At 38.5% G+C, this 576,716-nt stretch overlaps 3 protein-coding genes across 7 annotated transcripts; 2 read left to right on the top strand and 1 right to left on the bottom strand.

The window, feature by feature from the left end:
* Positions 1-20,896: 20,896 nt before the first annotated feature.
* LOC127412431 (G-protein coupled receptor 4-like) lies at positions 20,897-23,902 on the top strand. The gene is made up of 2 exons (XM_051648776.1): positions 20,897-21,067; positions 22,754-23,902. The coding sequence occupies exon 2, from the start codon at positions 22,760-22,762 to the stop codon at positions 23,768-23,770; it is 1,011 nt and encodes a 336-aa protein (XP_051504736.1). The 5' UTR covers positions 20,897-21,067; positions 22,754-22,759; the 3' UTR covers positions 23,771-23,902.
* Positions 23,903-131,598: 107,696 nt separating this feature from the next.
* LOC127412420 (adhesion G protein-coupled receptor B3-like) lies at positions 131,599-384,585 on the top strand. 5 transcript variants are annotated; one of them, XM_051648749.1, is made up of 31 exons: positions 131,601-132,024; positions 133,761-134,526; positions 252,160-252,270; positions 255,574-255,735; positions 259,436-259,600; positions 263,679-263,843; positions 266,552-266,716; positions 268,131-268,232; positions 289,774-289,880; positions 291,071-291,265; positions 295,077-295,145; positions 306,249-306,357; positions 312,906-313,052; positions 316,612-316,687; positions 321,857-321,959; positions 323,534-323,577; positions 333,318-333,444; positions 335,246-335,349; positions 335,462-335,564; positions 361,925-362,075; positions 365,517-365,586; positions 365,988-366,054; positions 366,562-366,647; positions 369,287-369,385; positions 370,407-370,578; positions 371,121-371,216; positions 372,727-372,766; positions 376,291-376,970; positions 378,480-378,515; positions 379,108-379,212; positions 384,333-384,585. In XM_051648749.1, the coding sequence occupies exons 2-31, from the start codon at positions 133,776-133,778 to the stop codon at positions 384,519-384,521; spliced, it is 4,596 nt and encodes a 1,531-aa protein (XP_051504709.1). In that variant the 5' UTR covers positions 131,601-132,024; positions 133,761-133,775; the 3' UTR covers positions 384,522-384,585. The 5 variants fall into 5 exon arrangements, with proteins under 5 accessions (XP_051504711.1, XP_051504710.1, XP_051504709.1 ...); XM_051648751.1 differs by lacking the exon at positions 379,108-379,212 and having other exon boundaries at positions 131,599-132,024; XM_051648750.1 differs by lacking the exon at positions 369,287-369,385 and having other exon boundaries at positions 131,600-132,024.
* Positions 384,586-411,725: 27,140 nt separating this feature from the next.
* Positions 411,726-576,418, bottom strand: LOC127412427 (lysosomal cobalamin transport escort protein LMBD1). Its single transcript, XM_051648769.1, has 16 exons — positions 576,319-576,418; positions 562,206-562,382; positions 557,589-557,652; positions 509,787-509,884; positions 507,117-507,184; positions 500,414-500,502; positions 493,509-493,582; positions 477,607-477,732; positions 474,809-474,961; positions 464,618-464,682; positions 464,099-464,201; positions 456,019-456,123; positions 449,887-450,036; positions 445,604-445,685; positions 413,088-413,179; positions 411,726-412,927 (listed from the first exon to the last, which is right to left on the bottom strand). Exons 1-16 carry the CDS (start codon positions 576,385-576,387, stop codon positions 412,817-412,819), a joined length of 1,626 nt encoding a protein of 541 aa, XP_051504729.1. The 5' UTR covers positions 576,388-576,418; the 3' UTR covers positions 411,726-412,816.
* Between the last annotated feature and the right edge of the window lie 298 nt (positions 576,419-576,716).

Below are 576,716 nucleotides of genomic sequence, written 5' to 3'. Positions count from 1 at the left end.
TTACTGTACCTGTGAGAAGCATGGCACAGTCTCAAACGCACCGAGTGTAAAAAAGAGCTGCTGACCTCTGCCACCCCTCCATACACATTGTCAAATTTTGATTAATCACCGCTTGCCATCATTTATAGATGAGTCAGTTTACATTAAGATTCAAGTTCCCCTGGTACTCAGAGGGTCTCGCCTTGGTTCAGGTAGCTGGCTGCGCGGTGGCCTGGGGGAAAGGCTTTTGGCCAGCTGGAGGAAATCCACTGTCCTAGATCCTGGGATAGTGCCACCACACCTGCTGCGATTCACCTCCTGTCCTTGGGTTTGTGAACCCACTGGCTATGTCCACTTCATCCAGTCTGCAGCCACAATGCAGCAATCCTGAGAAAAAAAAGATGGTTACTGTAATTCATGGTAAAATGTTAAACGCTTTATGATCAGATTCACCAAATGTGAAAGTTCACAGTTCACTAACAGTGCATAATTCACAAATTGCCTGATGTCACTATCCCATCCTTGAAGCCCAAAAAGTTTTTGATTTTGATTTGAGTGGTCATGTATTGAATAACATTAATATGTAGACAGAAAATATATAAATTCACATTATAAAGCTTTTTCATCTACTGTAATATTTTTTTGCATACCACTGCTGCATTGTTATACAGCCTAGGAGAAATGAACGTAACATTATGTGCTTTTAGCTTAATTGCTTCCAACTCAACTGGGTTTAAATTTAATTCACACAGGTATTAACTACTGACATGTCAAATATTTAGGCATTTGTAGACTTTATATTTTCTGAATGAATGAGCAAAAAAAAAAAAAATATATTAATAATAATAATAATAATAATTTTTATATATATATATATATATATCCTGCTTTCCCCTACTAATTTGTATACATTTTATGCAATCTATATAACCTTATAAAACCTAAGATTAAATGAAGTAATAAACAAACCACAATATATGCAGTGACTAAGTGCAAATATACAGTATTACTACTAATACTGTCTCAGGTTAGTAGAAATCTACTTATTGGTTTTTGAGCAGTTGGAAATTGTATTTCCTTTTCAGTTTTGGAATGTTACACTATTCATGACAGAAAGTTGAGGAAAACTTAAGATGTGGGAGTATTTTGGCAAAAATAGATGAGGCAGAAGGGGTGGAATGTGGTATTCATTTAAAGACCGTATGAAATCAAAAAGAAATCTACTAGCTTTAAGGTCATCTACAGTAGTCTACTGAAATGTTAAAATTAACCATCACAAAGTAAAAGGAAATTACTATTCAGAAAAAAATAAAAATAAAATAATTAAAAAAAATAAATGTATGTGCTTTTCTGTTAAAAGAAGGGTAAGATTAGGGTGGACAGGCTACAGGAAAGAGCATAGAAGAGATTCCAGGGAAGAAAGATAACACAGATGACTTTGGCTAGACCATTTCAGTCCTTTGAGGAAGGGCGTCCCATTCAATTGCTTTGAACATGATTTGCCATTGTTTATAAGTTCCAAGATATACAAATATGAAGTTTGTCATTGCCATCAAAAAAACAGTAACCATTTTGCTCTTTATTGTAAATTCAACTGTAACCGGCTCCCCGCACCGGTCCTTCTACCTATGGGTTTGAGGCAGCATCAGTTAGCATTGGGGGCAATTTGGGGACATCAATGGGACCACCTCCACTGGTTATCCCCCCACGGACCTCCCATTCCCCAGCACGCTCGCTTGTCCCGGTTGGGCGCTCGGACGAGACCGCCGGCTCATCTCAGGGCGAGTTCGACCTCTTGTTCGGAGCACGGGAAGACGATAAGCTATCGAGTGCAGCATCAGAGAGCGGGCTCATCCAGTTGGACACAAAGGCTTCGGCTGGGCTTCCTCCTTCGGGAATGGTTGCCCAGTCTCAGGCCGATGTGGAAATGATGGACATGCTTTCCCGGGCAGCCATGAGCGTCGGGCTAGAGTGGAACCCTCCACTCTCCCCTGAACCCTCGCGGCTCGAACCCACCCACGGCCATGCCCCGCCCCGGTTCCTTTCTTTCCAGCAGTGCATGAGGAGATGACAAGTTCGTGGGAGGCACCTTTTACTGCCCGGTCCCGGTCTTTCAGCTCCCCCACTCTCACTATCCTCGATGGTGAAGCGGCCAGGGGGTATTCGGTGATCCCCCAGGTGGATAAGGTGCTCGCGGTGCACTTGTGTCCACATAGCGCCGCCACCTGGCATGGGCGCCTGAAGCTCCCGTCCAGGGCCTGTAGGTTTACGTCATCCCTGACGACTAGGGCCTACGGTGCTGCTGGACAAGCCACCTCCGCCCTGCACGCCATGGCTCTCCTGCAAGTACACCAAGCCAAGGCACTAAAAGAGCTGCACGGGGGTAGTTCTGACCAGGGATTGATGCAGGAACTGCACATGGTGACCGACCTCGCTCTCCGGGCGACGAAGGTCACGGCGCGGTCTCTCGGGCAGGTGATGTCCACCCTGGTGTCCAGGAGCGCCAACTTTGGCTCAACTTGGTTGAGATGTGAGAGGCTGACAAGGCACGCTTCCTTGACGCCTCCATCTCCCAGGTTGGCCTGTTCGGCGACACCGTCGAGGACGATGCCCAGCAGTTCTCAGTGGTGAAGAAGAAGATGGAGGCCATACAACACATCCTGCCCCAGCGCAGCTCAAGACCCCGCACCCCGTCTGCTCGTCGCCAAGGGTGTCCTCTTGCAGCAACAACACCGGCTCCACCACATCCCGCCCCCCTGGCTTGGCCTTGGCATGGAGCCCAATGCAGGAAGCAGACGCCACCCGTCTCACGGCCGGCTGCTAAGAACCCGAGGAAGGCTTCGAAGCGCCCCTGAGATGGGTGACCCAGGGGCGAGGAGACCTGCTTCTCTGGAGCTGGTGAACAGACCACTCCATCCCCCGGTGGAGGGCCGGGAGGAGAATCATTTGTTTCATTTTTTGCCGCATGCCCAAGAGGCTGCGGTACCCAAAAGTTCAACAAAAGAGTGGTTTTCTCGTTTCCTGGGTCACATGTCTGATGCGTACGGCTGTCGTCATGACCACCGTCCACCATCCCATTTTTGCAGGTATGGCGTTCCAGCGGCAGACCCCCCGCCCGTGTGCACCCAGTTTTGACACAAACACGCCCACACGGGATTGGTCCCGGTGGACTACGGGGACGAAATTCCTCCTCCCCCCTCCATGGCCAATCTTATGGTGAGTGGCAGGAGCCAGGTAAGTGTTTCGATGTCCCTGGACTCAGCACGGCCACCACCCGCTGGTACGTCCGACATGGCCATTCCCTTGGTCCCCCTCCCCCGGAGTTTTGGGCGCGGCTCGCGCTTTCCAACCCGTCGCAATGGCTGACCCGAACCATCCGACTCGGCTACGTGATTCAGTTCACCAGGCACCCCTCCAGGTTCAGCGGCGTCCGCTTCACCTCGATGAAGGGCGAGAACGACGCTACCTTGCGTGCGGAGATTGCGACCCTTCTGCGCAAGGGCGCGATAGAGCCTGTCCCTCCTGTCGAGATGAAGAAAGGGTTCTACAGCCCTTACTTCATCATACCAAAGAAAGGCAGTTGGTTGCAACCAATCCTGGACCTGCGAGTACTGAACCGGGCTTTGCACAGACTCCCATTCAAGATGCTGATGCAAAAACGCATTCTAGCGAGTGTCCGGCATCAAGATTGGTTCGTGGCGTTAGACCTGAAGGACGCATACTTCCATGTCTTGGTCTTACCTCGACACAGACCTTCCTGCGGTTTGCCTTCGAAGGCCAGGCATACCAGTACAAGGTCCTCCCCTTCGGCCTGTCCTTGTCCCCTCGCATCTTCACGAAGGTTGCAGAGGCAGCCCTTGCCCCACTAAGGGAAGTGGGCGTCCGCATCCCTCAACTATCTCGATGACTGGATAATCCTAGCTCACTCTCAAGAGTTGCTGTGCGCACACAGGGACCTTGTGCTCCGGCACCTCAGCCGACTGGGGCTTTGGATCAACTGGGAAAAGAGCAAGCTCTCCCCGGTTCAGAGCATCTCTTTTCTCGGTTTGGAGTTGGACTCTGTCTCGATGATGGTGTGCCTCACGAATGAGCATGCACAGTCGGTGCTGAACTGTCTGAAGGCGTTCAGATGGAGGACAGTGGTTCCACTGAAATTTTTCAGAGGCACCTGAGGCATATGGCATCCTCAGCAACGGCCACACCGCTCGGGTTGATGCATATGAGAATGCTTCAGCACTGGCTTCAGACTCGAGTCCCGAGATAGGCATGGCACCACGGGACACATAGCGTGGCTATCACGCCGATCTGTCGCTGCCTCTTTAGTCCTTGGACATTTCTACGGGCAGGGGTGCCCCTAGAGTAGGTCTCCAGGCACGTCGTGGTTACAACAGATGCCTCCAAGAGGGGCTGGGGCGCCGTACGCAACGCCGGCTCCTGGACTGGCCTGTGGCTGTGTTGGCAAATCAACTGCCTAGAGTTGTTGGCAGTACTGCTCGCCCTGCGAAGGTTCCGGCCGTTGATCCAGGGCAAGCACGTGTTGGTCCAGATGGACAACACAGCGACAGTAGCATACATCAACCATCAAGGCGGTCTACGCTCCTGTTGCATGTCACAACTCGCCCGCTGTCTCCTCCTCTGGAGTCAGCAGCGCCTCGAGTCGCTACAAGCCACTCACATCCCGGGCGACTTCAACACCGCAACGGATGCGCTGTCACGACAGGTTACCCTCAGGGGAGAGTGGAGACTCCACCCTCAGGTAGTCCAGCTGATTTGGAGTCGATTCGGTCGATCACAGGTTGACCTGTTTGCTTCCCGGTAATCCTCCCACTGCCCACTTTGGTATGCCCTGACCGAGGCACCCCTCGGTATAGATGTGCTGGCACACAGCTGGCCCCCTGGACTATGCAAATACGTGTTTCCCCCAGTGAGCCTACTTGTACAGACCCTGTGCAAGGTCAGGGAGGACGAGGAGCAGATCGCCCTAGTAGCACCCTAGTAGCATCACTCTCACGTGTTCCTAAGACCCCAACTGGGCTATGTACCCAAGGTTCCCATGACCCCTTTTAGGGATCAGGTGGTGAACCTGCAAGCGCTGCCCCAGGAGGAGGCAGACCCAGCCTTGACATTGCTGTATCCGGTGCAAGCTTTACGCATCTATTTGGATCGCACACAGAGCTTTAGAAGGTCCGAGCAGCTCTTTGTCTGCTTTGGTGGACAGCGGAAAGGAAGTGCTGTCTCCAAACGGAGGCCATATCAGGCTCAGGCTCAGGATGTGCCACCCCCAAGCCCACTCTACCAGGAGTGTGGCGGCCTCCTGGGCCCTGGCCAGTGATGCCTCTTTGGCAGACATCTGCAGAGCAGCGGGCTGAGCAACACCCAACACCTTTGCGAGGTTCTACAATCTCCGGGTTGAGCCGGTCTCGTCCCGTGTATTGGCAGGCACGAGCAGGTAAGTTTCGGGACAGCTGGCCGGGTGTACCACTTGCGCATAGCGCCTTTACCCTCCCTTGAGGTGAAGACATGTGCTCTTGACTCCCAGTCATGTTCACAGACTGTGATCCCTGGATGACTTTCCTCCTTAGCCCTGTGGCAGTTGAGTTTGAAGAGAAACTCGCTGCCGGCCCAGTATGTGCAATAATGAGGCCCTGTACTGAGGTTGGTGCTCCACATGTGCTGGTTCCCCAAAGGCGACACTATGTGATATCTTCTGCAAAATTATTTCCCTGTCGGTAAACTGCGTCTTCCTTGGGCAGAGGCCCCTCTGCCCCCAGTCGCCTTGCTTTGTAGAAACTCCTCCCCCTTCAGGTAGGACCTACCATGGGACCTCTCCACATAACATACTTCCGACAAGACTCGGTAAGACCGTGACGTATTCCACTCAAAATCCCCCCCCCCCCCTTATTGGGGGGTGAGTGGTCTCTGCGGACACCCCCTGATGTAGACACTTATGGCTCCCAGTCGGTTAACAAATTCCACTCTTTTGGGGGAGAAAAAAGAGGAAAAGAGACCTCGGCTGGGCTAGCCTGTCCCTATTGTTGGGCAGTCGACTTGTTCCTGAAGGACCGTTCGACGCTCATAAGAGCGTTGGGGGAGGTTACGTGATGGCCTGGTGCGCTGGCTATGAGGCACACAGCGTTCTGCATGTCACGCACCACCAGTTCACTTAACACAGTTCAGATAGTTGTGGTGTTTTGTATAGGGACCCCTAGTGTCATTACATTGACACAACGTCGAGTGAGTGACAAATAGGGAATGTCATGGTTACTTTCGTAACTTCCATTCCCTGATAGAGGGAATGAGACGTTGTGTCCCTTTTGCCACAACGCTGAACTACCCGCTGAAATGGCCGGGACCTGGTCACTACATCGACACAACGTCTCACTCCCTCCATCAGGGAATGGAGTTTACGAAAGTAACCATGACGTTTTTGGAGATACTGTCAACTATTTCTATTTTATTTATTTTTTTCACAGAAAACTACAAGTTTTTTCTATTTTGAGAAATAAGAAGCTAATTACCTATAATTATCTAAATGGACAGTGCCCACAATCATGTAATCAGAAAAACATGAGTTTTCCAGAAATGGACAATGAGGCCAGCTCGTCTAAAAACGTTGACTGATGAAAAGTTCCACCAATTATTGGCATTCCCAATACAATTTTCAGCATTGATCACAAATACTGTTTGAAGCTATCTGTTCAAGCTGGACTGATTTTACTTCAATGTTTCACATCGATTTGATGTCCAGATCAAATTAGCTAAGGGTAGCAATGGAGAACATCTTTTTTGACAATGTCTCTTATCAATAAGAGCTGTGAACATTTTAATAAAAGATTTTAAATCATGAAATAAGCAGAAGGCTGTGCTCTGTTTACGTCTCAAAATAGTTTGAAAACACCAAAGACTTGGCATATAAAAGAATTCGCTATATGCATTTACTATATAATCGGTTTTACAAACTGTTCTCCAAATGTAGTAGGAAATTACAATGAAACATTAGTTTTCTAGAACAAAAATATAACAAAATACTGCATGTAGAAGCTAAAAATAAAACTACTAATGCTAAAAATGTGTCTCCTATAATTTTAACAGCTGGTATTCTGATTAAACAGGAAGGGTTCTTGTAGTACTACTGGTCAAAGTGCCTCTAAAGGCAAGTCAGTCCACTCGGTGGCCATCTTGGAAATGCTCCCAGGCACAATCAAGAGTTCTGGCAAACTTGCCACTCATTATTTTTACATGCATAACTCTTCATTGTTGCCATAGGTTTGCCATAGAAGAGTTTTTTGCTGCAGGTTTGCTGCAGGTTTACAACTACAGGTGAAGAGCAGCAAACTTCTTGCAATAATTTGTAGCAAATCGCAAGTTAATATGCATGTTAAAATAACAAGATGGCAAGTTTGCCAGAATTCTAGGTTTTTTGTAAGGGCAGCTTTTTTCTATGGCTAGAAGCGACATTAAAAGTAAAGCTCCTTTCTACTTGAATGGGAAAAGACTGAAATCTCCAAAATAGTTTTATATTTCAAATATTTCAAATCAGCAGTAAAATCTAACATCAATAGTATCATAAATTGTATTTCTTTATCTCAGATCATGCTAAAAAATATTATTCTTCAGGCTGGCCCTGCTAATGCGCATGTGCGTTTTTGAGTTGACTGAAAGGCAATGTCTGTATCTAAAAGGGGATTGGCTCGTTTACCTGTAAGGCAGGACTTCCAATTTCTCCCATTCTTTTTAATACAAGTGCTTCATCTCAGGCTAAGTAGTTTCTGCTACTGATGCTTGCAATGCCAAGGTCATGTGTTCCATTCCAAGAGAACAAACATAATGATAAAATGTATGGCTTTCACCCACCTATTTTGTTCAACCACTTTGTTGTAATTCTAAATTTAACCACAAGTAATGCATTTAGATATATATTTAGACATTATCAAACTATTATTTGTCTATATTGTTACTATATGTTACTATGTTACGATATTAAATATCAACAAACTAATATATATATATATATATATATATTATACAGTATATACAGGGTTGGGGAGTAACGAAATATAAGTAACGGGAATACGTATTTAAAATACAAAATATAAGTAGCTGTATTCCACTACAGTTACAATTTAAATCATTGATATTTAGGATACAGTTACATTCAAAAAATATTTTGATTACTGAAGAGATTACTTTGCATTTTACTGTCATTTGTTTCATTTAATATTTAGTCCTTTCAGATGGAAAAATGTATACATATAAATGATGCGATCCAAAATGCATTTGTACAGCGGTGAAACACTTTCTTATGATGTGGTACATTCATACAAGCAGACAGAGAAGTAAGTTTGAAGTAAGTTTGAAGTAAGTTTGGAGCAGAAGAAATAGAAATAAACCTTGTGTAAAATTTCTAGCCATTTTACATGCACATGTTACCAGGCACGGTCATATTTTTTTATCAAGAAAATTCATATTGGATCATAATTTCTTTTTTCTAGTAAGACCTTTGATATTAGGGAAAAATAGTATTCTTGATAATAATTTTTGTATTGTTTTCCTGTAAAAATATATAAAAGAAAATCCTTAAAACAAGATAAATCTTGATTTATCTTGTTTTAGAAACAACACTGCATAAGATATTTAGTTTTTTCAGAGAATGTATTTTACCATGTATATTTTGTCTTACTGTACTGGCAGAGTTTTTATAGTCAAAACAAGTGAAAAAATCTACCAGTGCTGAAGAAGTAATCCAAAGTATTTAGAATACGTTACTGACCTTGAGTAATCTAATGACATATGTTACAAATTGCATTTTACAGCATGTATTCTGTAATCTGTAGTGGAATACATTTCAAAAGTAACCCTTCCAACCATGAGTAACCTATATATAAAAACTGACTCTTCAAAACATGTATACATGCATATATATTCAGTATATACTATATATATATATATATATATATATATATATATATATATATATATATATATATATATATATATAATTTTTGCAATAATGTCACATTATGCTTACAATCAAACCTGATCTGGTGTTACAAAGAAAAATAATATATTTGTTTTAATAATTCATTTCAAGCATCAAAATTAAATTACTTGATAAATTGATAATAATGTCAAGAAAATGAACAGTAATAAACATAAAATATAGCTGCAAGCAGCAATGACGGGCCCAAGCACCATGGGTCCATTTCCACTCGGTGGCTTTCAGAAAACAATGCAAGGTGGACACTAAGGTTGCAACAGTGTACAGTGTTACCGGTTTTACTCGGTACAAGGAACAACACCGGTGTGAAATTTTATAGTTGGGGAAACATGAGTGGAACTTCCAATATCAATACAATAGCCTAACGCATAGAATAGCCTTACATAAAGAATAGTTACCTAATGAAGAGTTTGTGACCCATGATAAATAAACCAAAATAACGCATTGAAAGTCAGATGTTCTTTACTAACGTATCAAATTACACAGGCAGCAAAGTACACTCACTGACAGAAGATGTTTAATTGCAGGTAGCGAATATAATGTGCATGGTGGGTAACTGTAAGACGTCTCGGATTCAGAATGACACAAGGAATGCTGTCAGACACACAGACACGTGCTCAATGTCTGTTAAAAGTGCCATACTTCCTGCTGCCAGTTGGTGGTGCTATGACCGTGACCCATAATAGCTGCATAAACGTGATCAGCCCCATTACACATTTTATTATATTTTTAAGAACAGATGACAGAAAAGCCATCTATGTGCATGTCTGATGCGCTGTTTGATCAGAGGCGTCCAGTCTCGTGGAACACACGTATGTAAAAGGTTCTCACTCTTTCTTTGTTTCAGTCTTATGAATTTTTTTTGCAAGAATAGTATTATCTATAAGAATGCTGTAAATGACCTCAGACATCTCAGCTCAGGGGGTGCTTTGAGTTCAGTTCGCTTTATTTCCACAGAGCAGTTCATTGTGAGCACAAATCTGCAGGGTCACTTTATATATAGCCTATACATCTGTGATTAATTCATAAAATAATACAAAAACACGTTCACCTCGAACCATGATTTATATTTCAGTGATTATTATCATCATTATAATTATTATGTTTACATTTAGAATTGTTTTTAGATCTTAATATATATCAGTAATTTTCCACCATTGTCATAGATGGATACTTGCCTGACAGTAAATGGAAAGGTGGTTATATATGTTTTTTTTTTATTTTATTTTTTTTACCACTTCGTTATTTTAATTGCTTCTTCATTTCATTTGAAGTGCAATTTGATTAAAATTTTTCAAACAAATGAATATAATTTTCAATGCAAAATAACTAAAGCAAGAATATTCACCGATCCCTCAGCCGGGGGTTGACGATGTAATTAGAATTTATTTTTTTTTTTTAACAAAAATATCGTGAACATATTTCTTGCATATCGCCCAGCCCTAGGAGGGAACAAAACAAATGTATTTACACATTCAAAGTCATTACTCTTCCGAAGCAGCTAAACCGGGTCCTGGGATGAAAGGTAATCAAACACCAACATTAAACCCACAACAACCCACAATAAGTGATGTATTTTCCCGGACAACGAAATACCCGACCGGTAGCCAGTGATGGAGAGAATGCACAGATGAAGTTGGTTTGTTGCCAAAGAGATTTTACCCTTCACAACTGTTGAAAAGCCATCTTTAAAAAAGTTGAACAACACATTTTAATGACACTTTAGTTTGTTCAGTTTCATTTGAAATTTAGTTAAAATAAATAAAAAATAAAGTTCAAAGTTTGAAATCAAGCTGCCTTGCATTATTGTGTAGGCTATTGCTTAACGAATATTACCCAGTAGTACCACCTAGCGTCCAACCAGCGGTAATACCGGTGTTAGTCGGTTTGAACATGAACACTGCACCGGTGTGAAAATTATGATACCGTGGCGAGTCTTGTGGACAGATGCATTTGGCATTTGACATTATTCTAAACAATTTTGAAGCAATTTGGGTAAATATAAGAGGACTATTTTAAAGTCTGTTGTAAGAGCCACACTTCCTGCTATGCCCTATGACTGTGACCCAAAATAGTCACATCCATGTGATTAGCCCCCAAGACTAAATATACATCTCAGTTTTGATCTAAATCACACATTGCACACAGAAGATACGAGACACAACCTGTTTCCCATTTTACGCCATTAATTTAATTACTCACCATGACAACACTGTTTGATATATAAAAAATCTGTTCACAATTTAGCATCTTCAATGTCTTGGCATAATATTGTCTAAATAATGGCCGACTTCCTGTTGGATAGAGCTAATAACTATAATTATAAAAGTTGTCCAGCTTGATGAGAACTATGTATGTACCAATTTTGGTGACTGTAGGTGAAAATGTGGCTGCTATAGAGGGCGTCTTACACGCCCCTTCTAAAGGGGGTGCAACAGAGCCCCACTACATGCCCATGCGTGAACATTTGCCCAGCCCTAATGGCCACAACTCTGATGTGTGTGCAAAATTTCATGAAATTTTAAGCATGCCAAGTGCCTGGGGGTCAGCGAGTAAAGACGCTGACCACCACCCCTGGAGTCGCGAGTTCGAATCCAGGGCGTGCTGAGTGACTCCAGCCAGGTCTCCTAAGCAACCAAATTGGCCCGGTTGCTAGGGAGGGTAGAGTCACATGGGGTAACCTCCTCGTGGTCGCTATAATGTGGTTCTAGCTCTTGGTGGGGTGTGTGGTGAGTTGTGTGTGGGTGCCACGGAGAATCGCGTGAAGCCTCCACATGCGCTATGTCTCCGTGGTAACGTGCTCAACAAGCCATGTGATAAGATGCGCGGATTGATGGTCTCAGACACGGAGGCAACTGAGATTTGTCCTCCACCACCTGGATTGAGGTGAGTCACTATGCCACTATGAGGACTTAGAGCGGATTGGGAATTGGGCATTCCAAATTGGGGAGAAAAAGGGAAAAAATCAAAAATAAATAAATAAAAGCATGCCAAGTGCCTTAAAAACACCCAAATATAGGAAGAATGGAATAACAACAATTAATGTGTTGCCATGGCAACAGTATTTAAGATATCAATTATCCGTTTACAAATTTACATCAGCAGTGTCTTGACATTATTCTAAAGAATTTGATGTAAAGATGTAATTCATGTAAACATAAGAGGGCTATTTCAAAGTCTGTTAAAAGTGCCATACTTCCTGCTGCCAGTTGGTGATGCTATGACCATGACCCATAATAGCTGCATAAATGTGATCAGCCCCATTACCTAACATACAGCATAATTTTACATAAATTTCATCAAAATTATACAATGCACACAGAAGATATAAGGAACTTCCTGTTTCACATTTTTAGCCATCAATTTATTGCTTCGCCATAGCGACCCTGTTTAAAATATCAAAAAATCCATTTGCAATTTAGCATCTACAATGTCTTGGCATGATATTGCACAAATTTGGTGCCAGTCACATGAATCCCCTAGGAGGAGTATTTAAAAGTTCAGAGCCTGCGATTTTCAGAAAATCCAAAATGACTGACTTCCTGTTGGGCAGATTTAATGACTATAATTATGAAAGTTGTCCAGCTTGGTGAGAATTATGTATGTACCAAGTTTGGTGACAGTAAGTGAAAATGGGGGTGCTACAGAGGCCATCAAACACATCCATTCCTCACACATAAAACACTAACTTAAGACTGTTGTTATTTTTACTTTAACAACTATTAAAGATCCTTAGTACAATTATTCAAGTGTAAGTTATTGTACTACCTCTTCTGAAGTAGCGCATAAATGCCATTGTCACATGGCACCTGTTAATTTTCTCAGCACTGTTCAGAATGCACCAATCATAGTCGTTTATAAGATTTAAAAATATATATTTTCTGGAGATTACACGGGTGGATTACCATTGGTATTTTACGTCCTATACTTGAAATGAATAGATTTAAACAAGCATACTTTTATTGTACAAATGTTTCCTGTCTAAGTCAAGGCATGGAGCAGGCTGAGGCGTTTCTGTGACATGGCATGGAGCAGGCTGTGGCGTTGCTGTGACATGGGATGGAGCAGGCTGAGGCATTGCTGTGACATGGCATGGAGCAGGCTGAGGCATTGCTGTGACATGGCATGGAGCAGGCTGAGGCGTTGCTGTGACATGGCATGGAGCAGGCTGAAGCGTTGCTGTGACATGGTATGGAGCAGGCTGAGGATCCGGGGCAAAAGATGGCGCTAGCTCAGCGACCATGACGAGGAACTCTGGCTTGGCGGCCATGACGTGAAACTCTGGCTTGGCGGCCATGACGTGAAACTCTGGCTCGGCGGCCATGACGTGAAACTCTGGCGAAACATTGGTGAAACATTGTTACAATGTTAAACATTGTAACAGTCACCTCTTTGCAGCCTGAACTTGTTCAGAATGTTATATCTTAGTGACACCTGTGCTAAAAACAATCTAGACCCAGCGCAACAACTGAAACAGAATGCAGGTGTCAAAATGTGTTTTTGAAACCTGAAGTTCTTTTAAACTTGACATAGTGTCTAAAAATTTTCCAGTCCTGTGTGAGACACTGAAGAAACAGAGAGACGCGATGCAGCAGTCAAGGACGTTCGTCCAGCACGTGTTTACATATGAAAACAATGGAAAAACAGGGTAGACGCACGCAAAAATACGTTCAGTGTGAACGGCCCCTCATCCATTCGCATGTGTCTGTTAGTGAGAGCGCATGGGCGAAACAAGTTCGGAAGGTCTGTATATTTTTTCCATAAATTACAAAACCGAACCCAAAGTCCTACTGACCCAAACCCAGCAGTTTCGTGAACCGCTCTGAGACCGCAGACAACAGCGAATTTGCACATGTATCCAGAACAACATATCAACCCTCAAGTGGTTTTTGCGGAGCTTTCCTACCAGGGCGGGAGGCCCCCGACGTCCAAGGCTCCACGCAATTGCATGATTTGCAACAACACTTCCAAACACCATTAGGCAAAAGAGAAAGTGGAGCTTTGGTTCCACATTTATATTGCTCCAACATAAATTTGGAATATACCATTTTGGCCAGGAAGGAGGGTACCTCATTCACATATTTACATATTTACAATAGTTTCTATGAATAATTTGCATATTAGTTAACTTATGCTTTTATTTGCAAGTGTACATAAATATTATGTTTATTTTGTTAGGTTTGAGTAAGTTTCATGACTGAATCTTCAACAATTACCTTCCTTTGTTGTTTTGGATAGAATCATATCTACTTAAATGTTCCTTGTTTTAGGAATAGGTTGTCATTTTTTTTTTTGGTCTTCTTTATATATATATATCAAAATTTTGTTTGCACTAGTGCATCCATCACAAGTATAATTAGGTCAGTAAAAAAAAAAAAAAAAAAAGTTAACGGAAAGTAAATGGAAAGTCCCCAATGTGAAATAAAACAAATGTGTGTGTGTGTGTGTGTGTGATTCAGATGAGTTCAATTTTGCTTAACCAGAACAGCAGTCACAACCTCAAGTCTCTTAGCAATGGTTTTAACCACAACTATTTAAACACAAGACCTGCACATAACATGCTTTTTTTTTTTTTTTTGCTGTAAATCATCACACTCTGAGTAGAATCTTTGGACCCACTTTATATTAGGTGGCCTTAACAACCATGTACTTGACCAATTGATGAAATGTACTTATTATGTACATGCAGGTTGTTGCATTGTAATTACATTTAAAGTAGTTGCATTTGCAGTTACACTGATAACTTTACCCTTAACACAACTCTTACCCCAAAACCTAACTCTAACCCCTAATCCTAACCCTAACCCTATCCTTACTCCTAAACCTACCTATACCTTAACCTCAGTAGCAGCAAATGTGGGAATGTTGCAGAACAACATGTAGTTACACAGTAAATACATAGTCTTGTATGTATTTAATGTTAGTACATAGTAGTTAAGGCCACCTAATATAAAGTGTAACCAAATCTTTATGTAAAATTGAAATAACCACAGGTTATTAGTCATATTAAGCATTGCTAAGACAAAGGTCTCCAATAGTTGGTTTTCATTTTAAAATGAACAAATCTCTTTGTAGACGAGATCAAAGAATTTCAGGTTTGTACTTACCTTCGGTGCAGGGCATTCAAAGTTTTTTCAAACTGATTATTAGATTAAGGCCTATTATTTTGGAAAATACAATGAATTCATGCTGATAAGCTGTAGTTCTATCTTCCAGTGAGCATCCACATGGATAATGAAAAAGGTTCTCGCACTATCATTTGTTATGCTGTCGGTATAAACCCATAGTCTATAGCTCATTCAAATGAGTCAAAGTTTCTCCTATGAGTGTACATGTTGGATGGAGCTGTACATTTCTACAGTGCATTGAGTCTGTGGCTCAGTTGCATAATTTCATTTTTGCTACAGATGGAAGGACCAACAAAGTCTCATGAGAACTTGTCACAATACTAAGAGGTGGCGAAATCGTACCAATTAATTCGACTTCATTCATCAACCAATCACATACTCTTCAAGAACACGTGTTCGGAACCCTGATTTGTCACTTTCTTCCATATAACACTTCAGGGCTTTTAACATTAATATCATGGTTATGTTTACATTTTGGATAGGGTTAGGTGTTACACTGTATGGGTAGGTTTAGGGATTTGGTTTTGGGTTAAAGTTACGGAAACACAGTTTTAGATACAAACAAACGCCACATTGTTAACTACAAGGACACCAATGAGGGTGTATAACCTCATATGAACTGGTACTTATTCGCCACATCCTTTTGTGATGAAGTGAGATAAGGTTGGAAGGACTTTTTCCCACCTAAAAATGAATAAAACTGCTTTAGGCTGGCATAAGAAGGAGGCTCAAGTTTGAAATTTTGTCCATACCCTCTTCCTTTTTCCTCTTTAATTTATTTACCTTTTTTAACTGAATAAGCAAGGAATTACACCTGCTATGAGACAAAGTGTGACAAATGCCACAACTTCTCTACAAATATTTCCCCAAAGTGAGAAGGATTAGCTTACGACATACAATTTTTAAAGTGAAATGTCATTTCTCAATCAATTGTAGAAACAATTGGTTCCCATTTTTCTGTTAAGATACACTATACAGCATACAAAGTAACAAATCTTTCCCTCAGTTAAGTGTTACAGTTTACGTTTACACAGTAAAATTGTTCAAATGTGGAGTATTACTCAGAACTGAATTCATACATCACCTAAAAGTGAACTTTAGACCAGGTCATATGTAATATTTAAAATTAATTACAAAAATGGCTCAGAAAAGTGAAGCTACTGTAGTTCTGAGAAATGATCTAACATAATTTGTTACAGATGCCACATGTTTTGATATTTTACATCTAATGCAATGACATACATAGATTTTTAAATGTGTCCAAATAGTGTTTGGGGCAACTGTAGATTGTTTTTAATCCTGATGTTAATTTATAGTACTAAATCTCTTTCTAGTTTGTCCTTTTAGGACATAATTAAAATACTCATGGAGACAAAACAAACACAGCACTATGAGTTGCTAAAACAACATTTGGAGAAGTTGCAAATATCAAATATGTGAAGACCTCCACCACCTTTTTAAGCATGCTGAAGGTTTTGTTAATATTCATAAGGACATTTTCACAGAAAATTAGCTTTTAAGAGTAATTCCAGTGAGATGAATATGTCTAAGCAGGATATAAAGTGGAAAAAAAAAAAGGTTTTCTAGAAATGAGTCAATAACGTTCCTTTTTCCCCCACAATATAGACTTTCCATTATATGTAGATGTCAACTTTTGTTAGACCATAACAGTAATGCAGTGTGATGCTGAAAGTTATTGCTGTATTTTGTAGTTTTATTAATCTGATGACTGAACAGGCAACAACTGCAATAAAACATTTCAATAAATGAAAAATTTGATTACTCCATTTTGCTGATTGACTTCTCTGCGCATTCATATTTCAGAAAAATGTTAAATAGTTTAACATTTATACACATTTAGAAAAACAGGAACAATAAAACAAAATAAAATAGGTCACCACCATAAGGCCCAGCAAAGCATAACTATGAAATCACTATGTCAAAGTCACCGTGAACAAGCCCTTTCCTCCGCAAGCCTTTGCATTTATGTCTTACACATGGTGCTTTAACAAATGTGGAGGTAGAATTTTCAGCAAGCGCATTTTGTCATGCTGTTTTCTTTAGACCAAATCCCATTGGTTCACAGACTGCTCATGTATCAACCACAATTTCACCTCTTAAGTATTGCATGCAAGCAAACCCCAACAGATGGGACCTCCGAAGGTAGAGACCTAAGAGTTTCAGCCCATAATTGGACATGAATCACCAAAGCGATTGGGTCACTGCACTGAGATCACCTGCAATGGGTTTATTTAACAATTCTGGCCACAGATGAATGCTAAACCTTGTCTAAGCTGCTTTAATCCATGTAAATTCATTTCAGCATACATTGACACACCAATGACCTTTTACTACAACAGCAGCAAGCAATCATCATATTGATTTGTTAATTAAAGCAAAAATGTAGTTACCTGTGTTCTAAATCATTTATGTTTGTTAATAACATGAGCATGTCTGTTGGGCTAAGCAAAGAAAAGCACCATATTATGATTTTGTATTATCTCCAGACATCGATGGCTTTTTTTATAAACTCACTGAAAGCTTTGGTATTGATTGAACAAAAAGAAACAATTGTGACAGAAGGTCACTGTGCACTATGGTTGTTCCTCTCTTGCTGAGAACATTGAAGACGGCTTTGCTATTTTTCTCAAACTGCATTTGGCCAGTCCTGACACTTAAACCTAGCTGTGCACAATGGCAAAGCTGCATCTTGACATACTGTCTTTTCACAGTAAAAAAAAAAAAAAATCTATAGTTTTATTTAAAGTTCACTCCTCTTAAGGTTATTTTCCATTGCCCATTGATCTGCTTGTGAATGAACTTATAACAAACAACTAACTGTTTTTAGCCTATTTGGGGCTTGACCAGTATTCATTCACAAAGTAGTGGTATAGGTTTGTTCCTAATATTGGTTCTCTTTTCTACAGATTTTCTTACTCAGTTTTTTCTTGATTTCCGGGAACAGCATCTAAACATGCTTAAATCACGATGCATTTATTTGAGAAACAAAATTACATATGATATCAAGTCTTGTTTTAAGATAAATCTAACAAAATTCAGTAAGTTATATTCTTTAAACAAGGTAAAACTTAGGGATCAGAAAAATAAACTTGTTTTCCCATGTTTATTTCCCCTGACTTTGTTTATTTGTTTACCCCATTGGCAAATAGTATTTTCTTGTTTTACGTAATAATCTGAATTCATTTTGTTAGATGTCTCTGAAAACATGACTTTCTATCTTAATATCTTAAAGGAATATTTCGGGTTCGATATAGTTAAGATCAGTCGACAGCATGTGGCATAATGTTGATTGCTGTCACAGTCTGTCTCCCTCATTTTCTTCAAGGACTCTTATTTTGAAGTCTTCCCCCTGGACATCATTTCCCATAGTGCACTGCCCTCATCACTTCCATCTGTTTCTTATTATCCTCACTTGTATTCCATTCCCTCAGTTCCTATTTTATAAATATCCTCTAGTTTTACCCACTCCTTTGTCAGTCCTTGAAGTGTCACGTTGTGTTGATGAAGTGCTACTTTGTGTTTGAGATGTATTGCGTTTAATAGTTTGTTTCCACTCCAGCGATTATTATTAAAGGATTTAAAGAATCTGCTCCTGCGTCTCCTCACTTCCCCTTCCACTCCTAGACCCCAACGTTACAATTACCATATAAATGTAATCTTTTGAAACAGTGAGTATTTTAATGTTTATGGATTGGCCCCATTCACTTCCATTGAAAGTGCCACACTGTAACCCTGATATTTGCTTTTTTAAAGACAAAATTATAATATTTTGTAATAAATATTATGCCACAAATGCTGTATATTGAGCTTAATTTGTATTGAACCAGGAATATTCCTTTAATTATATCATATCTCATTATATAATATAATATTATATAACCAATTACTTGTTTTTTTCCCCCCACTGAAAATCAAAATACTGAGAAAGAAAATTATTTTTTGCAGTGATGCATAATTATCATAGTTTATTTTTTTATCGTAACTGCATTGAAACTTTTCAATGGTTTTAGCACGCAATACACGGACTTTGGCTAATTGTTGCATTTTATTTGCTTAGTGCATGTTCATCATTAACTATGTTCATCTCCCTGGTCACCATCATGTTTGTGTGATGTCATACCCCACATCTTGGCGAAGTTGGAGTTGTAGATTTCCACAAGTTTCAAACTTGAAAGTGAGTGGTGTTCTGTTGGACCTTTCCAAATATGAAGTTGGAAATTCTGACTTTCTGAGATAAATGGAATGCAGAATAATTCTATAAACAAAACAAAAAGCATTCAAACAGCATGTAATATAATAGATCAATATGCATTTAGTTGTTCTTGGCAATCTCTAGTTTGGTTTATTTGGGTGTTAAAAAGTATTCCCATCAGCTAAGATGCTTTCTACCCATTATCTATAAATATTTAATGGAAGTAGGAAATTATACAGCACCTCTGATGGAATAAAGTGGAATAGATAGAGTATATGACTACTTCCTTTTGTCCTGTGGTAAAGCTGCCAAGTTTTTAACATGAGCGTCAATGGACCACTCCTCCAAAACTAACATCAAAATTGCTACCTCAATGGCTATCATCAAGGTGCTGTTTGAATTGGCAAGGACATTATGGTAATACATTTACAAAAGGTTATTGACAGGTGGCCATCTCACAGCTAAAGAGGAGGTTCTATCGCCTGCTTCAGGCACCTGTCACCTTCCAAAGATGCATGGACATTATTCTTAGAGTCCACAAGAAATATGCGGTACCATAACTGGATGATGGTGGATATTCATCTACTTCAAAAGATGAGCAAAACATTTGATACAAGGATGCTGGAGTAGCTCCATCAGGCCGGATTCACTATCAACCCCCCAAAAAATCCATGGCAGGCTACTTGAAAAGTGTTACCAAGAGTTTTAGATCACTTTTAGGTCTGATTAAACCAAAAGCAGATAGAAGCTAAAGCAGATTTATATTTCCCTGCCTGGGAGTATATAAAATGTATGCACTTTCCAAAGATTGGCAGGTTACCATCAATGCCTCATTCCCAGACTTTCCAGTATAGCTCCTCTCTCAAATGTGACTAATACTGGACAGCCAAAAAAAAAAAAAAAAAAAAAAAATATATATATATATATATATATATATATATATATATATATATATATATATATATATATATATATATATATATATATATATAACTTCTGTAGTCTTGCATGCATAAGGCTTTAATCTACACTTTACTCTCCATGTTCAGGCCAAGCTGCTTCCCATGAAGAGTATGTCTTTAACTTGACTTTAACCAGTCCTCTGACTTATGAAAACAAACAGTCTTCTTCCCGATGGATAACACATGCCTTACGATTCCCGCTTCAGTTTTTCCAAATGCTTCTCAAGTGCATAATTTGCACAATAATAATTATGTTCAGATGTATTATGTTAAGTACTGACAGCCTCAGTCATCATACATTTTCATTGTGTGAAAAAAGAATGTTTCACAGAAGAAAGAAGGTCATGTAAGTCAAGTCATATCACAACTTTTTGGAAATTGTTTTATATGTTTATTCTATCTACTTTATATGTGCTATAATTTTTTTTAAATTTTTTTATCAGTTGCAAATTGCAACAGTAGTGCAACAGTTTTATTTACGTGTAATATAGGACAAAAAAAAAAAAAAACCTTCCCATAAAGAAAATGGGTGTTGGTTTGGGTGTTGGTTAAGCATTGGTTACACATCTGCAATAAAGAATGCAAATTTAACATCATATCTTGACAACACAATGACTCCATTTCCTCATGTATGTGAGGCAACTGTGGCCAGCTCATGTACACTGAAATATGCTTACTATGTCTTTTTTTCTTTTAATTCCCACAACAAATATAATTACATGTTACTGCAACAAGTAAGATCAGAAGTTATTTTGTGAAGCTGAACTTTTACATTAAAATCTATAAGGTAAGTAAACATTTTTTTCTTTGAACTCAATTATCATTCTTAAAGCTGGGCTAGTACTGTATTTGTGTATATACACAGTTTGGTGACATTTTATAATACTGTTTCATCAATAAAAGTTATATGCAGAAATTAATGCAGGAAAAATGAGTAGTAGCCTACTACATTAACACTTACAGTATTAACTAAGTGTGTCACTAGTACTAATATGGAAACACAATTAACAAATCAGTAAGTAATAGCAAACTGTTGACTCTGCTAGTTCATTTTTAGCTAATCAATAATTACTGAATTTAATTAGCCACACTGAGAACTATGTCAACCAACTATGGGTATATTTAAATAATTAATAATTAATAACTCATCACAACATTATCTCCTCAAAATCCTGTGAAAATGTGAAAAAATTATATTTTTATTGTCAACTTGAAAATGCATCAGAGAAGCATGACACCGTGCCTCTGTGTTCTTTATCCAGACTTTACAGCATCAACTATAGTAACACCTTCTAAATAACTGCCTTGGGGGAATCATACTAGAATCATTCCGTGTTTGGAATCTAGCCCACAGTTTACTAAAATACTTTCCTAGCACCTTGAAACTTAATCTTTATTCTCAAAAAAATAAAAAATAAATAAATAAAAATTAAATGTAAAAAAAAAAACTTTTTTTTACAATGAAACTTTTAATCATAAATACACTCATCATAGGAAATGTGTATTCAAATCACCTCTATACGAATAGGATTTTTAATGTATTTTAATAATTTAATAATCAAATTGAATAAATTACACATCCATCAAGCCTCTAATCCAATTATGCTTCGCTTCATGATATTCGATGATCGAGCTGAGGAGGTGGGCAGGGCAAAACATTACGAAGAGCTGCATTCCTGAAACTGATTAGTTTATCATGTTTCAATATTAGTGAATAATAGTAACTAAAAAGTTAATGTAGTACTACTCATATATTCTGCATTAATTCCTGCATTGTTACCTATTAAGTATGAAACAGAATTCTAAAGTGTTACTCTAAGTTTTATAAAGGCTAAATATTCATTGCTAATGTATAGTAGATTATTTCATAATTATGGCAAAATCGAAATTGTTATATTAGATAATCAATTTGTAACTGACAAGATTTGTTATTTTGTGAATATGACTCAAAACCATGTACTGTACATAACATGATTCCACATATGGATAAGACGTATGATGTGGATTAGACAATGCAGGTTTACATGCGCAATCTTACACCGATTATGTTTTATAAGCTGTCAACATGTAAGGTCATGTATACTCCTTTAACCATGTTCTTTTATCAGGGTAAGGTCATAAACTGTTTAAGCATAAACTGATCGGCACAGGTAGATTTTTGTCCATTACCCTGACTTCATGTTTGCATGTAAACACCTTTACCAGTGTTCTTACCGGCTTAACCAATGTACGCGAGTGTTGTGCACGTGATCTTTACATTTTGACTTTAAAAGCAGATAATATCTGATGATTTCATATCTCATATAAACGTGTGTTTTCTTGCCTTGTCAGATTTTTTGAATAAGCTGCTTTTTGGTAGTCATCAGCATATGGGTGTAAACACACGTAATGAGTGATAATGTGGAGATTATTAAACAGAGACCTTCACTGTTCAAAGATTATACAACAAATACTTCTCTTTCATGATACGCAGGCAACAATGGAGAGCAACTTCAGTGTTACCACCCTCACCAGCCTAAGCTTCCTAGCTGTGGGTAATGCATGTGGAATAGATTTTACTCAAGATGCCATCTTTCTTCCTGCCCTGTATGGAATCTTTTTCATCATCGGTGCCCCACTGAACCTGATGGCACTATTTGGGCTATACAGGTTAATCAAATCAGAGAACGTTTTACCCGTGTATGTCATTAACCTGTTGATCTCAGATCTTATTCAGCTCCTCACCTTGCCTTTATGGATGGACTACTATGCCAATGGACACCACTGGCGCTTCGGACCGCAGACCTGTCAGCTTATGGGTCTATTTTTTTACATCAGTATTTACACGGGTATATTCTTCATGTGTATCATCGCCCTGGAACGTCACCTGGCCATCGCCAGACCTCTCAGCTTCAAGCATCTACGTAACTTGAGGTTTGCTCGCTGGATAGCACTCAGCATTTGGATTCTAATTGCTGTGCCACCTGCCATCGCTTTTGACAAGCTCTTCCCCAAGCAGGAAAATTACACTCTTTGTATTGAGAAGTATCCCTCCGAGGGCAGCTTTATTACATACAGGCTGATTACTCTGCTTGTGTCCTTCATCATACCCCTGAGCTTCATTGTTGGTCTCCACAGACAGACCGTCCGCTCACTGATGGCAATCAACTCGCTTTTATCCGAGGAGAAGAGGAGTATCAGGAGTCTGCTCACCCTTCTCGTGGCCGTGTTTGTCACAGTGCTGGGGCCTTATCATTTCATAGGCTGTGTGAAGTACATCGGACTGCTGATTCACAGCAGTGTGTGTGAGTGGGAGAAGACTGTTTTTGTGCCCTATCAGCTGGGGAGAGGTTTCCTGAGTCTTAACAGCTTGCTGGATCCTGTGTTCTACATCTTTCTTCGCAGAGACTTCCGAGCAGCTGCTGGAAACTACCTGCCCTGCCTGAAGAGAGTGAGGACCAGATCATATCAGATGGAGCGGCCGACAAACTCCACACTGGATTGTGATTAAAGATGCTGTGAAATCTCTTGTCAAGTGCTATTTTCCTTTATTGATATACTTCCTATTGAAACGTATTGGAAGTTTGGGCCCATACGTAAAAAAAAAAAAAAAAAAAAGAAACATTTTAAAAAAAAAAACAAACAGTCAAAAGGCTTTCATTTTGGAACAGCCATGAACCATTGTTCGCTATTTGCTTTTGCCATTTGGATGCGGGTGGTATTAGGGGAAGTGGCATTCTAATTATTGGGAGCATTTGATTGGACAAAAATCTGTAGTGCAAGATGAGTCATCAAAATTTTTGACCCATTTTTCCCAGACTGTAAATCTTAAATGAATATTTCTGCTAACATTATTATTTTTTTCAACTTTTAGGAGTGCACTAGCATGTAGACAGCCTCAAAGCTATAAGACATGGACTACAAGTCACAAAATTCCAATTTTAATTTCATGGGGCCTTTAAAGAGCTCTGATATTTCTCTTGTGATGTTTTTGGAATACAATTTGAACAAAGAACTATGAAACTATGCCAAACTGATCCAAAAAGCCACTTTTATTTTTTATCATCATCTATTTTTTTATTATCATTATTCATCTTTATGAAGAGAGGACACATGGCCTATGTATACAAATAAAGGGGCTTTCAAACTGGGGTCTGGAGACCCCCAGGGGGCTGCAAGGGGGTGCTAGGGGGTCCATTAAAAAATGTAGATAATTTTTGTTTTGGCATTATTTGACAATATTACCATTTATTGTGAAATCATGAGATTAATTATGGTTAATTTATTTTATAGACAGCTATAGTTTTAAACATTATGAAATAATATAATTCTGCATATAAATTGAATCGTTATAATTGACTATTCTTTGTACAGCTGCTTTGAAACAATATGTATTGTAAAAAGCGCTATACAAATAAATTAGAATTGAACTGAAAATGTTTCTTTTTTGGGTTTATTCTGTATATTAGTTACTCCAATAGGAGGAATTCACTAAGAATGAACTGCGGCCGGCACTTATTTGCACGTGCTGTCTGCGCTTGTTTAGCGGCCAATTCACTAAAAGGAATAATGACTTTGATCCAGACCTATGAACATGGCGAAAGTGCGCTTGACCACACTGTTCACCTGGATAAATGGCAGGTTATAAAGCTCTTCTGCATTTTAACATTATTTGATGAAAATTGCTTATATGATCAATAGAAAATATACACAAACATCTCTTTTAAATAAATTCATTTTACCATCTGCTGTCATCTGGCGTTAATAGCGTGATGTAAATTGTGCCAGGCAATTTTTGTGAATGAAACACAATCTATAATAAGCCTATTTTTTTGTTTTACACTTAGTTCAAATAGTCACCCCATTAAGAAAGGAATAACTGATGACGGACCGTTGAATTGTGTAATGCGGTCACGACGTGCACCTCGGATGTGCATTATTTTTAAACAATTTAACGGGCCGGAGACAATTATTTAGCTTATTCCATGGTTACCACACATTAAGACATTGTTCATGGTTTTATCTCAAGACAGTTTCTGGTTTTCATCCCTGTAAGACTGGCACAAAATTGTTTGCATCACTTCCGGGAAAGTCAAAGAACTCTGCGAGAACCAACGTCATAAAACTCTCACACAGAGGAGCATCTCCACCTGAGAAAACACACCCCACTGATTGGGGACTATAAAACACAAATCACAATCACATCTGCTCTCTCTCTCTCACCTCAGATCACTTTAAGGACACCAAAAACTAAGTTATGACTTACACTGGTCTGTAATATAAAAGGTTTTCTGATCATACATGTTTGGTATCATTCAAGAGGTCTCAGTGCAACTGGTAAAACGGTCTCATTCCCTTTCAGCAAAGTCAAATCACAAGTAAGATTTAAGAACTTTGTAAAATACTGTATTCTTTCAGGGGCATGACCCCTCCCATGTCTCTCCCAGACCAGATGCAGATTAGGTGCATTCTTTGTAAACATCAATCAAACACGCAATCACAAGTTTCAAACCTCTAAATTGTAAACCAAATCCTGGATATGTCAAACACACACATCTGAAATAACAATAGAATAGTTCTGGTATTTAAGGAAAGATGACAAAGGAATCAGGGTCTCTGTAGCCAGATGATCCACACAGTAAACATTGTGTGTAGTTTTTTCTCTACCAGGTAATTGCAATTTGTTTTTCTTATGTTTGGTAAATGTTTGAATGGAATGCAACTTTAATTATATTATTATGCTTGGTTCATTGATAGCTTTGAATTTGATTTAAAATTTTAAATAGATTGTTTGAATATATTACTATTACCTGGTAAATAAATTGTTATTATGATTCATTCTGAAGGACTAAACTACAAATCTATGGTCAGAGTTGGCTTAACTAAGCTACTTCAGAAGTAACCCATTAGTTAAGTATGTAAAAGGCTAAACGGCAAACCGAGAATCTGTAATAGAACTTAGCCAAGTAGAATTAAACGGGAATACTAAGGGTAGGACCGAGAATCTGTAAAACAGAACTTAATTGACTGGGGCTAAACGGTGAGTCGAGAATCTATATTAACTTAGCCAAATAAGACTAAACGGATAAAGCCGAGAACCTATAAGGACTTCGTCTAAAACTTACTAATATCTGAAACTGATGAGTTTTGTAGTTAAAGGACCTGTGTCCGGCCAGCACAGGACCCAGATAACATTGAAATAACAAATGCAGTCTAGAAGAGAGAATTTAAAAATTGCCACGCCATTGGATACCATCCTTGGACCAGTGGGTGACTTCCCCCTTACATCCCTAAAACACTCTTATGAGAGGAACTACTTTCTTTCACCACAGATTCAGCGTCCTGCTTTAATTCAGTCTGAGCCTTCGTTGCTAATTCGAAAACGTCACGTTAGAACTAGTAACGGAGGATTGCAAGGCTTGCGCTGCTTTAATGGAGCTGTTACTGGAGTAACAAGTTAGTGTATTTGTGCGTGTGTGTGTATTAGTGTGTGAGTTTGTATTTGAGGGATCGAAAGAGAGAAACTGAGAAAATGAGATGTCTTGCTTCTGGGATTACCTTTTTTTGTTGCAGCTCACTTCAGAAGTAAAATTGCTTCAAAATCGCCAAGATGTGTGTCGAAATTTTCCCGTTGTAAACCTTAATAACTTTGTGGGAGTGTGTGTGTGTGTGTGTGTGTGTGTGTGTGTGTGTGTGTGTGTGTGTGTGTGTGGTGGTTGGGGGGGGGGGGGGCAGATATTTCAGATAATATAGAAACTGTTGTATTGATCAAGTGTATCTAGCTCTGATACAGCTCAAGCCTTTGTTGTTAATTCGAAAACATCACGTTAGAACTAGCAACGGAGGATGTGCTGCTTTTTGGCGTAGGAGTAAAAAGGTTGTGTGCGTGAGTGTATGTGTGAGTGTATGTGTGTGTGTGAGCGTATGTGTGTGTGCATTACTTCTTTGCCGAAAAGCAGCGCATCCTCAGTTGAATTGTTGAAATATAATGCACACCTGAGGTGTAACTCCGCTGTGCGTTGTGACCGCATTACCGCCTCGGGTGTGCATTATTTTTCAACAATTCAACGGTCCATCGTCAATTATTGCTTACCTATTTCATCATGGTTTTCACAACAGACAGTGTAATTTGTATATTTAGCAGAAATTTAGTGGCACAATTTTTCAAGTTAAACTATAAACATGCTTTTTCTATTCCAGCTTAATATGTGGAGACAACTATACAAAGATTAAGCAATTGATCGGTTGATGTCCTCAAAAAGTGTAACACTATGGCTTCGTGGGGATATCAAAACATTGCTCTGTTTGTTTCAGCATCCTGGCCAGCCCAACATAGTAACATTAGCTCATCCAATAACATGAGTTTGGCATGGGATTATCTGTATTGTCTGACCAATGGCAGACATTGTGAATGTTCAGGAAATCTATTTTAAAACAAACTTTAAAAAAAAAAAAAAAACGTACTTCTTCCTGTTTGCATTTTCATGTTGTCAGTATTATTGTATTTGTTGCTTGGACTCTTATGTGATATATTTTTATTGTGTATATTTTAGAAAGAGATAATATGCAAAACAACTGTAAATATGTTTGTACTCTCAACAGGAAACAAAGAAGCTTGACATAATTTCGTTTGTATCCCTATCACTTATCCTTTTAACCAAGTACAGCAAAAAAAAAATGTGGCATTCTGAAAGTGTTATTTTTTATTATTATTGTTTAATGTTTTGGTTGCTACTCCTCAATCAGAAATTCACCTTTGAAAAGCATTTCAGCTTAAAGTGAACAATAAGTTTTTGCACTAGCCCTGTTGTTAATGTGCTTCTTATTTGACAGTATCTTTAAAAGTTGTCAAAATGTTTCCTTTCTACTGAAGTCTGCATTTGATCATATTCCATGGAAAAGTATAGGCCGACCAACCAGAACATATGACTACCCACATGCTGTTCTCTCTGGGAAAGAAATTAAAATCTGTGGCAGTATTCTACAGATCAAATCTTGTAGCTTTCTTTGTGCTTGGGATGATCAGAGAATTACAATGAATAATAAATAGAATGAATGCATTAATTTGGGAACTAAAATGATGAGACAGCAGAGTTTTATTATAAATTCATTCTGCCTTCTATTTTATTAGTAAAAGGCTATGATTGAGAGTCTACTGCACCTAGAGGAAATATACATTGCATATGGAAAAAAAAAAACACTGAGGTTTATCTACAGTTTGTACTAATAAAAAGATCAGTCTTCTATGAAACACAGATTGTGATTCTGAGCAAAGTAGTAATGCATACTGATTAAAAAATATCCAATGGCCCCAAAAGTATTTGGACATTAAACCACACGCATTACACAGTTATCCTTAACAAAATATCAAACTACAGTAAGTGGTATATATTGTATTTTTAAAGAAAGCACAAACACACATTTCAAACAAAACATTTCACAAAGAGAAGTCTGTTAGGTTTCAAATATAAAACAATAGATATTTAGGATGTGCACAAGATAAGTAATTGATTAATCGAGTACTCGTTTGTCTAGTAAATACACTAATTGAATATTGCAGTTTGATTTTCCTTTGTGCCTTTGCCTGCCATGAACAACACTGAAACTGCTTTTCTCACCTAAATCTTGCCATTAGTTCCCCCCATAAGAAAATTCTGCCATCATTTAAAGTGATTGTAACACTTCAGAAGACTTGGAATGTATGTTTTTATGTGTGAATGCAAATGTTTATTATTATTATTATTTATTTATTTATTTATTTTTAATCTAGATGCATGTTGTTTATGCATAGTGCTCTTTTTGTCATAAAAAAAAACACGTTCAGAAGTTGAAGGTTGAAGTTCAAATTTATGTAATCGGTTACTTTTTTTTTATGTGTTAGAGTACTCGACTACAAAAATACTCAAAATACCCATTCCTAATAGATATATTGTTCAAAATTAAGACCAAAAGTATTTAGATGCTTTATGGTTGTCAAATGTTAGTTGAACATGTCGATTGTTAATGTGAAAGACACCTGTGTAGTGAATGGAACACCAGTTGGTGAAAAGTAATGGGGGGGCAGGGGGGGATTCTGGGTTTAATACAAGTTAAGCTCAATCGACAGCATTTGTGGCAAAATGTTGCTTCCCACAAAAATTACTTTTGACTTGTCCCTCCTTTATTTAAAAAAAAGCACGAATATCTGTTATAGTGAGGCACTTACATTGGAAGTGAAAAGGACCAATCCGTAAATGTTAAAATACTCACTGTTTCAAATGTATAGCCACAATATGTAAACAATATGCATGTTAATACAATTTTAGTGTGAAAAATGTGCTTACTAACCTTTTCTGTGTAAAGTTATGTCCAGTTTTAAAACTCCCTTGCTATGATGACGTATCACCATAAACCCTAAGGCTCTAAAACGATGATTTAAACAACTTTACTGCTCAAATTATACATTAATTGTAACAGAATAATTAAAGTGTTTTTTACAAAATTATAAGCTTCACATTTCTGCCTTTAAACCCTCCAAAAATGTACCCCATTCACTTCCATTGTAAGTGCCTCACTGTAACCTCTATTCCCTATCTGTCACTCACTCGACGTTGTGTCGATGTAGTGACACTAGGGTTCACTCTTGGGAGCCCGAGACACCTCTGGTCTTTGATAAAAGGCCAATGAAAATTGGCGAGTGGTATTTGCATACCACTCCCCCGGACATACGGGTATAAAACGAGCTGGTATGCAACCACTCATTCAGATTTTCTATTCGAAGCCGAACGGTCGATGTTTACTGAGCTGACTTTTCATTCACCTCTGCTGGATCTGACGGTGCATTTCAGTGGCTTCTCCCTCCTCTGCACTGGTGCACTGCAGAGAACGCCCCTGGGCACTTCGGCAGAAATAAGAGAGTATATTTTTCTAATAGAGTATATTTCTCTAAAAGAGTGGCACACACGGAACGTCTTTTTAAAGACGCGTCTTTTTATAGATGCCTTTCCATTTGTGTGTTATTCCTGGTTGCGGTCGTTATCTCTCAACTTCTGACAGTCACGATCGCTGTCTTTCATGTCTGGGTGCGACCCACAAGGAGACAGCGTTCGTGAATGGATCATGTACTCATTGCGAGAACATGACCATGGCAACGTTGCGGTCGTGGCTTGCTTTCATAAGAAAGCAAGCCACCCCAGCAGCTCCCCGCCTCGGTCCTTTTACCTATGGGTATGAGGCCAGCGCGGCTAGCACCGGGGGCGATTTGGGGACCCCAATGGGACCACCTCCGCCGGGTATCCCCCCACGGACTTCCCATTCCCCAGCATGCTCGTCTGCCCCGATCAGGCTTCCGGATGAGTCCGTCAGCTCATCTCATGGCGAGTTCGACCTCTTGTTCAGAGCCCGCGAAGCTGATGAGCTCTCGAGTGCCGCATCAGAGAGCAGGCACGTCCAGTCAGACGCAGAAGCCTCAGTTGGGCTCCCCCCCTCGGGTATGGTCGCCCAGTCACAGGCTGACACGGAAATAACGCACATGCTTTCTAATAATCATCGAGCTCCCCTGAACCCTCGCGGCTCGATGATTGGTTCCTGGGCTCGCGGCGCCGCTCACAGCCACACCCCGCTCCAGTTCCTTTCTTCCCGGAAGTGCACGAGGAGTTGACAAGGTCGTGGGAGGCACCTTTTACTGCCCGGTCCCGATCTTTCAGTTCCCCCGCCCTCACTACCCTTGATGGTGGGGTGGCCAGGGGCTATTTGGTGATTCCCCCGGTGGATAAGGCGCTCGCAGTGCACTTATGCCCGCGGAGCGCCGCCACCTGGCGTGGACGCCCAAAGCTCCCGTCCAAGGCCTGTAGACTTACGTCATCTCTTACAGCCAAAGCCTACAGTGCCGCTGGACAAGCCGCCTCCACCCTACACACCATGGCTCTTCTGCAAGTCCACCAAGCCAAGGCGCTAAAGGAACTGCATGAGGGTAGTTCCGCCCAAGATTTGATGCAGGAGCTGTGCTCGGCGACTGACCTCGCTCTTCAGGTGATGAAGGTCACGATGCGGTCTCTCGGGCAGGCAATGTGCACCTTGGTGGTCCAGGAGCGCCACTTTTGGCTCAACCTGGTCGAGATTGGTGAGGCCAACAAGGCATGGTTCCCTGCTGCCCCCATTTCCCAGGTTGGCCTATTCGACGACACCGTTGAGGACTTTGCCCAGCAGTTCTCGATGGTGAAGCAGCAGACAGAGACTATCCGGCACATCCTGCCCCGGTGCGGCTCAAGATCCCGCACCCCGCCTGCTCATCACCAAGGGCGTCCCCCTGCGGTGACTGCACCAGCTCTGCCGCAGCCCGCCCTTTCGGCCCGGCCCCGGTGTGGAGCCCACCGCAGGAAGCAGACGCCACCCGTTTCACGGCCGGCCGCCGTGAAAGAACCCATGAAAGGCTTTGAAGCGCCCCTAAGACGGGCGACCCAGGGATGACGAAACCCACTGCCTTGGAGCTGGTAAGCAGACCATTCCATCCCCCAGTGGAGGGCCAGGAGGAGAATCTTTTGTTGCCTTTTCATTTAATTTCGCCGCATGCCCAAGTGGCTGCGGTACCCAACAGTTCAGCAAAAGAGTGGTTTCCTCGTTCCCTGGGTCACATACCCGGTGTGCACGGCCGTCATCACGACCACCATCCACCATTTCATTTTGGCAGGTTTGGTGCTCCAGCGGCGGTCTCCCCGCCCCTGCGCGCCCAGCTGTGGCAGAAATCCACCCCTGATGTGACAGTCTCCACGGGTCACGAGAACAGGCCTCTTCCTCCCTCATCCCAGGCTGTTCCAGGGGTAGTCACAAGGAGCCAGGTAAGTGCTTCGATGTCCCTGAACTCAGCACGGCCACAACATGGCGTGGCACCTCAGGCTCCGCCTGCCGGTACATCCGACGAGATTGTCCCCTTGGTCCCCCTCGCTCAGAGCTTGGATGCATGGTTTGCGCTTTCCAATTCGTCGCGATGGCTGATCCGGACCGTCCAACTTGGCTACGAGATTCAGTTCACCAGGCGTCCCCCAGGTTCAGCGGCATCCACTTCACGTCGGTGAAGGGTGAGAACACTGCTACGTTGCGTGCGGAGATCACTACCCTCCTACGAAGGATGCAATAGAGCCTGTCCCTCCGACCGAGATGAAGAAGGGGTTTTACAGCCTCTACTTCATTGTACCAAAAAAAGGCGGTGGGTTGCGGCCAATCTTGGACCTGCGAGTACTGAACCAGGCTTTACACAGACTCCCGTTCAAGATGCTGATGCAAAAAATCATTCTGGCGAGCGTCTGGCATCAAGATTGGTTCACGGCAGTAGACCTGAAGGATGTGTACTTCCATGTCTCGATTCTACCTCGACACAGACCCTTCCTGTGGTTTGCATTCGAGGGTCGGGCGTATCAGTACAAGGTTCTCTCTTTCGGCCTGTCCTTGTCCCCTCACGTCTTCACGAAGGTCGCAGAGGCAGCCCTTGCCCCATTAAGGGAAGTGGGCATTCGCATCCTCAGCTATCTCAATGATTGGCTAATCCTAGCTCACTCTCGGGATGTGTTGTGTGCACACAGGAACCTGGTGCTCTCGCACCTCAGCCGACTAGGGCTTTGGGTCAACTGGGAAAAGAGCAAGCTCCTCCTGGTTCAGAGCATCTCTTTTCTCGGTTTGGAGTTGGACTCAGTCTCGTTGATGGCGCACCTCACGAACGAGCACGCACAGTTGGTGCTGACCTGTTTGAAGGCATTCAGACAGAAGACAGCGGTTCCACTGAAACTCTTTCAGAGGCTCCTGGGGCATATGGCATCCTCAGCGGTGGCCACTCTGCTCGGGTTGATGCATATGAGACAGCTTTAGCACTGGCTTCAGACTCGAGTCCCGAGATGGACATGGCGCCGCGGGACACATCGCGTGGCCATCACGCCGATCTGTCACCGCCTCTTCAGCCCTTGGACCGACCTCACGTTTCTACGGGCAGGCATTCCCCTAGAGTAGGTCACCAGGCGCGTCTTGGTTACGACAGATGCCTCCAAAATGGGCTGGGGTGCTGAATGCAATGGGCACGCAGCAACCGGCTTATGGATGGGCCCGCGTCTGCGTTGGCACATCAACTGCCTCGAGTTGCTGGAAATTCTGCTCGCCCTGCAGAGGTTTCGACCATTGATCCAGGGCAAGCACGTGTTAGTTCAGACAGACAACGCAGCAATGGTAGCATATGTCAACCGTCAAGGCAGTCTGCGCTCCCGTTGTATGTCACAACTCGCCCGCCATCTCCTCCTCTGGAGTCAGCAGCACCTCAAGTCGCTGCGAGCCACTCACATCCCAGGCGACCTCAACACTGCAGTGGACACGCTGTCATGGCAGGTTACCCTCAGGTGGTGCAGCTGATTTGGAGTCGATTCGGGCAGGCACAGGTAGACCTGTTCGCCTGCCAAGAATCCTCCACTGCCCGCTCTGGTATGCCCTGGCCGATGCACCTCTCAGTATAGACACGCTGGCACACAGCTGGCCCCCTGGACTTCGCAAATATGTGTTTCCCCCAGTGAGCCTACTTGCACAGACCATGTGCAAGGTCAGGGAGGGTGAGGAGCAGGTCGTCCTGGTAGCACCCCACTGGCCCACCCATATGTGGTTCTTGGACCTCACGCTCCTCGCGACAGCCCCCCCGGCAAATTTCCCTGAGGAAGGACCTTCTTTCTCAGGGACAGGGCACCATCTGGCACCCACGACCAGACCTCTGTAAACTCCATGTCTGGCCCCTGGACGAGATGCGGAAGACTTCAGCGGTCTACCACCTGTGGTGGTAGACAAGATCAATCAGGCTAGGGCCCCTTCTACGAGGCGCCTGTATGCCTTTAAGTTGCATCTGTTCGCTAAGTGGTGTTCTTCCCGACGCGACGACCCCCAGAGATGCGCAGTCAGATCGGTGATTTCCTTCTTGCAAGAGAGGTTGGAAGGGTGGCTGTCCCCCTCCACCTTGAAGGTGTATGTAGCCGCTATAGCGGAACACCACGACACAGTGGACAGTAAGTCCTTAGGGAAGCACGACCTGATCATCAGGTTCCTGAGAGGTGCCAGGAGGTTGAATCCCTTCAGACCACGCCTCGTTCCCTCATGGGACCTCTCTGTCGTTCTTCAGGGTCTACAGAGAGCCCCCTTTGAGCCCTTGCAGTCAGCTGAGCTTAAGGCACTCTCTTTGAAGACTGCCCTCCTGACCATGCTCACTTCCATCAAGAGGGTAGGAGACCTGCAAGCGTTCTCTGTCAGCAAAATGTGCCTGGAGTTCGGTCTGGGCTACTCTCACGTGATCCTGAGACCCCGACTGGGCTATGTGCCCAAGGTTCCCACAATCCCTTTTAGGGACCAGGTGGTGAACTGAAAACGCTGCCCCAGGAGGAGGGAGACCCAGCCCTGACGTTGCTGTGTCCGGTGCACGCTTTACGCATCTATTTGGATCGCACGCAGAGCTCGGTAGGGCTACAAGCCCATTCTACCAGGGGTGTAGCGGGCTCCTGGGCCTTGACCAGTGGCGCCTCTCTAACAGACATTTGCAGAACAGCGGGCTGGGCAACACCCAACACCTTTGCAAGGTTCTACAATCTCCGGGTGGAACCGGTTTCGTCCCATGTAGTGACACACACAAGCAGGTAAGTCCGGGACAGCTGGCCGGGTGTATCACTTGCGCATAGCGCCTTTCACCTCCCCTGAGCTGAAGACATGACTCCCAGTAGTGTTCACAAACTGTGTTCCCTGTTTGATTTCCTCTGAGCCCTGTGGCAGACGAGTTTGTGGAGAAACACGCTGCTGGCTCAGTACATGTGCTAACTAAGCCCTGTACTGGGGTAGGTGCTCCGCATGTGGTGGTTCCCTGTAGGTAACCCCATGCAACGTATATCTTCCGCTAATTAGTTTCCCTATTGGAAAACTGCGTCTTCCTTGGGCAGAGGCCCCTCTGCCCCAGTCACCATGCTTGTAGAAACTCCTCCCCCACAAGGTAGGACCTACCATGGGACTTCTCCACATGACATACTTCCGACAAAGCTCAGCAAGACCATGTGATATATTTCCACTCAAAATACCCCCCCCCCCCTTGGGTGGGGTGTGACCTCCGCGGTGTCTTCCCCTTGGGATTGACACCCCCCTGACTAGACCTGGTGCCCCCTGTCAGTTAATTCCTTTTTTTTGGGGAGAGGAAAAAAAAGAGGATAAGAGGCCACGATTGGGCTAGCCCGTCTCTATCTTTTGGGCAGTCGACTTGTCCCCAAAGGGCCGTTCGACACTCATAACAGTGTTGGGGAGGTTACATGTCGGCCTGGTGCGCTGGCTACGAGGCACACAGTGGTCTGCCCGTCACACACCGCCAGTTCATGTAACACAGTTCAGCCAGTTGCGGCGTTTCGTATAGGGACCCCTAGTGTCACTATAATGAGTGGTTGCATACCAGCTCCTTTTATACCCGTATGTCCGGGGGAGTGGTATGCAATTTTCATTGGCCTTTTATCAAAGACCAGAGGTGTCTCGGGCTCCCTAGAGTGACCCCTAGTGTCACTACATCGACACAGCGTCTCATTCCCTCCATCAGGTAATGGAGGTTACGCAAGTAACCAGGACGTTTTTTGAGAGAGAGAAAAGGAGGAACAGGTTGAAGTAAATTTTGTGGTGATCTACAGTATGCCACAAATGCTGTTGATTGAGCTTAACTTGTATTGAACTCTGAATATTCCTTTAAGGACATTTCTGTTTACGTTTTTACAATAAATAATTTTGGCAACGTGCTGGGTCGCAAGCAAAACCTGTGGAACACCACTGCTTAAGCGTACACAAAATAGCCTGCATTCTTTACACACACACACACACACACACACACACACACACACACACACACACACATGGTGGTGCAGCTATCATTATGAGGACTCTCCATAGACATATTGATTTTTATACTGTACAAACTATAGATTCTATCCCCTAAACCTAACCCTCACAAAAAACTTTCTGCATTTTTACATTTTCAATAAAACATCATTTAGTATTTTTTTTAAGCGATTTGAATTACGGGGACACTAGAAATGTCCCCATAAACCACATTTATAGCATAATACCCTTGTAATTACCAGTTTGTAACCTAAAAAAATGTCCTCGTACACCACTCAAACCCGCACACACACACACACACATACACACACACACACACATACACACACACACACTGACTTAAATGCATTTAGGGGTTTAGTTTTATTATGCACTAATGGAACTAATTTTCCAATAGTACATTGATAGCAAGGGCAACCAAACACCATTTTATAAAAGAGAAAATGAAAAGCACCCACAAAGATCTTAAATAATCATGTTAGCACCAAATCAGTCTGCCTAACCAAGTAACCATGTCTCAAATTGTGGTTGTGCTTTATAGTGAGTGTATCAAGCACTATAGTATTGATTTTGCTTGGTATGTACTAGATTGTCTCAAAGAGGAATAGCAGCATTTTGATTTTAGATTAGCACTTGTCTGTTCCCTTAACCTGCCCTGTCACTCACCAGGTCACGCTGACCTAATGTGTCAATGAGCTAATTTCCCAGTACTGCTGTGGGTGGGTATGACGGGTTTATGCAGGCCCAGCAACAGAGCTTATTGATCACCACACCTGAAATGCTCCTCAGATATGTATCACGTCAGGCTGGTCTCTTATCAGAGACTCCCAGGCCCATGCATGACTTTAATGGAAAAATTTACCTCCAAACTTTAAAGAGACTGGCAAGATCTGGCTCTGTGAATATTTCAGTGAGAGTGGAGCTACTGACAGATGATCAAAATCAAGCTAGCAAGCCACCTTAAAACGCAAACCGAAGTTCCCTCCTGCTTTTTTCTTTGTAACATAAAGCATGCAGTCTTGCATAACAACTTATAAATTCATGATGAATCAAACTATCGTTTGAAAAGTGCTGGCTGGTCTGTCTAGTGACATTTTTTTTTATCAATTAATTCACATCATTCTGCTGTTAATTTTCAAATGGAAAAAGAGGTGAACTTAAAGTTACATTTTTAATTATGATTTATAAATTAATAAGACGTGACAAAAAGGCTGCAAGTAAAGGAAGGAGCAACATATGCTAATTTTGATATATCCAGTGTTACATAATCTTAAAAGCCTCTCCACCTGTTACATTTGTAATTTAAGGATTACTGAGTGTTAAAGTAAACAAAAACAATTGGCCATACAGTGTACATTTATCTCTTTTCTCTTTTCCTTTTCAGTATCTGTTGACTGTTGGGTGTTTCAATTTCTCCCATTCATTTTAATAGAAATGGCTTGTCTCTGCTAAATAGTTTCTGGCTAAACAAACCACTGAAGAGATCAAATTCATTTAAATGCCTTATTCATCGGTAACCAAGGCAATATATTCATGACTTTGATGGTAAAATATTCAATAGGCCTATTGTAAGACTGACTCCTAAGCAACAGTATTTAGCAACCCCATAAACAGGAGTTCAAATGGGACATGAAAAGTACATATTATGCAATACTGTGGAAACTTCACACTTTCAACATGTGTGACAGTTTCAACATCACCAGCACACGTCAAAAGGCAATAATGTTGTAATTATTTGGAAAGCAGAAACAAATGCATTGAACTGAATATACATAATTTGTTTTGGTGCTGGAAATGTGTGTTACTGCCACTATAATTCACTAACTGAGCTTCAGACAGGTGACATGTGACCAAAACAAACTGCATCATATTTTGTTAGATCTTCAATCAGTACACTGAAAAAAAGTGGGGTTTACTTAAAAAAAAAAAACAACCTTGGAAATAATTTTCTCGCAGAAACTGCTAGAAAATTTAACAGACCATAATTTCAAGTAAAGGCTATTATCAATTCTTGGTGGCTTTAATAAGAAATTCTCAAGTAAATTGTACTTTCTTATACACTGTTTCAAGCCAATTTTACTCATCCTTTGTTTGTACATTTTACTTAAGCACTTTAGCATTGAATTAAGTCGTGCATTTAATAGTTAACTAACATTTCAATGCTTTTTTAACATACTTAGTCATGTACCACACAACCAGGGTTGGGAGGGTTACTTTTGAAATGTATTCCACTACGGAATACAGAATACATGCTGTAAAATGTCATTTGTAACATATTCCATTAGATTACTCAAGGTCAGTAATTTATTCTAGGATTACTTCTTCAGCACTGGTAGATTTTTTCACTTGTTTTGACTATAAAAACTCTGCCAGTACAGTAAGACAAAATACACATGTTAAAAAATACATTCTCTGAAAAACCTAAATATCTTATGTAATGTTGTTTCTAAAACGTCCTGGTTACTTTCGTAACCATGTTGTGTCAATGTATTGACACTAGGGGTCACCCTTGGGAGCCCCAATCACCTCTGATCTTTGAGAAAAGGCCAATGGGAATTGGCGAGTGGAATTTGCATCCCACTCCCCTGGACATACGGGTATAAAAGGAGCTGGCTTGCAACCACTCATTCAGGTTTTATGCTGAGGATCCGAGACAAGGTCCCAGACATTTCAGCGGGTAGTTCAGTGTTGTGGCAGGAGGGACACAACATCTCGTTCCCTCCATCAGGGAATGGAGGTTACGAAAATAACCAAGACGTTCCCTATCTGTCACTCACTCTACGTTGTGTCGATGTAGTGGCACTAGGGGTCCATATACAAAACGCCACACCTAGCTGAACTGTGTTACGTGAACTGGCGGTACGAGACGGGCAGACCATGGTGTGACTCGTAGCCAGAGCACCCGGCCGTCACGTAACCCCCCCCAACGCTCTTACGAGCATCGTACAGTCCCCTGCACCTCGGGGACAAGTCGACTGTCCAAAAAAATGGGGACCGGCTGCCCCAGCCTTGGCCTCTGCTCTTTCTTCTCCCCAAAAGGAAAAAATAGTTCTGCTAGGGGTGATATAGCGTCCGCATTGGGGGGGTGTCACTTCCAAGGGGAAGACACCACGGAGACCACACCCTACCCGAAGGGGAGGAAGTTTCGTGGAAATACGTCACATGGTCTTACCGAATCTTGTCGGCAGTGTCGCATGTGGAGAAGTCCCCGTAGTAGGTCCTACCTGGGGGGGAGGAGATCTACGAACATGACGAGCGGGGGCAGAGGGGCCTCTGCCCAAGAAAGACACAGGTTCACCAATGGGGGAACCGTCTCGCGGAAGAAACATCACACGGGGTTATAAATGGGTAACCAGCGCATGTGGAGCAACTACCCCAGTACAGGGCCAAGTTAGCACACATACAGGGCTGGCGACGAGTTTCTCCGCAAACTCGCCTGCCACAGGGCTAAGGAGGGACCACGTGAGAGTATCCCAGACCGAACTCCAGGCATATGTCGCTGACAGAGAACAACTGCAGGTCCCCTACCCTCTTGATAGAGGTGAGTGCAGTCAGGAGGGCAGTCTTCAAGAGAGTGCCTTTAGCTCAACTGACTCCAGGGGCTCAAACTGGGCTCCCCGCAGGCCCCGAAGGCCCACAGAGAAATCCCATGAGGGAATGAGGCACGGTCTGTGGCCCTGTCCAGGAGCCGGCGACTGCGCATCCGTTGCACACGGCACACCAGCCTGACTTGGAAGCATCTGTCGTGATGACGACTCGCCTGGAGACCTGCTCTAGGGGAACCCCTGCCCGTAGAAATGCCAGGTCTGTCCAAGGGCTGAACAAACAGTGACAGATCGGCGTGATGCCCACGCGATGTGCCCCATGGTGCCATGCCCATCTTGGGACTCGAGTCTGAAGCCAGTGCTGAAGCAGTCTCATATGCATCAACCCGAGCGGCGTGACCGCTGCTGAGGACGCCATATGCCCCAGGAGCCTCTGAAATTACTTCAGTGGGACCGCCGTTCTCCACCTGAACTATTTCAGGCAGTTCAGCACTGACTGCGTGTGCTCACTCGTGAGGCGCGCCATCATCGAGACTGAGTCTAACTCCAACCCGAGAAAAAAGATGCTTTGAACCGGGGAGAGCTTGCTCTTTTCCCAGTTGACCCGAAGCCCCAACCGGCTGAGGTGCTTAAGCACCAGGTCCCTGTGCACACATAACAGATCCCGAGAGTGAGCAAGGATTAGCCAGTCTTTGAGATAGTTGAGGATGCGGATGCCCTCTTCCTTTAGGGCTGGGCTGCCTCTGCGATTTTCGTGAAGACGCAAGGCGACAGGGACAGACCAAAGGGGAGGACCTTGTACTGGTACGCCCGGCCCTCGAAAGCAAACCGCGGGAAGGGCCTGTGTCGAGGTAAAACCGAGACGTGGAAGTACGGGTCCTTCAGGTCTACCGCTGCGAACCAATCTTGATGCCGAACGCTTGCTAAAATGCGTTTCTGCATCAGCATCTTGAACAGGAGTCTGTGCAAGGTCCGGTTCAGTACTCGCAGGTCCAAGATTGTCCGCAACCCACCGCCTTTCTTCGGTACGATGAAGTAGGGGCTGTAGAACCCCTTCTTCATCTCGGCTGGAGGGACAGGCTCCGCATGCAGGGCAGCGGCATTCTCGCCCTTCACCGAGGTGAAGCGGATGCCATTGAACCTGGGCGGACGCCTGGTGATCTGAATCGCATAGCCGAGTCGGACGGTCCGGGTCAGCCATCGTGATGGGTTGGAGAGCACAAGCCACGCCTCCAAACTCCAGGCGAGTGGGACCAAGGGGACAATCAAGTCGGACGTACAGGCGGGTGGGGCCTCGTGGCGGGGCGGAGGCTGAGGCACCACGTTGAGGGGGCTCGAGCCCGAACCCGTGGCCGTGCTGAGTCTGGGGACTTCAAAGAACTTACCTGGCTCCGAATACCCACCATAAGACCGGTCAGGGTGGGGGGAGGAGGGAAGTCGTCCCCCGTAGTCCGTCAAAACCGCGAACGCTGTCTCCGCATGGGCAGCGCCTAAACACGTAAGGCAACGATCGTGGCTGTCAGAAGCGGAGAGGTAATGACCGTAACCAGGAAGAATACACAAACGAAAAAGCATCTTTAAAAAGACACTCCCCGTGAGTGCCACTCTTTTAGAGGAAAATATACTCTTTCAGAGGAAGAATATACTCTTTTAGTCTGCCGAAGCGCCCAGTGGCGTTCTCTGCACTCCACCGGTACAGAGGGGGAGAAGGCACTGTAATGTGCCATAAATCCAGCAGTTTGTAGAGGTGAATGGATCGGCAGAGGAATTCCACTCAGTGAAACACAACCGCTCAGCTCTGAAGAGAAAATCTGAATGAGTGGTTGCAAGCCAGCTCCTTTTATACCTGTATGTCTGGGGGAGTGGCATGCAAATTCCACTCACCAATTCCCATTGGCCTTTTCTCAAAGATCAGAGGAGTTTGGCGCTCCCAAGAGTGACCCCTAGTGTTACTACATTGACACAACATCAGAGTGACAGATAGGGAACAATATCAATCAAATTGATCTTATTTGAAGGATTTTTTTATATTTTTACAGGAAAACAATACAAAAATTATTATCAAGAATACGGTTGCCCTAATATCAAAGGTCTTACTAGAAAAAAACGAAATTATGATCCAACTTGAATTTTCTTGATAAAAAAATATGATCATGCCTGGGAACACGTGCATGTAAAATGGCTAGAAATAGCATTTTAGCTTAGCGTAAAGCTGACAATTTACACAAGGTTTATTTCTATATCTTCTGCTCCACACTTACTTCAAATTTACTTCTCTGTATGCTCGTATTAATGTCACATCATAACAAAATATTTCACCGCTGTTCAAATGCACTTTGAATCACATCATTTATATGTATAAATGTTTTCCATCTGAAAGGACTAAATATTAAATGATACAAATGACAATAAAATGCAAAGTAATCTCTTCATTAATCAAAATACTTTTTGAATATAACTGTATTCTAATTACCAGTTATTTCAATTGTAACTGTAGCGGAATACAGTTACTTATATTTTGTATTTTAAATATGTAATCCCATTACATGTATTCCATTACTCCCCAACCCTGCACACGACACACAGAAGCCTTCCATAGGGTTGCTTAATGCATGCTATGTGGTCTAATAGACAACATCACCTTGCTTTAATGACTACAGAAACAAGATTCAGAGCGCACGTAGTCCTGAACACTTGGTGCACAAAATATGATGATGGTAACAATCAACAGATAATTTTTATTGATCATGAATGTGTCATTTTGAGTAGAAAATGAACTTCAGACTTCACAAAACAAGAAGTTCCTTAACGTAACAACAAAATCAACAATAAAAACTTGTAAATCAAATTGCAAACAGTGAAACCATGCAAGTTAATTAATTATGCAAGTCTGCTGGTGCATGCTTTTGCATACTGGAAACACCATCTTAGAAAAGTTAAGTAAAACTGACTTATTTAATTTACCTGTGAAATTTACTCAAATTAGCAAATAATATGATAAGGTTTTCTACTTTAGGATTGGTACATGATTATGCATTGTTAAGATAACAAACAATCATAAATAATATTTACTCATAAGCAAGAGCATCAATTTTTACATGCTTGAATTAAGTACAAATGTAGAATTTACTTTATATTTTCACATTCATGCTTAAACTAACATTTTCAATGTAGAAGTAATCTTTACTGCTATATTTAATATATTTTTTGTCTTGTGTGTTGTCTTGGCATTTTTAAGCCCACACCCTTTGTCATTGGCTCATCACTTTTCTCTCTTTTTCCTTCAGATATTTGTCTTTTTTTCTATCTTGGGTTCTCTAAAATGTTCTCATTCTTTTTTTTTTATTTTTTTTTTTATACTCCATTTAACCAGCAACCTCATGTTTAATTCATTCCCCACAAAACTGCAAATAATGACTTAAATCTAAACATAAAATATTGATATATTCTCACTGTGAAACTCATTTTGATAAATGCATTATGTGAAAGGACCAAGTGTTTGCTAGCAATTATTTGACCTCCTTTAAAGCAGAAAATGAATTGAGCATGTTGCAAAATGTATATCCAGTATTTTGAACACAGATGCAATATAGTATAAATAATGTATGAATGATTACCCATGGGTCTTGTCAGATGCACTATTATATCTTATGGATTATGAACAGGGTTGGGGAGTAACGGAATACATGTAACGGGAATACGTATTTAAAATACAAAATATAAGTAACTGTATTCCACTACAATTACAATTTAAATCACTGGTAATTAGAATACAGTTATATTCAAAAAGTATTTTGATTACTGAAGAGATTACTTTGCATTTTATTGTCATTTGTTTCATTTAATATTTAGTCCTTTCAGATGGGAAAACATTTATACATATAAATGATGCGATCCAAAGTGCATTTGAACAGCAGTGAAACACTTTCTTATGATGTGTTACATTCATACGAGCAGACAGAGAAGTAAGTTTGAAGTAAGTTTGGAGCAGAAGAAATAGAAATAAACCTTGTGTAAATTGTCAGCTTTACGCTAAGCTAAAATGCTATTTCTAGCCATTTTACATGCACATGTTACCAGGCACGATCATATTTTTTTATCAAGAAAACACATGTTGGATCATAATTTCTATTTTTCTAGTAAGACCTTTGATATTAGGGCAAAAATCTTATTCATGATAATTATTTTTGTATTGTTTTCCTGTAAAAATATCAAAACCAAATCCAAATCCTTAAAACAAGATCAATTTGATTTATCTTGTTTTAGAAACAACACTGCATAAGATATTTAAGTTTTTCAGAGAATGTATTTTTAACATGTGTATTTTGTCTGACTGTACTGGCAGAGTTTTTATAGTCAAAACAAGTGAAAAAATCTACCAGTGCTGAAGAAGTAATCCAAAGTATTTAGAATACGTTACTGACCTTGAGTAATCTAACGGAATACATTACAAATTACATTTTACAGCATGTATTATGTAATCTGTAGTGGAATACATTTCAAAAGTAACCCTCCCAACCCTGATTATGAAGCACCACATATATTCTCAGTTTCAGAGACTGAAATATTGCATTATATATTAAAGCATTAAGCCACGAGAGATTGTTATTTACAGTGATTTTACCACAGGTTAGAGGTATTCTTAGGCACGGTGTAAAATGGAGTGCCTAAAACCCCCTAATAAAACAAAGCAACACCATTATGATAAAAGACACTAATGTACAGTATAAAAACAGTTACATTTATTATTAATAATTATTAGAATAAACAAATGTTCTGCCAAGTAATATAGATCATAATCCCAACTGTATGCTGTTTATGGTTGTAACAGTGTATCAACTTAAAGTAATATAGAATGTGCAGTTTATAGTAATTTTACAATGACTTCAAATCTGGCTAATCCAATTAGAATTTAGAATGGGAACTATCTGTTTTATAAGTATTTGTTTTGCAATTACCTGCCATGCTGTTACATACTGTGAATGGTCATATCATTTTACATATAATTCAATATTCAATCAATTCTGAATTAGGCCATTGTATATGCCAACATTACTAAGAAACGTACACTAGGGAATCTAGAATGGGGTTTGGCTTTTCATTTTCCATTTCTCTGAAGCTGTCTCTGAACGATGATTTGGGGAAGAAGCTTTACAGTTTACCACAGCTTTAATGAGCGCTGAGGAGCAACAAAGAAAGCTGTTCGGCTCTGACTAGCTAATTGGCAATTTGTTTAAATTAGCACCAGTCAAACACCTCAAAGCCAAGGCTCTTCTGAAAATGAATACAGAAATGATCAGAAAATGTTTACTGTCAACATGCAAAACAACATGCTTCTGAAACAGGAAAGACGAATGGATTTAGTTTTCAGAATGTTTGCCATGCTCACGTTTATTCTGAAAGCAATAACAAGAGGACAGGGTGCACGCATTTTGAGGTAAAATCCTCTCCAGTCAGTGTCGGGGTAACAAAATGTAGTCAGTAAAAATGTTCAATAAACTTTAATATTATAGTCAAGATAGAAATATGCAATAACTTGGTCAATTTAAGACAAGGAAGCATTACTTACGATGGCTGTTTAGACATTTTTTTTGATGGAGGATGGAAGTGCGGCTGGTTGGATGACGGAAGTGCCAGTGTGTGAGTAATGAATTCATGCTGTTGTCAGTGGAAATATGGCTGATTGCCTAATTCCATTAGGAAAATGAGGATGGATTAATCAACAGACTAGCATGTGCTTGTTTTTGTTGTGCATACAGCTGTTGCATAATACCCTTAGTAACCTAATCAATGATCTTCTGAACCTTCCCTATATGTGGCTCTGAAACATGTGCAAAATATAACCAAGATGTAAAAAACAAAAAACAAACATACAATAAAACACTGCTACCGTACATCTACCACAGCAAAAAAAAAAAAAAAAAAAAAAAAACATGTTCAAAATCAGTATTTACTGCTGAATAAATACTTAAATATATTTTATTCATTAATATATTAATAGTATTGTCTTGTTTTCCAGTACAAAGATCTAAATATCCTTAAATCAAGAAAAGTGTTTCTTGAATTAATATTGAATTAAGTTTATTTTTCTAACCTCATAGCCAAACAGTTTGTTTTATTATTATTTTTTTTTTACTCTTGTTTTAAGCATAAATTAAATTTTAGAAAAAATAATCTATTTAGTAAACAAAATGTACTTTTTTTTTTTTTTTTTTTTTTTTTTTTAACAAAATGTAATCTTTTCTCTGAAAATATTTAGAAAGAGAATTTCAGATAATTTTGTTTAGCTTGTTTAGCTTGATCCTCTGGCTTGTGGGATTGTGCTATTAAAGGGATAGTTCACCAAAAACAATTAATTCTCTCATTTACTTACCCTCATGCCATCCCAGATGTGTATGACTTCCTTTCTTCTGCTGAACACAAACGAAGATTTGTAGAAGAATATTTCAGCTCTGCAGGTCCTTACAATGCAAGTGAATGGTGATCAGGCCTTTGTAGCTCCAAAAATCACATAAAGGAAACATTAAAGTTATCCATAAGACTCCAGTGGTTAAATCTGCTTCTTCAGAAGTGATATGATAAGTGTGGGTGAGAAATAGATCAAAATTCAAGTCCTTTTTTTTTTTTTTTTTTACTCTAAATATCCAATTGAGCTACAAAGTTGTGATCACCATTCACTTGCAAGAGCTGAAATATTCTTCTAAAAATATTAATTTATGTTCTGCTGAAGAAAGAAAGTCATACACACCTGGAATGGCATGAGGGTGCGTAAATAATGAGAGAATTTAAATATTTGGATGAACTATCCTTTTAATTCCATGAATTGTATTTCCATGAAAACGAATGAATATTGACTGAGGACCAGAATGAATTATTATCCTAAACACTATCTCGAACCCCCATCTCATTTATTTTTGGACTATATAATAAGATATCATTCTGTCCTGTCTTTGTTGTCCTTTATCAGCAAGGATAATTTGGGCTGTGTCTGAGAGAGGAAAACGTCTGCTGATCTATTCCACCAGTGTGGTGATAACATTCTCATTCAGACGCACACCGTGGTTCCCATGGCAATGTCAGCTTTCATTTTCTCTAACTTATGCCTGTTTGCATGCATTCTGGCTCAATTTCTTCTCCCTGGGCAGCTCTCGGTTTTATGACTGATTAGCCAAACTGATTTCTTATTCGGTCTTGTGTCTGAGACGTTCAGACATCCCATCAACTGTAAACAAACAGAGAGGTAGAAGTGATGGACAGGAAAGATATGCATAGACCCTAATTATTTAAATGTTCTGCCCTCCTCTAAACTGATCAGATGCTTGTGGATAGGCAAATGTATTCATAGTCATCTATGTTTCAGCACCATCAGACACATTTAGGAGGTGTTCTCAGGAAACCTGGAAATCTGGCCATTGCATTTAAGAACATGTTCCATAATTCCTTTTAACTCTACACTATTAGCTTCTGTGGGGGAAACTCTACCTTTTCCCAATGTTTCTGTCTTGAGAAAAGGTCTTATAAGGTTAATGGATGTTTTTGTATTAAGTGCATCATATTCTAAAAATTCATATCACTTTAATTACCTCAATAATATGATAATATGCAATACATAATTTTAGAGTGATTCTCTTTTAATCTGTCCTATAACACAAAAAGACAGATGTGCCACATTCTGCAGTGATTTTATTATGAGTGTAACAGTTGAGCATAGATGACATGGCTTATAAGAAACTAGTTTAGTGCACAGAAACATTGACCCTCTATACCCTCCAGTTAATCTAACGAGTGCACTTGTGTAGCATGTTGTCATCCATGGGACCATATCTATTTTCTCTCAACACTTTGAAACCAATCTGGAGCGAGGGATATCGAAAACACTGGCGCTGCCACGTACCATAGGGAGACCTGGCAAGCATGTCCTCATCAGACTGACAGCCAAAAAGTAAAGTTAGCTGTCTTTGATGTTAGACTTGTTGCCACTACAGTATATGCTAATACCCTCAAGATGTGCCCCCAACTGAAAAAAAGTGTTCTTTTTTATGCAGTTGTGTTGATGACAGTAAGTCAGTTGGTATAGTTTTAAAAGAGAAATGTAGTAAAGCAAGGATTAAGACACATAAATATCAAACAATGACAATATTGTCACAATTATACCACAAGTTAGATATTTAATAAATATGAAAATAAATATGAAAGAAAGTAAAATTGTATTTACCTTAATTGATGTTGTTGTACATCTTCACATGCCCTCTAAAATGTCTGTGCAACAAGAACAAGAATAAAGATTATTTTTTCCCCCCTTATCAACTCCAAAATTACATTAAAAGTTACATCAAAGTTTCTGGGAAAATGTATTTCTTAAATTCTGTAACTGGTCACCATTTTTAAACAAATGTTTTTCGTCACCAGTGTAGGGTGTAATCTGATTACAAGGTTATTGGTTACTGTATTCTAATTACTTTAAGTCAGAAAGTAGTGTGACACATTACAATTTAAATTCTTGTAATCAGATTACAATTACTGACTTTCAATTAAATTAATTAATTTTAAGTACATTATTTGGGTTACACATATTTTTAAAATAACATTATTTATGTAAAATACATTTAAAACATTAAACCTCAAATGCATGTGTGTTTCACCGAACACTCTTACATATTCAGGTCTTTTGAGACCCGGCACTTATATCTATCACAAATGGATCTAAATGCACAGATAGTGTCAAATTTTCAAAATATTTTCAAAACAATTAGAAAATAATATAATAAAATATATTTTGATATATTTTGATGCTTTATTTTTCATATATCAAAGAAACAGGGCTGTAGGTATGAATTCATGGGCCCTGTACAAAGTGCCTTCAGCTGGACCCCCTACAGTCCATTGGTTAGATGGGGGAAGGGTGTGTGTACATAACACATAAGATACGCATAGCCTACACATAAGTATTTTCTCAGGCACGTATTGAGTTTAAATAGATGCACAACTTACATGAATTCAGTAGTACACCCAAATGACAATAATCATATACTGTTCATGTGTTGTACTTGATATAGTTTACTTCCATGTTGTTTCTTCATAAAATAGCAATGTTTAATGTAAATCAAGTCAATGACTGAAACAACAGTGCCACCTTGAGTAAGAAATATCATGTATAATATGTATGTGTACATTCATATGAGATACTGATAATTCACCATGGTTGATAATTCACTTTTGCATAGAAAATCAACATGATATAGTATTTATTTGTATAAATATAGTACTCATTTGTCTTATAATAAACAAAGAAATAGATATCTTGTGATAGTGAACTTATATATAAGATATAAAATAATCATAAAAACATAATTTAAAGGAGTGCAACAAAACAAACAAACAAACAAACAAACAAACAGACTCTTGCGTACCAAGTGTCTAATGACCCTATACACTTTTGGTACTTAAGCCATTCTAAATAAATAAATAAATACACAAATAAATAAATACATTTTTGCTTTTGTGTGTGTGTGTGTGTGTGTGTGTGTGTGTTACACTATTTTATAAGAAAGAGATTTAGGAATACTAAAGAGGTGTGGGCACACCTCCAAAAAACAGATGAGGTACAGGAGGCGGACTGAGGTCCTGGGTCACTAAAGACCCGAGATATGCATTTAAGGGTAGGTCTGTTTGTGTTTCAGTGACAGCTGAAGGGACAACGAATATGAACATGGAGGAAATTTTATTTTGAATATGTTGAGGGGCAAAACAAAAGCTTTTCTGTGAAAATTGTTTTTGAAAGTAATTTAAAATAAATTCATATGATTACTTTCCACATGAAGAAAATTCTTTGAAAAGTATTTTTTTATTTGTAGTTGATTACTATTTTTGAGCATTTTACCCAACACTGGTCTTCACAAGCTCATTATAAATGGTACTGCAGTGTGACAAATTAATTTTTAAAAGTACAAATATTCCACATAGTCTCTCAATTATTATGAGGTAATAAAAGCTGCATGCATAATAATGTTTAAAATAGTTTGAGACTGAATATAAGATGTCACCAGGGTTGGGAGGGTTACTTTTGAAATGTATTCCACTACAGATTACAGAATACATGCTGTAAAATGTCATTTGTAACGTATTCTGTTAAATTACTCAAGGTCAGTAACGTATTCTAAATACTTTGGATTACTTCTTCAGCACTGGTAGATTTTTTTCACTTCTTTTGACTATAAAAACTCTGCCAGTACAGTAAGACAAAATACACATGTTAAAAATACATTCTCTGAAAAACCTAAATATCTTATGTAGTGTTGTTTCTAAAACAAGATAAATCTAATTGGTCTTGTTTTAAGGATTTTTAGATATTTTTACAGGAAAACAATACAAAAATAATTATCAAGAATATGATTTTTGCCCTAATATCAAAGGTCTTTCAAGAAAAAAAGAAATTATTATCCAACGTGAATTTTCTTGATAAAAAAATATGATCGTGCCTGGTAACGTGCATGTAAAATGGCTAGAAATAGCATTTTAGCTCAGCGTAAAGCTGACAATTTACACAAGATTTATTTCTATTTCTTCTGCTGCAAACTTACTTCAAACTTACTTCTCTGACTGCTCGTATGAATGTAACACATCATAAGAAAGTGTTTCACCGCTGTTCAGATGCACTTTGGATCGCATCATTTATTTGTATAAATGTTTTCCATCTGAAAGGACTAAATATTAAATGAAACAAATGACAATAAAATGCAAAGTAATCTCTTCAGTAAACAAAATACTTTCTGAATGTAACTGTATTCAAAATACCAATTATTTAAATTGTAACTGTAGTGGAATACAGTTACTTATATTTTGTATTTTAAATACGTATTCCTGTTACATGTATTCCGTTACTCCCCAACCCTGGATGTCACACAGCAGGACATGTCAACTTTTCAATAGAATTTCATGCCAACTACCCCCATGTAGAGTCTGAACAAAATTAGTCATTACTCTCACAGCTACAGTACCAAACAATTGCTCAAATCTTTCCATATCTTGACTATTCCATAATTTCACATTACTTTTATTTGTTCCTTGGGAGGAAAGGCAGAAATCAGTTTGCGAGCAATTGCTTGGAGTCTTGTATTTAATATTGAACGTGTCTTCACTGGTCTTTCAGGTCCAGCCAGCTTTACTCTCACCTTAAACCTCATATCAAACAGCCACAGCTGTAGCAGAGCCCCAAGCCACATCCTCCTAATTCAATTCTACCGCTTGTCACTGTGGGCAATGCTGGATGGAACATTCTGTGAAAGGATAAACCTTTTCACTTTGCATTAGAAAGAAAGGTTTTATCATTTATTTTTGACTTTGCCAGGGAAATAAATTAATCAAACCCTCCCAGCATTATTTCCACAACCTTGGGGGCATTCCACTTATCCAATTAATAACCAGTAATGTTTCCCCGGATGCAGACAAGACAATTATTAATAAAAAAAAAAAAGGAAATGCAGTGAGCAGAAACAGAAAAGTCTGTTCATTTTTTTGGCAGTTAGAGCGTTCCACTTGGAAGCTTTAACTCTGTTCCAAGACCTAGGGAGCTGTCTATGCAGGCAGCAGTTTAAAGGCATAGTTAAATTCCAATGTCAAAAATCTAAATTCTGTCATCATTCACTCACCCTCATATAGTTCCAAATAGTAGTACATCTTCCATGGAACACAGAAGGAGATGTTAGGCGGAATGATAAGAACTAGTAGCCTCAGTCACAATTCACTTTCACTGTATGACAAAAAAAAAAAAAAAATGCAGTGAGCGCTTTCTTCAACATTTCTCCTCTCGTGTTCGTATGGTAGAAAGTCATATGGGAGTAAATCATTTTTTGGTTAATTTCATTTTTAGTTACAAAATTTGTGTGTGCTATAGTCCTTATATTTGTATGCTTTTAAAGTATAGTGGCTTAAGTTTGGAAAAGTATACAAAGTGTATAGAAATCAATTGCGAGTCAAGTTTACTATGCTTCCCACTATTTGTATGACAGACGGAGTTGTTGCCTAAACTGACTGTTACAAATCAGTCATTTATGAAGTTCCATTTTAGTTAGGATTCTTTGTAGGCAGTAGAAAGCTCAAGGTTTTTGGAACATACAGTATTTGTTTGTTACTAATAACAATCAACAATAACAGTATAACAGCACACACCCAGTCGTTAAGGGATTCTTTGCAGGGGAATGTGTTTAAGGCACTTATGTAGTACATCACAAGCTGCATATGGTTGTGGGAGCATTCAATCTTCTGTGATAATGGGACTCTTCAGCCAGGGAGGAGGCTGGAATCATAGTTTGGCAAATCCATGCCAGCATATCAGACATCTGTCACTCTGAGCGGTTGCCTGCCGTGCTGGGAGCCGGTCCTGGCAGCATCTCTAGCAGATATCTCAAAATGTCTTGGACATGCACGACTTGCCACCGAATTTATCCTCGACCTCCTGTGACAAATCATAGACTTTTATTAAGCTTAGTTAGAAACATATTGGCTTGCAGTACTGACTTGTGAGACCCAGCGATAAACTGGAGCAACCTTGTAAATCATCTTTTTATTTTTATTTATTTATTTGTTGTCTAAAAATCTGTTTTGGTTGTGTCCTCTGCTCTTTTCTTTCTTTAAATGTTTTAAATTACATTTTGTATTGGTTTTCATTTTATGAAACAAAACACACTCATACAAAACAAAAAGTAAGAAGACAAACACAGACAGACAGACAAACTCATTGGGGAAAAGATATGAATAAGTTACAAAGATATAAGAGAGATACAATTATGCAAAACAGGTATGGGTCCGAGCTTAGTCATTCTCTGAGTTAATATTCTTAACAAAGTTTTCCCAAATACCAATATGTTTCAAAAGTCCATTTCCATTTGCAAACATTTTAATTTATCATTCTCCATCAATGAATCCACCCACATTCTAAATGTAGGGGTGGGTATATTTCCAGCATCTAAGAATAATTCTGGCTGCTGTTACTAACCCAACAATTACAATGGAGAAATCATTGTTTCTAATTTGAGGAATTTCAGTATTATCTCCTAAAAATCTCCACAACCTTGGTGAAAATTAAAGGTCACATCTTAGCAATTTCCTAAGACTTTTCAATACTTTCTCCCAAAAATATGGGATCTTTGTACATTCCCAAAGAGCTTTAAAGTATGTACCAATTTCTTGTTCACACTTTCTGAGTTTATTATCATTCAACCTTCCCATTTTATAGAGACAAACTGGAGTATGATAATACCTATGTAATACTTTATATTGAATAAATTTGCTTATTGCTTTCTTTGTGTAACTTCCATTGTTCGACAAAATTTCATTCCATGTGTCTTTATCCATTTCACATTGAAGGTCTTTTTGCCAAATCAGTCTTAGGTTTTCACAGTTCTTGTCTTTAATCCTCAAATACTTTTGATAAAAATGAGGTCTTCTGAAGAAACTCTTCTACTCTTTTCTAAAGGTCAACTGATTGCAATTATTCCCAAATGAGCATATAATATCAGATACAAATAATTAACCATAGCGTTGCCTACCGCCATACACATGTGAAACGCAGTAAATGCATCAACACTGAAAAATGGCTTCAAAGATTTTAGATTGTCCAGTCAAATAAGGATTATCAAATAGTCTTATCAATGAGCGCATTTACATGCACATTCTTACACCATCATGTGAACGCCTTAAATGGATTTCCTTTATCGAGGTAAGGTCATAAACAGATTAAGCACAAACCGACTGACACAGGTAGATATTTGCCTATTTCCCTGATTTTGTGTTGCATGTAAACACGTTTACCGGCATTCAAGTTTTGTGTGCATGACAGTTCACTTTTTGACGTCAAAAGCAGAAACTAATCAGATGATTTCAAGACTTATGTAAACACGATTTTCTTGTGCTTTCAGATTTTTTGAATAAACTGATTTTTTGGTAGTTTTTGGTATGCATGTAAACGCAATCAATGAGATTATCCTAGCTAACTCAGACCAGGAAATAAATGCTTTTAAGTTATTAAGTATGCAGTTATAATATCTTATTTGCCAAAATGTTTGCAAGCAGCAAATATCTAATAGCAATGCAAGCAGCTGAAGTAGTGAACACCAGCTGAGGAGGGAATCTTTACAGAAGTCCCATGTTGTAGCCAGCTAGCCATTGGCAAATTTTTGATGTTATATTGCCTTTACCTCACCAGATTACTTTACCATCATCAATTTAATATTTATTTTTTAGTGCTAGCTCAACTATTAATTTCCATCGAGAGTCTGCCATATTTAATGTGTGTGAATAGTTTTCTTATGAAAATGTAGCAATAAGAATGTTATGATATTAATAGGGGGAAAAGCTTGGTAGTCTAATATCTGAAAACACATAATGGTGCCAAGTCAGAGTGCCATATATTTCACTTAGTTTGGATTTTGTAGTTACTGTAATTTTCAGTTTCTGTTTTCACTGAATCTACAAGCATATTTGAGAGAAACCCATCTGTCACAGGACAGATAATAGTCTAAGACAGTGGTTTTCTACCTTTTTGACTCCAAGGCCATTGTCTTCCCCATTGTCCAAGACAATATTCGAAGGGCCCCATGCCCCAGAAACTAGTAGTGTCAATAGATTGAAATAATTAATCATGATTAATTTCATGATTACAGAAGTGTCAGGAACAGTCAGATTTCAGATTTCTGAAACTGATCTAAATTTGTAGCTGTTTTTAGCATTTTAATTAAGCTTAATTTGTTTAATATAACTTATTTTAAATTACTTTAAGTCATCCCGTGGCCCCCTTGAAACTTTGCCAAGGTCCCCTAGCGGTAGGGTGACCAGATTCCTGCTTGTGGAAAACGGGACAGCCCCCTCTCAGCAAAAATCTGTGGATTGTGATTGGATAGTTTAATCCAATCATGTACTTAAAATAAGACGGTGTGATTTTATTGGTTTTACAAGCCGTATCCTTGGCTACTTTTGATTGGAATACTCACGTGACTGAGAAAGCCGCATAGGCGATAGAGAAATTTTAGGAGAGGGGAAATACGGGACAAAACATGATTTTTCAAAATAAGTCGGGACACTAGAAAAAGTGCTTAAATACGGGACTGTCCTGGGATGTCTGGCCACCCTACCTAGTAGGCCCCGGCCTTCTGGAGAAGAACTGGTCTAAGAGAACTGATTTTTGACAAAATGTGTAGTTACTGCATTTTGCCTTTGCTTGGCAGTATAGTCGTAGAACCAATTTTGTGGTCTCTTAATGGGGGTCAAACATTTCTAATCCTGTGTTGGCCTGGAAAATGTGGAATGTTTTAACTGTGCATGGAGCAAGTTCACTTTCCTTATCTTTTTCTCTCCACCTCCACACCTCCATTCTTTTTGCCGTTGTCAGCTTTCCAACCACACCTCCAAACTCTCAAATGACTTTGGCAGCTGGAGGAAAGCAAGAACATCACAGCCCAAACACTGAGGTGATTACTAATAGAGTCTATTACTGCATATTTGGCAGGTCATTCAAGTGTTGGGGCACATTTTCAGTGGCATAGCCCAGGGTTGCGGTGTGGACAGTGACAGCATTGGAAACGTGTACTGTAATATCTCTGGACCTAAAAGCAGCTAGAATTTTTAAAGATTGTGGAAGTGTAACAGGAGCCAGCTGGTACGTGATACCTGTGCGGTATGTGTGAACCTCACTCCCCTAGCCTCAAGAGGCGCACTAGTGACTGATACTTGAAGCTGTAGCCTTTAGCCTCCTTGTTAGGGTGACCGCCTCCTATGCCAGAGACACCGGATCGAATCCCACTCGGAGTAGGTTGAGAAGGTCCGGTTACAAAAGCACAAACAATTTTTTTAATTTTTTTATTTTGTATCTGCAATGTTGCTTCCAAAAGCGGCTTCTCAAACTACTACATAAACAGTGAAATTAGTAAACCAAAATAATTGACCAGGCTCAGAATTCTTTTGCAATAATTACAAATACCAATAAGCAAGAAAATAGGGGCTTTGAGAGTTGTCTGTATGTCTGACCTATTGGCCAACTCTGCTACTGTGTCCGACAATGATTATTTTACTTTTTATACACTGCTGTCAACTACATACATAACCATTTCAATTATTGTCAGTTTGTTGTTAAGTCCCACCCCTTTGAGAGATTGATATCTAGATGTTTTGTCGTCAGGTGTGCGCACTGTCCTGACAAGTGAGAGACCGGTAGTGGCCAGCAGCAAATGAAATTGTGAGAGGAGGGGGAAGTGGGGGGGAGCAGGAGCTCAAATACAACATACAACTTCAATGCATATTTTTACTCTGCAATCGCCAGAAGAATGTGGACACAAGAACAGGAGGAGACACTTGTTGAGCACTGGCAGGAGCATGGATGCCTGTACAATGTTTCCTCTGCCGAATACCACAACCGGGTAGAAAAGGAGAAGCGACTGAGAGAGGTTGCTGTTGCTCTTCAAATGCCTGGTAAATGTGTTTTTGGATCATTCCACTGACGAAACATTGAAAGAATATCTTTCCAAGAAATTTCAGTATACAAAAAACTCCAGACAACATGAGTTCAGAAAAATTAGATCTACAGTAGGAGATTTTTGATAGCTTTATACAGTTCATGTCATTGAAGAGATGGTAAGTCTATTCCTCACAGCCTTGTTTTCATGTCAAAAATCAAAGATGGCACTACTGTGAATGAGGTCTATGGGCCGTGCGTCCCTGATTTCTATGTATATATTCATGCAGAAATAAGTGGATTGCATTTTTGTATGAACAGCGACATAGTAATGTGAAATATATGACACTTTTATTCACTAAAATATTGAAATGCATCAAGAGTGATCTTTAATTTTTATTATTTGTACATATATTAAACATCTCATTGCCACATTTGTAATCAGATTTTAGGGTAAGTCATGCTTCCTGTGCAGTCTTAAAAAAATCGGCACTACTCTGGACCCCCATGAGAAATAGCCTTTCACTTGGAGATTTGGCCTCACACACTACCTGCTGCTTTTAAATTCTGCCAATAAAGATTTTGAACAGCTCTGTTTTGACAGTTCAAAGTGGCCAAGTTTCTTAGCAGTTGTAGTTGCCTGGAGGTGGCAGAGAGAGAAAATGCAGACATTTTCATGTTGTGTTATCAATTAAAAGGGCTAAGGTTGAATATTACCCCACTTTTTATACAGGTTATATATATAAACAGTGATTTGATGTGCAGGAACATAAAAAGCTTTGGCACCCTCTGGTGTTAACTTTATTCTCTATGTTGATACTGTTTTTGCACAGCCCTGCACTGCACAAAGACTCCCTGGTGTTGTATAGATATTACTTGATTAAAGGCACAACACGCCAACTCCCAGCAGCCCACATCCAAGTCTCGGACTTCACATAGAATATGAAGACATGTCCAAGATCATGAACATGAATGAAAGTCTATGTGAAATGCCACACAACAATTACAAACTGCAAGCCTTGATGTGTGTGGCACCTTAATTTGGCAGGGTTATAAAAAGGGGAAACAAATCTATAGTTGCAGCACATTGTGTTGTCAGCCAGTTATGTAAATATAATTTCATTGAGTATTACTGTAAAATCAGTTTCTCCAGTCTCCTTTCCTGCTTTTATGGCTCACATCTGTTATCTTTGGTCTCATGCTCTGACAGACTGGGGCTAATTGTTATTTGTCAGAACACAGCAAGCTTGTACAGACCACTGCCCTGTGACCATCCGAGGTGATCTTAGGCTGTGTTTAATTGGTGGCGGTGAGCTTCTCTCTGTATCCTCTGCTGAGAGCAGCATGGGATGTGGCTCTGCTGCATTTACCCTATCAACCGTGCCAGCCAAGATGTTCCCTGACAGCTCAAAGTTTTCATCATTCATTGTGGCCGCTGAGTTCCTGGGTGGCATTCATCACCTTCTAAATGAAGGGACGTGGCACAGGGCTGACTGATGTGGCATCTCATGCTGTGATTGTGGGCTGGACACTACCCTGCAACATGTGCCAGCCACACCAGAGGCTGTTGAACAGACAAGAGGAGAGGCCAGTTCTTCCAGGTTACTAGCGTCAACATTTTTAGACAGATGGACGGATTGATGGACGGACGAACAGACGGACAGATAGATAGATAGGTAGATAGATAGATAGATAGATAGATAGATAAGAAGACAGACAGACAGACAGACAGACTCTCTAAGTAACAGGTCTAAAATAAATAAATAGCTTAATAAACAATTAAATAAAATATTCTTTTAAAAAACCTGTTTCATTTTTTTTTTTTTTTTTACATAAGTATTTACATTAGATTTTCACTTATTATAGTGTAAGTCTGCAGACTTCGGCACTGTACAAAAAAAGCTATTGGCGAACAGTTTATTCAATTAGATTTTAATCCTCGACATGTACAAGCAAAGCGTTAGTCTGAAATTGACAGATTCATAAGCCAATTAAATTGTTTTATTTTTTTACATGATGGGTGTAGTCAAAGTCTTTTTAGCAAGTCAGTCCACTGACGGCCATCTTTGGAATGCTCTCGGGAAGCTATTTCAAGTCATGACAGTGCAACTACTATCTACTTGAATGTGGTGAAGACCAAAATCTCCAAAACGGTTGGTCAAGATTACGATCAAAGAACATATTTCAAATCAGTAGTCAAATCTGACAACACTTGAATCATAAATTGTGCTTCCCTATCTGTCACTCATTGGACATTGTGTCAATGTAGTGACACAAGGGGTCACCCTTGGGAGCCCCAAACACCTCTGAACTTTGAAAAAAGGCCAATGGGAATTGGCGAGTGGAATTTGCATGCCATTCCCCCAGACATACGGGTATAAAAGGAGCTGGTATGCAACCACTCATTAAGATTTTCTCTTCGGAGCCGAGCGGTTCTATTCATTGAGCTAAATTCTCGCGTTTTTCATTCACCTCACCTGCTGGATTCTTACAGCGCATTTCAGCGGCTTCTCCCCCTCTGCACCGGTGCAGTGCAGAGAACACTCCTGGGCGCTTCGGCAGAAACAAACAAACAACAAAAAGAGTATATTCTAAAAGAGTATATTTTCTTCATTAAAAGAGTGGCACACATGGAACATCTTTTTAAAGATGCCTTTCCATTTGTGTGTTAGTCCTGGTTGCGGTCGTTATCTCTCGGCTTCTGATGGCCATGATCATTGTCTTACGTGTCTGGGCGCTGCCCACACGGAGACATCATTCGTGGTTGGGTCTTGTCCTCATTGCGAGAACATGACCGGTCATGGCTTGCCTTTGTAAGAAAGCAAGCCACCTCAGCGGCTCCCCCCCCTCAGTCCTTCTACCTACGGGTATGAAGCCGCAGCGGTTAGCACTGGGGGCGATTTGGGGACCTCAATGGGAGCACTTCCCCCTACGGACCTCCCATTCCTCAGCACGCTCGCTTGCCCCGGTCGGGCTCTCGGATGAGACCGCCGGCTCGTCTCAGGGCGAGTTCGACCTCTTATTCGGGGCCCGGGAAGACGATGAGCTCTCGAGCGCAGCATCGGAGACTGGGCTCGTTCAGTCCGACGCGGAGGCTTCGGCTGGGCTTTCTCCCTCAGGTATGGTCACCCAGTCGCAGGCCGGCGCGGAGCTGGCCGACATGCTTGCCCGGGCAGCCGCGAGCATTGGGATAGAGTGGAACCCTCCACTCTCCCCTGAACCCTCGTGGCTTGACGATTGGTTCCTCGGCTCGGACCGCCGCTAACGGCCGCGCCCGGCCCCAGTTCCTTTCTTCCCGGAGGTGCATGAGGAGCTGACAAGATCGTGAAGGGCAACTTTCACGACCTGATCCCAGTCTATCAGCTCCCCCGCCCTCACTACCCTCGATGTTGGGGCGGCCAGGGGCTCGCGGTGCACTTGTGCCCGCAGAGTGCCACCACCTGGTGTGGGCACCCGACACTCCCGTCCAGGGCCTGTAGGTTCACGTCATCTCTGACGGCTATGGCCTATGGCGCCGCTGGACAAGCCGCCTCCGCCCTGCATGCCATGGCTCTCCTGCAGGTACACCAAGCCAAGGCACTGAAAGAACTGCACGAGGGTAGTTCCGCCCTGGGATTGATGCAGGAACTGCGCTCGGCGACCGACCTCGCTCCCCGGGTGACGAATGTCATGGCGCGGACTCTCGGGTGGGCGATGTCCACCCTGGTGGTCCAGGAACACTACTTTTGGATCAACCTGGTCGAGATGAGAGAGGCTGACTGAGCACGGTTCCTTGACGCCCCCATCTCCCAGGTTGGCCTGTTCAGCGACACCGTCGAGGACTTTGCCCGGCACCCCGTCTGCTCGTCGCCACGGGGTCCTCCTGCAGCAACAGCACTGGCTCCACCACAGCCCGCCTCCGTGGCCTGGCCCCGGTGTGAAGCCCACCACAGGAAGCAGACGCCACCCTCACGGCTGGCCACCAAGAACCCGAGAAAGGCTTCCTATGGTGGGTATCAGGAGCCAGGTAAGTGCTTCGATGTCCCTCGACTCAGCACGGCCATGGGGCTCAAGCCCCCTCGACGTGGCACCTCAGGCTCCGCCCTGCTGTGAGGCCCCACCTGCTGGCACAATCGACGAGATTGTCCCCTTGGTCCCCCTCGCCCGGAGCTTGGACGCGTGGCTCACGCTTTCCAACCCGTCGCAATAGCTGATCCGGACCGTCTGACTCGGCTATGCGATTCAGTTCACCAGGCATCTGCCCAGGTACAGCAGCGTCCACTTAACCTCAGTGAAGGGCGAGAACACTGCTACCTTGCACTCGGAAATCGCTACCCTTCTACAGAAGGGTGCGATAGAGCCTGTCCCTCCAGCCTAGATAAAGAAGGGGTTTTACAGCCCCTATTTCATCGTACCGAAGAAAGGCGGTGGGCTGCGGCCAATCTTGGACCTGCGAGTACTGAAGTGGGACACATCGCATGGTCGTCACACTATCTGTCACTGCCTCTTCAGCCCTTGGACCGACCTGACATTTCTACGGGCAGGGGTTCCCCTAGAACTGGTCTCCAGGTGCGTCATGGTTACGACGGACACCTCCAAGACGGGCTGGAGCGCCGTATGCAACGGGCATGCAGCCGCCGGCTCCTGGACTGGCCCGCGGCTACGTTGGCACATCAACCGCCTCGAGTTGTTGGCAGTACTGCTCGCCCTGCGGAGGCTTCGGCCGTTGATCCAGGGCAAGCATGTGTTGGTTCGGACAGACAACACGGCAACAGTGGCATACATCAACCACCAAGTTGGCTTACGCTCCCGTTGCATGTCATAACTCGCCCGCTGTCTCCTCCTCTGGAGTCAGCAGCACCTCAAGTCTTGCGAGCCACTCACATCCCGGGCGACCGTAACACCGCAGCGGATGCACTGACCCGACAGGTTACACTCAGGGTAGAGTGGAGACTCCACCCCCAGGTGGTCCAGCTGATTTGGAGTTGATTCGGTCGAGCACAGGTAGACCTGTTTGCTTCCTGGGAATCCTCCCATTGCCCGCTTTGGTATGCCCTGACCGTGGCACCTCTTGGTGTAGATGCGCTGGCACATAGCTGGCCCCCAGGACTAAGCAAATATGTGTTTCCCCCAGTGAGCCCACTTGTTACAGACCCTGTGCAAGTTCAGGGAGGATGAGGAGCAAGTCATCCTGGTAGCACCCTACTGGCCCACCCAGACGTGGTTCTCGGACCTCACGCTCTTCTCGACAGGCCCCACCAGTGAATTCCCCTGAGGAAGGACCTTCTTTCTCAGGGTCGGGGCACCATCTGGCACCCGTGACCAGACCTCTGGAACCTCCATGTCTGGCCCCTGGACAGGACGTGGAAGACCTTATTGGCCTACCACCCATGTTGGTAGACACAATCACTCAGGCTAGGGCTCCCTCTACGAGGCGCCTGTATGCCTTGAAGTGGCATCTGTTCGCTAAGTGGTGTTCTTCCCAATGCGAAGACCCCAGAGATGCGCAGTCAGATCAGTGCTTTCCTTCCTGCAGGAGAGGTTGGAGGGGCGGCTGTCCCCCTCCACCTTGAAGGTGTATGTAGCCACCATTTCGGCACATCACGATGTGGTGGTTGGTAAGTATTTGGGGAAGCATGACTTGATCATCAGGTTACTGAGAGGTGCTAGGAGGTTGAACCCCCCCCAGACCATGCCTCATTCCCTCACGGGATCTCTCTGTAGTCCTTCAGGGACTACGGGGAGCTCCCTTCGAGCTGTTGGAGTCAGCCGAGCTAAAGGCACTCTCTCTGAAGACTGCCCTCCTGACTGCGCTCACTTCCATCAAGAGGGTTGGGGACCTGCAGGCATTCTCTGTCAGAAAAACGTGCCTGGAGTTCGGTCCGGGCTACTCTCACATGATCCTGAGACCCCAACCGGGCTATGTGCCCAAGGTTCCCAGGACCCCATTTAGGGATCAGGTGGTGAACCTGCAAGCGCTGCCCCAGGAGGAGGCAGACCCAGCCTTGGCGTTGCTGTGTCCGATGTGCACTTTAAGCATCTATTTGGATCGCACGCAGAGCTTTAGAAACTCCGAGCAGCTCTTTGTCTGCTTTGGTGGACAGCGGAAAGGAAGCGCTGTCTCCAAACAGAGGATCAGCCATTGGGTCACTGACATCATCGTGATGGCATATCACGGTCAGCACATGCCACCCCCCATGGGGCTATGAACCCATTCTACCAGGAGTGTGGTGGCATCCTGGGCCCTGACCAATGGCGCCTGTCTAGCAGACATCTGCAGAGCAGTGGGCTGGGTAACACACAACACATTTGCGAGGTTCTACAATCTACGGGTTGAGCCAGTTTCATCCCGTGTTTTGTCAGGTACAAACAGGTAAGTTCCAGGACAGCTGGCTGGTTTCCCTCCTTTGAGATGAAGATGTGTGCTGTTGAATCCCAGTAGTGTTCACAAAGTGGTGATCCCTGGATGACTTTCCTCCTTAGCCCTGTGGCAGACGAGTTTGTGGAGAAACTCGCTGCCGGCCCAGTACATGTGCTAACTAAGCCCTGTACTGGTGTAGATGCTCCACATGTGATGGTTCCCCATAGGTGGCCCCATGTGATGTATATCTGCCACTAAATCGTTTCCCTGTTGGTAAACTGCGTCTTCCTTGGGCAGAGGTTCCTTTGCCCCCGGTCACCATATTTGTAGAGTTCCTCCCCTCTCGGGTAGGACCTACCATGGGACTTCTCCACATGACATACTTCCGACAAGACTCGGTAAGACCATGTGACGTATTTCCACTCAAAATACAACGTCTTGTTCCCTCCATCAGGGAATGGAGGTTATGAAAGTAACCAGGATGTTCTTTACCTCAGATTACGCTAAATAAACACAAATTTCCCTGCTTGTATAGTTGAGTTGATTGACAGGTAATGTCTGTATTTAAAAGGTGATAGGCTCTTTTACCTGGGGGGGGGGGTATTTTCATGTCCCCACGTAAATCTCCATTCATATGTACCTGCATAACCTCCAATGATACCTTTATTCATTTAATTATTTCCAAAGGCAATGTTTCATAAGCCATGCTGAATGCCAGATCTCTGTGTCTTTTTACTATACACCGCTAAGAAAGAGATAATGCTCTCTGACAAGAATGGAGAGAATAATGCGTTCATTATTTTGTCCAGATGAAACAAGATGCTGTTTTGGTGCAAAGAAATTTGATGCAACATTTGCCCAGTGGCTTTCTGCTCTCTCCTGGTTGTGTAAAGTTTGTGGTAGCTGTGACAGATAGAGCTGCTGAGGACTGTCCATATCAGCACCTGATCTCTCATACATTCTACCTGTGCTACTGTGTGTGATAAAACGATGGCAAAATGCGATAAACAGTAAAACTATATGCACTCCAAACTAATGTGTTGTGAAAATAATAATAAATTATAATAATACGATCACATGTATTGCCAGCCTGCAATATAAAGCAGAATAAATTCGTTTTTTGCAATATAAAGCAGTTTAAATGAGTTTTTTGTATAGCTGAAATGGCCGAAGGTGGATTATACTGTAAGAGGTTCACATTCAAGGTTTATAATGGCGGCTTCCTAGACTACATTACACTTCACTTTAAAAATCCACTCGCTAACTTCCCTAAGCACTTCCCCTCAGGAGAATCTCTGCCGCCATTTTGGAAGTCCATTCCACTTCGTTAAGTGGGCGAGGAAAGTTTTTGTTGACAGACCCTCAACCTCTCTATTTTGACAGAGGGTGCGAGCCTACTCAGATGTACGCTTCAGGCAGCTCCGTATCCCACAATGCAACTCAATTGTTACATCAAAGCAAAGATTGTGGTTACCAGGCCCCACCCCCACATAACTCTAATATATGATGGAAGTTAATTTAGGTCAATTAAGCAGTTTAGAAAAGTTAGATCGAGATTTAGTAGTATAATACTTGTAGCTACCTTAAACTGACTGTTTGTTACACTTTTCTGTCTAAAGTTACCAATTTTACAACTTCTATCCCATGACGTCGTAATGCATCAAACCCTGTCATTCCACAAAAACAACGATTCAAACAACTTTACGCTCAAATAATACACAAGTTTTAACAGAAGAATTCATATAAGTGCTGTAATTAAACTATAGGCTTCACATTTATGCCTTTAAGCTCTCCAAAAATTGGCCCCATTCACTTCCATTGAAAGTGCCTCACTGTAACCTCTGTTTTTGCTTTTTTTTAAAGAAAAGGAGGGACAAACTGAAATTTTTTTTCATGGTAATCAACATTATGCCACAAATGCTTCAATTGAGCTCAATTTGTATTGAACCCAGAATTTTCCTTTAACAATAAAGTTGTACTTCATGCTAATTTAGGGTGACTCTCTGCCTTGGTCATATTGTTACTGCAAACAGCATACAATAAAGATGAACTACAGTACATTTGTCTATGTGAGGTACAAGGCATATGTGTATCTGTGTGTGTGTGCTGTGTATTTGCATTCAGTAGGCTACTTGGCCATATCACACAGATGACAACATGGAAAAGGACACTTGAGATGCTTTCAAAATCTAGTGAGCTGCCTCGGTGCCTAGTTCAAATAAGCATAAGAATACATACGGAGCACACACAAACACTGGGTAATATATTACATTTGTAAAAGAATAATCCTGGTTTAATACAAATTAACGACAGCATTTGAGGCGTAATCTTGATTACCACAACATTTACTTAAACGTGTGCCTCCTTTTCTTAAAAAATAAAATTAAAGCAAAAATAGGTTACAGTGAGGCACTAATAATGGAAGTAAATGGGGCCAATCTGTAAACATTAAAATACTCAGTTTTAAAAGTGTAGCCACAACACATAAACAATATGTGTGTTTAAATTATTTTAGTGTGATAAAATTGATTTTTAAACTTTTTGGGGCGAAACAGTAGGTGGTAATATGCATGAAGAATGTGAATTGCCTAAAAACAAAAGAAGAATGTATAAGTGAAAGGTGGATTGTTCGTAAAAAAGGACTTAAATATTGATCTGTTTCTTACCCACACTTATCGTATCGCTTCTGAAGATATGAATTTAACCACTGGAGTCTAATGGATTACTTTTACACTGCCTTTATAAGCTTTTTGGACCTTCAAAATTTCAGTACCCATTCACTTGCATTGTGAGGACCTACAGAGCTGAGATATTTTTCTAAAAATCTTTGTTTGTGTTCAGCAGAAGAAAGAAAGTCATACACATCTGGGATGGCATAAGGGTGAATAAATAAAGAGAATTTTCATTTTTGGGTGAACCATCCCTTTAAGAGATTGCCTTCTCTGCATGAGATATATGCAGTGCTGCCTTTTAATTTGGCGAAAACAATGTATCTTAGGAAGCAGTATAATTAAGTTTTGGAACAGCCTTCATGCTGTGAGTGTGCCTATGATGCCTTAAAATGCTGCCTCAGAAGACCTCTAGGTTTTTAAACAGAGCATTGCTAGACTAACCAGCAAAATTCTAGAACATCTGTAGAACTTTGCTGCACACGTTGAAAGACCTGAGGCTTCTCAGAAAGGCCAAACAGGCTTTTCTATCTTGTGCAATGCTGCTGTTTTGTCTGTCAAGATATTATGGGTGCAGTTTTAGTCCAGCTGCATAAGGCAAAACTGAGAAATAAAACCTCCTGGAAATCTTGTACAAAACTACCCTGGAGATGCACAGCGCAAATTACCCCATTAATATCTCCAAAGTATTCACAAAGGGATTGGAATTAAATATTCCTTAAGAGAGCATATTTATCCCAGGTGAGCAGCATGAGGTACTCAAAATGTTCCCCCATCTGGTTCTATTAGCTCTCATGTGCAACCTCTGCAGGGCTGAAAGTGGGGAGAGAGAGCCCTGTCATTTTGTCAATAAAGACGGGGCAATTGATCTGCCCTCACTAGGGATGTGGTTCAACATGTCCTGTCAGAACACTAAAAAAAGGGAGAGAAAAAGTAGCATGCCAATGTTACCCTTGCTCATTTGAAGCTGCTCTCAGAAATTTTTCCTCATTAAAGCTGCAATACATAAGATTTTCTGGGAAAAAACTTACAAATTGCCATTACTGATTGAGTACATAAACAATCAGTGTTCAAAACAATGTCCTTACCTTACCCTGATTCACTATGGTAAGCCTATATACATTTTTTGTATCTTGAGCTGTAGGTTCGAATTTGGTGGGAAATCGATGGCTTATGATGTTCATCCTTGCATCATTACAACATGCCCACTAACACAGGAAAGAAGAACCGTCTCTCTCTCGTTCCAGCTGGACAGACTACACTCAGTTCAGTCAGTCACATTCCTGTGGTGTAAAGTAATGAAGTACAAAGCTTTTTTCGAAATTATTACTTTCTTGAGTATTTAAATTTGTTGCAACTTTTACTTTTACTTCACTACATTTTTTAGCTAAACAAATACTTACTCTGATTCAGAGCCTCTTGCTACTTGTTACCCAGATTAGAAAAAGTTTCATTTGCGAAAAGAGAGCAGTGAGCAATTATAAACAGAGTGCAGTGTTTGATTGACAGCAGCCAGTGCCAGCACAGCATTGGGAAGTTCGATCAGCTTGTTCATAGGATTCATGTAAATGAACCATATTAAAGGACAATTCATTTGAGTTTCATGCAGAATACCCTATTTTTATGTCTACTTATTTGTTGTTGAATATTTAGTTAAATGCTGCTGTTCACCACTTTTTTCGACTAATTTATTTACATGGATGTGTTTACATTATCTGTTCAAATGCTGTTTAATACTGATAGTTTTATATATATTTTTTTATTTATTTATATATTTTTTATTATTATTATTTTTTATATAAAGATCTTCAGTGTAGTTGTAGCCCTATTGTTAATAGCTTGTAGTGAAGTAACTATTTTTGAAAAGGTTAGCCTCAACTCAAAATTGTTTAGGGACAAAATAAGTATGTATGTTAAACTTATACATTATAAAATGATTTATATTTTTATTTTAATTAATTATATGCTGTTCATGTTAATTTCCATGGACTATAAGCTTATTTTTGGAATAAAATGCCCTGTCCTTATCCAGTAGCAACTAAGCTTTACTTATTACACTAAACTACAACTTCTTGTATTCAATATTACCTGTATTAGACTCAATTATTAGGCTTTAAAAATAATAACATAAACAGGTCACATTTTTAAGATGATAAAATTTGCAGTATTTACTTTTACTTTATAATACTTAAGTTATTTTAAAACCAGGTACTTTTTACTTTTATTAAATAGCATTTTAATGGATTACTTTTATTTTCACTTAAGTAATAAATTTGTGTGGTATCTGTACTTTTACTTAAGTATGGAAATTGAGTACTTTTTCCACCACTGTCTCACACACACAGTTAAGGACAGCATCACAACAATCTGGATGGATGTTTATCTGTTATCCTCTTGGCGAAGTTGTTTACCTGCTATAATGCTTGTATATGTTGTCTGGTAGAGATTTGAAGCTAATATTGTTTGTCATGCTTGTATGATTCGAACATTACTTGTGTGTTAACCCAGGGTATCCGCGGGTCCTTAAAAAGTCTTAAATTTACTTTTTAAAATGTAAGGCCTTAAAAAGTCTTAAATATCTTAAATAAATTACAAGAAGACTTAAATTTCGTTTGCTGAGGTCTTAAATTTTGGGGCGTGAATAGAGGACACGCAAAAAATAGCAGAATCTGTGCGAATCAAAATCATCTCTCTCTCTCTCTCTCTCATGCATTTAGCAGCTGAAGCTTGAGTTTCGTGTGAGCGCGTGCAGGAAAGCGCATTTTTACTGAACTTACGATGTTACACATGTATAAACCCTCATAAAACCATTAATACGAAATGCAAATGGCGTTATTTTGCGTCTCTAACTGTCGCTCCTGCTTATAATCGACAAAGCGGTCAATGTTACAATTTGCAAGCACGCAAAGTTGGAGCAGTCTTTTCACACCTTTCAAATCGTTGCGCTTCCTTATTTTACACTATCTTTGACAATAATTGTAAAGCTAACAGAACTACTCAGCTGCAGATTTACACCTGTTATATCTCTTATCTCCATCTCTCTAGATGTAGGGCTGCCAACGCAACTGACACTGTTCTCACGCTCTCACGCCACACGTCCCTTTTCTCACGCAGTGATAACGTAGCGGAGCAAAGAGGACACTGACAGCACACGGACAGACAAGACAGAGCAGCCTGCATGATGCTGCGAGTTATTCAGACCAATCAGGGGGAAAACAACAGCAAAGCGTCTCTCCCTCTCCTTCTCTTTCATAATTTAATCTGTTAACATTTTCAATACATCTTGTCAACTTTAAACGGCCATTTTTAAGGTAACTGATGAGTTTTTATTTGAGATATTTCACTCAAAAATGAAAACTGTCTTCACTTACCTTCATGCTGTTGCAAACCTGTATGACTTTCTTATTTCAGTGGATATCAAAAGGAGATATTAGGGAGTTTCAGTCACCATTCACTTTCATTGAATGAAAAACAAGATGCAGTGACAGTGAATGGTGACTGAGACTAAACATTTTGCTTAACATCTCCTTTTTTGTTCCATGGCAGAGAAAAATTCATACAGACTCAAGGGTGAGCAGTGATGACAGAAATTTAATTTTTAAATGTACTGCCCTTTAACTACCTGTTAAAGTATTTGTTAAAGGTATCTGCCAAGAAAAAAAATATAAATGTTATTCAGCACATGCTAGACCTTATTCACAGCAGCAATATCTTTGATTTTTAATGACAATGACAACAAGGCTGTGCGGGACAGTCTCTTCGATGAGATGTACTGCAGTTTAAAGTGTTTTTGGATCCTTCCGTGTACAAAACATTGAAAAAATATCTTTTCAAGGACACTCAATAGACAAAAAACTCCAGACAACATGAGTTGTGGAAAATCAGATGGGATATTGGAGCTGTTTACAGATTTACGCCATGCATGCCATTGAAGAAATGGTAAGTCTATCCCTCACAGCCTCGTTTCCATTCCCATCAAAAATCAAACATGGCGCTACTGTGATAAAGGTCTATAGACCAATCCTCTTGTTTAAAGTAAGTGGTGGCAGAAAGCCTGCTGATTTGTTAGATTTGACAGATTAGAGGATTAAACGAAAGTATGACACAAAACCATCATAAATACAAACATATTCTTAGCGATACAATTACTATAATGATATGAGTTAATAACAAACATGTAATCATGTTCACTATAAATTTATGCTGCAAAATTGTGAGTTGAAATGATCTCCTCAGTCCAGTCAGCTCTGTTGATGATCTTGAAACCACAGCAGTCAGCTAGAGCCCTCAGAATAATTTTTCAACAATGTAATCCAACAAAAGTTTATTTTTTTGCACATGGTTTTTGCCACCACTTCCGTGTTTGACATAAGTGGTGACGTTGCCAAAGCATTGGTCTATTGCGTCACGTCTTGCTGGAAAGCAAGTGACTAAAGAGAAGGGTCACACTATAGGCTACATTCTTTAGGCTACATGCATTCTTAATGATTTCATTTAGAGTTTTAATGTTGTATTAACTTATTAACACATAAATGCACAATAATATATATATATATATATATATATATATATATATATATATATATATATATATATATATATATAAAACATGTCCAGAGACATTCAAGTAGCCTCAGTGGTTTTGTATTTACCAGCTAATGGATTAATGTGTTTTTTTTATTATTATTATTATTATTGCAAAAGTGGTCTTAAATTTTTCTTTTATTTGGCCTTAAAAAGTCTTAAAAAGTCATACATTTCATTCCTTCGAACCTGCAGATATCCTGAGTTAACCAAACACGATGTATCTACATTATATTGCATATTTAAGCATATTATTTTCATGTTTAATAAAGTACTTTTTAGCCGCATTATTACTGAATCCTTGTTTTTAGTTTATGGTGTTATTGTGTGCAGTGCATAGACATACTGTTATTAGTTCACTTGCATTATCGACTAACTCTGTGCAATATAATATAAAAATAATAAAGTCTTCCATTGAACTCGTATCAGCCATATCATGAGTTTCACCATTTAAATTGATAAGTGTAGTACACTACAAACATTAATAGTAGATAATACACTTGAATAATCATTTAAAAATATACTGGTAACTGGAGGTGATTGAGTCCCCTGTTCTTTATGTAAAAGCACTTTGAGTGAAGTGTCAGAAAAGCGCTATAAGTGTAAAATTAATTAATTCAAAATATGTAAATAGGAGTGTTTTTCATCTTCATCAAAGCAAGTAATACTTCAGTTTTAAATGTTTAATTGTATAACATAATATCAACATGAAAATAGCACATTATGACTCCGGCTCTGAATATCTCCCAGTCATGATCACACACAGGCGATGTCCAGGTAAGCTCAAATCATGAGATTTATCCGCCAGAAGAGCAGTGCCGAAACACGACTCATGTAATGTGTTCATCCACAAATTGCTTGCAATTTAAAGTTTCAACCACAGATGTCGCTAGAGAGCACAGTTACGTAGTATCGCTTTAAAAAAGTTTTACACCCAAAGAAAATAGTATGTTATTCATTCATTTATGCCATTTATGTCCACTTTATCTTCTGGACGAACAGCTGAGTCAAAAAAACATGGTTTTATCTCACTAGGCAGTTGCTTAACAAATTAGTCAATTTATCCATATTGTTTTTGCAACTTAGTCTCATAGAAAGAACATTTATAACTACATTTGTGCAAATTGAGTTTTACGTACTGCTTTCTTGCTGCAGTTTCCTGGTGAAATGAACACTAGAGGCACTACAACAACTGTGTTTTATTTACTTTCACACAAATCACGGGCAATATGGCTGTATATGACTTTATATACACTTATTTTTCACACTATTACTCACACCCTGCTATGTTATATCAAAACACTTTTACTGTAACCCTTTATTTGAAAAACGATACGTTTTAGCGCTTGTATTACAGACCCACCAACATTTACATACGTATTCCAACATGATTTGCTTCCGCTCTAGCGCACCTGATGGTGTGTTGGATTTCGAGCCCAGCCAAGGACACTCAAAATGAAAATGAAGCGAAAGTGCCTTAGAAGTGATGCAAAATGATGTGGTTGCTTTAACATTTACATACGTATTCCAACATGATTAGCTTCCGCTCTAGCGCACCTGATAGTGTGTTGGATTTCGAGCCCAGCCAAGGACGCTCAAAATGAAAGTGAAGCGAAAGTGCCTTAGAAGTGATGCAAAATGATGTGGTTGCTTCAGTAAATGTGATTTCATGTCGAATTTGCTTTTAAAACACTATCGGTAAGGTTTAGGCATTGGTTTAGGGCAGCGGTCATCAAATAGCGGACCACAGTCCAGGTCCAGACCTTGGCTTGGTTCCATCTGGACCGCAAGACATCTTGACATTTGCTGCCCCATCTCACCATTTCTATACTTCAAGTGATCAGCGCAACAAAACAATGGAGCTGTGGGCTTGGGCACAGATAGCACAGATTTTACAGCGCTGTATCCTCAAATACATTTCTCTTTTACAGGACATGCTTCATTCATACTCTTTGGAATGCTGCGCACAGCGTTGCAGGCGTGGTTATTTTAAGGACAGTAGACCATAGCGGAGAAATACAGTGAGAAGCAATATAGATGGATACTGGCATCTTTCGTATAACACACTGCAGAAAACGAGAATTAAGCGAAGTTAATTCAACTTCATGTGTCTGAAATGAATCCGACCTTTCAGCCAAACCAGGTCTGTGACAGGGCAATGTGCTTCCAGAGTGACTTTAACCTAGAAAGTTTTATTCGTCTACAATTAGCTTTTTTAATCAGCATAGTTCGAGTCTTTCACAAACAGATTATTTTAGTGAAAATTAATCAAAGATCATCTCTCGCATAAATGGCAAGGAAAAACAACCAAAAATGTGATTTTACTAGTAGCATATTGGAGTTCTCATGAGAACGTTTCCATTATTTGATAGTTTGACCATTTATAGGCCTTCTTAACTTTAGATTACAGTATTTTTAAGCTTCCCTATTGTGCTGTACATTGTTTGTTGTTGGTAGATTTTCATTTTAAGGAAAATATAAAAATGGTCATTCACACTTTTACATTTTCAAAATTTCTCTCAGGGGATACCCCTGGACCCCCAAACAATATATTTCCTTAATAGTCACAAGGCCTCCTATGCCCCTTGAGTATCTAAAAATATGCAAACACAAATACTAGACTGTTGTCATTCAGCTTCAAAATGAACAGTTGATTTTATCTTTTAATATTTAGAACAACGTGCTCTCAATTGATGAACTCATTGAAATATTTAAATCTTTTGGTAGAAGATCCCCCAAACCTCACCACTTTGGCTTTGTCTCTGGAGCCCCAATGTCCTAATCCTTGCCCAGTTTTAAAGAGACTGTTATGACTTTGATGTTTTTTTTTTATTTTATTTTTTATTTACAAAGTTGTATTACTGCCAACTTGGAAATTTACAATTATGCCTACTATTTCAAAAAATTAGCATTCCTTATGTCATTCCATAGCTATACTGACTACTAACACCATGTAAGTTATTGTCCGGACCTTTGCTGGGAAGGATACCTAGAGACCGGACCTCTTGGAACTTTAATTGAATACCCCTGGTTTAGGGTAAGGATGTCTGTTTTGGTCACATCTTTTAGGACACTATAGGTTTAGGCTAAAGTTTTAGGTTAGGGAGGTACATTTTACTCATTAAAACATCCATCTAATATTCACCTTAAAAACCTTGTCTGATTACAACATCATTTCACTCGCTTTTGGCAAATATTATACATGTTTGTGTGTGGTATGTTCATTACAAAGACTGTGTCACCATTAGTGTACGATAAATGAGGATGAACTTGTTAATCAGGGGTATTTTAATAACTTGGGTAATTGTTCAAGACCAAGAATCTTTTTTGGTTAACTAATAGGCAAGCTCATAATTCTTGATTTACACTACCGGTCAAAACTTTTGAAACACTTGACTTAAATGTTTCTCATGATCTTAAAAATCTTTTGATTTGAAGGCGTATGCTTAAATGTTTGAAATTAGTTTTGTAGACAAAAATATAATTGTGCCACCATATTAATTTATTTCATTATAAAACTAAAATGTAATAATAAATAAATAAATATATAAATATATAAATAAAGTTTTTGAAATGTTTGACTTGGACCAAATAATAAAGAAAAGCAGCCAATAAGTGCCCAATATAGATGGGAACTCCTTCAGTACTGTTTAAAAAGCATCCCAGCGTGATACCTCAAGAAGTTGGTTGAGAAAATGTCAAGAGTACATGTCTGAAAATTCTAGGCAACGGGTGACTACTTTTGATTTATTTTGGATTTTGTTTAGTCACAACCTAATTCCCATAGTTCCATTTATGTTATTCCATAGTTTTGATGACTTTACTATGATTCTAAAATGTAAAAAAAAAAAAAATATATATATATATATATATATATATATATATATATATATATATATATATATATATAAAATAAAGAATGAGTAAGTGTTTCAAAACTTTTGACCGGTAGTGTATATCAAAGGTTAATTTGCCTGATGCAATTTTAAAATGTTAGGTATCTACAAAAAACATTGTTTAGATTTTGGCTGGCTAGACACAGGTGAGTTGTTGTAAAATACAGACAAATGAGCACCTGGTTGTTTATTTCATCTTTAATAAGAAATGGCAGTACCAAACTCATACCAGCAGTTGACAACATGACTCCTACGTTTTTTTGAGAAACTCATACAATTTGTTTTTGAAAGCAGCAAGGCCGCAAAATATCAATACTTCTCTGAACTCATCACAAAAAATTGTCATAGACCTCAGGTTCTCTTTTCCACCATTAATTATGTTTTAAATCCTCCCGTGCATCCGTTTTCAAATCCTTCAGTTTCTCTATGTGAAAATTTTGGGAAATTCTTTGTAGACAAAATTACAACTTTAAGATCACAGATGTCTCACTCAGTATATGCTCTGCATGATGCTCCATTAAGCTCTTCAATCTGGTCTGAGTTTGAGAGCATTGATCTGGTCCAACTCAGAGAAGTTGTTGCTCACCTAAAGCCAAGCACATGTTCCCTGGATACATAACTCCAAATTTCTTTAGACAAATCACTGACACGGTTAGAAGTGGTCTGTTATTGGTTGTCAACAAATGTTTATCTACAGGTTCTTTCCCAAACTGCCTTAAACATGCTGTGGTGTCACCATATCTAAAAAAAAAAAAAAACCTTGATGCATCCTCTCTGTCCAATTTTCGTCCTATTTCCAATCTACCTTTTATTTCCAAAATCATTGAGAAAGTTGTACTGATTCAACTACAATCTTATCTGGCTGTGAATTCTACCCATGAAATTTTTCAATCAGGTTTTAATTCTTTAAACAGTACTGAATCTGATCTTTTAAGAGTCTCAAGTGATATTTTTACTGAGACTGATTCTGGGAAATCCATGGCTTTAGTTCTTTTAGATTTGAGTGCTGCTTTTGATGGTTGAAATTGAGGTCCTGCTGACACGTTTGGAGATATCAATGGGCATTCGAGGCACAGTATTACAGTGGTTCCACTCTTATTTGTCTGATAGGTGGTTCACTGTTCATATTGGCCATCACTCTTCCTCTAGTATACCTTTCAGTTGCGGAGTTCCGCAGGGATCAATACTTGGCCCGGTGTTGTTTTCTCTGTATATGTATGGAGTGTCTTTTCATCTATATGCTGATGACACTCAATTATACTATCTTCCTATAAAACATAATGATAAACACTTCTTACAACCTCTGATGGCTTGTTTAAATGAATTAAAGTTATGGCTTGAAAGTAACTTCCTTAACCTAAATGAAAATATTTGAGCCTAAGGAAAATTGTGCTGTAGACCTGGACCTAGGCTCTCTGGCTTCATATAAACTGATTGTGCCAAAAACCTAGGTGTTCAGTTCGATAACAATCTAAATTTTGATAAACAGATTAGTGCATTCGTAAAGTCGTGCTTTTTCCACCTTCGGCTACTCACTAAGGTCAAACCCTTTTTATCTAAGAGCAACTTTCAAACTGTGACTCATGCTTTCGTTGCTTCTCGACTAGATAACTGCAACTTGCTTTATTATGGTGTCTCTCAATTGTCCCTTTCCCAATTACAGCTGGTGCAAAACGCTGCTGCCAGACTAATCATAGAGACTCGCAAGTACGAGTCAGTCACACCTATTTTAATTGCATTGCACTGGCTTCCGGTTAAGTATAGAATTGATTTTAAAATGTTATTGTATGTTTATAAATCCCTTAATAATTTGGCCCCCAAATATCTGATTGATTTGCTCCATCCATATACTCCATCGAGAAATCTGAGATCTTGTGATCTTGGCCTACTTTCTGTGCCTAGATCTAGACTTAAAAAAAAGAGGTGAATAGGTGGAATAGTCTACCTCTCCAAATCAGGCTAGCCCCTTCAATCACAGCATTCAAATCTTATCCTAAAGACTTACCTGTTTTCTCTGGCTTTTAATATCCCATAATCATTGTGAATTGTTAATTTTAATATTTTATGTGTTTTTACCTTGTTTCCAGTTATATCTGCTATAGCAATTTTTTCTTTTTATACTGTACAGCACTTTGGTCAACCTTGGTTGTTTTTAAATGTGCGTTATAAATAAATATTGATTTATATTGATTGATGACTCCTATGGTTCTACAATGAACACTTATAGCTGGCTGTGAAAATGTTCTTAGTTCGAGGCAATGGAGGAGTCAGGAGACAACGAAGCAGATTCAAGGTCAGTTCTTTAACTGGCAGTTTTTCTGACACACACACACACACACACACACACACGACAGTAACCGTCGTTATAAATAAACAATGTTAAATAAACGTGGCACGCTCTGGCTGTTGTGCTTAAGGTCACACTCTCCCTTCTCTGATGCTCTGGCGTGCCTTTTAAGTCTCTCTCCGTCATCACTATAATGAGAGACAGGTGTTAGAGACAGTTATGAGCCAGGTGAGGAGCCTTACTGCTCTCTCTCTCCCGCAGACAGACACATGACTACGCCACACTGGCCAAGGTGGCTAATACTACTCTTGATAAGGTTTCCACTTGTTCCTACTGGATTTTATGCAGCCAAACACAATAATGATAAAAATTCTTAAATATGGATCATTATTATTTTAATACCGTCAACTGTTAAAGAGCAATAATCATGTACTATGTTGAAATATTTAGACAGACAATGCAAAAATGTCTTTCCAAATTTCACATGGAAACTGTGCATCAGTTTTTTCTTATTGGTTGTCCGGTTTCATGGTATATACACTGTGAAACTGCCGGCAAGGAAAATAAATGTAAATGTTTTTTATACATTTACAGAATTTATTGGGAAATGCAGGGCAGTCTAATAAATAATGAAACTATAAGCTATATACTGAAGTATGTAAACATGTTTCCCAAAGTGTTGTTATTAAGCACTGCTATATTAAAAAGTTCAGACTCCACAAGGAAGTATGCTGCCTGCAGCTTCCTGTGTGTCTAACACAACTGTTTATTTCTTGATTTATTATTCAACTGAGAGTCCCTAAATAACCACTGTTCAAGGCAGATCCTGAATGTGATTTTATGCACTAATGTGACTCACGAATAAGTTCTGGTGAAGTACTGGCTGCTGAATTGGACGGTATCAGGACATCATTATAAAGAGGCAATAAACGAAAAAAAATAAATAAATATTAGGCTAATGCAATGGATGATTTTTTTGAAATGCCACAGTATTGACTATTGACTGTTTAATGTTTTTTTCTTATAGTAAAAAATTGTAAAATATTTTAAAGCATTGTCTTCATTATAATGTAAATTAGTATTATTTTTACTTGCGCTCGCACTTACGCTTCTGCTGTAGCATGGTACTCATAGAAATTTGTAGTGATGCACAGAAATGCTACTATTACTAATAATAATATACTATACATTATATTGTACAATATACAACAGTTAGTTCCGGTCCTCGAATCTGATTGGACGAGAGATGTTCCATGAGCACTGATGGTCTGACACCATCAGCACTCGGAGGCTTCACTGTGTGTATCACTCCGCTTGTGTTCATTCTAAACTAAAGTGTAAGAGCAGTGCATATGTGTTCAGAGCTACTGTTTGTCTTTTTTTTTTTTTGTTGTTTGTTTTGTTTTTTGACATTACATATGTTAGCCAGCAGGTGGTGGCAAAAGATCAATTTTGTGTGTAATATGAGCCAGTTGGTGACGTGAAGTGAATCCGCGTCAGCCACTGTTTACATACAACAGTGCTCCGTGATCACTACTACGCTACTAAAGCTAGGAAATAGCTTTAAACGTCTTTAAACGAACAACTTAAGCATTATGGCTCATCACAGCTGAGAGACACAACAGACTGATTGATTACAGAACTCAAGGTGCTTACCACTTACCGGAGTTTCCACATTGGATACACACTGTTTATGGCGGAGGACATTGCGGTTTCTAAAGTGATCGACTCTTGCCACCGGCTACCCCGAAATAGTGAGGAATACCCCCGCTTGGACGGCTATTTTACCACTGAGAAAGCTGATCTTCAGAAAGCTGACAGCATCTCTGCTTGGGAGTGGCAACAGGTGATCGCACATGCTCCGTCTCTCTCTCTCTCACACACACACACACACACACACACACACACACACACAGTCGCGTAAGAAAGTCGTTCCATGCACAAATGCGTTTTTATGACCGTACAAAGTTTTTCCTAATTTTTAAAAAATGTACTTGTTCATTGAACTGTTGTATATAAGCAATACCACACTCGCAATCGTGCTATCTGGCCCTAAATCAGCACTGCTGTGATTACCTACAGCATTCAGCCTGTGGCCTTGTGCTTGCGGCCAAATCACAGCAGTGCTGATGTAGGGCCATATCGCACTCTTGCAAGTGTGATATTGCTTAAATAAATATATATATATTTAGTCATAATTTCTTAACTTTAAAACCCTCTGACGTTTATTTTGGTGGAACACTCTAGGACAGTGGTTCTCAACCTTTTTGACTCCAAGGCTAAGACAATATTTGAAGGCCCCCTCATGCGAAACTAGACATGTCTGATTAAAATAATTAATCATGAATAATTTTTGATTCTAGAAGTTTCAGAAAGTGTCATTTATAATTTGTAGGCATGCATCTTAAAGTATTTTTTAGCATTTTAATTAAGTAGGATTATTTTAATATTTTTTATTTTAAAGTCATTTTAAGTCATCTTGAGGCCCCCTTGGAAGTGTGCTGTGGCCCCCTAGTGAGTCCTGGCCTCCTGGTTGAGAACCACTGCTCTAGGAAGACTTGAGTGTTTGTGTGTAGGCTAGTTCACAGTAGTTTTAATATCTTTCTCATTTGAAATCTAGTGAAATGCTTCTCCGGTGCTATTCTGAATGCATGTTATATAAGCGAACCACATCAACATTTGAAATGTTTATTATGTAGAGCGCTCACATTTTCCCTGAGAGCACTGAAAACAGCAGCTATTCACAAGTCCACCACATGCTATGAGAGTATGTAGAAAGAGCAGCGCTCATTCACTGAAGCACATTGGGCATGCAGACTACATATTTACTTATTAAATGCAGCATTTATATCATGCATGAGATATGGACTACTTTAATGGTGCTTTTAGGGTTCTTTTATATTATTTTGGAGCTTGAGAGTTACAACAGTCACACAATATCAGAGTACTGGAAAACACAGGAGAACGAAGTTCGGTGCATCCATAGACTTTTGGTATAGTTGCATTAATTATATTGGGCTCTCGCTTAGATTAATTGCTTCTGCTTGTATAACTTTTGATAAAAGTGTCTGCTACATAATAAATGCAAATGTAAACACTGGTTACCCATTCTTAGCACATACACGTTCTGCCATACTTGTCTAGGAAAAGTAACCTGTATCTTGTGTGCCTCCTTATATGGCACTAGCATTTGTCAGATGTCTTCTGCTAACTTAATCTAAATAGCATCATAGACACCTAGACAGTCCCACAGACACTGAGGTTGCACAACAAATACAAAAACCCTTTTGGTATTCTTGCAATCAAATTAAATTGTTATCTAGAAACAGAAGCCATGTAATTTGGAAAGCTTTTATTTGAGACTAGAAATCAAATGGCATCAGATTGTAAGAGAAAAATCAAGCTGTGAAATGTGTTGCTTATATCAATATAGTTCCATATCATTTTGCAATATAACCGCATGACTATGGCAATGTTTTAACAAAGTGCCTTTAGAGAGCCCTAAAGGTGTTGGAACACACACACCGATTTCACAGCTTCATGTGTGTACATGCAATCTGCGGGCTATAGACATAACCACCTCTATATCATGACCTGCAGAAATTGTATATGTTTTTTAGAGTCAGGCAACACTGGCAGACATTTCTCAGCACTGCTCCAGATCTTAAAATATCTCGAAAAACCCGGTGTTAACAAAGGCTACGTACAAAGACACACAGCTTCATTTACATGCTGCAGCTCACTGCCTCAAGCTTACACAACAACCAGCCCCACAGAAAAGGAGTTTGGTAAATATGAGGCTGGCATCGAGTCAATCAGAACGCTTCTGAATGGAGATCTCTCTCTTTCCCTCTCTTGATCAATTACATGCATATACCCCATGCAGAGGAGATTTCTGTGTTTGCCCAATAGCGGTGAATTACTTTGAATGCAATGTTCGCAAAGTAGCCATTATGCTTTGAGTTGAGATGTGTGGCTTTTTGTATTAATTGCATGGCTTTTATGTTCGTCCGATTTGCAAGAATGAACTAAAAAGCAAATAATAAGCAAAACAGCAATAAGCTGTGGTCCTCACTTTGAATAATTGGAGATGAAAACTGTTCATTTGTAGCCATTAGCCTTTTGCCCAACGTGTTTCATTAGCATAATCGCAATCCATTTGAAAATATTTCCTTTGTATCAGTAAGCGTGAATAAACCTCAAACCTGGAACCCCGTGGATTTGAAGAATTAAACAATATTTTTAAATCCAAACACTTTTCATATCTTTAAACACAGGAATGGAGACTCAGTAGGAGGTATAGATGTGAACAAAAACATTGTAGCCACTTTTTACACTTATTCCCTAAAGGAAATAAACACAAACCTGATGGAGATTCTTACATAGCTCTTTAAAGTTTAGCTTTGTTAATGAGATAAGCTAAATTAAGTCTTATTCCCATAGTCTCGCCTAACAATCTCTTTGTTTAATAAGCTTTAAAATAAAGGCAGCCTGACATGATAGTGAGTTATCATAAAAATCCACATGATGGTCTGGAGGTGATTCAAATCTGTTTTCTAATTCTTTCTAGGAGTAATTTGTTCCAGGGTCTTTTTGACAGAAGAGTAGTTTAAAAATATGTTTTTATTCCTTTGTTCCTTTTTTTTTCTTTTCGCTTTTTACGTTTTTGTTTTTGGTCAAGAAATGCTAGACGGAGATTGTTCTGGAAACCTTTTTGAAAACATTATTTTTTACAGTTCCATTTGATGACACTAATGGCTCAGAAATGACACAATTCAGCTTTAAAAACTTTGAACACATTCCTTGGGGAAAATGTCTTAAAAATTGTAAAGATAAGGCACAAGAACAAGAACTTATAAATTGCTTTTTTTCTTCTTTTTTTTTTTTTTTTTTTTGTAAATGAAATGCATAAACTTATTTGCCTTGTTTAAACTTTTTGGGAGATAAAAAGAATAGAGAAGCACTTCAGGGATTTCCCAAAGAGAGTAATGAGAAACTCTCTTACATTCTATGTGATTGCTATGTCTTATGTCTCAAATCTTATATCTCAGCTGGTTGCAACAATGTTCCCTTCAATTGTGGAAGAATAATCCACAAGTAATTATCAGAGCTCCAGAAATAAGCTTGTTCTTATCATAACACTCCCTTCCTCACAATTTTCTTGGTCTTGAATTAAGCAGTGCATTTCAAGAGGAAATTATATGTCAGTGTTGAAAGGAGTGGGGGATCATGGAGCCAAAATACAATAATATGGCAAAAAGAGACAATATGTAAGGTGATGGATCATTAAAAAAACATTTTGCATTAAATCATGACCATCTTTGGCAGATAGTTCATCATTCTAAGACTGCTTGCATGGGTCATAAAATTTCACAGCATGGAAACAAAAGATGTTTAGTGGGTGTTGGGTTCTGCTAGTTTTTTTTTTAAGGCCATCCAAACTGGAATTTTAAAAGAGCAGAAGCTAAATATTTGCTTTAAAATATTTCAATAATAGCCGCTTTTCCACCATCAACCGAACGGTGTTCAGTGTACGTTGTGAAACCATACCGTTCCGGGCCAGTTTTCCACTGTGGTGCTTGAATGTACATAACAAATAAGTCAGTTGTCTACGGCGTGAGAGGTAAACATTGGAGCGTGTGCGCTATGGAGGATGATCGCATATTCCAGTTTTAGGACTGCTTTTACCCTGGTTTTTATTCTGCTAAAGCATGTCCCATGATGCAAAAGCAATGAGAAAAAGGCAAAAAGTTCACAATAATTTGTTGAAGGATTGTGCATGCCACCAGACACAAACACACAGAAAGGTAAAAGTTCCCAGACTTACTAAAAAGGACATTTATTGACAAAATATTATATGAGTTTTAATGAGCTAGTTAGCATCATCTACCTCTCTGACGAAAAAGACGTGTAGAAAAATAATGTATTATAGCCTACAAGTTAAACCATCATCATAAAATCATGAAGATACACCAAACATACCAATTTTTTTAACAAAATTGTATTAACCTCACCATAGTAAACTTTGCCAGCCACCTAGAAACAAATGATTTACTTTGGCATTGGCAATTTGACCATTGTAAGTCGCCACGTACTAAACCGAGAAATCCGGGCTGAGAGCGGTTTGTAATCGTGCAGTGCCGAACCGTGCTGAAGTGGAAATGCTGCTGGAACCGTTTCTCACCATGCTCCGAAACGTTCGGCCCAATAGTGGAAAAGTGGCAAATATTGCATTGGAACTGTCATTGTAGTCATTTTGATGTGCATACATGTTGTGACTTCCTCCAAATTCTTTGCATACCAAATGTTGTCATATCTCACTACAATATTTCCCCCAGAGAGCTAACACTTTTTTTTTTCTTATAAAATCAAGCATCAGATTTGAAAAAAAAATTTTTTTGCTTGTTCTACAGGAACTTTGAAAATTCATATGAAAATTCTGTTAGAGAGGGCAGTTTTTTTTTTTTTTTTTTTACCTTGAATACCATTGCAAGGGACCCATAATGCATCACATAAAAATCTTTCAAAACCATATTTTCCAAGTTGTCTCAGTACTTGCTACCACTTTGATCATTCTAATAAATTCTTGTGAATCATATACCAATGTTATTCATGTATTTATAAGGGCTGTTGATTTAACATGTTCATTTAGTACAATTTATTTGATAAAAAATAACATGGTAAAAACAAAAATGAATGCAATTAATCATGCCCCCGGTATGTAATAAAGAATAGGCCTATTTGGAGCAATTCAAGTTTGAAGTACCTCCTTCATGTTTTTTACGAGTTCCAATCAGCAGGGCATGTAAACGCAACTCCAGCTCTACAGGCACCGTGCAGCTGTACAGAGTAGTATGAATACATTCTGGACATACCTCATCCAGGAACGTGGGTATTGTCCCGTGACCCGAATATATGACGTATTAACAGGGTTGGGAGGGTTACTTTTGAAATGTATTCCACTACAGATTACAGAATACACGCTGTAAAATGTAATTTGTAACGTATTCTAAATTCTTTGGATTACTTCTTAAGCACTGGTAGATTTTTTTCACTTGTTTTGACTATAAAAACTCTGCTAGAATACACGTTAAAAATACAGTCTCTGAAAAACCTAAATATCTTATGCAGTGTTGTTTCTAAAACAAGATGAATCAAATTGATCTTGTTTTAAGGATTTTTAGATATTTTTACAGGAAAACAAATCAAAAATTATTATCAAGAATAAGATTTTTGCCCTAATATCAAAGGTCTTACTAGTAAAAAAGAAATTATGATCTAACTTGAATTTTCTTGATAAAAAAATATGATCGTGCCTTGTAACGTGCATGTAAAATGGCTAAAAATAGCATTTTAGCTTAGTGTAAAGCTGACAATTTACACAAGGTTTATTTCTATTTCTTGTGCTCCAAACTTACTTCAAACTTACTTCTCTGTCTGCTCGTATGAATGTAACGCATCATAAGAAAATGTTTCACCGATGTTCAAATGCACTTTGGATCATATCATTTATATTTATAAATGTTTTCCATCTGAAAGGACTAAATATTAAATGAAACAAATGAAAATAAAATGCAAAGTAATCTGTTCAGTAATCTACAGTGCATCCGGAAAGTATTCACAGCGCTTCACTTTTTCCACATTTTGTTGTGTTACAGCCTTATTCCAAAATGGATTAAATTAATTACTTTCCTCAAAATTCTACAAACAATACCCCATAATGACAATGTGAAAGAAGTTTGTTTGAAATCTTTGCAAATTTATTAAAAATAAAAAACGAAGAAAAAGAAAAAAAAAAAAAAACCACATGTACATAAGTATTCACAGCCTTTACTCAATACTTTGTTGAAGCACCTTTGGCACCAATTACAGCCTCAAGTCTTTTTGAGTATGATGCTACAAGCTTGGCACACCTATTTTTGGGCAGTTTCTCCCATTCTTCTTTGCAGGACCTCTCAAGTTCTATCAGGTTGGATGGGGAGCGTCGGTGCACAGCCATTTTCAGATCTCTCCAGAGATGTTCAATCGGGTTCAAGTCTGGGCTCTGGCTGGGCCACTCAAGGACATTCACAGAGTTGTCCCGGAGCCACTCCTTTGTTATCTTGGCTGTGTGCTTGGGGTCGTTGTCCTGTTGGAAGATGAACCTTCGCCCCAGTCTGTGGTCCAGAGCACTCTGGAGCAGGTTTTCATCAAGGATGTCTCTGTACATTGCTGCATTCATCTTTCCCTCGATCCTGACTAGTCTCCCAGTTCCTGTTGCTGAAAAACATCCCCACAGCATGATGCTGCCACCACCATGCTTCACTGTAGGGATGGTATTGGCTAGGTGATGAGCAGTGCCCGGTTTCCTCCAGACATGACATTTGCCATTCAGGCCAAAGAGTTCAATCTTTGTTTCATCAGACCAGAGAATTTTGTTTCTCATTGTCTGAGAGTCCTTCAGGTGCCTTTTGGCAAACTTCAGGTGGGCTGTCATGTGCCTTTTACTGAGGAGTGGCTTCCGTCTGACCACTCTACCATACAGGCCTGATTGGTGGAGTGCTGCAGAGATGGTTGTTCTTCTGGAAGGTTCTCCTCTCTCCACAGAGAAATGCTGGAGCTCTGTCAGAGTGACCATCAGGTTCTTGGTCATCTCCCTGACTAAGGCCCTTCTCCCCCGATCGCTCAGTTTGGCCAGGCGGCCAGCTCTAGGAAGAGTCCTGGTGGTTCCAAACTTCTTCCATTTACGGTTGATGGAGGCCACTGTGCTCATTGGGACCTTCAATGCTGCAGAAATTTTTCTTTACCCTTCCCCAGGGTAGGGTGCCTCGATACAATCCTGTCTCAGAGGTCTACAGACAATTCCTTGGACTTCATGGCTTGGTTTGTGCTCTGACATGCACTGTTAACTGTGGGACCTTATATAGACAGGTGTGTGCCTTTCCAAATCATGTCCAATCAACTGAATTTACCACAGGTGGACTCCAATCAAGTTGTAGAAACATCTCAAGGATGATCAGTGGAAACAGGATGCAAATGAGCTCAATTTTGAGTGTCATGGCAAAGGCTGTGAAAACTTATGTACATGTGATTTTTTTCGTTTTTTATTTTTAATAAATTTGCAAAGATTTCAAACAAACTTCTTTCATGTTGTCATTATGGGATATTGTTTGTCGAATTTTGAGGAAAATAATGAATTTAATCCATTTTGGAATAAGGCTGTAACATAACAAAATGTGGAAAAAGTGAAGCGCTGTGAATACTTTCCGGATGCACTGTAAATACTTAATTTAGGGGCATGCTCTGAACAGAGGTTGAAGGCCTTCACAAGCAGGTAGTATCGGAGAGTGAGGACCGCCCACTTGATGGTCAGACATTCCATTTCTATCGTGCTATGTACAGCACGGGGTGCTCCTCACCCTCCACTACCTGGGACAACACAGCCCCCAACCCCCTGTCCAATGCATCCGTCTATAAAACAAAAGGGAGAGAGAAGTCAGGTGAATGTAACAGTGGACCGCCACAGAGTGCGGCTTTACTTGTAAGAAAGCCTGTTGGCATGGCTCCGTCCACTGGACCGGCTCTGGTGCTCCCTTTTTAGTGAGATCAGTCAGCAGGCTGGTGAAGTCCAAATAATTGGGCACAAACTTCCGATAATAGCCAGCCAACCCCAGGAACTGTCTCACCTCCTTTTTGGGCCTCGGAGAAGCCGCAGTGGCTGCTGTCTTATCAATTTGGGGACACACTTGTCCGTGACCCAAGTGGAAGCCCAGATACCGTACTTCCACCTGCCCAATTGCACACTTCTTCAGATTTGCCATGAGTCCCGCCCGTCTCAGCGACCTCAGGACAGCCCTCAGATGCTGGATGTGCTGCTGCCAGTCGTTGCTATAGATGATGATATCATCCAGATAGGCAGCGGCATATGCAGCATATGGGCGAAGGACTTTGTCCATGAGTCGCTGAAACATCGACGGGGCCCCAAACAAACCGAACTGAAGAGTAATGAATTGGTGTAAGCCAGTGGTTCACAAATTTAATTGGTCACGCCCACCTTTAAAACAACAAAAACTTTCGCAGTGATCAAAATGTACAAGATTAACAGCATTTTCTTTCATCTTCATATCACATAAAAAAGTTTTATTTAAAAATACTATGAATACTGAATGAAAAGTTACACTTCACTGAAAAAAGAATCTAAATGAATGAAGATTTGTCACAATGCCAACATTGTTCTGTTATTTTGTGTATAATTTCTGTATTACATAAATACATACAAAATTTTAATTATGCCTATACACTTTCAAACCATACAAAAACAGAAGGAAAAATAAATAAATAAAAAGTAATACTGCTGTAGGAGCAACCCCTGGCCATGACCACATTGCAAACCGAATCCTCCATTCACCTGCATTTAAACAGCAGAATGTTTTTCTCTCAGTGGAGACATTTACACTGGATAGTTGGTTTTTTTTTTTTATTATTATATATATTTTTTTAAGATAATAATAATAATTGCAAGGATACATACCTGTGAATGTTAATCTGCCTCAGTAGTATCTATAAAAGCATTTTTAAACTCCAGTAAACTTCCAGTAAGAATAAACGACTGTGATTGGCCCATCCTGGCCAGCGCTGAGAAAAGTAACAAGTACTATGTGTCAGCGACAAGACTGAGGGATGAAAGGATTGTGATAGGCAGTCCAAGTTCCAAAAGCACCATACAAGTCATCCTTAACTCTTGTGCCTTATATATCAATTCTTCTGAAGCCATTCGATAGTGTTGTGTGAGGGACCGACCAAAATATCAGTGTTAATTCATTGTTTCCCCCATTTGAAACTGGCACGCGAGACATCTTTGTTTACATAAGCGCAGCTGAGAGCGCACCTGACACTATTAGATGCTTTGTGCAGTTCGTGCTGCGGTGCCTGCTAAAAGTTTAAACAGAGGAGGAGAAAAAGCAGAGGTGTAGAAATTGCGCACATTGGTTCTTGCGTATATTGTCACTATTTTTGCTGAATGTGTGAAAGTGATTTGAGAACTGGTCAGTCTTCCTTACAATACCTTCATGCCCCCCCACCGGACGCACCCCACTTACACCACTGGTGTAAACCGAACGGAGTGGAAAAGGCAGTTTTTTTCTCAGGACATGGGAGTCAAGGGTATCTGCCAATATCCCTTTTTTTAAATCCAGTGTCGAATAAAAATGAGCCGCACCCAACCGATCGAGCAGTTCATCAATTTGAGGCATTGGGTATGCATCAAATTTAACTTTTCTGTAATCCACACAAAACCAGACCGACCCATCACTCTAAGGGTCTAAGGCTACCGGACTGGCCCAATCACTGTGGGATTCTTCTATTACCCCCATGTCAAGCATAGCTCTCAGCACCTCCCACAATACCTTTTTTTGTGTTCGGGTAAATGGTAGGGACGACTGTGTACCACTTCACCTGGGTCATTTTGACATGGTGCTGTATGAGATTCATATGCCCGGGAAGAGGCAAGAACACATCGGAGAATTCTCCTTGCAACCTGGCAACATCCGTGATTTGGGATGGTGAGAAGTGGTCTCCACAGGGAACCGGGGTGACTCCATTGGTGATTTTTAAATTCACCTCCTTCTCTTGGACCACCGTCGCCAAAGTCACAGGGACCGCCTCTCTCCATAGTTTTAAGAAGTTGAGGTGGTAAATCTGATGTGCTCCACCTCTATCCTTATGCATCACCTCATAAGCAACTTCCCCGACTTGCTGTGTGACCTCAAAGGGCCCTTGCCATTTTGCATGTAATTTAGAGCTTGATGTGGGTATACAAGGACTTTATCTCTCTGTGTAAATTCCTGTAGCCAACCCACCCGTTATACAGCCGGGATTGACGTTCTTGAGCCTGTAGCAAATTCTCCTGTGATAGCTGCCCCAATGTGTGGAGTTTTGCTCTCAGGTCAAGAACGTATTGAATTTCGTTTTTGCTGTTTGAAGGTCCCTCCTCCCAATTTTCCCTCACAACGTCTAAGACACCACGAGGCTTATGCCCATACAATAATTAAAATGGAGAGAACCCTGTGGAGGCTTGCGGGACCTCTCCACTGCAAATAATAGGGATTCAAGCCACTTATCCCAGTTCCGAGCATCTTCATGCACAAACTTATGAATCATGTTTTTCAGGGTTTGATTAAACCATTCGACCAAGCTGTCGGATTGCGGGTGGTACACGCTTGTTGGAATTTATTTAATATCCAATAATTAGTACAGTTCACAAGTGTACGTGACATGAAAATAGTGCCTTGATCAGTGAGGATTTCTTTTGGAATCCCCACTTGGGAGATTATTCTAAAGAGTGCCTCCGCAACACTACGTGCTGAAATGTTGCATAGAGGCACAGCTTCTGGATATCACGTTGTGTAGTCCACCAGAACCAACACAAAGTGATGTCTGCATCTGCTCTAATGGTCCAACGAGGTCCATACCAATTCTTTCGAAGGGGACCTCGATCAAAGGAAGTGGGCACAAAGGCACCCTTGGGGTGGCCGCAGACTCACCAGCTGACATTCACGGCATGCCACACACCACCTGCAAACATCTCCATGAATGCCTGGCCAATAGAAAAGGGCCATTCGACAGTTTAGTGTTATTTCTCACCCTAAGTGCCCCGCCATCGGATTATGATGAGCTGTCTGGAATAACATTTCCTGACAGCTCTTCGGTATCAACAACTGGGTTGTATCCCCTTTTGTCTGAGCATCCTGCATCACTCGATACAACCGTTCATTTATAATAGAAAAAGTACAGATATGTGAGTGCAATGTCTGGCCGGAGGCGTTGACCATCAATCATTTTCACTTGATCAAAGGCGTGCCTAATGGTCTCTTCTCGCAACTGCTCCAGAGGGAAATCCCCAGCAGGGAAAGCTTTAAGGGCTGGGGAAGCCGGGACTTCCCCCTCCCTTGCGTCATCCTGACACAGAACTGACACAGATGGCCCCGCTTCACCTCCCCAGCCATCGAATCGCAAACCACACACCGAGACACTTTGGTGCAGGACCCACCTGCACATAATCTCCCCAATAACGAGTGAAATGCCAGTCGATTCTCACCCAAATTCAGCAGATGGGTGAGACGAGGACTAACCGCTGCCTCTATTCTATATTTTTGCCCCTGAAATTGAATAACCACCGGCACTAAGGGATATTTGTGAATGTCCCCATGCACACACCTCACCTTCACCCTATGTGCTGTACCCAAAGCCTCCCATTGAACCAAGCATTGGTGAATCGAGGTTTGATTACAACCCAAATCCATCAAGGCTCGGTATGTACCCCCTTGAATACTGACAGGTATCTGGTACATCCCTGCTCGGTCTGGGGCGGTATGCGGCGCGTCGGGGACCTGGACCAACACGCCCACATCCATCGCAGAACATTGGTCCTGGAACTGGTCCAGCTCCCCGCAGCGCCAGAAAACCAGCCCAGACCTTACCCCCACACCTGCGGCTACAGATTCTTCAACCTGGTGGCAAAGGGAAGGGGCGGGGTTTGGGGGAATTAACAACCATCTCCGGGGAGCAGGGACGGGAACAGCGCGAGGTAGGGGAGGGGAAGAGACAGCAGGAGAAGAGAGAGAGAGAAAAGCTTGGCTGTCTCCCGGATACGCTGTCAAGTGGTCCTCAGCCAGGCGGACTGCATCCTCCAGCTAAGTAGGGTGGTGGCAATGGATCCATTCCATGGTACTTTTGGGCAGCCAGTCGACAAACTCTTCCAGCACCACCAAGTTGACAATTCCCCTTGCGTCGCGGTCCTCCGCTAGCAACCACCTCTGGCAGGCATCCCGGAGCTGCTGGGCGAAAGCGAATGGGCGGCCGAATTCCCAGTAGGTCAGTGCCCAAAAGCACTGACGATGTTGCTCTGGGTTCTGGCTGACCTGCTGTAGGATGGCCTGCTTCAGATCTGGGTACACCAGCAGGTTAGCCACCGGCAGTTGTTGGGCCTCAAGCTGAGCCTCCCCTGAGAAAAGCGGCAGCAGGCAGACCGCCCACTGCGTCCGGGGCCAGCCCGACCCCGCAGCAGCCCGCTCGAACAGCTCAATGAACGCTTCAGGGTCGTCCTAAGAACCCATCTTGGCCAGGGTGATCTGAGTTGGGGGTCTTGTGGCTGGGGTCGCTGCTGGAGTACCACGCGGCTGCAAGCTCTGGAACACCTGCCAGTCCTCCACCTGGGCTTGCAGGAGCATCTCAAAACATTGCTCCTGTTCTGCTTAAAGCTCCAGGAGCTGTTGAGTCTGGTGGATACCAGCAAGGGTCTTGATGATGTCCGCCAACGGCGAGGACTCCATGACAACTTATTTCCCTCAATTCCAGGTTCCGGCACCAGTGTAACGAGATTCAGGAATGAGGAAGTAGGAGACAGCGATTCCAACTCTGGGATGCCACTCTTTTATTCACAAAATAATCATGTTTGCTTAAAGCGCAATGAAGTTTCAATTCAAACACTCAAATGTTGCCACACGGCAGCAGCCAACACACAAGTAGCTTCTCAGCTGGGCTCTCTCTCTCCCAACTGCCACGGTCTCCTCTCCTTAAAAGCCCCAATCACTCCTCACTGAAACACAAGACAGGTGTTAAGCCCAGGTGGAAATCATTCACAACTCATCTCCCCTGCTTCACTCTCCACAGCACGGTGCTTGGCCATGCCTCCGCCTCCACAATAATCTACTCTGGTTTTGTTAACCCTTGTTCTGTGTTGAAATGTTTTACCTATTTTGGTGTTTCCAGTCAAAAATTACCACCTATTAAAAATTGCTTATAAATCTCTCGTTATGCTATATTATCACCAAATATTGGATTAGATCTTTTTGTCAGCTTGTTTTCTTTCAAGTAGCAGAGGTTTTATATTTATTTTTGGAGCTTATTGATCATAGACTTCATTGACCTGAGCTTATGCACCTCTGTTTTTGAGTGAAAAAAAAGCATTATTTGTGGATAATTTTGGTAATATTAAATAAAATATGAAAACATTCTGTGCTATTTATTGCACTAGTGTGCTTTAATGTTTAACCAGGAAGTTTGTTTTGAAATGCTTTTATTTTGTACAAAATTGCACAAAGTCACACTTGTGGTGTTCCCGGTCAGAAATGACCAGCCATTGAAAATGAATGGGGGAGATCAAAAATAAGAGAAAAATTGAGTGTTCAGGAGCATGTTCATCTTTTTCATGTTCACATATGTGCATGTGTGCTTGCAAACATTAAGACCTCGGACCTGTGCACACACACACACGTGCACACACAAACAAACATACAAATGCTCACGTACATGCCCAAACTCTTTTGAGTATTACATGCTTTCTTTTTCACAGAGATGAACTATCTGATCCTGACCTGCATCCAACATCCATTCATCCATCCAACATTACCACATATACACACACACACACACACACACACACACACACACACACACCAGAACTGTCTTTGCCCCACAGTGACCCCTCTCCAATAGAATCTTTCTTTGATGATCTTTCTTTCATCGAGCACTGTGTGTTTCAAATGTAGAGCACACATTTGCAAGGCACATGCAACAAACTCTTGTCAGTCATGTGCATGAGAACACAAAACCACCAGGTGTTCGTTGATTTGGTTTGTTGAAGATTAGAAACACCACAATTCTATTGATTCTATTGGAGAGGTGTCACTGTGGGGCAAATATAGTTCTGGGGTGTGTGTGTGTGTTTTTGTGTGGTAATGTTGGATGTATGCTGGATGCAGTTCAGGGTAGAATATAGTTCATCTCTGTGAAAAAGAAAGCATGTAATACTCAAAAGAGTTTGTGTGTGTTCATGTGTGCACGCATGTGTGTGAGTATGTGATAGTGTGCATGTGTGTATGTGAGCATGCACAGATCTGAGGCCTTTATGTTTGCAAGCACAAATGTAAGCATGTAATTCTCAAAGAGTTTGTGCATGTGTGTGTGTTCGCATGAGTGTGTGTGTGTGTGTGTGTGTGTGTGTGTGTGCGCATGTGCACAGATCCGAGGCCTTTATGTTTGCAAGCACACATGCACATATGTGAACATGAACATGTAAGAAACCATGAAATACTCAAAAGAGTTTGTGCATGTACATGAGTGTGTGTGCACGCAAGTGTGTGTGTGTGTGTGTGTGTGTGTGTTAGTGTGCATGTGTGTGTGTGTGTTAGGGTTGCCAACTGTCTCATATTAGCCGGGACGTCCTGTATTTCGACAGAAGTTGTGGTCACTGGATGTTTTTTGTTTTTGGCACCATTCTGAGTAAACTCTAAAAATTGTGGTGCGGGAAAATCCCAGAGGATCAGCAGTTACAGAAATACTCAAACCAGCCTGTCTGGCACCAACAATTATGTTATGGTCGAAATCACTGAGATCAAATTTTTCCTGATTCTGATTTAAGCTCCTGACCCATATTTTCTTGATTTTATGCATTGCACTGCTGCCACACAATTGGCTGATTAGATAATTGCATGAATAAGTAGGTGTACAGGTGTTACTAATAAAGTGCTTGGTGAGTGTATATCGCTTACAGTTGAAGAGCCATCCATCTCACGGCTCACCGGCATTCTTTTAAATCCAGCATTTTGAACTTGATGTCTCCACAGCTCCGAAGGGTTTAAAAGATCGTAAAGTGTACTGTCGATTTGCACTTCAGAATATCGATGGAAATAGTAGGCCATCCGTGTTTTTCTTAACTTTTATATTCACCTTATGCGCCAGAGAAACTAACGCGCAGCCATCTTGAACATTTTGTCTTTGAACTTCCGGTCTAGCATTTTCTAGATATCTATGGTGCTGATGTCAAAGTGTAATTAGCTAGCGGAGTGGATTTACAGGTTGTAGAGTTGTCAAAAGTTATCATGAGTATTTTAAAGTGTTGTTGGATGTCATAACAACTGGAAGCAGAGCAGGGAGATTTTAAAACAAGAGTTTTTCATTCATAAATCCACAAGATCCTTCCTTCATGCTATGGACATACAGATATGCCTCTGTGCTCAAGAAACTCCAAGAGACAACACAAAGTCATTACAAATATTTCTTTAAGACACCTCTGACCATCTTCTCATGTAATTCACCCATCGCGTTATTGTTAAGGTGAACAGATTTAAGTAAACCGGGATGGGGAAAGGGGTGCAACTATATTAATCAAACTGGACTCCCCCATAGTGCAATAATGTAAATACATATCTCATTTACATATGTAAATTCACATATTTAATTTAATAACTGTACATACCCCTACCTTGCACATACAGTACCACTTGCACATGTACATACGTCATTCTGTTTTATGTCTATTTATACTCGTACCTGGTTTTTATATTTTGTGTCTCAGTGTAATGTTCTGTGTGCACTTGTTTCACCTATAACCCCCAAAAATTCCTTGTGTACTTGAGAAGACTTGGCAATAAAGCTCATTCTGATTCTGATTCTGATCACCGATATATCACTTTGAAGAAGATAAACAACACTCTTAATTATATTTTAATATTATTGTTAAAGTGTTTTATCCACTACACAATACACATTAATGTTTATATTGTAGTCCAATTGAATACACTTTATTTTTATATTATAATCTACAGCCTCAGTGGACAATGCAAGTGGACGGTCATACTACAATAGTAGGTCTATGCACTGTAATCAATAAGACTGTAATAAGAAAAATGCAAAACAAGGATTTAATAATGATGACATACTTTATTGAACATGAAAATAATATGCAGAAATATGAAATATAACAATTACAATAATACATTTAAATCACCCATTTAGAAGTACATTTACAACAGAGAGATGGTTACATGCTAAACAAATAATTAACATTAGTGTGCAATGAAATCGGTACATTATAGACAAATTAAGATGAGAATAAATTCATGGGGAACCACCATCTGTTTAAACATCTGCTAAAAGGATAAAATGGCAAGTGTCCATACACAGATTTATTGCTCCAAAAATACTTTGTTGGCTTACACTTGCTTGCAAAGTTTAGATCATTAGGTCTTCCCCTGGCAAAAAAAAAAAAAAAAAGAAGACGACGAAAATAGCCTAGGAAAACAGCGGCACACACATTTAGAAACACGATTTGGGAATCTCGAAACTGCAGCAATGTTATAAAATACTCAGAAGTCATAAATATTAGTAAATATGTAACAGTTACATCACAAAAAAAAATACAATTAAAAAAAAAAGAATATATATATATATATATAACACATTGCGATCGGTACACATGAGTAATGTAATGGGGCTTTTCCACTGCACGGTACAGCTCGACTCCACTCGACTCTGCTCGCTTTTTGGGGATTTTCCACTGTGGATAGTACCTGGTACCTGATACTTTTTTTAGTACCACCTCGGTCGAGGTTCCAAGCGAGCCGAGCCGATACTAAATGTGATGTCAAAACCCTGCAGATCACTGATTGGTCAGAGAGAATCGTCACTACCAGCGTCACTGGATTTGCGACACGGGACATCAACCCGCCAGTTTTTTTAAAGTTAGCAACAGCGACAGCAATATCATTTGTTCATGTGACTTTCGAATTGTAAAAAGAAATGGCTGTGTGCAAAACCACGCCGTGGTCAATAAACGAGGTGCAGACGTTCCTCTCGTTAGCGACGAACGAAATGACGCGAAATGAAAAGTCTTTCAGGAAGTGTCTCAGCTGTTGGCCGCACATGGCTACCACCGGACCTACCAACAGTGTAGGGAAAAGTTAAAAAAACTTAAAAGTGACTACAGAACCATCAAGGACCACAACAGCCGTAGTGGTTCTAACAGAAGAAAGTGGAAGTGGTTCGACCAAATGGACGCTATCTATGGCAATAGACCAGCGAGCAATGGGAGGGAGCATGCCTTAGACTCGGCCACGGCGTTGTTGGAGTCCACGATGGAGGATGGTACGTTTTGTTACATTAACTCTATATTCTGCTTGAAAGCTTCACTTTATTTAGTTGACCAGCTACTGGAAAGCTTGCTTCTAAAACAACCAGGCCAATTTAACTGTTACACTTGTGTAAAATCACCATGCAACAACTGCTTTATGCAGCACAATGAGCTAGTAGCTAACAGCTAGCGGTCGTTATATTGTTTATGGTCAGTAATGTTTATGTCGTGTTTAAGGTGATGTCACGGCAGTAGAGGCGGCACAACTATGACGATCAGCCTATAATCCCACCCACGTTGAGGCGGCACTAAACTGCAGTGGAAAAGCAAGCTCAAAAAAGAGTCGAGTCGAGTTGAACCGTAACGTGCAGTGGAAAAGTGCCATTAGATTAACTAAAGCATGACAAACAATATAAGCTTCAACAGCACTACCAGAAAATATTTCCAAGCGGTATAGCAGGTAAACAATTTTGCCAAACAGTAAAAAACAAACAAACAATTAAATCCATTAGGAGATTGATTTCACTCCATTGCTGTCCTGACTCTCCTGACTTTTGAAACCGCGACTGGTTTGACTGAACAGCTGTCACACTCGCTTCCCGCTTCTTGTGACACAGTCGGATCTGCTTTCTGAGCTTATGGATATGACGTAAACACGCAAGGACAAATGACGTATGTCTGCGATTTTGCGCCAAATCTGACCCGACAGCTCAAATTCTCTCAAAATAAAAATCATTTTTGTAGGCTTATTGTACTGAATCGGTGTATGACAAGGACATGGTTTTGAACATGGATTTTTTATGTACTCACTCAATAATGAACTTTTGTTAATTGTAACCAAAAAAAATATTATATAGTGCAGGTTTTAAAAGCATTTGTCTGATGCATGTGTACATGTGTACATGTGTACACATCCTTAAAAAAGCACTTGTAAAAAGTCTACCTCGAAAAGATCAACAAATTAAATTTCAAAATGATTGCTGTGGACTGTAGGCCAGTGATAGGCTTATGTTTAATGATATAGAAATAAACAATATATTGCATTCTAAAGCCAGTTTCTGTATTGTCAAATCAATTCTTTACTTATTTGCCACAATAATGTAATGTATTTTAATAATTGGAATAATAGTATTTATTATATAGGCCTGTATTATATGTCTAATTATTTCAAAATAATTATAATTATTTAATCTTTAAATGCTTAATTATATTTATTTGGGGGCCTCCCTCTGCAAATATTGTTATGCAATTATTTGCAATTAATTTTATTAATTATCCGGCTGATCATATAATTAATTTGATTAGAAATTGTAATCGATTGACTGCCCTACTATTTATACATGTATACATTTCTCAATGACACGTTGTTAAAAAATAATTGTCAAACATGCTTATCATTGTAAGCAGAATTTTTTTTAATGAATTGCAGCTATACTCTCCACATAGACTCCACAATTTCCCACATTCTTATCTTCCTATTTTAATTATTAGAAAGAGGAATTTTCCATCCCATTGTCTGCAAGTAAGGCTAATTATTTTATCACAAAAAAATGTAATTACTGTAGCTGCATCTAGAGCAGTGCTTAGTGCTGAAAGTCTTTAACACAAGTGTTGATGGATGTCACTTGTGACATACTCAGAATCATTTATTCATTACCCATAGGTTAGCTGAGGGAGAGACACTTTCCAAATTCTGAACAAATGCCTTGTGATAGAACACCACAACCTGTACAGATGGCTAAATAAATGTTAATGTGAACTCGTGAATTGTTTTCTGTTCCTCTTTTTCACTTTAGAAAATGGTGCTCTCATTTATTCACAATACAAGATGTTACGCTTGGGAGAAATTTTTTGGCAATATTTAATAAACTGTTCAATGTTGAATCAGTTAACATGTTATCATTGTCATGGAAAATCTCTTGCCATTGTCAAATATATAGATGAAGATTGTATATAGTTACTGTCCCATACATAAAATGAGACTGTCCCATACATAAAACTGTACTATTAGAGTTCATATGGGCACATACTGTATGTAAATAGTTCCAAATCCACTATTTGTTGAAGACCTACATTATATTCTAATTTACATGCACAAACATGAAGCAGACATTGTTTTTTATTTAAACAATATAATGTATGTATACATTCATGTGATATGCAGGAATTAATATAAATATTTGTCATATATGATGTGTGTATTTGGAAAATATATGTTATGTACATATATGAAAACTGCCCTTTTTGTTGTAATTTGAAATATGTGGTATGTTGCATAAGTGAATTTTTTTACATCACTGAAAACCATACATGAGCATGGATACTATATATGTTTTACATACAGTATATTGCCATATACTGTATTACATTTCTGTATGGGTTAATCCATCTTAAAGGTGGAGTAAGCGATTCCTGAGAAAGACTGTTGATATTTGAACTCAACAGCCAAACAAACACACCTCTCCCTTCAGTGCTCCTTCAGAAGCTCCGCCCCCCAAATTCATGCACGCTGGAATAGTGTTGTGTGGATCGATCCAATCCACTTTGTTTATTTTTCCCATTTACAGAGCCAGGGCTGTGTACAAACACCAGAGTTTTTTTCAGCCCACACACAAGAATGGACAGCTAGCGGACCGTGGAGGGATATTCACGGAATTTGACAAAAAGTGTATTGGATTCAAATGACTTACTCCACCTTTAAGTGGTCCAAAATAGGATGCTTGACCATTTTTAATTTTCCAAAATTTGTAATTTTTTTTATTACCTCTATGTACTTGTATTGCAAAACCAACAGGTTTTTATTTTACTTGGTTTAACCCTCTTTGTATCATGGCGCACAACAAATTTTAGTTAAATAGATGATTATGGAAACCTAAATAACTCAAGATGGTCCTAGCTCCTTGGAACAAAAACGGATATCTAGAGCACATTACAAGGTACATGTACATATGTAGACATTTTGCACATTCTTGTTCCTTGGACTTAGAACTTAAGTCCTAATGTAATGATCAAGATCTCTGAAAATTCCACTTTTAGGGTCAGTTTATAATGGGAAGGGTTTGAGTCTTAGTCCTAAAAATAATTTTAAAATAATAAAAATTTTAGGGGGTACCAAGGTAAGTATAGTTTGCATGAAGAACATTTCCTCTTATTTGTATTTTTTATTTATTTGTATTTTTTTTTTATGGGGGTGAGAAAGTGCAATTTTCTAAAATAATTAACATTTCCCCTTACTTTCCGGTTAATTATATCTGTTGTGGGACAAGATAAGAACCTGAAATTTTCACAGATATAAGTCCTCTATGGTAGAATTCTGCTGTAAAAATTTGAGTTTGAGATTCCACTGGTTACAGACCTAGGGCTAGTAGAAAACTGAGGAAAAGCCTACTTTATTCATGCGTTTTGAGAAATGATATGTAATATAAGCATAACATATACTAAAAATTAACCGTATTTTACAGTGATTATGTTTATGATTGACATACCACAATTTTAAGCTACATGTTTGATTAGAAGCTGTGAGATTTTCCTCAATGTTGTGGGAGCGTCCGGTGGCACTAGCCAACTCAGCAGGTGTCAGTTTTCTGAGAAACTTGTTCATGGGAACCCACACTTTTTCCTCAGTAGGTGTCTTGAATGATGTTCTTAGTCCAGGTGGGTGGAAGACTATTACAAAAACATCAAATTTTTCCTCGCTGATGTCCTTAACCAAGCCTAACCCCAACTGGTCATCATAGACACAAGCGACAGTCATTTTTCCATAGAATCAGGGTGTCAGATTTCTTCGTAACATCCCATGGCAAAATGTGTGTGACGGGGTTGGAGGAACAACTAAGCGGGAAACAACAAAAGCCAGTTTGGAGAGGACAACAGAGGGTCAAATCCTTTCGCCTGAAGATATGTTTCTCTTTTGCAATGAGAAGGTTAAGGGGGTTACATACATCTACATCAAAAGTGAGGAAGTAACTGAACTTCATGAACTGAAACCTAAGGACAGGTTCGATAAGTGTGACTGAATTCCAGTTACAAGAAAAGTTCACCGTTTGGAGGCAGTATCAGAGAATACTATCAGGTGCTTCTTTACATCTGCATCACAAGAGTTTGAAAAACATGCAGTGATGAAATCTGTCCCCCTGATCCTACTAATCAGCTACTTATCAAACATGTAGCTTGAAATTGTGGTGTGTAAATCATAAACATAATTACTGTAAAGTACTGTTCATTTTAATTATTTGTTATGCTTACAGTGCATCCGGAAAGTATTCACAGTGCTTCACTTTTTCCACATTTTGTTATGTTACAGCCTTATTCCAAAATGGATTAAATTAATTATTTTCCTCAAAATTCTACAAACAATACCCCATAATGACAACATTAAAGAAGTTTGTTTGAAATCTTTGCAAATTTATAAAAAAAATCACATGTACATAAGAATTCACAGCCTTTGCCATGACACTCAAAATTGAGATCAGGTGCATCCTGTAGATTTTTCTACAACTTGATTGGAGTCCACCTGTGGTAAATTCAGTTGATTGGACATGATTTGGAAAGGCACACACCTGTCTATATAAGGTCCCACAGTTAACAATGCATGTCAGAGCACAAACCAAGCCATGAAGTCCAAGGAATTGTCTGTAGACCTGCGAGACAGGATTGTACCGAGGCACAGATCTGGGGAAGGTTACAGAAAAGTGTCTGCAGCATTGAAGGTCCCAATGAGCACAGTGGCCTCCATCATCCATAAATGGAAGAAGTTTGGAACCACCAGGACTCTTCCTAGAGCTGGCCGCCTGGCCAAACTGAGTGATCGGGGGAGAAGGGCCTTAGTCAGGGAGGTGACCAAAAACCCGATGGTCACTCTGACAGAGCTCCAGCGTTTCTCTGTGGAGAGAGGAGAACCTTCCAGAAGAACAACCATCTCTGCAGCACTCCACCAATCAGGCCTGTATGGTAGAGTGGCCAGACGGAAGCCACTCCTCAGTAAAAGGCACATGACAGCCCGCCTGGAGTTTGCCAAAAGGCACCTGAAGGACTCTCAGACCATGAGAAACAAAATTCTCTTGGCCTGAATGGCAAGCGTCATGTCTGGAGGAAACCAGGCACCGCTCATCACCTGGCCAATACCATCCCTACAGTGAAGCATGGTGGTGGCAGCATCATGCTGTGGGGATGTTTTTCAGCGGCAGGAACTGGTAGACTAGTCAGGATCGAGGGAAAGATGAATGCAGAGACATCCTTGATGAAAACCTGCTCCAGTGCGCTCTGGACCTCAGACTGGGGCGAAGGTTCATCTTCCAACAGGACAACGACCCCAAGCACACAGCCAAGATAACAAAGGAGTGGCTCCGGGACAACTCTGTGAATGTCCTTGAGTGGCCCAGCCAGAGCCCAGACTTGAACCCGATTGAACATCTCTGGAGAGATCTGAAAATGGCTGTGCACCGACGCTCCCCATCCAACCTGATGGAGCTTGAGAGGTCCTGCAAAGAAGAATGGGAGAAACTGCCCAAAAATAGGTGTGCCAAGCTTGTAGCATCATACTCAAAAAGACTTGAGGCTGTAATTGGTGCCAAAGGTGCTTCAACAAAGTATTGAGCAAAGGCTGTGAATACTTATATACATGTGATTGTTTTTTTTTTTTTTTTTTTTTTTTTTTTTTTTTAAATTTGCAAAGATTTCAAACAAACTTCTTTCACATTGTCATTATGGGGTATTGTTTGTAGAATTTTGAGGAAAATAATGAATTTAATCCATTTTGGAATAAGGCTGTAACATAACAAAATGTGGAAAAAGTGAAGCGCTGTGAATACTTTCCGGATGCACTGTATATTACATCTGTTCATTTCTCAAAACACATGGAAAAAGTTGGCTTTTCCCCAGATTTCTACTAGCCCTAGCCCTGTGAAATCTCAAACTACATTTTTTTTTACAGCAGAATACGACAATAGAGGACTTATATCAGTGAAAATTTCCCCACCAGAGATAATCAACCTGAAAGTGAGGGGAAATTATTTAAAAAATTGCACTTTCTTGCCCCCATTAAAAATAAAATATAAGAGAAGTCTCAAAATTTAAATGTTCTGCATGCACACTATACTTACCTAGGTACCCCCTATTTTTGTTTAGGACTGAGACTCAAACCCTTCCCATTATAAATTAGCCCTAAAAGTGGAACTTTCTGCAATATTGATCATTACATTAGGGCACAAGTTCTAAGTCTAAGGAACAAGAATGTGCAAAATGTTTATATATGTACCTTGTAATCTGCTCTAGAGATCCGTTTTTGTTGAAAGGAGCTGAGACCATCCTGAGCATACGTATTGAAGTTTCTGGAAACATCTGTATAACCAAAATTTGTCATGCACCATGACACAAAGGTGGTTAAACCAAGTAAAATAAAAATAAAAAATTGGTGGTTTTGCAATACCAATACATAGAGGTAATCACTCTAAAAAAAAAATTGGAAAATTAAAAATGGTCAAGCTGTCACAGATGCAGAGACAGGACCCAAATTCAGAGGTAAAAAACAGGGAATTTATTAAATACAAAACAATAAAGGGAAACTCAAACTCCCACAAGGGGGAAAAACAATAAACAAACTAAGGGAGGGAAGGAAGGGAGGGAAACCAGGGAGGGAACTTAAGGAAATGGGTGGGGTCCTGCAGCCTGGGGGGAGGCCTCATGGCGGAGGCAGGGTCTGGCGGCCTGGAAGGAGGCCTCAGGGTGGAGGCAGAGTCTGGCAGCCTGGGAGGAGACCTCGGGGCAGAGGGGACAGAGTACTGGGCGGCGGCCGCTGGACAGTGGTCAGGATGGAACGGCTCAGGGGGTGGAGCGTGGAGGGCTCGGGCACTGGCCACGGTGGGGAACGGCCTCCATGGCCGGGAACACCGGCAGACACTGGGGAACGGTCTCCTTGGTTGTGAGCAGTGGCAGTGACAGGGGAACGGCCTCCGTGGCCATGAACACTGGCAGAGACTGGGGAACAGTCTCTTTGGTCGTGAGCACTGGCAGTGACAGGGGAATGACCTCCTTGGTTTTGAGCACTGGCAGGGACAGGAGAACAGCCTTCATGGCTGTGAGCATAGGCAGTGACAGGGGAATGACCTCCACGGTCATAGGCACTGGCAGTGACGGGGGAACAGCCTTCATGGCTGTGAGCACAGGCAGTGACAGGGGAACGACCTCTGTGGCCGAGAGTGCTGGCAGCGACTGGGGAATGGCCTCCGTCATTGTGGGCACTGGCAGGGGAACAGCCTTCATGGCTGTGAGCACAGGCAGTGACAGGGGAATGACCTCTGTGGTCGTGGGCACTGGCAGTGACTGGGGAATTGCCTCCGTGGCCAGGAGCACTGGCAGCGACTGGGGAACGACCTCCGTGGTCGTGGGCACTGGCAGTGACGGGGGAACAGCCTTCGTGGTTGAGAGCACAGGCAGTGACTGAGGAACGGCCTCCATGGCCAGGAGCGCTGGCAGCGACTGGGGAGGGGGAGCCCTTCTCCTCCTCCTCAAATATTAAAACTACAATAACAAAACTACAAACTACAAATTGCAAAACTAATAATAAGCAAACAAGAAGGTGTGCAATTCCATACGATGCAAGCAAAAGGCGACAAAATCAAGACAGGACACCTGTGCGAGAGTTTGGCCACACCTGGCACCTTAGACTGAAGTGACCGAACCCCAGCACAACATGAAGACATCTCGCGACCCGGGTGCACAACGCAACGCGAACACGACATAAGGCGCACACGTGTTCGTGAAACCGAACCAGACAGGAAGTCAGGATCCAGACACCGTGCTCCCGACATGAAACAAGACAGACCAAAGAGCGCATGGCAGGAAATACAACCAAAACCGTGTGCTCACACATAGTCAGACAACGAAACACAAGACAGACATGGGATAATGATGCCACGGTCCTGTCAAACAAAAACCCAGTCTGACAGAGTGACAGGACCGTGACACAAGCAACCAACTTTGCAATTGTTGAACCACTTCAGATGGTTGAGGATTTGAGGACAAGCAGACAGGAGCACTACTTGTTTTTCAGTAAGAGGAAGTAAAATGCAAGGTAGAAGTTTTATGAGAAAGATTTTCATAGTATCAAGTGCATAAATCAAGAAATGATACAGTCGTAAGTGTTCTTGATCATAACCAAAATGGTTTTGCTGGAAGATTACTGTAGGGGAATAATTTACATTGTGTTTTGGTGCACACTTTTCTTACATTTTTCATTCATTAGTTTGACCTTTCTGAAGACTTTTTACTTTACTTTGACACATTTAAAAGAACTCCATATTTATGTTCATCTCACTCTGGCTATGAAACAGGCAACATTTTTGTACTGTATGAAGGTACCTGGAAAGTGGTTTCAGACTGGCATCCAAGGCATTCTGATGATCTACAACAAATTCAAGTTGGCCTCAGAGATAACCAAGTGAATATTTAATGACTACAATGGTTGTGAATAAAATCTTATGTTTAAACAAATGAGAAAAATAAAAAATAAAATTCTATACATACACTGGCAGCCAAAAGTTTGGAATATTGTACAGATTTTGCTCTTATGGAAAGAAATTGGTACTTTTATTCACCAAAGTATAATTGAACTGATCACAATGTATAGTCAGGACATTAATAACTGAAAAATTAATATTACAATTTGAAGAAAAAATAAAATAAAATTCAGAACTTCCTAAGCTACTTCAAAGAGTTCTCATAAAAAAATCCTCCACGTGCAGCAATGACAGCTTTGCAGATCCTTGGCATTCTAGCTGTCAGTTTGTCCAGATACTCAGGTGACATTTCACCCCATGCTTCCTGTAGCACTTGCCATAGATGTGGCTGTCTTGTCGGGCACTTTTCATGCACCTTACAGTCTAGGGTTAAGATCCATAACACTCTTTTCCAGTTATCTGTTGTCCAATGTCTGTGTTTCTTTGTCCACTCTAACCTTTTCTTTTTGTTTTTCTGTTTCAAAAGTGGCCTTTTCTTTGCAATTCTTCCCATAAGCACCCCTGGGTTTACTTTACTGTTGTACATGAAACTGGTGTTGAGCGGGTAGAATTCAATGAAGCTGTCAGCTGATGACATATGAGGCGCCGTGGAGATTTCTCAGGGCCAGCAAAGCCTTCTCTGCTGGCGTAACATACCTAATAAATAAACAAAATTAAAAATTATAAATCATTCTCATTGACCTTTTTGCTTATGTATTTTCAATCCTTTTCCATTCCTAATTAATCTACAAACGAATAGCAAAAAACAAAAAATGTATCCAATCAGAATTTATTCCTCGATGCTTACAAGCAAAGTGTGACAACTGTTTCACAAATTGCATGCCCGAAGCCATGCTCCTTAGCAGAAGCAGCGCGTGAGTCTGAGCTCCACCTCGTCAGGCCACAGAATCTCTCTTTCCACAGACTCTCTCAACAGTGTAAGTGAATAGGCATCTAAAGTCAGATTGTCAGATTCATCAGCCAATTAGATTGATTTATTTGTTCTTGTGGGTGTGGTCTTTAGGATATGTCCCAGTCCAGGCCTTCTAGCTGGCCCTGAGTGACGCAATCACGCTTTAAGTGATGTATGTAATTTGAAAGCGAAGAGCGCAAGATCTTGCTGACGAGTTGGCTGTCATCGCTGCCTCATCACCATTGAGAAAGAGATCCTTGATTTAAAAACCTAAGATGTTCTGTATGATCGTGCGATTGATTAATTAAACAGGAAAGGAGGACTGATGTTCACTTCAAGCAAATTGGGAAGTGCTTTTTGCATTGTTATAGCAACATCAGGAGTTTTCTAAGTGTAAATTATGCTGCTTGAGCATTCAGTGTCGGATCAAGTTTTGAAAAGTAACCGTGTACCCTGACGAAACAAAATGTATTGCAAGTAAAATTTAAATCGCAAATATTATTAGAGAGCTTTTTCTTGGTATTAGACCTCCTTGGTTCTGGCTTTCGTGCGTGGACATGTTTTTAAAATTTCAATTGGTATTATTAGTTGACTGCCACGTAATGTATGATAGGCATACGGTGTCTTATTCATTCTGAAACCCTGTTTTCTTAATGGCATGAATCGCACTGAAGGCCTAGACTTAAAATGCACTGGCCGCGGCTGGTGAGGCGTCTATTTCTCAAACTAGAGACTCTGATGTACTATCCTCTTGTTTAGTTGTTCATTTGGGCCTTCCACATCTCTTTCTGTCCTTGTTAGAGCCAGTTGTCCTTTGTCTTTGAAGACTGTAGTGTACACCTTTTTATAAAATCTTCAGTTTTTTGGCAATTTCAAGCATTGCCTTCATTCCTCAAAACAATGATTGACTGATGAGTTTCTAGAGAAAGCTGTTTCTTTTTTGCCATTTTTGACCTAATATTGACCTTATGACATGCCAGTCTATTGCATACTGTGGCAGCTCAAAAACAAACACAAAGACAATGTTAAGCTTCATTTAACGAACCATATATCTTTCAGCAGTGTTTGATATAATGGCAAGTGATTTTCTAGTACCAAATTAGCAATTTAGCATGATTACTCAAGGATAAGGTGTTGGAGTGATGGCTGGTGGAAATGGGGTCTGTCTAGATTTGATCAAAAATTGCTTTTTTTAAATAGTGATGGTGCTGTTTTTTACGTCAGTAATGTCCTGACTATACTTTGTAATCAGTTGAATGCCACTTTGGTGAATTAAAGTACCAATTTCCTTCCGAAACAGGAAAATCTGTACATTATTCCAATGTATATACAGGTGCATCTCAATAAATTAGAATGTCGTGGAAAAGTTCATTTATTTCAGTAATTCAACTCAAATTGTGAAACTCGTGTATTAAATAAATTCAATGCACACAGACTGAAGTAGTTTAAGTCTTTGGTTCTTTTAATTGTGATGATTTTGGCTCACATTTAACAAAAACCCACCAATTCACTATCACAAAAAATTAGAATATGGTGACATGCCAATCAGCTAATCAACTCAGAACACCTGCAAAGGTTTCCTGAGCCTTCAAAATGGTCTCTCAGTTTGGTTCACTAGGCTACACAATCATGGGGAAGACTGCTGATCTGACAGTTGTCCAGAAGACAATCATTGACACCCTTCACAAGGAGGGTAAGCCACAAACATTCATTGCCAAAGAAGCTGGCTGTTCACAGAGTGCTGTATCCAAGCATGTTAACAGAAAGTTGAGTGGAAGGAAAAAGTGTGGAAGAAAAAGATGCCCAACCAACCGAGAGAATCGCAGCCTTATGAGGATTGTCAAGCAAAATCGATTCAAGAATTTGGGTGAACTTCACAAGGAATGGACTGAGGCTGGGGTCAAGGCATCAAGAGACACCACACAGACGTGTCAAGGAATTTGGCTACAGTTGTCGTATTCCTCTTGTTAAGCCACTCCTGAACCACAGACAACGTCAGAGGCGTCTTACCCGGGCTAAGGAGAAGAAGAACTGGACTGTTGCCCAGTGGTCCAAAGTCCTCTTTTCAGATGAGAGCAAGTTATGTATTTCATTTGGAAACCAAGGTCCTAGAGTCTGGAGGAAGGGTGGAGAAGCTCATAGCCAGAGCTGCTTGAAGTCCAGTGTTAAGTTTCCACAGTCTGTGATGATTTGGGGTGCACTGTCATCTGCTGGTGTTGGTCCATTGTGTTTTTTGAAAACCAAAGTCACTGCACCCGTTTACCAAGAAATTTTGGAGCACTTCATGCTTCCTTCTGCTGACCAGCTTTTTAAAGATGCTGATTTCATTTTCCAGCAGGATTTGGCACCTGCCCACACTGCCAAAAGCACCAAAAGTTGGTTAAATGACCATGGTGTTGGTGTGCTTGACTGGCCAGCAAACTCACCAGACCTGAACCCCATAGAGAATCTATGGGGTATTGTCAAAAGGAAAATGAGAAACAAGAGACCAAAAAATGCAGATGAGCTGAAGGCCACTGTCAAAGAAACCTGGGCTTCCATACCACCTCAGCAGTGCCACAAACTGATCACCTCCATGCCACGCCGAATTGAGGCAGTAATTAAAGCAAAAGGAGCCCCTACCAAGTATTGAGTACATATACAGTAAATGAACATACTTTCCAGAAGGCCAACAATTCACTAAAAATGTTTTTTTTATTGGTCTTATGATGTATTCTAATTTTTTGAGATAGTGAATTGGTGGGTTTTTGTTAAATGTGAGCCAAAATCATCACAATTAAAAGAACCAAAGACTTAAACTACTTCAGTCTGTGTGCACTGAATTTATTTAATACACGAGTTTCACAATTTGAGTTGAATTACTGAAATAAATGAACTTTTCCACGACATTCTAATTTATTGAGATGCACCTGTATATATATATATATATATATATATATACAGGAAGCAAAGAATCTATGCCTGTAAAGAGGATTTGTTGGTTTGGTTCCTGTTGGTTTTATTTGAAAGTTCTTGTCGGGTTCGTGACTGTGTCCTAGTGTGTTTAGTTTAATTATTAAGTCTAGAGGAATTATACCCGTATTTGTCTATTATCCTTGTCTAGCATTGTTTGTTGAATTTCATTTGGTAAGTGTTTGGGTTTCCTTTGTCTTGCATGGTTCTGAGTATCTTGTGTAGTTTTGATGTTTTTTTTAATGTTGAATGTTTGAAAGTTTAATGTTTTTTCAAAATATTACATGGTTGCTTAAGCATATCATGGCATTTCTGAGGTGAAATGTCCACTGAGTGGTGCTAAAAGCGGCAAAACAGATCAGGTTTTTAAAGTTAATGCTCTATTTAGTTTTAAATCAACAAACCTACCTCTCTACCCTAAACCCTAACCCTAACCGATAGTGTCAGAAAAAGCTAATCTGAGATGAAAAACGTAATCGCGGTCAAGTGCAGCGCTCTATCAGTTGAGTGCGCAATTTGATTGCACCTGTACAACTTTTTAAATGTAGTTGGTTATGTAATGGAAATTTTCAAATCTGTCTTCTTCCTTATAGTAAGTGTTTTGAGGTCACAAGATAGCATTGTGTAAGGAACACAGCCATGAAGTGCAGCAGTTCTGTTTCATCATCATCTTCTGTTATATTTAGTTAAAGAATAAAGTAACATGTAATAATTGAATCATTTATCTATCCTCTCAAAACTGACCTCCAAACAACCACATCTGCCACAGCCATATGCCCATTGATGGGAGCATTTTTTCTTCTCATGTGGAACGTCGATACTTTCAGATGCATCTGGTCTCTTATCCGTACAGTCAGGGCAGCTGCTTGTGGGTTATTTACATAGAGGGTTGGTTGGTACAGAGTTCTAAGGAAAAGAACGAAGGGCCCATAGGATTCATGTGGCGTTGGAGCATTGTCTCTGAAAAACAGAAGCAGTGCTGGGGAAGAAATGCCTTGATTTAAAATTTGCTTACAAATCCAGCCATGGCACAGGCGAATGCCACCATATTGCAGAATGACAAGCAGAGAGGGGGAATTAAATGAAACATTCTCGAAACATTTAATTTAAAGGGATAGTTTAGGCTAACATTCTCCCTAACATGTCATGTGTTCCATTAAAGAACGTCATATGGGTTTGGAAAACTTAAGGGTAAGACATTTTTGGGTAAACAATCTCTTTAAGGTCAATCTTTAAGCATAGGTTTACATTTAAAAGTGCTAAATTTAGCAAGGGGAGGGAGGAGTTAGGTAAGTGGTAGGGGGGTAAACAACAAAATATCTCCAGATTATATTATGTTATGATTATAGGTGTATGTTATTTGCTCTGGGCATTTGGGACCAACTTAATAAGAAAAATAGTAGTATGTGGAAAACTAAATCAATTTCCACAGGAAACAGCAAAACATGCATTTACGTATTTACATCTTTATGGAGTCAAAATGACTTCTGTATGTTTAATTAAAACACAAATAGAATACATTTCAAAATACATATCACAATAAATTCTTCACTGGAGTATAAAATTATACAATTATTAGATCAGCAATGTTTGTATTGCATAATCAGTTCCTACAGATTAAGGCATTGTAAAATCTAGGTGCTCCAGAGATTATTCTCACTTTCAGAAATTGACCTATTTGGTGAAAGCGATTTTCTTACAAGAATGCCAAATACAAAGAAATCCCTTCTGCGTAAAAAGCTATTATAACATCTGAAAATAGATAAGTCTACAAAGAAAAACAATAACATGTACAAAAAAAGATGCTGTTTCATTTAAGTAATAATTAACATCTATATAGTATGCCTAAACTCAACAAAATCATTGTTTTGGGTAGAATATGGAAAGTATTTTTTCTTCATGAGAGTTTAACTCTCATGTTCTGTTGAGATTGATGTTACCTATTTTATGTTTGGGGTCCAAAAGACCCTAATGTACAGTATGTGTAAATAATAATAATAGTAATTTAAAAATGTACTCCTTGTTTTCCCTTTCAGGTTTGTTTAAAAAGTTCCAGTGACCATTGTGGATTGTGCTGATTTGATAATGTCTTGAAATTATAATCTGCCAATATTTTTTATTTTATTTTTATTTTTTTTTAATTGGTAGCCTATATTAAATGTTCTTAGTCTTTTCTTCCTGTGATGGGGAGGGCCATACAGAGGCTACAAGAGTCCAAATTTAATTAAATTCCAGATTTCACTTTGAAGGATGCAGCGCATGCATTTATTTAATTAAATCGTATTCTTTTGAAGTTTGATAATCACATTAGGTCATATCACGAATCCTGTCTTTCCACCCCCAAATTTAAGACCTCTTTAAATTAAAATGAAGACTTTTGTTGTATCATTTATTATATTTAAGACTTTTTAATACCTTAAATTTTGGAAAACTAAATTTAAGACATTTTAAGACTTTTTAAGGATCTGCTGCAACCCTGCTTGGAACTAAAAAATTTGTAATATAAAATTTTTCACGGACATTTTAAGCATGTTATCAGGTTGAAATTGTGTTTATAATCAGTTCCCAAGTAGATGTGGAAAGTTTATGAAGTATAAATCTGATAATTTAGTGTTCCCTATCTGTCACTCATTCAACGTTGTGTCGATGTAGTGACATTAGGGGTCACTCTTGGGAGCCCCAAACACCTCTGCTTTTTTTTAAAAAGGCCAATGAGAATTAGCGAGTGGAATTTGCATGCCACTCCCCCGGACATACGGGTATAAAAGGAGCTGGTATGCAACCACTCGTTCAGATTTTCTCTTCGGAGCCGAGCGATTGTATTCAGTGCACTGAATTCAATTCCCTCCAAAGACACACCTCAAAACTGCTGGATTTACGACGCATTTCAGCAGCTTCTCCCCCTCTGCACCCGTGGAGTGCAGAGAATGCCCCTGGGCGCTTCGGCACTGCAAAAATAAGAGAGTATATTCTAAAAGAGTATATTTTCATTCACAAAAAGAGCGGCACACACGGAACGTCTTTTTAAAGATGACTTTCCGTTTGTGTGTTATTCCTGGTTGCAGTCGTTATCTCTCCGCTTCTGACGGCCATGATCGCTGTCTCACGTGTCTGGGCACTGTCCACGCGGAGACATCGTTCGTGGATGAGTCATGTCCTCATTGCGAGAACATGACCATGGCAACGTTGCGGTCGCGGCTTGATTTCTTAAGAAATAAAGCCACCCCAGCGGCTTCCCGCACCGGTCCTTCTACCTACGGGTTTGAGGCCGCGTCGGTTAGCACTGGGGGTGATTTGGGGACATCAATGGGACCACCTCCGCCGGATATCCCCCCACGGACCTCCCATTCCCCAGCACACTCGCTTGCCCCGATCGGGCTCTCGCACGAGACCGCTGTCTCGTCTCAGCGTGAGTTCGACTTCTGGTTCGGAGCTCGGGAAGACGATGAGTTATCGAGCGCAGCATCGGAGAGCAGGCTCGTCCAGTCTGATGCAGAGGCTTCGGCTGGGCTTCCTCCTTCGGGAACGGTCGCCCAGTCTCACACCGATGCAGAAATGACAGACATGCTTTCCCAGGCAGCCACAAGCATTGGGCTAGAGTGGAACCCTCCGCCCTGCATGCCATGGCTCTCCTGCAAGTACACCAATCCAAGGTGCTAAAAGAACTGCACAAGGGTAGTTCTGACCCGGGATTGATGCAGGAACTGAGCTTGGCGACCGACCTCGCTCTCCAGGTGACGAAGGTCACGGCGCGGGCTCTCGGGCAGGCAATGTCCACCCTGGTGGTCCAGGAGCGCCACCTTTGGCTCATCTTGGTCGAGGAGGGAGAGGCAGACAAGGCACGGTTCCTTGACGCCCCCATTTCCCAGGTTGGCCTGTTTGGCGACGCCGTCGAGGACTTTGCCCAGCAGTTCTCAGTGGTGAAAAAGCAGACGGAGGCCTTACAACATATCCTGCCCCGGCATGGCTTAAGACCCCGCACCCTGTCTGCTCGTCGCCAAGGGCATCCTCCTACAGCAACAACACCGGCTCTGCCGCAGCTCGCCCCGTGGCCCGGCTCCGGCGTGGAGCCCTCTGCAGGAAGCAGACTCCAGCCTTCTTGCAGTCCCCCTCGCCTGAAATTTGAGCACGTGGCTCGCGCTTTCCAACCCATCGCGATGGCTGAACCTGACCATCTGACTCGGCTATGCAATTCAGTTCGCCAGGCACCCGCCCAGGTTCAGCGGCATCCGCTTCACCTCAGTGAAGGGCGAGAACGCCGCTACCTTGCGTGCGGAGATCGCTACCCTTCTGCGCAAGGGCGCAATAGAGCCTGTACCTCCAGTCGAGATGAAGAAAGGGTTCTACAGCCCTTACTTCATCGTACCGAAGAAAGGCGGTGGGTTGCGACCAATCTTGGACCTGCGAGCACTGCACCGGGCTTTGCATAGACTCCCGTTCAAGATGCTGATGCAAAAACACATTCTAGCGAGCGTCCGGCATCAAGATTAGTTTGCGGCTGTAGACCAGAAGGACGCGTACTTCCACGTCTCGGTCTTACCTCGACACAGACACTTCCTGCAGTTTGCCTTCGAAGGCCAGGCATACCAGTACAAGGTCCTCCCCTTCGGCCTGTCCTTGTCCCCTCACGTCTTCACGATGGTCGCAGAGGCAGCCCTTGCCCCGCTAAGGGAAGTGGGCATCCACATCCTCAACTATATCGACGACTGGCTAATCATAGCCCACTCTCAAGAGTTGCTGTGCACACACAGGGACCTCGTGCTCCGGCACCTCAGCCGACTGGGGCTTCTGGTCAACTGAGAAAAGAGCAAGCTCTCCCCGGTTCAGAGCATTTTTTTTCTCAGTTAGGAGTTGGACTCAGTCTCGATGACAGCGCGCCTCACGAACGAGCGCATGCAGTCGGTGCTGAACTGTCTGAAAGCGTTCAGATGGAGGACAGCGGTTCCACTGAAACTTTTTCAGAGGCTCCTGGGGCATATGGCATCCTCAGCGGTGGCCACTCCGCTCGGGTTGATGCATATGAGACCGCTTCAGCACTGGCTTCAGACTCGAGTCCCGAGATGGGCATGGCGCCGCGGGACACATCGCGTGGCCATCACGCTGATCTGTCGACACCTCTTCAGTCCTTGGACCGACCTTGCATTTCTACGGGCAGGGGTTCCCCTAGAGCAGGTCTCCAGGTGTGTCATGGTTACAACAGATGCCTCCAAGATGGGCTGGGTGCCGTATGCAACGGGCACGTAGCCGCCGGCTCCTGGACTGGCCCGTGGTTGCGTTGGCACATCAACTGCCTAGAGTTGTTGGCAGTACTGCTCACCCTGCAGAGGTTCCGCCATTGATCCAGGGCAAGCACATGTTGGTCCGGACGGACAACACAGCGACGGTAGCGTACATAAACCGTCAAGGCTTTCTACGCTCCCGTTGCATGTCATAACTCACCCGCCGTATCCTCCTCTGGAGTCAGCAGCGCCTCAAGTCGCTACGAGCCACTCACATCTCGGGCGACTTCAACGCCGCAGCGGATGCGCTGTCACGTCAGGTTACCCTCAGGGGAGAGTGGAGACTCCACCCTCAGGTGGTCCAGCTGATTTGGAGTCGATTCGGTCGATCACAGGTAGACCTGTTTGCTTCCCGGGAATCCTCCCACTGCCTGCTTTGATACGCCCTGACCGAGGCGCCCCTCGGTATAGATGCACTGGCACACAGCTGGCCCCCTGGACTACGTAAATATGCATTTCCCCCATTGAGCCTACTTGCACAGACCCTGTGCAAGGTCAGGGAGGACGAGGAGCAGATCATCCTAGTAGCACCCTACTGGCCCACCCAGACATGGTTCTCGGATCTCACGCTCCTCGTGACAGCGAGGTTCCTGAGAGGTGCTAGGAGGTTGAATCCCTCCAGACCGCACCTCATCCCCTCGTGGGACCTCTCTGTAGTCCTTCAGGGTCTACAGGGAGCTCCCTTTGAGCCCTTGGAGTCAGCTGAGCTTAAGGCACTCTCTTTGAAGACTGCCCTCCTGACTGCGCTCACTTCCATCAAAAGGGTAGGGGACCTGCAGGCATTCTCTGTCAACGAATCGTGCCTGGAGTTTGATCCGGGTTACTCTCACGTGTTCCTGAGACCCCGACCGGGCTATGTGCCCAAGGTTCCCACGACCCCTTTTAGGGATCAGGTGGTGAACCTGCAAGCGCTGCCCTAGGAGGAAGCAGACCCAGCCTTGGCGTTGCTGTGTCCGGTGCGAGCTTTACGCATCTATTTGGATCGCACGCAGAGCTTTAGAAACTCCGAGCAGCTCTTTGTCTGCTTTGGTGGACAGCGGAAAGGAAGCTCTGTCTCCAAACAGAGGATCGCCCACTGGGTCATTGACGCCATCGCGATGGCATATCAGGCTCAGGACGTGCCACCCCCGGCGGGGTTATGAGCCCACTCTACCAGGAGTCTGGCGGCCTCCTGGGCCCTGGCCAGTGGTGCCTCTTTGGCAGACATATGCAGAGCAGTAGGCTGGGCAACACCCAACACCTTAGTGAGGTTCTGCAATCTCTGGGTTGAGCCGGTCTCGTCCCGTGTGTTGGCAGACATGAGCAGGTAAGTTCCGGGACAGCTGGCCGGATGTACCGCTTGCGCATAGCGCCTTTCCCCACCCTTGAGGTGAAGACGTATGCTCTTGACTCCCAGTCGTGTTCACAGACTGTGATCCCTGGATGACTTTCCTCCTTAGCCCTCTGGCAGTTCAGTTTGCGAGGAAACTAGCTGCTGACCCAGTACATGTGCTAATGAGACCCTGTACTGAGCTAGGGTGACTCTCATTGGTTCAGTCAAAAGACTGAGAATTACTTTTTAACCCTCCTGTTTTGTTTGGGGTCTGAAAGAGTACAAGGCCATTTTGATTACTCAAAAAAAAAATTAAAAAAAATAATAATAATAATAATACATATATATATATTTTATATATACTATATATATATTATAATATATATATATATATATATATATATATATATATATATATATATATATATATATATATATATATATGAGTGGAATACATCACATGGTCTTACCAAGTCTTGTCGGAAGTATGTCATGTGGAGAGGTCCCATGGTAGGTCCTACCCGAAGGGGGAGGAGTTTCTACAGAGCATGGCGACCAGGGGCAGAGGGGCCTCTGCCCAAGGAAAACGCAGTTTACCGACAGGAAGCAATTTTGCAGAAGATATCACATGGGGTCGCCTTCGGGGAACCAGCACATGTGGAGTACCTACCTTAGTTCAGGATAAAGAGTTAATATAAATGCTCTATGTGCATGAAAAGGATAAAATGCCCAATGATATAGATGAAGGACCATCTTGAACACATTTCTTGTGCCAAACATTTTTTTTTTCTTATAAAGGTTTTGAACAAAACAAGTTCAGAGTTCCTGTCCAATATTATCTAAACTCTTGCTTGAAGGTTAAATGTGTCTATTGAGCCTCAGAAAAGTTAATTTTGGCTAAACAAAGAGCCAGAATAATTTAGAATTTTCATATCATTCTATACTTTTAATTGATTTGGCTAAGATTTTTGTAGGCAGTGAAATGGTCATTGATATGCTTAAAGAATATGATGCCTCAGGTGTGAGTGGATGAAGCAGAACAGAGATGCCACACACTAAGAATCGCTTGTGGGCACCATGGCATCTTGACAGAGAACATTAAGCTGCATCAGTGCTGGCCTAATGCTGCTGCCTGAAGACAAACATGTAAATGTCAACTCTTCAAAAGACATGTGAAATAGATCCTGTCAGGTTTTTTTTTTTTTTTTTTCAGGGAATGATCCAAGTACTGCAGAACTGAATGATTGCTACAGTTCAGTGACACATTCTCTGTAATGTTGATGATGTGCCTTGGAAAGAAAAACTTACATTTCAGTATAAATTTAATGAGGAAAAAAAAAGCTAAACTGTGCTATGCTATGAATTGGTCATGCATGTTTTTTTACATGAAGGATTAATGAAGTGTAAAAATACAAATGTGAGTGTATAAGGAGATAATTGCTTGAGTACTTATGTATTGCCTTCTTTCATAGTACATATATACAGTAATTGCAGTCCAGTTTTTAGAAAATGTCCTCAATAATGAACCTCTTCATACAAGGGCCTAATTATACTATATGAGTTACACCGCAGAATATGTCTTGGATGTATGAGTTAGATACTGTTTAACCAAGCTTATGAGCAGCAACACTAAATTACAGATTCTGTCTTAAGCGAGCCAATAAAATGAGAGAAAAGCATATTTTAAGAAAAAGCCTTGCAACATTTTAAAATATAAAAAATGACATAAAACAAAATCACATTACAACACAACTGCAACAAAACATGAGTATCACTTTCAGACAGTAATTTGCACAGTAAGATACATCCAAATGACACCAGCTCAACCATCTGCCAGAATATTACCATTCATGATATTTCATCTGCAGCCAGCAGAAACTGCTCAGTGATGCTCAACAGTTCCCTCAATGGGTCTCTAGTAATGTGGAGCAATATTCCAATCCCAAGTTTTGAAGAAGAGGGCAAACAGTCACACTAGTCCATAAAGTTAGCCTCATACTAAATTCTGATACAACCCTTCTCGTTCTCTGCCTGTGTTCCCACAGTTCTGCCTTTGTCATGGAACAGACATTTCTCTAAAGTTTTGTTGGCTGCCTCCCACACTGTGTAATTGATTATGTAGATCTATTCATGTCTCAGAGTGAGGGATTCAGCAATTAATTCAACAGCTCTGAATAATAGCTGCTGGTTCATCTCGGGGAAAGCAGTGGGCTGAAACAATAACATTGGCAAATAAGAAGCAAAGTAATAAGAAGTTGGACTTTAGGGGAAAGCTGACATGCCATTGGAATATACCAACTCTTCCTTCAGGGGAGGCATTTCTCACCCTTTGATCATTTGGAACTGTACGAAGGCTAAAATACCTCCAAACATGTCTGTTGTTTGAGTGATGGAATGTTAGCTTAGCTTCATGAATTTGCAGAAGAAGATTCAGAGTTTGCAGCAAATTATACAGTAGGTGCACCCAAAATCATTTACTCTGCTCTATTCTACACAATTTGGTAGTTTAAGTAGTGCGAGTAGTATGTTCTCACAGAAAATGCAACAAAAAGAAGTGTACTAGGAGTCCCTGGATGATGCACTTCTTTTACTGTCAAAAGGAAGTATGTAATGTTGGACACTTCATGCAAGGGGTTTGCTGTATGTAGTGGAAGGGGTGGAGTTACTTGGCAACTAGCAAGACTTCAGTGAAGACAGCACCTTACAAATATGAGTTGAATGTTTTACCATCACTCTACACTGCGTGAATATGTTCATTATTTTAGATATAAGTGTTAAACTGAGTGGCAACACATCACATGTGTTTGAAATATCACTTCCATCAGCTGTTAAATGGCAAATGCTTCCATGTAGTAAAAAACTGTTAAGTGTTTCATTTGGGAAGATGGGCCCTATTTGAAGAGCACTAGCGCTAAGCGCAGCACTGCACCATAACTCATAAGCACAAAGTCAATAGGCGTGGCCATGAAGTTTTGGTATTTTTGCGCAAGCGGGTTTGGCCACAAAGCTCATTTAAATGTGAAAATTATTAGTGCCGAATTTGCTGCAAGTTTGCAGAAAATTTGCCATAAACTCTCAGTTTTCGTAAGGGTTCTGTAAGTGTGTAGTGTATAGTGCGTAATTTGGGACACAGCATAAATGTTGGATTGCAGATGGCTAACGCGCTACAGCTAGCGGCAACACATCGAGTGCATTTGAAATGTCACTTCCGTCAGCTGAAAAAGGGCAACTGCTTCCATCTAATAAAAAAAAGATTAGTGTTTCATTTGAGACAATACTACACTTTGCAAATGTATACACTAGATGGCTGAGAGCCATTGAAAGTGGTTGATACCAAGCTTACAAAAGCAACAGCTTTGATTTTGGGATTTTGGCCACAAATGACTTCCATATTGTTGTGAATCTTTTGTCATTCTTGTTTGTACAGTCCTTACTATGGGATTTCAGTGGGGGAGGGACAAAACATCCATTAAAATATTTGCCACAGTATTAATCCAGCCATGAACTAAAATTCATTTGAAATATTAATGTACTAAATACAGGAGATAATGAGGCTTGTTTTCTCTTCCAGACTGAGTTGTGTCTGAATTTCCTTTCATCTCAATATTTCCCCTGACTCATTTTCAAGATGTCTAGTGGGAGGAATCTACTGTCTCATATCAACTATATTCAGAGGCAAAACATTTCCGTTGGTGTGTGTGTTTGTGTGTGAGTGTATATTTGTGTGTTTATCTGGTTGGGGGAGTAGGGGAAGTGTAGGTTGGAGATCATCAAGTAATACATTTGGATATTCATATGGCATCTGTAAAATGTGCTGAAAATGTATAAAACACAATATTTCTCTCAATACTTTCTCACAAAGACATCATAAAGATTTCACATTCCCTTTCCAAGGGCAAATACGGCCATTGGGGAGGAGAGTATACGGTCATGACATAGCAGAGAAAGACGCAGCGGCTGTTGCAGTCTGATATTTCGCCCCTGTTCTGCGCAGGAGACCCCCATCTTAGTGTATTCGTGTTTCAATAAGGCTTTGAATAGATCTCCCCCAACACAGCTCACTGAGCTGAAAGCTCCCAAAGCTCCCAGCTCTTCATTATGGCTGCTGTATATGGGATGCCTCCGGGTCACTCCTGATGTTCCTCTGGCCGCCTGAGGAGGATTTCTGATGCAGCACTCATAACCCATGCCAGAGCAACCAAAGGCAGAAAAACGCAATCTGTGAAGCAAGATCAATGATTTTTAATGAACGAGAAGGGGTGATTTGGGATTAGAGACTTTTTGGGGGTAAGATTGAAAGATTCCATTACATTTGAGGTTCTTTTGTGATTGTTTGTGGACTGCCGGTCGAGCCTTCTTCCAATTCTTTGAGTGATTCATGTTCTTTATTTAATTAAAATGAGAAAGAACTATTGATAATGGAATAAAAGCTATTTTCTGGACTTCAAGGTACTTGGAGCACAATGTGACATTCATTTTGTGAATGGAAGTTTGTGTTGGAGTTCTTACAACAAACAGCTAGAAAGAGAACAAGGCTGTCTATTTGAGGCATCATGGGTGGTGCTCAAGGCCTTAAAGCTGCTTTGAGGTCAAGTAATATCATGACCACATATCTAAAAAGAAAGAAATTAAGCTCTATGCATCAAAACAATGTGTTCTTGGTATATAAATGTCAGATGATGAAGGTTGCCAGCAATATATTGTAACCTGAAGTAAATCCGAACACACATAAAGACATACATTTTTATCAAAGAAATGTACTATTTTGTTTGTACTAAATAGAATGCTACTCGCACTTTCTGTAAGTAATCCTTAAGTACTTAATTGTGTTAATTTTTCAATGTGAAAATACTTTCACCTTTCACAACTTAATATGCAGAGACAATATGAGCCATTCGTAGATTGATTTCCTCAAAAACTTTTAACACTGTGTCTCTTTGGCACTATAAAAATTACTCTGTTTGTATTGAGTGGCACTCCAGCCAGACAAAGCAATGCAGGCTCAACCAATGGCATGATTTTTGGGTGGGACTGTCAGTTGGTTCCACCAATTGGAAAAGATGAAGGGTGTATTCAGGCAGCTGTTTAAAAATCATGTTTATTTTTGCAATTCCGTTTTGTGCCGCTAGGGTTGAAGAAGTTTCACACTTCAGCTTTAACCTCTACGGCACATTTTTCAAATGCATTGTTATCCAAGTAAGTAGCATGTAAAAATCATTGCTCATTGGAAAACCATTGACACATTGAGATTAGAGTGATAGTGTCCAATGAGCGATTCTATCTCTCACTTCCTCGAACACATCCTTCCTCATCTTCTTCCTTTCTCCAATGGCTGGTTCAAATCTGCTCCAGGAGCCTAGTCTGTTTTCATGGCAGTCACAAATTGTATGTTGCATAATAAGGCTACACAGTGCCTAGACCTCCAAACAGATAATAAATGCATCGTGTCTTTCGATATTGAGATTTGAGGTCTACTGAACTGCTGAACTATGAGTAGTTCTCTAGCTACTGATGCCCGTCATTTGAATCATGTTCTGTGTGCATCTGTTCATTTTCAAGTGAAAGGAACAAAACTTTAGGTTAAGTGAGAACCCCTGATAATGATTCACATTGCAGGCAATCACATTATATGAATTTTCTTGGGTCACTTTCATTAACCTCTATGAAGCTAGGCATCAATACATCTGAAACCCTGACTTGCCAAAGCCATCATTATTTATTTTTATTAAATTCAGAATTAGCCTTGAAAAGACTGCATACAGTTTCCATGTTTGGCAGTATTTCTGCACCATTTTAATGTTGAGAAGCACATTTTCGACCAGACAGCTTGAATTAAGCACTTAAGTTCTACTTATAATGAGTGATCTGTGTGCTGGTTTGGGAAACTGGCGTTACTCCCTCATAAAATAATGTGCAATGTTAGTTAAAGGGATAGTTTACCCAAAGATTCTCTCACTATTTACTCACTGTAGAGCTGAGGAGGGCAGGGCCGGGCTGGAATGAGACACACCCGGTCCCCAATCAGCCTGATGGGGCGCGCGAGGGATAAAGGCGGCCGGGGACGACAGTTCGAGAGAGAGAGAATTGCAGGCAGCTGTGCTGTGTTTTTAGTTGTGTGTTTTTGGTTGGGTTTTTGGTTAATAAATTATTATTTAAGTTGTCAAGCCGGTTCTCGCCTCCTCCTTTCCTCTAAACCCCCTTACACTGGTGCCGAAACCCGGGAAGGAGGAGGGATTCCCGTCGCAGACGAGGGACGGAGTAGCCCGACTACCCGGACGCGGGGAACGGCCGCCGTCCGCGAGGCGAGTGGGGACGGGACTCCCCGACCGCCTGGAGCGAGGGAGCCGCTGCCGGGGGCGGAGGAGTGCCCTGCCGTCCCCCGGGAACGCGGAGGGGTCGAGAGAAGACCGCCGTCCGCGGGGGGGTGGTGGGGGAGGAGGGAAGCGACTCCCCGACCGCCGGAGTGGTAGGGCCGCTGCCAGGGGCGGAGGAGAGTCCCCACGGGACGCCGGGAACACGGAGGGGCGTTCTGTCCGCTGGGGGTCGGAGGTCTGACTCCGGTCCGCCCGGGGAGGAGCGGCTGCAGTCCGCCTGAGAGGGTGGAGTAGTGATCGAGGTCCATGCGACGGCGCATCAGAGAACCGGTGAGTTTCTTTTTCTCTCTCTCTCTCTCTCTGCCGCTCCGTGTTGGCCTTTCCCTCGCCATTTTGTGTTCTTTTTTTTTTTTTTCCCCTCCTGTCTCCTCCCAGGTCAAGGAAGGCGGGGAGGACCCGCCGGCAGTCGGGGCATAAGGCACGCCCCCCCCACCCGGAGAGGAAGGGTGGGGGGGGGGATGTACGTCATGCCGGGGGCTCCCCGGCCTGAGGCAACGCCGGGAGGAGTGTAGAGCTGAGGAGGGCGGGGCCGGGCTGGAATGAGACACACCCGGTCCCCAATCAGCCTGATGGGGCGCGTGAGGGATAAAGGCGGCCGGGGACGACAGTTCGAGAGAGAGAGAATTGCAGGCAGCTGTGCTGTGTTTTTAGTTGTGTGTTTTTGGTTGGGTTTTTGGTTAATAAATTATTATTTAAGTTGTCAAGCCGGTTCTCGCCTCCTCCTTTCCTCTAAACCCCCTTACACTCACCCTCATGCCATCCCAGATGTGTATGACTTTCTTTCTTGTACTGAACACAATCAGAGATTTTTAGAAAAATATCTCCACTCAGTAGGTCCATTCAATTTAAGTGAATGGTGGCCAGAACTTTGAAGGTCCAAAAGGTACATGAAGGCAGCATAAAAGTAATCCATATGACTCCAGTGGTTAAATCCATATCTTTAAAAGTGATATGATAGATGTGGATAAGAAACAGATCAATATTTAAGTCCTTTTTTTTACTATCAATCTTTCATTTTCACCTTGTTATTTTTTATTTTTTATTTTTGGAAAGGATGTCCTGATACCGATACTGGTATCAGAATCAGGTCCGATACCACGCTCATGTACTCGTAATTGTGCTCGTAAAAATGCTCAGACACCAAAAACCGATACCATCTGACCTACGAATGTCATTACGTAAACATTCAGTGCACAAATTAAAATCACGTTATGTCCTAGAGAGATTATTTAACTGCAAAAGCTGCAAAATAATGAGACATAAATATAGTTGGCATGTGCGCCGTGCATTAAATGTGAGCACTTGTGAATGTGGGGAGACAGTGTTGTGCCAATGCCGGCTGCATGTACATTTTAAAGCTCCTCCTTGGCTCATAAATGGAAACACCATCATGAGCATCACATGCTCTGTTTGTAGCAGATGACATTGAACAGAACGCAAATTCTCATTGTAGCGTGAGGCACAGAGTACATACTTTTTTAATTAAATAGCAGCCTTTGTGGTTTAATAATGTAGCGACTAGCATTTCTGGACTGAAAAGCTATCAATCATCACACAGAAACAATTCAAAATAAAAGCTCCGTCAAAATAAAAGCTCAATTAAAATGAAAAAAAGTATGACAGAAATATATCACTACTGTAAAATTATGTAAATTCACTGTATTACTACTAATAATTATAACAATAATAAATCAATATTAATTGTGTTATATTTAAAGAGCCCATATTATGCTAATTTACAGGTTCATAATTTTATTTTGGGGGTCTACTGGAATGGGTTTACATGCTTTAATGTTCAAAAAACACATTCGTTTTCTCATACTGTACATTGCTGCTACACCTCTTTTCACCCTCTGGCTGAAACACTCTGTTGTAACTCCTGTCTCTTTAAAGACCCCCTTTCCTAAAAGCCCAGTATGCTCTGATTGTGAGCTGGCCCAGTCTGTTTTGATTGGTCAACCGCTTGGAGCGTGTGTCGGAAATGTAACGCCCCTTACCATAACCAAGTTTCAGGCTTCCTGAGCAGCTGTAAACACTATTGTAACTATGGTAACAGTGGCATCGGTTTTTGCCATACCAGTTCGAGCAAATGAAACTTTCAAATGAAAGTTTGGAAGAACAAGCTGATGGACCAGAACCACCTTCGCAAGCACGACTAGAGCAGGACGTTTCACAGTGGTAAGTTTTAATTTTGTAGCTTTCTTACAAGTACACAGTTTATTACTGTGAACCTAACAAAGCTCCAAGTAAAAGACACATAGTGCCTCTAAGTTAGTCATCTTTTGCTGGAATGGGTGTAGCTGAACTTTTTTCACCCAAGCTTTGAACGGAGAACAGAGGCTTACTCCCGGTAGGTGAGCAAGTCAGCCGTGGACTACCATGGATAGCAGCCGTAACATTACAGCTTGTAATTATATAATTATATAAGACTCTTGAGATCGACCATTTTGTTACACTGTTTTAGGTAAAAGCCAGCCCACAGCTGAATAGTAAACCCTTACCAAAACAATAATGTTACATAGCAAGTTAGCCGAGCACTTCCATGGATTGCAGATGTAAAATGACTGTTTGTAAAAATAAATCAATTTCCACACTTGATCACTATTCCTGATAGCAAGAACGACAAACAATGTGCATAATTCTACACAATTGTATGTAAAAGTGGGCCCACAGCTGATTAGCAAAACTATTTCAACACAATAATATTAGCTAGCAGGTTAGCAGAGGCCTACAGCAGTGCACTGGGTGTACACCGTAGCTACAACACAAAACTCCGCATCTGAACTCTTGGTAGCAGATAAATCCACAAATAATCAAGCATACTTGCAGGCTGTGATCCTGAAGCGCCGGACTGTCCCAACAAAGTGTGAACTGCACCATCTTTCAGGAGCAACCGTCTTGAAAATCCAGCATTGGTTGTGATGTACTGCTGAGGAATAGTGGTAAAAATAAATTTTAACCACTGATTCTACAATTCGTCTGCCTTTAGAAGTCCAAACAAAGAGGATTTGCTTTCGCAGTGAAGAAAACAGCGTCTTCTCGACATGGCGACAACATTAACCTAACTCATCCTGGTCTCGGCTATAACTACCTTTGTTTGAGGGCAGGCCAACGTAGCCCTTAGGAGGGCATAATGCAAATGTGTTACATAGTGATGTAGATACTTTACAGAAGAAATGGCTGGACTACAAACCAGGCATTTTGTGTAGTTCTTGAGCAGTGTTGTCTGTGGGAGAGAATAACTTCCTTTTGCGTGGACTTTGTGCTTTGTAACTTTTCAGACCTTCCATATGCACAAACAGCTATATTACACACAAAAGGAAAGGTCAAATCCCCAAAAGCGTAATAGGGCCTCTTTAAGCAATATCTCACATCTATACTGCTCTGTTATGCAGCATTTTATTTGACAAATAAATAAATAAAATCCAAGGCTGTATTTTGGATAGTGCTGTGAGGTTCTGTATAAAAGCACTTAATTTTATAAAATAATACAATGTTATGTTGAATATTCATTGTTATATTTTCATTTGATTAGAGTTTTAATGAATTCAATCATTTAAACACCATTTTGATGATCAAATTGAAATAAACTGTTGATTTGGAGATAAAAAAAATAAAAAAAAAAAAAAAAAACAGGTATCGGACACGGTATCGCCGAGTACCAAAAATGATGTATTGGTACTCATACTCATTCTCCAAAAAATGGTATCGGGACATCCCTAGTTTTTGGCAAATCGCATTTTTTGTGCATATCGCCACCTACTGAGCAGGGAGGAGAATTTATAGTAAAAAAATAATTATGTATTGATTTGCATTTAACCACTGGAGTCATATGGATTACTTTTATGCTGTCTATATATGCTTTTTGGACTTTCAAAGTTCTGGCCACCATTCACTTGCATTGTATGGACCTAGAATGAGATCTTTTTCTAAAAATCTTTGTTTGTATTCAGCGGCAGAAAGAAAGTAAGTCATACACATAAGGGTGAGTAAATAATTAGATAATTTTCATTTTTGAGTGAACTATCCCTTTAAGATAATCTTAAAAGAGTTAGTTGCAACATTATCGGGAAACTGATTATTGATCAGTTATTAGTCAAAGCGCAATTTCAAAACAGATGTGATATGTTGATCAATCTTAGTCAGTTGTTTGGCTTATTATTTGCAGTATTCATAATAGATGATGGGCATAGACGGAACTGGACAAAATTCTTGGTGTTGATTATTAAAATATATACTGCATGCTATACAAACAAATAAACAAATAAATAAATAAAAAAAATAGAAAGATGCATTAAGAATAATTGCTTGAGAAAATGTATGATATGCAAATCAGAAATAGGTGTTCTTATGTAGAGCTGGGCATTTAATGTGTGTGGTCAGTTGTTCTCTTCAAGTCATTCTGTACATGAACAGTCAGTCTATTTTGTCTCTGGCCCTGTCCCAATACCCACACTTGCGGTCTTGATACTTAAGTGCGCATGCACGCGGCAACGAGTAGTGTTCAAGACTGTCCCATGTCTGAAAGATGCCAACATTGCCACAGTCAGGGTTGGGAGGGTTACTTTTGAAATGTATTCCACTACAGATTACAGAATACATGCTGTAAAATGTAATTTGTAATGTATTCCGTTAGATTACTCAAGGTCAGTAACGTATTCTAAATACTTTGGATTACTTCTTCAGCACTGGTAGATTTTTTCACTTGTTTTGACTATAAAAACTCTGCCAGTACAGTAAGACAAAATATACATGTTAAAAATACATTCTCTGAAAAACCTAAATATCTTATGCAGTGTTGTTTCTAAAACAAGATAAATCAAATTTATCTTGTTTTAAGGATTTTTAGATATTTTTACAGGAAAACAATACAAAAATTATTATTAAGAATAAGATTTTCACCCTAATATCAAAGGTCTTACTAGAAAAAAAGAAATTATGATCCAACGTCAATTTTCTTGATAAACAAATATGAACGTGCCTGGTAACGTGCATGTAAAATGGCTAGAAATAGCATTTTAGCTTAGCGTAAAGCTGACAATGTACACGAGGTTTATTATTATTTCTTGTGCTCCAAACTTAATTCTCTGTCTGCTCGTTTGAATGTAACACATCATAAGAAAGTGTGTCACTGCTGTTCAAATGCTCTTTGGATCGCATCATTTATATGTATACATTTTTTCCATATGAAAGGACTAAATATTAAATTAAACAAATGACAATAAAATGCAAAGTAATCTCTTCAGTAATCAAAATATTTTTTTAATGTAACTGTATTCTAATTACCAATGATTTAAATTGTAACTGTAGTGGAATACAGTTACTTATATTTTGTATTTTAAATGCTTAATCCCGTTACATGTATTTCGTTACTCCCCAACCCTGGCCACAGTGCACTTGACCCACACTAAATCCATACTGGCCCGAATACCGCTTCGGAGCTGTCTTTCAGGCTAAGCGTATCACAGAGTTCATCACGTTCAGGAGCCGACACCCTGCCTACCTGAGCGATGGCCACATCTTTGCCATGATGATGTCAAGGAAAGCTTTTCAGTATAAGTTATTTATTATAATCAGACACTAAAACGTAAGTGAAGCAAATGTTATTGGTGTATGTATGAATACATTCAACATAAAGTGCAATATAATGTTCACAACTGGTTGGGATGATTTAACAGCATCATCATTATTACTAGCCTAAATATTTATGTGTATTTTTATTTTCCTCTTTGTCATCCTTCTCACCTAATAATCACCTTATTTAGCTTTTTTCTCTTAATACTGCTAGTAATTTTGGTCATTTATTAGCCACTGTGGCATACAGTAGTGTTATTTAGTAGAGTTGGGGTACTCGAGTTTGGACTCGAGTCACGAGTCCAATTTTAATGGACTTGGGCTTGTCACAGACAAGCCCAAGTCAAATGCATTTTTACTCAGACTTAACTTGGACTCGAGCCTTTGGGACTTAGGACATTGGGAGTCCAGCCGAGTCCATGACATTTGTGATGCAATAAAAAAAATAGAATAACAAAACAGAAATTCATGAACATTTCTCTGTCTGCATGCAGCTGTATTACCCCCGGAAGTCGTTATCGTTACCAGATTTGTTTCACTGTGTTTAAGAAACACATGCACACACACATACACACATGCACAGGCACACTCATCAGTCAACCAATACGCTTGAATGTTACTACAGAGACTACTGTATAACATCAACTACCGAGGTGGCTCTCATAACGAAAACATAAAGACGGGTATGTATCCAATGTAACAGATACTAAACAAGGCATTTTCACACGACACGGGACCTGACAACTGGTAAAATTGCGTGTGGCATTTGTGCAGCCATCGTGGTTAAAAACTTAAAATCAAGAACTTCATTGAGTCAAGTCACCCACATGATGTCTCTCACAGTTTACTAAAAACAGCATATCGAAATAAAATACATAAAAATAGTATTAATATTGGGCTGTTAAGTCTTTTTAGGCATAAAGTATCAACACATGTAGGCTTCTATAGTCTCTTGTGGTCCACGCAGTGTTGTCAGCTTGAACTGGTCCATAATAGCTTGATGAATGAACTGTGTAACTTTTTAAATAGTCAGGGGGAAAGTGTTATTGCTAAAGCAGACAGCAACTCTAAACAGATAAACAGCACCTATTTATTATTGATTGACTATTTTCAAAGAATTGACGAGCTGCTTAAAATACATTCTTTTACAGCATTTGTCCACCATTCACAACATTCAATCATGCACAATAAAATATTAGAATATTTTGGGCAGTGAAATGTTTTGTTTATAATTTAGTTATAGACTATAAAATAAATGAATTATTCGATGACAGTTTGTGTATGAAGCTAAAGTTCATGAATTTAGTTGGTTATGACATTTTTATTTTAAATCGTTTTTTTTTTTTTTTTTTTTTTTTTTTGTAAACCACCGGGTAACTTATGCACGTCTTTATTTAGCCTACATCTCTGACACTTTTGAAGGACAATTCTGTTAAATTTATGATTACAAATGTTTATTCTCCATGTTTTTGCGGTTAAAGAAGAGCTCAGTGAAATTTTCTTTGGTTGGTATTTAAAGATTTCAGACTGATTGCAGACAAACGCAGTTGCCGCTCAAGCAAATATCAGTTATTATTTTTATTTTTTTATCTTCTGTGGCAGCAGCTGCGAGACTCACATGGATGCATCAGGGATTTAGGTACATGAGCAGCATGCAGAACTGCCCTGCATTGTGCGGTTTCCCGCAAATTAACAAGAAAATCATGTCTGTGACGACATGGCCCTCATACTATCAGTGAGCTTTTCCAGTGTTTTTAGATGTAGCATTTGCAGTCAGATTGTGAGACGTAACTTCTCAGCGAGTGCGAATTACTACTGTGTTGACTCATTTGTATGTACTGTATTTTCCCAAATCAGTCAGCAGATAGAGAAAAAAGATAGTAGAAATAAAAACTAAATTAAAATTTGAAACATAATAACCTTGGTTGTAGTGACTAACACAGCTTTCACTTTCTTTAGTCTATGTTTGAGTGGAGGGGAAAAAGAAGTGTGTTGAGGGACAGTTTTGTCTTCATACACCTAAAGCATATGCTTTCATTCTGAAACCACTTTGAAGTCTGTTCAGCAGGATACTAATCATAAAATGTATATATGAAATGCAACAGAGGTGTTTTTGTTACATTTATATTGACAAACTCTTTCTCTTAGTTGTGAAGTTTAAAATAAGCTTAAAATATTGATGTTGAGTTTACAGTTACAATTTTAATTCGGATTCATGAACAGATTCATTCGGACTCGGATTCGGCTCGGCCTGTTATGGACTTGAGTCTGACTCTGCCCCTTTTGGACTCAGACTCAACTCTGACTCGAATGTTTAAAGACTCAGACTTGACTCGGATTCGACTAAGGTGGACTCGAACCCAACACTATGATTTAGTAAATGTTGTTTTTGAAATGTTAACTACTACCACTGTTTCTGTCTCATCTGTACATGCGTTTATGTATTTAAAGTAGCATACGTTTAAATAGCCTACTTTTTATTTGTTGTATGAAACCACTTACTGATAAGTAGTCTTCGGTTATCTTATGTAAATGACAAGGCAACACACACAATTTAAATGGCTTGTAGTAGCTATTAATGGATCACACAGGTTTATAGAATAAAGTAAAAAAAAAAAAATTAATTACGTTATTTGCAGTGATTGAGAAACAAAGTAGAAAGAAATGCTTTTAATATTTTACAGAGATTATGGACGACACAATTTTACATTTTAAACAAATTTTATTGTGTACATTTTGAAATCAAAATGAGTAAAAATAATTAACATTTACAATTAATTTCACACCATGAAACATTGTAAAAAAAAAAAACATTTACTTACATATTTTTAACAACACAATACACTTCCAACAACCAGTACTGTAATGATAAATAAAAGGATGGGTAAACTATTCAGTTATTTATTAAGTAGGCTATAACATTCACCACAACCAACAACAGTCTTCTGAGTGCAACTACAAAAACAGCTGTAACGACCAGGACCGACATCATTACATCTACGAATGTCCCAACGTGCAATCAAAAGTCATACACGCACTTGCAGTCTTTATGTCAATTTGCACACTAGGTCCAAACACCGGAAATACATAAGACAAGTGGGTAAATAGGCAAGTCCAACACTGCAAATGAGGGTATTGGGACAGGGCCTTTGTTTAGTTGGAGTTTTATATCAGTACTGATTCTTAGTGAGTGCACACCTTGACAGATTGCTACTGCCAAATGTCTTTTTATAAACTTTATAAACAACAGCAGTTATTGTGTCCTCTCTGTAAATGTGTTGTACACCTCCTGGTGGTTTTGAAAACACTTCAGCTTCTCTGTCAATTATCCAGTTTGGTGTTTCTAAAACAAGACTGTTACATGCACTGTGTGGGAAACCTTTCTCATTTAACAAAACAAATGAGACCCTATCACTGAAATGTTTATGTAACTAATAATTTTTTTCTAAAATTGCATTTTTTAGAAGCTTTTACACGATGGTCGTCACTGGCACTGACTTACATCAGTTATTTGAGATATTTCATTAAATTATTTTTATTAGGATTTTGGTGCTGTTGAATATCAAATGAAGGACTTTCAGAGCATTGCATAATAAGAGATGTTTTTTATGATTTTATAAATTATAAGATATGTTGCCATTTTGCATGTATATATGCCCATGCAAATAACCTACTTAACTTGAGAAACATTGCATTTGGATCCATAAATATTGCAGGATAATATTCATAAGCAAGCAGGGCATAGCAACCATTAAGTATGGAACACATGCTCTCTTCATGTTTAGAAACCTTTAGTTTTAGTTCATAATTTACTAATTTTGAATTTGAGTGCAAAATTGTGATTTGTGTAACCTTATTAATGACACAATAAACATTAGAGAATGATGTAACAAGTCAAAGAATTACAGCTCAACACAAAACCACTCTCCACTGGATTAACCCTGTGGCCTGTTAGTTTTGTTCACTCGTTGTGGGAGCAAAAATAGAGCAGGTCTTTGGATACTTTCTGACAAATAAATAAACCAGATTTACACAACAATATGAGGACAGTTCCCAAGGCAAAGCCATTAAAGCATATAATAATGGAAGCTATTCTCTGAGGTCAAAGAAACAATGGATGTGCCAGCGTCGTCCAAGTCATCTTACATTTAAGCCATGCTGCTTTTGTTTATCGTGCTGAAATAAATAGGCCTACTAAAGCCTCTAGAGATCAAAGCTCCAGAGCTGTGGTCAGCTTCCCTCTGATCAAGTTAGTTTGATGTTGTAATGACCTTGTCAAAGGCTAAATACACACAAGAAAGCCTTGATTAGAGTTCATGAGATGGAGCCATTGTACCTCCAGCCATATTGTGCACTACAGCAGTAACTCAGTAATTATATGAATCATTTAATCTGTATGCCATGAAAATATTACTGCGGGTTGTTCATATCTATTATTTAGATGGAAATGTCTACCTTAAAAGCCATGAGCTATTTAAATAAGTTATATCATGTAATGATCATGCATGTTCAAACCTATTTAGACACATATATGGGATATTAATAGAGTAATGACCCGAAATGACCTTCAAACGACTATAAATGGTTGCATTGTACCTCTTTATTATTTTAAAGTCATGCACTTTTGAAATGGATTTACAAAAAAAGAAAAGTACAATTAAACAGTAAAAATAACACTTCTCACAATACGTTTTGCGCATAAAATAGAAGCTATTTGATTTCACAGTGGGAAAAACCTGTTGTTTGGAACGCTATCAATATTTCATTACTCTTTGACGAGAGCATTGCCAATTACTGTAGCTTGATGCATGTTCAAACCAGCTCTATAACATGCCTACTGACCCAAAGTCATCCGGCTGCAACGTGATCATCTCTTCGGAGACCTCCATCCATCTCCAACTCTTCTAATCCTCTGAATGCGCGAAACTGGGGCATGCATCGGATGCCGAAAAGCATACGTAACCAAAGGCGCCATACTGAACACTGGATAGTCTTTCTCCCCAAATGAAAATATTTCTCGTAATTCGTGTAACTCTTATTCGGCGCACCTGATTCGATAGTCAATAATGCCATTGCTGCTTCATCCAAGGCGTCTGATTGCACTTCACACAATTCTAAATACCGTAAATCAACAAATGATGCATATTTTTCTTCTGGTAAATAAATATTTGATCTAATGCATGCCCTCAGTGAATGCCCTCGTGATCTCTGTGAAATACAGGTGCATATTTCAACACGACTCATGCACTGTTCACAAAGGAGTCATTTATTTTCCATTCGGCATTTGGGATAAACAGTCTAGTTTAAAAGTCCACCAATGGCCATTGTGAGTTTATGCATCTCTTCATAAGTTTTTATAACTTACCGACTTCAGCGACAGCTCAAACAGAAACCCGAGTGGGAAAATCTGTAGCTCTCAAGTCTATTTAGTCCACCAAGTTAAAAAGGTAGTGTCACGAATGCGCACATTTTAAAAATTCTCATTGACTACAAACTTTTATTACAAAAAAAAAAAAAAAAAAAATATATATATATATATATATATATATATATATATATATATATATATATATATATATATATATATATTAATTGTTTGTTCTCATACCAAAATAGTTTCTTATGATGGTGCAATTCGAAAAAGGAGAAGAAAACTTCACGCCACATGCGAAAAAATAATTCCAAAGACTTTGTTATTATCCCACGCGCCTTCGTTGACTTGCAATGAAATAGTCCATTTAAAACTGATTCGGTGGTTGCAGAAAAGACACCGTGCCGTTAGTTCCAGTCCGAGGGACATTCCTCTGCCTTGATTTTCCAATAAAAAGAGTTTTTGTGTTATCCAGAGGAAGGAGGGTGCGATGGTGAGAAACGTCCATACGTGCCTTATCTTAGTGGCAGTGACGTGATATTGCAGCTCCAGTCCTGAGGCTCGGCGAGAAAGCGCTTTCCATCTCACTCCACAGCGAGTCAGCTGCATCCTCCATCCGTCAAGGATTGCGCTCTGTACCTGCTACCCAACCTGAGTATCTCTTGAGGGAAGTGCAGACAACAACTGATGATCAGTAGCCTACGAGATTCGCATTTATTTCGCAGACAACATTTTTAGCCCTCGTTCTGTTGTATGAAAGCATCGTTGCTTACTTCTGTTGCGCTCTCTCATTACTTGGTTCAATTGAGGTGGGAAAAAAGAAGCGAGATGATGATCCAGCCTGGAGTCTAATGCATTTTTGCTCATTGCGAATTCTATCATCGGCGATGGGAGATACTGATTCGCGAGGGAGCGACACGTTTCATTTCTAAAGGATGTTTCCAAGTATGTGGGAAAAATAGCCATAGCTTTCAGAGTGCAAGGTAAGTCCAATTTATTATTATTATTATATTTATTATTATTATTATTATTATTATTATTATTATTACTATTATTATTATTTCTCATTATAGAAAGGTAGATGGATAGATAGATTGTGGGTTCGTATGACATGGCCCTTGCCCAAGTTTATTCCTCTTAATTGCATCTAAGTTACATAGTTCATTGTATCTGATTAATGCAATACAAACTACGTCAATATTTCAGAGGACTCGAACGTTACACCAGGGTCAGTGCGAAGTTAAACCATGACAGACAAAATGACACAGAATGGAGCTTCGACGCCGACTCTATACCGATAATAAATTTTTGGTGGTTCATTTGACCACGTTCACATTTGCACCCCCCTACCCACCAACCCCCGGCAATCATGGTCGACTTCTTATAGGTTTGGAAATATGGATATGAAAACAGGTCACTACAGGTTTTCTAAATCCGTCAAGATTCTACGTTTCAAGCGACGCGACGCGACAAAAAAACAAAAAAACAAAGCTGCCTGCACTGCAAGCGCGCGACGCGATATCGTGGATGGGGGTGTAAAGGAAAGTAGCGCGCGATGGTTTCCAATGTGCGCCAGTATTGTTGCGTCCTATATGTTAATGTATAAACTCTCTGTATAGGTATCGCGGCGCGTATTGTGATGTCGCACAAGTGGTGCTGCATTTAAAGTGATCAAGGTATGCATGAGAATAAATGTCCAATAAAATGCTCAGTTTGGGAGTGCTCGTGCTGTGACACAGCACAGCTGCAATGCCTGCAGAATTCATGCAAAAAGGGCATCGAATAGCCTTTCCCCCTGCTCTCTCTCTCTCTCTCTCTCTCTCTCCAATACACTTTCACACAGCATACATGATGATGAAATGTATAACGTAACCGCTCGTCGCAGAGATAGACCCTTCACATTAAAATCAAAGTTTTGCCTCATAAAAATGAGAGAATACATTCAGTAGGCTAATGCTGATCTCATCTTAAATCAACCACGACACTATATACCAATCAGACAATTGCATGATCTCCCCTCGTTGACGGAGACAGAAGTTTAATAATAGTAAATATATATGTATAATTGAAATCCCAACAGAGTCTGAGCAGACTGAGATATGTAGATGGTATTATGCGGTCAGACATCATGTAGATCACTGCAGAATTGCGAGACCATGGATACTTTCGACTGAATAAAACACTTTTAATCGTGATTTTGCTTTTAAAAATATCTTCTGTTGGTGCCATCTAATCTCAGCCTTTTTTTTATCCTCCCTAATGAGTCCCGACTGAATATAAGGGCTATAAAGACATTCTGTAGCACTGATCACTGTGTCCGACACTCTCGTTTATTCAAACAGTAAAGATCATTCAATGCGTAATCATGGTATAAAATGACAATTTGATCACCATATATTATGATGCTGTTTTATCCTGCCAGTGCAGATGCCCAAAGTTATTACCCCCAATTTAATAAACACCACAAGGTGGCAATGTTTATCCGAAATGTGTAAAATTCCCATGGAAAGAATCATGTGAATCTCTAAAACGGAGATGGTGACTTATCTACAGTTCATGATTGAAAATAGGCAGCACATACGAACAGTATAGGTAAATGTTTGTTTTATGCAAAGCTTGGGAGATTCAAGAAACATTGTTGTCATAGGAAAAAGCATGACAAAGCATCAATACACATCATACATACAATAAAGGTAGAGTATCTCTGTTTCTCTTGCAGGCCAAATGACATAGGATGAAGGCTGTTCGTAATCTGTTGATTTATATATTTTCCACCTATCTCCTGGTTATGTTTGGATATACTGGTGCCCAAGATTTTTGGTGTTCCACGCTGGTGAAAGGAGTTATCTATGGATCTTATTCGATAAGTGAAATGTTTCCCAAGAACTTAACAAACTGCACGTGGACGTTAGAGAACCCAGATCCTACCAAATACAGCATCTACCTAAAACTTTACAAGCGTGAAATAAGCTGTTCCGAATTTTCTCTGCTGGCTTATCAGTTTGATCACTTCTCCCACGAGAAGATCAACGAGCTGTTGAGGATCAACGAATCCATCGTGCACCTGTGTGATGATGCCAAGAATCTTTATGTATTTTTGCATTATGACAAAAATTTCGTGCAGCTCCGGCGGGTGTTTCCATACGATTATAATGGATTGACCATAAAGAAGACAGAGGAAGAGGAAAGATCTGTGGTGGAGTTTGTGGTTTTAAACAAGGCCAGTCCAAGTCAGTTTGGATGTCAAGTGTTATGCACGTGGTTGGAAAACTGCTTGAAGGGAGAGAAAGCAGAATCGTGTGGAATAGTCTACGCTAAATGCACCTGCCCGCAGCATTTAGGCGATGGGGATTCGGAGAGTGTGCTGATGCTCAGTAACGTGGTGTTGCCTTTAAATCCCCAAACCGAAGGATGCCTGACTCCTCAGGTGCGCTCTGCGCAGGTGTGCAATCTGAGTGCGGAGGTGCGACGTCCATCCAAGGAGGGTGAGTATGACAGCTGCTGGCCTTTAATGCTGGAGATCATTTTACAGCTTAATTATACTGTGTGTTTAGGGTGCCCCCCTTGTACTCCTTCACCCTTCCTTAAGAAAGAACACAATTACAGCTCTGCCACTGATATCTATGATCTCTTTGTTCAATTTTAGATAGATTCTTGGGATATCTGGGTGTACCAAACAGTTAAGTTCTCACTTGATGTATTTTATGTTCTTATGTGATCTGATATGTCAGAAGTGTAATACTACATGGATTGCCATTGATGGTTGCTAATTAATTAATTACTTGGATGTTAATTTACAGAGGTAATACGTGTAATGTATATTTACTTAATGCATTCTGTTTTATTTATAACGATCTTAAGTTCTACTGTTCACCAGGAAAACCTGCAGAATTGTGTTGTTTTTCAGCAATTATACTAATAAAACAAGAGGGCTTTGTGTATTCAAATAGCAATAAAAATGACTAATGTACAGTTTTCCCCAAAATATGCTGTGGTTACTCAGAGGCATAATACTGTTTTACATTTTTGGGTAAGCTTTTGCAATGAAGAGGGTCATTTACCATAGTTGATATGCCATACTTAGCCTTTTGGCCTTTAAATGTAATTGTTATGCTTCTCTTGGCCTTCATGAATGATGAGCGTCTTGTCACACGTCCATCAGCTGCTCAGCTTTGACTCACCACGGATACTGGCAGCAACAGATTGCCACACATGCCTTTGCAGGAATTCATTGGCAATGCAAAAAAATTGTGAACATTTCATTGGCAATGCAAACATTTTTTGAACATTTCTGAAACAAACGATGGGGGAATGATGCATAATGGCTTGTACTGAGGTCACAGACATTACAGATATTTAACATTTGTAACATTTCACAACTGGCAGCAGATAGAGGTCAACTGGAGACAGGAATGGCCTAGCATACTGTGAGAGAACAAAAGCTCACAGAGTTGACTGACTGGGAATAGATGCAGACACTTTCACTTTAATTTCAACACAGTGATTAAAAAATAATGAATAATGAGGTGGCGAGAGAAAGAGAGAGAAAGAATAACCATCATGTGGCTTACTGAAAATAATAACCCCCTAGGGAGAAAGTGGCAGCCTTCTAGATCAAGTGGAACACAGTGCTTTAAAATTGTCAAGGTTCAGTTAGGTTAAGTAGGCCCCCAATTTCTTTTTTCATCCCTCTTTCAAATAAGCTTTACATTCCATTCCAAACGGTGTCATATTCCATTTATTATCTGGTAGCTTAGAGTGATTTTAATTTTATTGTAGACTCCTTGTGATGCTCTAAATATGAATCGAGCCTGAAATTGAGATTAAGCCATTGATTATTTTGCTCCCCAGTTATTGTGTGAGTATTTTATTGTTGCATATCACTCTATCCGTATACATTGTAAACGGAATTTCCACTTCACAGCATTTTTGTATGAAGTTACCTTCATCGGCATTTGAAATACAGCTTTACTATTAAAAAGTAATGTTTCACGCTTGTAATGGAACACACATTCAACTTTCAGCTATCTGCATGTTTAGAGAAGCTTAAATCCACCAGCTTATTTTTTCCCCTCCAAAGATTACACTGAAAGCATCTATTTATAGGTTGAAGGCTTTAGTGGATTGCTATCACAGGTTTTTAACAGAGCTCACAACCCCGCTGTAGTGTCAGAATGGAGCTTCTGCCCTCCCGGATGAACATTTAACGGTATAAGTCTTCAAACAAACTACAACAAAAAAAGATCTGTGCAGAGTGGGTCCAAAATAAATGGTCGTCTTTGATATCCCTCAATCCTGGTAGTGTGCATGGCAACAAAGCGTGGCCTTTGAATTGGGACAATGAGATCACGAAAAAGTGGTTTTCTGGTTCATTGCACTCTGTGGGATGATATCCAGCTAGCCAGTAAAAACATGAGCTTGATTATACTTTATGATAACACCAGTGTTTAAAATTCTGCCTCACCGAGGATGAAAGTAAAGTGTTTTGAAATGTAAAAACATTAAACTTGTGTAATGGATAATTATGATGGTGTTGCACATTAAATGCACTTGAGCAGGCATTAGGTGATTGCAGTGATATTGCAGTAACTGTTTGGATTCATTGATTATTAACACAGTGTTGGTTGAAAGTGGGCATTAAACAGGTAGATATATTTGATACAACTAACTTTATAATATCAGCAAACAGTTCTGAAATAAAACATCTGAATAGTCATTTGTGTGTGATACATCTTTGATCACTACTAATGTAACAGTGTGTAAGCAAAGACTTTTCGACACTTGAGTATGTTTGAAAGTTTTAAATACACTTAAGATTAAATCGTTTGTTTGATCCTATAAGGACTCAATGTTTGTACATAGTCAAAAGTGTTCATTTAAAAAATTTGGCACTTTTTGCTAAAAGTTTGACTAGAAAGTGTAAGCCTTATACACATCATTGAAATCCATCAAATTTCAAATGTCAGTGTTGCTGCGGTTGGGAAAATGGGATGCCAAGGTTAGTTTCACACCAAAGGTAGTCTATTATAGATGCTGCCACAATTTATTCACTGCTCCAGTTTTCAAGTTCATATGATTTTGTTGTCGGATAGTTTAAAGCTATGCTTTATGGGGATATGTTTGGTGACTGGATGAGTTAGTTAGTGTAGCTCATGGAGAATGGTGCAAGTAATGCCAAGGTTGTGGGTTTGATTCTCGGATGACGCATAGACAGATAAAATGCGTTCCTTGAATGCATTGTAAGTTGCTTTGGATAAAATTGTCTGCCAAATGTGTAAATGAGGTAGCGTTAAAGCTATTTAATGTGTGTTATTTTCACACTAATGTTGTTAATGAGTCTATTTGATGTCCATATATTATGTTGTTACAAAAATATATCTGCACATTTCTACAATATACAATTGATCTCTGTCAGGCACTCATCTACATCCAAACTGTCATGTATTCCCTGTTTTTATCTAGACTTTTATGTTGAAATTCTTGTTTAGTTCCCCGTTCCTGTTTCCAGTGTTAGTTTTGTAGTCCTTTGTAGTTTTATTTCATGATTGGTTCACCCTGATTGTTTCTCCAGGTGTTCCTTGTTTTCCCTTGTGTATTTAAGCCCTTGTTTCCCCTGGTTTCTTTGTTAGTCTTCACATGTGTTGTCATGTTCTGTGCCGGTTTCCCTGTGTTTTGTTTAGGTTTATTTTGAGTTATTTGTTTATCTTTTGTTTCAATAAAAGCTGCATTTAGATCCTCATTCCTCGCTTGCCTCGTCACCGAAAGACTGACCAAAAATGGATCTAGCGGCTGTCAAGAGTTTTGCTTCTGAAACAAGGGGACCGTCCAGTTGAGGATCATGTCCATGAGTTTTTAGAACTAGCAAATTTAGTGCACTATCCAGACCGCTCTCTGGTCGTTTTCTTCTGGACCGGTCTGAATAGTGCACTGAAGGAACCGATGTCTCCGGTTGATCCTAACTGGATGCTCTGCGAATATGTGGAGAAGGCTCTGGAACTTTGCGGATCCCTTTACACAGTGGATTATGGTGGGAACCCCGGGCCAAAACCTGCATCTTCTGTTCCCTCGTCCAAGCCCTCCACGGCTCCTTGCTCCACGCTCGCCACTGCCAATGAGCCAGCGCCTATGCCTGTGGTGTTGTCCACTCCCGTGACTACACCCCTAGCTGTCCGGAAAAGGACACCTCCCGAGTCGCTGCCCGTGCTCACGACCACGGAGGTCGTTCCCGAGTCGCTGCCCGTGCTCACGACCACGGAGGTCGTTCCCGAGTCGCTGCCCGTGCTCACGACCACGGAGGTCGTTCCCGAGTCGCTGCCCGTGCTCACGACCACGGAGGTCGTTCCCGAGTCGCTGCCCGTGCTCACGAACACGGAGGTCGTTCCCGAGTCGCTGCCCATGCTCACGACCACGGAGGTAATTTCCCAGTCATCTAGGACTCTTTCCCCCCGAGCCTCCCACGGTCCCTTCTTCAGCGGTTCCATCTGCCTTCACAGAGACTCATCTTACAGCGGCTCTGCCTACCCCTCCTCCTGTGACTCCGCTGCCTGGCCCAGTCCCTGCCCTGCGGCCACCTCCCAGACCTCCTGACATTGTCTCAGCCCTGCAGCCGCCTACCAGGACTCCTGACCCAGTCCCTACCCTGAGGTGGTCTCCTTGGTCTCCTGGCCGTCTGCTCTGGTCTCCTTGGTCTCCTGGCCGTCCGCCTGATCTGCTTTGGTCTCCTTGGTCTCCACCTCAGCCCTCTGAACCTCTGGTTCTAGCTTGGTCCTCCAAGCCTGCAGCGTCACCCTCCATCCCTCCGGCTCCACTTTGGTCTCAAGCCTCCCTGACTTTGCCTTGTTTCTCTGCTCTTTGTGCCCCCTGAACTGCCAGTTTCCCCCTTCCCCTCACATCCCATGGACAATTTATTTTTGTGAAACGTCTAGAATCTGCTCCTTTAAAGGGGGGGCTCTGTCATGTGTTCCCTGTTTTGTCTAGACTTATGTTAATTCTTAGTTCCTGTTTTGTAGTCCTTTTTGTAGTTTTATTTCATGATTGGTTCACCCTGATTGTTTCCCCAGGTGTTCCTTGTTTTTCCCTGGTTTCTTTGTCAGTCTTCACATGTGTTGTCATGTCCTGTGCCCGGTTCCCTGTGTTTGTTTAGTTTTATTCTGAGTTCTTTGTTTATCTTTTGTTTCATTAAAAGCTGCATTTAGATCCTCATTCCTCGTCACACAAACACTCTTTAAATACCTTTTATAAACGCTAAGGCTATCATGTTCATCTGGTGGTAATTAGAAGTATTGTTATTGAAATCATTTAAAGGAATACTTCACAGAAAAATTCTGTCATTCATTTCTTCTATGGAACTAAGGAGATTTTGGCAGAATATTATTATTCAGTCTCAATTCACTTTAATTGTATGTTTTGTCCATACAATGAAAGTGAAAAGTGACTGAAGCTAACATTCTGCCTAACATCTCTCTTTGTGTTCCATGGAAGTCAAACGGGTTTGGAAAAAGACGGTAAGTAAATGTTGACAATGTTCATTTTGGTGTTATGTTATGCCACAGGAAGATTTTTATAAAGTATTTTTATAGATGGTCTTTTTAGGAATGGTCTCCATAATGCTCTTTGTTCTGTATTATGGCCATAAAAGGGATGTGGCAAGCAATCCCACCTTCTTATTTGCAAGAGTGCTGTTTCTTCTCTGTATCATATCCTCTCCAGGCGTAGTGACACTTGACTTGACGTGATACTGCAGCTCAAAGTCAGATGCTCCAAATTGTGTCTCCTAAATTAGTCACAAATGAAGCCCTGCTGTAGAAGATGAGCAAAATCTCGGGGCTGTTTCTCATTATTCTGTGTCTCTCTATCCACCACCAGTCTGCCCTCAGACAGTGGTGGCGTTTGCTCTTTTGCCTGACCATTGTTGGAAGAAACTTGCCTAGCTGCACTGCAGGGTCCAGGCCCTCGTGCTGGGTTACGTTGGGGGACTGATCTGTCACTTTGTGCAAACGACTCTTGTCAGGCCCAAGGCTCCAGAGCATGTTGCGAAACAAGAAAGGGGGGTTCGGCTAATGTTAATGAAGTGCAGATCTACAGAGTGTCAGTTTGTGCTGAGTCATGGACATGTGATGATATCTACCCACTGTAATTTAAAATCACAGATTTTGGAGAAACGTGAATGGTTACAAATAAGAATGAAGACTGAGATTACTTATTTAGCATTAGGGGTCTTTCAGGCCCAATTTCTTCTCACTAGATGCAGCACAATGAATATAATAGAATGCAGTTGTCTAGAAACGTGTTTTTAAAAATGAAGTTCTTTTTTAACTTCACAAGGCATCTAAAAACTTTATCTTTCTAGTGCATATTTACATAGAAAACCAATTGAATAACAATGCAGATTTATGGAAAAACAACTTACAAACTCACAGCAAATTATTTAATAATGTAAATAATTCACCTCTATATGTTCTTGCACTATGCTTAAGAACAAAGAAAGCGCTCCAGGTAATAGTGGCTATTTTAAAATTTAATATCAAACAGAAATATGTGTAAACTACCATTAAATGAATATTCCAGGTTCAATACAAGTTAAGCTCAATCGACAGCATTTGTGGAAAAAAATTATTTTGACTTGTCCCCTTTATTTAAAAAAAAGCAAAAATCTGGGTAACAGCAAACCACTTACAATGGAGGTAAATGGGGCCAATCTGTAAATGTTAAAATACTCACTGTTTCAAAAGTATAGCCACAAGACATAAATAGTATGAGTGTTAACACCACTTTAGTGTGATAACACCACTTACTATCCTTTTCTGTGTAAAGTTATATCCAAGTTTACAACTTTGTTGCCATGACAACGTAATACCGTAAACCCTAAATCGACCTTAAAAAAATTATTTAAACAACTTTACAGCTCAATTACACAAATACACAAATTTTAACAGAAGAATTATTGTAAATCTTTATAAAATTATACGATTCACATGCCTGCCTTTAACCCCTCCAATAATTGGACCCATTAACTTCCATTGTAAGTGCCTCACTCTAACTTTGATTTTTTTTTTTTTTGTGGTAATCAACATTATTTGTTGTATTGATTTGTTTCTTTTTATATGACATCACAACAGTCAAGTCTGAGCTTTTGTAGAATTACAAGTTTACAAGTTCTACAAAGACATAAATGGTTTTTACAAGTTGGAATCTACGGTAATTACGAAATCTCGTGAACACACCATTAGTATAACAGCACTGGGGCGCTTCACTGTTTGTATCACTCAGCTTGTCTCTGTTCCAGACTGTCAGTCTGTGCGTTGCTTGGCACTGTTGATCCTGCCATAGCTTAGTTTGGAACTATTTTCATTAGCAGAGCAAAAATAGGCAAAATAACTAGCCATATTGTGTCTAAAATGTAAGTTACCTGATATGTTAATATCTTATTGTTAATAAAACATTTGTATAAAAGCAATATCACATAATCAAGACTGCTGTTGTACTGAATATCCATGTCAATATGCACAGCTATGAATGCAGAATCACAGACGATTTTCAGTACAACATTGCTTTTGCTTGTGTGATATTGCTGCTTCATTGTCTGGCTTGTGAGTGTGTTGAATATAGCATCATTGTGCTGAAAAGATGATACAAAAATGCTGATGAATTTTTTGTGGACTTGAATTATTCGTGGATCTTTCTTGTCGTTATCTTTATTGATCTTTGCAGAGCAATTTGTCTTGAACAAACGTTCTTGTTTTATTGTTGCAATCAAATAATCATCAAGACATTGAAGATAACAGTGCTTGTTTATTGGCAGTTTAGAAGAGTAAGCCCCTTTGTTGATGCCAGGGCCCAACAGAAAGCTCTGTATCTCCACGTCATAGTGTGGCCTTTTATTCACTTTGAATCTTGCTTAAGTCAATCAGTAGTCACAGTGCATCAAGTTCATCACCATTGTTCCCTCAATTTAGAAGCCATCTTGAGTTCCAGGAATTTCTTCGGGGGCGAATGCCTGCGTCCATCTTTATTCTTGTTTCTTTGCTCTTTTCTTGGCTAAATGTCAAATGTTATGACTATGCTTGAGGGGTCTTTGGCTTTATGGCAAATTCTTTTAAAGTTCATGTGAAACACTGTTTGCAACTGAGTTTACTTCCGTAATGTGACAGATTTTCTAGTGAAACTGTATATTAAATGAGAAAAAAGCATAGGATGGGATTTTATGCATCAGGAATTGATTGGATTGTGAAAAGTGGGAATGGCTCCAGGTGGTTGGAGGGGAGGGGTTGAAAAAATAAGAGTAATTGTCTGTCATCAGCCGAAAAGAAATAATTTTAATGGCAGAACAAGGTATTGCATTTTGATAGTTTATGAAGATGTGCATTTTTTTATTTAGAAAACATGCACCAATTGAGCAGAATAAGTACAGGAACATGCATTAAAAAGGGTCCATTCTGATTTAATGTTGACTTTAAAGGGCGTAACATACATCCATTAGAATTGCATTTTCCAATGGGATGCAAAGCCTCTGTCGTGGACAGATTATTTGTGAAGTTCATATCAATCAAATCCATATAAATGAGACTCCCTCTAAAGACTCACATAATGATACCTGCCTACTGTATGTTAGTTTTTGCAAAGCCAGCATTTTCTTTTCAAGCATTGAGCAAAAAAACAAAAAACAAAACAAAACAAAACAAAACGTTAATAAGCACTGGCAGCCTTTCAGAGTGTTCAGCCTATAAACGTGATGAATTTGTACAATTTCTTAATATCAGTACTCTAAATAGTACAGTATGCGTCAGACATAAGTCAAACAATAGCAACTACACAGCAGAAACAAATTAGACTGTTTTACAAAATCGCAAAATTTTCTTGACTATTTTAAAACTACAGATTTTTCATAGCAGACTCCAGATGTAGCATTCTGAAAAATGAATGAAATATCAAGCCAAACTTGTTGAAGATTAGTGGCGAGACAGTCAATTTATTATGTTATAAACTCTTCCCACACAAAAGCAGTTTATTCAGTGTGCTAATGCATCTGCTCCATTGACTTTCATTCAAACATAACAGCCCTCTGGGATCCCATCGCATTACCAATTTTTTTGTATGAATGCTCCCCATGGGGAAATATTATTAAATATTATTATTATTAATAATAAATAATCATGCACCGTATTTGTTTTATTTTCACACTTAAACATTGGTTTTGGGCTCTGGACTCTGGAGGCCCAAACTCCACCTTCGCCTTCACTCACAAATTTCAGGAACAGTTCTGTGCTTAACAGAATTCACAGGAAGTTGACTTAATGTTGTGTCTTAGGATAAATAGTTTAGCAAAAATAAAGCATCTGCTACATATACAATAACATTGTCCTAAGTTTTGGGTGAAATTTTTGGATGAAAGTCAAAAAATTCAGCCTCTGAATACTGATTATCTTTTTACAGTATACCATGTCTGCCAAACATGTTGAGTTGTCCAAACATCATCTGCAGCCTGAAACTGAACTTTTGGTCAGATTTTAGGAGTGAATGCACTTAGCTGCATAGAGAGCTATAGGATGCTCCCTTGCTCCTTTTTTAGTGTATTACTTAACCTCCAGTGTGCTGTCTGTCTGCACTGGTCTCAGAACAGTTTGAAATGCACCTTACTTTCATCCTAACTCCATATAAAGCCTCTGAAAGCAACTTTTTACAGTTTTTGTATGCATCCATTGATTCTCAATGTGATAATGCACAGTAAATATAGGATGTTTTAACTGAAACTGAGCATACAGTCCACAAATGTGGTCATTGTGTTTAACAGCCTGCCGTTTCACAATAAATCGCAAATATTTTTAAAATTGCATATTGGATGAAACTAGAGACTAATCTTTTGACTCAAACAGGTTTCAATGTAAAAACGTAATTAGGTTTCTTACCAGATGAAGTTTTGTTGGTGTTTCTCCCAAACACAAACTCCTCTGTGATCAACGGCATATTATTTTGTCACATGACTCAAAAAAAAAAAAAAAAAGGCTACTCTTTAGGGTTCACACTTCAGTCCTCTTAAAAGAACTAAACTTGGACCTTTTTCGCTTCAGCCACTAACAAATAAATGAATAAAACAGTGAAACAAAGAGGGAAAGAACATATCTTGTCCATATCTTCTTCATTCTTCTTTGTCCACTTTGAAATAGGGTGTCAGCCCACGTTTCACAATAATTTTTTGGAACACTGTCAACTTAAATATTATAATATATTACATACTATGTTATAGTGGTGTCATTTTAAATCTTTGCTAATGTACGGTTGCATGCTGAATGTATGCAGCTTTAGCAGACAGTTATGGAACCTGACACCTAACATTACTGTGTTTGCTAATGTACATAAACGGCATACATGCACTATCTATTTCCATATCATCCACAGGCCCATTATAGTCTCTGAAAGGAAGGAATATGTGTGACAGCTCTGTGTGTGATAACTTGTAAACGTCTAGTTGGTGTTGGATGCCAGAAGACAAAATGGATAACAATTTTTCAGGTGCTACACAGCACAAAATATAGCACTTCTTTTACCACCTCTCAAGCCCTCATCGTTGCAGTTAATCTGCTTTGTAACACTTTGGGATATTCACTTCACATCTGATTGTTCTGAAATAGTGACCACTTTGACTATATTCCTATACTGAAGCAATATTATTCAGCACTATACAAAAATCAACGAATGTTAACGTTTCCCTGAATATAGTTGCCATTTCTCCAAAGGAATCAATATATTGTCAGGTTGTCTTATGGCACAAAAAATAATTTCTCCTGCACATTATCCTGTTGAACAGAACTGCCATAAATTAGTGCATTTTGAATTAAATTTTTGTCTACAAAATTGGAAAACATGAATGAACTGTATAAGGAAATGGTAGCCCTGAACATTCTACTTTGTAATTATATTTGGGTTGTAGATTCTACTGTGTTTACACAGCAATCTGGTGCATTGCTGTAATTGATCACGTGGACAAACAGACATTTCTAGGCTCCACTTGATCTGAAATGTTTTGTGTATATTAATAAGTGAACACTGAAATTTACATATTCAAAATGCTGGGAGGCCAGTTTTGCCTGTTTAACACTGTTCCGATTTGACCATATTGAATATTTTTACAATAGCTGAAAACAAATCAAATGGATTTAATTATGACTGCATCTTCTCTTTATGGTATACATTATGATATTACCAAAAAAAAAAAAAACAGGAAACCATCACCATATTTAATTAACATTGATTGTCATGCGTTAATATTTATACAAATGAATTTACATATCCCAGATCATTTCCTTTTAATTTATTTTCTTTGGTAGGCTTGAATCTTTACTCTGCCAGTCAGTTCCTCCCCAAAAATGTTTGGCAAGTACATAGATGCTTAGATTTCCTGGGAAGTCCATGACTGCTGAATGACCATATGGTCCTGTTACTAGCATCATCATCAAAATTATGCTCTCATAAAGCATAGGACATTTGATGGCTTCTGATTGGAGGATAACACCTTGAAATGGTCATTCAATCAGCTTTCAGGCACATTGACTGGGCCATCAGTTAGCAAACGTGCTGAGATCTGTGTGAGAGAACACTCAGGAGTCTGATTTAGGCTGGTGGTGTTTTTGTGAATAAACAAACTGAGAGTAAACAAACTGTTTGTCATTCTCATGTTCACTGTGTGTGCCTATGTACTGCACTTTACTGCTGTTAATTTGCATTTCTCAGACCCATAGGAAACCCATCGAAACAAAAAATCACATACAGAATGAGATCATTTTAAAGATATAGTTAACAAAAGATAAACATTTTGTCATCATTTACATTTACTCACCCTCATGTTGGTCCAAACTGGTATGAATTTCTAACGTCACCCACAAAAGAAGATTTTTAGTTATATGGAAAAAAAAATAAAAAATATTAAATGAAAGTGAATGGTGACTGAGGCTAGCATTCTGCTTAACATCTCCTTATTTTAACAAGGTTATGTGGATTGTCAAAACACTGATTTGGGATTATTATTAACCCCTGATTTTAGGTTACTGTATCTATCAGGATTATTTTATCCTGGAACAGCTGTATAGTGAAAATTATTGTAAATATTCTGTATATGTGATAGCTTGATAGTGAAATTACTGTTGCCCGCTAATTTCCATGTCAAAAGTTATATTCAGAATGGCTTTCTGTGGAGTCATTTTGAGGGGTTTCTCCAGTGATACATTATGCTGAAGTTTTTTTAAAACACTCATTGATTCATTATTATGCTTTGGGCTGACCTTATTCAGAGGCCATTCTGACCCTGCATTTGTCATTCTCTTATTAAGTGAACGCAGATTGCAACAGCCATTGGACCTTTAGATATAAGCATTAAATAAACATGCTTAATTAAAGAATTCCCCATCTGGAACCCATGAGGTCATACAGTATCCTTTGAATCTTTAATAATCTACCAGAAACAATCATTACAGCTTAATATTTTATACCTTCTTTTAAGTTGTTTTGTTCATATAGTAACTAGGGGTGTAAAAAAATATTGTGTCATATTGTATCATACAATTCAATGCTCACGTGTCATATTGTATCATACAATACAATGCTCACTATACAATACCATATCATACGATACATAAACAAACACATTATAGTGTATTTAAAATCAATCAGCTTAAAATTAAGAGCTGCGGAACAGTCTCCTCCAGCGAGAGGCGGCGCTGGGCGCTCACAGGGAAACAGAGCAACCAGAGCAACACACTTCCAGTACATAGGTGAGAAGATCGATGGCAAACGGCAAGTAGATTGTACTGTAGTGGTACAGCTTGTCGAATTTGCCAAACAACTGTGTCATGTCCTGGTGCTACAGTACATCAAACATGTCATTTTATTAATGCTGACATTACGGCACAAATCGGTGGATTTGTGAGGCAGAAACAGCAGCAGTAAGTAAGACACTGAGCATGACATGCATAGCAAGACACTCTTAAGTTATGAGTCAAAACTATCAAAAAACAGTTTATTCAAAAAACCAACAATGTAAGAAACCCGTGATTACATGAGATTTATAATGATCTGCTTTTGACTTAAATGTAAACAGCTTTGAGAACAACACTTGCGCACATGTTATAAGCCAGTATTAACGCCGGTAAAGTTCACATGCAAAGTGAAACAGGGGGAAGAGGGCAAAAGAAATAAAAAAATAATAATAATTACGTGTGCCGATTTATTTTTGCTTAAAATGCTAAATAATATTGGATTAAGTACATATATTGTAAAACCAGAGGTCAGGTTCCTCTCAAGGTTTTTTTTTTTTTTTTGTCAACACTAAATAACATTGAAAGTTCAGCTTGTTCACATGGGGCTTTCAGACAACAAGGCATGATTTTCTATAAAACTGCTTTGAAACTATGGGTATTGTGAAAACTGCTATACAAATATAAATGACTTCACAAATAAGTGGAGACAAACTTATTTTCTCAAGAAAAACATGAAAATTGTGAGTTCATATTAGTTTTTATCAATAATCAGACAAAATAAATGCAGTACTGTTGTTTAAGTAACTTTTTGTTGCCAATGTCAGACACTTATGTGGCATTTATAATTTAAAAGACATTCATGTCGAATCCTTGAATACGTTTGAGCAAAACATTTGTGGGTGCTCATGTCATGTTGTATCGTCTCGCATCGTGAGGCTATGCATTGTACCATATCGTGAAATTTGTGTGTCGTTACATGCCTAATAGTAACATATAAGATTGTTTGTTAATGCATTAGGTATTAGGGTTGCACAGTATACTGGTACTAATGAAATACTGCGATACAAAATTTTTTTAAAAGGTACGATATCATCTTGTTGTGAATTTAATTTTTAATATGCTGCCATTAGCTAAATATAATATAATGTGAGTTCTGTGATGAAATCAAAGACCATTTGAAAATAATCATAAAAAAGCCTCGCTATGGCCAAGTTTGATCATTAAACAGCTGAAGGATGTCATTTATTTAAATAATATACATGCGTTTCGTGCCACAGTATGAATAAGAGGCGCCTCTCTGCCCTGCCAACTCCTTCACACACACACAGGCACGCACATGAAAACACACGCACATGAACACATACACGAGCACACACACACACACACATAAATGCAACACACACTACTAATGCTTGATTTTCATGCAGTGTGTCCAATAGTATCCATCTGTGTGTGTTGGGTGTATAAATTGCTGTGAACTCTCAAATGAACTCTTTCTCCATTGCAGCTTGGAGATTTCAGCTCAAATAGTATATATATATATATATATATATATATATATATATATATATATATATATATATATATATATATATATATATATTGTTGAAAATACATTTTATATACATATATACTATTTATATTTTAATTTGATTAAAGCTGTACAGGATATATTTGATTAAACACAATTTGATCATAAAATTTAAATGTAACAAAATATTACACACACACACACACACACATACTATATATATATATATATATATATATATATATATATATATATATATATATATATATATATATGTGTGTGTGTGTGTGTGTGTATACAGTATATTAGTAAATGTCTAAATAAACTAACCAATATTAACAAATGCTCTTAAAATATTGTTCATCGTAGTTCATGTTAACTGTTGGGCTACAGTAACTAATGTTAAGCATACAACCTTATTGTAAAGAATTACCAATAAGATTTACAGCAGTATTATGATAAGACTGCAACAAGGTTCTATTTTTTAATCATTAGGCATCATGAACTAACACTAAACAATATACAGTATATTTTTTACAGCATTTATTAATGTTGGTTAATGTTAATTTATCAAAATACTATGGTTCAGTGTGTTTATGTTTGTTCAGTATGCATAAACCAATATTAAAAAGTGCTATGAAAGTATTTGTATTGTTAGTTCATGTTATTATTTATGTCCATTGCCATTGTAGTTTTAGTACAGTGTGTAATATTTGTTTGCATAGATTGTCATGGTGTTCAATAAAATATATAAGGCTATTACAGAATTAAGATGTTATATAAGACTATATTTGATTTTGTATGAGATTTTTGCAATGCAAATGCAATCATGTCAGGACTGGAGGTATTTAGAGTTGGTACAATTGAAGTGAGAAAAAAATGGCCTGTACTTAAAACTGTCTGGCAGCTAAATACACAGTGTGCCACTTTTCTTGATTTTCATTATATGAAATGACTTGAGTTTGTCACATAAGTTATGATGTCGGCCAAACTGGGATTTACAAGCAGTATTCCAGAGAAGTTTCTTCTCTTCGAGGCTTCATTAAAGGTTATTCAAAAATGCCTTGTTGTCTCTGTATGGAGAACTGCATTGACAGTTAGTTTATTGACATCCCGACTTTAGCATCTAAGTGGGAGGAGCAAAATTGCAGACAATAATTACACAGTTTTATGTTATTTCAATTATTTATATTTTTTGGGGGGTTCTCAACATGGCAGAAATTAAGCCCACTTTAATATAGGCTGATGATAAATCCACCATTACTATTCATTTACCTCTATTTATCTGAAAAAAAAAATAATGAGCACGTCCTCCATTTCACATTACTTGGAATTTTAGTTCGTTGGCATCTCTTGGGAGGCCCTTCTGCATTTAGTTGGCACAGTTATACAGCAAGGAAAGGCAAATTGGACGGCTCAAGGCATTGATTCTGTTCATAACCTTTCAGAGTGTGATACAGCAAGGTTACTTAGCTGATCAAAAAATATTTGGCGATTCGAGCCAGTACATGCATTTGATTCAGATTTGATCTGAATAGCTGACAGTAAGCCATTCCAAGTGTGAAATGAGATGAACTGATTTGTACGGACAGTGGGTGGGTTTGAGGCTTTAGCTGGATAATTCATGGCTGCCTCACACGCTTTGTAATGATAATAGTGACATACTTCTGAAGGAAAGTTTTTGTCATGCACTGAGAAAAGAGCTTGAACAAGAGGATATGTGGAAAGCATCTTAGCCTCCTGTTAAAAGTTTGACATTCCCTCTGCATAAAAAAATATTTGTAGACTATTGTTTTTTGCTTTACTAAGCAAAAATACATTTGTGTCATTATTTGTACATACAAAGACCCCATGAAATGGCTGAAAACTGCAGTTTTCTGCCATGTTAATGTATTTAATATTGAAACAGGAAGTTTGGGTGGAACATATTAAAGGGCTCATCTCTGTTCTCTAAATAGCCAATAAACTATAATTGATGGAGCGACATAAGAAATACAGAAAAAGAGAAAGTGCTACTCACTTTCTACCTCGACTACGCCACCCAGGCACTTCCACCTGGGAGGGTTACCAGAATTAGTGGTAATGTAGAAATAAGGCCACACAGGTGCGTTTCACAAGAGAGAGGCAGGAAATGTGAGTATACGAAAATAACACTTTATTTAATATTCAGTCAATTAAAACGATTTATTTAAAGACCATAAAGACTTAAAATGGCTTTCTCAAATCAGTCCAAAGAAGAGTCACTAAATATCAAACAATAATAACAATAATAAAGAAAAGTAACACAAAGAATAAAAAATAAAATAAAATAAAAAAAGAACACCAAAAACAACAAGATAAATAATCTTCAATCACACCAATCACAATAATCTTCTGCACAGGCAATGGTGCCGTTCACAAACACATACCGTGGTGAACTGAGTACAAACAATACATCAACGAAGGAGCCGAGGTCCTTTCATCATATTGAAAGGAACTTTCATCATTTTTCTCAGGACAGAGAAAGGCCATCCATTTTAAATGCTTATGTCCAGTGCTCAAAGTGAGCCGGTACGCCGTACCAGCAATGATGCGAAAATGATGTCACCCCCCCAATTAACAGCTAATCTTGTGTACTGGCATGGTGTACTGCTCCTGCGAAACCCTTTGAGCACTGCGTAAATCGGCTAAAGGGGAATTTGGGAGTATACTACTAACATATAGATGACCTCAAAGATAAAGGACATAGACTAAAACCACAAAACTCCAATTTTGATCTATAAATTTACAGAGATGAAATGGGAATAAAATTACGGCAAGAACTGTCTTTAAAGTCTAATGCTACAAGAACAACACTGAGCTGTCAAAGTGTTTTTTCTTGGAGGCTGTTTAGCGTAATGCTTATTGATTTGTGTTAATGAAGTGCCTTTTTGTTTTGGAAACTGAGATGTTACATATGATTCTGTGCAATTATCCTGGCCCTAAGGTCATTTAAATGCTGTGAAACAATTAAACGCCAGCAGGACTGAACATAACGCAAGTCTGAAAACATGTCATTTTTGTGAGTTTCCGTTTCTTGATAATTTTTTGCAGGCCTTTTGTCTGGGTTAATGTTCTAAGATGTGTTTCAACCTAGATAAGCTGATGAAACCAAGAATCAGGATGCCGATATCTAGAGAGCATAATTTGATGGCAGAAACGGTTTAATGCCAATATACACCGATCAGCCACAACATTAAAACCACCTGCCCAAAACAGCGCCAATCCGCATCTCAGAATAGCATTCTGAGATGCTATTCTTCTCACCAAAAATTGTACAGAGCAGTTATCTGAGTTACAGTAGACTTTGTCACTTCAAACCCATCTGGCCATTCTCTGTTGACCTCTCTCATCAACAAGGTGTTTCCGTCCACAGAACTGCCGCTCACCGGATATTTTTTGTTTTTGGCACCATTCAGAGTAAATACTAGAGACTGTTGTGTGTGAAAATCTCAGGAGATCCGCAGTTACAGAAATACTCAAACCAGCCCATCTGGCACCAACAATCTGACTTAAAGTTCATCATGAGTGACCTTTCCAGGAACAATAATTAAATTAATACACATGTATAGATAGTGCAGAGTGTTACTCACACAAACACAAAACACTGTCCCGATAACACATGTGACACAAAAATTACGTAATAAACATCAACTAAACTGCATAAAATATAGCATAGAAGACACCATTGTACATAACTGATATAAAAAAATGAAAAGAAGAAGAAACATATCTGTTTTCATAAAATATAATGAAATTATATGGCTCATGCAGGGAATTCTGGGAATGCCCAATTATTGTTTTTCACTGTGATTTTAACAAAAGTTTACCATAAAAGTACATGTAATCTCTTTTTAGACATAATATAATTTTTTACCATTAATTATTTGGTACTTTTACATATAAAACATTTGTTTTTACAATATTTTACTGTAAAATTGTATGTATTGTCTTTTATATTGTCATTTTTTACTGTATATGTTAAGCTTACTAACTGTTAACAAATTAATGTTTTTTTTTTTTTTTTTTTTTTACAGTAGAATTTTTGCATTCTTTTTGCTGTTAAATTTCAGACATTTTTACAGTTATAGAAATCCCAACAACAAAAAAGTAAACTTTTATACTAAATTACTACAGTAAGTGTTTTTCACTAAGTGAAATTTTGTTTGTTTTCATTTTAATTAAGTAAACTGAACAAGCAGCAAAAATGTATTTTACTTTGGAGTTTACTAAGCTCCAGATTAATTTTAACACTAAATATTATTTGTGTTTCTTTATTATTATGAGTACAGCATAAACGTAATATAGTGTTGCAAATGTAGCAACAAATAAAGTACAAAACATAACTTTATAAGTAGTAATTTGTTTTTTCAATGAGCAATATTAGCTGAAAATGTAAATTTGGTGTGAATAAATGTATTTTTATGGAAATTTAACACTTTTATTAAAAATTTTAAATTAATGTTAAATGATACTGTATTTTCTCTGTAAAAATATTTTTAATTTTTTTACACTAGAAGAAATCTTTTTTTACAGACATATTTTTATAGACATTTCAGCTTAAAATTATTTCATTTTCACATGTGAAAAACATTATGTTTACCTTCATTTAAGGGAGAATGCCTGTTTTTGTCAGTAACACATCAGTTTGGGGAATGAATGTTAAATTATACTGTATTTTCTCAGTAAAAAATACATTTATTAGATTTTGAAACACAGATTTTCAATGCGGACTGAACATCAAATATAATGATCAAACAATGTAATTATATGAGATGTACCCATTGCTGAAATTAAATGAATGTGTTCATTACACAGTATTTACTGAAAATTCTCTTAAAATACATAAAAGCAGGAAATCTGAAGATGAGACTGTTAATCGGCAAAGCAAGAACATTTAAATTTCAAAATGGCCAAATATTGGCCAAATAATTAGTCTGGTTGATATCGATAAATTATCTTAATGGTATATGTTTAGATGAATATTGTCCTTTTATTAAGGTGTTACTGTGAGAAATGGTAAACTAAGAAAAATAAGCAAATTCTAACACTAAAATGATCCGCTCTGTTGCGTTTTGTATTCTTTTGTGATTTTGACCATTGTTTTTGTTTTATTTATTGCAGTTACTGAATAGATCAAAAGAATCATGTTGACATTGACAATGCTGTGTTCATGTTTATTTGGTTGTATTTGTAATGAAGAGTTTCTTAAGGAATAGGTGATGAGTGAGGCCACCACATCAAAGCAAGAGTCAAATGTGCTTGTGTTGTCCTTCATACTTCAAACGCACTGCCATTTGAATATGTGTGCTGCCAGGCTCAGCAATATGTCTTTGAAGACACAGAAGCTTGCTTCATCACTTGTTGTGTATATAGTTTGTGAATATTTGCTTTTACTGTGCATTATTTCAGTACAGGTGAAAAATATTGTTGTCATGTCATGTTGACATTGTTCAAATTAGACCATTCATATTTAAAGGTTTAACTTTTTCTTTCTTTTTTACAAAACTAAAAGCGTTTAGATAGTAATCTGCATGTTACCTTTTTTTTATTAGTGTTAGACTGTGTCACAGTTGCACATCATTGCATGGCAATTACAGTGAGCAGAAAAGAGACTTTTCCATTAAAATCTAACCTTTTTGTGATTGTCCAAATGAGATTGTCAGTCACAAAAGCTGTTATAGCTGCCTCTGCAGAGCTGAAGGAAGCTTTCACTGGGTGTTCATTTAGCACTTTTGGACATAGTAAGTTTCAGTGAACAACTCGTCCTTTTGAGAATTTGAGATTTTTGGAACATCATGCTGTTGTTGACAAATCCTTGGAGGTCATGTTAAGCTGTAAGAAATATTACTGTGAGATCGGCCATTTGGGTTAAGGCTTGGCAGAGATACTGATTCTGTTTTGTAAATAAGTTAGATTGTGATAATAATTGCTCACATCTTGTGGGGATTTATTCACTGTCACACCACCTGCTTTGTATATCTGGTATTCTGATTGTAAACAATGATGAAATGATAGTGAATACTACTAAATAAATAAGGAACAAAATAGGGCCTGAAATTCAGGGTTGCAAGTAACAGTAGCCCAAATGAAGCTATCATTCAGCAGGGGCTTGAAAGTTGGTTTGTAGCTATTGATAAACTTATATTTCCCATAAACAGGGTTGGGAGGGTTACTTTTAAAATGTAATCTGTTACAAATACAGATTACTTAATAAAAATGTATTCAGTAACGTAATACAGTTACCTTGATAAGAAAGTAATGTAATCAGATTGCTTTTAGTTACTTTTTGATTACCTCAAGATTGGATATGTGAATAAAGTCAAGAAAAAAGCAATATTTTCTCAAATACTTTTAATCATGCTTTCTGAATGCAAACAAACCGTATTTGAATAATGTTATGAGTGATGTAGCTATTATTATACACAGTATATATATATATATATAAAATAAAAAAATAAAAAAAACATGAAAAACAGGGACACTGCCTCCTTAATAAGACAACAGAATACGTTCAAATGTAGAACAACTCTGCATTTTTAACCAAATCAGGTGATCTGTTACAGAAAATAGTTTATTTTCTCATCAAGCAAATACAGTTAGAACAGATGCACTGAATTATGTCTTGGTTAACATCAAACAAAATATGACAGGATATACCCCAGATTCAAAAACACTACCAAATTCAATTCTGCCATGTATTGCAGTTAGCATGTTGACTAATTGGCACTGACCATTCATTAACTTCCGACTGCAATGAGTAGATCACAGGCTATCTTCTTCATCATTATTATTATTATTATTATTATTAATGCAGTGCCTCCAGTGTTTGTCCTCTGCTTGCTCATGATCCACAGTCAAACATCACCAGCTAACGTTTATGGGTGGTTCTGTTTATGTTTAAGGAGGATTTAAATGACAATAATAATAATGATATAAATAAATAAATGCATAAAGAAAACTGTTTTAAAGAATAGATCGAAATAGAATTAAATATTTTTAGTGTCTTGATTAACTTATTCCTACTTTCTTTGAGTTTTCAAATGTTACATTTGCCAGTATTTCTCCCTCACCCATACTTTTGAACTGTTCTTAACAATACATTTTAATAAGTATCAAAATCAGATCAATTATCCATTGCACTTTCCCCTAATAACTTAATAATATTTTCAATTCATTTGGTATTCATGTGTATAGTTAGGATTTTTATCAGCAAAGAAAAAATGAAATGCCATCCGAATAACATTACAACACATTTCAGAGAACAATTTTAGAGTTTCACCTAATGTTAAGATGGAAATGAGAAGTCACACTAAAGTTTCGACAGTAGGCATCCGGTGTACCGGAATACTGGCCGTTCGCAGGGGGAGTGGTCGTTTCTTTGCTTCTGTTCCTGCGAAAACAATTGAAAGACAGTCTGATTAGGGAACACATGACTAATTTTAGCTATCCTAGCTAACATGATTTTCATATGGGACTTACCTTTAAATGCTTCTTTAAATTATGTATCGGGTCCTTGGAAAAACAGTGCATCTTCACAGCTGGATGGTATAAATTGCAATGAAACTGTAATGTTGTTTCCCTTTTCTCCATTGAAGTGACAAGAATGTTGGAATTTCCACAAAAATAATCATATTTCTCCAGTGGTCATTGCGATGAAACAGTCCTTTTAGTGGTTTGACCTCATTTGGAGTGTTGATGTGAGACAGGTGTGTGTAAGTGGTGCCAGATTCACATGAGTCACGTGAGAGAACCAGAAAAGATCTCCAGCGCGATTCTGATCAAATCTATACCACTCTAAAGTAACCAGCAGTCTTTATCATTTTATGTCAGGAGGATCTTTTGTTTATTTTATTTATATATTGAAAATTGTAATCCTGCTTGTAATCCCAATTTTTACCAAATGTAACTGTAATCTAAATATGTTGAGTTTTTATGTAACTGTAATGGATTACAATACACATTTTTTTGTATCCTGATTACGTAACACCGTTACAAGTATTCCGTTACTCTCCAAGCCTGCCCATAAAGTTTTTTGATTGTTTTTTTTTGTTTGTTTTTTTTTTATATATAATTTGGGTAACAGGGTTGAATGGCGTCAACACAACAATTTGTGTAAGAATTGAAAAATGGAATAGGTTCAAATGATATAACTTTTTTGGTGTCAAAATTTTAAGGAATGTTATATTTTATATAATATAGAGAAAGTCATGCGGTGAAAGGGTTGCATGCAACATGTTGGACACAGCTTAATATTTAATTTGTGGTAATTACAATTAGTTAATTATAGAGATGGTTGTAATACAATGAATTCTCAAGAATTTACTACAATTGTAATAATGTAAATTACAATGTAATAATGTAAAAATTACATTTATGTGATTTACAGATATTTTATATATTTAAAACTATCTAGGTAAAAAAAATATACTAAGTTAATTTTATGTAATATATTCAGTATACTATATATATATATATATATACTCAGGGTTGGGAAGGTTACTTTTGAAATGTATTCCACTACAGATTACAGAATACATGCTGTAATTTTAAATTTTTAACGTATTGCGTTAGATTACTCAAGGTCAGTAATGTATTCGAAATACTTTGGATTACTTCTTCAGCACTGGTAGATTTTTTCACTTGTTTTGACTATAAAAACTCTGCCAGTACAGTCAGACAAAATACACATGTTAAAAATACATTCTCTGAAAAACCCAAATATCTTATGCAGTGTTGTTTCTAAATCAAGATAAATCAAATTGATGTTGTTTTAAGGATTTTTAGATATTTTTACAGGAAAACAATACAAAAATTATTATCAAGAAACAATTTTTGCCCTAATATCAAAGGTCATACTAGAAAAAAATAAATTATGATCTAACGTGAATTTTCTTAATAAAAAAAAAATATGATCGTGCCTGGTAACATGTGCATGTAAAATGGCTAGAAATAGCATTTTAGCTTAGCGTAAAGCTGACAATTTACACAAGGTTTATTTCTGTTTATTTCTGCTCCAAACTTACTTCAAACTTACTTCTCTGTCTGCTCGTATGAATGTAACACATCATAAGAAAGTGTTTCACCGCTGTTCAAATGCACTTTGGATCGCATCATTTATATGTATAAATGTTTTCCATCTGAAAGGAATTAATATTAAATTAAACAAATGACAATAAAATGTAAAGTAATCTCTTCAGTAATCAAAATACTTTTTGAATGTAACTGTATTCTAAATATCAATGATTTAAATTGTAACTGTAGTGGAATACAGTTACTTATATTTTGTATTTTAAATATGCAATCCCGTTACATGTATTCCGTTACTCCCCAACCCTGTATATAATAGTTTATCTAACATATCTAATAGGTCTGACAACAAAAACTGGAGTTCTGCCTCTAATGCTTAAAAAAGTAATTGAACAGCAAAGTGACTTATTTGTGGACAGTGCCAGCAACTATTTTAAAGATGAAAATGGTTAAAAATAAAAAATGAAGTATAAAACTTCAAGTTGCTTTGAAGGTCAATACAATAGCTACAACAAGGACATGAATAATTTACTTTTGTAACTCCAGAGTACACAACCACACACTGTTGCAAGAGACCAAAAGTAAACAAATTAAAAAGATATTTCATTAGTCCAATAAAGCATTAAAATGGAAAAGAGGGTTATTTACCCCCTCATTATAATGTAAGCAACAAGCATATGGTCACAAACAAAATTCACTAACCAAGAGAGAGAACTCTTCAAAGAATGAGCAATGAGATTAACTGGCCTATTATTAATGGTACATCCATAAAACAGTAATGCGATAGGACAAACAGCAGAGATGAGCGTGTTTCTCAAGGACGAGTCGATGGAGGCTTGGGCGTCCAGGGAGAGCTGATGAACACTCAGACTGACACAACCTTAGTTGAGCAAGGCTGCACTTTAAAGTCACCCTGGGAGTCCACATGGAATGCTCTGAATTGTCAACGGGGGTCAAAATGCTTGGTTCAAAAGTGATTATTTTCTGTGACACCCTCCACTGGGTTATTTGAGGGCAGGATTTGTCGAGTCTCTGTGTTTTGGAATAAGATAATGTGCACTTATCTTCATGTTACATATAATAATTTACTCTTTTAATAAAATTGGAAAAGCAATTGTATTTCACTTGAAAACAGAAATTGTTGTAACTGTCATATGCTGATAGTGAAATTGAAACAGCAATTATGGGTTAGTGCAACAGTCACTGCAAGTGTAGCCCAAGTGTCTGTGAGTTTCCATAAGAGAACTTGGCAATTAAAACACAACTTCTAAATGTGTGTGTTATACAAGCTGCTATCAAACTACAAATCTCTATAACAGTGTTTTGCACAGTAAGGGGCCAGGTAAGAGTTCTTTTATGGAAGTTTGTAAAAAATAAAGATAAATTGAGGTTGGTAAATTGTTTTAAACACAGAGTTTGTCAGATATCACAACATGAAATTGCAGTGTAGCCCCCTTAAATTTTTGCATAAATTGAAGAATTTGTCAATTTTGCTGTTGTCACTTTTAGCATCAAAATGTCAGCAAAAAGCCTTTCAACACAGTGTCATTTGTAGAAGTTTTGCAAATTTCTATTAAGGTCAGCACTTGCTGCTTATTTTCTCTGAGAGACATGTTTTGCCCTGAATACATTTTAATTAATTTATTTAAATTGACTTCCTAGACAGTCTGTCTCATTTTGGTATAATTGTTTAAAACATGACAGCTTAATAAGATGTGTTGATTTTGGCATGAAGAAAGGAAACGGGATCATTTTCAACAAACACAGAAGGGCCCACTAATATATCATTATAAATTGTATATATATATATATATATATATATATATATATATATATAGAGTATATGGAGGATTGGGCTTTTATGGAATATATTCAGTATTGTGCAGATTTTTGGAATATATACAGTATTGTAAAGTAAAGTCTTAGGCACATCATTTTCACAACAAAATTGTCTTAAGATGGTTATTTATGTCTTTAGCTTCAGTGTGTCAATAGGAAATATACATTTTAGACTCCCAAACATTCCTTTTGCAAATAGAATAGAATAGAACAGAAGAACAGGGAGCCCTGCAGATGGCATGGCCCCCACAGAGTCCCCCACTGAACACTGGGATTACATAAAGAGACAGAAGCAATTGAGATAGCTTGAATAAATAGGTAGAAAAACTGTGGAGAATTCTCCAAGAAGCTGGGGACATCCTATGTGCCAAGAAAAACTGCATCCATGTGTACCTGGGAGAATTGGTGCTGTTTTGGAGGCAAATATTGATTTAGCTTTTTTTTATGTTGACGGGACTTTGTATGACGTTAATTGATCAATGAAAACCATTTATGGCATTATTTTTTTGAAGAAATCCTCACTATGCAACATTTTTTACAAGTGCCTAAAACTTTTGCACAGTACTATATATAGATTTAGTTTTGTAATAAGGCACAATCTATAAAAAAGGCTTTTTTGGGGGGGGTTTGTGCTAGAAAGAATGACATTGAATTGCATGTGTTGTAGAGACTCTTTCTCAAAATACTTTTTCCCACTTGCAAAGAAGCAAGAGGCTAAAACAACTAGTGATGATTTTACCTCCTAAAAAACAGGAAAATGCAGTACACACACTGACCTTGGTTCGAGTTTTTTAAGATTGTTTCTCAAGGCGTTTGATTATTCTCTGAAGCGTCATGGTTAAAGTAAATGATAATTTCTTTGTTCCCACGTGATTATGCTAACAAATGCTAATTTCATTTCCACCTCATGCATAAGCAGTCTCCTCTTGCTTTTACAATTACAAATCCTTTGATTACTATCACAAGTAACCTTGGCATTATCTATTAGAATCATCTTTGATGCAATGGAAACTGGAACATGAAAGAAATGTCATCAATGTTTATGGAAAGCATCCTCATTCTGTGGTGTTCTCCTCTAAAATGCAAATGTTGCAATGACACTGATTCAGGAAGTTGTCAACTTTGTTTAATCCTTTTATTTTTCCATACTGTTTGAATAAATGCAATCAACCGTGGCTGTTTCAGGGCTGATCGCGTTCAATTAAGGGAAGGAGATAGGAAATTACCCGGAGCCTGTGTTACATGTGCATTGTGGTGTAAGGTAGCAGGTTGAGGTGTTGATTTGATTTGGCTGTTGAGCTTAATGTGTAGAATGAATTAAATGTGCCAAAAGGGGGGACCTGGGTAGCTCAGCGAGTATTGATGCTGACTACCACCCCTGGAGTCGCCAGTTCGAATCCAGGGTGTGCTGAGTCACTCCAGCCAGGTCTCCTAAGCAACCAAATTGGCCCGGTTGCTAGGGAGGGTAGAGTCACATGGGGTAACCTCCTCGTGGTCGCAATTAGGGGTTCTCGCTCTCAATGGGGTGCGTGGTAAGTTGTGCGTAGATCGTGGAGAGAAGCATGAGCCTCCACGTGCTGTGAGTCTCCGCAGTGTCATGCACAGCGAGCCACGTGATAAAATGCACGGATTGAAGGTCTCAGAAGCGGAGGTAACTGAGACTTGTCCTCCGCAACCCGGATTGAGGTGAGTAACCGCGCCACCACGAGGACCTACTAAGTAGTGGGAATTGGGCATTCCAAATTGGGAGAAAAGGGGATAAAATAAAAATAAAAATGTGCCAAAAGGTAACGGTTTTTCAAACAGCAGGAAAGGTGGTTAGTGTCAAGGGAGCTGATTTCTTTTGTAGGACTGCACAAAAATTTGAGATTTCTCTATAATGGTGCTTCTTTCCTTGCGGCTATGAGCTCATCTGATAAAATGGTCATGTGGCCAAATAGAAATGTCATTTTAAACCTTTGAATGTTTTGGGTTTAACTGGACCATGCTAACCAGCCAAATCTTGATCCATTCCTTATTCTGTGGTAGGGTGCAGCTGAATGCAATGTTGATTCCGTTGTTTTATTATAAATATCCATCTTGTCATTATCGCTGTTTCTTTGTGTAGGTGGCACGATTATAATTTATACAAAGACAGGGCTCCAGACTAAAAAAATGACTTAGGAGCCATTGGCTCCTAAACAGAAACATTAAGGAGCCAAATGGCTGTTTTTAGTAGCCAAATCACAGAATTGCTAGATTTAGATTGCTGTTCAGAAACAAGATAGACAGCCAAAGAAAAGGAAGACAGCTGATAACCCATTAATTGAAGGATTAATAAACAGTATATTGAGTTGAGAAGATAAGTTTGCATTCCCTTTTGTCTCATAAATGTTCACACCCCTTTCATAATTTATACAAATATAAAAGAGATAAAATATTTATTTTTATTTAGTACTGCTCTTCAGAATCTACATGACAGATATTTACATATAGTATGCATATAGTAGTGTGTTGTCTTCTTGAGCATCAATGAATGTTTGCACCTTGTTTAATAGTTGTGTGCAAGTCCCTCAATTGTCCTAAGTGTCAAAAGCTTGATTTTATATATACACAGATCAGTCACAACATTAAAACCACCTGCCTAATATTGTGAAGGTCCCCCTCATGCCGCCAAAATAGCGCCAACCCACATCTCAGAATAGCATTCTGAGACGCTATTCTTCTAATCACAATTGTACAGAGCGGTTATCTGAGTTACCGTAGACTTTGTCAGTTTGAACCAGTTTGGCCATTCTCTGTTGACCTCTCTCATCAACAAGGCATTTCCGTCCAAAGAACTGCCCTTTACTGAATGTTTTTTTGTTTTGTTTTTGGCAACATTCTGAGTAAATTCTAGAGATTGCTGTGTGTGAAAATCCCAGGAGATCAGCTGTTACAGAAATACTCAAACCAGCCTATCTGGCACCAACAGTCATGTCACGCTCCAAATCCCTGAGATCACATTTTTTCCCCAATCTGATGGTTGATGTGAACATTAGATGAATCTCCTGACCCATATATGGATGATTTTATGCACTGCACTGCTGCCACACGATTGGCTGATTAGATAATCGTATGGATAATTGTTGGTGCCAGATGGGCTGGTTTGAGTATTTCTGTAACTGCTGATCTCCTGGGATTTTCACACACAACAGTTTCTAGGATTTACTCAGAATGGTATATGTATATATATATATATATATATATATATATATATATAAATTGTTTTAAAATATTGCCTTAGTCTTTCTTTACTGTTACCAGATGGCCCAGACACAGAGACAACAAGAGTACAAATTGAATGAAATCCCAGATGCAGTTTATTGTGCTACTCCAGTCCCAATCAATAATTACCAGAAGAGGAAAAAAAAAAAAAGTTCTACACAATACAGGACTTTTAATAATAATAATAAAAAAAAGCTAAGCCCCAAATACACATGGAACTCTTATTTTGAAATTTCTGCACACCCAGTTGTGAGCTCACTGACAGCTGTTTCAGTGAGAAAGAGAATCTGATACAATCTGCTAATCTGAGCTCCTGAGTTTAAATTCTCAGTTCTTTTCGGATGATTCATGAAAAAGATCCGGTTCAAAAGAGTCATTTGTTCACGACTCTCTCGTGCTGGGTTTGTTGTTGCGTGCGATGCAGCGAGCTCGTTAGAAACAGAACGGGTGAAAAACGGCACGAGACACACTGGCGTTCTAAAAGATGTATTCAATAACATACAAGATGATATCTGACGAAACCGCATATGAACGTACACAACCCGACTGTCGCCAGTGGCGACTAGATTTTAAAGGATTGTCAAAATCAATTATTTTTGGTCGCATTTGCAACCATTTTAGTCGCAGTCTGGAGCCCTGAAAGAAGGTAATTTGATCCTTTTACCTTTATAGTACTGCAACTTATTAAATGTACACATGTATTGTAAGTCTTTAAAGCAGACGATAAAGGAATTTATATTGGCACAGATCTTTCATACATGGCAATTTTCCCTTATCATGGCTGCCAGGACTTCCAGACTGAAGCTCAGTGAGACTTCCAACAACCAGACACCCCACGCCCGTACATTGACTGAAACAATTTCACAATAGGTAACTTGATAATGGCATTCAGTATTGCTTTCTGAAATTTGCCTAGATGGGTAAATCAAGTTCACCGACAATAAAAACCAAAGCACAGAGAATTCAGTACATTCCCTCAATACCGGGAGCCATAAAAGCATGTGACACCTCATGCAGTATCACAGAGGAAAGTGGAACTCAAAGCACACAAGTCATAATGGGATGTGACAGACAAACCAGGTCCACCCAGGAAATTGTCCCCACACAAAGAATCAATAGCAACACCCCACCTGAGCAGCCTTTCCTTTCCCGTGCCCTCTATCACTGTACCTCATTCTTTTAGACGACAGGAAGCTGGAGACAATTTTCCCAAAATCATTTTTTCCCCCTCAAATAGCAGGATTGAGTCAAACAGGTGGCGGCTCATCTCCGAGTATACTTTAAAGGTGACCTGTGTAACTTCATCGCCAGCATCACCAAACAGATTTGCAAAATGCTATTACTTTACTTGGCATATGTATTAAACACATTTGTATCTAAATTGATTAACAGTTTAGATATAAAATTAACAGGGTTGGGAGGGCTTGTAATGGGGGGTACTTTTGGCCCTGTGACAAGTGGGCCCCGCTAAGGTCCTCTATGGTTTAGCCTACTCATTGGGCTTAGGGTCGATTGAGCCCACACATTCATTTAAGTGACTGCCCTGATATGTGGTTTAGTGATATTCTCTAGGGGATGATGGTGTGAGAGAAAGACTGTGATCTTAGCAATCAGCCCATTTACTTGTGATAGAATCTGCCCCCCTATCAGTTCATCCCCAGCAGAAAACACACCAACACGCACACACACGGCACTCAGTCTGATAGTATTGATAGTATTAGTTGGTCCCCATCACCACAGGGCCAGTGAGACAATTTAACTCTAGTAGGTACATGTCACACCTCATTCAGACACTAATTTGAATTTACCGTCAGTTGTCCAGTAACCCAATAAGTGAAAAAAACACCAGAAATACTCTTTTATTTTATTTTATTTTTATTTTTATTGCATTTGGGTAAATAAACTCTTAGTGCAACTCTCACTTCATGAGAGGCCCACTAAGAAACACCTTATTTTATTAAATAAAATAAAAACATAGAGATAAACAGCAGCAGTTAACTAAATGTTTGCTTCAAATAGGACGTAAAGTGACTACACAGGGTCTGAAATGAGAAATCATTTATTTGAACTTGTTCATTACATGAACTGTCCGAACTAACTGACTCTCTAAAATCAATTGGACTTTCCAATGCTACACATAAGCCTATCTGTTAATCGCATTTTAACTAATCCATTTACATAAACTGTCTAAATGAACCAAGTCACTTCAATTATTTGGACTTCCTAACACTACGAGCGAGGGCAGTATAGATGAAAGTGTTTGATTACTCCCTCAGCTATATTACTGTGTGCTCAATACAATGTGATTCAAGTAAATCAGGGAATCAATTATTTGAACAAGTTCATTTTATGAACCGTCCAAACTAATTGATTCTCTCAAATTAAACACACTTCCCAATGCTACATATAAGTGAATCAGTGAATTGTTTTTAGCCAATTTTTCATTAACTATCCAAACTAAACGATTCACTTAAATAATTTGGACTACTCAATGCTATGAGAGACAGCGGATTAGGTGGGCACATTTGATTACTCCATCTGTTGTATTACTACGTGCACAATACAATGTGATTCAAGTGAATTGTGGACTCAGTTATTTGAACTTTTTCATTACACGAACCATCCGAATGAACCAATTTGCTAAAATCAATCAGAAACTCCAAAGATTACATACATGTACAAGTGAATTGGTGAATCGTTTTTTAACCAATTTATTACATACAGTACATTAACTATCAAAACGAACTGATTCACTTAAATGATTTGGACTTCTCAACACTATGAGAGACAGTGGTTTACTACTGCGTGTGCTATATAATGTGATTCAAGTGAATTGGAAAATCAATTATTTGAATTAGTTCATTACGTAAACCGAATAAACTGATTGACTGACGCTCCATATTGAAGTCATTCATTTGAAATGTACTTAAAATGAAAGATGAAAAATAGGAACAAATACATAAAATGCAATGTAACAGCTTTATTGCTGTGTTTGAGTTGTGCAGTGTTCAATTTAACACAAATAGAGCACACTATCTTTAATTTCTCCCGTGTCTAACATGTTTCCAATGAGAAATAATGATTGTTCTCATCTTGATTATTAGAATAGTCTGTTTCTCACTTTTACTATACCCAGTAATAATATAACTACAGTTTAATGTCTCCCAACCTTGAACCAAATCGAATATGTTCTTATTTTTTACTCTAGTGGTAGAGTGTGTTTCCTTTATGCAGAACTGTATGTATGCTGGTTGGTGGATATTTCTGTTGAACATTTTCTACCTCTCCGTGTCAAATGACTCAACCTGCCTCATTAGTTGTGTTAGCTCATCAATGGTACTTACTTATTCTCTTAAGGATTCCCATTGCCATGGTAACCATTCTGAACCTGAACTGAATTATGTTGGGGGGAAAAGACTGAATAGTAGAATCTGCATTTTAATTTGAACATTTATCTTATTATGGTGAAAGGGCAGTTTAATAATTAAGGTGCTTAATTGCATTGCTACAGCTCTCCGTAGCTGCACTGGGGACAGTATGGAAATCCATAGAGTGAGCAGGCATATGGCACTTCATAATTTAAATGGTTATTTTTGTCTGTGGTTTGTCGGGTTGCTGAAAAATATGCAGGGATGTTGAAAATAACCATGGTGCATAATTTGTTGGTTAGATGGTTGGTATATGACACTGTTCTCCTTTTTGGGGATTGATGTAGTGAATTCAAAATATTGTGCCTGAATATGTATGACTTTAGTATCAAACTGCAAATGCACTCTTAAGATGTTTGCTACTGGAGTCATGTGAACATAAGGTTGTTTGGTCATGGGAATGTGTACCATTCTCTGTGTATGCAGTGGAAATACGTCAAGGCTGTTGTGCTGGGTTGACCTTTGTTGTTTAAAAAAAAATATTCTTTGGCTGAATTAATTCAGTTTCATATATGGGTCAGTCCTTCTATGCAGTAAATTTTCATGTCTCAATATATTGGATTAATCACTAAACTCACAATTTTAAACATGAAAATGTTACATTTCACTTCTTTGAGCTAATGTTGCCATTTTTGCCATGTCCTTGGGTGCTTTTAATGTTTAATGTTAAAAACAACAAAACACAGTTAACATAAGTGGCGGAACTCTGACAGCGTTGTTTCAAAGCAGCTGTACGTGGAATCATGCTATAACAAAAAATGAATATAATACTTATATTAGTTATATATGTTTAGAATTATTAGTGGTTAAAATTAAAATAAGTGTTGTAGGTCAATGATTAAACAGAATGATTTTATATTAACTATAAGTTTTAGTCCTTGAAGTCATCCTGAATTAACTGAGGAAATACACATAGATGCATTGTCCTTTGATTTTGGCCGATGAAGGCTTTTGTTAGTGGTTAATTAATTTTCTGTGTAGTTTAAGAGAGTGTTGACCAAACTGATATAGCTATCATTCAGTGAGGAGCATCACAGTCTGGCTGGAAGCTTATGGCAGATAATTTTGGTGAACATCATCCTGAGCCCATGCTTCAGGCAGTGGCTCATAAAGAATCCCATGTCTTTGAGTTTGCATCAATTAATCCTCAGTCTGTTTTAGTAGAGTGAGGTGAAGTCTGGCTGGCACATGCAGTTGGTCAACATTACTCAGCAACACAATGGGAATTGGACATCATGCAGGACCGGAGATGGATCCGGCATGCTCAGGTTTAGAAATACAATAAAATTAGCATAGACGTCATTCAATTTGAAGCAGGGTTAAAAGATAAGAGAAGTGTTTTCAGTTCCGGCAGACCTAAATAAAGCAGCATAGCTGTGAATTGAGGGATAAATTAGGTATATGCCTGGCTGGATTGATAAGCCCTTAGTCTAGACTTAACTGAGAGAGTGTGTCTGAGTTCCGAACTCTGCAAGGAAGACTATTCCATTGTTTAGGAGACAAATATGAAAATGATCTCCCTCCTTTTGTGGATTTTGATATTATCGGTATTGTTAACAGGCCGGTTTTTTGCGATCGTAATGAGCATGATGGATTATAGCGTGGCAGAAGGTCACTTAAGTTCTTTGCAGCTAGACCATTCAAAGCTTAAGTAATTAACAGAATTTTAATATTAATACGAAACTTAACAGGTAGCCAATGTAACGCTGATAAAATAGGGCTGATATGATCGTATTTCTTGGTTCTAGTTAGCACTCTCGCTGTTGCATTTTGAACCAACTGAAGTTTATTTATTAAACCTGCACGACATCCACAAAGTAATGCATTACAACAATTTATTCTTGAGGTCATGAATGCATTAATTAGTTTTTCGGCATCAGAAACAAATAGCATGTGTCGTATTTTGGCAATATTTCTGAAGTGGAAGAATGCAATTCTACAAATATTGGTAAATTTATTTTTCAAAGGCTAGATTGCTATCAAATATAACACCTAATTTTTTTGTTGTAGAAGTTGACATTACAGTACATCCATCAAGAGTCAGATTATATTTTAGAATCTTATTTTTTGAGGTTTTCGTTCCAATAATAACTAGTTTTTTTATCGGAATTGAGTAGAAGGGAATTTCTAGCCATCCACTCTTTGATATCATTTATACACTCAGTTAATTTGGAAAATTGTGAAATTTCATTGGTTTGGAAGAAATATAAAGTTGTGTATCGTCGGCATAACAGTGAAAACGTCATGCTTATTTTCATAACCTCTATTCCCTGATGGAGGGAACGAGATGTTGTGTCGATGTAGTGACACTAGGGGTCACTCTTGGGAGCCCCAAACACCTCTGATCTTTTGAAAAAAGGCCAATGGGAATTGGCGAGTGGAATTTGCATGCCACTCCCCCAGACATACGGGTATAAAAGGAGCTGGTATGCAACCACTCATTCAGGTTTTGTGCTGAGGAGCCGAGACCAGGTCCCAGCCATTTCAGCGGGTAGTTCAGCATTGTGGCAAGAGGGACACAACGTTTTGTTCCCTCCATCAGGGAACGGAGGTTACGAAAGTAACCATGACGTTCCCTATCTGTCAATCACTCGACATTGTGTCAATGTATAGACACTAGCGGTCCCTATACAAATCGGCCCAACTACCTGAACTGTGTTACATGGACTGGTGGTGCGAGACGGGCAGACCGCTGTGTGCCTCGTAGCCAGCGCACCAGGCCGTCACGTAACCTCCCCCAACGCTCTTATGAGCGGCGAACGGTTCTTCAGGAACAAGTCGACTGCCCAACAAATAGGGACAGGCTAGCCCAGCCGAGGCCTCTTTTCCTCTTTTTCTCCCCAAAAAGAGTGGAATTTGTAAACCGACTGGGAGCCTACATACACCTTCAAGGTGGAGGGGGACAGCTGCCCCTCCAGCCTCTCCTGCAGGAAGGAAAGCACCGATCCGACTGTGCATCTCTGGGGGTCTTCACATCAGGAAGAACACCACTTAGCGAACAGATGCCACTTCAAGGCATACAGGCGCCTCGTAGAGGGAGCCCTAGCCTGAGTGATTGTATCTACCACCGTGGGTGGTAGGCCACTTAGGTCTTCCGCGTCCCGTCCAAGGGCCAGACGTGGAGATTCCAGAGGTCTGGTCACGGGTGCCAGATGATGCCCTGTCCCTGAGAAAAAAGGTCCTTCCTCAGAGGAATTCACCAGGGTGGGGGGGGGGCTGTCGGAAGGAGTGTGAGATCCGAGAACCATGTCTTGGTTGGCCAGTAGGGTGCTACTAGGACGACCTGCTCCTCGTCCTCCCTGACCTTGCACAGGGTCTGTGCAAGTAGGCTCACTGCAGGAAACGCATACTTGCGTGGTCCAGGGGGCCAGCTGTGTGCCAGCGCGTCAATACCGAGAGGTGCCTCGGTCAGGGTGTACCAAAGCTGGCAGTGGGAGGATTCCCGGGAAGCAAACAGTTCTACCTGTGCTCGACCGAATCAACTCCAAATCAGCTGGACCACCTGGGGGTGGAGTCTCCACTCTCCTCTGAGCATAACCTGTCGTGACAGTGCCTCTGCCATGGTGTTGAGGTCGCCCAGGATGTGAGTGGCTCGCAGCGACTTGAGGCGCTGCTGACTCCAGAGGAGGAGATGGTGGGCGAGTTGTGACATGCAGCGGGAGCGTAGACCGCCTTGACGGTTGATGTACGCTACCGTCGCTGTGTTGTCCGTCCGGACCAACATGTACTTGCCCTGGTTAAATGGCCGGAACCTCCGCAGGGTGAGCAGTACTGCCAACAACTCTATGTAGTTGATGTGCCAACATAGCCACAGGCCAGTCCAGGAGCCGGCGGCTGTGTGCCTGTTGCATACGTCGCCCCAGCCCATCTTGGAGGCATCTGTTGTAACCACAACGTGCCTGGAGACCTGCTCTAGGGGAACCCCTGCCTGTAGAAATGCAAGGTCGGTCCAAGGACTGAAGAAGCAGCGACAGATCGGTGTGATGGCCACGCGATGTGTTCTGCGGCACCATGCCCTTCTCTGGACTCGAGTCTGAAGCCATGTCTCATATGCATCAACCCGAGCGGTTTGGCCGCCGCTGAGGATGCCGTATGCCCCAGGAGCCTCTGAAAAAGTTTAAGTGGAACCGCAGTCCTCCGTCTGAACACCTTCAGACAGTTCAGCACCGACTGTGCGCGCTCATTCCTGAGATGTGCCATCATCGAGACTGAGTCCAACTCCAAACCGAGAAAAGAGATGCTCTGAACTGGGGAGAGCTTGCTCTTTTCCCAGTTGACCCGACGCCCCAGTCGGCTGAGGTGCCGGAGCATGAGGCCCCTCATGCTCCGGCACAGCAACTCTCGAGAGTGAGCTAGGACTAGCCAGTCTTCAAGATAGTTGAGGATGTGGATGCCCACTACCGTTAGTGGGGCAAGGGCTGCCTCTGCGACCTTTGTGAAGATGTGAGGGACATGGACAGGCCGAAAGGGAAGGACCTTGTACTGGTATGCCTGGCCTTCGAAGGCAAACCGCAGGAAGGGTCTGTGTCGAGGTAAGACTGAGACATGGAAGTACGCGTCCTTCAGGTCTACCGCCGCGAACCAATCTAGATTCTGGACGCTCGCTAGAATGCGTTTTTGTGTCAGTATCTTGAACGGGAATCTGTGCAAAGCCCGGTTCAGTACTCGCAAGTCCAGTATTAGGCGCAACCCACAGCCTTTCTTCGGTACAATGAAGTAAGGGCTGTAGAACCCTTTCTTCATCTCGGCTAGAGGGACAGGCTCTATTGTGCCCTTGCGCAGAAGGGTCGCGATCTCCTCACGCAAGGTAGTGGCGTTCTCGCCCTACACCGAGGTGAAGCGGACGCTGCTGAAGCTGGGCGGGTGCCTGGCAAACTGAATCGTGTAGCCGAGTCTGACGGTCCGGGTCAGCCATCGCGACATTAGAAAGCGCGAGCCACGCACCCAAAACTCCGGGCAAGCGGGACCAAGGGAATGATCACGTCGGACATACCAGTGGGTGGGGCCTCACGGTGGGGCGGAGCTCGAGGTGCCACGTCGATGGGACTCGAGCCCCGTGGCCGTGCTGAGTCCAGGGACATCGAAGCACTTACCTGGCTCCTGCCGCCCACCATAAGATTGGCCTAGGAGGGAGATTTTAAATCGGTCTATAATTAGCCAATTCTCCTGGATCAAGCTGTGGTTTCTTGATAAGCTGTTTGATAACTGCCAGTTTAAAGTTTCTTGAGACATGCCCTAAGGATAGTGAGGAGTTAATAATACTAAAAAGAGGTTCTGATATTACAGGAAACACCTCTTTTAAGAGTTTAGTCAGTATTGGATATAACATACATGTTGATTTTGATCATTTTTGTTAGCTCTTCCTTACCTATAACAGCGAAGGATTGAAGTTGCTCATAGGGAATCACTTTAGTCTTCTGTTGTGCTGTGGCAGACAGATGCGTAATTCCAATTTTGTTTCTGATGATTTTGATTTTATCAGTAAAGAATGACTACTATGCTGCGATGGAATATCACAGTACTCAGCATTAGCAATAGATTTTATGAATTCCATGATGTTGTTAGTAGTAGTTGGTTTGTCTTACTCTAAAACATTCCATTCTGTTTGATGAAGTTTAGCATGAAATAGACCTATCAACATTTAAACAAAGATGTTTAAAAAATATCCAAATTAACTTCAGGTTGACGCCCTCATGTACACTTACTTTCAATCCCTCATTGAGTAATGGCTAATTTTAGCTCTTTATTTTATTCCTGTTAGGCACTCTGTTATTTTCTTAACATTTTGTAAATTATTAAGTGAAACTTCATCAATTTTAAGTGCCTGAGGGTGACCAGAGTAAAATTCTGAGAGTCTGGTCTACCCTTTTATACAAATATGTCTACATTACAACAAAAGCATATTAATATTATTTTTAAAAGGTTCTAAAGGTTTTATGAGTTAAGGTACTGCATAACAAGAATGACCCCAATTATTGTTTTTATTAATTTTATGCAAATCCATTTAGTATAGATATAATTGGAACAAATATTTTGTGTTATGCTTGGGCTTTTCTCGATGTCAGATGGTAACTCTCAAGTCGGATAGATGCTTGTCCTCAAGTCCACGAGAGCACTTCACTGCATATTTCATGCTTATGAGATCATTGTAGAAGACCTTGGCTGTCATCAGCATGTTGCTTCAACACTGTGGTGCTGTGATTGCAGCTTTCTTCTCTGATTAGTAGTGACAAATTAAAGAAAACAGTGAGTAGGATCAGCATTATGTGTGTGTGAATAGTCTACCATTTGGCTGAATGAAAATAAAATATATATTTTTCCTTGCCAATATGGATATCCATTAGTGGCGGCTGGTGCGTAGACCGTTTTGTATTTTGGAGTCGGCTATGTTGCTCTCAAAAGCTCCTATTTAAACTATTATTTATACAGTGGATTTGCTTAAAAGAAATTATGAAACTTGAAATTATGAAATTGCATCTCATCAAGCAACCGGTATTGCAGGTTCGCACTTTACAACGTGGAATATCAGACCTTTCCTGTCCAAATATGCTGCACCTCTCCTGGTCCAAGCTTTTGTCATTTCAAGACTGGACTACTGCAATGCTCTGTTAACAGGCCTCCCAGCTAGTGTGATTAAGCAGATGGTCCAAAATGCAGCGATGCATCTGGTCTTCAACCAACCAAAGCGGGCTCACGTAACCCCCCTTTTGATTTCCCTCCAGCTCCCTGCATCATAATTAAGGCTTTGACTTTGGCCTTCAGGATAGCCAATGAAACAGCACCCTCTTTCTTCTCTGCAGTCAATGAACGAGCGGTGCCTGAAGGTCCCATCTCAACGAAGCACAAAGTCCATTTCATGATCATTCACTTTCTCTGTTCCTCTGTGGTGGAATGAGCTTCCTACCTCCACCCGATCTGCTGAAACCATTTCAACATTAAAGAATCATCTGTAAAATTGCATCTCTTCTGCAAGCACTTAACCAATCCACAAGCATAATGGCACTTACCATGTAATTAAAAACAATCTCTTTCTTTGTCTGTCTTTTCTGTCTGACTTTTGTTTGACAAATTGCTTATGTTCCTCATTTGTAGGTCACTTTGGATAAAAGCGTCTGCTAAAAGACTAAATGTAAATGTACTAAAGGGATAGACAGAATTTACATTTTTGGGTGAAATATCCCTTTAAAGCAATTGCCAATGATACAGTATCAATCTACGCCTTGTTGCAACGCTGAGGGTTTTGTTTCATTGGCAGCAAAAATGCTTTATTAAACCCTGTGTGTGTGTGATTACGATAAAGCTGTGATTATGGTCAGTGTTGCTTGCCAGAATGGTCAAGTGTAACGGGCTAATCAGTGCTGTTTTTACTCCGCTAGAGTGTTGTTCACAGCTGTTCCTGAATCAGCCCCCCAAGGCTGCATATGGATCACACCTTTGACCCCATTGCAAAATTCCCATGCGCAGGAGCCCCACCAGCTGAGAGCTATTTTGTTCATGATCAGATAGCTGCTGCAGTCTCTGACCCAGGGGTCAGGGCTGCGGGTGGGTGCTGGCATGGGCTAAATCACCGATTTAATCAGTGATTGCTCACTCTTCTGTCCAGGCTTATCACAGTGGGGCATGCAAGAGGGCTGCACGCTTGGACAGACCTTTTATCCAGAGTGGCAATATATGTGGGATCTCCGTTGCATCCTTAAGTTGAATTTCACTCTCCATTTCCCCTCCACACTGCATGCCCCCTCCAGTGCATTTCGTACTGTCTATAATTTGCATAGCTTATGGATACTGGATGGAAAGAAGCTTTCTTTGAGTAGGATGGGTCCTGACATATGTTGCTGGTACAGCAGTAATGTGTGAGCAATAGAGGTTAATGAATAACAGCTTATTAGCACTCATTTGTCCCAGACAACTGGGGTGCATTTAGAGGTTAGCACAGACAAACAATAGATAAACAAAGATAGCAAACTCTGTGTTTAACTTAAGTCATATTTTCACACCTTGTTTATGTACTGTATGGGTGGAGGCCAAGTGATTTCAGAGAGAGAGAGAGAGAGAGAGAGGAGAGAGAGAGAGAGAGAGAGAGAAATGAACAATACATTAGATTCAAATGATCAATAAGTCACTATTTTGATTTATTCTAAATTTATGGTGCACCTGGTTACATTTGTTTGTGCTTGCATTTGTTTCAAATTACAATATAGAACAAACCTAATGCCATTTACTTGAAGACCAAGAAATTGTTTAACAACTTCAATTCTCTTTCCTGTGGTGACATGTTTTCTATTGAAACAGGAAGTTTGGCCAGGACGTATTGAAGGACTTGTCCTTAAATAAAAATAGCCAGTAACTTTTATTTCAGACTGATCTCAATGTTATGTAGCCCCTTAGATGACAGGGAGGGATTATTTTTAAAAATTCTGAAATAGTTTTGCATCTCAAATTTAGCGTTTTCTCACAATAATTAGCATTTCCTCACAATAAGTTTTGTGTCCCCTCGCAATATTTTTGCATTCCTTCGCAATAAATCAACCATGCATTTACTATACTAATATTGTAGACTATCATAACCATATTGCCCTAGTCAGAAACCATGGTTTTACTATACTATTATTGTAATAACCATGACTTTAACCATGTTTCTTTGGCAGAAACCATGATTTGGATACAATAACCATGGTTTTACTACAGTAACCAAAGTTGAACTGGTTGAATGGTATTTATAGTAAAACCATAGAATTATGATTATAATTTTTACTACCATAATTTTCATTTTCCTGTATTACTATGGTTTCACTACAAATATCATGGTAAATATTATGGTTATGGGACTACTACAGATACCACAGTTGAACTAAAGTTACTTTAGTAAAACCATGGTACATTTTGTGAGTATTGTGATTTTACTACAAAAACTATAGTTCAACTATGGTTACTGTAGTAAAACCATGGTTAATTTATTGCAAGGGAATGCAAAATTAGTGCGATGAGATGCAAAGCATATTCAAAAGCATTTGAAGCTTATTGCCAAAGCATGTAAAACTACTTCAGAAAACAAAAATCCCTCCCTGGCCTCTAAGGGGCTTAGTACAATGTGAAATCGGTGACAGTAGTTCGAAGTTCTTCAGCTAAAATCGATCTGTGCTTACTGAAATTCAAAGTACTGCCCCCAGTGGCCAAAGCTGGAAGTGTTGTTGAACGTATGGGCATGTGTGAGCTCCAGTGGCACCAAAATCGAGTTGGATAGCAAGTTGTTTAAGTTGTAAATTATGTAATACATTCAGGAGGAATGCATAATTTACTAACCACATGCCCTAACCCAAAACCCCTACACTAAACCTAACTGTCAGTGGAATTTTTTTTTAATCTTACAGGGAAAATTCAACCTCCGAATCACGCTCATCATTGATTGTGAATGCGATTTCTTCCTGGTTTTCATGGAACCAGAACCTGTAGCTTTTTCTCAGTATGCGTTCTTATGTGTTTAATGTTCTTGTGGACTCGTTCGAAGTCATCAACCACTGCCGAAGTTCAAGTCCAATCCTCAAGAACAAAAGTATCAAAAATGCATATAATTACCCGGATGTGTTCTTGATCAGGCCAAATATCGAGGATGCTTCAGGAGGTGGGCAATTACCCATTTGAAGTCCCAGAAGTCATAGCGGCACTACGGTGGCAGACGAAGGACATTTATCTTTTGGGTTTTCAGTCAAGAATTTCCCACTGTAAGCTTGCGAGAGTCAAATGGCTTGGGAGAATCGTCATACTCTGTCAACATTTGTTGTTTTGTTGGGCATAATAAAAAAAAGAAATAAACACATGCAGGAAAGTGGTGTGATGATAATAATGCTGTCAGTGGTGTGTGATAATGCCAGTAGTTCTCTCACTAGCTACAAATGTGCTGGGGCGGGCAATTGCGCAACAGGAAGATCGTCGCTCATCTCAAAGCTCAAAGTTCGTTCTTCCATGGCAACTTGACAAGACTGGTCTTCATAAGATCATAAGATCATTCTCTGCATTCTTAGCATTGAGAAAGACCCTGTGTCTCTGAGGTGATCACATTTGAATGAATGCAAAAATGCCTTATTGGAGATAAAAGCCACAAACCTCCAATTTCTGTGGCATACAGTATTTAAGTATTTTGACAAAACCACACGCATATCTCATCTATCCATATTTAAGGTTCTCAAACATAGATAATTACAACCCTGGGTAGATAATAAGCTGAGTGTGCCAATAAAATATTTCTCATACAGATTATTCCAGCTCAGAGATTTTGAGCCTCTGAAATATAACATGTGTTTGATGCATGGTTTGTATAAAGTGCTTGAACAATTAGCACAAATAACAGTTGGGCAGGATAGCGATTGCATCACAAGGGTTGTGAGCGATAAATAGAGGACGGCCACTCGTGTGCCTGCTTTTTCTTCAGAACAGTCTTGATTGAGCAGTTCCTGGTAGAAGCTTGTGGCTTGTATTATTTTATTTTTTTATTATTATTTACCCATTGGACCATATGGCTGCTACTGTACGTTTTCAGCGTATCCTGAAACATGGCTAATTGTACAATCTGTTTCTCTTTAGTCCGTCAGAAATTAAGCTTTCTTGGTTTTACTCTTTTCCTTTCTCTCTGTTCTTTTAACTACACCTCATTTGATTAGGGATGGTTGGATTGATCTTGTACTATCAATGCTTTCTGTACTGATGCTGTACCAAGAGGGTTGATCCTCCTTTTTCTCACTTGATTTCATGGCCATTAACTTTCACTTAAGTGCTTTCCAGGGGCTTCTGTGATGTTTTGAGCTAATAACAGTCTTTATGATGTTTTTTTAGTGTCAGCTAAAGTATGACATTAAAAAACAAGTAATGGGCTTTTAAGTACTTTGGAAAAAAGAAGAAAAAAAAAAGCATTTGAACTTTTGGTCTGTTTTATCTATGTTTGGAACACTATTAATGTAAAGTGTTAGACAGAAAAATCTTGGCCCAAACTGGCCCAACTAATCCCAATACTGCGTGACTGGGTCCTGTGGTCATAAAGGAAAAAGGAGTAATGATAAAGAATACTTTAAAACTTGATGCTCTGCAAAACTTTGTAACACTCGTTTTCTGCTATTAGAATTATGTAGGCCTCCTGTAAGTGAGTGGGAAGTGTCAGCTGAAGCAAAGTCTGTCTTCGAACGTTGTCTTTCTGCTCCAAAAAGGACAGAAAGGTTTCCATTGAATTATTGAACAACTCTGGTCTTGCATTTGCTGTCAGCATTTAAAGTGGGCAAAACTGAAAGTTATTCAAGTTTGCAATTCTGCGGGGACACAGGACATCGACCGATTCATTTTTGATGGGTGTTATACCACAACAGTGAAAACTTTAGTTGACAGTCTGTGAATTCATGTAGAGCCACTGTGCTGCATTATGCTCAACAAAGACAAAGTAGGACATGTTCCTAGATAAATTTCTTTTGTTAGGTTATGTTAAATTAGGTTATGGTTAGGGTTACGATTGGCTGATTAAATGTTGCTCCAGGAATGGCAAAGGCATTGTTCCTGGAACATGTTCCTCATGTGTAAATTTCATTGTTAGTTGTTACAGGGATAGTTCATCCAAAAATTATAATTCGGTCATTATTTACTCACCCTTTTGTTGTATGACTTTCGTTCGTTTAACACTGTTGTTCAACCATTCAAACAAACTCTCTTGTCTTAAGGGTAATAATAACTAAGCAATTTCAAGTCATTCATCCAGTTTCAGTCTTTCTGCAATAGTTTAATAAATTATTTCAGTGCTTTGAAAACTGTATCTTTGCAACAGTGTATAAATATTTAAAAACAATTCATTTTAGTGTTCATTTGGTCTGTAATGTTAGATTTATATTATTGCTGGGAAGGATGACAGAGCACTCAAATATATGCTCCAGATCAAAAGATCTATTTGCATATTTTAAATTGTTGAAGTATATGTCAAGAGGTTCTGAGTTATCAATTATGTTATTGGGTTTTATTGTGCTTGTGTATGGAAAAGCTGGCATGCAAACATTCCTCCCTCCCCCTTTTAACTTAATGCAAAAGTCGGTAATGTTAAGTTGCGTTTCATGCCTAGCTGAATTGCACAGCTGAGATAACTTGTTGGGTTTTTTCCCCCCGTTCATTATTACAAATTATGAATTGTGAATCATAGTGTATGCAGAGATGAAAGCAATGTGAGGGCATGTTTTCACCCTGCTGGATGAGTGATATTGACAGCCCCTTCTGCTATGTGTGCCCCTAGTTATGATGATGCATTAACAATAATTATTCTAGCCATGTGAAAGGGCCTGGATCAGAATATCAACTTAACCGAGAAGAACTATGAGACAATAATGCATAAAGAAAGTGGTACTTGCAGCCAGATCATGTGACCATTGGAAATTTCATCACTCGCAGTGCTGCGTGTTGAATTGCATCAGCAAACCATTTCATTGTTTTATGTTCTGAGATTTGAGCGGAACGATTTTCCCTCTTTGTGCACTAAACTAATTGACAATGCTTTGTGTTTTTATGTCCGATGGTTTCCCAGCTTTCACCATTCCAACATGCTGCTAAAGCTAAATTGTATAAGGTCTAAATTCAATCTGATCAAGAGAAGAAAATGTGACATGTCTATGCTTTTTTTCTAGATGATAAAAGCGTATCCTTTGTTACATATTGCTGCAGTTTCCAGGTAAAATGTCCTTTGAGTGGGGTCAAAAGCAGGTTTTATTTTTTCCAATACAGATGAGGCTTTAATAAGATTTAAAAGCCCAAGATAGTTCTATCCTAACCCCTGACCCTACTTTATGCATAATCATGTTTTCACCATGAGAACAGGTAGTCTAAATGCACATGAAAGATGAAAAAATGTTAGAAAAGTGGTTCTCAACTGGTTTTAATTCAGGACCCAGATTTTACATTGGACATAAAGTGGCAACCCGACACAGTACCAAAATTGTTTACCATACAAAAATTACCTAAAATGCCCTTAAATTGTACATTGAAATGTATTCATTTAACCACGAAATTACACCAAATCACCAACTAGTTGATTGGACGCACAGCCTTTGATGTTAGCACCAAAAGAAATGGGAAGCATTTTCTCCTCCCTTTTAAAAGTCGGAAAAGCAAATTTACCTTGCTATCCCAAATCTGCACAATTGTCTGGTTAGTTGTATTTTATTATTTGCATTTTGCATTGTTTTTTCCATGCTGTCCGTGACACTCAGAACAGACCAGCGACCCATTTTATGGTCTCAACCAATCAGTTGAGATCTACAGTGTTAAAATACAGGCAAGATTATAATCTTATTCATCACATTATACAGATCTGAACTACGAACTGTTCCTGTCTTCACTGAGAAATACACTGAGTGCTTTTTAGGAACACTATGGTCCTAATAAAGTGCCTGATGTGGTCTTCTACTGTTGTAGCCCATCTGCCTCAAGGTTCGACGTGTTGTGCATTCTGATATGCTATTCTGCTCACTACAGTTGTACAGAGTGGTTATCTGAATCAGTGGTTATCAAACTTTTTTGTCCCAAGGCACACCTTTGAAAATATGACTTTCCAAGGCACACCATCTTTTTCTCAAAATACAATGATACGGACATCCTCATAAATGTGAAATATAGTGTATTAAACCCCAAAATTTAAAATTAACAACCATGTTTTAGCAAAATAAAAACAGATTTTTTTGTTAATTTTTATAATAAATAATTTAAGTGCTTTTAAATGAGATATTGATGCTTTGCCAACAATACAGCATGTTTCATTAAGAGCACTAGCCTAAGGCCTACACACACACACACACACACACACACACACACACACACCAGAGATACCGCTAAGAAATTTTGGTGCTGGCCAACATGTCCGGGAATGATAAAGTTTGCTGGACAAATTGGAAAAAAAATCTGGTCCTCATTTCTTTGTTTATTTTCTGCTGTAAACACGATTGACTATGAATAATTTGATATAGGCTAATAGTGACACAATTAATTCAAATGAACTATAAATGTTTGTTCATTATAGCTGCTTTTTCATGAAAATAAAAAATGCCATCATGGATTTAGCATCTAATAATATATATTAGAAGCTTCTTCTCAACATGCTCTAGTCACGGATTAGGACTTTGCAAGCTCTCTGGAAAGTTTAAACCTCTGTGGCAGCGATTAAGCGCTGTTATCACTGAAATGGCATCACACTGTACATTTGTGGCATCAACTAAAGGGGTTGCTGACACATTGTGTTAATATCTTCACTGGACATTTTTGTCTGACAATGTTTGAATTTGTTGGAAATTAAGACATTTTAATGGTCAAAAAAAAGTAATTACCAGCTAACGGAAACCTTAACACACACGCACGCACTCAGTCCATCATTTGTTGGTTCTGTCTAATATTGTTTCCCATCTATCGTTTGAAGTACTCAGTGTCTTTCTTTAAAAATGAAAGGTGCTTTGTAGTCAGGTGGTGTTCCAGCTTACTGGGTACCACTGAATTGTTTGCCAGCTTCTCTCTACAAATCAGACATTCTTGTAGTGGAGAAGCAGTGTCACCCGTCCACGTAAAGCCCAAGGCGATGTAGCTGTCATAGTATTGACTTTTGACTTTTCAATATATTTTCTTTTGGCTCACACTCGAATGAAGTTGCAGAGGATGTTTCGGGGTCTCTTCTTTGTCTGTTAGGACTAGGTACCTATCCATGGTGCTGGGCTTATTAGCTAAGCCTAGTTAGCTGGCTCGCTAGCTGCAACCAATACTATTTACTTGAAAAGCGTGCAGTCAGCAATATCGCGTTGCCATGGGAGCAAGGAGAGAGTGAGAGGGAGGAAGTTACAACTTTTTCGTTTTAGGCTATTTAGGTTGTTAGATTAGGCCTTCATTTTCTTTGCGTAATTTAGTTTTTAAAATTATATATATGACAAAATATTTTCAAATATATATTTTTTTTACTACACATTTCATGGAATAATTGAAAAAGGTTATTTAGATTATAAGGACAAATTCCACAGCACACCGGCCCACCTCCCATGGTACACCAGTGCACACCGTTTGAGAACCACTGATCTGAGTTACCGTAGCCTTTCTGTCAGCTTGAACCAGGCTGGCTATTCTCCATTGATCTGTCTCATCAACAAGGCATTTCAGTCCGCAGCACTGCCGCTTACTGGATGTTTTTTGTTTTTGGCACCATTCTGAGCAAACTCTAGAGACTGTTGAGTGTGAAAATCCCAAGAGATCAGCAGTTACAGAAATACTCAAACCAGCCCATCTGGCACCAACAATCATGCCACGGTTGAAATCACTGAGATCAGTGAGTTTTTTTTTTTTTTTTTTTCCATTCTGATGGTTGATGTGAACATTAACTGAAGCTCCTGACCCGTGTCTATATGATTTTATGCATTGCACTGCTGCCACATGATTGGCTGATTAGATAATCGCATGAATAAGTAGACTGTACAGGTGTTCCTAATAAAGTGCTCAGTGAGTATATATCAGAACTCTTTATTAAAGCTAAACTGATATCACAGTGCAGAAAAAATAATGAACACATTATAAAATAGAAGAACTTCCCTTTAAACAAAACTGAATATTAAAATATTATTATCTAATATCCAAGACTGCATTCACCTCTGAATATCATATCTAGAATATTACATTCTATATAGACTTTATATTGGATAGCAGATTTCCATTTAAGAGATCTGTTTTGCATTTTCAATACAAACAAACATAACAGACATGTCTTGACCTAGATTTGGTCGCCATAAATTTTGTTCTAAAATGAATGCGCATTCATGTGAATGAATGACTTGCTATACATGTTGCAATGTTCTTCTTGCTTTTTATTGTAACAACATTGTAATTTTAAATGTTCTAATCCATATTACTAAATTTGTGTAATTTCTCAACCTACTGATAATACTAATAAAATTAACCTACTAATAGGTTACTTATACTGTAGATATCTCTGCATGTTAAACTAAGTATTGTAACATAGTAAATTGACTCATTGTTTGAATGAAGAGGCATACAGATAATACAGTATGTCACTCTGCATCCTGTAATCATGCATGGTCTGATCTTGTGTAAGATTGAATGTATATTAATGTCTATCTGTAGTCTTGCCAACAGTCCTAACAGATGCATGCATACTAACTTGTCCACCCTTGATTAGAGCAAATAACATATAGTACCCATTATTTATTTCTAGGCACTAAAATGTAATCATTTTAATGTGACATTGTACGTTAGAAAATATTCTTATTTGCAAAATTATACAGCACCTTTATTTCAGAAGCTCTTCATTTACAAAGCAGAATAGTGACTCTGTTTGAATATGGTGACAGGTTTTGTGGTCATGATGGGAGCAGGATGGATCCTTTAAGGGGAAATGTCATACAGTCATATGAGTCAAATATCATGCCTACAATGAATATGGTAGTGATAAGATCATGCTGATTTTATTAGAAGGCATGAGGCATCTTGTTAAAATCAAAGTAAGAATGGATAGTGCAAATAAACTCCTGCAATCTGCTGAAGAACTAGAGCTTGGGAGAAAGTCTTTTGGCAGAATGAACACAAGGACAAATTAACTTTGAATTGGCAAGTAAAAAAGATAAATATTTTACATTTTGATATCAAAGCCTGGAAACCAATCTAACTGTGAACCTATGGCACTGTTTTAGTATTGTGTTAAGTATTTGACTAACCCAAACAACCTGGAGCAAATCTGCTTACACTGAAAAAAGGGGAAAATGTACTGTTATTCTTACATGATCTGACTCTTAAAGATGACTTTCATTGGTATAAGCTGATGCAGTCAGGTTGATTAAGTCATATTAAATAATATTTTTGACTTGAATGGAATCATTTGAAGGTGACATTTTTTTAATTTCCAAAACTGGTTTCCTGAATACATCCCCATCTTTCATTGGTTGGCCTAATGTAAACATATATATGTATTTATCTTTTGTAGGTAAAGACTTCAGTTTAAAAGGTGGCTCCTCCAAATCTCAAATGTTTCCAAATTTAGGACCGTAATCCATTTCAGCATATATAGTCAATTTAAACCTACCAGAAAACATTTGGAACAGACACATCATTGTCCCTAATTATGGAATAAGGGGGACTGAACAACGTTATGGTGTGTGAAAAAGGAAATAATCAGCTGTATTTTTTAGCAGACACTCCTTTTTCCTGAAGAATGAGGTGGGATGCAAAGAGATGGAAATGAAACTCTTGGATGTCTGATTTAGTATTAGCAAAGCTTAGCTTTTGATATGGAGTTAAAGATTCTCTTGCTGATTGAAAGGATGTGCAAATATCAGCAGTTGATATCCTGACATTTAAGTTGCCTTGTTTGAGAGCAGCAGGACTCAGGAGGATGAGTTGGAGGAAATGTTGGTTTAAACCAACAAGCAATTAAAATGGACAAAGATTTGACCTGTCTTTGGAAGAAGTTTTCAATACATTTAAAGCAGGAAGAAGATTAAAAAAAAAAAAAACTATAAACCGACAATAACCAGCAGTTAGTACTATAATCTACTTCTGCTGCTGGGTAAAACTTGGCTTCATTTATCAATACTCTTCAGTGACACAATGGCAATCATGACAGAGTGGCAATTGCATTTTGTAACCGAAGAGAATTCTCAGGATTTTGAACTGAATTTTAAGAGTGAGTTCAATTAACCTGTTCTGTGTGAACGGAACCACACTGGACAAGTAGTTGACTGTCATGTCATACATTTCGATATCCATTTTGTACTGCAGAGATGATGGTTGTATGTACGTATTGTGTTTCTCCATGTGGGGTTTTGGGATCTTGAAGAGACAAAAATATGTGTCATCTTGTAGTTTGGGTGTGACCCATCCAAATCCAAACATTCAAATCTGCTTTTTGTTAACCCTTACCAGCCGGAGCATTCAAATTTGGGAACAATTATTTCCATGGTTCCTGTCTCAATATCTTCGCCGTCCAATCACCGATTTTATTTCTGAAAACTGCCAGATATTCGTGTCAAAAAGCTAAAAGCACATATGATTGTTTAAGGTGTTACTGGGCGTGAATAATAAATGTATCGTCATCCGCGTCATCCTCCATTTGCCTGAGCGGAGCCAGAGAGGATACCTCAAGTGTTGGACTTACTGCTTCAAATTGAAAACTGAGGCGATCTTTTAAGGTAAGACAAGTTATTTTACATGTGTTGTCAATATTGTCTATTGAAAGTCAAAACGTTTTAGTTACAAAGCATTTTATTTTAGGAGTAACGCTAGTTATTTCTGGAATAAATTACATGACCGTCGGCGTTCATCGGACGGGCAGCTAGCCTCTATTTTTAAGCAAATTTCTGTGAAACTTGCTAAATAAACATTAGCTAGCAATACTATGTACATTTTTAGCTAAATATCAATAACTTTTTTATTGGCCAATTTTGTCGCTTGTGAAAAATCCGCCTGAAGTAATGTGAGGCAGAGAGCAGACGCTGTTCAGACCTGCCTGGAAACTGGCCTGCTAGTTAGATAAGTTATCTAGCTTGTTGATTTTCCATGTAATAAAAAAATATCTTTCTATAATTTAGCAGATAGCCTTACCCATCCATCACACAGACATGATTTTAGGTTGTGTGTAGCTTCCTGTTCACAAGGAAAGTGTGAGAGGGCTGTCTGCAGTTGGACATCCTGGTTAGTCTGCAAGCCTTTGGTGACTATTCAGTGTACGGATTTGTGAAGAACACACTGCTGGCTACCAATTGTTGTACTTTTTTTCTGTTATAGACATGGATAGAGACTGTGGTTCCCTGCTCAGCACCCTAAAGAGGAGGAGGCAGCTGACTGCTGATGAGCTTAGGTTCATAGCAGAGGAGGACGTAGCTTATGAAGGCATGAGCACACAGAAGGAAGATCTGCTGGACCAGGAACTACTGCAGGAAGACCCGGACCACGAGGAGATGGAGGATGAGATGGATCCTGAACCCCAGCCATGTTTACTGGTGTAGTTGTCCTCCCCCTCCCCTCTTTTCTCCCTCTTTTCTCTCCACAGGTATTGCAGTTGTTGAGTATTTATGAATTTATATATATTCTGCTCCTGCACTCTTTATTTAAAATGTATTTACTGTAGATATTTCGAAAGTTTGATTTTGTATGTTTTGCTGTGTAATTCGTGTGTAATTCTGATGTTCAAATTAAATAAAGTGTGTGCTTCATTGAACACATAAATGTATATTTCAGTGTTTGTATCCTTCAATTTCAGATGCAATCTCAGTTTATTATTACAGGTGCTCAAAAGGAGTATTTGAGGAGTGGTCATGTGAAATATATCTTAACATTCTAAATGTTTGTTTTATTCTGTTTTCCCACAAATCACTAGAATGGTCATAACTTTTAAACAATAGATTATATTTCTAATCTGTCTGCTATTCTACATTGCCCACAAAACTATGTATATTTCATACACTAAGTTTCCCTCTAGCTTGTAATTAAAATGGTTGAAAATACAGTTGTCTGAAGTATGGTGGCTGGAGAAGATTTTTGTAAAAATTGCTGTGTGAAATCTTATTGATAAAGGATGATTAGCCTTAAATAATCATACATATATTTATATCATTTGAAAGCCCTAGTTCTTCTCTTCGTTATGGTATATACAGTTCAGGTGTGTGATGTTATATGAATATGAATGTAATATGAATATGGATATGAATATCATATTCTGGCACAGAATGGAATTTTCGGAATTGTGGGCTCAGGCTTTAAAGGGTTAATTGTGATAAACTTGTTTGTAGTGTGACATGATTTTCTGGTGTTATGAAAGTTACCAGTGTTGATATTTACTTTAGTTACAGACATTATTTGCAGTTTTAATGAGAATAGAAAATGGGAATGCCTTCGGTTACTCATTAATACAGTTGATCTACTCTATCCACTTTTATAGGATGTTGTATGAACATGGCAATTCGAGAGTCACACCTTTTAGTAAATACAGCTGTCAATCCCACATTCTGACTTTGTGAATATAGCCAGAAACAACTGGTTCATACCATTCAATGGATCTAATATTGCTCTCCTATACTAGTCTAATTGATATTGCATCCTGACCAAAATTCCATCTTGCATAGATTTTTAATAATTCATCAACATTTTCTGCTTTCACTTCTTTTGCTATAATTAGCATGTGCCCTTGCATGTCGTTGAAGTCATCCTGACATCTCAAAGCCTTAATTTTGCTGCCCACACCTGAGTCACCACCGGGCTCTGACTCTCCATTGGCTGGGCTGTCACAGTGCTTCCGCCTCATTACCATGGATATTTGAAGAGGAAGATGCCTCCAGCTCAGCCAAGAGGTGCCACCTGGTCCTGCAGGACTCTGACCTTGTGTTAATCCACAGGGAGGCGCAGTACGCTGCAGACATTTTTACAAGGTGGAAAAGCAATTTGCAGTCATGGGGTGTTTATTTATAGCAAGAAGGGTGAGTTGTGGATTAGAAATTAAGCATTTATGTCAAACGAGGTGTGTGCCGTGCCAGAGCCGTTTATGTGCAAGGGCTGTGTTCGGTGTTATGCGAACGTATGCATGAGGTAATTAGTTAGATTAGTTAGATTTAGCTTTGAGGCTTGTTAGCGCCAGTGATGTGTGAGAAACAATAATAGCACAGCTATTCATGGATGGAAAAAACATTTTTAAAATTCTGTTACAATTCCATGGCAAAAGCAAAATGTGAATTTTAGCTGACCACTTTTCAATGTCTTTTTTTTTACATTGTCATTCTGCTTAACATTGTCATGGAATGTATCCAGGGTGTGCTGAGTGACTCCAGCCAGGTCTCCTAAGCAACCAAATTGGCCCGGTTGCTAGGGAGGACAGAGTCACATGGGGTAACCTCCTCGTGGTCACTATAATGTGTGGTTCTCGCTCTCGGTGGGGCACGTGTTGAGTTGTGCGTGGATGCCGTGGAGAATAGCGTGGGCCTCCTCACGTGCTACGTCTCCACGGTAACACACTCAAGCCACGTGATAAGATGCATGGATTTACGGTCTCAGACGCGGAGGCAACTGAGATTTGTCCTCTGCCACCCGGATTGAGGCGAGTCACTACGCCACCACGAGGACTTAGAGCACATTGGGAATTGGGCATTCCAATTTGGGGAGAAAAGGAGAGAAAATAAATTTAAAAAAAAAACAAAAAACATTGTCATGGAATGTAGTATCAGTTATTTTGCCACCCTATCTGTTTGCAGCACTGTTTCCTTGTTTGTGTTGAAGCATTTATACCAGTTACATTGAATATTTATCAGTTCTTGACACATTCTTTATTTTGCCAAAAATCTCAGCATTAATGGACACTTCTAGTTGCTAACATTTAGTAATATTAATGTACAAGTGTTCTTACTTGGATTATTACTTGTGCGTGTGTGTATAATGTGTGTGTGTATATACATATACAGCTCTGGAAAAAATTAAGAGACCACTGCAAAATTATCAATTTACTATTTATAGGTATGTGTTTGTGTAAAATGAAAATGTTTGTTTTATTCTATAAAGTACTGACAAAATTTCTTCCAAATTCCAAATAAAAATATTGTCATTTAGAGCATTTATTTGCAGAAAATGGGAACTGGCCAAAATAACAAAAAAGATGCAGTGTTTTCAGACCTTGAATAATGCAAAGAAAACAAGTTCATATTCATTTTTACACAACACAATACTAATGTTTTAACTTAGGAAGAGTTCAGAAATCAATATTTGGTGGAATAACCCTGATTTTCAATCACAGCTTTCATGCATATTGCCATGCTCTCTACCAGTCTTTCACATTGCTGTTGGGTGACTTTATGCCACTCCTGGCGCAAAAAATTCAAGCAGCTCGGATTTGTTTGATGGCTTGTGGCCATCCATCTTCCTCTTGATCTCATTCCAGAGGTTTTCAATGGGGTTCATGTCTGGAGATGGGGCTGGCCATGACAGGGTCTTGATCCGGTGGTCCTACGTACACACCTTGATTGACCTGGCTGTGTGGAATGGAGCATTCTCCTGCTGGAAAAAACAATCCTCAGAGTTGGGGAACATTGTCAGAGAAGAAGGAAACAAGTTTTCTTCCAGGATAACCTTGTACATGGCTTGATTCATGCGTCCTTCACAAAGACAAATCCGCCTGATTCCAGCCTAGCTGAAGCACCTCCAGATCATCACCGATCCTGCACCAAATTTCAAAGTGGGTGCAAGACACTGTGGCTTGAAGGCCTCTCCAGGTCTCCGTCTAACCATTAGACAACCAGGTGGAGGATCGGTGATGATCTGGGGGTGTTTCAGCATATATATACAGTATACACACAATATATATATATATATATATATATATATATATATATATATATATATATATTATTTACATTATTTTTTATTATATTATTATTATTATTATTATTTTACAGTATATATAGTTACTAATCTTAACTAAAATATTATTTTAAAATATTATTTGTTTCTTAATTTAGAAAATAGTAGTTAAAAATATTTTATATTGAATTTTTTAATTGTATAGTATGTTTCATTTATCCGGCCACAGTCTGTGATTTTTGCATTATGTATGGTTTGTGTTGGTTCTGAATTGTAAAACAAGCGCAAACTTATTGATTAATCATGATTTCTGAATAAAAATACACACACAAAAGTTTTACACCCAAATACATTTGTATGCATAGTAAGTGAATAAAACCCAAGATATCTGGCTTTCCAAGAATGTTTGATGAGACTATTTGAAGTCAGTAAACAAAAGCAAAAATATTGCAACATTACCTTTCTGTGAAAGTGTTTATAGAAGTGGTTTTGTACCTGCGAAATAACACTGTCACATTGTTACTTGGGCATCCCATAACTAATGGACATTTGAATGAATAGAAAAGCACGGAAGCTCCAATTCATAACTTTCTTTATAATATTTACACTTAACAGCTCTCGTGGCTTCCATTTTCCCTTTTTACACCTATATTTAGTCTTACAACGAGCACTAGCAGCCTCATGCACAAAAATAGATATATAAATAAATACATAATGCTTTATCCTATGGAAGTATGTATCATTTTGCTGAAACATCTAGGCTACCAAGAGCCAACTGAAATTGATTTTACTTGGACACCAAGTTAACAGTACAGTTAAATACAACAGGTTTATATTTGTGTTAGCCCATTTAAAAAAATATAATAATTTTTTATCACGCTTAAAGTTTGTAACTGCAGATGTTTCTTCTCTAGCTCTTCTTTTGGGAGATAGTTAAAAAAGGAAGGAACTCTGCCTGTAATTCTTAGCTGTGCCTATAAAGTACTTTAATGGTTTTCTTTCCAACATTCGTTCGGTATCTCACTATGGGTAACGCCTCGGGCTTGGCCAATCCTGGAAGCACCAATAACACCCAGTTTGTCAGTTGTCAGACCAATCACAGCAGTCCCACCTCCCTATATAAACCACTGTCATAGGTGCCTTCTCGTTCTCTTCCCCATGAACACCTTTGGAAGCTATCCTCAGTAGGACTTGTAAGAAGTGGTCACTTAACAGGCGAGCCATCCAGGTACATCGCAGAACGTGGCTGTTCTTTTTGCGAGTACATTCACTGTCAAAGCAAATATATTTTCTGCTTTATTATATTGTTTTCTCCAGTTGGCATGAACCAGCGTGTCAAGGAGGGTTTGCATTTATTTTTGCAGAGTTTCGAGCTGATATAGCTTCTACCTCTACGGCAAGATAATTAACACAGAATCAAGTGTCACGTTGTGGTGAACTGCTTTTGAGTTTGGGATCTGTCATGGCAACTGAGAGCTCACCGAGTGGCGGAGTGAAGGGAAAGGATCCCTCCCATCCGTGCGCTTGTGGATCTATGATCTCGCTGAAGGATTCCCACCCGCTACGTATCGCCTGTCTGAGGGTCAGGCATGCATGGACCACACTTAGTAATCCTGAGTGCTGCCCGCATTGTTCCTGTTTTGTACAGATCGTTTTGGAAAGCAGGGTGCAGGTCATGGCGTCGAATAATAAGGATCCCTATTTTTCTCCGCTGCCAGCGGAGAAAGACCCCCACCCCAGCTGCAAGGAGCTCTCCATTGACTGGCCATCACATCAGACTGGCCAGGGTACAGAGAGGGATCTGTACGATGGCAAACGGCTGCCATCTCGTGCTGCCCCAATAAAGCAATTTATTCCAGACATCCAAGCGTGCATCGTGGAGATGCATTGGTTTTGGGACAAGCCTTTTTCGCACAGAGTGCCTGTTAAAGTTTACGCTACACTGGATGTGCATGAAATGGACATCATTTCATGCACATCCCTCCAGTTGAGGCGTCAGTGGTGAATCATCTTCACCCCGATCACTGAGTGTTTTTTTTTATCTGCTCCCATTTCTTTGCCAGGACAGACAGAGAGATTGTCAACCTCCATTTACCAAGGGATCTTAAAGCCACCTCGCTCCTCACAGCATATCAGACCAAGTTGATGGAGGAGATGGGCTGACAGATTGATGCGGGGGTGCTGGATGCGGCGTTGTGGGAAGAGATCTGCGTTATTGCGGATCTCAACCTACGTATGTCAGGAGGGACTATCCAGAGCTGCAGCTGCAGAATGGGTCTCGCTGTTGTGGGCAGACGGGCTATTTGGCTCGGCCTGTCTGGCCTGTCTGAGAGAGAGAAGACAGATTTCCTCAATGCCCCAGTGGATCTGAAAGCCCCTTTCGGGGCTATGGCGTCCACAATGTGGCAGCATTGTGATTTGAGGAAAAAGAATGGGGAAGTGTGCGAGACCTGCCTTCCCTGAAAATCCACTGCTTGCCCCCCGCAGCCGTCACGTTCCGGGTTCACAAACCATTTAAGAGGTGGAAAATCTGGTTTTAGAACCCAGACTGGTTTATGTCAGTCGATCTGAAGGATGTGTATTTTCATGTGGGCATCTACCCGTCACGTAAAAAATTCCTAAGATTTGCCTATCAGGGAATAGCTTACTGAATTTTGGTGTCTTTCGGACTTTCATTGGCTCAGAGAGTCTTCAAGTGTGTGGAGGCAGTGCTAACGCTGATGAGGTTAACGGGTCTCAGGGTGTCTGCTTATGTAGATGATCTACAGCTGTGCGTGCCATTGCGGCAGCAAGCAGAGATAGATACGAGAACGCTGGTGTCTCATTTAGTGAATATGGTATTTAAAGTAAGAGACAAAGAGCTGTCTGATGTCCTCACAGGAAAAAAATTTATCTGGGTCTTAGACTGAACTCCGATCAGCATCTAGCGTTTCTGTCAGATGAACGCATCGGATTGATTCGCGGTTGTTTGTCCCTTTTTCAGAAAGGGAAAATAGTATCAATCAGGGTGTGTCTACGCCTATTGGGTCTGATGGCCTCAGTGGTGTCAGTCATTCCTTTGGGACTACTGCAGATGAGAAGAGTTTCAGCATTGGAATGCAGCGCAGCACTTGTGTCCTCGCCTTCACTTAAATTGCCGAGTAAGAGTGATGTCAGAGGGGATGCTCGCTCTCCGTCACTGGAGAATCCCTGCTTTCCTTCATGGGGGATCCCCTTTGGGGGCAGTCTCTGAGTAAAGTGGTGACAACAGATGCGTCACTCACAGGTTGGGGCTTGGTGTGCGAAGGCAGAATAGTGAATGGGGTTTGGCCCGTGTAACTACAGAACACACACAAATGTTCTGGAGTTACTGATTGTGTTTCTAGCATTGAAGCACTTTATAAAGTTCCTTTAAGGCCACAATGACACAGACACATTGTTCCATTTTTATGTTCAGTGGCAGATGTTTTGTTTTCTGCAGTGTAACGAATTTGGTAGTATAAATGTACATGGGATGGGTTATAGTGCCCGCGTACCTCCACCATTATATGTAGGGAAAGTATGTGTGAGGTAGGAATTAAATTAAACTGTCCTTATTCTACATTATTATGTAAGGAAATTTATAATGGAATTAGTCGCGTTCGACAACCATTATAAATTAGATAAATGACAAATAACTAGATTATTTGTCTGAATAAAATTCTCCACCATTAAAATCGTAATACAACATCTCGTTGTATCCGCTCACAATTTCTATTGTAAGGAATTAACTTTAATAAGGGAATTATGATTAATTCTCTTATTGGAGTAATATTATTCTCATGGCTTATTGAAAATAATATTACACATATTTAGGTACAGCTTTGAAGCAAAATCTTTTAAAAACAGGGATGAGATTATTTATCAAAATATACCACCATCAAATTATCTTTAAAAGGGACAAATGAATAATTAATCATAACTCATTATAATTAATTATAAATATTTGGATCAGTTAATAGAATTAACTTGATGTAGCTGAATTAACATTACAATCAATTAATCTGTTCGTCCAGCGAACACTCAGTATTGATCGTCTATCAACTTTCAGAAAGGATATTTTTCGTGGCCACAGAAAAAGAACTCTTTCTTAGCATGTAGCTGTGATCAAATCATTAAATTGACATTGATTTACAAGCAGACCAGAATCAACTCGCAAGCATGTACACAAAAGCTTTATTTAACTAAATCACAAACACATAACTAATCTAAAAAACACATACACACAAATCACGCATACATGGGAAATGGAAAAGTGAAAGTGAATGACACCGGAACAGAACGGGAATGAAGCTATGAAAAGTGTCATTTAACCATCTGAAAGGACCATCAGTTTCTTACTTCAAAGCACCTTTGTTAACAAAGGGGTTCACAACTTATACTAAACCTCTGTTTAGTTATTTAATTGTACGATATTTGCAATGCCTTGGCTGTTGAGAGAGTGCCCGGATGCAGTCTTGATGGTTCCTTGAGTCGATGGTGTTGAAGTTGCAATCAATTTCTTTCACGTTGAATGAAGAAATGATGATGAACTTGCGGTGTTAGTTTGACTCTGTTATGGTCGAGGAAGTTACACATGGCTTGATGTGTTAAGGCCTGCCGGCCTGCGACCTCGCGGTCGGACCGGGTGTTTCCGGTCCCACACGAACAGCAACTAGTAGAAGCAGCAAGAGAGAGAAGAGAGGAGAAAGAGAGGTAACTCCTCTCGAGTTTGGCTTGACCAATGAGAAAGATGCAATTTTCCAGCGGGAAAAGTTTCTTTGTTTGGAAGCTGACTCATTTGCATGATTGGAGTAAGCTGGCAGTTTGTACCCCTTTATGTTCTGATTAATATAACAAGCATACAATGCATGCTATAAGGGGGTGCTATACACCAGTGTTTAGGGCATCACACAAGGATTAATTTGATAGGAAGCATGATACCAGTAATTTTACATTATCTAGTGGTTCTGTCATAAGGCATGCACAAAACGGTATACAGTACAAAAGACACTATACGAGACAGTAATAATCATACACACAATGTCCTGAGGATATGCATGTTCATTTATAGAACAGTTTGTCTATAAATTAATGAATAAAAGTCTGTTTTATGGGATTTATATGTCTTTCCTATGGGGGAATGGAGTGAGTTACTTCTCCCCACAATCTTTTGCTTTTGCATGTGGCTACCTTCCCCCACCTGGAATGTCTCTGAGGTACACTAGTTGCTGGACCAGTGTCAGCAAAGGGGGAGTAAAAGCTGATAATGATTAGTGGGAGAGCAGACATCTCGGAGTCTGCTTGGGCCTACTTCGACCCTTGCTTGTTACGGTCTTGAGACGTTTGTTGGATTATTCATTAAATAATGAATAATTGTGTGTCTGATTGGTCCAGATGCTACAGCAGGAACTTTTAGATAAAGTCAGGGCCTTTTCTACTGTCAAGGTTTATCTCGCTGCTATATCGGCTTGTCATGTGGGAATGGACTACAATACAATGAGTCAACACCCACTTGTTTGCAGGTTTATGAGGGGCGCAAGACATTTGAACAGGGTGTTAAAACCACTGGTTCCGTCATGGGATCTGTCTGTGGTCCTGAACACGCTTTCTCAGCCTCCCTTTGAGCCAGTTGAAAGTATGGAAATAAAGCTCCTTTCACTAAAGGCAGCTTTATTAATGGCCTTAACAACTGCAAATCGGGTTAGTGAACTACATGCTTTGTCAGTTCATCACTCTTGTATGTAATTTGAGGTGGATTTATCGAGAGTGTCTCTTAAAACGAATCCAGCCTTTGTGCCTAAGGTGAGCGACTCTGCGCTCAGCTGTAAGCCGGTGGATTTTCTGCCTTTTCACCTGCCAACTTTTTCCTTGCTAGAGAAAAAACAGCTTCACTGTTTGTGTCCAGTTCTGACTCTACATTTTTACATGGAAAGAACGAAGGCATTTAGGAAGAGTAATCAGCTTTTTTTGTTTTTTGGGCTGATTCTTGTAAGGGCAGACCCATATCACGACAGCGCCTGTCTCACTTGGGTAGTAGAGGCTATTATATAATACTCGCCTTTTAACTATGTTTGAGAGCTCATTCTACCAGAGGCATAGCTACCCTATGGGTGCTGTTTAAAAGCATTTCAATCCAGGACATTCGTGTAGCTGTGAGTTGGGCAATGCCTCACACTTTTGTCTGATTTTATAGACTGGATTTCACAGAGCCGTCATTGGCTCATTCAGTACTTGGTGTGGGTAGTCAATCTGCCAATGTGTAAAAAAAATACAAATAAAATAAAAAATGCACACACAAATAAACAATAACATAGTGAAGCACAAGTGTGTTATTTTGTCCCCTCCCCCCCCCATGCATTCTTTGCAAATTGATTGGGTGGGTGTACATTGGACACTACAAGTCAGTTGACAGTCTGCTTTAAACAGCATATCTGCAATACGGGAGTTGGCTATATCCCATAGTGAGATGCCGAACAAATGTTAGAAAGAGAACTTTAGGTTGGACTCCCTCATCATTGCTGTGATTGGTCTGACAGACTGGGTGTTATTGGTGCTTCCAGGATTGGCCATGCCCGAGGTGTTACCCATAGTGAGATACCTCACTCCTGTTATCAGAGATCCGGGGTTACGTGAGTAACCTAAATATTTGCAGTAAATATTTTTCCCTTTATTTTTTAGATCAGATATTTGAAGGTAAAAAATGAAAATGAAAACACAGGTGGTGTTTCTGCTCTCCATAATTTGAATGTAAATTTTAAATGTTTATATCTGCTTAAAGTGAATTTATTCAACATTTAGGAGTTCACAAGCAAATAGAAGGCCTCAAACTTAAAAGATTTGTCATAAAAGCCATAAACCTTTCATTTTGATTTTAAATAAGTCCCTGCTTATCAGTTTAACACTAGAATTAGGTCGTTTTTGTTCTCTTTGACATACTTTTTTTTATATATATATATACAGTTTAAAAGTGAAGCATCACTCTCTGTCCTCATGGTGAGTCTTTCAGATCACCAGGGCTTGATCACTGATCATTTCCCATCAATAGAATTGCTTGTAGTCCCATTCCAACCAATTTATAGGATTTTTCCTACAATCATTTTGATTATCCTTTGTACTTTTAAGCGTTTACTCACATCAGTGTCAGGAGATGTGTGGAAATGGATTGGGTCCTCTGGAGCACACATCACATTCGAGCTTCAATGTTTTGACACTTTGTCAGAGCACTAATTTAGATTAATGGTTTAAAGAGGACCTGCAGGCGATCTACAGGCTGACGTTGACAGGCCATCACAGCAGAAAAGTTAGTGCATCCGAAAAGAAGGCAAACCCCGTGAAAATGCATGAAATGGAAAGCCTTGAAAAAGTTTATGCTTGAGCCTGCACAGTGAGATGTTTATCCAGTAGTAGGATGGAGAGCACTGGGATAGAGCCATGCTCGGCAACTGCATAATTTAGATGCATCTCATGTCTAGGTGATCCTTCATGCAGAGAGCTGTCAGTAGTTTGAGGGGGTTGGTGGCATTTTCAGGAATCTCCCCTATTCAGTTGGAGTGCATATATTTATACACATTAAATACTTTGGTGAAAAGTTGGTGGAGTTTTTTATATATATATATATATATATATATATATATATATATATATATATATATATATATTTGCCCTTTTGTCTTTACAAACAAATTAAAATCTTGCAGATTTCAAGCTAGCATAGTAGCTCTAAAAAGTTTACTTTGGAAGAGAAATATGAGAATAAAAAATCCAGTCAATGGATTTTTTTTATTTTAATGAAGGACAACGTTATGTCATTAGTATTTGTAAGTATGTGTATGTACAATTTGTGCATGTTTGCATAGATATGTAATATAACGTTCAACATCAATATATTAAAAGAATGGTTCGGGTTCACTACAAGCTAAGCTCAGTCGACAGCATTTGTGGCATAGTAAGCAATTGTATCACTCTAAAACCATGTTAACATATAATGTTAATATATTATTGCTATCCTTTTGAAACGATGTGTATTTTAATGTTTATGGACTGACCCTATTCACTTTCACTGTAAGTGCCTCACTGTAACTGCAATTTTTGCTTTTTATCAAAATAATTGTTGGGGATTAATCAACAATAGCTGGGTTTCCATCAAAATGTTTAGCATTTTTAATGCGCATTTCTGAAAAATCTACTAAAGAAAATGCAAAACATTGCGCGTTCCATGAACTGTAAATGCGCAATATCTTGAGGGAGCCCGCCTTTTTGTCATGGAGCAGCTGAATGACCTCTTTGCTTCAGGGAGTCTTGTATTTGCTGTAATAAAGCAATTGTATATTATGTTATTAAATGCTGCCAGGAGACTAAGCGCAATAGCTCACATAATGAAGGCTCAAATGGCTATTCCCATTCGCCGGCAGCCTCCGTATACCTGGGAGCGCCCGCGCTCAAAACAGTTCTGGTGGATTTTGAGGACCCATTTTAACGACGATCTGTGGGTTAAGCACTTTTGACTAACCAGGGCTATGTTTGAAGAATTGTGTGGCAAGTTTGGGCCTTTCATTGAGCCAGTCAGGTCAAGCTCTCGCACACCTATACCACCCGACAAACGCATTGCCATCGCGCTTTACAAATGGTCATGACACGTCATCGTTCATGCGAAAAAGCCGTTTCCATCACTTTAATGCACATTTAACTAATGCTAACCCTAACTCTAGAAGATCCACCTCCTCCTAGCGCATTACATTTTATGCACATTTTGAAAGTTTATTCACATATTAAGCGTTTCCATTCAGGATTTCTTATTTTCAAAATGCGCATAAAAATAGTTGGGTGGAAATGCAGCTAATATGCCACAAATGCTGTCGATGGAGCTTCGCTTGTATTAAACCCGGAACATTCCTATAACAGCACTTATGTTTACAAATCCTTGAGGTTCAGAGAAAATAGAATTATATTGCATTCATAATGAAATTAAACACATTTTTTAAAAGATTACATTTATTTAAGGTATTTAAACGTAGTTAATGCATTTATCTAATTTTATATTTTAGTAATCTAGTCTCATAGAATGAATATTACTATAACTAAATTTTTGCAAACTGAGTTTTACATGCCGTTTTCTACATTTTGCTGCAGTTTCCTGGTGAAATGAACCAGAGGTGCTACAACAACTGTGCTTTGACTTCCACACAAATCATGGGTACTATGGCAGTTTATGACTTTATAAACCCTTATTTTTTGCACTATTACTCACACTCTGTTCTGTTATGACATCGAAACACTTTTACTGTAATGCATCATTTGAAAAACAATACATTTTAACTCTTGTCCACCTACATTTACACATGTTTTGCAACATGATTAGCTTGCACTCAAGCTCACCTGTGTTGGATTTTGGACTCGGAGACTGAGCTTTGAGCCCAGCCAAGGATGCTCGAAACAAAAGTGAAGCGAAAGTGCCATAGAAACGACATGAAATGACGTTGCTTCAGTAAATGTGTTTTCATGTCGAATTTGCTTTTAAAACACTATCGGTTAGGTTTAGGCAATGGTTAAGGGTAAGGATGTCTGTTTTGTTCACCTCTCATTTATCTTTTAGGATACTATTGCTTAGGTTTAGGCTGTTGTAGGTTAGGGAGGTACGTTTTACTCATTAAAACATCCATCTTAATGTTCACCTTACAGTAAATCCTTGTCTGATTACAAAATAATTCCACTCGCTTTTGGGTTATACATTTGGATTTATACATTTATCATATACATTTATATTTAAAATGCTGTCAATAAGTTGATATTGTATGCTTTAATGTCTATCTAAATATACATGTGTATGTGTACACTTTGTGCACAGATATATACAAATATGAATGTGATCTCCCTGGACAGGAAACATTTCTCAGTTATTGAGTTTGCATTTCTGTCATGCTTTATTTGTAAATTTGTAGCTCCAATAACATCTATGAATGTGTTCTGTGTAGTGGCAGGGTTCTAAAACTCAGCCAATAACTGCTCAGTTTAAGGAACAGCAACTAAACCCTCTGTCACGCCAATGTAGCAAATTTTGCAGGTTTGCTTCTAACATTGTCTCCTTTTTAGAGTGCATTTCAACTTTCCACCAAGTCACATCGCATTCTTTCCTCTTTTCATTATTTCTTTTACTCTGTTTCTTTCTTCACCATCTCTCCCAGAAGCATTTATTGCCTGGTCCATTCAGTCCAGCTACTCTCCATTCTGGTCACAACCCCTCCTCCTGTGGTAGGATGTTACCCCTTAGTCGAATAAGCTCTCTCTTCAAAAAAAAAAAAAAAACACACACACACACACACACAAACAAGTCTCTTTCACGCCCTGATCTGCAGATTTGGTTCCCTCTCAAACTGCCCTTCATATACAGGCAAAATTGACAAGGAACCTCCTTTCTTTTAAGAGCAGCCTTTCAAGCAGTCAGGTCAGAATGTACATTCTTGAATCTGGTTGCCTAGTAACGTTAAAACTGTGGGAAGGAGGGAAACAAGCCAGTCTTTGATTTAATTATGTATTTACCTTGCTTTTAAGTGTCTTCTGTTGTCCATTGAATAAATAGTTAATTCTTTTCATCTTTTGAAAATAGGATGCATTTATACAAAGACATGATTATCTGACTCTGTCAAAGACATTTAAATGGTCCTGGGTGTCTTTGAGACAGATTTTGCTTAAAAGCTCAATAAATAGATCCAGGGAAGAATATGTTCGAAACAACAAGAAAAGAGAGAATAGCCTCACTCACTCAATTGTCTGCAATATGAATTATTTGGAATTAAATTAGGACTGCAATACTAAATGTTCAGTTGACTTCTACAGTATTAGAAGTGCTAAATAAATGTGTTTAAAAAAATAATGCCAACAAATGTGATATGGTATGTGAAGGTCCAGATGGAAACTGCATTTGATAACAAAATATCAAACCATTTGTAAAATAATTTCACTTTTCTAAGCCATTTAGCAGTTACTTTTAACAAACTGGGCAATTTAAAACAGTATATTTATCATTTTATTATTTAAAACCTAACAAACCTTTTGTGTGTGTGTGTGTGTGTGTGTGTGTGTGTGTGTGTGTGCGCACTTTTTTGCTTGCAAAGTGCAATTGTGCTATTATTGTTCTTTAAAAAATGCCACTCGGCTTGATATTTGTTTATTTAACAAAATGGCATTTGTGCATTTTAAAATGTGATTTAAGTAAAGGTGGCTTAAGTAAAGAAAATAACTTTTGGGAACATTGTACAGTATGTGTAATGGCAGCATTTTTTGTGTTTAGACTATGACATAGATGTAACTGTACATTGTACATTCAAAGCACTCACAGCTACAATGCTGTGAGCATTATAGAGTAAATGTGTGTATTGCACTAAACTAAGAAATAGGGAATTGAAAATGGTATTAGAGACGGTTTAAAGGCAAGAAAATAGTATGGTCAGATTTCTGGAATGCTTATTTTGGGAAAATGGTCCAGAGTGGACTGTAATTCTGCTCTTTTCCCATTAGAACTTTAATTTCAGACATTAAAGCATAGCAGATGTGACTTGATCCTTACTCTCAGCTGCTTATTAATCATTCAAGCCACTATACCAGTGTGGAAATGGAAGAGAGAGGAACTGGGCAACAGGGACTGTGTAAAGCACTGAAGAGAGCCAGGAAGAGAAGGCAGTACAAAAGCAGAAAGACAGAGAGAGGTCCACCGTATCAAACTAACCAAAAGTACCTACCTAGAACACTAGTAAAATTAATCCAAAACACAAAGTAGACTAACATTATACAGATTCCTACAAAGAAACTATAAATTGGCTGAATATTTTGTATATACCATATTAATCTTAATTAAACTGTATTTTATTTTGAGACCAAAAAAAAAAAAAAATGCTAAATTGCTATCTATCTGAAAAGAGACTACAAATTGGCTGAATATTTATTTATTTTATTTTATTTTGAAACCAAAACACAAAATATGCCAAATTTCTACAGCTACCTAAAAAGAGACTATAAATTGTCTGCATATTTTGTATATACTATTTTATTTTATTTTATTAAATTTAATGCTATAGCTACCTAAAAAGAGACTATAAATTGCCAGAATATTTTCTATATACCTTGTTTTATATGTAAATTCATCCACATTTTATTTGTTATTTCATTTTCTTTGTTTTCTTTTTACCATGACCTTTTCTTTTTATTTTGTATGTTTCTTTATTAACTTAAGCTTATTTATATTCTGTATTGTCTATTTCGGTACTTCAAGTACTTAAGTACTGGTGAATAAGGTAAATGTTAACAATCTTGCCAATCAAAGCTTTGTTGACTCTGACTATGATAGAAAGAGAAAGAGGGAACAGAAACAGAATCTTGAATTTATTTATCTTTAGCTGAAACTCCTAAAGGAAATTCTTTAATGTGTTGATGAAAACTGTGTTCGCGTTTATGGGGTGGACGGGGTGGATGTATAGGGGGCATTGTTTTCATGTTAATTTGCTGGATGAGTGTGCCATTCATACAGCTTTGAGTGTCTCTTTCTGAGAGCGACATCAAAAAAGATAAAAGGAGGGCAGTCATTTTAAAATCTGTGTGGGTCAAAGTCGTGCAAGATGAATTATTAATAAGATATATGATGAATATTTCCACACCGATATGCCTGGGGTCCATAGAAATGCTGACCGTGCCGACTTGAAATTAAAGTACTAGATTTTTCACTAACTTATGAATTAAAGCTGAAGTATGTAATTTCTGTGCCACTAGCACCACAATGGAATTGCAAAAATAAACATTGTTTTCAAAACATCTTTCTGAAAGTGCCCTCCACCTGCCATTGGTCAAACAAAGATATAGTTCCGCCTCCAACTCACGCCATTGGTAAAGTAATTTTGTTGGGGTGGGTCTAAACAGGAACTGTCCTTTAAAGCTGAAACGTGTTTCTGCACCACTAGCCTCACCAAACGGAATTGCAAAAATAGTGATTTTTTTTTTTTTTTTTTTTAACACGTTTCCTGAAAACACTACCCCCATCTTCCATTGGATGAATAAACAGATAGTCCCACCCCAAACCCCTCCCATTGGATAAGCCAAGGTTGCTATGTGAGGCTGGTCAGGATAAAGGTGAACTGAGAGTGTATTTTAACATTAAAAAAATTACACATTTAAGCTACAATATATGCAGATCAGAAGATTTACATATTTGCATTCAATTTTTGTTACTGTTATTTTTGTATAGCTGCCTCATCCATTCAGAAATTGGATGAAATTCTGAAATTCTGTTTGTCTGGCTATATGGAGACCTGTCTAATGACTTCATCTAATTGCATTTAGCGGGTCTCCAATGCCAGGGGGACCTACTTAAACCAATTGATGTGTTTAGATGTGACTGAATTATAAAACTAGTTGACTACGGGACTCATTCCCTCTTCTTGCTTGGCCTACTTACTTAAAATAGGTCTGCTGCTGACTTCGAGAACTAGCAACCGAGTGTGGTAGTCACTGTTGATAATGCAAGTTTTAATTGGAATACTGGAGACAAAGGTCACATTGGTTTTGTTTTAATGCATCAGGCGGCCTCACTAACACCTCGAGCAGTTTGATCTCTTATGATCCTTTAATTTTTTTGGGATTATCTGGTAACTCACGCTACTTGTTGAATGTAAAGAGAAAATATAGTGTATATTTATTGTGTTAACCTGTTTTGGTGAGGAATTTAATATTGTATTGGCTTAATAGGTTTTTAAATACCGTGAATTGGTGTATATCTTTTATGGTGCAGAATGTGAACATCAGACTCTACAAAATTTGTATTATGTGTACTTGATATCAACTGAACTGGCAAGCTTTGTTCTGATTCGCTGTAAGGGTGCATAGATTTGTATCAGTCAGCCAGGAAACAAAGTCATGTTTAAAAGGTACCGGATTGATACCATAAATACTTCTGAGCAAAAGCTCTGAGGCTTGTGGCATCAAATCTTTGAAGGATTTTTAAGAATGCATTTTGCATAAAGTAAAGTTATACTCGAGCACAACTGTATATTCAACTTTGCATGCAGAGTTCGTGAATGTTCGTAAATCTGTAATTAATACTTTTGTACAGACATAATTTCTGACTACAAAGTATACACTACTAATTTCTTTGGTCTTATCTATACAACTGTGTCACCATTATTTAAACAAATTACCCAGTTTTTCACAGCTACCTATTATTGATGTATCATTGATTTCAGATTTACCCACCTCTAAATGTCATGTAAAAAATGTGAACAGTGGTTGGTAATTTTTCATGTCAGTCTTCAGTCTAAGTGAGCAGTTCCTGGCCAGAATAAGCTGCAAAATGGGCTAGATTTTATACAGAGAGTTAAAAGTCTAGTTCTGCAAGACTAAGAACTCTCAATCCACTTGTTGGAGAGAGTTTGTATGCAACAGATGGAGTGAAAGTTGTTGGGCCTGTGGTGGATTTTGAATCTTGCAGATTGCATGCAGAAACAAAAGCCCTGGACTAGCAGTGTTAGTTTTGGTTCGTCCTCCTGGGATCTTGCAGCACAGATATAACAGCCTCTCTACTAAGCTTAATGTTAGAAATAATTTGTCTACAATAAATTATGCAGTATTGCAAATGTAAATAAATTAATCATGGCTGACAAATATGTCAAGACATGTTAGCCAACTGCAGTCAGCAAATAAAAACACACTTGAAGCAGAAACTGTTTTTTACTGTTCTTTGATTGGCTAGTGTTCCTCTGACTCTTTGACCCTGTTTAGACCTGGAGCCCTATTTTAAGAGTGCTAGCGCTAAGCGCAATGCTTTAAGTCATAAGTTAGTGGGCATTGCCATGAAGTTTTGGTATTTTTGTGCAAGCATGTGCTAAGTCTAGGCTCAGGTGGATTTGGCGAAATTACGGGGCTGGGTCCAGTGCGATTTAATTCTGAGGTACTTCTCCAGCACCATCTGTGTGGTATTACATAGTCCATTCCCTGTCAAGCGCCAGCGACATAAACAAAGGTAGCATATTTATAAGAAGTTGGTACTGTAAATGGACTGTATGCATGCAATGAAAAAAAAAACAATTCATTAATTGAAATGAAAATAAAATCAAAATAGCGAAGTGGTCATAAAATCACGCCAAATACAAACATTTTACTCTCCAACTTCTTTACAACAACAGGTTGAAAAATGCCAATACAAATTAGATCATAAATACAATTGTGAATATAAACATAATAATAATAATTGAAAAATAAAACATGACCTATGGTTAGTTTAACACAAATCAAATAAACAGTGATTGTCATGGACATAATTTGATGTTCTGCTATATTTTTAGAGTTTGGACATGAACTTTACTACCATCTGCTGGTGAAATCTCCAATCTGCAAATGCATGACTTGACTTTACACTGAGATAAGACCTGCTTTTGAAACGTCTTAGCGCAATTACCTATTTCTCAGGAAAATAGCAAATTGCGCTTTGCGCCACTTCATTACTACATAGTACAAACACAGTTTGCTGTGAGGAAGAATCAGCGCTCTCATGAATATTGGATAAGATGATGTGCACGGCCTTAGCGCGTAGCACTGCACTTTGTGTGCATGAAAATAGAGCCCCTTGTATTAAGATGCATCTTGGGTGATCTGATCACGTGTGGTCATGTGAGACACATCACTGTTTACATCTGGTCACTTAAATGCATCTCCTGTGACCACGGATTTCGAGGTGATTTAAAGACAACATACATCAGTCACTATATCAGTGTGCTGCTGCATTATAATAAATCACAAAAAAATCATAAAAGACAAAGAAAGTGCGATAAAACCGGTGTGCTCTTTCTCCTAGATGCAGTTAAAAATTCAGTCTAAGCACAAACGCAAAATTTCGTGCAGAAATATCCATTGTTTTAGTGAAGTACCTGTATAAACTTGAGCTTCAGATGTGTGCGCTTGTCATCTGTGTCACTACATGTTGATATCAGACATATTGAAGAAGATCCATGAAGTTCTCATGCTTGTGTATGTATCAGCTTTTTCAATTTTTCAGATCAGACAGTTACTTCCTTTTAAAGCCGCTTGTAATTGGCAAAGTTTTATCTTTTGATTTAGCACAGCAGTTGATTGACAGGTAAGGGGTGGTGCTTCACTGCTATCCAGGACGCATCAGGATGGATTAGCGTTTACACCTCAAATGTGGTGAGGTCGCATGGTTTTTGACTACCTCCATATGTGGTGAACATTAAAAAAACATAAACACCCCATCCACACCTGTATTTAATGCTGACCACTTGTGATCATCTTGCACATCTTAATACCATGTGCAAACTGGGTCTTTTTTTTTTTGCTGTTTAAACAGCAAAGTGTGTCACAGAGATTAGTGTGATTTTCTCAGGACACCTATTTGAGTGATATTTGTCAGGTAGTAGGAACATTTTATGCATAGTATTACAAAAAAATCTGATTCTGTCTGGACCTGTGTATAAGTAAAATGACATTACATTAACATGTTAGCTTTTATAAGTTTTGTTAGAATTATAAGTTTATTTTATAAGTTTGTATGGAGTGCAATATTAATAAGGGTTCATCTGACAGCATGTTTGATGAGATTATTGCCCGGCCAGATAAAAATGACCAACGTACAAAAAAAATAATAATAATTTATTATCACATAAATGAGATTGTGTATATTGAGAGGCTATTTGACTTCTCAGGACCCCGAGAAAGAAGACAGAATTGCCCTAATTTTATGTCCTTCAATTTGTGCAGCGTTTAATAAATTCTAATTAAATTAAGAGGGGCAATTTTCCAAGGACACAGCCTTCTTACACTTTACCGATTAGTGAGAAAAATTAATTCAAACTGCTTCAACATAGAGGCGCTCTCGTCCTCTCCATGAAACTGAGATGAGACTGAGCTGTGGATAGAAAATATTACACTGTATGTCTCAGGGAATCTGCTGTTTTCACATCTTTTAAAGACGTGCCTCTGTAGCCCTTAAGTGATTGAATCTCACCAAACTTACCATATTTGACCCCAGAGTTCAAATAAAGAAATAAGAAATTATCAATGTTTTGGGATCATTAAGAATGTTTTTTTTTTTTTTTTTTTTTGTTTTTGCATTGTGACATTACTTTTATTTCTTTTAAGCACATTCCTCTCTCTCCAAACAATGCAAGAAATATCTCTTATTGTAATGTAATGATATAATACATTCCCTATCTGTCACTCACTCGACGTTGTGTCGATGTAGTGACACTAGGGGTCACTCTTGGGAGCCTGAGACACCTCTGGTCTTTGATAAAAGGCCATTGAAAATTGGCGAGTGGTATTTGCATGCCACTACCTCGGACATACGGGTATAAAAGGAGCTTGTATGCAACCACTCATTCAGATTTTCTCTTCAGAGCCGAACGGTCACGCTCACTGAGCTGAATTCCCTCGACTGTTCATTCTTGCACACCATGGCTCTCATGCAAGTCTACCAAGCCAAGGCGCTAAAGGAACTGCACGAGGGTAGTTCCACCCCGGGATTGATGCAGGAGCTGTGCTCGGCTGCTCTGGAGCTGGTAAGCAGACCACTCCATCCCCCGGTCGAGGGCCGGGAGGAGAATTTTTTGTTACCTTTGCATTTAATTGCGCTGCATGCCCAAGTGGCTGCAGTACCCAAGAGTTCAGCTAGAGCGGTTTCCTTGTTCCTTGGGTCACATACCCAGTGTGCACGGCTGTCATCACAACCACCGTCCACCACTCCATTTTGGCAGGTTTGGCGCTCCAGTGGCGGTCTTCCCACCTCTGACCGCCCAGCTGTGGCACAAATCCACCCCCGATGCGACAGTGTCCACGGGTCATGAGGACAGGCCTCTTCCTCCCCCGTCCCAGGCTGTTCCGGGGGTGGTCACAAGGAGCCAGGTAAGTACTTCGATGTCCCTGAACTCAGCACGGCCACGACATGGTGTGGCACCTCAGGCTCCGCCCCACCACGAGGCCCCACCCACCAGTACGTCTGACAAGATTGTCCCTCCGGCCGAGATGAAGAAGGGGTTTTACAGCCCCTACTTCATTGTACCGAAAAAAGGCGGAGGGTTGCGGCCAATCTTGGACCTGCGAGAACTGAACCGGGCTTTACACAGACTCCCGTCCTTGATGCTGACGCAAAGGTGCACTCTAGCGAGCGTCCGGCATCAAGATTGGTTCGCGGCAGTAGACCTGAAGGACACGTACTTCTACGTCTCGATTCTACCTCTACACAGACCCTTCCTGCAGTTTGCATTCGAGGGTCGGGCGTATCAGTACAAGGTTCTCCCTTTCGGTCTGTCCTTGTTCCCTCGCTTCTTCACGAAGGTCGCAGAGGCAGCCCTTGCCCCACTAAGGGAAGTGGGCATTTGCATCCTCAATTATCCCGACGGTTGGCTAAACCTAGCTCACTCTCGGGATGTGTTGTGTGCACACAGGGACCTGGTGCTCTCGCACCTCAGCCGACTAGGGCTTCGGGTCAACTGGGAAAAAGAGCAAGCTCCTCCCGGTTCAGAGCATCTCTTTTCTCGGTTTGGAGTTGGACTCAAGTCTCGTTGACGGCGCGCCTCACGAATGAGCACGCACAGTCGATGCTGACCTGTTTGAAGGCGTTCAAACAGAAAACAGCGGTTCCACTGAAACTTTTTCAGAGGCTCCTGAGGCATATGGCATCCTCAGTGGTGGCCACTCCGCTCGGGTTGATGCATATGAGACTGCTTCAGCACTGGTTTCAGACTTGAGTCCCGAGATGGGCATGGCACCGCGGGACACATCACGTGGCCATCACGCCAATCTGTCACTGTCTCTTCAGCCCTTGGACCGACCTCACATTTCTACTGGCAGAAGTTCCCCTAGAGCAGGTCTCAAGGCGTGTCTTGGTCATGACAGACACCTCCAAAATGGGCTGGGGCGCTGTTTGCAATGGGCACGCAGCTGCCGGCTTATGGACGGGCCCGCGGCTGTGTTGGCACATCAACTGCCTCGAGTTGCTGGCAATTCTGCTTGCCCTGCATAGGTTCCGGCCGTTGATCCAGGGCAAGCACGTGTTAGTTCGGACAGACAACACGGCAATGGTAGCATATGTCAAGGCAGTCTGTGCTCCTGTTGTATGTCACAACTCGCCCGCTGTCTCCTCCTCTGGAGTCAGCAGCACCTCAAGTCGCTGCGAGCCACTCACATCCCGGGCACACAGCTGGCCCGTTGGACTGCGCAAATATGCGTTTCCCCCAGTGAGTCTACTTGCACAGACCCTGTGCAAGGTCAGGGGGAATGTGGAGCAGGTCGCCCTGGTAGCACCCTACTGGCCCACCCAGACGTGGTTCTCAGACCTCACGCTTCTCACGACAGGTAGACCTAAGCATGATCACTCAGGCTAGGGCCCCCTCTACAAGGCACCTGTATGCCTTTAAGTGGCATCTGTTCACTAAGTGGTGTTCTTCCCGACGGGAAGACCCCCAGAGATGTGCAGTCGGATCAGTGCTTTTCTTCCTGCAGGAGAGGTGGGAAGGGCAACTGTCCTCTTCCACCTTGAAGGTGTATGTAACCGCTATAGCGGCACACCACGACACAGTGGACGGTAAGTCCTTAGGGAAGCACGACCTGATCATCAGATTCCTGAGAGGCGCCAGGAGGTTGAATTCCTCCAGACCGCGCCTCGTTCCCTCATGGGACCTCTCTGTAGTTCTTCAGGGTCTACAGAGAGCCCCCTTTGAGCCTTTGCAGTCAGCTAAGCTTAAAGCACTCTCCTTGAAGACTGCCCTCCTGACTGCACTCACTTCCATCAAGAGGGTAGGAGACCTGCAAGCGTTCTCTGCCAATGAAACGTGCCTGGAGTTTGGTCCGGGCTACTCTCACGTGATCCTGAGACCCCGACCGGGCTATGTGCCCAAGGTTCCCACAACCCCTTTTAGGGACCAGGTGGTGAACCTGCAAGCACTGCCCCAGGAGGAGGCAGACCCAGCCCTGACGTTTGCTGTGTCCGGTGCGTGCTTTATGCATCAATTTGGATCTCACGCAGAGCTTTAGAGTCTCTGAGTGCTCTTTGTTTGCTTTGGTGGACAGTGGAAAAGAAGCGCTGTGTCCAAACAGAGGATCGCCCACTGGCTTATTGACAGCATAATTATGGCATATCATGCCCAGGATGTGCCGCTCCCGGTAGGGCTACGAGCCCATTCTACCAGGGGTATAGCAGCCTCCTGGGTCTTGGCCAGGGGCGCCTCTCTAACAGACATTTGCAGAGCAGCGGGCTGGGCAACACCCAACACCTTTGTGAGGTTCTACAACCTCCGGATGGAACCGGTTTTATCCCGTGTAGTGGCAAGCACAAGCAGGTAAGTCCGGGACAGCCGGCCGGATGTATCATTTGCACATAGCGCTTTTCACCTCCCCTGAGCTGAAGACGTGCGCCGTTAACTCCCAGTATTTTTCACTCCGAGCCCTGTGGCATTCGAGTATTCGGAGAGACTCGCTGCCGGCCCAGTACACGTGGTAACTAAAACCTTGTACTGGGGTAGGTGCTCCGCATGTGGCGGTTCCCCGTGGGTAACCCCATACAACATATATCTTCCGCTAATTCGTTCCCCTGTTGGCTAACTGCGTCTTCCTTGGGCAGAGGCCCCTCTGCCCCAGTCTCAATGCTTGTAGTAACTCCTCCCCCGTAGGGTAGGACCTAACATGGGACTTCTCCACATGGCATACTTCCGACATAGCTCGACAAGATCATGTGACGTATTTCCACTTAAATACCCCCCCTCTCTGGGCGAGGTGTGGTCTTGAGAGGGACACCCCCCCCGACTAGACCTGGTCGGCCCAGTCATATAATCCCCCTTTTTTTTAGGGAGTGGGAAAAAAAGGGGATAAGAGGCCATGACTGGGCTAGCCCGTCTCTATCTTTTGGGTAGTCATATTGTCCCAAAGGGCCGTTCGACACTCATAACAGTGTTGGGGGAGGTTACGTGTCGGCCTGGTGCGCTGGCTACGAGGCACACAGTAGTCTGCCCATCACACACCACCAGTTCACGTAACACAGTTCAGCCAGTTGCGGTGTTTTCTATAGGGACCCCTAGTGTCACTACATCGACACAACATCGAGTGAGTGACAGATAGGGAACGTCCTGGTTACTTGCGTAACCTCCGTTCCCTGATGGAGGGAACGAGACGTTGTGTCCCTCCTGCCACAATGCTGAACAATAAAAGTGATTTGATTTTGATTTGATTTGATTTGATTTGAACTACCCGCTGAAATGGCCGGACCTTGTCTCGGCTCCTCAGCATAAAACCTGAATGAGTGGTTGCATACCAGCTCCTTTTATACCCGTATGTCCGGGGGAGTGGTATGCAAATACCACTCACCAATTTTCATTGGCCTTTTATCAAAGACCAGAGGTGTCTCGGGCTCCCAAGAGTGACCCCTAGTGTCACTACATCGACACAATGTCTCGTTCCCTCCATCAGGGAACGGAGGTTAAGCAAGTAACCTGGACGTTATATTATACGCTCACTGAGCACTTTATTATGAACACTATGGTCCTAATAAAGTGCCTGACGTGGTCTTCTGCTGTTGTAGCTCAGCCGCCTCAAGGTTCGACGTGTTGTGCATTCTGAGATGCTATACTGCTCACTACAAATGTACAGAGGGATTGTCTGAGTTACTGTAGCCTTTCTGTCAGCTCGAACCAGTCTGGCCATTCTCTGACTTCTCTCATCAACAAGGCATTTCCATCTGTAGAACTGCTGCTCACTGGATGTTTTTTTGTTTTTGGCACCATTCTGAGTAAACTCTAGGGACTGTTGTGCATGAAAATCCCAGGAGATCAGCAGTTAAAGAAATAGTGAAACCAGCCTGTGTGGCACAAACAATCATGCCATGGTCGAAATCACTGAGATCATATTTTTTCCCCATTCTGATGGTTGATGTGAACATTAACTGAAGCTTCTGACCCATATCTGCATGATTTTATGCATAGCACTGCTGCAACATGATTGGCTGATTAGATAATCGCATGAATAAGTAGGTGTAACTAAAGTTTTTAGTGAGTGTATATTATTGTAATGATATTCTATTTAAATTGTAAAGTATTTATAAATGATGTTAGTTTTTGTTTGCACTGGCATTACGTTATACTGATTTAAATGAAAAAAAAAAAAAAAAATTTCTTATCACAGTATAAATTTGAATCAACATTGAGAAAAATGGGAAGTACTACCAAACTCTTATTAAACTGTTAAATTGTTACAAGTTCACCTGGGCGTCACATTATGACCCGGTTTCCATGAGATTCACTTGTGTGCTGTTTAAGATTAAACAAATGGCCATGTCCAATCAAGCAAAGCACATTTATTGATTGTTTAATGATCTATAAGCTGTTCTGTGCAGAGGAGAAAATAGAAGGTGTGCACATGCACACACACAAAAAAACAGATTCTGTGATTTGTAAACCATATGCATGCAATCAACCTTTCAGCCTAATACCACCTTGTCTTAGGTAAAGTTAGCCATCAATGATGCCAGAGATACAGGAAGCAATTAGGCTTGACACATTCACACGATTAGCGTTCCTGTTGTTTTCTGGCGCATGCTTTAAGCGGCCTTGTCCTGTCATGGGTAAGGCAAGTTTATTTATATAGAACATTTCATACACAATGGAACTGTAATTCAAAGTGCTTTACATAGAAATGATAAAGAAAAATAAAGATACATAAAAGTCCATTTTCGATCATTTGAGAACAAGAATTATACAGAGCCACGCTTACGCACACATAGAAGGGTCATTCCAACCATGCAGTATGTTTTCATGTTCAAGATTGAAATCATTTAGTTAGTTTTCTTTTTACATAATACCACAATTAAGTGAACAAAGTTGTACATTTCGATCATCTCACCTTGGTTTGAGCGGATTTGGCCATTTTTTGCCATGTGCTCGTATGTTTTGAACTTCCAAAAAGAAAAGCTGGCAAACTATTAAGAAATTTTCCACTTGTTTCCTATTTTTTTCCATTCTCTTATTGAAATGTTTCAAACAAAACATGTTTTCTTGGGAATATTGTTTTAACTGTTAAGCAGTTTTATACATTTTTTATTTGTCCTCAATATGACCTCCATCCTCATTAACAAAAGCCAGTTCCAGGCAGTGACAACATTTTAATTAGGAAAATAACAGGGCAAATTCAGTAAGTATTAGCAAAGTATCTGATTAATTGTGATGTTTTATGGTATTAGTTAGTTTGTCTTAAATAAATATTCCATCCTATTTGAGGAAGTTACACATTATGACAATATAAATATTTTAAAAGGTGGTTAAAAAATATCCAAATTAACTTTAAATTGACACACAGTTGTAAGCTAACACTCAGTCCATCTTTAAGCAATGGCTAACTGTAACTCTTTTTTTTCTATCCTGATAAATGTCTTGCCATTGTGCAAACAATCAATTCATAATGATAATAAATTTGAAGTGTCTGAGCTTGACTAGAGCATATTTCTGAATGTTTGGTGTACCCTTTTGTATAAATACTTCTGTACTTGTACAATACAAACACATTACTTGGTGAACATTACAGAGCTCAAAAGGCCACCACATAACAGGAGTAACCTGACTGATGTTGTCTGTGATGTTATATAAGGAAAAATAGCATAGGTGTGTCAGTGTCCTCTTTTCAAGCACACATTCCTTTAGCCTATTGAGTGGGAGACATGGGGGATTTGAGAGAATGTCAGACAGGGTCTTTGGGAGTAATGCAGCCCAGCTGACAGGAGGTCAGTCAGGCTATTCAAGAGCAGTTATTGAGGATCTAGGGAGTCGACGGTCTAAAAGGCCCTTCCACTTTTCACTCTCTGCGGTGTGTCTTTCACTCGGTTGCCTCAGCATCGCTAGCTGTCTGGGAGAACAGCACACATTGTGCAGGCAGATAATGCACTTCAATCTTCCTTAATGTCAAAGCGGATGGCACTGCTCTGAATGTAAGCTAAAGACAATTTTTTTCAAATGGCCTCTGACTTTAATAATTCAGAGCAAATATTAAAAGTTTGAACATTACGGATAAAATATAGTGTTTATATTACATTATGCATTTACATATAGGTTTTTGGAGGCTGCTACTTTTGGAGGCAGCATTATACCAGCTTATCTACATCCTTATTTATCTATTTTGTTTTTCATTACATTTGCATTTAATACAGTTATTTTTCTTATTAAAAAGTATATTATCAGCATAACAATTTGAGTAAAAGTTTAATATACTGTATATATACAGTGTGTGTGTATATATATATATATATATATATATATATATATATATATATACTCAGCACTTTATTATGAACACTATACTTATACTGGTTAGGGTATACCCTTTGCTCTCAAAACAGCCTCAGTTCTTTGTGGTATGGATTCCACAAGATGTTGGAAACATTCCTTTGAGATTCTGGTCAGTGTTGACATGATTGCATCACACAATTTCTGGAGATTTGTCAGCTACACATTTATGCTGCAAATCTCCCGTTCTTCCACATTCCAAAAGTGTTCTATTGGATTCAGATCCGTTTACTGGGAAGGCCACTTAGAACAGTGAACTCATTGTCATGTTCATGAAACCAGTTTTAGACGATTTCTGCTTTGTGACATGGTTCATTATCATACAGAAAGTACCAATTAGAAGATGGATAATTTGTGGTCATTAAGGGATTCACATGTTCAGCAACAATACTCAAATAGACTGTGGCATTCAAGCAATGATTGATTGGTATTAACGTGCCCAAAGTGTGCCAAGAAAACATTCCCCACACCATTACAACACAGCCACCAGCCTGGACTGTTGACACAAGGCAGGTTGGGTCCATGGATTTATGCTGTTGGTGCCGAATTCAGACTCTTCCATCAGTGTGCCTCAGCAGAAATCAAGATTCATCAGACCAGGCAATGTTTTTCCAGTCTTCAACTGTCCAATTTTGGTGAGCCTGTGCCCACTGCAGCCTCAATTTTCTGTTCTTGGTGGACAGAAGTGGAACCCAACACGGTCTTCTGATTTTATTGCCATCCGCCTCAAGGTTCGACGTGTTGTGCATTCTGAGATGCTATTCTCCTCATTACAATTGTACAGAGGGGTTATCTGAGTTATTGTAGCCTTTCTGTCAGCTCGAACAAGTCTGACCATTTTCCGTTGACCTCTCTCATCAACAAGGCATTTCCGTTCACAGAACTGCTGCTCACTGGATGTTTGTTTTTTGTACTGTTCTGAGTAAACTCTAGAGACTGATGTGCGTGAAAATCCAAGGAGATCAGAAGTTACAGAAATACTCAAACCAGCCGGTCTGGTGCCAACAATTGTGCCACACTCAATCACTGAGATCACATTTTTTTCTCCATTCTGATGGTTGATGTGTTAACTGAAGCTCCTGACCTGTATCTGCATGATTTTATTGCATTGCACTGCTGTCTCATGATTGTATGATTAGATAATCGCATGAATAAGTAGGCATACAGTGCTCAGTGTGTGTAAATGTAACTAGGTGGAATTCAAAGATTTTATGATCCCTGGTTTACAGTATGAAGTAAAATGTTATTTTTCTTTTGTAATTATTTTGTGTAATTGTCTGTACTTTTATTTTGAAAGGACAGTGTTGATGGAACTTTAAGGGAAGCTTTGGTGACTAGACGTCATTACACACAGACACGTATATCTACCTGGCAATGCCAAGCATGCTATGAACTGCTGTTTGATTTGGGGAAACGAACGCATGTGTCCAAATAGGCAACTTCGGGGCCTGTGCCTTTGTCAGAATGCAAGCTATTTTTGTGTGAAACTCTTCAGATTTGCCACAACCATATTTAGTACTGTATTTGTTTTGTGTATTGAATTTGTTTTGTTGCATGTTTAATTTGCTTTGGTTTGGTTTGATTTTTGGCTATGTGAGAAACCTAACTGGGGAATGTACCCATTCTGCTCTGCTTGATAACAAACCCATTTTACCACTCCATCAGAATAAAACCCCTATTTTTGTATTTGTTAGCTGTGTGTGCAATTCTTTTCCCCACGCTGCATATATATATATATATATATATATATATATATATATATATATATATATATGTGTGTGTGTGTGTGTACAGTTGTGCTCAAAAGTTTGCATACCCTGGCAGAAATTGTGAAATTTTGGCATTGATTTTGAAAATATGACTGATCATGCAATAAAAAGTCTTTTATTTAAGGATAGTGATCATATGAAGCCATTTATTATCACATAGTTGTTTGGCTCCTTTTTAAATCATAATGGTAACAGAAATCACCCAAATGGCCCTGATCAAAAGTTTACATACGCTTGAATGTTTGGCCTTGGTACAGACACACAAGGTGACACACACAGGTTTAAATGGCAATTAAAGTTTAATTTCCCACACCTGTGGCTTTTTAAATTGCAATTAGTGTCTGTGTATAAATAGTCAATGAGTTTGTTAGCTCTCACGTGGATGCACTGAGCAGGCTAGATACTGAGCCATGGGGAGCAGAAAAGGACTGTCAAAAGACCTGCGTAACAAGGTAATGGAACTGTATAAAGATGGAAAAGGATATAAAAAGATATCCAAAGCCTTTAAAATGCCAGTCAGTACTGTTTAATCACTTATTAAAAAGTGGAAAATTCGGGGATCTCTTTATACCAAGCCAAGGTCAGGTAGACCAAGAAAGATTTCAGCCACAACTGCAAGAAGAATTGTTCGGGATACAAAGAAAAACCCACAGGTAACCTCAGGAGAAATACAGGCTGCTCTGGAAAAAGACGGTGTGGTTGTTTAAAGGAGCACAATTTCTGCCAGGGTATGCAAACTTTTGAGCACAACTGTATGTGTGTGTGTGTGTGTGTGTGTGTGTGTGTGTGTGTGTGTAGTGTGGGGAAAATAATTGCACACACAGCTAACAAAAACAAAAATAGGACTTTTATTCTGATGGAGTGGTAACAATTGGTTTTGCCCAATTAGCCTTCATGTCAGTGTGTGCAATTCAATTTAATGTACAATTCTTATGTAGCGTGGGGAAAAGAATTTCACATTGAATTGAACTGCACACACTGACATGAAGGCTAACAATCATTCTGCCTTCTAAGATACGTTCTTTTTCCTAAATTAGAAGGCATCATTGCATGTATCCTTCACGAAGAAGGAAATTCCATAATTATTACTAGCTCAGTAAAAAAAATAGTTTAAAAGTTTATTCTTTTACTCAATATTTGTGTGTGTGTGTGTGTGTGTGTGTGTGTGTGTGATATTTTTATGCTTACAGGAAATCAGTGCGCCAGTGCCAAATTCTATTGAAAACAATTGTCGTCAGAGTCGAGAATCACCGTGCACTTTGCTTGAGTTGCTGTTCAAATACAGTGTTCAAAATTGGTCATTAATGAGGTTCCATTTTGATGTTGTATTTAGGATGCTGCCTATGTAGGCAGTAGACAGCAAGGGGGAGGGCAGATAGGGTGTTGTGAATGGACTCTAAATTTGATCCATTTCTCATGCCACGTCAAACATGACAGGATGAAGTGTGTCGAATGATGAGCAGTTGCTTGTGACCAACGGAGAATGTCGGACGCTTAATTGCACCCATTAATGAGGCTTAACTTTGCGATGGTAGGCGTTGGCGACATGCGCATTAAGAAACAATTAATTTCCAATATTGCCGTTATTCTTGGCTGCCTCTGTGGTACATCATTGATTAGTCATTTCATGCTTCATTTACATGAGCCACACTAACAGCAATACTGGACTGCATGCCGTGGGGGAAGCTCTGAAAACAATCGAAAAGCAATGTTTTTTTTGGGTTTTTTTTTTGCTTTTGCTTTACATGCCTCACTAGACTGTCACATCCATTTTGTAGTGCAGACATTAGGAGATTATTTAGGTCTATGTATAGTGACTTTCAAAAGTCTGTGTCCATTGTGAAAATTCTTCTATTTTGCATTTTTTTTCTCATTACATTTTCATTTTAATGCAGTTATTTTTCTCATTACCAAAGTATATAATCAGGCATAACAATTTGAGTGAAAAGTTGAATTTATATATTTATTTATTTATTTTCTCTCAGTACGTATGTCCCCAAATACTGGCATGGACAGGAAGTTTGTGCACAACCTGATGATCCATGATTATCACAGCATGATTGGAGAACATTCCAAAGAACATGTTGTGCTTTAATGGAAGCAAGGAAATCTAAAAGGAGTTAACATGGTCACATGTCACGTATATTTGAATAGTGACCCAGACATCGTACAGACTCTTAAATATTTTGTATAAATTTTACAACATAATGATTCTTTGCTTTACATTTTTCAAAATCAAGTTGAAATTAAATTTTGAATTCCAGATTTTCATTGTGAACCTTTTAACCCACTGCACATCATCAAACAGAGGCTTGTAACTTATATGATGGTCATGGGTGCTTTGACACGGTCAGGAAGATTATAAGTGTCAGAAAATGACCGCCTGGGGAGGATGTGGCCTCCTTGTAGAATATTCCTCATCAGCCATGACCTATTTAAGGAAACGGACATCATTATGCGCCGTCTGTCCTGCTTGGCCAGCTGTCTGTGTGATTTTTTAGCAGTACGTTCAGTTCCCAGTGTGTTAGGGTGTCAGATCCTTATTCGGATACATAAATAAATGCCTGTTGTTTCTGCATTGATGTGTTTTATGCGGAACACTCTAGGGCAAATTCACTAAAAATTCAACAGCAGCATTATTGCGTACAGCATTTTAATGCATAAACCTACTGTACATCTTATTTACTGTCTGATGGGGAAACATTTTTGCTAAATATTACGTGGTACCTTACACATCATGACAGTTCTGAGGTGAAATGTCCACTGTGTGGTGCTTAAATCAATTTAAAAGTTCTCCTAATCAGAGGAGGTTTTGAAGTTTAAAGGGGTCATGACATACTCTTTTTTATTTTTATTTTATATATATACTTTTATTATCTTCCCTGAGGTCCACTTATAATGTTAAAGTTTTTTGCACCAAACAGTCATAATTTAGTCATATATAAGAATTTTCCACCCTATCCCTGGCCCTCTGTCTGCAAAACACTGTTTTAAGCTGTATGTCCCTTTAAAACTTCAATGTAAACACCCACTGTTATGATTGGCTTACATTGTGCAGCCCTTCCAATACAGCCATATTTGAAACACATTTAGAAGAAAATGAACAAACTCCACACAACATTATAAAGCTACATTTCAGGGTTAACACAATGTACACCCAACACATTTAATCTGAATGTATCAAACTGTTCACTCAAGCACAGCATAAACTATCAAACAGTCATGACATTTGAAACATTCGTGAATGGAATTGGTACTTAAGGTTTTTTTGGTCCAATAGTCCAATTTTACTGCCTCATCTTTCAATAGCAGTTCCTTTGCAAAGCTTGAATAATATTGTGACTGGTTCACAAGCAATCCACGCTGATATGAGCCGGAAAAACTTGCAGTTCACGCTTAAATGTTCTTAATACGCAAACGTAATACATTCCACGGTGATGTTGGGGTGCTTCATCCGGATGTTGTGGTGCTTCAACAGGCCAAAGCAGAGATGCTGTCCTTCACCAGAGTGACATCTCACATCATCCCGGTTTGTTTACACACAGAACGGCATGTGTTTCTCCCACTCAGTGGCACAGCAGAATGAGATGCGTTTTTAACAGTTGTGCTTGTATGGCTCTTAAAACACAGCTTACATTACCGGTGTTGTGCAGAGACACATCAGTACGATCAAAGACGTCCATCTAGTGCATGCATGTAGAAAAACATTTAAATCCAGATAGGCACATAAAGGTGTCCTGTGTAAATCCACTTTGGTGTAGATGAATCACCCATGACACACCCATTTCTCTCCTCTTCACTTGAGTGACTGACTGAGTGCCTGTGGGTGAGGCCAATGGTGCAGTGATGAAAAATAGGCATTGATGTCTTGCTGAAGAGGCAGTCATATGCAGATGTATTTGGTCCTTGTGACGTCACATGTTCCACAAATTCTAAACGAGCTTTCTTTGCAGCTTGGTTTAAATAAATGCTCTTTTTCTATTAAGGAGGAAGTTTTCAGTTCTGAAACTTACAGAATGTTTTTATAGAACAATGACCTCTTATGTCAAAAGATCAAGGAAAATTTGATTCCTCATGTCATGACCCCTTTAAGTTTTATATCAACAAAGCCAACTTCCCTACCCTGAACCTTAAACCTAAACCTAACCGATAGTATTATAAAAAGCAAATGTAAGATATCAATTGCTGAAACAACCTCGTCATTTTGTGGTGCATCTATGACACTTTCGGGTCATCTGTCGACTCCCGTGCTATTTAGGATTCATATCCCAATCCTTTGAATCGCTAGTGTAGTGCCGCTCTATCAGTTGAGCTACCGCACAGTTTGATTTCATTTGAACAAGCTTGTAAATGTAGTTGGCTATGTAATGCAAACGTATTGCCATACATCACCTTACAAGTCATGAGCGATAGTAAAAGTGTTTTGATGTCATAAGATATCATTGCGAGGGACAGTGAGTTATAAGTAGGTGTTTATGAATGAATAATCTGCTGTTTTACTTGTGATTTGTGTTAAAGTGAATAAAAGTCCTTGTTATTGTAGCGCCTCTAGTGTTTATTTCAACAGGAAACTGCCGAGATATGTACAACAAGCTGTGTAAAAAGAATTTACTAAAAATGTAGATATAGGAAAATGATTAAATGAGACCTGATTTAGTGATGTCGTTTAGCATTTTAAAGAGCCGAAACCTGCAACATGGCGAATTGTAGTGTGCTAGTTGTGTTCAGTACAGAATATTATGGGGTGTTGGTGGCATTAATTCCTTTAGTGAATTTGGGTGCAAAACAACATAGACAGCATGTGTAAATGCACAATGCTATTAGCAGCCACAATTCGTTCCTAGTGAATTCCACCCCACATTCACAGTATGAAACCCCAAGGATTCTTGTAACCATGAATGTCATGTGCTGATCTGTCACCTCCACTGAGATCATACAAGCATCTCTACAGCCATATTCAACAGCAAGATGAGTCACAATATCTTGAGTACTCACCGTATAGGTTACCCATTATGAAATTGCAGTTGATATTAAATCAAGTTCTATCTCACATGTTACCTTATTTGCAGATCATAGAAATCTATCCTAGAAAGTTTACCAAGCCACAGAGTGAATATTTTATGTCCTGCTGATTTGTGCGAGGTATGTGTGTCTCTGTGTGTGTTTGTTGGGGGAAAGCTACAGAGTATTGTAGCTTTCAACTGAAGCTGCATGGCTCATAGTGACTATGCAAGTCACTTTGTGTCTGTCCATGCAACTTATGGTTACATACACACCTGAAATATCTACACTGCATGGAATTGCATGGAAATGTCAAATATAAATAATCCTGCTGCTTACTGCAACATGCAACACATATGTGTTGGGTTTACCTATATAAAATCTAGGAGTGGAAATCAGCAGGGACCTGGCAATGCAATATTATATTGATATCTGGGTTGATGAGATTATAATACAATAATATTTCCATACATGTTTAGTTTATTGCGATTCAAAACAGTGATATATTGCAATCTTTTACTCACTTATTTGTCATTCATCTTTACTGGGCTTCAGTGTTTTGCACAACAAGTGCTGAACTTTCTATTTTAATTCAACATAGAGCCATAGAGATTTTTTTCCTCCCAAAAATATTAATAAAAAAAAAAAAAAAAAAAATGCTGGCTAGCTAAAAATATATATATATATATATATTCATTGGAATATCTATGCTGTACTGTGAGGTAAAATGACATGATTCTTTGAAAATTTCCCTTCCCTCCTCTAGTAAAAATCTGTGACTCAAATGGTAGAGCATGGTGTAAACAACACCAAAGTCATGGGCTTGATCCCCAAGGAATGCATACACAAAGTTTTATTTATTTATTTATTTATTTATTTTAAAGTGTCTGGCAAATGTTTGATATTATAATTACAGGTCGATTTTGGTATTAGCAAATCCATATTGGCCCCAAACTGAACAACTGAAAAACGTCTGTAGTACACACCTGCCATAAATACAATGTACATCATTCTCATATTTAGCACATAGATTATGCTTTAGCAGTGACACCTTTCAGGGCATACAATATATTTTAGTGAAACAGGCAACTAACCTGGTTGAATTAAACAGTTTTCTTTTTCAAATTACTGCAGTCCAATATTATTTTCCATTCCTATTTAAAAAAAAAAAAAAAAAGACAATTCTAAAAGTTTCATTGTTTATTTCTAAAAAAGAGTAATGATCCGGATAACATACTGTGAAAAATGCTGTTTTAATGTAGCTGTTTTGATTGGTGTGCACTGCACAGACAGGATATGATTCAGTTGCTTCCAGCAAGAATTGTTAATAACTCTAATGTTAATTTGCCATTAGTTCCTTTCAACCAAATAAGTATTGACCAAAACATTGAACAGACAGTGTTCCATGTGGAATCTAATTAGCAACATTTGTGAAGCATTTCTTGATGGCACTACAAAATAAAAAGTAAATTTTTGCCACAAATAATGAGCTGTGAATTGTTGAGCTTATTAAAATTCATGCAGTTTCAAGATGCAAGATATAATTGTCTCAAAACCAACTTCTACTTAATCGAACTGTTCAAATAATAGTCCCTGTGTGTTGAGTTCTCATTGATTCAATGTAAAGTTCCGATTCAACAAGAAACAGGAGTGAATTAATGTGAGCCAGGAAGAGTATTCACAGAAACAATGCTGCTGGAAACAGATTTTTACAATTGTACTTGTTTCTTCTGTTACAGTAATTGCTTTTGAAAATTAAGTGACAGCTATGACTTTAAAAGCGATTGAAAAAATGTATGTTTATTTATTACCACATAGGAATAATACATTGTTAATCACTATGTCAATAGATATTTGTCTGTAAGAAAACGATTATGGATGCAAAACAAAGAAATGGAACATAAATAGAATTTTTACAATTATGCAAATACTGTATATTAAAAAGTATGTACAATGCACATTGAGATATTATTGTACATTGTCAGCAGTCAGACAATTAACAATTCTATGTAAACAGAAGCACTCTTTTCATAGTGAAAGCCTTAATGGAGGGAGATAAGCATTGCTCATATGTTATTGTAAAAATAGTGCATGCTTCATGTTAAATATATTTTACATCTTACACCTTCAACAAAAAGTGAACCATTTCAGTTAGTTACAGTATTTCTCCTGTTTGCCAAGTAATCTATAGAAAAATATTTAAGGTGAATGTCTGAACAAGTCACACGATTAACATGTTTAAAATCAAGCAATAAGCCATGACGTAACAGCTTGCCACATCAATATAGAATGTGCAGTCACAAGTGCACTGTAAACCCTAATAAGTTAGCAGAACTCAAACAATTTGAGGTATTCAGTTACATTAAAAAAAAAAGTTTAGTTAAAAAACTCCCAAGTTTAAGTTAATAGAACTTTCAGATTTTGATTTGTGCTACATATGCATGTTAATTGCTCTTAACTTGAAATATTGAGTAAGCTAACTCATACATTTTAAGGGTACTTTAACTCTTTATCTTAACTTAAAATTTCCATGTAAGCTCAAAATAAATAAATAAATTTAAAAAAAGAAAAATTCTAGTAGAGAGAACTTAAATAACTTGTAGTACAGTGAATGCTAGCATGCTGAATGCATTCTAATTGGAAACACTATGCTCTGATTAGCATAGCAATTGCTCAACAAGTAAAGCAGTATACTGTAGAATAGTGATGTCCAGTTCGTGAACAAATCGTTATTTTGAACTGGTTCTTTTTAGTGAACAAGTTGAACTAGTTCACCAAATCGAACTGAATCATTTAAAACAGTTCGCATCTTGAGTCAACACTGATCCACAAGTTACTCTATCTTAACCTGTCTCTCGGATGTGCCTGATACTCCGAATCAAAATGAACCGATACTCCGAATCGAAATGAACCACTAACTGGGAGTAATATTATCCTAGAACTGGTGATATCTGCTTTTGCCAACCCTTCTTTGCAATTAACTGCTCCAACTAGTTCACAAATCGGACTGAACGCTCCGGTCGTAACAGCTCTCGAGTCAATAGTACAATGAGTTGCTCTTAACAGTTCACGAATCAACAGTACACTGAACTGAGAATTGCTTCTTTCGGTGGTGTCCAACATACATGGAAATATGTTTATGACTTGATTATATTACCGTTTTATCAACGTATGAAGATGATCCAGTCTACAGCTAGAGTCAACAGTATACTGATCCGAGGACAGCAGCTCTCGCGTCAGCAGTACATTGAGACGATCACAGCAGTTTGCGAGTCACCAGTACACTGAACTGAGAATCGCTTCTTTCGGACATCAGTGAGCAGCTGATGAGCATGCGTGAACTGACGACTTGAATGAGGGGGCAAAACGATTCAGTCGAGAGATGTAAATAAATTTTACTATTGAGTATTGTGCATGCAGATTATATCTGAAGTTGTGATGAGCTGGATCATGGTTTCTGTAAAAAAAGGGTGAGTTGATTAAGATTAATCACTTTTTATGCTTTAAACGTGTAGAACATCCACGTTTGTATATCAGTGTCAGTATTGGGTGCTTTAGGTGCAAAACTTTGATGTAGGATGTAGTAAGATCACTGAATGAAGCACTGATGACAAACAACCTTATTATTATAACTTAATTAAATAAAATGTTATAATCAGCACTATGCCCTTAACTATGGCTTTATTGATTGTGTTTGTGCGTGTATTCTACGACGCCGGCGTATTAGCATTATATATAGTGACGTCATTACGTAATGAATCGGTGAATTGGTTTCTTGAACCAGTTCATTGAAACGAACCATCCGAAAGAACCGGTTCACAGAAAAGAATCAGATTTCCCATCACTACTGTAGAATAATCTTAAATTGTACCTGTCCTCAACCTAAGCTCTAGCTCCACTATTCACCATAATGGTAACCCCTAAAAACTTTAACATAAAAGAAACTCTTCTAAATAACACAACAAAACCTTAAACACTACAAGTATCCCCCTTTATGTTCATCTTGCACAAAGGCATTATATAACACTTAATTGTAACATTTACTCTCCCTGATCCCTTGCCCAGTTTCAGTTAAATTTAAGTTTCTGTACATTTAAAGAGACAAGTTAATTAAACTCAAAACAATAAAACAATTCAGGTTACTTAAAAGGTGTCTGTTTCATGAACTCAAAAGAAATAGAAAGTTCTAAAAACTCATCAAGGTTAATTTATTTGAACTAATTTGTATGATTTAAGTTTTCCCAACTCAAAACAATTAATTATTTTGAGCATTAGAGTTTACAGTGTGTGCAATTCATACTTCTATACAATGGCTTCAGACAAGGCTAATCCAATTAGAATTTAGTATTGGAACTATCTGTTTTATAATCAGTTATAAAGCAAACCAGAGAAAAGTTTGGTGACCTTTTTTATCCTTAAATGTGTCCACTCTAATGAATTTGAATCAATAATCTGCACATTATGAATAAGAAGGCTCTTGTTGCTGTCTTCCCAATGTTCTCTGCCCTTGTCTCCCGCATCTCTTTAAATTATGGATTGAGTGTAGAGCATTTGCTTCAACATGAGGTTCATCAATGAGCCAATGCAAGTAAGGCACTGGACATCTTCCACATGGCTGCCTTGTGCATATGACAAAGTGTTCTCCAGGTCTCGTAGATCAAGAACAGTGGTCAGTGTGTGGTGTAATGCAAGTGACAGGAGCAGTACTGCAGTGGGAACATGAATTATGTGAGTTCCATCTCTCAGGGTGCTTGAGGAATTGTGTGCTTGTAATAGTGTGTGGCCATTACAAAACCCTGTATTCTGAGTTAAAAAGCCAGGTCCATTAAAGCGAGGCTTTCTATCTGTCCACTCTATAGGTGATGCCTCACTCACTTTGTCTTTCTAACAGGTGCATCTCCAGATCTGTACCTGTATGTTCATAAGTCAAAGCCATGAGGGATGATTCTGAATTTTTAAATGTCAATGTTAAAGGTGCAAGAAAGTGTGGCATGTTCCACATTGCAGCTAGCACCTCTTGGCATAGACCTTTGTGGAAGTGACAATTAAGGAATATTAAGGGTTGAAATGGTTGATTGGCTGGTTTCTTTTGCCAGGTTTCTCTTGCTATTCCCTCGATTTCCGTGAAGTTACAGGAGAAGACAGCACATATTCCTTGATGTGTCAATCATAAGATCTGGTTGCGCTGGAAAATCAAACAGCCAGATGAATGATTCTGTATGCAATCCCCAAAGCTTTTAAAGAGAATATCAATGTGTATCTAGCAAAATTGCAGAGAAAGTAGATGTTTGTAAAATGCATGTACGTATATGGTGGTTAACAGTTTTTATGTGTGTTTTACATGTCTTTGGCCATCCTAGTCAATCTAACTTATAAATATAAGGTTGTGTTTAAATTGTCCGTGAATTATTTGCTTCTTAGAAATTCCCAGAAAGCACAATAAAAACCAGCGATCATTGGCTGCTCGCTATATTCAAAAATGTTTTTTTTTTGTATTATTATTATTATTACAATGTTGGGTAAGTTACTCAAAGAGTAATCCACTACAAATTACTAATTACTTCTATAAAAATGGTAATTAGATTACTGATTACTGCAACAAAAACATAATCACATTACTAAACATTTTACTTTTACTTTTTACTTTTAAGTTTTACTTTTCTAAAACACTTTTCACAGAAATGTTTTGGGGTGTTTTGCTCAGTGAAATAATATCTGTATGTCTATGCTCCCATATGCCCTTCAGCTGTCACAGAAATGCAATGAGATGCACATATGAAAATAATTCTTTAAATTCTACAGAAACAAGACTACAGTGTTTTAGAAATATATGTAACCCAAGTAATGTACTCAAAATTAACTTCAGTTATTGTAATGTGATTACTAGAATTTAGAATTTAATTAATTACACTACTTTTGTTTTTCCTAAAAGTAATTATATTACAGTAACTAATTACACTGTAATCAGATTTCACCATGATACACTGTTTTTTCCCAAATAAATCAATACAGAAACAGTATAAATACAAATAAAATAAAAATAAAAGAGAAATGGCATTACACAGATAATATGTACTCAGTGTATAACACCAATGTTATGAACATGATATTTCTAAAAGGAAAATGCACTTTATTGATTTGTTTCTGTTATAAGGGAAATACTATATACATTAGACAAAGCAGAGTTGTTGAAAACCCATTGTCACCCATTTCCATACAGCCTGAATGAAGACAACAGCGAAAACAAATGATACCAGACAGAAATCTGTCATGGCGTGTTATACGATGTTGATAAATACCAGCTACATTTTAATGTGCAACATTGTATTCATGTCACAGGTAATTCATAAAGTCATCAGTGACCCAGCGTTTAGTGGATCAAGGCCCCTTGCTTGCTTGTACCTGATTTCATGTTCTCTGTAAACTGATTTACATCATATCAGGGAACTAGAAATGAGGACACTACTGAATAAAGACAACGTAGCAATGTGTTCCTCATTGGTGTAGACTAGAGTTATGCAGGGTGGGCAGCTGACCAGCAATTACGCATGGACTATCTTCTTGATCAATTTTGAATTAAGTAGTAATCAGCTCTTACATTAAATGATGCTTGCATGCTATACTCTTATTGCCAAGTTCACCAATTGTACAGAAAAATGTTACACTGATCTAAGACTTATACATCACCTGGTATCTTGTCTATTCATCTAGAAAATAGTGCAACATCATCCAGTGATTCAACAACATGTTGAGATACTGGGGAGAGACATTAAAAGCACTTTCTTGTCCTGTTGAACCATGTTAAAGAAAAGGAGAAAGACTTTTTTAATAACAAATCCTGATACCATTAGAGACCATGTTGATCGATGGCCCATACAGTATAAAGATGAAACAAGTATTTTGACACATTTTGGTTGCCAGTCTTAGTGGAACATGTCCATATTTAATGTGATGTACTAAACCAGTGGTTACTCAGCTAGGACATCTATGCAACTTCATACATCCACTAAAAATTACCTTAGGACCAGTCGGTAATAGCAAAAAATAGCTCAAAAAAAGGAATATTAGCAGAGACAGTTTGGCCAAGACGGACCACTTGTATTAAAATTAATTTGAAAAATTGGATTGCCCAATATGGCGGTTGTAGAAAAGGAAGTCCCACCTTACATGTAAAAGAGCCAATCATGTTTTTGATACAGACATCAGCCATCAAATAACTCAAGAATGAGCATGCACATTAGCTGGATTAGCCTTGTGTGTGTGTGTGTGTGTGTGTGTGTATATATATATATATATATATATATATATATATATATATATATATATATATATATATATATAATGAACTGTGATCTGAGCTAAAGATGCACAATTTATGATACCATTGTTTTCAGATTTTACTGCTCATTTAAAATATGTTATTTGATCATAATCTTGACCAACCATTGTTCAGTCTGTCGCCATTCAAGTGTAAAGGAGTTGTACTTGTATGCCGCTTGTATCCATAAAAAATATCTGCCCTTGTGAATGTTCCCAAGATAGCCGCCAAGTTGTCTATCATTGAAAGCTCTCAATCTCAAGTCAGGTATCTGTGATCAGAAGGGAACTCATCTTGTGAACATTCATATCACTCAACTTTATTAGTTATGGTATACTGTCACTGCATTCATACATTCAGTGCATTTGGAGAGCATGCTTCCAAGATGAATTTAAAATCAGATGAAGCATTCATTTGGTGTGCAAAACAGTCAGTCATGGCTGATCAGATTCTGTGGGAGGTTCTGAAGCTGCAGGTCGCATCTGTGAACGCCCTCGCAAACTGTTACCCATGATGCACCAGACTGTATCTCAGAAGCTAAGCGAGAAAATGTGTTGTACAATATTACCAAGCAAGAGGGGTGAGGTGGGAATTTTTTTTAACAAATGCAAATAGCGAGATTTTCCAAACAAGGCAATGAACTCGAAGATTGCACAGCCCCATAAATTAATGAACTTCGCCGTTGCAATAAAGATTAAAATATCATCTTTCGATACATTCCATGTATCTTTATCTCAACTGGTAGGTGTGACAGTAGATACACCAAGTTCAAGGGTTCAGTTCCCAGGTAACACACATAATGATGAGATGAAATGTAATACTAATAGTTGTAAAAAAAATTTTTACTCAAACTAAGCATATTTTTTTTACCATTCTTACTAGTTTTACTTTAGTTACTGTTACTCTGTAAACCCTAAAGTTGTCATTAACAAAAATATTAAAGTGGTTCTAATTAAACAGTACTTGAAATTAGAGTTGGGGTACTCTAGTTCAGACTAGAAGTCGAGTCCGAGTTACGAGTCCAATTTTAATGGACTTAAACTTGTCACGGACTTGGATGCTTTTTTACTCGGATGTGACTCGGATTCGAGCCTTTAGGACTTTTTTTTACATGTCCAGCCGAGTCCATGGCATTTGTGATGCAATGACAAACAAACAAGCAAACAAATAACGTAACATAGGGTGACCATACATCCTCTTTTTCAGACTTGAAAAAAGCGTATGGCTGGGATTTCAAAATTGCCTCTAAATGCCTGGGATTACAGTTAGTACTATCATACATTCTGTGTATTTGATACTGCACATAATTTTTCACATGCATATGTCCTTACGTGTGATTATTCTGGCTGAGAGCAGCAGCGCACACTCTTTCAAAGTACTTTCTTTCTCGCCCGATTGCCGTGCTGTATGTGTGTGCGGGAAAGGGATCACCACATGTGCTCTGCCGCTATCTTCCAGAAACACCAATAATGTAAGTACACTTTTAAAAGTATATTCCTCAACTCTGCAAATTATTAAAGAGCACCTATTATGGTTTTTAAACGTGCCTAATTTTGTTTTAAAGGTCTCATACAATAGATTTACATGCATCCAAGGTCAAAAAACACTTTAATTTGCTCATAATTTAAATTGCAGCATTACCTTTTTTTCCCAGTGTCAAAAACAACTCGTTCAATGATCCATCCTAAAGGATTCATTCTAAACTCCTCCTTTCAGAGAGCCTACTCTGCTCTGATTGGTCAGATGTCCCAGTCTGTTGTGATTGGTCCACCGCTTAGTGTAGTGTTTGAGGGTGGGCCAAAGCTGTTCGCGAGCTGCCAATGAAGACCAGAGGCGGGGTTTTTGTTACCAAATTATGTAGGTTAGTACATGAAGTAAGTCTGGAATTACTAACGACTCGTTTCAGGTGTTCAGAATCGGTTCTTTCTTTTGGGAGTCAATAACTCCATTTGTCATGCACTTTGATTTTTGAAACTTTGCAGACTTTTTTTACATTCACAAACAGCTATATAACGCACTACATGAAAGGTAATATTTGAAAAAACATAATAGGTGCTCTTTAAATAGAACAAATGTTTTATCAGACTCACGTTACTACGCAAAGCCATTTCTAACTGAAAATGTTGACTATATCGAGACAAAATCAAATTTACTACATATCAGGGACATTTAAACTAATATGACGGATGAAATAGACCATGATGGATATTTTACAACTCAGTCCATCACATATTTGTAGCGCAACCTCTGTGTGTTACCTGTAAAGCTGGCACTTGCGTTTCAATGGCAAAAAAGCCAGAAAATACAATGAAGAACACAAGTGAGGGGAGAAGTCTCTATTCACCTATTATTCATACTAAATATAATGTGAAAAGAACGAAACGTCAGCCCAAGGTGAGTTTGTCAAAAATCTGATCTTGACTTTAGGGAAGTAGGCTAAGTGTGAAGTGTAGTACTGTAGTATATAAATATTATTTTAACGGTATCTGATCTTTTCTGTTTTAATTTTATGTTGTTGTATTTAATTTTATGGGCATTATTAAATGTTTTATTATTACCATTTATTAAATGTATTAAACACATTAAATGTATTTATTAATTACATTAAATGTATTTCACCCATAATTTTAGATAAAACTAAACTCAATTGAATAGACAAATTGAAAAATAAGTAGAAATAAAAACAAAATTAAAATTTATTATAACAGCTGGTTGTAATGACTAGCACAGCTTTCACTTTCATTGGTGTATGTTTGAGTGGAGGGGAAAGCAACAAATAATTTAAATGTCAACAGAGCACAATAAAAAGTGTGTTGAAGGACAGTTTTGTCTTCATACACCTTTCTTTCTGAAACCACATTGAAATTTGTTCAGCAGGATACTAATCTTATTTTTTTTCTGCATTTATATTGACAAATTGTTTTTCTTAGTTGTGAAGGTTAAAATAAGCTTTTTTTATTTTTTTATTTTGTTTATTTTTATTTATTTTTTTTCTCCCCAATTTGTAATGCCCAATTCCCAATGCGCTCTAAGTCCTCTTGGTGGCGTAGTGACTCGCCTCAATCCAGGTGGTGGAGGACAAATCTCAGCTGCCTCTGCCTCTGCCTCTGCCTCTGAGACCGTCAATCCGCACATCTTATCACGTGGCTTGTTGAGCACGTTACCGTGGAGACATAGCGTGTGTGTGGAGGCTTCACACTATTCTCCACGGCATCCATGCACAACTCACCATGAGCCCCACCGAGAGTGAGAACCACATTATAGCGACCACGAGGAGGTTACCCCACGTGACTCTACCCTCCCTAGCAACTGGGCCAATTTGGTTGCTTAGGAGACCTGGCTGGAGTCACTCAGCATGCCCTGGATTCAAACTCGCGACTCCAGGGGTGGTAGTCAGCATCTTTACTCACTGAGCTTCCCAGGCCCCCAAGGTTAAAATAATAAATATTTTAACAATTTTCCCAAGGTTAAATATCAGGTAATTTTGAAATTCTGATTTCCAGGACTGGAAAAGTTATGAACTTAAAATCTTAGGAAGTCATGCACATTTCTAGTTTTGCTCAGCTTGCTCTAAAATGGTTTTCAAAAAGCCTTATTCTGTACAAATGACTGGAAAATTCATTGGAATTAATTGGTCTAAAGGTGTGGGAACCTTGCCTCTAATATTTTAGTTTAGGTATCATGACTACATGCATCAAAACATCATGAATACTAAAAATAGTCCTTTAGTACTTTGACGTGTATTGTATAATTTGACAAATGCAACGTGATATGAACCTCAACCTATTACAAATTTATTGTTACATAAGAGATCATTTATGCTGCTCTCACACATAATCTTCTTAAAATTCTGCTCTTTGCAATCACTATCATTAGCAAGCCTATCTCGCAAGCACAGGCATCAATAAATGCCTGCGACACAATGCATGAATCCCCTCAAAAAATAAGAACAGTTTAATATATCACAGTAAGAACAAATCTAAAATTGTTTTACCTTTAAAATTGCCACTTGAATTCAAATGTATAATATAATGGGAAAACAAACATAATGAACAGATGATGTGACTGCAACTATAAGAAACGCATTAAGACTTCATGCTGATGTGTTGTTCTTGAGCTATCAGTGTCACTATGGAAACACTTGTTGTTGTTGTTGTTTTTTTTGTTTTATTTTATTTATATTTTGTGGTTAAATGTGCTGGCATTGATTCCACTGTGTAACAATTTTTTATTTATTTTTTTGTTCCTGGGTAGTAAATGTTATTTCCTAATTGCTTATGCCTCAAAAGTATAGAAAATGGCTATTATTCCCCACAAACTATGCTTTTGTGACCAGGACAGTGATATTTTTAAATTTACCTATTTCCTTATATGAGAAAACGGGCGAATTTGTGTCTTTTCGTTCACATAAAGTCAGAAAAATCAACATATGAATCCAAATTAACATGTATTTATACTAAAGTAATATTCAAAGCCGTGCTGGTTCATAAGGGTAACAAGTACCCGTCTCTTCCCCTGGCTCACTCGGTGTACCTCAAAGAGGATTACAACAGCATCAAGACCTTGCTGGATGCCTTGAAGTATGATGAGTACGGCTGGGAGGTCATAGGAGACTTCAAAATGGTGGCATTCCTGATGGGTCTCCAAGGCGGTTTTACCAGTTTTCCCTGCTATCTTTGCCTTTGGGACAGCAGGGACACCAAGGCGCACTACCACAGGCGGGACTGGCCACAGCGGACCGAGTTCTCTATGGGGAGCAACAACGTCAAGTGGGAGCCACTGGTGGACCCCCGGAAGGTGCTGATGCCACCACTGCACATCAGATTGGGCCTTATGAAACAATTTGTCAGAGCTCTAAATAAGGAGTCGGCAACCTTCAAGTACCTTCAAGATTTCTTCCCTAAGCTGTCTGAGGCAAAGGTCAAAGCCGATGTCTTCGTCGGACCACAGATAAAGAAGGATTTTGGATTCATATGTTTTTTCTGACTTTATGTGAACGAAAAGACACAAATTCGCCTGTTTTCTCATTGGAAATAGGTACATTTCAAAATATCACTGTCCTGGTCACAAAAGCAAAGTTTGTGGGGAATAATAGCCATTTTCTATACTTTTGAGGCATAAGCAATTAAGAAATAACACCTACTATCCAGGAACAAAAAATGAGTTACATAGTGTTATCAATAGCACTTTTTGATCAGCATCTCAAGGCTGTGGCATTTAAACCACCGGGACAGAACACTGCATCAGAATACTCGCATCTTTTGCAGGTCTATTCACCATTTTCTTTTCCTTTTTCTTTTTTTTTCTAAGGGAAAGAAACCTAATATATGTACCGTACATGTGTATATATATATTGTATATGTATTATTATTATTATTTTATAATTATTTGTTAACATTATATGCTGGCGCATAATAGCAGTTCGATGAAAACTAGTTCATGAGAATTACAGGCCTACAGAATGGTATCATGGCATTTAAATGTAATCTGAAGCATATCTGCAGATATATGCAGCGCTTTAGCTCTTTCATGAGCTCCGTCTCTAATAAATCTGGCTGATTTATTTTGCGCAAATTTTTTGGCACCTAAGTGAGGAGAAATGAAACGACTGAAAGGCGCGTATTTGCTCCGCAGCTTATTGCCTCTTTGACGTGCATTAGGTTCAGGCCCGGTTCCAGATCAAAATCACTGTGGGTGAAAATATTGGGGGTGCTCTGTATAAAGTGGAGATGTATCGTATTACACATTTTTTAAAAGATGAAATTGTTTAAATGCTACTAAATCAACTAAAAGAAAAGATTTTAAATGTACAAACATTTATTGCTTTGTTTTTTTCTGTGCATGATCTGTCACTGAAAATGACAGCAAAATGCTGCTCCTGCAAATTAGTACATACTAATTTGCAAAATCATTTGTTTATCAGTTTTGATGCAGGGATTTTGTGTGCTCGCTGGGATTCAAGGAAATCTGCTTTGCCAATATACAGGCTTACATAGCCTAGTCAACTGAGCAGGGGTGTGCATTCATTTTGGAACAGGGGCCACATCAGCTTTTAAGTAGAAAATGGAAGATAGAAGATAAAAAGTTCTGCACAGTTCTTGCATTTTTTAAGCCCAGAAATATTAGTGCACTCATTCTAATGCAGGATGCACAGTTTGTGTATACAGTGTATATAGTATGTGACCAGGGTTGGGAAGGTTACTTTTGAAATGTATTCCACTACAGATTACAGAATACCCTAATATCAAAGGTCTTACTAGAAAAAAAGAAATTATGATCCAACGTGAATTTTCTTGATAAAAAAATAAATAAATATGATCGTGCCTGGTAATGATGTGCATGTAAAATGGCTAGAAATAGCATTTTAGCCTAACGTAAAGCTGACAATTTACACAAGGTTTATTTCTATTTCTTGTGCTCCAAACTTCAAACTTACTTCTCTGTCTGCTCGTATGAATGTAACACATCATAAGAAAGTGTGTCACTGCTGCTCAAATGCACTTTGGATCGCATCATTTATATGTATACTTTTTTTCCATCTGAAAGGACTAAATATTAAATTAAACAAATGACAATAAAATGCAAAGTAATCTCTTCAGTAATCAAATACTTTTTGAATATAAATGTATTCTAAATACCAATGATTTAAATTGTAACTGTAGTGGAATACAGTTACTTATATTTTTTATTTTAAATACGTATTCCTGTTACATGTGTTCTGTTACCCTTTATGTGACTTGTGGGACTATTCTGCAATTGCCTGAAGTTTTTCTCTAGAAATAATACTTCTCTATCAGGTGTTAGAAAAACTTAAAGGAGGGGTGTAATTAATAATTGTTTATTTTAACATCTATAGGCTATTCATCAATGCATTGGCAATTTATTATTCAATTTAACACTCTACAAAAGGGGTCGGTTTTAATAGTCAAATAAAATATTGGAAATGATAGATTCTAAAATGTATCTACGTGCATTTACACGCTCAGGGGGTCATGATGTGGGTCTCGACAATGCTTTGTTCACAAATGGTTCGGCATCCAGTTCAGCACACAACTGAATAAAACAGACTGCATGACTATGATAAATGATTACTGCCAGTAACATTCACATATAGGTGTGAGGGACTTCAACATTTTACTAATTTTATACAAATTAGTATCATTGATTACCCCTCTGAGTGCCAATGATGCGAAGATCTATTTGGATTTTAATAAAGTTAATCAAAAAGGTTTCCTCGCAGACTTAGTAGTACTAAACAGCACACAGAGCCTCATGAGTGGAGTGCCTGTATCACACATTTCGTTGAGCAGAGTATCGCACTACTGATAGTTAGAATGTGGAGTGGTGGTGGTATAGTGGACTAAAGTACTGAACTGGTAAGCAAAAGGTTGCTTACCAGTTCAATTCCCACAGCCACCACCATTGTGTCCTTGAGCAAGGCACTTAACTCCAGGTTGCTCCAGGGGGATTGTCCCTGTAATAAGGGCACTGTAAGTCGCTTTGGATAAAAGTGTCTGCCAAATGCATTAAATGTAAATGATAGTTACCGAATTTTTTCGAAGAGGAGAGAGGGCACGCACTCGCATGCATGGTTGCCAGACTGCACAAATTAAGTAGACAGAATATTTTTAATTTGTGCAAGTATAAATATCTGATTAAGGGGTCACATATATTATCTGGCAACCCTGAGCATATTAAATGTTTGTGGAGGCACGTTAGGTCCCAGAGATCTAATAAAAAACATTTTCAGGATAAATTTGCCCTGGTCTGCAATTGAGGGTGTTCTAACGTTGATTTGAGAGTGCTTAGCACCCTCAAGCAACCCCGCAGAACCGGGCCTGATTAGGCTGTAAGTACTGCTTGGCTGAATTCAAATGCTTATTTACAAATGCTTATTTTGTGGGAAAAACAGAATCTGGCTACGGCGCTCCCAGGCAGGCAGTCGGTAATGGAACTGGCATTGAGGGTTCTGAATTCTGTGTGTGTCACCAGCGCTGGAACGAGTTTTGAAGTGTGTGTACTATGTATTCTTGTGTATAAGTCCCTCTTTTTATGTGTCTATTAAATCGTTTGACAGTAATTTTATTGTTTGTGTCTGCATTCAACAACGTTACACAAGCACAATATGCCCTGTCTTTTATACCTTTTGGTGGCTCAGCGGTTAATGGCTCTGGGTTACTGACCAGAAGGTTGGGGGTTCAAGCCCCAACACTGCCAAGATGACACTGTTGAGCCCTTGAGCAAGGCCCTTGACCCTATCTGCTCCAGGGGTGCCACATCATGGCTGACCCTGCACTCTGACCCCAGCTTAGCTGGGATATGTGAAAACAAAGAAATTTCACTGTATATATGAAAATGTATAATTTGTGACAATAATAAAGGCTTTAATGTGACTTGAAGAGGGAAGGGTTAAAGTTATTTCCTCATCCCCAATAATAGGATACAAAGCAATATTTGTTCATTATCCTACTTTGTCTAATTTTGCTGACTTTATATCTGATCTTCGATATCAATCTTGTCTTACTGTGAATTAAGTCAAATTTCCCTCTTGAAAGAAGAATAACACGAAACCCAAATAGGTTTTAAAACACCGTTTTACTTGATAATCTTGGTAACATTGTGCAAACAGTTTAGCTTGATAACAATATGCAACAGTTTATGGTCATTCTACGACTATCATATAAGTCATATCATGCAAGTTATAACTAAATACATACACATCTGGACTTGTGTATACCGGAACATCTCCTTATGGTTCAACACGTGTCTACAAACAACACAGAATGGCAGTGACAGCCAGCACGCCCTCACCCACTTCATTCATTTCTGGCTTTTTTATTCAGATCCTGGGGCTTTTGTAGATCAGCTGTTAGATGGATCGATCAGACGTCTGTATTTTTTTACTTTTCTTGGTGCAAGGGGCAAAATGGCAAGTTTACCTATTTAAATGAATATCAAATGCTAAAACTACATTGAATTATAGTCCTTACCAAGAATATAATTTAACGTCTGTTGTTGTTTATGCTTGAGGACTTGCTATTGGCTGTTGTCATTGCATAATTAATGAGGTACATGTGTGATGATGTACGCTTGGAAACACTGTGTCATACCAAATAGTTTGTTAAGGTTTCAAAACTTTATGAAGTGTGTTTCTAAAGTGCTCATCACTTGTTAAAGTTTGCTGATGCCTGACTTTTTTATTGCTTTAGGGAGACATCAGTTTGATCATTATTTTCTATCAAGAATAGGAAAGCAATGACACAAAGCAGCTAGTAGTCACTCCTTTTCAGTCAGTTCCATGCTATGCTATTATTAATGCGTGCACCTGAAGTGCGCATATTTTTATGTCAGCCGAAGTTCCATTGAAGTGTAGGCTAAAAGTGTGTGTGTACCCCTGGTGTGTGTACTCAAGATCATGCGTGTGTCTCGGCAACAGGGCTCCTTCAGCAGTACTGCATGGATAGGCAACTAGAATGCACCATCTAAGTGATGTATGCGGTACTGCAAGATGAGCTCATTGTGAATTTCAAAGCAGACTGAAATCTCTATATGTACCCCAAACTCAAATGTACATTTTCTTAAATTACAGTTAGATTCAAGAGTCCATTTATTTATTTTATTTTATTTATTTTTTTTTATTGCTGTCTGCTAGTTTACGGCCAACTGTTTTACATACATCAGGATGTTGGATCAATGTTAGTTGGTATCTGTTCAGGCACAGTTGACAATAGATGATACATTTTGCATTTATGAGTGGATTATTTATTTATGGATAGCTACATGTATCATTATTAATATGGTCACTCCTACAATATGGTGACTTTTGAGTCCTCAGTACAAGTAATGGTATTTATAATGTTTAATTTCAACCCATTGCAATTAGAATAGGCTTGTTAAAATGAATAACTAGGCTACTGTTTGTAATTTTACACACTGCTGTGGGTCTATAATTCACATTTTAAATAATTAAAATAATTTTAATTTAATAATGCATCTTAAGTATGTTTGACAAAAGAGCTTCTTTTCAATAGCATTTATTCTTTTGTGGTAAATGTGTAATTTTAATACTGGTAGTGGAGGTTTTTTGTGTGTGGCTTGATTTGATTTTCAACCTCGTTATGTCATGATACTGTGAACTTTAATCGAAGATTATCGAAGATGTTATGAAATGATCTCTCACTTTGGAGGTGGACATCCGCCATTCAGCAAAATAATGTTGGAGTTATTTGAAGTATGTAACTCTTCTGTTTTAATGATGTTTTCCTTTATTTTGTGATGTTAGTCCTATGTTGTCAAGGAATTGCATGTCCACCCTGTTATGTAAAGATGAAGGGAAAATTAATGTCATTTTAAAATATCAATTTACATTATTTTAATAGAAATGAAAATCATCACTATATGTTCACAAATATGTTAGCTGAATATCTTTCATAGACCATGTGGTGGTTAACTTTACCCACTGAATGTCCAGCCTGTTATTGTCCACTCTGACTCTGCCTACCTAAGCCAGTGGTCATCTGAATAAGTCATTTAACTTGGCCTGTATGATTTATAAAATCTTTAACATGTCCCTTTAATGATGAAACATAAAGATACTGATAAATATATGTTTCATTTTTCAAAGGTTTCCCAATATTGACCCAATGTTATTCTAATTTATCTTTTTGTGGCAGAATTAAGGTTAAAAGTGATATATTTTTGTTCAAATATGTTCTTCTGTTCCAGCGTAATATGCAGAGGCAACTATAAGTCATTCATAGGTTGACATTCATGAAGCGTGTAAACACTGTAGCTCTGTGGCGCTTTTCAAAACATTGCCTTGTTTGTTTGAGCATCCATGTCTGCCCAAATTAGCAACATTATCTCAACCAATGACGTGAGTTGGGGGTGGTCCTATTTACTTGATCGACAACTGGCAGACTTGGGAAACCTGTTGAAAATTGTTATTATTTTTTGCAATTTCACACTTCACTTTTAAATAAGGAATTTGTACATTCTTACATAAATTAATCTACACTTATTCAAAGGACACTGGTATAAGGAATACAGTGCACATGCTACTTTACTTTAGTAATCTGCTGTTAACCACACAACCACAGATGGTTGAGTTTTGGGGCATATTTTTCTGCCTCCCTGCTGAAATAGCGTGTGCGCTTGTCTGACTCATTGGTCATGAGTGATATAAAAATGATTTTGCTGTAAGCAGAGCATGGAACATACGCAGACCTGATATTGGAAATGTAAAATCAGTGAGCTATGAAACAGGTCCTATCTTTATATGTCACTGTGGCCAAAATCATATTACCCAGTGTGCTGTATAAAATCGGAAATAAGGGGTATGCTGCATTTTGTAAAATATGCTTTAACAATTGCATGCTTGATGTACCAGATTATTCCGATAATGCACTCTTCCAAAATTGACGTTACCCTGTAACATTGCTTTCATCATCCTAACAAAACAACATTTTAATACAGTTAAATCTCTCATAAATCAGCTTCCCTGTTCTTTCCTATGCAATGCAATGCAAACAAAATAAATAAAAAAATGTACTTGCTCAACTTTTCTATTTGGTTTTCCAGCAAAAATATCTAATCATCTTTTAAACAAGACACAAAGATGTGAGAAGCAAAATGACATAAGACATTAAAAGGATAGTTAATCCAAAATGTTTAATTCTGTTGTTTCAAACTTGTATGACTTTCTTTCTTCCATGGTATGAAGTGATGTTTGGCCTTAGTCATCATTCACTTTTATTGAATCTTTTCTATTTTTTTTTTATTTAATGAAAATGAATGGTGACTGAGGCTAACATTCTTCTTGTGTTCCTCAGATGAAATAAAATCATTTAGGTTTGCAAAATGTAGTGAGGTTTATGCTTAAGAGAACACTATTTGCCAGTGGGGTAGGACAAATATATTTGATTACTCTTTGAATTTAGTTAATTTTTCTTACCCCAGTGACGATAATTTTTCTTCTTGTTCTAACAATTAACCTCACTAAATTGAGAATTTTATTTTTCAATTCACTTCCATTGTAACATTGTAAGTGCCTCAAAAAAAAAAAAAAAAAAAAAAAAGAAAGAATTAAAGGAATATTCCAGGTCTAATTCACTTCCATTGTTAAGTGCCTCACTGTAACCCAGATTTTTGCTTTTTTATTAAAAAAAATTTTTTTTATAAGAGAGACAAGTCTAAATAATTGTTGTGGGAATCAATATTATGCTACACATGCTGTTTTGTCATTTGTATTGAACCCAGAATATTCCTTTAAGATCTTCTGTCATTGTGTTTCTCAAGTAAATATGTCTTGTTTTCCTGTAAAAATATGTAAACATCCTTAAAAAGTGACAGAAATACTGACTAAGAAAATTATTTTTGCAGAGTTTGAAACCTGAAAACAGCATGCCATCTTAGAATAATGTTGGTGCTACATTCCGTGCATTCCCTGCTTCAAAATGAAGAACGCACTCTGGGTACATATGAAGGTAGAGATGTGACTTTTCATTGCTTTAATGTGAGAACTTTTGCTGTAACACAGAACCTCTCACAGGCCGCATGCTGGACAGAGTTATATGATTAGATGACTAGCTCAGATCAGGGTTGTCGGAGACTGAGTGTGGGTAGGAAAGAGGAGACTCATTTCATGCAAGGTGACACGCGTCAGTCAGTCAGAGTGTCTGCTTCCTCGAGTATGCGAGCACTCAAGCAGTGTGTTTCACTCCTGGAGAGATAGTCCGATAAAGTGTTCGCTGTGTGTGAAGTAGGTTATAGGAGTACAGAACACCACAGTTAACTAATTAACTGTGTATCTTGTGACCAACATCATGCCACAAGAACCAATGAGGTTTGATGTTATTGAGGTAATAACTTTCGGTTAATAAATATTTCGGTCAGTTTATCATATGCCTTCAGAAGACTTGGAAAATTATTTAGGAGTCACATGGACTACTTGTTTAAATACTTTCTCGTATCCCAGCTCATTATGCAGAAAACATTATAAGTAAACAATTTTTAGGTTTAGTTCCCCAGCTCTGTTGCACTTTCAACATTCCTCTGTTTGTTTTGAGAGACCCATTCAGCCCGACACAGCAACGTTGGCTCAACCAATGGTGTGAGTTTGGGGTGGGACTATTTGTTAGTTTGGCCAATGACAGATGAAGGGTGTATTCAAAAACCATGTTTATTTGTTTTATTCCATTTGGTCATGCTAGTGGCACAGAAATTACACACTTCAGCTTAAACTGAATAAAAACTTTGAAGTGAGTCACTATCAACTGCTATTGTACGTAAATCAGCGATCGCAACATTCTTTAAATTGAATCGTTTTGTGTTCCACAGAAGAAAGAAAGTCATGTGGGTTTGGAACAACATGAGGGTAAGAAAATCATTTTTGAGTGAACTATTGCTTTAAAGGAATAGTTCACCCAAAAATGAAAATTCTCCCATCATATACTCACCTTTATTCCATCCCGGATATGCATGACTTTCTAGATGAATTTCTCAGCTCTTTTGGTCCATACAATGCAAGTGAATGGGTGGCAAATGTTTGAAGCTCCAAAAATCACATAGGTCAGCATAAAAGTAATCCATAACTCCAGTGTTTAAATCCATATCTTCAGAAGCGATATGATAGGTGTGTGTAAGAAACAGATCAAAATTTAAGTACATTTTTACTATATATTCTCTTCCTTGCCCAGTCAATCCATTTTAACTTTCACTTTCACATTCTTCTTCTTGTGTTTTTGGTGATTCACATTCTTCATGAATACGCCCCCTACTGAGAATTTCAAGCAAAAATGGACTTAAAAATAAGTTATGTTTCTCACCCACACCTATCATATCACTTTTGTAGATATGGATTCAACCACTGGAGTTTTTAATGGATTACTTTTATGCTGCCTTTATATGCTTTTTGAGCTTCCAAATTTTTGCACCCATTCACTTGCATTGCATGGACCTACAGAGCTGAAATATTCTTCTAAAAATCTTAATTTGTGTTTTGCAGACAAAAGAAAGTCATACACATCTAGGATGGCATCAGGGTGAGTAAATGATGAGAATTGTCATTTTTGGGTGAACTATTCCTTTAAAGGGATAGTTTGTGTGTATTAAGAGTATCAAGGGGTTAGCTTAGCAAAATGCTAACAAAAAACTTTGTCAACATTAGTCGAGTCTTATGTGCTCTTCGCAGGAGAAGCTCATGGATGGGTTACTGCCTATGTAGGCCATTCCAAATAACTCACTTCTGAGGTTACATTTCAGTTAGGTGCTGCCTTTTTAGGCAGCTGCAAACTGTATGTGTACTCAGTAAACAGCAAGTCATCTCACAATGTTTTGGAACAGAGTCTGTCTGTGTGTTCTTTTAAATAATATTTCAAAGGTCAATGTTTTATTGAAACAATATGAGGACACAGGGTTTGCTGACTGACTGGCCATTTGTCATTTGAAACTTATGATTTTGCTCCCCTCTGTCCTCAACAGATGGTCTGTGATCTGTGCCCATATGCTTTATTACTGTTATTATCATTATGTGAATGAAATATTCACACTGGTAACTGTACGTAATGGATCATTGCGTGACAGTCCTTCAGATTAGAATACCGCTCATTTTGTTGCTTCAATTCTTTTTCTTCTTTTTTAAATAAATGGCCTGTACAAAAATATTCTGGATATTGATGCCTTTAGAAATCTTTTGAGCCACCATGAACCTCATATCTTCACCACAGCGGTTTTGTAACGACTGTATTTCAGCTTGCGTATTTGCCTTAAATCCCTGTGTCCCCAACATGGAGCATCAACTATATACAGCAGGCATTTAGGCTGAATTGAATGTGATTGTCAACAGCGAGAGCAGTGGGCGGACAGTTCTAGTCGAGAAAAAAAAAAAAAAAACGCCCTCCCACCTTATGCTATAACCCCTCAGAAAATAAATGCTGAGTTATTTTGAAAAAGCTTTTCCACTCAAATCAAGGCCAAACTTGATTGCTCAATGCAACAGCAGCCTGAAATCGTTCAGAAACTTTGTGTCACATGAAAGTATCAAATCAAATAAAATCAAATCACTTTATTGTCACACAGCCATATACACAAGTGCAATGGTGTGTGAAATTCTTGGGTGCAGTTCCGATCAACATAGCAGTCGTGACAGTGATGAGACAGTACCAATTTACAATAACATCAAATTAACACAGCACAATTTAAACATCTGATATGCACATAATTACACTCAACAATATACAAATAATAACATACACTGTACAGTATACAATACGTACTATATAGATACACATTATTCAATAAAAATAAAAAATAAAAATATATAAAAAAGTATATATAGTATATATAGAATGTACAGTATTGTACTGTATTGACATTCAGGCAGTCAGTTGATAGTAAGTTGTTAAGAGAGAATATAATATAATAATGATATAATTTATGACAGTCCGGTGTGAGATATAAGAGTAAGGGTAATAAAGTGCAGTGCTGATGTATTTGATCATGGGAGATCAAGAGTTCAGAAGTCTGATTGCTTGGGGGAAGAAGCTATCATGGAGTCGGCTGGTGCGGGTCCTGATGCTGCGATACTGCCTACCTGATGGTAGCAGTGAGAACAGCCCATGGCTCGGGTGGCTGGAGTCTCTGATGATCCTCCGAGCTTTTTTCACACACCGCCTTGTATATATTTCCTGGAGGGAGAGAAGCTCACCTCCGATGATGTGTCTGGCGGTTCGCACCACCCTTTGCAGTGCTTTGCGGTTGTGGGCGGTGCTATTGCCGTACCAGGCGGAGATGCAGCCAGTCAGGATGCTTTCCACAGTGCAGGTGTAGAACCGTGTGAGGATGTGGTGGTTCATTCCAAACTTCCTCAGCCATCTCAGGAAGAAGAGGCGCTGATGAGCCTTCTTCACAACGACTTCAGTGTGGATGGACCATGTGAGTTCCTCAGTGATGTGGACACCCAGGAACTTGAAGCTGCTGACTCTCTCCACTGGTGCTCCATTGATGGTGATGGGACTGTGTTCTCTGTCTTTTCTTCTGAAGTCCACCACAAGCTCCTTTGTCTTACTGACGTTGAGGGAGAGGTTGTGCTCCTGACACCAGTGTGTCAGAGTGTGCACCTCCTCTCTGTAGGCTGTTTCATCATTGTCAGTGATCAGACCTACCACCGTCGTGTCATCAGCAAACTTAATGATGGCATTGGAGCTATGTGTTGCCATTGTCCAAGTATAATGGACAATGAGAACTAAAGTAAAAGTGCAGTGCTGTTTTTTAAAAGAGATGTTTTCACATTTAAAGGGAACATTCACGCAAAAAAAGAAAATGCTGTCGTCATTTACTCACCTTGATATTGCTGAGCAGAATGGCAGCGTCAGTCACCCTTCACTTTCATTGTATGGAAAAAAAGATGCAATTAAAGTGAATGGTCACTGAGAGTGAGTGGTCACTGAGAGGGTTTGGAACAACATGAGGGTGACTAATTGATGCCATAATTTTCCTTTTTGGAAGAACTATCCCTTTAACAAGTCATAAGTGCGCCCTTTAAATGAGGTTTGCTTCTATCCGCCCCTGTTTTCTCTCTTAGATTTAAAAAAAAAAAAAAAAAGGTGAGATGGTGGTTCCACGATACAAGATTTGCAACTGGGTGGGAGGGTAAATTGCTTGTCTAGAACTGAAAGTGATGTATGAGGCAAAGCTTTGAAAGGTTCTTTAAGGCGTTGATAAATCTCTGTCCTCCCATCTTGCTGCTTTTAATCTGAGTTAGATGCTCAAGCACAAATCGTCTCCATATTCTGTGCATCGACAGGCCAGTTTTCTTGGGAGTCGGTGAGTACTGACTCACATATCCTCTTTCGTACATTGTGCTAGACAAAATGGTTCCTTTAGAGAGAGGTTTATTTTTGCAGTAGTCCATTAAAAATTGATAAAACCATAAGCAAGACCTACAACCCAGACAGTGGGTTATTGGTGGTGTTTCTGATGGGGAGGTTTAATTATGCACAAGGCTGTAGGCACAAGCTGAGCAGTGGAATCTCAGCATTAATTTCATTCGTTGTTTGAGTTCAATTAGCACTTTTCGAATTTGTGAAATTTGTGGTGAAATCCCTTCCATCTATAAAAGATTTTTTCAATTACAATAGATAGAAAAAATGGTGGGCATTATGTAAAAAAACTTGTATCACTGAAAGGGTAACATGCACGGTAACAGTATATATAATAATCTAGTTATTTTTTTCTTGAAATTCAATTACATGTTTACATATATATATATATATATATATATATATATATATATATATATATATATATATATATATATATATATATATATTAAATAACCATGTAGTAATGTCTAATTGTCTGTAATTCAGTAAATTAAAAAATGTAAATTAAAAAAAGAAAGAAACTTAATCTCAAATACATCCTCTGCATCACACACACACACACACACACACATGTTGGTGCGGCTATCCTTATGAGGACTGTCCATAGACATGATGATTTTTATACTGTATGAACTATAGATTCTATCCCCTAACCCTAACCCTACCCCTAAACCTAACCCTCACAAAAAAACGTTCTGCATTTTTACATTTTCAAAAACATTGTTTAGTATGTTTTTGTTTTTTTAAGCAATTTGAATTATGGGGACACTAGAAATGTCCTCATAAAACCACATTTATAGCATAATACCCTTGTAATTACCAGTTTGTAACCAAACAAATGTCCTAGTAAACCACCCAAACCCACACACACACACACACACACACACACACACACACACACACACACACACACACACACACACATATATATATATATATATATATATATATATATATATATATATATATATATATATATATATATATATATATAGTAATGTATATGGAACTATTATTTTGAATAGTGTTATTCACAGACTCTTATTTTGAAGTTTGATCCTTAGTCCTTGATCTGTCTTCCTTCAAGTTTCCCTACTTTATTGTTTCCATGTGTGTCTCATTTACCTCTCGTGAATTTAATGCCCTCGTTTTCACATTGTCTTCACATTCTTCTGTTAATATGCGAAGTGACGAGACTGGAGAAAGCTGATCTAAGAGCAGGCTTTAAAATAAACTTCGACATAAACACTTAAAAACAAAAGAAACACTAGAAACATAAGAGCCACTAGAAACAAACAATTACAGCCTTGGAAGGATAAGAACCGACAATGAAAAATAAATAACACATTGTGGTTAAAGATGTAACCGAAGATCGCCTATCCTGTGACTTAAGAAAACTCAGTGGATCTTTGACCTGGTCTCACACCTCCCCCTCAGTCTCACTTCAGAACGTATATCTTTGCGGTCCGCTTACCATAATCTCTGTGGGTTGTGTAATATCAGTATTGTAGTGGTAGAGTTAATGTTGTCCACTGCTTTTCCTCATTTATATTGGCATACATCATTATATAATATTGTCCTTATAGGAATTTAAAGACAAATCTGGTCACATTTTCTCACCTGCTTTCTGTACCATTGTTTGTCATCTGAACAGTAATGACTGTGCCATTAGATCATTGGCACTATTAAGCAAGCTTTACCTTCCTGAGAAGTTCTCTATGTTGAGCTGCCACTCTCATGGTATATTTTGTCTGTTTCCCAGAGGATAATTTTACTGCTAAGAGATTGCCATGTCATAGCTTTAGAACTAAATGGTGTTCTCACTAATATTTAATTTAAGGATCAACTTTAGTGGCCAAAAAATAAAAAATAAATTAAACCGAAATTGACTACATTGTTTCCCCAAAATCAACTGCTGTAAGGTTATGTCACAATTATAAAACAGGACACACAGTTCAGCCTTCTCTCTTGCCATCAAGTGTATTATGCAAGTCATGTAGCCAAGTTTGAATGGCCGCTGTTTTTTTTAACTGTAACCATATTGTCATATTTCATGGAAAAATGGGCTTCATTTAGTTCCGCAAGGTTGAGTTTGTCTCTCAGGTCTGCTGTTAAGCACCTTCCATGTGAGGGAAGTTATTCACAGTGCATTTTCTCAATACCAAGAACTTTCAGTGTGTTTTGGTAGATTACAGAGTGCAGAGACAACCTTTGAAACATTTAGCCCATACTCTCCCTCTCTTTGGATCATTATCATGTGTGAACATTAATCAGTTCCCTAATTTTATGCAGAATTTTAACATCATAATTTAAAAGGCTCTCTGTGCTTTTGAATATGTATGTCTCCATGTATGACACTGAGAATTAATCTCAAGTTCTTTATGCATGTAACACTTTCAATTAATAGGGTGCAAAACTAAGAACTCTTAAAATTATTTTTCTTGTTTCTTTTTCAACAAATTGTAAGTGAAAGGATGTGCTTAACCTTCAGTTGTTGTTTGTTGTCAACCTCAGGATGTCAAACTAAATATGAGTTGTTTTATATTCCATTAATTTTACAAGAGGTTTGCAAATTTTGCCAAAGTTACCATAATTTGGGTCTTAGTTGAGTTTAAAAATATGCTGTTAAAAGGTCCAGATGATGTTACTCCTTGGGTGTCTTGTTTTTAAGAATTTTTTCTTAAGGGAAAAATCATGCAAACTTTTTTGTAAATGTTTGGGTATTAATTAAAGAATTTAAATAATTAAATAGTTTTAAGTACAATTGACTGAATATGAATTCAACTGGTAATGTCGAAATTGTCCAGACCTCTGAGATAGGACAGGCCAAAATGATAATTTTAAGGGGGAGGGGTACAGACATCTAACAGCTAATTTAATATTGTGTTAAATAATAGTTTGTCTATAAAAAACAAAAAACAAACATGGAATTTGTGCCTCTAATTCCTTAAAAAAATGGAATAGGTCACCAAATTGTCTGTCTCTCTGTCTGCAAGCCTATATATAATTTCACTGCTCTTTAGCCACGGCACAGAAAGTGTGCTGGAGTCTGCATCATGCAGGGCAAATCTCTTTAGACAGCATGTCCCCTATTTTTCAAGTCATTGTCAGAGTAAAGAGCAGTGCTATCCATTCACAGCTAGCATGGTTAAAGTGGCAGGGCATGGATAGCAGTCTGCTTGGACTGTAATATAGATAGCTCAGATGCAATCTATCATGTGTAACTACTATGGGAGAATGCACAAAAATATTTCTGTTCCAGCATCAGAGGCCCCCATTCATACCTGGAATTAACAAGAATAGTCTTTGGTGATCGAATCACAGTCATATAGCACTTGACTACATTAAACAGCAGGTGTAAATGCACTATAGACTGACTGTGATCAGATCACTGAAACCACATTTGATGTATGTAAGTGTTGTAAATGCAAATGTTTTAAGGGATAGTTCACCCAAAAATGAAAATTCTGTCATTTACACACCTAATGATTTTCCAAACCATGGCCACTGGCTTTATTCTGACGGTACCTGTGCTGAACCTCAGATGAAACAAAGGACACGGGTTATCTTGAACCATAAATCAAGCAAGGGCTGTTTTTTTTTTTTTTTTTTGTGGCCTGGCATCATCTCACTGGATGTTTTTTCATTGTAGTTCAAAAGCCCAAGAGTTTTGCTCAAGAAAAAAATGTCAAGGCAAAAACAGCACACAGGTTCCAATATACAAGCACATAAATAAATAAACTTTATAATAACTTTTTCAATCCCTCCCCTTTAAAAATCTGTCTCCATTCTAGTAAAATGCCCAATTTTCACAATCTAATCAATTCCTGATGGATAAAATCAAGTCCAGCTCTAAATTATTTCTTGCTGATTATCATGTTTCACTTGTAAATATATACAATTATGGTAGAAAGGTTTGAGAACAGTGTTTCATGTTGACTTTAAGGGGATAGTTAACCCCAAAATGAAAATTCTGTCATCATTTACACATTCTCATGTTGTTTCATCCCCCATATGATTTTCATTCTTCCATGGAACACACAAGGAGAAATTTTGAAGAATATTGATGCTGTTGAATAGGAATTGAGGCTGTCAGTCCTTAGCATTCTGCCTAACATCTCCTTTTGTTTTCCATGTAAGAAAGTCATACGGGTTGGAAACAAAATTAGGGTGAGTATATGATGACAGAATTTTCACTTTTAGGTGTACTATCCCTTTAAGCACTCTAATGCTCTCTCAAAGCAAAGGTTTCATGTGTGTTCACACCAAAGGCTCCATACTCTTCACAGATCTTCACACTTCAAACATTACAGCTGGACTGATTAGAGCTTTCACCAGCACATCTGATTTCAGTGCTTTTGTGGATGTGTTTGATGAGCTCTTCATCAGTTGGATCTAGTGTGCAGACTGAGGTCTGTGATTTCAAACCTTGACCTCAGATGTGCTAAACAGCATCCTCTCAGTTTTCTGTAGCTTACGAAATGTAAGACTGTGTGTAAGACTGGGAAAATGTTTTATAAGACTGAAAAAGAAAATCTATTCACTGATGCATCATGATTCTCAAATGATTCTGGATTGATCCAACAAAATTCATGATCAGAATTTTAAATGTATTAACAATCATGTTTATTGAAAAAGCATATGTAGGACAAAACATTACAGATACAGATAAGTGGCGTGTGGTGTGTAGCACTGCTAAAATGGCATCTGCAGTGATATTTAGGCTATACCATTAAAAGGTGTGCTTACACTGTGTTAACAAACATAAGTGCCTTCAGATATGTTTAATATCCAGACAGGACAGAAGAATAAATATATGTTTTATTTTGCAATACCTTAAAGAAAACAACGAAACGACGTTCTGCATCATGAGCTCTGTTTAAGGTACACTCAGTATTTATTTATTTTTTTTATTTTTTTATTTGCTAATCATTAAACTTTTAAATGGAAAGAAATAGTAATATATACAATTTATATAAGTGTAATATATAGTAGTATTTCAAAAATATCTTTAAAATGATGTACACTCACATTATATTTTATTATACTATTTTGGTATGGCTTTTATGCAGAATCTTTACACAGAATCTTGCAACGTGGCACCTTTTGTCACACACACTATTGATTTTGATTTTGCTACATTTCTTCCTCTGATCCACACTGGAAGAATGTGTTCCTCCACCAAAAACAGAGACTTTTGAAAACGGTTTCTATAACAGCGTACCTTGGAACACATTGATGTTAGGAAACTAAAAAGTTAGTTTTCAAGCTTAAACAGATTAGTGTGGACATGGACTTTAACTCCGCAAAGATTTGCATCCCTGTGCTGTTGCTGAAAATTGAGATGAATTGAGAATTGTTATGGAATCTTGACTCCCTGAATCAATTCAAATCATGAGGTTTCCCTTAATATCCATTAAGAACCTCTGTAATATTTAAAATGAATGATAAAACTCATGGACCTCTGTCCATTTGGAATATCTAGGGATTGAGTAGGGGAAGACTGGTAAAATAAGTTACGAGCTTTATTAAAGCTTATCTGCTAGGCTCGTGCTATGACTTCTTGCATCAACTATGTGACATTTAATTTACTTTTATTGGATTTGTGGCAAAATACCACAGATCCAACACTAATTACTCTACTGTCTTTAAACAGTATGATGTTTCAGATTTTAAGTTGTTGTTTCTTCTTTATATATCCTCTTCTGACTCACTGTTGCCATGGAAACTTGATATTATGATGCTAAGGGATTCATTAGGTCTGTAGAGAGTTTGTGATTTTTCCATTGAACAATTCAAACTCAGTGTAGCCTGATATAGTTTACTGTCTCTAATGGAAATGTTTCTCTTAAAACATGGATGTGTTCTCTTAAGCGAAGTATATTACCTATTGCTAACCAAGAGTTTAATCTTGTTTTTCCATCCCTAATGAAAATACCAGCTTAGACAAGCCTGAATTTCCATGCTTTTATGCAGGTTAGTGCTGGTTTGATGCTGGTCTATTTGGTTAACCAAGAATATCTTGCTTGTTAAGCTAGTTACTGGAGGCATGAAGGGAACCAGCATACAATACACAACATACACCGATCAGTCACAACATTGAAACCACCTGCTTAATATTGTGTAGGTCCCCCTCGTGCCGCCAAAACAGTGCCAAACCACATCTCAGAATAGCATTCAGAGATGCTATTCTTCTCATCACAATTGTACAGAGCGGTCATCTGAGGTACCATAGAATTTGTCAGTTCGAACCAGTCTGGCCATTCTCTGTTGACCTCTCTCATCAATAAGGCATTTCCATCCACAGAACTGCCGCTCACTGGATTTTTTTGGGTTTTGGCACCATCTGAGTCAATTTTAGAGACTGTTGTGCGTGAAAATATCAGGAGATCAGCAGTTACAAAAAATATCAAACCAGCCCGTCTGGCAACAACAATCATCCATGCAATATCAGCCAATCATGTGGCAGCAATGCATAAAATCATGCAGATACGGGTCAGAAGCTTCGGTTAATGTTTACATCAGCCATCAGAATGGGAAAAAAAATTGATCTCAGTGTTTTGGACCGTGGCATGATTGTTGGTGCCAGACGGGCTGGTTTGAGAATTGAGCACAACAGTCTCAGGAATTTACTCCGAATAGTGCCAAAAACAAACAAAAAAAAAAAAAGCAGTGAGCGGCAGTTCTGTGGACGGAAATGCCTTGTTGATGAGAGAGGTCAGCAGAGAATGGCCAGACTGGTTCGAACTGACAGAGTCTACATTAACTCAAATAACCAATCTGTACAATTGTGGTGAGAAGAATAGAATGCGGGTTGGCACTGTTTTGGCGGAACAAGGGGGACCTAGACAGTATTAGGCAGGTGGTTTTAATGTTGTGGCTGATCGGTATATGCTGGTGACCATATGATCACCAGTGTGTTAACTATGATATGATGTAGAAAGTATATTAAATAGATATAAGATATACTTGTAAGCATATACTGTACACTACTATATACATATATTATATGTAACTACAGTATACACTAGGGCTGGGTATTAATACAGATGTTTCGATTTTTCTTTTTTAATGAACTATTCCTTTAACTACTTGATGTCAAAATGTGAAAGAGAATTTCCATGGCAGGACTGAGTAAAAAAGTTAATTTATTATCTCTAAACTCATTCCCATATGTAACATCTTCAAATGCCACTGCAGTGTGCCATTGTGTAAGTGAAATAAAAATGTATTGCTTGAGACAGCCCCTTGCCACCACACTAACAATGTTTTTGTGACTTTTATGTGGTAGTGTTGTAACATTGCTGTAATCTATAAAGTATGTTCTGTGGGCATTGATGAGGTACAGTAGTGCTATCTGAAAAGAATGTGGTTTTATTATGTGTTACATTGGAGAAAGTAAAAAGGGTGTTGTTAATGCTCTGAGCACACCTGGGTCAAGGACAGCGCCATAAACATGTGTATGTCCAAATTACTCTTGCAGCCCCAGGTCTGAATTCTTTCATTCTTGCGTTGCATTTGGTGTAGCTTATAAATGCAGTGACTTTGACCTCAAACCTTTGCTTCTTGCGTGTGTGTCCTGCTGTTGGATTATCAGGGTTTCTGTTTTCTGGTTTTGAGGATGACAGAAATCTGCATGGACACGAATTAGACACAACCAAGAACTTTGTGCTGTAATTTTCTCCTGCATCAACAAATAATTCCCAATTAGCAATGGAAGCATGGCTGTGTTTGATTTTGTTTGATCTGTCTCAGCACCATCTATGAAACATGTATCGAAAACAAGACTGCAATCCCCTAAAGAGAAAACAAATGTTTTATACATGGTTTGAGAAACTATCAAGAAGTTTTAAAAGGCGTTTCAAAAAGGGGTTAGCAATTACTGTATACCCGCTTTGAAGCTTTTCAAATCAGAACACCATATTTGTAGTGACAAATCTCTTTTGATTATTAATTGATTACGATAAGAACAAAGACAAATTAGCCATATTGTTGTGCCGGAAAAAAGAGTGTACTTAATCCAGAATGAATGATACACAGCTTAGAATACATTTGCAAGATAATTCATCTTTTGATATTGCGTTAGATATAACAGCACGTAATTCCTTTACTAATTCTGGGTCTTAACTAACTAATTATTCCAAAAGCCTGGATCTGTTGCAAAACACTGTGGATCAATCTAGCATGTCCATGCCACCTCCCTTCACCACCCCCCTTCCCTTCCTCTGTGGCTTTCAGACGGCTTACACATTTTCCTTTTCTCTTTTTTTTTCCCCTTTCTTTTTTATTGGGAGGGGATGGGTGGAGGTTAAATCAACGTCTTGTTAAAATCCAATGTAAGTTGATTTTGCATGTGTTTCTATGTGTCATAGCTGTGCTTCTAAGCTCAATTAATACTCCCAGCTCACCACTGATAAACCGTCCTGTGCACTGTTCTTAACTTTTGCTATAAACGAGAAAGATAAAAGACAAGAATGAAGAGTTAAAGTTGTCCATGTGTGATTTCTTTTTGTTTTGAAGCCATGTACTGCCAAGTGCGACCCACTCTACGTTGTGCCAGAATTGTATTAAGCTCTTTTTGTTCCTTTCTATCTCTCTTTCTGAAGATTTTGTATCAAAGCCTAGTTTTTCATGAAACTCTATTCTGTCCCTAGAATATGGAATGATCGGAGAACATACTGTTAAAAGTCAGCGACCAAGATCAGTACATGACACAAAGGGCCAACAGGAGCGAGATGAGTCTGCTAAATTTATGGCACAAACTGGTAATATAATAGTTATACTTCTTTACTTTCCTATGTAAACTAAACTTAATTTTCATCTTAAGTCATTTGCATGCTCTCTTCTGTACTGCACCTTTAAGTGACCATGTTTATTTATCATATTTATTTTTTGTCCCTCTACCACTCTATTAATACGTTGAGAAAAGCAAGGCAGAATTATTCATCTCAGCATACTGACAAATATAAAATGTCCAATTGGATTTTCTGGTTTCAATTTGTTTGTTTTTTTCCTATGGCACAGTTAGACTTTTTTTAATCCACTAAAAGCAGTAAACAGAACCCAGATTTTGTTAAAGGAGAGATTAATTAAATGACAAACAGTCAAAGAGAGCAGCAAACAATGTCAGTTTAAATGAAACATTTGTGGCACTCAGCTTATGCTTACTAAGATGCTTAGTGCCCAAATAACCTTGATACAGTACCTTTAAAATGCCAAATTATATATTTTAAAAAAAACAAAGCCTGTAGAAACCTGAAAATAAAATTGTTGCATAATAATGATTTTACTTGGTTTTACTTTGCTTTACTTTTCATGTTTTTGTTCTGGTTTTCCTTTTTTTATTTGGCTGATTCTGCGTGTACTATAGATGATTTATAGCTATTTTGGGGAGGGACATTAAGCAGCCATTATATTTTGTTTATTTTTGCACCTTTTGTATATTTGTGACATTTGTGTCGCACTTAATATCGTTTGAGTTGCAAATCATTGTGCACACTAAACCTTAACGGCCTTGTTTCCATTCCAATCAGTTTCTGTCTTTTTATGTGTTTATTTATTTATTTATTTATTTACGTTTATAGAAAATATGAACAGAATGTCATTCATCCTGCATTTTCTTGTACCACTTCATCCAAAGTTGATCCACCTATCAATCAAATCTAATCTCTGAGGATGGCAGAGGAAGTTTTTATAAGGCCATACTGTATGTACTGAAGGGCATGCCAATAGATTCTCTGGAATGGTTTGTCCAAACAAACCAATCTTGAGTGTATTGGCAACTAAAAAAAAGTTGCATATTTCTATCCAGAGCATGATCTTATTTCTGGTCAATATGCTCGTCAAACTTTAATTCAACAGTGTTTTAAGAGATTTGGCTGACAAAATTAAAGCTAATTACACCCATTAAGTTTTGAACACCATTATCTTATTTAATAGGCACAATTAAGACTTCAATGGTTTGAGTCAAACATTTTACTTGTCATACTATTCCTTTATTCAGCAATGCATGGCAATTGGATTGTTATATTGTGAATACTGATAACATTTTCTTTTAGGGAGACAGTTTGCCTGCTTATTATATGTTTTACAGTGTCAAAAAAAAAAAAAAAAAAAGAAAAAAACATTCTCTAGAAATCAAATGTCTTGTTAGTATTTGGTCTGGCCATGCTATTGCTTATTGGGAATTACAGCTGTTCCAGAGTTCAGTATTTAATCACCAGAAAGCAACTGATGCTTTTAAACCAACAATTATATCAAACTTCATATAGCAATCACGTATTGCAATGCCAGCAAACAAAGCCAATGATTGAATTGACATTACAGTTTGTAAATCATAATGTTTTTAACTCAGGACTGTAATCAAATGGAACGTTTAAGAGCTTTGATTGTTGGATTCGACATAGAAAGTCCATCCCCCAAGTGAATTTTAAAATGTGACCAATGCTATCAAAAATTACTATAATCTGCTGAATATACTTGGGGAAATCCAACCCAACCCATTGTTTTTTAACAATCTCCAATTCGAATTGATTTTGCCTGACAAGTATGGTAAGAATAAATCCAAGAGAAAAAAAATCGCCATCTAGTCTAAGGTTCATATAGTCAGTCTGTTTTGCAGTGGAACTGTAGTAAGTAGAAAACTAACGCTCATCAATGGTCATTCTCTAACTTAAATAAAAATAAATAAATAAAAAAACAATAAACAAAAATCATGTTGCATGCGTTCTGCATAGTTTTATCATATTTTATATATTTATTTCATCTATTAGTTTTGTTTGCCGTTTTCCTTTCAGTTTAATTCATCAAATTGGTTGCATGCATTATTTTACAATATAAATATGAAGTTAAGCCTTAGTATTTACAGTGTTAGCTCCCATTATAATATCACTTAGTGGCCTTAAAGTAAAACTGATATGATCCTGCTTTGAAGATGTATGTAAGAATGTAAGAATTATTCATAAATGTTTACAATGAAGATTAAGATTTGTAGTAAAATAACAAATCTCTCAATAGATTTTTGAGAAGTTTATTACTGTTTATTAATTTAATATTTATATCATATATGGGCCACTTTAACAAAATCTTTTCTATCTTCCAGAACTGGACTGCTTAAACATTTACCTTGAGGTATTCGTTCCTGCAGAGTTTTGTTCTTACTTGAATTAAACACACCTGAACCAGCTAATCAAGTGCTTTGTTCGGAACAGCGTACTACTATACTACTCTTACTATCGCAGTATATGTTATGTATACTGTGCACAGTATGCATATTTTCTATATGCACAGAATACCTAGATGACAGACTACATTTGCCAAAATGTGCAGTATACAACATCTTAGTACATGGAATATGGTATCCTTTAATGCAATATGCTCAAATCGACTTTATATTTTAAGAATGATAGATGGACTGAAAGTAATAGCAGCCGCATCTTTTTTCTTTCTTTCTTTCTTTCTTTCTTTCTTTCTTTCTTTTTTTTTTTACCTATTATTTGATTTGGCTGCCAAATGTTAAGACATTTTTACCCCAAATTGGATTGAAAATACAAAACAGCCATACTTATTTATTAGATGACAACTTTACCCCACTCACTGAACAGAATATGCAACACGATGAGGCCATAAGACCAATGTAGGAAGGTCTTGTGACAGCAATGTAGCAAATAATATATACTGCGCATTATTCAGTAAGTAGTAAGCTAGTATTCCATTCCAAAACACAGCCAAGTGCTAAATTTAGAATCGCGTACTACTCTTACTATTTCTGTAGTAGTAGTATGGTACTTAACAATAACTGGCAGGTGTGTTTAAACTCTAAATTCTGCAGAAAACTTGATCTCCTGGAGCAGGACTGAGTGCCTTTGCTCATGCACAATCGAGCCCTGAAAGTCATTCAGACAGGATCATATCAAATATATACAAATTATGCTCCTATTTGAGCTCGTGCCACTTAAAGTCTTTAAGACTTCCTTAGTGACGCCCCTACTGCTCCTACTGGCTCCACCCCCTCGGGGTATCACATGACCATATTACTGCTTTTAACTGGTGTCACCCTTCTCCTACAGGTGACCCTGGTGCTGAGGAGTGGTCCCAGTGGAGCTCTTGCTCAGTTACATGCGGTCAAGGATCGCAGGTGCGAACAAGAACATGTGTCTCACCTTACGGATCACACTGCAGCGGCCCTTTAAGAGAGTCCAGGGTGTGCAATAACACTGCCCCCTGCCCAGGTAGTGTTAGTCACAGACACTGGACTATCCTTCAGAGTCTTTTACTGTATATTATGTTTATTATCATTATTATTTATTTATCTTTGTGTCTGCTGTGATATTCACACTTTTCCTTTGTGTATTTTATTCTCTAATTTATGTTGTTTCATAAAGTTTCTCATTCATATCTCATTTTTCGCTTTTTTCATGTCACTCTTATCAATGTATGACTAAGCCAAGCTTTTTGTATATTTCCAGCACAAACTTTGCTGAAATACAAAGCAAAACTTGTTCGAAGTCCGTTATGTTTGAATTACCCTCTTGTTTTAAAATCTTTAATTACTCAATGTATCAACCTTTTAATTCATCATTTTTGGAGGTGCTAGCTTAATGGAGTTGGGCTCAGTAATACCTCAGCCGCATTGAATTTGCTGTCACGAGCTACCTGGATTTTTATTTTAAGTAAAGGGCATGAAGAGAGACTTTTTTTTTTTCTTCATCATGAGCTCTAAAACTGCAGTTCAGCTCTTTTAGGCCTTTTCGGTATCAGTAAATTAATGCTGTTTACATGTTACCTCAGCAGCATATTGAACTTATGTCACAAGCTAACTGGATTTTTATTTTAAATAAAAGGGCATGAAGAGAGACTTGTTTTGTGTATACTGTTAACTCTAAAAATGGCAATTCAGCTGTTTTAAGACTTTTTGTATGGGTAAATCAATGCGGTTTAGCCAGCTTTGTAGATATACAACTTTTCCATATGCCATGAATAATGTACAGAGCCATATACAGATATCTTACTGGCACATACTGTATGTTAGAAAAACATGGAATGTGGAAATTGTTATTGTGATTGTTACTATTGGTAAGTTGATTTGTCAGATCAGCAGCAATCCATACTGGCCCTTTATGTATATACTATATATTTAAAGTACTAGGTAGGTAGGTAGATAGACAGGCAGACAGACAGATAGATAGATAGATAGATAGATAGATAGATAGATAGATAGATAGATAGATAGAACCTATCCCCCCCCCCCCCATAATTATAGAACAATCAATGGAAACATGGAAAATCTTCACACTGTAAGCCCCCCCCCCCCCCAAATCTATGCCCTTGAGACAGACAGATTGATTAACAGATAGAAAGATATGATTTACAAATGCTGCTAACAAAGTTTATTGTACATAATTTTAAGCATTTTGGGGGACTTATTTTACATCCAAGATTAATGATGGTGTTCACATTTTGCCGTGGGTGCAGAATTTCATTCAGTCTTTCGTTCAGTCACGAGAAGAGCAAAAACATTCCCAAAAGATTGAAAGCAGCTCAGATCAGTCCGGTATTGGAAAAGCCTTTAAATGACATGAGGCTGGACGGTCCTCCCAGTGCTTAAGTGAATGAAATTAAGACCACCATGTCCCTTGAATACTCAAATAAAACCATTTCTTTTCCCTCTGGACTAGCTTGGACTGCAGCCTAATTGAGCACAACATTGCCTTTCTTTTGAGGGCAACCCTTATTTACATGCTTTTGCTGTGTAATGCAGCCAAAAAGAGAGGATTAGAGAAATAAACTATGGACTAGCACACTAGTCTTTCACACTATGTGCTTTGTAGTTTGTGAATGTTCATATAGTCACATTTGGCTGGATGTATGGTGGATTTCCAAATAAAGACGTAACTCATCTGAATTCCCCTCTGTACTCCTTCTGAGACACTTCAAACAGTGCACTAGTTTTATAAGAGGATACATTAGATAATTTATTTGAAATACTACTGTATTGCCAAAGACAAGTGTCATGTTTAAGTCTAGTCCAGTGGTTCTCAACTGGCTTTGCTTCAGGACCCAGATATTACCTTGGGCATCAAGGGGCAACCCAACACAGTACGAAAATTGTCCTTTAACGTAAGCATTTCAATTTATTAACACCATTGACATTTATTAAGTATGGACTGCATAGGCCTAGTAATATGCGAAAAATTTTACGTGACATAGTAAGTGAACCCATATGCAGTCTGCGCCAAACACTAAAAAAAAGGGAAAGCAGCACTATTGAAAATACTAAAACAGTACACTTGAAATCAACTTACGAATTTATGTTTGAGATGAGAATATAATTATATAGTGTAAAGTTCAAGTGATATTCAACACAGTCATTAAAAAGTTGACATTGCTATGAAATGTTCAGACTATGTGTTGGGACTATGTGAATAATATTTGCTGCATCAATAATAGCTAAAATTGAGCAGGGGATTTCCATTTCCCAACATGCTTTACACGGGACTGGATTGGGGTACATTTTAAAATTAATTGTTATTTATGCAAAATGAAACAAGTAGTAGACTTGTTAGTGTTAAATGTTCTGTTATGTTGGGGTTTAGAGTAGTTTCTGTCATGTTGAATTTTTTTGGAGGGTACCATTGTGGGAAAGAGTGGAGCTAATGGTTAGGTCGAGGTTGGGAACATTACTACTTAAAACTTAATGTATATTGCTATTCTCATGAAGCAAATACTGAGAGATCATCAGTATAATGACTGATTAGGTATCTGTAAACTTTCTGAAGCACCATACCTGTTATAATGTACAAAAATATATACAATATAATATGCTAATGTGTTCAATAGAGTTATTTGGATAGATCAAATTTAAGTTAGGTTAACTCAATTAATGTAGGTTTTTGCTACACAAAGTTTTTTTTTAATTTTTTTAGTAGAGCCTATTTTTTCAATTGAATTAATTTAAATCAACAATTTTTTTTTCTTTCAGTTTATTATCTTTTACTTTACATTTTCATGGTTTTTGATTATCAGGGATGTCAAGCAACCTGTTCATGTTTGCAGTTACCTACTTTTACAAGCTTCAACCAAGTGACAGATTAATTTGCACTAAGATACTATAGAATTTGATTGAACACACCAATCAAATTATTTGACATCAACAAAAGAAATGGGAAACATTTGATAAACCTATTCATGTTGCTATCCTTATTCACAATTACAGTATATGGTTATTTATTTGCATTTAGCATTCTTTTTGCTGTTCGCGACCCTATAAGAACAAACCTAGAACCAGTCAGTATCAGTATACCTTTAAGTGAAAAGAATCACATTCGATGTTTTTGATTAAATCATGTTTTAGATGGGAATCCAGTAGTTAAAACAGGCTTCTTCTAATGGCAAAGTCATTGAGCTGGTTTTGGAAATGCCTGCTTTCCCTGAGTGCTTCAACGAGAGTTTGTTTTTAATTAATGCTCTCTGAGTGGGATTGCGGTTTTCATTATACAGTAAGAGCATTAGAGAGTGGGATTTGATGTTTGGAGGGGGGAATGGTGCCCTGCAGTCTTGACACTGATGACTGAATTAAGCCTCAGTAAGTGCGCGTGCAGAACGCACACCTGGGACTTTGATAAGTACACTGAGAGAGGTGAGACGAATCGGGCACGGCTGCAGAAGCCCTCACGGCACGTCTTTCATCACTCAAAGACAAAAGAATGACATCAGGCATGGAGCTCTGGATGGGGGTGTAGTGGAAAGGGATTAGAAAAGGTAAATTGTAAAGAAAAGGGGAAATGATGCAGTTGTTTTGATTCATTGCAGTGGTGTAACAGCTGCAGATAAACAGGCTCACTGAGTTAGTGCTGGAGGTGTTGTTTGAATGATGGTGTGTGTGTGGGTGTGTGTACTGTATGTGTCTTAACTCTTTTCCTCTGTTGGCAGTGCACGGTGTGTGGGAAGAGTGGTCTCCATGGAGCCTGTGCTCCTTCACCTGTGGGCGGGGACATCGCACTCGCACTCGGATGTGCACTCCGCCTCAGCATGGAGGAAGAGCGTGTGATGGACCTGAGACCCAAAGCAAACTCTGCAACATTGCTCTCTGCCCAGGTCTGTTTGCTTGAGTTTTTTTTTGCCTTCTCCTGTCTGGTCAAGGTCATCTCGTCTTGTCTGCTTCTTTATGTAGTCTCGTCTCGTCTCTACTCTACACCAGTGGTTCTCAACTTTGTTGACTCAGAGGCCATTTATTGTTAAAGACAGTTTTCGAAGCCCCAGATTCTAGAAGTGTCAAAAGAAAATACTTATCACGATTAATTTAGTGTTTCCAGACATTTCAGGAACTGTCAGTTTATATGTTGTAGGCCTACATAATGGTTTTAAAAAATGTCTGCCTTTAAATTGAGTTATCACACAGTATTTCAATATAACTTATTTTAAATAATTTCAAGACATCTTGAGGCCCCCTTGGAGGTTTTCTCAGGCCCCCTAGTGGGTCCCGGCCCCCTGGTTGAGAACCACTGCTCTAGTCTACTCTACTCTTGTCTTGTCCCATCTCTACTCTCGTATCTACTCTACTCTGATCTGCTTTACTGTACTCTTATCTCATCTCTGCACTTGTCTTATCTATAGCCTGCTTTTCTCTGCTCTACTCTGCTCTCACCTTGTCTTGTCTCTACTCTGTTCTTGTCTCATCTCGTCTCCACTCTATGATCATCTCGTCTCAACTGTAATCTACTCTCGTCTCATCTCATCTTGTCTTGCCACTACTCTACTCTTGCCTTGTCTCATCTCTACTCTACTCTCATCTCTCCTCTTGTCTCATCTCGTCTCCACTGTACTCTACACTTGTCTCGTCTGAACTCTACTCTACTCTTGCCTTGTCACATTTCTACTCTCGTCTCGTCACTACTCTACTCAACTCTACTTTTTCTTGTCTCTACTCTAGTGTGCTCTATTCTAATATACTCTAATCTCATCTTGTCATATCTTGTCTTGTCTCTACTCTACTATACCATACTCTACTCTCATCTTGTCTCATCTCCACTTAACTATACTCTACTCTTGTCTCATCTCTGCTCTTCTCTACTCTACTCTTGTCTTGTCTCATCTCCATCTACTCTACTCTTGTCACAGCTCCACTACACTCTCTCCTCTCCTCTCCTCTCCACTCCTCTCTCTAGTGTCATTCTCTTCCAAATCCGATACCTCCCTTGTTCCCCCAAGCCTCTTGATTTTCCAGCCGTTCTCTAATCATAATCATTTTTTTTTGTGTGTGTGAATTGAAGACCATTCCACTAATTTAGATGCGGTTTATGAGTTACTGTCCTCTGTGAATGATTTTGTGGAATTAGGCCTGACATCGAAGCCCCTCAATTTTTAATCCCGTCTATAAGGAATCAAAGATCATCTCACATTGAGGTTGCCCTGGGGAGTAAGCAGCAGCTTGCCAGTGGTGGAACATTACAGGATCAATTATGGAATTGTTTAATATGCAGGACAGAGTGGGAATGGATGCACTCACAAGCCATCTTGGCATGTTGAAAGCAACCACGTACGGTGTGCAATAAAACCCACAAGGCTGAGAGAAGTACTGTTTCAGACTCAATATAAGTGCAGAGCTGAAGGGAAAATCACATAAGCACAATTGCCTGTGAATGATAGGCACTTTAGAGATCATAGCTTCCATATACTGTAAATGTTTTGCTTTGCCTGGATAAGTAACAGATTGTCCAATCTTGGGCAGCTTTGTTGGTCTGATGCGTTAAAAGTCCTATTCAGCAAAAAAAAAGAGGCAATTAACCTGTCTTTACACCTTTGTGTTTTGTTTTGTAGCATCAGCTCATCCAGTGCATGTGCTGTTGCCAAATTCTGGATTGCATATTTTGGTTCGAGGCTTTTAAAGTTGACGGCAGAGCTCTCCTGTGATGAAAAAACCCACCGTTTTCAACAAATTTCCTTTTGGATTCAGAGTGGAAGCATTTCGTAACGCATCACAAGCCGAGAATATTCAAATTAAGAGTAGCTTTTACTGGGTCATGTTGGCTAGTTGGCGAGTTATCTCAGTCACTCAGGCAGTATTATTACCTCTTTCCCCAGGGCTAATGGGGTTATTCAGGCTGATAGTAGCCCTAATTCCAAATGTATGTGATTTTTCTTCTCTCCCTTTTTCTCTCTCCCTATCTCTCTTTTTCTGGATTCATATAATTGTTTCTGTCCTGGTCCTGACTACATTCTAATTGAAACACTCATGTTCAAAAAAAATTCAGTCCTAGCGGAAATTATATAAAAGTAAACATTCCATAAATAAGAAGGTGATCATTTGAACACAGCCCCTTAAAAAAAAAAGTTTTATGTACCAGCAGATTTTTAAACTTAATATAAACTCAGCAAAAAAAGAAACGTCCCTTTTTTAAGACACTGTATTTTAAAGATAATTTTGTAAAAATCCAAATAACTTTACAGATCTTTATTGTAAAGGGTTTAAACAATGTTTTCCATGCTTGTTCAATGAACCATAAACAATTAATGAACATGCACCTGTGGTACAGTCGTTAAGACACTAACAGCTTACAGATGGTAGGCAATTAAGGTCACAGTTATAAAAACTTAAGACACTAAAGAGACCTTTCTGCTGACTCTGAAAAGCACCAAAAGAAAGATGCCCAGGGTCTCTGCTCATCTGCGTGAACGTGCCTTAGGCATGCTGCATGGAGGCATGAGGACTGCAGATGTGGCCAGGGCAATAAATTGTAATGTCCGCCTAAGACAGCAATACAGGGAGACAGGAAGGACAGTTGATTGTCCTCGCAGTGGCAGACCACGTGTATATCACACCTGCGGGACAGGTTCAGGATGGCAACAACAACTGCCCGAGTTACACCAGGAACGCACAATCCTTCCATCAGTGCTCAGACTGTCTGCAATAGGCTGAGAGAGGCTGGACTGAGGGCTTGTAGGCCTGTTGTAAAGCAGGTCCTTACCAGACATCACCGGCAACAACATCGCCTATGGGCACAAACCCATCTTCGCTGGACCAGACAGGACTGGCAAAAAGTGCTCTTCACTGACGAGTTGCATTTTGTCTCACCAGGGGTGATGGTCAGACTCGTGTTTATCGTCGAAGGAATGAGTGTTACAACGGGGCCTGTACTCTGGAGTGGGATTGATTTGGAGGTGAAGGGTCTGTCATGGTCTGGGGCGGTGTGTCACAGCATCATCGGATTGAGCTTGTTGTCATTGCAGGCAATCTCAACGCTGTGCATTACAGGGAAGACGTCCTCCTCCCTCATGTGGTACCCTTCCTGCAGGCTCATCCTGACATGACCCTCCAGCATGACAATGCCACCAGCTATACTGCTCGTTCTGTGCGTGATTTCCTGCAAGTCAGCAATGTCAGTGTTCTGCCATGGCCAGCGAAGAGCCCGGATCTCAATCTTATTGAGCACGTCTGGGACCTGTTGGATCGGAGGGTGAAAGCTAGGGCCATTCCCCCTAGAAATGTCCGGGAACTTGCAAGTGCCTTGGTGGAAGAGTGGGGTAACATCTCACAGCAAGAACTGGCAAATCTGGTGCAGTCCATGAGGAGGAGATGCACTGCAGTACTTAATGTAGCTGGTGGCCACACCAGATACTGACTGTTACTTTTGATTTTGACACCCCCCCACCCCCCTTTGTTCAGGGACACATTATTCCATTTCTGTTAGTCACATATCTGTGAAACTTGTTCAGTTTATGTCTTTTTATGTTCATACAAATATTTACACATAAGTTTGCTGAAAATAAAAGCAGTTGAAAGTGAGAGGATGTTTCTTTTTTTGCTGAGATTATATATATATATATATATATAGATAGATAGATAGATAGATAGATAGATACATTTTTAGTAAATATTGTGTAAAATAAGTGTTTATTTCTGAAATTTTGGGTAAATATTATTTGCCATCATTATTACAATTTTTATTATACTGCATATATTTGCATTATATCAGCCATCAGCTACCCTGCTCTCTAGATATGGGCATTAGCCTTTATAAAAATCTAAATCAGTGGACCACTTATCACAAGTAATTTCAGCTTTATCAAAAGATCTGCTATGTTCCAAACCCAGCTCAGAAAACGTACTTACTTTTCACCACATTATTTTCTTTCCTCCACTTGCTGTTTCTGCGTTCTGCATGGGCGCCTACAGTGGATGGGCAGTGGCAGGAATGGAGTGCGTGGAGTGATTGTTCGGTGACCTGTGCCAATGGAACCCAACAGAGGAAGAGGCAGTGCTCGGCGGCTGCTCATGGGGGATCTGAGTGCAGGGGACATTGGGCGGAGAGCCGAGAATGCTCCAACCCTGAGTGCACAGGTAACACTTAGAATTGCCTTCTGAATATCTTTAAAAGGATAGTTCACCCAAAAATGAAAATCATGTCATCATTTACTCCCATTTTTCTAAACATAAATAACTTTCGTTGTTCTGTACGATATGAAAAGAGATTGTGATGAGGAGGAGGGCAGGGCTGGGCCGTGAATTGGGCTAATCAGCCGGGAGGGGGATAGTGACGAACCGGAGGCACCAGTTCGAGAGATGCACGTGGCCGTGCTGCATGTTTGTTTATGTTGGTTTTAAGTTAAGTCTGACATTAAAACTTTATGTTTACTGTTCAGCCGGTTCCCGCCACCTCCTTGCCCATCCTTATACTGTTATAGAGATGTTAGGAAGAATGTTAACCTCAGTCATCATTCACTTACATTGTATGGAAAAAATAAAATAATGAAAGTGAATAGTAACTGAAGCTAACATTCTCTCTACCAACTCAGTTTGTGAGAATTTTATTGGACCAAACTTTGTATATGACCCTGCAAACAAGATTATAGTCACAAAAATGTTTGGTCCAATTTTCCAGAAGAGAAAGACTGTAAATCTAAAATGCCTATATCTACAGAAAAAAGTATTTTGTTAACTTTTTTAACACTAGTTTGTGATGGCTCCAAAAGCTAATAGACATAAAAAAAAAAGCCACAAAATTCTACCCACCCTGTTTGCAATGACATCATATGAATTGTCACCAGGTCTGTTCTATATATGTCAGTCATACCCACAGTCTATATGTGCTGATGGTAGACCATGGTGGTGGGTCTCTTATGAGGGCAGATAATATGTATGCCTGGCAGGTAGTTCTTTGAAACACAAGGGCCCCTCAGCATGGAAACACTGGGGCCCCTCAGCATGAAATTGTAAGCTGTAAGAGAAGTGGTTCATGATAACAGACAGTCAGTGTGAGATTTGAGCTGCTTACATGGTGAGGTTGCTCTGTTGAAGCATCAACCCCAGCACATGCAATATATATATATACATATATATATATATATATATATATATATACTGAGTATATGTATATGTATATCTCACTTTAATATTTATATTTACAAGTTATATTTGAAATATCTATACATTATATCTGTAACTTTACAGTGCCTGCAAGGCAGCAATGTAATGATATTTCTAAAACATTCTGGTTAGCGGTTTATTCTAAATCCCTAACCCTAAGTAAACCTCTCAATTACAGTAGTTCAACTTGAGCTGCCTTAAATACAGACTTTGCTAGATAATTTCAGTTTTACATGTGCTATCCATTTTTGGTCTTTGAAAACATTATAATTTAAAAGAATTTTAAGATTAAAGTATTAGAATCTCTCAACCAGTAGTCATATTTGTATACTGAATTGTGATTGGCCTTCTTTTCATATCTTTTTGCACACTGCATTGTGATAAGTCTTGCTTCCTTGCATATGTTTACCTTTTATAGCCAACTTTATACAGTAACTAAAGTATATTTATGTGTGCAGCCAATTGACAACAAGATGCATGCTACAGTAAGTGTTATGACAACGGCAAAGTAGTGCAGCATCATATTTATAAGGTTTCTCAAAAAATCACTTTCAGATATGGCTTGATTTTCATTATAAATATGATAAAACTTATAAATACGATAAACTTATAAATTTTATCATAACTTATAAATATGATAAAATATAGACTGAAATGATAAGAATTGTTTCTATTTCAGTGGTAAGAATATTATTTTTGCTTGGATGCTTGTATGCCATCAGATATTGAGCCTTCTTTGAACTGGAATATTAAAATATAATTTCCAAGATGTGTTTGACACTTTTATTGAGGTTTTTTGATTAAAGTCTTTTATATAAAGCCATGTAGTTTAAGGAGAGGTCACATATCTCCCAGTGCTTTTATATGGTTTGACTTGTATTTATTTATTGATTTCAGAGTAACATTTCACCGTCCCCCACATAGTCTTAATGTTAATTTAAATGTGTCCTTGAACAGAAAGTACATTCAGTACAGGTGAATGGCAGTCAACAGGTGAATATACCCCCTCTCACGTATGATTTATAGCACAGCTGAGGGGAACATCTGCCTTTTCTGTTTTTTTCCTTTCCAATTCCAAGATTCAACATTTTATGCCATTAATTATATGCCCGTAAAATATCCCAGAGCCTTTTAAAACTATATCATAAAATGTGTTCCAGGACTAGCAAAGTGAGAAAAAATTATTATCCTGTTGCAGGGTACCCTCACGCTATTAAAGCAGAGGCAAATATCTGATCATTGAAAGTATCATGGGAATTATTTTATTTATTAAATAAAGGGAGAATTTTGTCTAAAGTCCCAGTTTTATGGCATTTCGGGATGTTGCAGAGCATTTCAGTGTGACGAGCCTCCAAGCAACTGGTTGATTTTTAATGCTCAGGCCCTTTTTTTTCATGAGTATATTTTATAATGTTCCACACTACATTTCTTGTAATTGTCTTGAGCTTTCATAGAAGTCAGTTAAAAAACGGTTCAAAAGTGCATATCCACATAAAGGTTTAATCTTGATATTACTTTAAAAGGGATGAATATTATGAAAGCTAGAAGGTAAAAGAAGATGAATAGGATAAGAAAATGCAAACAGATATCCCACACTAACCCCAGCTCAGGTGTTTACAATCTATTTAAATCACTTTGTACTTGCAACATAAAAGCAGGTCTATCTATCTATCTATCTTTAGCTAATGGGCAGTGGAATGCCTGGGCACCATGGAGCGGGTGTTCTAAGTCCTGTGACGGTGGTTGGCAGAGGAGGGTGCGTGTGTGCCAGGGTCTGGCAGTCACAGGGCAACCATGCGATGGTAGCGGGGAGGAGGTCCGCAGATGCAGTGAGCAGCGTTGCCCAGGTAACCCTGTGGATAATTGAGAACCAATTATGTCAGAATGAGCAGAAAGGGGTGAATGAGAGAAGGATGCGGGGATAATCATCTTTTCCGTTCAGAGAGCCATGATTTTGCGCTGCATCACTATTCATGTGAGAAATAATGATTGTATACTGTATCTGTATGTTCCATTGTGGGGAGTAAAGGTGGTCACCAAACTTTTGGCCAGTAATTGATGTTTTATGTCACATAAATGATGTATGCTATTCCCATGCATAAGAAACAGAAACTCTATGGAAGCAGTGGCTATGCTTAGATGTATATATGCTTAATACTATATATACATATGTATGTTACATGTACACTTACTCCAATATAGTCAAGTCAAGTCATTTTTTATTTGTATAGCGCTTTTCACAACACACATCATTTCAAAGCAGCTTTACAGGAAATCATGCATTAACAAAAAATTAAACTGTAATATCTATAAAGTCTTAGAGTGATCATTATGTAGTTTGATTAAATATGATTGTAAATTGTGTATAGAAATTAAATCATTAAATAACAATTGTATTTAGAACCTCTGTGAGCAAGTTGAAGGCGACTGTGGCAAGGAACACAAAACTCCATAAGATGTTGGTTAATGGAGAAAAATAACCTTACTCGTGTGTGTGTGTGTGTGTGTGTGTGTATATATATATATATATATATATATATATATATATATATATATATATATACACACACACACATACAGTACATATCATGTGTATATATATATATATATATATATATATATATATATATATATATATATATATATATATATATATATATATATACACACACACACACACAAACACATATACCGTGTATGTATTTATATATCTATATATCTATATCTATCTATATATATATATATATATATATATATATATATATATATATATATATATATATATATATATATACATATATTTACATGTATATTTATATAAATTCATACACCCTGTCAGTTGAGCTGCCGCACAATTTAATCAACAATTCATTTTGAACAAGCTTGTAAATGTAGTTGTTTATGTAATGCAAACATTAAAATATCGCCTTACAAGTTATGCACTATAGTATAAATGTTCAGACATCATAAGATAGCATTGTGTGGGGAACAGGACAAAAAATAAGCATATATGAACTGATAATCTGCCGTACTCGTCATTTGAAAGGGAATAAAAGTCGTTGTTGTTGCGACTCTAGTGTTCATTTCACAAGGAAAGTGCTGAGATACAAAAAAACAAGCCGCATGGAAATCATTTTGCAAAAATGTAAATATATTCATGTGATTCTATGAGACCAGGTTGTTAAAAAAAAAAAAAATTCTTATAAACGTATGTCTAAATGTATGTGTGTTTTTTTGTTTGTTTTTTTTTCTGAACCACAGCTCCTTATGAAATCTGTCCAGAAGACTATGCTGTGTCCATGCTGTGGAGAAGAACTCCCTCTGGGGAACTGGCCTTCAATAGGTGTCCACCCAACGCCACGGGTAAGAAACGCCACGACACTCAGTAACAGGAGCAGCTAAACCGTACAGGCGATCAGACACTGCACCAAAGCACACACACAAAGACACAAATAAAGAATAGAAGCCCATCACAGTCACTTTCAAAGAAATAAAAAGAACACAACTTTTTTGTTGTGCTTTTCTCTAGCAGTGCATTTATTTCAGTGGAGTTGAAATTATTCATTAATTCAAAAGGCTACAATGACAAATGTTTCTGACGAGTGTGTTCAGCTACACTGTGAATGCGTTTTACTGGTTAATGCTCTGTGTACCTAGAGATTCTTGTCATTTGCATACCACTGAACCCTATTGCATTTTGTCAACAACTTTTGCGAGGCAGCTTTCTGCTGTGAAGCTGAAATATTGAGGGAAAGCAAAAAACGAGAGTGCGTTCTTTCAGCAAGATATAGTGGCTCCAGGTCTCTTTCTTTCTCTCTTTCCTTGGACCGGTTGTTTTTTTTCTCTATGATTGCTGGTTTGAGACGTACTAATTGTGGTCTGAGAATGGCAGAAGTTCTCAGTGTTGTAATGTTCTCAGTTGTGCATCTTTTATCCTCCTGATATCTCAGGACAGTGCTACCATTCTCCTGTTGTGAAGATGCTCTGCCATTCCACTATAGTGTCTTTGAAAGAGACTGAAAGGTGCAGGTAGAGGCGCCACATATGCCAGAGATTACAGTGAGCCGCTTGGTGTAACGGGAACTAGCCAAGCAGAGACTTATTACAAATGTGTTTGTGTGTGTGTGACATTGTGTGTGACTATAGTTTTGTTGTTGTCAGTGGATATATTAAAGGGATGGTTCCCCCAAATATAAACATTTTGTCATTTACTCGCCTGCATGTTGTTCCAAACCCATAGGACTTTCATTCTTCTGTTGGTCCATATAATGCAAGTGAATGGTGGCCAGATCTTTGACGGTCCAAAAAGCATATGAAGGCAGCATAAAAGTAACCATACGACTCCAGTGGTTAAATCAAGATCTTCAGAAGCTATATGATATGTGTGTGTCAGAAACAGATCTTTATTTAAGTCCTTTTTTACTATACATTTTTTACTATAATTTATAGTAAAAAAGGACTTAAATATTTATCTGTTTCTCACCCACACTTATCATAGTGCTTCTGAAGATATGGATTTAACCACTGGAGTCTTTTGGATTACTTTTATGCTGCCTTCATATGCTTTTTGGAACTTCAAACTTCTGGCCACCATTCACTTGCATTGTATGGACCTACAGAGATTCAACATAGACATTCATTGCATTTTTTTCCCCCATACAATGAAAGTGAATAGCGACTGAGGCTTACATCTTCGTTTCCACAAAAGAAAGAGAGTCATACAGGTTTGGAACCACACGAGGGTGAGTAAATGATAAGGTAATAAATATTAAGATACTTTTATAAATATTAAGATACTTTTATAAGATATACACTGGCAGCCAAAAGTTTGGAATAATGTACAGATTTTGCTGTTTCAGAAGGAAATTGGTACTTTAAATCACCAAAGTGGCATTCAACTGATCACAATATATATATATATATATATATATATATATATATATATATATATATATATATATATATATATATATATGATGTAAAAAAAAAAACAGCACCATCACTATTTGAAAAAGTAATTTTTGATCAAATCTAGACAGGCCCCATTTCTAGCAGCCATCACTCCAACACCTTATCCTTGAGTAATCATGCTAAATTGCTAATTTGGTACTAGAAAATCACTTGCCATTTTATCAAACACTGCTGAAAGCTATTTGGTTCGTTAAATGAAGCTTAACATTGTCTTTGTGTTTGTTTTCGAGTTGCCACCGTATTGTAGGTGCTACAGGTTGTTTAAATCAGTTTTACTATCAGAAATAATAATTAATTGTTATTAATTATTGAATAATTAAATAATAGAATTCAACTCATTAAATTCTATTCTTGGGGCACCACTCTTTGACAAGAGAAAAATGATAGCAAGTTACTGATCGAGTCTCATAAAAACAAAATCTACCCTGAAGGTTGAGTATCTTAATTGTTAATCAAAATAATCAAAAAGGGGAGAAACTAGTTAAATTATTGCCATACAAATCTAATAGTAATCTAATTACAGTTAGTTTCTAACACCAATAATACAGGTGCATCTCAATAAATTAGAATGTCATGGAAAAGTTCATTTATTTCAGTAATTCAACTCAAATTGTGAAACTCGTGTATTAAATAAATTCAGTGCACACAGACTGAAGTAGTTTAAGTCTTTGGTTCTTTTAATTGTGATGATTTTGGCTCACATTTAACAAAAACCCACCAATTCACTATCTCAAAAAATTAGAATATAGTGACATGCCAATCAGCTAATCAACTCAAAACACCTGCAAAGGTTTTCTGAGCCTTCAGAATGGTCTCTCAGTTTGGTTCACTAGGCTATACAATCATGGGGAAGACTGCCGATCTGACAGTTGTCCAGAAGACAATCATTGACACCCTTCACAAGGAGGGTAAGCCACAAACATTCATTGCCAAAGAAGCTGGCTGTTCACAGAGTGCTGTATCCAAGCATGTTAACAGAAAGTTGAGTGGAAGGAAAAAGTGTGGAAGAAAAAGATGCACAACCAACCGAGAGAACCACAGCCTTATGAGGATTGTCAAGCAAAATCGATTCTAGAATTTGGGTGAACTTCACAAGGAATGGACTGAGGCTGGGGTCAAGGCATCAACCACACACAGACATGTCAAGGAATTTGGCTACAGTTGTCGTATTCCTCTTGTTAAGCCACTCCTGAACCACAGACAACATCAGAGGCGTCTTACCTGGGCTAAGGAGAAGAAGAACCAGACTGTTGTCCAGTGTTCCAAAGTCCTCTTTTCAGATGAGAGCAAGTTTTGTATTTCATTTGGAAACCAAGGTCCTAGAGTCTGGAGGAAAGGTGGAGAAGCTCATAGCCCAAGTTGCTTGAAGTCCAGTGTTAAGTTTCCACAGTCTGTGATGATTTGGGGTGCAATGTCATCTGCTGGTGTTGGTCCATTGTGTTTTTTGAAAACCAAAGTCACTGCACCCGTTTACCAAGAAATTTTGGAGCACTTCATGCTTCCTTCTGCTGACCAGCTTTTTAAAGATGCTGATTTCATTTTCCAGCAGGATTTGGCACCTGCCCACACTTCCAAAAGCACCAAAAGTTGGTTAAATGACCATGGTGTTGGTGTGCTTGACTGGCCAGCAAACTCACCAGACCTGAACCCCATAGAGAATCTATGGGGTATTGTCAAGAGGAAAATGAGAAACAAGAGACCAAAAAATTCAGATGAGCTGAAGGCCACTGTCAAAGAAACCTGGGCTTCCATACCACCTCAGCAGTGCCACAAACTGATCACCTCCATGCCACGCTGAATTGAGGCAGTAATTAAAGCAAAAGGAGCCCCTACCAAGTATTGAGTACATATACAGTAAATGAACATACTTTCCAGAAGGCCAACAATTCACTAAAAATGTTTTTTTTTATTGGTCTTATGATGTATTCTAATTTTTTGAGATAGTGAATTGGTGGGTTTTTGTTAAATGTGAGCAAAATCATCACAATTAAAAGAACCAAAGACTTAAACTACTTCAGTCTGTGTGCATTGAATTTATTTAATACACGAGTTTCACAATTTGAGTTGAATTACTGAAATAAATGAACTTTTCCACGACATTCTAATTTATTGAGATGCACCTGTATAACAGTACTCTGAGGTAACATGGGAGTTCTTGACGTGGCAGAGGCTGACTTAAAAAACAAAAAAAACAAACAGGAGTACTTATTATAATGTAACAAGATTTATTATAATCAAGCAGTAATGAACACAGCCAATACTAGCTGAATATAATCCAAAAACAATATCAAGGAGATCCTAAACTAACAGTGGAGCTATATGCTAGTGTGTGTGTGTGTGTGTATATGAGTGTATGTGTGTGTGTTTGTGTGTGTGTGTCCAGATGCGGTAACAAAGGAATCAAAATGGAAGATCAGGTTCAAAATGGAGGGTTAGATCCAAAATGGAGCTGATACCATGTGAGGGTGGAAATGAGCAGACACACAAAGGAACTGACGAAACAGGCGGGAGAATTTGGTTCACCAGCCTGAGTCGAACATAAACCGTGGCACCGCTCACTCAGTGAATATCAGTGAGAGAGAGAGAGAATGAGAGCGAGAGAGAGAGGAAAAGTGCATGCAATTTAATTGAGGGTAACCGCTCGTAACAGCAGGACTGAATTACTAGTTCAGATCACTCAACAAAACAAACTTAACCCCCAAAAAATTAAATACAAATCTCCCCACTCAGAACAGCAAACAGCGAGCAGAGTTTAACATACAAATATACTCAAAACATCAGCATTTAGAATCAAATATACGATTTAGTTGCGCAAGCAAAATCAGTTTCTAAACTAAATCTGCCCAGATATCAAGCCTTACGTGGGAAATCCTGTGTGATTTCAGTAGGGTTGGCCGTTGGAATTCCGGTTGCATTGAGCGGTCAGGAGAAACGGTCTGGATGGTCCCTTGTCTTATGCTCGTCAGCGAAAAGACGCGTCTCTGCTTTATTCTTCGGATCCAGCGATGGAGAAGAATGCAGAAAGTAGTCAACATTGAATGAAAAAGAGGGAGAAGGGAAACTGGTCGCCTTTCCTTTTTTCAAAATAAATTCACTGTTGCTTTACAGTGAAACTGAACCGGCTGTTATAAGTATACTATAAGACTTGAACAAAGCTAAGTTAATCTTACTCTACCATGGCCAAATGGTGAGGTTAGAAAAACGTGGTCTCTTTGTTCTCAGTCCAAAACGGAGGGAAGACTCCTTCAGTACGTGCACGGTACAGATGTCCCTTATCAGCCAGCCAGAGCTTAGCACAGAGAGCCCGAACTACATCTGTCCGCTGGTTTTATTGACAAGATGATATCATCGGTCGTAGGCCGCTTTTGACCAATGGCGTTTGAGACTGGGTCCATGGGCGGGACTTCACATCCAGTTGTGAATTTGTGAAGGATCCTGGTTATCCTGGTTCAATGTCTCTCCTTTGATTATAGAACAAAGGGCCATGCGGACTCTGCTGCCATTTTGAGTGGGCCAAGGCCCTACACCAGCCCCCCCCTTTGGTCTTAAATTTGGGGTTCCTGCAACAGTCTTTGAGAGCAACCCAAAAGTTGAACAGTTCAGTTCTTGAGGACAACCTGAAAGTTGTACAGTCCATGTGTCCTGGGTTTGCATGAACTTAGTTCCTGGAAGCATTAACAGTTCATAAAGGTTTTGACACCTGGGCAGTCATAGTAGGTAACATCTGGGCAGATGAATTCTAAATAGGCTAACTAACATAATTTCTATCAAAACATAGCACTTCACATCGGTAAACACATCAAACATTGCAACAACCCTTTGTTATCCCTGAGATTTCAATGATTATGAAAAGGAAAATGGGAAAGATCGTTACATTTAGTATAACTTTTCCTGGGCAGAGTTAGGAGCAGTTAGTGGTAGAGGGGTAGACAGGAGCTTGAAACGCTGCGGAATGAGTGTCATAGCATCCAGTCTAGTGTGTAGTGTTTGGATGTGTCTGTGCATGGCGTATGCGATATCTGCCGTGATGATCCAACCACTTAGGAGGAGCCCAAGGGCAGTCAAACTGATGGGGTGTTCTTGATAAGCTGATACTTTTCCTGTATGATTGAGAAATGTAGTCGTGAGCCCAGACAATTTGAGACTGAACTTTACTAATTTGGTCCCTTCAGCTAGAAGCTGTTGTTGAAGGGTATCGTCGATAATGAGGTTGTGGCCTCTGAATGCGTCCATCATCTCAATCTCTGAATCGTGTCTCTCTGGACTGAGATGGTGGAGGACAATGTCGGCTATATGTACAGTGGCCCCTTGTGGGACCTTCAAGAACACCGTTTGGTTTGGGATTGTTAATTTATTGTTTGTGTCATGACGGTCGTATGACATTAGGATCTCGGTGGCAGGAGTACTGACAAGCCATCGACTACCAGCTCTTTCTACCCTAGATTCTGTCCTGGCATTTTTACTCTGGGGTGTCAGCCCTCAGACCGCACAGGTGGTCAGTTATATCTCTGATAAAGGGGTTGCTGGGGCAAACCCAGTGTATGTCCTTGGTGTTCATACACATGTTCAGATTGGGAATAAGGTAGAGAGAGGGGTCATCATCGTGGTAGGCGAGCACAGGTGGTGTTTTGATATGTACATGTACATTATTCTTCCAAAACCCAATGTTCCATATGGATTTTAGTCGGTAAATGTTCTGTTTCTCTATAATGGGTAAGTTAAGGATAAATCCTATCTCTAGGTTCTGAGGATTTACATGGGTGGGGATTGCACTGCCAAGGCTGTATGCCAGATGTATCTGAGAAGTTTGCACAACGGTGGTAGTGGCCGATCTAAGGATTTGTTCAACCATGTTTAGGGGAACTAGGTAGGATGGGATCTTTCCACCACTCAGGCTGTTAACTGATGTGCTAATTTCCCTCACTAGGTCATGCATTAGGTCTCAAACCATTCGCACATACACTATATTGCCAAAAGTATTCGCTCACCCATCCAAATAATTGAATTCAGGTGTTCCAATCACTTCCATGGCCACAGGTGTATAAAATGAAGCACCTAGGCATGCAGACTGCTTCTACAAACATTTGTGAAAGAATGGGCCGCTCTCAGGAGCTCAGTGAATTCCAGCGTGGTACTGTGTTAGGATGCCACCTGTGCAACAAGTCCAGTTGTGAAATTTCCTCGCTACTAAATATTCCACAGTCAACTGTCAGTGGTATTATAACAAAGTGGAAGCGATTGGGAATGACAGCAACTAAAATGACAGAGCGGGGTCAACGGATGCTGAGGTGCATAGTGCGCAGAGGTCACCAACTTTCTGCAGAGTCAATCGCTACAGACCTCCAAAGTTCATGTGGCCTTCAGATTAGCTCAAGAACAGTGCGTAGAGAGCTTCATGGAATGGGTTTCCATGGCCGAGCAGCTGCATCCAAGCCATACATCACCAAGTGCAATGCAAAGCGTCAGATGCAATGGTGTAAAGCACGCCGCCACTGGACTCTAGAGCAGTGGAGACGCATTCTCTGGAGTGACGAATCACGCTTCTCCATCTGGCAATCTGATGGACGAGTCTGGGTTCAGCGGTTGCCAGGAGAACAGTACTTGTCTGACTGCATTGTGCCAACTGTGAAGTTTGGTGGAGGGGGGATTATGGTGTGGGGTTGTTTTTCAGGAGCTGGGCTTGGCCCCTTAGTTCCAGTGAAAGGAACTTTGAATGCTTCAGCATACCAAGAGATTTTGGACAATTCCATGCTCCCAACTTTGTGGGAACAGTTTGGGGATGGCCCCTTCCTGTTCCAACATGACTGCGCACCAGTGCACAAAGCAAGGTCCATAAAGACATGGATGAGCGAGTTTGGTGTGGAAGAACGTGACTGGCCTGCACAGAGTCCTGACCTCAACCCGACAGAGCACCTTTGGGATGAATTAGAGCGAAGACTGCAAGCCAGGCCTTCTCGTCCAACATCAGTGTCTGACCTCACAAATGCGCTTCTGGAAGAATTGTCAAAAATTCCCATAAACACACTCCTAAACCTTGTGGAAAGCCTTCCCAGAAGAGTTGAAGCTGTTATAACTGCAAAGAGTGGGCCGACGTCATATTAAACCCTATGGATTAAGAATGGGATGTCACTTAAGTTCATATGCGTCTAAAGGCAGATGAGTGAATACTTTTGGCAATATAGTGTATGTTATGTCTGATCTCACAACTTCTGACAAGGCATCCAGAGCATGCAAAGTGTTATTTAGAATTGCAGAATGCATGTTTACAGTGAGTATGGTATCCTGCAGGGTTTTACCCAGATCCTGTAATTGTTCTTGTTGTAGCAGGAGTTTCTCTTGGATTTCTGGCATTTCCTCATTAAGTTCACCCATTTGTCTTTGGAGTGTACCGAGACTGATGGATTTGGCAGCCAAAAGGCCGATAGAGAACAGGGAACCAATGGCCGATGCTGCTACTAACAGGCCACCATGGAACCGCTTTGGTCGCTTATTCCCACTGAGTTCTTCCTCTGTGACTAGGAATTTCTGCAGTTGTTCTAGGATGTGGACAGTTGTCAATTTGGCATGTTCAACTGTGTCCTGGGTTTGGGTTCCACTTACCCTGCCCTCCGTCATCTGTGGAGGTAACTGGATGTGTTTGTGATACACATCCCAAGGGTCTAAACGAACGTATATTCTTTGGGTGTAGAGGTGGCAATGGGTGATTAAGAGCCCAGGGGTCTCCTGTAGGACAATACAGGTTGGCGGGCCGGTTTCTACCACCTCATTGGCTTGTATGAGCTGTAGGTTGATGAAGATGCCAAGGATCCAAAGGAATTTCATCCTGAAACATACAAGAGTCTCGTTACCTTGTTTTTTGCAGGAGTAGTCTTAAGTGTTAGTATGAGTAAATATGCTACACCCAACTACCCCTTTGGAGTGGAGACTGTTCAAAGGGTTTGATCTGATTTGAATGGACCCATTTGTACGTTGGTGTTTGGTTTGGTTTGGCTTCGAGATCCAGATTCGGTAAGCTACCAGGGAGAGCTTCCCTATAATCTCAAAGGGGCCTGACCAGCTTGGTTGGAACTTTTTGGCGATTCCCACCGGTTTAGCAAACTTGAATTAGAGGACTTTATCACCTACTTTATATTCGCAGTCAGACGTTTTCCTATCGTAATAGGACTTTTGTCCTTTGACACTGGTTTCCAGGTTTGTTTGGGCTCAAGCAAATGTAATTTGGAGGTGTTTGCGTAAATCGGTCACATACTGATGTGCAGTATATGCGGTTGCAACACTGATGTCTTCTGGACGGTACAGCAGATGCAGTGGGAGAGTCATTTCTCTCCCCATCATCATTTCAAAGGGTGTGACCCCTGTGGTGTGGTGTGGAGTAGACCTGATGGCCATCAGTACCAAAGGGAGTTTCACATCCCAATCTTTGCCATTGCTGTTGACATACCTCTTGAGCATGCTGACAATGGTACAGTTGGTTTGCTCAACCTGACCTGATGACTGGGGGTGGTATGCAATGTGGAATTTGGCTTCCACACCCAACATTTCCCACATTGTTTTCATCACAGCCGCCGTGAAATGAGTGCCTCTGTCCAAGTCAATTGAGAGAGGTAGCCTCTAACGGCTGAACACATGGTTCATCAGCACGAGGGCTGTGGTTTCAGCCGTGTCATTGGGTGCTGGAAAACACTCCACCCACTTTGTGAAAGCTCAGGTGACAGTGAGGAGGTATTTGTTACCTCGCGCCGATTTGGGTACTGGTCCAATCCAATCCATCTGCAGATTGGAACAAGGAAACGTGATTCCCTTGACCTGCAGTGGAGCACGATTCAGTGGCCGGGAAGGATGGAACTGACAAAAGATCAGACAGCCCTTTACATAGGCATTAGTGTCTTTAAGCATAAATGGCCAGTGTTGCAACCTGTTGGAGGGTGTGGTAGGTAGCTTTGTAGCTCCTGTGACCTCCAATGGGAGCATTGTGGGCATGTATTAGCATCACCCCCCTATGGTCGGTCGGAACAACCCACCGGGGTGGACCTGGACCATCGGGAACATAGACCAACAGGCCTTTCTCAAGTTTCAGGTGTTGTTGTACCTGACAAAGAGCTTTTAGTTCTTTTGAGTCCTATAAAGAGGATGGTAGGGCCCGTTGTGTCTGAGGTTCCATCAACCACTGCCGGATTGCCTGGATCACTGGGTCCCATTCCTGCATGGCACTCAAGTCTGTGTCGCCCGGTTGTCGACCCAGGTTCACAGTCTGCAAGCAATTTTGGGGATTTTCCTGGTTCTCTCTTGCCTGTCTACAGGTGAGAGCATTCACCGAGCAAGATGGTGGTTTTGGGAGCCATTCCTCCTTGAATTCCCATAGTGGGCCCTGTACTGCACCTCGCTTAGCTAAGCGATCAGCTTCATCATTGCTCTCTTTGTTGGGGCCAAGAGTTTGTGAATGACCTTTGACCTTCTTCCAATACACAGTCATCCCTCTGTCAGTCACAAGTTGGTCACAAGCCAGGAAGAGTTCAGAGTGTTTGATCTCTTTACCTCTGGCATTCTTCATGCCATTTTCTTTCCACGTGGGGAAGTGTGAGATGAAACTGTGGCGGGCGTAGTTAGAGTCGGAGCAGACTACCAACTGCACAATAGCTGACCTAGCAGCTTGTTGCAACACAATGAGTGCTGCGGCAATTTTCGCATACTGGCTAGTCTTTGCACCAAGTTGGTAACTGTCTGGCGCATGAACGACGTAATTGACCCAGACTATGCCCACTCCAGCTTGGGTCTGGCTCTCATGGTGAAAAGAGCAGCCATCCATATAAACCTTCAGGAGGTTTTGACAGACAGTTTCATCATAGTAATGATGATTGGAGGGAAGAGAAGGAGTGGTAACAAGGAAGGGTGGGGAACCTGTCTGTCCTTCACAGTCACAATGTTGGCACTCGGCCAGGCCCTGACCCAAAGCCATCTTGTGGTTCTGAGCATACCTGACTTCTGTGTCGTAGCCTTGTTGTGCCATCATCCACGACGTGATGTGACTGTTGGACACTTGTCCTTCTCTTAGCCGCTGGCTATTGAGGAAGGAGACAGGCTGGTGGCAAGTTTCAATGATTACCTTCTGACCCCCGATGTAGCTAAGAAAGTGTGCCACAGCCCAGACTGTGGCTAGGAGGGCTCTCTCACAGTCGGAGAACTTCAGCTCTACACTGCTCAGAGGTCGGCTTGCATAGGCAACAACTCGGTTCTCTTTGTCATACCTCTGTGCCAGGGCGGCGCTGAGACAGTGGGAGGAGAAGCTCACCTCTAAGTGAAACTCCTTATCCTTGTCTGGGTAGGCAAGGCAAGGGGCTGAACAGAGCTTTGCTTTCAGTTCTCTGAAAGCCTGCTCTTGAGGGTCTCCCCATTCAAAGACATTGTCTTTCCAGAGGAGCTCGGTAAGGGGCCTGGCTATCTCCGCATAGTCCTCGATGAACTGTCTGGAGTAGTTGCAGATACCCAAGAAACTCCTGAGTCCCGACACGTCGGTTGGGGCTTTGATGTTTTGGATGGCTTGAACTCTCCCTGCTTGAGGTTCAATGCCATTGGCACCCACCAATAAGCCCACGTACTCAACCTTGGTGTGGCACCACTGACCCTTGGAGAGGGCCAGCTTGGCTCCTGTGCTGGAAAGCTGGCTGAGCACGTATGGTATTTCGGTCAGGTGTGCTTCAAATGTCTGACTTCGCATGAGGATGTCATCCACATAGATCAGGTTGCCGCGGGCAGCAGCATCACTCATGGCTTTGTGCAAGAAGATATTAAACTCAGCTGGGGAGTTTGAAATCCGAATGGGCATCGGTTCCAAGTGAACTGTCGATTGCCAAAAGAGAAAGCCAGCTTATACTGATCCACTGGGTCGACTGACATTGTCCAAAACCCATTGGACACGTCGACGGTCGAAAAGAAACAGGCTTTTTTCACTTTCACAAGCTCCTGATCCAGGTGGATCATGGGCCATCGTGAAAGAGGGACCTGTTTGTTCAGTTGTCAATAGTCAATCATCAAGCGCCACTTTCCATTAGGCTTCAACACTGGCCACAATGGTGAGTTGTTTGTGGAATTACACTCCCGAATAATGCGTTTCCTCAGCAACATGTCAAGTATCTCTTGGATTGACTCGTAGGCGGCTAAAGGAATTCTGTACTGGCATACGAATGTGGGTGGTGCATTTGGGTCAGTTGGGATACAAGCTGTATGGAGTTCGGTGATTCCACAGTCGTTGGAATCCCTTGAAAAGATCTGTTGGAAGTCGTGAAACAACTTCCGCAGTTCTTGTCTTTGACCCTCTGTCGTTAAGGCATCTGCCTTAGTGAGTTGTTATGCTATTTCATCCTCGAATCCCGGATAAGGTTCCTCTGGTGGGGAACCGGCTTTGTCACCAGTTGAAATCATGTCACCCGAGTGAGCAGCAAGGGCGTACACAATCATGTCCATTTCCATGCCCAAGGCAGTACTGCAGATTTCTTTATTGTGTAGCACCTCATGACAAGCAACAGTGATAATTTTGTTCGGGAAGGTGAGAAGGAGGGGTTCAAGGTTCTCACCCCTCGTCAAGGATGGAGGCAGCTCTCCAATCACAGGCACTGTCAGCTCGAAGTCATGAAATGAGCTGTCGATCAGCAACCCTAATGGTTTACGTGCCGTCACAACAATTGGTACATTTGTTAGGATCTGGACAAGCAAGTAAGCTGAGCGGTTGTTGAGCTCAAGCAGAAGTGTACCACAGACAGTCAGGCTGAGTTCCCAGAAGTATGGCAAGGGTTGGAAGAATGCCTGTGAACCCGGTATCATCTGTCCCTTGAGGATCATGAGGCAGACAGGGGCAGCTGCAGTTCTAGCTGGGATAGTCAGGTCAAACTCTCTCGCTGCCTGACACGCCTGAGGGATGGTCTGATCAGACAACATGTGTTCTGGATCAACCGCTGCCGGATGGTTTTCAGTGCTTGCCTGAGACCATAGGACCTGGTTGACAGTGTCCAGCAGAGCACCTAACCTAACAAGGGTATCGACCCCCACGAGTAGTGAGGGGTCGATTTGGGGAATCACACTCATGAAGTGTGTAAGCCTCTTCTTTCCAATTTGAATGGAAAGAGCACATATCCCAATAGCCTTGATGGGCCTCTGCGGTGACTCTGCAGAAAGAAGGCGGTGACTTTTGTGCACGAAAGACAGAGAGGAGCTGTTCAGACACAGCTTGTCGTACAAAGCTTGACTAACGGCAGACTTTTCAGACAAGAGTGCAACAAGCACATCAGGTACCAAGATACTGTTAGCATGCACGCCTCCAGCTATGCAGGGGCTCTACAAAGCTGGGTTTGAGTTTTGTAGTGAGCAAAGGAATGATTCGTGGGTGCTTACGGGTCCGCCAAGCTGCGGTGTCGGTGGAGTCACAGATGACTCAAGAGGCTCAGTGCTAAGATGAGTCTGGATGTCTGGGTAATGACAAAGCACTGACTCAAGAACAGTGTCACAAATGGTCTCTCCTGACTCTTGGATATAAGTGACTCGGTCGTCTGAAGCGTGACGGCTGTGGGCTAGACGGACCGGATTCGGGGTTGCGACCTGGGCCCACATGTGCCCGTGAAGGCAGTCGATCAGCGGGGCCAGTTGGTCCAGCAGGTCGTGACTGATTAGAAGTTGTTCTGTGTCAAAAGCACAGATGTAGATGGGATGATTGAGGGTCATCTCCTGGATGTGATATCGAGTTTACCAAGAGAGAGCATTGCCCTGGCGACTTCTGCGAAAGTTTCCTTGCACATTACGCTGATTTCAGACCCAGTCTCCAGTAACGCATGGATGTCTATACACCTTCCTACCACCTTGTGGACAAGGTCTCCCAAGAATTGAAAGAACGGAGCATGGGTATTGACGCTTCAGATCACTCTTTCCGTGAGGCTCCAAATGATTCCCTTTATTTCCATTCCACTGTCTGAGGTTTTTCACAAACCCGACATTCCTTTTCTTTGGAAAGGGATTCAGTTTTTTCTGACCCTGGGAGGGACCCTTGTGGTCATTCCCTTGGTTCCTTCAACCCCCCTGTGGGTGGTTGGGCAAATGCTTTGGGGCTGCCGCTTCGCTGCTTACTCTAGGTTGAGGTATTTCATAGCCCTCAAGCCCTAAGTCTGCCCTCTCTGAAGACTGGATGTCTAGGACTCTGACATCGTCTTCTGGTTTATCAGTTGGATGCACGACTGTTTCCCAAGTCATTTGGGTCATCTTTCTAATTCCCTGCATGGTCAGTCTACCCTGTTTACACATCAGTGTAATGGGGGTTTGCAGGCAGGGGTGGAGGTTATGGAGGAAGAGAGATCTGAAACCTCGCTCTTCTTCCAGACCTGGCTCATTACTTCCTTGGAAGTATGCATTCCTTAAACGCCTATAGTACTCCCTAGGAGGCTCCAACTGCTTCTGTTGGATGCGGATGGCACTGAGGGTGGCTGATGTTTCATCAGTATATGGCGAGTACTCCTCGCACAGAACACTGCAAAGCCTCGGGTAGCTGTCACGAATGCGCGGTGGTTGAGTCTTGACGAAAGCGTGGACGCTTCTGGAAGTTGTTTTCCAGATAAGTTTCAACTTCTCACGTGCCGAGGCATGAGGCAAGTCAGCAAGACAATGTTCGATTTCCCTGAGGTAATCGTTGACATTTGAATCTCAGCTTGCTGGGTCGAAATGTTCTATGTTCTTCGCAAAGGAGTTAAGCTGGCGCATGCGTAGACCTGTGTCTTGGTCCCGCTTGTATCCATCTGACTCGTCAGAGGATGAGTGCCAGTGCCTGCCCCCATTGCCATGACGTTGGGAGAGACCACTTCCTCCTTGTGGTAAGGAAGGCATCCTGCTGGGGCGGGGCACCTGAGGGGAAGATTGACGAAATGTGGCCTTGCCCCCGAAATGTGGTGGACTCACATCCCGAACAGGGATGTGCTCTAGCTCCGGGAGTTGGAGCAATGGTTTCGAAATACTACCTGAACCAGGGGTAGGGTATTTCACCGTAGTGCCATCCTCTGAGTCCTCTGCCCCACTCTGGTCAAAGGTGGGGTAGCAGAGCGCTTCTTGAGCTTTAGCCCGTATGTCTCGATTCTCTTGCCAGACTTGGTCGTCAGCGACCTCTCGGCTTTCTTTTTCAGCTGACTGGAGTCTTTCTACACACTCCTCCAGCGTAGTATTTGTAGTCTGGAGGTCTCGGTGTAAAGCGCGATTGCTTGCATCAAGCCGACTACACTGGGCTGTAAGTGTCTTTACCTCACCCTTGAGTGTTGCTATTTGCAACTGGGCCTTGTGGTGGTAGAGTAGAAACAGCCTACCTACTACCTCCTGGATAGTGGTTACCTTCCCTTGAGGATCGTGTGCATTATCTACCACGGCGGCCATTTCAGCATCACACTGAGATTGTGTGTAGCTGTTAAGCTCCTCCCTTTCTTCTCTAGAGACAAGGAGGAGGTCAGCGACCCAGTTGGACAGTGAGGTTTCCTCACCTGACCTGGGAGCTTCAGCTTTGGACGCTGATGGGGACTGGCAACTCATATTTCCCTGGTTAGACAGGTGAGAGGGTGATGTCCAGTGGTCCCCTATAGGAACTCTTTACGAGTTAACAATTCTGAAACCTTAGCTGAGTTTTGAGGGTGGCGACTTACGACACCCGTTGCTCTGTGGGAAACACTGACGCACCAGTCGTTATCCCGAGAAAAGAATGCACAGGGGGAACCACTTACCTGTCACTCACAAGCAACTGCTTTGTATTATTAACTGTTCCTTGTGCTGCTAATTTAGGTGTTAATAATCACAGTATGACTATCAGTACGTCAGACTACTTTGTTAGTATCTAGCGACTGAATCTCTCAAACACAAACAGAAGGAGTAATGAATTAGTACCAAACTAGCAACCACTAACACAACACTTGCAATGATTCACAACCACAACCGGCCTTGTGCCTTAGTAGTTTGAACTTCCTGGAGAAAAGGAAGACAAGAGGGGAAACCTTTGGCTACTCTAAAATATTTAGGAGTTATTTGCAAGGATATTGGAGGAAGCCAACAATTATCACGTCCTCACATGGGGCACCAATTATTATGTAGGTGCTACTGGTTGTTTAAATCAGTTTTACTATCAGAAATAATCAATAATTAATTGTTATTAATTACTGAATAATTAAATAATAGAATTCAACTCATTAAATTCTATTCTCGGGGCACCACTCTTTGACAAGAGAAAAATGATAGCAAGTTACTGATCGGTCTCATAAAAACAAAATCTACCCTGAAGGTTGAGTATCTTAATTGTTAATCAAAATAATCAAAAAGGGGAGAAACTAGTTAAATTATTGCCATACAAATCTAATAGTAATCTAATTACAGTTAGTTTCTAACACCAATAATATAACAGTACTCTGAGGTAACATGGGAGTTCTTGACGTGGCAGAGGCTGACTTCAACACAATATTAAAAAAAACAAACAAACAGGAGTACTTGTTATAATATAACAAGATTTATTATAATCAAGCAGTAATGAACACAGCCAATACTAGCTGAATATAATCCAAAAACAATATCAAGGAAGCCTAAACTAACAGTGGAGCTATATGCTAGTGTGTGTGTGTGTGTGTGTGTGTGTGTGTGTGTGTGTGTGTGTGTGTGTTTGTGTGTGTCTCCAGATGCGGTAACAAAGGAATCAAAATGGAGGGTTAGATCCAAAATGGAGCTGATACCATGTGAGGGTGGAAATGAGCGGACACACAAAGGAACTGACGAAACAGGCGGGAGAATTTGGTTCACCAGCCTGAGTCGAACATAAACCACGGCGCCGCTCACTCAGTGAATATCAGTGAGAGAGAGAGAGAGAATGAGAGCGAGAGAGAGAGGAAAAGTGCATGCAATTTAATTGAGGGTAACCGCTCGTAACAGCGGGACTGAATTACTAGTTCAGATCACTCAACAAAACAAACTTAACCCCCAAAAAATTAAATGCAAATCTCCCCACTCAGAACAGCAAACAGCGAGCAGAGTTTAACATACAAATATACTCAAAACATCAGCATTTAGAATCAAATATATGATTTAGTTGCGCAAGAAAAATCACAGTTTCTAAACGAAATTTGCCCAGATATCAAGCCTTACTTGGGAAATCCTGTGTGATTTCAGTTGGGTTGTCCGTTGGAATTCCGGTTGCATTGAGCGGTCAGGAGAAACGGTCTGGATGGTCCCATGTCTTACGCTTGTCTTAAAAGGCGCGTCTCTGCTTTATTCTTCGGATCCAGCGATGGAGAAGAATGCAGAAGGTAGTCAACATTGAATGAAAAAGAGGGAGAAGGGAAACTGGTCGCCTTTCCGTTTTTCAAAATAAATTCACTGTTGCTTTACAGTGAAACTGAACCGGTTGTTATAAGTATACTATAAGACTCGAACAAAGCTAAGTTAATCTTACTCTACCGTGGCCAAATGGTGAGGTTAGAAAATGTGGTATCTTTGTTCTCAGTCCAAAACGGAGGGAAGACTCCTTCAGTACATGCACGGTACAGATGTCCCTTGACAGCCAGCCAGAGCTTAGCACAGAGAGCCCGAACTACATCTGTCCGCTGGTTTTATTGACAAGATGACGTCATCGGTCGTAGGCCGCTTTCGACCAGTGGCGTTTGAGACTGGGTCCATGGGCGGGACTTCGCATCCAGTTGTGAATTTGTGAAGGATGCTGGGAAACTGAGTTCAATGTCTCTCCTTTGATTAAAAAAAAAAAAAAGGGCCATGCGGTCTCTGCTGCAATTTTGAGTGGGCGACATTATGCAATAGACTGGCATGTCTTAAGGTCAATATTAGGTCACAAATGGCAAAAAAGAAACAGCTTTCTCTAGAAACTCGTCAGTCAATCATTGTTTTGAGGAATGAAGGCTATACAATGCTTGAAATTGCCAAAAAACTGAAGATTTCATACAATGGTGTACAACTTCCTCTAACAAGGATAGAAAGAGATGTGGAAGGCCAGATGTACAAATAAATAAGAGGATAAGTGCATCAGAGTCTCTAGTTTGAGAAATAGATGCCTCATATCTTCTCAGCTGACAGCTTCATTGAATTCTACCCACTCAACACCAGTTTCATGTACAACAGTAAAGAGAAGACTCAGGAGTGCAGGCCTTGTGGGAGGAATTGCAAAGAAAAAGCCACTTTTGAAACAGAAAAACAAAAAGAAAAGGTTAGAGTGGGCAAAGAAACACAGACATTGGACAAAAGATCATTGGAAAAGAGTGTGATGGATCTGAACCCCATTGAGCCTTTGTGGGATCAGCTAGACTGTGAGGTGCGTGAGAAGTAATAGTAATTTTTCACATTATTAATGTCCTGATTATACTTTGTGATCAGTTGAATGCCACTTGATGGTGAATAAAATGTATTTCCATAAGAGCAAAATCTGTACATTATACCAAACTTTTGGCTGCCAGTGTACTACATAATTTTATTTAGTTTTTTAACGGTAGAAAAACTAATGATGAGAGTTCAATTGAAAGTAATGTTAAATCTTGTGCTGTTGTGTTGTCCACGCCGCATATCCTTCAGAAGAAACAAGTGGATTTTCACTTTGAGTGGCCAATTCCCACGTGGATTGTTTTGTGATCATTCTGATTATGTCATAATGTTATCTAGGCTTTGCAAAGAGGCTGTTTTTAAAGTACAGGGGAAGATTTTAGATTGGAGCCGACAGCGAACTCTTCGACAGTTCCGTATTCTACATGTTAGTAGGGTGTTTCTTAATGCCATGGAAGCAAAAAATGGCACATTTAATTCTAAAGATCAGAGAGAGAGAGAGAGAGAGAGAGAGAGAGGAATATGGATATGAAAACTAAATTATGAGAGTTTTTGTTTTAAAAAAAATATTAATAATAATAAAAACATTAATAACTTTAAGTGGAACTCAAGGGAAAAAATGAATAGTGAAAAAAGTATGAAATGACCCCTTTAAAATCATGCTGGAATTTGCACGAGGAAACAAGAACTTTTCTCTTTTGCCTTGTCCCATTTTTGAGTGTTTCTGATTGGATGAGATTTATGTGATCTTTGTGTGTGTATGTGTATGAGATTAAATCTTGTTTGGCCCCTCAGTGGTGCCGTGTGTGTTTTAATGGTGAGATCTGAGGATGGGTGCTTTAATCCAGCTCTGTGGGGGGTTTTATATGATCTGTGAGCTTGATGTCCCTGCATGGATGCCTCAGCTTGGGGGCAGGTGCTCTGGCTGCAGCTGCGTCTCAGGTGGGCTGAGTGTACGTTACGCTGTGGGCTGGGTAGCAGGCGGTGGAACTGTGCTTGACTGAGAGCTGATAAGAGAGACTGTGTGTGGAGTGTGTGTGGTGGATGGTTGATCTAAATGCAAGGTGCGCAAGATGTGACAAAATGTGTTGGATACGCTCTGACAGGTGGAGGCGAGGAATTTTGTTTGGAATTGTGTACGTATGTGATTTTGTTTATTTGTTTATTTGCGTCTTACACATGTGGGCGACAATCTTGTTGATATCGCAGGTTGCAGGGTTTCGTTTGCAATAACCAAAAACAAAAAGTCTAATCGTTGCATGACAGCCCATGTAGGTTAACATTATTATTCTATGAGAGGGAATTATGACCTAGCCTTTAAAGCTGTGGTTCTTAATTGGTTTTCCTTCAGGACCCAAATTGGTTTTTCTTAGGACCCACCATCAAGTGGTGACTCAGCAGAGTGCCAAAATTGTTAATCATACAAAAAAGTGCCTTGAATTCAAACTTTTCCACATCAAACTCAAATGTATTCATATCACTGCATAGGCCCAACAGTGTTGGGGAGTAGTTAACTAAAAGTAGCAATGCTAATTTTGTAGTAATGTAAAGTAATGAGCTAATTTTTCTAACAAGTAGCTGTATTGTCACAAAACGTTCACAGAAATTATTCACTTATTCACTTAAGCCTTGATCACCCTTAAAGGGACTTTGCCAGAAGTCATGGTTTTCTTTTTTTGAGCAAAATATTTAGTTAAATGCTGCCGTTTATCACTATATTTCGAGTGGGTGTTTTCTAGTTTTATTAATGTATATTAGCTAAGTATACATTTATGTTCATTTTGATGTTGTCACTATTTCTTTAACCCTTCAAATTTACCATGGATTTACTACTGTATATAACTTTTGTAGTAACCATGTTTTTTATTTTTTTTTATTTTTTTATTTTTTTTGTTTGGCGGAAACCAAGGTTTTGATAAAATTAACCATGATTTTATTGCAGTAATACTGTAGAATTTATATAGTAATTATGGTTTTACTATAATAATAATGCAGTAACCATGACTGTTGTAACTTTGGTTACATTTGTGGTTACTTTGCTTTTACGACAAATACCATGGTTAAAGGGGTCATGAAATGGAGAATAAAGTGTTCCTATACATATAAGAGGTAACTGTACTATAAAAACATACTGTAAATTTCAGAACTCAAAACTTCCTCCCCAGTCTAAAAAGAGCATTTATAGTTGCCACCCGCTGAAATGTCTCATTTTGAAATCTGTCTGTTTGTGACGTCGTGACACATTGCTCATTTGTACATCCCACAACATGCGTCATCGCACCCTTGGCCCCGCCCACTGGTGCGAAATTTAAGTCAAGAAAGCAGGCCTTCCGTGGCTAACTATTCCTAACATAACACCTAAAGGGACTATTTTGGATTATTTTTGAATATATTCATGCACTAGACAGACATCTTTGACCACTTGATACACATATATCGTGCCGCTTTTAAAAAATGTGATGTCAAGTTACAGCTCTGAAAGGAAGAAGCAATTCTCTCATTCAGCTGTTGCCTTTGCCATGCTACACTTCATGGACACGTTCTTTCGCCCACCTGCGCTATTTTTAATTGTTGGTGTATGTAAACATAGGATGTCTTTGACAATGGATGTCTTCAACCATTTCAGTGTGTTTCCAGTGATGTATGCCTCATTGCGCCTTCAGTATGTATGTGCATAATTTCACCATTCTTTGGACTGTGTACAGTACCGTGAAAAAGTCTTAGGCACATAAGATTTTTCACAAAAACATTTGTTTTAAGATGGTTAATTATATCTTCAGCTTTAGTGTTTCAATAGAAACTATACATTTTAGACTCCCAAACATTCCTTTTGCAAATAGAATAGAATAGAAGAACAGGGAGCCCTGCAACAGATGGCATGACCTCCACAGAGCCCCCCACTGAACATTGTGTCAGTCTGGGATTATTACATGAAGAGACAGAAGCAATTGAGACAGCCTAAATAGATAGAAGAACTGTGGAGAATTCTCCATAAAGCTTGGAACATCCTATTTGCCAACAACCAAAAATAAAAATAAAAACTGTATCCAGGTGTACCAAGGAGAACTGGTACTGTTTTGAAGAAAAAAGTGGTGACACCCAATATTGATTAAGCTTTTTTATGTTTACTGGTCTTTGTATGACGTTAATTGATTAATTAAAACTATTTATGGCATTGTTTTAAAAAAAGGGATGTTTTCTCTCTTTTAAAAGTTAGCAAGCCGATTTATTTTGCTATCTTAACCATGCACGATTAAATGGTTAGTTGCATTTTATTATTTGCATTTAGCATCATTTTCCCCAGCTTTCCACGACCAATTACAGAACAGACCTGAAACCCATTATTTGGGTTGCGACACACCAGTGGACAACCAGTACTGTAAAGAGCATAATTTAATTTGTTTGCCCACATGTACTGCAGTGGCACATGTACAGCACATGTGATTTAGAAACAGCAGCATTGCAATAATGACGGCTGATTCTTTCATCCCTGCGTTTCTCTTGCTGAAAGATGTGTGTGCTGGCAGGTTAAATGATAAAGAAGAAAAAAAAGGAACATGTATACATTTTTCTCTCTTTCTCTCTGTCTCTCCCTCATTCTTTTTTGCAGGCACCACTAGTCGACGCTGCTCACTGGATCACCGTGGGGTGGCCTACTGGGAGCAGCCCAGTTATGCTCGATGCATTGCAAATGAATACAGATACTTGCAGCAATCAGTAGGTGCAACGTCAGCTTTCTGTGCATGGCTTCTGTCTGTGACGTGCCATAAATTACCCCTGCAGTCGTCCTGATCACCCAAACTATTTCCACCAATATCAACACCCCCCCCCCCCCCCCCCAATGGGCACCCCAGGCCACCGTGCAGGTCTTTGCAAGATTAACTGTTATCATTGAAGAGGCAAATTAAACTGCTAGTATTGCAGTTTTCGAGACCCCACAATAATAGAGGACTTTCAAATTTCCTTCCTGGATATCCTTTTCCTTTGAACACACCTGCTCAACAAAAATACATGATTTTCAGTCTCTTTGGTTTTTTACTTCCTCTTCTTATTTGAACCATGCTTAAAGGGATACTTCACTCAAAAAAAATAAAAAATAAAAATAACTCAAAAGGAGATATTAGACAGAATGATAGCCTCAGTCACCATTCACTTTCATGTGAGCTATCCCTTTAAATGCATGCCTAGCTGTTGTGTTATTGCTAAGTAAGGCTTTTCAACACACCTTAGCCCACAAGCACACATAAAACACTCTTCTATCTGCATTCTGTAGCCTATTTCTTTGAGTCAGTGAGCATGACATCATGCCAGTGTGATTTATGCTTGTTTGTTTAGTGGTATGTTACATATATAAAAGGTGAAGTGTGTAATTTGTTAGATGTTAAAGGGATAGTTCACCCAAAAATTTAATTCTGTCATCATTTATTCACTATCACTGTTATTTCTAACCTTTATGACTTTATTTCTTCCATGGACCACAAAGTAGATGTTAGGCAGAATGAAAGCCTCAGTCACCGTTGCCTTTCATTGTTTTGGAAAAAAGATGCGTTAAAAGTGAATAGTGGATAAAGCTAACATTAAGCCTAATATCTTATTATGTGTTCCACGGAAGAAAGCAATATGGAAAGTGATATACCCACAACACTGTAGCATTGTGAAGGCGAGATGCTTGTTTGTGTTATTTTGGCAATTTTGTTGCAGTTTTCTGGTGCCACTCGTGGCATAGAAATTACACACTTCACCTTTAACAATTTTCCTCTAAGTAACACAATTAGGCATTACTTAGATAAAATACTACTGGCAGTTTTCAATATCCCAAAGTCATTCCTGTACCATGACAAGGTATCTTAGTATTAAAGACTTTGAAGGACACAGAACCCAGTCTCTTTCCATGTGTCTGTCTCCAGGTCCAGGGGCACATTGCTAAAGGTCAGAGGAATCTGGCAGGAGATGGCATGTCCCAAGTTACGAAGGTCCTCCTGGACCTCACCCAGAGACGCAATTTCTATGCAGGTGACCTTCTCTCCTCTGTAGAGATCCTTCGAAACGTCACTGACACCTTTAAAAGGGCCAGCTACGAACCATCTTCTGATGACGTGCAGGTAAGGGAGAACCAATATGGTTTCCTTTGTTTATTTCATATTGCATTGTGGTAAACATTCATTTTAGGTCTTAATGTTTAGTTAATGCAATTCAAATACTTGAATTTCTATTAATAAAGATAATTGTACTGTTTTTTAGAACACTGCACTTAAACAAATAACAAATGATAAATGGATCTCCACTTCTGCCCCTCATAAAGAGCTTTTAGGATTTATACACAGTGTGCCAGCTGCTAATAAGAGATACTCATTAAGTCTATCTCAGTCGCAATCTCAAGGCATTGTCATCACCTTCAGGATGCCGCAGTTTAACCGATTGCTCACAAACCATTTGAGAGAATGTGGTATTTTTACATAATACAGAGTGTAATGTGATTGTGTGTATGTTTGTGTGCTGGATTGGTGTGGGAGGTTTTATCAAAGCCCTGATGTGAACTGGAGCGGCCCCTCCTCCCCACGCCTGTGTACTGTGGTGGTTTGTGTTTTCTGGAACGTATTAATGCCGTGTTTAAGTGGATGCATTACCACCAGAGGGAGCATAAGCATTCAAGTAAAAAAAACAAGCATGCCAGAGCCAAGACGCTGCCTCTCTCCTGCCTTTCCTGGCACAGAGGCAGAGCAGCAAACAAAAAAGACAGGCACACATCCAGCAGGATATCTTATTCAGCTAAATCACCGCAGCAAACGTCGAGTATGCACAGGGTCCAAAATTTACTTTTGGCCACACCTGCCAATGACGAGTGAATTGAAGAAATATATATTTATTACCTGCCATAACACTGAATTTTGTATACATATATATGTATACAAAACTTTTGGAGTTGGCCCAACCCCCTTCTGGAGTAACTCAACCCCCTTCCAGAGTTACTCCACCCCCTTTTAGAGATCTTCGTTCTGCAGCAATGCCTACTTGGTTTTGGTGGCTTAATGCAAGGCATATTACACATATACAGTGGCAAGAATAAGTATGTGAAGCCTTAGGAATTAGCTGGTTTTCTGCATTAATTTGTCATTTCTCATCTTCATTAAAGTCACAAGTATAGACAAAGCACAGTGTGCTTAAGCTAACAACACACAAACAATTATAATCTTTCTTGTCTTTATTGAACACATCCCAATAAACATTAACAGTGCTGTGGAAAAAGTAAGTGAATCTCTAGCCTAAAGACGACAAAAAAAGCTAATTAGAGTCAGGAGATGGCAAATCAAACAAAGTTGGAGGTGTGGGTTTGAGCTACTTTGACTTATAAAAAGCACTCAAACATTTTGAGTTTGCTATTCACAAGATGCATCTGCTGATGTGGACCATGCTTTGCAAAAAATAGATTTCAGAAGACCTACGATCAAGAATTGTTACTTTGAATAAAGCTGGAAAGAGTTACAAATTTATCTTGAAGATCTTAGATATTCATCTGTCCACAGTTAGACAAATTGTCTATAAATGGAGATGATTTAGTACTGTGGCTACTCTCCGTAGAAGTGGCCATCCAGCCAAGATGTCTCAAAGGGCACACCACAGAATGCGCAATAAGGTAAAAAGAGCCCTAGAGTGACAGCTAAAGACTTGAAGGAATCATTGGAACTGGTTAACATCTCTGATCACGAGTCTACTATATATGGAAAACATTAAACAGCCATGGTTAAACGGTCCATGGCAGGACACCATGAAGGAAGCTGCTGCTTTCCAACAAAACATTGCTGCGCACCTGAATCTTGCCAAAGACCATCTTGACACTCCACAACGCTTCTGGACTGATGAAACTAAGTTTGAATTCTTTGGGAAGAACACGCAGCACTATGTATGACGTAAAAAAGACATCGTATACAAACATGAAAACATCATCCCAATGGTAAAATATGATGGAGGGAGCATCATGATTTGGGGCTGCTTTGCTGCTTCGGGGCGTGGACTGCTTGGCATCATCGAGGGAAAAATGAATCCCGAAGTTTATCAAGATATCCTGTTGCTGTGCACCAGCTGAAGCTCAGTAGAAGTTGGGTGATGCAGCAGGACAATGACCCTAAACATCAAACTAAATCCACTACAGAATGGCTTCAAAAAAAGAAAATCCACCTTTTGGAGTGGCTCAGTCAGAGCCCGGACCTCAACCTAATAGAGATTCTGTGAAATGACCTCAAGAGAGCCGTTTACACCAGACATCCTAAAAATATGACCGAGCTGATGCAGTTCTGTAAGTAAAAAAGGTCAAAAATCCCTTCTGAACATTGTGCAGGTATAATCCGCAGCTACCGGAAACGCTTGCTTGAGAGGTTATTGCTGCCAAAGCAGGATTGACCAGTTATTAAATACTAGGGTTCACTTACTTTTTGCACAGCATTGTAAATGTTTAATGGGATGTGTTCAATAAAGACATTGGTTATTATAATTGTCTGTGTGTTGTTAGCTTAAGCACATTGTGCTTTGTCTTTACTTGTGACTTTGATGAAGATGAGATCACATTTTTTGACCAATTAATGCAGAAAACCAGTTAATTCCAATTGGTTCACATACTTTTTCTTGCCACTGTATGTCATTCTGTAAAAAAAAAAAAAAAGAAAGGAATTCTGCGTGACTCGCAACATGCTTACTTTAGTAGACAGTTTGAATGTGTTTGATGTGAATCACTCACGTCACTTATCAGCAAGGGAAACTATCATTCTTACATTCCGACTTAATCCATCTAATGGTGCAGTTCCTAATAAAGTATAAATAATAAAGTATTGTTTACTCACCAAGGCAATTTTACTTAAGTTTATTGCTTGACGAGTGTTATTTTGGACACTGAGTATGCAGCTCTCCTAGTGCCTTCAAGCTTGAATGGCACTCTCTTTTCTCCTTGTTTTATTCTTCCCCACATTTGAGAGCTTAGGGAAGATCAACCAATCCCTGAATTGAAAGTAGCAGGAAATCCCTGGTGTGTTTTAGAGCCGATGCTGCTGGATGTACCCCATAATCAGTAATCCACTGCTGTGATTCTCAGTGTAATCCATAGTATTTGCACTTAAAATGCAGGGGAGATTCTATACTGTATGCTGTATGTATATGTACCTTTTCAGGGAACACCTATACATATTTTTATTTTTTTTCTGTACCAAGGACTATGTAAAATGTAAAGCCTATTTGGTAATACTTCACTTGAAGTCTGTGAATATGGTAATCTTAATCAATTAAATAATTTACATTTAGGCATTTGGTAGATGCTTTTATCCAAAATGACATACAGTGCATTCACACTATGTACAGTATATACAGTATACAAGCTATAATTCAAGATGTACCTCTCATGGGATTTGAACCAGCGACCTTTAAATTCAACACCCACCAGTCTACCACCCACAAATCATTCATAATCTTTTAAATACACCTAGTTAGTTGTAGTAGTTGTACACACACACACACACACACACACACACACACACACACACACACACACACACACAAAGGTATTAATAATATATTAAAAAGTATTCAGACTGAATATAAAATTATTTTATATTATTATATTATATTATATTAATAATGCTTTTGCTGCAATTATTTTATACAAATATATAGTACATTACAATTTGTATTATAGGGCATTATAAATCATTTTATATTCATTATGAATAATTTGTAATATATTATTAATAGCTTTAAAAAGTGTTAATATCAATTTCCTAAATGTTTTAATAACACCTTGTTTATATATTTAAAAGTGTATAAATTACATATTTAAAATTTCAATCCAAATGGACTCAAATTAGTTCCCTTCTCTATATGTCAGCAATGTTTTACTAACCATATTTTTTATTTTTTTTCTCCCCACAGAACTTTTTTCAGATCATCAGCAATCTCTTGGAGGAGGAGAACAGGGAGAAGTGGGAAGATGCACAACAGGTGTGTCTCAATGAATGTCTGAGTGTTTTTGAAGCTTGCAGGTCGAGATTGCTTTGTTATAGTCACATTGCAGAGAGAATCTGGTGTTGTGTGTCACTCTGTAGCTGAATATTGTGTGATGAGCCCTCAACAAATCGATTGCTATCACCGGTGCAGATGCTTTAGGTAATTGTCAGGTCAAAAAGGCAGCTATCTCTACAGGCAGGGCTGCGACAAATCAAGCTCTCTCTTACAAATACAGCCCTCCCTGCTGTGCTGATTGTTGGAAGGACAGCTGCAATATACACTGCATCCACTTGGTGGCAGCAACATTGGCAGCATACAGTATGTCCAGACCTCATGCTTTCCATCAGTGATGATGGTATTCGGTGCGTTCCATTCAGAAGTGCTCATCCCTATGCTCTATTCCCTTCAAAGACTTTACCATGCACTGTGAGAGCTTTGGAAGGCTGAAAGGTGTGGGGCTCAATGATAAAGTTTATTCAGAACACACCTTTTGAGTAATTTTTAAAGGAAATTCAGTTTGAAGCGATTTTACAGCATAACTATCATGATTGTTTTCACTTCAAAGTGCCCTTCGGAGGCTGATTTTTGGAACGCAGGGATTGTCTTCTACTCTGCGAGAGACAAAATAAAAGCAGCTTCTGGGAAAATTCAATTGTTCTTTCGAATTACAAACAAAATCTGAATCCAACTGCACTATTGTGGCTTTGGACCAAATTAAGTGTCTTTACAGTGAACTCCTTAAAGTTTATAAAATTCACTTTTAGCAGATATATGGCATTATAATTTACAGTCTTTCTCTTCTAGGAAAATGGAACAAAAATATTGATCATCCTGCACTACACAAACCTTTGTCCAATCAAATGCTTTCTAGAATGAGAATGCCCCCTTGTCCTAATGACTCTCTTCAGTGAATGTGATTATGCCAAGTAGAATATTATTTTTGTTGTTTTGTTTTTTGTTGTTGTTTTGCTCCTGGAACAAGATTCCTATTAATGAGATTTTTAAGTCTATGGTTTATGTTTTTGTTTGGGGCTTATACTCCATAATTGTAGGGGTAGGTTATAGATAGGGGTGGGGATAGGTAAGGACTACGTTTCTTTGACAGGAATTTTGGACCAACAAAAGATGTCTTGATCTGCAAAATTAAAAATTAAATGACATGGAAAGAAAAGAAAAGGAACCCTTCAATATATCCCTCCTGATCTTCCTGTTTCAATATGAAATATATCAACACAAGAAAGAAAACTGCATTCGCCAAGTGATTTTTCATGGGGTCTTTAAATCTACACTGGTAATACCTCTTAAGCAGACAGTGGTAATGTTACTGTCAATCAAACATAAGCTGCTTTGGAGCTCCTTCATCTAATGTGTTTGCCCGCAGTCTGAGAGCTGTGGTAAAACATGTTTCCTTGAGTAAAAAATGGTCCCTTGTGTCAACTGAATTAGCCCATAAATGGAGTTTACAGTAAGACAGTGTCACAAGGGTTTTATTGGAAAGTAATGTGTTTTTCAATTTGAAGTGTGTTCGGAGATCAGGTCATGGAGCAGATCACTTTTTTGCCAAAGGTGTTTTGCGTGCAGTCGCTGGAGCAGATGGGCCAGCTTTCAATTCACGTTCCTTCTCAGCTTTGTCACAGATTGAATCTTCAAACTCAAATAATTAGAGGACATCTGAGGTGGTTGTCACCTGCTCTGGCAAATGATTGACCTTAACCTGATGTTTAAATATCACCTAGGATTTTATCTTCTCTGCCTGTCTTGTCTTCTTCTACAAAGTCTGCTTGCATGGTATTCACAGGCTGTGCAATGATTGCTATGGAGTTCACAGCTCAGATTCATGCCGTTCTCTGCTGTTAGGTGGGAGAGAGCAGGAAGGGAAACCTCTCAGTGGAGAACAGTGTGTGCCTACCTCTCTAATTCTCAACTCAAAATGAGGAGAACAAGAGGTTCTTTAAGTAGTTGTTCACCCAAAAATGAAAATTCTCTCATCATTCACTCACACTCATGCCACACAGATGTTTAAGACTTTCTTTCTTCTGTTGAACACAAACAAAGATTTTTTGAATAATAAATCAGCTCTGTATAGCTCCATGCAATGCAAGTGAATGGTGGTCAGAACTTTGAAGGTCCAAAAATCATATAAAGGTAGCATAAAAGTAATCCAAAAGACTCCAGTGGTTCAGTCTATACTATATTTTTGTATTGTTTTGTTATCAATTCTCCTTCCTGCCCAGTAGGTGGCGGTATGCACAAAGAATGTGATAGCCAAAAACAAAGGAAGAAGAAAGTGGAAGTGGAGATTTATAGTAAAAAAAAAAAAAAAAAAGGACTTAGATATTGATCTATTTCTCACCCACACCTATTATATAGCTTCTAAAGACATAGATTTAACAACTGGAGTCATATGGATTACTTTTATGCTGCATATTTATGATTTTTGGACCTTCAAAGTGCTGGCCACCATTCACTTGCATTGTATGGACCTACAGAGCTGAGATATATTCTTCTTAAAATGTTAGCTTTTTGGTGAACTATCCCTTTAACCCCCTAAAAGTCTTTTACAGTCTTTCTTGTTAGTGATAACTGAGGTTACAATTATCCCTGGTGTATTCTAAGGCAGGGGTTCTCAACGGGGTCGGTACCGCCCTCCAGGGAGCATTCAAAGGATGCCAGCGGGCGCTGAGAGCAAATTAGTAGAGAGGGGGATGTTAGGTTACAAATGGGGGGCATTTATCAATCATACTATTCAAATCTATCGTCAAGTTCCTCTATGCATTAAAACATTTATCTAGACTTGGAGTATGTCAGTTGTTTCTCAATTATCAAATCAAATCAAATCATTTTTATTGTCACACAACCATATACACAAGTGCAATAATGGGTGAAAGTCTTGGGTGCAGTTCCGAGCAACATAGCAGTTATGACAGTGATGAGACATATGCCAGTTTACAATAAACATCAGATTTACACAACACAATTGACATATCTAATATACACATAATTACAACACAATATACAAATAATAATATACAATGTACAGTATACAATACACACAATATAGAATACACATACAATATAGAATACACATTATACAATAAAAATGGTATATATATAGTATATATAAAATATACAGTAGGTTGTATTGAACTGTATTGACATTCAGGCTGTCGGTTGATAGTCAGTTGCCAGTGTGTTGTTAAGAGAGACTATAATTTATGACAGTCCAGTGTGAGATAATAAGATTAATAAAGTGCAGTGCAGATGTATATTGATCGTGAAAGATTAAGAGTTCAGAAGTCTGATTGCTTGGGGGAAGAAGCTGTCATGAGTCGGCTGGTGCGGGTCCTGATGCTGCGATACCGCCTGCCCGATGGTAGCAGTGAGAGCAGCCCATGGCTCGGGTGGCTGGAGTCTCTGATCCTCCGAGATTTTTTCACAAACCGCCTGGTATATATGTCCTGGAGGGATGGAAGCTCACCTCCGATGATGTGTCTGGCAGTTCACACCACCCTTTGCAGGGCTTTACGGTTGTGGGCGGTGCTATTGCCATACCAGGCAGTGATGCAGCCAGTCAGGATGCTCTCTACAGTGCTGGTGTAGAACCGTGTGAGGATGTGGTGGTTCATTCCAAACTTCCTCAGCCGTCTCAGGAGGAAGAGGCGCTGATGAGCCTTCTTCACAACGGCCTCAGTGTGGAAGGACCATGTGAGTTCCTCAGTGATGTGGACACCGAGGAACTTGAAGCTGCTGACTCTCTCCACCGGTGCTCCATTGATGGTGATTGGACTGTGTTCTCTGTCTTTTCTCTTGAAGTCCACCACAAGCTCCTTTGTCTTGCTGACGCTGAGGGAGAGGTTGTGCTTCTGATACCAGTGCGTCAGAGTGTGCATCTCCTCTCTGTAGGCTGTTTCATCATTGTCAGTGATCAGACCTACCACCATAGTATCATCAGCAAACTTGATATCATTGGAGCTATGTGTTGCCACATAGTTATGTGTGTACAGGGAATACAGGAGTGGGCTGAGAACACAGCCCAGTGGGGCTCCAGTGTTGAGGGTCAGTGATGAGGAGATGTTGCTGCCCATTCTAACCACCTGGCGTCTGCTTGACAGGAAGTCCAGGATCCAGCTGCACAGCGAGCAGTTTAAGCCCAGAGCCTGGAGTTTCACATCAAGCTTGGAGGGAACTATGGTGTTGAATGCTGAGCTGTAGTTCAGACAGCATTCTCATATAAGTGTTCCTTTTTTCCATGTGGGAGAGAGCAGTGTGTAGTGTAGATGCAATGGCATCATTAGTGGAGTAGTTGTTGCGGTAAGCAAACTGCAATGAGTCCAGTGAGGGAGGCAGCACAGAGCAGATATAATCTCTGATTAGTCTCTCAAAGCATTTGCTGATGTTGGGGGTCAGAGCAACAGGACACCAGTCATTTAAGCAAGTGATTTTGGATTGCTTTGGTACAGGCACAATGGTGGATGTTTTAAGGCATGTGGGGACCACAGACGAGGAGAGGGAAAGGTTGAAAATGTCCGTAAAAACACCAGCCAGTTGGTTCGCACACACTCTGATGACGCGGCCCGGAATGCCGTCTGGACCCGCAGCTTTACGGATATTCACCCGTCGGAAGGATCGAGTTACATCCGCTACAGAGACAGAGAGTGTACTAACCTCTGTAGCTTTGGCCGCGAGAGCTCTCTCTGCGAGGGCGGTGTTATTTCCCTTGAAACGAGCATAAAAAGTATTAAGCTCATCCGGGAGGGAGGCAGCGGTGTTCACGGAGGAGTTTTTATTCCCTTTAAAGTCTGTGATGATATTAATTCCTTGCCACATGCTTCTAGAGTTGTGGTATTAAACTGTCCTTCGATCTTGTCCCTGTGCTGACATTTGGCTGCTCTGATAGTTTTGCGGAGTGCATAACTGGCTTGTTTACGCTCCTCTGCGTTCCCAGAATTAAAAGCGGAGGTTCGCGCATAAAGTGCTGTGTGAACATCGCTATTTATCCATGGCTTCTGGTTGGGGTAGATCCATATTGTTTTGGTTGGAACAACATCCTCTGTGCACTTTCTGATTAAACACGTTATCTCGATGTCGTCATCAGAGGCAAACCGGAACATCTCCCAGTCCGCGTGATCAAAACAGTCTTGTAGCGTAGGTTGGTCCGACCAGCACTGGATCGTTCTGAGGGTGGGTGCTTCCTGTTTCAGTTTCTGCCTGTAAGCGGGCAGAAGCAGAACGGAAGAGTGGTCTGATTTGTCAAATGGTGGGCGAGGGAGGGATTTGTAGCCATCCCGGAAGGGAGAGTAGCAATGGTCCAAAACCTGGTCCCCTCATGTGTTGAAACTGATGTGTTGGTGGTATTTTGGTGCGATTGATTTGAAATTGGCATTGTTAAAGTCCTCGGTCACAATGAACATGGCCTCAGGATGCGCAGTTTCCGGCGGGATGTACACAGCTGTGATAATGACCACTGTGAATTCCCTCGGTAGCCAGAATGGTTGACACAGAAGCATAAAAAATTCCAGATCAGGAGAGCAGAAAGACTTGATAGAATGTACGTTCCTTTGATCACACCAGGATTTGTTGATCATAAAATATACACCACCACCTCTGCTTTTACCAGAGAGGTCTTCCGCTCTGTCTGTTCGGTGCACAGAAAACCCCGCAGGTTCAATGGCTGAATCTGGAATCTCAGCAGACATCCAAGTTTCCGTAAGGCAGATAATGCAGCAGTCCCTCATCTCTCGTTGGAAAGTGATCCGCGCTCTCAGCTCGCAGAGCTTGTTGTCCAGATTGAACATTTGCCAGTAGAATACTGGGTAGCGGGGGTTGATTTGCGCGACGTTTTACTCTGATGAGAATGCCGGCTCTCCTTCTCATTTTCCTTCTGTGTTTCCGTGGCCGGGCTCCACTGCCGTGTTTGTATACAGTGGGTCGGCATTGAGGAATTTGAAGTCCAGTTTACGGAGTGCAATTGCAGAATCAATGTCCAAAAGTGTTTGTCTGTCGTAGACAATAAGGCATCCAAGACAAAAGGCATAAAAATTATAAACAAAACAAACAAAAAACTGCAATGTTGTGTCGGTTCTCGCAACACAGCAGCCATACTCGGTGCCATCTTGAGTCCAATCTTAAACGGGTTAATATGCATTTGTACTGCAGTTCATCTGATTTTGAAATCTAACGACGCATCTGAAGTATCTGGTTTAGCAGCGTCAAATACACAGGCTGAGGCACAACCTCGGCTAATGCACCTGTTTGGCTCTGTAGATGGATACGACTCAGTGGACAGAGCAGCGCGAGCGCAAAGCTCTTAAAGCTCAAGCTCTTAAACTCATCAGTGAGAAGCAAGGTGTGAGAAGTGGAAACCCTTGAATTTACTATAGTAACACTATAGGGGAATGAAGTAGGGGGGCGTTCATCAAAAAAATTTTGAGAACCACTGCTCTAAGGTATTACTACCATGCTATATGTTCAAAGACATTGTAATACCATAGTATATGTCCAATAAACATGCTACTACCATGGTACCATGGTTCCAAAAACATTGTAGTAAATTTTTGTTAGAAGGATAATTAGTTTGTTAGTGTATCTTATTACAAATCTGCTATTATTATGTCTGCTTACAAACAGTTGTGTTTAATATACCGTATACAATGTATACAGATTTATTGAATTTCATTGTATGTTGTTACAAATGTACTGTTCTCAGCCTGATCTCATGAAAAGTGTGTGATGGTGTGGACAGTTTTGCAAAATTATATGTGGTTTTATTACACATAGTGCAGCAATTTTGAGATGAAATGTCCACTGTGTGATGCCAAAAGCGAGTTTACATTTTTTTATTAATTCAACAAAACCCACCTCCCTACCCTAAACGTTAAACCTAAACCTAACCATTAATGTCATAAAAGCAAATGTGAGATGAAAACACAATTGCTGAAGCAACTTCATCATTTTGTGGTGCTTCTATGACACTTTCGCCTCAAGTGTCAACTCAAAATCGTGCTTGAGATCATACCATTGTGCTTTGCATCAGAAGTGCAACACTTTATCATTTGAGCTACTGCACAACTTAATCACACTTGAACTTAAAATGTATCACGCACTATAGTACAAGTGTGTCATAAGATAGCATTGTGTGAGGAACTGGGCGAAAATCAAGTGTTTACGAACTAATAATCTGCTGTTTTACTAGTGATTTGTTTGAAAGTGAATAAAAGTAATTGTTGTTGTTGCACCTCTAATGTTTATTTCACCAGGAAACTGCCACAATACGTACAGCTAACCATGTAAAAATGTAGGTATATAATTTTATGAGACCAGGTTGGCTATTCTCATGTCTGCATACATATAGCAGTCACATACATTTACTTGTTCTCACTTATGGCTGAAATCTATATAGCAGAAGAGTACGTTTATAATATATAATATATTTTTATATATTCAACTTTGTAGTGACTGTAATCTACTGTACACTCACTGAGAACTTTATTATGAACACTATGGTCCTAATAAAGTGCCCGATGTGGTCTTCTGCTGTTGTATCCTATCTGCCTCAAGGTTCGACATGTTGTGCATTCTGAGATGCTATTCTGCTCACTACAATTGTACAGAGTGGTTATCTGAGTTACCGTTGCCTTTCTTTCAGCTTGAACCAGTCTGGCCATTCTCAGTTGACCTCTCTCATTAACAAGACATTTCTGTCTATAGAACTGCTGCATACTGGATGTTTTTTGTTTTTGGCAACATTCTGAATAAACTCTAGAGACTGTTGTGCGTGAAAATCCCAGTAGATCAGTTACAGAAATACTCAAGCCAGCCCGTCTGGCAAAAACAATCACACCATGGTTGAAATCACTAAGATCACATTTTTTCCCCATTCTGATGGTTGATGTGAAAATTAACTTAGCTCCTGACCTGTATCTGCATGATTTTAAGCATTGCACTGCCACATGATTGGCTGATTAGATAATAGAATGAATATGTAGGTCTACAGGTGTTCCTAATAAAGTGCTCGTTAGTGTATATGAAAGTACACTTAATATGAAAGCACACTTTATATTATTTGTGTGTGACAACGCAGCAACAGTGTTGGTACATATAATGGCCATCAGCCCCAGCCATTTCCCGCACTGCTGTCTACCCTGCACACTTCAACACCCCAGCGCTGTTGCCATGGAGAGGGATGCTCTCTGCTGTCCCCCGCCAGTCTGACCGAGGGGGATGGGCCAATCTGCCTGCGTGCCCTCAGCATCTCTCTCTCTGTCTGCAGTCTGTCTGATTGACTTGGCCCAAGATCGGCCCCTGTGCGAATGCGGAGCCTGACTCCTGCCAGGGGGATTATTAGATATCTGACTCCTTCGCCCTGTTCCTGCATCTCACTAAGGGTGCTAATTATGAAATGTCACTCAGTGCTATTTTTCTGTACCCCGCTTTTTTATTTTTTTGTCTTTTGCAGATTGGTTGCAATGCGTTTTTGCACTTTGTTTGTTGTCACAGGGACAGAGGGTTCAGGATGATGATAATGAGATGAGAGACCAAAGGCTGCACAGCATCATATGGTTTTTAAATTTGTATAGTAAATCTGCTGGGTAAAAGGTTTAAGACCCCGCTTCCTGCAGTTAGTGATGACAATTTTTATTAATAGGCTCTTTAAAAGGTTGATCACAAAAGATTGTGAATTTGATGCTGTTTCTTGAAGTCAACATAAAATACATTTATTTCTAAAAACACCTTGCTGGTCTTATTGTGAGTGGTTCATTGGTGTATGTTATTCCACAGAAAAATTGTTTGTCTTTGTAATCCTTTATCGATGTAATAACTTGTTTTGCCTATGAAATTACTTTCCACTTCGGCTGACTTCATCTTGATAAATTGGGAGTGGAAAGTATCTAAACATTTTTGAACCACTCCCCTCCAGCAACCTGTCTGCTCCGACGGCTGTGGGCTAGCTGGCTTAAATTTTAGACTTTGAAGAGGAATATCAGAGAGGTTGAATTAGGTCGAGACAACACTTCTGAATATTTCCTAATGTTGAGGCAAAATTTTTCGTGCTTATAAACATTATTCCAGATCAGCATTAATTTGTATACAGTTTTTTGTTTTAGTCTTCTGACAAAAATGTCCTTTAAATTTGCTCAATATTTCATGTCATATTCATTCATTTTAATCAGTTTTACTCTGACTAAAATGGCATATAATTTCAGTCAGCGAAAATAATATAGTTTAGTTAATGATAATTGCAAAATGACTAAAAATGTCATGTAAAATATACATCAACTGTTCTTGTTTTGAAAACCTCAGCTCCTGAACTAAAAGCATAAAATGAATGTACTGAAGGTTTAGCTATTTTTCAAGTTACTGTATTCTGATTTTTTCATGGTTTAGAGACTGTTATAAATGTTTCATGCTTTAGCCAGTTTAGGATATTGCATTGCGTGTAGCTCCTTTTATGTATTCCCAATGCAAGTTATTTTCTGACTAGTGTGTAACTTAGTTCAACTTCACCTCTTCATTTTCTTAATTGACTGTGCAGATGTAAGGTGTGATATTACATATATTTTGTGTGATATAGTGATTAATGTCATGTGTAAATAGCATGCATTTAAGTGAGGTAATTAACCCGTTTGTGAAGCGGTTCATTTAGCTGGAGTTCAGCTCTTTCTGTTCACGCATATCCAAGATTGTCTTCGTAACCTTTTATCAAAATATGATAACTTGCTCCGCCTCTGAAATGACATTCTTTTTTGGATGACGTTGTAAATCCCTTTTACTTTTCAACCACTGCCCTCCAACCACCTGGGCTCTATTCTTGTTTGTAATGCCTACTTTTCACAATCCAATCAATTCCCAATTAATAGAATCATGTCCCACGCTACATTTTTTGCAGCTGTTGTTTCAAGTTGACTTTAAATATTGAATAGTTAAATACTGAATTCTTGAATTGCCAGAAATCAGCCTGAAAAATGCTTGCTCTTGAGTTAAGCCGAAAGATGCTTTCTCCTAGACTGTCTGCTCCTACTAAAGATCTTTGAGGACTTTCAGAATGATGACAGATGTAAATAGCTGGGTTCAGTCACCTGAAGGTCAAGGATTGGATCAGCAGGCCGTGATGCTATTGACTAAAAGAGAACGGGTACTTTGACAGGCTGAGGCAGTGAAATCGGGAGGGGGGCGTGCCATAGGTCTGAATTCCTCCTCCACATTTGCTCTGACACTGATGGTTGGTCCTCTAGAGAGGCTCTGAGCTCTGCACAATCATTCTGCAGCATGCAGTTTGTCTTTGTGAAATACTGAATAGACAGGTTGCACAGCTCTAAAGAATTAGATGCCCTTTAAAATGATTAAAAATTAATAATTAAAAAATTAAAAAGTTATAGTTTTCAAATGGGTTAGTCTGAGTGTGTTTTTACTAGGCTAACTGTTGCCTAAGTTGCTCTTTTTTCTGCGTGTTTTGGTTACATTTAACTGCATTTAATGTCAAGTTTAATTGAATTATGTCTCTATATCTGTCTATCTAGCTGTCTATCTGTCGGTCTATCTATCGTTCTGTCTGTCTGACTGTCTGTCTGTTTGTCTGCCTGCCTGCCAGCCTGCCTTCCTGTCTTACTGTCTTTCGTTCTGTCTATCAGTCGTCTATCTACAGGAATCTGTCTGTTTGTCTGTCTATCGGTCTATCCATCCATCTGTTTATCTGTCTGTCTGTCTATCTATCGGTCTGTCTGTTTGACTGACTGTCTGTCTGTCTGTCTATCTGTCTATCAGTATGTCTATCTATCTGTCTGTCGTTCTGTCTGTCTTTCTGTCGTTCTGTCTGTCTGACTGTCTGTTTGTCTGCCTGCCTGCCTTCCTGTCTTACTGTCTTTTGTTCTGTCTCTCTATCTGTCTGTCTGTCTGTCGGTCGGTCTATCTACAGGAATCTGTCTGTTTGTCTGTCTTTCAGTCTATCTATCCATCTGTTTGTCGGTCTATCTATCGGTCTGTCTCATTTAATTTGATGACAAATCCATCTAAAGTCTGATGGCATCTGTGTTTGATAGTCATTTGCAAACAGAGTTTTTTATTTTATTGATTTTTTTCCCCCTCATTTTCCCTTCCCAGATTTACCCAGGGTCGGTGGAGCTCATGCAAGTCATTGAAGAGTTCATCCACATCGTCGGGCTGGGAATGAAGGACTTCCACAATGCCTATCTGATGACAGGAAACCTGGGTAAGACCTTCAGACAGTTCTGAGAAAGCTTCATACCTCCCAATCACTGACTGCAGGTCTCACTGACTCTTCCCAACAACTCTGTGTGTCGTCAGTAATTGAGGATAAATGGTGCTTAGAGAGGAATGGGGGCACACACCACCAGTTGATAATGTTTATTAATACCAAGCCATTTTCACTTAATGTGCTATATTCTTATGCAAACATCTTATCTTATTTCAGCTTGTAAAAGCAGAGATGTACTGTATTTGGCTTTGGTTATAACTATTACAGCATGCATTGATTTCCATCCACCTACACCTTTCCAGAGTTATTAGAGTTTTACATTTTAATTTAGTTTCGTTTTCATTAGTTTACATTTGTACTGTTAGTTTTAGTTTTACTATTTTTGGGCTGCCAAAGTTAACTGATTTGTATTTATTTTGGTTAGTATTGGAGTCATGGAAATTTAGTTTAGATTAGTTTCAGTGTTTTCCAATTATGTTAGATTTACATTGATTTTTTATTAACAAAACTATTTTCATTTAGTTTTCGTTAACAAAATTACCACATCTTTCTGCATATAACTGAGTCTTAGTGTAGCTTTAATATAACTGTTAGCCTTTTTTTTTAACTGCAGTGTATTAAGTAAGGCTTTTTAAATATTTCTAAAGCATGACTCATCTGTTTACATATAATCTTCCCACGTCACTCATAGAATTCCTCCATACTACTTTTCCTTTACGGTCGTTTCAATAGAATGGGTGTTGAATGATAGAACCGTTGGTGAAGCACATTTGCTTAGTTCTCTTGGTTAAAACATATGGGACATTTACCCATGAAATTGCAATCTGCATGAATTGCAGAGCTCAACAGATACGAAATGACTGAATTAGGATGACCTTGCTGTCTATCAGCAAAGACGGTACATACTAGAGTCTACAATGTTTTGAATGGTACTAAAAGCTAACTGGCATTAAAGAGGCAATTTCATTTAAGGGCACCTTTGGTATCTTTTTTAGTGTTAACTTATTTTAGGTAGCTTGACATAAAACAGACAGGATTGTCTCAAAATGTCATGAAGTTGTGTAAAATGGCATATTCATATATTTAAAGATTAGTAATATGAGTAGCTACTACAAGAATGTCCTTCAAAAACATTTGGACAGAGATGATTGTTTAGTGTGTTTGCTCAGTTAAACAAAATCAGTGAAACAGTTCTGAAATTACAGATTGCATGATTTAGCTTTAATTTATAGAGGTATTTGCATGTTTAACTTTTTCATCCACTTTAAGATTGTAGGTTAAGTTTTATGTTTTACATTTTATGAAAGCATACATTGTAGGTGCTGTTCACCGCTTTTAATCACCCTTTTGCCCTCTGTGCTTAATTTTAAATGGCCGTGCAGTATGACAAATGAATTTGAAAGTACAAAAATTCTTTGTAGTCTCTCAATTATTACAAGGTCATGAAAAGAATAAAGACTGCATTATAGTTATAAAAGAATTATCAAAATGGAATTTAAAACAGTTTTAGATGGAGTACAGATTGTCAACTGCAGGTGATGTAAATTTATATTCTTGTACATGCTAATTGTCACTTGCTTTGAAAACCTTATTTTTGCAAAGCAGTGATGTGCTCAGACCTCAGCAGGTGTGGAAGGATAAATTAGGAGACTGATATTTTTTGAATGAGTAGTACTTATATATAATTTACTAATTTCTTTCATATTAATGTTATTTTACTGTATTCTGTCATAAAAAATCAATAAAAAATAAGACCCATACAGCAATAATGTGGAAGAACCATGGTACAGTGAGTAGGGCATAGAAATGATCACTTTTGATTGGAATTCGCTCCGATCTGCTGTAGCGCGCACTGTTAAAGGCACTCCCGCCTTATTTTCTTTAATGCTTCCACGATTTACAAAGAAATCTCACAATGACACATTACTATTACTGTAAGATTATAAAGAGATTTTTATTTTGTTTTGTGTACCTGTAGACTTGTAACTCTCCCCCCACGCCACTGTTGCAGAGCATATTTTTCTGTTGTTGTTTTCTGAACATGAATCAATTCAGACATGGCCACCTCAGTAAAGTATGTTGTAGGATGAAACGCACAGCCAGAACATGGACATTATAATTATTCTGGAGAGAGGAGCTATAAACATTTTAACGTCTGCCACTGACAAGGCAAAGTAAACCTGTGATTGATCTAGTAGTCTGAAGGTTAAAATGAATGATGTTGCAACTCACAGCTGCTGGTAACAGATGTATAAACAGGCTGAAGCTATTGAATCAAGAAACCACGAACATTATTGAAGCACATTATCGCAAAACAATAAAATAAATAATAATATTAAAAATAATAATAATAATAATCTTTTTTTTTTTCTTTTTGGCTTTACAGCAAGAATATCTATATATCTTTAATATCTGTTATTAAAAGAAAATATGTTTACTTGAAAAGCAAAATTGCATAAGAAATAAAGTCTAATTTTCAGAGTAATGTAACCAAATTTAGGGAGGTTTATGCTTAAACAAAATTGTCAGTGGGATTAGAAAAATAAATTTGTTTTCCTTTTGAATTAAGTTTATTTTTCTTTCTATAAATAAAAAATAAAAAAATCTTGTTTTAAGCATATAAATTTTAACTATTTTTTATTTTTTTATTTCTCTAAATACGAGACTTAATATCTTAAGTCTTTTTGCTTTTCAAGTAAATGTATTTTGTTTTAAATGTTTGGATATTTGTACTGGAAAACAAGACAAAAATACTGAGTAAGAAAAATATTATTTGCAGTGTGTCTACTTCTGTTTAGAGTGATACAAATCTCTGTTGCTTTAGTTTAATGTCCACTGTTTATTATCTGATCACCTGCCATTTATTTTAAATGGATATTGTTTAAGGTGGTAAAGCTGGTAAAGACACTAGCAATGGCAAAGTCATGAGTTCGATGCCCAGGGAACACATTATGATAAAACGTATAACTTAAATGCATCGTAAAAACATTATGCATAAATGTAAATGGATAGTAAACTAACTTTTAGAAGACAAGTTAGAACCCACTAGTTATTTCAGAATACCACAGAGATTTTATGCTTGAACCCAGGATCCGGTAATTTTATTATGCCCAAATGAATTGGACCGTTTCAATATCAATGATTTTATAAAAGATGCTTTCAGCCCTTGATACACATGGCACAGTATTAGCCCAACCAAGTCTAAATTAGTTAAAGCTTCAGGAGGTGAAACTGAGATGGAGAAACTTGTTAATTCTGCAGAGAGGGTTCTGCATTATAGTAAAGATTCCAGAATTAATTTGCGAATCAAGAGCGTACAGATGTTAAACATGCAACACATCTGTGCATTTGTGCTGATCGTGCGTTCCTTCTGAGTAGCAATCTGGCAAACACATTGAACCCTGATACATTGTAATGATATTCAATATACAGTGAGACATCTTCATTAGTGGCATATAGAGAAACATTTAAATGCATTGTATTTTGTGGTATAGATTTTTTTTTCTTAACCAATTGATTAAGCGACCAATTGCTCTATCCATATGAAAGTCACAAATGCGATATCTTTAATATCTCACCTCAGTGACATTGAATGGAGATTAAATTCATACTACTGCTTTTCAGATTTTTCTCCTGAAAAAAAAAGACCACAGTAATATAACATGTGTCTTTCAGAGATCTTAGCAATGTCTCAAATGGTGCTCAGATTTGCCAAAATACCTAATTCTACAATCAAAATCATAGATTTCATGAGCTCTATACTGTACAGCTCTATACTATACTTTTATGTCTACAATTGTCTCATTCCATTGAATTTTATTTCTCTTAAAGAATATTAGGAGACAAACATAACATAAATGAGATATCCATTAAGTCTCCTGAGCTACGTATAAGCAACCTATCTGAGAAAGAACATTTTCCTCTGGGTATGCTTTTGATTAAAAAAGCAAATCCTTATGGCTAAAATTTTAATCAGAAAATAAATCCATATTTGTTTATTGGCATCCATTTTGTAATTTCATTTTCATTTTCAGTGAGACTTAATATCCGTCTTTGTTAGAATCTGCTCTTTTTCATTAAACAAACAAAGCAGTGCTGCCTGCACTAGCCAAATGAAAATCATCTGTCATAGTTAGAAATTGCAGTATCATTTCTTGCCAAATTTATGGCACGCTCTTGACACTACAATAAATGCCGTCTGTCAGCACTGCACACTCTTCCATCCTCTTTTAGCTAAATAATCTTGATTGCAGAGATCAGCAGCTCGTCTCCCTGTGAGAATAAACAATGTCTTAGTCTTAGTTGCAGGTCTTTTAGGTGAATAAACACACATAAAAAAAAAATACAAATAATGGACATCGATAGGTTTGCATTGATTACTTAGATAAGTGTAAGAGGCCCTGTAAATACTCCAATAAATAGCCTAACTCTTGCTTTTGAGCATTTAACCAAGATTGCACCAACATTTTTGATGTAAAAATTTTTTTTAAATAAAAGCCTGTGATTTTACCATGGGTAAGAGGTGATCCCATGGTAAAATCACTGTAACACACAGATTTTAATGGCTTGTTGCACACCAATATGATAAAAGACACCAAAGTTCAATAAACAGTTACATTTATCAAGAATAGTAATCGGAATAAACAATTTTGTTTATTATATATTATCCTAACTGTTGGCATTTGCGGTTGCCAAGCAGCATAGCAACTTGGCGTATTACAGAAATATTCACCTTTCAATATGAGTTATGCTCAGTTGATAGCATTTGAGCCAAAAAAACAATATATTTTGACTCATCCCTCCTTTTCTTTGGAGTAAAAAAAAAAAAAAAAAGCAAAAATCAAGGTTACTGGGTGGCACTTACAATGGAAGTGTATGGGACCAATTTTTGGATTGCTTAAAGGCAGAAATGTGAAGTTTATAATTTTATAAAAACATTTACATAATTTTTTTTGTTAAAACTTGTGTATTATTTGAGCTGTAAAGTTGTTTATATTGTAATTTTTTTTGGTGGTTTTAGGGTTTACGGTGTTACGTTGCTACATCTTGGCAGCAAAGTTGTAAAATTGTATATAACTTTACACAGAAAAGGTTAGAAAGTGATTTTATCATACTAAAATCAAGTTTACACACAATGTTTATGCCTCGTAGCTATACTTTTGAAAAAGTTAGTTTTTTTTACGTTTACGGATTGGCCCCATTCACTTCCATTGTAAGTGCTTCACTGGAACCCAGAATTTAGCTTTTTTTTTTAAAGAAAAAGAGGGACAATTTAAAATTAAGTTTTTTTGTGATCAACATTAAGCCACAAATGATGTCGATTGAGCTTGCCTTGTATTGAACCCGTAACATTGCTTTAATAAAGAATGTACACTTATAGGTGTACGTTCACAGTTGTACATTTCTAGTCAAACAAACGTGGCTTCAAACGCGTCTTATCCAATCAGAAATTAGAATCTGAACTATCTGTTTTATAAATGTCCGTTTCTAACTGGTTTCAGCCTGATGTTTCTCTGGAAGTACCAGTGATTAGGCTCATTAGTCACAGGTGGGCACAGGTGCCAGTACCTCCTGGCTGGGTTCCCTGAGGACCGTTACCCACTGAGGCTTCACACCAAAGTCATGAGTAGGAAAACCACTATGAGAACATCCAATCCAAAGGGATCTTGCAGAGTTAGACTGAACTGCATTGAATTAATAAATGCTGCAGGAAATTATTAGAACCAGTGGCCATACAGTAAGAGGAGCCCTTCACTCTGCAACACTGTTCTTATTATTGACAGTGATGAGCAGTATTTGACAAAATATTTACAAATTATTTGGTCTGTTACATGTTGTTTAAAGGATATATTTGTCAAAAGACAAAAATTATAACTAAATTTAAAAAACTGTATAAAAAAAAACTGCTTGCATTTTTTTAATTTTTTTTATAAGCTAATTAAAACAGGTTAGGCTCAATGAAATTTCAGATTTTGTGTTAAAAGTTGTGTTCTTTGCTGTACACTGCACATTTTGGCAAATGTAGTAGGTCAGCTGGGTATTCCATGCAAACATACATTTTCATACTTGTCACAGTATACATGTTGCATACTACTAAAACAGTGGAAGTAGTAGGTACTGTATACTATTCCGAACATCGACTTCTCTTAACTCTTCAGAACCATGCTTGGATACCTGATCTTTAGATCACAAAAAGGGTCACTTATCTCATGCTGTTTTTAGATCCCTAGGTGTGAGCTTCTTCACCAACAGTTCTTCAGTTCTACCCCATGTGCTCCTATGACTAATGCCCACCACCCCCATCCACACAGAGCAGCTGGCCACCTCCTCCAAACACACGCATACGCATGCTCGCTTTTGTATAATCCTTACCTAAACCTCAACGTTTATTACCTGTCCTCTGACCAGACCAGTCATACCGACACCTGCACACTCACTTACACGTTTTAGTGTATCCTCACCCTCAGAGTTATTCCTGTGTTATAAAAGGGTGATGGGTTAACGATCATATTTTGTTGTTTCTCCTTTTCTTCCTTTTTTAGTTGCAAGTATACAGAGGCTGCCAGCTGTGTCTGTTATGACTGACATTAACTTCCCTATGAAGGGACGAAAGGGGATGGTCGACTGGGCGAGAAACTCAGAGGACAAAGTCGTCATTCCCAAAGGAATCTTTGTGCCCCAGGCAGCAGGTACAGTTATGTCACATTGCAGAAAATGATGATTGTGATACAGTATGTTTTATGACCTCTACATTGAGGCTAAATTAACTAGATTGTCAAGGCCAAATCTCAATTAACCCATGTTAACATTATGCCTTGTCCTAAGGAAAATAATTATATATCTCATTAGTTAAAGAAAGGCATAATAAAATAGTAGTTGGTAGCCCTGCTTTGAGGTCATTCTTTTTGGTGGTGTAGTACTGTACATAAACTGACAATTTCTTATACACTCACTTAGCACTTTATTAGGAACACCTGTACACTTATTCATGTGATTATCTAATCAGCCATTCGTGTGGCAGCAGTGCAGTGCATAAAATCATGCAGCTATGGGTCAGACGCTTCAATTTATGTTCACCTCAACCATCAGAATGGGGGAAAAATGTGATCACAGTGATTTTGACAGTGGCTCAATTGTTGGTGCCAGACGGCTGCTTTAAATATTTCTGTAACTGCTGATCTCCTGGGATTTTCACGCACAACAGGCTCTAGAGTTTACTCAGATTGGTGCCAAAAACAAAAAACATCCAGTGAGCAGCAATTCCGTGAATGGAAATACCTTTTTGATGAGAGAGGTCAACAGAGAATGGCCAGACTGGTTTGAGCTGACAGAAAGGCTACGGTACCTCAGACAACCACTCTATGTAATTGTAGTAAGCAGAATAGCATCTCAGAATGCACAACATGTCAAACCTTGAGGCAGATGGGCTAAAACAGCAGAAGACCACGTCGAGTTCCACTTGTGTCAGCCAAGAACAGAAAGCTGCAGTGGGCACAGGCTTACAAAAACTGGACAGTTGATGACTGGAAAAACGTACCCTGGTCTGATGAATCTCAATTTCTGCTGAGGCACATAGACGACAGGGTCAGAATTTGGCACCAACAACATGAATCCATGGACCCAACCTGCCTTGTGTCAACAGTACAGGCTGGTGGCAGTGGTGTAATGGTGTGGGGAATGTTTTCTTGGCACACTTTGGGCCTGTTAATACCAAGCAATCATCACTTGAATGCCACAGCCTATTTGAGTATTGCTTCTGACAATGTGAATCCCTTCATGGCCACAATTTACCCATCTTTTAATGGCTACTTCCAGCATGATAATGCATCATGCCACAAAGCAAAAGTCGTCTCAAACTGGTTTAATGAACATGACAATGAGTTCACTGTTCTTCAGTGGCCTTCCCAGTCACCTGATCTGAATCCAAAAGAACTCCTTTAGGATGTGGTAGATTGGGAGATTCGCAGAATGAATGTGCAGCTGACATAACTGCAGAAATTGTGTGATGCAATCATGTCAACATGAATCATAATCTCAAAGGAATGTTTCCAACATCTTGTGGAGTCAATGTCATGAAGAATTGAGGCTGTTTTGAGAGCAAAGCGAGACCCTACCCAGTATTAGAATAGTGTTCCTAATAAAGGGCTCAGTGGGTGTATATTCTTATTTATATTTATGGGTTTTTCTTCAGTTTGGGGCAATTTTATGGCCTAGGGGTTGATTTATATTTAAATTAACAGATATCAAATTTTATTTTTATTTTTTGTGATGTGAAGGTCACATTTAAAGTAATTTGGAAATGTTTTACCATGCCTTCATCATTCATTTTTGCTGCTTTTCAAATGCCTTTTATGTATATATTGTACTGTTTTAGCCTTGAGCCAGACCCAGACTTTCAATATTAAACAATGAAAATCCATAATAAAAATATGAATTATTACATGTTTAAAACTATGATAATCTAAACAGAGTAAAATAAAAACAAACCATTTCAATGTATTGTGTGCAAATGATTTATATAACTTTTTAAAATTCATAATTTCCACCACACCAAACAATTTAGCTCCAATTAAGTTTTTTCAAAAGTTAGTGTACCTGTCAACTAAGTTGATAAAAGTGTCAGTGAAAAGCATGCTTTTTTTTAACAAATGCATGTAAATATAAATCAATAAATAAATAAAACTGACTCCTTTGTCTTGTTAAGGCTAATTTCAAAGCTAACATTTTATATATCCTAAATACACACATTTAAATTGTCACACTTTTTGCATAATTGAAATTGCATTGAATTGATTGAAAATGACGGACAATACAAATATTCTGGTCACAAGTAATATTTACCTTGATTTTTCTTTGCTTTCTTCTTCTTATTATTATTATATAGCTCTCTGGAATAGTTCATTTTGATGGTCAATTGTGGCATATTTTTGTAGAATGACCACTCAAATTGACTGTTGTCCCTGCCAGGCAACCAATTGTCTACATAGTTGTGCTAGTTTCATGTCTCTCGTATCACTCTGCATTCTCTTTCTTCTTACATAATCTTACATAATAATTTAAACTCAAATCCAAATTTCATGCCCATTTATTTATTTAGTGGATGTGTAACAAGCTGGTTAATCTACACAGGGGTTATGTACTGCTGATTATCACTCTGGAGGTTCTGATAACCCTTTTGGGATTATTTAGCAATAACACCAAGATGACTGTTACTTATTTTTTCATTTCTAAGGTCATACAATCTTTGCGCCAACAGACTCTATAGATTTGAACTCAGCATGTTAACATGCTATAAAACAATGTTATTTTCGGGTATATTAAATCATCAGTAGGATATTAAAATTTAATGTTTCATTATTGCTTATTATGTTTTTTATATTGCACATTATGATGTGATATGTTTGTGCAAAATCAGTTGCATGGTTTAACTGCGAATGGGTTAACTTTAGGATTACAGGATTATATGATCACTACTTTCCATTTGCCTGTTTTAAAGAAGACTGCACTTGTTCGGCCACATCAATTCAGATGACACAGCGTTTGCCGTATCTTCTCTAACAATGATAGCACAGAGAGCTAAACACCAGAGCACCAGACTATTTACTTAATTAGAGTGATCAGTCTTATCTGAAGTGTATCTGAAGGAAGTAATGAAGGACTGAGTTTATAGATAACTCACTCCAGCTTGCCTTGAGCTACACTAGAAGGCTATTCAAAACTGTTTGAACCAGGATTAGCCGTGCTGCCTGTGGAGAAAGACCTTTGCCTCTTAGTTATCAATAACCTTGCTAGCATAGTCTAATCTACCATTTTATTCATTATTGGCAGGGAATTTATGATGGATTAGCAGTCAGGCTTCTTTGTAATATCTATTCTGAGAGACTTTTTAATTGATATTGAATGAGTATTTTGCTTGTTTAGAGGTTTATTAATTAATGTAGCGTTTTGAAAAAAAGCAATCTTGTTAAATTATTTTGGATTAAAAGTATCCCACACGGAAAAGGGATGTGTTAAGACATTCCTATTAATTTCGGAAAGCATTCTAATCCCTGTCTCTATGCGAACAGCACCTCTTGAGACGTGAAGCAAATCTGTACTTTAAATTATCAAATAATCCTCAATGTCATTAAGAGAAGTCATTGAAAAGGGAACTTAGAAAAGCATGTCTCCTTATAAAGATGCTATTTTCTGATTACAAAACATGCTGATAATATCATTTAACCAGACGACTTCTTTCTTCTTTTTCAGATTTGGATGGATCTCCTGTATTCATTCTTGGGATGGTCCTCTACAAGACTCTTGGCCTTATGCTGCCTGGTCCATGGTAAGACTGGCTGCCCCTGAAACCCATGCACAATCTGTACATTGTCCATGCAGTACAAATAAATGTTTTCAAAATATATTTTTGTATAGAGCTATGTGATTTATTGCTAGTGCAAGAGGATGATCTGTGGCGTTTACAAACTCTTTTCAGTAATTTTATCTACAGCGTCAACATATCTGTTATTTTCAGGGTTGGGGAGTAATGGAATACATGTAACAGGATTACGTATATAAAATACAAAATATATAAGTCACTGTATTCCACTACAGTTACAGTTTAAATAATTGGTAATTAGAATACAGTTACATTCAAAAAGTATTTTGATTACTGAAGAGTTTACTTTGCATTTTCGTCCTTTCAGATGGAAAACATTTATACATATAAATGATGTGATCCAAAGTGCATTTGAACAGTGGTGAAACACTTTCTTATGATGTGTTACATTCATACGAGCAGACAGAGAAGTAACTTTGAAGTAAGTTTGGAGCAGAAGAAATAGAAATAAACCTTGTGTAAATTGTCAGCTTTATGCTAAGCTAAAATGCTATTTCTAGCCATTTTACATGCACATGTTACCAGGCACGATCATATTTTTTTATCAAGAAAATTCACGTTGGATCATAATTTCTTTTTTTCTAGTAAGACCTTTGATATTAGGGCAAAAATCATATTCTTGATAATAATTTTTGTTTTGTTTTTCCTGTAAAAATATCAAAACAAGATCAGTTTGATTTGTCTTGTTTTAGAAACAACACTGCATAAGATATTTAGGTTTTTCAGAGAATGTATTTTTAACATGTGTATTTTGTCTTACTGTACTGGCAGAGTTTTTATAGTCAAAACAAGTGAAAAAATCTACCAGTGCTGAAGAAGTAATCCAAAGTATTTAGAATACGTTACTGACCTTGAGTAATCTAACAGAATACATTACAAATTACATTTTACAGCATGTATTCTGTAATCTGTAGTGGAATACATTTCAAAAGTAACCCTCCCAATCCTGCAAACTCTCAACGTTACTTACATTAAAGTGCTTGAATCAGATACATGGATACCCCTATAATGCCTATAATAATAACAAATGAACACCAAATACCATACAAGCATAGAGGTATTTTACTTTTACAATTAGTGTTGATTTTGTGAAAATATCAGTGAATTCTCAGTTTATTTTAGAAAACAACTGAATTGATCAGATTTTCCACAGGTTTTATAATTCTCTCTCATGGCAAGATCTCTATGCTTCAGGTTTATGAATTATGTACAACTGCAGAAAGGAGTTAATCATTGGAGGGCAAGATAAGTGATCCATTAAAAAATAATAGTAATAATAATAAAAAAAGGTTCCATTAAAAAATCACACAGTATAATGCTACAAATTTATTCTCTTGATTTTGACTCTATTCTCAAAATATTACACCTTTAATATTATAAGGTTACTATATTCTAGAAAACGTAATAACTTCATTTTTAAAACTTTATAACTTTATTCTCATAACAGACCTATTATGAGATATATTTTCAAAACATAATGACTTCATTCTCTTAATATTATGACACTACAGTATTCTCAGTATTCTCAAAATCTTAGATTTCTTTTTATTTTAACGTGGTACTGAAATGTTACCCAGAGACTTAGTGTATATGTTAGTTTCCTTATTTATTAAAATGTTGTGCAGTCTTCTTTTACTATGTTTTATATTTATATTTATAAAAAGTTTATATTCTGTGAAACTAACTTGCATGGCCAGTGTGTTAAGGCCTAGTGGCAAATATATCCACAAAACACAAACATATAGATTACTGTACATTTGTGGAAGACAGCTAGCTGTTCCTTCAAATCCCTTCGATTTTCTAAAGCAGAAGGAAATGCAACAGACTATAGTGTTTTCTCTCCCAACTTATACGTCAGAATGGAATTCTTAGTTATTCTTCAGAGTTCGTCTTAAATCTCAGCATCAAAAACTCCTGTTCCATTTGAGGACTTCCACCCAAACCTCTGGAGACACAGAACAGACCTTTCCTAGTGTGACCCTGAGCTGCCAATCAAATCTCAACAAATCTGAGGTTTCCTCAGTGGAGTTACCACTGACAGAGAGAGAGGTTCATAGAAGAACAGAGGAAGAAGTGCAGTCCTCAGTTCTTGAGCCCTGTTAGATTCAGTGAGCCCAGTAGGGAAATGGAGATCAGTACAAACAGTGGATGATAACAGAAGAGAAGTGTTAAAGAAAGAAACAAACACCAACAAGACACAGCTGAGGGATTTGTAAAAACAGATCGTGTTGTTGAACATTTCATAAGACAAAATAGTATTAGATTGTTTTTACAATTAAAACATTAACACTAGTTAATATGAAAGGACCTATATTATTTAGTAATTTGTTGAGGTGATGCTTAGAGTCTTGTGTAATTTCATGAAATGGCTGGTTAATCATGCACATATAATAACTTTGATCAAATCTGTGCATTCATTTTGAATTTCTGAACCTGAATATTTTTATCTCATGACCAGGGTTTTCAAACAGGGCTCCGTCAAGAAAATATTTAGAATTTGTCTTAAATTTGTATGACATTTCTGACTATTTGAATGAACAAACTATGATATGATTAAAATAATTTTTTATCTTATAAGCATTATGTAATATAATAATGTTAATGTTTTGAATATAAGTTATTATAATATGTTATCAAGAAAATATATTTTTATTTTAAATGCCCTTGGGTAGGGGTCCCTGGGTCTGTAAAGGGTGAAAACCCCTCACTTACCCATACTTACACATACACTGCCTGGCCAAATAAAAAGTTGCCATTTGGATTTAAATAAGCAGATACTTAAGAGCCTATGATCGGATCATTATTGCAGTAATTAATATGTTTCAGCTGGTAACAATTCTTTTAACCCTAACTGATGCAGTGTTTAGCTTCTCATTTCTTAAACTACCATGTCAAAAGAAATATCCCGTGGTCATGGAAAAGATGTTACTGTGTTTCAGAATGGGCAAATTATTGGCCTGCATCAAGAAAACAACTAAGGAGATTGCTGAAATCACTGGAATTGTGTTAAGAACAGTCCAACGCATTATTAAAACCTGGAAGGATAGTGGTGAACTGTCAGCTTCGTGGAAGAAATGTGTTCGGAAAACAATCTTGAATGATCGTGATTGGAGATCACTAAAATGCTTGAAGTCACATCATAAAAAATCAACAGTAGAACTCACAGCTATGTTTAATAGTGAAAGTAAGAGCATTTCCACATGCACAGTGTGATGAGAACTTACAGAATTGGGACTAAACAGCTGTGTGGCCACAAGAAAGCCACTTGTTAGTGAGACTAATCTGAAAAAACAACTTCAATTTGCTATGGAGCATAAAGATTGGACTGTGGAGCAATGGAAAAAGGTCATGTGGTCTGATGAGTCCAGATTTACCCTATTCCAAAGTGATGGGTGCGTCAGGGTAAGAAAGGGAAGCGCATGAAGCGATGCACCTGTCATGCATAGTGCCCACTGTACAAGCCTCTGGAGGCAGTGTTATGATCTGGGGTTGCTTCAGTTTCTCAGGTCTAGACTCAGCAATGTGATGCAGCAATAAAATGAAGTCAGCTGACTACCTGAATGTACTGAATGACCAGGTTATCCCATCAATGGATTTTTTCTTCCCTGATGGCATGGGCATATTCCAGGATGACAATGTCAAGATTCATCGGGCTCAAATTGTGAAAGAGTTGTTCAGGGAGCATGAGGAATCATTTTCACACATGAATTGGCCACCACAGAGTCCTGACCTTAACCCCATTGAAAGTCTTTGGGATGTGCTGGAGAAGACTTTACAGAGTGGTTCAACTCTCCCATCACCAATACAAGATATTGGCCAAAAATAATGCAACTCTGGATGGAAATAAATGTTGTGATGTTGCATAAAGTTGTCGTAACAATGCCATGATGAATGCATGCCATAATCAAAGCTAAAGGCAGTCCAACAAAACATTAGTGTATGTATTTTTTTTTTTTTTTTTTTTTTTGGCCAGGCAGTGTATTTTTTAAATTGTATTATTAATTTAGTTTAAGTTTTTTAAGTCCTAGTTTTGTTCAGATTTTTTTATAATATCTAAAAACAAAGAGTTTACTGTCTCTTTAGTTTTACGTTTGGCAATGTTCATTTTTGGCATTTTGGCAAGGTTACTTTCAGCTATTAATTTCTCACTGTGGACTCTTGAGTAACTAATTGTTGGGCATCCATTTTCTTTGTTTGTGTCTCTTTTTAAATGGACCATGAAATCATGCTCAAACCCGTTTATGTTGACAAATGTTACACAAGGAAAATTAGTTTAGTTAGCCCTCTGGAGGAGGGAGAGAGATGAAAGGATTCAGAAATACCTTAAGTTCTAAGGGTACTTGAGCTTATCAAACATGGTTTTGTACCCCTTGTAGCTACAGATAGGCTACACCACCTTACGTATTTAAGATATATACAGAGACAACATATATTTGATTTGGCCAATAAAGAAAAAAGTGTTTAAAGAAACTTTTTGAGTCTAGTCAGGTCACAGGCGATTGACTGATTCTCATCTGAATGTGATTGTTTTCCCCTGAGGCAACCATTTAGAGTTAATTAAAAATCTGAAGCAAAAACAAATTTCAATTTGCCATGTTTAATATGCTGTTACTTTGGCAATCTTTAGAGTTAATCAGATAATTTTGAATGTGACAAACTGGCTTTCATTATTTTATTTTTATTTTATTTATTTTTTTGTACATTGTTGTTGCCTTCTTTAACGCTGACATATCAAGTTCATGACAGTTAATGGATGTTTATTATATAATGGAAGCCTGAAGTGCTTCAATAGCACCCAGTGGGTTTAAAATGTTTTTTTAGTTTATGTTTTGTTTTGTAATATCTCATAGTAGTTACATGCATTTCAACATTTCTGGTCCCTGTCTAGATAGATAAGGGAATACAGGAATTACCAATAATGACAACCTCACATTGATATTGTGTCCTAAATTGAGCCCACATTCTTCTGTGCCAAATGAGCCAGCATTCCTTAAAATGGGCAGAATGGACAGTTTAAACAAAAATCAATACTAATGATAATGAAAGTGTTGAAATGAATAAAATTAGCATTACTCGTTCGACTGATTGTTGTGTTTGGTTTTATCTAACCCACAGGAATAACACTGCTGTGAACTCGAAAGTGATTGCTGTGACTGTCCGACCAGAACCCAGAGTTACAGAAGCCCAGCTGGAGATTGAGTTAGCTCATCTAGCTAATGTAAGCACCAATCAGGTCAATCACACCAGTAACACAACCCTGAGAGGCTAAATTACACCAATATAGAAGTAAAATACATATTTTATAACTCAGTGGTTATCAGCTGGTTTCGCTTCAGAACCCAATGCAAATTCAAAAACCCAGATTTTATATTGGACATGAAGTGTCGACCTGACACTGACTCTGGGTTGTGATTTATTTTACCTTTCATAGTGTTTTTAATAGTTTTCAAGGAAGAATGCATGTCACACAACCTGTCTGTGGCCTGTCCTAAGTTGGCAAGTGATAAATGAATTTTCAACAATATACCATATAGTTTGATTGGATGTTTGGCCTTTAACATCAACAACAAAAAATATGGGATGCGTTTCTCCTCCTTTTTAAAAGTTTAAAAGCCTTTTTTCTTTTCTATCCTAGCAAAGCATGGTTATGTGGTTATTTGCATTTTATTATTTGCATTTAGTATTTTTCCCTGCTGTCTGAAATCCTATTAAAACAGACCTTAGAACTATTTTTGGATCACAACCCACCAGTTGAGAACTATTGATATAAGTTTAGTACAAGTATAGTTTAAGAAGTGTGTGAATATGCCAAATGAATGCAATAAATGCAGTCAATAAATAAAGACTGTCACACAAGGGAAGGAATTCACAACCTTCAAAAAAAAAACAAAAAAACACCAATATCTTTTGTGAATTGCATTATCTGCAATACTGCTCAAATTGATTGATGTTCTCTCTTGTAAATTATGAAAAAAGAAAGCTCATTAACATACGGTTAAAATGCAGTGCCATGAAACATATGGCCTTTTAAACAGAAACTAGAAGAAGAATTGGAGTGTATTTGAGCTAAAGTTGAAAGAAAACTGGTCCTCTTTTCCTCCTTGACATTGTGATTCATGACAGCCAAGCAACGGATTGCTCTACAGTTGCACTGTCACATGTTTCAGGCACATTAATCAACAAACAAAGAGCAGTAATTAGTGCAATAATTAATTTGCCATCTCCTCCAGTTGTTTCTCTCCTCATGGTGACTGAGAGCAGATCAAGATATGGACAGAAGATTACAATGGAAGCTTTTTACTATATATATTCCAGTTTATCACTTAAGGAATATTTCACCCTAAAAGGAAAATGCTGTCGTCATTTACACAATGTCATGTTGTTCCAAACCAGTATGAGTTTCTTTCTTCTTTGGAACACAAGAGGAGATGTTAGGCAGAATGAAAATCTCCATTCACTTCCATTGTATGAAAAAAAAAAAAAAAAAAAAAGATGCAACGCAAGTGAATGGTGACTGAGGCTAACATTATGTCTTTCATCTTATTTTGTGTTCCACGGAATAAAGAAAGCCATGCCATTTTGGAACAACATAAGTGTGAGTGAATAATGACAAAATTTACATTTTTAAGGAAGAACAATCCCTTTAAATCAAGTGTATTGAGATAGTGGGCTTCTGAAAATGTCTGTTTATCGGGTAAAGTATTTTATGTACTTTGATATGTTTAAACATAGTGTTGCTTGTCCAGTCACAGATCAATAACAATATATGTTTGCGTGTTTGCTTTTTCACAGGGAACATTGAATCCATTCTGTTCATTGTGGGACAGCTCTGTTATGTAAGTGAAAGTCATTTTTTTTAGTGCGTGTGTAAGTGGTATGTTTGTGATATTGTGTTCAGATTTGTAAAAATGTGCCTTTAATACAGTAATTTCATGGCCAGAGGCAATAGTTGTGCTTGTTGAAATATCCAGCTTTTGTATCCATGGAAACGTGTTTCCGCTGCCATCAAGGTGAAACAGTGGTTGATATCAGCGGTAATAGAATTTTGATTGCTATTTTCAGGGAATACATTTGATAGAAAAATATTTTAAACATTTGCGGTGCTCGTCTTTATCTCGTGTGACCCCACGTCCACATGCGTGGACATTGTTTTTTGGCTTTGCTATACACAATGCATGATTTAATTTAATGTAAACCGACTGATCTCAGTTCAGAAGACTGTGCTGTCAGTAAAGGGGGTTAAATTTCGACGTACGGAGTCATGTGACCAAACAACTTCGATCACTGCAGAGTTTGTCTTGGGGAGGAATGCCAACATTACTACATCTGGTAAAAAAAACCTAATTACATTTTTACTAGAGTCTAATAGAGTACATTTTTAATAGAGTCTCTAGTTTCATCTGATGTGCCATTTTAAAAATTTGAGTGATTTATCACGAAACGGCACGCTGTTGAACACATTGACCATGCACGTGGACTGTATGCTCATTTTCATTTAAAATATCCTATATTCACTGTTCATTACCACATTTAGAATGCTATTGTTGATCACTAATTATCACTATTGAGGATGCATCCAAAAGCTGGAAAATGTTGCTTTCAGAGGCTTTATATGGAGTTAGGATGAAAATTTGTTGCATTTCAAACTGTTCTGAGACCAGTGCAGACAGACAGCACACTGGAGATTGAGTCAATCACTAAATAGGGAACAAGGAAGCATCCTATAGCTCTCTATGCAGCTAAGTGCATTCAATCCAAAGTTCAGTTTTAGGCTGCAGATTTGAGACATGAGACAATGGTAATCAGTACCTAGATTCAGAATTGTTCATGAAAAATTTGGTTGGGAGTGATCGGATGATGCTGGCCAGTACTTTGAATCAGAATTATTTATGCTAGTTTTTGATATAATGTCTGTAATGTCTCAAAAACGTGAATAACCAACACTCCTGGAAGCATAATAAACAATTTGATCAACAACAAAAAAAATCTGACTTTATATAGCTTGATATTATTTAAAATTTCACAGCTTAGTCTCACTGTCCACAAATGTGGACATACATTTTTAGGAAACCATTTGGTCTAAATAATAATAATAATAATAATAATAATAAAACTTATTTTTTTTACTACTAGTTACAAATCAAAAAGAGGAATTGAAAATGCACACAGCAGTCATGCTCAGGTTAAAGGGACTTTGGTAATGCCCAGATTTAATTATCCAATCAATTTCTGAATGATAAATTAAGTCCCACCCTCAAATCTTTTTTAGTTGACTGCCCTGTCTCACTTAAAAAGAAAATATGTCAAATTATGGAAGTAATATGGTATACGAATGATGCTTCATAATGACTTTAAAGAATCCTAATATTATTTTACTCTGAGAAATACATTGCCTTTGACAGTTGATAAAGGACCAGCTGCTCCAACCCTAAAGCATAACTTTTAGCATTTTACAGGAAACAGTAGTGTCACTGGTCTCATATCAGTTTGAGATTGTCATTTCAACCAGTGCACTTTAAGTGGGTGTTTGAGAGTAATTACTCCAGTGTCACTAAAGAATGGGTAAAAGATGAAATAGTCAAATCCACAAACACCGCGAGGCTGTACATCCGGCCCAGTCGCAATCATTTTCATAGCTGGTGAAACTTAGAGAAGGGGATATATTATAATACTATACTGTAATGCGCAAGTCCTTAATTTCCGAAGTGCTTTTTGAAGAAGTAGATGCATGTAGTGCCAAAAATACTAGTTTGCTTCATATCATAAAGGGTAGAAATTTTGGACACACTGACAGAATTCATGCTTCTTGTGATTGTAATAACCTTGTGATCTAAAGATTTATGCTTGAAATTAGATTTTTAGACAAATATAAACATATACTTTTCTTTACTACATTAACATTTTTTATTTTATTTTTTTTTAATGAAATGGATGAGATAATGGACCCGACAATGAAGGGAAAGCAGCCAACAAGTGGCCAGCATCCTTCAATACTGTTTAAAAAGCATCCCAGGTGGATACCTCATACAGTTGTTTGAGAGAATGTCCAGATTGTGTAGAGCTGTAATCTACTCTGAAGCTAAAAAAATAAGATTATAAAAACAATAAAAACTTTTTTTTTTTTTTTTTTTTTTAAATAATTTTTATGACTTACTTCACTATTATTCTAAATGTGGAAAATAGTAATAATAAAGAATGAGTTCTGTCCAAACTGGTAAAGTGATGAATGTTAGTTTATTCTGTGTATATATATATATATGTATATATAATTTACAATGTTAAAATTAAGTATAATGAACTAACAATAAACAGTAATTTCTTACAGCATTTATTAATCTTTGTTTATTTATAATATACTAGTGTTCATTGTCAAAAAACATATTAACAAAAGGAATGAAAAGTATTTTTCATAATATTTAAAATATTGTTCATGTTAACAATTGTGTTAACTTATGTTAACGTATTCAACCCGATTGTAAAGTGATACCAAAATATTTATTAAAAATATGAACATCTCTGCGAGATTATTTAGTATCTAAGTAAACATGCTTATCATGTCAGTACGCTCTGTTTTGTTTTGATCTTTCTAATATCTGTGTGGACTCAGTCATTAAATAATTAACTTTTTTTAGTCCAGTCTGGCCCATGCTGTAAATTGACAATGGCTTCTATGTAATCATAATAATTTTCAAATATGAAAATTGCACAGTGCACATAGAGGCAATATGAGTGAGTATTAGCCAGACCTCTGTGTGCAGTGACCGATAACAACACAAGGAAAGCATATTTACCAAATCCAATATTCACTGAATCAGGGCCACTGGAGTCTGCCCCCTTGAGTGTAATTTTAAGGACTGGAATGGGTTTTAGCTGTGTGGTATTATCACAGACTGCTTATAAAGAGGGAGGGAGGAAGGGATGTATAAACATGCTTCATATTTGCTAATGAAAAAAGAGCCACTCATATTGGTCGCAAATAATCTGGATTTCATGAGTATTCGTGATCATAAATTTGCTGTTGAGTTTAGTCTCTAATCTGTTTGCATGTTTATTTATGTTGAAACTTGTTCATTACTAAATCTGTTCTTTAACTTGTTTATTCTTCGCACAAAATCAAAATTGGCCTTTGCGAGCAAACAATTACAGAACACAAATGCACAACTCTATCAGCTCTGTCTGCCGTGATTGTGCATATTTCGAGGCGTAATTTTAATTACCCCAAGAGATTTGCTCAAACAACGAGGGGAAACAGCTGGTGATTTTGGTGATATTCATAACATGACGCTGTGTGTTTCTCTTTGAAAGTCATTATGTATACACTGGTGTACAAGAGCTCAGTGTGAATCAGAAATGACACTTTTTTAACCTCTGACATTTTCAGGTTCAGGCAGAGTGAAACCTTAAAGGAATAGTTCATCCAAAAATGAAACTTGTGTCATCATTTACTCACCCTATTGTCGTTTCATATCCGTAAGACTTTCTTTCTTCTGTGTAACAGCAAAGGAGAGGTTTTCAAGAAAATGCATGCCGCTCTCTTCCATACAGTGAAAGTGGATGGGTACCAGGGGCTGTCAAGCTCCAAAAAAGAACAAAAAAATTCAAAGTAGTCCATGTGACTAATGCACTATATTCCACTGCTTTTGAATACATATGGTACAGTAGCTTTTTTGTGAGGAACAGATTAAAATTTTGTTATTTACTGAAAATTTTGCGTGAAAGCTGTGGTTTCCATTAACTTTTATTGTATAGAAAAGAGCTCCTTGGACATTCTGCTATAAATAACATGAGAATGAGTAAATGATGACAGAATTTCAATTTTTTCCTTAAGATGCAATAAAGTGCATAATGTTTCTATTTATAATAACATGTTTCTATTATCCCATACCATTTTCCCTATTCATAATGGTTTGAGGACAATCACATAGTTAAATTGTGTCTAGATGGCATTCTTCATCTGAATGGGCTTGAATGCTTATGATGGTATTTGTCCTCAGCACTTTGTTTGTGAGACCAGCAAGGCCTCTTGCAGGACAGTGTTTTAAAAAACAATTATAGTAATGAGCAACTTGAAAAAAATGTAAGACATTGTGCCTGCCCTGAATACCTGATGTCATCACACATTTACAAACCTGTTTGCAAGCCTAGTTCACTTTAATGGCTTATGCTAACCAAAAACACAATTCAGGAAAGCTTTGGGAGAGCATTTTTATATAATCAGAATCAAATTATTTGCTACGAAGCTCAGCACAACTGATCAAAGGTTTCTCCAAAGTTTTCAGGAATGTCCAAAAAAGCAAAATAACCATAGCAATCTTATTACATTAAAAAGCCTTTATCATCACATGGATATATACAAAAAGTTCAAAAACTCCCCTACGCATTTTCGACGTGGGCCTTCCTCAAGCAGTGTCACACCAAATCAGGAATGTCTTATCCTAGTGTTGTTAAATGATAAGACATCTTGATTTAAAGGTAGAATCTTTGTCTCTATAAGGCCAAATGTTGCTTAGCGTTGCATCGGTCATGCTGGCACTCACTTGAATTAGAATTCAATCCATTTTTGCATGTATGAGAAATCAAAGGATGCACACTTTAGCATAAATCATACTTTTTTCCACTTGTAAAAAGTTCCTCAGAAGTAATAGAGGTGATTATTGAAATAGCAAAGGTTGGTTTCCGCCAGCTGCTTTTCTAAGAGTGGCCATATGTGCCCTTTTCATAAGCAGTGGTAGTCTTGAATAAAAGTACATGATAACCACCAAATACATACAAAATATAGATTAACAGAATTTGTATACATTTTGATATAGGCTATACCAATTTGATAACCTTAACATCAAGGTTGTGTTGCTTTGTAGGTAGTTGACATGAAATACTTCTGGAAAGTTGATATGTCCTGCAGTGTGACATGCTATACTCCATTTATAATTGTTTTAAATATTTTGGAAATTAATTTATTATAATTTTGCATGCAGCTTTAATAAGCTCATATTAATAATTATAAGAAACTACATAGAATATCTGCAATGAATATCCATGGACAGAAATTAGGATAATTTATGTAAATGTAATGTAGATGTAAACTTTGTAATTTTAAAAATGTTATGTCATGCTGCAGGATTTAAAATGAACTACTGAAGGCAAAAAAATAAATAAATAAATAAATTGATTAAAAAAAAAAAAAGAAAGAAAAAAAAAGAGAAGTTCAAAGACATGGTGACCAGTTACAGGACCTTAGAAATAAGTATACCTAAAATCTTGATGTTGATTTAAAAAGAAAGTAAATTTGGTTAATGCATCAAATTCTTAAACATAATTATGGTGTTATAAATTTAGTTACCTTCAAATAAAGTGTCATTCTCTTTTTATTCAATAATATGCATTTTTGTAACAATGTTCTATTTGTGCTCTATAGTGAATTAGTGCCCGTTACCTGGCATCTTAACATCAAAATAATAAAAAATGTAAATTATTTTTTGTATTAAATATAATAATTGGATTTTTTTTTGCCAAAAGTGTAATTAATAACTACACCACCTGAGTCCTCAAATGTCAGAATTGTGGTCAATTCTGGTTAAATCAGAATGTTATTCTGCGACCCTTAAAGGGATAGCTCACCAAAAATACAAATTCTGAAATCAATTATTCACATTCATATTTTTCCAAACATGTATGACTTACTTTCTTCCGTGGAACACAAAAGTAGATGTTAGGCAGTAGGTTAATGTCAGTCACCATTCACTTTCATTGTATATTTTATCCATGCAATGTAAAGGGAATGGTGACTGAGACTTTTATTCTGCTTAACATTTTCATTTGTGTTCCACATAAGAAAGATAGTCTTACAGATTTGGAACAATATGAGGGTGAGTAAATGATGACAGAATTTTCATTTTTGGGTGAACTATCCCTTTAAGTGGTTCAGCACCATGGACAGTGCATCGGCTCGGATATTAAGACTCCAGTCATTAGTTCCTCCATGTACAATCACCTAGAAACCGAGTCTATCTTGAGCCCAGCATAATTCATACACCCACAGACTCCTCCACAGACGGCATATCTTTCAGTACTCTCCCAGACCAGAAAAGCCAAGTGAGTAACGAGAGAGTAGATGCAAGTAAACTGAAAATAAATTCTTTTCTCATCCAACTCACATAACTAAACTGGAATTACCAGAGCAATGAATCTTCATTGATTTCATTACAGTATGTTTCCAAAATGCAATCACCATTCTTTTACAGAATTAATGTCCTTCTAATTTAAAGATGCCATTTACCATCAAGCATGCATGATATTACTGTTTTGAAAATTATGATAAGGTGGCGTAGCTTCTGTTATAGTGACTCATACATTCAATGATTGGATGAATTGACCACATATTGAGTGCATCACATCAGCTGGGTTTGCTGACACAGTAACCTACAGCAATCCATCCCACGACATCCCAATAAACGCCAAGAGTTTTTTGCTGTCAGCTTGCAGTCAATATGGTTAGACGAGACAGGGATCTATCTATCTATCTGTCTGTCTGCCTGCCTGTCTGCCTGTCTGTCTGCCTGTCTGTCGTGTGTATCTATCTATTTGAATGTACGTGAACAACTGATCTGTTATTACATAATATGTTACTAACTTGCTAATTAATGTTATTACAAAGTTATTACAAAATAATTTACATTATAGTGTTCATAATGTGCATTGTAATGTATTTAGAAAGGTTTTTATCTATCTATCTATCTATCTATCTATCTATCTATCTGTCTGTCTGTCTGTCTGTCTGTCTGGTGTATCTAACTGTCTAGTGTATCTGTGTATCTATCTATTTGAATGTACATGAACTACTGATTTGTTATTACATAATATCTTTCACTGATTTGCTTATGAAAGCTATTACAAAGTCTAACCCATGTATGTGAAAAAGAGTGCATTTTAAAGCATAATTAAATTTTTTCAAACTGAGCATTGCTGCAGTTTACTTATGGAAATGTGCAACAGTTTTCCTGTGGGAAGGGTTATGAAGGTTTGCATGTCATACAGCCTCCAGAAAAAGGCTGTATTTTTTATACATCATTTGGAGGCACTGTAATTAAATGCTACTTTTTTATACACCAGTTATATTCAACTGGTTAATCATCACACTTACTTAACCCTTGTGCGACCTTCGGGACATTTTTGTCTTTTTCATTTTTTCAATCATTTTGGCTGTGTTAATGCCAACGGCATAAATTTTGCCAAAAGGTGTGTATTTTGGGGGGAATTTTGATATTTCAACCTCTGTTCTTAAAATACATCTATAATACACCGTGTACACAAAATAGTTACACTCAGGACCTTCAGGACAAAAATGTCCCCATTGAAACTCATTAAAACAATATTTGATCCTAGTTCCATTAAAGCGTAAAATCATGAATTCTATGATATTATGCATTCATTCCGGAGCCCTGGCTTCAAAATGTATTTATTTTTATATTTTCCACCAGATGGCGCCATTTTTCTCATGTTTAGTCTATGGAGCAAATACATGCTTTTTTCCTATTTTCTGTTTGCTGTATTATAGAGCACTGCAGGCCAATTGAATAAATGATGCAGCTAAAATTGAACAATCTTGCAAAGAAGTTATTTTACCATACCCTAAGGACAGTTTATTGCCTGAAAAGGTTATTATTGTTATTTCTTTGGTTTGGTGAGTACTCCCATTCCCAAACCTATCTATCTATCTATCTGTCTGTCTGTCTGTCTGTCTTGTTTATCTGTGTATCTATCTAATTGAATGTACGTGAACTACTGATCCGTTATTACATAATATCTGTCACTAACTTGCTAATGAATGTCATTACAAAATTATTACAAAATAATTGACATTATAGTGTTCATAATTTACATTGTAATGTATACTGTACATAGAAATGTCTTGATCTATTTATCTATCTGTCTGTCTGTCTGTCTGTCTGTCTGTCTGTCTTGTGTATCTGTGTATCTATCTATTTGAATGTACGTGAACAACTGATCCATTATTACATAATGTCTGTCACTAACTTGGTAATTAATGTTATTACAAAGTTATTACAAAAATAATTTACATTATAATGTTAATAATGTACATTGTAATGTATTTAGGAATGTCTCTATCTATCTGTCTGTCTGTCTGTCTGTCTTTCTGTCTGTCTGGTCTATCTATCTGTCTGTCTGTCTGTCTGTCTATCTATCTATCTATTGTCTGTCTGTCTAGTGTATCTGTGTATCTATCTATTTGAATGTACGTGAACTGCTGATTTGTTATTACATAATATCTTTCACTGACTTGCTAATGAAAGTTATTACAAAGTCTAACCCATGTATATGAAAAAGAGTGCATTTTAAAGCTTAATTAAAAGCTTGAAAGAGAGGGTTGCTGCAGTTTAATTATGGAGATGTGCAGACAGTTTTCCTGTGGGAAGGGTTATGAAGGGTTGCATGTCATACAGCCTCCAGAAAAAGGCTGTATTTGTTATGCATCTTTTGGAGGCACTGTAATTAAATGCTACTTTTAATCATCACAGGTATAAAAAAAAAAAAAAAAAAAAAAAAAAAAGGTTTCTGCTTTAGCAGTGTTGACTTAGCATGTGTAAACTAGAGGCATTTTGTAATACCACAGCTTCTGATATTAATATTTTACACAACACAATGTCAAACATTGATCAGTTAAGCGGAGTAAACAAGAACCTGGACCACGTTTATCAGCTTATATATTTACCTATTTTCTCCTATAAAATACTCAATTGTTAAAATAGTCTAAGTGTTGTCTGTTGAGCTGATCCGACCTTTTGATGTAACTACTGCAATATCAACCGAGATGTGTAAGCAGTAACAAACAGGTGAAATGTCTATTCTATCAGTTTGCTCGCCAGAGAAGGAGAAATTGGCTGCTACCATCCAGCCTGCTTTCACGGGGTGGTTAGAACGCTTCCGCTCGAATTTTTCGCGACGTTTGCGTCTAGGAAAAGAATACTGCAACATTTAAAAATGTAGAAAAGGTTAAACTAAAGATATCCAGCGATAAACGCTGCAATTGGGATGAACGAACAAGAGAAGGGAGTTATTTCTGAGGCATCTCCCCCCCTCCGTTCGAGCGCTAGGCGGGTGGCGAAAGAGTATCAATCGGATGCTGTCCGCCGTTTCTAGCCTGAATTGTACCCTCAGGAAAGCTTCCAAAAGCCGCTAATTAGAAAAGCGAGAGGAAATATACACTGATAGAGAGAGATAAACGAAACCCGAAGCAGAACGAGAGAAAAAAAAAAAAAAAAAAACAGCCACAGATTCGGTAAAGGCTCATTATTTTCTTGTGTGGTGTGAGTGAATGTGTGAGCAGTGAGTCGTTCAGCACCACAGCGCTGGAAAGCTCCACAGAGCTTCGCGCCTCAGTCGGGCGATCCGCACTGAAACGCGTCGCGTGTACTTTCTTGTCGCTTGAGTAAGAAGTGAATGAGATTTAGACTGAGGTTGAGCGCATTGTTAAGGATTTAGAGTGGAGGATCTACACGAAATAAAAAACTTGTTAAAGCGAGCTGCGGTCCGAATTAATCTTGTCTGTGTTGTGTAGGAACGATTCGTGGGGCAGCTGGAGCTCGAGAGGATGCAGAACTGTGCTCACCGATGCATCCCACACCAAATGCTTATGTGATCGGGTATCTACCTTCGCCATTTTGGCTCAACAACCCAGAGAAATAGTAAGTACTGGCATTGTCTTCTCCTCCCTATCTGATAAGCTGCTGTATTGATCAAAGTGTCGCTGGTATTCAAATGACTGTAAAAGCTTTAATAATGTCTTAACAGGTTATGATACAGATCTACCTGCGCTCATTTGGCAAAGCTTGTGTCTGCGTGTGTGTGTACGCACTTAATCGCCTGTGTTTTACTATTTGCCATCAAATATTTATGAATAGACTTAATATTTGCTATTTGCATTGATACAATAATAATTAGGCTAGTGGTGGGAAATGATGCTGATATTCTGGACTATAGATTGTACATTCTCTTTTAAAAGTCTTCCATTTACAGAATGATGTACATGAAGATAACAGTAGGCTATGAGATAGACAGTCGTAATCTCGGTTTTACCCTTTTTATACATTGCTTGAAGCTTTGGATATCCCACTTGACATATTATTACATCAGCTGTGGCCTTTTCACCAATTATACTTAATAGGTTCAGAAACAGGTTATGTGCTCCATAAGAATAGACAGCTATATTGTATGGCTCTGTTTTACTTTACAGAATAAGAGGCAGCCATTTTTTCTTTACCCATGTGACCAGATATTGAATAAATGGCTCCCCCGTGAAAATTATAGTGTTGTCTTCATCTTGGTTATGCAGCAGGGGCAAAGTTTGATAACTCCTATGATTGCAATGCACAGCTGATATGTCACAATGACTTGTGGCTCCTGGGAGCTGGATTGAGAGGGGGGGGGGGGAGGGGCAGTTATCATATGGAATTCTGGGGAAAAGGCATAAATAAATGGAATAGGAGAGAGAGACGGTGTGCATCGTGAAGGTTTAGTCGAGGCCTGTGCATCCAATACAAGTGACAAATGAAGATGGTAGATGGTCAAATTTATCAAATCATGATATGTGTTATGTGTGGTTACACTGAAATGCTCATTTCATCTCTCTGTCGGAATGGTTTGCGTAAACACTCTAACATACTGATTATTAATCCAATTACTGAACATCCCTAATTGGACAAATACTCATCCAAAATGATGGTCCACTGATGGTCCTACAATAATTATTTTTCTCCCAATTTGGAATACCCAATTCCCAATGCGCTCTAAGTCCTCGTGGTGGCGTAGTGACTCACCTCAATCCGGGTGGCGGAGGATGAATCTCAGTTGCCTCCGCATCTGAAACCGTCAACCCATGCATCTTATCATGTGGCTTGTTGAGCACATTACCGCGAAGACAGCGCGTGTGGAGGCTGCATGCTATTCTCCGCGGCATCCACGCACAACTCACCACACGCCCCACCGAGAGCAAACCACATGATAGCGACCACGAGAAGGTTACCCCATGTGATTCTACCCTCCCTAGCCACTGGGCCAATTTGGTTGCTTAGGAGACCTGGCTGGAATCACTCAGCATGCCCTGGATTCGAACTCACGACTCCAGGGCTGGAAGTCAGTGTCAATACTCGCTGAGCTACCTTCCTACAATAATTAAAACAAACTAGATAGTTATCTGTTGTGGTTAATTATCAGTGCTTTGTTACATTAAGCACATAACTGTTGATAATGAGCACCGTGCATTTGTATGGAGGCTAAACACATTTTATTAATGTGAAGGGAAGATTGAATGTTGCAGGACAAAAAAAGCTTGTGCTTTAATCTTCTAAATTTGGGCAGTATAAATGGCCCTGCTGCAGTAAGTGTCCATCCTGTAATGTGCTTTATTACCAGGCACTGGAATGGGCTTTTATTAGTGGTACAAGGGCCTGAAAATTGCTCACTGAAGATCTTGTGTGTCATTCACAGGCTATGGAGTACTCAGGGGTTCCATCTGTGACATTAATAGTAGGCTGTGGTCTTTCCTGCCTGGCCTTGATCACACTAGCTGTGGTGTATGGTGTTCTATGGAGGTAAGTGCATAGGTATTAGGTATAAAGGATATTACAAATAACTGAGGTTGGAGAACTACTGGGAAAATACAATTGTTCCTAATATATACTTGATAAAATATTTTATTTGCAGGTACATCAGGTCGGAGAGATCAATTATTCTGATCAATTTCTGTCTTTCGATCATCTGCTCCAACATTCTGATCCTAGTTGGACAGACGCAGACACATAATGCGGTAAATATGTCTATTTAAAAAAATCACTTTTATATCTCTGTTGTAATAATGCCACATTAAGATTCGAAGATTAAGCCCTCCAAGCAGCAACTGAGAATCTGAACATTGATTTCATGGGATTTGCTCATATTAAAGGGATAGTTCACCCAAAAATGAAAATTCTCTCATCATTTACTCACCCTCATGCCATACCAGATGTGTATGACTTTCTTCTGTTGAACACAAACAAATATTTTTAGAAGAACATTTCAGATCTGTAGGTCCTCACAATGCAAGTGAATGGGTGTAATTCTTCATGCATGGCACCACCTACTAGGCAGGGGGAAGAATTTATAGCAAAAAAGGACTTAAATATTAATTAGTTTCTCTCCCACACTTATCATATCGCTTCATAAGACATGGATTTAACCACTTGTAACAAGGTAAAAGGGTAAGGAGGAGGCAAGAACCGGCTTAACAACATAAATAATAATTCAATGATTATCTTAAACAAAAAGACACAAACATAAACACATACAGGGCAGCTGCCTGTAATTCTCTCTCTCACGAGCTGCCACCTCCGGTCGCCTTTATCCCTCTCGGGCTTGATCAGCCTGATTAGGGGCCGGGTATGCAGCATCACGGCCCGGCCCCGCCCTCCACCCTGCCACACCACTTGAGTCTTATTGATTGTTTAATGCTGCCTTTATGTCCATTTTGGTGCTTCAAAAGCTTTGGAGCTTTTGGTACCCATTAAGTTGAATTGTATGGACCTATAGAGCTGAAACATTCTTCTAAAAATCATCTTTTGTGTTCAGCAGAAGAAAGAAAGTCATACACATCTGGGATGGCATGAGATTGAGTAAATGATGAGAGAATTTTCATTTTTGGGTGAACTGTCCCTTTAAGTCCACTTTGGATTCTTGTATGTATTTCTAGGCTTGGTTTGTGTGTGGGCTGATCTTGTAGGCTTGTCTTGCTTGGAGACACCTACTTTGCTGTGGCATTATTTCCATCTTGTCATCTCAGGGTTTATACTGCACATGAAACCCTGACGAAGATCTCTCTTTTTTTCTGTTTGTCGAATGTACTTCCAGAAACACAAGCATTCCAGCCCCCCTAGTCCATTTTAATTCCTAAGCTATGAGGCATTGTGATTCACTAAAAGTCAAGCTGGCTGGCCTAATTTTCTCTGAAGTGATCTACCTACCTATCCAGATGTGTTTGTGTTGTGTGCTACGCATTGTGCTAAATGCTCTTAATGTTATTTTTGTAAAAACGGTTATGGCTGAATTGGGATCTTTTCTTATGGTAATCCATTTATGTACATGTTTTTAAGTTTGTATTAATATTCACATTCAAATTAGACCCCCAACTTCTGATCATGGTGAGTGTTTTATAATGGTAAATGTAAGACATAATTATAAGACATCCTGTGAGCTTCTGAGCATTCTCAGCATCGTTTAGCAATCCACTGTTTCTAGATTATATTTTCGAGTCTTGATTCAGTACTCAGTCAGCCTTGGTAGTTATTTTTAGCGAATGAGAACATCGCTCTGTGTCCAATGCCAAAGAGAAATGATGATGATGCCTCTATGTTCAGAGCTGCTAAATGCATTTACCTGAATCCAGCAGGCTGCGTTCTGAATTATACAATGCAAACACAACCTAGACGAAAACAGCCAGTGTATGATGTGGATCAGACATGTAAGGTTGTGTCCGGGTAAACCATAAATGGAATAGACGTGTGGCCAGAACTGTTGTGCATCTGCAAATGAGTTTGTGATTTCATCATTTTGAATGATTTACTTTGTAACATGCTAGTCTTGGTGAGGTGAGTTATGATGACATAATCAAACAGGTTTTGCTCCTTTTTGATTGGATGAGTGAAGATAGCGCTCAATTAACACATCAGGGGAGTAGAAAATGAACATTGTCAATTTTATTCTCAGAAAGGACTTTCAAGCAAGCTGCTAAAATGGCAGCACTCAACATCTGCTATAAGTGTCAAGGACATTTCTGAATTATGAAGGGCTGTCCCAATATTCACACTGTGCAGTGAAGTTTTTCCTTGTTTATTTTGTCATTGGAAAGAGTTGACTACTGAGCGACAGGAAGTGGAATGGTTGGCAGTGTGCTGCATATCGATTTTAAAGCACTTGAGTAAACTTTAAGCAAAAGTTCCTTAGTGTTCACAACCCAAACGGTCCAGTTATATAACAGTCTCTCTGCAATATCCGGAGCCCACGTGAATGTGAACATTTGTTACCATTGTGAATGGAACATCTAAAGTTCAGGGTGAAGGTAGAGTGAAAAATTTTTTAAGCTTTTTAAATGTTTTGATTTCGATTTAAAAAGGACCAGATAGGCAGTAGTAGAACACTATAGTAATGAAATAGTTTCTTTTGCTCACAGTGTGGAGAAGTTGTAAAATCATTCATGATGTAATTATGGTATTTTAGATATTTAGAAATGTATTGTGAGTGAAATTTTGTCACATTCACTATTTCAAATTAAAGATCAGAGATGATTAGATATGGAAAAAACCTCATTTTATAAATGACAAAGAACAAAGATTAGTAATTCAGTCACTTACATTTAACAGTCATTTGCCCTCATTTGAGTAAACAAAAAAGGGGTTTATTTCTCACTGCTTACAAGCTTGTCAGGACTAGCACAGCTGGTGGTTTTTGGTTATCATCAGAAGAGGGTTTACACAGAGAAGAGCGTTATTCCTACGCTGCCCACACAGATAGGGCTTCTGAGTGAGTCAACATGTTGCAGGAATAATACATTACTCAGGCACACAGTCAGACATTTCAATACAGTTTTTTTTCTCAGGGCATCAAGCCACATGCTTTTTACAATTATACTAATTGTATTGAGCGCTCTGGGGTAGAAGGAAGTTAAATACAAAGGTTAATAATATGTCCTGTCAAATCTTAAATCCCTTTTGTTTGCATGTTAGTTTTATTAACCCTGTTGCAGGACATATTTTTCATATAAATAATTTTAAAAATTTTTATAAATGTATTTCTAGGAATTTTCTTGATCATTAACTCGTAATTATCTAAAAGGAAGTACAAAAGGAAAAAAAGAGTGACAGAGAGTGCGCAAGTCTCAAGGCAATTACTTACAAGTCTAAGTTGAGTCTGAAGTCAATTTTTATAGGACTTCAGTGTGACTCAAGTCCAAGCCTCAGACTTGAGTTTACATTTCTGCCCGTTACAGTGAATTGATGAAAAGATAAGGCTGACTATATAGCTCTGTTCCAGAACCTAGTGTGCTGCCTTGCTGGCCCTGTCCCAAATGCTCCACTCAGCCCTTGAGGGTCTCCTCCAAATGCAAACCTATGTGATGCTAGTCAGCAAGTCCATAACAGTATATGGGTATAAAAGCAACCATTTGGGACAGACTTTAACTGGCTTGTTCACTTTTATACATTGGCAAAATTATAATAAGCCAAAGTCATGTCATTGACAAATGAAATGAATATAAAACTCACACGTGAATATATATATATATATATATATATATATATATATATATATATATATATATATATATATATATATATATTTTTTTTTTTTTTTTTATTTATTATTAATTATTTTTTTATTGAATACTCCCAAGCACATACATAATAATGCATTGCAAAATTTAAACAAGAACCTCTTAAGAAATATGTATATTTACTCAAAGATATTTTAGACAACAAATAAACACAATTTAATGGTTATAAGCAGTTGTGTAGGACACAGAGAACGACACGGAAAGGAGAAAACAAGTTTCACACATGACAGTAGCTTATTTCTTATAATTATTTAAACAACAACCCCACTTCAGACACATATTTGTCATAAGCCTGAACATTGCACATTTAAATAAATATAAGGAATTTTGCAAGCTTAGATAGCATGCAGGAAAAAGATGTTTAATTTCTAAATATTTTAGATACTCACAATAGTAAAAAATTCCCCTTTGGAATTTTTATTAACGTAAACGTAGGTATTTCTAATTTAAAAAAAAAATATTGCAATCTGCTATGATTGGTTAAGATGATTGATTATCTGTGTGGGCTTTGCAAAAAGGCACATTGGTATTTTTCAGTATTGAATTAAATGTATTTTTTGATCAATATAATGGTACCATAGAATTTGGCCAAAATGAGCAATCTTAGTAGGCGAAAGAATTTTTCTAGTTTTACATTTTGGAACATCCTTCGTGTTGGGAGCTTGCTTACAATGCCTTAAAATGCTGTCTTGGTAGAAACCTCACTAGGTTTTGGAAAAGCACTTATGTCTTCTTTTTTAAACCATTAATCATGCCATTTACATTAAAGTACATATTTAAGCTTGGAAGAATGTATAGGTCTCGATGACAGCACTAGACCAGGTACAGTACGCTAATGGACCATAATTACATCTGGAGCTCTGTTCTGTCCACATCTAAGACATCAGTTCAGCATTTGAAATGGTCAGTGCATCAGTGTTACCATGGCAATAAAATGTTATTCTACGCTGTATCACTGTCTTGCCACTCAATTCTTTTGCCACGTTTGTGCTCTAAAGTGACAATTTAGTATAATTCCTGCTTCATCACTGTTGGAGCAGATACGATGAATACGGGTCACAGTGGAACAGAGGTTATAGGTTTTGGCCTCCAGCTGAAGGTCACACATGTGACGTGATGGCCATGCGAGGGAGAGCTCTCAGCCTGCAGCCTCTCCAAACGTTGAGCTGATCTGAAGGCCTGTCATTGCTGATCATACACTCTGTCATCTCCCTTTTTTAATTCCACACCACATCATTTTGCATTCAACATGAGAGAGGTTTCAACCCCACTCCCTCCCCCACCCCAACCCCAATGACTGCAAATATGTGAGGATGAGAAATAAATTTTGACACTGAATTTCAGAAACTTCTCTAAAAATGGTACAAATATGCGTTAGCAAGTTTCTCGCCAATGGGCTGGTAATTTTATTAGCAACTGCAAAATAATACGTGGTTTAAGTCACATTGAATGTATGATAGACTGGCCCTTGCTGATGGAAGTGACTTGAACGATTAAAAATTAAACCATCTACCACAACTTCTAAAAATATATATAAAATATTCTGAAGTAATGCAAAACACAGTTTCATTGTCAGAAAGCAATGTTAACGGCCTGCAAATTTTCTCTATTCACTCGCCATCGACAGGTGTGTCAAAAAGTAAAATGTTCACTCTGACCCTGTGTTAACAACCATTATAAGCAAAAGCTGTATTGTAGAATGATTTTTTTTTTATTTATTTTTTTTTTTTTTAATGGAACAAAGGGCTGACATATTTATTTCATCAAAGATGTAAAGAATTTCAACTACACTCCCACGAAATGATTAAGACTGCTGACAACAATTCAGCCCTCTGTCACTTATTCAAAATGTGATTTTCTCTTTCCTGTTCTCTGGGTGATCATAAGGTACAACTAAATAGCAACTATTACTGTAGGAGAAAAGGGCACAGATATGGATCTCACCATTGCCCCCAGCCTGGAGCCAGCAGTGAGCTAAATGAATTAGGCCTAGGCTAAGACTGTCAGGCAGTGGATTTATAAAAAGGGTCAGGGCAGACATCTTCTCTTTGTCTGCCTTGAAAACTGTCTTGAAAAATATCTTAAGCAGGATGGGAAGACATGGGCTCTGTTCCAAAACCTAGTGGACTGCCTTGTTGTCTACTTCCTACATAGGCAGCTACCTTCTAAGGCACCATCCTAATGGAGATGGACCCTAATAAGTGAATCATTTAGTATGCTCTACTTAGGTAACGACCCTGTACTCCACTCAAATAGCATTTTGCATTGGAGACTCGACTCGAAACTGAATTTATTTGAGGTTGATGTCACAAGGTTGCATGTTGCTAAGCTAAAGGTGTGATACTCTAATAAGTAGTGGTGTGCAGCAGGGCCATTATCTGTATTTGTATCTGTATCTGTTCATATGACAAAATTATCTCTATCTGTCTCTGTATTCGGATAGAGCCAGGTGTGGGCCAGACTTAAACCGGAAGTGCATCAAAACTAAATGAAACATTTATAGTTTCTATTAATAAAATATGCCTTGTGGATGCCTTTTCATAATAATAGCCTAATAATAATAATAATAATAATAATAATAATAATTCTTATTATTATACAGTTATTATTTAAAACATATTATTTTATTCTTTTTTTTTCTTACCAGATGAAGCTGACTTTGTAGACTACATTAACTGTGGAATATGTTGTGGTTTCTCCTGGTATTTCAGATATTAATATCTGCATGAAACAGAATTTTCGTTTGTCTGTGCATGTATAACAACATTATTCTGGAGGCAAGAGGTGTCAAGCAAAATGTGAAATGTCAAGCACACATTTTGCAGTGAATAATAAATATAAATTCAAACATTAAAATAAATTAAAATAAAATCAATATAGCCTACAAACAGGTGAAAGTCCTGTAAGTCTATCAGGAATTTTACGATAGGACACCATTATTTAGTTAAAGAATAATAATAATAATGTTAAATTTATATAGTGCCTTACCAGAGTTCAAGAACACTTAACATTTTCAAATTTAGCACAGTTTAAAGAAGAAGAAGAAAAAAAAAGACGGAGCATTTGTAAGGATTACCCTGGCGACCCACCAGGGGTCGCTATGTTTGTTTATTGTTCACTTTGTGTCTTTCGTTTGATTATGGGTTTTGTAGTTTTTTCCTTGTCTTTGTTCATTTGTTCTTGTGTTCATTAGTCCCAGGTGTTCCTTGTTTGCTCATTAGTCTCTGTGTATTTAATCCCTGTGTTTTCCTCTGTTCATTGTCAGTTCTTGTCCTGTTTATCCAGTCTGTACTGTAGCTTTGTGTTCAAGTTTAGTGCTTTCTCAAGTGTTTTGTGTGTCTTTGAGTTTTTCCATTAAAAGCTGCAATTGGATCCTGCCTTCTCCAGTCTGCCATCATTACAGATCAACTGACCAAAGAAATTGATCTAGCAGTGGAACTGACATCTCTGAAGCAGGAGGGTGAAACAATTGAAGAGTTCACTGAGCTTTTTTGTGCCCTCGCAGATTGTGTAAACTGGTGAGAGCTCATGTTAAAGGACCTATTTCGATTTGGGCTCAACGAGCCCATCAAGTCATGTATGTCAGGAGGCAGCTTTAACTGTACTTTGGAACAGTACATAGATTATCCCCTACACAGTGGGGTACTGCTCCAGTCCCCATGCGGCTCTCAAGGCTCCCTTCTCAGAGATTCCCATAACGGAGGTCCCAGTGGTCCCCAACTCTGTGGTCCAACTGACCACACCTGCCACGGTCAACAAGCCAGCACCTGAAGCCTCGTCCGTCCCAGAGCCAGTGCCTGAAGCTTCGTCCATCCCAGAGCCAGCGCCTGAAGCCTCGTCTGTCTCAGAGCCAGTGCCTGAAGCCTCGTCCGTCCCAGAGCCAGCGCCTGAAGCCTCGTTCGTCCCGGAGCCAGCGCCTGAAGCCTCGTCTGTCCCGGAGCCAGCGCCTGAAGCCTCGTCCGTCCCGGAGCCAGCGCCTGAAGCCTCGTCCGTCCCGGAGCCAGCGCCTGAAGCCTCGTCCGTCCCAGAGCCAGCGCCTGAAGCCTCGTCTGTCCCAGTGCCAGCATCCTTGGCCATGGAGGCCGTTCCAACAGCAGTGCTCCTGGCTGTCTGGAAGAGGAGGAGGAGAAGGGCTCCTGCTTCCCAGTTGCTGCTATCGCTCATGGCCACGAAGGTTGTTCCCCTGCCGCTGCCGGTGCTCACAGCTGTTCTCCAGTTGCTGCCGGCGCTCCCAGCCACAGAGGTCGTTCTCCTGCCGCTGCCAGTGCTCACGGCCATGGAGGCCGTTCCCCAGTCGCTGCCAGTGCTCCCGGCCACAGAGGTCGTTCCCATGCCGCTGCCGGCGCTTACAGCCACAGAGGTCATTCCCCTGCCAGCGCTCACGGTCAAGGAGGTCATTCCCCTGCTGCTACCAGCGCTCATGGCCATGGAGGCCTTTCCCCAGCCGCTGCCTGCGCTCCCGGCCAAGGAGGTCGTTGATGAGCCTGTCCAGTCCCCAGCAGCCATCGACCAGTCTGTTGCTCAGTCCAGTAGCCAGCACCTGTCAGACACAAGCTACCAGTCTGTTCAGTGCCCAGCAGCCACCCACTTCCAGTATGACACCTGTCCAGCGGCCACCACCCAGTCTGCTGACCCCTGTCCAGTGACTCTGCCCTCTGAGTCTTCCATGGCCCTGCCCCTCGAGTCTTCCATGGCCCTGCCCCTCGAGTCTTCTCTGGCTCTGCCCTTGACTCCCCTAGTGCCTTGTTCTCTGAGTCCTCAGCCGTTCTGAACTCTGAACCCTTTGAGTCCCATGTTGACTTGACCTCTGAGCCCTCTGAATCCCCAGATGCCATAACCTCTGAGCCCTTGCCTCCTGTATCTCCTGAGCCTCTTGTGGCTCTGCCCCAGAGCCTCCGCCTCTTGCAGTTCTGGCCCCTGAGCCTCCGCCTCCTGTGGCTCCTCCACCTAGGCCTCCTGTGGCTCCGCCCCCTGGGACTCCATTCCTTGAGCTTCCGCCTCCTGATCCTCCAGGAACTATTTTTGTTTTTATATGTGTTAAGGAGCTAAAAGAGCCATTCCTTAGTTGGGGGGCTCTATAAGGATTGCCCTGGTGACCACCTGGGATCGCTGTGTTTGTTTATTGTTCACTTCGTGTCTTTTGTTTGTTTATGGGTTTTGAAGTTCTTTTCCTTGTCTTTGTTCATTGGTTCTTGTGTTCATTTGTCCCAGGTGTTCCTTGTTTGCTCATTATTCTGTGTATTAAATCCCTGTTTTCCTTTGTTCATTGTCAGTTCTTGTTCTGTTTATCCAGTCTGTAATGTAGCTTTGTGTTCAAGTTTAGCACTTTCTCTAGTGTTTTGTGTGTCTTTGAGTTTTTCCATTAAAAGCTGTAATTGGATCCTGCCTTCTCCAGTCTGCCATCATTACAGCATGTTTCAGTTTCTTCGTTTTACATAAGAAAGAATATTCCTAATAGATGAATACGCATTTTATGGATCATGAGCTCCGACTTGAAATCATCACTTCAGGTCAGGAATTTAGCATCGCGCTCCGGTTTAGGCTATAGATAAATGCATGGGAATCACGTGTTAATCGTGTGATATATTAACAAAGACATTTCAAGAAGTGGAAAGTGTGATGTCGTATCTTAGTTAATGTTACACTTGATAAGCTTCAGATGCGCACAATTAACAGACTCGAGACCAAGCCCATCCGATTTGAAATCACAACGTGCGCATTTTCATTCATAAGGTTTACACATTAGAAATATTGGCTGCACAGATTCATAAATTTGTTGTAATTTTGGATATGTTTATTTAAAATGTCGCTTCATCCTTGTGCTTTTTGGAAAATCAGTCATACAGATATTTTTTATATTATTCGGATGAATCCATTATTCATTTTGAAGTCATTATTCGTGCCTTTCCGAATAAGGTATTCAGCTTCGGGCACATCCTTACTAATAAGCATAAGAAACAAAGAACAAAAAAAATATTGGATAAAATAGTTTCATTTTTTTAATTACAACTTTTTTTATTGATACTGATTTCAGTGTTGAATGAAATAGAAATGTATTTATAATCAACATATCTCTCACTTTGTCCAGCATCTTGGATTTATTTTGTCACTGATGCCTTATGGGATTGCCTTTTCCATGAAGGATCCATGCGATGTAGCCTTAGAATTTAGTTAAAACTAATGATGGGCATTTCAAGTAATTTTGTACTCGAGTACTCTAACACACATAAAACAAAACAAGTAATCAATTACTTGAAATAAGAATTTAAGTTTAACCTTCAACTTTTGAACCTGTTTTTCTTATGAAAAAATGAGAACTATGCATAAACAACAAGATCTAGATTAAAAAACAAAAACAAAAAAACATTTCCACTCACAACAAGAAATGTACTTTCCAAGTCTTCTTAAGCAATACAATTACTTTAAATAATGGCCAAATTTTCTTTTTTGGAGAACTAATGACAAGATTTAGGTGAGAGAAGCAGTTTTAATGTTGCCCATGGCAAGCAAAGGCACAAAGGAAAATCAAATTGCAATATTTGAGCAGCCATGGCCCTTGTATTTTAAGTGTAGGCCTTCAGTGCGATTCATGCCACTAAGAAAACACAGTTTCACAATGAATAAGACACCGTATGCCTATCATACATTATGTGGCAGACAACTAAAAATACCAATTGACATTTTAAAAACATGTCCACGCACAAAAGGCAGAATCAAGGAGGTCTAATACCAAGAAAAATCTCTCTAATAATATTGTTTGCAATAAATTTTGTTTCGTCAGGTTACACGGTTACTTTTCAAAACCTGATCCGACACTGAATGCTCAAGCAGCCTAATTTACTCTTAGAAAACTCTTGATGTTACTTTAACAATGCAAAAAGCACTTACCAATTTGCTTGAAGTGAACATCAGTTCTTCTTTCCTGTTTAATTAATCAGTCACACGATCATGCAGAACATCTCAGGTTTTTAAATCCATAAGGTTCTCTTTCTCAACGGCAATACCAGCAGTGATGACAGCCGACTTGCGATCTTGTGCTCTTCGCTTTCAAATTACGTACATCACTTAAAGCGTGATTGTGTCACTCAAGGCCAGCTAGAAGGCCTGGACTGGGACATATACTAAAGACCACACCCACAAGAACAAATAAATCAATCTGATTGGCTGATGAATCTGACCATCTGATTTTAGATGCCTATTCACTGCAGTGTTGAGAGATTCTGCAGAAATTCTGAAGGTCTGACAGGGTGGAACTCAGACTCACGTGCTGCTTCGGCTAAGGAGCATGACTTCAGGCATGCGATTTGTGAAGCAGTTGTCACACTTTGCTTGTAAGCATCGAGGAATAAATCTGATTGGATAATTTTCTTTTGTTGTTTTTTGCTATTTGTTTGTAGATTAATTAGGAGTTGAAAGTGATTGAAAATACATAGGCAAAAAGGTCAATGAGAATGAAAGGATGAAAAAATATGTGTTTATTAGGCATGTTACACCAGCAGAGAAGGCTTTGCTGGCCCTGAGATATCGCCACTGTATTTGAGTAGTGTTTTTACTAACTGAAGGAGTACTTGATTAATTGATTATTTGTGCACATCCCTAGTTAAAACAAGGTCACTTAGGAGGCAGCATAATTATGTTGCTTACCTTTTGAACCAGGCTTAAAAATATTATGAACATTTCTATTGAAAAATTTAATAGAAATTTCTCTAATGAATACATTTTTTTGTAGATTTTCTCTGCTGTAAAATATTTCATGAGCTAGTTGCTCTTGTGTAGATTAAAAAACAACAATTTGCAAACCAAAGTGTGTACGATTTGTTAGTGAATTGTTCTTTTGAGACAGTTCTTTTCAATGAAAAATCAAAACAGTTCACATATCACTTTAAATGATTCATGAATTAAAATTATTTTTAAAAATCTGTATCCAGAAATCACTAACACCTGGAAAAGTCATGTAAATTCCCTGCTATAGCGCAATAGCATCTTGAGGTGGCAAAGAACAGGCTTTGGAGGATGGATGGATGGTTGTTCAATACAAACAAATTCATAAGAATGGAGATTTTTAGCTAAAATGTGGCAAAAGTACACAAAAAAAAAATTATTAGTTGAATTATTTTTTTATTTTATTTTTTTAAGGTAAGTGTTTGCATGAAATTGAATTATCTAAATTTAGATAAATATGTTTAGTTGAACTTAGTCAATTGTTTTTACTTACATTAGCTCAGTTAAATTGAGTTGATTTGAGTATATTAAATTCAGTAATTCCACCCGTATCTAATCATGTTTATTCTAATTAAATTATTTACAAATATTAAGTGTTCAAATTTATGATTTCAACTGTTTGTAAATTATCTAGCTTAATCTACTAGTTAAATGTCTACAGTGGTGTTTAATTAACAGTATGCGAGGCCATTGAATGCCTTTCAAATACACACAAAAATGACACAATAACATAACTTTAATCAGAATCAGAATCAGAATCAGCTTTATTGCCAAGTATGCTTACACATACAAGGAATTTGTCTTGGTGACAGGAGCTTCCAGTGTACAACAATACAAAAACAATACTAAAACAGCAGCAAGACATAGATAATAATAAAAAATAAAAAATAGTTATACACATGCGTACATACACACACAGACACACACATACACATACGTAATGCAATCTAATACAAATCTGTTATCTGTTATGCACGGTGCAAATACAAATTTGTTATGTACAGTGCTAATGTTTTTATTAGCCTCCAGCCATTTTCCTCACTCTGGAAGTGTATAGTTCTTGAAGGGGGGGGGGTGGTTCAACCCGCCTGTGGCAGGTTGAACTTCCTCAGCTGGCGACAGAAGTACAACCTCTGCTGGGCCTTTTTCACTCTGGAGTCAATGTGTGTCTCCCACTTCAGGTCCTGTGAGATGGTAGTGCCCAGGAACCTGAATGACTCCACTGCTGCCACAGTGCTGTTAAGAATGGTGAGGGGGGTCAGTGTTGGGGTGTTCCTCCTAAAGTCCACAATCATCTCCACCGTTTTGAGCGTGTTCAGCTCAAGGATGTTTTGACTGCACCAGACAGCCAGCTGTTCAACCTCCCTTCTGTATGCAGACTCATCGTCATCTCGGATGAGGCCGATAACAGTGGTGTCGTCTACAAACTTCAGGAGCTTGACAGAGGGGTCCTTGGCGATGCAGTCATTGGTGTAGAGGGAGAAGAGTAGTGGGGAGAGCACAGTGCTGATTGTACAGGTGCTGGAAGTGAGTTTCTCCTGTCTCACAAGCTGCTGCCTGTCCGTCAGAAAGCTGGTAATCCACTGACAGATAGACATGGGAACAGAGAGTTGGTGTAATTTATTCTGGAGTATAGCTGGGATGATGGTGTTGAAAGCCGAACTGAAGTCCACAAAAAGGATCCTTGCATATGTCCCTGGTCTGTCCAGATATTGCAGGATATGATGCAATCCCATGTTGACTGCATCATCCACAGACCTGTTTGCTCGATAAGCAAATTTAAGGGGATCTAGAAAGGGTCCAGTGATGTTCTTCAGGTGGGCCAACACCAGTCTCTCAAATGATTTCATGACCACAAACGTCAGGGTGACAGGTCTGTAGTCATTAAGTCCTGTGATTTTTGGTTTCTTTGGGACAGGAATAATTATTGAGCGTTTGAAGCAGCATGGGACTTCACAGTGCTCCAGTGATCTATTGAAGGTCTGTGTGAAGATGGGGGCCAGCTGGTTAGCACAGGATCGAAGACACGCTGGTGAGACGCCATCTGGGCCTGAAGCTTTCCTCGTCTTTTGTTTGTAAAAGCCGCGTCTCACATCATCTTCACAGATCTTAAGTGCAGGTTGAGTAGCAGGAGGGGGGTTGCAGGAGGTGTTGGTGTTTGTGTGAAGTGAAGGTCAGAGTGGGTGTGGGGTGTGAGATTGGGCCTTTCAAATCTGCAGTAGAACACATTCAGGTCATCAGCCAGTTGTTGGTCCACCACAGGGTTGGGGGTAGGAGTCCTGTAATTCATGCCACTCCACACTGATGCAGGGTCGTTAGCTGAAAACGGTTTGTTGTTGTTGAACTTTAAATAAGTCCTAGTATTAATGCACATATCGTCACAGAAACTGATATATGATGTAACAGTATCTGTGAGCTCGTCCAGGTCTGTGGCTACAGTCTCAAAACACTTCGATCCATGCAATCAAAGCAGGCTTGTAGTTCCCGCTCTGCTTCATTGGTCCATCTCTTTACAGTCCTTACTACTGGCTTGGTTGATTTTAATTTCTGCCTGTAGGTTGGAAGAAGATGAACCAGACAGTGATCAGAGAGTCCCAAAGCTGCTCTAGGGACAGAGCAATATGCATCCTTTATTGTTGTATAGCAGTGATCGAGTATGTTCCTGTCTCTGGTGGGGCATGTAATGTGCTGTTTGTATTTGGGCAGTTCACGTGTGAGATTTGCTTTGTAAAAATCCCCAAGAATAATAACAACTGAGTCCGGGTATTGTTGTTCCGTGTCTGTGATTTGATCAGCCAGCTTTTGCAGCGCCGCATTCAAACACGTGTTTAGAGCGATATACACACTCACCAGAATAAACGAGAAAAACTCCCGCGGCGAGTAGAAAGGCTTACAGTTAATAAAGAGCGCTTCCAAATTAGGACAGCACATCCTCTTTAACATTGTTATATCTGTACACCAACTTTCACTGATGTAAAAGCATGTTCCACCGCCTCTCATTTTCCCCGTTAACTCCGCGATGCGATCCACTCTGAACAGCTGGAAGCCTGGCAGATGTAACGCGCTGTCCGGAATGGCTTCACTCAGCCAGGTTTCTGTGAAGCACAAGGCAGCAGAGGTTGAAAAGTACTTGTTTGTGCGGGTGAGGAGATGTAGTTCGTCCGTTTTGTTAAGAAGAGAGCGGAGATTCGCAAGATGAATGCTCGGCAGCATTGTTCGAAAGCCCGCCGACGGAGTTTGAATACATTCCACAGTTGAAACAGACTCACCATATCGTCCTTCACTAGGCATTCCTCATCCTCACCAATGTAGATGCAAAGAGCTTTGATGTTAGCTTCTCTCTTAAGATGGACATCACTTGACTGTAAATATTACAGATTTTAATATTACTTTACCTTTAAGCATACAATCCATACACGGTGCTGGCATAAGGAAAAATGTAAAGAACTCACTAAATATCAACTACCTTAAGTATAAATTTGACACCACTGTGTTGATTAATGGTACATTTTGAAAAAAATAAAAATAAATTATACTCAGCACAAGTATACATACCTCCTGTAAAATCCTGAAATATTGCCCATTTTCTGTCCAGAAACAACTTTTTTCTGGAGGAGAGTAGTGAGTTGTGGAAGATATTTGTCCAATTGTGCCATAAAGGTGTTTTCAGTAGGGATGGTAGTAATGCGCTGGAATTCAGCACCAATCTATTATACATAGAAGTATAGATATAGACAAAGACAGTAATAACACATTGTGGTCAGTCATGAGTGTGTCACCTTTCTCTCTCCTCTCTTCTTATATCAAGGATTTTTCTGCTCAACCCCAAACCAACCCTTCTCCAATCATCCCATCATCCACTTTAAGACTTAATCTAATGTTAATGCTTGATATGAGGAGAGCATCAACAGTAGCACCAGGTATGTACATAAAAGGAGAGTTTATGAGGAAAGAGTAAATATGACCTTACCTCTTGTACCTGGAATAGTGCAGGCCACTGGAGTTTAAAGTCCCCAATCACTGGACTGTTCTGTACCTGATTCTTTCTTCTGTAGGAGAACATTTTGGACATCTTTTCTTTTATTACTGATATTCTGTTCCTCTGTCCGAAATCAATCAGTAGCTCACATCTCAGTTTTTCAAGGCTTTCATCTGTTTCTCCAGCAGGATTAGCAGGGCAAAAGTTAACTTCTACTATTTTTGGTTCCGTCACATTTTTGGCTGGAAAACATTCATCCCTGGGCTTGTTCTTCAGTGAATTAAGTGTGACTTCAGGACAACCAATGTTGCACATCTTTGTCCTGTAGTTTGGCATTTTGTGCTTGAGGCTGAATATCCACCCACTATAACCCTTCATCTACCCTTTTTCTCTCAAACATGGAAAATTTTCAACGAGTGCCTTTGCAAACTCATCTATCTGTGGGTATGCGGTGTACTGGAAAATATCTTCAGCCAGCTTTTCCAAGATGTCAGACTTGAGCCCTGGACTCATCTTCAGAGAGGTTCGTGTTTCCTGTTTTGAAAACACAAGGACAGCCAGGATGAATACATTTAAAGCGATGACCATGCCCAAAGTGGCCATGCTTAAGTTTGTAGTGTTTGAGAATTTCTGATTGCCTTATCACTTAAATTCCACAATCTTTACATTGATACATTGAACTGACAAATACATAAGAAAAAAAAAAAACTGATTTTACAGAGCCAAAAATGAGCATCCAGATCTTACTTGAATGTAAATTAGTAAATAAGTTGCGCTGTAAGTGATCATGAGTGTGAAAAAAACAAAAACAGAACTATAATATTTTAACATTAGTCAGCATAGCTGTAAAGTCTCTTACCAAAAGCTTAGAATCTACCAAAATGTCCCTGTTCTGCCCTAAAAGAAAGAGAGAAGCAAGTGAGCACACATAATTATTATTATTATTGTTAGTTTGAGATATATTAATATACCACACCATTAAAGCTAGTGAAAAAAGGGGATGTTTTTGCAGTAAAGCTATTTTCATTAATGCACATTAATTACAGGAAGGGTTGCCACCCATCCCATAAAATACGGGATCGTCCCGTATTTAAAGATAAAATTATGTGTCCCGTATCGAATCAATACAGGACGCGATTTGTCCCGTATTTAAGCTGGTCAGAATGCGTCATAGTGAAATCGTTCCAGATCGCTAATTTAACATGGATAGAAGTTGGAAAATGTGCCTATGGTGGGTAAAGGACCATCTGAAAAGTCCACAAAAGGTGCTAAAACTGTGGATTTTTTTCTAGATAAATATTCAATAAGATCAAACAATGTATGAATACAATCACTGAGTCATAAAGACAAGTACAGGTGAAGGAAAAAATAAAAACATATAAACCAACCAAAATGTGTACATAAGATAAAGAAGACAAATAATCGAAAAAATAAATATATTTTTAAAATATAAATGATGTATTTTTTTTTTTTTTATAAGTCAGGGGTCAGGAAAGTTCTAATTTCAGCATATAAGAAAGGATATATAATTTTTATTAATAACACATATTAATTCTTAACACATTTGTTATAACTGTGGAGGATGTGGTTAGGGGCCGTGATTGACTTTAATTAATTCACATAGCTTGGTTCAAAACACATGTGATATGTATAAAAACCAATTATAATTATTTATTAAAATAAAAAACAAAATTGAAATGAATTAAATGAGCAAAATTTTATAATGTTGAATTTAATTAGGGCCAAAATCTTTTTTTTTTTTTTTCAGTGTACTCACATTTCAGACCTACAGACCAATTATCAGACCTGTGAGAATTTTCTAATCATACGCTGCTAGTGTGTGTGTGTGTGGGGAAACAGCAAGGGAAATGCAGAAACAGAATCTGCTGTTATTTCATTAGCAAACCTATGGTGTCTTATGGGACTCCAAGATTATTAAATGAAGCTCAGTCAAACTTTCTTTTATCTCTCGCTATAAGAATAGGTGCTGTTTAATCCAATGGTACTTTGTCAAGTATCTGAGTGCCAGTATGTACCAGCTGTCAGTGAAAATAAAACGGCTGCATTATATAAACCAGATTTTATTCGCTTTGAGGCCCACAACTTTTACTTTCAATTCAAATTAAAACTCATGAATGTCGAAAGAGACAGTGGAAGAAAAAACTTTTTCAGGTACTGCAACCTTCAGGTATCTCAGTGGAGTTGAGATCATTTAGGCGAATACGTTGAAGAAGATTGGTTTGGGGCCACAGTGACACTTAAATATAGCTTTTTTCTCAATTTTGAGACTATATGAGTGGACTATGTGAAACTAGCAAGACTAGCGAAAATTATGATCTTTGTGTATTAAATAATCCATTGGCTGATTGGGGAGACCTCACCTCTAATTAAAAGTGTTATGTAAAAGAAGTGTTGTTTGTGATGTTAGCTGAAAAGAAACATTGTTTCAGAGGCTAAGCAAGTTATTACACTTTGATAAAAGATTACAAAGAAAAACCTTTTTTAATTAGTATTTGAAACAGCATGGACAGATTTATCATGCATATCTTGAGAAATGTGCTTTAAGAAAGTAAATGGGTCAGTTTTGATTACATGTTGCACTTATAAGGAGTGATGGTCAAGGTTTTTAGTATATATTTGCACCAAGATATATCATGTTTGCAAAGGTAAATGTTTCCTATCTTCACTTTGAAGATATATCTATAATTTTGTGTCTATATTTATGTGTTACTCCTTTTGATCAGTCTCTGACTTGTTTATTTTCTCATGTACTAAGATGTGAGGACAGCTTGCAGCACTTTTCCGAATGCAGACATCAAGGATTTTTTTGATTGGAAAGAACCAATGCGTTTGGACATGATGAAAAGCATTCATAATTTAAAATGAACTTCCCTTTTGGAGGTGTGTTTGGAATTCTTATTTCTAAACTATCACACAAGTTATACTCAATCTACAGTAGGAAATGGCGGAGAAAATACTTTTTTTTTCTTTAAAAGAAAACTTTGTTTCATTATTTGTGGTGTCTTATTAAGTAGGAATTGGTGCTGGCATACTTTATGAATTGTTTGCTAGTGTAGCATTTGTGCTTTTATTTGACCTCACTTGTTGAATAACATGAGGCAACATTTTCAGATCTTGGAGAACCAGCAGCATTTGTCATAAATATTAATGTAATATAAGGCATTTATGTCAAAACAGCAACAACCATGCATGCCAGCTGAAGAGTGCTGTTTGTTTCAGGGTAGATGTGGAGAATATGTAACATTAATTGGCAAGGGGAAAGTGTTTCCAGCTATAATCTTGACAGAGTGTGAATAAATAGTTATAAATAATAAACCGAGATATTGTGCTACAACTCAAGGAGGCATTTTGTAATGAAGGCAACATCCCTGATAAATCCAAATTGAGGAACTAGGGGGAATATTCTTATTATTTGTTGCTTAATGAATCTGGTTTAATTGGCCTGGGTATCAACGTAATGTCTCAAACCATTGTTAACAATACCAAGTTTTACACTATAACACACAAGACCACTTAGTGATGAAAACTCCACTTTAAGAAACACAGTTTAATGTAAAGAGCGTGAAGTGGTTTTGAACAGCCTCTTCAGGTCTTCTTAATTCAACCATTGTTGGTTAACACGGGGGCCTTTCTTGTTTACTATTTGTAGGTGAGAGGTAATAAAGACCACATTCAAATTGCCAGAGTGCAAAAAAAAAAAAATGATTATGTTATAAAATAAGAAGTAAAACGCATGGTTTATGCTAAAACAAATGTTGAAATTGCCCAATAGAAAAATTCCCTTATATTCAAGATACAATTTTTAGAAAAACAAAGTCTTAATATTTCATGAGATTTTAATTCTATGGTTAATGTATCTTGTTTTAAGGATTAAAGGATTTTTGCAATGTTGAAATTTACTAGAGTGGATCTGAATAGTGTCAGTTTTCCACTTTCTGGAGGCTAATATGAACTCTAAACATCATTCAACTCTAATCGAATAGAATAAAATAGAATAGAATAGATTTATTCTAATATCAGATGTCTGTTACACTTGGTAAAATCTCATTGGTGGTAGACCATGCAAAGACATAATTTCCTTTATAAATTTCCTTTAAAATGACTCCGATTGTGCTATGTTATATTTATTCATAGTATTTTTTAATCGCATCTTCAAAAAGATTATTGAGACTCCCTCTAAGAATAATCTGATATGAAAGGATTGTGTTAGTAAGATAGCGTGACGGATGACTCACGGATCAAATTATTCTGCTTAAAGTCAAGGATTTGAATGTTTCTGACACATCAGCCACTTTGATGATCTGTGGAGATAGCTTTCAATATAAAACACACTCTAATTTGTTTTATCTATAACTTTTGCCTTGAGGTAAAATGAGTCAATCTTGTTTCATGTTTGAACAGCTGAATGATAAATAATTAAGGACAGCTTAATGGGCAAACTGACCTACTGAACTGGCAAACTTATGATATTAGCGTCTATAAATGTTATTTTGGGTGGTACTTTTTCCAGCATCGTAGTTCAGTTTTGGGAGGAATTTTAGTACTATCTTCTGACAGCCCAGGTTTTGCACGTCGTGTGAATAATAAGACAAATTGACAAACACTTTTCCTTTAAACTGAATACTAAGAGAACAGTGATTTATAAAGTAGCAACCTGGGCAATGTGTCAGATGACAGATGTGTACATATTACTTGCTAGAACTGAGAACACATAATTTGTGCTAAAGGGATAGTTTGCTTAAAAAATAAATAAATCATAATTTACTCACCCTTATGTTGTTCCAAACCCATATGGCTTAGTTATTTCAATAGAACACAAAAGGAGATGTTATGCAGAATGTTCTCATTCTCAGTTACCATTCACTTTCATTGCATGAAAAAAAAAAAAAAAAGATGCAATGCAAGTGAATGGTGACTGAGGCTAACATTCTCCCTTACGTTTCCTTTTTGTGTTCCATGGAAGAAAGTCATGTAGGTTTGGAACAACATGAGGGTGAGTAAATGATAACAGAATTTTTTATGTCTTCAGAATTCTGAGGCATGTATTTGGTTGATAATTTTCCTGTCTAATTGAAACTCACATCGTAAATTACCATGTTATAAGACATACCGAAGTGCTAGGATTTCTGATTGTGGTTGTTCCATTATTATTTTGTGAGTTCCTTTTAACACTTTCATACATACCATCACACATATGTGATGGTTAATAACTGGGCCCCGCAGAGTAGCGTCACACATATGTGTTTCTGTAACAGCCAGTTATGTTACAAGCTGTCAGATTCAAATCGGCTTTCACGCAGACACTGTAATTTATATCCTCTCAAACAGTTACTCATACAGTCTTTTAAACCACAGAATATGTTTATTTTATATACATCCAACTCGTCACCAAAGTACCACAATAAAAAGTTTACAGCTCTTATACGCGCAGTCAGTACATTAAATGCGATCTACCTCCGAAGTGTGCTGCTATTTGTTTACATTAGTAGCGGTTGTCATTCGTCAAACAAACAGCTACTCAAAGAGTTTTTTCAAGCACATAATATGTTTATTTTATGTAACAAACAGCCAAATTGTCACCAAAGTACCACGATAACAGTTCACAGCTTGTGTATGCACAGCCATCATATCTAAACACGATCATCCAATGCACGCAGCCACGTCTGCCGATTAGGTGCAGCTGCAGTTTTCATTAACACAAACAGCAACTCAAACAGTCTTTTCAGGCATATAATACATTTGTTTTCTGAAAGAGACAGCCAAACTATCACAAAAGCACCACGATAACAGTTTAAAATTAATATACTCACAGATGCTGATCGAGTGTAATTATCCATGCACGCAGCCAAGTCTGTTTACATTAGTGCTTGTCACACACACACACACAATGTCTGAGATGTCAAACAGTGCATAGGCAAACCGGACTGCTGATATTATTTGTTCATTTGTTTTTTACAGCTATAAAAACGAAATAAATAAAACAAAAACTGTACAGCAGACATAACCCATTTATTCACATGTTTGCTATATTATATACAGTTTTATTTTAATGACAAGAAATCAAAAATTGTAATAAAATAGTAAAAGAAATACTCGTCTACGCTCTACCAGCTGTGCAGTGTCACGTGCAAAAATAACTAATTCCAGGGTGCACTGCAGAGGATTTTAGACCCAACTCATGAAAAGGTTAATTAGTTAAATTCATTTATTACATTTTAGTGAAATAGACTGGCATTCGATCAACGTAATGTTTTCTCTCATATGTTTAAACGTAGTTTCTCAAATGAGAACATGTTTGACATAAATGAAACTCAGTAGACATTGGTGGTTTATAGTTATTTCATATTTCACATAATTTTGTGCAGGTTATATATTTATTTTAATATTTGTGGTAACACTTTACAATAAGGTTCCATTCGTTAACATTAGTTAATGCATTAGGTATCATGAACAAACAATTAACAATATATTTTACATCGTTTATTTATTTTTTTGTAAATGTTTGTTAATAAAAATACTATTGTTCATTGCTAGTTCATGTTAGTTCATAGTGCTTTAATGGTAACAAATGCAACTTTTGATTTTAAAAATGTATTACTATATGTTAAAATTAAAATTAACTAAGATTAATAAATGCAGTAAAAGTATAGTTCATTGTTAGTTCATATTAACTCATGTTGTTAACTAATGTTAACAAATGGAACCTTACTGTAAAATGTTACCATATTTTTTTTTATCATCAAATAGTGTGTCAGAAAGCTTATTGACGTGAGGTAATGTTACACCAGAGAGCTGTTGTATATGCAGGGTTGGGGAGTAACGGAATACATGTAACGGGATTACGTATTTAAAATACAAAATATAAGTAACTGTATTCCACTACAGTTACAATTTAAATCATTGGTAATTAGAATACAGTTACATTCAAAAAGTATTTTGATTACTGAAGAGATTACTTTGCATTTTATTGTCATTTGTTTCATTTAATATTTAGTCCTTTCAGATGGAAAAATGTATACATATAAATGATGCGACCCAAAGTGCATTTGAACAGCGGTGAAACGCTTTCTTATGATGTGTTACATTCATACGAGCAGACAGAGAAGTAAGTTTGGAGCAGAAGAAATAGAAATAAACCTTGTGCAAATTGTCAGCTTTACGCTGAGCTAAAATGCTATTTCTAGCCATTTTACGTTACCAGGCACGATCATATTTTTTTATCAAGAAAATTCACGTTAGATCATAATTTCTTTTTTTCTAGTAAGACCTTTGATATTAGGGCAAAAATCATATTCTTGATAATAATTTTTGTATTGTTTTCCTGTAAAAATATCTAAAAATCCTTAAAACAAGATCAATTTTAATTATCTTGTTTTAGAAACAACACTGCATAAGATATTTAGGTTTTTCAGAGAATGTATTTTTAACATGTGTTTCTTGTCTTACTGTACTGGCAGAGTTTTTATAGTCAAAACAAGTGAAAAAATCTACCAGTGCTGAAGAAGTAATCCAAAGGACTTAGAATACGTTACTGACCTTGAGTAATCTAACGGAATACGTTACAAATTACATTTTACAGCATGTATTCTGTAATCTGTAGTGGAATACATTTCAAAAGTAACCCTCCCAACCCTGTGTATATGCATGTAAATTAACTCACCACCCTTATAGTTAATGTCCCACTCTCCCTGTCTCACGCTGCCAAATATGAATCCCTTTTATACAGTGATTTTCAACACAAGAAGCACACACCAGCATCAGCCCTTCTACACACATACACATACACAAACCTCCCTTTACGTCAGCCATGTTGTACTTTCCTGTTCTCCTGAACTTCCTCTGTTGCCATAGATACAGACACAGTGGGCTCAATATCTCCCGGCAATTTGCCTTTGTAAAGGGCAGTGTGCACTCAGGATTTCAGCTGAGGCTGTGTGCCACCCCCTCCACTTCCTCTGCTGCCCAGCTCTTCAGGCAAACCCACACGCATACAGATATAGTACATTTGGTACTTAAAGATACAAGTCAAATATTCCCACTCAGGTTAGGAGCTTTGGTGTGGGTATACTGTATATGCTTATGTGCTTTTACATTTCTGACTGCACATTGTTCTTCTTTGTGATGCTATTTATATGAGACATTTTGATGCTGTATGAAGTATGGGCATATATACATTTTTATATATTGCTATTTTTTCTGGGTTGTTCCTAAAGCTCATCTTGAAGAGCATGGTTCTTACAATGCCAAGGTCATGGGTTTTGATTCCCAGGGAACACACAAACTGATAAAATGTATATTTTATATGAACTACATGTTGCTTTGGATAAAATCACCTGGCTAATGCATACATGCAATGTATATTGTTGGTGCTTGTCCTTCTGTTGTTGTGTTTAGCAATTATCCAAACTATATTCACTGATGTTTGTGCCTCTGAAAATGTAATGGTAAGATTAACTCCAGTTGTAAGTATTTTGAAGCAATAGAGCACAATTCGACAGAATGCTAAGTGTTTATGTAAAGATAAGTGTGACATTTTAGTTGCAAAGTCTTAGATATGTAGGAGTCATGGCCTAGATAGTAGCACGCAAACATACCATATGTTCTGACATATTTAGCCGGAGTGCTTGTGTAGTCAAAATAAGTTGTGTCATCCCATTTTCCCTTCTTCCCCCCATAATTTCCTGGCCTTTCTTCACTGAATTATCAATTAAAAATGTTGATGTCACTAATGGACCCTTTTCACAGACTGTGATGACATGTTTCTGCCCTATTACGGAGCTTAAATCTAGTAAACATTTTTATATTTAAAATGTTTGAACTATTTAGTGTATTTTTATTTAACATTATTCTTTGTTATATTACCTCTGCATTAAAAAAAATATTGTCAACTGCTGCTTTTGGGTTTCAAATACAGCTGCTGAGATAGTGACAGTAAATTTGGCATCTTTCTCTCTTCTGATTCTGTAGTCCATAGTTCTCTATTTTTTCCTCATTTGGAAAGTCGTGGAAACACAATAGTTGATTTTTTCTTTTTTTTTATTTTACTGTTAGAGCAAATAGGAATGCAAAAATAACATTTGCTGTGGTCTCCCATTCACAGCTATAGAAGTTTACACCGCAAGAGTTTACTTGGGCATTCCAAACCCAGAAATGTGAATAGGGTCCATTGTATGGATACTGCAAAATGTCCCCCTCAATCAAAATGTTGACTTATCACAGCTCTAACATGTTGGTGGCGCACAATGAAGAGATACAGTGGTGTTAGTAATGACTCTCTTCAGGCTTTTCACCTAAGAAATAACACAAACTGAGGAAGTGACAGAAAGAAAAGTCCAAAGGGCCATAGTGTCCTTGTCTGGAAGTCATGGAACGGTCCATGCAGGACTGGTCCAGATTTACAAGACCAGGAGGCCACTTGGCTGAGAAGAACCCTGGCTGTGAACTACAAACTGATTCTCAAGGACATTGAGTCCATTGAAGCTGAGGAAGAGACACAGTAGTGGTTTTATGGCAGCGTGGAGAGCTCGTCAGCATCAGGTGTGCCCTATCACATGTTGCCAGCTGTGATCTATTTTCACTGCACTTGTTTTGGCCACACCAGGTGCAGCAGACGGAATCCTTCATTATGTTTCCTCCAGCTTGTCTCTGGCTCCTGCCACTGAACATCATGCCGGCCATGCCTTCACCACCAACCTTGGAAGTAGGTTGATGCTCCCAACTATCTTTCCATGCCACGAGTATCCAGATTCTCCCTCTGGCCTTGGTTAGTGGTGCAGGGTCACTGGATGGTGGGTGGATTCCTCTCCAGGCTTGGGTGATGTTTTCTACATTTAACACGTTTTACCCAAGGAGATGATGCTCCTGGATCAACATTCCTATTGACCTATCAGATCTTGAAAAGACCAATTTATTCCAGCATGCTTGTTTGGTGCAGCAAAAACGTTTGTCTTTTTCGAATTAAGCTGATTGAACAAGGGAGGCTTGCAGGTCAAGCTAGTTAAGACAACTGATAGGGACATCAACATACCAGAATCCCATGCTGACGACCTACATCCAAAACACAATACATGCTGGAGACCAACAATGGACTTTTTAAAAATAATTTTAGGGATAGGTTATAGATTAGGGCAAGGCTTAGGGTTGCATTCTTATCAGCCTTTTTAAGGGTTAAGTTTAGGGTCAGGAGTAGAGGTAGATTTATGGTTAGGGCTAGGGCTACAATTAGATCATAGGATGTTAATCTAAGAACATTTCCTAATTGGGTAAATCATGTCATGCCACACCTTAAATGATTCCCTAGGGGTAGTGGCACCCTCTCCTCCCTTTTTGGTTGTCCCAACTGTTTTGTTTCCAACTCATCCTGTCCACAATTATAGCAAAGAGAAAGATGCAGTTGAGTTACCAATTAAATGCCTCAAAAAGGACAGGGAACTGGTGGTGGGAGGTCCAGGGTGACAATTGTACGAGAAGGTGTTTTGGTCCATCACATGCAAATTTTATCTAAAATTATGTCTACCAAATTCAGCATGGAAGATGCTCATTCAGTGAGAAGGGTAGTAATATTTTGTGATTTCTGTGCTGAAGGCCTCTCCTACTCTCTGCTTGCTTGCTATTGGTGACAAAGTGTGGAGAATATCTGGAGCACATATGTTCTAACCTCTAGATTTTCTAGATTTGGTATGAGAAGCATGGGATGATGAAAAGCATGTTCTTTGTATGAAACTGTTGTTTTTCATCCTGAATCAAAGCAATACAGCCTTTGGTTTCTCTTCTCTCACATGCCCTTGCTTTTCATCAAATCAACAGAAGAAGAAACAATGAACTTTTTCATTTTTAAAATCTTGGTGGATTCAGTTAATCTCAGTTTACATTTCTTGTGATTTTTATTTTTTTCAAGTGAATTTGATTACATTTCACTCAAAGCCTGGGTCAGGCAGAGCTCTTTTCACTCTGCCACCGAAACAGTGCAAGATTACTGTTTAGACTGATTTTGTTTTTACTTGAAAGTTTCAAGTTTTATAGTAGATATTAACCAGAATTTTATTCTCTCTCTCTCTCTCTCTCTCTCTCTATGTTGAATGGACAGGGCATATGCACGATGACAACAGCATTTCTGCACTTCTTTTTCCTGGCTTCTTTTTGCTGGGTTTTGACAGAAGCTTGGCAGTCCTACATGGCCGTGACTGGGAAAGTTCGAACCAGGCTCATCCGGAAACGGTTCCTCTGCCTAGGATGGGGTGAGTGCTTGGATCTCCATTACATATCTCTGCATCTCTCTCTCTCTCTCTCTCTCTCTCTCTCTTTTTCCCCCTCTATATCTGCTCTATCATCTAGTTCATATTTATTTCTCAAATGTGGACAATGCGAGTTAGCTTGTGACATTTTTAAATAATGTCAAGTATGTTCCATACCTTCCAAGGGCTTCTTATACCTGACCACTTTACACACACATCAAATTGATTACAGAAGAGCTAACACTCATCCCTCCAGTTACCTAGCAACAAATAAGGCGCTCTCTATCCATCATTGCAGTGTTTTGCTGTGCACTGAGGAAAAGACTAGACAGGAGAAGACTGACAAGGACAGACATATGAACCATTTATTAGTTTGGGTATTTGAAAACATGCATTCATTAAAAATTATTAATATCTGTGTGATGTTTCTTTAATTAGTGGTATGCCCCAGTGCAGTTTTGTATTATACAGGATTCACATTTTAGATCTTAGTGTTGTATTATAATCATAAGTTGTTTGTGTTTTGTATCTCGCCGTGGAATTCATAGCAATGCCTGCAATCAAATTAACTTGTTGCTCCCTCTTTTGTATCAGTCTGTGACTCGATTTCCATAACAGCGGTTGCTAAGCAGTGAATATGAGGAGACAAAAAGAATAAATTAGTGGACACCAGCAGCCACCATTGGGTTCATTACACCACTGTCTGCATCTAGCAAGAAATGACATAGCAATATGGGACCATATGTGTAAAGTATTAAACCAACAGTTTACCTAAAATGTAAATTTTGCCATCAATTCTCACCCTCCTGTTGTTACAAAGCTGTATGACTTTATTTCTTCCAGTGGAGCACAAAAGGAGATGTTAGGCAGAATGACAGCCTCAGTCACCATTTACTTTCATTGTATGGGGAAAAAAAAGGTGCATTGAAAGTGAATAGTGAATGAAACTAAAACATCCTGCCTGACTTCTCCTTTTGTGTTCTACAGAAGCAAGAAAGTCATATGCCAGCAGCCATATCACCCTGCAGCTCTTGCCTGGTTGCCCCCTAAAGCTGAGCAGGGTTGAGCCTGGTCAGTACCTGAATGGGAGACCTCCTGGGGGAAAACCAAGGTTGCTGCTGGAAGTGGTATTAGGGAGGCCAGCAGGGGGTGCTCACCCTGCAGTCTGTGTGGGTCCTAATGTCCCAGTATAGTGACAGGGACACTATACTGTAACAAAAAAAGCACTGTCCTTTGGATGAGATGTTAAACTGAGGTCTTGACTCTCTGTGGTCATTAAAAATCCCAGGGCATGTCTTGTAAATAATAGGGGTATAACCCTGGTGTCCTGCCAAATTCCCCCCATTGGCCCCTATCTATCATGGCCTCCTAATAATCTCCATCCCTGAATTGGCTACATCACTCTACTCTCCTCTACACCAATAGCTAGTGTGTGGAGGGTGTTCTGGTGCACTATGGCTGCTGTTGCATCATCCAGGTGGATGCTGCACACTGGTGGTGGGTGAGGAGATTCCCCTATTTTATGTAAAGTGCTTTGAGTGCCTAGAAAAGCACTATATAAATGTAAGGAATGATTATTATTATATGGGTTTGAAACAACATGAGGGTGAGTAAATGATTTTCCTGTGAAATTCTAAAGGAGTTATTATAATGAAAAAATCGACTTATTTCCATAACACAAAAAGCATGGTGATCACTTATTAAGTTCAGTTACAACTTTAAAAAAAAAAAAAAAAAATAGTAGGGCGGGATTTTAACATGGGTCCCCCTGCTATTCAAAAACTCTATCAATGGACTATCATTCTTTTGTAAGGAACAGCTACATTTTTAAAAAGCCTTTCTTTTTTCCCCCTCTGGTCATGTCTTATCTCGCTGAGGGCACAAAAGTGAGCTAGTGCTGCAGATAATGCCCCCTTAAATAAAATTCGAGCATGATGCCCCTGGCTGAGCCCCTTAATTAAATGTAACTCCAAATCAACTGCCATTCAGGTCATAGAAACATAAGAAGGACATGGGAAGAAATGACACCTCTCAAGAGAATGGTGAAATTGCTTTGCCTTGTGGTAAAAAGAGGCATGGCACATTGAGATGTTACCCCATTGTTCTTTATATCTGGTAAACTACAGTCTACCAAAGTGACATAGCTTGTGTTTGTTCAGCTAAACTATAAATCAGCAAGCATAGTTTGTATGTCTGAGGAAACAGTTATATCAGAAAGGGCAGTTTCCAGGTCAAATGAATTAATCCTTCTCAGATTTTTCTCCCATCCAGATACTAAATGCGACCTTTGAGGGTGGAACAGCGATGCTGTGTGCACTGCGGTGTGCTTTCTGATTGGTAGAGGATGAAATTGCTGGGCAGCTAGGGGCAGAACTTTAGTTAGATTCAACAAATGGGAGGTGGGACCGCCAGGCCCCTCGCTGGTTGTTCTGACAATCTGATTGCATCAATAAATTCAGCCACCAGAGGGAGAGAGGGACGATGTTAATATTCAGATCACAGGACAGTGGCAGGGACAGAAAGAGCCCTTTCATTAAGGCAGTCCTACTTGAGGCCAGCAAAGACAAGAGACAGAAAAATAGAGAGAGGGAGGATTAGAAAGATACGCAGATATGACATTATACTTTAGCCTTACAATCAGTATGTGTTCATTCCCTAAGACTTATTATATTGCTTCAGCCTTTCGATTCAAAGCAGGTGTGACATAGTGGTTTAAAGTGTAAAACTCCAGGGATTCTCATTGGTTTGTTTGCCTGCTCGTGTGTCACAAGCAATTTAGAAGTTGAAAAAGATTCTAACTTTCCTAATTTGAAAATCCAATGTGCTTCTACAGTTCTGCAGACAGTATATTTTGAAGCTAATTGGTTCTTGCTAAGGCAATTACTGTTACTATTACTACAGCAGATTCTTAGGGTTATGGATTTTAACAAATCCCTATTCCTAAGTATTAAACTTTGGCACCTAATTTGTTCCGCACCGATGTGCTATGGACACGATATAACCTTATATCATACTGCTTATTGAGGAAAGTTGTGCTATTACTTTTCTAAGCGATCAAACAAAGATTTTCCCTGGCAGGTGATAAAACAGACAAAAAATCTCATAGACTTGTAGGGATTTGAGGGATTTAAGCCAGGCACAAGAATATCGTAGAGACTTGGGGGTGGGCTCTTTTGACTTGGGCCAGTATGCAGTCACCCAAAACACCCTAGCAACCACCTAGCAATGCCCTAGCATACAGCCAGAACTAGCTGTCATGATAACATATAGTTTTTTTATGGACTAGCACTACTTACATTTTCTTCAGAAAATATAAAAGTCTAGTTTCTTTTTTATTCTTAACCTTAGACAGAAAGTCCTGTAATTACATGGCTTGTGAATGTCTCAAGCTTTGAAGAATTACCCAGTATTTGGTCTTTAATCATTTGCATTTGTCTTTTTAAGGATTACCCGCCTTGGTTGTCGCTATATCAATGGGATTCACGAAAGCTAAAGGATACGGGACACCCCAATAGTAAGACACTATTTTCTTTTCACTGTTTTTCCTCTTTTCTCAAAAGACCCAACACAGCACATGAAAACCCTTCCAATTAAAACATTGGCAAGAAAGACAGGAGAATCTGCATGAAGTAAAGTAGCAAGCCAAGGGAATGCAACAGTCCACCCAAGTTTTCTCTTGAGGATACCTGGAAATAAACAGTGTTATTAAGATCTTGTCAGAGTTCTTTTTCCACACTAAAAGTCTCTCATGTAGAACCATGGCATATGGCTACAGATCCCCAGACACCCAAGGACGATATGACTGTGTACTGCTGTGCTCCATTAAGTCGATGCCGGATGTTAAATTGTATGCAAGATTTGCTGATATTTGTGTTGCTGTTGTTTTTGTGTGTGTGTGTGTGTGTGTGTTTGCAGCTGTTGGCTATCTCTGGAAGGCGGTCTTCTCTATGCATTTGTGGGGCCTGCTGCTGCAGTTGTGCTGGTAATTATACAGTTTGTTTATTTACAGTTATTTGCCAGTCTTAACTACACACACCAGTGCCTTATGGTGTTTTATTCAATTTACTGGACTAGTCTGGCATGCAAAATTTGAAATGGAAAAACAAGATCCAAAAGTTTGTTTCTTGACTGAATTAAGCTCTAATACTGGCAGGTCACATGGTGAACAGGATTTAAAAAACAGTTGCAAATTAAAAAAGTATATTTATATCGATCAGCATACTCTTAAATACTAGCATCATGTGAAATACTCAAATTCAGTAAAAATCACTGTACTTTAATCTATGCAGGGAAAGATTTTAGCTAAAAAGGCAGTTATTACAATAAACTGTGCTGGAAATGTTTTGTAAATGTACTGCACATGGTTATTTAATAAAATGCATTTTTCTACATTGTTTTGTGAGAATTTGTGTCTGTCTTGTATACGGGGTAGAAGAGAGGTCTTTTGCAGTTTGATGAGATTAGGTTCTGACTTTCTCTGTGTGTCCAGGTTAACATGGTGATTGGTATTCTGGTATTTAATAAACTGGTTTCGAGAGATGGGATCCTGGAGAAGAAGCTAAAACATAGAGCAGGGTAAGTGCCAACTTACTCAACCACACAAACACATGCACAAAAACGGAAAATGTAAAACTTCAAAAGGTCTGATCCAAATCCTAGTGAGCTGCCTAGCTAGAAAGCATTTTAAAGGAATAGAGTTTCTTTCTTCATCAAAACAGAATTTAAGACTTTTAGGATTTCATTTCAGGCCTCCTCCTCTAAACATCTCTGTGATGTGCGCTCATGAGGGATGACGTAAGCTTGTTGGTAAGGTCACGCGTCACGTGGAGGAGGAGTCAGGAAGCGTGTCATTGTTTACATTGTTTTTATTATTATTATTATTATTATTTGGAAATGATTTTTAATTTTATTTTATGTTGTTTTGAAATTGTTTTGGACTGTTTTGGTTTGTGAACGGCACTTGGTCTGTGTTCTGTGCAAGTTTCTATTGTAAATAATGACGCGCTTCCTGCCTCCTCCTCCACGTGACGCATGACCTTACCAACGAGCTTACATCATCCCTCTCATGAGCGCACATCACAGAGATGTTTAGAGGAGGAGGCCTGAAATGAAATCCTAAAAGTCTTAAATTCTGTTTTGATGAAGAAAGAAAACTCAGATACATCTTGGATAGCCTGAGGGTGTGTAAATTATCAGCAAATTTTCATTTTTGGGTGAACTATTCGTTTAAGTAGGGTGACCAGATTCCTGCTTGTGGAAAACTGGACAGACTCCTCCCAGTAAAAATGAAATTGACGCATCCTTACCTAGGCGCAGATCAATGCAAAGTAGAGGGTGCATCCGCATCTGTAACTGTTGTCACCTTGAACATTTTTGCTCGCAGATATTTTTCTCAGTCTGCGCTTGTCTTTCAAGAGTTTTTTTATAAATGCAGAGCAGTCCAGACCAAAATTAAGATGTTTGAAAAACATTGCCTTCATGACTGTCGAGATTTATCCCGTGTCCGTGCTGCGTTCATTAATGAGAACACACGCTCCACAGATGCAGATGTCCCAGGCAGGCATAAAACAAACTCCACGACCTTGGCTAAGACTCCGAAGTTGATGGTCTTGCTCTCCAGCTCACGAAAAACATCTGTCCATCTCTCAGACACGGCCGTCTTGTTCATATTCCACTCAGTGATGCAACAACTGACAATGTTTCTCGTGCAAGCCCACTCATCAAAGAGCGTGATTTTGTCAATCAAACTGAGAGCGGGGATTCTGGGGTAGAAGCGTTCGAGGCTGCTCTGAATGTCTTTCCACTCCTAGATGTCTCTCAGTAGGGCCCACTCAAGTTTTTCTGTGTTCTCTAATGAGCGGCTCCAATTTTGGAGGTAATCAACCGATGCTGAATAAAAGTTTCTGACTGCACAAAATAAATCATCCGCTCGCACTGTCACCAGCTTCAACCAGGGCATCCAACTGCTTTTTAATGTCAGAGGGTATGAATGATTCCTCCAGTCTGGCCAGTAAGACTTTTCTCAGGTCATGAATGTGCAAACCTATGGCCTTCACTTGCGTGCACCTTGTCAGATTCAGAATTTTGCTTCACAAAAAAATCACTAACATTTGTTGTGGCACACAAAGTATCCACATGCTTTTTTGTATGAACATGCTGCGCGATGTCGGTGCGGCCTCCATGGGCGATGGAAAAGCAGGCTCCACAAATCTCACACCTCACTTTACTAGGCTTTGTCTGTGACTCTTTTTTTCGAAATGTAAACTCTTTTTGAAGATCCTCATTAAATATACATGTACGCCTCCTTGACATTTTTAGCCGCAATTTCATCTGTGTGCTCTTTCAGACTGACTCTTCAATCAGTTCACTAACTAGACGTCTATTGATAGGGGACTGTGATTGGATAGTTTAATCCAATCATGTACTTCAAATAACATGGTGTGATTTTATTGGTTTTACAAGCCGTATCCTTGGCTACCTTTGATTAGAATACTCACATGACTGAGAAATCTGCATAGGCAAAAGATACATTTTTAGGAGAGGGGAAATATTGGACAAAACACCCGTTTTCTTTTTCTTTTCTTTTTTTTTTTTTCAGAATGAGTCGGGACACTAGAAAAAGTGCTTAAATACGGGACTTTCCCAGGAAAAACGGGACATCTGGCCACCCTAATTTTAAGGAATCATAGAAATGACACACTTCACCATTTATAATGGCAGGGAAAGCATCCACCATCTTTGCTTTGGTACAATCAGACCACCGTGTAAATACCTGACAGCACTTATCCCGTATCTGATAATAAACCTAATCTTATTGGACAGTTTAAAGGGATAGTTCACCCAAAAATGTTAATTCTGCCATCATTTACTCACTCTCATTTTAAACCCACATGGTTTTCTTTTTTTTCTGTGAAACACAAAAGGAGATGTTTGGCAGAATGTTAGCATTAGTCACCACCATTTACTTTCATTATATTGAAAAAAGATGCAACGAGAATTGCAAAGTGAATGGTGACTGAGACTTACATACTGCCTAACATCACCTTATTAGTTCCAGGGAAAAAAATAAAAAATAAAAAAATCATACAGATTTGGAATAACATGAGGGTGAGTAAATGTTGATAAAATGAGTACTTTTTGGGTGTAGTATCCCTTTAATACTAGAGGACAGCAATCAACATTTTCTTTGTGTTGTCTGGTTATTTGTTCTGCAGGCAGATGAGTGAGCCCCACACAGGATTAACTTTAAAATGTGCCAAATGTGGTGTAGTTTCAACTACTGCTTTATCAGCAACAACAGCCAGCAACGCCATGTAAGTGTCTACCGATGGCTCAGCAAATCGATATTATGCTGGATGCGAGGAAGTGTGTGTGAGTTTATATGTGTGTCCTTCCCCTTGCCTTGGGGAAGGAGATCTGTGAAGGTGTAAACGAACAGCTGGCTCTCATTCTCTGTCTGTAATGTTCAAACACTCTATTGGTTGTTGTGGGCTTTCAGACTCATTTGTGTGCTGATGGCAATTTATGGCAATTTGAACATGATATATCTGGTATGAAACTGGCAAACCAAGTACATTTTCTTTTTAAACAGTAGAGTTTCAGAAGTGAAAATCCCATTCATTTTCTCCATAGAAAGATTATTTTGAACAATATTATATAAACCTTTCAAGACAGACCTAGCATAAGCTCCATGTTTGTTACTGTAAGTAATGGCGTGGTTTTGTTAAGCAAAAATCATGTTTAATAGCTAAATTCCCAAAAATGCATTAATCCTGACGAAATATGCACAATCAGAGGAGTCGCTGTTACCGTGGAAACAGAAATTGCACTAAAAGAGCCCAGCAGTGATCACCCACTTCCGTAATGCACTTTGAATGATGTAAAGGTCTTCCAACAACAAATTATATGTGAATATTTTGCAATAAACTTCAAAACTTCAATAAACGCCTACTTTATATTTTTAGTCAATGACTTGTAGTCAAGAGTTTCATATTGTACCTTTCTTTTTGATTCACTTACATCATTCGCAATGCTTACTGTAATAGGATGAGTAGTGCATTCCTTAATTAAATAATCTAAGACTGTCAAATAATTTTTTTGCTTCAAATTAAAGGTTGTTTTGTTGTAATTCATTTCAGAGCTGGTTGGTTTATTCAAGGCTTAGAACTCTTTATTGAATAATTGTTTTGAAATAAATACGATCCAAAAACAACAAAAAAAAGTGTGCGATGTTGTGCTGTACTGTGCTTTTTTGTTGTTCATTTCACACTCACATCTCTCTTTCTCTCTCTCTCTCTCTCTCTCTCTCTCTCTCTCTCTCTCCCTCTCTCCCAGGGCCTCCCTGTGGAGTTCCTGTGTTGTCCTCCCTCTTTTAGCTCTCACCTGGATGTCTGCAGTGCTGGCCATGACGGACAAACGTTCAATATTATTCCAGATCCTCTTTGCCATTTTTGATTCCCTCCAAGGCTTTGTCATTGTCATGGTCCATTGTATCCTCAGAAGAGAGGTATGCTGGAATCATTCTAATCACTTCTCCTCTTCTCCAGCATTTCAGTAGACTAATATATTTGATTCCCGGGCCCAGTTTGTTTTCAGTCTTTGCCCAGTTTTACTCTTAACATAAAAAATTAGCATAACATAAAATTACTTTTTACACACGTTCTGGTTTTACAGTATTGTATAATATAAGATTATGTCAGATTATGGAAGTAAAATGGGATGTGGACAGTGTTTCACAAGTAATTTAAAATCTACAAGAAAGTCAATGATGAGAGAAGTTTCATTTTTGTGTGAACTATCCCTTTAAATAATTGTGTTCCCTAAAGGAAACAATCTGGTCATTTCAAATGGCAGTGCAGATGACAAAATACTTATATACATTTGTTTTTAATTTATGCTTGTTTTTTGTTTGGTCTGGTTTGTTAATTATGTATTATAGATAGAATATGAGATCAAATCCCAAACCATTGAGGTTTTATAATGTTCTGTACTGAAATATCTTGGATTGTTGCTCAGATTTAATAATCTGACTACAATGACTGTTAACAGGTCCAAGATGCCTTCAGATGTCGCCTTAGAAACTGTCAAGACCCCATCAATGCTGATGCGACTGGTACATTCCCCAACGGGCATGCGCAGATCATGGTAAGAAACATACCTCCTGGGAGTTTAGTATTCTTTAACTGTACATTCAAAGAACTGGAATATTTTTATATCAGCTGTGGAAACACTTGAAATGTTGGTGCTAATGGTGAATTGCTTCTTGCATGGTAATATTAGAACATCAGAAGTAAATCAGAATGCATTCCCTATTATTAGTGATATACCATCCACTTATAGTCCTCCTGATGTAATAGAGCACTTTTCCTCTGCATGATCCTTTGGTATTGTAGTACATTATTCAGTCCAATAATTATCCAAATAGCCCATTACTTACTCTGTAATTAAAGGGCATGGTAGTTCACTTTGCTAAACTAATGACACCAAATCTTTTGTCCATGTCTTTTGGCTTTTCCTTGGTATTTGCCTTTCATGAATTGGACCTATGTGTCATATTTCACACCGATCTTTCTCACCTTTTTTTTACTTGATGAAGTAACTGCTGTTAAAATGGTCTGTAGACCATACACAGAACTGCTGGCACATAACGATTACAGTGCTCAATTATGTTTTGATTTAAAGTTTCTTTCTAAGAAACATTTCACTTTAACGAGGCCTCCATTGTGCAGGCTGTCTTTGATTTGGCGCTGTTGATAGCACCTCTATCACCCCTATTCTTTTGTGACACCTGAATAGTCAAATGCTATTTATAAATTGTTACAACAGAAGACTACAAAGAGTATTTGCTCTGTGAGGCTGTGGGACATGGTTAGACTGTAGAAATAAGCCAGCAAAATTATAGAATTTGAGAAGAATCCCATGGATTTGTAGATAAGTTAGACTTTGTATTCTAAAGTTGATGCAATATTCTGCTTTTACATGATTATTTTACTAGCACGAATATGTCAGTTTGCAGTGACTCTTTTCTTGTTTTTAAGATGCTTTTTTAATGCAAAAACCTTTTGATCTATAAAAATGTGTGTCTACAACTCTTAAAAGTTAATGGTAATGTTTAGCTTCTGTTAATTTTAGTTTCCTATAGTCAAAATACCAAATCCTCAAGGAATGTGTACAGGATTACTTAGAATTTATATCGTAATTTGAAACCAATCTAAAAGTGTCCTAAAATAACAGAAAAGTTCACACTGGATACACAGAAATTCCAGTCTTCCTACACCAGCCATTAAATAGTTAAATATATATTTTTTATTTTTTTATTTTTTACCATTTACAGGAGTAGCGTTGTAGACATTTTGGATATTGTATAGGCTTTCAGAACACTAAGTTGGAATAATGTCATGCTACTGAACAGTTAATGGAAATCTCATTGGGAAAAATCTAGTTTTTGTTATGTGTTTTGTTGGGATCCTACTAAAAGGAAAAAAATTAAATTCCCATTAGCATTCTTTAGAATAGGTTCCAAATTATGAATGAAATTCCAATAGGATTCCTTTAGAATTTTTTTAAAATGTCTAATTAACTCCTGTTGTGACAATACATGGGTAAGAAGTGTCTCATTTTCATGATGGCTTTGTCTTTCTCTCTCTTTTCACAGACGGACTTTGAGAAAGATGTGGACATTGCCTGTCGATCAGGTAAGAAACATATGGTGTACTAGTAAAGTGTTCCTAATTAATTCTCTGCCTTGGGGCAAAAAAGGCCCATGAGAATAAACATTGGGGTTGCACATCAAAATAATAGTCTCACTGGGGCCGGGCTAATCATCCAATGTGATATCATTAGCATACGTAGGTATTTGTACCTAAAGTGTAGTTCTAGCACACATAATTTTTTTTTTAATGTTTGGATAGACACTGATAAGTATATATATATATATATATATATATATATATATATATATATATATATATATATATATATATATATATATATATATATAAACTTTACAAACATACTTATAAATAGTATTTACAAATCCCATTTAGGTTCCATGAATACTGAATTCCTCAATTGCATAGATTGCTTTTATTACACAATATTTATAATAAATGACATTAAATATTTTTTAATGCCATTAAATTTATTACAGTTTTCAAAATCAATTTCAATTCTGACCAGCCTTTAGAAAGAGGATTTGTAAACATTTGTTCATCTCTAAAATAAAGCTTTTCATATTCTGATATTGCATGTATCAAAAGCAGAATTAGTCATAATTGTTTAATTGCAAATATTGTATTCTCTTTTATCTTTAGTACATTTGGTTGCCATTTGGAATAAAAGTGAATTCTTGGTTGACTTCTTAGATGTACTGTTTAATTGTCTCCCTTAAGTAAACACTTGGTGAAGAACAATGAAGCTTTTTAGTCCTTTGAAACTGGTTTGAAACAACATTTTTCTTTCAAGGTCTAGACATAATTATTGTATTGTTATGCTTGGAAATGGTTAGGTTTAAAAAGTTTGATTGTTCTAAGGTCCAGCCAACAAAGATCAAAGCATTGTGGTATGAAGTCTTCATTAGTGCTCTAAATTCTCTGGGAATTTTTTTAGTAATGCAGTTTCGTTATACCCAAAACTACATGGTGGCTTCTTTTATCACATTACCTGAAATTACTGACCAGGATTCTGCCTTGGAAAAATTATATTACACTTTGTTTTGACACTACTTTAGAGGGGTCATGTCATGGATTGTTTTTCTTTTTCTAATTGTAATATTTTCACTGAGGTCCACTTATAATGTTAGTAAAATTTTTTCACCAAAAACAGTCAAAATTTAGTTATATATATGATAATTTTAAACTCTGTCTCTGGCCCTCTGACTGAAATGCTCAGTCTTTGGTTCTCCTCCCATTTAAGACCTTAATGTAAACGACCACTGTTTTGATTGGGCAACATTGTACATCCCCTCGAATACAGCCATATATGTTTGAAACTCATTTAGAGGAGAGAATAAACCAGCTTCACCACAACAAAAATTATATTTCAGTGTTTGCACATAACGCACATTCAACACGAAATAACAATAGCAACAATGTCAGTGAAACACATTGCATCTGAATGTATCAAACTTTTTACTTAAGCCCAGCTGCACCATAAACCATAAATAGTAAACAGCCGTCATTAGATAAGACATTCATAAATGAAACTGGTTACTTACGGTTTTGTGGTCAGGTCCAATAGTGTTTTTAACTGCTCTTAATCTTTAAATAACCATTTCTTTGTTCACAAGCAATCCATGCCATAATGAACCACACACACAACAATCTACGGTGAAACATGCCACACAGTATAATCCTGCACTGATGCAATCAGGAACAGTTCAATTTCAGCCGATCTTCCCTTATGTTGGGATGCTTCAACGGAGGCCAAAAGAGAGACGCTGGTCTTCTCAGCCACTATAGCTCACACTCTTCATGTCTATTTACACACAGGACGAGACATGATTCTCGCAGCCAGAGAGAGCAGTGGAATTTAGCAGAGAAAGACACGTTTTTAGAAGTTGAACTTGCTTCGTTCTTAAAACACGGTTGGTGCAAGAATGCATCCAGGATGCAGGGCCGTTGAATTGAATTTAATAGAATTGGGTCTCCATTTAAAAGTTATAACTTGACACAGCATATTTTCAAAGCAAATACGTCTGTCTAGTGCATGTTTGTATACAAAAATTATATAAAATAGTCCATATGGACACAAGAAGGTGTCCTGTGTAAGTCCTCTTTGGTGTTCAGGAGTCCAACTCTCTTCACTTCAGCCAACTGAGCGCCAGTGGGCAGGGGTGTAATGATGTAAAGGTAGGCACTGTTGTCGTCGCTGTTGAGGCAGTCATGAAATTATGAGTCCCCGTGTGACGTAGAAAAGTCGCACAAGTAGAGAACCATGTGTTTTTTCAGCTTGGTTTCAATAAATGCTTTTTTTTTTTCACTGGCTTGGAAGTTTTAAGTTCTGAAAGTTACAGTACATTTTTATACATCAGTGACCTCATATGTCAAAATATCAAGGAAAATTTGATTCCTCTAGCTGTCTAGCATGACCCCTTTAAGTACACAGCCAATAAGAACATATTTGATGTTCAAATAACAGTTATCTGCATACAGTTATGTGGTGCGGGATTTTGGACCAATGAGATTTCACTGTGGCCGGGGCTACCCACTGAGATGCCACAGAAATAGAAACCAAAAGACCAACGATATTAATTCAATGTGTCTTTATTTAAATCAGCATAAATGAAAGGAATTACAACAAACACTACCATGATGTATAAATGTGTTACAAATGAAATGTAACAATTATTTTTTCATTATATTAATGAGAAGTTTTTGTTTTTTTATGTGAATTATCAATTGTCAGTGCAAAAAATTATAATGCTCCTAAAATAAAGCTAAAATAGGCTTCATTCTCTTTAAGCAAATTTTTTTATTATTTATTTATTTATTTTGATTTTAGGGGTGAAATATAACCTGGACTTGTTCTTGATTGATTTAATGAGATTTCCCCAGAAAGTCCTTGTCTTCAGCCTGAAGGCGGTTTTGTTTAGACACCATGGTATGTGATGCATTAGTGTGTACAACCAGGTGGATTTTTACTATGCATTGTTGTCCTCTGGTCTCCTTGCTGTCCATTTATGAACAGCGGCAGTAATTCTCTTATGGATTTGTGGAGACAGAGCTGTGCTGCAGAGAACAGGCTGTTCTCAAAGTGCTGCTAATGCTTCTGTCTTTGCATCTAGATGCCGGTTAGATGTGTGTGTGGCTCTTTTATGTGAACTGAAGCAATCCAGTCTAAATATGTACACATCTCTCTAATAGCAGAGGACAATCTGTAAGGAGGTTTATGCCAGATGTGGTATAGACTATTATTGCTACATTTCCATGCTGATCAAGGCTGGTTATAGCTAGTCTAGCTGAGGATGATTCTAGTTTGCAACAACATGAGGGTGAATATGTGAGGAATTTTTATTTTTGGTTGATTTTTGGCCCCGTTATTAGTCACTTATACTGTGAAGATATTGTTTATTGTGCTTGACTTTTACATTGGTTCTTAATTAGCATTAAAAACATGATGTACACCTGATTTAGGAATAGTCAAAAACATATTCTGTCTTGTATTACACACACACAAACACACACACACATTCACTAATGATATCCCTTCCTACCTGCAGCCCTCCACAAAGACATGGGCTCTTGCCGGGCAGCCACTATCACCGGCACCCTCTCCCGCATCTCTCTCAATGATGAGGAGGAAGAGAAAGGTCCTGAGGGGCTCAATTACTCCACATTGCCTGGCAACATCATGTCTAAAGTGATCATCCAGCAGCCCTCTGGACTTCACATGCCCATGGGCATGGGCGATCTGGGCGACCAGTGTTTGGATGGCATGGCAGACATGCGCAGGACGGTATACCTGTGTACGGAAGACACCACCAGGCAGAGCGAACAGGAGCTGAGCTGCCATGACATGAGTGGCCACCCCCAACCAGGGCAGTTGGAGACAGATTACATCGTCCTGCCCCGCAGTTCCACGGGCGTGGTGTCGGGAGCCGGTTCCAGCAGCGTTCCCACCCTACTGAAGGATGACACCAAGATGAACATCACTATGGACTCTCTGTCACACGACAGGCTGATGCATTATAAGATGGGCCCCGAGTTTAACCTTGGCCACTCGGGGATGGAGCACATGGGTATGGGAATGGAGCAACAGTATCCCGTCCAAGCCGAACACATGCAGAATCTGCCTTTTGAGCCACGCACAGCGGTGAAGAACTTCCTGGCTGAGATGGAGGAGAGTGGAGGACTGTCACGGAGTGAAACCGGTTCAACTATATCGATGAGCTCTTTAGAGGTACGCTTTAATGAGACTTCAAATTCAGTGTAGGTAGTTGGGCCGGAAACATACTCTATACAAGTAAATGAATGCAGACGCTTCTAGCTACTCAAGCTCTATCTCACATGTCGTTCCATTCCAAAATTTGTAAAAATGCTGGTTCCAGTAGTAAAAATATGAATAATTTTTTTTTTCCATAGGGGATGTGATTTTTAATGATAATTGATAAACTTTAAAAGACAGACCTACCGTGAGCTCCGAGGTTATTAATCAATGGTATATGATTCTTTTGAAGCCATCAGTCTGTGTTATTTCAACTTTTTTTTTAAATGTGTTTGCTAGCTGAATTTGGGCTGAAGAACTACACTACCCATGATCCTGCAAAGAAAGATCCAATTATCAGAGAATCACAGCAAAAAGAGCATGTAAAAAGAGCACGGCAGCTACCGCCCATTCCAATGACAAACTGAATGATGTAATTGGGTCGGCCTCCCTACACTCTCATACTACTTTTAAGTAAATTTGAATATATCTGAATATTTTGCAATAAACATAAAAAAAATATCAATTATATACTTATATTTAACAACTTTGAATCAATAGTTTCATATTTTTCTATCTTTTTTTATTCAATTACGTCATTCACAATGCTTCATGGGATTGTAAGTACACCGATTTGTACCTTCATCTTTTTGTCTGATTTTCAAGTACTTTGTTTCTTCGTATCAATGTTTATAATGTTCACCTCTGAGCTGGTTGGTTTGGTCCATGGATTAGAACATGGCTTAGAACTTTTTTATAGAGGATTTCCATGAAATCTCTTTGGAAAAAATATATAGGAAAAATACTTCCGAAACCAAGACGGCTGAAAAAGTGGGCAAGCACTGTTGCACTCTATTCAAGTACACATTGCATTCTCAGTTCTCAGTGTGCTGTCATGGGCATTAGAATAAATTCCTGACCTCTATTGTCAGTTTTCTCTTTCTGGTCAACTGCACTCATGCCAGAGCAACTGACCAAGTTTGTTAAACTGTCGACATGTTTAGAGCTAGCTATTTCAATAATAACACATCAGCACAGACATTTGAAATTAACTCAATCACAAATCTGAATACTGATGTTTGTTTTCGCCACAGTAATGCAAGAATGCATATTCAGTGCATTGTGTCTGCATTTACATACTTGTGTAGGGTATGTTTCTGGCCTTATAGGTTTTTGTGGAGGTATTGTAAGACATTGCAACATATCATTACTAAAAAAATTGGTAATCACTGGTACTGGATAAATTGGCATGATGGGGGAATAAATTAACACCAGATCCACAGCTGAGATTATTTCCTGCCAAAAGCTTCAAGACATGCAAGTGTAGCTCTGATGAGCAAGAAACACATTTGCTCATCTTCGTTTCTTAATTTAATAATAAAAGAAATGGGACAGCATTTCATATTTCAGTAGATTAAGTTACTATTTAAACTATGGGATGTTGTGTAAATGTTATGCTTTTGTCTTTATTTCTTGGTTCTATAGAGAAGAAAGTCAAGGTACCAGGATCTAGACTTCGAGGTGAGTGAATCCTCTGCTTGGTGAAGTGCATGCGTCAGGCCTTCATTGCACAAACCGAAAGGCCATTTGTTGCGTTCACCCTTTAATTTACTACTACTCTGTGTAGCACTTAAGCTTATTGGAGTGGCATGCCCTGACACAACTGTGATTTATGAAGCGTTGTGTTGTTTAGTGTAAAAGCAATGCCGTCAGCTGCCACATATTCCCATTTTATCCTTATACATCCCCTGACTTCAAGCTGAAAATCACAAAAAAGCCTGTACATTTACACATTTTTAAGGTCACACTTTAAAATAAAAAAGCAGCATCCCCCTGAGCGTTTCAACCCTTTAACCAAAAAATGAAATTGAATGTCAAGTGCTATCACTGACCCTTCATGTGCTGTTTGCTGTTTGCCATAACCTTGCCATAGCATTCAGCCAAATTTGCAGGGTGAGCACGGCTTTTTCATACCGTAATAAATTCTTTGAAAGAAGGAAAAGTAGGCAGGTTTTTTCCTGTTGCAAAGTTCTGGTTCTCAGCTTGACTGAACTCCAAATCCTACCTCCCACCCCTCTCCTTTCCCCTCCCCCACCCACCCTTGCCATTGCAGAAAGTCATGCACACCAGGAAAAGGCATATGGAGCTGTTCCAGGAACTCAATCAGAAATTTCAAACCCTGGACCGATTTCGAGACATACCAAATATGGGCATCATGGTGAGTAACAGGAAACAGCGATAGCAGGGCGGTTGGTTTCAGTGAGTCTCATTGCCAAGCACCAGGGTGCCGCATTGTCTATGTTTAGCTGTATCTTCTGTTGGCCCCCCACTCTTGTGCATCAAGGAAGTGAGTGACTCAAGGAATTAATAGTTTTCAACCCAGTGTATTCATGTGAAACAATTATTTGCATCATGCATGCTTCCCTGCCCCGGGGGATAGAGGGAAGGTATTAAAGGGAAAGCTCACCCTCAGTCACCATTCACTTTCATTGTATGGAAACAAGATGCAATGAAAGTTGTAACTGAGGCTAACATTCTGCCTAACATCTCTATTTGTGCTTCAGAAAAGACATTTTGTCATATGGGTTTGGAACTACATGAGGGTGGATAATTTATGACAGAATTTAGATAAAGAGAGGCCGTCTTTGTGATCGCTGTCCTGCTTATTCACTCATTCAAACACAAGACCATGAGCTGTAACGTGCTTATTATTTCTTTCTCCATTGGCTAATCACTGCTTGTCGAATGCACGGAACAAAATCACTTGATTTGCTTCAAATATTGTAGAGGTTCACTGTGGTTTCCACATTAAGGTCCACCAATTATTTGTAATTGTTAGGCTGGTGGGATTGTTTGATTCAAGCAACCATCAGACCACTTCCAACACAATTACATTCCACCATCCAGCACCATGTAGTAGCAGGCCTGGTTCCAGATCAAAATCACTGAGTGTGCTATTGAAAATAGTGGGGGTGCTCTTTATAAAGTGGATAGGTATCATAATTAGACATTATTTAATAGAATTAATTAAATCTTGTTTAAATGTTACTAAAACAACGTAAAGAAAAGTTTTTTTGTGTGTGTTTTTTTTTATTTATTTGTTTTATGTACAAAACATTAAATGCTGCGCCTGCAGATTAGGACATACTGATTTGCAAAATCATACACATTTATAAGTTTTGATGCAGCGTTTTGTGTGTTTGCTGGGATTCAAGGAAATCTGCTTGCCAATTTACAGTACTAGTCTTACATATTCAATTGAACAGAGGTGTGCAATTATTTTAGTACAGGGGTCACATCAGCCGTTAAGTAGAACATGGAAAAGAGAAGATAAAAATTTCTACATAGTTGTATCTTTTTAGCCCACAAGTAGTTGTGCACTTGTGCACTCAATGAATGATGCACAGTTTTCTGAAGTGTATACTGATGGGACCATACTGCAATTGCTTGAAATTTTGCTGCTACTTTTCTGTCATGTAAAACTGAATAAAGGCTGAGTATAATTATTAATAGTTTATTTTACCATACTTCAATGCAGTGGTAATTTATTATGCAATTTAACACTCTACATCAGGTGTCTGGTTTAATAATAAAATAAAATATTCTGAAATTATAGATTCTAAAGCTTATTTTAATGTTTGCTTTAAAGTGGACAAAGTTGTTTTATTCTCAAAACATTATCAACCTGTTTATATGCTCATGGGTCATGATGTGGGTCTTGTCAATGTTTGGCACCTCATTCAGCACACAACTGAATAAAACAGACTGCATCACACTGATAAATGTTTACTGCCAGAGTAACATTCACATACAGGTGTGAAGGACATCAGCATTTCACAAATAACACAAAGAACAAACATTTTCCTCTCTCGCTTGGTTTTGCTCGCATGTCCCCTCCATGTGCGAATGATGCAAAGATCTTTTGGAATTTTACTAAAGTTCATCACTGAAAAGGTTTGCTCGCAGACTTGACACTAAACAGTACATGAATGGACACGGAGTGGCTGCATCACACTTTTTTTTAGTATTATATTGCACTATTGAGTGCTAAGTTTTTTTCTCTCGAAGAGAATAAAGCGTGCGCACTCACATGCATGGTTGCCAGATTGCATAAATTAAGTATGACATAAGGCAAAATATTTCCAATTTGTGCAAGTATAAATCTCTGATTGGGGTGTTGCATCTATCATCTGGCAACCCTGAGCATATTACAAGCTTGTGGATGCGTGATAGTTCCCAAAGCCAGATAAATGAAAAATCTAATAAAAAAACGTTCATGATAAATCAACCAACCCACTGGCAGTAGTTTGCCCTGGTCTGTAATTGAGGGTGCTCTAAGGTTCATTTGAGGGTGCTTAGCACCCTCAAGCACCCCCGTAGAACTGGGCCTGTGTAGTAGAGGAGCGATCAGTGTCATTTTCGGTTATGTTTTCCAGCTGATTGGCACTGCAAGGTTCATTCGGTTAATCAATGAAGTGATTTGTTGTTGTTTTTGATTTAATTAGCTCAGTATTGTGATTTGTGGGGATAGACAACACACACACCATTATATCCAGCTCCTGATGATGTGTCCCTTTGGCAACATGTTCTACTAATGTTCAATCAGCTCTGCAGAACTTTGCCATTCACTGCCTGTTGCTTAGTAACCACTGGAAACAATGAGCCTTTATGTTTAATTTGCTTGGTGAAAAGTCTGAGATGTTCGTGAACCTGGAAACACTCTAAACGAGGCGTTAGATCAAACGTTGTTTTGATTGTGCTCTTGATATGTATAAAAAGTGGCCCCAAAAAGTATTTAGATGCTTAAGCTACAATCAAAAAAGTAATTGCATTGGGCAACAAAATATCCAACCAAGTGGGATCTATTCTAATGAAAGATGGCCCAAGCACAGTTTAATTATAATGCAATAGATATTCTGTTTACAATTGAGACAAAAACTATTAGATGACTTTCTGGTTGTCAAATGTTAGTGGAATATGTCCACAGTTAATGTGATGAACTATACATGTGTGAAATGCAGTGACGACGCCAACACTGAAAATGGTAAAAATGGCTTTAAAATTTTGTGGTTCTTAGTGTGTTTTGGTGCAATTTCACGTTTTCTCTGAATCTGAGCATCGTTTATCCAAACCCGTTTTTCACAGGACAGATCATAATCTAAGAGACCTGATTCCGGTTATAACTGTGTTTCTTCAACTTATGGCAATTTCATGTCCATGGGGATGATTTTTATTAAAACGAACAGATTTAGATTTTTTTCTTTTTGTTATATAAACTGAATTGGTGAAAAAAAAAAAGAAAAAAAAATGGTACTTTTCAAATGCCTTTTACTGTATGTATAGATTTTAAAGTTTTAGCCTTATCCTAGACCCAGACTTTCAATTTTAAACTGTGAAAATCCATTATAAAATTAAATTTTAAAACTATTATAATCTAAACAAAGAGTGAAATAAACTATTTTAATGTTTGTGTAAAAATGATTTCTATCCATTTTTCAGAAATTGCTTCTGTCCCACAGTAGTGGCGCTATTTCCACCACACCAAACAATTGTGCCCCAAAAGCTTTTTTTCAAAAGTTAGTGTGCTTGACCAAGTCAACAAAAGTGTCAGTAAAGAGCTTAAGATGAATTATGAGGCCAGTGTTGTTTGAAGAAAACAAAGAAAATTCAAGGACAATTTTGCTTGTGAGCAGAGATTTTTTTTTTGTTTTTTTTTGTTTTTTTGTTTGTTTTTAGATCTTGGGATCGATGCCTTTTTCACGCATCGATAATCTGAAGAATTTCCTGATGATTATCGATATATATCGTGATTTTTTAAAGATATAAATAGGGCTACCCGTTGCACAATATTCTTTGTGTTTTCAAACATATTTCTCAACACAACTTTGGTAAACTGTGAGCGGCAGTAAAGGGGGTTGTACACCAGACGTGTCTGGTGGACGACATGGCTCATTCTAAAATTTTAAATAATTATTTTCTATGAAGGTACATACACAGCACGGTCTCACCGTCTCTCAAGGCTGCTTAAAAATCTGCTGTGCCATGGAGCATAACTTTTCCATAAAATTTGACCCAAATCATGATCAAAGGACACAGATTATTTACTCTAGCCATCAGTGGATGATATTTTGTGTATATGTATCTTTCATGTAGCCTACACAATGTATTTTCAGTTACAAGTTTCAGTTTGTGGTTTGACAGCTTGAATGAAACCTCTTCAAAGATACAGAGAAATTGTTTAAGAATTTCTAATTGTTCAGTTTGTGCAGTTAAACCAGATTCATACACTAACCTGCAAACTCATTATCATCACTTTCATTCTTGAAGAAGTAGAAAAACCTTCGGAACTTTTGTGTGTATGCGTCCTGTGTAATGAACACTAGAATACCCATTCTGTCTTCAGTAAATGTTATATCACCCCTTGTGGTCTCCCAACGCTATTACACAAGCCCAAATGAGGCAAATTAGGCTTCTAATTTAAATGTCGGCAAATGTTAATATACAGATGCCTCAAAAATATACAGATAAAATATTGATAAAAACATGCCAATGAATAATCAATATATCTATATTTTATGACATGCCTAGTAAAATGTTTCAAAAATTTAAAAAATGACATTTTCATCACAGAATTCTACACAATTAAACACAATACAGAAATTAAGATGTAGTGGAAATGACACTTCTGTGGGAATTTTCATGACTTTCAAATGACAAATAACAAAAATGACAAATTTTCGGCGATGCATGAACATTATTAGACATTGTTAGACAAAAAAAAAAAAGTAGTGAGACTTTTTAAAGAGACTTTACTTTCTAGAAATCAACATTGCTAACACTGCTTCTTGAAGAAACACCAAACTACTGTACATCTTGACAAAATATATAGTTATTGTATTTTGTCATTTCGTCAGCAGAACTGATTTTGTACAATAAAATAAAAAATTGCCTTGGGACCAGTTGGTTAAATTTTATAATAAAATAAAGTTATATAAAAGTTAATTCTGCGAAAAAGTCTAGCCTCGTGTGTTTGCAGATGCCACTTTTTTTATATTTTTTTATATTTTTATATCTAATACAATGGCATTCATACAGTATATTTAAAGTGTCCAAATCATTTTTGGAGCCACTGCATAGGAGAGCATATTACAACATACAGTAAGTTAAAACTTGATGATTCATGCTCATGTTTAACTTTATTTCAGCTTCATATGTTTGACAGTATCATGAAACACTAACTGTGTTTGTCTCTATACAGCGAAACCACTACTATATCCATATTTAATGTTCCATGTGTGTGATATTTCTAATACTGCTGCTTCTCGTCTTTTTCCGTAGGACAAGGCAATGCCAAACAAGAACCCCTGGGAAAGCTTCAACCCGGCAAGTGAATATCAGAACTACGCTACAATGAATGTACTAGATTCAGACACAAAGAACTCTCTTGAGATGACTAATGCTGAGTGGGAAAAGTGTGTCAGCCTCCCTTTGGACGTCCAAGAGGGAGACTTTCAGACAGAAGTCTGAGGAATAATGAAGTGGGGATGCGAACGAAGGTGGACAGATTTTGCACTGAAAAAAAAAAACAGAAGATTTTTCTCACAGCCTTGGAGAAACTTATCTGGATTCTAGGAGTATAGCAGGGACAATATGTGCCAATAAGATTTTAAAAAAAGAACGACAAATTAAAAAGACTTTAGAAAAAGACAAAAAAAAAAACAACAAAAAAACATCAGTTATCTTTTTTTTTATTATTTTCACTTGAGTATTTAGTGGGGGCTGACATGTACAATATCGAACATCATGTGTTTCAAAAAGTACCAGTTGGAAAATAATTGGTTCTAAAAATGATATCTTTCCAGATGAGACCTCAAAAAGAAAAACAAGACACAACGTGATGTCCACCCACGTTTTTTTTTTTTTTTTTTTTTTTTTTTTTTTTGGCAAGAGATGAGCCCAGGAAACACAATGTATATACTAAAGCAGGTTTTTAAAAAGTTTATAACAAGTCCGTTTGGCCATTACTACACTTTTTACTCTGAAAACTATTCAGAGGCGACGAGAATTCTTTTCTGTCTGTTAAAAATGAATGTTTGTCAAGCTACATTCTTCATTGCTTTAAATGCAATAAAGGTAACACTCACTTTTTTATGAATAATATATTTCAAAACTTTAATACTGCAGAATCTGCTTGGAAGCTCTGTAAGCTCTCTCTCATCTGCAGCCCTGTATAAAATATTTAAAAATCCAAAATGTTGTATGGTGTAAATAAAACTTTTGTCTACATATGTTTTACTGTGCCAAATTTATTTTAATGAGAAAAGAGAAAATGCCCCCTTGATGAGAAAGTTATAGCGAAAAATGTTAACATTTGAAAAAGGAATGTAAATAAAAGAGGAAATATGTTCGTACTGCTTCAGAGGGCTTGCCAACTTACTCCTGTGTTTTGCTACGTGTCTCTGCCATCTATCTGCACCTTTTTCTGGACAAACACCATGGAAATATTCTCAGTGTTATTCAGCAGTAGAAAAATTTTCTGTAATGATTTCAGACCAAAAGGCAAATAACAACAGGGTATTTTTAACAGCCATAAGTGGAAAGAGACAGTTGTGTATTGCACTGCATATATATACAAATAGCTCTGTAAGGCTAAATATAACAGGAAGTGTAGTCACTTCGGGGTATCAGCAAGTCACATATGGCATACCTTATGTGCCGTTATGCTATCAGCCGAGGACCTGACATGACTGAGAGAAATGAACAAAAAAACTGCTCAAAAATATCATACCTCTTGCACCTTAAGTGTCAGTTTACATGGCAACATACAGTATTGGTTAAAGGGATAGTTCACCCAAAAATGCAAATGCTGTCATCATTTACTCACCACCATGTTGTTTATGACTTTCTTTTGTCCATGGAACACATTAGCATACTGCCTAAAATCTCCTTTTGTGTTCCACAGAGGATAGAATTTCATATGGGTTTTGAACAACAGAATTTTCAATTTTGGGTGAACTATCCCTCTAAATTGAAATAGCTAAACAGCTCATTAGGAAGCATTTTTCTGTTTCTATGAAGCATTCTTGTTTTTTTTTTTAGTCATTTATGCCTTGAAATGTATACAGAAAACCTCGTTCTCTGTGAATTTGGGGGCAAATTTGCCCTGATAAGTTAAGCTTGAGGCTGGTGGAAGATTATTTGTATAACAGCCCTCTGTACAGAGTGAAGAGGTGGAAGCACAGGCAAATCTTCTTTATTGGTATAGCTGTATTTCAAACTCTGTGATAATTTCCCAATGTAAGAGAGATAGAAAGCCAAGAATTAGAGCTCACATGAAATACAGAAAAAGACTGTGCTGTCACATACTGCTGCTACTTATAAACCTCCCTATGACATCAATAGCATTTATTTAGTTCTCTATAACATAGGTTGCACTTGAACAACTCATTCTGTAATGTTACAGATTTAGAAATCAGGCCTATCCACCTTTTTCCTGGGGGTCTTACTGGGGAAACGGATGTGGGTGCGACTTTCTCCAGAAGTCGTTCTATACCATTCTCTAGCTCTGGCTGCAGTCATTTTAGACCCTGTTTACAGCTGGTATTACAATGCATTTCAGATGATCCAACTGCAAATAGTCAGTTGTAAACGAGGTGCAAAACATTTTGTGATTGGATCACAAAAAAAACATACAGAAGTAGTCAGAAACGCATGTGACCACATCGCATTTGAGGTGTAAACGCCGTCCTGAATTATGTGTCCCATGCGGCAGTGAAGCACCACCACTCAATTAACTGCTGCACTGAACAAAAGTTTTCATTTATGTACAGATTCAAAAGGAAATAACCATCCAATCGGACAATTTGAAAGAGCAATGACATACCCAAGCACGAGAACTTCACGGCTCTACCTCAGTAGTCTGTCTGAGATCAACATGCAGGGTGACAAGATGACAAGCACACACATCTGAAACTGAACTAACAGAGGTACTCCACTAAAACAACAGATAATTTTGCTCGAAATGTTATGTTTGTGCTTAGATTAAATTTCAACTGCATCTGGGAGAAACAGCTCGGCATTTTTTTTTTTTTTTTTGCAGTTTATTATTGTTCAGTAACACTGACATAGTGATTGATGTATGTAATCATGATATTAGACACACTCTCAAAGAAATCCCAACACCGCAATGAAAATATGAATAGACGTACACCGTAACAACAAAATATGTTTACTTTATAATGGAAGTAACATCCACATTTCGCACTAAGCATAACGGGACGTAGGAAAATAGGTGGATAAAAGCCTAGATATACATACATAGATGCCTCATTCAGCTGGTTCGGATACGTAAACCACGGCGCCATCTTGGAACGGTCAACAAGGGAAGCTGTTTGAATGTAACTGAATGGAGAAGAAGCCTCAGACCACTGTATAAACAGCTTTTTTGTGGAAATGTAATGAATTGACTAATTTGGTGCTAATTTTCAGTATGTTTGCCATGATATATTAATTTGTAGAGGACTTTATTTGCAGATTGCTATGGGTTAAAAAAACTTGCTTAAGAAAGTGAGGTCAGGATTTTTTATACCATCTAAAATATTGCGCAATGTTTCTGGAAAATCAGATATTCTGAAAGTTTGCTGGAAAATACATATCTGTCAGCTCCTGTCCTGGATTCATCCCCCACTCTATTAAAGATGTAATGTTTGCTTTGAGGAACCAGAGGGACACCTGCTGCCATGGAAGCGCAAATGAAAATGTCCTGGATTCATCCTCCACTCTATGTAGGTGTTCCAAATCGCTCTCTTATGTGCACCATAAGAGCAGCTGCCTATGTAGGCAGGTCAGGAGACAGCAAGGCAGCTCACTAAGTTTTGAAACAGACCCATTGTCTTTAAACTAATGCCATGAATGGGAGGAACAGTAATATCATACAGTACATTGTAACTAAATATATGAAAAACGTTTATATAATTTTTTATTTTTTTTAGTGATGTAGCAAACAAATAGTTGAAACAGAAAATCGATTCACTGAAACTGGCTAATTGAAAAGATGACTAATTAAATTTTTGCTACTTTTTTTTTTTTTTTTTTGCAAAGCTAGTCACAAAACTAGTCTTATGGCACACAGAGAATGTCTACAAATGTCACTAATGAGAGAGCCACATACACACTTTGTCAAACATGGGGACACACCATCTTCAAACTTTTGAAGGTTGGATCTCAACGATACTCCAGGAGATCATTTTAAACTCTCTGGGATTAGATTTAATACTTTCGCCAGATACGTATGGGCTTTATCGACTCACTGATGACAGATGGGACAGTGAAAATTATTATACTTCAGCTTACATAGACCTTCTGATGTGGGCCACAAGTGCTGTCCCCTGACTGATACATTAATATGCATTAATTGTAGAGCTACAGAGGGACACCTGCTGCCATGGATGCGCAAATGAAAATGTCCTGGATTCATCCCCCACTCTATTAAAGATGTAATGTTTGCTTTGAGGAACCTGAGGGACACTTGCTGCCATGGAAGCGCAAATGAAAATGTCCTGGATTCATCCTCCACTCTATTAAAGATATAATGTTTGCTTTGAGGAAACAACATTCAAATGTCTGTAATAGTCGACCGATATGGGTTTTTAATGGCCGATAATTATGATGATATTTAGAGAACAATGCAGCCGAATGCCGATATACCATATATTTTAATAACACCAAATAAAATGTTTACAAAATTGCTGAATTTAAAACACTTATTTCACACAAAATTGAAAGACTGAAATAAAAATAAGAGCTTTGTGGCTTTCAGTTATAGTGTGTTAGCTTTGAGGTCCTACATTTTGACATTTAAAAAAAGGGGACGAGCCCTTCGATACATCTTGCCCAAACTTGTTTCAATTGGAAATACATCAACAAAACTGGAAACTGCACCAAAAACGGCACAAGTTAAGTCTGAACTCATTTTTAGTCCAACTAACACTTAAAATGGTTGTTGTTCTCTGTTTGTATTGCTAGTTTGAGTAGTTTGTACATTGCTTCTTATGGAGACCAGAACCGGAAACAGTCGAGAGGGAATCAGAATCATCATGGCTCTGCCTAGTGGTTGGTCAGGAAAACTGTAGATGCCTACATTTTTGCTAAATGATTTTTACGTGCTTGGTGTTCTGTATCGCGGCAGTTTTTGAAATGAACATTAGAGGTGTTACAACAACTATGGTTTGTATTCACTTCACACGAATCCTGAGTAAAACGGCAGATTATCAGTTCATAAACACTTTACACCCTGTTTCTTATGACATTTTATTACAGCACATGACTTGTTAGGCAATTAATTTTAACGTCTGAATTAAATAAACAACATTTACAAACTTGCTAATGACCAAGGTACAAGCCCCGCAAAGTACGATACATGAGCCGAAAGCATCACAGATACACCACAAGATAACGTGGTTGGTTCAGCAATCGTGTTTTTCATGTCACATTTGCTTTTCATGACACTATTGTAGGCGAACAGTATGTGTGTTAGGAATTAAATTAAACTGTCCGCATGTCTACGCCATTAATGTAGGATATTTTTGGTTGATGTACACGGTATGGATTAAAGTGCCTTTGTATCTCCATCATTATGTAAGGAAATTTATAATGGAATTAGTCACTTTCGACAACCATTATAAGAAAAATAATGACTAATAATTAGTTTATTTGTCTGAATAAAATTCTCCATCATTAAAATCGTAATACAACGGCTCGTTGTATCCGCTCACAATTTCTATTGTAAGGAATTAGCTTTAATAAGGGAATTATGATTAATTCACTTATTGGAGTAATATTATTCTCATGGCTTATTGAAAATAATACCACAAATATTTTAAGTATAGCTTTAGAGCAAGATCTTAAAAAAAAATCATGTGACAAGATTATTTATCAGAATATAGCACAGTCAAATGATCTTTGAATACAAACAAGACTTTATTGCTAATCTAAACATAAAACTACTCTAACACATACAAACATGGAAACAGGTTGTAAATGAATTGTAACAGAAGGTGAATGAAAGTTATCTATACAGAGAACATGAACTTTATGGAGTCTGTAGACAATGCCTTGAGAACCATTGGTACTTAATTCAGTCTAACTCGATTTGCAATCGTGTAACTCAAATTATTTTGGAGAGACATCAGCACTTTCAGCAAAGTCTGGAGATGTACTTGCGTTTCCTTGCGTTGTTTGTTTCTTAGGCTGTTTGTAGAATGTTCTGGCCCTTTTTAAGATCGTGGATGTCTGTTGCTGGGATGATGAGGCGGGGCTTTGAAGTGAGGCCTTCCGCAAAGGAGACTCGACTCCTGTGTGTGTTGTAGTGCAGAGAAGAGAAGGGCTTCCTCGGAGCTTTACTCCGAGCCTTCCTGGACTTCTACATTGCACGCAACTTAAGGGCCAGAGCGCGGAGGATGAGGAGCTGAAGAGGAAGCGTGGAGCAAGAGAAGAACGAAGAATTCCAGGGGGTTGTCCAGGCTGGTCTTTTCACCCATTCGGTTTGTACACACCCCAAAGAGGCTCTAAGCCAATCAGAGGCGGCTTTTCAGAGGCACATTGTCAAAAGTGTCCTCCCCTCAAGATAATCTATTTATGGGCTTTGTTCCATGGTTTGTCAGTTTCCCGCTCAAAAAGTGAACATTTTAATCATGAATTTCATAAGAAAACTACAACTGCAAATAACCCAAAAATACTTCACACCATCATTCTGGAATTTAAGTGACAATCAATTACATACCAAACACTTGTACATTCTTATTAAATTACAGTTATAATTCAGTTATAATGCATGATAAAACTTCCTACTAATTCGTTTTTTAGTTTTAACATGGATAATACATTACACGTTTTGAGAAACATGATTGTCATGGTATATTATCAGGTTAAACCTTGAATGAGAGTTCTAGGCAGATTATGTGCAGGATAAAATTACAGTAAAGTTTTGCGATTGTGTCAAAGTTCCTAAATTAAGATGAGATTTCCTGAGATACATTTGTATACACTTGAAAAGTTCATTTGTACATTTGAATTTATGAACATTAGTTTGTCCTGCTAAAGGGAAGTTCAACAGTTAAATCCAGTCTGTTCAATCTCTGTCTTGAACAATGATGATAGTCATGTAATACAGGAAATGTCTCATTTTTTAGTGTTCATGTGTTACTAAATGAATGAAACAAAGGGACTTCTTTTTTAGCTGCTGTTTGCAGAATAATGATCAGATGTCTCGGGATCTCCTGATCAGTTTAGTTTAAGTGTAGAGAATTGGTTTATATCGAAGGACAAAAGGAGTGTGTCTTAGCTTTTCTGGGGTTTCCAGGGAGTGTGTTCTACTCTCTTTTATTGCCCATCAACTCTGCCCTTCATAAAGCGGTGGGGGTCATCTCTTGAAGAGCAGTCTTTAAGTCATGCGAACAACCATTAACATGAGTGTTTTCAAGTATGTGCTATCTGGACAATCTCTTTTGTTTGTTTTATTGGCCAGATGTGTTTCATCTCAGACAGCCTTTGGCCGTCTCTTAGTTTTATGGGTTTGAGGAATTCCAGGGTTAAAAGGTTGGGTTTCCTTGATTCAAGTCATTTTGCATAGCATTTTTTTGTTCTTCTGCACAGAATATACTATACTATTGTTTATGTTTAGGGTTGATTTAAGACTCGATAGAGCATTAACCTCAAAATCCTCATCTAGAGGGGGCCTGGGTAGCTCAGTGGTAAAATACGCTGGCTACCACCCCTGGAGTTCGTTAGCTCGCTAGTTCAAATCCCAGGGCATGCTGAGTGACTCCAGCCAGGTCTCCTAAGCAACGAAATTGGCCCGGTTGCTAGGGAGGGTAGAGTCACATGGGGTAAAACTCCTCGTGGTTGCTATAATGTGGTTCCTTCTCGGTGGAGCGTGTGGTGAATTGAGTGTGGTTGCCGCGGTGGGTGGCGTGAAGCCTCCACACGCGCTATGTCTCCGTGGCAACACGCTCAACAAGCCACATGATAAGATGCGTGGGTTGACAATCTCAGACGCAGAGGCAACTGGGATTCGTCCTCTGCCACCCGGACTGAGGCGAATCACTACACAACCACGAGGACTTAAAAGCACATTCGGAATTGGGCATTCCAAATTGGGAGAAAAAAAAAAAAAAAATCCTCATCTGTTTAGGAGAAAATTTTACTCGCTTTAGCACCACACAGTAGACAATTCAACTCAGCGCTGCAGGTATCTGTGCAAGGAACCATGTAGCATCATTTTGTAAACATTTTGCCACATTCACGTAATTTGACATGAGGCTGATATATTTATATTCTAAATTCAGGCAGGGTCTTTAATCAATATTCTCCCCAAAATCTTTGAAAGCAGAACATTTTTATTATCCATTGACTCTCAGTGGTTGGTAGATTTTTGAAGTGGCAAATTGATGATGTTTGTTAACTGGCCAACTGGGCACAGTTATCAGCTAATGTAAAGTAGATAATCTCAAAATGGCCAAATATTTGGCTTTCTGTTATAGATAGTTTAACTAAACAGAAGTGAACTCTGCAAAGTTCAGATGAGTCACATAGAAAAATATTACTTTTTTCCTGAGAAATCAAATTCTGAATGAATTTGTCAGTCATCTCAAATGTGATGGACAGAGTGAATAACAACTCAAGATGATGAAAGCAATTTGTTAGGAAGATAGTTACAACCTAATGATGAAGATTAACAGACAAAAGCATTCATTAGACCATAAATATTGACCTCCAATGTCAGAAAACTGGCAGTAATGAGGGTTATGACTAATGAGTAATATATGTCACCATATTAAAAACAATAAAGAGCATGAGACAAGCCCATTATTACATCACTCTCTCTCTCACACATGCACTTAAGAGATCCCATACCTCGTTCTCCATTCTCCCCAGCTCTGAAATAAATCATGTTTGTCCTCTGTTTTTCAGTGTGCAAATCAGAATGTACAATCCATCATATTACAGGCTAGTGGGAAATCAGAGCAAATTAAATTCTGCAAACACAGTGAAAGGACCCTGGTGGGTACTTGTAGGTCCTGCAGGGGACACATGGAGAAGTAGAGCAGACTCATCTCTGACAGAAATGCAGTCGCATACAGGAGAGGGATTTGAAACATGTTAAATCATGCAGTGTATCCTCACTTGTGTTGAGATTAGTGTTAAAATGCATTCAGTGATTTGAAAAGACCAGGGCCAATGAGACTAGGCAAAATAGTTTCTATTGGATCATGGAAAATGTAATGTTATTTTATAGCTATTGCTGTTTCATAGAAATTCTGAGTCATTCCAGACTATTTTAATGGAAAGCTAATGCTAACTTTTGATATGGTAGAAAATAGTAGCCTAGTCGTATTGCACCTATTAAAGCAGTACACAAAAGGCTGTGCTTTACTATGGTAAAATCACTGTAACACGCTTTCTCGAGTGGTTTATTGCTGATATTAAAATGGCAAGATTTGATAAAAGACACTAATGTTCAAAAAATAATTACATTTGGTAAAATAGTTTAATGTATTAAATATAATAATAACAACAAACCATTCTTGGTCACACATTATATTAGGTGTCTTTAAAAATTGTGTACTTACATTAAAGGAATATTCAATAATGTTGATGACCACAAAAATTTAATTAGACTTGTCCCCCCTTATCTTAAAAAAAGCACAAATCTGTTACAATGATGCACTTATAACAGAAGTGAATGGGGCTAATGAGTAAACATTAAAATACAAACTGTTTTAAAAATATAGCCACAATATGTAAACAATATGTGTGTTAACATGATTTTAGTGTGTTAACATTACTTACTAAACTTTTCTATGTAAAGTTATGTGCAATTTTACAACTTCGTAGCCATGACAAGGTAACACCGTAAACCCTAAACAGTAGTCTTCTGCAAAAACGACTATTTAAACAACTTCACAGCCAGTGGCGTGTTTACGATTTCTGAGGCGCCAAGCAACCGACCAACCCAGGGCCCAAATTAGTACATTTTGCTTAAAAAATTACATAACAATTTTTATTCATCCTATCAGCCAAGAACATTCAAAATGTTTAATAAAATAAAATTCTAAACATAATTAATGCATGTTTTCCATTTTTTTGACAATACAGTGATAAAAAAAGCAATATTTACCTACATTTACCTACATTTTACAAAACACTTTTTTTTAATGAACAGGGTGTGCAAAACCTACAACACTCACTAACATTTTGGGATTCAGTTGTTATTTATTATTATTATAACCCAACAATTATTCATTGTTGTCCGGTTTTTCATTATAATACAGTATGATGCAGTATTATTATTATTACTTTGAGCATTTGTTGTATCCTCCTGAGACCCAGCAAAAAATAAAAATAAAAATAAAAAAATTATAATTTTATTAATCACAGTTTTATTCATATTTGATTTGCTGTGCTGAATTATAATGTCATTCAATGTACATTTCTATAGACCAAGGAAGATGTCATGGCCAAACTCCTAAACATTTCTTATCTCTGAAAAGCACAGGGTTTCCTCGTAAGATACATTTACATTTAGTCATTTAGCAGACACTTTTATCTAAAGCGACTTACAAATGAGGAAGCAATAAGCAAGCAGTTTGTTGTACAAAAGTCAACAATATCTGCAGTTATATATATATTGTTAAATATTAAGTAAGTGCATTTAGTGTGGCTAAAAAGATACACCAAGATTTACTACTGTGGCAAACATAGGGTAAGAGAAATTGTAATAAAAATAAATTGCTGGGCCTCAGGAGGGTATACAATGGTAATATGTTTCTGTCTTATTTACTTTACTTTCACCTGGAGTTTATATTCTGATGCTGCAGTGTATTGTTCATGTTGCAAAAGGCTGTATTTTATGTAAGCATCATAGGCAACATTCATAACAGTAACAGTAAACATACAAGGCACGGCAGCCCCTCAGCACATTAGAGCAGAAGGGGGAAAAAACACTGCTGTTTATCAAGCACTGAAACTTAGCTTGGTGCAGAATAATCTGGAATAATGTTAAACATTGTAACAGTCACCTCTTTGCAATCTGAACTTGTTCAAAACGTTAAATCTTTGTTACACCTGCGCTAAAAACAATCTAGATGCAGCGCAGTGAATGAAACAGAACACAGGTGTCTCAACGTGCGTTTTTGAGACCTGAAATTCTTTAAAACTTGACCAGTTAATGTGCCAGTCCTGCGTGAGACACTGAAGAAACAGCGAGATATGATGCAGCAGTCAAGGACGTTCATCCAGCGTGTGTTTACAAAGGAAAACAATGGAAAAACAGAGGAGACGCACACAAAAACATGTTCAGTGTTAACAGCCCTTAACTCATGGGCGAAGCAAGTTCAGAAGTCCTGTATATTTTTTCATAAATTACAAACCCGAACCCAAAGTCCTACTTGAAAGACTAACCAGAACCCGGAGGACCTCTAACATGAACCGCTTTAAGTGCGCTGACAACAGTCTATTCACGCGTGTACCCAGAACATCATATCACCCCTCAAGCTCACCCCCCTATTTTCTGAGCTTACCTACCATGGCGGGGGCCCCTTCGACATCCGGGGCCCCTTCGACGTCCGGGGCCCCACACAATTGCGTGGTTTGCGTGGTGGTTAAAACGGCTTAAAACTGTTTACAGCTCAAATATACACAGTTTTGACAGACAATTTAATGTAAATGCTTTGTATAAGCTTCACATTTATGCCTTTAAACCCCCCCAAAAAATGGTCCCCATTCACTTTTTCTAAAGAAAAGGGATGAATCGATTTTTTTTTTTTTTTTTTTGTAAATCAACATTATTGTGTGCCACAAATGCTGTTGATTTAGCTTAACTTGTACTGAACTTGGAATATTCCTTTGAAGCATTTGATACAATGTTCTTATTGTGTACATAAATGTTGTTCTGCAAAATAATCACAAGATTCACATTTTCTGATATAAAGATTACGGGTAGGGTTAGGGGCTAAGGTTAAGGTCAAAAAGCATTCTGCTATGAGGGCATTAATATTAGGGTTAGGGGTCAGGGTCCAGTATAAAGGACTATGGTTAGGGTTAAAAAGCATTTTGCTATAGGGTTGGGTAATTAACATTCATTCCTCAACTGAAGTACATAGTGTAGTAAGGAGACATTCAATTATTTCAATAAACACTGCAAGTCCCTAGACGTTCTCTAATTACTTTGAAGTCGAGGCTTCTGTTAATGGCTACCAGTAGAATCAGCCTGTATTTTATTCAGCTGTATTGCTCCCTTGCTTCCAGCAGCCCCATATGGACACAGTTTAACAGAGCTCATAATGGCACAGGACATCACACAGCAATTACCAGTTTCTATTCTTTGACCTCTGACTAAGTAATTATCATCATCACAAGGATGGCCTTTTCCGGTCCAGATGGGCTGTTGCTAATTCAGGATTTGGTCAGTAAAGGCTTGATGGAATCAGGAATTAGTTGGATCTACGTAACGTTGATGACAATGTGGACAATTATATCCCAGTTAATTATTTATTCCTCCTGTCATTGAATAATAGCAATATGTCTGTGACAAGGAGCAGGGCGGGGTGGGGCCGGGCCATAACGATGGATGCCCGGCGCTAAATTCGGGGACGCCAGTTTGAGAGAGAGAGAGACACACGTGGCTGCTGTGTGTGTGTTTGTTTATGTTTGTTTAAGTTCATTTATGTAATTAAAGTTATGTTGACTGTTCTGCTGGTTCCCACTTCCTCCTTGTCCATCCTTTACCTGTTACAATGTCCAAAAGCATTTGTCTCTAAATGTAGGATAAATTCTGATGAACTGAAACATTAAATGTTGGTCTGCCACTATCTCAGAGATACTGCAGGGCTTCAGAAGACTTAAAATATAGCGTATTAGTCATACCAACTATTTTTATGCAGTTTGTTGCCTTTTTTGGAGCTTGACAGCCCCTGTTCGATCACTATATACATTCACTGGGCACAGTATGAACATTCTGCCTAACATCTCCTTTAGTAGTCCACGAAATAAAAAAAGTCATACAGGTTGAGTAAATGATGACAGAATTGTCCTTTTTGTGTGAACTGTCCTTTTTAAAAATAATATTTTGGCTAAAGCTAACCAGTTTATTCTCTGTTCAATACATACTCAACTGTTTTCAACCTTTTACTGAGTGAAATTGTGTGTGTGCTTGAGTCATACAATGCATACAATGGCCTTTGTGCCTCCTATGTCCCAAATCGTACTTATTTCCTCATCCATCAAGTCTATTATTTAAATAGCGTGTGTAGGAGTGGTTCTCTCTTTGGGGTTTACCCCCCCCCCCTACACTCTACAGCATATCCCTGATCACTGCGGCTTTATGCCAGTAACGAATCCTAATTGGAGCCCAGGTTGTATGTATTAGATGTGAAAATATATTAAAGAGAATGGATGAACAAGCTGTTAAGACGCCTTTGAAAAGTATTACTCGTGATTAAATGTTAGCTCAGACATCCAGAGTACCTCTTCTGATATTTTAACATGTCAGGGCTGCTGTAAGGTTTATCATTATGAGGTTTGTTGTGCTGGAAGCAGGGTCAGAAATTAACAGTGGCTTAATATATTATGTATAGTGCATTCAGAAAGTATTCAGACCCCTTATTTATTTATTTTTTTACATTTTGTTATGTTGCAGCCTTATGCTTAAATGCTTTAAATTATTTATTCTTTTACATCAATCTACACTCCATACCCCATAATGACAAAGCAAAAACCAAAAACCAAAAAAACTGAACTATCACACTGACATAAGTATTCAGACCCTTTGCTATGACCCTTCAAATTTAGCTCAGGTGAATCCCATTTATCTGGATCATCTTTGAGATGTTTCTACACTTTGATTGGAGACCACCTGTGGCAAATTCAATTGATTGGACATGATTTGGAAAGGCACACACCTGTCTATGTAATGTTTCACAGCTGAAAATGCATATCAGAGCAAAAACCAAGCCATGAGGTCAAAGATACTGCCTGCAGAGCTAGGAGACAGGATTGTGTCGAGGCACAGATCTGGGGAAGGCTAAAAAAAAAAAAAAAAAAAAGAAAAAAAAAAAAACGGCTGCGTTGAAGATTCCCAAGAGCACAGTGGCCTCCATAATTCTTAAATGGAAGAAGTTTGGAACAACTAGGACTCTTCCTAGAGCTGGCCGCTCGCCCAAACTGAGCAATCGGGGAAGAAGGTGACCAAGAACCCGATGGTCACTCTGGTTGAGCTCCAGATATCATGTGTGGAGATGGGACAAACGTGCAGAAGAACAACCATCACTGCAACACTCCACTGATCTTACTACTTTATGGTAGAGTGGCCAGACGGAAGCCTCTCCTCAGTGCAGGAAAGCACCTAAAGGACTCTCAGACTGTGAGAAACAAGATTCTCTGGTCTGATGAAATGAAGATTGAACTGTTTGTCCTCAATTCCAAGCATCATGTCTGGAGGAAACCAGGCACACTCATCACCTGCACAATACCATCCCAACAGTGAAGCATGGTGGTGGTCACATCATGCTGTGTGTTTTTTTTTGGGGGGACTGGTCAGGGTTTATGGAAATCTGAACGCAGCAAAATACAGACATATCCTTAATGAAAACCTGGTGCAGAGTGCTCAGGACCTCAGACTGGGCTGAAGGTTCCCTTTTGTAAGAACTCGAGCTGCATAATCGCATTAGGACATGCCCCGAATGTCATGTGGTCTGAAACCCTTATATAATCACGCAAATGTATTGGCTGGTGGCGCTTAAGCGACACCCCTAGGGAGCTATGTCACAGGCTCCATAGATGTGCTCACTTTGGTGCCATCGAGTCAGATTTTCTGTTCTTCAGTGCTCGATCTCGTCTGGCCCGTGTTGTACCAACGATTCATGTCGAAGCGAGGATCATTATTATTCTCCCTTTTGAGTGGCAACACAGGATGGAATTTAAGAAGCGACTCACGTCATTTTATACAGCGGAATTTCAGAGCAATTTTAATGTGTTTTTTTCCAAACATTACAAGGGTCTGACGGGGACAGCAGCGATGTTCGAGGCTCGCAATTTCTCACCACGAGGTGTTATCCCCACTTGTTTCAGTTCCACGGCCTCCAGATTGGAGCTTCGTGTGCTGGGGCAGTTTGAGATTTTCGGCTTTGTGTCTGCAAAGATTGGAGTGCGAACGGACAGCGGATTCTTCCTCGTGTTTGTCGCCCTTCCAGTCTCATCGGACATGCTCTGAGGCCTAGCTCGGCAGCCATTTTCTGACGAACAAGTGTGCGAAAGAGTTACCATGCACATCATGAGCCGTCACTATTAAAAACGCTGTATGAGAGAATTTGTCATTGAAGGTAAGGAAACAAATTGGCCCCTTTGTCCCTATTGTCTTTTTCTGTGTTGTTCTGGGAGAATGCACATGACTAATGCAATGGAGGAGCGGCCTCGGCCTTTCTCTCTCTCCCCTCCCCATTCAAAGCGTATTGCTTGCAGCAGAGCGGATCATGCATGGACCGGTGAGCAAGGCCGCAGAACAAGGGGGCTGGAATAAGAGAATATTCCCCAACGGAGTGATGGCGAACCAACGTGCGATCATTTCGTCGGTGCCATTATTCTTTCGGGAAGCTATCAGGAGATGCGAGGTATTTTAAATTGTTTTTTTTTGTCTTCCACCCATTTGTGGACCACTTGGGCGTTCTGACAAAAGATGTGCACTGCTATCTCTGTTTGATTTTTCATTGGCGGTATGGACATTTTTCTTTTCAGTCAGCTGTTGGATTACACACTATGGTTTTGCAGTCCAACCAAATGCATAGTGTTAAGGAATACTTTGAGCTAATATCGGCTCCTTTTGGAATTTCCCTTGTTTTTCCCATTGCGGCTCGCGCTGGGGAACGAGTTGCTCAAGGCGATGCTTTTGTTCGTGAGGGTGTTTCACACTATCTGGGTACTATGCAGTGAATGAAATAGGACCGTATAAACATATGCGTTTCTTTCCTGTTTGCCCATCGGTCAGTATAGGGATGAGTTTGCCATTGTACACACCTTGAATGTCTGACAACCAGAATATGGTTCAGTTTTCCCTCACAGCTTGCTGGGGAGCGAACGTTAAAAAAAAAAAATGCGTCCTGAATTCAGCCTCTGTCTCCATGACCAAGGGTCTCGAGACATGTATAACATAATTCAATGTTCGTCAAGCACAAGTGTACACAAAACACACAGTGAACATAAGCACCACACGTTGTCCCCCCATAAAGAATGCTGGAGTCATTGTGGTGAACCAGTTTTCTAAAATAAACATTCCCCCCCAATGTTCATACACTTTTCCCCATTCAAATACCAGAGAAAATGTTTATTCTGTCAGCATCCCTGCTGTAGATACATTCAGGACTCTCATCATTTATGCCTAAATACAATAAAGGCAAAAACATTATCAAATTCCCTTCAACCAGCCACAGTATTAGAGGAGTGAAGGCTTCCCTCCGCTGTGCCGCTGTTTCTGGGGCAGTCGCCAAAAGTAAGCCAAGCACGCCATCTGCAGGCAAGAGCCATGCATTAATTCGTCTGTCTGTACATCTGTCAGCTTGGCAGCAACTGTAGGACATTTTGAACTGGGTACTTTGAATGATAAAGCATGGTTATGTAATTCAATTCAGGCGGACTCCGCCGGTGTTCAATGGGGTTGTTCCGACAGACATTTCTGTTCGGGAAGCCCCGTTTTTTGATTCAGGAAATTCATTCTCTCTTAGAAAAAGGAGCAATAGAGGAGATTCCCCCTTCTCAGAGAGAATGCAGCTTTTACAGCCATTATTTTCTGGTCCCGAAAAAAGAATGCAGCTTGCATCCCATTCTGTATTTTTAGATGTTTGAAATTCACTCTAATGAAATGTAAATTCAGAATGCTGACGCAGAAACAAATAATGTCACAAGTGCAGTCAGGGGACTGGTTTGTGACAATAGATTTGAAGGAAGTTTATTTCCATATTCAGATTGCGCTGAAGTAACAGGCACTTCCTCAGATTCTCTTTCGGGGGAAAGCGTATCAATTTTGTGTCCTTCAGTTCAGACTTGCACTGGCACCACGCACTTTCACAAAATGCATTGATGAGGCTTTGATGCCCTTGAGGCTTCAAGGCATCTGCTTTTGAATTATCTCGATGAATGGTTGGTGTTTCCCCACTCAGAGACTTTGGCTGCCCAACATCGAGATGTCATTCTCAGCCATTTGATGTAGGGCTGTGTGTAACCTAGACAAGAGTGTCCTTTTGCCAGGGCAACAGACTCTGTTTCTAGGGGTGGAGCTGGATTCGCGAGTGATGCAAGTGCCTCTGTCTTCAGTTCGCTTTCTGTCATTTCGCCAGTGTCTAGCGATGTTCAGAGTGGGATGTGTTCTCCCAGCAAGAATATTTCATAGGCTTTTGGGGCTCATGATTGCATCTTCTGCTGTCATTCCCCCAGGCATGTTGCATGTGAGACCTTTTCAGTGCTGAATGAACTCCACAAAGGGACTTCAACCACTGATGCATGTGTTCCGTCTATTCAAAATGATGCATGGTGTTACCGAGCTCTGTTACCATGGAAATGGACCCGCCTTTTGATGTTGGGCATTCCGTTGTGACAGGTGTGTCACTGCAAAGTTCTAACGACAGACACCTCCACGGGTTGGGGCGCTGTATACAAGGGTCGTCCAGCTTAAGGAGTTTGGACAGGCCAGTGGCAATATTGGCACATAATCTGTCTGGAGATGTTCATGGTGCTGCTGGTGTTAAAAATTTTCCTCCCAGAGATTCAGGGCAGCCATGTCCTCATCTGGTCAGACAACAGGACAGTGGAGTCCTACATAAATCGCCAGGGAGGAGTGCGTTCTCATGCCATGCTGAGACTGGCACGTCACATTCTTCTGTGAGCATGGGAAAATGTGCTGACTCAACGAGCTGTGCATTTTCCGGGCCGGTTGAATTTGGGATCTCCTGTCCAAACAGGGCTTGATGCCCGGAGAGTGGACATTACATCCTCATATTATAGAACAAATCTGGAGAAGGTTTGGCAGAGTAGAAGCGGACCTGTTCGCTTTGAGCGAGACGTCACACTGTCCCCTCTGGTTTTCCCTCTCACCCCCGGCACCGCTGGGCATCAATGCATTGGCTCATCAGTGGCTGACAACACATCTTTACGCGTTCCCACCAATCAGTCTACTGCATGCAGTTCTGCAGAGAGTTCGGGAGGATCGGTTCGGCTTCTGATAGTGCTGCAGTTTTGGCCACCTCAAGTATGGTTTTCGACTCTGGTCTCTCTCCTGAACGAAATGCCTTGGGAGATTCCAATCAGTACAGTGCAGGATTTTTTTGGAGAGCATTTTGGGGCCAGGGTTGCCCCAGCAAAGCTTAAAGTCTATGTTGCCACTGTAGTGGCTGAGCATGCATTATCAATGGAGTCTCTGTCACTAGACGTTCTCTTGTCTCTCGTTTTATGCACCGGGTACGTAGGCTTAGACCTTTTTGTCCCGTCCACGTTCACTTATGGGATTTATCTGTTGTTTTAGAGTTGCTCTTGGTGCTCCATTTGAGCCCTTGGCAACAGTCACTATAAGTTTCTGACTTTTAAAACGACCTTGCTAGTAGCACTGGCATTCTTTAAAAGGTTTGGTGATTTGCATGCCCTGTCGATCAATCCCTTATATATGGATTTTGGACCAGGGTGTTTAAGACTGGTGTTAAGACCTTGTTTTTGTAGAAAATTCATTTCTACATAATTTCACTCACAGACTATTAATTTTCAGGCTTTCTATCCTCCCCCATTTGAGTCGGAGGAGCATGAATGAATGCATATGCTTTATCCAGTTCGGGCGCTGCGAGTTTATGTTGAACATACTAGCCTGTGGCATAAGTCAGAACAGTTGTTTGTGTGCTTTGGTGGCTGCAACAGGGGTGTTTCGGTGTCGAAGCAAAGGCTGTTTTATTGGCTTACTGATGCAACTTCAAGTGCTTACGAAGCGCACAGTTTTCCTTCACCTTCGGGTACTCAAGCCCATTCTACGAGGAGCATGGCATCCTCATGGGCTTTGGCTAGAGGTGCGTCCATGGAGGAGGCAGCAGGGTGGTCTTCTCTGCATTCATTTGTTAGATTTTATAATCTGGATGAGGGTTTGACTCCTGCTTCCCAGGTTCTCTCTGTTGGAACAGGAGTAAACTCATAATTTTCTATGTTTTATTCAGATACTTTAGCTCACTTGTGTGCCGCTATATGCTTGCCACATGGGCGTAGACAGTTGGCAGCTACTGTTCGCATGGCATGAATGACTGTATATCATTCCCAAAGTGATTACGAAGCTCGAGAGCCTATGAAAGGGAATGTCTCGTTTACGTGAAACGTAACGTAAACATAACCCTGGTTCCCTGACTGGGAACGAGATGCTGCATAAGCTGGCCACACTCTCTAGCAGCTGCATAGGCTCGTACCTTCCTGCAGAAAATCTGACTCGATGGTGCCAAAGCGAGCGCTTTTATGGAGCCCGCGATGTAGCTCCCTAGGGACGTTGCTTAAGCGCCACCAGCAAATAAATTGCCATGATTGTACAAGAGCTTCAGACCATGTGATGCTCAGGGTGTGTCCCAACGCAATTATGCAGCATCTTGTTCCCATTAAGGGAACCAGGGTTACGTTTCACGTAACTGAGACGATCACCTTCCAACAGGACAAAGACCCTAAGCACACAGTCAAGACAATGCAAGAGTGGCTTAGGGACAACTCTGTGAATGTCCTTGAGTTGCCCAGCCGGAGCCCATACTTGAACCCAAACAAACATCTCTGGAGAGACCTGAAAATGGCTGTCCACTGACGGTCCCCATCCAACCTGAGAGAGCTTGAGAGGATCCACAGAGAGGAATGGCCAAAACTATGTGTTTTGTGGGCAAAACTTGTCGCATCATACCCAAAAAGGCTTGAGGTTGTAATCGCTGCCAAAGGTGCTTCAACTAAGTACTAAGTTAAGGGTCTGAATACTTATGTTAATGTGATATTTCAAATTTTTTATTTTTAATAAATTTGGAAAGTTATCAAAAATCAGTTTTTTCTTTGTCATTATGGGGTATGGAGTTCCATTGATGTGGAAAAATATATAATTTAGAGCATTTTAGCATAAGTCTGCAACATAACAAAATGTGAAGGGTCTGAATACTTTCTGATTGCACTGTGTGTGTGTGTGTGTGTATATATATATATATATATATATATATATATATATATATATATATATATATATATTGTATATACAGGGTTGGGGAGTAAATTAATACATGTAACATGAATACGTATTTAAAATACAAAAAATAACATGCATATGTTACCAGGCACGATCATATTTTTTTATCAAGAAAATTCACGTTGGATCATAATTTTCTTTTTTTAGTAAGACCTTCAAAAAAATCGTATTCTTGATAATAATTTTTGTATTGTTTTCCTGTAAAAATATCTAAAGGTCAATTTGATTGATCTTGTTTTAGAAACAACACTGCATAAGATATTTAGGTTTTTCAGAGAATGTATTTTTAACATGTGTATTTTGTCTTACTGTACTGGCAGAGTTTGTGAAAAAATCTACCAGTGCTGAAGAAGTAATCCAAAGTATTTAGAATACGTTACTGACCTTGAGTAATCTAACAGAATACGTTACAAATTACATTTTATAGCATGTATTCTGTAATCTGTAGTGGAATACATTTCAAAAGTAACCCTCCCAACCCCCTTGTGTGTGTATATATATATATATATATATATATATATATATATATATATATATATATATATATATATATATACTGTGTGTCAGTACTGTGCAAAAGTCTTAGGCACATAAGATGTTTCACAAAAGCATTTGTCTTAAGATGGTTATTTATATCTTCAGCTTTAGCGTGTCAATAGGAAATATAAATGTTAGACTCCCAAACATTACTTTTGCAAATTGAAAAGATTAGAATAGAAGAACAGGGAGCCCTGCAACAGATGTCATGGCCCCAACAAAGCCCCCCACTGAACATCGTGCCTGTCTGAGATTACATAAAGAGGCAGAAGCAATTGAGACAGCCTAAATAGATATAAGAACTGTGGCAAATTCTCCAAGAAGCTTGGAATATCCTATCTGCCAACAACCAAGAAAACGGTGTCCAGGTGTACCTAGGAGAATTGGTGCTGTTTTAAAGGCAAAGGCGGTCACACAGAATATTGATTTAGATTTTTTGTGTTTACTGGACTTTGTATGAAATAATAAATGACAAAAATATTTATGTCATTATTTTTGAAGACATCCTCACTATGCAAAATTTCTCACAAGTGCCTAAAACTTTTGAACATTACTGCATATATACTGTATGTATATATATATATATATATATATATATATATATATATATATATACAGTTGTGCTCAAAAGTTTGCATACCCTGGCAGAAATTGTGAAAAAATCATGCAAAAAGACAGTTGGTGCCAAAAACAAAAAACATCCAATGAGTGGCAGTTCTGCGGACGGAAATGCCTTGTTGATGAGAGAGGTCAACAGAGAATGGCCTGACTGGTTCGAACTGACAATGTCTACGGTAACTCAGATAACCAATCTGTACAATTGTGGTGAGAAAAATAGCATCTCAGAATGCCATTTGAGATGCAGGTTGGCACTGTTTTGGTGGCACAAGAGGGGCCTACACATTATTAGGCAGTGGTTTTAATGTTGTGGCTGATCAGTGAATATATATGGTCCATATTTTTCCACAGGAGATCAGATACAGACAAACATTTTTAATGTAAAGTCCAAAGCATTCTATGAGATTTCCAGCATCCATAAAAGAGAAACAGCAGAGTAAAGATGATAGAGCAGCATTCCTTTTGTAAGTATCAGCTTGTGCTGATACAGATCATGTTAAAAGCTCGAGCCGACAGAAATGTTTATTTTTATTTTTTTATTGGTAACATTTGTAGCAGCTCACATTGGACAGCGGGCATGTGAGGACAGAGTGAGGACTTCTATTGTTTTTATAATGAGCTAATGATATTTTCTATCCCCTAACCCACCAACAAACCAGCATGATCACACACACATTTTACATCACCAGTTAATACCATGATGAACAGAATTAAGTTGAATCAAATTTCATTTTTAATAATGTAATAAAATCTCTGAGATCAATGTTGCTTTACACAGTCACTTTGTATCTGTTCTCTAAATGCAAGGTAAACATGAAGTCCAGTGGGAGTCTGAAATTGTGAACATTACATTCAATCCAACAACCCACTGTCTGTGACTCCCTTTCATTAGGAAATCAATCAGAACTTCAGCGCTTTTAAAGTATTGTTTGGAAAATCTCCTTAACCCGGAACGCAGCCTCATCCTTGGATCTAAAAATCCTATTGCATGTGAAAGACCTTTTTTCTCCTTTTCACTTGGCAGAAGCATTTATATTCCATTTAAAGATGAAGAGAACAGATAAAAACAGATGCCTGCCATAACTTCCTACACTTTTAAATCAAAGGAGAATGTTTATTGAACCAATGCGTCAAACTCTGCAACACACAATGGTGTTGTTATCATGTATTTAAAGGCTACACAAGTGAATGTAGCCTTAAAGGTGCACTCAGTAGCTTTTGTCTCTGTGCCATCTTGAACTTACACTAACACTTAGCAGCTTGGATGCAGCATCATTTAAAATCAATAGTTTTCAGTTTCAGATGGCATTGTAGAAATTTTGTATTCACAGTGAGCCATGATTACTTTAATCAGTGAGTGAAATTTTCAAATAATAGGATGGTTACTGAGACTAAGCAAGTATTATTCGGCTGGTCATGTAATTGTAACATGGCAGCCCCTTTGTGCGGACCCCCTTTGTGTAGAATAAAACAGCTTTTATAAGGTTAATATGACTAGAGTCTTCATTATAATTTGAGTGCTCATGATTTCCTACATTTCCTACAACTGCTAAATTACAATTCATGTCTTTAGGAGTTAAACTTTTTTAATGAGGAAAAAATTACAGAATGCACCTTTACAGTGGCGAATTCTCAGGGCCAGCAAAGTCTTCTCTGCTGTCCTATCATGCCAAATAAATAAATAAATATTTTTCATCCTTTCATTCTCAATCACCTTTTTCCCTATGTATTTTTAATCGTTCCACTCTTAATTAATCTACAAACAAATAGAGAAAAACGAAAAGTTCATCCAGTCAGAATTTTTTCCTTGATGCTTACAAGCGAAGTGTGACAACTGTTTCACAAATCGCATGCCCGAAGCCCGAAGCCGAAGCAGCGCGAGACTCTGAGCTCCACCCCGTCAGGCCTTCAGAATTTCTTCAGAATCCCTCAACCGTGCAAATTATGGGCAACTAAAGTCAGATTGTCAGATTCATCAGCCAATCAGATTGATTTATTTGTTCTTGGTGGGTGTGATCTTTAGGATATGTCCCGGTCGAGGCCTTCTAGCTGGCCTTGAGTGACGCAATCACGCTTTAAGTGATGTACGTAATTTAAAAGCGAAGAGTGCGAAATCTGTCTGACGAGTCGGCTGTCATCACTGCTGGTATTGCCTTTGAGAAAGAGATCCTTATGGATTTAAAAACATGAGATGTTCTGCATGACTGTGTGATTGCTTAATTTATTAAACAGGAAAGGAGGACTGATTTTCACTTCAAGTAAATTGGTAAGTGCTTTTTTCATTGTTATAGCAACATCAGGAGTTTTCTAAGTGTAAATCAGGCTGCTTGAGCATTCAGTGTCGGATCAAGTTTTGAAAAGTAGTGCTGCATTCCATTCAACTCGGATTTTCCAACTTTCTACTAGGAAAAGTGCAATGGAATGCATCTTTAAGTCAGAATTACAACTTGTAGGCTCCTGCAGAAATTCTCAACTCCGATTTCACTGAGATGCAGGTGCATGATGTCACACAAACATGTTGACACTCAGGGAGATATACAAATTAAGTGATAAACATTCACTTTATTAAGTAATATAGATAAATGAGTTCATTTCCACATTACATGATATTAAAGCTTGTTTAACAAACGCCTGCAGAAACAGGTGTATAAAACATTATAATCTCTTTTGATAATCGTACACCTGAAGCACAAATGCTGCAGCATTGTTTATCAGTTGGGCTGCTAGGAGACATCTCTAATGAGAGTCAAACCCCTGCTAAGCTAATGGGAGCATTGCAGTTTTTTTCCTTAAACGTCATCTTCCGAATATTGGGGAGTGGAATGCATTTATAGTCAGAGATATCAAGTAGGAATATTCCACATCCAACTTGAATGGAACGCAGCATAACCGTGTACCCTGACGAAACGAAATTTATTGCAAGCAACATTTAAATTGCAAATATTATTAGATAGATTTTTCCAGGTATTATAGACTTCTTGGTAGATTCATATGAAAACATATGATTTTTAATGTCTGTTCGGGAGACGTTCATTTCACAAAACAGTCATGCTGAAGTTAAAATTAGGTTTGCTTGAGCATTAAGTGTTGTTTCAAGTTCTGGCTTTCGTGTGTGGACGTGTTTTTAAAATGTCAATTGGTATTACTAGTTAGCTGCGATAATGTATGATGCCCAAAGGCATAGGGTGTCTTATTCATTGTGAAACTGTGTTTTCTTAATGGCATGAATCACACTGAAGGCCTAGACTTTAAATGCAAGGCCTCCCACTGCACCTTTAATTAACATTATTCTTGGAAAAAATTCACATTCATTGTGCAAACATTTAAACGAAATACAAAATAACAGTACCACACTTGACCGAAAGTTTTTCTTTCTTTTATTTATTTTTTAAAATGAAATGTAAAAAAGGGCCCTTTAGCAAAATGCTGTTTAAAGCCATTTTAGATGCCGTATAGCATGTCACCTGGTTGTTGTTTTTTAGTTTAGTTTTTTTTTAAATTACTTTTACTAAAATATGGAACCAAAAAAAAAAAAAATTTGTAATAACGCATTGGCAGTTAGTTGAAACAGCACTGTCGCCAACCAACCACCATTTTTTTGGTCGATTATAGGCACGCTACAGAAAATTAGCTGTCTTCTTTCCAAGACTGCACCATCTGTTTAGAGAGTCTGGCTAGTGTGTCTTCATGGACCATGAATCTTATGAACATCTGGTCCAGGTAAGAACACGCAAAGCACACAAACAGAGTCACATGCACAAACCCAAACAGCTCCCAGTATGTGTGCACTTTTGACTATGAGCAGCACAGTCTGCTTTGCTATTCAATTTCCAAGGTAAAGTCTCATTCCTAACTGCGGGACTGTTGGTAAGGGTAAACAAAGCTGGTCTGAAAATACTTTAACACAATTGTATGCAGTAGCTTTGAGCTGGATTATTGTATGATGTTTTTCATGTCTTTTACTTTGAAATTTGTAATTCCTGTATCATGTCACGTGGTTCCCTTGTCATGTGATTTCAAGTTTCCCTCCATGTTCATGTGTTTTGTTTTCATTGGTTGATTGTCTAGTTTTCTTGTTAGAGTTCTTTGTGTTTATTGGTTATCTTTGTCATGTGTTCTCCCATGTCATGTATTTATTCCTCATGTTTTCCATGGTCCATTGTCAGGTATTACTGAATGTAACTTTGGTTGTGTTTTAAAGCTTATGTCAAGTCAAGTTCATGTTTTTTGTTTACGTTTGTAGTTAGGGTTTTTGGATTTCACTTCTGTTAATACATCTGCACTTGGTTTCTTTACTTCATCGTCATCGTCTTCGTCATTGCCAGTGCCAGCAACAACGTTACAGAATACCTGACCACAATATGAACCCAGCAATCCAGCTTCTTCGACTTCACCAGGGGAATCATCCCCTGGAGGATTACGTGGAGGACTTTTGTGCTCTGGCATGCCGGGTGGACTTTAATGAGGTCGCCCTCAAAGACAATTTCCGTTTTGGACTGATTGTGTCTACCTCTTTGCGGATGCCAGGCAGTCAGAGTACCCACAGCCTGGCTCAATATATCGCCCTGCCCTGCAGATTATTGGTTCCACATTCACTGTGGCAGAGGCGGCCGCCGAGCCAGTGTTCCACGTCATGGCCGCCGAGCCAGAGTTCCACGTCATAGCTGCCGAGCCAGAGTTCCACGACATGGCCGCCAAGCCAGAGTTCCTCATCATGTTCGCTGAGCTAGCGCCATCTTTTGCCCCGGATCCTCAGCCTGCTCCATGCCATGTCACAGCCACGCCTGAGCCTGCTCCATGCCATGTCACAGCCATGCCTGAGTCTGTTTCACACCATGTCATAGCCACATCTGAGCTATTGGACCTGGAGATGGTTCCCACCCTTGTATGGATGTTTCCTCGTGATCAGACAAGGGGAACTTCCGACCCTCCGAATTTACCTAGACCCTCCGAGCCCTGGACTCCACCTTGGTTCTCCGAGTCCTCAGTCTCACCTTGGCTCTATGTCCCTTCAGCTCTACCTTGGTCATTCAGTCATCTGGCTCCGCCTGAGCTCTCCAATCCCACAGCTACGCTTCGTCAATTGGAGCCTGTGGCTCCACCGGGGACCTCCTTCCCTACAGCTCCACCTTGGTCCTCAGATTCACCGGCTCCGCCTCTGTCCTCCGATCCCCCAGCTCCACCTCGGTCCTCTGAGCCTTGGGTGCTACCTCGGTTCTCCGAACCTCCGGCTCCACCATGGTCCTTCGAGTCGTTGGCTACTCTCTGGTCACCAAGTTCCATGGTGTCCCCCCCCAGCTCCCTACAGAACTTTGGGTTTATGCCATTTTTTATGTGTTGGTTCATGTGTTGGGGCATCGGGAGCCGCCCCTTAGTGTGTGTGTGGGGGGGGGGGGGGGGGGGGTATGTCATGCGTATTTTGTTGATTCATGTTTTTCATGTCTTTTATTTTGAAATTTCTAGTTCTTGTTTCATGTCACGTGGTTCCCTTGTCATGTGATTTCATGTTTCCCTCCATGTTCATGTGTCTTGTTTTCATTGGTTGATTGTCTGATCTTGTTTAGAGTTCTTTGTGTTTATTGGTTATCTTTGTCATGTGTTCTCCCATGTCATGTATTTATCCCTCATGTTTTCCATGGTCCATTGTCAGGTATTGTTGAATGTAACTTTGGTTGTGTTTAAGTTTGTCAAGTTAAAGTCAAGTTCATGTTTTTTGTTTACATTTTTGTTAGGGTTTTTGGATTTCACTTTTGTTATTAAATTTGCACTTGGGTTCTTTACTTCATCTTCATCATCTTCGTCATTGCCAGTGCCAGCAACAACGTTACAATGTCAGCTTCTCGAACTGCCAATATTAATGTTTGATCATACAATGCAATGGTCTCTCCAACCTGAAATGTGACATGTTTATTCAGTGAGTTAAGTGAATGTGATTCAGTAATGTTATTTGGCAGAATTGTCTTTGACACAACTGTTTTTAAATCACACTTCGTTGATGCTGTTACTCAAGCAGCTGTATAACAGCCTTGAAATGAAGGCTAACCATGAAATGCAACCTAAAACTATCAGAATAAGTGTACTTGTAAAGCTTACTGTGGACTATTCAGATCTAATATTTTCTGAGATTTTTGATTGATAAAATAATGTAAGCTGTATAACTCTCATTTTAAACCTTTCAACTCTTAAATTTAGTGAGAAATTATGGTATTATTTATCCCACATTTACAGTATTTAACCTTCAAAACAGATGACAGTGCAAATAAAAAAAAAAAAAAAAAGGCAGAGTTATTGTTTTGATTCTTTATTAATGTTTAAAACCGCATTAATACAGAAGCCTCTTGAAAAAGAAGATAATGTCAATTTCAGATAACCCCAAAACAGGCCAATAATGCATGAGAAATTCACTTTGACATATATTGTGTTTTAGTTCAATACAAGTTCAGTTCAATTCAATACTTACTACTACTTATTAAAAATTATACTAAACCGTACTAAAAATCGTTGTGATATAATCAACAAGCGATCCATTTTGCAGTGTGATAATAATTCAACCCCAGAGATTAAAGTAATATTAAAGCACACATAAAACACACTAGAGCATTATGCCTAGATGCAAAATTACAGATATACACAGCATAAAAAAAAACTCTTAAATAAATAATCAGCAACACTTTTTTTGTATCAACAAAAAACGTACCTCTGCAATTTATCTCAAACATAACCTGGTCTTTTTCTAAAGGTGTATAGAGAGAAAAAAACACTTCTTTTGTTAAATTAGATAAGACAGCAATGCAAAATGACATGCATACACACCCTTAATAGTAAGAGTCAGTAGTAGGGCCAGGTACGGTAAGCATATCAGACTACTACTATCAGTTTAACATGACAATGCAAAATTTATTTGGCATTATTACACATTAAATTTAGTCTTATAGAATGTAAATATTTATTTCTCAAACTCAAAAAGATAAATGCAATACGAAATGTAACAAAACACGGCAAGAAAACATAACATCTGTTAACCCACAAATGAAAATTCTGTCATCATTAGACATCCTCATGTTGTTCCAAACCCGAATGACTTTCTTTCTTCCATGGAACAAAAAAAGAGATGTTAGAATGTTCACCTCAGCCACTTTTGTATCTTTTCCTATACTATGAAAGTAAATGATGACTAAGGTAATCACGTGAGAATGGTGACCTCATTTTGTGTTTCATAGATGAAAGAATGTTATTAGGGTTTGGAACAACATGAAGGCAAGTGTCGACAGAATGTTCATGTTTGGGGAAATGTATCCTTTAACTAGTAACCAAACCTAGTAAAAACGGGATTTTAAACCTGAACTATAACAGGTGAATGTTTACGTACAGCTGTGAACAGGGGTTAGTGCACATATTCATCATCACTGAGGTCAGAATCATCTGCATCAACTTCACCTTCAATCATGGATTTCTTCCCTTTACAACACGAAACAATCAAACCAATGAGAAAGACCTGCAACACAACAAAACACACACACACAAAATAGAAGTTATCAATAAATAGTCATATCACTTGCCTTGTGATAAAAAGAAGAAAAAACACCCTGACAATTACCAAACATTAAAATGAGATAAATTGTATGAAATTTCACTCCATTACAGTACAAACTTACCACAAGGAAAGCCCAGTTGCCGAAATAGTAGATGGTGCTGAAGAACCAAAACTTGTGTAGGAACAGGTATGATCTTGTTACTGTGCACTGGTCTGTAAAACAAAATGGTAGCAAAATGTCCTTTAATTTTTTTTTTACATTTCTAATCAGCGAAGTTTACACACAATTACTTCTTAAAAGAATTATGCTTAATAAGACGACAGGTAGATTTTAGCCCACTACACGGATTCCGCTCTGCATGTCAACACCTTTACTGGCATTCTTACCGGCTTATCCATTGTGCTCAATTATTGTGCGCATGTCTGCTTACATGTCAAAAGCAGAGGAACAACCCATAAGCGCAGATTTTTTGCATTGTCTAATTTTTTAAATAAGCTGATGTTTGATAGTTATCGGAATATTGCTGTGCAAGTCAATGCGATTGTGCTAGCACAAAAAATAAAAAAGTCACTATGATGTTAGGGTGTTTTGGGCTATTACCAGAACATTGCTTTGTGGTTGCTAAGGTGTTCTGAATGTTTCAGCGTGTTGCTATGCAGTTGATAGCATGTTCTGGATGGTTACTTACTGGCTCATTCTGCCTGACATTTTATATGACTTTTTCTCTTCAATGGGACACAAAAGGAGATGTTAAGGTTGCACACCAAATGCGAATATTCGTCACGATTTCTCGACGCGATTACCATTTTAAATATAGAAACAATGGATTCCTATGAAGCTAATTTACACCTGGAGTGAACATTAGCGTACCGACTAATAGACCTTATTCATGGTAGCGCTATCTTTTTAATGAGAATGACAATGAGGCTGTGAGGGATAGACTTACCTTCTCTTAAATGGCACGCACGGTATACAGCTATAAAAAGCTCCTATACCACATATGATTTTCCACAACTCACGTTGTCTGGAGATTTTTTGTCTACTGAATGTTCTTGAAAATATGTTTTTTCAATGTTTTGTCAACAGAACAATCCAAAAACTCTGTAACCCATAGTACAACCCATTGAAGAGACTGTACATATATCCCTCACACCCTTGTTGTCATTCCCGTCAAAACTCAAAGATGGCGCTAAGTTCTATCGGGCTGGATAAAAATACAGATTTTCCGATCCATCGCGATCTTGATATCGATGCTGAAATCCCAAGATCGATCTTTCACTCTATGTGGCAACCCTCTATAATGCAAGTAAATCACTCACATTTGCGACCAAATCTCATGCTTTGTGACTAAAAATGTCTATGATTAGCCACTGGCTAGTAAATGTTCAGATTTCATTTACCAGTTATTGAGTAGTATAGTGGAGAAGTTATTAGCTCAGAGGTCCTTTCACTGCGTTTTGAGAGTAAAAGCTTGGTTTAACTTGTTCTGGGTGTCCAAAGATGAGATCCACAGATCCATATGTCATTGAATAAGGTCTCTTTTAATACCCTTACTGTTTTTTTTACAGTCAGTAAAACCAATTTTTAACACAGTCTTTTACAATAAAGGCTTTTATGACTCAACATAAAATACTGTACTGAACTACTCACTCACTGAAAGATGTCTCGATGCAAGTTACCCACACATTGACAGACATGCAACACTTTTTACATGTAAATTACATTTCATGACGGTTAAGTTTATAATAGATTTAATTTACCCACTCTCGATAAACATCGTATTATTTATGGCCATTTTCCCAGGAAATAAAACAATGTAATAATCCAGAAATTACTTTATTTTCTCTATAGTCACACAGTACAGATACGATGAAAACTCAAAGCGTCTCCCATTGAAGTCGCCCCTCGCACACATATAGCTAATATGTGAAATAGGGCAGTCAAATTAAAATTCGAAATTTGAATATTCGTCAATGTAACGAAGTTCAATGGAAAGGAGGAGGCGAGAACCGGCTTAACAATATAAATAATAGTTTAATAACAAACTTAAACAAAAAGACAAACACATGCCAGGCAGCTGCCCGTAACTCTCTCTCTCCCTGGAACTGCCGGTCACCTTTATCCCTCTCGAGAGCTTGATTAGCCTGATTAGGGGCTGGGTCGTGATGCCGCCCTCCTCCTTTCCACACTCCTCCCTCCTTTCCTTCAGGCCGGCATGACGTACATTCCCCCCCACCCCCCTTTCCGGGGGGGTGTGCCTTTCAAGCCCTGCCTACCGGCAGGTCATCCCCACCTCTTTGGACCTGGGAGGGTGACAAGGCGAGGGAAAATACGAGAGGGAAAGACCAACACGGAGCGTCAGCTGGAGAGAGAAAAAAAAAAAACTTACTCGCCGGTTCTCCGATACGCCGTAGCCTGGTCCTCGGCCAATCCTCCACCCTCTAGTGGACGACAGCCACGCCTACCCGGGCGGATCGGAGGCAGTCCTCCGGCCCCTGGCAGATGGAATACCCCGCCGCGTTTTCGGTGGACGGAAGGGATCTCCCCCGCCTCTGGCAGTGGTTCTCCTGCTCCAGGCGGTCGGCCAGGAGCCCCACCCCGCTCGTGGTTGGCAGTCCTCTCTCGACCCTGCTGCATTTTAGTGGTTGGTAGGGGTCTCCTCCACCCATGGCAGTGGCCCTGTCCTCTCCAGGTGGTTGGCTAGGAGCCCCTCCTCCCCTCACGGTCGGCGGCCGTTCCTCCACTCTCAGGCGGTCGGGCTCCTCTGTCCCCTGCGGCTGCTCCACTGGGGTGGATGGTAGTGGTGAGGACTCTACTACGGCGCATCCCTCCTCCTGTCCGGGTTGCGGCACCAGTGTAACGAAGTTCAATGGAAAGGAGGAGGCGAGAACCGGCTTAACAGTCTAAATAATAGTTTAATAACAAACTTAAACAAAAATACAAACACATGCCGGGCAGCTGCCTGTAACTCTCTCTCTCCCTGGAACTGCCGCCTCTGGTCACCTTTATCCCTCTCAAAGGCTTGATTAGCCTGATTAGGGGCCGGGTGTGCAGCATCACGACCCGGCCCCGCCCTCCTCCTTGCCACAGTCAAATTTAAGAAAAAAAATGCACATCTGAATGCTAAAACTGTGCATTAGAATTTTGGATGTGTGCCAAGATCGGTGAACTAAGATCAGTCGCATTCTTGTGCTAAAAAAGGCTAGAGACAGCGCAACAAATACAGTTTAACAGAAAGCAAATGTCTCAAGATGCATTTTAAAGTTCTTTTTAATTAGACACAGCATCTAAAAAACAGTGCTCCTGCACGAGATGCTGAATAAAAAAAAACAAAGCGAAACAAAGATGTTCGTCTTGCGCATGTTAAGCATTCAGTGTGAACAGCCCCTTACAGTTTGTGGAGGTACTTGGCCATTACATCTTGCTCTCTTTAAGCATTTCTCAGATTAAGGAATGAGTTTTTTAAATGCTTTGTCAGGAAAGATGTTCATCTTGGAAATGTGTGTCTTAAGATCCTCACGTTCAGTTCCATTCTGTTGTGTTCTGTCTGTTTGAACAACCCCAGGCCTGGGCTCATAGTCTGAGCCGCTTCACCACCGAGTTCAGCCAAATACCACTGCTATCTGATAATATTGCTACCCTACATACAACTGGACTGAATAAAAAACAATGTAGCATTTCGCTGTTATTATGAAGCTTGAGTCTGGGGTAGTATACTGTAGCATCAGTGTAAGTGTAACACCATGTGAACTGCCTATTAAGTGTTTACCCCCCATTTAACTTTTGACTTAAAATTTGAAAATATGGGCAGAGTAAAACTTTATTTATTTTATGCACATTAGTTGAAAATGGAATGCTCTTTTTTAGACGGCAGGAATGTTCTTAGAAATAATACAACATGGTGCTGTATGGTTTATGTCTTCAATGCACCCTCTTGTGGACTAAGGAAACAACTTAAATTTAAAAATCAGCTGACTTTAAAATTTGAACTAAATATTTAAGATAAAAATGTGAATTTAGCTTCGCTGCCCAACTGACAGCCCTAATGTGAAACAGGCAGTACTCTTTGGATACTTTGTTGGTTTTATGTTATTTCTGTTAAGGGAACTGTTACATTTGTGCAGTTCTCTGAGTAGCAGGTTAGCAGCTACAAGTTTGTTTACAAATGGCGGCTGCCGACTCTTCTCGTTTTTGGGTGCTTTATGTGTCATTGCTTTTTGACCAATCACAGGCTGTAGCACCTCCCACAGCCCCCTCTTCTCCCCAAAAGTACCTACCCCTGATTAGGAGATTAAAATATCCCTTAAAACTGAATATGAATATGGGGGCAGTGGTGGCTCAGCGGTTAAGGCTCTGGGTTACTGATCAGAAGGTCGGGGGTTCAAGCCCCAACACTGCCAAGATGCCACTGTTGGGCCCTTGAGCAAGGCCCTTGACCCTATCTGCTCCAGGGGTGCTGTATCATGGCTGACCCTGCACTCTGACCCCAGCCTAGCTGGGATATGTGAAAAAGAAGAATTTCACTGTATATGTGCAAATGTATAATGTGTGATAAATAAAGATAATTATTATTATAATTAATTATAAAACTGCTACAAGGAACTATAGTGCCTCAGGTGCAAAATTGACTAAAAGTACTAGACCCGGGGAAAAGTACCTAAAATGGGCTTTAGTCCCTGCAGTGGGAAAGGGCCTAGTGAAGCCACATACAGTGGTTGTCAAAAACACATTTGACCACATCGCTTTGAGGTGTAAACGCTAATCGCCCGAGATGCATCTTAATACCAGGTGTAAATGTGGTCAGAGTGATGCTTGCCTTAGCAAGCACTGCTAAATAGCATTTAAAGTACAAATTTGCAGTATATACCAAATGGGCAGAGTGTTACAAAGTGCTCTCTAGGGAGAGTTGCAATTTTAATCTAAACACCCCAGCATATGCGGAAATCACTATAATGAATCAGCTAAAGACAAACATGCAAAAACCTGCTGGTGAGAAGGAATAAGCAAACGCTAATGTGTTTGTCAAGTCAGAAAGTCTGTAGGTTATTCAGTTTATTCAACAATAACTCTTCACCCTACCATTATGCAAAGAGCTAGGAAAAATAGTCAAGCATGTGCAACAACAGCATGTGCATTTCCCAAGGTGCATGACATAGTAATTGCTGGGCATGCAGCGTTCTGTAATTGTACCAGCTATGCTGTCCAGGTTTGTGCTAACAATACACCAGCCCTAACTTACAGTAAATGCACGAGAGAACCTGCAGACTGGCTAACCTCTCACACTGACCAGAAAAATGGCAACAAGCTGAGGTGAGCTGATGTTCATGTTCAAGAGCCTTTGGCCTTGCTGAACTAGCAGTTTATGAGGGAAATTCTCCAAACACAATTCATATCTAATGAGTTTAATGGGTCAAAATGTTAAGGCATAATGTGAGTAAGGAAGTAAGTGGCTAAACATTGCTCAGTAATTGGAACATTAGTGCATTTGTATATGGAGTTAAAAGATCTCAAGGTTTGGCAGTTTAGCAAAGGTAGTTAGCTGCTGGTAGCATCTGTCTCATTACAATCATTACAATCGCAAATATTTCATATTTTGTTTAGGCTCTTTAAAGCATAAAATGCATAAAAAGTACTGTGTACTTTTTGTAGTGCCCATGAGCAAGTAGGTTGCGTATTTTGGGGGTACATGCACCAGCTGAGCAACTGCTATTGAAATGAATGGAAATGCTGACAGCTATCTCCAGGTGCTGTAGACCTCCTTGGTGGTATTAGCCGATCAAATAGCCAGTTATTCTCAAGATTTCCAGTATAAAGAACTTCATCTGGGCTCATAGATCAAACAGGGCTGAGTGTCACTAGAGCAGGAGGGCCTTAATCAGCTCGATCTGTCGAGGTGCTGGGAAGACAGGTGCTTATGAGGATCCGACCCTACGGAGTGTGTTCCACAGAGGGAAGGGAGGAGAAGTGGAGAAGAAGGTCTGATAGTATTTATGCTGATAGTTAGCTGCTACAGTCCAGTTTTAGTCACAAAGACCTACCTAAAAAAGAACTAGAGGGAAACCCACACACAATGGGAAAATGTGCTTTGAGTGATCAGATCACAGAAAGCATTTTACACCTTTATATTTCCTTAGACTTAGAACCCTATTTTAAGAGCAATATGCTTATAGCGCTATGAAATATGTCATACGTGCAAAGTCAGTGGGCATGGCCATGAAGTTTTGATATTTTTGTGTAAGCATGTACTAAGTCTAGGTACAAGTGAGTTGGCGAAACTGCACGTGCAAAGCGCTAATGGGCTGGGTCAAGTGCAATTTAATTCTGAGGTTCTTCTCCAGCTATTGCACTGTCTGTGTCCTATTTTATGATGTCAAGCAATGTCAATTTAAATGAAGACATCTCATTCATAAGAATTTGGTAGTGTAAATTGGCTATATGCAATGCATCCCCTGCTCTGTGACTGTATTGTTGCCTGTGCCACTCCGGACCAATATGTATGTGTTTTATCTGTTCTCTATCGGCCTCTCTGGCACTTTTCTTTCTTGTCCTGCTCGCCTGTCTCTCAACTGCTTGAAATATGCTTTGCTTCATTCTCATTGTTTATTGTTTTGTAATGTACATTTGTTATATGTTTCTCTGTTTAATATTTTATGTTTAATTTCTGTGCAGCGTCCTTGAGCTTTAAAAAGGCACTATACAAAATAGACATTATTATTACTATTATTATAATTACTATTATTATTATTACTAACAATATTGATCTACTGACACACAAATCATGGCTAGTATTAAAAGTGATCTATAGCTCTTTGATATCATCTGCTGGTTGAATCCCCAAACTACAAATGCAGGAACTGATTTTAGACATTGTGGCGAGATTAGACGTAGTTCTCAAACTTAGCGCAATGACCCATTTCTCAGGAAAAAAGCAAATTGCACTTCATCACTATACAATAGACCCACAGTTTGCGCGCATACACCCACAGATAGCGCAAACACTCCCGCCCACTCACGCTGGCACGAAAATTGGATAAGACGGTCGTTGGTTTTTTCACCTAGCATGGTCACGAACATAGAGCCCTTAGTCTCATTCCCATTACAGTTTTTCTCAATCGCTTTGGCACAATCGACGAATGACTATTAAACTTCATCAAACTATATGACTAACTATATGAACATTAGGTCATTTGTTCACATGACTATAGACATTTATAATTGCTTTGGCACAAAATGCATTGAGTAAGCCTTGCAGATCAAAATAGTTTGCATTCATTTGCTACTGAATGATATTACTCTCAAATGCAATTATACACATGTTCATTGTATAAATCCCTACATGCTAAATAGAACAACCAACAATCACAATAACCTGTCACACATATATTAGATAAATAATAGTTATGTGGTATTGTTGTAATAGTTGTCAGATGGATGGACTTAGGCTAGATGGGGAACAATTAAATTTCCTCACAATTCAGAGCAATGTATGTACAGGTAAGAATTCATCATTGTACACTACGCAGTGCTGTAATCTCCTTGTCTTTCAGTATTGACAAGTAAAACCTGTATATGCAGAATATGTTACATAATGTGGGATATGTGTAACTGTATAATTTACAATATCTACTGTAAATTATTTCCTAAATTGCTTTACTATCTTTTATAGAGAGTGATGGAGCTGGAGGCTGATGAATCCCCACACATTTTTGTGTATGTTGATGAGGCAGGATTCAACTTGACCAAAGTCAAGAGATGTGGCCATAATAGTATTGGTCACTGAGCCACTGTTGATGTGCCAGGCCAGCAAGGAGGGAACATTACAATTTGTGCTGCCATATGTGGGAATGGTGTACTCGGCCACATTCCCATCACTGGGCCCTATAACACACAACATCTCCTCAATTTCCTGGAAACTCTTTACATGGATCTCATTCCTGAGAATGAGACGGGGTTGGTAAGAAATGACTTGCCAATGTATGTTATAGTTTGGGCAACGTAAATTTTCATCGTTCAAATACAGTCAGGGAACGTTTTTTGATGGAGTTTCTCCCACCAAATCCCATTGAGGAGTTATTTTCTGCATGGAGATGGAAGGTCTATGATCACCATCCTCATGACCAGTTGTCCTTACTGGGTGCAATGGATGCTGGTTGTGAGGATATCACAGCAGATTGTTGTAGGGTGTGGCTGCGTCATGCCAAAAGATTTTTCCCTCGTTGCATTGCAAGGGAGGATATCAGGTGTGATGTAGATGAAATGTTGTGGCCAGACAGAGAGGAGAGATTGGAAGACCCATGAGGTTGATGAACATGCAGCATATTTTTTTTTTCTTGTACATATTGTAGTTCCTGAATTTTGCGGTTATACATTTTTTTCTGTACAAGCTTTCTTTACGTATTTTTGGTTGGCTGTAAAGTGTGTACACACAATGATGAGAAATGTTTGAATAAATGTTTTGTTGAAAGTATAGTGTGTGCCATGACTTTTTGACATCAATACTATTCAGCTGCCTACATATACAATGTTAGCAATTGGACAATATTACAAAGAGGGTAACTATCACACTTTCAGAGTACACTGTCATTTGACAAGATGTCTTGGTCTAAGCAATGATAATGGAACCTTTTGTTTTGATGACAATGATTTCTTCATTGATGGATTTATTTACATTTGAAACATGAGTTAATTATTTTGATTGATAATCACCTTTTGCAGGTCACATAGAGTGGTGTGCTGAATGTACCACGTGATGTGAGGATTGTACTTAGAATTTTGACAGTTGTAAGTTTGTTTCAGTAAATGTGCCAAATCGAATGAGAAAAACAGTAACTGCATATAAAGGGAGGTCAAAAGTTTACAGTACATTTGTAGGATTGGGATCCAGTCTAAACGCAAATGACTAAGAGCAAAACTTGTTGAATTTGTATGGAGAATTCAGGCCACATAGCCCAACTAATTTAATAAAAAGTTATTTATGGTAAATAACAGGGGTTATTACTTTCTGGATTAGTTTTTCCAGTTTGAAGTTCTTTTTTTAATTTTTGTTTATTAATTCACAAATTCATTACATTTTTTGCTGACTCAAAGCTCAGTAAATTCCTATTGTCTGTTCAGTCTGATGATTGTCAAACAAAAATGTGTTATGCTAGCTTTTTTTTTCATTGAAGTGGAAAAATACTCGCTGAAACCAGAAAATACCTTTAATAAAAGAATCCTGCGATCTCAAAGACTATTACTGATCATTTAATTTGGAACAATCTGATCAGTTTAAAAGTTTCAACTCTTTTTAGGACAATATAAAGCATTATGGAAGATTTCCGCATTTAGTGGAATGCTACACTATATAGTATTCATTTATTCAGCTAAAGTTCAGTAGATGCATATATTTTTATATGCAGAAATATTTTTTATATATTCAAAAATACATATTTTTGGAAAACCATGTCAGCGAAATGTCATTTCAAATTCCATGTCTAAATAGAACAGACATGAAAACCATATTTTGGTATAATGAAGCTTTGTAATCAAAGCAAGAAATTGTGGCAATAGGGAACAACAACAACAGCAACAACAACAAAAAAGTAATTGTTTCGTCCATTTTTCTTACTCTTAGAATTGTTTAAAGTTTACAAAGGAGCCTTCTGCATAAAGTAGGCTAGTACTGTAAACCTCTGCACTGTACATTTTTTTGCATTTCATAGTACATAACACAAAGTGGCGAATTAAATCAACACTAACACAACTGCAAAATTTAAATGCAAAAACAGGCATTTTATTGACTAACTGCAATCCAGCTAAACAAGGTGTTTAAGGCGCTGAAATAGTGCTACATTCAAATTAAGCAATTCTCATTCTATGCAAATTTGGCTTGTAATAGAAGGTGCCTTATTATTTATTAAAACTCAGTGCTATGCCGCAATTAGAGGAAAGGTCCGGGTTCAAAACAAGCTAAGATCAATTGAAAGCATTTGCAGCATAATGTTGATTATCACAGAAAATAATAATGATAAAAAAAAGGGAAAATGCGATTACAGTAAGGCAGTTACAATGGATGCAAATGGGGTCAGTCCATAAACGTTAAAATACAAATTGTTTGAACCCTCCTATGGTATTCAGCCATTTTTGACTGAAATAAATTTTTCTCATTTAATAAAAATGGTTTCCTTTATCTGAGCAGTACAAGACTTGGTTTCCTCCATTTGCCATCCGAACATATAAAAATGTTCGGCTTGATTCGATAAGACTAAGTGGTCGCAAAAATTGTCAAAAATGTGCTTATTTGTATATGCAAATGAATGGCAAAATTTAGAAATGTACATGTAAATAAGATCAAAATAGCAAAAAATCCAAAAAGAAATGCATCATTTTATTTTTCTTACTTCAGGGAAGAAGAAATGGTATCTTTATAATCATCAACAATCTGGTTACACATCTGACCCTTCTGGTCAAAAATGACCATGAATACCAAAAGAAGGTGCCATTTTTCAATACCATAGGAGGGTTAAAAGGATTTTGTACATCCTTTTTTGGTGACACTTTATAATAACTTTCATTAATAAATCATTTACAAAAATTAAATAATGTTTAACATTTACCGTTTGTTGGTTAATGTGAGCATGCTTTTACTATTTACACATCCTTACAAATAATTTATAAATTATTTGTTCATATTTTTATATATAAATATATCACTTTTTTCAGGAAAAAAAAATAATAAAAAATTATATATATATTTATTTCATTATAAAACTAAAATTTAATAAAAATAAAAAAAAAAAGTTTTTGAAATTGATGACTTGGACCAAATAATAAAGAAAAGCAGCCAATAAGTGCCCAACATAGATCCCAGGGTGATACCTCAAGAGGTTCTTGGCAAAGGGTGACTACTTTAAAGATGCTAAAATATAACACAGTTTTGTTATATTTTGGATTTTATTTAGTCACAACATAATTCCCATAGTTCCATTTATGTTATTCCACAGTTTTGATGACTTTACTATTATTCTAAAATGTGAAAAAAATTATAATAAAGAATGAGTAAGTGTTTCAAAACTTTTGACCGGTAGTGTATATGTATCAATAAAGATTCTGACCTACAAACATGTTGTTTTCTGGATTTTCCATTTTCGAGCAGGTTCAGCAGGTCTTGCAATTACCCCAAAATCTGAATGATTCGACAGTGGTTGAATTTCGTGCCTGGGAGCAGGCGGTCATTCTGTGATCTCTGATTGGTGGATCCATGAAGGACCTTGCTTCAGGTGGATTATGGATAGTGTAGTTCTTCACCAGGTAGTTAGCCATTGCGCACGTTGACCAAATCTCACGACTCGCGAGCACTAAATTGTTGCTTGTAATAATCAAATAGGTTTATTTTCCAAATTTTGAAAGCATTCCTTCATGGATAAAAGCAACTATTTCGCTCGCTTGGAACGAACAGGAGTGAATGATCTGCCACCACAGCGCAAGAGAAAAGGAAACATTCAAAGGAGACTAGCTCAATGACAAGTGTTTAATGTGAGCACTGGGAGGAAATCTGTAGTGATTTACCCTCGCTGTCCGACCGGTGGACCGTCCAACGTTTAGCTGTCAACTGGGGGAGGGGGGTGAGGGTGTTGAATAGTACAACTGAAATTTATATTTTGGTAAATCTCATAAGAGTAAAATGCATGTTATTTGCTTTTACACAAGGTAGATATATTTATATATTTTTTACTATTATATATTTCATTTAATTACTAAGGTAACACAGTTATTTGTTTTACATAGCTTTGAAAAATGAGGATGTTTTTTTTTTCAATCTCTCTTGAAAATGTTTACTGTTTTCTCTTATTCATTTATGATGAAATGAAAATTCTGTTTAAGGATACGGTACACTATAAATGTGTTATTGAGGCAATAAACACAAAGTTTTGCTTCCAACTTAAGTCTTGTTATTACTGTTGTTAAGTGTTATTAATGTCTGTATCAAGAATGAATGTCTGTAACAAGTACAACGGAATTTAACAAACCATCCCTTACACAAACTTTGTCGCTGTAGCTCAAAGTGCAGTGCCCATAAATGTACTAAATAATCATGAGTAAACCTTTATAAACATGAACAATTTATAAATAGTTTCAACTTTGGATTGGGTACTGCAAAACTATGAACAAATATTTAATAAATGATTTGAAAAGGTATGTAAATAGTAAAAGCATGCTTACATACATTAACAAACAAACTTTAAATGTGTGGCTTTTACAGACAGTGGTTACTAATTAGCTGGACATTAATTAATCATTTGTAAACATGAATAGTGTGGTGAAAAATACGTAGAATTTCTAAAAACATATGTAAATCTAAACAAATGCATGAGCTCATTTATAAATAATTTATGAACAAGTTTAATGAAATTTTAAAGCATTCAAAAGAACATTTACAAATAATCTATTAATCATTGTGTAACATTTGTTAAAATAATTTATAAATGTTAAAAAGTGCAAAGCCATATATGAATGAAAGTTTAATAACATCTGTAAGTATTTGAATATATAGTAACTAATAATCTGTTAAGCATTATGTAATGTTAAATTCATTAGTTAATCTCATATTTTTCACTATTGAATACACATTAACTAATGATCTGTTAAACATTACATAATGTTTGTTAATTATTTATTAATTAAATGTATTATAAAGTGTTACCGTTTGTGGCTATACTTTTGAAACAATGCAAATTTTAACATTTATGGATTGACCCCATTCATTTCCATTCTAAGTGCCTTACTGTAACCGTAATTTTTGCTTTTTTTATAAACGAGAAATGAATTAAAAGTTATTTTTGTGGTAATCAACATTATTCCACAAATGCTGTTGATTGAGCTTAACTTGTATTTAACCCGGAACATTCCTTTAACATTGCGCTCTTACGGCAACGTGGTATGAAGGTGGTAAACATAATTTAAACGTAATTTATCTGTTAACATCTTCAATTGATCATAGCAGCAGTACATATCGTGGTCGTCTGCTACATCCTTCACAACACAGCCCAAAGAACAGGCCTGGAAATGTGCTGTGCAAATTGTGTTGATCATTACTTTTGTGGGAATGTTTGTGACGTTACCTAATTTGTATAATCCCTTTTGTGAATCGGGTGCTAAAGCTAAGGACCAACTTTTTATCTTTGGGTTTGGTGGTCAGGAGGAGCTGGACCTGTTTGAGAGCAGGCACCTTCCTCCCCTCATGCACTTTTCCTGCCATCTGCAGCTCAGCAGATGCTCACCTGAATTACTAAGCAGATGGTTCCCAACAGTGCTCTGGCTAAACAAATCATTGTGTACACCACTGACCCGGTTCACCTTCAGATTGCAGTCACTGCTGATAGAGAATGCCTGCCAAAGACCACAGCCAATGAGATCAGCAGCTCGCTCACTGGCTCTGTTTGTGTGGCATTGTGCTGTTGTCTTTTGGGCACTGACTTTTAAAGGAATAGTTCACCCCAAAATATTGTTTAAATTCTGCATTTATTTCTCCCCCTCATGTTATTCCAAACCCATATGACTTTCTTTTTGTGTTCCACTAAAAAAATAAAGTCATACAATATGGATTTGAAACAACATGAGAGTGTTATTTTGTTTTTGTTTTTTTTTGGGTGAACTAGACCTTTATAAGCCAAAACTGACTTGGAGGAAGAGCATGAGAGAGTGTGAGTTCAATGTTTGGTCAGTACATCAGGGCAGCCTCACTAAAAGCATGCATTATTAATGCTGACTCTCATTTTTTGTTGTATATACGGGATAAGAACAGGATGCAAATAGAGGAAAAGTGCTCTAAAGTGCTCGCTGTATGAGATAAACATATTCTCTTCCATTTCAGCCTCTCTGTTTGTTTGGTTTGGAGTTTGAGGGGCTTTGTTTGTCTTTTTCAACACTATATTCTAAAAGCACTCGTTACATTTCACTATGTTTATGAGTTCTGCAAGATCACTGAATCTCTTACCAGTGCTCTTGAATGGGGGGTTCTACTTTATCAGAGTGGACCCCAGAGATGGATGAATCCCTTTCTGCCCTGAAAAAACCCTATTCTCTTTACACAAATTAAAATATCTTGATATGGACAAAGACTTCCACCTACAGACTCATGTTGGACATCCTTTGTACAATCATGTCTATACAACTTGATGGACAAATGGATGTTACTAGATATTATGTCTCTCAGATACCACCTACAATTAAAGGTCAACCTGACTGCCTTCTGGTTACAGACTGTGAGGAATTATCCATTGTGGATAATAATCACAAAAAAATTCTTTAAATAAATGAGTGGAATATTTTGTTTTTGTTTTGGCAATCAAAATATTACCAAAAATGCTGTTGATTGAGCTTAACTTGAACTGAACCTGTTTTACAAACCTGCATCACTGAATTAATTATATATTAAATTCATTAAAATTTTTAAAAGCAGTCCTGCTAAATCAATGGCTACTTATTTAAAATTAATGCTTTTATATTGCTATTTGCTGTGCGAGTAACAGCATCTATCTGTGAGCTGTGTGCATTGGGTGTGAATCAGCTTAAATGAGAGTGCATTAAGGTGCATTATATTCTCTCTCTCACATCTACCACTAAAGTAACACAGTGGGGTGCACATGGCGGCATGGATGCACGCCAGGCTGAGCCTGACGTGGCTATTAATTAAAATGTTCCTTAACTATCTGTTCTGTTTTAGTGCTTAGCTAGGTAATTATAGCTGGCTCTCTATGCACCAGACTAGGGGATTCGGATAGACCGAGATACAGACAAAAGGGTTAGAGAGGGGCAAAAAAAAAAAAAAAGACAAAATGCTTTAATGAGAACTAGAATCCCAAATACTTTCCTAAGCCTTGAAATAGTTACCTTCCACTGGGTAGTTGACGCATAAGGAGCCGTTCACACAGGATGCATTTTTGCATTCCCATGCTCTGTTTTGGAATAGTTTTTCCATTTAAACATGCGCTAGACTGACGTCTTTGACCATTGCGAACGACTTGTGCAATGAGCACAGCGTTTGTAAGACTCAGTGTCAAGTTTAAAGAATTTTCAAAACCCTGACTTGACAAACCTGCATTCTTTCCTGTATTCGTTGCACTGCAGTTCCAAGATTTTATTTGATTTTTTTTATGCAAGAACGTGTTCTGTGTAAATGGCCCCTAACATGAGGTCATAAAAGCTGCATGCATAATTATGATTGTTTAATGTGAAAAATGCAGTTTAAATAGTTTAGGATGTAAAAGAGTATAGAATGTAACATCATAGGACATGTCAACTTATCAGAAGTATTTCATGTAAAATATCCAACTTTACTGGAAGCAAACACACTTTCCATCTTTGCATCAACTTGTCTTGCGATCAGCTTTTTTTGGTTGAGCGAACAGATGCCTACATTTGGCGCTGAGTTCTCAAAAGTCTTCAACTGGAGCGGTAGCTAATCTTTATCACAAAACAATAAAAGAGAAAGCCAAATAAATAAATAAATAAATAAATAAAATGGGGAAAGGCAAAGGCTTCCAAAATGACTTCAAGGGAAGAGGAGTAAAAGCAGTGAGTGTTTTGTGTCTCATCGAGGAAACTGCGAAACGGAAGGGCGTTGGATCGAGTGTGAAATTGCATACAATCAAAGGGTGCCACTTTTCACTACAAACAATCCTGTGAGGTTAGAACAAGATCAGATTCAGGGAAAAACAGTGGAGAATGAGTGCAGCAGTGGCACAAGCATGATATCAAGGCTGCTGTCTCACCTGTTACCCATCCTCATTCTTATAGCCACAATACAACAGACAGACTCATGTGACCATGATTCATACTAGCGATCCACAGAACCTTTCTGGGTACACATGAGTGGACAATGAAAATAGAACAAGTGCATATGTCAGGTTTAATCCCTTAAGGAATGGGAACAACCTTAAAATACTTGGAGGAATGGTGGTGAATTATACTGTTATGTAGTCTGATATTTAGTCTGATACAGCTCAGAGAGCTATGGTGGGATAAAAATTTTCAGCAAATAAATAACATTTTCTGTCGGCTCCTCATGCAAATCTATCGTATGTCTTTAGAAAACTTGGAATATAGCGCATAAGTCTTATGGACTACTTTTAAGGAAAGTTTTTTTTTGTTGTTGGAGGTCCCCAGTATCCAACCAACAGTGTTGGGTAAGTTACTCAAAATAAGTAATGCACTACAAATTACTTAAAAATGTACTCAGATTATTTTACTGATTACTTAATCTAAAAAGTAATCACATTACTAATTATTTTACTTTTAAGTTAATTTCTAAATCACTTTTCCTCGAAGTTTTAGTTTTCTGCTCAAATTCAGAATGTCTATATTTCCTCATTCATTGTCGCACACCCTTCAGCTGTCACAGAAATGCTATGAATTAATATTTTAAATGTATTATACATATTAATTTAGTGCAAGTACTTACTTTAATTGAAAGACAGTAACTGTAATCTGATTACAATAATTTGTTACACTACTTTTTAACTAAAAATTAATTAGATTACAGTAACTAATTATTTTGTAATCGGATACACCCAACACTGCAAACCAACTATCATTATATTGAAAAGCAATATACTTTCTTTTGTGTTCCATGGAAGAAAGAAAATCATATAAGTTTGGAACGACATGATGGTCGAGTAAATTACTTTTATTTTAGACGGAACTATCCCTTTAGAAGTTTAAAAAGTGCTCTGTTAAATAAAGCTTGACAAATATTACTGCTCTTTGCTTGTTTAAGATAATTAAAGTAAAACCTTCTATTGGCCAACATGGTTCTCTCATGTTGGTCGTTTGGTGTACACCTTATCCGCGACATATATTTCCAAATAAATCTTATTCAGAATATATCAGGCCTTGGTTTCTGAGGTCAAACAATTCTGTTTCCCCCCCCTAAATTAAGCTTGAATTATTGATGTGTCCAAGTCACATTTACAAGCTATAAAAATAATTCAATAAAGTAACTGTGGCCTTCCTCTATCCCAAACAATTAATTCAACAAGTACAAAAAAACAAGCTGCTGATTTCTGTCTGTTCTGTCCTTCAAAGCTGAGCTCAAGCACTGACATTTATGTAATATCTTCAAGTCTATTTATTACAGCAGTGTCAGCAACAGGAGGAAACATCATGGGAAAAATCTCATGTTAAAGAACAAAGGTCTTTCACATGAGGTCTGCTGACCATCCAGATAATGATATCATTAAAAGTGATATTTGTGTTGTGGTGAAAATAAGTCATATTGTAGAAAACTAGTGCAAGTATCTGCCATCTTTGAACACATCAAACGTCGTTCTCTCCTGAACATCCCAGATGCTGTTGCTAGGGAACAGTCCTGACAATGGGCTGAGCTCTTGATTTCTTCAGCATTAAAATATAAGTCCTTCCTTCCCATGTCAGATAAATGACCCATAGCTAATCGTTTTCTAAAGTTGCGTTCAACTGGATATAACAACACTATTGTTGTCTGTAATTAATAATGTTGTCTTCACAATTCCTATTAGTTTATAAAGGCAAAAAGTACTGTGTTGACAGCATGATATTGTGATGGTTTCACATGCTAATGTCATGGTATTTTGATATATACCATGGCACTGAATTTTCTTAATACATTTTACTTCAAAGAATACCATGGTACTACCACAGTAACAAAAGATCACGGTATTGCCATCATGCATGTCCAAAAAAAAAAAAAAAAAAGTAGTACCATGGTACACACTCATATATTTCAGCTTGAAATTTAAGTGCAACATTTGTAACTATTAACAGCAAATAACTACTTAAATTCCAGTCTGTTACTCACACAATGCTATTGTATGACTTCATAAGACTTGGAATATAGTGCATGAGACATATCGACATTGTTCGGTCTGCTTTCACTGTATAGACAATAGCAGTGTGAACATTTAGCAAATGTTTGTGTTCCACAGAAGAAAGAAAATGATCCAGGTTTGGAATGACATGAGGGTGAGCAAATGATGACAGAATTTTAATTTTTGGGAGAACTGTGCCTTTAACAGTGAAGCTAAAGTATTTTTAAGTAAGAGTGTCTGCTAAATGTATTTTATTTAAATGTTATATAAGCATAAATATTTAAAATCTCTTAATCTTGAATTTTTTTTAAATTTACTTTTGATTTTTCAAGACTGTTTGATACTCTTGTGATGGGTGCATTAAAAACCGATAGAACAGGATTTTTACAACAAATCACATCTGTGCTTTCGCTGCGAGCTGGACCGGCATCATGCGTTCATTAGACCATGGTTAGAAATCATTCTGACAGGATGAAAAAATTTATGCCTGGCAGACTGGAGGGGAGAGCAGAACATTTTAAGTTTCATTTTAATTTGCGGCTCCTGAATCTATTGGCACACCAAGTGACTTGGTAGATGGTAGTCATAGCAACAACACTTGATTCTTCAGATGCATTGCTTATATCTGGATTAAAATGAACAGATATAATATCATTGAATGAGTGCAGAGAGAGAGAGAGAGAGAGAGAGAAAATGTGCATTTGAGCCAACATAAATATGCAAAACAAAGGATGATGGTTGTCTGTTGAATATAAAAAAAACAATAATAATTATATAGAAACACTTAGGCCTTTTATGTAAAATAAACACCACATTTGTGCGTTCAACATTGGTATTTGTGTTCAAAACACTTTAACAGAAATACTCAAACCTCTGGCACCAACAAAATCACTGAGATCACATTTTTTTCCCATTCTGATGGTTGATGTGAACATTAATTGAATCTCCTGACCCGTATCTGCATGATATTATTCAGTGTACTGCTGCCACACGACTGGCAGGTTTCTGTATGTGTTTTTTGCAATCCAATGACAAAACATTTTGCACCCCGTTTACAACTATATTTAGCACTGACCATTTGCAATTGGATCATCCGAAACGCGTCTTATTACCAGCTGTAAACAGGGTAAAAATGACTGCAGCCGGAGCTAGGGAATGCTGTAGAACAACTTCCAGCGGAAGTTCCACCCACATTCGTTACCCCAGTAAGACCCCAGGAAAAAGGTGGATACTTTTGTGTCCTTTTGAAGCTTGAAGAGGTGATCACCATAAACTGCCATTGTATGACATCAATGAGAACAAATATTTTTCACAATTTCTCCCTTTGTGTTAAGACAAAGAAAGAGAGTCATATAGGGTTATAACAACACAGGGGTGAGTAAACAATGACTGCATTATCATTTTTGGGTGAACTATCCCTTTAAGGCATTTGTGCAAGCCTTACATTATTATTATATAATTATCCTTATATTTTGAATAATCGTATCTTTTTGTTTGTATATTTTTTCCAATCGAAAGATTTAAAAAGAGAAAACAACTAAATGAGATAAAGTACATTTAATTTGTTAAGTAATATACATTATCATATAGTTATTTATTATAAAATGATCCATTGAAAAAAACTGTTGTCCAAGGTGAGAAATCTTTTAAAAATATAGTTTAAAACACATGTGTCAAGTTCTTAGAAACTGTCTTTTTTCATTTTGGTTTCAGAAATTTTTGAAAAAACATTTATAGCATTTTCTACAAAATAATAATAATAATAATAATAATAAAATATTTAATGACTTCAAAAATGTTTTGTGGTGATAAAGTAACCTTGAATGAGAGTGTATGCAACTTAGTCATTCATTTCAAAAAAGTTTTTAAACATTTTTATTCTTTTTAGTTTCATAAAATGTCAAAATATTGATGTTTAATAATATGAAAAAAAAACATATATATATATATACACACTACCAGTCAAAAGTTTTGAAACACTTGACTGAAATGTTTCTCATGATCTTCAAAATCTTTTGATCTGAAGGTGTATGTTTAAATGTTTGAAATTAGTTTAGCAGACAAAAATATAATTGTGCCACCATATTAATTTTTTTCGTTATAAAACTACAATTTAATAAAAATGTAAAAAAAGTTTTAGAAATTGATGACTTGGACCAAATAATAAAGAAAAGCAGCCAATAAGTGCCCATCATAGATGGGAACTCCTTCAATACTGTTTAAAAAGCATCCCAGGGTGATACCTCAAGAAGTTGGTTGAGAAAATGTCAAGAGTACATGTCTGCAAATTCTAGGCAAAGGGTGACTACTTTGAAGATGCAAAAATATAACACAGTTTTGATTTTTATTTTTATGTTTAGTCACAACATAACTCCCATAGTTCCATTTATGTTATTCCATAGTTTTGATGACTTTACTATTATTCTAAAATGTGAAAAAAAAAAAAAAAAAAAAAAAAAAACAACTGTAATTGTAATTGCATTACAATCATTACAAAATTGCAAACAATAATTGTGTTTCAAAACTTTTGACCGGTAGATATATATAGTTGTGCTCAAAAGTATGCATACCCTGGCAGAAATTGTGAAATTTTGGCATTGATTTTGAAAATATGACTGATCATGCAAAAAAACTGTCTTTTATTTAAGGATAGTGATCATATGAAGCCATTTATTATCACATAGTTGTTTGGCTCCTTTTTAAATCATAATGATATCAGAAATCACCCAAATGGCCCTGATCAAAAGTGTACATACCCTTGAATGTTTGGCCTTGTTACAGACACACAAGGTGACACACACAGGTTTAAATGGTAATTAAAGGTTAATTTCCCACACCTGTGGCTTTTTAAATTGCTATTAGTATCTGTGTATCAATAGTCAATGAGTTTGTCAGCTCTCACGTGGATGCACTTAGCAGACTAGATACTGAGCCATGGGGAGCAGAAAAGAACTATCAAAAGACCTGTGTAACAAGGTAATGGAACTTTATAAAGATGGAAAAGGATACAAAAAGATATCCAAAGCCTTGAAAATGCCAGTCAGTACTGTTCAATCACTCATTGAGAAGTGGAAAATTCAGGGATCTCTTGATACCAAGCCAAGGGCAGGTAGACCAAGAAAGATTTCAGCCACAACTGCCAGAAGAATTGTTCGGGATACAAAGAAGAACCCACAGGTAACCTCAGGAGAAATACAAGCTGCTCTGGAAAAAGACGGTGTGGTTGTTTCAAGGAGCACAATACTTGTTGACCCCTCTCCAAACATAGCGCTTATTGTTGTGACCATAAAGCTCTATTTTGGTCTCATCACTCCAAATTACAGTGTTCCAGAAGCAGTGAGGCGTGTCAAGGTGTTGTCTGGCATATTGTAACCGGTCTTTTTTGTGGCATTGGCTTCTTTCTGGCAACTCGACCTTGCAGCTCATTTTTGTTCAAGTATCGTCGTATTGTGCTCCTTGAAACAACATTCAAGGGTATGTAAACTTTTGATCAGGGCCATTTGGGTGATTTCTGTTACCATTATGATTTAAAAAGAGCCAAACAACTAAGTGATAATAAATGGCTTCATATGATCACTGTTGGGCCTCATGTATTCAGATAGAAGACAAAGGCAGGCCTAATACAGTCATAAAAACCTAACTCAAGCCCCCACCTTCCAAGTCGTAAATCTTACTGATAAAAATCATGCCAAAATCAAACAAAGGGAGTCCAAAACAGACCGCAAATACATGAAGCCTTGCTCACTAAAGGATCGAACTCTCAACTCCTATTGGATGAGGCACACAACAGAACGTCCCTCAAACATGACTTCATCAGGAGTTGAAATACCTCTGAAATGCTTCCGGGATTTGCTTCCAGCGACTTTGTTTGCAGGGTGTGGAAGCAGCTCTTTGCTGCTCTCAGGTGCAACCTCGTGGCACAAGGAAGTAACGTCCGACTGTGGCCATACAATCTCCATCTCGCTGGACGAGTTGAGATTACTCTGTGTTCAACCGAACACTCTAACGGATCCGAAGGAGATCGCCGAGCAATTCGCATCTTCATCCGTTTGCCTACAGAAGTGAAGAGATTAAAGATTTCTCTTCCATCTTCAATCAAGTCGACATTTCTGAGTTCTCCGCCAGCCTGCCGAGAATCAACAGCCAACAGAGCGAGGAAACGGCCTCCCGTCATCACACGAGCCTCAAGGAACCGGGTCAGAGTTAAAGGACGGAGGAAAACACATTCTACCTGTGTCCTCATGCGATTCAAGTAAGAGGTTTACGTCTGGGCAGAGATAGAATATTATAGTGTTTTATTCTTGTGTTTCAAGGTTTTTGCTTGTACAGTTTACAGACCGCCATGTCCGCTCATTATTAACACTCAGGGTATTAATTATCACAAATTTGTTTTGCTGTATTGTGGTCCAACCAAATTGGATTGTTGTGCAATTTCGCCATCACGGGTGAGACAGCAACTGAGTTCATCCATTAAAGAGTCAAATAACGCGGGACTTTTACGAGCCCCGCTCGTAAAACCGCTTCCCTGAGTGATAAACTGAGATCTGCTTTCTCTCCCACTATCGCGAAATCGGCTTTAGGGCTCTCTCTCTCTCTCTCTCTCTCTCGTAATAACCACACTGACACACACACACACTGTCACACACACACCTTATTTGTTATAGGATTATTTTATTTCCATATCTAATCATATCACTGTTTAGTTTGTAGTTGTAAGTCGGAAGTTTATTGACTGCATTGTATTAATTATTAATTGATATTACTGCATAAATAAACTTTGTTTATATTACAAAGAGAAGTGTTTTGGTTTGTTTTGCATACGCCTGTGTCATGCTGACGGGATGTCAGTGCTCGGATTCAAACCTTCATTCATTGTTTTTTTCCCGAAAATCGATATTCTTCAGATGTCGATTTTCCTAAGAAAACAATCTAATATTGAGACTGTTTTACTATATGGTTATTAGTCCCTGATTCCAGGGTGGTGCCCCGTCAATGTTAATCCTTATTAATATTCTATTGATTTTTGATAATTGATAATTATCTTTGATGTTAACAATTAACGATTATCTTTGATAATTGTTGATTTAAAGGATTTTAAAAAGCTAACATTGATTCTCATCAATGTTCTATTGATTTTAATAATAATAATAATATTATTGCTAATAACCAAACTTGCTCCTAAACGTAGCACACTACATTTACTGGAGCCCCATATGAGGTTTTAATGAGTTAGATTCAACTGATTAATTTAAATATTAATTAATAACTACAGAAATAATTATTAATTATTTCTGATAGTAACACTGATCTAAACAACCAGTAAAGCCCTACATCACTATCCTTAAATAAAAGATGATCAGTCATATTTTCAAAATCAATGCCAAAATTTCTGCCAGGGTATGCAAACTTTTGAGCACAACTGTATATATATATATATATATATATATATATATATATATATATATATATATATATATATATATATATTATATAATACACACAATTGAAGTCAGAATTTACATACACCTTAGCTAAATACATTTAAACTCAGTTTTTCACCATTCCTGACATTTAATCGTAGAAAACATTCCCTGTCTTAGGTCAGTTAGGATCACTACTTTATTTTAGGAATGTGAAATGTCAGAATAATAGTAGAGAGAATTATTTTTTTCAGCTTTTCATCACATTCCCAGTGGGTCTACATACACTTTGTTAGTATTTGGTTGCATTGCCTTTAAATTGTTTAACTTGGGTCAAACGTTTTGAGTAGCCTTCCACAAGCTTCTCACAAATAAGTTGCTGGAATTTTGGCCCATTCCTCCAGACAGAACTGGTGTAACTGAGTCAGGTTTGTAGGCCTCCTTGCTCACACATGCACATTTTCATTTTTGGGTGAACTATCCGTTTAAGGTATTTGTGCAAGCCTTATATTATTATTATTATACAGCTGTGTTTACTTGACAACGGAAGTAACACCCATATTTCTCGCTAAGCATCACAGGACATAGGAAAAAGGTGGATAATTCGGACATCTAAAGAATTATTGTATGCGACTCATGTCTTGTTCTGAAGGAATAAGATTAGATTTGGTGAGAAACAAACCGAAATCTAATGTATTATTTTGTAAAAATGTTCACTGACCATTGATCTCCTGTGCACGTTCATGATTCTGCACGCAAGTTTTAGAGAGCAACAGTAGTTACACAGCACGTGCGAGATGGGGCATTCAAGCAAAAACTTGTTTTGTTTCACTTCAACAGGACCACCAGCGATATTAACAACAGAAAACAGAACATAGCTACACACAAACCAGAGAACAGAACATACAAATATGTCTGAAGAGTTTGTAGTGGAAGAATAGATGCATGTCCAGCCTTATTTGTTTGAACCGGAGTCCTCCATCAAACAGAGAGATGGGGCTGAAGGTAGCTATAGTCACACCTTGTCCTATCAGACGCAAAACGACATGCAAAAAAAAATCTTTTCCATGTAAATTTTTGTCCTAAGAAGCTGCGACGAGCAACGGGACATTCTGTTGATTGCTTGGTTTCTATAATTGGCATCGCGCCTGATAACCCTGTCCGCAATGAACGGGCACCGGTCCAAAATGCGATGCGTGGTGCAAGCGCGAGGCGATCGTCTGTGTTCCACGACTGCTCTCGGCTCCTTGAATAAGGTACAAGGTGCAAGTAAGGGCAGCCGGTGGACGTTCCAGTGCCCCCCTCAGGAATGATAGTGCCCCCCAAGGGAGTTGGTGCTCTACGCAGACTATGTAATATGCGTATAGGGAGCTTCGGTACTGGTAGCTACATTCAGCCTCCTCCTCCTCTGTCACACTTTTTGATTGAGGACTCTGGTTCAAACAAATAAGGCTGGGCATTGAAATGCATCTATTCTTACACAACAAACTCTTCAGACAAGTTTGTAAGTTCTGTTCTCAGGTACAGTATGTGTTCAGCTATGTTGTGTTTTCTACTGTTAATATCTCTGGTGGTCCCCATATCATGTGTGCTGCGTAACTACTGTTGCTCTCGTGCAGAGAGCTCTAAATCTCGTGTGCAGAATCATGAACGTGCACAGGAGATCAACGGTCAGTGAAAATTTTTACTAAATAATAATACATTAGTGAGTAAAGACGCTGACTACCACCCCTGGAGTCGCGAGTTCGAATCCAGGGCATGCTGAGTGACTCCAGCCAGGTCTCCTAAGCAACCAGATTGGCCCGGTTGCTAGGGAGGGTAGAGTCACATGGGGTAACCTCCTCGTGGTCACTATAATGTGGTTCGCGCTCTCGGTGGGGTGTGTGGTGTGTTGTGCGTGGATGCCGCAGAGAATAATGTGGGCCTCCACACGTGCTATGTCTCCGTGCATTAGAGTGCATTGGGAATTGGGCATTCCAAATTGAGGAGAAAAGGGGAGAGAAAAAAATAAATAAAATAAAAGAATAATACAATAGATTTTGTTTGTTTCGCACCAAAACGTATCGTATGCTTTCATAATAATCATGAGTCTCGTGGAATAATTTATTCGATTTCTGAATTATTCTTTTGTGTCCTTTTGAAGCTTAAAGGGGTAACCAACATAAACTGCCATTGTATGATATCACTGAGAACAATGTTTTTTTCACAATTACTCCCTTTGTGTTAAGAAAAAGAAAAAGTAATATGGGGTTATAGCAATAATAAAATAATAATTCCTTACATTTATATAGCACTTTTCAAGGCACTCAAAGCGCTTTACATAGTATGGGGAATCTCCTCAACCACCAACACAGAGGTGAGTAAACAATGACTGAATTTAAATTTTTGGGTGAACTTTTTGTAAAAGTCTAATAAAAGTCAGTAAAACTAATATTATTAAACTGTGAGTGTTTAAATGCAGCTCATCCAATCCAAATTTAAAGCCATTGTATAATAGTCGACATACAGTACCTGTGATCAAACATGAATACTACATAAATGTGTCAAGTTGTGACGTTAGTCTGCAACTATTTTACAGCGACTATAAAAATGGCTCATCCAATAAGAAGTTTGATTCAGAACTAACCATAAACTAAACTCTGCTTCTGCTCTGCATTACAATACCCCTTAAAACAAGTTTTACCCAAAATAGACTCATGACAACCTGCAGGAATTCGTACGAGATGGAGAAAACGTAAGATACTGCACATCACTGTACAACGAGCCAACTCGTAAGATTTTGCCAACTCGTACAATTATTATCAGTTGTTATGAGACCAGGTTGTTTTTTCCTTCTCTTGACTTATTTGGAATATGTCCCACAGTGCTTTCACATGTAAATAATGTAAAGCAGTCATGTGCAGTCAAGTATTTCTTCCACAGTATAAACAAAATATCTACTGTATGACACATTCTACTGTCACACGGTACATACCATCATACCACCTAGTGCTAATTGACAGGCTCCATCACTCAAACACAAAGCACTTCCTCTAGGAGCATGAAGAACAACCCAACCCGACTTTACTGCCAATCCAAGCTGTGCTCTCTGAAGCAGGACTCGCCTCTTGCACCATCAACTCGAGGTGCAAGAGTGGCGGGGTTTGAGAGCACAGGTCGGGCCCTGCCGGGAGAGATGCAGGATTGCGAGCTCTCCCTGTCGCATGTGTTCTCCCTGCTTGACACTTCCTCCCACTCATGCCTGGTTGTGCAATGGCTGTTACGCAAGACAGAGCAGCTTCCAGAGTGATCCGAGAAGCCTCGGATTGCTGCACAAAAAGGGAACGAACTGGCAGAGTGAGAGGATTGCAGATGAAAAACTGCAACAAAAGGAGGGCGAGGGAGAGAAAGTCGATATTATTACATTCTTTCATCCACAGGCTAACTGGCACGGCAGGTTTATGCTCCAGGTGAACAGGTTTGGAGAGGATGAAAGCAATGTGAGGCCAGTAAACTCAGTGTCTGTGTCTCGCCAAGTGTCTCAAATTGATGGTCAATATGTAGCGAGTAGAGCCTGGAGAGAATTAGGGAAAGCACAAAATTGATTACTCGTTCAATTAAAATAATTAAGCAGCTACTTGAAGCACTCTATCTTGACATGCCTTTTGTCATTTATTACTCTTTAAAAGTGGAAAAGAGTCATCCATTTCTTTAAGACAAATAGACCTTGACAAGGGACACTTTTATGTTCATTAGCACTACATTAAACAGTCCAACCATCAGCATCCAAACCATGGGGCTGAATTTTGCTTATTCTTTCACTCTATGCCATCCTATAATGGAATTGGGTTTGCGATTATCTCTTTTGTATTGGATACAAGACCATAACCACCACAGATATTGAGGGGGAACACATCCCCCTTGAATAATGGTCGATAAATATGGGTTCTTGTAATTCTTAAACTCTTTCACCTACTTCCTCAACCAAGCTAACCAACTCTCTGCATCATAAATTGGATCATCTCCTTTTGGACTCAACCATGGAAAAATAAACCACTAGCTTGTTATCAGGCAGAATAAAGACAGCAAATTTGCCTTGCTGCAATGCTCTTTGAAATCATTCAGGGTGAAACACAGCCACCTCTTAGCTAGCGTGACAATCACACAAATCAAACCCCGATAATGAGGCGGGAATTTTAATAACAGAGGCAACCACAGGAACAGTCAAATAATTGCTGTGATACGCCATCTGGAGAACCTGCATGGAGATGATGATTCTGAAATATACATAAAAAACCTAAATAAGAGTTTTTGTAGATTAACTCTTACCACAAACAAAATGCTGATGGCTTTTAATTCCACTTGCAAAGCGTAATGCATTTTAACCTCAGTAGTGGAACTTTTGTTGAGATAAAGTGAGTTAATAGCAAGAAAAAAAGTGTCAAATGTTTCAGATAAAAAGTTAATAGATGAAGTGAATAGATTGAATTTGCAAAACTATATATTTTTAAAATCTACTAGTCTTGGGGGTTGCTTAAATGACTAGTCAACTAACAGTCTTAAGAAACTCCTGTACAATTTGGCTTGTTTTGCATTTCTTAGATTCAGCCGATTGGCCAACGCATTGCTAATTCGTGGTCCGGTTGAACATATTTAACGTGCATTCTTGCACTACTGTTGTGATAACAAACCTCAGTACTGGTGGTGAATGAATAGAAAGATGCCACTTTTCCAAGTGAGTTTTACCAGGCAAACTGTTGGCATGCTAATTAAAGTACAGCCATTGAAATGATAAAAATTAAAAAGAGAAAATAAAAGAAAAATTAGAGATAAACTATTCCAGGGATTATTAAACTGGGGACCGGAGACCCCCAGGGGGCTGCTATGGTGTGCTCGACACTCTGGAGAAAATGTTAGGAAAAACAAAAAGAAGAGTTTGAGAATTGTATTTTTTAGGGCTGTCAAATGTAACTTGTCAACTTAAGGTATTAATTAAATATGCTTAATGCAATATTTTTTTTTTGTTGTTGTTTACAAATTTACCAAATTTGATATTACTGTTTCATTCTGCTTTCTAAAAACCGGTAAGAAATTATGAGATGATTGTGATTATTTTATTTTTATAAAACGCTTAATATTTTTTGCACACAGCATAAATAGATCTTTATACAATAATAAAATGGGGGGGTCTGGTAGCTCAGTGGTAAAAAATGCTGGCTACCACCCCTGGAGTTCGCTAGCTCGCTAGTTCGAATCCCAGGGCATGCTGAGTGACTCCAGCCAGGTCTTCTAAGCAACCAAATTGGCCCGGTTGCTAGGGAGGGTAGAGTCACACGGGGTAAACTCCTCGTGGTCGCTATAATGTGGTTTGTTCTCGGCGGGGCGCGTGGTGAGTTGAGCGTGGTTGCCGCGGTGGATGGCATGAAGCCTCCACACGCGCTATGTCTCCATGGCAACACGCTCAACAAGCCACATGATAAGATGCGCGGGTTGATAGTCTCAGATGCGGAGGCAACTGGGATTCATCCTCCGCCACCCGGACTGAGGCGAATCACTACGCAACCATGAGGACTTAAAAGCACATTGGGAATTGGACATTCCAAATTGGGAGAAAAAGGGGAAACCCCCCCCCCCCCAAAAAAAAAAAAATATAGCTGCCTTTATATTTTAGCGAGGGGGTCCCTCGCAAGGGCATTATTATATTTGGTGGTTCTGGGCAGCAAAACTAGTCGACCTCACTAATTGTCTAGTCGGACATTGTGACTTATCCCTAGTCTAGACTGATATAGATCACAAAAATATTGACTTTTTGACACATTTTTGCCAAAAGCAGCATCACACTAAGGGTGAACTGTAATTGTAATAAAAGCAAATGGAAATCACATCTCCCACTGTGAAGCAATGGAGAGTCTCATGCTAATGGTGGTGTAAAGCTTGTCTCTCACTGTTCTTTCCGAAAACAGTAACGAGGCGTTTTGCTAATGAATGGTAGGTGGCAGAAACACAATGACTGGGCTCCACTGACTGACCACAGATGGAAAAGGCCAAAACCCACACAAACAGATTGGGAGGCTGTGCTGGCTGGCAGGCTGATGGCTTAAAACCGCGCTGGTTCTAAATTGCGAGTCAACTGGAGATGGATCAATTTTGGGTGACCCGCAGAGCAACTTCTGTTACACAGATTTATCCTTCATTGTGTGAGACTGCACCTCTTTTTGGCTTCAAGCGACTTAATTGGGTTAATACAGAGCATTGTTTGAAGAGGACACATGGGGAGGCATTCAGAAAGGTATGAGCCAATTAAACAATTGTTTTCTATACTTTTTTTGTTCTAGACTTTTTCTGTCATTTTATTACTAGTGATAATTGCTAAGGCAAGCATTATTAATAATTAGGGATGCACCAATACCACTTTTTTCTCTTCCGATCTGATTCTGATATCTGAAATCTCAGTATCGGCTGATCCCAATCCGATACCAGTGTTGTTGTGTTTTTTTTTTTTGTTTTTTTTTTGCATAATCAGTTTAGAATATCTTTACATTATTGTGTGGAACTAATTGGGGGTACTCTGTAATATGTAAAAAAAAAAAAAAACACAAACCTCTAACTACACATTACTTCAATATAAATGTATAGTTTATTAAGAAAAACGTTATTGTTAACTAATCTACTGGATTATGTAGCAGCAACATTAACAGTAATTCCAGTCTAATGGCAATTTTCCACTGCACGTTATGGTTCGACTCGACTCTGCTCACTTTACTTTTCTGAGCTTGCTTTTCCACTGCAGTTTAGTGCAGCCTCAACATGAGTGGGATTATAGGCTGATCGTCATAGTTGTGCCGCCTCTTCGCATCGCCCCATCTAGCTCTCGTTGGATCCTCTCCTCAGCTACTAACGACTAACGTCTGCACCTCGTTTATTGACCACGGCGTGGTTTTGCGCACAGCCATTTCTTTTTACAATTCGAAAGTCGCGTGAACAAATGATACTGCTATCGCTGTTGCTAACTTTAAAACTAGTGGGTTGATGTCCCGTGTCGCAAATCCAGTGAGGCTGATAGTGATGATTCTCTCTGACCAATCAGTGATCTGCAGGGTTTTGATGTCACATTTAGTATCGGCTCGGCTCGCTTGGAACCTCGACCGAGGTGGTACTAAAAAAAGTACCAGGTACCAGGTACTATCCACAGTGGAAAACCCCAAAAAAGGGAGCAGAGTCGAGTCGAGTCGAGCTGTACCGTGCAGTGAAAAAGCCCCATAAGTGTTCAGTAAAAATTTTTTTTTTACTATTATTTTTTTTCTATTTTGTATCTGGATTTTAAAGGATTCTGATCTACTTTTTTGTTCAGTTTAGTTGTAAGATATCAGTTCACTTTTCATTCACAGTTACTTTTTGGAACCCATTCAACTTAATTATTATTATAATTTGTAAACAAATAATAATAATAATAATAATAATAATACATTATTATTATTATTATTATTACTATTATTATTGACTTGTATGTGTCTGTTTGTAGGCAAGTTCACAGTACTTTAATTCGCTTCTTATTCAAATTCTCTTAAAATGCTCCTCCCATGCCGTTCTAAATGCATATTATAAGTGAATCGAACTTTTGAGCATCTACATCTGAGATGTTGTTCGTGAGTAGCGCTTAAATACTGCGCACCGCGTGAAGACTAAAAATAGCCGCGAGAGAGTGTGTGTGCGTGCGTGTGTGTCAACAGAGCAGAGCCATTCACTGGTACGCTGGCACTGCACGTGCATTTTATATATTTACTTATAAAACACAGCCTTTTGTGATTCTCAGAGCTATTGCACATCTTCAAGTGGCTTTGAATAAAATGCACAAGTCATATGAACTACTTTAATGGTGTTTTTATGGTTCTTTTATTTCATTTCTGGAGCTTAACGAACATGTCTAACACACAGTATCGGACTTGGATTGCGCTCGTCGGGCCGATACCTGATCCATTTAAAAACGTCAGTACTGGAGCCAATACTGATCCAGGTATCGGATCGGTGCATCCCTATTAATAATATGGATAATTTTCAGGGTTAGGGATTTGATCAAACCTCTAACCAAGTATTAACTTTGGTGCAGTATGCTACTACTTTTCTAAGCACAGAACACCCTTGCATCGAGTTTTGCATGGGCAAGAACCACTCACATTATTTTTTTAAAAATGTAAAATATCTAGTAAATTTTGTTATTACTTTACGGCATGAGAAAAGTCTTACTTGTCATGAATTTTTTGTATCATCCTAAGAAATAAAGCCTGAAAATGAATTTTGATATTCTGGTTAAATTTGAGGACTTAAGTGAGATGCAATTAGAAGGTGGAATATAGCTTTGACTTAGAGGCATATTTTAGTAGACCTTATGTAGGATCTGTCTTGAGGACATTAAGAAAGATCGGCCACTTCTACTTGGTTCACTGATCCAATTAAATATTAACAACCTTGATTTCACTATTATGCCAGTATCCTCCAATGCGACTGCATTGTAATATTGGAGTGCCCTCCTCTGGATAGAGAACAGTATTCATGACTGTAAGCAGACTGGATGGCAGCATATCACCCCATAATCATAATCAATCCAGTCTGAATAAATCTGTTGCCCCAGTTTTAAAGTTGATATCGTAAAATGTCAAAAACACACTGAGAGAAAGACGTGGTATTGCATTAACTAGATGTTAAAAAGCTTAAAATCACTTGTCACAAAGCAGAGCATGGTACCTCACTGTGAAAACCCAAAATCAGAGCTTTTACAATAAATCCCAAATCATTGTTTTTTTTTTTTTTAATGTCACATCTTTCTCCACTCTGCCATCACTGTGTGTAATACAACATAAGTATAAATATCAGCAGTTATCTACAGGCTACAACGTTCACAGAGCTACATTCTTGCTTCAGGCTTCTGCTTAATTCACTTCCCACTCAAAACACATGGAACTATCTGCAATTAACCACAAAAGTATGGTGGCATTTAACCTTATAGACAGTAATTAACACTTTTGCTGGTTTTACCCACTAATTTTACAGCATTTTACTTAATGTAGATCTTCCTCTGACACACTGTTTTTATTTGCTTCCTGACCTTTCATAATGAGCACAAAGCCAAGTTGGCATGACATCTTTTTATTTGTATAATCACAATTATTAAAAATATATGCGTTGAAGATGTGCTATTCTGTAATATGAAATTCCAATAGAAAGTGCAGCAACGTGTTGCACCATGTCCTAACCAGGCATGACAAGAGAAGTTGAGGGTGAGGGTGAGTAAACGATGATGAAACGTTTTCATTTTGTGGGGACTATCCCTTTAAAACACCTTATCAACTTTCCCCATACAGAATGACTGACTGATATTCATTGTATGGGTGATAAAAAAAAATGGCAGTCTTACCTTCAGGAGCATCTGCGTCACATATCTTAGTGATGGCAGCAGAGTGATTGCTCTGTGATGGGTCTGTTGTGGGCAGTGGAGTCTGGAGAGATAAAAACCCTCAATAAGACCTATCTCACCAATGGAATAGGGCGGGTTAAATAAGGGATAACGTACAGTCAGCTGGACATTATTGCAAAGTAAACATGATGGTGATTAGGACTTAATTTGTGATGAATGGTTAACTGTCCAATATTATACAGCTACTTGACAAATAAGTAAATAAATGGATATGAAGCTGGATTATAATGTAAAAAGAGACTGCAGAGTGCTACAAGAGACATGAAACTAGTACAGCTATTTAGGTATTATACAGTTTAGCGGTCATTACACAAAAATATTTGACAGCAGGATGCTGTGATTGACCAATCAGAATTAAGTATTCCTGAGAGCCGTTTAATATATATATATATATATATATATATATATATATATATATATATATATATATATTATATGAGAATGCACCTATTATTGCATTTCATGCTACATGAAGGTATAGACTGAATTGCAATGTATTGTATTGTATATTGCGATTTGTTATGGAGCAACCTGCCAAGGCAAATTCCTTGTAAGTTTAACTAACTTAAGCAATAAACCTGATTCTGAAAGATATGCATGCAGTCGGCAGGTTTTAAATTATTTTTCTGTTTTCGTCTAATCACTCACTAAAGTCTGAGAACCAAAGCTTTATGTTTCTAGAACCATCTTCTCTTACAAGAATATTTCAAAAGCAAAACAAAAAATGATTCTAAATGAATCATTCTGCATAATTTCATTTGACACTTACTAATTATGATATGAGGCAGACTGATTGATAAGCTTGTAGGGTAATTATATTATGGGAATATGCACAGAAATTCAATTACAGTCTAAATTACATATATCCTCTACTTAAGATAATGCATCATTGATTATGCTAGATGATAACATGAGTAAACCTCTTGTGATTTGGGGACATATATATATATATATATATATATATATATATATATATATATATATATATATATATATACACACACATATATTTTTTCTTTTTTTTTTTTTTTCCTGGGTTACATTTAAGGTACATAATCTAAATTGGGTTAATTGAATTATGAGAATGTGGTTAATGAGTAAAATTATGCTTAACATGAAAAAAAAAAAAAAAAAGCATTCAAAACCATGATCATATCTTTCCTAAAAGACTGCACATTTCTATCATTTAAAATTATGTAAGTGCATCCCAAAGACAAAACAGCTATTTAAACACAGCTATTGTACAGAAGGTGATTAAAAAAAAACACACATTTCTGTTTTTTATTCTTTTATGCTTATTTCAATATTTATGTGCAACAAGTGGAGAATGCAGGTCTAATTGCTCTGAATTCTACACATGCTGTGATGTTTACCGAGTAGAACGGAAGGTTTGTTCTTGCCGTGAGCTGTTTCTTCTCTGCCCTCAGCAGACGGTTTGCCCCATCTGCCCGCCGACAGCTTGATAGACTCAGAGCAAATTACTCTTCATTTGAGCTTGTGGTTCCGTATAGGCAACATAATTGTTTTGGAAGTAATCAAACAGCATAACTGGATGCACCACTGGATGGATGCAAAAAGACCCTTCTAGTGACTAAGAGAAATCTGATAGAGTAACATACAGTTATCCGTTTGTTAGTCTCAACTTCAGATGACATGGACACTCTGGTGCATATTGTACAAAAAAACGGAAAATGGCCAGTTCCATTATGATTTATATGCTTTATGCACCTTCCTGGAGTAAAGTTTCAGGTTAATACAATTTTGTTCTTTTGAGGTCTTTTGTCTGCTTTAGAAATTAATTTTAGCCAAAGTGTGCCAGTTTTGTGGCTTAAAATCTTTTAAAGATACTTAAGAATTTTAAGGCACTTGGTAGCAATTAAACGAGATATCCACAAGCATTTCTGTAAATTTGTTTTCTGAGTTATAAAAAAAACTAATCTGTATTTATTACTTTTGGATGGACAGAAATTCATATCAAGTTTTCACACATTTAATACAGTATTAATTTCATTGGTGTTTTCTGTTCAGCTGTTCGTGGACCGACACTGCTAGGCATTCGCCAACTGTGTACTATTTAGGGGTGTAACGGTTCAAATTTCTCACAGTTCGGTTTGAATTATGGTTTTAGGGTCACGGTTTCAGTACGGTTTGGTATTTGCCATGTAAAAAAAAAAAAAAAAAAAGAACAACTATTACTGCCAAATCCAAAGTAAGAATACTTTATTTGGTAACAAACACTTCAACAGGTTTGCCCTTAATAAAAAATGTTGTTTTACAGTAACCATGGTTTAACTATGGTATTTGTAGTAAATATATAGTAACCACAAAATCAACATGGTTACTGTCATGGAAACTACAGTAATACTGTTTTAAAACCATGGTTAATTATATCAAAACCATGATTTCTGCAAAGAAAACCATGGTGACAGCAGTCATGGTTACAACAATATTACTGTAGTAAAACCATGGTTAATTTTCATGAGGGTCTATAACTAAAAGAAATCCTTATCGTCTTAAAATGCATTTCAAACTCTTGCACATATATTCAATATTCGGAAGCTGTATATCACTATAGAAGGAACTTTGCTATTAAAATGTGAAGTGGCTTGAGCATTTTAATCATACGCAGAAAGCACACATCTTCATCAGCGGAGTAGGGAAACACATTGTTGGTAATGAACACCCCAATCGCTTTAGTTACTGTTTTATGCCCATCCGAATTAGCACTGAGTGCCTGCTTATAAACAAAAGGGAGTGGGTGCAGTTTCGGCTCATCTGCGGCTCTGTGCGCGCCACGTGCTATCTTTCCCCGGTGATTTCGGGGTAATTACCAGTATAAAGCACTCGTGTCGAGCTATGTCTGCAAACAGTGCCTGTTTTGTAAATGTTTTTTGACCATCGCTATTGTAACTGACTGCAAAAAAAAAAAAAAAGATTTCCAGACAGGAGACCTAAATAACACAGGGGGCTTCTCGATCAACAGTTCGTTTTCTCTACTTCTCATTTTCAACTACACACAACGCTTGCAGAACAGTGATGTCATCAAGGTTGACCCATGTGAAACACAGGCGGAGTGTATCCATCTACAGATCCATTCAGGTGCATTAGCAGAGGTTGTAACTGTGCGTGTCTATTTGACGCTTTATTTTCTTCACAAAACGTTGTGCTCCAGATGCATCAATAAACTTAAGGTGAACCGTGGTGCCAATGCTTACTGAACCGTGGGTGGCGAACCATACAGTTAGTTTTTTTTTTTTTTACAAAGAACCGTTAAACCCCTAGTACTATTGTTGGACATTTCTGGTATTAAAGTTCACCCAAAAATGAAAATTCAGTAAATTTTTTGTCACACCTGTGTTGTTATAACCCTATATTAATTAATTTATTTTTCTTAACACAAAGGGAGAAATTGTAAAAAAAAAAAAATAATTGTGCTCAGTGATGTCATACAATGGCAGTTTAAATGACTACTTCTTCAAGCTTCAAAAGAACGCAAAGGTATAATTCAGAAATATAATACATTATTCCACGAGACTCATGATTGTTATGAAATTATACGATAAGTTAAGGTGAGAAACAAACCAAAATCTAATGGATTATTTAGTAAAATTGCTCACTGACCTTTGATCTCCTGTGCGTGTTCATGATAGGGCACAAGAGCAACAGTTCACGTAGCCCCCTTGCGACATTGGGGCGTTTATCTAAACAAATGTCCGCCACAGCGAAAGTGACAAAAGAACACAACACAGCTACACAAAAAAACAGATAACAGAACTTACTAAACATTTTAAAGAGTTTGTATGTCAAAGAATTGATGCATTTCTATGCCCAGCCTTACTTTTATGAAAGTGTTTGGACCGGTGCCAGTTCACAGTGGATGGAGTTACCCCTTGTGCCCTATCATGAACGCGCACAGGAGATTAGCGGTCAGTGAACATTTTTATGAAATAATACATACGATTTCGGTTTGTTGCCCACCAAACCTTATCATCTCCTTACATAACAATCAAGAGTCTTGGAAAAAAGTAATAACAGATGCATCAAGGCCTAATGGGTAGAAAGGTTTTCAAACACTTGCTTTGTAAAGGGTTGATTAATACACACTTATGTCACCGGAGTGGGCTCTGTTTGCTCAGAAAATGACAACTGTAATCCTGTAATCCTTACACAGTACAGTTGAGGAGTTTGACTGCTACAAGCACACACACATAGCCACATCTTACCTGTAGAAGGTATTTCTGGCTCCCATACATGACGTATTGCGGGGCAAGACTGTAGATCATGTAGCTGGTGTGGAGGACGATGAGGAGGAGGATCATGCAGAGGAAGAGCAGGGCCTGCGGTCGGGTTTTCTGGGGTCTGATTTTATACAGCTGTCCAGAAACAATCAAAGCATTCTTATATCACTAATATGACTGAGAACTTTGAGTCTACAGCATGTGGAATTGATAAAACATATTAGAAAGATATTCCATACAGATAATGTTGCATTAACATCAACAAAAACAAGGAACATTAGAGTAGTGATTCTCACAAAACCTGTCAAGAAAATGTCCTGGTCTTATTTTACTTCAAAATTAAAAGGACTAAATAAGAAATTATAGTTTGAAAAAAGAAAATGAAACCATTATGTTTTGTATACAGTGAATTTTTTTTCATGACAGTTACGCATATTATCCTCTCAAATTCTCTTTACAGAAAATTATGATATTCTCATCACAGCAAGGTAATATATATATATATATATATATATATATATATATATATATATATATATATATATATATATATATATATATATATATATATATATATATATATACACACACACACACACACACACACACCTATCAGCCACAACATTAAAACCACCTGCCTAATATTGTGTAGGTCCCCCTCGTGCCGCCAAAACAGTGCCAACCCGCATCTCAGAATAGCATTCTGAGATGTTATTCTTCTCATCACAATTGTACAGAGTGGTTATCTGAGTTACCGTAGACTTTGTCATTCTCTGTTGATCTCTCTCATCAACAAGGCATTTCCATCCGCAGAACTACCACTCACTGGATGTTTTTTGTTTTTGGCACCATTCGGAGTAAATTCTAGAGACTGTTGTGCATGAAAATCCCAGGATATCAGCAGTTACAGAAATACTCATATCAGCCCGTCTGGCACCAACAATCATGCGATTATCTAATCAGCTAATCATGTGGCTGCAGTGCAATGCATAAAATCACGCAGATATGGGTCAGGAGCTTAAGTTAAGCAACCCAGAGGCAGATCTAGAATTTTTTTCATGGGGTGGCAAGGGGGTGGCATGCAGACTATGAGGGGTGGCAACAACAAAGCAAGCGCCTATGCGTAGTTCTTATGGATCAAGGTACCAAACTTCATTGCAACAAGTACTAGTTCATTAATTGGAGTCACTTTAAAATTATAAATGAATTTGCAATACAACTGCATTTCCACAGGAACCACACATAGTAACCATTTTGCTACTGATATTCCAACTTAACAAAAAAATTTTGCAGAGTACCAAGACATTGTCTATTAAACACATCAACAAATTCTAAATGTTCCTTAGCTTGACATAAAACTGCCAATCTGGAATAAACTTCACCCAATTATATAGGCCAATTTGTTTTATTTTGTTAAGTGTACCCATGGATGGAGAGTGCATGCATATGCAATGCTATTCTGCTAATAAAATCCTGTAGGCCTATCAACTTTGTAACAGCTGGAATAATCCATTTGAAAAGGAACATTAACACAAAGTTAGTTCTAAATGAAAATAAACTCTAGGAAAACTGTACTTTGGATGGCAGTGCTGCGAAACTCATGAATATTCATTATTTTATGCACAATAAAAGACTCTTTTAAACCACCTATTTTGATAAACAGTCATTCTTAATGACCGATTCAAGTACTCAAATAGATATTTCACATAATATGGTAATTTCATCTCTACATCTGCCACTATCGGTCTTGGGATTTTGTTAGTCAGTAGATGAAAAAAATAAATCATCAATTTAATCAAGAACATGACTGACTGGTCTAGTGGTTATTCTGAGTCTAGTTTTTAGAGGTTCAGGTTTCTAATTCACCCAAATATAACTATTTATAGTAATAAACCAAGATTGCATCTGTATGTCAGTGGATGGGGGTTACACTTTAAAAATAAAATGCAATAAAAGATGCGGAGAGACGAGAGTAGCAGAAACACAGACACATTTATTGACCTTTCTGTATTTGAAAAAACTCTGAAGTTCAGACAGCGACAACCACAAACTCTCCGCTCCAGCAGCGGGAATCTGCGTGAGAGCATCAGTGACCAAGATGGCACAGCTCACAAATTAATCGTCTCATATTGCACAACCCAACCATGTGCAATAGGAAGGAAACACATTGCATGCCGGTGCTCCCCATTAACAGTCAGCTCACCTGGTTACCCCACACCTGAGAGTGATTAAGAGAGAGGGAGATACAGACAAAACACATACTCTACATACACACAAACAATATGGCCGAGAAGGTCATCACAATGGGAGACATATTTTGCTTTTCAATTTCCCAGAAAAGAGCATGAGCTGCAGAAAAAACTGTTGACACTAAACGACACTGATAACAGACACAACGAACATTTATCATAAAATTCTAAATAAAACATTCCAGCGCAGGATCGCCAATCAAATTATATACAGATCAGATGAAATAGAAACTCATACTCAAGAACTGGAGATGTTTCATCTGGATTATACACATACCTGACAAAAGCTATTTCAGAAAGTGCTGAGGACACGTTTCAACTGATGACAATATATCGAATAATCATTCAGTGACACTTGAAAAAAAAAACTTTTTTCTCCATGTATTTGTCCATATTGTCATATTGTTGTTGTGGTTGAGGAAATAATCTAAAAAAAACCTAAGCCTGCGAGTACCCAAACACTACACATGTGCTGCAGCAGCAAGTACGCGATTGGCTGCTGCTGTAACCCATCACGCCTTTGGCGGCTTCTTTATCCTATCCACTATTACGCAATTTACCTTTTTCACACTCCGGGTGACATTTGCAGGCTAAACTTAGACAGCGGTGAATGGGAGTGAAAGGGATATCAAATATTATTTTCACTTACCCATTTGCTCCTAGACCAAAAGAAAAAATCCACTATTACGTTTGAAAGACTTTCCAGAAGAGGAAAAAAAGTGTTATTAAGACAGTAAAATGGGTGAAGATGCCAAATTTACTGTCACTCTCTCAGCAGCTGTAATAGAAACTCCCTCATAGCTGTGGTAATTCGTTTTTTAAAACTAGTTCTGGGGTAATATAACACAAATCACAATGTTTTAAATTTACACTCAATATTTAAAAAATGTTTAATAGAAAAACAAATTACGAGATTTACGCTGATAAATAAGGTGGAAACTCATCACAGTCTGTGAAAAAGGTCTTTCACGTGATTAGCTGCCACTGTAATCAATCAAACGATCAGTCTGTGTTGTCATTTGTATGTCCATTGAGAGTTGAGGCAGTTTGACATGAATAAACCCCAACACAATGTCAACATTTTACATTTATATTTTATACATTTGTGTACTTATACTGGGGTGGCAATGCCTTTTCTTAGGGTGGCATTTGCCACCATTTACCACTCTGGTAGATCCGCCCATGCATCAACCATCAGAATGGGGAAAAAACTTGAGCTCAGTGATTTGGACCGTGGCAGATTTTGGTTGGTGCCAGACGGGCTGGTTTGAGTATTTCTGTAAGTACTGATCTCCTGGGATTTTAACACACAACAGTCTCTAGAATTTACTCCGAATGGTGCCAAAAACAAATAAAAACATCCAGTGAGCGGCAGTTCTGCGGACGGAAACAACTTGTTGATGAGAGAGGTCAACAGAGAATGGCCAGACTGGTTAGAAATGACAAAATCTACGGTAACTATGGTAACAAAGTCTAGATAACCACTCTGTACAACTGTGGTGAGAAGAATAGCATCTCAGAATACTATTCTGAGATGTGGTTTGGCGCAGTTTTGGAAGCATGAGGGGGACCAATACAATATTAGGCAGGTGGTTTTAATGATGTGGCTGATCGGTGTGTATACATATGCTGTATATATATATATATATATATATATATATATATGTATGTATGTATATATTAGGGGTGTAAAAATTCTTGTATCATATTGTATCGCGCAATACGACGCTCACTATACAATACCATATGTATCATACGATACATAAACAAACACATTACAGCGCAATATTGAGAGCCGCGGAACAGTCTCCTCCCTGGAAAGGTGGCGCTGAGTGCTCACAGGAAAACAGAGCAACATATCTACAGTACATAAGTGAGAAGATCAATGGCAAACACCAAGTAGATTGTAGAGTTACAGCTTGTCAAATTTGCCAAACAAAATCCTGGTGCTACAGTACATCAAACAAGTCGTTTTATTTACGCCAACATCATGGCGCAGATTGGTGGATTTGTGGGGCAGAAACAGCAGCAGTAAGTTTAACAACTGCCTCTCCCAGCCGACACCGAGCGTGACATGCATAGCAAGCTCATAACTTATGAGTCAAAACTATCAAAAACAGCTTATTCAAAAAATCTACAATGTAAGAAACCCGCGATTACATGAGACATATAATTATCTACTTTTGAATTTGAAATGTAAACAGTTTTGAGAACAACACTTGTGCACATGTTATAAGCTAGTAATAATGGTGGTAAAGTTTACATGCAAAGTGAAACGGGGGAAGAGGGTAAAAAAAATTATGTGTACCGATCGTTTTTTGCTCAAGCTGCTGAAGAATATCAGATTATGTACATATATTGTAAAACCAGAGGTCAGGTTCCTCTAAAGATTTTTATTTTTTTTTTCACCATTAAATAACATTGAAAGGATATTTTTCCTTGCTACAGTCACTTCAGCTTTTTCACAGGGGGATTTCAGACAACAAGGCATGATTTCCTATAAAGCTGCTTTGAAACTTTGTGTATTGTGAAAAGTGCTATACAAATATAAATGACTAGAGTGGAGACAAACTTATTTTCTCAAGAAAAACATGAAAATTGTGAGTTCATATTAGTTTTTCTCAATAATCAAACAATATATATATATATATATATATATATATATATATATATATATATATTTTTTTTTTTTTTATTTTATTTTATAAATTATGGCGGAATGATCGCCCCTCTGACTTGTCATCATCACCCCGCCTCTTAGGGCCGCCCTTCAGCCAGGCTCACGATGGGAGTTGGAGAGCGAGAAGAGGTGCATAATTAATAAGCCTCGTTTTGACAGTGGTGAATGAAGCACACCTGATGTGAATAATGCTTCATCACTGCTGTCGGGGAGCTGGCTTCAAATCTCCATGTGTGCACACACTGGCATTCTCACACGTCCAGGACCAGAGCTGGGAGTGTTCGAACGAGATGATGTGCCACCAGACCCGCTCCTCGGACACCCCGAGCCGATTAGATGAGTCACCGGGGGAGAACTGCACACGTCGTGGCCTACGGGCTATAGGCTAGGTCGCCTTCCCCTCTCACTTGCCGCGGGCCTGGGTAAATAGGCCACCGCCCCTCACGCCGTGGACCCTGGAGGGGAACATGTGCGGCTCCCTTCACGGAGCCCCGTCTCACCGCGAGGATGCCAGATTCCTCCTTTATTATGAACACTACTTTTGAACTCTTTTAAGTAGTTTAAGAAGTTCTGAACATTATTTTTCAAACTGTAATAGTAATGTTTCATGTTATTAATGTCCTGACAATACACGATGGACATGATGCAAACCCCTTTAACTGTGGTGAAAATCACTGTAACACACAGCCTTAAGTGGCCTTTTGTTTTTATAAAATGAAGGCAACAGCAATTAGATGAAAGACTTAATGAACTAAATAAATAAATAATAAAGTTAAAATCCATATTAATTAGTATAAACAATATTTCTCCAAGAAATATTGTTTATTAGCCTAAATGTAGTCTGTTTATTAAATTAATATTAATTATAATGAAAACAGAAATTCTTCCACCAATATAGTTAATTAGCCTAACTGTAGTCCATTTATGGTTGCCATAACAATGCATCTTGGTGCATTATATGACCACTGTCCAATGGGATCCTGTAAAATGTTACAGGTTTGGGCATCAACTTTAAGCCCTAACAGATCTCTTGCACATTAATATAGAATTTAATTAATGTGCAGTCACATATGTGTACTATATATATCATCTATCTTTTTAAATACAATTTTACAGCAAGCGTTTAATAGTTGGGATTAAACTGCATGTGGAGATAAAGACTTCAAGAAATGGCATGCTGTGTCTTACCCGTATCCAGAAGAACCAAATACCCATGTTACGGATCCCAGCCATAGAGGTGAAGACAATGTACATAGTGATGATGGTGATAAGAACATAGTCCAGAGGGAAAACCTGAGGAGAAAGAGAAGAAAAAAAAAAATCAACCAGTTATCTCCAATCATTTTATCTTTCTGTCCCTGGATGGCAACTACACACAAACCCAGAAAGAGCCTTGGTCTATTTCACCAAGCCATTCACAAGGGCTAAAAAGCAGTGTCTATTCATGTAGCCGCTTCCACACACACTTTGTCTGGCCTTATTGTCAACTAAAAGAACTATCAACCATCACAAAGCCTGACTATGACAATCGCTAGAAGGCCATGATAGTGTCGTCCCTCCATTTTCCCAGTGTAATGTAATCGCTTTTATAGTAAATGATGCATGTTCAGGGCTCGACATTAAGCACTGTCATGTGCTTGTCCTCTGTACAAGTAAATTGGTCATTCACTTGTCCGAGAAAAAAGTTACTTGTCCAGAGAGATTTAAGTTACACGCTCAAGTAACACGTCAAGGTTTATGTTGTATATTTTTCTAAAATGATGAACGATGCCCAACCTAATAGTGTACCTATGCAATCAACTCAATCCTCTGCAACAGAAATGTAAACTACACTGGTAGGGGAGGAGACTATTGTCATATGATAATTATTTTATGTTACGTATGGTAGTCAGATAAAGAAAAGCCTTGCCCTACCAAGCCCTACCATTAACAGCAGGGGTGCTCACACTTCTATGGAATAAATCTACTTTTTCATCATGTTACTGCAGCAAGATCTACCATGTACAATAAAGGCTATACATTATCACAATACCAAAATTTCTGTAGTCTCTAGTGAAATTTGATAATTCTCAATGCCAGCTTCAAAACCACAACAAAAAATAACACTAACTAATCTGTTAATTATAGAAGAATAGTTTCAAGTTCTTAAGTAATTATTCAAGACTAGTAAACAGTCAGTAATAAAATAACAATTAAAAAAGCAAAGAATAGAAGTAGAAAAATAATAGAAAAAAAAATTCAATTTAAGAAAATTCAGTGTTTTTTTTAACCGCTTTAAAAGTTTTTAACAGCAGTAGGCTATCAAGTATTCAAGGAAACATTCAGACTGAAATGCAAGATAAAACTACTACTGGTCTTCACTGTATGATTATAATACATGAATACTTTTTAAAGCTACTAAAGTTGCCCAGTCAAGAGCAGTGAATGTTTGATCGTTTTCTTGTTATGGTTGTTTGATTATTATAATGACACACTAGACGGCAGCAGGTCTATTAGCTTACATTTATACTTACAAGTCTGACATTTTAATACAAATCCACTTTTTTCTCTGCTGTTTATGTTCACTTTAGACATCACTCTCTGTGTTTACATGAATACCTCACCAAGACGAGCATTTTGGCATAATTTTGAAATGTATTTGACCGTTCAGGTGCGCATTAGCCTGAGCATTTTCGGAACACACACACGCATGTTCAGCACAAACATATACCCCAAACAGGGCGCAGCTGTTACTTGATTGCTAGCTAATTATAAAATTGCGTGCTCTTGATTAGTTTCATCAGCAGAATAAGAATATTAACTTTCTAATAATAATACTTGTCTGGTCGGGCAAGTAAAATTCACTTTCACTTGCCCCTTCAAATATCCACTTGTCGCAGACATGCGTTAATGTCGAGCCCTGATGTTGCACAAACCGCACGATGCTTGAGGCACCAAGGACACATACATACACACACACACACTCACACACACACATACACACATACACAATCATACTCTCAGCGGTGGCCTAAAATACTGTCACTCCTGTGCTAGAGATGTATCGTTCCAGAACTTTGAGCTGATTTTTATCCTGACTATTTTCAATACAATTCTTCTCAAAAGAGCCACAGGAAGTACACAGTGGAACTGTTTGAAAGTCAAGCTAAAAATGGTCCTCTCTTTCTCTTCCTGGAAGTGATTTTGGCTCCACTTCAGCTCACAGAAATGGCAGTGACTCTTCCACTGGCAGCTTGTCCTCAATAACGCCACTGGAGTTGAATTGCTTTTTTTAAATGAGCAAAATACACACTGACCTTAACGGATGCCCCTATATTGCGGATAGAATATGGTCCATCACATAATGAAGAACAAATTAGAAAAGACTTTCCAGAAGCAGGATATGCAATAATTCTCTGGGCTGTCCACAAGAGTCTACGTTTCTTATTCCTTTGCAAATTCCTTTTCTTTTTCCTTTTTTCATGCACCCTAATTGCTGAAATCAAAAGCCTGGATTCCTGAACAATTACATTTAATCAAGCCAACTTAAGTAGTGAGTGAAATAAGCAATCATATTTCATTCAAGCACACGAAAACTGATCAATGCTTCTTGAAGAAGATTGAAGGATTTGAAAACACTTCCAAAAGCCGAAATGATGAACGTACATATTTCTGATGCATAAATTGTTATTAATTCAGAGGTCATTACCTTGACTCTTTTAATGCAACAAGTGGAAGTAGACTGGTCAACCATTGCAGAGTAATAAGCTATTCATTCAAGGTCTTTTTCTAGGAAAAGGTTTTATAAGGGCTTAATTTTAAGTTTCTTTGAATTCTGTACTGTACATTGCATACTTTTGTTAAATCTCAACACAGTTTTCTGGTTTCTTCTTTGTGAAACAAATTAGCCACATAAACACAAACTTTCCCAAAAACTGAGACCAAACCTACTGAATGAATCTCAAGCCCCTTTCACACACAGATCTTGGGATTAATCCCAGGAAAACTCGTTCAGGCAACTGTTCTGCGATGGCAAAATTTGTTCACTCACACTGCAAGAGCTTTCCTCTAATCTATGCTCGCATTCACACACATCCCGGGACAATCCCATAGAGACAAAAGTGACATCACGGTGCAGTGTCTAATCTACAGCATTTTAAGTTTACTGATAACTGCATCTTTTCTCTCGAGAAACCAACTCTTTCATTCTTTTGTAAACAAATAAATTGTGTACGGTACAACTAAACTGACGGTTAATTACATCATCTGTGCAGATGGTGAGTAGCTCCCTGGTCCCTGTATATGAGATTTGCATGATAGCCAATTTTATTGATTTTATTCCGACAGTCAGGCCTACTTTTTTAAATAGCTCATAAGATAATTTTTGTTTTGTTTGATGTTGGCTGCTGTCTAACAACTGAAATGCCTTCCAGAACAATAAAGAAAGTGAAAGTAACCGTCAAAAACTCTTTAAAAAAAAAAAAAAAAAAAAAAAGAAGAAGAAAAACACAGACAAGGTAAAACTATGCTTTTTTTTTCTTCAGACATTAGCATTTATTACAATAAAAAAATGTTTTGGCTATTCAATTGCCGTTTATTTGTTTGTGTTTTTCTTTTTTGCACTAGCACTGCCAGTTTTTTTTTGTATGCCTAAATAACTTTATAATTTACAAATAAAACATAGATAGATAATGCGCTGAGAATAGATGTGTTTTAAGTTGAGATTTAAAGATAGAAATAGAGGAGATGTCATGGAGGCTCTGAGATAGAGTTCCACAGTTTAGGTGAAATTACTCACTGAAGGATCTCCCACCAAAAGTGGATAGATGAAATCTGGGGATAGACAACAATTTGGAATCAGAAGAATGAAGAGTGCATGCTGGTGTGTATGGATGCAGCAGATCATATATATATAAAGAGGTGCCAGATCATTGAGAGCTTTGTATGTCAGGAGAAGAATTTTAAACTTAATACGGCATGAGACAGGCAACCAGTGAAGACTAAACAAGATGGGAGTAATGTGTGCAGAACGCTTGGTGTTAGTGAGAACTCTAGCTGCAGAGTTTTGGATGTATTGTAATCGGGCAATAGTTTTAGCTGGTAGGCCAGTAAAGAGGCAGTTACAGTAGTCGAGACGTGATGATATGAAAGCATGAACTAGTGATTCTGCATCATTCAAACTGTGAATGGGGCAAAGCTGTGCAATGTGACGTAAATGGAAGAAAGCAGTTTTAGTGATGGTTCTGATGTGGACTTCAAAAGTAAGAGATGAATCGAAAGTGATTCCCAGATTCTTAATGGTTTTAGAGTGTTTGGTCAGATTTCAATCAATATTGAAACAAATGTCAGTATTTCTTATGAGTGTTTGTGGCCCAGAAATTATGATCTCAGTTTTGTCAGCACTGAATGAGGAAATTACTGTTTAACCACATTTTTACATCATTGATACAGGCAGTTAATGAGCTGATGGCATGTGTTTCATCAGAACATGTGGATGTACAAATCTGGGTGTCATCAGCATAGCAATGATAACTGAGACCATGACGACGGATGATCTGACCTAGTGGGAGAACATAAATTATGAACAGTAGTGGACCCAGTACAGAACCCTGTGGGATACAGTGAGTGAGAGGAGCAGTAGGGGATTTGTTTTTCTTAATCGATATGAAATATTGTCTGTTAGTGAGGTAGGAAGAAAACCAGGATAGAGCAGTGCCAGTAATACCAATATCTGAAAGTCGGGAAAGGAGTGTTTTGTGGCATACAGTGTCAAAAGCAGAGCTCAGGTCAAGCAAGATCAGAATACTGAGAAATCCAGAGTCAGCAGAGAGGAGGAGATCATTAATAACCGAAAAAAGAGCAGTTTCAGTGCTGTGGAATAGGCGAAAACCAGATTGGAAGGGTTATAGAGATTATTAGCTGCAAGATGTGATTGTAACTGGGAGGCTACAACTTTTTCCAGAAGTTTAGATATAAAAGGCAGGTTAGAAATAGAACGATAGTTGCAGAGGGAAGATGGATCTAAGTTGGGACCTTTAAGGATTGGTGTAACAGCGGCAATTTTAAGATCAGTTGGAAAAATGGCAGATGCAAGAGATGTGTTTATCATATGCGAAATAGGTGCCAAAATGACTGACTCAGAGTGTTTAAGAAGGGAGGTTGGGGCAGGGTCCAACTGACAGGATGATGAGTTGGAATGTAAAATTAGATCACTGACTGATGATGGGCTAGTGGGAGTGAAGGAGGAGAAAGGGTGGATAGGGTGTTCGGACAGATATTCGTGCAGGGGATCTTCAGAAATGGTTGACGTAAATGTTTGGTAAATGGAAACAATTTTATCTTGAAAGAAGTGCAGAAATGAGTCACAAAGTTCATCAGAGCTGTGTGAGTCCTGAGCCGGCGGGTGAATTAGCTTGTTCACCATAGCAAAGAGGGCTCTAGGTCTACAACTTGCAGTGCAGTGTTGAGTGCTACTTTGTACTTCAGCTGATGTTCTGTAAGAGCTAATGAATGAACAGTGATGCCTGTTTTTCTACAGAGTCATTCAAGACGATGACCCGCTCTCTTCAATACCTGCAGTTCAGGAGTAAACCAAGGCGATGAGTGAGAAGAGGGCACCAGCTTTGTCTTGATGGGGGCGTGCTCTTCAAGAGCAGCTGAGATAGCTGAATTATAATTTGAGAGGATTTTTGAAGGACAGGACAGTTTCAAAGAGTCAGAAAGTAAGGGTACACAGACAGAAGTGGAGAATAATGAGGGGTTGACTCCTTTTAGGTTGCGATAATATACCACAGTTTTCTTGTACAACTTATAGCAAGGAAAATTAAATGAAAATTCTATAAGTTTGCGATCATTTATAATATGCACACCCTTTGACGATTTGCCTATTTATGGTTTACTTTCATGGTCACTTGAGCTTTTTGACATGGATGTGCATGTCTTAGTGGTGTTTTGTGCTGAGATTAAATTGTTAGGGATGTTTGTGTGGCATCATGTTCAGAGGTTGCCACAAAAAAATTATTTATTCGGCACTCTCTGTAAAATTGTCATGGTCTATTTTTATCAGTCATACTTGTTTTCATTTTATAAGTACTAGGGCATTGAGGGGCATAGCATCTAATGTAATGGCACATACATGAGAGTAGATGGGCTTTTATGATAGATAAACCCTTGTTTAAGTCCAGTGAAACCAATGAGTTCTAGTGTGAAACTTCTACTTGTCAATCAACCACTGTGCTAAAATAAGGTTTTTAAACTTTGCTGGTTAAAGTGCATACACACATGCACAAGTTCACAGAACTTCACAGACAAAGTGTAACATGAGAAGCTCAGGTAACACAGTTACTCAATAAAATAACAGACAATTCTGCTCTATACATGAGCGCTTATTAAATGCATGCATAATTGCTGAAATTATGCACTGCTTTTTAAAAAAAAAAAAATATTACGCAGTTTGCGCTTTATTATCATACATTAACACACTGAAGTAACGATTGATGTATGCAGCCATGAAATCAGATACCCTCTATTCAAAATCTAAACACAAAAGAGACGCACAATACCAGGTGTAAATGATGATGGCGCCAGTTAATACACATCTGATACGCATATTAATAACAGGGATTAAACAGGGCACATGCACAGCAGGAATGAAAGAGTGAAGTCAAAACCGATGCACTAGGTTAAACTGTTTTTCTTGTTTCTTTTTTATCTGTCAAAATGACAGACAGAATTTTGAATTATTTGTCAATGTTTCAAAGATCGGTCAAATAATTGATTAAGTGATTGTTTGTGCCCCACACTAAATAATGACCCTGAGACGCCACTCCTTGTATGGCAAGCTGAACTGACTTTTAACCATGTGCGGCAAATGACTGATTGGGATCTACAGAGTATGATTAAATGTTTACTAGTTAAAATGCTAATTCTTGATATCAGCTATTAATATTTGAAAGTGTTAGTGAACATTTTTTATTGCAGTAATTAGGTTTGCACTAGTACAAACTAAACATTATAAAAATATGTTTTTACTAGTTGAAATAAATATTTTTTACTACATGAAATTCAATTTTTATATCAATTTTTTTTTTTTTGCAAATAATGACATACATTTTTATCAAGAATTGACTTTGTTAATAGTGCAAACATAGATACTGATATCAAAAACTAGCAGTAACTCCATTCCTGATGTCTAGAATTAGCATTTTAACTAGTAAAAATGTAATTGTTGATATCTATAATTCATATCCTGCACATGATTAAAAGTCTGTTTGGCTTGCCATAGATCTTGGATTGGGCTTTTTAATTGTTCATACAAATCAATACTTTATACTAATCTAATCAAAACTATTCTCTTAGGGAATTTTCACACTGTTGGTACAGGCTGGAGTTCTTATCTGTTGTGTGCAACCAATTGCAATTGGTATGAAAGCAAACCAGCCTAATTTGAGTATATGAATCGCAATTGATGACGTATAATTTCCCTTTACATTTTACATTTACATTTATGCATTTGGCAGACGCTTTTATCCAAAGCGACTTACAGTGCCCTTATTACAGGGACAATCCCCCTGGAGCAACCTGGAGTTAAGTGCCTTGCTCAAGGACAAAATGGTGGTGGCTGTGGGAATTGAACCAACAACCTTTTGCTTACCAGTTCAGTGCTTTAGTCCACTACACCACCACCACTCCTACACTGTAAACTATAAATTTACCTATTATAGTTTAATTCAATTCTCATTGCTGCTCATCTCGGTAGAAATTGCCTTTGGACAGCAGCTCGCATTCTTCACATATTTTGCGACACATCCAAGGCAGAACGACGTAAGTGCCATTCTGTTCCTACGTTGATAGTATAAATGTTGGAAGGTTCCTATAGCTCAGCTGGTAAAGCATGGTGCATATATCATGGTCATGGGTTTGATTCCCAGGAAACACATATACTGATAACTGTATAGCTTAAAGTTGCATTGGATAAATGTATCTGCCCAACGCATACAGTATATGTAAATGGTACTAAAAAAAAAGGGTACAAAAAAATGAGAGGCAAAAACGCTTTCCAGATTTGGTGCTTTTCCTACTGAGTCATTGCGTACTGTAGCTACAGTTGTCAACAACTACCGCAGTACTCGATTTTGATGACACAAATGTAGCACAATACAGAGAAATTATACAATGTGAAAAGGGACCTGCATAGGCAGGAGGAAAAGGAATTGAATTTAGATTAAGACCAAGCAATCGACCAAAGTGTGAAGCCTTTGTGTCACTAGAAATAGAGAACATAACTCACAGGTTGCAGTGCCAGCAGTAGCTCATTAAGAGGGTTGGTTAAGTTGGTCCCAAAGATGATAAATCCAGTGCTGATGCCAGCTGAATGTAAAGCCTTATCCAGACTGCAACAAGACAAACATATTTAACTACATCATCTCATATGAGACAGCATGTAAAACACCATTTACTATAGTCATCCATGATCTGTTCCAAAATGAAGAACTGTGATAAATGATAAAGTATAAGCTCATTTAGAACTGTACAGGTGTTTGATGAATGTGTACAACAACAACAGACTACCGTGGTTACTCCATCACTGACTCAATGTTCATTTTTGACATGACCTTCAACTGTACAGTGTTCCAGGGTGACTACCTTCCCCCTGTACTTTTTATTGAGGCAAGTCATTTGTTTTATAACTTCAAGTGAATGTGTATGTGGGGTTGTAGGAAAGACATTATGGATAAAGTGTGTTCCTCTTTGCTGTAGAGTCCTCTCACACATGACGTGCCATTACGTGCAGGTTGATGGAACTTACTTGGAAATAAACAAGGTCACGATGAACAAAAGGGCCACCAGGATAAAGCAGACCCCAAAAAGAATCTGAAAGGACATAAAAATAACTAAAGTTACACCAGTATTGAGGAAACTAATTTGAAAGTGTACAGTGAAACTATCTTTTTTTTAAAGTAGTGAGCACTCCTAAAAACACTAATGCTATTTAAGGAGGCAAAATTGTTTTAATCATATACAGAACATGTATTATTAAATTGTACATTTTAGACAGGGTGGCATGAGAAAAAAAAAGTCATATACTGTAGATATATAAAAAATATATTTTTGTTTCATCATATACTTAATAAACTGTGTATATATATATATATATATATATATATATATATATATATATATATATATATATATATATATATACATACATACATACATATATACACACACACACACACACACAGACACACAGGCGGCCAAAAGTTTAAAATAATGTACAGATTTTGCTCTTATGGAAAGAAATTGGTACTTTTATTCACCAAAGTGGCATTCAACTGATCACAATGTATAGTCAGGACATTAATAACATGGAAAAATTATTATTACAAATTGAAAAAAAAAATTCAGAACTTCTTAAACTACTTGAAAGTTTTTCTCATCAAAAAATCCTCCACATGCAGCAATGACAGCTTTGCAGATCCTTGGCATTCTAGCTGTCAGTTTGTCCAGATACTCAGGTGACATTTCACCCCACGCTTCCTGTAGCACTTGCCATAGATGTGGCTGTCTTGTCGGGCACTTCTCATGCACCTTACAGTCTAGCTGATCCCACAAAAGCTCAATGGGGTTAAGATCCATAACACTCTTTTCCAATTATCTGCTGTCCAATGTATGTGTTTCTTTGCCCACTCTAACCTTTCAAAGGTGGCTTTTTCTTTGCAATTCTTCCCATAAGGCCTACACTCTTCTCTTCTCTTAACTGAAACATGAAACTGGTGTTGAGTGGGTAGAATTCAATGAAGCTGTTAGCTGAGGACATGTGAGATGTCTATTTCTCAAACTAGAGACTCTGATATACTTATCCTCTTGCTTAGTTGTATCTGGGCCTTCCACATCTCTATCTGTCATTGTTAGAGCCAGTTGTCCTCTGTCTTTGAAGACTGTAGTGTACACCTTTGTATGAAATCTTCAGCTTTTTGGCAATTTCAAGCATTGTATAGCCTTCATTTCTCAAAACAATGAGAATTACTGATGAGTTTCTAGAGAAAGATGTTTCTTTTTTGCCATTTTTGACCTAATATTGACCTTAAGACATGCCAGTCTATTGCATACTGTGGCAACTCAAAAACAAACACAAAGACAATGTTAAGCTTCGTTTAATGAACCAAATAGCTTTCAGCTGTGTTTGATATAATGGCAAGTGATTTTCTAGTACCAAATTAGCAATTTAGCATGATTACTCAAGGATAAGGTGTTGGAGTGATGGCTGCTGGATATGGAGCCTGTCTAAATTTGATCAAAAATGACTTTTTTCAAATAGTGATGGTGCTGTTTTTTACATCAGTAATGTCCTGACTATACTTTGTGATCAGCTGAATGCCACTTTGGTGAATTAAAGTACCAATTTCCATCCGAAACAGCAACATCTGTACATTATTCGCCAGCTGAGGAAATTCAACCTGCCACAGGCGCTGCTGATACAGTTTTACTCAGCAGTCATTGAGTCTGTACTCTGCACTTCAATAACTGTCTGGTTTGGTTCAGCTACGGAATCAGACATCAGAAGACTACAAAGGACAGTTTGGACTGCTGAGAGGATTATTGGTTGCCATCTGCTCCCCCTTCAAGAACTATACACTTCCAGAGTGAGGAAAAAGGCTGGAAAAATCACTCTGGACCCCACTCACCCTGCCCACTACCTTTTTGAACTGTTGCCTTCTGGCCGACGCTTCACAGCTCTGAGCACCAGAACCGTCAGGCACAGAAACAGTTTTTTCCCTCAGGCTATCCATCTCATGAACAGTTAAATTGGCCCATTGAGCAATAACTATGTGCAATACACAGTTTAGTCTTTCTTATATTTATCCAACACATCCAACCTCTTCTGCCATTTCATTCCTCTGGGAAAAACAAAAACAAAAAACATTTGCACTGTACATAACAGATTTGTATTTACACTGTACATAACAGATTGTATTAGATTTGCACTACCCATGTGTATGTATGTATGTGTGTGTCTGTACGTATGTGTATAATTATTTTTTATTATTATCTATGTCTTGCTGCTGTTTTTGTATTGTTTTTGTATGGTTGTACACTGGAAGCTCCTGTCACCAAGACAAATTCCTTGTATGTGTAAGCATACTTGGCAATAATGCTCATTCTGATTCTGATTCTGATTATTCCAAACGTTTGGCCGCCAGTGTATATTAACTGTCTGAACAAATCAATTCACTAAAATTAATTTGACTTTCCCACGCTACTGAAGAGAGACATTCTAGGAGAGAGCACATTTGATCATTGCTCATTCAGTAATACAACCCTTGGCAAAAATTATGGAATCACCACACTTAGAGGATGTTCACCCAGATTTTTTACTTCATAGCAAATAAACAAATCACAGATATGAAATAATAAAAAATTAATAGCTGAATATTCTGGCTTTGTGAAACATCCCTCAAACAAATTAGATTAATTTAATTAATGGCATTTTTTTTTTTTTTTTCCAGATCAAGTAGAGGAAAAAATTATGGAATCACTCAATGTTGAGGAAAAAATTATGGAATCATAAAAAAATAAAATAAATAAATAAATAAAAAAAATCCCAATTAATACTTTGCTGCTCCTCCTCTGGCTTTTATGACAGCCTGAATTCTCTGAGGCAAGGACTTTACTAATTAAAAACAATATTCTCCATCAAGCTGGTTCCAACTATCTTGAATAGCGGTTGACAGATCAGCTTTGCAGGATGGAGCCTTGTCATGGACCAGTTTTTTCAATTCCCACCATAAATTTTCAATCGGATTGAGATCCGGACTGTTTGCTGGCCATGCCATTTGAGTTGATATGCCTTTCCTGAAGAAAAGCTTTAACACTCTTTGCTCTGTGGCACGATGCATTATCATCCTGAAAAATGACTTCATCATAAACAAACCTATTTTCTATCGATGGAATGAGACAAGTGTCCAAAATTTCAATGTACACCTGTGCATTGACTGTTGAGGTAATGATTACCATCTCCCCTGGTCCTTTACCTGACATGCAACCCCATATCATAAATGACTGGGGAAATGTGATTGTTTTCTTCAGGCAGTCATCTTTATATGTTTCATTAGAACGGCACCAGACAAAAGTTCCAGCATCATCGCCTTGGCCAATGTAGATTCGTGACTCATCACTGAATATCACTTTCATCCAATCATCCACACTCCATGATTGCTTCTCTTTAGCCCACTGTAGCCTTTTTTTCTTCTGTTTATGAGTTAGTGCTGGTTTTTGTTTGGCTTTTCTATATGTAAATCCCCTTTCATTCAGGTGATTTCTTAACAGTTCTGTCACACACATTGTCTCCTGTTTCCACCCATTTGCTTTTCATTTGTTTTGTTGTGCATTTTCTATTTTCAAGGCACATTGCTTTGAGTTTTCTATCCTGATGCTTTGACGTCTTCCGTGGTCTACCCGTATGTTTTCCTTGTATAACCTTGTCATTTTTTTTATACTTGCACCAAATTTTAGACACAGCTGACTGGGAACAGCAAACTTCTTTTGTCACGCTCCATGTTGGATTTCCTTCTTGAAAGGGTTTGATAATCCTTTCCATTGTTTCAATTGACATCTCTCTTGTTGGGGCCATGTTTCCTTTCAATTATCCAAGTCCAACAGCTCGTTAAGGTCTGTAAACACTCTCTTTTAACTGCAGACTAATTTGCATTTTTAGACTTGTGCCGGCCGGTATTTGTTTTAGAAATGCAAATTACAAGGTGATTCCATAATTCTTTCCTCAACATTGAGTGATTCCATAATTTTTTTCCTCTACTTGATCTGGAAAAAAATATAACATTAATTAAAATATTGTAATTTAATTTGTTTGAGGGATGTTTCACGAAGCCAGAATGTTCAGCTATTAAACAAGAAATTTTTGTGTCATATCTGTGATTTGTTTATTTGCTATGAAGTAAAAAATCTGGGTGAACATCCTCTAAGTGTGGTGATTCCATAATTTTTGCCAGAGGTTGTACATTTGAGTGCAATACAATATAACATATAACAGCAATGTACTGCAGCTTTTTGTTATGCTACATAACTTGTAAAAAAAAAAAAAAAAACCTTAACTACTGTCACATTCTTCCACAAACATGCACATATACATATATACGCAACACTTCAGCACAGAATGTCTGTTCCGAGGATTTAAATGTTTCCTATTGGTCCATCATGGCTAACGCACAGGTTGAATCATAATTACGCATGACCATATGATGTGTTCCACCTCAGCCTGACACAGAGTGATATGAATGACCCGGTCATGAGCTCTCTAAATAAGTAATGGATTGAACCACAAAGCAAAGAGTAAATGAACAAAGACACAGACACAAACACACTCACATCCACAAAGCAAAACAAAAGCAATATGCCAGAATGAACGGCTGCCTTTGACTGGACTCCTGGAGCTCACGTCTGCTCGACTTGACTTGAGGGAGTAAACAAAACTCTGACGTGTGCAGTAATCACTCCAGATTTTCATAAAAACAAAGGAAGGAAGAGAGGTGGCAAAAAATAAATAAAATCGAAACAAGTGCAGAAGAGACAGTGTGGAGAGATATGTGAACAGAAGAGGGACCAACGACACAGAGAGACAAGACAAAAGGACAGCAGAGGGACAATGGGACAGATATTTACTATATATTTTGGTGGGGATGATTTTATCAAAATATACTGAAATATGCTTTTTGTTTATTTAAGGGATGGATGGATGGATGGATGGATCCATCCATCCATCTATCTATCTGCATACCTACCTGTCTGTTTTTCTATCAATCAGCATTATTTTGATAGCATATAAAACAAAAAAATTCTACAGAATACTAAAATGGTTGATTGAAGCATAATGCAAAAACTGTCACATTTACGCTAAAACTGTTTTATGCTATAATTACACAACTAGCAATGTTTAGACCAAGAAATGCTAACACAAACTCTGGTTGTTTAAAAATAACCGCAAAATCAAGTGACATTTGCATTGGACGCATTTTCCTCAAGAACATTTTGACAGATTGTGAACTGCAGCGAGAACATTGATTTGTAAATGAGCGTGAATCTGCCTTGGAGACATACTCTAACTAATTCAAAAGAATGACTGCAAGTTATTAGTGATGCTAGAAATTAGGCTTTGTGGTTAAAAACACAGCTGGGGCTAATCTAAAATATACTAGAAATTTATGTTTCAAGCTGTTGCTATAATAACAATAATAAACGTTTACTGTTATGGCTGCAATAACTGTGACAAGCAGAGCTTTAACTTTACAAAAAGGAGTAAATAAAATAATAACAATAATTACAGCATCAAGCAATTCATTATTCAACATCCCTTCAGCTACACAACTACACCTCAGCCATCGATATGTAGCATAAATATAAATACCCCAAATCATGTCTGGCTGTTTCAAGTCCCTGTAGGACAGTACCTACATGAGGTTACATGTCAAACATAGGTTATATGTTTGAAATGTTCTTTCCACACTCTTGTTTCCCTTAGAGAGGTGTAAACTCAACACCTGCTGGACTAGACAAGAGCTAGCAAGAGTGGAAGACATTTCTGTGGAAGTGTGTGACACCATTTACTACCACTGTAAATCCCTCACTGTAAAAGCTATATATATATATATATATATATATATATATATACACACACACTACCGGTCAAAAGTTTGAAACACTTGACCGAAATGTTTCTCATGATCTTAAAAATCTTTTGATCTGAAGGCATATGCTTAAATGTTTGAAATGAATTTTGTAGACAAAAATATAATTGTGCCACCATATTAATTTATTTCATTATAAATCTAAAATTTAATTTAAAAAAAAAGTTTTTGAAATTGATGACTTGGACCAAATAATAAAGAAAAGCAACCAATAAGTGCCCAACATAGATGGGAAAATGTCAAGAGTACATGTCTGCAAATTCTAGGCAAAGGGTGACTACTTTGAAGATGCTAAAATATAACACAGATTTGATTTATTTTGGATTTTTAGTCACAACATAATTCCCATAGTTCCATTTATGTTATTCTATAGTTTTAATGAAATTTTTTAAAAAAAATATTTTTATTTTTCCCCTTTTTCTCCCAATTTGGAATGCCCAATTCCCAATGTGCTTTTAAGTCCTCGTGGTCACATAGTGATTTGCCTCAGTCCGGGTGGCAGAGGATGAATCCCAGCTGCCTCCGCTTCTGAGACAGTCAACCCGCACATCTTATCACGTGGCTTGTTGAACGCGTTGCCACGGAGACAGCGCGTGTGGAGGCTTCACACCATCCACCGCGGCAACCACACTCAACTCACCACGCGCCCCACCGAGAACGAACCACATTATAGCGACCACGAGGAGTTTACCCCATGTGACTCTACCCTCCCTAGCAACCGGGCCAATTTGGTTGCTTAGGAGACCTGGCTGGATCACTCAGCACGACTTTACTATTATTCTAAAATGTGAAAAAATATAATAAAGAATGAGTGTTTCAAAACGTTTGACCGGTAGTGTGTGTGTGTGTGTGTGTGTGTGTGTGTGTGTGTGTGTGTGTGTGTGTATATATATATATATATATATATATATATATATATATATATGTATTGAAACTGGAACATTATTGCAGAAGTGCTAAATTATGTGTTCACAAAGTAAAATGTTTAACATTAGTAAAGACATCTGCATATGCTTCAGGTTAAATATATGTTAATAATTTACCATTAATTTGTTTATGTATTTATTCAGGTCATAGTAGAGGCAATAGTGGCTAAAGTGCACATTACTTAATTGAGTATGTAGTAGAAACACTAGGAACATTTCAGTTCACTTATACAGTACTAATGTTATCAGTTGTAATCAAATGTAGCTTTTCAGGTTGTATTTGTGTTAAGCTGTGATAAGTGTTTGTCTTAGCTTTGATTCACAGTCTCCGCAGTTTTTAATCATGTTACTGTATAATTTAATGATATCTTTCAGGGAAAAATGGCTGATAGAAAATACTTTGGTCACACCCAATTCCAGCCCAGGTAAGAATAATATCAATTAAATATTTACCACTTTATGAATACATTTACGAAATATGCTGCTGTTTATGGTGTCGTGCTGAATTCTGACTCCTAGTCATGTAATGGTTAGGGCTATGTTTAAGGGTGGGCTTTAGGGATAGGGACCAATGACTCCCTACTATGGTAATGATAAGGAAACCTCTGTAGGTCACACACATACAGGTTTCATAAACAGGTTAATTTTTATTTTATAATTAGGCTGGCGACCATCTGCCGCTTTCGTCAAACCCAGGCTTGCTAGGTCTTCATGTGTTAACCTTCTGATCCAGCTACATTATGTATGGAACTGCGTTCTCACTGCCTGCTCCTTTACTACCACCATTTCCTGCTCATCAGACCCAACATACGCCTACAGTTACGGGCAAACGACCCCTATGTCGACTATACTGTACGTAATGTATGCAATATAGATCCAATGAGCTCGTTATTTCTGTCAAGAGGAAGAAACACGTGCAATTTGAGTGATAAGTGTTGCGTTTAATCTGCTCGGAGCTCATTAAAATACCTAAGCACCTCCAATATGCCACTTTCAATTTTCCGAACCAATTTCCACTGCAGATGAAATAGTAAACACAATAATTAAAATCTATCAAACTTAATCAATCAATCTGAAACAGAATTTAGGTCAATTAACCTGCTCTCTTAACGGAATCAATCACATCTGCCAGTTCCACAGTAGAGGGTAATAGAAATGTGTGTGCATATGTGTGTGCGATCTATTAGTCTGTGCTGACAGCTGAATTTCTCTAAACTCATCAGCAGGGTCTTATACGTCTCAGATCACCCCAGCAGACCACACCTGGAACCAGTTAACAACCCACCCACTGGGACTCACTTCTCAGACAAACTGCGGCCATGTGGCTCCATTACGTGGTGGTCTTGGCTCGCACAGGAGGGTTTCCTGCGACCAATGAAACGCGTTAAATATCAGTACACATGTTGTGTTAGTGTTGTCTTAATGTTGCCTACGGATGCAGCATTTTAGATTTTGGCTAATGGCTCTGAAAGTACAATGCTTACCCTTTGCACTAAAACACCAATCGTCAGGCAAATCAAAGACATTGAAACAAGTCATCCGCACAGATAAAAATGCTTTATTGCTAGAGGCTGGACTCAGATGCTTCACTAAAAAAACGCGGTGCTCATGGAACGATCACGGCAGCGTAAACGAGACTGAGTAACTGATGAAGAGAGAGAGAGAGGCAACTGGCAGACACATTTCTCACAGTATGTGTTTCCCCTGCAGCTCTAATGGGGAAATTAGTAAATATCAAGTCTACTTTAGGTATAAATAGAGTCTGGAGTCTATCAATGGTGTGCCATGCTCATGTCTGGCCCACTAAAGACGGAATTGAGGAACCTATACCGTGCATAGCCTGCTGGGAGAAGAGACGATGCGAAGAATCTGAGAAACAACAAATGAGAGGAAGACAACAGGAGTTTTGAAGAAAGACTAAACTTGCAGAGTAGAACAGAGAAGTTTGTGATATTTAGAGATATTCTGTGTTTTACTGAATGTACAAAAGGTTCCAAAGTCTGAGACCAGTACTGAAAATGCTTCTAGATTTGGCATTATTTTATAATTTATAAAAATTATTATTTATTTTTTTATTTTTTTAAGAATTCCTTAATATTTTGTGTGTCCCTCTTTTGCTATAATGACAATATGCACTCGAGCTGGCATGAATTCCACAAGTTTCTTGACTGTCTCAGAAAAATGTGTTGGCATGCAAATAAGTCATAACGTTCGTAAAAGTGTTACATCAAAGTCACTGTGAAAATGTATTAAATTCACACCTCCCCTTTGATAGACCTCAACACAACATAATGACAGTAGTGGAACAATTAACTAGGGAACAGATATATACTGAGGTATATAAAAAAAAAAAAAGAAGAAAAAAAAATTGAATATAGATGTTATTAAGAGTTATATAATTAGGACTAAGCTTAGGATTCTATAAACCTTATCCATGTAAATTGCACTTTATTGCGCTACTGTAAAAGTTGTATATGATGGTTAATACTGCAAAAACTAGACTAACTTCATTGCAAAAATAATGATGCATCTGCAACCCATTTTACTTTAGTTATGTGACATTTCTGAGTGAAACAGAATTTTCAACAAGAAAAAAATGTAGGCCAGGATGTGATTTATCAATCAGGAATTAATTGGATCATGAACAGTGGGAGTTCCATACCAGAATGAAGCCAGATCTGAATGCGGTTTTCAGTCCCTCCCCTCCTGAAACACTGGCTGCATTACCTACTGTAGCCTAAAACAATGTCTAAATAAATATTTGCCTACTGGTTAACTAATCAACCAATAGCCCATGTTGCCATGGTGACAGCTGGGTCAGTGTGTGGGAAAATAATAGTTTATGATTTTAAGACCCTCTTTCCTAGCATTGGGATTGTTAGGGAGTATACGCAAAGTGGCAGGTACTACAAACATCTGCAAGGTTTGACAGATTTTCCAACATTTTACTGATATCATTCTTTATCAATCATTAGAAATAATATCTATTCCACTTCCTCATATTACCTAACCATGACTTGGGGGGTGGGGGTCAGTTTCTAAATGTGTACTGTAGGTGTGTTAATGTATATAAATGTGTGACATCATAAAACTTATATTCAAAAAATAGTCTTTTTGGTTTGGTAAGGATGTATTGAGTTTAAACTTACAGTATGTTTTCATAGTACATTGAACAAAAATAAAACGTATATTAAAAGATTAGGGGAAGATTTTTCATTATATAATCAAACTCTCAGAATGACTGTGCACAAAAAGAACTTTATGAAGAAATTCTGAGGACCGACATTGTGGACAGTCCGAAAGAGCTGTGAACACTTCAGAGGGGATGTAGAGAGAATCAATAAAGTGATTATGAGCTGAAACTCAACAAACCTTCACAGGGCGCAGTGCAGTGCCCACTTTATTACAGCAGTTCCTCTCTGCAATCTCTAGGTGACGGCCTCTGCGATGGAGCACTTGAAGTTTGGCTTCAAGATCCTGGAGGTTCCTCCTGTCTCTCATAGATAGAGGACGCCCATCTGCAGACTGCACAGAGAGAAACGTATTTTTGGAAATAAAACTTTGCCCCTAACACCCTGTCTACACCGGACGTGAGCAGCGCATAACGTCAAAAGCATATCTTTCCCATCAATATCAACGACGCTGTCTACACTGGAAGCATCCGTTGCGGGGCGTTGCGGGGTATCGCGTAGTGCCGAGAGTAAACAGATGCCCTGTTCTATTGCTGACGAGCTGCAAAGCTAATCCAGGAACTTTTATTTTCCCGTTTGTCTGAAATAAACCTACCAAATATCACATATGTAATTTTCTGTCATTAATTTAATTCATCACCTATTTAAATAAATTCTGACTGTTGCATTAAAGCCAGCTTGTGATGTTTCCGGTCTCTGGTCTACTAATTTAAATACTTTTGGTTCTAACCACATGTGTACACTGTTTTAACAACAATAACATTACAATAATAATTCTATAATAAGTAAATGTTTAAACCAGTGGATTCCCATTATGATACAGGTTATTCAATGTTTTAACTGTTGCTGAAGTTTCCTTGAGCTCACAGCTTATTGGTCTGTGCTGTCTGTGCGTCATTTAGAATGTTCGCTTCGACGCTTTCAGTGTAGACAGCCTCAAGCCATTGTGTTGCATCAATGGGTGCATCCGGTGTAGACAGGATGTAACTTTAAAATGTTACATTTCTCTAAGCCAGTGGTTCTCAAACTGTGGTACGCAGAGTGTCCCCATGTGGTATGTGACACATACTATACATACACTACCGGTCAAAAGTATTGAAACACTTACTCATTCCGTATTAAAAAAAAAAAAAATCACATTTTAGAATAACAGTAAAGTCATCAAAACTATGGAATAACATAAATGGAACTATGGGAATTATGTTGTGACTAAACAAAATCCAAAATAAATCAAAACTGTGTTATATTTTAGCATCTTCAAAGTAGTCACCCTTTGCCTAGAATTTGCAGACATGTACTCTTGACATTTTATCAAACAACTTCTTGAGGTAAATGGTCTGCACTTATATAGCGCTTTTTTAACCTTAATGGTTCCAAAGCGCTTTACACTGTGACACATTCACCCATTCACACACACACTCACACACCAGTGATGGCAGGGCTGCCATGCAAGGTGCTAGCCTGCCATTGAGAGCAACTTGGGGTTCAGTGTCTTGCCCGAGGACACTTCGGCATGTGGAGTCATGTAGGCCAGGAATCGAACTGCCAACCCTGCGATTAGTGGCCAACCCACTCTACCACCTGAGCCATAGCCTTATTAAACAGTACTGAAGGAGTTCCCATCTATGTTGGGCACTTATTGACTGCTTTTCTTTATTATTTGGTCCAAGTCATCAATTTCAAAACCTTTTTTTTTTTTTAAATACAATTTTTGTTTTATAATGAAATAAATTAATATGGTGGAACAATTACATTTTTGACTACAAAACTAATTTCAAACATTTAAGCATACGCCTTCAGATCAAAAGATTTTTAAGATCATGAGAAACATTTCAGTCAAGTGTTTCAAAACGTTTGACTGGTAGTGTACATACTATTACTATACAAAAAATATAAATAATTTGCTTTATTATGATTGGTATTTCTTCCATGTTTTATTTCTAATTCCTACTGTATTTACAATAAATTAAAAAAAAAAGATCCATTTACAATTTTAATATTATTTTGTGCATAGTCCACGTTCTATATGACAATGTATGATGCGTATCAAATGTTTACCCATATCAAAATATAACATTAAGTGTATTTTGCTCACAGTCCCTAAGCTTCTGCTCAAATAGATGTTAATTTGCTTAAAGGGACAGTAAAAAAAAAAAATCCTTAAACTTCTATACTTTTTTTGTCCTCTCTCATGTTGTTACAAACCCACTTGACTTGCTTTCTACCATGGAACAAACAAGGAGATATTAGGCAGAATATTAACCTTTGTCAACATTCCCTTTCACTGTAAGGAAAAAAGATGCAATGAAAGTAAAATATGACTGAGGCTGTCAGTCCCTTACATTCTGCCTAACGTCTCCTTTTGTGATCAATAGAAAGTCATACAGGTTTGGAACAACATAAGTACCACCAGGGATAGATCACCTAAAAATGAAAATTCTCTCATCATTTACTCCATGCCATCCCAAATGTGTATGACTTTCTTTATTCTACTGAACAGAAATGAAGATATTTAGAAGAATAACTCTATACAATGCAAGTGAATTGTGGCCAGAAATCTGAAGGTCCAAATAGCATAAAGTAATGAATAAGACTCCGGTTGTTAAATCCATATCTTTAAAAGCAATATAATAAGTATGGGTGAGAAACAGATCAATATTTAAGTCCTTTTTTACAATAAATCTCCATTCAGTTGCATTGAAAGGACCAACAGAGCTGAGATATTCTTCTAAAAATCTTTGTGTTCAACAGAAGAAAGTCATACACATCTGGGATGGCATGAGGGTGAGTAAACTATCCCTTTAACATGTGATTAGGTGGTACTTGGAGGTTCTGACTTGAATCAAAGGTGGTACTTGTCCTAAAAAGTTTGAGAACCACAGCTCTAAGCTAAAGGACAGCAACAGATAGCAGCTCATCCTAAATAAAGCAAGCAGGGCACTGCTGATCTGAATTCATTTCACACACATACACACAGACCTTGGCTTTGAGCTTGTCTATCTGGTTTTCCACCTCTTCTGTGTCCTCTGTGTTCTCCAGGCGCTCATACAGGATGCTGCGTGTGCCTTTCATCAGGTTTAGTGGCAGGACGGACATTCCGTATGCCTGTCGGAGAGCGCGAGAGCGTTAAACACCAATTATACACCATTAGCAGTCAGCAGGTAAAGTGACATTACAATTCCGCCAAGAGTTCCCATCAATCTGTCCTCAGTACCATGCAAAGAAATGTGTAATAACATGTCAGAGTGATCCAGGGGAGCTAAATCCATACATTATTGCACTTGACAAAAGAGGGCTTTCTAAATTGTATCATTCAGACACTGCTGAATCCATGTATGAATTATTATTCTTTTTTTTTTTTTTTTTTTTGTATGGAGTGTGAAGAGGAAGAGTTGAAAGAGAGAAAGAGTGTGAGTATTTGCATGCAGCAACCATTTTGTGAAGAGACGTGTGCTTTGATTTGCTGAAACCCACAGCCTAACAGTGCCCCCATGTGATGACACTTGACTGGAACACATACAGTGTCTCCTAAAGAGTTCTGGCTTTGCAGATCCATCCACCCTGTGTTGTATATATAAGGTTTAGTGTTTTAAAATGTTATATTTTAAAAAATAATCTATTACAATAAATTATCATTATTGCAAAGGTGATGATGATACTGATTTAAGTTTCATGAACCTTAAAGGACTAGATTACACAAAAATAAAAATAAGTAGATCCCTTCTGTTACCCTCCTGTTGTTCCAAACCCATTTGACTTTTTCAATGACCATTCACTTTCATTGCATCTTTTTTCTATACAATGAAATTGAAGGGTGACTGAGACTCTTCTGCCTAACATGTTCTTTTGTGTTTCACGGAAGAACGAAAGTCATACTGGTTTGGAACAACAGAAAGTAAATGATGACATAATTAAAATTTTTGGGTGAATTATCCATTTAAGTGTACAAAACAGTTCTTGCTTCATTTTGAGCCAACACGACTGAAAGTAATGACTTGCGCTTCAGTAACTGATATATATATATATATATATATACACCGATCAGTCTCAACATTAAAACCACCTGCCTAATATTGTGTAGGTCCCCCTCGTGCCGCCAAAAGAGCACCAACCCGCATCTCAGAATAGCATTCTGAGATGTTATTCTTCTCACCACAATTGTACAGAGCAGTTATCTGAGTTATCGAAGCCTTTATCAGTTCGAACCAGTCTGGCCATTCTCTGTTAACCTCTCTCATCAACAAGGCATTTCCTTCCACAGAACTGCCCCTCACTGGATGTTTTTGTTTTTGGCACCATTCGGAGTAAATTCTAGAGACTGTTGTGCGTGAAAATCCCAGGAGATTAGCAGTTACAGAAATACTCAAACCAGCCCATCTGGCACCGACAATCATGCCATGGTCCAAATAACTAAGATCACATTTTTCCCCATTCTGATGGTTGATGTGAGCATTAACTGAATCTTCTGTCCCGTATCTGCATGATTTTATGCACTGCACTGCTGCTACATGATTGGCTGATTAGATAATCGCATGATGATTGTTGGTGCCAGACGGCTGGTTTGAGTATTTTTGTAACTGCTGATCTCCTGGGATTTTCACGCACAATAGTCTCTAGAATTTACTCCGAATGCTGCCAAAAACACAAAAAAACATCCAGTGAGGGGCAGTTCTGTGGATGAAAATGCCTTGTTGATGAGAGAGGTCAACAGAGAATGACCAGACTGGTTCGAACTGACAAAGTAATGCTATTCTGAGATGCGGGTTGGCGCTGTTTTGGCGGCATGAGGGGGACCTACACAATATTAGGCAGGCGGTTTTAATGTTGTGGCTGACTTTATATATATATATATCAGTATATATATCTATACGTTTTCTCTGTCTTATGCAGCGTGCAGAGAAAGGTGGGGGTCAGAAGCCCCTAGCCTTCTCATTGTGGGCTTTGTGAACTTTAATTAAAAATGAAGACCATCTTCAATACTCTCCTGGTGGCAAATCAATACAGGCAGGGAATAAAAGAGACAAGAGTGTGCACACACACATACACTCTGCCTACCTCTGAAAAAACACATGCACCCACGCTAGCGGGGTTCTGCCATTTAAAAAAACTTTCATAACAGAATGCAGACATTCAGCAGCACAATAAGATCTTTACGAGGCGGCTAAAACACTGGTGACCTTTTTATCTTCTGTGCTGAAAATTGACGTGCTTTTTCTGAGTTGTTTTGTTTCTTTGGTTTTTTTTAGCACTGTGGACTTCTAGAAAGTAAAATCACATTAAAACAATTTTTAAACTCTAACTAGTTTATTTATATTGTCTACTAGCAATGCCCAACAGTGTATGTGCATTTTTTCTATTTCTGAAAGTCATGGAAATTCACACCACAGTGTCATTTACACCACATCTCAAATTCTGTATTGTTTAATAAAATTCCATGGTAGAAATGGCGTTGATGAAAATTGGCATTTTTAAAGTTTTGGAAATAAAATGACTGACTCCTTGGTCTTGCTATGGCTAATTTCATAGCTAACGTTCTGTATCGGTCTCCTAAATGTACACAATTCATATTTTCACACTTTGGCAAAATGACAGCTTGATTGGAAATGACGTCCAATACAAATATTGTTCACAAGTGATATTTACCTTGACTTTCTATGTTTTCTTTAAACATCACTTGTCTTATTTTCATCTTATGCATGCTCTAACTGAAACTTTCATCAAACTGGTTTAAAAGTACATAAAAATAAAAATAAAAATAAAAATCAAAACTATCCATTAAATATTAGAAAATTACCAAAAAGTGCATGGTACAAAGTTTCCAACTCAAGTTTAATGTGACCATGTATGAAAAAGAACCCCTGGGACAAGTGGCTGAAGTTGAAGAAACACCCAAACATGGTTGTGTCTAGACGGTAACCTCCCGGTTACCTAAAGTCTTGTCAGACCCACATGCAATGTTCAAACACTGCGTTTATTGTGTTTATTTGGAGTCCTACAAGAACCCTACACCCACCCCTACCTCTAAACCCAACCCTAACCTTAACCCTACCACTAAATCTAAGCTTAAACCTGACCTTAGTAACAGCGAATGAGACACTTGTGAGACTTAGGATGTGGGGGCGTTACCTTATACCTTGGGGGAAACATTGGTTTCAAACTGGTTTCCTGAACAACAGATAGCTCCACCCCAAACTCACGCCATTGACTGAGTCAATGTTGCTGTGTCTGGCTGGTCAAGATGCTCAAATAAGCAGAGCAATGTTTTGATAGCACCCCAGAGCTACAATGTTTACACTTTTCAGGGAAGTCAACCTACGAATTGTTTACTTACAGTTTTCTCTGCAAATTAAGTCAGGATGAAAGGAAGTATTTTAACATTTAAAAAATGCTTTAAACCATGCTGTTTGTGAACGTCAGGAAGCATTACGGCGCAAGTTGCAGAAGACAGAAACCAACGCAGCCTGCACTATTCTTAGCGTCTGCCTGAGACCGCTGCCATGGGCCGTGTCACCCCCTGCTATGAATCACGAGGCTCTAATGGCCGGACCATGTCCCAAATTCAAAGCAGTCTCCTCATAAAAGAGGAACCTGTCCTGCATCTCTGGTGAGATGCGCTCATTCCATCTCCTCCTCTTCCTTCGCCTCCTCTTTCCCCATTTTCCCTGCCCTCCTCGCCCCTGCAGTCCGTCAAGCATGAGAAAAATAAAAGAGACTCTCCAAACCAAAAACAGGTGTGTTTTGTGCTGATTGGAAAAAAAGACCTGAGGCAGGAGAGAGAGGGAGTATGAGAGTTTGAGAAGGAGGGCAAAGAGATAGAGACAGAGAGAGGAAGGAGGAGAGATAGGAGATGAAGGGATTGTAGTTGTCAGCTGGGAGATAAGAGGAGAGAGGAATGAAAGTAGGGTTAGGAGAAAGAAAGTGGAGGCGTACACCCCCTTACAAAAGTATGCTTTTGTTCAATAGTCTGCATTGGAGACTATTGAAATTGTGTGTGCGTGTGCTATTTTAAAAGGTGGTAGGAAGCTCTTCCACAAAACTATTAATGTTTTCTGACTTTCTTAATACTTCTCAATAGAAATGCTGATATATTGGCCAATCCGGTTAATCGGATGATATCTAGCTATTTTGAGATTATCCACACCGGCTGATTACCATTTCTACTTGGCCAATGTCTGCAGTCATAAAACCCAGAAGAGAATTGCTGTTTTCGAGCAATGGGTTCCCTCTGGAATTTCTAAAGGTTTTTTTAAAGGTGATTTTTGATTATGAGCAAAATAAAGACTGGTTAACATTACTTGAAGAGACTTTCCCATTTCGTTCTACAACTTACAATCACCGGCCACTTTATTAGGTACAGCTCTACATCTACTTATTCATGCGATTATCTAATCAGCCAATCGTGTGGCAACAGTGTAATGTATAAAATCAAGCAGATATGGGTCAGAAGCTTCAGTTAACATCATTCACATCAACCATCAGAATGGGGGAAAAAATTTGATCTCACTGATTTAGACCGTGGCATGATTGTTGGTGCCAGACGGGTCGTGCTGAGTATTTCTGTAACTGCTGAATCTCCTGGGATTTTCATACACAACAGCCTCTAGAGTGTATAGAGAATGGTGTGAAAAACAAAAAAACATCCAGCAAGTGGCAGTTCTTGCTTGGGGAATGAGGAGAGTGGCCAGACTGGTCCAAGCTGACAGGAAGGTGACAGTAACCCAAATAAACAACAGTGCTATGCAGAAAAGCATTTCTGAACATACAATACGTCGAACATTGAGGTAGATAGGCTACAGCAGCAGAAGACCCCTGCAGGTACCACTACTGTCACCTTAGAACAGGAAACTGAGGCTGCAGTGGGCACAGGCTCACCAAAACTGGACACAGACGATTGGGAAAAAAAAAAAATCGGCTGGTCTGACAGGTACACAAATGGTAGGTCCACTGCAGCCTCAGTTTTCTGTTCTTGGCTGACAGAAGTGGAACCCTACGTGATCTTCTGCTGTTGTAGCCCATCCGCCTCAAAGTTCGACATGTTGTGCATTCTGAGATGCTATTCTGTTCACTACAATTGTACAGAGTGTTTATCAGAGTTACCATAGTCTTTCTGTCAGCTCGAACCAGTTTGGCCATTCTCCGTTGACCTCTCTCATCAACAAGGCATTTTTGTCCACAGAAGTGCCGCTCACTATTTGTTTTTTGTTTTTCACACCATTTTGTATACACTCCAGAGACTGTTGTGCGTGAAAATCCCAGGTGATCAGCAGTTACAAAAATACTCAAACTGATGGTTGATATGAACATTAACTGAAGCTCCTGACCCATATCTGAATGATTTTATACATTACACTGCTGCCACATGATTGGCTGATTAGATAAAGTAGATGTACAGGTGTACCTAATAAAGTGGCCGGTGGGTGTAAATTAAACACAGTCATACCTCAAATGTGAATTTTCACACCATTATGTGCTTTAAAAACATAAGTGTAACAAAGGTTCATGTTGGGCAGATAAAGGAGGAAGCGGGAACCAGTTTACACAGTTCACATGAGTCTGTTTTATTCACAAATAACCAGCAATCATTGTACAGCTTCACTCAAATAAACAGTCTGCTTTTCAGCTTCACTCAAATAAACAGTCAGCTTTTTAGCTTCACACAACACAAGACTCTCTCTCAGGGGACAGACACAAAAACTCTGGTCTGTCTGCCTCTCTCCTCTCTCTGTGAACTGGATGACTTTTTATCTTTAACACGCCACGGGGCTTACGCCCATATAATAATTCAAATGGGGAAAACCCCGTGGAGGCTTGTGGGACCTCTCGAACTGCAAATAACAGGGGTTCGAGTCACCTATCCCAATTCCGAGCATCTTCGTGCACGATCTTACGAATCATATTTTTTAAGGTCTTATTAAATCATTAGACCAAGCCATCCATTTGTGGATGGTACACGCTTGTCTGAATCGATTTAATACCTAATAATTCGTACAGCTCGCTTAGCGTATGTGACATGAAAGTAGTGCCCTGGTCAGTGAGGATTTCTTTCGGAAATCCCCACTAGGGAGATTATTCTAAAGAGCGCCTCCGCAATACTACATACTGTAATGTTGCGAAGAGGCACTGCTACGCGTCGCGTAGTCCACCAGAATCAACACAAAGCGATGCCCGCGTGCTGACCGTTCTAATGGCCCGACGAGGTCCATGCCAACTCTGTCAAAGGGAACCTCGAACCTCAACGGAAGAGGGCGCAATGGGGCTTTTGGAGTGGCCGGCAGATTCACCAGCTGACATTCGTGGCATGTCACACACCACCGGCTACCATCCCCGTGAATGCCCAGCCAATAGAAACGGGCCATGAGATGGTTTAGTGTTTTCCCCTGTCCCAAGTGGCCTGCCATCGGACTATGATGAGCTGCCTGGAACAACATTTCCCAACGGCTCCTTGGTACTTACAACTGGGTTTTATCTTCTTTTGTCTGAGCGTCCTGCATCACTCAGTACAACCAATCATTTATAATTGAGAATGTGAGTGCAATGCACAGCTGAATATGCTGACCATCAATTACTTTCACTTGGTCAAACACATGCTTAAGAATCTTGTCTCGCATCTGCTCCAGAGGGAAATCCCTAGAGGGAATTCCCCTAAGGGCTGGGGAAGCAGAGGCTTCCCCCTCCCTTACATCATCCTGACGTGGAGCTGACATGGAGCTGACGTAGATGGCCCCGGCTCCGCCTCCCCCATCAGCGTCACACCCCACACCGTCCCACTGTATCACAGGACCCATCCACACACAACCCCTTTAACAATTCGGGAAAAGCCGGCCAATTAGTACCCAAAATTAGTGGATGGGTGAGGCAGGAACTAACCACAGCCTCAATGTTATGCTTTTGAGCCCGATATGGAATAAGGATGGTCACTGCAGGATAATGGTAAATATCACTGTGCACACACCTCACCTTCACCCTATTATTTGAATCCAATGCCCCATTTTGAACCAAGCACTGATGAATAGAGGTTTGGTTACAACCTGAATCCACCAAGGCTTGGTATGTACCCCCTCCCCCCCAATATTCATGGGTAGTCAGGGACCCAGATCACTGTCCCCACCTCCATCACCGGGCACTGTTCGCAGATGTGTCCCAGCTCCCCGCAACTCCAACCGGCCCAAATCTCACACCCACACCAGTGGCGGCAGCTTCCCCCACCTGAGAGGAAGAATGGGTAGAGCCGTGGGAGAGAGAGACAGGAGTGTTAGCAATTGTTCTACCATTTCCGTGGGAATGGGATAGGTCAGAAAGGAGGGGAGGGGGAGGGATGAAAGGGAGAGAGAGGGGCTCACCGGCCCCCGGGTACGCAGCTAAATGGTCCTCCGCCAACTGCACTGCTTCATCCAGTGACAGCGGTCGATGGCGCTGGACCCACTCCACAGTTCCTTTCGGTAGTTTGGCGACAAATTGTTCCAGTACCACAAGATCGATGACACCCCTGACGTCACTGGGCTCCTCGGCCAGCACCCACTGCCAGCAGGCATCGCGGAGGTGTTGAATGAAGGCAAACGGGTGTCAGACTTCGCTCAGTGTCAGGGTTTGGAACCGCCAGCGATGCTCACCGGGAGTTGGGCCTCCTCGGTCAGCAGCGGTAGGAGGTGGACTGCCCACTGCGCCCACGGCCATTCCAAGGCTTGGGCCGTGCACTCGAAGAGCTCCAGAAAGGCCTCCAGCTCATCTTGCGCCCCCAACTTCACCAGGATCACATGGGGGTTCACTGCTGCCGGGGTCGCAGTGTGTGCCCCCACCCCCCAAACACCCAACGGTCTTCCTCGTGGCCTCGAAGGAGCACTGCTGATGCTCTGCCCGCAGATCCATGAGGGCCTGGTGTTGCGCCTGGTGGATGCTGGCAAGGGATCAAAACACTTCCTCCAGTGGTGAAGACGACTCTATAGTAGCGTACCTTCCTCCTTATCCCGGGTTTCGGCACCAGTGTAACAAAGGTTCATGTTGGGCAGATAAAGGAGGAAGCAGGAACCGGTTTCCACAGTTCACGTGAGTCCATTTTATTCACAAATAACCAGCAATCGCTGTACATCTTCACTTAAAACATAAGACGGCTTTTCAGCATCACTCAAATAAACAGTCTGCTTTTCAGTTTCACACAACACAAGACTCTCTCTCAGGGGACAGACACAAAGACTCTGGTCTGTCTGTTTCTCTCTCTGTGAACTGGCCGATTTTTTTATCTCCCTCTGACTCTCACTGTGAACATAGAGATGGTAATTGGTCACAATTCATCTCAGGTGGATGTCCTTACTGCTTTCTCTCTACCCAGACGGGCGCTTGACCACGGCCTCACCTCCACAATACAAGTTGCTATACAAGGACTAAAACAGTTTCCAAGGAATTACACATTATTCTTCAACCATGTAAAGTCAACGTGATCACAGAAGAAGTCAGCGTGTTGTTTGCAAGAGTTCCAGAACCGTAGGATCAGCCACATTATGCCGACTTACTGTCAGACATTTTTGCATCGGCTCCAATGTGTTTATCTTTGCTTGTGGTGCTACTAGAATTTGCATTTTTCACTCTAACATTACATTTTTACACCAATGATGGTTACGTTTAGGTTTGGGGTTTATGTTGGGGGGTTCAGTTTATAAACTATGCATTCCTCTTCATTGTATTACAGCCTGTGCAGCTGAAAACAACATGCTTCACAACTCGCTTTTGACACTTAACGCTTTGGCCACTGGAGGCAGTGTTTCGAATTTCGGTAAGCACAAACCGATTTTAGCTAAAGAAAAGTCAACCTACTGTTTCTGATTTCACTGTGAGATTTCACTTCACCCTTGTGTCAGTTCCAAAATCTACTTTATAAACTATAAAACTGACCTTTTTATAAAACTGTACATTTTATGAATGCAAAAATAGCAAAGGCTAGCTTTTCATTTTTGTTTGAGGTGGCTTGAATTCACATCCAAATCACGTGTTACACTACTAAATAGAGGGTATTGTAATTATGCAAAATAATGTGACAAATACACTATGTAATGCCAGTCTCTGTGAAGAGATGGAACAAATGAAAAATATCTGCAGGCTCACAACAATAAGTGCATTTTATAATCAGTGCATCCACTAAAGTTTACACGGACCATTAAACCATCAAAAGATCAATCCTTTATTAACTTTTTTAAAACAATCTTTTCCTCAATGTCCACTATCATAATAATCCTTAATGAGGAAAAGTCATTCTTACTCTGTCGCTTACACTTAAGCTGTGGACTTTTCAGGTGCTGCATTCTAAACTTTTGCAGCATTTTGTTGTTTTGATCCTGAATCAAGTGTTCATACACCAAAACAATCAGAATTTATTTTTACATTACCAATCCCCACCCTCTTTGACCCCTAGAATAAAACATGCTGTTGCTACCTTACCTTTAAAACTTCAATATGTATATAATTTATGCTATGATTGGCCCCCCTCTTGGCATGTGAAAACTACCAGCGTAGCTCACACTTGAGTTCAGTGGATCAGGAAATTGGATTGGGAAACCATATAGGCTGGATTTGAATACTGTTTTTCATGAATTGGCCCCTGTAGTGAAGTAACCATAGAAATTATATGCACACTGCAATTTACTAACACTTGGCTTCTATTTCACAAAGAATAACATGTGTCAAGTAAAGAAATTGAGTTACTGGACATGTTGAGGGTGTAACACCCTGACCCCACTCAAACTATCACTATCCAATGAGGAAACAGTGAATTGGACTGACCCTAAAATCAAGCACTGAGCTGAGAGTGATTGCATGTTGCCTGGGACATCAGCAACCGTCTGTCAACTGTAAAAGCACAGATGTATAGAGTACAGCCTACAACGAGCAATGGTCTTTTGCCAGATGGTCTCTCAATGTTTCTTCTGTCCCTTTTGTCTTTAAATTAAATACAAACATGTTACACTGTGGATAATTAGGGGCTAATTCTATTTGCTGCTGCTTTGTCAATATAGCACTGTCAATTTACCCCGTCCCGGGCAGGTGTGGTGCATATCATTTTAGGGAGAAAAATGTCTAGGTCACTTACATTACACATCACTTACCAAAAAAAAAAAAAAAAAAAAAAAAGAGCATTCCAGCTGTGCTAAACAGTATAATATATATATAATCAGAAGGTTGCTGGTTCAATCCCCACAGCCACCACCATTGTGTCCTTGAGCAAGGCACTTAACTCCAGGTTGCTCCAGGGGGATTGTCCCTGTAATAAGTGCACTGTAAGTCGCTTTGGATAAAAGCGTCTGCCAAATGCATAAATGTAAATGTAAATGTATATATATATATATTATATATATATATATATATATATATATATATATATATATATATATATATATATATATATATATATATATATTATATATTATATATATATATATATATATATATATATATATATATTGTGGGATTTGTTGTGAAGTGTCCCCTCTGATGCAGTGGGAGGTAGAGGCCTTCTCGCAGGCAATTTCTGCAGCACTGTGATTAAATCAGTGGAAATTAATGTGGTCACCATCTCCCTGGGAATCAGCATTTTTGGGCAGCAGATTTAGGAGGCAGAGGAACCCTCCAGGGCTGAAAGTCAGGATGCCAGCTAGACTTTTAAATCACCACACTGAGTCTCAAAGCCCAGAAACCGAGACAGTCCACAATGTCCAAACTACTGAAGCACAGTAACTGGCTCAGACTTGGGAGGTCAGGAACTGCAATGAGCAAAACGGGGCTCGATGAAGCGTACAGCACACTTTTGCACCTCATAACGCTGAGGGTGATAAAGGCTTCTAGAAATGGCATCTTCAAACAGGACAAAGAAGCATCAAGAAGCCTATACACGTGTCACACAGAGAACCCATCAATCAATAAACACGTATGAGGTCATGATGAGTTCAAGGTGAAATGTGAAAGTTTAAAATAAAGTAGTAAAGAGCACATGAATTTTACATGTACTATACAGTATATGATGTATGCTAGTAGTAGCCATAATTTAAATTCTCTTGCAGAAACTTTAAAAGTAATGCACAAATGCTTGAATTCAGAGTTCTGAGAATGAAAAAAAAAGAGAGTAAAAGGCATCATTCAGGAGACGAAAATGATTGTTGTTTCGAAGTGTTTTTATCTGCTTTCTTCTGTTCAAGCAACAAAAATGTTTATCTAGAAGGAGAAATCCTGCGTTTTCCTGAATAAGTGTTTCGCACCAAAACAGCTTGAACTAATCAACCAAACAAACAACTTTTGGAACTGCATGCATAAGAACAGTTGCACTTCACAAAGCAAGGCTAAAACTCCCAGCATAATTGTTTTTATGAGCTGGCCATCCAAGCATTGGACAGGTAAGTTAGCTTCGCCTACCTTGACCATATGGCACTTCAGAGGCTTATTAACAAGCTAGGGGCTCCTGTTTGTGTGCACTTTGGTTGAATATTAATTTCCCAGTAGCTCAGAAAAGTGTGGTGTTCAGCCAAAAACAAAAAGAGGTTAGAACTGCTTGCTTTAGAGTTTGTAGTTTAAGCGCAGCCGGCCGTGGTGTTGTTATTACGAGTTTACATCTCGGCCAGTTGTTTGAATTAAGAGCAAGTGGCTACCTTGGCTCAAAGTGCAGTAATAAATTAACCTGCCCACTCCTGGACAACACCACTACCGCATAAGATGCCCATCACTTAGATTCCATTAGGTTAATCATGCATAATAATAACCCATAGCCCTGTATGATAAATCACCTATCGCCCCTAACCTAACTTGAGGAAGATGGTTAGATTGATGGGGGAGGGGTTATTTTCTATTAGCAGGGCTGTTGTTGACTTAAGGCAATTCATACTTCTGTGATTGGTCAGCTTTGCAACCAGAGACCGTCCTCCAGGATAGTTAAAAATATATCAAAGGTAGCTTTGAAATTTCTCCAAGATTTTTTAAAGATCTATGCATTATGCCACATTATATTTGGGCTTGTTCTAATCAGGAGCATCTCCTTTTTTATATTATGTTTATGTTTTATATAGTTACACGTGAAAATGCGACAAAACCCCACATGATTACATCTTTATTTGCAACTACAGTATTATGCAAAAGTCTTAGGCACATTAGATGTTTCACTAAAACATTTGTCTTAAGATGGTTATTTTATGTCTTCTGCTTGTGTCAACAGGAAATATATATGTATATATATATATATATATATATATATATATATATGTTTTTTTTTTTTTTCGTTTGCCAATAGAATAGAATAGAAGTAGAAAAAGGAGAACGGTAACAGATGGTATGGTTTCCACAGAGCACAGATCTCAACATCATTAAGTCAGTCTAAGATTATGTGAAGAGACAGAAGCAATTGAGCCTATATACAACTGTAGCAAGTTCTCCAATATGCCTGGAAAAACCTGCCAACAACCTTAAAATACATATCAAGCCATCACACAGCCTCAAGCCATTGTGTTGCATCAACGGGTGCATCCAGTGTAGACAGGATGTAACTTTAAAATGTAAAATTTCTCTAAGCCAGTGGTTCTCAAACTGTGGTACGCAGAGTGTCCCCAGGTGGTATGTGACACATACTATACATACACTACCGGTCAAAAGTTTTGAAACACTTACTCATTCCGTATTAAAAAAAAAATTCACATTTTAGAATAACGGTAAAGTCATCAAAACTATGGAATAACATAAATGGAACTATGGGAATTATGTTGTGACTAAACAAAATCCAAAGTAAATCAAAACTATGTTATATTTTAGCATCTTCAAAGTAGTCACCCTTTGCCTAGAATTTGCAGACATGTACTCTTGACATTTTCTCAACCAACTTCTTGAGGTATCACCCTGGGATGCTTTTTTAACAGTATTGAAGGAGTTCCCATCTATGTTGGGCACTTATTGGCTGCTTTTCTTTATTATTTGGTCCAAGTCATCAATTAAAAAAAAATAAAAATTACATTACATTTTAGTTTTGGGGCAGATTCACTAAGAATGAATTGCGCCTGCTAAAAGCGCCGTTTTTTGCATGCGCTAACTGCGCATGTTTAGCACCCGATTCATTAAACAAACTATGCAGATTCTGATCTTGCGGTCGGTTTCTGAGCACAATATAGCTGAGGATGCCACAGACAATCGTATTTGACCCACCTTGCCAGGACTGAACAGCATCACTTTGATACAGACACCTGGATCATCTCTTAAACATGCAGAATGTGCGCATGACGACAATGCGAACATCTGTATATATGCCAGGTTCACAAACATCTTTTTTAAACAAAATAATTTTTGCCACCTACTTTCATTTTGGCAGTAATAGCGCGATGTAAATTGCGCAGGGCATATTGCACAGAGTTTTGTGAATGAAGTGCAATCTTTAATAAGCCTATTTACATAGAAAGGAGGTGTGTTTGCACAGAAAGGAGTGACAATAACTTATTTTACATATTGAAGACAGCGCAATTTCAGCACTGATTGCGCCCGCTAAACGTGATTGCGGGTGGTTAGTGAATAAGACGCAGGTATTTGTGCTGAAATACCATGCACAAAAGTGGTGCAACTGTTTAGTGAATCTGCCCCATAGAGCATGAATCGGCCTTAAGGGAGGAAAGCAGACAATAACACAGAAAGTGAATAAAGAAAAGCAAGAAAAAGCGAGGAAACCCAGGGATGTCATGGTTTCTGCCAAGGAATCTTTGATTGCCTCAAAGTCTTCGAACCACAACTGAGAATATCAAAAGCACGCTAATAGTCTCTCTTTCCCCGCAAGCTATCTTCAAGCTTCTGACAACAGGAGGTCAGAGAGGAGTGCATTACCATCCTCAGACTGTCTTGTGCTCTACAGCTCTGCACAACACCTTGAAAGAACCAGTTATGTATGATTAAAATTCTTACTCACCAAGATCGCTACAGGATTCTCAGTACCATTCTTTACAGTATTTAACAAAAAGGTAATTTGTCCAAAGGTTCGCCTGCGGCCTATTAGTTTTAGTTATTTTTTCAACCTGCAAGGTTTTCTACCTCGTTCTCTTTCTCCAATGCCTGATAAAAGGGCATAAGAGATGTTCATAGCCTGGTTACCCATGTTAGTGGCAATGAAAAATGGATGACATTAACAAGCGTTTCACAGTACAACCAATTTATCTTATCTTAATAATACAGCTACAGTATGTTGAAGAAATCAGAATAAGGGCATTTATTAATGGTCTTGAAGCTCAGATATATAAATAGGAGCAAGATAACAGGGCATATACATCATGCCGTCTCAGGCACACGTCAACACACATCGGTAAGAAATGACAGCGTGTCATTTTGAGCGACTGCAGGCCAAAATGCAAGAATCACAAAACATGTCTTACATTGAGGGGCCACTTCATCATTCAGAATGACTAAAATCAAAGATGGTTTCCATACAGGCAGTTTTCTGTCATACAAGAGACCCATGTGTGAAGACAACCTGGACTCCACTATCAAAGTTACCTAACAACAACCATTTCACCAGAATGATTAAAGCTGAAGTATTTAACTTTTTGAGTGTTAAAATACTTCTATCCCAGCTTAATATGCAGAGACAACTATAAGTAAGCCATTCATAGGTTAATTTTCTCGAAAACTGTCTCTGTGGGGCGATAAAAATTCCTGTTTGTTCTAAGCGACCCGCTTAGACCCGCCCCAACAACATTACTCAACCAATGGTGTGAGTTGGGACTATCTGACTGTTTGAACAACTGCAGATGAGAGGCATATTCAGAAAGCTGTTTTGAAAACTATTATTTTTGCAATTCCGTTAGGTGGCGCTAGTGTCGCAGAAATTACATACTTCAGCTTTTAAGTTCCGTTAAAGTTCTTTAAAGTAATAGTTCATCCAGAAATTAAAATTCTGTCAACATTTACTTACCCTCATGTTGCTGCAAACCCATATGACTTTCTTCCAAGGAACTCAGGAAATGATAGACTCAGTCAACATTCACTTGCATTGCATCCTATTTCCATTCAATGAATAGTAACTGAGGCTTTCATTCTGCCTAACATATTCTTTTGTGTTCAATGGAAGAGAGAAACAGCTAAAATGCATTTATCAGTTTCTACTAGCCATGACTCCAGACCTAGCTTTAGTTACTGTCAGACTCTTAAGCCTGCTGTGAGCAATGTTTCTGTTATTATGTTTCGGTTGGATTGTGGGGATTGTGATAGTTTTAGCAAAAATATATATTATAGTACAACAACAATTGTAGTTGTTTAGCCTATTTACTTGTTGATTATCTGTAGGACTGCATTTAGTTTCCATATGTCACCAAGAAACATGTGTGATCAGTATCTGGTGAATATGACCCTAAACCAGTCCAATTAAACAAGGCTTTCTTAAAGCTGATGCGGGCAACTTTTCAATGTTAAAATACATTCTCCTATCCCAACTAAATAAACAGAAACAACTATAAATAAGACTTTTATGCCCTGAGTCCCCCAAAAAGTCTAAACACTGTGACTATGTGGCTATTGCTCTGTTTGTTTGTGCATTCTGTCTCAACCAGTGACGTGACTTTGGGTCAGGACTACAAGTTTTGTTGGCAAATACCAAATGGGGGAAATGTTCAGGAATAGCAGTCATTTACAGTCATTATTTTTATGATTTCAGTTGGTGGTAAAGAAATCACACACTTCACCTTTAAAGAGACAAACAGATTTAAAATGTGCTTAGGTCAGCAACATTGATGGACTGAGGCTGGATAGAAACATTCCTGCTTTACCTAGAAGCCCTTTTCTGCGACAGTGCTGAGCAGTCTCTTCGTACCACCCCTGTGAGTGCATGCAAATCAATGGGGCACAAGTAACCACCCACCATTATCAATTCTCTGTTGGCCACTCACCGTGTATGTGATCACTGCCAGCATGCCAATCAAGGTGAGCGTGCTGATGGAGAACGACAGGGCGGCCAGGCCATCTGCAAAGAAAGACAGAGGGGAAATTTATTTATGACATGGGCCAAATGCAGAGCTCTGTTAAGTTTTGGTCATTCGCCAGATATTCAGAACAGTTCTTGCCCCCAGGGAAATGTCAAAATACATCTCATCTCCTCTCCTTTCCCTCTATCATTTCTCTCAACTCTTACTGTGACATAGTTACAGCTGAAAGTTCAGCTTTTGCCCTCTTAATTTCTATAGTCACAATGACATCAAATATGAGGATGTTCAGTAATGTTCTTCATTAAAAGTGAATGGCTTTCGTATTCCGGATTTGTGGACTGACATCATGTATACTTTTTAATGAAATGTGGGGTGAAATTTCAAACTCTTGATACCTTAAAATTGAAGATACAGAAAGGAAAAGTTTGTTCTGAACCAGAAACTAAAAGGATATTAAGACATCTTCAGTCCTTATGGAGTTATAGCAACTCAAACTTTGGAAAAATAACACACATTTTTTGGACCCTTTTTGGACTAGCACCACTGGCATACCAGCATTAGAGGCTCACGCCACTGGCATACCGGCATTCAAGCAGATTTCTTGAACAATAAGGGATGCTGAACTCAACTGATTTGCCTATCTCTGTGCAATCATGGCACTTGTTTTCCCTGTAGTTTTGTTCCAAAATCATAGGTACATTTTTTTTTACCTCCCTCTACAAAATAATGGGTTACTCAGTAAATATTGATCTGTGGCATTTAAAATTTTGGCTTTCATCAACATTTATGTTAATCTTTCTTTAGAAAAAAAATTTGGTTGATTTGGCATAGATTAACAAAGTATTTATCAATGAATTAGGCCTGAACATAAAACATTTTCAAGTAATTATACAAGTAAACAATCAGTATTCAACAAAAGAACAGAATAAAATAAATAAATAATAATAATAAAAAAACAATAGAATAAAGATACGAACATTGCTTGAAGTTTTTCAAAGATTTCACAGCAGTGTGAAGTATTCAAGTAAGCATAAAATAAATCCAGTAATCATAATGTTAAATAAAACTACATCAATTATTATATTACAAAAAAATGTTAAAAAAAATAGTGACTGTCCCAAACAGAGGACAATCCAACATGCGTTTATTAAGCGATCATCACCTACAGCAGTTATGGCCATTAAAATCCTAACCAAGTAATATTAACCATGGTAATAAAACATTTTTTAGACATGTACAATGATGGTATCATGGTATTCTTGGAAGTACCTTGGAGTACCATGTAAATGCCATTGTACATGGAATTTCAGTACCATGTTATATATCAAAGTACCATGGTATTACTATTTGATATCATCACTGCACCATATAGTCCCACCAGAGTACTTGCTTGTTGAGTTATTTTTATTTCAGTACCGACTTGGTACCAAAGTGCTTTTTGACATCCCAAGTGGTGCATTTTGGGAGTCAGTGGTCCTCAAAATACAGAGTAGTATGGCAAAGAGAGAAAGAAAGAAGGAAAGAAAGAAAGAAAAAGAGAGAAAGGAAGGAATAAAAAAAACAAGTGAAAAGAGGGGAGGGCAAAATGCCAGCTGTCAGATAGAAGGCCAGCTGAGGCAGATTTATGGGAAGTGACCGCCACCACACTCCCTGTTACGATCCCACCTGTCAAAGGGAGAAAGAGAGTGGAATACACACACACAACTTGCATGATTCCTCTTTCCTTTGGTTCTAAGCTACAGCCCAATGGAGCAGAGCATAGCATACCGGCAAGCCCTGTGCCCAGAAAGCCCCCTTATGCCTGCGGCCTACCTCAATTCAATGCAACCTACTGTTCTCTGTTTATTTTCCTCAGGAAATTTTTTACATCACTCAAAAAACTACTTTTCATTTTGTTGAACCACATGAAGTCTGAAAACTGTTAGCGGCACCACCCACCATGTTCCATACACAAAAAGCCCCAAGACACTAAATCTGAGGAGACGAAATGAAAATGATTACACTACTGCTTCCTAATGTAGCAAAGGGAAGAAGAGTATAAAAAGAAGAGCCGCTTTGATGTGTGATTGCTGAAATAAGCATTTACATCCGAATAGGTGTTTCCCTTTGTGATTTTCCTGCATTGTTAAGTGGCGAAGGCGTGATGCTGAAGACAATGGCGTTTGGGTTCGGCATTGAAAGCAGCTCTATTTATGAACTCCTCACAATGAAGGGGGACCTGCATTTTTCCCTCGCTTCCCCGAAAGACTTTCAGGGGATTGGGCAGAGAATATATTGTGTATTATCTGTGGCAGCTCCACAGCTCCTGTAGCGCCTGATTCCTCAGCATGCGGAGAGAGTGGAGGTCCTTATCTCAGCAAGCATGGAGCACCTCAGGCTTACGTGCGCGTAGCAGACTGCTGCCACTGAGAAGTGTTTATTAAAAAGCTCTTAGCTGTACTATTCACAACACGAGCTTGCTATGACATTCTCGTGGAGAAAGAGACCAGCACGCTAAGGCAAACTTGCTTGCTGGATTTTGGATTTCAGAAAAAGACGACGACACCTTTCAACCAATTTCAGGAAAAACTATAGAACAAAAGTGATGGGCAAAATGTGGCCAACAATGTCACTGGTAGGGCACCTGCACACTAGAGTTTACTCCACGTCAAAGAACTACGTAAATTCATTGATGTCAATGGAAATAGTGTGTCACAAAGATGTAAAGGAAAACGCAACACACACACGAAAAATGTAAAAAAAAAAACTTTAGCTGCTGCAGAATCTGACACAGCAGCCATCTCTTGACCAATGAAAAGGTCCAGGTGTGCATTTAGAAATCCAATCCGCTAAATTCCCGCTTGATTTCAAAATGAACTGACTTTTTCCTCAAAACAGATCTAACGTCTTCCTATCCGTCAAACACTCCATAGCATTCTTTAGCTTAATACACTATATTGCCAAAAGTATTTGCTCACCTGCCTTTAGACGCATATGAACTTAAGTGACATCCCATTCTTAATCCATAGGGTTTAATATGACGTCAGCCCACCCTTTGCAGCTATAACAGCTTCAACTATTCTGGGAAGGCTTTCCACAAGGTTTAGGAGTGTGTTTATGGGAATTTTTGACCATTCTTCCAGAAGCGCATTTGTGAGGTCAGACACTGATGTTGGACGAGAAGGCCTGGCTCGCAGTCTTCACTCTAATTCATCCCAAAGGTGCTCTATCGGGTTGAGGTCAGGACTCTGTGCAGGCCAGTCAAGTTCTTCCACACCAAACTTGCTCATCCATGTCTTTATGGACCTTGCTTTGTGCATTGGTGTGCAGTCATGTTGGAACAGGAAGGGGCCATCCCCAAACTGTTCCCACAAAGTTGGGAGCATGGAATTGTCCAAAATCTCTTGGTATGCTGAAGCATTCAGAGTTCCTTTCACTGGAACTAAGGGGCCAAGCCCAGCTCCTGAAAAACAACCCCACACCATAATCCCTCCTCCACCAAACTTCACAGTTGGCACAATGCAGTCAGACAAGTACCGTTCTCCTGGCAACCGCCAAACCCAGACTCGTCCATCAGATTGCCAGATGGAGAAGCGTGATTCGTCACTCCAGAGAACGCATCTCCACTGCTCTAGAGTCCAGTGGCGGCGTGCTTTACACCACTGCATCCGACGCTTTGCATTGCACTTGGTGATGTATGGCTTGGATGCAGCTGCTCGGCCATGGAAACCCATTCCATGAAGCTCTCTATGCACTGTTCTTGAGCAAACCTGAAGGCCACATGAACTTTGGAGGTCTGTAGCAATTGACTCTGCAGAAAGTTGGCGACCTCTGCGCACTATGCGCCTCAGCATCCGCTGACCCCACTCTGTCATTTTACGTGGCCTACCACTTCGTGGCTGAGTTGCTGTCATTCCCAATCGCTTCCACTTTGTTATAATACCACTGACAGTTGACTGTGGAATATTTAGTAGCGAGGAAATTTCACGACTGGACTTGTTGCACAGGTGGCATCCTATCACAGTACCACGCTGGAATTCACTGAGCTCCTGAGAGCGGCCCATTCTTTCACAAATGTTTGTAGAAGCAGTCTGCATGCCTAGGTGCTTCATTTTATACACCTGTGGCCATGGAAGTGATTGGAACACCTGAATTCAATTATTTGGATGGGTGAGCGAATACTTTTGGCAATATAGTGTATATCTATAGCACTACAGTACATCAGACTAGCTCCAGCTCAATGAAGCTCCAGGATATGATGTCACACTCGAGGACTTCTGGTTTTAAGAAATCACAAATAACAAATAATATTGTATTTAAAATGTTACAGAATACCATATACTCACTTGCCTGCAACAATAAAAACATGCAACGTTGAACTATGTATTCTTTGTATTGACCCAAAAGGTCAATGTGTGACATTTCAATCTTCTATTGGTCACAAGTCTTCTCGTCACTCGAATTTGCAGGTCAGACTTCACAAAACTGGAACTTTTGTGCACAGCAGAATGGGCAATATCTCCGACTGAGCTCGCGCTTCCGGGCTCCTGCATTCAAGTGTGTTTGAATGGAAGTGAATAAAGCGCGAAGTGTAGTGTGATCGCATCTTAAAAACTTAAAAACACATTTTGAGATCTCTGTATTTTTTTTAATTCCATTGAGCTCTGCCTAGCTGTTTTTTTAACTCAACAGCCATGGTCTCTTATCTAGCACACAAGCTCAGGTTATGAATTTTACCCATAGAATGGCCATGAGGAGCAGGGTGCCACTACCATCAACTGAAGACAATGAGGCACTCGACCCATCAGCCTCAAACTCTGCTGCAGATTGTGACAAGCAAGCCTACTTCTGCTGGGCCTTTTTCTGTTTTTTTCACCCGCAAAGGATTTTTGCTTGATTTCTATTTATTAGGCCGGGCCTGCTGGAGAAGGGGCAATGACAGCTCTAAGACCCCCTCAGAGGAATCAGGCTCAGTCTGAAAGAGTGGCAGACTTACTTCGGCTATTATTGGATTAGGTTGGGTTCTTTGATTGCTCCATTCCTGCCAGCTTTAGGGTCTTCAAGGGAGGGTGAAGCAAAAGTCACAACCCTGCCTAACCAAGAAACTTCTCCAAAAGAACACCATAATGTTGGAAACTCACACTTGCCTTCTCGATGCAAAAAATACTGTGGCACAAAAATTGGTTTGTACGAGTAGAAAAGGAGAAATGTGTCTTATGTGACCTTCAAATGAGCCTTCAGAATATGAAAAGGATGGAAAGGCTCTAGAGAACACTTACACAAAAATGTTCAGACACAACTACTTGGATTGTAGTTTTTAGGGTTTCAAAGAAAAGAGATTTCCCTGATAAACAATTGTTAAAGTTAATGTATAAATATTGATGGATGGATGGATTTATAAATATATGTAATTATATATATATTCATCATAAATAACTACTGGCTTGACCAACACAAAAATTACAAATAATTTCCGTTTTCATAAGTTATGAAGCATGAAAACTTTATGCCATAATGTAATCAGTCAAAAAATTATTCAGATTGGATAGTCATGATGTATCTTATGTTGAAATAAGATCCTCAGCATCATAGATGCTTTAAATCTTTCTTTGGTTTAATTACGATTCTTCATTGATTAAATTATAAACAGCAAATCAAAGACAATCAATGAATCATTATAATGGACAGTTCACCCGAAAAGTGCAATTCTGTCATTTACTCACCCTCATGTGGTTCCAAACCACTATGACTTATTTTTTTTCCGTGGAACAGAAAAGGAAATGTTCACCACTGACTTTCATTGCATTTTTTGTCCATACAATGAAAGTGAACGGTGACTGAGGCTAACATTCTGTCATCAACATTTCCTTTTGTGTCCCACTAAAGAAAGAAATTAATGAGTTTGGAACAACATAAGGGGGAGAAAAATATGAAAGAAATAAAAATAAATAAATAATAATAATTTCTGACTGAACTATCCATTTAACAACCCTAACAAATACTGTTATACAGACCTTGTCTCCGTCAGAGTGATTGCCTCGGGAAGCCTGAAGTCTGCATGAAAGCAGAATGCTAAAAAGAGCTGGATGTTAACTGCCTTACAGAGCCACAAATATAAATATGGGTGCAAACATGAGTCTGCCACTCTTTCTTGAGGTGGAAAGCATGATTGACATGTCAAAATCAGCCAGGCCTTTCTTTTTTCAGACAGCAAATTTAGGCAGCACAATGAGGTCTGTTGACATTGACGGGACTAAATGTCAGTGCTGCCAACACCTCACATCACCTTTGCTAGCAGCTCTGCAGCATTCGTCGCTCTCTATAAAGCACCTGTCGCTTCAGTGTTGTGGCCCTGGTATGCTTCAATAAACCTCTTTGTGGCATCTCGTTGCAAGTGTCAGTAAAACTGAGCTACAATTTTATTTAAAAAGGCCATCATGGCACTGGCTACCACCCCTGGAGTTCGCTAGTTTGCTAGTTCGAATCCCAGGGCGTGCTGAGTGACTCCAGGCAGGTCTTCTAAGCAACCAAATTGGCCCGGTTGCTAGGGAGGGTAGATTCACATGGGGTAACCTCCTCGTGGTCGCTATAATGTGGTTAGTTCTCGGTGGGGCACGTGGCGAGTTGTGCCGCGGTGGGTGGTGTGAAGTCTCCACGCGCGTTATGTCTCCGTGGCAATGCGCTCAACAAGCCACGTGATAAGATGCGCGGGGTTGATGGTCTCAGATGCGGAGGCAACTGGGATTCATCCTCCGCCACCCGGATTGAGGTGAATCACTACGCGACCACGAGGACTTAAAAGCGCACTGGGGATTGGGCATTCCAAATTGGGTGAAAAAAGGGAAAAAATCAGAAAAAACAAAACAAAAAAAGGCCATCATGGTACTTACGGCTGCTGCCCAGCTCCTCGAACAGATACTGCACCTTCTTCCACTGAGTGGAGTTCTGGTTGGAGGGAGATGCCAAGGGCACAAACGTCCTGAAACAGAGGTTCATGCATACCAATGTTAATGTCACCATTTATACTGTACATCCATATAATTAGATTTAAACAATTTCTTCTTATGACACTCATAAAAAACTTCTAATGAACACATATTTTTCAGTTAATCGTACAATTAAATGACCTGGCATGAGGGAATAATATGTAACATTTACAAAGCAAATACATGAATACATTTTAAAATTAGGGATGGACTTCAAAGACCCTTAAACATTTATCTTACAGTTCATACAAAATCCTTTAGTTTTAAACATTGCCCACCAACATCTACTCAGTTTACTCATATAAAACAAGACTTGTCTACACACAAATAACTAATATTGGTATTATATTCATGCTGTAAAGCCAGAGGGGAACTGGCTCCCCCAGCTGAGTCTGGTTTCTCGTATTGTTATTTTCTCCATATTTTAGCATCTTATGGAGTTTTGTGTTCCTTGCTGCCACAGTCACTTTTGGCTTGCTCACTGGGGATCTAAAGACAATAATTTATTAAGGCATGATTTTCAACAGCATAATTCATTTAAACTGCACTATGAGGACTTTAAGACATTTCAGCAAAAACAATTTACTGTATAATTTTCTGTAAAGCTGCTTTAACATTATGTGTGTACAATTAAAAATGACTTGACTAAAGTAAGTATTAATATATGTTATTTTTTTAATTGATCAGTTTCTGTGGAAGCACATACAAACAATGCTAATTCAATTCCTCTCAATTCAGCATGTCAGTAAAATACATATTTCATAAAGAAAACCACACAGAAATATTAAGAAACGTATATTTAAAAGTGACCATATTCTGCTAAAGCATTTAGAGCTATTTAATGTATAGCGAAATTTGTTGTATAAGGAATATTTATTCATTGATTAAAACAAATGAAAAAGGATGATATTCACAGAACTTGCTTTGTTTACGTTGTTCTTTTTTATTTGTTTATTTTTTTTCAATTTGGATTGCCCAATTCCCAATGCACTCCAAGTCCTCGTGGTGGCGTAGTGACTCGCCTTAACCTGGGTGGCGGAGGATGAATCTCAGTTGCCTCCACGTCTGAGACCGTCAGCCCATGCATCTTATCACAAGGCTTGTTGAGCGCGTTACCACAGAGACATAGCACATGTTGAGGCTTCACGCCATCCACCGCGGCATCCACGCACAACTCACCACGCGCCCCGCCGTGAGCGAACCACATAATAGCAACCACGAGGAGATTACCCCATGTGACTATACCCTCCCTAGCAACCGGGCCAATCTGGTTGCTTAGGAGACCTGGCTGGAGTCACTCAGCACACCATGGGATTCAAACACATGAACTCCAGGGGTGGTAGTCAGCGTCTTTACTCGCTGAGCTATCCAGGCCCTGTTTGCGTTGTTCTTGTGTAAATGCGTGCCACTGTGAACAAGCGTCTCTCAGCAACGGACATCAAGATTTTCACTGAGAAATGACTTAAATTTCATCGTATGCCTTAAGAAGAGTCGCATGGACTACTTTATGATACTTTTAGGTCCCTTTTTTAAGCTTTAAAGTGAGTCACAATCCTTTGCAGTTGTATTGAAAAGACGGCCCATGATATTAATTTAAATATTTCCTTTTGTGTTTTGCATGAGAAAGAAAGTCATATGGGTTAGAACGACACAGTGATTAAACAATGACATAATTTTTATTTAAGGGGAACTATTTAAAAAATGAATAGTTGTCCTTATTTGCGATTCAGTTTATGTGGAACTGTTTGTTCACATTAAAAGGTCAGAGAAAGTTGTTCACATCAAAAGAGTGTGTTTTTTGTTGTCCATGGCCGACGGCACGAGTGCGTTTACTGTGAACTATCGCTGTAAAGATCTGAGTACACAGCGCATGTGATGTATCGCCGCAAGCTTTCAAGGCAATTGAGGATACAGTATGCTCATATTCTGAGTAAATATCTGCAAAACTTACAAAAGTCAGTCATCTCCAATGAAGAGAACATCATTCACTGCGTGAGGTTACATAAGCAGATACCTCAGGCAACGGCAGGCCAGAAATTAAATCCCATGTTTTAACCATTAGGTTCAATTTTATCATATGAACTCAATAATATGTATGTCTAGCAATTATACATAATATAAGACTCTTCCACCAAACAATTGCCTGACCAAGCCCCTTAAAGGCTAGTAAGGTGATTCAACGGCCATATTTGTAATGCCTCACCCAGGCAGCTCCTATTTACTTGAATGGGGAAAGACTGAAATCTCCTAACCTATTGGTCAATATTACATTTAAATAAAATATATTTTAAATCAGCATGCCACTGCTTATTCCTAAGCAATAACGGTACTGATATTATACCAGGTTAATTTGTAATCATGTCAATAAAAAAAAAAAAAAAAAAAAAAAAGAGGCAGATGACGTTAAAATACAGATTTGGAAAATTTGAATCACACATTTTTTTATTTATTTTTTTTTTCCTGCTATTGAACAAAAAAAAATATCTGTTGTTAACATCCGATGAGCAACTTCAAAAGACAAGAGGGCAACAATGAAACAACAGCAATGAAGTTGCTGCGCAAATAGGGTCAGCTTTGTTTCAATTGCAGCCACATCATTCATCATCATTAGCATAATCTAAATGAATTCAATTGCTGTGTCTCATAAGAAAAGCTGCATTGCTCCAGCCAGGTCTCCTAAGCAACCAAATTGGCCCGGTTTATAGGGAGGGTAGAGTCACATGGGGTAACCTCCTCATGGTCGCTATAATGTGGTTCGCTCTCGGTGGGGCACGTGGTGAGTTGTGCATGGATGCCACGGAGAATAGCGTGAAGCCTCCACATGCACTATGTCTCCACGGTAACACGCTCAACCAGCCACGTGATAAGATGCGTGGATTGACGGTCTCAGACGTGGAGGCAACTGAGATTCGCCCTCCGCCACCCGGATTGAGGCAAGTCACTACGCCACCACGAGGACCTAGAGCACATTGGGAATTCCAAATTGGGGAGAAAAAGGGGAGAAAAAAAAAAGAAAAAAAAAAGAAAAGCTGCGTTGAGTATGAATGTGTCATAGTTTAAGGTTGTCTGTAAATAATGTTGGAAAATGAAGGCACAGCAGGAAGAAGCTCCAAAAAGCATTCAAAGACCTTTCCACAACTAAAGCCTGGTTTGAGCTTAACGGAGCTGTGCACAACCCCAAAGATGTAAATCTGCCCATCTGCTCATCAATCAGAAGGAATTTAACTAATTTCAAAATGTTTTGCTTTAACCCCTTAAACTCTATGGACCCCTCGGCAGGTCCAAAGGGAGGCGCTATACTGCGAAAAAAGTTTACGACTAAAATATTAAAGTCTCTGTATACATACAGTATATTAGGCATATGAAGAAGCAGCAGAAGAAGCATCCTTTATTTTTTGTCACACATTCAGAGCGCAGGGTCAGCCATGATACGGCACCCCTGGAGCAGATAGGGTCAAGGGCCCAACAGTGGCATCTTGGTGGTGCTGGAGCTTGAACCCCCGACCTGCTGGTCAGTAACCCAGAGCCTTAACCGCTGAGCCACCACTGCCATGAGGTATCATTGGAAAGCTTAGAATCTGAACTTTTCCCCACATCTTCATTTATGTTACTTAAAATAACAAAATAAGGCCTCAAAACATTCACATTGAAAATTAGCTCCCTCCAGAGGTAATGAGGTAGAATTATTTATATAAAAATAAAAGTCCTTCACATAGCACATAAATGGAGAAGTCATATATCAAATGAAAGCTCTCACTCTCAGGAATGTGACTGTACATTTAATTGTGTTGCACTAATACCACAGTTCAAAAGATTTTGCTGCTGTAAGCCCCAAATAGCTAAAACTTTATATCTGCTTTTAACTTAGGAAGTTCTCTAAAAATGAGCTATTGTTTACTTGTCTGTGAGCTTGCTTGGCTAAATAATCCAATGTTATATCTTAGATGTCCAGAACAAAATATGCCATCCAGAAGGAAAAGCATGCAAAACAAATAATCAGAAAATGTTCAAGAGATATTAAATGAAACAATGAGAGTGGTGCTTGAAATGAAAATTAGACTGAATGTCTATGGACGAGCACATCTGTGAGGGCATTAGAATGCATTAGAGCGCCACCTACATTACAGATCTGTATATTGTGATGGAATGTGATAGAGAAAAATAAAATGTCTAGTGCTTTCTGCCACCTAATGGAATAAAATGAGACTTTTCAAAGTGAGGTTGAGTGAACAGAGCCAGAATTACATGTTTACAAAGTTAGGACAACAAAAAATTGTTTTTGGGGTTTAAAAAAAAATAAAATAAAATTCTGTTTATCATAAGATTATAAACACATACAATATTATTTATGAATAATTGGAGTCTTTTTCTATTATTATTTGGGTGGTTCTCTAAATAATGAGACCCATTTTTTGCAATTTGTCCAAAGTATGTGTGAATGGTGAGCTTTTAAATATGAGTGTGAAAAATTGCGGGCGGCAGCCCAAAAATGCAGCAGAGTATAAGGGGTTAAACTCACATTACTCCTGACTGCTTAAAAATAACTACCATTCAAAAGAGAGATCTGTTCAGTAATATCAATATGTTCACATTATTATTTTGAGGAAAGTGAGTAAGTGTACTCTAGAGCTTAAACCAAGTGTGGCATTGATAGAGTGCACTTAGAACTCTTGAGAGATGTCCCGGAGTGAAAGCTACTGATTTACTGACTCCATTTACAATTTTCATCCTTAGCACGGACCAATCAAACCAGGCAAACAAAGGGAAATGCGTTAGGGAAGTCACTCTCCAAATGAACAATCACAAACACGGGGGCTCTGTGTCTCTGGCTCAAAAAAAAAAAAAAGCCATCATGTCCTCGCACATCAGGAACCCGGGACCCAATGGCGCTGGTAAAACAGTGCACTGGTTCAAAAGGTAAAATGAAGACCAAATTGCTTCTGTCAGAAGTGCCATCCCCACTTTTAAATTTGGTCGACGGCATGTCTCTCTACCCATTCTAGGACAGTATCCCATCCTACTGGGTCTATGCGACATGCATCCCTCCCACTACACTGATGAAGCTATCATGTCCCACAGGAACACTATTTAATGGTTGAGAGCACATTAAATTATATGACCTGGTGAGAGGACGTGTTATTCTTGCAGTGGCTAAGAAAATCCATTATGTTTATGTTGCATAAGCACAGTGGAGAACAAAAGTATAAACTTGAGGTTAAATGGGACAAAGCCACAACATATATTTGTACACATTTAGAACACATGTTGGTTTTTAGCATATTGTTGTCAGACATGACGCACAAGAACCTCTTAGAGGCTGTTCCGACTGAATGCGTTCTTGCGTTTAAAAGAAGCCAGACTCATTGCAAACAAATGGAACAGAATGCAGGTATCAACTGAGATTTTTGCTAATTATTTTACTCTAAGTTGACACAGCGTTTAAAAAACATCACACTCATGTGCAAGACAATAAAAATAGAGTGAGATGCAGCATAATGTTCAAAGACATCCATTTAGCCCATGCTAACGTAGAAAAACTATTAAAGAATACAGCAAATGGACGCAAAAGTGCGTTCTGTGTGAACAGCCCCTAAACTCTTGAGAATTCTCAACAAAAGGTTTAGAGATGCCAAGTTATCTGAGTTCTGCCTTTTGAGTTAACTGTTTCAAGCACCACACACAAGACTTTTAATTGGACAGCATTGACCATGAAGCGCATATTATCCATTTATTGTGTTTAAAGTCAACATGAAAAACAGTTTGCAACTCATTTTACGTACTTAATCTGACGTATTTCTGAGTGAAACAGGATATTCAACAAGACAAAAATGTAGGAAAGCAGTTGAGTATTTCCATCAGGACCAGATTGGACCATTACATAGCAGAACTTATGGGAAGGTGGCTGGATGGGAAGGGTTGAAAAAGTAAGATAAATTTGTGACAAAAAGGACAATCGCTTCAAAGGCGGAGCAAGTCATTACATTTAGATAAAACTTAACGAAGACTTATTTTATGTGGAACAATATGTCTCCATGTATCATACACAATAAGGCCAGGAATGTGCAATAAGAAAGTAAACAGGGTCAATTTTGAATCATGTTGACTTTAAAGTATGTTTGATGTCCTACATAAGATTTTTTTTTTCTTTAAGTGTTTAACTAATTTTAGCTCAGCTCTTTATAAATATTTATTGAATTTATTTTGTTGCCAAAATCTGGGGTCAATGCTTACAGACACAATATAAACATAAAGAATAATTTTTGTGATAAAATAATCAATTATATTATAAAAAAATAATCATATTATCAGCAATCGATGTGCCATCTAAAGAGATATCACTCTTTTGAACTAATAATGGCAACTACTGTAGGTTTATAGCTACAGAGAGCTTGTTCTCCAAAAAGTTCCAATTACAACCAGGTACTCTTAGTACAAAACAACCAAATCCAGGTTACTATCATTTTTCTGTGCAACAATTTTCTCTTCTTCAGCATTCTACCACTGCCTATACCTGCTGTCCACCTGATGGTGGTTAAAGATGGTGATAATATTATATAATAATTCCCACATCGATCTCTCCACACACTCAGAAGAGCTGCGCACTTACCCAATCAAAAGCAGCGCTGCACACACAATCACAAATCCTATGGTATACTTCAGCGCATTTTTCACTTGCTGTAAAGAGAGAATGAAAAACATGTTAATCAAACCATCAGTCTGTAATAACATCATGCTTCATTTGGGAAGGCCAAAGGGGCTTTGAACTGGAGCGTAATATGGAACAACATGAAAGTGAGTAAATTATGGCAACATTTTAATTTTAAGTAGTGCCCGACCGATATATCGGTCGGCCGATATTATCGGCTGATAGTAGCCTTTCACCGATATATCGGTATCGCGTATATTTTACCGATATGCGACGATATGAAAACTTTTTTTCAGAACATATAATGCAGAAAACAATACTTTAGAATTGGTGTCATAGCATAGTTTGTCCAGCAGAGCGCTCTCCGACTCCAATGTTTACAGAGCTGACTCTGAGCTGACGTGGTTCTGCAGACAGGGCGGAGTTAAACAGTGTGGATTTGAGCGATCTCTTCTCATTAAATTGCTAACTAGTTTGTGAAATACATACTGTAAAGTTAATAAAATGATGGGTCATTTTTTATATAACTAATATAACGTTATCCCTGTCCCTGACAACCATGTCACTCATGTTTATCACATCTGTTTGCTGTTAGCCAGCTATAGTTTGTCAGTGCAGTCAGTAATGTAGCAGATTGAAAGGTAAACATCAGAGCATCTTTTTGCAGCTCAGCAGACAACAGTGCGGTGGTGGATTGTGTCTGGTGAGTGTTGATTTCATGCTTCGCTGTTGCCTAGTTGGTGAGACACAATGCTGGAAAGTAAATAAAGTCCATCTTTTACTCTCCGTGACAACGAGCTTATAGCTAACTAGCTAATCACTTAGCTACTGTCATTGTTGTCAGCTGAGTGGAAGCTAATGAGTAAACATGTATTCACCTAAATGTTTTGTTCAAGATTCAGTTTGGTACCCCCTTCATCCGAATTTACAAAATGTAATATTTAGAAGTCTGGTTTTCCAGACATTAAAATAGGATACTTAATAAAAGTAGATTTAATGAATAGTATATTTGCCCTGTATAAATAATAATATATAGGAACTGTATCTAAAATAAATGAAGGGTGATACATACTACTACAACAGGCTGGAAAAATAGACATTTATTCATTTTAATATCCTATATATATTTTGAATGTGTTGAAACTTGACACCACGCGACACACCCTAAAAACTGCACTGTTAGAACGGTTTCATGCTGAAGAGCTGCTTAAAAGTAAAAAAAAAAATAATTCTCTCTCTCGTAAATGAAAATGAGTGTAAATGCCAACACCATCAAATATGTCGAAAGGACTGATGCCTGTCAACCAAAACATGAGCTCATTGATGTCATTAAATATCAGTCTGCTTTTTTATTCCATCAGTTACTCCTGGTCGAGGCTGCCGTATATATTTAGTTTATACGTAGGGTTACGTCCTACATAAATTTAATGGTGCAATGCTCAAATATTTAGTAGAGTGTAAATTGTGATTTGAATTTATTCTTTATTTTAATGGTCAGCCATTGACTGATACTAAACAGTACTGATGTTTATTTAGCTATTTGTTGTATTTTTATTCTTTATTTAAATGGTCAGCAATTGACTTTTACTAAACATACAGTACGGATGTTAATTAAGCTATTTATTTTATTTTATTTATTCTTTATTTTAATGGTGGGCAATTGACTTATACTAAACATACAGTACTGATTTTTATTTAGCTATTTATTGTATTTTTATTTAAAATGGTCAGCAATTGACTTTTACTAACAGTACTGATGTTTATTAAGCTATTTATTGTATTTTTATTTATTCTTTATTTTCTCAGTGTTTATTTCTAGAATTTGTTGACAATGTATAATAATAATATCAAATATTCTTTGATAAAAATATTTAAGAAAGCAGCCTTCTGAGTACCTTTGCATAGTCATATTGGTGCAAAATTGGTGCACAATCCACATAGAAAAGGTCTGTTTTCATTCCAGCTCAAAAATTAGCTATATCGGTCACCATATCGGTAAACGGTGAATTTTCCCTCTCTAAAATCGGTATCGGTCTCAAAAATCCCATATCGGTCAGGCTCTAATTTTAAGGTGAACTATTCCTTTTAAATACTACCTTTGTAGGCATCTTCTGATGGTTTCAAAGAAGGAGAATGAAAGAGAGGTTTGGAAAGAAGAGTTGCTTTTTAATATCTAAATAAATTCTAGGCAATGGAGGAAGATCTTTGGCACGTAATCTGCACATCACTGTGGCATCCTTAGAGACAAATATCTGACATTTGCAATAAGCAGCATTATAGAGAGGACGATGTGCTTTTTGTCACTTTGTCACCTCGCTGCAGTCAAACCTCTTGCAGATGGAGTCTGTTTGAACTCGCTGGGTAATAAATGAACTGACATAACTGTAATCAGGCAAATATCACTTAGCAATGCCTCAAGGGCATTTCTGTTCATATGATTAATATGAACCTTTCTAACTGCAGACAGCAAGCCCTGCTTAGTGTGTACTAGTATAGAACACACAATTTCTTTACTACAAAATGTTTTTGCAGCTCTTGTTGTACCTGCCCTATATTAAAGTTGAAAAGGCAATCGGTTTTAGGGTGCACTGGCATACTAGATAGATAGACAGGAAAGAGTGGCAGGTTTACTGAGCACTTGATGCTGTTGTCTTCATCTTTTTCCTCGTAGTAGAAATACACAAAGGGGATCCAGAGGAAAACACAGAACAGAATGATGGAATACAGAGCTGTGAAAGAGAAAAGATGGGACAGTTATACACCTGGAACAAACTCAACAATCAAGATCCAAATTACATAGAGCAAAAAACAGCATTATGCATGTAGATTTTAGGGGGTCAGTGATGTAATGCTCATTATGTATGTACAGACCGATTCATTTATTTTTTAAAAGTATGAAAACACCTATACGTAGAGCATGCTTTAAATTTTTATGTGAAAATTCATTTTGAAATGTTAATATTGGGAATAAAGTCAATTTTAGCATGAAAAATATATATAAAACATATATTTGAAAATAAAGTTACATAGTTACATGTATTCAAGGTGTAAGTGAAAATATGTTATGAATTTACACCGATCAGCCACAACATTAAAACCACCTGCCTAATATTGTGTAGGTCCCCCTCGTGCCGCCAAAGCAGCGCCAACCCGCATCTCAGAATAGCATTCTGAGATGATATTCTTCTCACCACAATTGTACAGAGTGGTTATCTGAGTTACCGTAGACTTTGTCAGCTCGAACCTGTCTGGCAATTCTCTGTTGACCTCTCTCATCAACAAGACGTTTCCATCAGCAGAACTGCCGCTCACTGGATATTTTTTGTTTTTGGCACTATTCTGAGTAAATTCTAGAGACTGTTGTGTGTGAAAATCCCAGGAGATCAGCAGTTACAAAATTACTCAAATCAGCCCGTCTGGCACCAACAATCATCCGTGTGAATATCTAATCAGCCAATCATGTGACAGCAGTGCAGTGCATAAAATCATGCAGATACGGATCACGAGCTTCAGTTAATGTTCACATCAACCATCAGAATGGGGAAAAATTTTGATCTCCGTGATTTGGACCGTGGCATGACTGTTGGTGCCAGACATGCTGGTTTGAGTATTTGTGCTGCTGTGAACTGCTGATCTCCTGGGATTTTCATGCACAACAGTCTCTAGAATTTACTCCGAATGGTGCCAAAAATAAAAAACATCCAGTAAGCAGCAGTTCTGCGAATGGAAATGCCTTGATGATGAGAGATGTCAACAGAGAATGGCCAGACTGGTTCAAACTGACGAAGTCTACAGTAACTCAGATGACCGCTCTGTACAGTTGTGGTTGGCGCTGTTTTGGCAGCACAAGGGGGACCTACACACTATTGGGCAGGTGGTTTTAATGTTGTGGCTGATCGGTGTATACTTAACAGTGTTTTCAGATTCATAAAATCAAAAGTTTTTCAAAAGTGTTTTTTCAAAAACAAAGTATGCAGATATAGAATAAAGATTACATTTTTAAGAACATTCCATACGTAATTTAAATTAGACTTTTACAGATTATTTTTATGGAAATCTTATTTTCCATTGTCAACGATCAAGAGCCACATTAAATACAGAAAAAAAAAAACAGCATTATGAATTTAGATGTTATATGCCAATTCCGTGATGCTCATTATCTGTGTACAGACTGATTAATTTCTTCAATAAAAGCATTAAAATTGCAATTTACACAGACAATGACATGAAAATACCTCATCTATGAGCATGCTTTTGATTTCTAAATTAAACTCAGTGACATTTTTGTTGGACAAAGTAAAAAAAATGTCAAGGTATTATAAACGTTTATTACATAAGAAAGAAAATAAATAAATAAATAAATAAATCTTGTGCAAGTAAATCTCTTAAAATATCAGATAATTAAAAAATTTAATTTGTTTATGACATTGTAAGGTTCTTTCAGGTTCAAGTTATAACAATATTCTGGTTTCAACAGAAGTTAAGAAGTTAATTTAAAAACATATCTTTAAAAAAGATGAATATGTGTACACTTTTAAGGCGTATGGAAAATATACTTCACTTTGCTACTTTTACTCAGTGTTGTCAGATTAATTAAATCAAAACTTAATACAACTGTATAAAAGTGTTTCAAAAAATACAAAAGAAACCAATATGATTGTGTAGATATAGAATAAAGATTACATGCATCTTAATCTAGATTTTTACAGGTTAATATAATGAAAACCTTATCCTTATTTTTCCTTGTCAACAATGACCAGACAGAACATTAAACAAACATGAATTCAGTAGTTTGTTGTTCACTACTGACATGACTATGACATGTAAACTTTAATTGACGAATACACAGTATGGAACAGGCTATAGGAGATTCGTAATGAACACAAATCATGTGTCAAATCAGTGTCTGTAGGCGTACAAGATTCATAGAAACCCATCAAAGTCCCACATTATGAGTCGTAAGCCCCAAAGCGAAAACGAGCTGGCATAATCAAGTTAAAGGAGCAAAGATCACTGATATTACAGCAACAGTTTATGCAACCAACTGTGACAGGCAGAGAAATTGATTTAGCTGATTCCACTCTTTTCCTTTCATGCAGTGAATTAAAATGGTCAGCTTGGCCTATTTCACTAGAGCGGACCCTGTGAATCAGATCCCTTGTCAACTTCATTTCTCATGTAGGTTACTCAGTTGATACAAAAGCTTTGAATAACACAATGCTACTTTAGACTGGAAAATGTTAATGGTAACATACTGTAAATAGATATGTTTATCTACATGTACAGCGGGGTTTAAATATCTGAGACTACTAATAAAAATGCTTCTATTTTGCTTTGAAATCTAATTCAGTATATATTTTTTCATTAGTTAACATGGTCAAAGTCACAAATTTTCTTATTCAATTAGTGACCTAGAAATAGCACAGAACATTAAATATTTCATATACACTTTTTACATCATAACATTTCTTGGTTTAAATTTTTTGTTTATCTCCAGGTTTAAATTAGATTTTGAATTCCAGGTTTTCAATGTGGTATCAGATTTTTGGACCCCATTGTTTGCAGTGGATTAAGAAACTGTATCTGTATAGGACAAAAATCTTTCATACCACACAACTCACTGAACATTTATTTTTAAATGGAAACATATATATAACACGGACTGTCTTCCATACTGGCATCACACAGAATGGATTGCAGTGACCTTCTACGAATACAATACAGAACCAAAAAATGATCCATCATTGTGTCTGCGGACAAGTAGGACAAAAAGCTAATTTCCGTAAACATGTAAACATGCTCTGCACACATCAGTCAAATCTGTGCACGTGCACTCAACTGATAAATGATCTGAAGTCAAAGATAGATATTTCTAAAGGATGGCCGAGCGCGTTTCTGTTGGGCAAAACAGAAATGTCTTTTAACAGCAGGCAAGGAGAAAACACAACAGCCACGACACTATAAAATCAACAATAATGGGAGGAAAACGGTTTCACAAGCCCTGTGGCAAGTGGGGGATGATTTTGCCAGCTGTATGGAAGCTTTCAAAAGTAAATTTTTTGATTGCCGCACTTTTTCTGGATTATTGTGAGGGATTCGGTCATATCCCGTTATTTCAGTGGATCAAAGCTGTTCATTGAGTTACACTCTGCACTCTCTCAATTTACCTTGTGGCGTCGAATCGTCACTCATTTTGTTATTTTTTTCAGTGTTTTATGATGAAAGCATTTCTCATGGTTATGAGTATACTGATAATGAGTGTAAACATTCCTAAGGGTTCCGTCTATCCCATATCCCTTTGACACAAACAACACAGCTTGTGCACACAAGGAAAATCACATGCCTTCAAACTGTAAACCAATCCAAGCCACCCTGAATCAATTTGTGCAAATAGAAATAATAGAGAGCATCTGTCATGAGTTTCTATTTAGCTAACTAGCTGTGCTTGTTAAGGCAAGCGTCACAATTACTATTGCTCATACTTTGAACAAATCCCTAATATTAAGAACTTTGGCACATATATACAGAAAGCTCATTTAAATGAATTACTTCATCAATAAAACAAATCATTACTCATCATGCACCATTTGTGCTACAGAAATAAATGACACCTCAAATGGTGCAGCTTGTTGAGGTGAGGTTTGCTGTTACTTTTCTAAGTGATCAGATTTACACCTAGCAGACAATAAAACAGGCAAAAAATCCCATATACTTACAGTAACAGAGGGCTCCCAGCCATATTTAGGGACCAGAGGCTGTATAACAGAGCCATATGGTTTGTCCAAAATCACATACTTCTGCACTATTTTATGCCATTTTGTAGTGTAAGTAGTGTGAGTAGCATGTTCACAATGAAACTGCAATGAAAAGATGTGCAATACGAGTACCCGGATGATGTACTTCTTCAACCGAAATAACAGAGTGTGGAATGTTAGACATGGATAAAAGACAGTTATACAGGTATAGAACAACACGAGGGTGAGTAAATAATGACAGCATTTAAATTTTTGGGTGAACTATCCCTTTAACCTTTTCAACTCTGGGGCATTTTTGGGCTGCCGCCTGCAATTTTTCTCACTCAAATTTAAAAGCTCACCATTAACACATACTGTGGACTAAAATGGGTCAAATTTATTTCAGAACGTTTTATTTATTTAAAATATATATATATATATATATAATTGGTCCTAAATTTGTAAGCATGTAATTCTGGTTCTGTTCACTCCATTTCCCTCCAAATAATCTTATTTTATTCCACTAGATGGCAGCAAGTACTAGATTTTTTTCTTTATCACCTTCCAAAATGCCGATCTGAAATGGCACTCTAATGCATTTTAGCCCTCACAGATGTGCTTGTCCATAGACATTCAGTCTGATTTTCAGTTCAAGCACCACCCCCATTGTTTTATTGAATATCTACGCATATAAACTCAATCTAGGTGTCATTAGAAAGCTAAGATCCTCCGCTTTAGGATGATGTTTAACATTTTATCATCAATAGTCAAAAACATATATTTCTGGTGATTTGTGAAGCATGCTTTTCCTGCTGGACTAAATATTTTGTTCTGGACATCTAAGATATAACATTGGATTATTCAAGTAAAAATGGCAATTTTATTAGAAAGTTAAGAGCAGATATAAAGTTTTTAGCTATCTGGGGATTAAAGAAGCAGTGATAGGCGCATAAAAGAGATATTTGTATTATATACTTTGTAAATAAACTGTACAGAGCTTTTATTTGATATATGATTAGTGTTATTTATGTGCTATTTGAAATACTTTTATATTCATATTAATATTTCCACAACATGACCTCTAGGTGGCACTGATTTGGGATGCGAATGTTTTCAGGCCCTATTTTGCTATTTTATGTAACATAAATGCAGAAGTGATGGTTATCTATTAAAAGTTCAGATTCTAATCTTTCAAACGATACCACATATGCCTGACTTATGTATTCAGAGACTTTTTTCATGACATTGCGGCCCCTTTTGGACCCGCTGACATCATGCTCTGCACCCTTTAGGTAATGAATGAAAACCCAGTTACCACCCAGTTCTCTTCATGTCTCTTCCCTTGCCTCAGAACCCATGGTAAATGCTCCCATATTGTGTTTGTATGGCAGATCCAGGGTAAGCAAAGTTTCTCTAATATGCGGTACAATGACAGTGAGGCATTATGAATTCATGTGAAATAGGTAAGGAGCAGACACTTAAAGGGGTTACAAAGCTATTTTAGGCTGGAGGGGGGCTATCTACAGGTAATGGATGTCTCTGAAGAAAGGACCAGCAACTCATGCTGATGTGCATCTAGGAGGAAACAGCACGCTTGGTTTAACACTTTCTTGAAGTGATAACATGATTCTTTAGCACGATTCAGTCAAGTCAAACAAAAAAAAAAAAAAAGTGTAATTAGACAATCATGACCATGGTGGGCGCTTCAGATTTTACAAAATATTCCGGGTTCAATACAAATTAAGCTCAATCGACAGCATTTTTGGCATAATGTTTATTAAAAAAAAAAAATCAAGGTTACAATGAGGCACTCACAATGGAAGTGAATAGGTCCAATTTTTGGAGGGTTTAAAGGCATAACTTTGAAGCTTATAATTTTATAAAAGCACTTGCATTCATTCTTCTGTTAAAACTAATGTATTATTTGAGATGAAAAGTTGTTTAAATCGTAATTTTTTTCAGTCTTTTTAGGGTCTGTTGACATCGTCATGGCAACGAAATTGTAAAATTGGCTATAACTTTACACAGAAAAGGTTAGTAAGTGATTTTATCACACTAAAATCATGTTAGCACGCATATTGTTTATGTCTTATGGCTATACTTTTGAAACAGTGAAAGGCAGATTAATTCCTTTCTGCGCAAACAAACATCCTTTCTATGTAAATTAGGCTCATTAAAGATTGTGCTTCATTCAGAAAACTCAACAACAATTTGCCATGCACAATTTACACCGTGCTATTTCAGCCAAATGGAAATAGGCGGTAAAATTAATTTTATTTAAAAGAGATGATTTTGAACATTTTCAACCAATAATTTCAGCGGTAATTAATCAAATACTCATCAAATAATGTTTAAAAGTGTCACACCCTGGCATAGATCCAGATGTGCGGTGTCAAGCACAGAATTTATATCCATTTGGTTTTAAAGGTGATTTGTAACCTTGTGATTTTTATAGCCTGCAATTTCACACTCCATTGTCTCTAAATCTGAGCATATGGTTGAGCAAAACCCATCTGTCACAGGACAAAACATAGTCTAAGAGTCCTGATTTTGGTCATAACTCAGATTTGATAAAATGTTTAGGACAAGTTGCTGCTTTTTGCCTTTGCATGGTCAATATGTTTACATGACAACTCATAATAATCGGAATCAGAATGAGCTTTATTGCCACGTATGCTTACACATACAAGGAATTTGACTTGGTGACAGAAGCTTCCAGTGCACAAACAATACAACAAGACAGTTTTAAAAATAAAGAAACTTTTTAAAAATAAAAAGCGAATCAAAAATATAAGTATATATATAGAAATACACAATAAGACTATATATATATATATATATATATATATATATATATATATATATATATATATATATATATATATATATGTATGTATATATACAGGTGCATCTCAATAAATTAGAATGTCATGGAAAAGTTCATTTATTTCAGTAATTCAACTCAAATTGTGAAACTCGTGTATTAAATAAATTCAATGCACACAGACTGAAGTAGTTTAAGTCTTTGGTTCTTTTAATTGTGATGATTTTGGCTCACATTTAACAAAAACCCACCAATTCACTATCTCAAAAAATTAGAATATGGTGACATGCCAATCAGCTAATCAACTCAAAACACCTGCAAAGGTTTCCTGAGCCTTCAAAATGGTCTCTCAGTTTGGTTCACTAGGCTACACAATCATGGGGAAGACTGCTGATCTGACAGTTGTCCAGAAGACAATCATTGACACCCTTCACAAGGAGGGTAAGCCACAAACATTCATTGCCAAAGAAGCTGGTTGTTCACTGAGTGCTGTATCCAAGCATGTTAACAGAAAGTTGAGTGGAAGGAAAAAGTGTGGAAGAAAAAGATGCACAACCAACCGAGAGAACCGCAGCCTTATGAGGATTGCCAAGCAAAATCAATTCAAGAATTTGGGTGAACTTCACAAGGAATGGACTGAGGCTGGGGTCAAGGCATCAAGAGCCACCACACAAAGACATGTCAAGGAATTTGGCTACAGTTGTCGTATTCCTCTTGTTAAGCCACAGACAACTTCAGAGGCGTCTTACCTGGGCTAAGGAGAAGAAGAACTGGACTGTTGCCCAGTGGTCCAAAGTCCTCTTTTCAGATGAGAGCAAGTTTTGTATTTCATTTGGAAACCAAGGTCCTAGAGTCTGGAGGAAGGGTGGAGAAGCTCATAGCCCAAGTTGCTTGAAGTCCAGTGTTAAGTTTCCACAGTCTGTGATGATTTGGGGTGCAATGTCATCTGCTGGTGTTGGTCCATTGTGTTTTTTGAAAACCAAAGTCACTGCACCCGTTTACCAAGAAATTTTGGAGCACTTCATGCTTCCTTCTGCTGACCAGCTTTTTAAAGATGCTGATTTCATTTTCCAGCAGGATTTGGCACCTGCCCACACTGCCAAAAGCACCAAAAGTTGGTTAAATGACCATGGTGTTGGTGTGCTTGACTGGCCAGCAAACTCACCAGACCTGAACCCCATAGAGAATCTATGGGGTATTGTCAAGAGGAAAATGAGAAACAAGAGACCAAAAAATGCAGATGAGCTGAAGGCCACTGTCAAAAGAAACCTGGGCTTCCATACCACCTCAGCAGTGCCACAAACCGATCACCTCCATGCCACGCCGAATTGAGGCAGTAATTAAAGCAAAATGAGCCCCTACCAAGTATTGAGTACATATACAGTAAATTAACATACTTTCCAGAAGGCCAACAATTCACTAAAAATGTTTTTTTTATTGGTCTTATGATGCATTCTAATTTTTTGAGATAGTGAATTGGTGGGTTTTTGTTAAATGTGAGCCAAAATCACCACAATTAAAAGAACCAAAGACTTAAACTACTTCAGTCTGTGTGCATTGAATTTATTTAATACATGAGTTTCACAATTTGAGTTGAATTACTGAAATAAATGAACTTTTCCACGACATTCTAATTTATTGAGATGCACCTGTATGTATATATATATATATATATATATATATATATATATATATATATATACACACACATACATATATACATACATGCATATATACATTATATATATATACATTATATATATATATATATATATATATATATATATATATATATATATATATATACACACATATACACACACACACACAAATACAAATGTACAAATACAAATCTGTTATATACAGATAGTGCAAGGGAATGTAATGGAAGAAGAGGTAGGATATGTTGGATAAATGGAAATAGACTAAGCTGTGTATTGCACATAATTATTCCTCAAAGGGACAGTTTTAACTGACCATGAGATGGATAGCCTGAGGGGGAAAAAACTGCCTGACGGTTCTGGCACAAGAACGATTTCATGGCTGAACCAAACCAGACAGTTATTGAAGTGCAGAGAACAGACTCAATGACTGCTGAATAGAACTGTATCAGCAGCGCCTGTGGCAGGTTGAACTTTCTCAACTGGCGAAGGAAGTACAACCTCTGCTGGGCATTTTTCACAATGGAGTCAATGTGGGTCTCCCACATCAGGTCCTGTGAGATGGTAGTGCCCAGGAACCTGAATGACTCCACTGCTGCCACAGTGCTGTTCAGAATGGTGAGCGGGGTCAATGTTGGGGTGTTACTCCTAAAGTCCACAATCATCTACACTATTTTGTGCGTGTTCAGCTCCAGGTTGTTTTGATTACACCAGACAGCCAGCTGTTTAACTTCCCTTCTGTATGCAGACTCATCGTCATCCTGGATTCGTACATTTGTAATTCGAACAAGATGGTGAAATCATAAGATATTGTACAGCTTGGCTCATATAAAAAGATAAGACTTTTATTCCCATATAGACCAACCAATCAACAAGCAGAGTTTCAGGGTGTCACGTGACGCCATGCAGGGAGCGGACGTGTGAGCAACGAGCTCTGCGCACTTTGCTAAATTTTTAATTATTTTTATGTGATAACCTGGTGAAATTCAATAGAGTCAGTTACACATTTGCTCTTTGAGGTAAAATATGGCAAAGAAGTCAAAATCCTTGGGCTCTGGAGACATTAAAAGACACTACAGACCAGGGACTCGATTTGGTTGGTGCGACAAGAGAGGAGATCCAGCGTCAACTGTCCAACATGTCGGTGATGCTGACGAGGATTCTTGCTGACTTGGAGGATCTCGCTGTTTTACGTTGATCAATTATGGCGATGGAAACAAAATTCTCTGAGTTAGTCACAAGAGTGACGGATGTTGAGAGACGAATCGATTGTCTTGAGTCATCGGAGAGGGAATTACCCGCTAATCCACCCTTGACCAAAGTTGATGTGGAATGTGTTCTTGGAAAAAATGAAGATCTTGAAAATAGAAATCGCAGGAATAATGTCTGAATTGTTGGAATTCCTGAGCATGAAGAGGGCAGAGATATGGTGAAATTCTTGGATGAACTCTTCCTGAGTCTGCTCGACAAAACGGGCCGTGGGCTGGAAATCGAGCGAGTTCACAGAGTTCCGGTTCTTAGATCTACTGAGGGAAACAGGCCCCGATCAATTTTGGTCAAATTTCTGAGATCATCTGATAAAGATCTTGTGTTGTGCCAGGCGAGGAACAAGGGAAGGCTTTCTTGGAAGAATCACAGTATTTTCTTGTTCTTTGCGAATTCGACAAGAGAGAAATGCGAGTGATTCAAGGAGTGTAAGAAACTCTTGCATCAAAGAAATATCGTTTTTGCACGGATGTTTCCGGCCAGACTGAGAATAGAGATGAAGGACGGTCGCAAAGTATTTACGTGTCCGAAACAAGCACTGTCTTTTATACGATCTATGAGTGAGTAAACCATTGGGGTTTTTCTCATGTAAGTGGATCGACTCGCTGTTCATTGACTCTACTGTTGGAGGAAGTTGGGCGTCATTTTTGTTTCTTTTTGCGTTGATTCCGCCGGGCAGCTGGAGTCTGTGTGGTGGAATAACACTTTTCCTTAAATAATCGTTTGCATTGACGGAAGATCGCTTCTTCACTGAAGTTCCCGGCTAGATTTAGATTAGACAATATGGATGACAGCAAAATGTTTACATGCCCACACAAAGGATGTCTTTTTTACAGTTGGCGGTCTGAGTAAGTCATGGTGTATTCTTTTCATGTGCCCTCTGAGTGAACTTGACTCTTGATCACCCGAGGAACCGAGATTCCTGTTTTGCTGCTGTTTATGATGGTTCCGCCTAGCGGCTGGAATTTGCTTTGTGGAGTAACACTGCTTTGGGACAGTTTTGTGGAAGAATCTGCACGTTCTTTGTTCATGCCTCCTGTAGGCTGGGGTTTGATTTGTGGAGTTTTTCTGCGGGACATTGGAATAATTACATCATCTGCTGCATTCATAAGCAACCGGTTCACCGTTCATCTGTTTGACTGTTCGAGGACACTGAACGGTTTATAGCAGCTGGAATTTTGTTTTGTGGAAGAACACATCTTTGAGTCAGTTCTGTGAATGAATCTATATGTTACGTGTGTTTATGATGCCTATTGGCAGAGGTTTGTTTTATAAAGTATTTTCTGGTATGTAAATTTGTGAGGCAAAATTGAGCAATCTGATGGCAAAGTTGTCGCGGGGGCTCTTGCAGGTGTGCATGGACCTTTTGAGTTTGGAGGGATTGACGCCGGTTGGCGCTCTCATGCGCGGGGTTAATGCGTACGTTTTCTTTTTTGTTTTTGGTTCGGGGGGAGTTCGGGGTTTGAATGTTGCACTAATGGGGATTGTGGTCTGTATAATCTTGTTTTTGACACACACTTTTTTCTTTCTATTATATCAAGATGTCAATCATTAATATGAATGGATTATCCCTCTCCACATGAAATGTCAATGGGTTGGGGCACCCCATAAAAAGAAGAAACGTTGTTACTTTTCTTAAGCGTAAGAAATATGATATAGTGTTTCTTCAAGAAACACATCTTTCCCCACAGGAAGATGAAAAATTTGGGAAGATATGGGGTGGACATGTTTTTTTTAGTGCTGGCTCAATAAGAGCAGGGGAGTTATTACAGTGCATCCGGAAAGTATTCACAGCGCTTCACTTTTTCCACATTTTGTTGTTACAGCCTTATTCCAAAATGGATTAAATTCATTATTTTCCTCAAGATTCTACAAACAATACCCCATAATGACAACGTGAAAGAAGTTTGTTTGAAATCTTTGCAAATGTATTAAAAATAAAAAACGAAACAAAATCACATGTACATAAGTATTCACAGCCTTTGCCATGACACTCAAAATTGAGCTCAGGTGCATCCTGTTTCCACTGATCATCCTTGAGATGTTTCTACAACTTGATTGGAGTCCACCTGTGGTAAATTCAGTTGATTGGACATGATTTGGAAAGGCACACACCTGTCTATATGAGGTCCCACAGTTAACAGTGTATGTCAGAGCACACACCAAGCCATGAAGTCCAAGGAATTGTCTGTAGACCTCCGAGACAAGATTGTATCAAGGCACAGATCTGGGGAAGGGTACAGAAAAATTTCTGCTGCATTGAAGGTCCCAATGAGCACAGTGGCCTCCATCATCTGTAAATGGAAGAAGTTTGGAACCACCAGGAATCTTCCTAGAGCTGGCCGCCCGGACAAACTGAGCGATCGGGGGAGAAGGGCCTTAGTCAGGGAGGTGACCAAGAACCCGATGGTCACTCTGACAGAGCTCCAGCATTTCTCTGTGGAGAGAGGAGAACCTTCCTGAAGAACCATCTCTGCAGCACTCCACCAATCAGGCAGGAAGCCACTCCTCAGTAAAAGGCACATGACAGCCCACCTGGAGTTTGCCAAAAGGCACCTGAAGGACTCTCAGACCATGAGAAACAAAATTCTCTGGTCTGATGAAACAAAGGTTGAACTCTTTGGCCTGAATGGCAAGCGTCATGTCTGGAGGAAATCAGGCACCGCTCATCACCTGGCCAATACCATCCCTACAGTGAAGCATGGTGGTGGCAGCATCATGCTGTGGGGATGTTTTTCAGCAGCAGGAACTGGGAGACTAGTCAGGATCAAGGGAAAGATGAATGCAGCAATGTACAGAGACATCCTTGATGAAAACCTGCTCCAGAGCGCTCTGGACCTCAGACTGGGGTGAAGGTTCATCTTCCAACAGGACAACGACCCTAAGCACACAGCCAAGATAACAAAGGAGTGGCTCCGGGACAACTCTGTGAATGTCCTTGAGTGGCCCAGCCAGAGCCCAGACTTGAACCCGATTGAACATCTCTGGAAAGATCTGAAAATGGCTGTGCACCAATGCTCCCCATCCAACCTGATGGAGCTTGAGAGGTCCTGCAAAGAAGAATGGGAGAAACTGCCCAAAAATAGGTGTGCCAAGCTTGTAGCATCATACTCAAAGACTTGAGTAACCGATTAATTAAAGTTATGACACCTCTTATACATATAGATCAGGTGGGGTTTATTCGGGGCTGTAGCTCTTCTGATAATATTAGGCGTTTCATCAATATCACGTGGTCAGTGGTGAATGATCAGGCTCCGGTCACTGCCCTCTCACTCGACGCTGAAAAGGCATTTGATATGGTTGAATGGGATTATCTTTTTAAGATTTTGGAAATGTATGGGTTCAGTAGTACATTTATTGGTTGGATTAAGTTACTTTATAGACACCCTGTAGCAGCAGTACAAACAAACGGATTCATTTCAGATTATTTTACTCTGAATAACTTTCCCCATTATTGTTCTGTCTTGCCCTGGAAACATTAGCAGCCACGATAAGAAAAGAGGATGATTTTCCAGGGGTGATTGCGGGAGGTGTGGCGCATAAGCTTTTGCTTTATGCAGATGATATTTTATTATTTGTCTCCGATCCCTCTATATCTATGCCTTGCCTCCACAGAATTATTAATTCCTTCTCCAAGTTCTCAGGATACAAAGTCAATTGGTCTAAATACCGAAGCTTTGGCTCTGACAGCATACTGTCCAGTAGTGGCTTTCCGGCCGGGTGCTTTCCAGTGGCCCAAACAGGGCATTAAATATTTAGATATTTTATTTCCACCAAATTTGTCTGACTTAGTTAGAGTTAATTTTGACCCTCTAATAAAAAGATTTTCAAGCGATGTGGACAGGTGGGCTTCACTACATTTATCGATGATTGGGAAGGTCAATGTAATTAAAATGAATTGTATTCCAAAATTCAACTACCTGCTACAGTCACTCCATATAGATCTCCCCCTCTCTTATTTTAAGCAATTTGAAAGTATAGCAAAGTCCTTAATTTGGAATGGTAAGCGTCCCAGATTGCACTTCAACAAATTACATAGGCCGATTGACAAAGGTGGACTAGGCCTACCTGAGATTTTGTTTTATTATTATGCTTTCGGTCTCAGACATTTGGCTCATTGGTCACTTCCACCTGAAAGGGCCCCTCCTTGGTTTTGTATTGAACAAGAAGTTCTTGCCCCTATTTTGCCATTGCAGGTCCTGTCTAGCAAATTAACCAGTGAAGTTAAGTTACACCCAGTCATCTCGATTTGAACTCGGTATGGACAAAAGTGTCCAGAGTGTTTAATTCGGACATTTATTTGAATGCTGCTTCGAGCATATGGTTGAACCCAAAATTATGTATTGATAAGTCCCCTTTCTGCTGGTCAGAGTGGATTGTCAGGGGGGTTGCTGCACTCTGTGATCTATATGAGAACGGAGTGTTGATATCCTTTGATAATTTGACTCAACATTTTGGGATTCCCAGATCTCGGTTTTTTAGGTATTTACAGTTGTGCCGCCTGCTCTGTACTATTTTTGGGAGTAGCATACACCCCCCTAGAGCGGCAGATACTTTGGGAGAGGTGCTTGCTGCTTTTGGTAAAGGACATGAGGCATCAGTGTATTACACTTTGCTAATTCAGGGTTTGGGGGATGGAGCTTTAACTTCTATTAAGAGATTATGGGAGAAAGATTTTAATTTGGTGTTGGAGGATGGGGTGTGGGCTGGGATTTTAAAAAACATCAAGTCTGCATCTAGAGATGCAAGGGTGCGCCTTATGCAATTTAAGATTTTGCATCGATTTTATTGGACCCCCTCTAGAATGTATAGGCTTGGTCTTAAAGTTACATCCACCTGCTGGAGATGACAATCGGAAGACGGGGACACATCCCATGTTTTTTGGGGATGTGTTAGGATACAAGAGTTTTAGTTGAAAATGCAGAGGTTCGTATGTAAAGTTTTGCCCCAGATTGTGTGTTTTGGGGGATGGAGCGGTCCTGCATGTGGGTGATAAATACGTGGAGAGTTGGGTCCTGACAGGCGTGATGACTGGCAGGCGGTTAATTCTCAAGGGATGGAAGTTGTCTGATGCGCCCTCATTTCGTGAGTGGTGCGTTGAGCTGGGAAGGGTGGCAGCATTTGAGGAGATGGTGTACAGAAGGCTGGATAACATGGATATTTTCATTAGGAAGTGGGGCGGTTATCTGGCCTTTTTGGTTATTTCTATGTCTAAATATTTCCTGTTTTATTGTCTATTTCTGTATCTTTGTCAGTTGACTTCCGATCACTAGAGTGCTTGTTTGTGTCGGGTGGGATGGAGGGATTATTGCTCGGGGAGGAAGAAAAAAAGTTTTGATTTCATGTGGGTTGAGGTTGTATTTTCTAATATGTCTGTGTGATTTGCTGCATGAATCAATAAAAATGTATTATTAAAAAAAAAAACAAGCAGAGTTTCAAATCGATACAACACAGGCTTTAAATTTTAGCTGGTCTCCTATCCAACACATTTTTTTAAAGAAAAGAACTGTCAGTGAACATATATGGTTACTCATTCCATATTTATTTATGCAATACAAATGACTTATGTTAATAACCTGTAATAAACTTTCCTCATCTTGTTGCAAACCTTGATATTTTCTTTCTTCCGTGGTACACAAATGTTATTTTCCTATTAAAATCATGGTTAGGTTTAGGGTTTAGGTAAGGGGTTAACCTAGGCAAAACCATAATAACATAATTTTGTTGGTTTATTTATTTTTCTCTGTCGGACTAAGTCATACTTTTTGTAAAAGCCAACTCATAAGATTTCTTACGATTTCGCAATCTTGTGCTATTATTACGACTTCTCATGAGACCGGTTGGTGCGGCAGTATATATTAAGTGAACCATTTGTAGGCTAAGTCCCCCAAAAATTAAATACTGTGGCTCTGTGGCAAAACATTGCTCTGTTTGTTTGAGCATCCTGACATCCAGTAAACATCGGCTCAACCAATGGTGCAAGTTTGGAGTGGGACAATTTGTTTGTCCGGCCAACAGCAGATGGGGGAAATGTTCGGGAAAACTGTTTGAAAACAGTCATTATTATTGCAGCTGCATTTGGTGACGCTATTGACACAGATATAACACATTTCACCTTTAAAACGAAGTAATTATCGTGTGTCAAATGTCAGAAGATGATGGAAAACAAGGGCATGAGACAATGCAGCCCCATTCAACAGGCTGCCACTTGGTTTGTTTGCCTACATGCACCAAAGCGTACACACACACACACACACACACACACTCCTAACCATTCAATGCTTGTGGCACACATTGCTGTACTGCTCTCTGTCACCAGTCTGTGAGCTCATGGCACCCAACCAATGTGTAATATTAATCATATCAACATGAATATTAACAATGGCGAGGGAATAGGCCACACTGCATTACTGCAGATCATCCATTTCATTCCAAGCAGATTTAATGGGAAACCACCTGACTGGGGAGAAAAGTTTAACATATTAATCCCCCTGAGAAAGAGAAGAGGGAGATAAATAATTGAATGACCAACCTCAGCCGTCCACTAAGTCCTGGCTCCTTTTATAGCGCTCTGGCAATTCCACCCCCCAGGTGTAGAGACAAGAGGGTGAATGAATCCACACAGGCAAAGAGAGAGATGTCAAGCCTGTAAAAATACACTTGAGACTTCTGACTCATCTCCTAGGTATTGTTAATTTGATGGTTATTAGTTTAAGAGGGTTCCAAATGGCTAGGTATTCCTTCCAACTAAAATAACGTACATGGGTTGTTTGCAAACTATATCTGAAAGTGTGTCTTCAGGCAAGAATTTGTTTAATTTCCTACCTCCTTTACAAGTCTATTCAACTATAAACAACTTAATAGCCTCAGACGTTGTCCGTTTGTAAAATTAAAGCTGAGACAATTGTTTAACTATGATATAGTTGCGAGGAATTTAATTGCAATGTATAATTGAGCAGCATTGTGCAGCTGCAATGGCACATGTTATACATTTTAATTTCCTGTAGAACTGTCAGCACTGAGTGGAACCCAAGCACCTTGGGCCAGATTGCAATGGGACATTAAAAACACACTGACAGTGTCTGGGGGAGGAGGTGGGGTTTGATGCTTTGTTTTCACATCTCACCTCTCTGTAGAATTGACAATGAGAAGATATAATCTTCAAGTGTGAAGTTTGATAGGATCTGTCTATATGTAATCTTAAAAGGATAGTTCACCCTAGACTAAAAAATAATGTCATCATTTACTCACCCTCATGTCAGTCCAAAACCATATGACTTTCTTTTGTGGAACATAACAGATGTTGGGTAGAATGACAGCCTCAGTCATCGTTCACACTCATTTTAAGGAACATTTTGCAATGAAAGTGAAAGGTGACTGAGTCTGTCAGTGCCTAACATACTGCCAAACATCCACTTTTGTGTTCCACGGAAATCATCAGGGTTTGGAATGACATGGATAAGTAAATAATAACATAATTTTCATTTGTAAGTGAACTACCCCTTTAAATCTATTTTAATCTGTTAAAACTGATTTTTTTTTCCTGAGATATTTGGCAAACTTAAAGTAATATTCCAGGTATAAGCTTCACTTAAGGTCCTCAACAGAAAAAAATTGTGACTCATTCCTCAGTTTGTAAAAAAATAAATAAAATGTATACAGTAATGATCTTACACTGGACACCCATGGGGCAAGTGACCATCACACAAGTTATTTCCAATCTTTTTACTCATGTCATGTAAATTCAGTAAACCTGTAAACTTTCACAAGTTATCCATGCAAGATTACAAGTAAGGGACATGATGCAACTACCTTTAAAGCACTATCTACAAGGAGCAAACTCCACCCACCGGAATTATGCTAGTAACGTGTAACCAGAACTTCATTCACCTAGAATATTCCCATTTCAAAACGACTATTTAGACAACTTTTTTACTGAATAATTAATGTAAGAGCTTTAACAAAAACACTAGCTTCACATTTCTGATTTCAAATAACCTTTGACTTCACTTGTAAGTGAATTACAGGAGTAATTTTTGCATGTTTACCAAATGAAGGACGAGTCATCTACAGCATCTCTGGCAAAATGAGCTTGAGTTGTATTTAATTATTACTTATATTTAAAAGAGCATTATGACATATAAAACCTACAGTATGGATGCTCATTGAAGAGCAGGTCTTTTATCTGGGCAGGTATCTTTGCACTGCCAGCCGTTAACTGAACTTTAACTAAGGTCAAGAAGGTTTGTTCAAAATGTTCCTCTATTCATTTAGGTACATACACATCTTAAACTCTAAATGTGCCCAAATGTCACAGCTGGTTTATGTGAAGGAGGCATCTACTCATTCAGTAAGAGCGGACAGCAGTGGTGAGGTGGAATTGATTGTCACTAGATTAAAAATTAGCAGTCTGCTAAACCTCTTTGCCTGTGTGGGGCCTGTCAGATTTCAAATCAGTGCAGGCAATAATTTTCCATTGACCTCTGGGGGCTAAACATCCTCTCAAAAGAGTACTGCAAGAATACTGATGCAGACCTGCCAACCTTAAAAAAATATTTTGAGTACCACAATAATGTAACTCTTAGATCACATGCATTCGCACCACTTCGCTTTGCACACGGTCATTTCCCCACTCACCGCCATTCAACATATAAATCGGCTATGAAGAAAACAATATAATCAGATATTCGATTATAAGAGTTATAAGAACTCTTTTAATGAAAAGCCATATTTAGTAAATATATAATATAAATAATTTACATTTAGGAAGAGACAGCCGTTTGTGCGCATGTGTGAATAATCTGACTTCAGTTCAGAGGAGGCTGAATCCCTGGTTTTTAGACTTGCAGGGAGCATTTTTACATACGTTCACCTCAACCTTTAGAAATTTGACCATGTTTTAACATAGACATAGGTTAACATAGCTCTAGGCTACCCTGGCTTTGGATAAAGGTTTGGGTGTCATGGCCAGTTGAGAGTTCCTCATCAAGTAGCTGATTTTCCCTTGTGCTGGTTGGTTTGATACCAATTTAATTCATCATAGTGATCACATGTTCAGGCTTACAGAATGAAAGCAATACCGTTTGCAGTTGCAGCTCCAAAGTTGGAAGCAGGATATGTATGCATAGCTCCTCTTTTTTAAGTATTTGGTTGCTGATGTCAAAAATAGGCATGGCTCTCTTCAGAAAGAGTGAATACACCTTTGACATGGGGTTGGTGAAGAACTGAAGTACCTTCTCAGGTTTTGTCAGATCCTTTTTCTCTTCCCTGGTGGAAAACCCAGCATAAGCTTGTAGCTGTGTTTTGGAACATGGGGTTTAAGCTGGTCATAAACTGGTCGAAGCTGGTCATACCAGCTCAAGCTGGTTTTTGTAAGATGGTAGCTGGTTGACCATTTTATGACCAGCTTGGACCAGCTCATGACCAGCTTGGACCAGCTCATGACCAGCTTATGACCAGCTTAAACCAGCTACCATGTTCCAAAACACAGTTACCAGCTTAAGCTGTTTTTTTCCACTTAAGAATTCTGTCTTGGTACTTTCAGGTTGTTTTTTTATTTTTCTTTATCTAGGAATGTAGGCCTTTGTAACTAGAGGTTTAGCTGCATTATTACCTGAAGCTCCTTGGTGGCAACTTCAAAATCATAAAAGCACAATGTGCAAAATGCATGATTTGGCAATTTTGAGGGATGGAGGCATGGCCATTGCTCCTGATACTTTGTGAGGAACTTCTGGGGGGCATGGGCTTCTTTTTAGGTCTGATGCTCTCTCTCTCCCTGTCAATGTCCTCCTCATCTGATGTCATGTTTATTTTAACTGCAAGGCACTCACACACACCTCCCGGTAACTTTCTAGGTAACGTTATTCAGGGCTACAGACTGCGACTAAAATAGTTGCAAATGCGACCAAAATAACTGATTGCGACAATAATTTAAAATCTAGTCACCACTGGCGACAGTCAGGTATGTGTTCATATGCGGTTTCGTCAGATATCATCTTGTGAGTTATTGAATATATTTTTAGAACGCGCACAACGAGTGTGTCTAGCACCACTTTTCACTCATTCTGTTGTGATGAGCTCACTGCACTGCACGTAACAACAAACCCAGCGTGAGAGAGTTGTGAATAAATGACTCTTTTGATGTGATCTTTTTCATGAATCACCCGAAAAGAACTGAGGGTTTGAACTCAGGAGCTCAGGTTAGCAGTTTGAATCAGACTCACTTTCTCAACAAATCAGCCATCAGTGCGCTCACAACTGGGAGAGCAGACATTTAAAAATAAGAGACCCTTGTGTATTTCAGACTTCTTTATAACTAAAAGTCCTGTATTGTGTGTACCACTTTTTTTCTTCTGGTAATTATTGATTGGGATTGGAGTAACACAATAAACTGCATCTGGGATTTCATTCAATTTGCACTCTTGTAGTCTCTGTGTCTGGGGCCATCCGGTAACAGTAAAGAAGGACAAAGGCAATATTTTAAAACAATTATAATTATATATACAGACTTCTGAAACTTTTGTAGTGTATATACACTGGCGGCCAAAAGTTTGGAATTATGTACAGATTTTGCTCTTATGGAAAGAAACTGGTACTTTTATTCATCAAAGTGGCATTCAACTGATCACAATGTATAGTTAGGACATTAATAATGTGAAAAATGATTATTACAATTTGAAATAAATGTTCAGAACTTCTTAAACTACTTCAAAGGGTTCTCATCAAAAAATCCTCCACATGCAGCAATGACAGCTTTGCAGATCCTTGGCATTCTAGCTGTCAGATTGTCCAGATATTCAGGTGACATTTCACCCCACACTTCCTGTAGCACTTGCCATAGATGTCTTGTCGGGCACATCTCACGCACCTTACAGTCCAGCTGATCCCACAAAAGCTCAATGGGGTTAAGATCTATAACACTCTTTTCCAATTATCTGTTGTCCAATGTCTGTTTCTTTGCCCACTCTAACCTTTTCTTTTTGATTTTCTGTTTCAAAAGTGGCTTTTTCTTTGCAATTCTTCCCATAAGGCCTGAACCCCTGAGTCTTCTCTTTACTGTTGTAAATTAAACTGGTGTTGAACGGGTAGAATTCAGTGAAGCTGTCAGCTGAGGACATGTGAGGCATCTATTTCTCAAACTAGAGACTCTGATGTACTTATCCTCTTTTTTATTTGTACATCTGGCCTTTCACATCTCTTTCTGTCCTTGTTAGTGACAGTTGTCCTTTGTCTTTGAAGACTGTAGTGTACACCTTTGTATGAAATCTTCAGATTTTTGGCAATTTCAAGCATTGTATAGCCTTCATTCCTCAAAACAGTGATTGACTGACGAGTTTCTAGAGAAAGCTGTTTCTTTTTTTTTTCTTCTTTTTTTTTTTTTTTTTTTGCCATAATATTGACCTTAAGACATGTCAGTCTATTGCATACTGTGGCAACTCAAAAACAAACACAAAGACAATGTTAATCTTCATTTAACAAACCAAATAGCTTTCAACCGTGTTTGGTATAATTGCAAGTGATTTTCTAGTACCAAATTAGCAATTTAGCATGTTTACTCAAGGATAAGGTATTGGAGTGATGGCTGCTGGAAATGGGGCCTGTCTAGATTTGATCAAAAATTATTTTTTACAGATGGTGCTGTATTTTACATCAGTAACATCCTGACTGTACTTTGTGATCAGCTGAATGCCACTTTGGCGAATTAAAGTACCAATTTCCTTCTGAAACAGCAAAATCTGAACATTTTTCCTTCATAAATTTTGGCCACCAGTGTGTGTGTGTGTGTGTGTGTATATATATATATATATATATATATATATATATATATATATATATATATATATATATATATATATATACATACAGACATACATATACACACACACACACACACACACACACACACACACACACACACACACTACCGGTCAAAAGTTTTGAAACGCTTGACTGAAATGTTTCCCATGATCTTAAAAATCTTTTGATCTGAAGGCATATGCTTAAATGTTTGAAATTAGTTTCATAGACAAAAATATAATTGTGCCACCATATTAATTTATTTCATTATAACTCTAAAATTTTATTTTAAAAAAAGTTTTTGAAATTGATGACTTGGACCAAATAATAAAGAAAAGCAACTCCTTCAATACTGTTTAAAAAGCATCCCAGGGTAATACCTCAAGAAGTTGGTTGAGAAAATGTCAAGAGTACATTTCTGAATACTAGGCAAAGGGTGACTACTTTGAAGATGCTAAAATATAACACAGTTTTGATTTATTTTGGATTTTGTTTAGTCACAACATAATTCCCATAGTTCCATTTATGTTATTCCATAGTTTTAATGACTTTACTATTATTCTAAAATGTGAAAAAAAATAAATAATAAAGAATAAGTAAGTGTTTCAAAACTTTTGACCGGTAGTGTGTATATATATATATATAAAGAAAAAAATGAAATGACCCCTGTTCACAAGTCTGCATACCCTTAGTTCATAATACTGTGTATTGCCCCATTTAGCATCAATGACAGCGTGCAGTCTTTTGTAATAGTTGTCTATGAGGCCCCAAATTCTTGCAGGTGGAATAGCTGCCCATTCATATTGGAAAAATGCCTCCAGGTCATGCAAAGTCTTTGGTCATCTTGCATGAACCGCACGTTTGAGATCTCCCCAGAGTGGCTCGATGATATTAAGGTCAGGAGACTGTGATGGCCACTCCAGAACCTTCACCTTTTTCTGCTGTAACCATGGGAGGGTCAACTTGCCCTTGTGCTTAAGGTCATTGTTGTGCTGGAAAGTCCAAGAGCGTCCCATGCTCAGCTTTCTTGCAGAAGAATGCAAATTGTCTGCCCGTATTTTTTGATAACATGCTGCATTCATCTTGCCATCAATTTTCACAAGATTCCCTAAGCTCACACACCCCCAAAACATCAGTGAGCCACCAACATGCTTCACAGTGGGGATGGTATTCTTTTCACTATAGGCCTTGTTGACCCCTCTCCAAACATAGCGCTTATGGTTGTGACCATAAAGCTCTATTTTGGTCTCGTCACTCCAAATTAATGTGTGCCAGAAGCTGTGAGGTGTGTCAAGGTGTTGTCAGGCATATTGTAACCAGGCTTTTTGTGGCATTGGCGCAGTGAAGGCTTCTTTCTGGCAACTCAACCATGCAGCTCATTTTTGTTCAGGTATCGTCGTATTGTGCTCCTTGAAACAACCACACCTTCTTTTTCCACAGCAGCCTATATTTCTCCTGAGGTTACCTGTGGGTTTCTCTTTGTATCCCGAAAAATTCTTCTGGCAGTTGTGGCTGAAATCTTTCTTGTTCTACCTGACCTTGGCTTGGTCCCAAGAGATCCCAAAATTTTCCACTTCTTAATAAGTGATTGAACAGTACTGACTGGCATTTTCAAGGCTTTGGATATCTTTTTATATCCTTTTCCATCTTAATAAAGTTCCATTACCTTATTACGCAGGTCTTTTGACAGTTCTTTTCTGCTCCCCATGGCTCAGTATCTAGCCTGCTCAGTGCATCCACGTGAGAGCTAACAAACTCATTGACTATTTATACACAGGCACCAATTGCAATTTAAATAGCCACAGGTGTGGGAAATTAACCTTTAATTGCCATTTAAACCTGTGTGTGTCACCTTGTGTGTCTGTAACAAGGCCAAACATTCAAGGGTATGTAAACTTTTGATCAGGGCGATCTGGGTGATTTCTGTTATCATTATGATTTAAAAAGGAGCCAAACAACTATGTGATAATAAATGGCTTCATATGATCACTATCCTTAAATAAAAGACAGTTTTTTTGCATGATCAGTCATATTTTCAAAATCAATGCCAAAATTTCACAATTTCTGCCAGGGTATGCAAACTTTTGAGCACAACTGTATGTGTGTATATATATATATATATACACACACACACACACACACAATTAAATAATCAAGCTTTTGACACTTAGGACAATTGAGGGACTTGTGCACAACTATTATACAAGGTGCAAACATTCATTGAGAGGAGAAGACAATATATGCATACTATACTTTATGTAAATATCTGTAATATAGATTCTGAAGAGCAGTACTAAATAAAAAATATATAGTTTATATTTACATATATTTACATTTATGAGACAAAATCATGTATAAGATCATGTGAGGAGTCTTGGAGTGATTTTAGACTAGTTGGTACTTTTCAATCAGCAGATCAGTGCTGTTGTCAAGGGTAGCTTTTTCCACTTGAGATCTATCACTAAAATAAAACATTTTCTTTCCCCATAAAGACTAGGAAATTGTGATCCACTCACTTGTCACATCAAGGTTAGGCTATTGTAACTCATTATACATTGGTCTGCACCAAACTCCATTATCCCACCTAAAGCTAGTTCAAAACGCAGCAGATAGGCTTTTAACAGGGTCACGAAAGAGGGATCATATTTCACCGGTTTTAGCATCTCTACACTGGCTTCCTGTGAAATTCAGGGTCGATTTTAAAATTCTGATTTATGTCTACAAGGCACTATATAGTCTCGCGCCCCAATATATCAGTGACCTTCTACACCCTTACTCCCCCCACCAGAGCGCTCAGGTCTTCTGATCAGCTTCTATTGAGGGTTCCTCTTTGCCGCTATTGATCTAAGGGGTGGCCGTGCCTTTTCTGTGATAGGTCCTAATCTATGGAATATTCTCCCTTTCCATGTAAGGTCAGCTTCATCATTAGCCATTTTTAAATCTTCTTTAAAAACATATTTTTATTCTGTAGCTTTTGAATAGATAATTGAATAGTTTGAAATTGATAAATACATGATGCTGTATTTAAAAGTTTTTATTTTATTATGTTATATATTTAACTTTAAATTAATCTGTTTTTATATCACTCTGTCATTTTGTTTGTTTGATCTGTAAAGCACTTTGAGTCAACTTCTGTTGTTTTAAAATGTGCTCTATAAATAAAGGTTGACTTGACTTGACCAAAGCGAATGCAAACTTATCTTCTCAACTATATACTGTTTATTAAACCTTCGATGAATGGGTTATTAGCTGACTTCCTTTACTTTGGCTTTATTTCTTGTTTCTGAACAGCAATCTAAATCGAGAAAATCTGTGATTTGGCTACTATAAACAGCCATTTGGCTCCTTAATGTTTCACTTTAGGAGCCAATGGCTCCTAAGTCATTTTTTTTAGTCTGGAGCCCTGTTATTTATGCGGCACATGCACTCGCTTTTTTTTCATCCTGCCATGATCTGCTCCTCTCATTATGGTGATGGGTTTGGCTGCAATAATAATTATGAATACGGTACTATAAAAAGTCACATTTAAAAATCTGTGACACAATCTGCGACACACGGTCCATATAACTTAACATTACTTTGACAACTTGAGGTTGGCAGGTCTGCTGATAGTAATACAGTGCTGGATTGAGAGAGACTCACATTTAGCGATCTCTCAAATAAGAGACTGTGGCAGAGCACATATCAAACTAATGCAAAAAAAAAAAATGACAGAATGTGAATCCTTCAGCAAACATGATGTGTCCTTCATGACTTACTACAGTATATACAATATGTGGTCAAAAGTTTATGGACACAATATGTGCTGGATAAACATTTAATTTCAAAACCACAGGCATCAATTCCCCCTTTGCTGCAAAAATAGCTTACACTCTTCTAGGAAGGCTTTCCACTATACTTTATGCAGTAACATGGCTGTAGGAATTTGCTCCCATTCAGACACAATAGCATCAGTGAGGTCAGGCACTGATGTTGGGCGATGGGGCCTGGTTTACAGCTGGCGTTCCAATTTAACCCTAAGATGTCCAGTGGGGTTCAGGTCTGGGCTTTGTGCAGGCCAGTTAAGTTCTTTCAAACCAGACGCAGTAAACCATTTCTTAATGGGCCTCACTTTGTGCACAGGTGTATTGTCATGCTGAAATAAAAAAGTTGGAAATCCTACTGGAACTAATGGAGTAACCAAACTTGTCAATTAAGGGGGTATCCACATACTTTTGGCCATATAGTGTACAGTCTATACAACAGTATACAATATACACACAGTTAGTTTCATTACCCGAATCTTATTGGATGAGAGACGTTCCATGAGTACTGATGTCTGACACCATCAGAACTTGGACACATCACTGTTTGTATCACTCTGCTTGTGTTTGTAGCTCTAAACCAAAGTGTAAGGGCAGCATATGTGTAAAAGCAGCTAGATGTGTGTCTTCTCATTTTTCCCTGACATTAAAGATTTTAGCCAGCAGGTGGTAACAAAAGAAAATGTTTATGTGTTATGAGCCAGTAAAGTTTTCCGTGCACTGAGTCAGCACATGTCAGTCAGTGAGCGGTTCTTTGAAGTTATCAGCATTGTCTCTCACTCTATGATCGCTCGGATTACTACAACAACATCACAGCTGGGAAATACTGTTAAACTAACAGCATCAGCATTAAGGCTTATCACAGCTAAGATACACAACAGACGGAAAAATAAAAAAAAAACTCAAGGCGCTTAAGCTAATACCGGAGTGTGACAAGGAGGAGGGCAGGGCTGGGCCATGACTATGCACGCCCAGCCTCCAATCGGGCTAATCAGCCGAGGAGAGGGATAGGTGCAATGAAATGCGGCAGTTCGGCAGAGAGAGAGCTACAGGCAGCTGCCCTGTATGCATTAACGTTTGTGTGTCTTTGTGTTTAAGTTTATTAAAAACATTACTTTGATGCTTCGTCTAGTTCCTGCCTCCTCCTTTCCATTGAACCCTGTTACACTGAGTTTTCGTGTTGTGAGTAGATCTAATTACCATGGCAGAGGAGAGAACAATCTCTACAGTGAATCACTCTTGCGCACCGGCTACCGCGAAATACACTCGGACATCTATTTTTATACAGAGAAAATAGGATGTATTTGACCATTTTTTTGTCTTATGAATCAGTTGAGTAGACGTGCATGGAGACAGCATCAGTCATTGTCAGAGAGTGGTTTATTTGAAGACATTGCCATTGTCTCTCACTCCATGATCGCTTGGATTACTACTACACTACAGATTCAGCATTAAGACTTTTCACAGTTGAGAGACACAACAGACTGATAAATCATACAAACTCAAGGCGCTTACCTCTTACTGGAGTTTCCATATTGGAGAACATGTAAACATTCAACATAGTGGTGGAGAGAACTGTTTCTATAGTGAATGACTCTTGCACACCAGCTACCATGAAATAGGGAGGAATACCCCTGCTCAGATGGCTATTTTTCCACAGAGATCTCTGCTTGAGAGTCGACTCGTGACAGAGGCAAATTTCTCTCTCTCTCTCTCTCTCTCTAACACAAACACGCACACGCACACACACGCACACGCACACACACACACACACACACACACACACACACACACACACACATACACACACATCCTTTTTCTCCAATAACTTGTTAGAAACAGCCCAAGCCATGATTACTAGTTCTAAAGTGACATTTTATAATAAGCAATGGAGGCTTGAGCACATCTTTTGAACTAGCAACGGCAGATCCCTCGCGAAAGAAAGTAGTTCCATGCACAACTGCGTATTTTGTTATTTTTTTTATTTACTTGTTCATTGAACTGTTGTATAAAACAGTGTAGTAAATACTAAAATTACTACTCAAAAACATTTTCATACATTTATATTTATTCATTTAGCACACTTTTATCCAAAACAATGTTATTACTGTATAATATAACTGTATTATTATTATAAATAATAACAATAATAACAACAGCAATATTATATTACAAATTGAGTAATGTGATATCCTATTACAACTAAAGTGAAAACAAAAGAGATCCGCTAAAGAATCCATTTCACATTTTAGGTCCATATACAATGTGAAGAAATGTGCCAATAGAACTGGCTTAATGTTCAGTGGAGATTTTCACTGGAATTGCTGTTAATTTTGTTGCTACATTATCCAGTAGAGTAATTAACAATAAAGGTTTTCTTAATAGGCTACACATTTTTTTATGTAATTATTTTCTGTCTACTCTATTTTATAACGAAATGTGTAGTTATATGAAAAATATTCATATTCAGTCATCAATTAATGTCTTGAAATTGCACATTTTATTTTGCATATATATTTGTTACATTTTTATTGTTTACTTGAATAATTTGTATTATTTACAAGTATTTACATTGATATGTAGAACACATGCTTAATTGGTACAGTCTCTTTTAAGACTAGTGGCATCAGCCAGTAAGCGCATATAACGACAAAAGATGTACATATTTTATTTAGCGCATCCATGTGTGATTAGAATTAAATGTTTCTTTTTTCTTTTCTTTTTTCTATCAACAACTGACTATAAAAAGACAAAAAAACAGAAAGGGTATTAAAAGACACATTATTCTATGACATATAGATCCGTGGATCTCGTCTTTGGACACAAAGAATGAGTTAAACCAACTTTTACTCTCAACACAGTGAAAGAACCTCTGTGCTAATAAATTCTCCACTAAGCTATTCCATCACTTATGAGTGAAATCTGAACATTTACTAGTCAGTGGTTAATCACAGACATTTTTAGGCGCATAGCATGAGATTTGGTTGCACATGCAAGTTATTTTCTTGCATTATAGAGGATTGCCACACAGAGTGAAAGATCGATCTTGGGATCAAAAATTGATATTGAGATCGTTCAAATGAAGGAAAAATCCATATTTTTACCCAGCCCTAATTACTACCTATATTGTATAAATGGGAAATTATGCTTGTGATTGGTTGGTCTCAACATAAATAAAAGTTGTAACTTCTGTGAGTGAACTGTCATACTATTTCTTACGAAGTGTTCTGCTTATCATTATGCCATACATTGTCAAAGTGTTTTGGTTGTGTGGTAACCTAATGGCTACAGAGCCGTGCTGCTAACACAGACCATTAATGAACTGGAGAGATACTGAGATCTTTCTCTCACCCTATTGCCCTTGAGCAAGACACTTTATACTTGAATAAGTGAGTAGAGCCCTTCAGATATAGGCCTACTACTCTTTATTCACAAATGCTAGCATGAAAATGACTTCACATGAACTCTTCACAGTTACACAACACAACACTGGACACTCTGTAATAGTTTTTCTATTTGCAACATAAATGCTTGAAAGTAAGTAACAAAGAATGAAATGGCAGCATTTAAACTGCATCCCTGTTCCACTTTTGCAGCTGAGCATGGCTGATATCTGATTGAAAAGAAAGCACTGTTCCCTTGATGGAGTATGGAGACTCAATGGGACTCTGTGTCCATTTATACAGAAGGGGAAACTGCCTTCATTTTTTGAAGAGGTGGTGTAATACAAGACATGAATGGTGAACTAATGTGAAAATAGCAAAAAGGGGAGGCAAGATCATCTTCATGCAACACTTTGCAAAATAAGGCACGGACCCTCAAGACTGGCACTCCAAACAGTTTCCTGAATTGATTTCACAGTTTATTCCCTTCATGACCCATGCCTTAAATATGCTTTCAAATGCTGCATTATGGAGAATTTGCCAAACATTCCCTTTAAATTAAGCACCTCCTATTAAAGAAACTTCTATGTGTTGCAATTTGGGAGGTGTTATACGCAGCCGTGGTCCATGCATTTTAAGTCTAGGCCTTCAGTGCGATTCATGCCATTAAGAAAACACAGCTTCACAATGAATAAGACACCGTCATAAATCATAAATTACGTCACACCCAACTAATAATATCAACTGACATTTTAAAAACTATGTACATGCACGAAAGCCAGAACCAAGGAGGTCTAATACCAAGAAAAAACTCTCTTATAATATTTGTGATTTAAATTTTGCTTGCAATACATTTTGTTTCGTCAGGATACATGGTTACTTTTCAAAACTTGATCTGTCACTGAATGCTCAAGCAGCCTAATTTACAGTTAGAAAACTCCTGATGTTGCTATAACAATGCAAAAAGCACATACTAATTTGCTTGAAGTGAAAATCAGTCCTCCTTTCCTATCAATCGCACAATCATGCAGAGCATCTCAGGTTTTTAAATCCATAAGGATCTCTTTCTCATTGGTGATGTGGCAGTGACAGCCGACTCGTCCGCAAGATCTTGCGCTCTTCGCTTTTAAATTACGCAATCTCTTAAAGCGTGATTGCATCACTCAAGGCCAGCTAGAAGGCCTGGACTGGGACATATCCTAAAGACCACACCCACCAAGAACAAATAAATCAATCTGATTGGCTGATGAATCTGACAACCTGACTTTAGATGCCTAGTCACTGCAGTGTAGAGGGATTCTGTGGAAATTCTGAAGGTCTGACGGGGTGGAGCTCAGACTCACACACTGCTTCAGCTAAGGAGCATGGCTTCGGGCATGCGATTTGTGAAACAGTTGTCACACTTTGCTTGTAAGCATCGAGGAATAAATTCTGATTGGATAAACTTTTTGGTTTTTGCTATTTGTCTGTAGATGAATTAGGAGTGGAAAGTGATTGAACATACATAGGCATAAAGGTCAATGAGAATGAAAGGATGAAAAAATATTTATTTAATAGGCATGTTACGCCAGCAGAGAAGGCTTTGCTGGCCCTGAGAAATCGCCACTGGTTATCTGTCATTACGACATAAACAATGAGAATACACTTATTAGCTTGATCCAGTCACTGATAGGATGGTACATTTGAAACAAGAAAAAAATCTATGTTTGTGGAACTACTTTCCTTTATGACATTTTTAAAGGAACAGTTCACCCAAAAATGAAAATTTTGTCAGCCTTTCCTTAACAAATACGTATGACTTACTTTCTTCCGTGGAACACAAAACAAGATGTCAAACTATTATGGTATTTTTATTTATTTATTTTTGTCACCTTTAGAGCTTGACAGACCAAGTCCTCATTCACTTTCACTGAATGCAAAAAGCACCCTGGGACAATCTGTCAAACACCTAAGTCTGTGTTTCACAGAAGAAAGAAAATCATAAGTTTGGAACGATATAAGAAATTATGAGTTATTTTCATTTTTGCATGTACTATTCCTTTAAGATACAATCCACAAGTGCTGCAACCATCTTCATTGCACAACCCTGCGAACAAACCTATTATTTTGGCTCCATTTTCAACAGCAGAGCTTTATCTTTGGCTGCAGAACTAATTTTGTGATGGCAGATGAATTGCTGTCATCCTGATGTGAGGCACATCCACTATTTAGGAAATTGCCTCACTTTTATCTTTCATACTCATTTTAAGTCCTGGAGCTTTGCACAAGGACATACCTGACTGACTCTGCCTTTCACTTATTTGAGAAGATGTGAAAAGAGCCAATAGAGAGGGCTGAACAGCTAGTCTGATTTTCTCTGAGATGTAGATTTAAATGTGCACAGAGGTGGACACCTCAGTGGCTCCTCGACAGTTGGATCTGATTATCTTTCAAACAGAAACCACTTCTTGTATCCTTGTATGAAAGTGGCAAAACTTTTGAGTAAAAATTCAGAAAACACTTTCAGCCTTTAAACACTCTTGATATTTCACGGCCTCAATGCGCCCTTCGGCTGGGCCTGCATCAGTGTGAGCTCCACAGCGGACTAGTACCCAACAGACCCTGCAGCTGATCCTTTTGACCAATCACAGCGGAATGGAGTTTCCTTGCTGTAGGAAAAAGCATGGCAGACAAGGCAGACAATAATAGTTTTTTACTGGTTGTCAATGACGGATAACTTGCTTATTTTGTATATATAGTATCACTCCTTAGTCTGTCTGATGTGTGTAACTGGTTCAACACTTTGTTTTATTAAGCGGTCCAGAGATATGGAATTATTCTGTTTTTACTGGATATTTTTTCTTGAGGAAGTTTTTGTCACATTTTTGAGGAAGGACCCAAGATGCAGGATGGCAATGAGGGGGTTTTAATTGAAAAAAACACAAGCAAATAAAATAAAAAAAAAACTCTCACGAGGGAGAAAATAAACAGCTTGACAAAAATAGGATTGAAAACAAACCGACAGGGGAATACTGGAAACAGACAGGGACAACTTGGCTGGACTGGAGACAAAGTACAATGATATGGCAGGGAAGACGAGACAAAGGACAGAATGTATAGGGGAAAGGAAGATTGGATACAGGCGATGAAAATAATCACGGGCAGCGCGAATCAGCGCCGCCAATGCAATGCTGATTGTGCTGCTGAGCAGCACCTGTGAGAAACATGAGGGAGAGAGGGAAACACAGCACATGGGACAGCCTGAGGGATGGGTGGATGAAACTGTCACAATCCCGCCAAAACAGGAATAAAACAAGATCGAAGAGGCAGGATCATGACAGTACCCCCCTCCTGAGGGATGACTCCCAGGCGTCCCACAATCAAGACAGAACAAAACTAGACAAAATACCAGACAACGGAAAGGGAGGGTGGGCGAGTTCAAACAAAACAGACAGGGTATAAGGTCCAGGGCAGAACCGGCAGGACGGACCAGGGTAGTGCTGGCAGAATGGACCAGGGTGACGCCAACGGAACAGACCAGGATAGTGTCAGTGGGACGGACCAGGGAGACAACGGCAGGACAGACCAGGATAGCGCCAGCGAGATGGACCAGGGAGAAGCCGGCGGGTTGGACCAGGGTGGCGCCAACGGGATGGACCAGGATAGTGCCGGCGAGATGGACCAGGGAGGAGCCGGCAGGTTGGACCAGGGTGGCACCAATGGGACAGACCAGAATAGCGCTGGCGAGATGGACCAGGGAGGAGCTGGCGGGTTGGACCAGGGTGGCGCCAACGGGATGGACCAGTTTAGTGCCAGCAGGATGGACCAGGATATAGCAGCTCGGCAGGGTTTGGCAGCTGGACTAGGCTTGGCTGCCGGACTTGGCTTGGCTGCTTGACTAGTCGAGAGGACTTGACTCGACCAGGTGGCTTGACTAGATGCAGTGGCTTGGCTTGACATGGTGACTTGACTTGACAGGATGACTTGACTTGACATTGCAACTTGGCTAAGCATGTTGGTTTGGCTTGGAGTGATGGCTTGGCTTTACAGCTTGACTAGGTGAGATGACTTGACTTGGCATGGCAGTGACAACTTGACTTGACATTGCAGCTTGGCTAAGCGTGTCAGTTTGACTTGCCGTGAAGGCTTGGCTTGACTTGACAGCTTGACTTGGCATGACAGCTTGACTAGTCAGGACATCTTGACTAGTCAGGTGAGATGACTTGACTTGTCATGGCAGTGACAACTTGACTTGAAGTGACGACTTGACGGCACAACTTGACTTGACGTGTTAGTTTGACTTGGTGTGGTGGCTTGATTTGTCGTGATGGTTTGGCTTGGTTTGACAGTTTGACTTGGCATGGCAGTTTGATTTAACTTGGCTGCTTGATGGTTTGACTTGGTTTGGTGGCTTGATTTGTTGTGATGGTTTGGCTTGGTTTGACAACTTGACTTGGTGTGGTGGTTTGATTTGACTTGGCTGCTTGACTTCACTTGACGGTTTGACTTGGCTTGATAGCTTGACCTCATTTGAAGGCTTGAATTGACATGGTGGCTTGATTAGACTTGGCTGCTTGACAAGGCTGGGTGGCTTGACTTGGCTTGGACACTTGGCTAGGTGTAGCAACTTGACTTGATGTGGTGACTAGACTTGATATAGCAACTTTACTAGGTATGTCAGTTTGACTAGGTGTGATTGATCCAGAAGACAGCTTAAGGGAATGAACAGGATCAGGTGTTTCTAGGACAGAAGCAAGTACAGGTGGCTTCAGGATGGGAGTGAGGACAGAGTGGGGAACGGGCACCTTGGCAGGGAGCGCTGGCAGCGACTGGGGAATGGCCTTCATGGCTGGGAGCACTGGCAGCAACTGAGGAACGGCCTCTATGGCCGGGAACACTGGCAGTGACAAGGGAATGACCTCCATGGTCGTGAACACTGGCAACGACAGGGGAACAGCCTCCATGGCCATGAGTGCTGGCAGCGACAAGGGAAAAATTGACCTCAGCTCCTCTGGATGATGGGCTTGTCCAGTCTTGTCACAAAAATGAGCTCGGGGATGGTCTCATCAACATCCCGCTTGGAGGCCGTTCCAGCCAACTCCTCAGCAAAAATGTAGATGCTGACAGCAGACCAGAAGATTGGGCAACCGGATGAGGCTCTGAGAGACCAATTCCTCAAGGGCAGGAGCTGGGTTCAATAAAACGCCCATTATACCTCAGCTGAGTCCAAAGTTGGCCATATCGTTCCGTCACGTTTTTGAGGAAGGACCCAAGATGCAGGATGGCAATGAACAGGTTTTAATTGAAAAAACACAAGCAAATACAAACAAAAACTCAAAAAAAGGAGAAAATAAACAGCAAGACAAAAATAAGACTGAAAACGAACTGACAGGGAAAAACTGGAAACAGACAGGAACAACTTGACTGGACTGGAGACAAAATACAATGATATGGCAGGGAAGACTATATAGGAGAATAGAGAGACTATATAGGGGAAAGGAAGATTGGATACAGGTGCTGCCAATAATCACGGGCAATGCAAATTTGTGCTGCTGAGCAGCACCTGTGAGAAACACGAGGGAGAGAGGGAAAGCCTGAGACAGTACATGGGACAGCCTGAGAGATGGGCGGAGGAAACTGTCACAAACCTGCCAAAACAGAAATAAAAAAAGACAGAAGAGGCAGGATCATGACAGTAAGTAAACTTCTTAAAAGTAAGTAATCTAACACTAAACCTTTGTTATTGTTGTTTTAAAAAGGATTTTAATATTATTGTGAATCTCTTAAATATTAAAACACGAGGGAAGATGTTCCTGTACATAGCTGTAGCATGTAAGATTGCTTATATTTAATGATATAGCAACTCTGTCTACCTGCAATATACTGTATTTACCTGCAGAAGTGTGGCTGTGTATATAAATATAATTATTTTTGTGATCTATGGTGGTGTGTGAGACGTATGTTCTCCTTTCTATAAATTTGACAGATTTAAGCACCTGCATGCAACCATCCAGGTGTCTGAGTAATGTTTATTTGTTTTCTAAATATTTTAAAAGTTTTGTTTTGTTTTTCAGAGATTCTTGTTTCAACTGTCTAATGCTTTATTGTCAGTGTGTTACTTGGAATTATTTAATAAAAACAAATATTCAAGAGTTAAAGTGTGTTCCTTTACTCTTTTTATCAATGCCTTATCTTTTAAAATAATAATTTTATATGTAGAACATAATGTACAGGTGCATCTCAATAAATTAGAATGTCGTGGAAAAGTTAATTTATTTCAGTAATTCAACTCAAATTGTGAAACTTGTGTATTAAATAAATTAAATGCACACAGTCTGAAGTAGTTTAAGTCTTTGGTTCTTTTAATTGTGATGATTTTGGCTCACATTTAACAAAAACCCACCAATTCACTATCTCAAAAAATTAGAATATGGTGACATGCCAATCAGCTAATCAACTCAAAACACCTGCAAAGTTTCCTGAGCCTTCAAAATGGTCTCTCAGTTTGGTTCACTAGGCTACACAATCATGGGGAAGACTGCTGATCTGACAGTTGTCCAGAATACAATCATTGACACCCTTCACAAGGAGGGTAAGCCACAAACATTCATTGCCAAAGAAGCTGGCTGTTCACAGAGTGCTGTATCCAAGCATGTTAACAGAAAGTTGAGTGGAAGGAAAAAGTGTGGAAGAAAAAGATGCACAACCAACCGAGAGAACCGCAGCCTTATGAGGATTGTCAAGAAAAATCGATTCAAGAATTTGAGTGAACTTCACAAGGAATGGACTGAGGCTGGGGTCAAGGCATCAAGAGCCACCACACACAGACGTGTCAAGGAATTTGGCTACAGTTGTTGTATTCCTCTTGTTAAGCCACTCCTGAACCACAGACAATGTCAGAGGCATCTTACCTGGGCTAAGGAGAAGAAGAACTGGACTGTTGCCCAGTGGTCCAAAGTCCTCTTTTCAGATGAGAGCAAGTTTTGTATTTCATTTGGAAACCAAGGTCCTAGAGTCTGGAGGAAGGGTGGAGAAGCTCATAGCCCAAGTTGCTTGAAGTCCAGTGTTAAGTTTCCACAGTCTGTGATGATTTGGGGTGCAATGTCATCTGCTGGTGTTGGTCCATTGTGTTTTTTGAAAACCAAAGTCACTGCACCCATTTACCAAGAAATGTTGGAGCACTTCATGCTTCCTTCTGCTGACCAGCTTTTTAAAGATGCTGATTTCATTTTCCAGCAGGATTTGGCACCTGCCCACACTGCCAAAAGCACCAAAAGTTGGTTAAATGACCATGGTGTTGGTGTGCTTGACTGGCCAGCAAACTCACCAGACCTGAACCCCATAGAGAATCTATGGGGTATTGTCAGGAGGAAAATGAGAAACAAGAGACCAAAAAATGCAGATGAGCTGAAGGCCACTGTCAAAGAAACCTGGGCTTCCATACCACCTCAGCAGTGCCACAAACTGATCACCTCCATGCCACGCCGAATTGAGGCAGTAATTAAAGCAAAAGGAGCCCCTACCAAGTATTGAGTACATATACAGTAAATGAACATACTTTCCAGAAGGTCAACAATTCACTAAAAATGTTTTTTTTATTGGTCTTATGATGTATTCAAATTTTTTGAGATAGTGAATTCGTGGGTTTTTGTTAAATGTGAGCCAAAATCATCACAATTAAAAGAACCAAAGACTTAAACTACTTCAGTCTGTGTGCATTTAATTTATTTAATACACGTGTTTCACAATTTGAGTTGAATTACTGAAATAAATGAACTTTTCCATGACATTCTAATTTATTGAGATGCACCTGTATAAGAAAAAGTGTCATCTAATTGAAGTTTGTCTCAAACACACATTTTTATCACTCATGCACCATCATGTACTTGCTGACTAGCACCCCATCGGTCTGCACTCGCTTCCGTCACCAAAGTCTGGACTCAGAGGAAGACTGCAAGGGCTTAGGGTGCCATTTGGGACAGGACCCAAAACCGAGGATTGGTAACAGACTCCAGACTGGTGATAGGAAGCATTTAAAGGAATATTTCTCCCAAATGTGAAAATTATGTCATTATTTATCCATCATCATGTCATTCCAAACCCCTATGACTTTCTTTCCTATGTGGCAAACAAAAGGAGATATTCTGAAGGATGTTCTGTTCATTGATTTCAATACAATAGCAGTTAATGGTGACTCACTTTAAAGCTTAAAAAAATAACCCGAACGTGTCATCATATTTGATTTGTGCTCTGTTTACAGGAGTCGAGCAATTATTTTTTATTTGAAACTGAATAATGACTTACATTCCGGCCTGTTCATCGTACAAAGTATATGGGAATGTGAAAGAATATGATGCACAAGTAGCATGGACACTTTTGACTGTATTTTTAAGCTTTAAAGTGAGTCATTATCAGCTGCTATTGTACTGAAATCATTAAGCTGAACATCCTTTAAAATAGTTCTTTTTCTGTTCTGTAGAAAGTCATATGGGTTTGAAACCATGTGAGCATAAGTAAATGAGGACAGAACTATTTCTTTAAAATCAAGGAAAAGATTTCAGCTTTTAAACACTCTTGACATTTCAAACAAAACTGTGGATTTGCAACAGACTCCAGACTGGTGATAGGAAGCACTTAAGCTCGGGACATCTGAAGTATCAGGGGACTTTTAGAAATGTTTTTCCATTTAACCTAGCATTTTGCGGCCAAACCTCAAGGTAGAGGCTGTACACTCCAAAGAATACTACATTAAATGGGAAAGCTGCCCAAGGACTTGGCCCCAGGCCAGCTGAACAAATATATATTTTCCCTTTAATTACTTAACCTATAAGGGTAATCTCCAGGGATGTCTTGGATGGGGGCTTTAGCCGCAATCCATCCGCGGTTTACTATCCCCACTTCTGATCATCAAAATCCCTGCCACCAGGCAGAGGCACCATGATGCGGCTCTCAGAAATTGGGCAGAGCATTAATGGCAGGCAAAGCCAGGCCATATTCGAATCCTTCCTGTGTACACTTTGGCCTGAGCTCTCATCTCAGCAGGCTCAAGGACCTTGCACCATGCACAGCTGCCCACTCCAATAAATGCATAATCTGTTAGTGTTTGCTGCTGTTGGGCGCCACCAGCAACTTGCACTTTCCATTAGCGATCATGCTGAAACATGTACGAAGAACAGAGAGCTAGCCAAAAAACACATTAATGCTCATACTGAGCTGTAAAACTTTAACCCCTCCTTTAGCCTTCAAACGCACACATAAACACATGCAAAAGAGACAGTATTAGACCATAATGAAATCCAATGATTTATTTAGAGGGCTCAAGGGTTTTTCTGCCTGTTGCTCTAGGGGTCTGAGCAACTCCTGGTTGGCAACTCCATGGCTTTGAAGTGCAACTCAGATGGATCATTTGTATAAATGGGATGATGCCACGCTTTAAAGAGAGACTCTAAAAAGATTATGCTTAATAAAAGATCAGGAACAGAGCTGTTTTGGACATTAAGGGGCCTCCGTTAATACATAGGAGGAAACGCACACTTTCCCTCCCGTCATTCGAGGCTTACAGACCCCATAAAATCAAAATTTGAGCTTTTACCTCATGTCAGTTACTGTAGCTCTAAAGCCATCTATATGCTAGTGTAGTTCAAAAATTTTATAAATTGTAATGATAGATTGTAATGTGTATATTGTGTTGTAATGTGTACATCTCTTTGCATTTAGTGTAACTGTGTACTTGTAATCTATCATTGCATGTTGAGATGTCAAATGTGACGAGATAAATTTCCTGTACCTCCGCGTACTGGCGAATAAAAGAGATTCTGATTCTGAATTAACCTTTAATATTTGTACAGCCTTTCTCTTTGGGGAAAATGGACCAAAAATACCAACCTGTTCTCATTTCTGTACAGTACGTACATTTTTTCAAAATGATTTTTACGTGGCTCATTCTACGTATCGTGGCAGTTTTCTGGTGAAATAGAGGCTAGTGGCGCTACAACAAGGAGCGCGTTAAATACACATTCTAACGCCAATTATGCTTAATAAACCAGCAACGCATGCAGTCAAGTAAACGCAATAAACTGTGTTCTTTCATCGGCCTAATGGCCATAAACGGCTAATGAATAACCCGATCAACACGGGTAGATTTCTGCCCATTACGCCGATTTCACGTGCCATGTAAACAGTGTTCTTACCGGCTCATCCAATTTGTTTACATGCTGAGCATAAGCCTCTTCACTGTTTGACGTCAAAAGTAGAGAAAAATGTGATTATTTCAAATATCATGTAAATGCAGAGTTCTTGCCAGGTTTTTTAAATAAGCTGATTTTAGAGACTAATCAGCATATTACTGTTCATGTACACAGGCTCAGTGACTTTAATTCCCATTCACACAAATCATGCATAAAACATCAGATCAGTTCATAAGTACTTACACTTAACACTTTTACTATTGTACACTACTTGTAAGGTGATACATTTTAACGTTTGCATTACATAACCAACTGCATTTAAATGCAATCAAATTGCACGGTAACTCAACTGACAAACGTTGCACATGCAAAGAACCAGAGTTCGAGTCCTGAAGAGATTGTAAGTTGACACATGAGCTGAAAGTGTCATCGAAGCACCACATAATGACATGGTTGCTTCAGCAATTGCGTTTTTCATGTCACATTTGCTTTTTATAACTCTATTGGTTAGGTTTAGGTTTAAGGTTTAGGGTAGGCAGGTAGGTTTTGTTGATTTAAAACTTTGCTTTTTGCATCACACAGTGGACATTTCACTTTGGAACTGTCACGATACGTGTAAGAAACCGCGTAATATCATTTAGCAAAAATGTAGCCAAAGTCACCAAACTTAAATGAGATCAGGCTGAAAAATATTGATGAAACATCTACAATGAGAATGTACCTCTCCCTAAAACTACCTATCACTGACTAGCAACAACTTCCTGTTTCTATTGGAAATATTTCAATACATGAAAGAAAACTGCACTCATCAAGAGTATTTAATTTGGGATTTATGACGTTTATTGTCATATTTGCTGAAAGAACCAAGATGCTTCGGGTTTGAGTGCTGTCACATGATTATAGCTTAAGCGTTGTCATACACAAAGCATGAACCAATTTTCAGTTTAACATATGACACAGCACAGCAGAGTTTGATTAAAACTGAGCAGCCATAACAAGCAAAGAGCTCTTGAAGAGGCTGCCAAGCATGTCAGTGGATGTTGAGGGGGCTTCACGATGGGATATGAATTATGCCTCAAACAAATGGTACACATTTGTGCACCCGACATCATCAACACCCAAGCATGATAAGCATGTTTGACAAAGAGAACGTGTCATAATAAAATAATTACAACCAAGTTAAGAATGAATGTCTTCAGAGCAAAAGCTTCAACACAAACCCCTCACTTTGTTGTGGACAAGTCTGTGCTTTTTAAAGGGATAGTTCACCCCAAAAATGGAAATTCAGTCATCATTATCACCCATATGTTGTTCTAAAACTGACTGCTTTTCTTTCTTTCTCTCTTCCATGGAACACAAAAGGAGATGTTATACATAATGCCAATCTCAGTCACCATTCACTTTCAGTGTATGGTGACTGAGGCTAACATTCTGCCTAACATCTCCTTTTGTGTTCCACTGAAGAAATAAAGTCAGGTTTAGAACAACACAAGGATGAGTAAACAATGACAGAATTTTCCTTTTTGGGTGAACTATGCCTTTAAGTACAATGATCACCACCACACACTGCACAGGGACAAAGTTAGCGCTGTAATTATTCCGTTTGCACGGCCTTGGTGGACAGGGATCTCAGAATCTTCTTTTTAAAGAAGACTTAAGGGTTTGACCTGGCAGTCTCCACAAACATATTGGATTCGGCCTTGCTGTGATAGATGGATCTTGATCTCCACCTACAGGCGGCTGGAAAATCTCCTCTCCCCTGGAATCAATGTGACTAATTCAAGAACTGCAGCAAAGCAAAAATGCCACCAAGATGAGGGAAAAAAAGAGCAGGATAATTCTGTCTGAAGCCACTGCAGTTCGGTCTGTGGAGAAAACAATATCTACATACCTTAATCGCAGTATAACAGCCTGTGTGAGAGCGACTGCGGAGTGGCCATCAGGCTGCATCTATTGATTGAGAACAATCTATTCATTACTATTAGATTCCACTGCAGCAGGTGATTTCAATGCAAATACCCAAAGTTCAGATAGTCGAGTGTTATTGGTTCCTAGTGGAAAAGCAGCATGCAGCATCTTTTTCTGAGAACAAAGGCACTTTTCCTGGAGGAGGTTTTGAGAGGTGTTGACATCACACTTTCTCAAAAGAATCAAATTTGTTTCTATTCCTCATGCTTGCTTTGCGTTTCTTGGGATCAGACAGTTGTTTTTCTCCGAGTCCATCCCCATGAGTACAAGGGAAGCAAAAAAAAAGAAAGGCAACCATTTGTCATCAGGAATAAAAAAAGCACAGTAAACCCCAAGAACAGGCTTTGAGACTGAAAATCGCATATGTATTATGCAAGCACATACGCAAGCAGTGTTCGAACCTACTCCAAACCCCTTTCCACACAGGCCTTTAAGTACACTTATTTTAGCCCATAACCATTTTTCTACTGTTTCAGTAACAGATGTGTCATGTCATATTCCTTTCAGCATTGTTACCAGGGTACAACCCCTAATCTTCCAAAAAAGCCACAAAATGAAATGACCAGAACCTCTGTGGATCCCAAAGCAAAGAAAGAAGAGACGCATCATGGGAAATAAAGCATGAGGAGAACTTCATAAGCATCGTGATGATTAAATAACATCATAAGACTGGAGTGGGCGCAGGTGAGTCTGAACGTGTGCTGTGTGGAATGTGTCTTAAAGTTGAAGTGTGTAATTTATGCACCACTAACCTCACTAAATATAACTGTAAAAATAATTACACACTCTCCTCATAAATACGTGAGGTATATAACAGCAAAATGCGAATCAGCAGCAGGGACATGCATTATCAATGAATACGCAAGAATGCTCTGTGACAAAAATAAATAAATATTTAAACTGAATTAAAAACATGAATTATCAAAATTAACCCGGCTTATTTTCTTAATAAATGTCTCTGGTCCCATTGTGCATGATTCATCAGTGCACATTATCATACAGAACAAAACCAAAATGTTTTCATAATCAAAATGACTTCCTGATAAAATTGCAATACTTTCTCTGCATCAAATTCTATTTTCTGCTGACTTAACCAAGGCTGTGCAGCTACACTGAACAACTACATATTGAAATTATCTGAAGAAAATGTGAACAGTGCTTGTTAGGCAGTTTCTATGTGGGTGTCAAGGTGTTCTGAGTGGTTGTGCCCCAAAATGTTATACTTTGGGTTAGTTGTTCAATTCTATACCCATAAGTATTAGTAATAGTAATAGTTAGGGCTGCTGCATCACAATGATAACCGCCTCACCGTGGTGGCAGAGTGCCACTTGTGGTTAAGCACATGACGTTAATATACTGTATAAACTTACATAAAAGTAGCTGTGTTGTGGATTCTTCATTCTAGGGACATATTACTTTTCCATTTTTTAGATTTTGCGCTACATAGCGCATTGTTAAGGCAACAGAGTATTCACAACGTGAGATACGCATTTAGTGCACAACTCAAGCCAAGTGCACTCCTAACGACTCAGTGTAGTGTTTTGTTTTCAGTTATTTTGATACACACACTACACGGGAGAGTTTTTTCGAGATAACATATCAACAAACAACATGAAAGAAAGGGCTTGCGCCCGTTTATGCGCTCTATATAAAAGACAAGCTTCATTGTGCATTCATTTCATTGCAGATTTAAGGTGTAATATTAAATGTATGTTGTTGATATAGCTGATTAAGCTCATATATACACCTCACTGATAATGCGCACTGATGAATCATGTACAATAAGACCAGATACATTTACTAAGAAAATAAACCGGGTCAATTTGAATAACTCATATTTCAATTTCAATTAAATATTTTGTTTTGGTCGCAGAGCTTTCTTGTGTCACTGATAATGCATGTCCCTGCTGCTGTTTATGCATTTTGCTGTTATATTCCACATGTTTTTATGAGGAGATACATTTTCTTTTATAATAAAAAAAAGAATTAAATAAATTGCGGAGATGTTGCTGTTAGACATTAAAATTATTCTAAGAAAAATAAGAGCAGCTTTTCACCAATAAACTGCATTATATACACTCATTTAGCACTTTATTATGAACACTATGGTCCTAATAAAGTGCCCGACATGGTCTTCTGCTGTTTTACCCCATCTGCCTCAATGTTTGACGTGTTGTGCATTCTGAGATGATATTCAGCTTACCACAAATGTACAGAGGGGTTATCTGAGGGGGCTTTCACACTGGGCACGTTTACTGCGGTCCGATTCCGAGTGCGACTGTTCCCGGAGCCTCCCGCAGCATTGGTCTGGTTTCACACTCACTTGATTCTATCGAACCCCGGTCCATTTGCATTCATCTTACGTCATCACAAACACGCATGAAGAACACAACACGACTCATCATACTTTTAGTTTTTTTGTTATTTTGGTGCCATTATGCACAGCAGAGTGAACGACAACTGCGTATATGTGCGCTTCATGGTGTAACTCATCAGATGTCCAGGGAAGACGGCTTGCTGCTGCTCACAAACGGCGTTTTTTGAGGAGACAGCTGATTGCACGGAATTAATTTGCATCTTTGTTTACACTGCACGCTTACTCACGCTCGTGTCCAAGGTGAAGTTATTGCCACTGTCATCTCCTATTATACCCAATGTTTATAACCTATAATAGTATTTGTATATAGTATTTATAAGGTGTATAGATAGATAGATAGATGTCATCGGCTAAAACGCATGCGCAGGTTACTTTACTTCCTGAACGAGTGCGCACCCGAGTCCAAGTTGCTTTCACATTCACGTGAATCGCGCTACAGTTCCATTGCAACCGAACTCAGACCACCTCCTACAGGTAGTCTCGGGTTCGGTATCGCAGTGTGCTCCCCAGTCCGCATGACAGCTTTCACATTAACAATTTTTCATGCGAACCGTGCTGTGTTTCGAACTAAACTGCAAGTGTGAAAGCACCCTGAGTTACTGGGTTACCCTTAGTCTGGCCATTCTCCGTTGACCTCTCTCATCAACAAGGTGTTTCCATATGCAGAACTTCTGCTCACTGGATGTTTTTTGTTTTTGAATGTTGTGCGTTAAAATTCCAGTTATCAGCAGTTACAGAAATACTCAAACCACCCTGTCAGGCACCAACAAACATGCTAAGGTCAAAATCACTGTGATCAAATTTTTTCCTGAAGCTGAAGCTCCTGACCCATATTTGCATGATTTTACTGTATGTAAACTGCACTGCTGCCACAGACTGGCTGATAAGATAATTGCATGAATAAGTACAGTAGGTGTACAAGTGTTCCTAATAAAGTGCTCAGTGAGTGTATATGACGTGTTAAAAAAAGGTGATTAAAAGCGCTTCAGTTTACCGGAGTTCAGCAACATGCAGCTTAGATGGGAAAAGTCTTCACAATATATAATAAAATCACAGTCTACTTTCATTATTCAAGCACTTGGAAATGTCGTTTCATGTTGTCTTTAAATCATACCAAATATCTATTTTCCTTACATTGTGCTTTGGCAAAATGTACTCAAAAGTTCTCAAAAAGTTTTATTTTCAGACTATTTCTTCATGATGCTAGACCTCTTAACATACAAATCAATTTTTGTTCTTGGAGAAAACAGGCTCGACAGCTGGACAGGGGATTTGAGGCACGTCTATATGCTTTGTCATCGTTAATCTTCTGATGGTTTTCTGACAAAGGAAGTGAGGCTTTATGATTGGCTGGTTTGTATTGGCTGACAGTCTGTCTCTTGGGCATTTGGCACTGCTCAACAGACGCTGTGCTGCTCTACTACCGACGGCCTGTTCCATGCAGCATCTGTTCACAAACTCTAATGATAATCAAGCAACTGTGCCATAACTCAATTTTATGTTACCTTGTCCCAGCTACCACCATTCCTAAAAGGTATTATTTAAAGTGGAGGCAATAGACGACTCAATTAAAGCATCCATATGTGTCGATGAGGTATATTTAATGCTGTGAAGTATCAGCGTTTCACAGTGTCGTGCGATTTAAAGATGCTTTAACTTCTCAGATATTTCATTTCTAGCAGTGGCATCTACAAACAAACGATGCTAGACCCTTTCTCAAAACTAACATACATTTTCTCTACCATTTTTGAGATTGCTTATAGTCAACTCATCCCAAGTTCATTTTTAGTGAAAGTATGAAGTCACACAGGTGCCCTAGGACTAGAGAATTAACCACACATAAATATGAACATGTTCCACTGGGTTTGAAAACCAGGAAGTGTCCAAATACACTTCCTAGCCAAAAAAAAAAAAAAAAAGCTGCATGCTCTAATATTTTGATTACGGCGCGCATTCATGGTGGCATTGTTACAACAACCTTATGCAATGTCACAACATTTATTTACGTTCAGAGTTGCATTAATTTTTGGCCAAGATCTTGTATTGACGACGGGAAAGTCAAACCACTCCGTAAACCATTCTGCAGCACATCCAAAAGACTTTCAATGGGATTAAGATCAGGACTCTGTAGTGGCCAATTCATGAGTGAAAATTATTCCTCGCGCTCCCTGAATCACTCTTTCACAATTTGAGCCCGATGAATCTTGGCATAACCTGGTCATTCAGCAAGTCAGCTGACTTCATTTTATTGTCACATAATGTTGCTGAGCCTTGACCTGACCAGCTGAAGCAACCTCAGATCATAACACTACCTCCAGAGGCTTGTACAGTGGGCACTATGCATGATGGGTGCATCGCTTCATGCACTTCCCTTCTTACCCTGATGCACCCATCGCTTTGGAATAGGGTAAATCTGGACTAATCAGACCACATTACCTTTTTCCATTGCTCCACAGTCCAATCTTTATGCTCCCAAGCAAATTGAAGTAACTTTTTCCGACTTGTGCCACACAGCTGTTTAGTCCCAAACCTGTAAGTTCTCGTCACATTGTACATGTGGAAATGCTCTTCCTTTCACTATTAAACATAGCCGTGAGTTCTACTGTCGATTTTTTACGATGTGACTTCAACAGTTTTAGTGATCTCCGATCACGATCATTCAAGATTTTTCCCGACCACATTTCTTCCGCGAAGCTAATGGTTCACTACTATCCTTCCGGGTTTTAATAATGCGCTGGACAGTTCTTAACCCAATTCCAGTGATTTCAGCAATCTCCTTAGTTGTTTTCTTTGCTTGATGCAGGCCAATAATTTGCCCCTTCTGTAACACAGTAACATCTTATCCACCACGGGATACGTCTTCTGACATGGTAGTTTAAGAAATGAGAAGCTACATACTGCATCAGTTAGGGTTAAAAGAATTGTTGCCAGGTGAAAAATATTAATCACTGCAATAATAATCCAATCATAGGCTCTTAAGTATCTGCTTATTTAAATCCAAACAACTTTTTTTTTTTTTTTTTGGCCAGGCAGTGTACTAGGGAATTTAAAAAGGAAGCAATGGAGGACTTAATTAAGGCGTGTATGTTTCACTGAGATATATTTAGTGTTGTGAAGTCACAGCGTGTTCATTAGTGACAACCGTGTCTATGTTCACGAGCCCTTTCGACCTTGTTCATGGAAAAGGTCACTTGACTAATGGAGTGTTTTACCCTCCCAGACAAGAGATTTATTCAGATGAAAACTACACCCACTTTAGCTTAATTTGATCAAGAACGTACCGCACAAATAAAAACCATCCCGCGACATAGGCCTAACTGCCAGCTTTTGTAGGCTGATGTCAGATCATGTGCACTGCGTAATTTATAACCAGAGTCAATGGACATTAACAGAGAGCTGTGACTGGATTGTGCCGGCTCCCACAATAAAATGCCAACAATAAGGGTAGCAGATGATGAAAGAATATGAATGGTACATTTTCTAAAATGCAAGGTAAGGAAATTGAGTTTGATCAGACAAATTGACTACATTTGTCATCTCCGGTATGAAAGCAATGTCTTGAAAGGGTTCACTGTAACAATGAAAATATATTTTAACATCTTTCCGAGTCTAAAAAGAAAATCTATAGAATCTAGGCTGCAAAAATGGCTCGTTCTGAAATCCATGGATTTTTGTAATGTAAAAAAAAAAATAAAAGAACCATCAACAAAGCCTTTTCGGTGTTCAGAAACTTGGTCCTAAAATCCTTGGTTCAGAAACCTAAGAACTTGGTTCAGAAACTCTTCTGAAATCACTGGATCAGAATTTGGGTTCAGAAACTCATCCTGAAATCCTTGGATTTTTGATGTCAGAAAACTGAATGTCAATTATGCTTATTTGGCATTCAAAAACTCAGTTCAGATACTTCTGAAGTAGTTCCAAAAACAACTTTATGAAATCCTTGGTGCAGAAACTCATTCTGAAATCCTTGAATTTTTACGTCAGAAAAACAAACGTCAACAATGCCTGTTCAAAGTTCAGAAACTTGGCCAGCCAAGTCACATGTGAAGTTTGGTGGTCCGTTTAATTTCAAGGGTCACAGAGAGGGTGGAAATTGTCATGAAATAGTACACAAACAAAAAAGCAATTTATGTGGAAAAAATTAAATGATAGAAATACGTAAATTCCATAAAAAGGAATCTTCCTGAGAAATTAAAGCTTGAAGTACCATCTAAATGCAAAGCATATTTTTGCTAATTTTGCAGTCAGTGCTGTTAAACTTGCCACAATAATGTAATGTCTTTGAATAATCTTAATTTGGGGGCTTTTTCTCAACAAACATTGATATATGTGATAAACTTTAATTAATTTTATTAATTCAATGGCATATCATGTAATTAATTTGATTACATTTTTTTTATCAATTTACAGCCTTAAAAAATATATAACAAGACCCGTTTTAAATCTACTACTTACTGTAGTAGCCGTACAAAACTGTGTCTTCAATCTGCTGCCTGGTTTCATTGTTTGCGGCCCAGTCCTAGATTTACGGGGGGGGAAAATACTGTCAGAAAAAATGCAATACACTTATACATTCAATAAAAACAGCATAGATCTATTTCTTCAGATCACAGACAGACACAACAATGCAGGATATGTATCTCAAAGGATCTAAACCTGAACAACAAATTTATTGTATATACAGTATAGTGTCTATACAGTGAGGATTTCTGTTGGATTTTTATTTGTTTCGTATTTTTCTTCAAAACGATACCATGGGACAGGGTGATACAAAGAGCTGGCTCACAGAGCACACTGTAATTTGTTATACCCAGTGTGTCACAGATTCCATCAAAAGTGTGACCTGGCACTTTGATGACACACATTCTCAGAGTAGATCCAAATGCCAGAGAGAATTGCTGTCTACCTTGCTGCGGTAAATCACTCATTCCCTCACACTTTTCACACTCCCTCTCTGACTCTCCTCTCTCAATGAACTCAATTCTCACATTCATAACTCACCATTTCATCATGCCAAAAGATCAAACCTGTAATTCCTATATGAGCACTACAAAAACATCATTGCGGTGTTGGATCAAACTGACATGACAGCTGTCGGCTCTTACAAATTTAAACAGGTTGAGACATCACAAATGATGCATACAAGCATTCGCACACTTTTTGACCAATAAATATCCATGCCTTTGTTGTGATTTGTTTTAAGCGTTCGTCTCTAAAAGTCTCTGATATTTCCAAGTTTTCCATGACTGTGGGATCCATGAATGACTACCATGGCACATACAAAGGTACCAATAAATATTTTGACACTTAAAGGGTTAGTTCAGCCAAAATGTAAATTCTCTCATCATTTACTTACCCTCATCCACTCCCATTTGTGTATGACTCTATTTCTTCTGCAGAACATAAGCAAAGATTTTAGAAGAATATCTCAGCTCTGTAGGTCCATACAATGCAAGTGAATGGTGATCAGGCCTTGAAGCTCTAAAAACAGATAAAGTCAACATAAACATAATCCTTTAGACTCCAATGGTTTAATCAAAGTCTTCTGAAGCGATTCAGTTGGTTTTGGTTGAGAACAGACCAAAATGTAACCCCTTTATCACTGTACATCTTGACAGCAGTCTTCTTGACTACTGGCGATTTCAAGCTCGATTACCCTTCCTATAGCACTATCTGGCGCTCTGTGCATGTGTCAAGCACTAGGAAGTGTAACTGAGCTTGAAATCATGATTGTTCCAAGAGACTGCACTGACAAGATGTACAGTGAAAAATTAGTTATATTTTGGTCTGTTCTCACCTAAAACCAACTGGATCACTTCAGAAGACATTGATTAAACCACTGGAGTCGTATGGATTACTTTTATGCTGACTTGATCTCCTTTTTGGAGCTTCAAAGGCCTGATCACCATTCACTTGCATTGTATGGACCTACAGAGCTGAGATTTTCATCTAAAAATCTTTGTTTGTGTTCAGCAGAAGAAAGAAAGTCATACACATCTTAGATAGCATGAGAGTAAGCAAATGAGGAGGTAATTTTCAATTTTGGGTAACTTAAATGTATCAACTGCACTATAAAACAAACTATCAAACCAAGTGGCATCTGCAAACATGCAACTCGAAATGTTTTGCTTGTGTAATTTTTCATTAAAATAAATGTCATTTGGTTTGATATTTTGCTGTCTAAACCAATCACAACCATACATTTTAAAAATGTGCTTTAAGTAGCTTTGTTAGTTTCTAAACCTTACACTCACAGAATAACAAAGGTGTAGAAAATAAAACAGGTCTGATTTAACTGCAGTTTATCTATCAAACTCTACCGCAGCTACAAGTTTAGCGTATGAGAAAGCATCCTCATTAGCCGAACCCAGGCCTGTCAATCATTGCAGTAATCTCTTTAGGGCACAGAAATAATCCTACAGAGTCCTACGTGCACAGGCTGCATTAAGAAGATGTTTAGTTGGGAAGGTTCCTCTGTCTATTAAGCCAGCTAACTCAAATGGAGAAAGAGATACATTTGATCGTCACATCAGAAAAACGGATTACTGGAAGGCGAGAGCCAAGGAGATCGCTGCCATAATCTTGTGTGTTTATCCAAGACTTGATGGCTCCTTCCTTCTCAACCTCCCACAACACAAGCACCTGTCTGCCTGATTTATTATGCAGCGTTGAATCACAGCCTGAGTTTCAGACTGATTCTAAAACAGCCTTTCCCACCGATTTGGGTTAATGTTTTGTATTTCATCAGCGTCGGTTATAATCTTTCTTGCACAGTTATAAGGTGGAAACGTACAATTACATATTTAGTGTTAGCCTATCAACTCAGCAGCAAGATCTGTGATGTTTAACATTATTAATATACTATATATATATAGCAACACCACTAATAAGCCAAAGAAAATATAGTTTTGTGTATAGTGTTGATCTATTCACTACATTAAACTACAGTGCTTTAAAACTAAAGATCACCCTGTGAATTTTAAGGTGTTTCATGGAAGGCTTCATCACAGATCTAATTAACCCAACTGAATTGCTGATAATCTTGTACAGTATCCTCCTCCTCCTAGACAGATGATCTGTGATATAATCTGTTCTTCAGAACACCCTCAACGTCCTATTAAACAAATGAAACCAGTAATGACTTCTTCGATAAAGTTATATCTGCTCTTGACATTTACAAATCTTTTTTAACCATCTACTGATGATTATCTTAAAATCAAAGCAAGGCCAAAACTGTCTTTAGATCTCAATTTATTGTGGAAAACACTTTCAAGTAGCTTTTCCAAAGCCGAACCACAAAATACGGCCAGTATGCTCTGTGATTTTTATAATTTCTTTATTAATGGATGAACTCTTTTGGCAGACTTTTGCCTTGCTGTCATTAGTCAAAACATGTTTGAAGATTAGACAATGGAAATAACCCAGTTTTGACCTCTTGCTTTGCCTAAATCTGACACACATTCCATGTGTTTTGTAAACCTCAGGACGTCTCAAAAGTTCAAGCTCCAATAATGTAATATAATCAAACACAAATCCCGGAATTAGAAGTCTTAATCACTTGCTCTCTGAATAAAGGATTAGTTCATTAGTTCAGCGGATGAATCACATGAACTACTTTTATGATGCTTTTTTCCTTTTTTTAAGCTTGACAGGCCCTGGTCATTATATGCCTTCATTGTATTGAAAAGAGCAGTGCAAACATTCCACAAAACATCTCCTTTTGAGTTCTACAGGAAATAGGTTTGAAATGACATGTGAGCAAGTACTGTAAATTATGGCAGAATTGTAATATTACTACCATAAATGTGTAAAGAAAATAATAGCCTAACCAATGTTAATCACCATATTTAGTATCAAATGTTAGATGAGGAACATTTTGCTCTATTTCCACTTTGCTTGATTTACGATTAGTAGGTAATACCATGCTTAGCCTAATTATTCATTATCCTTAAGAATGGTGAGTCCATGGTTCATTAATTGTGCCCTTCAGTTACCATAGTAACCACTGTCTTACTAGACCATTTAAGTCAAGTAAAAGAAATATGTTCTCAATTCAGTCTGCAAACTCAAACCTGAAGTATTGATTTCTCTACCTCTTTATAGGAAAGACTTAGGGCAATTATTATAATTTTTTTTTTTTTACATTTTTCTTCATAACTCTCAAACTATTACAAATCAACCTGCCATCTTTTGGTATAAGAAACATTTATATGTCTCAACTGTAACAGCACCATTAGAATAGTTACACAGAGTAAAACTTGATCATCACTTTGAATTTAATAAAAGACATCAGATTGTAATTGTAAAAGGAAAACAAATAGAGTTATTTTTCATTGTCTTTTTAAAGGAATGTTCCAGGTTCAATACAAGTTAAGCTTAATCAACAGCAAATGTAGCATAATATTGATTACCACAAAAATTTATTTAGACTCTTCCCTCCTTTTCTTTAAAAAAAAAAAGCAAAAATCTGGGCTACAGTGAAGCACATACAATGGAAGTGAATGGGGGCCATTTATTTTGTGCTAAAAGACTCACTGTTTCAAAAGTACAGCCAAAAGACATAAACAATATCCATGTTAACATGATTTTAGTGTGATAAAATTGCTTACTAACCTTTTCTGTTAGTAAACTAACTTTAACAAAACCTAAAATCCTAAAACAACTGTAAAAATTATGATTTAAACAACTTTACAACTAATGTAAGTGTTTTTATAAAATGATAAGCTTCATATTTCTGCCTTTAAACCCTCCAAAAATTGGCCACATTTACTTCCACTGTAAATGCCTCACTGTTACTTTGATTTTTTTTTTTTTTTTTTTAAAGAAAAAGAGGGATGATTCCAAATTATTTTTTGTAGTAATCAACATTATGCCACAAATGCTGTCGATTGAGCTTAACTTGAATTGAACCCGGAACATTCCTTTAAGTTTATCTTTCACCTACTGGAGATACAGGGCTCAGCCTGTTTGATAACAGATCTGTGCGAGTTACCATGAAGCAGCTTTTCATTTTAAATCATCTGCTAAAAAAACAAAATGAAAGCATTTCTGTACATTGATATGGATGGATACCTTGTATGTGCCATTAGGGTACTTCATGAAGGACACTAGAAAGATATCCACAGGCAGAAGAGCTGATGTGATGAGGGCAATGGCCAGAGCACATATGGCTGTGATGGTGGAGATCACCTCGCTCTCCTGACGGCTCTGATACTTCCTGATATAAACCCAGCAAAAGGCCACGATCACCTGGAGATACCAGAACAAATGGACAATATGAGGTGTATATCAAAATAATCCATTTAAATCAATACATCAAGATACAGTACCAGTCAAAAGTTTGGACACACTTGACTGAATTTATGTTTCTCAAGATCTAAAGACCTTCTGATCTAAAAGCTTATGCTAAAATGCTTGAAATTAGATTTTATGACAAATATAAATTGATATAAATATGAATCTCTTTGCTAAAAATAAATGTGCTGCTAAATCAATTTCACAATTACATAAAACAAGACAGCATATCCAGATTTGCTTTTAAATGAATGCTGATTACAATGTGTTTGTATATTGCAATTTTTCTCTGAGCCATTAACATGAAATTGTATATAACAGAAATGCACCGATAGTAATTTCTTTGGCTGACGACGATTTTAACAAAAAAACTATAGGCCAATAATGATACCGATATTTTGCCACTTACCTTATTTTATCATCACATCACTGTTTTCCTTAGGAATGAATAAAAAATGTATAAAGAGGTGCAAAAGCTTTTTTACTGTTCTAACAATAAATAATTTCCAATATATCTAATTTCCGATATCTAAGAAGTCAAAGTCTGCTGGTTTCAATGCGTTTGGGATGGTTTCCCTCATCATGTAGCCTATAGGTAAGTGTCACGTCCCATTATGGCATTTTTTTATGCATTAAAGTGAGAACAAGAAAGAATAAAAATTAAATATTGCATGTTCTTTGTAGTGCCAACCCTTCTAGATATTGTGGCTATTATTATTTCTGGACTGTAAATTTACATTTACAGAGTTCTAACAAAGTGTGTTACTAATTAAACATAAATAAACCATTGGTTTTTCATATCTGCGTTTTCATGCTTATTACAGTTATGCCAATGGTTTTAATTTGGTCAATAATTAGCCAGTAAATATATCGGTAGCTGATACATCAGTGCATCTCTAGTAAATACATATACATAGAACTTAAATACATGTTTTGTGTGCTGTTTAGGAAAATGCTGTTTTTTAAAGTGGTGTTTTAAGTGGTTTTGATTATATTAATATGTTTTAAATTCATTAGCATGTTCAAAGTTTTGTGGTTCTTTCCTTTCAACAGCGCCAATGTCTACATATCTAGTTTCAAACCGATCTGTGTTATATCAGATGTTAAGCAGACAGTTGGTCTTATCATAACACAAACCCAAGCCATACAAGTTCAAAACAATTCACAAGTGTCCTGCTATTTAGAGAACTGAATTCTGAATTGTACTGTTCTGATCATCCAGCTAACACTTCTTTTCTTAGAAAAGGACACACCTGCCTACATGTTTATAAGCTCTGGGAAAACCGTCTCTGCAAAGCATATTTTTGTATAGGGCTGGGTATTGATAGAGATATTCTGATTCGATTCCGATTCAAAAGCTCTCGATTTGATTCCAATTCAATGCAATATATTTCAGTTATAATGTTCATTTTGCTTACATATGAAAGAAATTCTCTTCCAGCTATTGCTGTAAATTACACAGGGGACCTTCTAACTAGGTTCATTATAAAAATATGAATTTTATAAATTATATTTTATTTGTATTTCATCATTTTGGTCACATTTAGCCTAAGCTTTTATTTTTTTAATTACAAAATTTACAAATCCATGTCTTCCATCAATAAATATAAGGGCTGTCAATTGATTAACATTTTTGGTATGCTGATTAATTAATCGAATTAATTGCAATTAATCTCATACATAAATATTTGCTGAGAAAATTCCTCAAATAACAATAACTCAATAAATTATGTTTAAATAATTATAAATACTTATTTTCAAAATATAAATAAAATATATATTATAATAAAATAATACAGATAATTTAAATGCATTACATTGTTTTGGCACACAAGTAAAATACTAAAATAGACAATACAAAAAGTGGCTTTAGAATGCAATATATTGTTTATTTCCATATCTGTCGTTGGCATACAGTTCACAGCAAACCATTCTGCAACTGAATTTGTCAATCAGTTCGAGATTTATTATAAGGGCTTGTTTAAAGACGTGCCAATGTACACCTGCGTCAGACGGAAGCTTTTGGCGCTTCTCGGTTACGTCACGTGATAAAGGTACCGTTTTTAGGTCACTGAGCTAAGTAAAACTAAGTTTGAAACTTAGAAAAACACGTCTTGAGATCCCTGCGTTCGGATTTGCGCTACATCGAGCTGCGTTTGAACGCAAGAACGTGTTCTCATCTTGTTCTATGTCTAAGATACGTGTTGCCTATATAGCTGGAGTTTCACTTACTGCCCCCTGGAGAAAACAGGTGGTACTACAAGCATTAATTGCTCATATAAGGAATATTCCTTATTACGGTCCATAGACATGATTAATTGCGTAAAATTGTTTTAACGTGTTATTTTTATATATAATTGATTGCACCGAATTAACGCGTTAGATCTACAGCTCTAATGCATATGATATTAAATTGCATATATTTTATTTTGTTACATGTTAACAGGGCTGCTGCAGAGTTTTTAAAATCAAATTTAAAACTTTTTAAAATCTTTTTCAAGACCTGAAAAAATATATATAATAATACCGTATCGTTATACCAAAAAAAAAAAAAAAAAAAAAAACTCGGCACAATTTCTAAATAAATCATGTATCACAGACTCTTACTTTAATAGGCAGGGGCACACATTCAACATGGCCTTAACATTGCTTTTCAGTAAAACAGGCTATCTGCAAGTTTTAAATACTCAAGACATGTTTTCCACATATATATATCACATTAAAATTGGTTTATGTACCATTATATAAATAAATACAAATTACAGGTCAACCAATATTGGATTTTGTTGATACAATGTGTTGAAAGAAAGAATATTTTATTTGATTATTTTTTTTAATTGGTAGCCTATATTAAATGTTCTTAGTCTTTCCTTCCTGTGATGGGGAGGGCCAGACAAAGGCTACAAGAGTCAAATTATTTATAAATTCCAGATGCAGTATATGGTGTAACTAAAATACCAATAACCAGGAAAAAAATAAAACATACATACATACATAAATAAATGATTTGATTCATAGAGCAGAACTTTTAAATTTAAAGGCTGAAATACACCGGGGACTCTTATTTTGAAATGTCTGTGCATCACTGCTTCCAGCTGCTCATTCAAACAGATAAGGGAAATAAAATGTGCACTCCTACAATCATCTACAACGTATTACAATATAAACAAAAGTAAACACTCTCATATTTCCGAAACACTATATCATCATCTTAAACAGTTGATCATTTCCAATATGGCCTAATGACTGTGAACTGCTCTGCAACTGCTGAAAACACTCACAAGTTCCCACGTGCTTGGAGAAAATACAACAGTGTCGTGTTTTCACTCTGAAGGATGCAACGCATGCATTTATTTAATTAGATCGTATTCTTTTGAAGTTTGATAATCACATTAGGACATATCATGATTCCTGTCTTTCCGCCCGCAAATTTAAGACATATTTAAATGATAATTAAGACTTATGTTGTATTATTTAAGCAGAGGTTGAAAGTAACGAGTTACAACTACTCTCATTACAGTACTTGAGTACATTTCACTTTTTTCTACTTTTTTTAAGAATAAATACATAACAGTACTTTTACTTGAGTTTATTAAAAATGAAGTATTCAACTTCGCTACAGTTATTTTTTACCACAATTACAAAGTACAAATGAATACATAATTTTTCTGAATTTTTGGAAAGTTTTTTGGGATGAAGAAACCAGGAAGTTATAAGAGCTAAATTTGTTTATAAACTAAAACGCACTGTGTGCGGCAGAAGCTCGCAGGGCACAGCATCATGAGCACAGCAGCTCTCATAAACTGCCGCTGATGTCCTTTCTTTTCTAGCTTTTCCAAGACTTTCTGCCCTGTCACTATACAAGAACTGTAATACTGTGATTTTCTGCATATTTCATTTTATTCTGGAAAGGAGCCGTTCATTCAGGTATGAGGGAACCGTCTGAACCACTGATCAAACTTCACTTGTTTTTAAGGTAGGCAATGTTTTAACTGTAAAAATGCCACTGAATATGACAAAAAATATGGGGGAAAAAATGCCCACGCAACGAGTTTCCGTGTTTTATTAATAATATATAGTTACAATAACATACACTGCGATCTTATTTTGACTTTTCACTGAACTTTATTTTTTCCCGCTGTCCGGTTCCTTGCACCATCATGCACACATACATCCACTTCTATCAATCTGCATCAGTTCGGTTTTGTGCTCCTGTGTTAAACTGTGCAACCATTCGCCCCTCTTGTTCAAAATGAACTGTCCTAGCGGGTAACACTCTCACTCATGATACTGTACTGTACTTCCATGCCCTGTGCTGCTGTTTATCTGTCTGAAAAGCCTCACCCGCTAGAGGCCAAAAGTGCACAAGGGATGGGTGTTATATAAAGAAGGTATGAGAAATCACAAAACATAATGTAACCAAATGCTACAATTTAATTAATTAATAATATGTTAATTATATTAATTATTCCAACTGTAATATAATAATACATATACAGAACAACCACTTTTAGTGTTTGAGTCAATCATATCTCTCACTAAACACTGTGTGAAATGTTTATTTTTGCCTTATTTTATTCAGTTGGCATGTAGGAGTTGATAACAGTTTGCTTAATAATCTCATTCCATATCTGGATAATTGCTGCAATATCATAGAGGATAAATTTCCTCCTCTATGATATTGCATTTTATTAGTTTTACACAGTATGTTAACTTAATAGCCAAAATGCTTGGACATACATAAATGAGAATAAACCTGAAATAGAAATGTGTTTCAGTCACAATGCACATTATGTAGTTTAGAGATGATTTAGAGACATTCAGGATGTTACAAATGGCTATTTCTATTTAAATAAATGTGTATTCTTAAAATGTTCTGCTTGTCCAAGAATCCTCTTGCAGCAATGCAGGTCTTTGGTATTTAGAAGCTGCTAGTTTAGGACTTGTGAGGAGTCTGTTTCTCAAACTAGAGACTGTGATTTACTTGTCTTTTTGATGTGTATCTGGCCGTCCATGTCCCTCTCTTTCCTGGTTAGAGATACTTTTTTTTAAACAGTAATGCATGGAATAGCCTTCATTTCTCTAAAACAATAGACTTTAGGAGAAAATAGGATTTCAGGAGAAATGTGTTTCTTTTTGCCTATTTTTAAAACCAAAATTTGACTTGCAAGTGTAAAGCAACTTGTAAGAACTCAATACCTCAGGACATGGGGAAAAACCCCATTGTATTGTGATTTCCACATGGTAGCGCAACCATTTTCAATTGTTCTAATAATAAGAACAATTTCTTGAGTACCAAATTAGCACTTTAGAATGCTTTTGTAAGGAATAGGTTACACAGTATATGTTTGCCACCACGGGTAAAGAAAAAATGGAATTAATACTACATAAAACAATTATTTCAAACCATAATAATTATTTGCAATTAATGATTTTGGCAGTATTTTTGATCAATTTAATGCATCCTTGGTGAAAGTAAGCATCAGTTTCTTTCAACAACAAAAATGTCTTTGTGTTCTAAAAATGGAAGCATATATACTATATAAACTCAGCAAAAAAAGAAACGTCATCTCACTTTCAACTGCCTTTATTTTCAGCAAACTTGACATGAGTAAATATTTGTATGAACATAAAAAGATTCAACAACTAAGGCATAAACTGAACAAGTGTCACAGACATGTGACTAACAGAAATGGAATAATGTGTCCCTGAACAAAGGGTGGGTCAAAATCAAAAGTAAAAGTCAGTATCTGGTGTGGCCACCAGCTGCATTAAGTACACCAGCTGGAGTGGTGGTGTAGTGGACTAAAGCACTGAACTGGTAAGCGGAAGGTTGTTGGTTCAATCCCCACAACCACCACCATTGTGTCCTTGAGCAAGGCCCTTAACTCCAGGTTGCTCCAGTAATCAGGGCACTGTAAGTCACTTTGGATAAAAGCGTCAGTCAAATGCGTAAATGTAAGTACTGCAGTGCATCTCCTCCTCATGGACTGCACCAGATTTGCCTCCAAGGCACTTGCAAGATCCTGGACATTTCTAGGGGGAATGGCCCTAGCCATTCAACAGGTCCCAGATGTGCTCAATGGGATTGAGATCCGGGTTCTTCGCTGGCCATGGCAGAACACTTACATTCCTGTTACAACGAGCAGTATGGCTGTATGTCAGGATGAGCCTGCAGGAAGGGTACCACATGAGAGAGGAGGATGTCTTCCCTGTAACGCACATTGAGATTGCCTGCAATGACAACAAGCTCAGTCTGATGATGCTGTGCCACAGACCATGATGGACCCTCCAAATCAATCCACTCCAGAGTACAGGCCTTGTTGTAGACACTTATTCCTTCGACAATAAATGCGAGTCTGACAAAACCGTGACTCATCAGTGAAGAGCACTTTTTGCCAGTCCTGTCTGGTTGCCGGTGATGTCTGGTAAGGACTTGCCTTACAACAAGCCTACAAGCCCCAATCCAGCCTCTCTCAGCCTATTGCACACAGTCTGAGCACTGATGGAGGGATTGTGTGTTCCTGGTGTAACTCGGGCAGTTGTTGTTGCCATCCAGTACCTGTCCCGCAGGTGTGATATTCGGATGTACCGATCCTATGCAGGTGTTGTTACACGTGGTCTGCCACTGCGAGGATGATCAGCTGTTTTAGGTGTCTCACTGTACGGATATTGCAATTTATTGCCCTGGCCACATCTGCAGTCCTCATGCCTCCATGCAGCATGCCTAAGGCACATTCACACAGATAAGCAGGGACCCTGGGCATCTTTCTTTTGGTGTTTTTCACAGTCAGTAGAAAGGTCTCTTTAGTGTCTTAAGTTATATAACTGTGACCTTAATTGCCTATCATCTGTAAGCTGTTGGTGTCTTAACGACCGTTCCACAGGTGCATGTTCATTAACTGTTTATGGTTCATTGAACAAGCATGGAAAACATTGTTTAAACCCTTTACAATAAAGATCTGTAAAGTTATTATGTAATTACTTACGTAACTACTTATTTACTTGAGTCATAATATTTCTCAGTACTTCTACATGTACTCAAGTGAATTATTTCTTCAGTAGCAGTACTTTTACTTAAGTAAAAAAAATCAGTACTCTTTCCACCACTGCATTTAAGATATCTAACACTTTTTATGACCTTAAATTGTGGAATACTGAATTTAAGACATTTTAAGACTTTTTAAGGATCTGTGGGAGGCCTGGTTTATTGTTTAATGCATAATTTATAATATCTACAAGTATTTACATTTATTTGTAGAACATGTGCTAAAAATAGGTACTGTCTCTTTAAGAAAACTGGTAGTTTTGAAAAGTGCATCTGTAAATGAGCACATTTTAATGAGATAGAACCAAAATGACTTCTTTACCTCATCCGTGCTATTCGTGATTAGAATTAAATGTTTATGTTTTGTTGTTTTTGATCAACAATTTACTGTAAAGAACAGAAAGGGAATTAAAACAGACATTAGTCAATGACAAATGGATCTTGTCTTTGGGCACACATTACACAAAATGAGTCAAACCAAACTTTTACTCTCAACACACAGTGAAAGGACGCTGAACTTCTTTGCCAATATACTATTCAATCACTGGTGAGTGAAATCTGAACATTTACCAGCCAGTGGCAAATCACTGACATTTCTAAGGCCAATTCACACTGCCCCCACAAATTTTGTTGGGTCAGTGTTTTCACTCTCTTGGTGTTTGTTGGGGAAGTTTGACAATAACAGCTATGCTTCTCAACATTGTAAATCTAACACAGGGCTTGACAGTAAGGACTGCACGATGGCTTGGTGCCAGTGAGAGAGAGATTCAGGTCAGCTGCTAGAGTTGTCACTTGCCCAATCAGGCCAGCGCTGCATTTATAACGTTAGTGCAAGCAAACAAGTGTAAGAGCAGAAAAATTACACTGAGCTAATTACTATCCGAGCACTCAGAGACGAGCGACCGCAATTATATTTAGCTTGCAAAGATATCTGAGCGCATAATATATTGGACGTGCGCGCGCACAAGAACGTGCAGACACCAAGCATGATCTCCTAGAACTGTCCAGGGGTGGAAAGAGACCTGAAAAATCATACTCAAGTAGAAGTACTGTTACTTCCTAAAAAATGTAGTATGAGTAGAATAAAAGTAGCTGTCCTCAAAACTACTCAAGTAAAAGAGTAGCTCATTTAAAAGTACTCATGAGTAGTGAGTATTGAGTACCGAGTTGCAAAATCTATGCCCCATTATAATGAACACTGTATGCCAACTTTTAAAATACATCACTTATCTATGATAAACACTACATGAATCTGATTCCAAAAAATAAAAGGGAGACATGATAACAGAAATGAAAAGATTAAAAAGTTATTTCCAATACACTGATCACCATTTTAAATCATAATGTATGAAACAATTACATTAAAATCAGTTTACGTGTAGGGTCTAAATTTCCCTTAATGGCGACAGAGCATTATTGTTGTGCATAAAACGTGTTCAAAACAATGCAAGGAATGAAAAAAAATGCTAAATAAGCAGGATCACTTGGCACGTCATGTCCTGCACAATAGAGGAGGTAGGGCAGGCATGGGAAAAGTTGTTTGGTACAGGGTCTACATCACGCTTAAAAAGGAATAATTCACCCAAAAATGAAAATTCTCTCTTCATATACTCACCCTCATGCCATCCTGGATGTGTATGACTTTCTTTCTTCTGCAGAACACAAATTAAGATTTTCAGAACAATATCTCAGCTCCTTTGGTCCATACAATGAAAGTGAATCGGTGCTAAAATATTGAAGCTCCACAAATCACATAAATCAGCATAAAAGTAGTCTAATCCATGTGCCTCCAGTGTTTAAATCCATGTCTTCAGAAGAGATATGATAGATGTGGTGAGAAATATCAATATTTAATTCTTTTTTACTATTAATTCTCCTCCCTGCTCAGTCAATCTCCACTTTAACTCTCACTTTCTTCTTTTATTTTTGGTGATTCACATTCTTCATGCATATCGCCACCTACTGGGCAGAGAAGAATTTCTAGCAAAAAAGGACTTAAATATTGATCTGTTTCTCACCCACACCTTCAATTCTGAAGTCATGGATTAAACCACTGGAGTTGTATGTATTACTTTTATGCTGCTTTTATGTGCTTTTTGGAGCATCAAAGCCTTCACTTACATTGAATGGACCTACAGAGCTGAAATATTCTTCTAAAAATCTTAATTTGTGTTCTTCTGAAGAAAGAAAGTCATACACATCTGGGATGGCATGAGGGTGAGTAAATGATAAGAGAATTTTCATTTTTGTGTGAATTATTTCTTTAAGTAGCACATGGGGGGCCACATTGTCCAACTTTTGAGATACAATGTCCCGCATTGATTTAGTTCTTGTATCTTTTAAGCCCAGAAATAGTTGTGTTCTCGTTCTAATGCATGATGCACAATTTTCTGAAGTTTGTGACTGATGGAATATTCTGCCTTAAGTACTGCTCTACAAGGGTTGATACTTTTCTATCTTTATAAAGGCTAATCATAATTATAAATTATTTTATCATCTCTACTTTCCTGGTAATTTATTATACCAATTAACACACTCTCTACATCTGGGGTTGGTATTATTAAAAAACAAACAATATTTAAAAAATATATTATTATTAAAAATGTCACTGTTTTATTCTATTACATTAATACTTTTAAAGCTACTCAAGTTATTCAGCCAAAAGTAGTGAGTGGTTTTCTCGTTTCCTTGTTAATGTTGTTTGATTAATAGCCTTTATATGACATAGCCTACTAGACAGTGCTCAATTCGGTTATACTTCAAGTCCAACATTTTGATGCAAATATGCTTTTTGTCCCACTGTTTAAGTTCACTTTAGACTTAAACGACTGCGTTTACATTAAATCCTCACTAAGACTGACACTGGCGGAATTATGAAGTGTATTTGACCGTTTAGGCGTGAACACGCATTAGCACACAAACATTAGCCGCCTGTCAATCAAACAGCACGCAGCTACAGACGTCAGGAAATAAAAGGTCAATCTTTTATATTTCATCTAGATCAACCAACCAGTGGTGCTCTTGCTATCGCGATCATTGTAATGAACACCCCTGTTCTAGATGTATAACATATGCTAAATACAGAAAATTACTCAAAAGTTTGATCGAGGACATCTCTCTTTTTTCCGATAAACATCTAGATAATTTTATTGCCCAGCCCTATTGATAACATTGCCTTAATCTCTCACAGCAGCCCAAAAATTTCAGTGATAGTTAAATTACAGGCTACGTTATAGACACAGAATTTAATAAGCAGAAATATGAAATTTACCTCGATATGTTTCTTCAAATTAGAGGCAGGATTAATGCTGATATCTGGCTTGAGCAAGTTAAACATGACACAATCAAACAATTGGCCTTTTTCACTGCGAAAAGCCCTTTCAGGTGCGGCCGTGATGTTCAGGTGTAAACTGTGCTTGAGGCATCCATAACAGTTACCGCCAGATCTACAACTGCCATTCAAGTTTTTTATGTGTGATTTGATTGGATGCAAGTCACGAGACACTCTCCAGACAATCATGTTGATAGATAAAAATAAAATCAGGACAGGGAAGTAGCGAACACAGACGGTGGGAAAATAGCGCAGTAAAAGTACAGTTACAGCACTTAAAATGTACTCAAGTAAAAGTATACAATTTTTAAACTACTTAAAAAAGTATAATTCCTGGGAAAAACTACTTAATTACAGTAACGTGAGTATTTGTAATTCGTTACTTTACACCCCTTGAACTGTCCTTGCTCTTTTCCAAGTGTCTTAACAGCAGCAATTACAAATGTGTAGAAAATAGCAAGAAAAAAAAAAACAATTCATGAATTTTGGAGTGGGACTGCACGTCTTGCGCAACATTTTATATATCCCCGCACAATCCGTGTTCAAGTGCATGAAATTCCCAAATATTTTCGTTTTAACATGTTGGTGAAAATTAGTAATCCACTCACAGGAACACAAGAAATCAACAGTTTCTTTCTATTGGTTGTAAATCTCTGTCTCTCCATGCATCTCTCTCATCATCTCTCTCCGTGCAGCGTAAACACAGTTTAACGTGCAAGCGCTCTCTTAAAGGGGCAGAGTGCTAGAATTGTTCCACCAGTTTAAAAAAAAAAAAAAAAAAAAAAAAAAAGAAGAAAAAATAATATTAGCTCATTAATTTGCCTTTAGAGATGACGTGCGGAATGAAATGTAATAACCTTAGTTAAACCCCGGTTATACACGTGGATGAGAATCATGAGCTCAGTCTCCAAAATGTAAATATACATATAATTAGGTAATATTTCAAAATGTAAACATTAATTAGACATGATAATGGCATTTGATATGAAAAGAAGCTAACTCACCCTGGTTATTATTACTTTCAAAGCTCTTCAGCTGCAGGGTGAAGATGACTATTTAAAACAGTCTAATTTATATCATCCTCATGACACACCTGTTACCTGTCTCATTTCTGGACTGTACTGGTATTTTCTTTCTGTGCTTTGTGTATCAGTCAGTGTTGGTCTTGTTCGGGTTGTATAATTTCATGTTTATATCACAGATGAGGCCTAATGTCTACCTACTGTATATTACATGTCACAACCGATTTAGTAGCAAGATCTTTTCTCTCAGGGATTCTTTTTTTTTTCCTCCCCTTTTCTCCCCAATTTGGAATGCCCAATTCCCAATGCACTCTAGGTCCTCGTGGTGGCGTTGTGACTCCAGGCGGTGGAGGACAAATCTCAGTTGCCTCTGCGTCTGAGACTGTCAATCCACACATCTTATCACGTGGCTTGTTAAGTGCATTACCGCGGAGACGTAGCGCGTGTGGAGGCCCACGCACAACTCACCAGGCACCCCACCGAGAGCGAGAACCACATTATAGCGACCACGAGGAGGTTAACCCAACCTGGTTGTGAAAACATTACACAGGGCCCAAAAGTTGACAGAATGACTGAATGAGTGACTGAAAACCCATCATTTACTCCACCGAACTCTTAGCTTAAAAAAGCATGTGTAACTGGCAGGACAGCTGAGGTTAATGTGATGAATTAATGAATTAATAACTGTAAAGCGCTTATATGGTGTTACATAAGGCATAAATCATATCTTGTAAATTATAAACGTGATACAGTTTTGTGGGAATAATTTGTCTTAAAAACGTAATATACAGGATATAAAATATATTTAGCTTCGGACATATTTTTTTTAAAGCCACAATGGTAAAAACAGCTATTTTTCATTTTTGTGTTAGGGCCAGTGAAAATTTTGGCAGGGCAAGTAAAAATCTGAAGCACTGGCCCAACCTGACCAGTAGAAAAAATCCTTAGTGTTGAACCCTGTAACAAATGCTGGTGTTTGTCCATCGATATCAAGATTGTTCAAATGAAGATCACAAAGCTTGGGAAATTCTATATGTTTACCTAGTCCTATTGTTGTATCTCATTAACAAAACAGTAATTGAGTCTAACTTTCTGAAGGTACTCATTTCAGAGTGGAAAGGACATATTCCAAACACATCCACACTATAAACTCTCAGGACGCATCTAATATGAGCCTGTGATTACAAGATGCTGTTTTCAGACAGGATCAGTTAAGAGCCCTACACATTTTAGATTCTGCTTGAATGTTAAGTCAGATAATGACCCAACGCTCTGCATTTAAATCAGGATGTGCTGAACAAATGATCTAATGGGAAAAGCTGCTCTCTTTGCACTTGTTAAACTTGAGTAAGGTGCACTTTAATTAGAAAATTAAAGCAAAGAAGCCACTTTAATTTAGACAACTCAACCAAGAATATAAACAAATATAAACAAATCTTAAGTCTCAAAAACTAAGAAATCTGACCTAAGACTTTGCTGTTCATGTCAAATGAGTCATGATAAATGAATTTAAATCATAATTTAACAATTTAATATTGACTTAATTATAAAGTAAGAAAATAATGTGAAATAAGAAATAAAAGAATAAATATATCTATAATTATAATCATAATCAAAATAAATAATACTAAAAAAGCTATTAAGATAATGTTTTTTAATCTAAACAACACATTTACTTTGGGAACTACTTTGCCCTACTTTTGCCATTTCGCTAAAATGAGAGGGTCTACTTCTTTCATAAGTGTAACTTCAGTTTAGAAAATTATTTTAACTCGACAGTAAACAGATGATTATGATAAATAACAAATAAAAAAGAAAGATCATTAAGGGCTAATGTGTTATGAAAAGCTTCATGTTTCACATCCATCTAAAAACATGACAAGGCTGTCATACTAAAATAAAATCTCAAAATATAATATGTATATCATAATTTAATCATTCAATAATAATGGAATAAAAAAATTATAAATACACAATAATAAACAGATATAGAACAACAACAACAAATTAAGTATAATTTTTACGTTTTAATCTAAATAACAAAATTCCCTGTCCTTTCTTGCCCTAAACTGCACAATTTCACCAAAACTAGAGGGTCTACTTCTTGTAGTAATAAGTTTAAATCTTTAATAAGTGTAAAATCAGTTAAGAAAACTGTCAACCTGACTGTAAACATGGAGAGGATTACGACATGAAAAATGTAGCATAGATTCTCAAGGGCTGATTTGTTACGACACGCTTCGTGTTCTCATTTAAATATAAAAACATAGTTAGTTTCTCGAAGGCTGCAATAGTATAATAAGCCCTCACATTAATAATAATAATAATAATAACTTTTAAGGAAACACGAATTCATCGTGTGTCAATAAAAGGATACAGCCAGAGCTACAGACCAGCATGACTTATAACAGTATTTATCAGCGAAAATACCGAGTCAAAGAATATAACTATACTAAACTGAAGCTATAACTGGCAGTTTATGTGTCTCACCAGTAACACGATGGTGAAAATGGACCATCCGAGCACAGATTCAGAGAGTAACGCTACAGGCGGCGCCATGACTTCTTCACTTCCTGCAACACAGCTAACCCTCATCACATGACTGCTGACATCACACCCCACACGGCCACAGAGATCTGGGTCAGTTAACTATAGATTTTCGGGCAGAACTGGCCAATTATATATTTAAAACAGTACATTACATTTTCGAATAAAAATTAAATGGTATAAAATATATTATATAATATTTGCATTCTTAAATTAATCTAGTTCACCCAAAAATGGAAATTCTCTCATAATTTACTCACCCTCATGCCATCCCAGATGTGTATGACTTTCTTTCTTCTGCTGACACAAACGAATATTTTTAGAAGCATATCTCAGCTCTG

This window comes from Myxocyprinus asiaticus, chromosome 21 (assembly GCF_019703515.2).
Source record: "Myxocyprinus asiaticus isolate MX2 ecotype Aquarium Trade chromosome 21, UBuf_Myxa_2, whole genome shotgun sequence".
NCBI lineage: Eukaryota > Metazoa > Chordata > Actinopteri > Cypriniformes > Catostomidae > Myxocyprinus > Myxocyprinus asiaticus.
This window is presented reverse-complemented; position numbering and strand designations above follow the sequence as displayed.

Bases quoted from the DNA above. Each gene is read 5' to 3' on its own strand.
- LOC127412431 (XM_051648776.1), top strand. From the start codon at position 22,760: ATGGAGAGCAACTTCAGTGTTACCACCCTCACCAGCCTAAGCTTCCTA.
- LOC127412420 (XM_051648749.1), top strand. From the start codon at position 133,776: ATGAAGGCTGTTCGTAATCTGTTGATTTATATATTTTCCACCTATCTC. The intron at 362,076-365,516 runs GTGAGTGCTTGG...TGTCTTTTTAAG, and splicing joins GTTCCTCTGCCTAGGATGGG to GATTACCCGCCTTGGTTGTC. The intron at 369,386-370,406 runs GTAAGTGTCTAC...CCTCTCTCCCAG, and splicing joins ACAACAGCCAGCAACGCCAT to GGCCTCCCTGTGGAGTTCCT.
- LOC127412427 (XM_051648769.1), bottom strand. From the start codon at position 576,387: ATGGCGCCGCCTGTAGCGTTACTCTCTGAATCTGTGCTCGGATGGTCC. The intron at 477,733-493,508 runs GTGAGTGGCCAA...GCTCTCCGACAG, and splicing joins TGGCAGTGATCACATACACG to GCATACGGAATGTCCGTCCT. The intron at 464,683-474,808 runs GTTTGTTGAGTT...ATGTCCTTTCAG, and splicing joins CTGCACTGCGCCCTGTGAAG to ATTCTTTTTGGGGTCTGCTT.